The 444,295-nt window shown below is 50.5% G+C and overlaps 4 protein-coding genes and 2 long non-coding RNA genes across 41 annotated transcripts; 4 read left to right on the top strand and 2 right to left on the bottom strand.

Moving 5' to 3' along the window:
* The first annotated feature begins 1,789 nt into the window (after window positions 1–1,789).
* Window positions 1,790–5,117, top strand: CHRAC1 (chromatin accessibility complex subunit 1). The gene is made up of 3 exons (XM_055545707.1): window positions 1,790–2,023; window positions 3,803–3,929; window positions 4,486–5,117. Exons 1-3 carry the CDS (start codon window positions 1,877–1,879, stop codon window positions 4,605–4,607), a joined length of 396 nt encoding a protein of 131 aa, XP_055401682.1. The 5' UTR covers window positions 1,790–1,876; the 3' UTR covers window positions 4,608–5,117.
* A 3,411-nt stretch (window positions 5,118–8,528) lies between these two features.
* On the bottom strand, window positions 8,529–103,574 carry AGO2 (argonaute RISC catalytic component 2). 3 transcript variants are annotated; one of them, XM_055545677.1, is made up of 19 exons: window positions 103,377–103,574; window positions 58,193–58,388; window positions 50,307–50,427; window positions 45,225–45,406; window positions 43,451–43,587; window positions 42,821–42,955; window positions 42,096–42,183; window positions 40,710–40,857; window positions 39,916–40,035; window positions 39,650–39,772; window positions 36,999–37,132; window positions 35,156–35,340; window positions 33,954–34,113; window positions 31,839–31,929; window positions 31,123–31,317; window positions 26,804–26,938; window positions 22,418–22,519; window positions 20,470–20,669; window positions 8,529–20,197 (listed from the first exon to the last, which is right to left on the bottom strand). In XM_055545677.1, the coding sequence occupies exons 1-19, from the start codon at window positions 103,396–103,398 to the stop codon at window positions 20,089–20,091; spliced, it is 2,583 nt and encodes an 860-aa protein (XP_055401652.1). In that variant the 5' UTR covers window positions 103,399–103,574; the 3' UTR covers window positions 8,529–20,088. The 3 variants fall into 3 exon arrangements, with proteins under 3 accessions (XP_055401652.1, XP_055401651.1, XP_055401653.1); XM_055545676.1 differs by lacking the exon at window positions 103,377–103,574 and adding an exon at window positions 99,713–103,251; XM_055545678.1 differs by lacking the exons at window positions 45,225–45,406; window positions 50,307–50,427; window positions 58,193–58,388; window positions 103,377–103,574 and adding an exon at window positions 44,515–44,651.
* An 18,946-nt stretch (window positions 103,575–122,520) lies between these two features.
* Window positions 122,521–315,982, bottom strand: PTK2 (protein tyrosine kinase 2). 26 transcript variants are annotated; one of them, XM_055545652.1, is made up of 38 exons: window positions 315,812–315,982; window positions 310,999–311,228; window positions 294,197–294,318; window positions 271,354–271,493; window positions 265,877–266,192; window positions 252,578–252,804; window positions 241,683–241,849; window positions 227,494–227,581; window positions 216,608–216,687; window positions 215,561–215,623; window positions 208,537–208,591; window positions 202,834–202,974; window positions 202,043–202,120; window positions 201,213–201,320; window positions 199,085–199,202; window positions 195,918–195,948; window positions 192,568–192,620; window positions 182,526–182,609; window positions 181,528–181,545; window positions 175,657–175,713; window positions 174,275–174,295; window positions 173,191–173,288; window positions 170,999–171,083; window positions 167,610–167,710; window positions 164,599–164,714; window positions 163,713–163,813; window positions 162,215–162,304; window positions 159,612–159,816; window positions 146,381–146,492; window positions 143,591–143,677; window positions 142,010–142,147; window positions 141,154–141,285; window positions 134,809–134,871; window positions 132,221–132,260; window positions 131,791–131,897; window positions 127,850–128,005; window positions 126,459–126,539; window positions 122,521–123,749 (listed from the first exon to the last, which is right to left on the bottom strand). In XM_055545652.1, the coding sequence occupies exons 5-38, from the start codon at window positions 265,971–265,973 to the stop codon at window positions 123,537–123,539; spliced, it is 3,411 nt and encodes a 1,136-aa protein (XP_055401627.1). In that variant the 5' UTR covers window positions 265,974–266,192; window positions 271,354–271,493; window positions 294,197–294,318; window positions 310,999–311,228; window positions 315,812–315,982; the 3' UTR covers window positions 122,521–123,536. The 26 variants fall into 26 exon arrangements, 25 of the variants coding, with proteins under 25 accessions (XP_055401627.1, XP_055401626.1, XP_055401628.1 ...); XM_055545651.1 differs by lacking the exon at window positions 310,999–311,228 and adding an exon at window positions 292,128–292,202; XM_055545653.1 differs by lacking the exon at window positions 310,999–311,228 and adding an exon at window positions 274,291–274,477.
* Window positions 230,078–232,963, top strand: LOC129626550 (uncharacterized). Its single transcript, XR_008702008.1, has 3 exons — window positions 230,078–230,191; window positions 231,805–232,123; window positions 232,779–232,963. It is a non-coding gene; the product is annotated as an uncharacterized LOC129626550 (long non-coding RNA).
* A 26,831-nt stretch (window positions 315,983–342,813) lies between the features above and the next one.
* LOC129626548 (uncharacterized) lies at window positions 342,814–352,796 on the top strand. 8 transcript variants are annotated; one of them, XR_008702002.1, is made up of 6 exons: window positions 342,814–342,949; window positions 343,037–343,083; window positions 344,159–344,466; window positions 349,450–349,572; window positions 350,318–350,421; window positions 352,240–352,796. It is a non-coding gene; the product is annotated as an uncharacterized LOC129626548 (long non-coding RNA). The 8 variants fall into 8 exon arrangements; XR_008702005.1 differs by having other exon boundaries at window positions 342,874–343,083; window positions 344,354–344,466; XR_008702000.1 differs by having other exon boundaries at window positions 342,879–343,083.
* A 31,430-nt stretch (window positions 352,797–384,226) lies between these two features.
* On the top strand, window positions 384,227–435,279 carry DENND3 (DENN domain containing 3). 2 transcript variants are annotated; one of them, XM_055545644.1, is made up of 23 exons: window positions 384,227–384,467; window positions 391,341–391,620; window positions 392,128–392,243; window positions 394,795–394,937; window positions 395,113–395,224; window positions 400,624–400,743; window positions 400,982–401,200; window positions 404,058–404,173; window positions 407,056–407,211; window positions 408,945–409,041; window positions 409,818–409,921; window positions 410,451–410,650; window positions 412,377–412,898; window positions 414,545–414,804; window positions 414,910–415,080; window positions 418,214–418,343; window positions 421,067–421,174; window positions 422,894–423,033; window positions 426,973–427,133; window positions 428,350–428,483; window positions 433,246–433,364; window positions 433,449–433,583; window positions 433,684–435,279. In XM_055545644.1, exons 1-23 carry the CDS (start codon window positions 384,366–384,368, stop codon window positions 433,882–433,884), a joined length of 3,846 nt encoding a protein of 1,281 aa, XP_055401619.1. In that variant the 5' UTR covers window positions 384,227–384,365; the 3' UTR covers window positions 433,885–435,279. The 2 variants fall into 2 exon arrangements, with proteins under 2 accessions (XP_055401619.1, XP_055401618.1); XM_055545643.1 differs by having other exon boundaries at window positions 433,446–433,583.
* Window positions 435,280–444,295: the final 9,016 nt, after the last annotated feature.

Raw genomic sequence — 444,295 nt, 5'->3', positions numbered from 1 at the left:
GCTGGAATAGCCAACCGGCCAGTCAACACTGCCACTAGTGTTTCAACGAAATTAAGACTTAATTTGCTCTAAACCACACCCCTGCCAAATTTGCTCCTCCTGCAGGCTTCCCCAGATCAGTAAACAGCACCACCATCCTTTAACGCAATCCTTTCACCACCATCCTTTCACTTAGCAAGACGATGAAGTAAAATTTGCATTTTATGGCAAGAAAAGGAAACAATTAAATTTTAAATTCTGTTGGGCCTCCTCCTTCTCTCCCTGATGTGCAGTGTGCACCTGCATTACATATTCACCACAGCTCCTCAAAGGCAGGAGTGCCTGCTCAACTGTGAAGATCAACTTTTTTTTTTCCTTTCTTTTGACGCTAGAATTGAACTTCTTCTAAGAACACTGTGCTTTCTCAGCTCTTTAGGGGGTCATGTGACTTGCTTTGCACATGCTTACCTGGGTTGTGTATCCTTGGTGAACTCTGTAAAACATCAGTATGTCATTTTGATGTACAATTCTCTGTCTTGAAAATGTACCTACTATGCCTTTGACTTCTAATAGGTATTAAGGGCTCTCAGAGCTTTCTGAGAATCTGCTTCTCCCTTATAATCCTCTGGCTTGAATAAAATCTTTTTTCTTCTTGATAGTTAATTGAATTTCCAGAGATTACCTGTTGGCTCTATCTTCAAATTAGGTCCCCCAAATCTACTATTTCCACCACCTCTCTCCATCCCTGTAACAGCTTCTTACCTGCACTCTTCCATTCTCACTCCTCTATGGCCTGTTCACATATGGCCACCTGAATATTCCTTGCAAAATTTAAGTGGGGCCTCCCAACTCTTCTGGAAAGAATTCCATGCTTTACAAGACTCTATCTGATCTGCTGCTGCTGCTAAGTCACGTCAGTCCTGTCCGACTCTGTGCGACCCCATAGACGGCAGCCCACCAAACTCCCCCATCCCTGGGATTCTCCAAGCAAGAACACTGGAGTGGGTTGCCATTTCCTTCTCCAATGCATGAAAGTGAAAGTGAAGTTGCTCAGTCGTGTCCGACTCTTAGCGACCCCACGGACTGCAGCCTACCAGGCTCCTCCGTCCATGGGATTTTCCAGGCAAGAGTACTGGAGTGGGGTGCCATTGCCTTCTCCGCTATCTACGTGGCTATTTCCTACCATTCCTAACTCACGACACCTTCAGTCACACTAGCATCCAACTCCTCACTTGCAATCACCTTCAATTCTACAATCTCTCTGCCTCCACCTTTACAATCTCTCTATCCTTGTGACTCCTCTCTGGTCTATTCACGTTCAGAAGTCAGAGGCATCTTTCTGAAACTTACGACACATCCCATCATCCCTCTGATATCTTTCAAGCACTTCCCTTTTTTCTTAGAGTAAAATCCAACAGGGCCTAGCCCCTGGCTACCTCTCGGACTTCACCTAGCACACCTGCCCACAGAGCGGTCATTTTACCCTTCCTAAAAGGGTCCTCCCTCAGGGCCTTTGCCTTGCGGCTCTTTTTCCCGGCAGATTGCTTTCTAATCAGTAGGGCAGTTTTCTCTCCTCACTGCCCAGCCTTCTACCTTTTTGCCCCAGTTTCTCTCTTTCCACGCTATTTTCCTTCACGGAATTTCTTCCCAAGGCCGAACTCCCCATCCACGGCCGCCCCCGCCCCGCCTGAGCTTCAGGTCGCATTTCCGCTCCGCGCGAACAGCCGCGGGGGGAGCGCGGCATCACGGGATTTGTAGTCCGCCCCCGCCGCCACACCACCCAACACTACAACTCCCACGGGGCAGTGGGACGTCGCTCTCCTACACCGACCGTGTAGGCCGGCCACCTTGCGGCTGGTAGGGGCTGCGGCCGCCGCCGCGGGGGCGGGGCGCAGAGATGGCGGACGTGGTCGTGGGCAAGGATAAGTGCGGGGAGCAGCGGTTGGTGTCGCTGCCCCTATCCCGCATCCGGGTCATCATGAAGAGCTCCCCCGAAGTGTCCAGCATCAACCAGGAGGCGCTGGTGCTCACCGCCAAGGCCACGGTGAGGCGGGCCGCGCAGGGAGGAGTTGAGGAGCCGGGGACGGTGGTGGGTGCCGCCCGAAACCGTCGCGCCCCGCCCCGCCCGCCGGGCCCTGCGCGCTGCCGTGTCCATTTCGGGCCCCTGCGCTGCGGCCCCTTTTCTTTTGCGGGCCGCCTTACGCCCCTCTTCTATCGCGCGCGCCCCAGCTCCCGCGCGCGCCCTTCGCCCCACCCCCCGGTGCCGCTCCCGCCCTCCTTCGCGCGCCCTGCCACCCGCTCTTTGCGCTCCCGCCCTCCTTCGCGCGCCTCGCCGCCCGCTCTTTCCGCTCCCGCCGTCCTTCGCGCCCTTGTCGCCACGCCCACCCCGTTCCCGCCGTCCCTCGCACGGGGGAGGTCTGGGCTGGGGCGCGTAGGCGATTTTTGATGTCCCCTCCTCCAGCGTCACTGTACCAGGGCCCCCACCTCCCCTCCTTTTGTCGCTTCCGGTCTTTTTCGTGGCTTTGGGCCCCAGCTCCTTAAACGGTTCAGGGAGAGGGCCCGCGGCTTCCTCAGGAGGTGCGGCCGGGCGTGGCCGCTTGCCCACGCTGTCCCGAGTCTCCTGGGCCCAGTTGTTGTACAGGACACGAGTACTCTGGGCGACCGCGTGGGCTGCGGGACCCCAGCCTTCTCTGTCCCCCGTAGTTTCGTTGAGTCGGCGATGCCATCCAGCCATCTCGTCCTCTGTCGTCCCCTTCTTCTGCCTTCAGTCTTTCCCAGTATCAGGGTCTTTTGTAATAGAGTCGGCTCTTCGTCTCAGGTGACCAAAGTATTGGAGCTTCATCTTTAGCATCAGTCCTTCCAGTGAATATTCAGGGTCGATTTCCTTTAGGTTCGACTGGTTAGACCTTGCTGTACAGTAAGGGACTCTCAAGAGTCTTCTCCAACACCACAGTTGGAAAGCATCAATTCTTCGATGCTCAGCTTTTTTTATGGTCCATACATGACTAGTGGAAAAACCATAGCTTTGACTGTAGGGACCCTGGGCCAGAATTGAAGTTTTAGGCCCAAATAACTGTCTCTTGATTTGGTCTAGGTAGGCCAGAACCTTCCTGTTTTTAACCCTTGGCCAGGTTTCTGCTTCAGTCTTTAACTTTACTTGGAATCCATTTTCCATCCCTGTTAGTTGGGTAGATAGTGTCCCAAGGGTGTGTTGGTCAAAGCTGGAGCTAAAGGAAGTAGGAAATTTGAGTAGTTTGGGGATATTTGTACCATTTCATTCTGTAGATATTAAGGAGTTGAGTTTTGCAGTTACTTCTTTAATCCCTTACTAACTCAATTAGATGGATTTAAAATAAAACAGAGAGGCTCATTTCAGGTGGTTGCCTTAGGGAAGGTATCTGGGTAGAACAGGAAATTAATCATTTTTTACCTTCAGGTTGTTGACTTAGGGTTGTAGGGGGACCACCCTACACAATGTACATTGAATACACAATATGTGTTCCTGAGCGCAGAGAATTTTTGAATGGTCTCTTGCCCCTCTTTAACTGTAGAGGTTGGGCATTAAACAGTTATGATTTATTGTTATATTTATATATTTTTTGTAAGTTAGAAATAAAACTTTTAGGAAATCTCTTTTCCTGCCAACTTTAATTCAGCCTTACTCTCTTCCTGACCTCATATTTCTCCTTTCTCCATTTATTTCTCCTATAATTTGATGAACCAGGATAATCTGCAATCATCTAAACTTAATGTAATTAAAAAGTGAGGTCTGTGGTAGGTTTTCAAAGCACACCTTTAGTTTTACTTTTTCATTTTGTTTTAGGAACTGTTTGTTCAATATCTCGCCACCTATTCCTACAGACATGGCAGTGGAAAAGAAAAGAAAGCACTCACCTATAGTGACTTATCAAATACTGCAGAGGAGTCGGAAACTTTTCAGTTTCTTGCAGGTACTTCACTTTTGAAATGTTCTGGTTAAAAAATAGTAATTATAGCTTTTCCTCTGCTCATTTTCTGCTTTCACTGAAATAGACATTTTGGTGCTTTCTCCAGGTGCCACAGTTTACCTGGCACGTTTAGTTTTGTCTATTTGAGTATGTTTGTAATGCGGTTTACCTAGAGCACGAATTAAGTTGGCAACCCGCAAAGGGTGTCTGGGCAGGCCCACCCCTCAGACTCCTCCTTACTTGGACGGGGAAACAGAAACTCATCATTGTTGTGGTGGAACAAAAAAAGCTTAAGGTGATCCTCGGGGCCAGCGCTTTGTCCGGTGGGTTGGACAGGGTTGCTTCCAGTAGTTACCAGCACAGAGAAGAGCATAGTTTGCAATCAGTGAAATAGAAACAGGTATTTAGCATTAGTCAGGAGGCAGTGCTAGTTTCCTGCTATTTCACCCCAGAAGTGTAGTCTGAAATTTGTCTCGTCTTGGAACCTGTTTTAGAGGTCATAGCAGGGACTAGCACGTTTTGAAATTTGCATTGCTGATGTTAGCTTTATGTTTTTAAGATATATTACCAAAGAAGATTTTAGCTAGTAAATATCTGAAAATGCTTAAAGAGAAGAGAGAAGAGGAGGAGGAGGAGGAGAATAACAACGATGAGAGTGAGGACGACGAAGTGGAATCCTGACCCCAAAGATGAACCTGGTGAGGACCCTCCTGGACTAGCACCTTGGCTGTGAAGCAAGCGTTAGTCTGTCCACCCTTCAGAGACTTCACGTACGTTATGTTCTTCCCTGGCTGAGACTGAGCATAATGCACCTCTGCCATAAATAGCCAACAGGAAGGGAACCCAGACAGCAGCCTCTCTTCCCCAAGCCCACACTGCTGGAGTGGGAGGGGACTGCCAGCAGGCTGCGTACCGGAAGGCAAAGCCCTTCTGCAGCGCTGAGCTCCAGAGGCAGAGGGACTCTGCTTAACTTTCTAATTTGAAGATAGATTTTCAAGAACTTGTAAAATACCAGTTGTGTAGACTCACATATGTATATTTTGAAATTAGTTCTTGTAAACAGCTAGATCCTGTTTTAGCTAAATATGTAGTCTGTAGGTAGGATTTTTGTATTTCAAGACAATCTAACTTTGTATTCATCCAAATACTGCATTTTTTTAAACTGTAAAATAAATTTTTTTTTAATTAAAAGCTGTATTTTTTTTACATTTTATTTTTAATTGGAGATTACTTTACAGTATTGTGATGGTTTCTGCCATACATCAAGATGAATCAGGTATACATATACATATGTATATACATACGTTCCCTCCCTCTTACACCTCCCTCCCACCTCCCTCCCTGTCGCACCCCTCTAGGTTATCCCAGAACACCAGCTTTGGATTTCCTGTGTCATACAGAAAATTCCCGCTGGCTATCTATTTTACATATGGTAACGTATATGTTTCAGTCCTACTCTCTCAAATCATCCCATCTTCTCCCTCCTCCGCTGTGTCCAAGTCTCTTGTGTGTGTCTGTGTCTCCATTGCTGCCCTGTAGATTGGTTCTTCAGTACCGTCTTTCTAGATTCCTTATATATGTGTTAATGTACAATATTTATCTTTCTCTTTCTGACTTACTTCACTCTGTATAATAGGCTCTAGGTTTGTCCACCTCATTAAAACTGAGTCAAATGCGTTCCTTTTTATAGCTGAGCAATACTCCATCGTGGGTATGTACTACGATTTCTTTATCCATTCATCTGCCGGTGGACATCTAGGTTGCTGCTGTGTCCTGTCTACTGTAAGCAGTGCTGCAGTGAGTGTTGGGGTGTATGTCAGTTATGGTTCCCTCAGCATATATGCCCAATAGTGGGATTGCTGGGTCATATGGTAGTTTTATTCCTAGTTTTTTAAGGAATCTCCATACTATTCTGCATAGTGGCTATTATCGGTTTTCATTCCCACCAACAGTGCAAGAAGGTTTCCTTTTCTCCACACCCTCTCCAGCATTTATTGTTTGTAGACTTTTTCTGATCCGTGTGAGATAATACCTCATTGTAGTTCTGATTTAAAAGCTGTATATATTTTTATAGTAAACTTTTTTATGGAACTAGTTTTAGAACCCTCTATTATTATTTTTTTTATTAATGTAGTTTTGGCTGCCCTGAGTCTTGGTTGCTATGCTTAGGATTTCTCTGGTTGTGGCCAGAGGGGCCTACTCCTATTGCGGTCTGTGGGCTTCTCCTTGTGGTGACTTCTCTGTTTGCAGAGCAGGGCTCTAGGTGCATGGGCTCAGTAGCTATGCTTACAGGGTTAGTTGCCCTGAGCCTTGTGGAATCTTCCCGATCAATGACCGAACCTGGGTCTCCTGCGTTGGCTGGCCAACATGTGGGATCTTAGTTCCCCAACCAGGGATCAAACCTGAGCCTTCTGCAGTGGAAGCCTGCATGCAGTCTTAACCACTGAAGTCCAAAAATAAGCACTTTATAATACTTCTATTCCTGGAGAAAAATTTCATATCACATTATTAAATGAAATACACTAAGAAATATTACCTCTGCCTAAGCATGTCTATCTTAAAAGAATTACAAAGCATTTTGTATTATTGAAGATCTCCATCATTTTTTACTATTCCTTCATAGTAATTGTTTTTACTATCCACAAGAGAAAACCATAAGCCCTATTTCTATTCACTTAAAGTATATTTTAGCTCGTGCCTTTTCAGTCTTTTTTTAAAACTGAGTTTGAATGTTCATCCAGTAAAATCATCCTTTAATGTCCATTCTGTTGGTCGTGTCAGCAGTCAATATATACAGAACGATTCTGTCCCTCCAGATGTTCCTCTGTATCCCCCTGAAGTTAGTTCCTTACCTTATCCCCAGGCAGTCGCTCCTGTTTTCTGTCCCTCTTGTTTTTAAATTTTATTAAAATATTTTAAAATCCACTTTTTAAATGTACAGGTTTTTTAAAAAATAATTTTATTTATTTTTGGCTGTGCTGGGTCTTCGTTGCTGCACAGGCTTTTCTCTAGTCGTGGCGAACGGGGGTGCTGCTCTCTAGCTGCGGCGCCTGGCCAGTCACTGCAGTGGCTTCCTCTGTTGCGGAGCACGGGCTCTGGGCTGTTGGGGCTTCAGCAGTTGTGGCTCCCGGGCTCTAGCACAGGCACAATGGTCATGGCACATGGGCATGTGGGATCCTCCTGGACCAGGGGTCAGACCTGTGTCCCCTGCACTGGGAGGTGAATGCTTTAGCACTGAGCCCCCGGGGAAGCCCCAGCGTGCAGTCCTGAGCTCTCACAGAGGCAGGCATGTAACTGCCGCCACTGAGGCACAGTGCTCCCTTCCTACGCCCTGGCAGTGGGAGCCCCAGACTTTTTCTGGAAAGGGCGATAGGGAAATACTTTTCCGTTTTGTGGGCTACAGAATCTCTCACTACTAGACGACTCTTACTAGTTCAAAAGCAGCCACAGACAGCACATAAAGGAATGAGCGTGCCTGTACTTGAGAAAACTTTTCTTTATGGACACTGAGACTTAAATTTTGCATGATTTTCATGGTTCATGGAATCTTTTGACTTCTTTACAACCACTTAAGAATGTAAAAGTCAGTATTATTAGTTTGTATGCCATACAAGAACACAGCAGGCCACACTGCACCCACAGACCACGCTTTGCGCACTCATCCTCCCAGCACGTGTGTCGTATAGATGGACTCATACAGTATGTGGGCTTCGACTCGGAGCTTTCTTCTTAGCGTGGTGCACTTGCAGTGCCAGCAGTCCATTCCTTCTCACTGCTGAGAAGGCGTCCTTTGTATGGATGTGCCATTTGTTTGCCCCCTCCACAGGTGAATGGATACTTCGCAACTTGGGTTGCTTCCTGTTCTTTGCCCCTCCCCCCGTTTTTTTTTCCTTTTTAAAAATCTGAAAAAATTTTTCTTATTTCCCATTTTGTTAGAAATAAAGCCCTATAAATATTTGGTACAGGTTTTGTGTGGTTGTGATTACTGTTAATTTAACATTTCTATGTTTATCTGAATTTTTACATTCTCTATAGTGAACGCATATTATTTTTTTAATTGTTCTTAAAAATAAAAAAATAGCTTTAAAACACAAACTTTGGCCTGCTTTAGCTCAGTGTCTGTCCTAGGGATTCTCAGCTAGTTTCCTGTTTTCTTAATCCTACCTTCCTTATCTCTCAATATGACGTATTCTCTCCAGTACAGACAGAAGTCAGACAGCCCAGAGGGAGGCCACCGAGCAGAGGGTGAGTCACCCACCAGGCTCAGGCCCCAGATGCGGTCAGCTGTATCCCACACAGCATGGAGCTCAGGGGTTCACACTTGACTGGGGTTTAGCTGAATGACTTTTTACTTCACCCTTTCTCACGGCTGCTAGAGGAGGAACACCCACCTCATCCTGGATGCCACATTTGTTCCATCCGGTTCAATCCTAGGTTTATCCCCAGACTCCCAGTTCTCAAGGGGCCCAACGTATAAAATAAGGCCCTAGACTTGTGTCGCCCAAGGGGTGTTTCTACCTCAGAGGCCTGGAATCTTAACCTGTGTGGATGGAAACCCCCAAATAAACACATGAGTAACAGAAGGTCTTTGGGAGAGGCAGGTGTAAATACAAGGAATTTTATTTTTTTTTTTGCTGACGTACAATGAGGCAAAACAAAATTGACACCATACAAAATAACTTTATAAAATATCATTCACATCATATTTTATCAGATTTACAGCATTCTGTGCATGTTAAAGGTTATGTAAGGAGGTGAAAAAAACACTATGCCAAACTTTTTAGTATTAGTTTATATACACACAATAAGAAACAAAACAAATAACTGTTAGGTTTTCCATGGATTTATTGCAAAAATAGTGCAAACTACTTAACCTAGTAAGCTGTAAAACAAACTCGAAAGGACCCAGCTAAGCTTAAACACCACCATAGATGCTCAGTGTCTCAGCCTTTAGCTTTCTTCACCAGTTTAGTCTTTGTCAATTAAGACCACTCCCCGTCTGTTCAGTTTAGGGTGAGTGCTGGGAACACAGAAGTGTCGAGACCGGCTCTTCAGAGCCCGGATGGACGCGGCTCCTTAGCGCCAGCAACACCTTTAGGGTCATGCTACTTTACTCAATGGCGAGTTTGTGAGGTCTGTGTTGAAAACATTAAGATGCCATGATGTTTAAGTCTGACCTTAGAAGTAAGTCATCCAACCTCTTGGTGATATGGAGAAAAGAATTAAGAAAGCAGCATGAACAGAAAGGATTAGAAACTATTGTCTGCTTATAAACATGGTATCCTTTTTCTCAGGTGTATTTGGGTAAAGTATTAATCTCCTGGTGGGCAACCTTTGAACCAGATATTGCAGTAAGTTTAAAAAAAAAAAAAAAAAAAAGGATACTGTAACCCTACAAGAGTAACTTTAAGATCTCTTCAACAGCCTGTTGGGGTCCAAAAAGCATATATCTAAACAAAAAAATAAGAACAGAACAAAATGCTACATATACAAGCTAAAGAAACAAAATGCAGCATATTCAGGTTCTTTTTCTTGAGGTACCTATATAAATTTAATCACCTGCCCCAAAGTACTCTTGTTAGGTAAAAAACAAAATGCTTACTGATGAGCCAATTGTAGGGCATTTATTATTATTGAGAAAGTGCAACAATGCTGATCTTTACATGCAGCATACTAAAGGATGATTTACTCTTTACAAAATATAGCTTACGTATTGACCTGATGGAAGTTTAAAAATTAAAAAACATTTAACTAGAATCATCCCAATTTTTTTTTGAGATCCTGCAGCAAAAAGCCTCCCAAATCAACCTTCAGAGTTTTGCCACTAAGGAATGTTGGTTCTCTTGTAAAATTCAGAGATCTCTTTAAAATAGTAAAACTATATACTACAGGAAAGATCCCTAATTTTTATTTCTTATTGGTATAAAATCAAATTCTTAAGACTCCAAAATATTGTGTTACCTCCAAAGAATTAAAAAAGATTGCCATAGTAGGAAAAGTCTAGACTTGTAAACTGCCAAATATAAAAGCATGGAAAGTCATCGATCTATCTTATTTTCTCACCTGCCAGAAAGCTTTCCTAACTCACAGAAATCCTGGGGTGCTGCGCAGCACCCCTGCTCCCCTCCCCCACAGCCAAGGGCTCTCCCTTCCTCGGTCGATGGCTATCAGCACCCCCACCAGGAGGTCGGGAGAGACTCAATCGACAACAGTCCATCCGTTGCTTATGAAATGAACTTATAAAATATGCCCGGGGCGGGGGTGGGGGCCCGCGTGATGAGAGAAGCAAGGACAAGAGTGTGTGTGAGCTGTTTTGGCCGCCCCTTCATTGGCACAGAAAATGAAGTGATAGCTACAAATATATGCATAGAAGAGTCTGAAATTTGCTTGTAAAATGTCATATTTGCTCTTGGGCATAATTTTTTTCTTTTCACAAGAGGGCAGTTGGGATTCCAATATGTGTTAGTAGTTAGCTGGGGTGATCTCTCAGATTCCATGGCCAATTGGGCTCTTTCTCCCCATGTACAATATAAAATATTTAATTTCATACTGATTTTTTCAATGTATTAGGATTAAACACGAAAGGCACAAAATAAATAAAAATATTATTAAATAAACGGAAATTATGTTTTCAAGCTTTGTGTGGAGTTATATATTTCACTCTTTTGTTACTTTTTCCAATTTAGTTTGACAGGCTTAGTAAATAGCACCCAACTGTTTAACTGAGGTAGATCCACATTGTAAAGAAAGCTGGGTCCCCTCCATTTTATGTCTAAATTTAAGATGCTTTTACAAAAACAAAAACCCATTTAATCGTAAGCAGAAACAATGACAGGTGGCACTACCTGAAGAAAGCTTAGAACATGAGCAGGTCTGCAAAGATTTATACCCAAATCATACTCTCCATCAGCCATAAAAACATCTCAAACTGGAGGGAAAAAAAAAAAAATCAAACATTTAAAAATAACCCTGACAAAGTCTCAAGACTTTCAGAACAGGTCTTTGACCGACTGCCACAGAAATGCACAATGGTCCATTTTCATCAAGCAATGGCAGCAGCCAGACCAGAGAGCGAGCGAGCGCTGGATCAGTGAAAGTTTCCCTTTGTAACTCCGGAGAAAAGACTTGCTCAATTAAGATATAGCATCTTGATCTGAACAGTTTAAACTCATTCTGCCTAATATTTTTGCATACTCTGAAACTTACAAATTTAATATCCGATTAAGGCTTAATTTAAAGTGGCGTTACCACCTAGCATCATGCAAGCATGGAACATCCTCAAAACACACAGAATGGTATTAAACTAAAAGACAAGGACAGGAAGCCTCAGAATCATATTTAGCAGGTACTATAATTTCATATTTAATTTTACAATTCATGTAGCAAATGAAAAGTTATACAGAGGCCAATGCATATAAACACTAGTTTATACAGGAACTGCCCATTTACACCACAGCACTGCACGGTCTCTACACCAAGCACAGACACCGCACGCAGGCCCACCGCATGGGCACACGCGTCCGCAGACGGCACGCACAGTACCACCTGAAATGAGGCCCTTTAGCTGCTCAGCTTCTTAGAAAACAGTAAACTTTACATGGTCATAATACATTTTGATTCAAAATGTCTTTCTAAATTTTTTTTTTTTTTTTTGCATGGGGGGAAATTAAGGGGAAAGATCTACCTATGGAACTTTTGAATTCATTTTTGGTTTTTTCAATTATTTTATAAAAATAAAATAAAACTAGAAAAGTTGATAAAACTCAGGGTCAAAAACCCCTCAATACATATTAGGTAAGCAATCTAAAGTGTACCAGAGGTAAGAAAAAATCTGGATTTAGACACTACATTCTTATGTTTAATGAGTAATTAGCCACTTTGCTGCACAGAAACTCACAATTACTCCCTTAAAACTCTTTAAAAAGTAAACACTCATTTGCCTCTATAATTACAAAACATGAGTTGATACCTTGAACAACTACATTTAAAATCCACGATCAAACTCAGGAGGCAACTTTCAGTTAGTGCTAAACTGCAGACTTCCCAGGATTCTAGTCACATGTGTATCCGGCTTTGAAGAGGAACCCAAAGTCATTGCTGTCCAGCCCCCATGCCGGCTGGCGCCTCTGCCTTTCAGGAGGGAGAGTGAGGGGAGAGGGAAGGACCAAGAGTGGCCACCAAGAAGGCCTTTTAAGTTTAAATAACATTGGGTCATTTCCCCTACTTAAAACCATCCACTGACAGAGAAGGGTGGCTTTTAACTGGACCATCAGCCAAGAAATCTGCTCGACTCAATACCTGGCTTGGAAAAGTCAGAGCCAAAACCTACGTCTTCGAGGTGGCAGAGCCTGAGTCCTGCGTGCACGGCTCCAGGTGACACCACTCCCCGCACGTTACAAACCACCACAACGAGCACCCCGGCACCTGACCTCCGAGTCTTCACACGCGTTTCACAAAGACACAGTGCCAGCTCCAGCTCCTTCCTGAAAACAGTCTCGTTCCGTTAACACTCAACATTCTCGACGAGTGACTGGGAGCAAAACCCCCAGGTTGGCCGGCGGTCACGGTCAGCGCCTGACTGACAGAGAGGTGCTGTGGACAGATGTGCTCAGGGCCTGGGAGGAGCCCCCAGCCAGAACCCAGTGGTTCCTGCACGGGACCGTCCGTGGGAGCCAAGGAGCAGAAGCAGCTTCTAGGGCAGAGGGCCAGCTTCCTTCCAACAACAACGCAGCCCTGATGCGATTCCGAAAGGACCCCGAGGACTGGACGCGAAAGGCACAGAGGCTGAGATGGGGCCTCCAGAACGTGCTCCACTTGGCACCACCAGAGGCCAGGGAGGCCTGGGCACCACCTGCCTCCTGGGTGAGGGGCCACCCTCGCCCACACCTAGGGTTGTTGCCAGCATCTCCGGAGCCCAGAGGAACCCAGCGCTCCCTACACGCACCCAGTTCTGTCAAGTCGATCCTGGGATCGACTCCCAGGTCTGAGGACCTTGAAGATTCCAGAAGTACTGAATGAGGTTGGCCTGAACACGAATGAGGTTCCCAGAGACACACGGGGTGGGGGTAGTCAGTATTTGGTGTTTTAGCTTTAACTCTGAACTACTCACATCCAAGGAAGTTGTAACTAGAAAGTTGTAACTAGTTTCAAGCAAGTTGTAACTAGCCTCCTCTGACTGTCTGAAGGTGAGGACTCAAACCCTCAGTCACACCACCAGGGCCATCTAAGGTCTAACACACTGCATTTCTCACATCAACCAGTAAGACAGAAACGTGTGAACAAAAGCACCAATAATCTCCTTCAGTTCCCTCATCTTTAGTGACCTTTCATGAGCGCAAAGGTGGCGAGGAAGGAGCAGGCCCATGCTGGAACCCCAGGGGGCCACTGGAAAACCTTGCCTGTGATTCTGGCTGCAAACTGAGTCACTGAAGAGCCCAGCAGCCACTGGGCTGAGGCGGGTCGGTGGATGCTGCGGGCACCCCCGCAGGCACCCCCACGCCCACGCCCACGCCCCTTGGGGTGGTCTGCCTGTAGGACAGCGCGACTGCAGAACTGCACATTCTTAACACTGCGACGGGCACTTGGCGCTCTGGGAATTACAGCACGGCACGTGGTGTGAAAGGCAAGGGCTTCCTCCTAACGGTGCCCCTGGAACCTCTCTGGGCCAAAGTCAAGGTTGAGGCGCGTCCAGAGGAGCTCGGAGCCGCCCCCTCCCACCCAGATGCCTGTCCCTCCAGACTTCGGAGCAAATGCTCACCTTCTGAAGATGAGAACATGAGGAACCTAAAGAAAAGATGCTAAGGAGCAGAGGGTGAGCCCGATAGTCCCACAGCAGCGCGTGGGCACAGCACATTTCTGATGGCAAAGTGGTAAATCACACAGGATGTCAAGCTCTCCCAGGCCAGCCGCCCCGCAGGGGGCGTCCAGTCTGGGGCACCGGCAGCGGGAACCGCCGCCCGTTCAGGATGCTGCCGCCCTGGCCCCTTTGCTCCTCTCAACAAACGGCCTTGGATTTGAACAGAACATTTTGCTTTTGAACCTTGGCTCGGTTTAAAGTATGGAGTGACAGCACTCGAGGGCTCCCAGGTCAGAGGTCACTGACACCTGCACTGCACTTTGAAACCATGCAGCTGCTGTGAAAGAACTATTTGCACGCGAGTTGGTGTTTAAGCACCTTTGTGATTTTATAGAGTGTACAAAAAGGGAGAAGAGAGAAGGAGCCACTTTCAATCCATTCATAAGTAAAGCAGGAAAGAAAAAGTGCTTCCTTACATCAGATAGGACAGGGAAATGCCAGGACAGCGGGTCCCTTCCAGGCCCCGCCGCCCACGGCCCTGCACCCGAGGGCGGCGCAGAAGGGCCCTCACGCTTCCTTCCTGCCGGCCACCGAGGGTCCCAGCACGTCGGAGCCGGGCAGCCCTGAGGAGTCCCTGGTCCACCCGGACGGCCGGGTGCGGGGAGGGGACTGCCCGGGGGCTCACAGTATGGCACGCAATGTTCAAGCCAGAACTGAACAGAGAGGTGTTCACGATTCTGTTTTTTCAGGCAACATTTTGGCTATTTTCAGTGTGGACAGCTAAGCTTAAAAGCAAACATGAACCTATTGAGAATTCAGAGGTAGCCTTTATCTGCGTTAATTTACTTATTTTTATACTAAAAGGTACTTATGAGAAACCACCTTCTGTAGTGATATGGCTAAGCCAATACATTCACTTTAGACAACAAAATGGCAAAACATCCAAAAAAAAGCGTTAAGTGAGGGCGCCGAGATGGCGTCAACGTGACGGGAACACACACTCAGGTGACTGGCTGGCGTGGGTATGAAAGCTCCTCTGTGTGTCTGCTACTGGGGAGCCCGCCCACAAGTGGAATCACACGCTGGGCTGGAGCCCACACTTCTTATCTGGCCAACGCACGAGGCCTGGAGGAACGGACAGCACTGGGGTCCAGGTCTGCCTGGCATCTACGGATTAAGCCACAGAGGACAGTTCTTACACAACAGCGACTTCATGGCTTTCAAATGACGGCCGACCAAGAGAAGCAAGGGGACCCTGACTCGCTAGTAACATCGGCCGTTTAGACACTTCCTCTCCAAGCTGTCAAATGCTGGACGGAGGTAGAAGCAAATGCTTTAGGGAGTCATGGCAAATAACAAGGAATTAAACAGACCAGAAGTATTCAAGGAATTTACAACTAATCCTCTTAGAATTAAATCTTCAGACCACAAGGAGGGAGCACACTCTCCTTCCGACAGACCACAAACTTCCTTCCAGAAAAAGACGGCGAAGAGGCTAACTTGTCCTTCATGAATGGTCAACATGCGCGTGCGCACACACGCACGCGCACACACGCACACGCACACACACACAGACACGGCTGCAGAGGGGGCAGGGCAGCGGGCAGCCCACACAGCTCTAACACATAACACTGGAAAACATGGCAGAGTCACTGAACAAAGCAACGCGTTGTCTCACACCATTTCTGCTATCCTAAGTCTATTTACAATCATTTCAAACAAGTACAGCAGATGCAAAGTTGGACATAATAAAAAGGAAGCTGTCAAAAAATCAGTGCAATTATTTTGAGTTGAAAATTTTCCTTACAAAAAGTCAGCATGTGTGTGTAACACGGACAGCCCTATTACACAGTCACACGTGCACTGTGTCTACACTGAGAAACGTCACTGCAGCCGTGACTGCTGGCACGGCAGCTAGAGAGAATAGTCTTGGTTGCTTTGGGGGAGGGCTTTAAATATAAATAAGGTATCTGCATTCTGAAAGTGAGGTGTATGAACACTGAGGAAGTTTCTATTTATTTGTACATTCCTTTTCTCATGAGCGTGAGAGATGAGTTAGAGAAAGGTCACAGGGAAATTCTATGGCTTGTCCGGGCCACTGGGATTGTCCACTGTCTGGATTATGTCAGCTTCTAAAGCTCCTCCTAATGGAACTGCCTTAGGTGTAGGAAAATGCCCATGAAAAAATCCTTTGAACTGTCCAACAGATCAAAGTCCCACTCAAGGATTCCGTCAGATCCCGAGGGATGGCTCCATGAAGCAAGCCAAGCGCTTGCCTGGCGCCGAGCGGCCGAGAGAAGCCGCCTCGGCCTCCAGAGGCCTCCTCGAGGCAGTCTGGTCTCCCCGCTGCAGGACGCTTGGCTGGCCTACTCTTAACGTATTGTATCAAATATATAATCTGCCTGAAAAACTGCCTTGTAAAAATAAAATTTAAATCACCCTGCAGATCAATGCAAAATTACACCGCTGCATATATAAGAAAAACAATTCATCCAGAAAAATTACATTTGTGGCTTTCAAAAATAAATCATCCAGCAAACTCGAAGGTAAACATCAGGTAATTTATAAAAGTTAGGGGAAATAATTTCTATCATATTCACCAGGTACCACATGCACGGGAATATCCATTATCAGGCAAATCAAACCAGAGCAGAAAGGAAAAAAAAAAATAAATAGCAACATTTGCATTTAACAACAATAACAGTAACGTACAATATATATCAATACCCACCCCCCACAACCCTGCTGTAGTAACTGAACTTGAACTGTCTCTTTTAAGGAGCACACGCTGGGGTAAACATCAGTCACAGCACTGACTGCGGCCAACAGCACACAGAGATCACTCCACCTCTGACCAGGCCCTCCCGGGGAAGGCCACAAAGTGGCCAGGGATGTCTCGTGGTTCCAGGGTGCAAACACCCATGCACGGAGTGTGAGAATGCTACCAAAAAGCAACACAATCTTGAAAAGAAGAGGCAGACCCTAAAATGTAGTATCAAGTGTATCTGTGAAGACTTTTTGAAACAGGAAACCAAAACCCAAACAATCCCTTTCTAAAGGTACAGGTATGCCCAGTTTTTACAAAATGTATCTGAACCGGGGACATCTGAGCTTATCAAAGGAAGTACACCAGCAGCAGGATGGCATCTCAGCAGGGCCAGAGGGCTCTCCTCATGGCGACCCACATCACTCCCTGGGTTTCTTTCATCACTTAGCAATCAGGGCGAGAGCCCGTCGAACAGACTAGGAAGTAGTGAAGGGAGGGGACTACATTAACTTCTCTTCGGGTGAATGTTACCAAATACATTAGGAAGAGTACCAGGATAAGAATCTAATTCAGACACCTCTTCTAAAGAGATGAGATAAATCCCAGTTTTCCTTTCAAATGAATCCAGATTTCTACATCACAATTTTCACATTCAGTCTGCTTAAAGCAAGGCACACCTTCCTTTAGAGTGGGGTGGGGCAACGCCAGCGAGCGGCCACCTCTGCAACCTGCACAGACCTCAGGAAACCCTTCAAACATGGGCGGAGTCTGGAGGTGCCCGGAGCCCCTCTCGGGGTGGCCTCGAGGTCACTCTGGGTGGGGTGGGCATGACCTGCTCAGACAGGCAGGGGCCCCTCTCGGCTTCCATGTGAGCAGGGCTTGAACTCACTCTACTGTACTCTGAGGTTTCACGCTGTCTCAGAACTTATCTTAATAATGGGGGGATTGGTAGGAATTTGGGGAAACAGTTCTTTACCTGAGAAACTGTAACTACAGCCATTTGAATTCTGAACCATCAGACATGCACCAAGGTATGTAGCTACCCCAGCTGGAGACGTCTGGTTTATGAATGCTCTTTAGTAAAAATTTCATAAAACAAGCCTAGGGCTGTAAAAAGTACCCTTCTCAAAGTACTTTGGCCCTCTAGAAAGAAAACTTTTCTTCAAAATGATTTTTTTTTTTTTTTAAAGAATTTAGGTCTCATTTTCTGCCAGCCTGTAGTCTTCCCCAGTGCATTAGCTCAGGAAGATGTCCTCCTGCACTGCCAGAAGGGGTGCCTGGGGGAGCTTCCTAGGTTCTAGATCAGACGTTCTCAGGCTGCAGGCAGCCCAAGCCCCTGGCTCATGGCAACAAACTCAACGCCCAGCCACCCGCCCTGGAGGCTCTGACTCGGCAGCGAGCGCGGGAAACTGAGTTTTTTTTTACCAGCGCCACCCCGACCTCCCAAGATCCTGTGGCAAGTGGTAAAACATACCTTGGAGAGACACAGTTCTACATGATACTGAACATGGCTGAAAACTAACCTCATTGAAGACTTTAAAAATATTTTAGTGAATAGATTCCCTCCTTTGCTTGAATGCTCCCAGTAATTTAAGCCAAGAGTGTACTTTACTGGTGTCCCTCGGAATAGGAGAAAGTGCCACTTGATAATAAAATGACAGGGAATTGCAACATTTCTTTAAGCAGAGGCTTCTGTCATTTAAAAAGAAAAAAAAAAAAGATACAGCAAGAAGAGACTAATGCCATTAATAAGACACCCACATGTGCACACAGGTGTGCGTGCACGCACACACACACACACCACTCTGAGCATATATTGATACAAATAATAGTCATCCCTTTGTCGCTGCCCCCAAAATCCAGGCCAAGCGTCCCCCACAGCGTGTCCCCACCCCTCCTGGCCCCTCAGAGCCCCTGCACAAGATGGAGGCAGGCGCTCAGCCCAGCAGGAGACACCCCAGCGCCAGAGGTCAGTGTCGGGCGGGCCTGGACGGGCGGGGCCATCGCAGGGCCCGAGGAAACCTACAGACACGACGCAGCGCTAGGGGAAGGCTCGTCTCCTTCTTGGACTCTGTACTGATCGTGGATTTGGTTTCTGTGACAGCTGCCTGCGAGGACAGAAAGCCCACTTAGCGCAGCGGAGCTCGTCGAGCCGCCCACAACACTCCTCTTAGTGCGACGGCTCTCGATTGGCGAAACCACGTCTGGGGCCAGGACACAAATCCTAGCAGAAGGGCCTGCCTCTCCCGCCACGGGCAGCGCTCCTGCGCAGACCACGGGCCTCGCGCCCGGCAGAGGGCCACCAACAGCCTTCTCTAGTTTCAGTGCATAGATCCTACGACGCTTGGCTAACAAACCACAGGCAGAGAGGTGCACGCTGCTACACGGACTCGTTCCCGGGAGTGGAAGGACACATACATTCCATTTGTGCTTAATCGGCTGAGCGACACACGGAGGGGAGGGGGAGGGGGTGGGGAAGGGGGAGCGACTGCTGGGAGCACACCCAGGCCCCCCGAGGGTCCAGGCTGGGCACTCAGCACGCGGGGGCGGGCCGCGGGCACTCTGAGTCAACCGCATACTCCTGCACTTCAGCACTGAGAACCACAAGGGGTGGTCAGGGCTTCAGAATTCTCTTGATATGCTGAACAGATCACAAGAAGCACCCCGTAGTCAATAAAATGAAAAACAGCATCTATCTACCACATTAATACTGCAAACCAGATATATATATTTTTTCTCTTACATTAAAGACATAACAGTGAAAAAGGATTGTACTGTATTTATCACCACAGACCCGTATTCTTTAGAAACTTTGGAAAATAAATGTCACAGTCCTATAGGACAGCTCTTATGATTAGACTGTCAGCATATTGTCTTTTTTCTTTTTTTTAATAATTTTTTTTTTATTAAAATGGCACTTGTCTGCCAATCTCTCTGGACCTGTAAATGTTATAAACACACACGGCCCATCTTCTGCCACCACGCCCTCCTTCGAGCTGAGCGGAAGGCGGCCGGTGGCAGAACGAGAGACCCCGGGCGTCTTGCCTGGCCCCTGCCCTTGGGTCCCGGACAGCTGGTGGGAGCCAGGTCAGGAGCACGCCGGCATCATTCTGAAATAAACTTTAGTGACAACGTCAGAATGTTCAAGGCTTTAAAACCACAACGTGTTTTGTGTTGCTTTCACTCTCGTAGAATGTTCACAGCTAATTTGAGCCCATCAATTTCATAGAGAATCATGTGTTAAAAATAAGTAAATTGATTGAATGACCAAATAAATTAAAAATGTTTTAAAGCCCTGAGTTCATAGACTGGTTTTAGGAGATTTTTAGGAAACATGGGACTCTATTTCAATAAGCAGCTTATAAGATTTTGGCAAACCATATTTCCTACGACAATGGGGGTCTCATACAGGTCTGCAGTTCAAAATCCAAGTTTGAAATCTGGGACGGAAGGCATTCTGGAAAATGGAGAATCTACTAAAATGGATGACGTGTCATGTTCGATGCTGGCTGTCACGGAAGGGCTGGGCATTTGTTGGTCTGAGTGTAGCTGGTCTCATGTGAATCCCACTCGGTACACAGTCGGAAACACTGAACATGTCAAGCAAAGTACATGGTGCGCAGCGTGTCCTGGTGGACCTGCACCGCCTTCGCCAGCGCTTGATGGTCTCGTCCGTTACTCTGCCCGGAGGTATGGCTTCCTTCAGCACTGCGGGGGGGTGGGGTGGGGGGGGTGGGTAGAGAGAGAGAGTGCAGCCTTTAATGCATCACGAGGCAGCACAGTGATAGCTAAGTGAGGACCACACACCAGCCCTCTGGCAAGACGGCCACACAGCTAGCGAGTGGCGGCGAAGATGCCGGCTTTTGGGTGTCTGCGTCACAATCGGCTCCAGCCACTGGGGACCCCGTGTCCCACTCTGGAAAAGCAGCTGCCAAAGCCTGTTGCGGAAACGACCCTGGCAGGAGAGGCATGCCACTCACCTGTCGTGCTCCTTGTCCACCAGGTGGTACCTGGCCCGGAAGGCCACCAGGTGAGCATAGTACGCCGGCGCCGGGATGGACACGGAGCGTGTGCAGCGCACGTAGGTGTGACACAGCTGGTAGGTGAGGATCTGCAGCTCGTCGGAGGAGAAGCGATTGTCATCCCAAAGCACGTGGTAGTGCGAGGGCCTGCTTGTTCCCTGAAAGCAGGTCAGAGGGTGAGAAGCAGATACGGACCAGAGGGGCCAGGACTCACCTGTCCAGGTGTGCTGAGAAGCCGTGCTTCCGCCTGCAGCGCAAGCGTCACGGAGGACGCTCGGTGACGAGAAGAGGTTTCTATTACTTACAGTGTATCATCAAATGACCGCCTACTGGTAAAATACAGACCACACACATATTCACTTGTGCACAGGAAATCATAGGAAAGACAATACAGAAGACGCTGTTCTGAGGACAATATTTGTATACCTTAGGTTCTCTACGATGTTTCATTTATAGAGACAAGAAAAAAATCTCTAATAAGTTATACATTATTGCCTTTTAAATAGGAGTTTGAACATGTATTTATTTTATGCAGTGTGTGTAGTCTGGAAAGGTTTGAAACTGAAGGAGGTGGGCTGGTCACCTGCCCCCTTCCTCCCCCGCAAAGTGGGGGTGCCCGAGGGCCGCTGCCCTGCCTGGCAGGGCATCCATGGCCGGTCAGCAGGGGGAAGGGCTTTCTCCGGCTGCCACATGACCCAGCTGGCTGGTCCTTCCTGAAGCCCCCACTCGGGTGCTGCTGCCTCCACCGTCTGTGCTCAGGCTCCCAGAGCTAGTGGGAGTCAGGCCTGCTTGTCCTCTGAGGAGCCACGGTCTGCACCCACTTTTAACCTGGGGCGGTCACGGGGCCCACAGGCAGCTGGGCATGAGCGTCAGAGGCTGTGCGGAGGAGAGGGCGGGGCCAGGCCCCAGAGGCTCGTCCTATCACAGCACTTGTCTCAGAAGCGAGAGCCCCTCAGTGGAGAGGGCCTGCGCAGTAAAGCAAGGGGGAAGGCTGGTTGCAACCGAACCGGAGGCCCTGGAGGGCCGGAGCACCACCCGGAGGCGGAAGGCCAGGAAAGAGATGGTGATGGACGCCGGGTGGCCAGTACAGGCGAGGTGCCCGCCAGACATGGAAGCTGCCACAGGAAACACCACGGGAGTCTCCGCATTCTCTAAGCCACACTCCTCTTCCTCCTTTTCAACAACACTTTAAAGATGTACAACCCACTCAGCCTTCGGCTGTGCCCACAGGCTGCAGGCTGGACGCACCCACGGCCAGTCGGCCACGCCCTATTCCAGGGCCTCAGCGGTGTGTGGTTCCCATGGAACGTCTGAAGTACAGAGTCCACAGTGATCCTCCGAGTTTAGATCAGATCCCCCAGGAGGGGACTTCAGCCCTTCCTCCAGGAGCCCCCCTCCCACAGGGCACAGCCTCGCATCAGGGCGGCGCAGCGCTGACAGCGGGCATGGCTGCACAGGGCACCGCTCCCCCAGGATGGCTCCTGGCAGGCTGCGGGTCTCTTAACTGGGAGGGACAAGGCATGCCCGTGTGACCCTGCTTCTCACCTGTGAGGTGGGCATGCGAGGCCGACCCCACCCCTCGGTTAGTCCCCTGACCCCCGAGTGCTCGCCGAGCCCTGGCACACAGGGACGCCCCTGGTCCCCTCGAGCCTGCCAGGCCTTTGCCCTCCCCACCGGACCTCATCTCTCCTGCCCCCTGACAGCACCACATGGTGCTGAGCCCCCACGGTCCAGTGATCACCCGCCGGCCTCCCCTCAGGACTGCCGGAGCCCCAGGCTCACTGCTGACCACCATGTCCCCAGTGCCCACCCGAGTGCCTGGCACATGGCCTGTGCTCTGCAAGCGTTTGCTGAATGCATGCATGACATCTCAGACACACCGGGACTGTCCACCCTCTGTCCTCACCTGGATGCCAGCATGACTACACAGGTAGAAGTCAAACTCAGTCGGATGGGTGATTTTCGTGTCCACGGTTGTGCCTGCTGGAATGTTTCCGCTTTTCCCAACCTTGAGCAACACAAGAGCCCATTAGACGCGGCTGGGGATGGCAAAGTGATGCAAGCAAGCAAACAAGACTCAGCCACACTGTCGTCTATTCTTAAGACCTTAAGTTGGACTATGCATTTGCTCAGGACTATAGCTCAACATTCAAACGAAGATCATGGCATCTGGTCCCATCACTTCATGGGAAATAGATGGGGAAACAGTGGAAATAGTGTCAGACTTTATTTTTCTGGGCTCCAAAATCACTACAGATGGTGACTGCAGCCATGAAATTAAAAGACGCTTACTCCTTGGAAGGAACGTTATGACCAACCTAGACAGCATATTCAAAAGCAGAGACATTACTTTGCCAACAAAGGTTCGTCTAGTCAAGGCTATGGTTTTTCCTGTGGTCATGTATGGATGTGGGAGTTGGACTGTGAAGAAGGCTGAGCGCCGAAGAATTGATGCTTTTGAACTGTGGTGTTGGAGAAGACTCTTGAGAGTCCCTTGGACTGCAAGGAGATCCAGCCAGTCCATTCTGAAGGAGATCAGCCCTGGGATTTCTTTGGAAGGAATGATGCTGAAGCTGAAACTCCAGCACTTTGGCCACCTCATGCGAAGAGTTGACTCATTGAAAAAGACTCTGATGCTGGGAGGGATGGGGGGCAGGAGGAGAAGGGGACGACACAGGATGAGATGGCTGGATGGCATCACTGACTCGATGGACGTGAGTCTGGGTGAACTCCGGGAGTTGGTGATGGACAGGGAGGCCTGGCGTGCTGCGATTCATGGGGTCGCAAAGAGTCGGACATGACTGAGCGACTGATCTGATCTGATCTGACAGCATTAAAATTAAACACGTACTAACAACTGAAATTAAACTAGTTCCTGTTCTGTTTGGGCTGGAGTTATTTTTTGCCGTCTCATAAAGGCCCCTGAGGACCTTCACTGGAGCATCTGTGTGGACCACTAGAAGGGTTTTTTTTTTTTTTTTTTTTTTTTTACTGTTGAGACCAAGATGGAAACTGTCATCAACATACAAATCTAAGAATAGATGATGGACACCTGATAGCCATTCCTGCCCCCCAACCCCCGCCCCCCCCCCCCCAATACTCAAGGCAGAAGAGCTAGAAAACCCGGACAGATGCCCAGGGCTTCTCCAGTCCACTGGGGTGGGCGAGCCACTCCACCAGAGACCAGCCCAGGAGCTGGACGTGGGTGGGACTACAAATCCTACCAAACCACTTAACCTCAGTTTACACTTGGGCATTGAAAATCCACCCAACACCCAGCTCCTGGAATGGCAAAGTCCTAATCAATCACGAAGTCACTCGATTTTTTTGTTAAGTTGTGCAATTTCAGATACACATACAAAAGAGAAAATCGCCCATATAACCCCTGTGTACCTTCTGCAAGCGCTTGCTGAATGTGTGCACGATGCCTCAGAGACACGTGAAAAAGAAAGGAAATATCTGAGGAGTGCCTACCTCTGCACCTCCTTCCATGCTGCAGTCTCAAATCTAGACTTCACTACTCCCACACAAGCTCTCACTTTTTGTTACATATTTGAGCCTCCATTAGCATTATACTGTGTTACTTTGCACATTTAAAACCTGTATACATGTATCCTATGCACTTTGCTACTTGCTGTGTTTGTTCCACATTGCAATTCTGAGAAACAGTCATTTGGCAGATAATGTTTATTACTGTTTTGTTTTTTTTACTACTTTTCATTGGTATGTAAATGCCAGTATATAAACACACCACAAACTCTTCTGTTAGCAGGTAGATTTGTTACTATTATAAACAACACTGCCAGAATATTCTTACACATGTCCCCCTGAATACTAGCATGTGGGTTTCTCCAGGGTAGATCTCTAGAACTGCCGAACTGTGCTCCAAGTTGGCTATCCGTCTCCACTCCTGTCCAAAGGGCAGGAGAATCCTCGGCCTAACGATGCACTCACCTTGTGCTGAGTGCTGTGTGTCAGATCAGCCGCCCTCCCAGCACTCCCACAAGGCAGTCCAGGGCAGAGGCGCCGACAGCTTGTGGTCAAGCAGCCGGAAGCTGCAGGGATGCTCCTCACCATAGCACCACATCCTGGACAACGTTTGGTGATTTTATCAGGCTAACCTCATAATGTGAATCCCCCAGACTTTTTCTGTCCTCTGAAATTCTTTTTAGAAGATTATTCTCTGAAGGTTTATTAAAACTTGCCTATAAAAACCTCTGGACTAACTTCATCAAATAAGCCAAGTAGTTTCTCTTTTTTTTCCCCAGCCTGTGCCACACATTAAGATGGTCTACTTGTGACGCCTTGGTACAGTTTGCCCGTGAAACTCTCTGGGCCCTATGCCTTTGGGATGATGACTGGGACTGTCCTCCTCAGCTGATTCTGCTAACTGAAGTCGTTCTACAACTGAGTATTTGCATCTGTTTCTCCTGTTTTCCAACGTGCTGTCATGAAGCTGTTATCCAGTATGATTCAAATAACACCCCCTCTGGAGCCAGCCGCTATCGCCTTCTGCTCCCAACATCATCACTAGTATTCTCTCTTTTGTTCAGTCTTGATTGGTTTATATAATCTTCAGCGAAGTATGCCTCACTTGTGTTAATCTGTGCTATGGGCGATTCATTTTCTAGTTCACTATTTTCTATTTCAAGAAAGTGGGGTGCAGGAAAAAGCTGACTTTGATCCCCCTGACTCCTGGCAAGAGAGGTCTGCAGGCTGAGGTGGCAGGGGGGCTACACACACCAGCTCCTCAGCTGTCCCTCAACCCCTGGGGCTGACATCCTTCCTGCGGCTTCAGACTTACTGATGGCTGTCTTTCTAGTTTTATAACACAGCAGTTGTGTCTATATTCTCATCCATAAGTGCTGCGTTAGCTGCACTGCACAGGGTTTGATATGAAATTCTCCTTTTCATTCATTTCTGATCATTTCACAATTGATTATTCTCTTCACCTTTTTAGTGCATGTGCTCCTTATAATCAAATTGAAAAATTTAAGCTTTCTTATGCTTTTTTCTACTACGGATTTAAATCTGTGTAACGGAAAATGTGGTTGGTAGAAGGGTGAGTCTGGCCATCTTCTGAGACCGCCTGAGGCCAGCTCGTGCTTCAGTTCTGGGCGTGAGCTCGGCCACCACAGGCAGGGCTGTCTGCCCCAGCTTGTTTCCTCTACTCTTCCCATTTTCAGTCTTTACTAACTTGTACCTCTTTCGCTTTCTGACAGTGGTCCGTTAACACAGACCTCTCGAGTGGTGTGTTTGTCAATTTCTCACTGAAATTCTGCCCGTTGAGCTTCACCTTTTAACCTTTACATATTTTTAGGCCATGGCATGAGATCCATCCGCGCTTAGAGCAGTCGTGTCTTCTCAGGAGACCGTCTGTCCCTTTTCCTCACTATTAACTCTCAATTTGCATTATGTCTTTCATTTAGGCCAGAAGCATGTTCAGCACTATGGTGCCAGGTGGCCTCAGGGAACTGCTCCATGTGGACACTAACCCCCAGTGTCCAGCCCTGCTGGTGGGCAGTCTGACCTAATGTCCTTCCCTTCCGGGAAGTCTTTTATCTTATGCAGCTACTTTGACACCATGCAGCTTTAGGACAATGTGTCTAGGTGTGGATTTACTTTTATTCTCCTGTTAGGAATAGGAACAGTGTTTTAATCTAAGGAATCCTATCTCTCCCCAGCTGTGGACAATTCTCAGCAGTCACATCTTTAAGTCTCGAGCCTCCTGCTCGCACATGGTTCTTACTCTGGAACAGTCAGGTAGCGTAAGGGAGCCTGGACGCTGCTCCAGACTGGACCCCTGGAGAGCTCCCAGGCCCCCTTCCAGGAGCACCCCAGTTGCCCTGAGGGTTCCCACCTCCCCACATTCTACCTCATCCTTTACGCCACGCTGTCTAGGACCACAGCTGCTCACCCCAGCTGCCCTGAGGGCTCCCACCTCCCCACATCCTACCTCATCCTTTACACCACGCTGTCTAGGACCACAGCTGCTCACCCCAGCTGCCCTGAGGGCTCCCACCTCCCCACATCCTACCTCATCCTTTACACCACGCTGTCTAGGACCACAGCTGCTCACCGGCTCTGAAGCCTCACCTTTGGTCATTTCCATATGGGATAAAAGTCATTCCCCCAGATGCATCCCAACCTGTGGGGTTTACAGGTTCCAACTGCTCCCCAAGCTGAGGAGAGCCCTGCTCCAGTGCCTGTGGCCGGTGCCCGCGAGCCCGGGACGCCCATGCCACCAGGCCCTCGGTACGGCAGGACAGGTGGGGGGCCCAGGGACGCTCACCCGCTCGTTCTTGTCAGTGCAGAAGAGCCGCGTGTGGTGTCTCTTCTGGACCACGATGAACGTGATGCCTGGCTGGTAGTCCTTCTCTAGCTTAATGCACGCCTCACGGATGGCCAGTAACTCGTGGTGCAGAACCTGCGGAAAGGAAGCAGGACATGCTTGAGGACTCCTACGTTTTGGGGCCTCTCGTTACCTTAAAATGACTCCCTTTATCACATGTACGTTTGATACATATTTAAGTCTTATAGCTCCACTAGCTTGCTGTTAGCTGTTGTGATTCTGTCTCTTTGAGCCTGTTTCTTCACTTCTATCATGGAGCAAAAGGCTCCCAGGTTTGGTGGTTAAATGGCTTAGGTTAGATAATGCATAAACAAGCAGAGCATGGTGTCTGGAATATTCTAAGTGCTACCATCCACAGTGGACTTGAAGGCATGATGGGAAACACACACACAAACAAATCAATCCAACAACTTATTTCTGGATTGGAGAGAATCTACTTAAAGACACACAAGCAAACAAACTCTATTAGCTTAGGTGCTAAGCCGAGTTCAAAACCCAGCTCCACCACTAAGCAAGCCTGTGGCTATCAAAGCCACAAAACCTGTCTGATCCCCAGTTTCCTCAGGTTTAAAATGGGAGTTTTTCCCCACAGTCAGTTTCTCACATCAGGAAGCTTTCATAAGCCTCTTATCCTTCATCAGAGGGCAGGCAGAATGAAAACCACAATCATGAAAAACTAACTGAACTGATCACGTGGACCACAGCCTTGTCTACCTCAATGAAACTATGAGCCATGCCATGTGGGGCCACCCAAGCTGGACAGGTCATGGTGAAGAGTTCTGACAGAATGTGGTCCACTGCAGAAGGGAATGGCAAACCACTTCAGTATTCTTGCTTTGAGAACCCCATGAACAGTATGAAAAGGTAAAAAGATAGGACACTGAAAGATTACCTCCCCAGGTTGGTAGGTGCCCAATATGCTACTGGAGATCAGTGGAGAAATAACTCCAGAAAGAATGAAGAGACAGAGCCAAAGCAGAACAATACCCAGTTGTGGATGTGCTGCTGATGGAAGTAAAGTCCGATGCTGTAAAGAGCAATATTGCATAGGAACCTGGAATGTTAGGTCCATGAATCAAGGCAAATTGGAAGTGATCAAACAGGAGATGGCAAGAATGAACGTCAACATTCTAGGAATCAGTGAACTAAGATGGGCTGGAATGGGTGAATTTAACTCTGATGACCATTATATCTACCACTGCGGGCAAGAACCCTTTAGCAGAAATGGAGTAGCCCTCATAGTCAACAAGAGAGTCCAAAATGCAGTACTCGGATTACTCTCAAAAATGACACAATGATTTCTGTTCGTTTCCAAGGCAAATCATTCAACATCACAGTAATCCAAGTCTATGCCCCAATCATGAATGTTGAAGAAGCTGAAGTTGAACAGTTATGTGATGACCTACAAGATCTTTGAGAACTAACACCAAAAAAAGATGTCCTTTTCATCACAGGGGACTGGAATGCAAAAAAAGGAAGTCAAGATATACCTAGAGTAATAGGCAAGTTTTGCCTTGGAGTACAAAATGAAGCAGGGCAAAGGCCAACAGAGTTTTGCCAAGAGAATGCTCTGGTCATAGTAAATACCCTCTTCCAACAAACAAGAGACAACTCTATGCCTGGACATCACCAGATGGTCAATACCGAAATCAGACTGTTTATATTCTTTGCAGCAAAGATGGAGAAGCTCTATTAAGCCAGCAAAAACAAGACCAGGAGCTGACTGCGGCTCAGATCATGAACTCCTTATTGCCAAATTCAGACTTAAATTGAAGAAAGTAGGGAAAACCACCAGACCATTCAGGTATGGCCTAAATCAGTGGAAGTGATAAATAGATTCAAGGGATTAGATCTGATAGAGTGCCTGAAGAACTATGGATGGAAGTTCGTGACATTGTATAGGAGGCAGTGATCAAGACCATCCCCAAGAAATGCAAAAAGGCAAAACGGTTGTCTGAGGAGGCCTTACAAATAGCTAGGAATAGAAGAGAAGTTAAAGGCAAAGGAGAAAAGGAAAGATGTACCCATCTGAATGCAGAGTTCTAAAGAATAGAAAGGAGAGATAAGAAAGCCGTCCTCAGCAATCAATGCAAAGAAATAGAGGAAAACAATAGAATGGAAAAGACTAGAGATCTCTTCAAGAAAATTAGAGATACCAAGGGAACACTTCATGCAAAGATTGGCACAATAAAGAATAGAAATGGTACGGACCTAGCAGAAGCAGAAGATACTAAGAAGAGGTGGCAAGAATACACAGAAGAACTGTACAAAAAAGATCTTCATGACCCAGATAACCACAATGGTATGATCACTTACCTAGAGCCAGACATCCTGGAGTGCGAAGTCAAGTGGGCCTTAGGAAGCATCACTATGAACAAAGCTAGTGGAGGCGATGGAATTCCAGCTGAGCTATTTTAAATCCTAAAAGATGATGCTGTTAAAGTGCTGGACTCAATATGACAGCAAATTTGGAAAACTCGGCAGTGGCCACAGGACTGGAAAAGGTCAGTTTTCATTCCAATCCCAAAGAAAAGCAATACTAAAGAATGTTCAACTGCACAATTGCATTCATCTCACACACTAACAAAGTAATGCTCAAACTTCTCCAAGCCAGGCTTCAGTGATCCATGAACCGTGAACTTCCAGATGTTCAAGCTGGTTTTAGAAAAGGCAGAGGAACCAGAGATCTAATTGCCAACATCCGCTGGATCACTGAAAAAGCAAGAGAGTTCCAGAAAAACATCTATTTCTGCTTTATTGACTATGCCAAAGCCTTTGACTGTGTGGATCACAATAAACTGTGGAAAATTCTGAAAGAGATGGCAACACCAGACCACCTGACCTGCCTCCTGAGTAATCTGTATGCAGGTCAGGAACCAACAGTTAGAACTGGACATGGACCAAGACACTGGTTCCAAATAGGAAAAGGAGTACGTCAAGGCTGTACATTGTCACCCTGCTTATTTAACTTATATGCAGAGTACATCATGAGAAACGCTGGGCTGGAAGAAGCACAATCTGGAATCAAGATTTCCAGGAGAAATATCAATCACCTCAGATATGCAGATGACACCACCCTTTGGCAGAAACCAAAGAGGAACTGAAGGGTCTCTTGATGAAAGTGAAAGAAGAGAGTGAAAAAGCTGGCTTAAGACTCAACATTCAAAAAACAAATATCATGGCTTCCAGTCCCATCACTTCATGGAGGAGAGAAGGGGAAACAATGGAAACAGTGACAAACTTTATTTTGGGGGCTCCAAAATCACTGCAGATGGTGACTGCAGCCATGAAATTAAAAGATGCTTGCTCCTTAGAAGAAAAGCTATGACCAACCTAGGCAGCATATTAAAAAGCAGAGCTATTACTTTGCCAACAAAGATCTGTCTAGTCAAAGCTACGGTTTTTCCAGTAGTCATGTATGGATGTGAGAGTTGGACCATAAAGAAAGCTGAATGCTGAAGAATTGATGCTTTTGAACTGTGGTGCTGGAGAAGACTCTTGAGAGTCCCTTGGACTGCAAGGAGATCCAACCAGTCCATCCTAAAAAGAAATCAGTCCTGAATATCCATTGGAAGGACTGATGCTAAAGCTCCAATACTTTGGCCACCTGATGCAAAGAACTGACTCATCGGAAAAGACCCTAATGCTGGGAAAGATTGAAGTCAGGAGGAGAAGGGGATGACAGAGGGTGAGATGGTTGGATGGCATCACCGACTTGACGGACATCAGTTTGAGCAAGCTCAGGGAGTTGGTGATGGACAGGGAAGCCTGGTGTGCTGCAATCCATGGGGTCGCAGAGAGTCAGACATGACTCATCGACTGAACTGAACTGAAAATAGAAGCATTCCCACTTTGAAACCTGCTGTGACGCCTACCATCCTCTGAGTAGCACCAGGGGTTAGGGTACAAGGATACTGGCCCCCGTCTCTCCTCTCCCCTCCCCTGAAGAGTTGGCCCCCAGAACAAGTCCCCCAGCCCAGACTCCCCACAGCCTAGGAGGCAAAGCGTGGAGCCGGAACAGGCCCTGTCTGGTGCGTGCTGGACTGAACCTGCTGGACTGGCCTCGCTCGACCCCAGTTCCTGCCCCCGCCTCTCCTCCCCTCCTGCCGCAGGGTCCTGACCACCCCGCACCCCCCACCCCTACCACACAGTGACCAGATAAACCTGGGGGCAGAACAGAAACCCAAGATGCCTTCCTGCAGAGGGACGGGGAAGTGCAGACACGGAGAGCAGGGCGGAGGAAGCGCGGCGGCGCTCACCTGCTGGAACTGCCCCTCGGAGACGCCGTCGCGGTAGAAGATGATGCGGGTGGGCTTGAAACGCGTGGACTTGTAGAACTGGATGAGCAGCTCGCGCACCATGGCCGCCAGGTCCTGGATGATCTCCTGCCGGTGCTGCTGCACGCGCACGGTGGCACAGTAGCGGTTCGGGTGGGCATCCATGCTGCCCACGACCTGCGGGGCAGTGGGGTCAGCAGGCGCCCTGAGGGCCGTCACGGGCAAGCCCACCACCTTTACGCGGCGTCTGTGTGTTTGGCCCTGGTGTATATGAATGTGTCCCCAAGAATGTAAGTTTGCCCACGGGACCTAATAAAAAACTCAACGACTGTTCAGAACCCCTCTTCTGCTTATATCGGATGGGGCTGAATTACATCAGCTCAGAGGTGGCCCCTGGAGAGCCTGACAGCGTGCAAAACTCTACTAAGCACGTTGTAACAACTTTCTAACAACTTTCCCCAAGCCAGGTGCACAGCCACACGCGACACCCTAAGACTCCCACCACCAGCAGTGAGGAGTGTCCCCAGGAACGCTGGCCTGAAAGCAGTTGCCTGCAGGTGCCAACCAGTGGGAACCAGTCAGCGTGCTGGGCCCAGGACCGCACTGGGCCGAACCTCTGCGATTTCATCGCTAATCACAGAGATGCTAGACAGGCAGGAACGTACATAGACAGAGGGACCGTGGGAAGCGACACTCACGGCAGCAATGGACGGCTTCTTCCCGTCCCCGGCGGGGGGGTGAGTGACATCTGCCCCCAGAAAGATGACGGGCTGCTGGAACACCGGAGGCCTGCGGGGGAAGCGAGTGTCAGGGGCCGCAGCTCGGGGACGCCGCCCGGACCTCTCAGGACACGGGCACCAGCGCTACTCTGGGGCTCTGCTTGTAAAGACTCCTTATCTCTGGCACAGACAGAGAACACCTTGTGGGGACAAAGAGGCTCGGGGTGAGACCTGCTTCAGAGTGACCCGGAGCGGGAGAGGCTGCAGGCGGTGTACACTGCACCAGGGTGGTCAGGTGGGGACGGCCGCTGAGGCCGGGCCCAGGGACAGGAGGGTTCTCCTCGGGGAGATGACTGAACGTTTCCAAGATAATCGCGTCCATCGAGTCCACGGTCTGCAGCCAACCTTGGACCTGCGGCCACGCTGCAGGGCGCCTGGCAGCCGCATTGCTCTCTACCCAACACCCCAATGTCTCCAGACACAGCCACATATTCTCAGGGGATGAATGTGTCCCAGTACGGAAGCAAGGAGTTGGGCTGTTCTCCCAGGGTCTTCTAAATGCTGGCCACACTCCGGCAGTCACCTCCCCAAAGAGGCGGTGTTGGGGGCCCGGTTCTCCAGCAGCTGGCGGGTCCCAGCCTCGCCGGCTGTGCGACTAGGAGCCTTCTTGATGCCTCATCCTTCTCTCCTCCCGGACTCACGTGCTGCCCAGGTGCCCTGCGCTGAGCCCCCCAGGTACCCACGGCTCTTCCTCTTGCCCTCCCCCTCCTCTGATGGGTCCCGGGTGCACCCACACACGCTGTTCTGACTCACACCTTGAACCGGCACAACCACACCAGCCACTGGACAGTCCACTTCGCCCCCGGCTCCCCGGCTCGCCTTGCGGCAGAGCTCTGGGATTAGCTGAGCCCGTCTCCTGCCTCCAGACCGGGCCTCTTGCTGCCATGGCAACAGGACTGCTCTCTGCAAGGTCACCTGCAACCTGCACACGTCCCCTAGCCCTGTGGCTGAGAGCCTCACGCCTCGTCACACCTGGCTGGTCGGCGCCGCGTGGCGGCCACGCACGGGCTCCCCGCCACCCCCTCCTGGGCTCCAGAGCTGTTGCCTTGCCTCAACGACCTTCCAACCCTGCACCCCCCAGGGCCCAGGCTTGGCCGTCCTTCCTGTCTACACTGCACCCCGCGCTGCTCTCCAGCCCAGAAACTCTAACTACCACCTGCACGTGAGGGGCCCTGAACAAGGCTCTCCAGCACAGGCTCCCCCCAACTCGCCCCTGCACCCCTGCCTCAGCTGGCGTCACCTCATCGCTCCCACAGCCCAGGGTGGGCCAATCTAGACTCCTCTTCCACTCACGGCTCTGGGCGCCGCCGGCCTAGCTCCCACCAGTGGCTCTCCTGGGACAATGCCAGCGGGCCAGAGCTGGGGTCGCCTTTCAGAACGTCAGCGGGGCTACACCTGCACCTCCCCCCACGGCTGCATTCCCCCGGAGCGAGTGCCAGGCCCCCACAGGCTCACCCCTCAGTCTCTGAGCAGAATGACCGCCACACTCCCAGCAGGCAGGCTGCCCCAAGGCCGTTGCATGGCCTGCACCCTCTGGAGCAGGCTGCTCCCGGTGTCCACACAGCCCTGCCCCCAGTGCCCAGTCTGCACCGTGTCACCTCCCCCATGAGGCCCTCACCCTCTGGGCTCCCTTCCACTGTATCACTGCTGCTCAGCACCCAGTGCCTGGCCCTGGCCTGGGGCCAACAGCGCCACCTCCTGCTCTGGAAGCCCCCTGTCCTGGAGCTGACCGTCAGGCACCTGGGGCTCTGGTGCGGCCCTCCTGTCTACATGGCACTGGCCACACAGCTGCCACACCTCACGTGCGGGACCCACCTCCAGATGGGGTCAGAAAGCCCTTCTCCTTGGGCCAGCACCGGTCCTCAGGGGCCCTGGACCCCGAGACCAGGAGCAGCCAAGACCCTCATCCTACTCACTTCCTGCACCTGCCAAGCCCGGGACAGCGCTCGGCATAGCTGAGCAGAGCCGCCCCGGCACCGCCCTGCCCAGGGCGTCACCACAGCTGCCCCGTGCATGGCGGAGGGCCGGCCTCACCTCCCCTGCGGCAGCAGGATGTTGTTCACGCCGCCCAGTTTGACGTTGATTTTCAGACAGAGGTTGGACAGGGTCTGCGGCGTGGTCCTCTGCACGTTCTTCATCTGCACACACTGCGTGGCCATGCCCAGCACCGTGTCTCCCACACGCTTGACCTCGGCTACAGAGAGAACAGGATGCTCAGCATGGCTCCCTGGCGCTCCTCTGCCCACCCCGCGCGCCTGCCGCATACGCGGCCAAGCCCAGACCCAGCTCTGTGCCAGCTGCAGGGCGTCCCCCACCGGCTCAGGGAGGCCCGCTCTCGGTCAGGGGCGTTTCTGCAACTTCTCCAGGCCGACAGGGCAGTGTGCACAGGGCCAGGTTGGAACCCAGGCACTCGAAACAGCAAGCAAATGCTCGAGTAGTTAAAAATATAAACCCCTGAATCCTTAGTCCCTGGCCAATACAAACTTGATGCCAAAGCACTCTCCAGGCCTACACCCCCCTCCATTCTGGGTTCTCTTGTGAAGCGAGTGGGCAACTGCTCCCTGGACAGGCCAAGAGAGACGGGAGACCCTGGGAGAAGAGTCACCTGGGCTTCCTCCCGCTCCTGGATGCAGAGCCCATAGGAGACGGGGAAGCCAGTCAGTGAGTCAACTGCGCCTCTCTTGCCTCTGCCCCGTGGTGCCCACACACCTCCTGTACAGGGCCTCCGGTTCCCACCGGGCTTCCAGCAGATGCACACGCACCCACTTCCAAGTCTCACCATCGCCTGTCGACACCCAGGAGCTTTTCCCACCAGGGCCTGGGACTCCATCCCAGGGCTTGGAAACTCTGAGCCAGGTGGAAGTGCAACCGGCCTTCTGGCAGAAAGGACTCTGATCAAATCCCAGAGGATTCTGAGATGCCACGGCTCACAAGAGGACTGCCCCTGCCCCCCCGAGGGGATTATTGCGTGCACATCACGTGACCGTTCCTCATCCAGTCGAAGTCTGTGTCGGCAGCGAACAAGGTAACCGCACGCCTGCCGCATCCCTCACCCCCTCGGGATGCCCATCTCGGAGAACCGGGGCCTCAGATGACACTGCCAAGGTGGCCCGAGGCACATGTGTGGCCACAATCAGACATCACCTGGTCTCGCTCAGACACAGGCTCCTCCTGGGTGTGGCGGAGGCCTCACCACGCACCCGTAGGGCCGGGGCTGGGGTGGCACCAAGACCTACCATAAACGGGGGTCTTCCCCGGCAGGATGACCACCACCAGCTGCAGGCCAGCGTACGTGTTTTTCAAGTGCCGGAACATGGGCTCCACGCTGTCCGCCCCCTGGGCATATTTACAGAAGCATGGCTGGCCCTGGATGGGCATGCCCGCGTCTCTTGAGATCTTTCTGAGCTGCTCCGTGAAGGACCTGGAGGAGCAGGGCCGTTACATGAAGAAGAACCCAGAATGCCAACGATTCAGACGCACCAGAGGCCCCGAGAAAGGGCAGTGTTAACAGATCCAGACCCCAAGCCATTTTCATTGAGCTCTGAGTCCCTGCTGAAGCCCGAGATGTGGCTGTTTCAACAAGACAACGCACAGAGGCTGCCCACGTGCTCAGCACACAGGTCCCTGAAAAGTCACGATGTAACAGGAGACGCCACATCGTGGCCCCGCCACCCCCACCAGCTGTGACCCTCCCAGGCAGCGACAGGGCTGTTCTTTTACAGTCGGGCACGAACAGCTGCCGCCCACTTGCCCGCAGACGCCGAGCACTGTCAGGGCAAGGAGAGCCATGAACTGACTATCCCTTTGGATTCCCCTGGTTTATCCCATGCGCACAGCTTGGACTCAGATGACATGGTCACAGGAGCAAACAAGACAGCCCACAGTTAAGAGTAGCACTAGCAGCTGCGCCCGTTGCAGCGGGCGGGGGAGACAGATCCACAGCTTCTATTTTAAGCGCAGGGATAGAAACATCCCAGCCTTTTACAATAAAGCAAGGATACGCCGACCCACCCCAGCCAGCTAGCGCCCAACCTCTGTTAGTGCAGTTAAAGAAACCCATGAGCACATCTCTGCATCTACGCCCACGGGTGCACCTGCCCTGGGGCCATCTGGCGCCAGGAGAATGACACAAGGGCCCCAGACAGGAGCGGGGGAGGCAGCCTGAGGTCAGACTGTACACCCCACCCGCCCCGCTCTCTCTGCTGGCGGTGTGGGAGAAAGGGCTCCAGCCCTCATGCCAACTCTCCAGAGCACCGAGAGACGCAGCTCCCTGGGACCAAGGCCCGCTCAGACGCCCACCGGCGACTCCCTGGTCCGTGGGCCCTTCCTGCTCCCGCCCAAGGGAGGTGGGAGGCACCTTCTGTTCCCTGTTAGGTCTTGGCTGCTTGCAGAAGCATGAGCAACCAAACGCCATGTTTATGGTGCTGCTTTCAAAGTGTCTGACACCGCGTCAGGTTGGTCTGATATAGAAATGTGAATCTAAAGTGCTTTTAAAAACAGTGCTAGTTCAGTGAATACTATTTTCTTCTTTGCCTCTAGTTGGTACACTTACCAGGCTTGGCTGCTAAAGAATCCGCCTGCAATACGGGAGACCCAGGTTCAATTCCTGGGTAGGGAAGATCCACTGGAGAAGAGAGAGGTTCCCACTCCAGTATATTTGGGCTTCCCTGGCGGCTCAGCTGATAAAGAGCCTGCCTGCAATGCGGGAGACCCCAGTTCTATTCCTGGGTGGGGAAGATCCCCTGGAGAAGGGAATGGCTACCCACTCTAGCATTCTGGCCTGGAGAACCCCCTGGACTCTACAGGCCACAGGCTGCAGAGTCGGACACGAGTGAGCGACTTTCACTCTCACCGTACACTTGCCGTCATTTACTGTTTTGTTTCTCACATAACCTGCTGCACCTCTGCACACTCACTCCCACGAGTCTGAGAAGCAAAGCTCCCCCTTCCTGACGGCCCACCCTGAGCAACGCCCTCTGCCAAGCCCCGCCCTTTCCGCAGAGCCTGACCTGCCCCAGCCCCTCGGAGCAGGCCTCCCCATGGCCCCCCCAGGACCACGTGCCCGGCCAGCAGCCTTACTTGAGGTGCACCTCCGTGCACTGGCGCTGGGGGGCGAAGCAGGCGATGGCCCACACCTTGATCTCAATGCCCGTGTGGAACTGCTTGTTCCTCATGTCCCACACGCCCTGGACTGGGGTGGCAATCGCCTTATTCTGCAAATGGCGAGACGTTCAGAGTGAGAAGAAAACAGTCCTCTGACCCTGGATTTTGTCACTGTCCCCGCGTGGCTGGTCCCCAAGCAGAGGGCGCCTCCTGAGGCTGAGGACCGAGCCTGTGTGCAGCCTCCAGCACTGAGCAGCCCGTGCTGTGGGGGCCTGTGGGGGCCACCAGTGCTCACAGGAGGGCTGGACTGATGCACAGACCAAGGACAGAGGGACGGAGAGGTGGGATGGGGGAGGTGAGCTGGGCAGAGGGTGGCTGGAGAATGGACAGAGGGATGGAGGGGCGGGAGGGGGAGCAGGGAGGGCCCAGAGCCCCACCCACCCTCACAGGTAGCCAGGAGGAACAGGAAGGCCTTCTATCTCAGAAACAAGGATTTTCCCTCTTCCAGGACCAGCCAGGGCAGCCAGGGAAGGGCACGGAAGCAGGGCGCTTCTCCCAGACCCGTGCCTGGGGGCGGAGAAGCCAGTGGGGACCGAGTCACAGCCCCCTGTGCCCCGCTCCCCACTGCCTGCCGTTGTTCAAGCTACTCCCATTTGAGAACAGAAACAACAGATGACGTGTCTGCTTGATTCTGTCATCTCTCCACCAGAAAGGACCAGGGCTCAACACTGACTGTCACCTAAGGAATCTGTTAGCTGCCTCCAAGTGATGCTGGAGTTCGAGGGACCGGGAGGAAGGGCCGCTGGAGGGAGCAGAGCCTGTGGGCCTAAGGCCCTGCGGGACTCAGTGTGTCTGAGTTGTGGTCATTTACTCCGTTTTTCTAATGGAAAACACTTTTTATTTTTCTTATTAAAGTAATACAAGTATACGGTAAAAGTCAAACATTACAGAAATGAATGTTTTTGTTTCATATTTTTTTCTAAACTAGCACCCTACTCTGGCCAGCCTCCTTCTGTAAGACAGAGAGCCACCAACACGTGTGGGCTGTTGTCAGACCCCGGACATCAGCAAATGTTGCTGGGGGACATTTAATGTTTTGTCTGACAGGACAATGGGTAGGGCCGGTGATGAGACTTGTTTGCTCGCACTATAATGTTTAAGAGATTTGGAAAAATTTGTTCATTCAGAAGCATGAGAAACTTCGAATCCTTATGATTCTAACATTCCTGCAAGGTTAAAGAGCTGTTTTGTTCTCCAGACGCCTCCTGCCTTCACTAAAGACGCAGGACCTGCAGTCCTGGCTTTACCAGGACTCACTCCTTCTGGCATGCAAAGGGGAACTCGCCTCCCCACCGGGCTGCAGGAAGGTAGGAAGGTGCCCTGGGTGCAGTGTCTGGGCTCCCAGGCACACAAGGGGGCTGAGGAGGAGCCAGGAGGCCTCCTGGAGAGAGCAGGGAGCAGCCCCAAACACCCACGGCCCGGGGGGCATACCCCTACAGGGGACTACCTAGCAACACTCTAAAACAATGAGGGAGCCACGTGTCATACGCACTCCAAGACCTCCTTGTGATCTGAGAGAAAACAGTAAGTTAAAAAGGGCAAGGTATAGAAGGGTATTTAATACGTTGCTATGTGCACAAGAAAGAGTGAAAAAAACACATGGATAATCCCCAGGGTGATTTTACAAAGAGAACTGCCTCCTGGAAGATCAGCTGGGATGTGGGGAAAAAAGAGATATTTTCCCCTATAATTCTTTGCATTTTTTGAACTTTTAAACATTTTTATAAATACAACTTGCATTTTAAAATAAGAAAAGGAAAAATCTGCAAACAAAACAAAATGAAAGCCTGCTACAGGCTCCACCCCACCCGGTGGAGCAGTCAGGTCCAGCGGACACAGGCTCCCACGGCGCTCCCTAATGGACAAACACCATGACTTTCACTTTTTTCTTCCTTTTTGGGGGCCGCGTAGTGTGTAGGATCTTAGTTCCCTGACCAGGGATTAAACCCCAACCACTGGACTGCCAGGGAATTCCCAAAGTTGTGACCTTTGAAGTTGCGCTCCACCTCCCCCCGCCTACCCACCACCTTGCTGGAGAAAAGCCCAGGAGAAAAGAATAATTTCTCAGGAGCCCTAAGGGGCTCAAGGGTCAGGATCATACTGACCAGAGCCAGAGGTCAAACATTTGCACTAACTAAACTGAGGTACTTGTGCCCAAATACCACCCAAACAACAATTAGAAAGCAGAGAGGCAGCAGGGAACTTGTGGACAATTTATCACTGACCGCGTCTCCCTCACACAAAGAATGATGGCTTTAAAAGTCTGGTGGGGTAATAAAGTTTACCTTTAGAAAAGCAAAAGGGGGACTCAGGAAACTTTAAAGGGTCAAGGAAACCAGTCCTCTACGAAGCCCAACAGCTGTTACAGGTTCACACAGGAGCAGGAAGGACTCTACCTTGACCATGGTCGACGCCTCTGGGAGTGGGGAAGGGGGTTAGAACTCTTCCTTGACCATGGTCTGCACCTCTGGGGGCAGGGAAGGGGGCTGGACGCTCTTGCTTCACCGTCAGCATTCTGCACACACCCCCAGCACCCGCAGAGCGGCCCCACCCAGCGCACCACCTACCCTGCCCCCGTAGAGGATGGAGGGTGGCTGGAGGACCCGTCCGGTCACGTCTGTCATCTCGTCTTTCACCATGATTCCAAATTCACGAACGTATGGATCTGTATTGAAACTGGCACTTCTCATCTTGAAAGGGAAGAGAGAAGAGGCTCAGGGTCGGGGGGTGATCTTTGCTTCCTTCCAGAAGCCACGTCTGTCCAGAGCACCAGGGTGCCATGCCCGGGGACCCCGTCCCCACCCGAGGCCAGCACCAACGATGGGACGCTCACCAGCTTGCTAATCTCTTCCTGCCGATCGGGGGCTGACCTGGCAGTCGCTCTGATCATGGTTGAGGTCTGATTGTCGGTCAGCTTTTTTATACATCTCTGTCCCGCCACTATGTTACAGACCTGCGAGGAAACGCGAGAGCTGGGGTCAGCAGTGGGCTGGGGAGCGGGTGGGTCTGGGGCTGAGCACAGACACTGGTGGGGCGGGGGCGGGGATTCGTTCCTGAGATCCACTAGGAATGGCAGCCCCGAGGTGGCCCTCTGGTCCACAGCAGAACCCCCCAAGGAAACCCGGTGTACACAGACAGCCCGGGGACCGCGCAGGGAAAGCGACACAGCCGCAGGGCGGGCGGGCCTGGGGCTTCAGCACAGCTGTGTGGGCCCAGTCCTCAGACAGGAGCGTAAGCAGAGCTTCCTGGGAAGGGAAGCTGTCTACCTTCTGGACACAGATGGGAAAAACCCAACCATGACCCAGATGTTTGAGCAACCGGACCAGCACTGAGAATTTAGAACACTAACAGAAAATAGTTAGAACTCGGATCTCCATTTCAGTATTTGATCTTTTCCCAGGCAATTATTCTTCAAACCAGTAGTGGATTTTACACTTCCTGTCCCAGGGGTCTGCTGGGCACACATACACATGATCCTGACCTTCACACAAATCCTGTGAATTACCAAACCCATCTTATTAATGCGAAAACAGGTTGGACCACGTCTGTGAACCTGCCCGAGGTCCCATAGTGCCAGGAGTCACAAAGTTTGGGCCCAGCACACAGAGACAGAGGGCGGGGGCTTGCCTCCAGGGGAAGGTAGGTGTGTTTCTGCTCCTGTCCGACTTGTAAGCACGGGAGGTGGGGGTAGCGCAGAACCAGCTTGTGCCTGTCCTTGAAGTACTGGGCCACCGTGCACTCCACCGTCTGCCCGCTCTCCTGCTGCAGCGGGAACCTAGGGCAGAGAGACGGCTCAGGCCCGGAGCCCGGCCCGGGCCCCACGCACCTGCTCACGCAGCCTTCCTGGGTCTGCCTTCTCAGGGATGGAGGAGACGGAGGGCCACCCAAAGCAGTCAAAACCACACCATGCCCTCTGGGTCACTGGGAACATACCCAAGTCCCAAACTTTTGTTTTATCTCCAGAGTCAGAAAGGGAAAATACCCCCCCACTCACGATATGCAGTAATCACAAGAGACACCTACATCTAGGGGACTTGGAAAGGATCCGGACAAAGACAAAGCCAGGAAGAACGGCCTGTGCGCATTCCAGCCCGCCTCGCACCGACTCTGAAAGTTGTTCACAGGCTGCGTGCTCCATGAGCCCGCCCCAGACAATCTGAGACCTTCCAGACAGGACGGCAAAAGGGATAAGCAGCGTCTGCTCAGGCCTCTGCGGCCACACAGGCTGGGCTGGGGCCAAGGGTGCTGGGCACGGGGACCAGGACACAGGCTCACCCTGGCCACCTGCTGCACGAGGCCCTGGGTGCCCTGCTATAACCAGTGCCCAGCGACACACCAGGTGCTTCTCCTGGAATGATCACAAAATAAACTAATAAGTCCTCACTAGACCCAGGAGGCCTCCAGGTGGGGTGCAGGGGGCCACACGGCTTAGACAGCAGGGCCCCCGTGTGGCCAGGATGCCTGCTACCTCGACGGGCACCCCGCGGAGGCCGAGCCCAGGCAGTGTCCACTCGCGCCCACCACCCTGCACGGCCCCTGCTCACTGCAGAGGACTGGACAGTGAGCCCACACGGCCCTTGTCGCACTGGTGACATTCAGGAAAACTGATGGGGAGTCCCCACCCACCCCGGGGAGTCCCCACGCACCCCACCACATCCAATCTCATCCCCGCTCCTGCCTCCAACAGGAGGAATTTCATAATTTCATCCCACGATGTGAAGTATGGATCGACTAAGCCAAAGGTGCACTTCCAGAAGTCACCATGCAGAGTCTGGACTTGTGAGTGACAGAGGAGGCCGGGGCTAGGGGGAGTCTGAAGGGACGGTCACTTACGTCTGGTGGCTGGGGGGAGCCTGGGGGGAATCGCGTGTGGTGGCTGGGGGAAGCCTGGGGGGACTCGCGTGCGGTGGCTGGGGGGAGCTGGGGGGAGTCTGGGGGGACTCGTGTGCGGTGGCTGGGGGAAGCCTGGGGGAACTCGCGTGCGGTGGCTAGGGGTAGTCTGGGGGGACTCACGTCTGGTGGCTGGCCGGCCTCCGGGTCACGTTGCACACACGGTACTTCCTCTTCATCTGCCCGCAGTGCGTTATCTCCACCTTTAGACCTGAGGACACAGAGCGGCTGGGCTTCAGCATCAAGACTCGGCCTGGCCTGTCACAACACGCCACTGACAGACCATTGGATTTCAGGGTACCATCACCCGCAGACCCACACTGAGGGCCCGGGGCTGGCTGTCTCACCCGCAGGGGTGACCCTGGCCCAGGGGTGGCGAAGCCCGAGGCCTGTGCTGAGACAGTGGACGACGTGGGCTCCGCTGGGAGCGTGGCGTCCACGCCCATGGCCTTCTGTGCTTCCTGCGGGGCTATTTTTAGCAGAAAGCCCTGCTGCTGGCCTCTGTACACCCCCGGGAAGGACAGGTGCTGACGGCCGGGCTCCGGGGCGTTGCGGCAACCAGATGGCGGGCAGGAGGACCCAGCCCGACCACGGTGCCCTGGACTGCACTTCCTTGAGTGGAGACCAAGCTTGATGCGTACAGACACCCCAAATAGAGAGGAGCCAATGTTCTGGAACGTCTGAGACGCTGCTAAGTCGTGCTGCCGCCCTGGGTCGCTCCGCGCTCAGACATCACGGGCCACCCTGTCCCCGCGTTGGCGAGTCTGACGTTGGCTGCCCCTGCCTCCAAGGAGAAATGTGGGCCCCCGGCCGTGTGCCCCTCGGGTCTAAGGCAGGCAGCTGCTTACCTTTGATTTCTTTGGTAAACTTGACCCTTTGGGAATCTGTCAGAGGTTTCTGTTGTTCTTCAATACTTTTAAAATCCAAGACTTCACAAACAAACTCAATGACTGGCTGTGCCTTATAGAACGCTGTCGCCGAGACTGTGGGCGGGAAGAGAAGAGCACAGATGTGACGGGGTCTGCCTGGCGCAGCCCCTTCCATGGCCGAACCCCCAGCCAGGCAGGAGGGCACCTGGCCTCCGCGCCCCCTGACCATGGAGCGGACTCGGAGCGGGGGTGTGGCAGTGGGGACTCGTGCTGGGGCACGGACTGCCACTGCCCACTCTAGCCAGGGCAGCGCTAGGGGCTGGCAGAGGTTAAGGTCACCTCTGAGAGTAAAACTGGGCTTTACAGCCACAAGCCGTGGGTTTTCTGGCAGTTTCTGACCACCTCCTGGCCTCCATCTCGCTGAAGTTTATCCAATACCAGGGCAGCTGGGAGCCCTGCAGCACCGAGCCACCGTCTGGGGAGGGGGCCCCGCAGAGCCTCTGACAGTCAAGCCTCAGCGCTGCCGCCCTCGCTCACGAGCAGGTGCATGCGGAGCTGGCCCCAGGGGCCCTGCTCCTGAACCCCACCCTGGCACCGGGCTCTGCTTACCATCGATATTCAGCATCATCTTCCAGAGAGAAGGCCGGACGGACTGATGGAAGCCAAACCACACCTCTCGGCCCCCGCCCAGCGGGTTGGAGCAGCCCTCAGATGCCGTGAAGAAGGAGCGGCCCACGGGGGTGTACCTGGAACAGAAGCCTCGTCTAGGGGCGCCGGCGGGCACACACCCTGAGGATGGCCAACATGTGGAGGACACGCAGGAGAACGTCCCCCCGAGAGCTGAGGGCACATGGCCTGGTCCTGCCTTCCGTTTCCCACAGGACCCTCCCACCTCGGCGCCCCGTCTGCAGCCAGCACATCACACCTTTCTTGGGGGGGGTGGGCAGGGGTGCTAGCGCAGGTGACCACGGTCGGCCAGCTGGACAGGCCCTGCCAGGGCCTCAGGGCGTCTGGCGTTGAGGGCCAAGGACCTCTCGTAGACCAAGCCCCCGGGCCACGCCTGCTCCCTCAGCTCAGCTCCTCCACAGGGTGGAGAGGGAGACGCTGAACTCAGACCTCGCTTGGGGATGATGGGTCTACGTGTGGAAGGATCCACACCCCTCCCAGGGCCAGTGCCCGCCGGGGCTCAGAGCTAAGAGGCCCCCACACTCTCAGGGCAGCGGTCAGCAGCTGCGGTATGGCTGAGGGTCCCCAAGGGAAGACCCTGCTGCCTGCAGATGCAGCCACCACCCAGGACATGCGGCCCGCTCTCGGCCTCCCCTCAGATGTGCTCATCCTGCCTCTTTCTCCACTTTTCCCAAAGACTTTCCTCCTGATGATAAAGATAACGGTGATTAATTCAGAGGGATTTAGTGGGTGGGGAACAATCACAGCAATTTCCGCTGCTCACTTAAAAAATGGATTTGACACTTTGGCAACAACCCTTAGGTGTTGTTTTTGTTTTTCTTTCACCTACCTACCTTTCCCCCCAGCAACAGTTCCAAGCAGTGACAGACTACATTTGGGGGTGGTGGGGAGCCCTGCCCTGACGGACAGCCTGCTCTGTCTGCAGAACAGCAGGGCCCCCCGTGAAAACCCACCCGGCTCTTCAAGGCGCCTCCTCTTACACTCACATCTCAGAGTTCTGGTCAGGATTGGGAAAGCGCAGTTTGGAGGTTCATTTCAGTTTCAAGTGTTCCTTCTTTTACTTAATCATTCAAACAGTTCCTGAGGTCCCACTGTGCGGGACACATGTGGAAGGAAGAGGCGACCTCAGGAGAAGCCCAAGCTTCCACACGGGCACCTGCCAACTCTTGAGCCTCTGTGTGGTCAATTACGAGCCGTCCAAGTGTCCCAGCAGGTTCAAATGCGGTGATAAGTGGGGGAAAAACACCAGAGGATAGAGCCAAAGTGGGAAACCCCCAGGATCCTCAAAGGCTCCTCCATGTGGCGCAGGCCAGCTGAGCGCAGAGCTGGAACATGGGTGCACGGGCGACCAAGAAACGGGACCCAGCTCACGTGCCGGGTGGAGTGACCATGCGTCCGGAGTCAGCGAGTGTGTGTGCCTGTCTTGGGACACAGGAAGGGGGTGAGGGCAGCTCCTGGGGGGTCCTGGGCAGCTCTTCTTTCCCCAGTGGGACGGTGTGTGCCCGACTGAGACTCCGCCAGTGCGTTTTCCTGGCAGGCACTGCTGCTGCTCTCGTCCTATAAACCCGTGTGTGCCACCACCCTGACCCCCAGGCCCAGAGCATCCTGGAAGAGCAGATTCACATCCTCAGGAAACGGAGGCATTGGAAGCAGACCCTCCTGCTCCTCCGGCCCCCACCACACGGGCGATCCTCACCTCATGGACGGCAGATGCCTCATGACCACGTCCAGGGCCTGGATCGTCTCGAAGGGGACGCTGGGCAGACGCCCCGAAAGTGCATCGTGTAACGCCTGTAAGCTCACGCAGGACACCCACTTGATGGACACCTTGAAGATGCGGTCCTTCCCTTCTCCCGGCAGCGTGACCTCCAGCTCCACCTGGGAGGGGACCCGAGCACATGGCTACTCAAGCTTTCTTCTGAGGAAGCCAGAATGGGGAGCTTCCACGGCCCTGAAAGGCGCCTCCCCGTGGCCAAGCCAGCGGAGCACAGTTTCTGTACAAGTTTCCTCACTCAGCCCTGTTCAGCTCCTCCACAGGGCAGAGTGGGAGACACTGAGCTCAGGCCTGGCTTGGGGATGGTGGGTCTGCGTGTGGAAGGCTCCGCACCCCTCCCAGGGCCAGCTGGCTTCCAGAGCCCCTGAGGTCAGCGAGACTCAGCCAGTCCTCCACCCAGGGGCACAGGGACGGGCGTGCCCCCCACCCGGAGGCCCCGGCCTCCCAAGCCTGAGCAGAGACACAGTGGTGGCCGGAGCCAGGGGCCAGCACTGCCGGGGGCTGGGCGCTTGGATGAGGAGGAAACCCCAGGACGGGGAAAGCGGGACGCAGGCACAAACAAGGCTGCTCTTGGAATGGAGGAAGCGGGTGTGGGCAGCTGTCTGGGGGTCCTGGGCAGTTATTCTTTCTCAGGTGTGACTGAGAAGACTGCAGAGGATCTGGGGTGGGGGGTTCCTGTTTCCTGGGTCTCTGAGTCCATAAGCTGGTTTTACAGTGAATAAATCATGAGCATGAGCCTTCTCAGAACAGACTCGAGATAAAACAGAGCAAGACACTAACAATGATCGAGATGGATGGACGTTTCCAACCTTTCTGTCGGATTAGACTTGTCGCCAGTATGACGCGGGGAGACCACAGTCACTCAGTGGAGGATGTGGACGGCAGGGACATCATACCCCCGGCTCGGCCTCGGGCAAACAGGCCACAACACTGTTGCAGGGCTGTCCGTGCCCACCAGTGCACAGAAGTGCCACGGGACCAGCATCACCAGGGCCAAGAAGGCAGAGAAAGCAGCTTCAACCACCACCACGAAAGGGCAGACGGGGGCCAGTGTCAAAGGCCCTGCTGATGACTGGGGGGCTCATTCTCACTCTCATGCCCCCCCACCCCCAACGCCTGCACTATCCCTCCACTTACCCCCGCCCTCAGGGAGCGCTGCCTCTTACACTGCTACCCCCCTCAGACACCCCAGAGCAGCAACCAGACCGTATGGAGCCCTGCATGCCTAGGACGCACGCAGGCCCCAAACCAGACACGGCCCGGGCTCCATTCAAGGGTCAGCAGAGCGTGAGAAAGGAGCCCGTTCTTCCCAGCGGATGGATTTCAAACACCTAACACTCAACATAAGCTGGCCACAGAGGGCAGCGACAGGAAGATTCGTCTCAAGACAGAAGACATGTTAAGGGTGCACACATAGCCGGCAAAAGCCGTCAAGAGAGCACCAGCTTAACCCGAGTCGTCATGACGGGGGCTGTGAGTGCGGCCGCAGAGTGCGGCCAGGAGGCAGCGGGGACTCACACCCGCTCCCTTCACACACTGACTCCAGAGGGCACGTCACGCCCGCCGTGCTCGGGAACCGGTGCTAAATTAGATGCCTGTTAATGTCATTCTTCAGAAATGCCTCCATAATCCCACCAAGTGGGGATTTGGTGGGGCGTTTCCCTTCAGGAAGAGGTCCTCCTGTTTTCAAGTAGAGTCCAGACCAGCCTCCTCTCGGTCCCCGGCAAAAAGGGAAAGGAAGAAGCTCCAGGCTCTGTGACATTCTCCGTCGGACACGCCTCAAGAAGCCGCCCTCTGCAGCCTGACCAGGCAGGTGGCTCCTCTGGGATGCCGTCTATAACACAGGACAGCAGGCGGCCCCCGGCCTCACAGATGCCAGCGCACGGGGACACCAGCGCAGGGGAGCCATGACCAGGAAGATGCCCCCTGCCACCTTTTCACCATGGGCAGCGTCAGCAGAGGCACCACCGCAGGCCTGGAAAACGGGAGACGGCCCTGAGGGCCAACCTCTGCAGACAGACGCCAAGTCACACACTGGGTCCTTCCTGTCTGAGCATCACCGGGGTGACAGAGCAGAGCCCCGCCTGGAGCTGCCGTGTGGCTGGAGGGAGCAGCAGAGAGGGCCAGGAGCACTGCTCGCCATGGGCTCTGCTCACCCAGATATCCACAGACCCGCAGGGGGAGCACCACGGGCAACAAGCGAACACGCTCCTGGCCGCAACTCACATCGCATCCCTGCTGAAGACGAGCCAGGAGCAACACCTGCACGGCGAGCAGCCCAGACAGCTCCTCGGTCTCCTGCACGGAGAAGGGAAGGTGGACCTGGCATGCAGGGGCTTTCAGCCAGCACGGGGTTGGCACGGAGGAGGGAAGGCTGGCGAGAGAGATGAGGAGTGGAGGACAACAGCTGCCCGCCAGGGGTCCGGGACCCAGGCATGGTGTGGACGCCCCAGGCAGCCGCACCCCAGGGGCAACTGGGGACATTAAAGGATTTCCTCTTACTACACGAGTGCCTGTGATGCAAAAAAAAAGTAGTGTATGGAAAAAACAGCACACATAGAAGGGAAAAAAAAAAGACGACACTGCTTCAAGATGTGAACGTATGGGAACAGAAAAGGGCAGCATCTCACGTGAGCTCCCAAACGGAAGAAGAGATTAATTTCTGCACCTTGCAAATATGTGACAGATATTACAGGTGACTGGAAGGAGGGCTTTGGAATCTGGAGACTCCACCCAAACCAGACCCTGAGGCTGTGGTCAGGTTGTCTAAGCCCGCTTGAGGACAGGATGAAGATGGGTGGGCTTCAAGATAGGAGACACCAAGTGGCTCAACGGTAAAGAATCGGCCTCCCAACGCAGGAGACTCGGGTTCGATCCCTGGGTCAGGAAGACCCCTGGAGGAGGAAACGGCAACCCACTCCAGTCTTCTTGCCTGGAGAATCCCATGGACAGAGGAGCCTGGCGGGCTACAGTCCATGGGGTCACAAAGACTTGGACACGAGTGCACACACATGCAAAGTGCCCACCAAAACCTGGTGAGATGCCCAAAGTGCTGCTGTGGGCACCGGACACCCCACACGGGCAGCGGTTAAGACGACAGAAGCGAACCCTCAGGCCTGCAACCGTCACTGTTAGCAGCTGCTAAGTATGTGCTATACTTAGCTTATCCCCGGCGCTGTAACCAAGTACTTTAAACCCTGACGCCCCTCCATGCCCTGGGTGGGCATCACCCAGGAGAGCTGCTTAAAGCTGTAGACACCGCAGATCCGGAACCAGAACCAGCACTTAACAGAGGCCCCAGGGCTATGGGGGAAACACGAAGAGTGGAGATGCCGTCTCAGGGAGCATTCGCTCACTGGCAGGGGCACAAGGACCCTGGAAGGCGGCTGCCACACCACCTTCCATTTTACAGGGTGGCAGGAGAGACAGCTCACCCGAGGCCCCACCACTACTCAGGGACAGGAAGGCACTTGGCCCACACCCACTACCACCCCGGCGCCCGTGTCGACGTCAACAACGTGTCTCAGCTCTGACCACCACACATCCTCCCCCATCCCTTCTGAAGGAAAATATTCCTCAGGCTCCCCAGTACCTAATTATAAATATGAACAGACAGCACTGTGAGTAAACTCCTTAGGCTTTTCTTTCTTATACAACTTAAACAAAAACAAATGTGCAAATTAAACACAAAACTTTATAACTAATACACTTTAAATGGAATGTATTGCATGGAATTCTCTAGGCAAGAGGACTGGCATGGGTCCACCCATTCCCTTCTCCAGGGATAGAATTCGGGTCCCCCACATTGCAGGCAGATTCCTTCCCATCTGAGCACGAGGGAAGCCCCATTTCAAAGGCAGAGAGCATGTTCATTTGCAAGAGGTGGTTCTGCTCAGCTGACCGGCTGGCATCAGGTCCCCAGAACCAGGCAGGGCTGGTGAGAGGCAAGCTGTTATCTCAGGGGTCCTCATCACCACCCCACCCAGCCTCAGCCCTAACGGAGGCCTCCTATCAGAGCACCACAATTCCTGGCCATGCTGCTGGGAGCTGAAACAACCGGCCCTGCTGGCCATCCAGCCCAGTAGAGGAGCTTAGTCATTTTAAGATTATCATTAAAATGCAAAAGCAAAACCACAATGTTCTGTCTGCAGAGAACTTGCAAGTCACAGGCAGTAGCCTCAGATCTCAGATCCTCTAAGCTCTGAGCTATTTTCCTTCTCAGGGACTCTTTTGGTAAGAGGCTAACTGTATAGGTCATTCCTTAAGGGAATCCTTAAGGTCAATCCTTAAAGGAATCCCATTCTTAGTGGGATAATTGTTCAATTACTTGTTTGTGTTTTGATGTTCTTCCCCCTCCCCCCCGCCCCACTACATGTAAAAATGATTTCCACGCCGTCTTTGGTCTTCCTCTCTTACAAACAACACCTATCATCAAAGCAGGGCAGCCCAGTGATTGGAAGATGTGCCGAGAAGTGGCAGCTGCTAGGCAGAAGGGTTACTGCTTTTTAAATAAAGCCACAGCAAGGATAAAGACAATAAGGAGAGGTGACATATTAATTCAACCTCGACTCCCAGGTTGATGAATCATGGTATCACTTTGGACAAATCGCTGGTTACAGCCGAGTGACCACTTGCTTTTGCTGCCAGCATCGCACCCATCTACACCTGCACGAACACACTTCTCTCTAGGTCTTCACACACCCACCCCATGATGCAGGCTCCTGTCTGGGGTTGGCCTGGAGCATGCGCGCACGTGTGTGGTTCACATTTAAAAGTTTCATGGTTTCGGGATGTTCTAAGTTTCTCTCTCTGGACTCAGATGATGTCACCCTCTGCCGCTGCAAACCACAGCCCACAGAAGGTGGCGTCCGTGGACTCTACCGTGAAGCACACGACCGCTGGGGGCTCTCTGCCCCTGGGGGACGTGACTCTGCATGTGACGAGAGGGACAACAGGCTTGACCTCTCACACACTGCTCCATCCAACCCGCCTCCATGAGCTCACCTTATCCCTCCCGATCGGAAGGGGCATCGCTGTGTAGAGATTCTTCCTTCCGTCAAACACTGGTTTCCGATCCCCAAAGATCTGTGTTTTAAAGTGCTGAACCATATGTTCCACTATTTCCCTGAAATAAGACAGAATTTGAGCAAAACGTCAATAAAACCAGGGACAGGGCATACAAGGATGACATTCTTTTGACAATGGTTTTTAAGCAATTTTGATAAGCCCTGTGGCTTGTTTTAATAACCTGACTTTCAACTTCCTTCTACAAGAAACCAAACTAGACCCTTGGGTGGTTTACACTCACTCACCCTGAGGCTCAAACACAGGAGAACTCCTTCCACGACCTCACTGTGCATGCGCATCCAGCAGGCAGCGCGCCCCCTCCTGAGGCTGAGGGCCCTGCCCTGTGACAGAGCACCCGAGCCCACGGACACTGGTGGCCGGCGCGGCCTGGCTTCGCGCTTCTGTGACCCTCAGCAGAACACGCTCTGGGTACTGCTGCCTTTTCAGTCTGGGCTCTGGAACAAAGACCCTGAACCTGACATGGAGGTTTGCTGTTGTAAGCGACAGAGATTCTGGGGCAGTGAGCTCCTCGGGCAGCAGGAACCCGGTGGGCATGAAGCAGCTGTTCTGCTGTGGGGTTTGAGGACCGAACGGGCTGTGACCCCACCTCACCCTGCTTCGCCTACCTGTCCACCCACCAGCCTCTCTGCACACCCGGCACAGCGGCAGTGCACGCCCACCTCCTGACTCTGTCAAGGGCAGAGGACGGGGAGGCACGCCGGAGCTCAGCTTTGCTGTAAGCCTCTGCCTCTGCTTCGCTGGCTTCACGAGGAATGCACCAAGCCTCTGACACCCACCGAGAGAGCCTAGCCTGGAAGGTATGAAGCCTCCAGGACAGCTGGTGCCACTCTGACCCCCATCCCCGCTGCCCCGACCAGCAGCCGGGGTGCAATCTCACCTGCCGCTCCACAGACTACCCTGGGCCACCCACGACAAGGCGGCCCCTTCCTCCACGCTGTCTCCAGACCACTGCTCCCCAAGCTTCGAGGACCCCACCTTCTTGGTCAAGACTTCGCCATCAACTCAAGGTCCAGATGGCTCTATTGGGACGTTCCACCCACATTCAAAGAACAAATCACCCAACCGAATTCAAGTTTATTGTGAACAGAATTAAGAGGGCACAACCCCCAACTTTTCTCTTAAACACGACGAGGCAATTATGGGACAACCTCACTTATAAACACAGATGCAGAACAAAATAAGAGAAAGCCCCACCCTTCATGGCTTCTCTCTCCCCCAGGATTGGAGTAAATCAGCCAAACCAATGTGGTCCTCCCTAAAGGGAGCATGAAGTCTATTACGATGAAGAGCGGACTTCACCACAGTCAAGCGTGCAGGGCACGAAGGACAGGGGACAGCTAGTTCCGAGGGGCGTACATGATTCTTTTATTGGGGCGCTGAAAACACTGGAAGATATTTAAAAACAAAACCACCAACGGACAAACCATATTCATGGACAGGAATATTCAATTTCCCAAACAAATTCACTCTTTCAATCCCAATAAAAATTCAGAGGGGCTAATTTTTATCTGACAAGATTTAATAAACTGTAAAGTGTATTTGGAAATAACGAAGGATAAAGGCAGGGAGGGACAGACAAGCTGAACTCAGGAGAGACTTGAGGACCCAGAAAATGAGCCACAGATGCAGACATTTCACCTCTGAGAGAAGGAGCAAGAGACAGGACAGAGCACGCATGAACCGACCTAACAAAACAGAAAGACTCGCCGAGACAGGAGACACACATGTGACTTCAGGGCTGATGAGTGAAACAGGTGAGGAAGACTGAGAGCTATACAAACTCCCAGTTATAAAAATATATGTCACTAAACACTTTTAATGTATTCTTTGGTTAATTTCTAATTACACAGATTTTTGCATTAACACCTTCTCATTGTGAATTTCAAATACGGATAAGGCTCTAAGTCTGCCCAGACCACCTCTACTTCAGTTCTCTTCTCGGAAGCAACCTTATTATCTTCAAACCTATGCATTTTCTATAAATACACAGGTACATTAAAAAAAAGAAAACAAAAAACGTATTGTTTTCTTAAACACATGACATTAAACACATGGCTCTGGAGCTTGGTGTTGTCCCAGGATGTGTGTTTAAGACCTTCCCTTGTCGTTATGTACACAAAGTGGCGTCAAGTCTAGAGACAGAAATGCCACTGTACCACATACTGTACCGTAATACTGACAAACCACATGGCTGTCCGTTTCCAGGTGTGGTATTCATGCTGTGAAGCTCCATTTCCCTGCTGTCCATGGTTTCACAGTGTTCCACGGTGTGTTTATTTAACCATCCCCAGTGGGTGATTCGAAACGATTTCTTTTCCCTCTCTTTTTGCCATGACAATATTAGATGTGCTTGTACACATCTCTTTGGGATAAACACTTAGAAGCGGAATTGGTGAGCCAAAGGTATATGGGGTACTAAGCCACCTTCTGAGAAGTCTGGACGGGTGCACATCTCCTCCCATGAGCAGCAGGCTGCAAACCGCACGGCCAGGCTGCACTGCCCACGCTTCCCCTGCACAGACTGAGCTCCTGCTCCTTGTTCTTCAGGAGCCACTTGACCGAGCTCAAGAGGAGTAAGAGGGAAGGGACAGTCAGAGATCAGGAGCACACCTTCTTCCTTCAAGCCGCCCATCCTGTGCGTCTGAGCACGGAAGTGCTAATTCTGACCTCCTGGCAAGGTTTCCGGTGCTGGCGGAAAGGCCTGCACGGCCTGGACCAGCCCTGGGCACTGGCTGCTGCCGGTGCCCAGCTGCAGCCACAGTGACACTGGAAGCCTCCTGAGGGACCCCCTCCCACAGCACCACTCAGGACGGTGACTGACTGCTGCCAGGGACGAGGGCGCACGGGGCTAGTGTTCATGATGACTCATCACAACGTGTGTAGTCGGCATTTTCCTCCCAGGGCTGCGTGAAGCCTCAGGGTTGAATGTTAACTATCTACTGCGTGCACTGCACAAGTTTCGGGAACTCAGAACTGACACGTGCTTTAACACAGACTGCAGCGTGGAAGCACATGGGATTCTGAGGACTCCCTGAACGGCGTCAGTCTGGGGGACAGCCCGCGGCACGGACCTCCTGCGTCTGACTCCCTCCCGCTCTGGGCTCCCGTCTTTCAGCGCAGCCCTGCCACTGTCCGTCTCCTGCCCACTGGGGACACAAGGCGCGTCTCCCTCAGCCCCCACCGTAGCCCACTGGCACAGTGGAGGTTTCACAGTGGTAGCATGGTTGGCGAGAGGGACTATGTCATGTCGTGGGTTCTTCTAATACAAAAACTTTACTTCTGACATTTTTCCAAGCTATTGTGATTGATTACAATTTTGAGACTGAACCTGAGCCAAGGTCCATCAGAATTACCAGCAAAATGAACGCTGAAGGCACATACATGGAAGTAGGCAGCAACTCCCAGGTGGCTCTAAACCCAGGGGAGCCGCACGGCACACTAGCGGCACCTGGGCTGGCCTGGCCACAAAATGCAGCTCGAGACTCATTTGGGCTACTTCCTGCTTGACTCAAGGCAATTTCCAGACACAGGGCAACTTCAGAACCTTGCAGTCATAATGACAACAGGTCTGTGGGAGTACAGTCAGGTAAAAGCATCCCATTTTAATCACCATCAGCCTTTTTCTGCTGCCAGATGACAAAACCTTAGTCATGCCTATTTTCATAAAAGAAAGTTTCTTGTAAACTGTGGTTGATGGCATAATAAGAGCCCACTGCTGCCACACCAATCCAAAGCTCAGGAAACGTGCTTTTCCACGCCTTCGTTCCGGCTCTAAGAGTATATCCAAATCACAGATTCTCACAGGATTCTGTCCCAAGGAGACTCAAAATCAGACAAGCCCGTTCACAGAGCGTCTCAAAGCATGTAAGGCACGTTCAAGATCCAGAAGACCTTTAGCAAACAAAGCCGTCTGAACCAGTCATGCCCAAAATTCTGTTCACACACACATTTCTTAGTAAGCACATATTTAAAGGACCTCATATAACTGTCAAGTGTTGTTTCTTTGGAGACATGTCTTTTGGGGATAAATACACAGAAATAGAATTGGTGGGTCAAAGGGTGTGTACTATTTTTATTTTAACATGTACACCAAGTCACTTTCTAAAAAGTCTGAACCAATGTGTACTGGCCACATTGAGTGCATCCAACTGTTCAGTTTTACAGATAAGGGAAAACAACCCCCAAGCATTCTTTCTCTTACAAAGACTCATCAGGAACAAATTTACAGCCAAGAGTACTTTTTAGGGTACCAGCACAAACCAGGTAACCAATCTGACTTCTCAAACTGCAACTCAGAATGCTGTTTCTGACCATGACAAAGTATGAAGATTTATCCTCCCATCCTACAAAACTGGTGAAAACGTGAGAACCATTTGTGGCCCTGAAAATCAGGCGGTTTAGGACTGTGACTTCTGGGGGAGGAAAACACACGTTCACTCTGCCGGGAGTAATTTCCAAACCACAACATGAGACAGGAGTTAGAGAGCAGCCGTCTTGTCCTGAGGAGACAGGAGCAGAAGAGGTAGGAATCTATGCAGCTGGGTACCAGAGAAAATAGCAAATACATGATGTTCAGTGAACAAAAAATCCACGATCCAAGTGAGTAAGCAAAGAGAGGTGACGTGCAATCTAAGGGAAAACCTGCCAATAGAAACAACCCCTGAGATGACCCATATGTTGTAATTAGCAGACACGAGCTACTATAATAAATATGCTATTACTACAAATACACTCAAAGTCATCAAGAAAAAAGATGAGAATGAACAGATGAGAAATAGCAGAGAAAGTAAACTATGAAAAAGAACCAAATGGGAATCCTAGGACCAAAAAGTGCAGTATATAAATGAAACAAATGTATTGGATGGTTACCACAGAAGACCGGATATTACCAAAAAAGAGGAGGGGAGGAATAAAGTGATGTTAAAGAGAGATCAATGAAGGTTACCCAAACTGAGAAAAGAAGGGGAACTGTTACAGCATCCCATGGTCTAAAATACACAGAGCTGCAATCCTGGTAGGAGAACAGGAAACTGAACAGGAGAACTAGTTAAAGAAATGACGGCCAGTATTTCACCTGAACAACATGAAAGACACAAGCATACAAATGTAAAAAACTAAAGGATCCCAAGAAGGAAAAATACAAAGAAAACTCCACCTAGGTAGGTCACAGTCAAATTGCTAAAAAGCAAAATTAAATAGAAAGTATTTGGAGGAAGAAGGCAGATACACACTAGGGAACTACAATTAAAAAAACAGAACAAAACAAATCCCTGAGATTTCATCAGAAACAACGAGGATTAAAAGACAATGCTTAGTCCCTCAGTCATGTCCGACTCTGAGACCCCATGGACTGTAGCCCACCAGGCTCCTCTGTCCATGGGGCTTCTCCAGGCAAGAATACTAGAGTGGGTTGCCATGCCCTCCTCCAGGGGATCTTCCCAACCCAGGGATCAAACTCAGGTTTCCTGCACTGCAGGCAGATTCCTTACCATCTGAGCCACCAGGGAAGCCCAAAAGTCAATGTAATAACATCTAATTTAAGGTACTGGGGGGAAACTGCCGGTTTAAAATTCTACATCCAGCAAAAATCTTTCAAAAATGAGGAGAAAGTTAGCATATTTTCAGATTTTAAAAAATGCTGGGAGGATTCATCACTGGCAGGTTTGCACAAGGATAAATGGACTGGAAATCCTTTGGGGTTCTCCCAGGGCAGGTTTGAATCCTGTTTACTACACCTCTCATGTCTACTTCTGCTTCACTGACTACTCTAAAGCCTTTGGCTGTGTGGATCACAACAAACTGGAAAATTTTTAGAGATGGGAATACCAAACCACCTTATTTGTCTCCTGAGAGATATGTATGCAAGTCAAAAAGCAACAATTAGGACCTTACATGGAACTGGTTCAAAATGGGAACCAGTTGGAAAAGGAGTATGACAAGCCTATATACTGCCACTGTTTAACTTATATGCAGAGGACATTACGTGAAATGCTGGGGTAGATGAATCACAAGCTGGAATCAAGACTGCTGAGAGAAATACCAAACAATCTTAGATATGCAGATGATACCACTCTAATGGTAGAAAGTGAAGAGGAACTAAAGAGCCTCTTGAGGGTGAAAGAGGACAGTGAAAAAGCTGGCTTAAAACTCAACTTAAGATCATGGCATCCGGTCCCCTCCTTTCATGGCAAATAAGACAGGGGGAAAAGTGGAAGCAGTGACAGACTTTATTTTCTTGGGCTTCAAAAATCACTGTGGATGGTGACTGCAGCCATGAACTTAAAAGAGGCTTGCTCCTCGGAAGGAAAGCTATGACAAACCTAGACAGTGTATTAAAAAGCAGAGACATCACTTTGCTGTCAATGATTAGTATAGTCAAAGAAATGATTTTTCCAGTAGTCATGTATGAATGTGGGAGTTGGACAATAAAGAAGGCTCAGTGCCAAAGAACTGATGCTCTCAAATTGTTTCTGTACAAGACTCTTGAGAGTCCCTTGGACTGCAAGGAGACCAAACCAGTCAATCCTAAAGGAAATCAACCCTGAATATTTATTGGAAGGACTGATGCTGAAGCTCTGATACTCTGGCCACCTGATGAGAAGAGCCAACTCATTGGGAAAGACCCTGATGCCAGGAAAGACTGAGGGCAGGAGGAGAAGGCGGCAACAGGGGATGAGATGGCTGGATGGCATCCCCGACTCAGTGGGCGCGAATCCCTAAGCAAACTCTAAGAGACAGTGAAGGACGGGGGAGCCCGATGCGCTGCTGCAGTTCACGGGGCTGCAAAGGGTTGGACATGGCTTAGCAACTGAACAGCGAGAGAAACGGAAACAAAAAGTGAAAAGGAAAATAAGCCTCAGCCTGGGTGAAAATATTTCCAGTATAGACTCAAACCTAGAATATACTAGTTAAAAGCCCTACAAATCAGTAACAAGACAAATATCACCCATAAAATAGGGGTAAGACCTCAACAGATATTTTACTAAAAAATAACACATGAAAAGGTGCTCAGTTCATTGGTTATCAAGAAATGGAAACTAAACCACAATAAGTCGGTGATGGACAAGGAGGCCTGGCGTGCTGCAGTCCGTGGGGTCGCAAAGAGTCGGACACGACTGAGCGACCAAACTGAACTGAAGAAACCATTACACCCTCACTGGAATAGCAACAATCACAAGGACTAACAGCTGAGCGCTGACGGCGGCAGGTGGAGCAGCAGAGCCTCACGGCTGCCGGGCGCGGGAGACGGTGCAATCGCGTCCCACGCAGCGAAAGCTGCACTACCTCTGACCCACCTACTCCACCCCAGGTATTCATCCAAGAGAAGCGAAAGCACGTCCACAAGAAAGGCTTGAACGAGCATGTTCCCGGGAGCTTCATTCATCACAGCAGAGCGCCAGAGCACCGAATGGAAGGACGAGTAAATGAACGATGAAATAATCGCTTCACTACACACTCCTCTGCAGCAAGAGCAAAAAGGTCTTAACTCACACAGAGCCACAGATCAGGCTCACAGCCCGCTGAGTGAGAGCAGCAGGGTGAAGGCGGCTCTCTCGGGGCCGGGTGCCTCCAGGGGCAGACCCCAGAATGCCGTACGGGGCGGAGGGCTGGGGCACGGGGCAGCTTTCCGGGGTGAAGCCTCACTGAGCTGCACACTGACAGCGTGCACTCACTGTATCTCAACACAAGCACGTTAAAAAGCAAAGAACACAATGGAAGCTTCCCTGAGGGAAAGAGGACCCAAGGGATCCGCTGAGAACTGAAGGGTGGATTCCTCTTAAAAGACAGACAAAACAGAATACCTGTTAACTCTCCTCGGGCATTTCTCTGGCTTGATATCCAACTCATAGTGATAGATGTCAATTTTTGGAATGTCCATTTCAAAGAAGTTGGCCTGTAACTTGATTGTTCTCCCGGAGGTCCCGAAGTCGGGTCTGGGTGGAGGCTTGAAGGCATATCCTTGGATGGGTGGCGGTGGCGGAGCAGGAGGTGCGAGCGCTGGAACACAAAGAGGACGCCCGTGACCCAGGGCCCAGCTGCCCGCCGCCTCCCGCCCGGGGCCAGCCCACAGCCCCAAGGGCACACCCTCCCGCCCTCTCCACAGCGCCGCCTCCTCCTGGAGCTCTCCCCACTCCCGCTCAAGCCCCCCAAGCACCAGGCTCGAGGCCCCCCCCCCCCCCCCCCCCCCGAGCCGCGCCGCTCCTCGACCCTGGCAGCCTCGACACTGCACCACGCCTTCCTCCCGCATGCCGCACTCGGCCCTCCTCACTTCTTAGGATGACAGGCTCCTTGCAGTTCAGACCCTCCCCAGGCCTGAGCCTCCATCAGTGAGTGAGCTGCGGCCTGCTCCACTGTCAAGACCCTTCCCACACATTTTCCACGTCCGACTGCTCAACAGAGTTTATCAATTTCATCTGCTTTTCCCTTGAATGCCTCCTTTCCTATCCACCTCGGCTCAGACGGTAAACTGCCTGCATAGAATGCAGGAGAACCCGGTTCAATCCCTCTGTTGGGAAGATCTCCTGGAGAAGGAAATGGCAACCCACTCCGGTATTCTTGCCTGGAGAATTCCATAGATGGAGGAACCTGGTAAGCTATAGTCCATGGGGTTGCAGAGTCGGATACGACTGAGCAACTTCACTCTCTGCCTCAGCTTGGGTTCCCGTGTCGTTCTGGTGGTGACATGCCATCCAGGCGCCCCCCTCACCCTGTGCAGACACTTCTCTGGCCCCCAGCACACAGTCCCAACACTGAGGCACTCGTGCCTCAGCCTCACCTCCTGCCGCGAAGAGACCCCCACCCCGCCTCCAAGAGCCAGCTCACGCCTCCGAGCCCTGCACACACCGGCTCTGCCCACGAACCCTGAGCAGCTCACTCAGTCCCACAGCGCCTGTGTCCAGCTCACTGAGTCCCATTTCCAGGAGGAGTCTGCTACGCGTGCTGTCAATATCCTTGGCCCTCAGCCTCCCCAGCCGGACCACGAGCAGCTTGAGGATCTGGTCTGAGAGCGCCTGACGCACAGGAGCCCAGACACACCGGATCCACCCCCGCACTCACACCAGGGGAGGCCCAACTCAGGCGGAGAAGGCTCACCAGTGTCCTCTGCGACGGACCACCAAAGTCACGCAGGAGGGGGTTTGCAACACCAAGAGTCAACAAGGCCAAGCCTTCCCAACACCAACACTCACGCAGATGCCGTGATGCCACGTCCCGAGGACCACTTCCTCCATGACGCCCCTCTCCCAGGGGCTTCCCACAGCTGTGCTTGGGTCAACACGGCACTCGACTACGCCTGCCATCTCAGCCTGGAAGCCAAGGCTCATCACCCGCTTCTTTACCACAGACCAAGACCACCTCCCCACAAAGGGGGCATCTCAACAGTAAGCCAGCTCATGACTTAAAAACGCAGCATATACACCAAAATCATAAAAAAAAAAAAAACACATTATAAACCTCTCTGGTTACCATACTTGCTATGTATATTTTGGTTCTTTCTTTACAGATGAGAGATTAAAGATGGAGCAATGTGAATTATTAACAAAGGAGACAAGGCCAGAGGGTCATTAAAGGGACCAAGATCTTCATGGTGGTGTCCCTCCTCCATGACCCTTACATCCATTAATTTAGTCTAGCAGTGCTCCCACTTGCCATACTACTACTACTTCTACTACGCCACCTAAGTCATGTCCGACTCTGTGCAACCCCATAGACGGCAGCCCACCAGGCTCCCCCGTCCCTGGGATTCTCCAGGCAAGAACACTGGAGTGGGTTGCCATTTCCTTCTCCAATGCATGAAAGTGAAAAGTGAGAGTGAAGTCGCTCAGTCATGTCCGACCCTCAGCGACCCCATGGACTGCCGCCTTCCAGGCCCCTCCGTCCATGGGATTTTCCAGGCAAGAGTACTGGAGTGAGGTGCCATTGACTTCTCCGACAGTTAATAAATAAATAAATAAAAGAAACTTCATCTCAACTCAAATTTTCAGTAATTCCATTAATAAAATTCAAGCTGTGGTTTTGGGGGGGGGGGACAATGAAAAAAATTTCCAATAACAGAATACCTTTAATTTTCACTCAAATACTTTTACTTCAAAAAAGTCCTCATAAAAAAAAAAAATTTCATGTACTTCAGTCCCTATTGACGTTCACAGGAAACAAAAGCACTCTACAAAAAATAATAGAAGCTGTTCTTACTGTATTTCTGACATTAAAAAAAACTCAGAGAGTCCTTAAATTACTTGTTTTCTATTTGGGTTTCTTTCTATGAGAAAACAAACATACTCTAAGGGTTATTACATCTCTCTGAGTCAAACCACCTGGAGACCTTCCGGTCTCTGCACTGGGCTGGTGTCACTTCACAGATGACACACTCACAGCCTTTCACAACAGCCCATCCCTGCAACAAGCTGCCTGTGTGCCCCCACATGCCACAGCGTGCCAGGACCCAGAGACGGAGGGCACAGGGTGAACAGGGCCCGCGTGCCACCTCCCAGGAGCGCGTCTGAGTGCGGGTCACCCAGCGAATCACTGTGCCTACTTCTCCACACTCAGCAGGTCACGGGACCCTCGCACTGAGGGTCCCCACCACGCCAAGGAGTGGCCCCCACTAGCTCCCTGGGGACAGATACAGACTCTCCGCCCTCCGCACTGAGTGCCCACGGGCACGAGACCCCCGTTCTCAGGTGGACTTCTATCCAGTGAGAGGAACCTTGTGAGTGTGGAGTTAAGGTTAAACCTTTGTGTCCCAGGCAAGGCCCAGCCACAGAGCCACAGAAATCTGGCCTCGGGGCACTTCAGGAACCGGAGCACAACCCACAGGGAAGGCAGTCCCAGCTTACCATTCACTTTCAGTTTTAATTAAAAAAATTATTTTTAATTGAAGTATAGTTGATTTACAAGATCATGTAAGTTTCAGGTATACAGTGCAGCAATTCAGTCCTTTATACACACACACACACACACACACACACACACACACACACATATATACATTTCTCCAGGCAAGAACACTGGAGTGGGGACTCCCCTGGACCGGCCAGTGCTGAGGACACAGGCTTGATCCCTGGCCAGGGAAGAGTCCACAGGCCAGGGAGCAACGAAGCCCACGCTGCAGCCACTGAGCCCACCTGCCTAGAGCCTGTGCTCTGCAACAAGGGAGGCCACCACACGGAGAAGCCTGAGCACTGCACCGAGAAGCAGTCTCCACTGGCTGCACCTAGAGAAAGCCCACATAGCAGTCAAGACCCAGCACAGTCACAGATAAAATTAAACAGATACCTAAGATAAAAAAAAAAGAATACTGGAATGGGTTGCAATGCCCTCCTTCAGGGATCTTCCCAACCCAGGGATCGAACCCAGGTCTCCCACATTGCAGGCAGATTCTTTACCACCTGAGCCATCAAAAAAGGCCATATAAAAAAACATATCTACCCCTTTTCAGAATCTTTTCCCCAACGAAGCTGCAGCACAGGCTTCGTTGCTCCGTGGCCTGTGGACTCTTCCCTGGCCAGGGATCAAGCCTGTGTCCTCAGCACCGGCCGGTCCAGGGGAGTCCCCACTCCAGTGCTCTTGCCTGGAGAATCCCCATGGACAGAGGTCATTATATAGCACTGAGTACAGGCCCCTGTGCTCCACAGTAGGTCCCTGCTAATTCGCGGTTCCTGACTTCGCCTCTCAGCTGCGCAGTAAAAGGGTCACGTCGGAACCCTGAAGCCATTAGAGGCCCGGACAGTGACACAGCCGATGTGCCCACACCACGCACACCCAGGCTGCCCCCCGCCTCACCCCACAGCTCAGCCACGGCCACATGGCCGGCCTGCGCCCCCTCTCAGGCTGAGCCTAGCGCTCCTACAGCCCCAACACCCAGCACCTGGACGCGAGAAGCCGTGAAGCAAGGAGAACTGTCTGCCAGCGTGCGCTAACCTGTATTAATAAAAGCAACGGGGCAATGCAGCAGCAACAAGTGCATAAAACACACAAGGCACTTCTTACCCACCTCGAGCCTTCAGTGACGAAAACACAGACAATTCGTGGGGAGGTGTATGGAATATAAACTCCCAGGGTAAACCCTGAGCTGAGGGAACAGGTGTGGACCTGTGTTTGCACCTTCGGGAAGGAAACCCTCGCGCCGAGGGACGTGAAAGCCGCACAGCCTCGGCCCTCGAGGACACCATGGGTCTATTGTTCTGAGGCGCAGAAAGTCCCGCGTGTAAACTGCCAAACAGGCAGGAGGATCCACTAGCAACGCTCGGGAGGTGGAGGGGGTGCCAGCCGACCTATCCCGAAGGAGGGACGCGTGGGCACGGGCAGCGTCTGACCCGGGGGAGCTGAGAAGCCAGCGCAGCCTCACCCAGGCGAGCTCTGCGAAGTCTGCCCTCCACGGCCACAGCAGGAACGGGGGCCGCGACCAGACAGAACGGATGAGGAGAGGACACGGCCCCCCACCCCCTGGAGCACAAACTCTCTGGTCGACCTTCTTGTCCAGGGCTCCAGGAGCAGGCGCCACCAAACATCCATATAAACGGGAGCCCAAGGAACAGCCCGAGAGGAGCAGGCACCTGGGCAGACTTCCCGGAGGAGACACCACCGAGCTAGCGTTAAGCCAGGTGGCCGCGGCTCTGGCCACCCAAGAGGGCACCCGCTGCCAATCTCCATCTAAGAGGGCCCTGCCGTGCCAGCCGGGCATGCAAGTCCCCAGCTCCCAGCCTCTCTCAAACCTCCTCCACTCTTCATGGAGAAATGCAGGTCTGACCCCGCTGTGAAGCTACCGGCAGACACCCTAGCCCACGCCCCTCGCCAACCCCAGGCTGCGCACACAGCACATCTCCCATCCGGCAACCAGTCGGATGGTTTGGTCTGGAATGATCTGCTCGCCTCCGCACGGGCCACACATTTGGGGTCAGGAGGGTGAGTCCTCTGTTCTTGTCCAGGAGCACCAGCTGTCACAGCGGGCAAGCTGCCAACACAGCCCCGCCATGTGGGTGACTCAGCCTGCAGTGTCCACTCCTGACCAGAGTGCGGTGGGCAGGGGTCAGCATCAGGGACAAAGCGGGCACCCGGAGTGTGCTGCAAGGCCGCTGACGGTCCAGCGTGTATGTGTCAGGCCTCCATTTTTAGAGCCACAGCTCAATCAGTGAAAGGGAAGCGTGTAGTGAGTGAGTAATCGACTTCCTGTGTGAGTAACCGGGTCACAGAGACCAGAGAGGTCTCCCCAGATCCCGCGGGAGCAAGGCTGTCACCACGCTGGGCCTCCCACAGAAACGCGTCCCCAGGGTCTGGGCTGTCGCAGAGTTTAGAGGAGGGTCCCAGAGCAGGGCGAGGGACCCCTGCTGCCTCACCATCTCCTGGCAGACCCACCCCAGCCCTCAGGAGTGCTTCACGGGTCCCAACCCCCACCCGGAGCTGGGGGCCGGGGTCACAGGCCCGAGGAGCTGCCCAGAGCCCACTGACTTCATGGACCAGCATAGGCTGGAGCAGAGCTCTTCCCACCGCCCAGGGAGAGCCTGTGGGGGGCACAGCGATCGGGCAACCTCACAGTCAGCTAAGACCCGCCCCCGCCCCCTTCCGGGAGAAGGAAGTCCGCCTCCTTGCAAAGGCTCAGATGACTGGTGGCGGGGTCCTTTCCTGACGAGAGCACAGGACGCCCCTGGGCGGCATCATTTCCATTCAGGCAGCCGCCGTGTTTCTCTGCCCGTGATGGCAGACGTGGGTGGACTGGGTGAATCCTTCCCGTACTGTAGTCTTCCCTCTAATTATCAAAACACACACTTATTACAGAAGATGTAGAAAAATACAAGAACACTTCGATCACCTATTGTGCTGAAAGCTAACTAACAGGCAAGCTGGGACCTGGACACAGCCTTGTTGCCAGAAGAGCACGGGCGCTCTGCCCCAGGCCGGGCCACCTCAAGCCCTTTAGGGAGAGCAGCCGTGCGCCGCGGTCCGTCCTCCCCAAGGTCCCTCGGTCAGCATTTGCAGCATGATCACAGCCGCCACCTGCTGAGGTCTGACTGTGCGCCCAGACGAGCAGAAGTCGCAGGGCTGGCCTGTCACACGGCAGCGGTCACAGGTGCTACTTCAAAGCCGGGGTGTGCTCCGACCTGCTGCTGGGTCTGTTATTAAACGTGGTGACGTGTTACAGTGTCACTTCTGGTGTTCTGATAAACCTTTCGATACAACCAGTGTCCTTTGTCATCCTACGTGCCCTGCTTCTGCCTTAAAAAACCGTTACCCTGGAAAGGGACTCATCACACGTGTCACCAGACTGACAAAGGGGCTCCTGACCACAGACTCCGGGGAAGCACCTGCTCTAAGGGGACAGGGTGGCCTCATCTCTGAGCAGAGAAGAGGATGTTTTGGTGGCTGCTAACGTCACAAAGCCTCTGCGGTTTCTGCGGCGGCGTGGAGGGTGGGCAGGTCTGACGTTCCTCCACCGGGAACAGCCCTATGGGCCGACGGGGCCTCTGTCTCCATGGCTGCCCCGTGATCACCCATCCCTGATGTGATGTGAGCTCACGATGTACCCGCTGCCATGACAACAGGCTCTCCAGGCTTCTGCTCGTCACACAGGCCGCCTACCATACGGCAAAGTCGGGAATTGGAAATCAGACATTCTGATGAGGCCTGACAGCAGCTCACCCAGGGCCACGAGAGCAAGGCAAGCGTCCTGGTGAGAAGCGTGGAATCAGGCCGTCCCAGTGAGCAGGGTGACAAGCACAACCATTCAGAGAAGCTCTTCATTTCTGCCATTTTCCAAGTACTTAAGCCCATGGAACTGAATTTTCCAAAAACTGCAAACTACACTAGGTCAGGCACTGGACCTGGAATCTGATGGGGAGAAGATGGCCCGCAGCAGCCTCACTCCAGCCTTCACGGGGTGTCTGCTGCTACAAACAGGGGCCAGCCAACACCATCAGGCTGAGAACAGCATCCCTGACCACACACGACTTGAAATAAATCACAGAACTTGGAGCCATGAGTCACCTTAGAGTCACAGAGAAAGTAGCCCCCCTCCCACCTCCCTGCTCTGAGTCATGGACTGTGAGGGGCTCTGGGCAAGTGCTGGGGCCGTGACATCAAGATGGGTCTGGGGGCTGGTCTAGGGAAAGGCTGGAAACAAGAAGTCCCAACCAGGTGGTGGGCACCAGGGCTTCCCAGAAGAGGCTCAGCGCTGCCTGCACCGCCCCGCCCTCACACATGCTGTTCCTGCCGCCTCGTCTTATTATGAGTTAGCTGACCTTCAAAAGCAAGAAGATCTGCCTGACTGTTCACTCCCGGGTGACTGAAATGTTCCTTAAGAAAGGTCTAAATTACAGAGTCAATAACCAAATGAACATCCTGGCTCTTAAACTAAGCAGCTTCGGCTACTGGCAAGGGGACCGAGGTTTCGGGCTGTACTCACTGGCTGTTCTGTGCTCCTTGCACTTGGGTCACAGCCTTGTGGGGAGGCTGGAGGGCAGGGCCTGCCTCCAGGACACAAGCCCAGCCCACCGGCACCCGTGTTTTAGCGGGGCTGGGATTAAAGAGCTGCCACCTAAACACCAGGAAGCCATTGTAAAGCTCTTTCCAGAATCTCAAAGCAAGCATTAGTATTCAAAGTCACGCATCCTCTATCTTCCTTTTAGAATTCTGTGCTCATTATATTGGGTATCACAGCCAGAAACCATGAGGGCAAGAGAAAGTGATAAAAGCAGCTCAGAGCTACTGAGTCCTCCCATGCCATGCCTGGGGCCAAGCTGGGGTGGACATCAGCTCCTCTGTGCTTCTGGACATAGCTGTAAGGAGGACAGGGAGGCGTGGAATGAGCGATGTGTAGGGTTCCTCGTCAGGCAGTGGCCACGCAGGACCACCGCCAGGGTCTGTGCGTCCCCCACACCGGGCCTCATCGAGGGCACAGGCCAGAAGGCAGAGGCTGTCAGACCAGCACTCTCCTCTAAAACCAGGGCATGCGGCTGCTGCCGGGCAATCCACCTGCTGCCCAAACAGGCCAGTCTCCTGCGGCCGCCTGAGCTGACTGAGCCGCGTCACACCATCGTACCAGCCTTCTTGGTGGAGTGAGTGGAAGTGGCCTCAGGATGAAGCTCTGAGAACGCAGACAGAACACTGTTGTCTGAAGGGCAAGTCAAACACACACTGTCTACAGGACTGCAGGCCCAGACCCGGGTGTCTGCACCCACCGGGAGCACAGAAACCCAGCAGGTGCCCTGCAGGGTGGGATCCAGGCTGTGGCCCAGATGCCTCCAGACTCAGAGGTAGCTCGTGCCCCCTAGGCCTGGGGGCATGAAGGAAAGGGGACACTCGGGGCAGGGGGAACCAGGCCCCGGTCGCTGGAGGGAGGAATCACCCCCAGCAGCATGGAAACCAGGAGCGTCTGGTGCCACCGGGGTTCTGAGCAGATGGTCAGCAGCAGCCTGGGGGGTAGGGGAGGCTCCACGGACACCACATGGTGGAGAGGATGACCATCAGGCCTCCCCCTGATACCCCCAGGCCCACAGGTCCTGCCCCCGCCCAACCCTGGCCGCCCCCAGAGGACCTTCACTTCCTCCTCCCGCCCTCGGGCAGGTCTGGTCAGCATCTGCCTGGATGAGGAGGAAGGGCAGCTGGGCAGAGCCTGGCGACCCCCTGGGCGGCCTCCCCAGACCAGAGAGGGGGTGGGGACAGCCCCCAAGAAAGGCAGCCAGCATGGGCACAGGGCAGTTCTCTGGAAATGTGTCAGCCTCGCATGGCCACAGTTCCTGTAAGCCCTTCACTTCCTCCTCCCCCAGGGGAAATCCCCACCTGTCTCAGCCTGGTTCCTGGTGAAGCCCAAAGAGAGGGCCCCTCAGGCAGCCTGAGCAGAGAGCCGAAGACGGGCAGGTGCGTCCAGGTGAGGGCAGGTCCCGCGGGCCGCGAGCTAGACGGGCACTCGGGGCGCCCACAGGACGAGCAGCCAGCCTCCTCGTGCCCGCGCCGACCGCCGCCTCTGTGTCTGCGGCAGACTCAGAGAATGCAAGAGGCAGTGGGTTTTAGGTGGTCTCTTGTGGTTTAGCCTGAAACTCCAACCAGCATCTAAAACAGTCTTCTTTGACGAATGGTCCCCAAAACCACCTCTGTGATCGTAAGAAGAAAACGTTTTTCCCCTCATAATAAGTATTTTAATAAACTTTCCCTCATAAGTTAAAACTGTCCCCTCTGATTCACCGTCTGTCACTACTCAGCAACGTTAGAAATACCCTAATAAATACAAGGAAGGATTAAAGAAACACCTGTAAAATGTAAATTACCTCCCATGGAAACGCTCCCCCAAACGACCGCTATGACAGTAGCGTGGACGAGCGGCTCTTTCAAGCGCTTGTCAGAACATTTAGACGCTCTTTACATAAAAACCCACAAAAACGTGAACACTGGCGTCTCTGTGCCTTTCTCCCACACACTTCTCTGCAGTGCTGACTAGTTCTGATTTTACATTCACTCAGTGATCCTCTGATTGGTAACTGCCTCTCCCACCAATGTTGGCATCACCAGGGCAGAGACTACGTCTGGCTTGCTGCAACTGTTCAATGAATAAATGAACAAACGAATGATCAGGTGAAAAGGGAAATATACAATGGCACCCCACTCCAGTGCTCTTGCCTGGAAAATCCCATGGGCGGAGGAGCCTGGTGGGCTGCAGTCCATGGGGTCGCGAAGAGTCGGACACAACTCAGCGACTTCACTCTCACTTTTCACTTTCATGCATTGGAGAAGGAAATGGCAACCCACTCCAGTGTTCTTGCCTGGAGAATCCCAGGGACGGCGGAGCCTGGTGGGCTGCCGTCTATGCGGTCGCACAGAGTCGGACACGACTGAAGCGACTTAGCAGCCGCAGCAGCAGCACTAACTCTGAGTAGAGACGCCTTTATGGATGCATAACTCGATGTCAAGTGTTTTGGAGCAAAAACATGAGGCCTTCACGAGGGTGAAGATTTATCATTCCATCTCCGGCCAGCAGCCTGCCCGTCTCACCTCCACAGGCCAGGGATGACCAAGCACCGCGGCACGTCATCCTCACAGCCACCCGCTCTGACACCAGGCGTCTCCAGGTCACAGGCTGCATGCTGACCCCAAGCAGTCCCACTGAGCCCCCCACAGAGGAGTCCACGTGACACCTCTCATGCTTTGGGAAAGTCTTTCTCTCTGAAGAACCTAAATCCTTCTCATCCCCTGCAGCATACAAGAACCTAATCAACCGTCCCTGTAAAGCAGCTTGGAAAGCTCAGAAAACTCAGCTTCCTGCCCTTCCGCACTAACCACTCCGTCCTAGTTCAGAACACCTCTCAGCACCGAGAGGAGCACGCGACTTCTCTGCAATGTGCATATCATCACGCGAAGCCCCCGCAGTGACTCAGGAGCCATGGCCACAGCGGGGCCCAGGCACAGACGCTGGGTCCCCTCCGGGCCTCACGGGGAGAGGCGAGCAGAGCCCCGGTGCACAGACAGGAAATGAGGCGACAGAGGGTGGCGAAAGGCAAAGCCGGGTCTTGGACACGGGTCTTGCTGCTGTCACCGCATGCTGCCTCGGGCCCCCCTGAGAGAGCAGGTGTGTGTGAACCACACGAGATGCATGAGCTGGCCATGCACAGTGCTCGTGGCCCTTCCCGAGCGCAGCACCCCCCTCACCAGGCGTCTCCCGACACCCTGACGGCCCTGTTCTTGGGTGGTCCCCCTCAGGAGGACGGCAGGCAGGGACACACAGAGAGGCAGTGAGCAGGCCACCAGGACAGATCAGCGCGGGCGGAGGTGGCACGACCACGAGGTGGACAGGAGGACAAGAACAGCTTCCTGGATGCTAAAAAACGTAGGCAAACTTCCACACTTTTTTAAAAATAAGTTCCAAATGGGTACCAACTGTAAACAGACATCTGTAAGTGAAACAAAAACATCTGAAGACATATATTAAAACTGAATAACCTTTTATAATTATAGGATGGGAGACAGAGGTCACAAGAGGCAAGCTTGACTATAGGAAATTTTTTCGATTTCTCTAATCACAGAAAAACATCTATTTCTGCATTATTGACTATGCCAAAGCCTTTGACTGTGTGGATCACAATAAACTGTGGAAAATTCTGAAAGAGATGGGAATACCAGACCACCTGACCTGCCTCTTGAGAAGTCTGTATGCAGGTCAGGAAGCAACAGTTAGAACTGGACATGGAACAACAGACTGGTTCCAAATAGGAAAAGGAGTACGTCAAGGCTGTATATTGTCACCCTGCTTATTTAACTTATATGCAGAGTACATCATGAGAAACGCTGGGCTGGAAGAAGCACAAGCTGGAATCAAGATTGCCAGGAGAAATATCAATAACCTCAGATATGCAGATGACACCACCCTATGGCAGAAAGTGAAGAGGAACTCAAAAGCCTCTTGATGAAGGTGAAAGAGGAGAGTGAAAAAGTTGGCTTAAAACTCAACATTCAGAAAACAAAGATGATGGCATCTGGTCCCATCACTTCATGGTAAATAGATGGGGAAACAGTGGAAACAGTGTCAGACTTTATTTTTGGGGGCTCCAAAATCACTGCAGATGGTGACTGCAGCCATGAAATTAAAAGACGCTTACTCCTTGGAAGGAAAGTTATGACCAACCTAGATAGCATATTCAAAAGCAGAGACATTACTTTGCTAACAAAGGTCCGTCTAGTCAAGGCTATGGTTTTTCCAGTGGTCATGTATGGACTGTGAAGAAAGCTGAGTGCCGAAGAATTGATGCTTTTGAACTGTGGTGTTGGAGAAGATTCTTGAGAGTCCCTTGGACTGCAAGGAGATCCAACCAGTCCATTCTGAAGGAGACCAGCCCTGGGATTTCTTTGGAAGGAATGATGCTGAAGCTGAAACTCCAGTACTTTGGCCACCTCATGCGAAGAGTTGACTCATTGGAAAAGACTCTGATGCTGGGAGGGATTGGGGCAGAAGGAGAAGGGGACGACAGAGGATGAGGTGGCTGGATGGCATCACTGACTCGATGGACATGGGTCTGGGTGAACTCCGGGAGTTGGTGATGGACAGGGAGGCCTGGCGTGCTGCGATTCATGGGGTCGCAAAGAGTCGGACACGACTGAGCGACTGAATTGAACTGAATCACTAGATAGGTAGGTAGGTAGTTTATTCGCTAAGTCATGTCAGACTTGCGACCCCACGGGCTGTAGCCTGCCGGGCTCCTCTGTCCATGGGATTCTCTGGGCGAGAAAACTGGAGCACGTTGCCATTTCCTTCTCCAGGGGATCTTCCCAACCCAGGAATCAATCCCGGGTCTCCTGCATTGCAGACAGACTCTTTACCAACTGAGCTATGAGGGAATCACTGGATAGACTCACAAAATTTAGACATGATAAATTCACAAACCTAAAAACATAAACCTGGATTGTTGCTTAGTGGCTGAGTCATGTCGGACTCTTGGGGATCTTCCCAACCCAGGGATCAAACCTGAGTCTCCTGCTTGGCAGGTGGGTTCTTTACCACTGAGTCACCAGGGAAGGCATAAACCTGGATACAGAATTTAAATTTCTAAGGATTAAAGACTAACTGGAAAATGGGCAGCATCTATGAATGGACAGTGTGTACAGAAAACTCTAGCAGCCAAAAAGCATAGAAAAATATATTCAGCCTTTAGTCAAAGAAACACGAAAACAAACAAAACTGTAATTTTTTGCCCATCTGGCATTTATTAGCACTTGGGGTGGGGGGGAATCACTGTCATCCAAACTAGGTGATTTTGAAGGATTGTCTCAGAAATCATGTGCCTTTTGATCTAATAACTCAACATCTAGGTACTTATTCTAAAATACTCATGAAAGTGAAAGTGAAGTCACTCAGTCGTGTCCGACTCTTTGTGACCCTGTCGACTGTAGCCCATCAGCCTCCTCTGTCCATGGGATTTCCCAGACAAGAGTTCTGGAGCAGGTTGCCATAATTCCTTCTCCAGGGGATCTTCCCAACCCAGGGATGGAACCCCGGTCTCCCGCATTGCAGGCAGACGCTTTACTCTCTGAGCCACCAGGGAAGTCTATACCTAAGAGCATTTATCGTAGAATCAAAATCATAAAATTGACAATGACGTAAAATACCACTACGGTAATTTCCTGTCACCATTCATCTACGATTGTTACCTGGAACAACGCCCAAGTGGGAGAAAGTTCCAAAACAGTGTCTGATGTAATAAATTGCATTTGCCCTCTATTTACACACACACACACACACACACATACACATGCATACACACACCCCAGGGGTATGAACAGCAAAACTTATGGAAGGATCATAAAATACTAACAGTGATAATTCCCTAGTGGCCATATTACGATTGGTCTTTACGCCTCTGTATTTTGTACATGAGTGCATTATATCTATTATTGGAAAAATACTGATTACAAGATGTAGGCAATCATTACTCCCATCTGATAGATGTCCACATTGATTCTAAACTTCCCTAATTCAGGATTTGCGGCAGGCCGGTTAAGATTTCCATCTGTGTTTTACAGATGGACAGAGGGAGACGGGCAGGTGGAGCCCCTTGCCCACGGCAGGCAGCAAGTGCCCGGCTCCGTCATCTGGAAGACAGGCCACCACTGCCTCACTCTGCAGCCAGGAGGCTGGCAGGACCCCAGGTGGGAGCAGTGCCTGAGGAGCTGCCAAAGGACACCCACTGTCCGGGGCAGGGTGGGAACCAGGGCGTCCGGGCCCCAAAGCTGCCTGCACACATGTTATCTGAAACACAAGATTAAGGTCACAGTCTGGGTTTTCCAGCCCAGATACGGAACCCATACTGGAACGGCACATGAGAGAAAAGCCTCTCAGAAGCTGGTACTGCCCATCTGCGAACGTGGCCGGCAGCACCCGGGGCGGGCCTGCTCCCTGCTCAGCGCTCTGCTGACTCAGGCCGGGATCCCCCTTCTCCAGCCGCAGAGGCTAAATCATCTGAGGTCTGCGTGTGGCACCGGGGGATCCCCACGCCACAGCCCTGCCCTGGGGAGCATGACCTGTACGGGGCGGGGTGGGGCGCGGAGGGGCTGGGTCCAAGAGAAGTGCTCAGCCCACTGGGACGGCAACACGGCCGGCAGGTGGCGGCCCACGGGTGGCACTGCTTTCTGCAAACGCACAGGTGAGCAGCAGTGCTAAGGGGCTGGTCCCCATCCCGCCCCTCCTCCCATCCCCACTGAGGGCCTGGCTGCTGACCAGCTTCTGTGCCAGGGCCTCTTCCCTGGGAACTGCCTCCTGACATCAAGCCTTAACTTCAATTTTGGAGCATCCGCACACCTCCAGATAATGCAAAGCCACGAAAACCCGATCTCTCAGCACTCCTGGTGAGGCCTGATGAATGTTAAGAGAAAAAGCACCAGGAAGGAAAAAATGACATCAAGAATGAAAAGCTTCAGTTCTGTCCCACAGGGCTTCTGAGTGAGGTCTCAGCCTTTTGCCTGCCTTGAAAAGAGTAAACGTCTGTTTCTGCCACCCACCAGTCAGCATCGCCCCCTTGCCTGCTGACACATGCCTGTGTTACTCAGAACCAAGGTGCCAGGTCACCTGCCCATCTGGGGAACTGACGGGTGGCCCTGGATGCTCAGGCTGCACCACCAAGTCAATTGTTCTGCGAGGTCCAGCACAGGAGGAGGAGGAAGAAGAACAAGAAGGGACAGCCCCAAGTGCCCACAACGCGGCTCAGCCACCCAACGTGGCCACACCAGGGGGAGGGATGAACTCCAGGGGTCCACGTTTGACCCACCATCCCTACCTGGAGGGCGACTTCAGGGGTGATGGCCAGATGTTCTGAAGTCACTGCACCGAAAAGAAGTATCTTGGAACCAAGACAGCAGAACTCGGCAGGTCAGAATTTTGGCTTGGTCCCCAGAGGTGTGACGTTACACAACAGTCCCCTCTAATCAACCGTGACACCGAACACCACTGAAACCTCTACATGGGGTGATTCCACATTCCTTCCTCTTCAACCTACTGCCTTTTTAGGTCGCTTTACCCACCACGCGGCCCAGCCCTTCCTCACTCTCTGCCGAGAGCACGTGGACTCTCTGCTCTGCTCCTCACCCTCTCGTGAGCCGCTCCTTGCTTCCTCCCCTGGAACCGGAAGCCCTGCAGACAGACCTCCAGGGCTCACAAGCCCCCTCGCTGCACACCTCCCACCACTCCACGTCTGCTCCGCCTGCACACCCAGGTCGCCTCTCCCCTCGGGATGTTTCTCCCCGCGCTGTGTGTCCAAGCCCAGGTCCGTCCTTCCCGGCACTTGAGCTTTTCGCAGGCCGAGCTGCCTATCGTCCCACAGGCTGACACACGCCGCCACCGCAGCACGCTGTCGGACCTGGCGTGCCGAGGCCGGGTGAGAGCTACTGGACCTGAGTCATAGCTCAGCACCTGTCACGACATCCGTACTCCCGCTGACGAGCGAACCCGCGTCTGAACGAGCTGCCCACTGAACACGGGCCATGTGACGTGTGGAGTGGACTGGACTCCCTTTCTCAACCAGAATTAAGAATTCATTACAGCGCTCCACTGCTGGCCCCCTTTCATACATGGGATGGGTTGACGTGAACAATCAGGGCCCCGCAGCTAGAAGGGAGACGCACTGGGGTTTGAGGGAAAAGACTGCGTGATTCTGAGGCTTCACACCCCCGCTGACGATGAAGACCCCAGTCAGCCAGGAGCACGGAGACTCACAACTGTGCAGCCACGGGGCCGCCTCTCCCCAGGGAATCAGCAGCTTCGGGGTGCTGAGGTCACACGGCCCAGAAGGTCTGGGCAGCAGCCCCCAACTGAGACATCTGACACACACAGAGGCGGCCCCAGCGCTTCGAACCATTTAAGAGCTACTTTGATGAACTGGGTGGCACATATGCAGACGTTCTCTCTACGGCTTATTTTAACTTTTTACTTGTTTGAAAACGAGATCCTCTCACAATTTAGAAAATAAAAACAAACAAAACAGACAAAAGCGCCTTCCATCTTAGCATGTGGGACTTCCTGGACCCGGTAACAATCATCTAATAAAAAGCCTGCTGAACACAGTCCCACAGCAAAGCATCTCTTCTGAGGACAGAGCCAAATCTCGAGGCCCGCAATCGCCACGTGAACAGAGCTGGGAGGTGCGGCAACGAAAGACAACGAAACACGCAGTGTCACCGAAACACACACAGAACTGCCCCACAAGGTGACACGGCCACCAACACCAAGTCACGACGGAATCTACAGACGCCGTTAGAACTAAAAACGCAGCAGCGTTGCTGGAAACAAGCCTGCAGGGACCCACTACATCCCGACAGGTGAGCGCCTGCCGATTGGGGAAGTTAACTCACAAACAGGCACCACCAGTAAGGTACAGAAGAGGAGCAGGTATGATCAGACTTGAAAGGTATTTCAATTAATTAGTCTTGCTCAGCGACAGCGGCCACCTGGCCTCGTCGTGACGGAGAAGCCGTGCTCAGACCCCCACAGCACACACCACAGGGTCTAAAAGATCCGGGCAACATCCCCTCATTCAGCTTTCAGGGGGCATCTCGTGTGAGGATGCTGCAGAAGCTCGCAGCCTGAGCCTCTGCGAGGAGCCCCGCTGAGCCCGGCAGGGGCTGCTCCCAGGGCCCGGCAGGCAGGCACCTTGCATTTCCCAGTCACACAGCCTGCAGCGAGGCAGGACTGTGGGGGCTGGGCCGTCTGGGAGGGCGAGGGGTTCCTGCTGCCATTCAGCACAGGGACCAGGCCCCGCTGCGCGCCTCCCCATCGCTGAGGAATTCCCGGCATGTGACGGCCATAGCCAACAACACAGCCAACCGCGAGGCCGCCGCTTAAGCCTGCAGTTTTCGGAAGGACAACACACTAGCTGTTTTAAAACAGCTAAGTCCTTCTGCACGTACAGGTGGGGTCCATGTCCCCAGCCTATGTGTCTGGGCCAACTGTGAGGAGTGAAGCGGAAACGACACCGGGATGACAAGCCGGGTCACCACAGCCGGGCAGCTCCCGCCCCCTCTGGAAAGGTCGGGTGTCCAGGCAGCTCCCACCCACTCTGGAAAGGTTGGCTGTCCAGACACTTCCTCCTGACGCACTGCCCGGGGAAACCAGCCTGAGCCAGGGGAGAGGCCCCTCGTGGGCAGCCCGGCGGAGGTCAGCCCTCCAGCCCAGGAGCCAGATGTGAGAGGGGAGGTCCCCAGACAGTCCTGGCCCTGGGGACCGGGCCCCCCGGAGCCTGGTGAGGAGCCGCCGCACCCCACCCACAGCCAAGGCCTTGCAGAGCAGACAGGCCCCGCACTGTGCCTGGTCCAGACTCCACCCAGCGAGTCCGCGGCACCAAACGCTGGGGCAAGCGCTGACTTCCAAGCAGCGCCTCCTGCGCCTCAGACCCGTGGGGATGTGCAGGTCGTCAAGCACACGTGGAGCCGAGGGGGTCCTCTGACGGCCACCTTCCTGATCGGGACACGGGACAGCAGTGGGCGGCACAGACAGCTGGTGCTAGGAGGGCCCCCTGTGCCAGGCAAGCAAGGCCGGGAGGCTGCACCCAGGAAGGACGTCTCCAGGGCACAGTGAGCTCCCAGAAAGCGGGTCCCTGCCGCCCAGGATCGATGCTGGTGTAACGCTGGCCTGACTGGGCCTGGGACAGGGGCACAGAAACCACGTGTCGGTTGGTCCCAAGGTCCCCTTGCAACCGGCAGCCTCCCGGGACCCCTCTGTGCACACCCACGGCCCACGCCTGCCCCGCAACCTGCCCCCAGCTCCTGGTTCCTCAGAGGGAATAACTGCCATCAGGAGGAGGCTCCAACAGCACCCCCAGCCCAGGCTGTGCCCCTCGCCTGCCATCAGAATAAGACAGGGCGGAGGGGAGGCTCACCGGGACCACCCGACCCCCACCCCGCAGACCAGTGGCCACAGTCGGTGTGCTCCCCCAGCCCTCCTCCTCTTGGAGCCATGACCCTCCTGCCCCCGCCCCCACCAGCTCACACTGCGCCCACTCCCATCTTAAACAAGACAGAGAAAAGGCAAGACACTGGAGAGAGACACAGACCAGCGATGAGGCAAGTGGACGGCCACAGAAGAGGAAGATCGACGGAGGACAGCCCTCTGCCTACAGACGTGCCTCAGAGAAACGTCCTCTAAAGGACGCTCAGGACGTTCTCAGTGAGCCTCAACAGACGGCAGGGGCAGAAACAGTCTCTGGCACCTACTCCCTGCTCCCACGGCCCACCAGCTGGCCCCACGCGCTCATCTCCCCCTAGTTCCTCGCCTCCCTCTCCAGCCAGGCAGCCCCCCACCCCGACAGCCCTGCGTTCTCCGCCAGCTCCCCTCTCTGCCTCCCCACTGCTGCTCTAGCCCCTGCGGCCCCGCAGCCCCCTGTCGTCCACAGCGCACCCCGTGACCGTGGGTGGCCGCACGGCCACCAGCACTCTGACCTCCGCCGGACCCCTCCCCGGTCCACGCAACCCGAGCCCCCTGCTGCCCTCACAACACCTCTGCTCGGACGGGCCCCCTGGACTCTGATGGCACCTGCCCACCCTGCCCTCCCCAGGAACCTCTGCTGACCCTCCCCCAAGCCCTCTGAACCCACTTGGCAGGGTCACCAGAACCCTGCATGACTAACAAACACCCACCCCCAGCCCACGCCCTCACCTCAGTCGCGAGGCCAGGCCAGAGTGCTGGTGCCCCGTCTCTGCCCCTCACACCTGGCCCACGACTGAAGCCTCCACTCTCATACCTGCACCGTGCAGACGCCTTCACCTTCACCATCCCTGCTGCTGGCACGCTGGTCCCAGCCATCATGCATCATCTCCTGGCAGATGGTCCTACAAGTCCTAACAGGCCCCCTCCATGTCCACGCAGCAGCTGCAGACTGGAGGGCCAACAGCGCGGCTGCTGAACCCCCAGCGGCCCCACCTCAACCAGAGGGACAGTCCTGTTGCTGGCCTGGCCTCTCCCCTCTTTGCCCCACAGGCTCCTGCCCCAGGGCCTTTGCACCTGTCACGTCTGTTGGAAACCCTCTCTCCTCAGTGATCCCTGTGGCTTGCTCACTCTTTCAGGTCTTTGTTTAGCTGTCACCTTCTTAAGAGAGGACACTGCTGACCGCCTGGCTAGAAACAGCGGACCGTCTGCTCCGCCACCCCCTCCCACTCAAGCGGCCTCTACAGCATCCGCGGCCTGGCGTGCTCCACGTGAGTCCTCCCTGCACCAGGCACACCCAGCACTCAGGGCAACACGTGGCAGAGAGCAGGCTGAAGGACCGGAGTGGCCTGATGTACCAGCTCACGTAGAGTCTCATTTCCTTCTCGCTCCCTCACCATGGCAGAGTCTGCTGGCTGTCTGCCACGGCCTGGCTGCCTGCTCCTCTCTGGCACGTGGGCATATGCTGCCCAGCCACACGGTGTGTGCAGGCAGTAGAGGATTAGGTGTGTGTAGGCAGGAGGTCAGCTGTGGGTGGATCCCTGGGAACCCCATGGACCTCCCCTCCAGGCCCCTCGCCTGCCCCAGGTAGAGACACACTGAGCCTGGCCCCTGGGACAGAGCGGGAAGCCCACACGCTCCTGGAAATTCACACAGGCTTGGATTCCTGCAGGAGCCGTGATGCTGGGGTCTCTTTAGGGCTTCATGTGCCCCAACTAATAATACACCCTTCTGCTGTCACTGAGCTTTCTACTATGAAAACGAATCTTTTTAATAGAGTAAAACAGAGGTTAAAAATAAACATTACGAAGGAAAAACTTCAGACTCTCTTTATATCTTTTTTTTTGCTATAAAACATGGTTTCTTGTTACATATCAAAATATTCTCAGGCTGGGTAACCTACAGGGTCATGTCTACAACACTGCCATGGTAATGCAGCAAAAGAATACTTCCTTTCTTAGTGACAGATTTAGAAACCAAGCGTTTCAACTCAGATTTTATTATAAGAATACTCCGATGTTTGTTTTAACTTATAATCGAAACACTTCGAAAAGAAATGTTACTTGAATGTTGATAAAACAAAGCACATGTTGAAGAGCAAGCACCACAATGCTATTACCAAACAGATCCCAGAATGCCCTTATACCAAGAAGAGCATCTGAAAAGACTAAATAAGCTTTAGCTTTAGAAATAAAATTTCCTTGCACACTTTAGCAAGGCTCCTGTGTCTGATACTCACGGCTGAATCCAATTCAACTGAGCACTAATTCATCTGTAATCCCCACACTTGGGACCAACACAACTCCCTGAGGGGACACGTAAAAGCAAATTCAGCAAATGACAGAAATCGGAACCCCCCCCAATCTGCATAACCAGATATCTGAGACCTCACTTCTAAATGGTGGCATCCTGGAGATGAACGGTCTTTCTGAGTCAGGATAATTAACTAGGAGTAAATTTGTTCAAAATCAAACAGGACTGTTGGGTCTCTTTAATCAATTCTTCTATAAGAGAAAGAGACTCACAATTTAAAATACACTAGAAATATGTTTCTGCGTTTTTCAGAAGACTGAACAAAGCTGAATGACACTGGCCCATGGCTTGGACCGTGGACGGTGCCAGGTGCGGAGTGCTGGCTCCTGTCCTGAAATGACACAATCACAGCATTCTCCCATCCACGCCAGACCTCCGGGCACGCCCAGTGCCCTCTGCAGCTTGGCCAAGGCAAGGTCGGGGTCTCCTGCATCCTGGTGAACCCCTCTGAGCTTACGGTGGAACCCCAAATGTCATTTTGGTTGGTCAGGAATCAAAAAGGCATTCTTCAAGGCCAAGTGTGCTGGTGCTTTCAAGCTCAAGGCCACATATGGAAATCTGGGGTCATGAATATGCACGAAATGATCAAGGTGGGGTTTGTTTTTTAACCACATCAAAATTCACGCAACATAAAGTTTACCATCCTAACCACTTAAAATGTACAATTTACGGCCTTTTAGTGCATCCACAATGCTCTGCAACCATCACCACGCATTCCCAGAACGCTTCCATCACCCCAAGAAGAAGTCACACGCCCATCAAGCAGCCTCCTCCCGCCCCGCCTACCCTTGTCCCCTGGGGGCCACTGATGGGCTCTACCTCAGCCTTCCACCTAGGAGGGCATTTCACACAAATGGACCCGCGCGTCCTAGCGCGGGGCAGACCTTTGCTCAGGGCAGTCTTGCCAAACTGTCTCCACACGGAGCCGTGCAGGGGGGTCTGATGGCCTGCACCTGGGGTCCCGCCCACCTCAGGGGCACAGCCTGCCCTGACCTTCCCGGGATGACGTGGCGGTGCTGGAGCCACCAGGCCAGCGGGAACCCTGGGACCAGCCGACAGCAACCTCACACACGGTCCAGGCTCAGGGTTAGCTGCCCGCAGGCGTGAGCAGGGGGATGAGTGACCAATGCGGCCGGTGAAGCTAAGTGACGGGAACCTTTCTGGAGGGGGCGGAAGCCGCAAGCCTGCTCAGAGGCCTCCGGCCGGCCCAGAAGCAGAGCGGGAGCGGGCATGCCAGGAGCCCTCGGGCCGGGGAGACCTCCAGGCCCACGGAGGTCCTCGGCCCAGTGTCAAAAGTCACTGTTCTCCCCACTCTGGTTAACACCCCCGGCCTTCAGGTCTTGAAATATACTATGACCAATATGATAAACAAATTAGGCAGAATATGTTGCTTTCTTGTGCTTGTAGCTCAGTCATGCTCACGGAGTTTGACTTAAACCTTACAGCTGCGACTGCCTGGCGGCCCAGTGTTTAAGGCCCCACGCTTCTGCCGCAGGGGCCGTGGGTCTGACCCCTCGTCAGGGAACTAAGATCCCACACGACGAGCGGTGCGAGCAACAATACAAAACCAAACACGCACCTTACAGCCCAGAAAGGTTTACTGAAAATAAGGTTATGATTGCCCCTGGCAATACACGGAGGAACAATGCTGAAGAACATGAGCCGCGTTTTAATTAGCCTGAAGGACCAGACAGCTCCCAGTCCCCGAGGAGGGGCTCGGGGGCCCACCAGCAGGCACCTGCAGCTGCCCACCCCACCCGGGGAGCAAACAGGGACCAGTGGCAGCAGTCCCCTGGCTCCGCGCAAGGTGAGCCCCCGATGGGAGCCATGCACGCTTACGGATGGCAAGGCTCAGAGGCACGGCAAACTAAGTATCGCATGATTCAAAAATGTAACGTTTGGAAATAACACCAAATCTCCATCAACAAATGAGTGGATAGAACAAAAGGTGGTCCATTCCTAGTGAAATACTGTTCAGCCATAAGGAGGAATGAAGCCTGACACCTGCTACAACCTGGATGAACCCTGGAAGGAAGCCAGATACCGAAGTCCAGCTCTCCGCTGGTCCACTCCTGCGGCACGGCCACTCAGGCACACACCCTGAGACAGAAGGCCGGGGAGCACCTGCCAGCAGCCGGAGGACCACGGAATGGGCCGTGGGCACAGGGCTTCTGCTCGGGGCGATGCGAACGTCCTGGACCCAGGCGAGAGGCAACGGTTTGCAGACACTCTGACTGCAGTTAATGCCCCGAACGATACACTTTAAAATGGTAAATGTTATGTCGTATATATTTTATAACACACGCACATGCGCATTTTCTCGGCACCGAGCTCTGAGCCCCGTGGAGAGGAGCAGCACCCCGCTCCGGGGTTTTTGGTGGAGACACGCTCACCGCAGGGTCGTCAGCTCTGGCAGGTTCTTCAGATCTTCAACCACAGGTGAAAGCACAGTGCTAACCTGGGGCACTGCGAGCTGCATCTTGAAAAAATGAGCCTGTTGTCTTTTTGAATATCCGTGTCATATAGGACAGAGATAGCCAGTCAGAACACAGGTTTTCAGCCGTTTCTTTCACAATACTGACTCCGCCTCCTGCCTCCCTGCAGCCCCCTCCGGGGCCCGCCCCGCTCACCCCTGGACACACAGCTGCAGCCCCTCTCATCATCGTCCCCACGGTCGTCAGTGGAAACCCCAACACACGGCCTCCATCCCTCTCCCAGGAGCGGCTTGGGCCTGGCTGGCTACCCGCAGGCTGGGCGCGGTGCAGCGCAGCCAGAGGGCAGGTCACGGACGGCGGTACACAGGGTCACTCAGAAACCTCACCAAGCGGAGTGGCTCGCAGCTACCCAGGCAGGCATGGGTGCCAGGAAAACCAGCAGGTCCTGCACTCTCAGCCCACCATCTACCAGCCCTAAAACGCCAGGCATCCTAAACGCTAAAGGGGCAGGACAGGAGCAGGAGCGAGGTTTACTGCTCCAGAGTGACTCCAGGGTCACCCGCAGAATCAGAGAGCAGAGCATTCTGAAGGCCTGGACGCCTCAACAGGTGCCTTTACGGCCTCAAGGAGGGTCCCCCATGCAGGACCAGCACGGCCAAGATGCAGATTGCGAAGCCACATTCAGCACCAGGCCTGTCTGTCTGCCCGCGTCCAGTGCTCTGTCCCTCCTGTCCACCTGGCGCCTCGCGCTGCACTGGGCCTCCCTCCACGCCCCACCTGCACCACCTCCTGGGACCGACCCCTCCAGACCCCATCGACCAGCTCAGCAGGATCATGGGCTCCCTGACAGGCTGGCCAGTCACATCGTGGGGGAGACGGGCCTACAAAGTCACAGCTGACATGAAGGGAAGGAGACAAACACTAGGAAACAAGCCGGCTGCCAGTGGGCTGTGCAGGAGACTGGGACATTCCAACCAGGTTTCATGGTTTCGGCAGGGTTTCATAGGAAACCCGCTTTGAGCAGATCCTGAAAAGAAGGAATTTCCATCCACAGGCAAGGGGGCAGGGACCAACACTGAGACCACAGAGACCGGGGGCCAGGAGGGGCGGGTCCAGGGGTGGCGGTGGTGGAGGGGAGGTGCCGGGCTGGGAGGAGGGGTGGGGAGGTTGTGCCAGCAGCGGGCAGCCAGCAGCCAGGTGGTCCGGGCGACATCCCAGTCCTGACGCCACTCCAGGGGTTAGACCGAGTTCCATAAATAGCCAGCAACCTTTGGTTCTGTCCAAGCAGGCAGTGTGACCACAGCAGGGCCCCGACCACAGGCCCACAGGACTGTGCCAGCAGGGCACCTGCCATTCCCGGCTCCCGCGGGGACTTGCTGTCTGGAGCTCTTTCCCGACCATGAGCCCGTACCCTTTACCCGCTGACTGCTCACCCATCTGCCCCCAAGATCGCAAGCTCCCGAAGAGCAGGAACCCTCTGCTCTGGTCCACTCTCTCTTGGGCATCTGGGACAGGCCAGAGCAGGTGCCCCCACCCGGAGCCCAGAGGGTGGCTGGGGGAGGGGCAGTGCTGGCCTCAGCCCCAGAGAGCGAGGCTCCTGCCCTTGTCCTGGGCAGGCTTGTGACAAGGCGGCAGGCAGTACGTCAGCATTAACTCTTCACCGACAATTTCCAAGCACTCGGAGTGGCTGTTCACTGGTCAGCAGTCAATTACAACGCGTCCTCGATGTAGGTCGCAGCATTCACTCCCATTTTCTCCTGGGGCAGGTCAGAAGCCACGAGCAGAAGCCCGCAACCGCCACTGTGAGACGCAGCAAGGCAATGGGCCTCATGCCAGGACACTGGCCGGGCACCTCCGGGCGGCTTCTTGGGGAGGGAGGGGAAACACACCATGCTTTTTTTAATGGAAAAGCATTTTTTTCTTTTTTTGCGAAACATATTAAAAAAAATTTTTTTTAATTGTGTTAAAAGTCGCATAATTTGAAACATACTATTCTAACCATATCTAAGCGCACAGCAGCTGGCCGTGGCGCCCAGGACGTCCACGTGGTGGTACAACTCTCACCCTCATGCGTCTCTGGAGTTTTCCATCTTCCCAAACCGAAACTATGTCCCCAGCAAACACTCACGTCCCATCTTCCCCCAGCCGGCATCTACCAGTGTACTTTCTGACTCTATGAACTTGACTATTCTCGTGTAAGTGGAGTCGAACCGCACTTGTCTGCACCTATGAGTATCCTTTACTTTTAAACACAGAGGTGATGAAGAGCAAGCAGATCGGTGGCAGGGAAGGGGGAGGGTCTTTGTCTAGGCCCACAGAAACGCTTTAAACTCAGTCTGCATGCCAGCCGGGAACAGAAGCACTTCCAGACGGACAATCTCTCTCAGATGAACACCCAAATGCAACGCGTTCTCAGGGCGTCGGAAAAACCATCAGCACCTGCCGGCAAACACAGGGGCTTTCATAACAGACAACTTTCATAAACACCTGCTCAGAAAGCACAAGCAGAATTCAGAGAACTAAGGACACCGCTCATGGGAGCCGCCTATTTTTACAAAGAGCTCTGAGACCTGAGGGAGAGCCACGCATGTTCACCAAGAACCAACGGACGACCCGTGTCCTTCCACACCGGAGACAATCACTCCTGCGGCCTCCCACCCACACCAGCTCCACGGAACAGGCCATCCAGCTATGTCCCAGCCCCAGACCCCTGCTGCCGTCCCAGCTGGCCACACAGACAAGAACTCAGACTCCAAATCAGACTGACTTCTTGGGCAGTTTTATGAAAACATGCTTGTAAGTCGTGAAGCCACTTCATCAAAGTGGAACATCTCTCTACACACTCAGGGATTAAGACAGTTCGGGAGGCTGAGACCACGCAACGCGGGGTTCTCCTGACTCAGCAGTTCTTCCCGAGTGCTCCTGGGCACTCCTGGGGGGTCCGTAAGACCTTCTGAGGGGCTTCCTGGGGTTAAAGCTCTGTCCCTCCGATTCTGAGCTGTCATACGCCCTCTCTGCTGGCAGGGCAGCTGCAGTGCCCCAGCTGGGCTGTCACCGGTCCACCAGCAGAGACGCTCCCGGTGAGAGGCGTGGGGAGGCGGTTAACCTGGCGATGTGCTTAAAGGAGCAGTAGGTGCCTCACGAAGTGCTGACTCGGGCCTTTTCACTCTGAGAGAGAGAAACAGGAAACGCTTGTTCCCTAAGAACAACAGGATCTCGAGGAAGAGTGACCACACCAGGGCGAGCTGTGGGCTGACCCCTTTCTCCTCAGAGACTGGAGCTGGGAGCTGGGCAGACGCTTTCTCAAAACCGGACCTGTCCCTCCAGGAAAACGGCTGCCAGTATTTGCTATAATAATAAAATTCAAACTTCAAAGTAAAAACTAGAATTGTGGAAAACATGTGCTGGCCGCCGTGAGCGTAAAGCCCCCAAACACGGGTCTGTGGCGAGCGCAGCAGAGATGTGATGTCCCTGAGCATGGCACCTCCCTGTGTCTGGGGGGCCGTGTGTTTGAGATCCGATGTCCTCCAGTGACGAAGCGGACGCCACACGGCCACCGGCTACAGGCGGCTTCACCTGGCCCGGTTTTGGACCCTGCAGGACAACTAGCTTTTAAGAAACTATGACTTGTTGCATTCTGGCATGCTGGCAAACCACCTGTGAAGACCACTAACACTCCTGCCTTCCAGCCGCACATCAGCGTGAGGCCAGATTTTCTTCATATACTTCAACCAAACAACACGTCCCAGCAGACACAAACCACAAACTGCTGCTTTTATCAAGCTAAACTAAAGGAGATTTACAAAAGCCTGAAACAATACTACTCCTCATTCTTTTTTTTTAGTTTTAAACAAGGCTATCATAAAAATATATTAATACGTATCGGATTTCTTCTCAGCACAATACATTAAATGTTGGTCATTACAGCCCATCAGTTAAGGCCCTCGATTTTAATATCTCATAGAGTAACGATGGCTCTAACCCACATAAACAGAGGGTCTTTTGGCTCCGGCAGGTGAGAATATAAAGGGGTCCTGAAACAAAAAGGTTTCAGAACTGCCTGAACTGATCGTTCTATGGGTGTGGCTAGTCACCCGGGTGGCTCCACCCTGCACGTCTCCAGGAATAAAGCCAAGGGCAGCACATGGCAGGGACACAGCGGAGACTCCGAGTAGACGGAGGCACTGCAGACAGGCCATGTGTGATCCGGCTCCCAGCAGAGGCGGACAAGGGCAGCACTGGAAGCTGCGTGGTCTGACCAGCGGGGGCGGCTGCACTCTCCCACCACCAGCACCGTCGACCAGAGACGGCTTCCCCACTGGTGCTGCGCCTTGCTGATGTGAGCGCTGAGCACTCCACAGCCCTTCTCTGGGAAACCACCCACCAAGACGGGAAACGGACACAGAAAGTGTCACCCGAGTAAACACAGAACCAACCACCAGTAAACAAAGTACGCCGTCCACGCTTGTTCCAGAGGAAAAGGAATGATACACGACAGGCCTCAATGGTTAACCGACTTACAAATGTCGTTGGATGAACCCTGCTAGCTTTCTCCCAGTACCAACAGCCTGGGCCAGGGGGAAGGTGGGCACCGGCCTGTGTGGGCAGTGAACTCTCAAGATCCGGTAATAGAAATGCATGCAGTGTGCACACTTCCTGTCCGCCTTTTCTATTTTTTTTTTTTTTTTTTTGAGGTTTGGCAAATCATCACGTTACTTCCAAATGTATCCAGTTATTTCAGTTTAAACAACTATTTATCAAGTGCTCAAGTCAAAGACCAGAGAAGGCACCCCACTCCAGTACTCTTGCCTGGAAAATCCCATGGACGGAGGAGCCCGGTAGGCTGCAGTCCATGGGGTTGCTTAGAGTCGGACAGGACTGAGCGACTTCACTTTCACTTTTCACCTTCATGCATTGGAGAAGGAAATGGCAACCCACTCCAGTATTCTTGCCTGGAGAATCCCAGGGACAGCGGAGCCTGGTGGGCTGCTGTCTATGGGGTCGCACAGAGTCGGACACGACTGAAGCGACTTAGCAGCAGCAGCAGCAAGTCAAAGACAAACATCAACCACTTCAAAATACACAACATTTCACCAGGACAAGATCAAAGCAAACAGGTTCTCTTCACCACTTTCAGGGAGCAAACAGCATCCCCAACGGGCACCTAGATGGAGGGTCACTGGCTGGAGTGTGCTCTTCACCAGGCTCGGGATCCCCATGGGTCACAAGACCACAGAGGAGAGGGGAAGGCCCCTGTGGACTCTCAGAAGGGCCACAGCCTGCCCTCCTGTTCCTCAGATCAACCCACACCCTCTCCCCCAACCTTCTGCACTCACACGCCCCACGGTGGAACCGGGTCTCCGCACAGCGACCCGTTAAGATGACACACACCAAGGGTGGCGGCCGTCTTGCAGGCCAACTGAGCAGCAGCACCTGGGACCCTGGGCTCACCAGGCACAGTCCTCTTCGTTCTGATGTAAAAAGTGGGGGAAACGGCGCCGAGATCCAGGAGCTGGGCTTTCACAAGGCCTCCCCCCCCATCACCCCATCCTGGTCATCACCCTCCACCAAAGCACGTGAAAATGACTGGTGAGCAGCAGGGGCAGCGCAAGGAAAAAAGAAACCGCCTGAGATGTCAGTAAGGAGATTCCCTCTGGGGCAAACCAGGGCACCGAGGCCCAGAGTCAGAAATCCACGGTTTCAGAGAAAGCAAAACACAAGTCGGTATCCACTAATCCAAACAGCACGCCCCCACTCCCCACCCCCCAAACCAACCAACTGCTCTTTAATCAAAATACTGGAAAAGGCAGACCCACCTAAGCTAAGCCCATTTCCCCCTTTTACTGTGTAATGAAGTCTGCCCTACTACACGGAATGCCCTTACAGCGTCCTGCACATCCGCGTAATTACGGCGAAGCCAGGCGGCTGCGTTCCCGGGTGCTCGTCAACCCCGGGGCCCTCGCCACCTGTCAGGGCCCTCAGGGTCAAGGCCCTAGGCCTGCAGGGAGCTGCCCAGACCCAAATCCGGGGCCGGCGCCTCCCACCGTGTGCCCTGCCTGCACTTTTGTGCCTCCGTTCCCTCTCCTCTAAAACGGTGGGAGCGGCTAACAGGTCCCACTAGGGTCGAGTCCACACCCGAAAAGCACCTGAGTGCCCGGCACTCGGCCGGCAGGATGCCCACCAAGCTGCTGCAGCCAGCGCTCGCCGGGCTGACCTCCCGCGCCGCACAGTCCACACCTGGCAGCTGAAGCCGCCTCACAGGTGCGACCCTCACAGCGCCTCCTCACACAGGCCTGTGGCCACTCCCTGCAGGCCAGCACCATTCGCTCGTTCATAGCTTTCAGGACAGTCCACCATTAACTGCTTCCTGAGTCCTGTGATCATGCTGTGAACAGCACTCTCAGTGGTAAGGATACAGGTATCAACTGGCCAAAACTGAAAACAAACCACTTTTAAAATCAACAAAAATGCAATAAAGTGGACAGTGACAGGCCACCACGCAGCACTCAGGTCCTGGCGGCCCAGGAGCGGCCAAGCAGGGCTCAGCCTCCACCAGCTACCCACCCGGTCCCCAGGCCCCACAGCTGGCCTTCATTGCTGCCGCAGGCCCCGGCGGGGGCCGCCGAGCACACGGCCCACCTTGCACGACCCTGAAACAACCGTCTGAACAGCGGCAGAAATACCACCCAAGAACCGAGACCAAGCAGCGGGGAGCCCTCCACTAGTGAGGCAGCAGCCGGCATTCCGGCACCAGATACACGGGCACCACGCGTCAGGTTAGAACAGCCATTTCTGCGGAGTGCAGCATATTTTGGGGAGATAAACACAGGTTGGGTGAAACTTTAACACGCTTAGAGTAGAAGCAGTCTTGCTTATTTAAAAAAAGGGGTGAGCTTCTCGCAAGGGTCGGTTTCCAGCTCCCCACACAGCTTGGTGGCACGCCGAGACGCTCCCCTTCCGCGCACCACAGCCGCCGTCCACAAGGAGGTCCGCTTCAAATTAAAACACACTATTGAGTTGCAGCACTAACGGGTCTGCTTTGCTTCTTCTGGGCTTTGTTTAGAAACGACTTTGACAATGTCCAAGCGAACAACTAGGGCCCAGGACAGGAAAGCCAGGCAGAGGCACAGGAGCACCTGCTCCCGGCCACAGAGGGCACTTCGTGAGACACAGGCTACACCCCTCATCCGTATCGATTTGCAATCTCTAATCTCCAAATCGAAGCTCGCCCCCAGCGGTCTTTCTGGAACATAACGGACGATCCCGTGGACTGATGGACGTGCGGCGATGTGGGGCTCACCAGGGCAGTGGGGGGGAGCTCTGGGGGGTCTGCACTGGGTGGTCCATGTCTTTGCACAGGCACCCCCATGACCAAGCCCTGTCCAACTTACCCACCCCCAGGGTCCAGGTCAGAGAGGAGCCTCCCCACCCACCCCCGTCACCTCCTCAGCCATACCCACCTCATGCAGCCCTCAGCAGCCCCAGGCAGCGCTGGCACAAGCGGATCTCTAAGTGTCACTTTCAAATTCCCCTAAGAAGGGCACGTTCGTCAAAGAAGCTGCGACATTTCTTCCACCCGCCAGCATCACCAGCCCACTCCAGTATTCCTGCCTGGGAAACCCCATGGACAGAGGAGCCTGGCGGGTGACAGTCAATGGGGTCACAAAGAATCAGACACGACTTAGCAACTAAACAAAAAAATCATCGCGGTAATAAGAAGTCACATGCGTTGAGCACATCCCAGGCACCAGCAGGCACTTCTGCATGTTAACTCATTTTACCGTCACAATAAAACGGCTGTTAAATGTGATCTCTGTAACAATCGGGCACATTGAGCACACGTAAGGAAACAATCATATGACGTTGATAATTATGAGTAAGTATGCATAATCAACACTTGCTGGAACTAAATCTCTCTCTATATTATATATAAAATATAATACAGTATGTCGACAAATGTTCTGCTGGCTCTCTGATACATCATTCTACATGAATACATAGTTATCATCCCCATTTTACAGGCACCAGAAGTAACGAGATGCCGCGAACTGGGACGCAGCTGCAGGGGCCCTGCTTGCTTCCCGGGGGGCTTCCCTGAGGAGGGGAGGGCCTGGGGGAGTGGAGCGGCTCTCAGCCTTGGGGTCCAGTGCCCACTCAAGGGGGACTCACAGGGGTCCCGGAGCCCACCTTACACATGGGGCGTCTGTAATTAACCACAGAGGGTAGACGCGGCTAAGAGCCTGTACTTCGTTTCTGCTAAGCCACCTGTCTCCAATACACACACCCATCCACCAGATAGACCGCGATGACCTCCTTCCCAGCAACAGCACTGAGGATGCAGCCAGGAGACGTGGTCCTGCCCTCTGGCAGCTTCCAGTTGGTGAGAGATGGGACTTCCGGCCGCCCCTCGGCACTTCACTGGGGATGGTAAAGGAGAAGCGCATGCTCCGAGTGCATATCGGGACGGTGAGGGGCCTGCAGCCACGGAGTGCCCGAGCTCCCCGACCCGCCGGACCGTTGCCAAGTCTCTGCGGAAGTGCTGGCACGGCGCCCTAGGGGAGACGGTGGCGAGGATGGTCCCACAGCTGGGGGGCACACAGCCACAGGAACCAAGCTGTGGCTGCCCCTGGAGGCCGCCGCCCCACACGAGCGCCTGCTGTCATCTTTTAAACATCACTGTAAACACCCCCCAACAAATGTAAACGGCCCTCAGAAGCGCTCATGGTATTAGGTGAAAAGGGAAAACGCAAAATTTTAAGTGTAGGCTGCCCCCAGCTATCTATGTATGTACAGGAAAAAACGTCTGGAAGCAAACACATTCACTACTTCTTCCAAGGGTCGTTACCCGTGGATTTTTTTTCTCTTTTTGTTTCAGTATCTTCTAAATTCTCTGAAATAAGCATGTATTCCTTTTATCATAAAAGATAAAATAATTAAAAAAAAAAAACAGAACCAAAAGGCAACAGCGCCTGTGGTCACCTCCCAACAGTAAGAAAGCTCCAAGGCAGACCGGGGCGGGGCGGGGCATGGCCTGCCGGGGCACGCTGCTGCTCCCGGCCCAGGAAGGCCGCCCCGGCCCTCGGGGTCCACGCGAGCCAGCGAGCGGGCGGCATGCAGGCTCCTCGCTGTTCCTGCAGCGCCTCCGCCTCTGCGGGGGGACAGCCAGCCCTCCCGGCGGCCGCCTCCGGCACCCAGTCACCACGCTGATGGTTCCAAGTGCAGCGCCTGCAGCAGCGGGGTCCCTGAGTCTGCCCAATTCATTCCCTTTTTGGCCACACTGTGTGGCTTGTGGATCTTGTCCCCTGACCAGGGATAGAACCCACACCTTCAGCAGTGAAAGCCTGGAGTCTTAACCACTGGACCACCAGGAAAGTCCCTAAACGGAATCTCTCATTTACTAGATGAGCGCAGAGAGAGAACTCAGGAGGAGGACTGACCGAGTGCCCCCAGCCAGACGGTGAGCGGCCACACGCAGACTGGTTCTCCAGGTAGCAGCTTGTCTCTCCCCGGGGGCGGGCAGCAATTCTGAAACTACTTTCCATGTCTGCTCGGCCCGAACAAATGACCAAATACACTGGGGGCAATGAGACCTAGACTTCTCACTATCTGATGAAGACCCAACTATCTGATGAAGAAGCTGTAAATAAGGAAAGAGGACAGCTAGAGTAAACCCAGAGACACCGGACTGAAACCAGCAATGCCAGTGAGAACACAGTTTGTGATGCACACACAGAGAAACAGCTATGTGTATGTACAGGCGTGTGAGTACACGTACATCCCACGTCCACTGAGAAGCGGGGCAGGAAAATCACAACAGAGGCTGGAGTGTCCTGCAGGTACAGAAGGGAAGCCACCAGAAAACAGACGGGGTGAGCTGAGAAGACATAGCGCAGCCTGAGAGAGCGCCCAAGGAGAGGGCACAAAAGACAGGGCAGAGAGGGGCTCCAGCCTTCTCAAGCGCAGAGCCGCGCGGGGCTGGGATGGCAAACGAGGCCAGCCCCAGGCTGCCCAGGGGCTGGCCAGGAAGCGGACAGTCATCTAACGGCCAAGCCTGAGGAAGACCTTCAGGCACGCTCGCAGCACCGGACCGATGCTAGTTTCCGCACTTTGGTAACGGCCCTCGAACGAACGATACAAGAGGGTAACACCGGGGGGCGCTGGTGTGGGAATTCTGCACCTCTGGCTCCTTTGCTGTAAGTCTGACATTGCCTCTCAGTAAATGAATACCGACAAATGCACTAACACCAGGCTTCTGGTAACGAGGGAGGGGAGCCGGACGGGACTGATGCCAGGCTGAGCACACGGCCAGGCGGAGTGCCGAGACACGGGCCTCCTGTGGTCTCTACTCTTCTGAATATTTGAATTCTTCCTTATTAAAAAGTCTTTTAAAACTTTTTCTCAAAATTATAATCCAATAAAAAAATACACAAAATTTTTTCTCAAAGCCTGCAGACTCAACTTAAATCTGCCTGCCTCTACTGGTGCACCGCCTCACCGCCCAGCCAAGCCCACAGCAATCAGGCATCTCCCAGACCGCCTGCCTCCTGACCCCCACGTGCTCCGCCAGCCACCCTCGGAGCCTCTCCAACATGCCAGTCTTGGGCATCTTCAAGCCCCCTCCCCCGTTCTCCACCAGCAGCCAGGGGCTCCCGGGAAACACACATGGCAGCTGTGCGTCTCTCACGCTTGCCCCCAACCTTCTGGATGAAAACCTCTGTGCTCAGGGCAGCCTCTGCCCCGGCCCCGTCTCCTGCCACCACCCCTCCACAGGCCAGGCTGCCCATCACGTTCCCTCTGGAATGTGCCCTCCTCCCACCGTCCCCAGGGATCTGTGGTGACTGGGTGATGCTCCTCTGTGTTCCTGACTCAGTGAGCTGGGGGTGGGGGGACGCAGGAGGCGCTGTGGTTTGCACCCAGCACTGTTCCCTGGGCACCGGGCAAGACGCCCAGCACACAGCTGGCACTCAGTATGTACCCAGAAGGTGAGCACTTTTGACTTCAGACACACAGGCTGGAGCTGGATATTGGACTCTTACCTTCTCTCCCACCCTGTTAAATTATGAAGCTTTACTGTATCTAGTTGTCCAGGTTCCAAACATCCTCTAAACTCTAGCACAAAGAAATGGATGTACCCTACAGCTATTAGGTAGATCTGGGCAAAATGCACCTAAATCTAATATTTTTTTCTACTTTGGTAAGTAATAAAATATGCCCGACGTGACACATTACACTACTAACTTCACTTTCTAAACGGCTGTGATGACAGTAACCGGCGTTGGTGAGGATGCGGAGAACCCGAAACCACTCCATGGAAACAGTGCGTCAGTTCCTCTCAAAGTCACAGAGTAAAACCCAGCAATTCCACTCCTGGTAGGCGCCCAGGAGAAATGAAGACGTATGCCACACACCAAGCCGTAGGCGAACGTTCACAGCAGCAGTAGCCACGACAGCCAGAAGGCAGAAACCACCCAAACGCCCGTCGATCACAGACGAACGGGTAAACAAACTGTGATACAGCACATAACAGACCGGTCAGCCACGAAGTGCTGACACACACTGAGACACGAGCCCTGAAAACGCTCGGGGAAGAGCCGCATAAGGTCACATGCTTCATGACTCCACTTACGTGAAATATCCAGCGGAGGCAGATCCACAGGCAATGAGGCCTGGTGGTCCCCGGGGCTGGAGGGAGTGGGGAACGGGGAGGGACTGCTTAATGGGCAGTTTCCCTTTGGGGTGATGGAAATGCTTTGGAACTAGATACAGGCGATGCGTGCCTAACACTGAATGCACTAGATGTCACTGAACTGTCCACTTTAAAACAGCTCATGTTCTGTGCGTCTCCTCTCAATCAAAAAAAGAGCCTATGACATCCTGAAAAACACGGCCTCTCTGAAACACTGATGATCTTTTTTCTCTGCCTTTGTTAACATTCAGACACACTTGGGACAGACCACACAAGTAACAGAAAGAGCCGAGGACAAGGGCTGCAGGCCCGTCCCCAAGCTAAGGCAAGGGAAGACCTTCCTAGCTGTGCTGAGCGTGCAGAGCAGGGGACCAGGGGGCCTGGAGCAGGGAGGCCAAGCCAGCACCTTGCGGCACCAGTCTGAGAATCACCACCCCCCACCCCAGAAAGCAACTCTGCAAAGTTTGTCAACAGCCATCACTCTACAACATGGACTTAAAAATATCTTACTTCAGAAAAACACGCAAAAATAAAATAGAAACCAGTCTTCAAATAAGTGCTTGCTGGAACACCAGAAACCATCAGATAGCTCAGTGGGGTGTGTCTCGTCTCACAGGGATGTCAACCTGCAGGCCACCCGGGTGGGCACCACCCTTACCCACTGCCCCCGTGGCGGACGCTGATAAACCCATCTGGGCGCCCCCTCCTCCTGTGATAAGCCCAGACTGGGCTCAGCCCCTTTCTTGCCACGATGCTCCAGCATTCAGGACTGCCACCATCTCAGGTGAGGTGCCTCCTGCTGAAATCAGACTCAAATCCCTTAAAAAGCCAAGCAAGTTCTTTTTATTCTAAAGACAAAAAAAAAAAAAAAAAAGAAAATGCCACCCAGAGCCCCTGTAGCTTTACAACCAAATTTCTCACCATCTTTTCTATTTATTTCACAGCACTATTTCTCAGAGAATTTTCACCCAGACACGCGCTTTTCCTTAACGCACCTCTAGAATCCCGTCACTGAGAGAAGGTGGCTCACCAGCCCTGCATCACAGGACCCCATATCTGGTGAAACCACAGCTCCACCCGCATCCCACACCTGCCCAGCCCTGCCCAGCCCTGCCCTGGGCGTGCACAGGCCCTAACGCACTCCACCCTCATAGCAAGGGAGGCACTCGGGCCCGGTTTACACGTGAAGACACTGGGCTAAAACCAGGCGTGGGTGCCTCCTCAGGCTCCCACTCCACGTGCCCACAGAGCTTCTAACTGGGCGCCTTCCAGGCCTGTCCCCTGAGGGCACAGCTTTGGACAAGATCTAAGGAAGCCAGGAGGGAGGCGGTTAGCCTCGACTTCCTCGCCTCTACTGGCTGCCAGGTCAGCGTGGCTCAGCGTCAGAGACCCTCAAGACACCGGGAGCCGGCTTAATCACCAGAGGCGAGCGGAGAGGTTGGGGTGTGGAGGGAAGACCACCCACCACCTGCCTCTGAGAAGCTACACGTCTACCTTTGCGCGGATGTCCGCTTCCACTGTCTACTTAAGCAAATCAACTGGCAAGTGGCCCCCTTGACCCACTTTCCTCCACACGGCTCGACAGCATCCCTGCAAGGTCAGCCTCCACTCCAGATGCAAAGCACCAGGGTGGGCTGTGGGCAGAGTTTTCAGAGCGTACACAAGTTTCAAGTCAACAGGTTTAACTTTTGAACAATCAAGAGTTGACTGCAATAAGGATTTATTGAGTAAAAAGAAAGCAGACTACAGTAGACACCAGAAAGAGACAAAAGATAACCAAGACGTCCTGGGCAGCAAGCAAAGGGAGCTGACATCCAGACAAGACCCCCACCAGAGCACTGGGTGCTATATAAAGATGCAAAGTGAAGGCCACAGATTTTTATATCCCGGATTTCTTAGAATCGCCTTAAATTTAGCATATCTATAAAAGAAAACTGACCCCTGCTGCTCCTTCCTCCCTAGGGTCAGCAATGAGAGGCCAGCAGTCACCTGGGGACGTGGTCTTCACCCCTCGCCCTGCCCCAGACACACACTGCCCTGCCCAGCAATGCCCTGCCACCAACAGGGAACCTGACCACGACCCCACCAGACGAAGACCCCCGCCACCAGGCCAGACCCCCTTCCTGCAACACAACCGCCAAATGCTCTCAGAGGGACCCCAGAGCCTACAGAACAAAAGAGCCCTACGCTCAGCTCACTCTTAGGTACCCACAGCATCACCCCCCAAACCTCTGACGTCACACCCAGTGCCCGCCTACCCGGACCACCTCTCTTCTCCGCAGGCTGCCCTGCCTTCATTCATGCTGCTCACTTCTCTGCCTTAAGACAGAGCCAACCTGATCGGCCAGCCAGCCGGGGAAGTTTTTGTTGTGGAAACAGAGCATCAATGTTGTACCAACTCTAATGAATTAATGGAACCTAATGATTAACAATCAACAGCAGGTAGTATTCACACTAAAAAGAAAGCACCAGAACCCAAGAAAAGCAGAACCTGCCTTTGGATCTGACCACTAACTTGCAGGAAATTCAACAGGACAAACACGCTGAATTACACCAAGGAGACCCCATCAGCCAAGTCCAATTGGCGAGACAAGATACCACACACGCGCCAGTGTCTTCACCCCAGCAACAGGAAGCACCGGGGAAGAGGGAGGCGAGGACTAGAGACCGAGAGTGTGACTGTTTAGGGCCGGGGTGGGGGGTGAGGAACAACAGCTAACGCGTACAGCCTTTCTCTGGGGACAGGAGACAAAAGCATGCTCAGATTGTGGTGACGGCTGCACGAGTCCATCTGTGCTAAACAGACTGCGTTCACACTGAGGTTCCCAGGCGGCGCAGTGGTGAAGAACCTGCCTACCAACGCAGGAGACACGGGTTCAATCCCCTGGTCGGGAAGATGCCCTGGAGGAGGACGTGGCAACCCACTCCAGTATTCTTGCCTGGGAAATCTCATGGACAGAGGAGCCCGGCAGGCTACAGTCCCTGGGGTCACAAGAGTTGGACACGACTGAGCGACTAAGCAACACGAGTTCCACGTCAATAAAGCTCTCCCCTGAAGCCGATACCAAAGAGACGCGTCAGCCAGTCACGTGCGGGCCTCACCTGGATCCCAGTTCCACCAACTGTGAACAGATCTGGACACTGAGCAGGTGGTGTGGGACACTGGCAACCAGGGGTTACGGGAGGGGGCGGGGGAGACGAAGACAGACCCCCCTTCCCTCACGGGAATCTTCTGGCCTGCTGGAAATGACCTGAGACGCCTGGGGTCTGTATCGAGCTAAGGGGCAGGACAGGGACCAGGGCTCCTGGGGAGACAGGGCTGCCCCTGGGTGCAGGCGGGGTGGCACACAGGCTCCTCCCCACACGTTCCAGCTGACCCCGGCTCAACAACCCCGTGCAAGCCCCTCAGGGCCGCCTCCCTGACTCCACCAGCCCACAGACATCGCTGAAAAAACTCTGTCCAGCCGCTCCTGGGCTCCACGTCCCCCCAAAGGCTCCGAGCTCAGCCTGACTTTTGTCTCTCCCCTTCTTCTGGCCCAGGTTGCTCCAAGACGCCTTCTCAGTGCAGCTGCACCGGCCACCGTGCCCCAGGGCCCCGCGCAGCGCGCCGGGCAGGGGCCCCAGACGCACCAGGCAGGGGCCCCAGACGCACCGGGCAGGGGCCCCGCGCAGCGCGCCGGGCAGGGGCCCCAGACGCACCAGGCAGGGGCCCGCGCAGCGCGCCGGGCAGGGGCCCCAGACGCACCGGGCAGGGGCCCCAGACGCGCCGGGCAGGGGCCCCAGACGCGCCGGGCAGGGGCCCGCGCAGCGCGCCGGGCAGGGGCCCCAGACGCGCCGGGCAGGGGCCCCAGACGCACCGGGCAGGGCCCCGCGCAGCGCGCCGGGCAGGGGCCCCAGACGCGCCGGGCAGGGCCCCAGACGCACCGGTCAGGGGCCCCAGACGCGCCGGGCAGGGGCCCCAGACGTACTGGGCAGGGCCCCGCGCAGCGCGCAGGGCAGGGGCCCCAGACGCGCCGGGCAGGGGCCCCAGACACACCGGGCAGGGCCCCGCGCAGCGCGCCGGGCAGGGGCCCCAGATGCACTTCACAACCGCCGTTTTCGCGCACGACTTGCTTCGCGTCTCCATTCCCCCTCACATGAGTTCCTGCCATTCACCCACAAAAGCTTCTGACGCCTCCAGCTCAAGGCTAAGTTGTAATTACCAGTCTTGGCCCTGAGATGCCCTCCAAGTCTAACGTGAGGTTTGTGGACTGAGCCACACGCGTTCACATTTAACAAGCGGCAACTTGTTGGGGCAGCAGCACGCAGAGGGAACCAAAGGTCCCAGCGATGTCCCCTGGTGCCGGCTGCAAGCAGAGCGGCGTCTCCTGGCTCATCCAGCTCACCACCTGCAGACAGAGCCTGGGGCTCCCTCAGCATCACCCCATAGGCCGTGCCCATCCACTGCCCAGTCCTGTCTGCGGAGGCTTCACTGCACAGCTGGGTCTGCTCCAAATGACTCTGCCAGGGACATGAGCTCCGAGCATCAGGGCTAACCTTCCACTTCCCCGGTACTGAGCCTCCAAAGCAGCTGTGGCCACCCGGCACCTGCAGCGTTTATCAGTGATGTGGCTCTTAGGGCTTGCGAAGTAAAGAAACAGAGGTCAGCCGGGAGGGTCACGGAGAGGAGCAGTCACCGGGCGGAAGCAGAGTGGGAGAAGCCACTGTGTGCAGAGGAGACCCAAGGATAAACTGACCACGGCGGGGGGACCGCAATAACTAGGAGGCACCTCCCGCGTCCTCTCCCCGCCCAGAACACCTCCACCGTCAGGCGCTTTCCCTGCACGAGGAGGAGACTGAGGTCCAGGGAGGCTGAGCATGCGCCCAGTCCTGGAGCCAGGACTCGAGTGAGGTCGGCCGGACCTGGACCCGCGCTCTGGGCTTGCGTCACAACGACACCTAGCTCCCAGAAACTCCCAGCAGACGCGCCGACGGCCTGGGTTTTGTCCAAAGTTGTCCTCTTCACCGCTCAGCGTCTTCCTTTGCTTTCTTTCCACTTCTTACTTGTACTTCTCTGTTGCTCCTTTGTTCCTACAAAAAGCAGATGATGCCACCGCCTGCAAGGCCGGGAGAAGGCCTCCATTTTCCCTGGCCCTGCTCGGCCCGCTGCATGGACGGGCCCATGGCCCACGAGAGCAGCGGCGAGGGTCCTGAAAACACGGGCGCTGCTGAGTCAGGAGCATCAGCCAGACTCTGAGACTCAGAGGGAGGCGCCTCCCAGAGCCCCAGCCACAAAGCACCCTGGTCATGCCAAACACCCTGCCACCTTCACGTCCTGCATAAGCTCAGTTAAAGCAAGGCTGAGCTGGGGGGCCTGAGAAGGGGCTTAGCAAGTTTCCAGGGCAGGGGCCTCCCCGCTCCCAGTTCACACACAAAGGCCCCCACCCAGCCCTCGACCACATGAACGGCCGGCCGGGCTCAAGCTCCTCCATCGACATGAATGTGCCATTGCGAGAACCGACTCTCAGAGGCTGTACTGTTTCACTTTGAGTCAAAGCTGACAGAACATCCCAAATGACTCTGACCTATGAACCTCAGTATTTTGACCTTTTATGTGCAACTCTCTAAGAACTAGAGCTCAGAGCTGAAACACCCAGAAGTAACTTGAAAAACCCCCAAAACAATGCCCCTTGGGAGACTGCCTGGGAGGCAGGAGGCTCCTAGAGACAAGAAGGATTCAGATGCAATGAAGCAGAGTCGGGTAGAAAGTACCTGGATTCCTAAGGTGGCTGGTTTTAACCCGGCCACGGTTCTGTTTGTTTGTTGCTATGGGTTCTTAAAGATGGATACATAACAATTTTCACTGTGAATTCACCGGAGTCCCCAGTAACAACCTATAGAAGCCTCCTTCTGCCCCAATTCTAAGCTGCAGCCTCAGCAATATGAACCGTAACTATAGTCAATGAAAGGCGAGGCTGTCATTCAATCAGACCTTTAAGCTTTGCCAGGCAGGGAACCACAGGCAAACTTAACTGCTTATGGTCCATCATAAAGGCCCCTTTAGCACACCCACACTCTCACCTAGACACACACCCAAAGCCCCACCCACCCCGGCCGGCAACCCCACTCTCTGGAGGCTGACCTCCAAGGTGTGTTTCAGGCATGGGCCAACCCCCAGTGAAGGTGCTCCATGGGGGCTGCTCCAGGTTCACCTCAACGTCCTCTCCCGCCCCGCCCCCCAGCACCAATGGGTCTCCAGCTCCTTCTAAAAAACAAGCAGCTGGGACATCTGCAAAATGTAATTTCCTGGGTCTTCAGGGGCTTCCCTGTGGCTCAGCTAGTAAAGAATCCGCCTGCAATATGGGAGACCTGGGTTCAATCCCAGGGTTGGGAACATCCCCTGGAGAAGGGAAAGGCTATCCACTCCAGGATTCTGGCCTAGAGAATTCCATGGATTGCATAGTCCATCGGGTCACCAAGAGCCTGACATGATGAGAGACTTTCACTTGCACAGGCAGAGGTGGAGAAAAGCCTTCAGGTGGGCGCCGGGCTGCACCCCCCTCCCCAGGGCGCCAGGTCCCACTCGCCGAGCCCAGGCAGTGGGCCGGTCCACAAACTCGTGTCCACCTGAGCCCAAGACCCCGTCCTCCACCTCCAGCACCGCCTCAGCCGCCCAGAACCTCAATCTCGATGCGAGCAAACTCGCCGTGCGGTTCTCCCCACACAGCCTGCTGGTCCTTCCCTCCTGGGGATGAGGAGGAGCGAAGCTGCGGGACAGGCAGGGCTTCCCCTCTTCACCCCACAGCCCTTCTGCAGAAACAGCCCCGCGTAAAAAGTGGGCTCTACCACAATGAATGCTGAAGATGCCAAGTGGCCGGCCCCAAAATGTCGCTGAAGATAAGTGTGTCTGAATTAAAGTCACGAGCGGCTGGGTCTCATCAGCCTTCCCCAAGGAAGCCCAGGAACCTTGAACAGCTGGCTTCTTTCTAGAAACAATTAAAGGAAACGGGGAAAAGATACACACCCTCTGAAGAAGAGATCTTACAAGTCATCCTCTGAAGAAGAGATCTTACGAGTCAGTGGGGTGGAGGGTAGCGGGAGACTCTAAAGATCCTCAAAGGCGTAAAACCAAATTCATGTGTGAACTTTTAATAAAATTCAGGATCCAAAACAACCAGGAAGTAAACACACTTCTGAGATAATGAGAGAAATTGATTATGGACTGTTAAGTGGCAACAGCATTGAGTTTTAAATGCCCCCATCCTTCAGACAAGGTACTTAAGCATTCAGGGTGAAACCACAGGGCTGGAATCCACTTTAGACTATCTCCACAGAGAAAAGGGGGGAAAGGGAAGATGTGAAGCAAATGTGGAAAATCTTGATATTTGCTGAGGCTGGTGATGGATAAATGGGAGCATATGATACCAGTCACTCTACTTCTGTGTACTTAGATTATTTCACAATAGATACTGTTTTAAAAGTCAAGCGATACATTTTGAGTGTTCATGATAGCAATTCACAAAACAAAAATATATTTTATCAGACTGGGACTCTGCCGTAGTGTTGCATAACAGATTATAAAGAATAAACCCTCCTGGCATTTTAAAAACTCTGACACAAACTTGAAGTTACAGGAAATAATATTCTTCTGAACTGCATAAGTTTTAGGAGCTGAACCTTTCACATTTTTTTTTTTCCTTTCACACTTAACTTTAAATCCTTCTTCAAGGTTTAACAGATCCATCAAGGGAAGCTGGACGGCTAGCCAGCCATGCCCTGCAGCAGCTCCCCAGGGCGAAGCGCCGTCTGCTATTCGGCAAAGGTGCAGGGTTACTGGGAGACTGGCCCAGATCTTCTCTGAGATGACTGGGGTTGGGGGAGAGAAGCAGCAGGGTGCAGGAGGAGTGAAATGACTCTAGAAACCACAGTGAGAGTCCCCCATTCTTAAAGTCACAATCCTGTTCAGACAACTTTGCAACAAGACTTCCATGTGGCAGAAGTTACTCTGTAGCAGGTCTGTGAGGAATGTAACCCACAAAAGTCTGAGCACAGTGAAAAAACGGACCAACAAGCCCCCTTCAGGAGGCAATACTGAGATTCCTTTTAAGGTCGCTAAGCGGTTTGTGGGGGGGAGGGGATTGTTCATCTATGAAAGTTCAGGGTCACTGGAGAATCCACCCATCCTAAACCACTAACTCTTTTGAATAATTAAAAAAATAAACAAAAACAAAAAACTAATAGTAACTACGTAACTTTAGAGTCCAGATACCAATTCACATACATAATAGCATTTCCTAACAGACATAACACAGTCCATAACAAGACTCTATTTTTTAAGTTAATTTACTTAGTCACTTAATAAGGGTATTAAAATGGGAAGTAGCAAAACTATTTGTAATTTTTTCTACAATCCAGTTCAAGTATCTTTTTATTATTCTAAATTAGGAAATACATTAAAAAGAGTTTCACCAAAGAGACTCTATTCCAAATATCCCTCTTAAATAAAATTAAAAGCCTGAGTGTGTAGAATAAAACTGAACTGCATCACAGCCTTATAATTACAGCACGCTTGTAGAGCCTGAAATTTGGGTTCATTCCCATCCTGCCGGTCACTGGCTAAGAACTATCCTACAGACTCATTTATTTTTTCAACCAAAGCTGTCCGATTTCAGAGCAGGTTTATCTGCGAACAGTGAATGAGAGGCCCCCTCCCCACCAAGCCACGATGCACAGGCCCACATCAGAGCAAGATTCTTCCAAGAGCCATGGAGAACCCGGAACGAGCCTGGAGATGCAGAGAACTAAAGCTTTTTGGAAAATAAAACAGACAAGAAAATATCCCAGCGCAGAGCACACAGCACTGGCGAGCGGTTCTTCCTGAAGCTCATGTTTCAATTATACTCTAACACCCGAGCACTGGGTCCAGTCTACATGTAACAGGTGTTTCTTCTTGGGGGGTCAAGGTCAAAAAGACCCAGAGCCACTTCTCTAAAGGGAGTGTATGGAGAGTCTGCTTGGAATCACACACATCGTAGTCCTGCCTGCTGGCTGGCTGACCTTTGAAAGCCTCATCACCTCTCTGTGCCTCTGCTGTCCATCTTCAAAATGACCACCAGCAACTTAGCAAGCTGTCCAGTGGATCAGTTAACGTCAGACACAACACAAAAGCTTGACCTTCCCCAAGGTTCTTCACTTTTTCTGGGCCTCCAACTTTTGCATTGAAAATCTGAAAAAATGTTCAGTGTAGTGGCTAAGACTTGCTGGGTTCCTTCAGAGGGATGGGCGGGGAGATTCGCACTCACCCAGGTGTGGGGGCTACCCTGCCACATCATGGATGGGTGCTGCCCACCCAGGGTTCTAAGAAGCCAAGTCTGTCTGCCCCCAGGACTGTGACTGGAGCCCTGGGCCTTTCCCCACCAGGGCTGAGTCACCTTCCAGATTACAGTTAAAACCATTACAGTTAAAACCATTCTTCTATCAAATTGCTGAGAGCAATTTAAAAGTTGCTCTGGCTCAGCCTTGGAGAAGCTTTCTAACTAAGTGACATCAGAAAACAGGACAGTGAGTATTCACAAGGCACAACACTGTTTGTGAATAGAAAGTGTTAAGGGATCCAAATGGATCAGAAGAGCCTGAAGGGGTCCCGCCAAAGCCCCAGCAGCAGGAGGCTTGGGAGGGCCAAGACCCACAAAAGGCAGGACCGAGCCGGCAGGGCCTGCAGCCCGCTGGAGCCTAGTGGACAAAGGGGACAGGATATGCCCTGTCCAAGTGGCAGGGCCAGCGGGAAATTTAGAAGCCACGTGCCCGGCAGGAGAAGGGAAAAAGCTTAACAACATTTGACCATTTTCTTGGCTCAGCAAAGTTAATCGCCCTTCTACTCTGCATCCTCCAAAAAAAGTTCTTAAAAAAATGTGTTACTGCTCTAAGTTTTTCAGAACTTTTCTAAAGAAAGGGAGGCCGGCTAGTGAGAAAATACGCTAAGGAAATCAGCACATCTCCTCACCTTTCTCTAGTTAATTGTAAAAGGCAATTAACACTTGAATAAGGAGCCTGTGTGTCTGGAATGAAAATGAGACGCGCGCAGGTTTAGGGTTTTAGGGCGCCTTCCTATCCCTCTCTGTCCGCGGTCCTAACTACCAGCAAGAAGTGGCCAAAATTAAGCATTTCCAGACTTTCCTTCGGAGAAGGGGCCGCAGAAGTGCTGGCAAAAAGAAAAACGAAACTGAGAGCGCTCCAGGCTCGCCGCGGCTCGGTCTGCGCCCAGCGGCCGCGCTCCTCCCCGCGCCGCCCGCACCCCGAGTTCGGCGCCCCCGGCCGGGGCCTCTCCGCCCCCGGGCGCTTCGAGCGCGGCCCCGGCCTCGGCCCCGCCGGCCCTGCGCGGTGCAGGGGCCCAGGCGCCGGGCACAGGAAGCCGGGAAGGCGGGCGCCCGGGCCTCGGGCCTACACGCGGGCCGCCCGGCCCAGTCCGCGCTCCGGCCCGGTCCCAACCCGCCGGGCCGCAGCGGAGACGAGGCGCGGAAAGGGCCCAGGCCGCGCGGGGCGCCCCGACGACTCGGGCCCAAGGAGGAAGCCGGCAGCCCCCCGCGACCCCCGGGCCCCCCGATCCCCCGGCCCGCGGTCCCCCGCCCGCCCGCGCCGCGCTCGCGCCCGGCCCGCCAACCGCCGCGGGGAGGAGCGCGCGGACTCACCGGGGCCGGCTCCCGAGTACATGGTGGCGCCGCCGAGGGGCTCCGGGGCCGAGGGGCGGCCGCGCGCGCGCCACGGGCCCCGACGCCGCGAGCCGCGAGGGAGCCGCCGGCCGCACGATCCGCCCCGGCGCGGCCGCCAAACAGGTTTACCCGACGCGGCCGGGGCGGCGGGCGGAGGCGGCGGCGGCGGCGGCGGCGGCGGGCGGGCGGGCGGGGGAGGGGGAGGGGAGGGGAGGGGAGGGGAGGGGAGGGGGAGGGGCGAGGGAGAGGGCGGGGGAGGGGCGGGGCGGGGCGAGGGAGCGGGCGGGGGCGGGGCGGGAGAGGAGGAGGTGCGGGAGGGGCGGGGCCCGCGCGGCGGGGGCGGGGCACGGGAGCGGGAGGGCGGGGCACGGGAGCGGGAGGGCGGGGCCCGCGCGGCGGCCGAGGCTGGCGGGGGGCGCGGCGGCCGGGGTGGGCGCCGGCGAGGGTGGCGCGAGGCCCCGCAGCGGGGGCGCACGCGGGGCCGGGGAGCGGGGGGCGGCCCTGCAGCCACTCAGAAGCGCGACGTCTTCTCCGACTGGGCGGAGCGGGCGGCGCGGCGCTGCCCCCCCCACCCCCGCCTCCGAGACCGGGAAGAAAGAAAAGAAAACACAGCCCTCCCCTCCCCGGCGCGCGCGAGCCGACCCTTCCCCGTTCAGAGCCCCCGCCGCGCCGGGCGAGCTGGGGCCCCGTGTGGACGCGGTGCCGCCCGCACCCCGGCGCCCCGGCATCGCAGCTGGGCTCTTTTGTGCGATAAAGGAAATGTGAATGTCGCGAAGGTTCCTCCGGACCCGGAGCTTGAACTTGAACGCGCCCGGGTCCTAGCACACTACCACACCGCCACCTCCCGGTGGAGAACCTACCTAGAGGATCCCTGTAAAGAGCTTCAGGTTTTGGTCAATTTTAGCCGCTATCAGTTTTCAGATCAAACTGGAACTCCTCATTCCAGCCCTCGGGGCCTCCCCTGTTCCTTTACTTGGGACCCTTTATCGGACCCCCTCGTGCTCCCCCGTACATCTCTGTATTCGCCTCCCTCGTGCAGAAACGTTCTCCCTCCAGCCAAACCCCTGCATCCAGTTTTTGCTTTTCGGAGCCATTTCCAGGTGGGCCAGCCAGAGGTCAACACCTTTCTCCCCTGCTTGATGAGGGATTAGAAACCGGAAGGTGAAATACAATCCAAAATTGCTTGTCATCTTTTTAACATACTTGCCTGCTCCTTTCTTCCTCGGGTAAGCAAGTATTATCTGACACCCAGTGCCTGTGACTGTGTGTTTCGCTGGCCTAGGATGGTACAAAGATGAACGGGAGTTCTGCCTGCAAGCGTCCAATAGGTTTGTTTCTCTCTCTGCAATGCTCAAGGACATTCTTAAATAAATGCAAGAGAATCCACCTGTCCTCCAGAAAGAAACGTAAAAGGACTTCCATCTTTACCAAGTAATTGATATGAATGAGGGGGTCCCATGGCATCAGCCTCAGAGGTGTCCATTCTTCCCCGTCTAATCCCCTGTGCACCACCCCCATCCTCATAAGGGCCCAGACCACCGCTCCATCTGACCGTCATGCTGTGGAAACACAAATCCACAGGTGACCCTAGGCAGCTACTCGCTCAGCTGAATGTGTGTTTAGGAGCCCAGGTAGCCTGGGTAAGAAGGCACGCCAGGGTGGGACTGGGTACCACCCATATGTGCCATCAGCCTTAGAACAGGTGATGTTTGCTCACCGGGTGGAATCTAGCGATGGAAATGAACACCCTTCATCGAAGTAGGACAACGTGGATGAATCTCTCCAAGGTTGAGTGAAAGAAGCCAGAAACGATACTGCATGAGTCCATTTATAAAAGTTCTAAAACTAGGCAAATCGAACTACATCATTCAGGGAAGCATTATTGAGCAGCAAAACGCTGAAGTGAGGAAAAGGTGGTTACCTAAGCGTTAGAACGGGGGTCCTTCTAGGGGTAGGGGTGCTGAGACCACCAGAGGCCTGGGGCTGTGGGCTGAAGCCGCCCTGCCCCTGACGGCACTGCTCATTATGCAAGTCTCTTAAGCTGCCCATTTATTTTTATATACTTTTCTGTACCTTTGCTATATTTCACTGCTGCTGCTGCTAAGTCGCATCAGTCGTGTCCGACTCTGTGCGACCCCATAGACAGCAGCCCATCAGGCTCCCCCGTCCCTGGGATTCTCCAGGCAAGAACACTGGAGTGGGTTGCCATTTCCTTCTCCAATGCATGAAAGTGAAAAGTGAAAGTGAAGTCGCTCAGTCCTTTCCGACTCTTAGCGACCCCATGGACTGCAGCCTACCAGGCTCCTCCGTCCATGGGGTTTGCCAGGCAAGAGTACTGGAGTGGGGTGCCATTGCCTTCTCCACTATAAAGACATTTAAAAATCATAATCATAAATGTTGTCACTCTAGTTAGGAACCCTTCACGCCTACTACTGCTCGGTTCAGCCCAGCTCCCTTCCCGTTCCCACCTCACTATTTTCAGCGTTCCTAGGCCTCACCACTCTGCTACAATTGCGGCCTCCCTTCATTTGAGCTCCGCCTTCCGGTTCTCTGATCGCTTGTGTTCGGTAACTTTGTTGCAAGGGCTCCTCTGAAAGTCCAGCCAGACCAGGTCTCCTGAGCGCTTCTCCGCAGAGAGTGCGCAAGCCTGCCCACCGCTCCCACTCCCCCACGAGGGGACCCCCTCGCCCACCTCTCCAGGTGGCAGGCATCCGGCTGCTTTCTCTCTCCTTGTGTCCCACTAGCTCCTCCTCCCAGCTCTTTCTCCTGTTTCCCCAGTACGCCAGTATTCACCATCCACGGGAAAAAAAATCCAGGCCCCTCTGCCTTCTGCCTCTCCCCTGAGGAGTGAGTTTACTTAACCCACTTAGTCCAGTCCACTCAGCTGTGTGTGAAACGCTTCTAGGCCCATCTCTGTTCCTCCAGGTCTTCATCCAACATTTGGGTGTTGACCACACAGGGTGGATTCGCGGGTCTTCTGGGGCCCGGTCTTTCTCCCTGATGTAATTCACTGCTCCCTACATACTTGAATCCTATATGGATCCCTCTGCCTGGCTAGACCTGCAGGGCTGTAGTCACAGCCAGGGATCCCCCAGGTCTGCACATGGGAGTCACTGAATCTGAAGCAGTAACCCCGCAGGGAAGCAAAAGACACTCAATAAACACCGGGCTTTCTGCTGTGGTCATCAGGCCCATAGGTGCTCAATGCATGGTTCCTTTGTCTCTTGAAGACTAAAGTGTGGGCACTGAAATAAAACAGTTTCCAAAAACATGTTCTGCATGTGATAAATGAGGGGTTAGGAGGTTACATAAACTGGGAAGCACCGAGTTAAACAACACTGAATAGGCGCACTGGCTGCAGCCCTTCTCAGAGCTTTTAACGCAGTGTTGAGTTTTGATTCTAGGGATTTCCCTGGATCCTATCATTTCCGGAACAAGTGAAACACATTTGTTTCATTTTTGGGGAAAATGAACAAATGAAACATTTCAGGAACAAATGAAACACATTTTTTCATTTCAGGAAAAATGTGCTTACACTCCTAAGCAATTTCATCACACTAACCCGACATTAAACGGAAACCAGTTAGTGTGAATACATAAATCACTTTTGTCATTTATGCACTCAACAGAGGCTAATTCAAGAATCCTGAATACACAAACAAGCAGGGCCACCTCCTTGCAGCACCCACTGCCAGCTGTCATCCCCTGGAACCCAGAAGCTTGGGGTTCCTAATCTATGACCTAATCTGTGTCCAGGAGACACAGTTTACTGCGGAGTGTGTCTGCTCCTCCACGTAATGAGGCAAGAGCAGCCAGGATGCCACTGACACGAAAAAACTCACTCAAAGTAAGAGGAAGGATTTAAATGTAAACATAAAGCTATAAAACTTTAAAAATAATGGAGAGATAAAATCTTTGGGCTCTATGGCTAGCCAAACAGTTCTTAGGGACAATCCATAAAAATAACAGTGGATACCCTAGACTTCATCAAAATTAAAGCTCTATGAAAGCCTCTGTTAAAAGCATAAAAAGAGAAGCTATAGAGTAGGAGGAAATATTTGCACAGCGCACATCTGACAAAGGGTAGGATCTAGAAATAGAAAGAACTCTCAAAATTCCACTGTAGAGGAGCAAACAATCCACGTGGAACATGGGCGATAGAAACGGAGAGACGCTCACGACAGAGGCGATGCCCGTGCAAACAGTCACGCGAAAAGAGGCTCAACATCACTGACCACTAGAAAAACCGGAATTCAAACCACAAGGAGAGAACAGCATGCACCTATCAGAATGGCTGGAATTAGAAGACAGTGACGGCGACAAAGCTAAGCAGAACCTGGAGAAACTGGGTCAGTCCTGCTTTCTGGTGGGAACGTCCACTGGTAGAGTCTTCAGGGAAAGCAGTCTGGCAGTTTCTCAAAAATCAAACATACGACTACCACATGACCCGACAAGTCAAACTCCTGGGCATTTCTCCCGGAGACGTGACCACTCATGTTTACAACATAAACCTGTAATATGAATATTTATAGCAGCTTTATTTGTATAACCTGAAACTGGAAACAACCCAGATGTCCCTCAGTGGATGAATGGCTAAACTAACTGTGGTTGGTCCACACCATGGAACCCTCTTGAGCAGTAAAAAGGAGCAAATGATGCACAACCACTTGGAGGACTCTCAAGAATTATGCAGAGGGAGAAAAAGCCAATTCCAAAAGCTTACATGTTGTATGATTGCTGTTATATGCCACTCCTGAAATGACAGAATAATAGAAATGAAGAACAGATTAGTGGTTGCTAGGAGCTGAAAAGGGACGGGTGGTAGGGAAGATGGGTTATGAAACGGTGCCATGAAGGACCCTTCTGGTGGTCGAAAAGTTCTGCATCTTGACCTCGTCAAGGGTAATATGCTGCCTGTGATATTGTATGGCAGTTTTGCAAGCAGTTATCCTTGGGGAGATGGTAAAGGGCACCTGGGATCTCTCCATTTTATTTCTTACTTAGCTGCACATGAACCTACAATAATCTCAAAGCAAAAAGGTTAATAATACAAACACTCTTGTGTGCTAGAAGCCCACCCCTGCAACCACATACAGATACCGTAGGACAGAATTAGATTAATGCCAGTGCATCTTGCAAGAAACGTCTCTTTCCTGCCTGGAGAAGTCAGGTCCCAGACTTAAACCTCTAAAAAAACAGTTTCTAAGATGTTTGAAAGTACTTTCTGGGGAGTTACAGTACAAGCCAAACTCCCAAGCAAGGTCATTTTCCCGGAAGGTGTGTGCATGTCACCTATGTGGTCCCCCTCAGGTTCAAGGATGGGGGCTGTAGGTCAACTGCCAACCCTGTCACCCCCATTCTCTGTAACCCCCGTTCCCCACTGCTCAAGTAGCCAGTTCCATCCCTACCATCAAGGACTATCGGGAAAAAAAAGTACCAGGAACATACGTGCACCGGCAGAGCTCTGCCTGTGTATTTGTTGGTTTCCTTCATCTGTCACTGAAATACTGAACAGGCACATCAGGTGTCTTATGGGATTACCCATCGAGTGCAAACTGCTGATCCTCTGAAAAGAGCTGAAACGCCACGGAGATGCCATGCTCTCCTGAAGAACTAAGTTAGTAGCTGAGCTGCTCAGCGACTCAGGTGATGTTTGGCATGTCTTTATACGTGACATCCCAAAGTGTTGCGCGGCTACTTAGTATACTATGCAGGCTGTATTCTCCTGACTGCCACCTTTATTAGTGGGGTAACGGAAGCGGCCAAAAGACAGCCTAGTTGTCTGACCAGAGACAAGAGGGTTGGGCAACGGGAGCCTTCCAGAGCCCTCAGCTCTGTCCACCCCACAGAGCCTGGAGGTGAGCCAGCAGGAAGGCCATGGAGGTGACCACTTGGTGTCGTGGTGACATGGTGAGGGCCTGTTTCTGACCTGCCACCACCACGCTCTGGGGGTCTAACGGCCTGGCGCCTAGTGGGACGGGGTAGAGGGCTTGCACATCACATTCTGCCCTCTGTGAGCTCACATTCTGCTTCCCCAGACAAGTTGAGTCCTTTTGGCTTTATGAACAGTCTCTCCTTAAGCTGCTGCATTTTTGACATGGACATTGATCTTCGCTGATGTCCACTGATGTCCACTGATCTCCACCTTCCAGCAGGCACACTTACTTGACGCCCCTTAAACATATCGCAAGATCCAGGTCCTCTCTGAAGGAGCCCGGGTCCCACCTGCCAGGTGTGGGTGGCCCTGCCTCCCTTGGTCCCAGCCTGAGGACAGCCCAGGTGTCTGGAGAGGACCACCGTGTCCCCACCAGGCCACCGACTCGATTCTGCTGCAACTTCTGATGCATGTTCTCCCGAGACCTTGGGGGTGAATGCGGATGTGGTGTATGCAACCTGTAGCGTTTCCTGGAGTCAAAAGAAACAAATACAAGCTGTTTTTCCTATAGGGAGAAGCCACTAAGCAAACATTAAAGCACATAAAGTGCTAACAAGTATGCATTTTTAACTCAACAACAGCTTTCTACTCTCATTCTTATCATTTACTGTGATGTTTCTTCGAAATAATCTACTGATGAACTATCTCATTCACCAAGGTTTTTGACTGTAAGGTCAGTATTTTTAGATTAACCATAATTCTATGTACTGGGGGCAATTTTTAAAATTAAATGTAAGCAGAATGAAACATCAAAAAATCTAGGAATTCATGTAATAAAAGATGTGCAAAATACATCAGAAATCTATAAAACGTTACTGAGACATTTAGTAAGACCTAAATAAATAGAGAAAGACAGCATTTCCTAGACTCACTAATGTAAAGATGTCACTTGTCCCCAAACTGATCTGTACATTCACCGCAATTCCAGTGGGTTGTTTCTGTTGTTGCTGTTGGGGTGGGGGCAGGGGACGGGCCTTGACAAGCTTATTTCGCAATTTGTATGGAAACACTAAGGGCAAAAACAGCCGCATCACTCTTAAGAAGAAGAACCAGGTGGTGGGGTTTGCTCTCCCAGGTCAGGACTTACTATGAAGCCGTAGTGATTAAGACAGAGTGGCACTGCCCTGTCAACAGAGATGGATGGGAGAAGACAGAGAGCAGAGAGCAGCCGCACGTGAGCAGGCTTGACTGATGAGGAAGCGGGCACTGCGGAGCACTGGGCGACCATGGCTTTCTCATAAACGGCGCTGGGACAGTTAGGGATCCACAAGGAAAAATGCATCGCAACTCAATTCCAGGGAGATTCCAGACTCACATGGAAGGTGAAATAATAACAACTTTGTAAGACAGTACAGTGAAGTTGGATAGCCTCACCAACTCGATGGACATGAGTCTGAGCAAACTCCAGGAGGTGGTGAAGGACAGGGAAGCCTGGCGTGCTGCAGTCCACGGGGTCACAAAGAGTCGGACACAGCAACACAGGAGGCTGTTTTCATGGGGTAGATAAAGATTTTCTTTCTTTTTTTTTTGGCCACACCGCACGGCTTGTGGTCTGTTCCCAGACTAGGGAGCAAATCCAAGGCCCCAGCAGTGACTGACTTCTAACCACTGGACCACTAGGGAATTCCCTTAATGTTTCATATGAGACATTTTTCTCCATCACCGGCCAACCCATCTGTATGACGGAAGAAGTCAGCTCTTCAACATCAGAGAACTCCCGGCCTACCTGTTGGCATCGGCCCCCGAGGCCCCCGGGCCTGCCCTCATCCAGCCGCCACACTTTTCAAAGCATGAAAAGCTCCACACGCCATCCTGTTGCTGGTGGGGGTAAAGACACAGCCGGGTGTGGCCTGCCTCCTCGGGAACATCCCTCAGCCCTCCACCCTGCTCTGCGTGGGGCCATCCTGACCGTCCTTACCGCTTGCCCTCATGCTGCTCTTAGCCTGGTTTGAGGGAGTTAGGAAAAGCGAGCCCAGAGGTAAATCTGGGTGTTCACGCTGGAGGAAGTCACAGGCCCACATGATTGTCTTCTGCCCACATCTAGAACCTCACCTCTGCTTCTGACTAGAACCAGGCTCTTTGTCAATGTAAAGAATTGGTAAAGAATCTGCCTGCCAATGCAGGAGACCCGGGTTCGATCCCTGCGTTGGGAAATTCCCCTGGAGAAGGGAATGGCAACCCACTCCAGTATTGTTGCCTGGAGAATCCCATGGACAGAGGAGCCCAGTGGGCGACAGTTCATGGGGTTGCAAGGAGTCAGACACGACTGAGTGACTAACACCTTCACTTTCAAGCCGTGCTCGGGTTTCTGTCTCCTGAAGGTCATCCTGGTGAAGTTAGATGGCCTGTCTTCTCTGAAGAGGCCATGGGTGGAGCCTCATGGACCCTGAACCTGGTGGGATTAGCATGGCATCCCCATTGGGACCTCCTGGGCTGGTGTGGTCAGTGGCGAGAGGACACTGATTTTGTTCCTACTGTGGGGCCTGGAATGCCAGTGGGCGCTCTGTCATGGTCCGTCCCCCAGCACCCACCAGAGGGCCCCTGTGTCCTCCTCCTCTCTCCACGGCCATGCACACCGGCCGACCAGAACTGGGGCACGTCTGGACGCAGTCCAGAGGACGGGGGGACTCAATCCACCTTCTTGCTGGGCTCTCGAGTTGAGGAGAAGAGTCTCGTTCTGCCTTTCCTGAGAAAGCAGAGCTGAGCGAGCCTCTGTTGTTCACCTCCCGGCCTTGCGAGCTTCCTCTGGCCCCAGGGTCTGTTCTTGGCACCCCGTTTATCTCCTCCTTCAGTCCTCAGGCCAGACTTGAACTAAGCGGCTTCATCTGATCCTTGACAGCAGCCGTGGAGGGGCTGTCCCGCCGAGGGGTCCGTAGCCCGTCTCCTGGTCTCCTCTTGACCATGAGGTTCACTGACGCACTGGTCCCCCGTTTTGTTCACATACTCCCTAAAGTCATTTAAAATATGTTTTATCCCCTTCACACATTAAGTTGACACCTAAAAGAGTGCATAAGTTTAAATAGCTACAAATAATACAATTTCTGGCATACTGTAAATATTGACACTTAAAAATAAAACTGTCGTATCACTTTTAAATGTAACCAGATGGGATATGAATACCATATCGATTTGACATTCACCACAATACGTTACAAACAGCACACGAGGAACCTCTTCATCGCTGAGACCCACCACATCTTTGTTACCCACAGAAATCATCTCTACCATTTGAGAGTCATATGGCTCACTCTACGACATACTTCTCTACAACACAAACATGTATATTAATTGAAATGTTGAATTTTTTTTAGTTCCTGTGAGGCTCTAAGTGTTAAAAAAACACACACAATTCTTCTGGATTTATTGATCATCACAATTATCAGTTCACAACCGATCAAAACACAAGTATATCATACATTTGGAGGAGTACTTCTTAGTCATGAAAAGTGCACTCCTGATGGAAACACGTCTTTTAAAGCAACGAATGGGGCTTCCCTTGGGAATAGCTCCAGGACCCAGGAAGGACTGCTGGCCCGACTGAGACAAGGCTCGTTTCTGGAGCGGTCAGTGCCGACACTGTCCATGTCAGTGGTGGGAGTGGAGAGCACTCTCTCAGCAGCGTGGCAGCCCTGACCCCTTACAGGTGACATGCTGAAGTCGAATAGCGACCTCCCCACGACAGTTCTGCGTGACGGTCCCCGGCTGGCCCTTCAATGAGCTCTGCCCTCAGGGTAAGGAAAGCTCCGGGCTGGGAAGCACCTGGCTTTCACGGGAGCCTTTACGACTCTGTCAGCAGAGGCTGCACGAAAGGCCTGGCGGGCCCGGACACCGACTGAAGTCAGCACTCCCGGGCCTTCTCCCACGGGACAGCATGTTTCTCGCTCCATGGAGGCCAGGCTCAAACACGTGACCTGCTTAGGCCACCAGGATGTCAGCAGAGCTGCCCTAAGAGGCCTGAGGTGCGGCTGTGGGGTTCGGCCCGGAGCTTGAGCCCCGCCCCACCATGCGCCCAGGTCACTGAGAGGATCGCCCCTGGGCCCGGCCCCTGGGTGGCCGAGCAGCCTCCGGGCCAAGCGGAGCTGGCTCAGCTGGCCGCCAGCGGGTGTGGAGCTGTGCACTGACTGAGTGAGGATCCACCGTGAAAACTGACTCAAACCCCCAAGGGGCTTTTTAAAAATGGGAAACTGATAAACTGATTCCATGTTTTTTGGCCACACCATGCGGCTTGCTGGATCTTAGTTCCCTGACCAGGGACTGAACCCCGGGCTCTCGGCAGTGAAAGCCCAGAGTCCTGATCACTGGACTGCCAGAGAATGCCCTCAGATTTTATATATAACTGAACATGAGTTAGAAGAGCCAGAGGGAGATACCCGGAAAAAAGAACAAGGTTAGGTGACTCACGCCAGTAACTTCAACACTGATTATAAAGTGACAGTCATTCAGGTGACATGGCCCAGGCAGAAGAGTACTGGCCCCAGGTAGATGATGACTGTTCTTTCTCTTAGAGGCACCAAGTTCAACTCAAGGTTTCAGGGGCATAAAATACTGTTCATTCATTTACACTTTTGCCAATAAAATGTTTTTTTTTCAATTAAACAATTTTTATTGCTTCTTTAAATAAATTTTTTTATCAAACTCAGAGCTGGAGATTTAGTGTATTCAATTTATGCAAAAATTTGCTATAGAATCTGATTGGTAGAGCCCATCCTCCTTGTTAGATCTGTTGGCCAAAGAGACAGGCTTCTGTCAGAAGGTGACTTCGTTCGTTTCACAATTCAAATGCTAATACATGTTTCCGGGAATATTACAGAACCCACTGAGAATGAAATTAAGGAATGCATTTTGTAAGACAGATTACTAAGAGCAGTCAAAATTAAACTGATAAAGGTCTAATATAATTAATGTATCTATTTTATGTGTTTCCGGAGAAAGAAAATGGATCAATATGCTCTTTGTGTGCTAGAATGCTGGAGTGGAGTGGGTTGCCATGCCTTCCTCCCAGCCCAGGGATCAAACCTCCGTCTCTTACGTCTCCTGCGTTGGCAGTAGCTTCTTTACCACTAGCACCACTTGGGAAGCCCAATATGCTCTTTAATGTTAGTTAATTTATAATAATACCATGTGGCATGTACCTAGCATGATAAGGCACGTATGAGGCAAGGAGCTTGACAGGAAGCATGGCATTCTTTAGGTAAATGTGTGTGAACGTGTATACTGATATGTGTTTGTTTGGCTTTTGAGATTGAGGATCAAGTATAAAAACCAGAAATAAATCCATTTATTTGTCAAACATCACGATCAGATTTTCTTATGAATGTAAAGAAAGAGAAAGGCATGTACTGCTTGAAAACAATCAGTTTACCAGCTCACATGCGGTGTTTTCTTTTTGCTGTTGGAAATGGGAAATAGGAGGCTTGCAGATAATGAAACGAGATGAGGATTGATCAAAATTAGAGCAGTTCTTGAAATGATTTAATAAATTGGTTTTAGCTACCTCACTGACTAATGCTCATTCACGATGAAAGAGACTGTGCAGACATCTTATGTGGGTTTTACTCAGTGGATCTTGAAAACTGGGATAGTTCCAGAATATACTCCAGCTTAATCACAGACTGTCCCAGCTCTGTGAAGGGGCTTCTCTTTCCACCTAAGGACAGGCCAACTGACATGAGCCCTGAGGTTAGCAAAAAAAGAGAATTGCTGACATACATCTGCAAAGGCATTTTTGGCATTTACACTCCTTATCAATGTCTTTGCTTTGCTTTCATGAGATGCCCCTCAGGGCATGTTGGGGACACCAGGGCAACAGTCCAGGTCACCCCTTCCTCAGCCCCACTCCACCACCACCCTGGATTCAGAGCACCCGGACACGGCAGAGTCTGGATCCCAGGGCCCCCAGTCCTGGCCTGGTGGTGAATGGTCTCCTGAGCTCAGGTCCAGGCCTGGGGTGGACCTGGGCTGGTAAGGGGCCTTCCTTCTTCACAGGGAGAAGCGTCTGGGTAAGTGGAGCCTCGGGAAGGGGCCTTCAGAGCGCTATCCCCCAGCTCGGAGACTGTGGTTCATCCAGGTTTAGGGACACATGCTAACGACGCCCTGGAGACACTGGACGAGGCTCCCCGGGTCAGGAAGCATGGGAGCCACACGCACGAGACGCAGGCTTCTGAGCCATTCCCATATCGCTGCTGGAAGGGACTGTGGTCCGTGTCTCCTACACAAGATGTGAAGAGGGCACTTGTGTGTTACGATGACCCACATCTGGGAAATTTAATTGCTAGGTTTCTGCCTCCAACGTTATCCACAGGACCGGACAGGGCTGGGAGAGCTGTGCCGAGCGCTTCGAAGATGGTGGCGGACAGTGAAGGGGCCCAGTCTGGGCCACGCAGACGGGTCGGTTCCCTGGTGAATCCCTACGGGACACCCGCAACCATGAGCCTCAGTCCCCCGCACTTGCTCTCTTTTTCTTATTGTGGTAAAGTGCACGGAACACACAGTGCACATAATGTAAAGGCTACCGCTTCAAAGTACACGTTCAGCGGCATTAAGCACACTCATCACGTTGTGCTCCCATCACTCTGTCTAGGCCCAGAACTCTGTCAGCGTCCCAGACGGGAACCCTGTGCTCAGCAGCACCCGCTCCAGCCCCGCAACCGCTACTCTGCTCTCCGGGTCCGGCCTCGCGGAGCAGGCGTGCAGACAGAGTCGTGGAGCATTTGGCCTCGTGTGCCTGCCTCCTGGCACTGACCATAACTTGACCCTTGGCGTCCTGAGGGCCCTTTTTATCTCTAGGGTGATGTGCCCATAGTTGGTTTCCAGGTGCGGCTGTGACGGAGGTGAAGGCGGGTCCAGCACCCGGAGCCCCTCGCCCGTCACACGCCCAGGACGTCCGGCAAGGGCACCATCCAGGGGCTGGGAGCAGCTTGGCCCAGCTCTGGAGTCTCTCTGACCTTCGTGAGGGAAAACGATGCTGAGTGAACCAGCCTGAGCGCTCGGGTCTCTTCAAGCCCAAGGAGCCAGGGATTCCCATCATTTCTTATTCAGGGTCTGTTACTAATAAGACCCCGATGTGGCAAGTGTCAGGGCCATTCCTGCTTGCATGTGGACCAAGCAGCTGCAAAGCAGAGCTTCCATCCCTGAGAGTGGAATCTGGGCCCAGTGAGCTTGGGGGTGGGGCTGTCCCCGGTCCACAGTCTTGGTAAGGCCAGGCCTGGCTTGCTCTTGCCCGGAGCAACAGGGACCTAAGTCTGGCCATGTCTGACCTGTCCTGGGGTCACAGGAGGTGAAGCCCCCCACCTTTCAGCGGTGTGCACTGGATATGACGCTGCCGTCTCCAGACCCACCCCCAATCCCAAGGGACCCCAACAACAGGGGCAGGGGTGGAGCCCCACAGGCTCCAAGATGACCCTTGTCCCCCGAGACACATGCCCCTGAGGGCTGTATTAGAGAAAGACCCCTCAGAGCCAGGCAGCCGGGTCCATCAGGCAGGGGCAGACAGAGGGGAGAGGGAGGCAGCGGCAGTCTCCGTGGCCTTGAACGACAGCATCTCAGGACCACCAGAAGGGAAGGTCCTGGGAAGTCATTCAGAGCAAGACTGGGAAAGACTTGACATGGAGTTCAAAAAACTAAGATTCCAAGTAGGAATTTTGTAGCTGAGTAATATCTGAAAGTAATGGAAGAATAAGTAAACAGAAAAATCAATGATTTTTGACCTTAAAGAGCTAAAAAAAAAAAAAAAAAAAGATTTGGAACTTTGAATTCCAATAAAATGTTCCATCAGGAGCAGAGAAGACAGCGCAAAAGAAAGACATCACAGCAGAAGGAACAGGCACCGCTCATGCGCTCACAGTGACCCACTCATGCCCTCACAGCTGGCACTGGGTTTGCAGTGACTGCGCGTGTGCGTTTGGGGGTCACCCCCCGACTCCCCCACCTCGTTTCCGGTGACTCACTCTGGCAGCAGACGTCTCATAACTTCCTGGGAAGTGACTCATTAGCCGTCTTCTCCAGATTACTTCCCAAGGTTAGGAAACCGACAAGCCGGGGTCCGAGCAGGAAGCCAGGCAGTGGAAGTGGCCTGGCTGAGACCCAGGGAGGTTGACTTATTCTTCCATTATGAGGTTTCTTGCGGGAGGGGCGATTTTCCAGGAGCCCCCTCCCTTGTCGGGGCGAGTTGTTGGAGGGCTGTGACTCCAGCTGAGCGCGAGATGTGAAGACGAAGGATGGAAGTGAGGTCTCTTTTGAGAGTATGAGTGTCCCCAGGGGATCCCTGGGGAGGTGAGGGCTTGGGGATGGGGAGGTTTGGTCCTCTGGGGCCCGGGCCTGGAGAAGGTGCAGCAGGGAGGGGCTGGGCTGCACTCATCCAAGGGCAACTCTATCCATCACCTCCACTGGACAGTCATAAGGGATTTGATTTAGGTCATACCTGAATGGTATAGTGTTTTCCCCTACTTTTTTCAATTTAAGCCTGAATTTTGCAATTAGGAGCTCATGATATGAGTCACAGTCAGCTCCAGATATTGTTTTTGCTGACTGTATAGAGCTTCTGCATCTTTGGCCGCAAAGAATACAATCAATCTGATTTCAATATTGACCACCTAGTGATGTCCACGTGTAGAGTCTTGAGAGTCCCTTGGACTCCAAGGAGATCAAACTAGTCAATCCTAAAGGAAATCAACCCTGAATACTCATTGGAAAAGACGCTGATGCTGGGAAAGATTGAGGGCAGAAGGAGAAGGGGTCAACACAGGATGAGATGGTTAGATGGCACCATCAACTCAATGGACATGAGTCTGAGCAAACTCCAGGAGATAGTGAAGGAAAGGGAAGCCTGGTGTGCTGCAGTCCATGGGGTTGCAGAGTCAGACACAACTCAGTGACTGAACAACAGCCCATGCATCTTAGACCCCAAGTGCTGCTGGCTTAGACCACCACAGGCTTTCTCCGACAGCGCAGGCCAGCAGTCTGCGCTCGGTCCTGCGGGAATGCAGGCCAGGCCAGCAGGGCCCCTTCTGGAGGCTCAGGGGAGAATTCGCTCAGCTCTTGCAGCTTCCAGAGTCGCCCAGGATGCCTGTGGGTGCCCCACTCCAGTTCCTGCTTTCACTGTCACACTGGCTTTGTGCCTTCTGTAGACAAACCCTCCCTCTCGTAAGGGCCCCTGAATTACACTGCGTCCAACCCCACAGTCCAGGGTAATAGACCCGTATCAGTACCTTTAACTCAATCATAGGAAGAGTCCCAAATCGTTCTTCCTTACAAATCACACAATCACATGGAATCTCTGTGGCCTCCTGTCTGGCTTCTTTCACAACCTGATGTGTTCTAGGTCCACCCATGTTGTGCTTCTTCTCATTCTATGGCTGATAACACCCCACTGAGTGGATACAGCGCGTGTGGTTATCCATTTGCTGAATTTACTGTCTCCAACAGTCCTTGAGGGCCTTTCAGGATATTCTGTGTCTACATCACCTGTGAGCAGCAGTGGCTTCCCCTCTCTCCAGCCTGGACGCCTTTTATTTCCTTTCTTGCCCAACCACTCTGGCTGGAACTTCTAGCCCCAGGTTGACCGAAGTCATGAAAGTGGCATCTTTGTTTTGTTCTTGACCTTGAGGCAATTAAACATTTTTTGATTTGGCCGAATTTTCTCATTTTCTTCAGTGTACATGCACCACTCATACACTTGTGTAATTAAAAAAAAAAGAGAGAGATGAATTTCTAAAAAGAAGTCAACACCTAAAAATGTTTGGGTAAATCGAAAGACCGTCCTTCCCCCAGAGGGGAAAAAGAACCTAAAAAACGATTGTCTGTTTTTATTGTCAAATTCAGCAAAATAACAAACTAATGTCAAGTATGATTTAAAAGCTTTAACAGATGTACAGCCCTCATCGGTGATACACAAACCTGGTCAGACCTGGGCTCGGAACATGGCAGTCAGCCCCACTGAGGGGACCCCGCATAGAGAGGCTGAGCTGAGCCCGCCTCCTCTGAGGGTGCCCGCTCTCTGGTCCGTGAGGGGTAGCACCATTCCAAGCGGGGGCAGGAGCGCAGCAGCAGCAAAGGGCTGGCCCACGGAGGATACAGGGTGAGTGACTGCGCATCTGTGAGCCGAGCCACCGACAACTGAAAAGTCCACCTGCCGCCACGTGGATGGGCCTAGAGATGATCACTCTTAAGTGAGCTAAGTCAGACAGGGAAGGACAAACACCGTGTAACATCACTTACATGTGGGGTCCCCCAAAGTGATACAAATGGACTTATTTACAAAGCAGAAACAGACTCACAGACTTAGAAAACAAATTTATGGTCACCAGAGGGGAGATAAGTTAGGAGTCTGGGGTTAATAGAGACACACTGCTGCTGCTGCTGCTAAGTCGCTTCAGTCGTGTCTGACTCTGTGCGACCCCATAGATGGCAGCCCACCAGGCTCCCCCGTCCCTGGGATTCTCATACATAAGAATAGATAAGACAACAAGGACCCACTGTTACCTTAGTTATACTCAGTATCTTGTAGTAACCTGTGATGAAAAAGAATCTGAAAAAGAATACATATATAGTGATAAAGAATCTGCCGGCCAATGCAGGAGACGCGGCTTTGATCCCTGGGTCAGAAAGTCCCCCTGGAGGAGGAAGTGGCAACCTTCTGCAGTATTTTTGCCTGGAAAATCCCATGGACAGAGAAGCCTGACAGGCTACAGTCCATGGGGTCAAAAAAGAGTCCTACACAACTTCGTGACTAAACAATAACAACATGTGTGTATATACTGAATCACTTTGTTGTACACCTGAAACAATGTGAATCAACTATACTTCAATTAAAAAAGGGAGAACAGAAAGCACTACGTGAACACCCATGTTAAGAATAAGAACATTTTGAAACAATAGCATCAGAAACATAGAACAGGAATACACTAACGAAAGGTATTTAAGACCTCTATTCACACTGAAAATAGCAAAGTGTTACTGAAATCAAAGATTTAAAGAAAAAGAGACATATTAAGTTCACATTTTTTGAAGACAAAATTCTCCTCAAACTGACCTATAAAGTCAATCTAGTTCCAATGACAACAATTCTTTCACCAAATTTTTGGGTAAGATGACACTGGGGTATAGTTAAGAAAGTAAACAGCCATGTCCCAGACTGGGAGAAAATGTGTGGGAACACGAATCTAACAGGTACGTGTACCCAGGACACCTGTGAATCCCTACTGCCCAGGGGCAGAATGGCAAATGGCCTGATTTTAAACAGGGCAAAATATCTGAGCAGATCCTTCCCAGCAAAGATACACAAACGGCCAGTAAGTATAGGAAGAGACTGCTTGACATTATCGTACATGAACACAAATTAAAATGAGATGGAACACAGGAAGCCTTACATGTATCTGGCTGGGGTGGAAAACGGTTTCTACATGGTAAACAGACTGGCAGTTCTTAATCAAGTTCACACTGAGCCTAAGTTCCAAAAGTTTCACTCATAGTTGTCTGCCCATGAGAAGTGAAAAGACGTGTTTGTATGTAAACGTCCACGGTGGCTTCATTCATAGTAACCAGAGACCAGGACTTCCCTGGTGGTCCAGAGGTTAGGACTCCACGCTCCCAACGCAGAGGGCACGTGTTCCATCCTGGTTGGGGAACTCGGACCTCACATGCCGCGTGGTGCAGCCAAAAAAAGAAGAACTGGGAACTGAAACAACTCAGATGTCTCCTCCACCAATAGGTGAACAGGTGAACTAGCTGCAAGGCTGTCAGACCACGAAGCATCATCAGAAACAGAACGAACCCTGATGAACAGCGACAGGAGTATCCTAAATCACGGTTCTGAGGAAAAAAGCCAGAGACCGAAGGGTATGAGCAGCAGTTCCAGAAGCTACATGCAGGGCAAGACCAGCTCTCCGGTGCAGGAGACCTGGCCAGCCGCTGCCTCGGGGGTGTGGGGACCGGCTGCCCGGGGGGGCTGGACATGCTCGTCTGAAGACAGCGCTCCACCTATTCCCTCAGCGGGCTGACAGTGCGTGGTTATGTCTCAGAAGAGTCGAGAAGGAAAACGGGGGGCTGTAACCGCTCTGTAGAGGCAATGGCTGGGGGGGGCCCTGGGACTTCGGGGTGCTGTCCTGCCCGAGTCTCGGTGTCGGTGACACCAGCGTGCTCCTTTGTGAAGAATTCAATAACCTCAATGTATTTGTGCCCTTTTCTCCGTCTAAATTACTCTTTAATTAAAATAGCGTTAAAACACATGCATTTGGAGAAAGAGGTGAGGTTGTGAGCAGGCGCGTATTCACTTCCTTCACTGCTTCTCCTGCCCAGTGTGGACCAGCGTCAAACTGCCTGGTCAGGCAGCTGTTGCCTGCAGCACAGTGAGGCTGAGTCCCAGGACAGGCCTTCTGACCTCAGGGCCCTGAGCAGGCGCCCAACACATCCACTGTCTGTCTCCACCCACTCTCACAAACAAGATGGATCTCCTTCTGACCAACAGGACCTCTCCAGACTCACCTGCAGCTCGTGGTGCTGGAGGGATGAACAGTCAGGCCAGGAGGCGGAGGACAAGCGCTGCGGCCGGGCTCACAGCCCTGCGGCTGAACCCGAGATGCAGGCAGGACCACCCCGGTGTGTTGTATTCAACCTTACAATCACCAGCTTAAAGATGAGGACGTGGGGACTCAAGATCCCGAGAGACTCGGGCGGGCAACATCCCTGACCTTCTTCCAGGTGCGGAGGACGCCCTGCAGCCCAGAGGGAGGGGCCGCGCCCCGGGGACCTGCTGCACCCCAGGGACCTGCGTCCACCTGCTGGCCGGGCCCTCGGGTCCCTGCACTGGGCTCTGCCTTCTCCCCGGGGGTCCCCGGCACTACAAACCCCAGTCTGGCGGCCCAAAGGCTCCAGGAGATGAGGCTGGGCCTGGAGCCTCATGCTGACGGTCCCCTTGAGAGAGCGAGATTTCTGACAGTGCTAAACAGGTGGTAGGCACGGCAAGCCTGCAGAGCTTGATTTCCCGTTTCACCGTGAAGATGGAGGAAAAGCTTAACTTAGGCCGGGCCATTCTTTTGAGTAGTGTTTCTGACTTGTCAAGAGGACAGAGAGTAAAAGAAATGAATAATTTTTGGGAGCTTGCCTGTATATTACTTGATCTGACAAGTTATCTGAGAAATTTCAAATGATCTGAAGGAACAGAACCAAAAGAAAGGATATTACACCAAGAACTTTACTGGCAACACCTTTTTAATAGGTCAAAGTAACTGTACAGTTCATTATATTCTTCCTGAGAATAATTTATATCCCCCAACAAACTAAAGGGAGGGTGTATTTTTCAAAATTATTTAACAGAATGGATGGTAAAACTGGACATCAAAGGGAAACCAAATCTCTGTTTCACCCGATTCTCTCCTGGGCAGACAGACACGATGAAGGGTTAGTTAACTCCAGTGGCTGTAAAATAGTCAACATGGCTTTAATCTTTCTTTATAAATTATATAAAAATGGAAAACAGGGATGGTTCCAGAACTTCTTCTCAATGCAGTTTGGAGGTGCTCTGGTACAAAGCATTTCTGCTTCCGAGAGAAATAACATTGCTACAAAAAACTGGCACATTATTCTGGTGAAAAAAGACAAAAGTTTTTAGTGTGTTCTACAGCTAGTTTCCAACCAAATGTTTCACACACCCACATGAAAGTAAAAGGCAGGAAGGAGGAGAGGGTATTTTTTTTTTTTCTGAAATGACTCAAGTCTTCAAAATATAGCTTTTATATTCTTCCTCTGTAAAGTGGTATTAGCATATTGCAACTGAAGAGTGTTCTGACGACAAAAATTCCAGTCTGGATCGCAAGTCTGCGGTTGGCAAAGGGCTTCTCAGCTCCGTGGTTCCTGGAACCCTCCGCTTCCTCCTCTTCTTCCAAAGCGAGGTCTAGCCAGTTCAGGAATCAGCGCGTTGCCGCCTCGGCCATTTCCACGAAAGCGTATCCTGACACGAGCACAGCCTGTCCTTCATTGTTCTTTAAGAGCTTCTCACATACAACTTTTACTCTCAGAAAAATGCTGCACTGTGGATCCCAGACTTTTCTGAACACCATGATTAAAGAGTCGAAACAAAAACAACCCAAATCAAAACGCAGTTAAACTTATGTGAGATTTCCAAGCAGCCGTCAGTCAAAACGTTGGCGCTGGGCGTGCCTGCGCCGGCCAGGCGGCCTCGTGGCGGGTGGGGCGAGGGCGGGTCGTGCTCAGTGCGGCCTCGGCTGCCCCAGGGCCTTCAGTCTGGCCTGGTCGATGACGTCGAGCAGGTTCTTGGCGTCCACGGCCAGCGCGTGTGCGGCCGTCAGCATCTGCTTCTTGTACTCCTGCTGCAGGCTGGTCATGACGTACTGCTGGGCCAGTTTCATCTTGTTGATGAGCTCCCCCAGGTCGGAGTTCAGCAGCTTCTGGGCCATCTCGATCTGCAAGGACAAGAGGCTCAGGAGAGCTGCCTGTGGCCAGTGCTCAGGGGCCTCAGGAGCTCTTCTTAGGTGCCTCCTAAGAAAGAGACTCGTTCTTCCCTGGAAACGAGACAGAACCGGGTCTCCGCCTCCAGGCCTGCACACCTCTACTGCACCTGCTGTGGGACTTTCCTCTGCTACACGGGAGGTGGTTCAAGCATGTCAGGAGGCCCGCCCCACTTGGATGTCAACTCCAGACCCTTCCGAACAGATCAGAGGGCGAAGTGGGGGTTGCGGTGATCTATCCACCTGCTCTTTAAACAGTCAGCGAGCACTTCCTGTGTACAAGGCCCCCAGAGCTGTGGACACAGGGACGATGAGAGAAACCACCCCAGAGAAGAGCAGGTCCCAGCTCTGAGGAGCAACGGAGATGCCTTGGGGGGCGCGCCCCTCAGCTGGCCAGGACTGCACCCGCTCGCTGGCGCCCACGGTGAAGGGCCTCACGGCCCCCCACTCACTGTGCTCCTGCGCAACGCAGCAGGGGGAGGCTCAAGGGGTTTCAGGAAGGGGAATGCCGTAACCCAGAAGGGGTGCTGGTGTGTGAAGGGACTGAACCGAGGTGGGGAGAGCTCGGAGGCAGCATAAGCAGCTGAGAGAAGCTGTGGTTCCTCAGGGAAGAGGGGCGAGGCCATGAGGATGGAGAAGCAAGGCCTGACCTGAGACGTGACAGCAGGCTGTCTGTGCGCGTGTCGTGCGTGTGTGTGCACGTGCACGTGTGGTTCATGCTGGGCAGGGTGGTGGGAGCACACTGGTCCCACTGACGCCACAGGAGGAACGTGCGGTAGGGGCAGACTCCCGCAGAGAGCCGGTGCCCAGGGCTCGGGGGGCCCACTGACAGCAGAGGGGCGGCTCTGAAACATTGGGACCTGTAGGTGTCGGGAGAACTGCCGTGGAGAAAAGGTGTCTGTGAACACACACTGGGGGGCACCTTGGGGTGGTCACACTCAGGGCAGCAGAGAAGAGCTGTGGGGGTGGGGGGCAAGCAAGGTTGGAAGGAGGGAGGTTCTGAAATCCGGGGGTCTCACCGGGGAGTCAGGACTGGGGGCAGGGGACGGGGGGTGGCCTCCGGGATCCCTGGCAGGAGAAGTAGAGAAATGCTAACACTGGGTCCAGAGGGACCCGGCCAGGTAGACGGGTGGGAAGGCGGGAGAGGAAGCAGGAGAGCAGGAGGCAGGGAGCCGTGCACAGGAGAGCCAGCGACAGGGCGGGGCTGTGGCAGGCCTGGCAGCTACGGCTGCGGTCAGACCTGGTCATGTGCGGCCTCCCCGGGCGCTCAGGCAGTAAAGAATCTGCCTGCAATGCAGGAGACCCGGGTTTGATCCCTGGGTGGGGAAGATCCCTGGGAGAAGGGAATGGCCACCCAGTCCAATATCCTTGCCTAGAGAATCCCATGGACAGAGGAGCCTGGCAGGCTACTGTTTCCTCACTTCTGGTACCTGGAGTTTCCTCATTCTGGTGCAGAATTCTTGCTTACTGTAGAAAACCAATTAAAGTTCTAATAAAGCAGACAAAAGAGCTAATCTAATTGGAGAGAAACATAAAACTACACGGTGACAACCAGTCAGAACCATTTTCCAAAATGATGTTAAGTGGTGTTGTGCAGGGAAATCGATGTCACGTACAGAGGACGTGCCCAGCTGCCCCGTGCATCCCGACACCTGCCCGGGACATGGCCTCCTGAGGGGATGCAGCGGGGAGGGGGGACCCCGAGCCCTGAAGCCTGGTCCCGTCGCGGGGGACAGCAAGCGCCTGAGCAGCTGGCCCAGGAAAAGCACACAGACACGTTGGGGTCAAGGGCCCCGCGAGCCCCGGGCTGTCGCCCACCAGAGGGAGAAGCCGGATGGGGTCAGGGGCCCCGTGAGCCCCGGGCTGTTGCCCACCAGAGGGAGAAGCCGGAATGTGAGCCTGCCAGTAGGTGTTAAACCCCAGTCGTGGCGACCGTGCCGAGTAAGAGAACAGCCCCGCCATCAGGAAAGGCGAACGGAAACACCACAAGCAGGGGGGCGACAAGCACAGCCCCTCCCAAGGGGCCCCAGAGAGGCAGACGCCAGCGAGCAGACACACAGAGACTGCAAAGGTGGCCCAACAGGGAGACTGGGGCGGGGGGGAACTGCAAACTCCTGGTGCTGTTCTGGAAACTTTCTATAAGTCTGAAATCATTTCAAAATAAAAAGTAAAGAAAAAAACTAACAAAACAAAAACAAGGCCTGCTGGGCTGAAGGACAGACCATGGGCCCCCAGACAGAAAGCAGACAAGTGGACACAGGAGACGGGGCCGGCGAGGCGTGGGAAGTGAGCAGGGCCAGGTGCGGGCCCCAGACGCTACTTATTTACTGGTCACAGGTTTTTATATCGCGGCTTTCAGCGGGAATCCAGGATCGCTCACAGAGGAACTCGAGGAAATGGGCAGGAGGCCTCTCCCGCCCAGCCTGCTGCTCCGTCCGTGCTCCCGAGGACTCCACGGGGCCCGCAGTCCTGCACCCGTGCTCCCACCCGCCCTCAGGACGGCCCGTTCTTCAGGGCGCGGGCGCCAGTCACCCATCGCGGCCCCCGGGATGGACGGATGGTCCTCAGAGTCCCTGACTGGGGCGCTGGCCGGAAGGCCACGCCCTGCAGAGCAGTCAGCACAGCCCCCAGGGCCCACACGCTGCCCCCTGCACGAGGTCCTACCTCTCGGTGGGTGCTGGCGGGCAGGACAGGAATGGTCTCATCCACTGTGGCCAACAGCGTCCTCAGGGCCAGGCCGACTTCCTAACAGACAGGAGACCACACCAGCGTTAGGATGCACACCAGGCAGCTCCATGCCAGCCGTGACGGCGTCTCCATGCCAGCCGTGACGGCGTCTCCTTCCAGCGACAGGACTTTCATTTCCTTTTCACTACTTTGGGGGAAATTTCTGTATTTCTTTTCCACAGTCCTGAGCCTGATCTTGTTATGAGGCAGATTCAGATCTCTGGACACCCACTGCTGTCCTGTCCGGGGAACAGGGGCTCAGGCAGGGAAAGCGGGCTGCGTGTGCAGAGAGACTCTCTTCCCTCCCCGGTGCTTTCCGCAGCCTCAGGGGGCAGCCGGGAACGCTGTGGCTGCTGCTACACGTGGGAGCAAATGCCAGGTGGCGCCAGCTGTGGGGGCCACGCTGACCCTGGGGCTTTGTCCGCTGTGCACACGGGGAGGCCACTCAGGGTTTAAAGGGACCAAGTGCAATTAAAAATGGTGTGACGCCAAGGGGGTCAACTATGTAAGGACTCAGGTGCTGAGTTACGCCCGTAGCATGATGAGACCAGTGAGGACAGGCCGCTTATCACCACTTGATCAACTGACAAGAAGTATCATACAGTTTAAAATGCAGCTTCTATAAAATCACCCTAAAAAGTTTTATTATGTACAAAATCCTGACTGCTTTTGTATACAGTTGAGTTTATTAGTATTTAGAAAAAAAAAATGCCTGTGGCTCCTGCAAGTTGACCCTTAAGAACGCTGGCTACAGTTGCTAAGGGAGTAGGCCACAAACTCAGCCAGAATGGATTAACTGGGCTGCCCACAAAACAGCACGACTTCCGAGCAGCTATTCCACACTGGGGTTTAAAAACAGCTGTTCCAGAGATGGCTCACTGGTACACTAAAAAGGTTGTTCAATCCTGGAACTCTACAGAAAAAGGAATAATCCTGTTAAAAAATGAGCAAAGGACTTGAACAGACATTTCTCCAAAAAAGATAAATCGGGAACAGAATGACCACACAATCCAGCATTTCCACTTCTGGGTGAACGCCCTACAGAGCTGAAAGCAGGGTCTCCCCGGGTTACCTGTCTGGCCCTTTAAAACGTAACCGCCTGCCCTGCCACGGCGGCACCAGACTGTCGGCGTTCTCCTGCCGCTGTTCTCACCCAAGACCACCTGAACCAGCAGCCGCTGTTGATGACTCCTCTGCACAGGACGCTCCGGGACTGAGGTCGGGAACGGCAGTGGTTACCGCGCGGCGTGGGCCTTCTGAAGCGGCAGGATGGATGGGCCTGAGGGGCGCAGGGACTGCAGCCGTGCGCGTGACGGGGCTCAGCTCACCTTCACCATGGGGACGTACTCCTCCGGCGGGGCAGGCTGGATCTTGCTGGACATCTCGATGACCGCTCTCACCAGGCCCGTCACGTTCTCATACACCCTGTCGTTGGACCGGTCCAGGTTGGCCGTGGGAGGGGGGCTGATCTCCTGGGGCTGAAGCTGCCAATACAGAAGCCGGTTATCCTTCCCTCGTCCAGCAGATGGCAACATATCACCGCAACGCGGCTAGGAAGGGTCTTTAAGAGAGATCAGAGCGGATCACTTAAGGGGTCTTGTCTTAGGGGACACACTTCAGTCTGAGGATCATGAAAAGCAGTTCATCCAAGTGACAAATGACTAAGGCACAACTTTTTCTAACTTTGAGCTCAGTTAAAGGAAATGAGAGGGAATCGCACGCATTGCACTCAAAGCCCCAGTTCATTCAGAGAGGTGATTCACTACCCTAAACCCCCAAAATCATTCACCAGAAGAGGAAGAACCCGGGAACCCCACACCTCTCTGAGGACTTATGGTTATAACAAGTGGACAAGTGCAAGTCTCCTTTAAACGGACACGCTCTGTGTGCTGAGCGCTGCTGCAGCGGGAGCCGTGCGGGTGTTGCTCTGTGGGGGCCCCTGTTCCCTCACCCACAGTCGAGATGGGGGTGAAACGAAGGAGCACGTGTGAAGGTGCCCACCGCAGGGCATGGGCACACAGGCTTCAGCAAGTGCTACCCAAGACAACCCAAGCCCTGAAGGCTGCGCTGAGGCCCCGGAGGAACCGCCAGTGCGTTAAAAAGTCAAACTGGCCGCCCAGGCACGAAAGGACAGCACGCGTCTATCCTGACGAGACCGAGGGACAGCAGCAGCACTTGCCCTTGTGGACCTGCTGCCAGTGCTCAGCCACCTCTGAGCCCCGGGACAGAAAGCGAAGGAGTGCTCCACCACTGCAGACGCTCGTGGTCACTCTGCGGCAAACACACGTGCTGCCTTGGGGGCAAACCAAGCGAATGCGTCCTCCCCGGGCTTCCCGCCTCCTGGTCCAGATGAGCATGCAGAGCAGGGTGTGATGGAGAGCTGGACAGACACACAGACACCATGTGCTTACCCTCCATGGCTATTGTCGAACGGAAGGTGAGGACAAGTTAAAGGAATTTGTCAGAGAAAGGGAAAAAAGAAAAACAGTATTAATAAAGGCAGCAGACAAAACCCCCGTAAAAACACACGAGCAGAACAAGAGGAGCAGGTTTCCGCCTGTCGCTTGGCTCGCAGGCCAGCCAAGCGCAGCCGCCGGGCGGTCTGTTCAGGGCACCTGCGTACTCAGTAGGGGCCTGCCATGCACCATGCTTGCTTTCATGAATAAATGAGGAAAACGACATGCAAAGCCCGAGCGTGACAATCCGGCAGCCGTGCAAGGATCCACAGAATCGGGGGTCTTCTATAAAGAAAGAGGCGTATCTATGCTGTGTTCACACAACACTGCCCGCTGGACTCCTGAGGTTCAGGAGGAACGACACACCCTCAGTCCCTGAGCACCCCCAACACCCGACATCCTCGGAAACGGGCTTCGACCCAGCCGTCCCGCTGTGACAGAGATGCCCGACTGGGGGCTGTATTTAAAGATACCAGGAGCTTCATTTAAAAACAAACGAACAAAAAATACCCGTCATTTGAACCAGTTCTTATGGCTGGGTTCTTCCTTTATTTTAAGCCTAGAAATTTTATTTAATGTTTTCTCTATAGCTTTAGAGCTATTCTACTGTAATACGACCAACAAAGTTAACTGAGAGAAATATGGATTTCTTGACTTTTCTTTAGAATTGTCTGAATTCTATACCCTTTGGTATAGAAATTTAGCAGAATCCTAAATTCTGAGGTCCAATCCTCCAGGCTGTGTGCGCGGGAAAGGGGGAAGTTGTTAGTAACAGCATCACTTCCGAGAGCAGAAGCGTTGGCACTGAGATGCTGAATGTGGCGGGAGAGCTGGCTCAAAGGGCATCAATCAGTATGGAGAGGGGGGCTTCCTCAGGTGTGGCAGCTGGGGCTCCGACGGGGAACCACGGCTGGAGCCCTGGAGGAGGGCGGTGTGCCCACCCTGCTCAGAGCTCGCTCTCTGTGCTCATCCTTCGCTCTTGTGCGGGCAGCGCTGCCATCACACCGCCAGGGCCACTCCCGGGGGCCCTCCCGCAGCACCAGCTTGCTTTGCAGACAGCTGACACTGGCTGCCTATTTTCTTGAGCTTGACCACTTGGAGGCCCCTGGAAGAAGGTTAGGACACACCACCAACCCACAGAGACACAGGTAATCCAACCACTCGCGGTGGGAGGGGTCGTCCTGGAAGACTTTGGTGATTCAGAGCCGAAATGTAAAGCCACCAAGCAGAAACTGAGACTGGTTTCTGGCTATTATTTGGATGAATACCAGTTATACCAGGTAAAGGTAAGCGTTTCTGTATTAGAGAGAGAGCTTCTTTCAGACTGGATTTGATAATAGAGATAAATACTTCACACTTATCAATCAGAGTGTATTTTAAATAAGCGCACTCTTTCCACAAAGACTTCTACTTGTTCAATATCCTATATATACCCTGTAACAAGGGTGTTTCCCCATTATATTTATTCATATGTTAGTCCACATGTTAATAATGAACACAGGTCAGAGGTCTAAGCCGGTGTCTGATCTACTTTTAAAGTTGGTTTTTCACTGCAATACAGGCCATTTTGAAATTTTCTTCTTTTGCTTATGAGAATGAAAAAATTTCCCTAACCCAATTTCTCTCTTCATTTTTAAAATCTATGTAAATAAACCACATCAGGAAAGGGTTTGTCCTTTTCTGCTCCTCTGTGCTGCTAGTGGAGCTATGGGCCCGGAGGCCTGGCAGCTGGGGAAGCCAAGCCCCGGGATGTCCCCAGGACCAGCACTCTGGTTTCTGGGAGCTGGTGACCTGCCCTTGGACAGGGGTGCCTCTGGGCCCATGCTAACCTCCACGCTGCCCCTGCAGGGGCCAGGGTGGTCCCAGAGAGCGGCCTCTAGGCTGCAGGCAGACGTGCACCTGGACATGACGTTTTCTCTGCCTGGACAACCTCTCTGACTCTCCTGCCTCTATGAGGAAATCAGCCCCTTGGCTTCTGGTGTGAACCTGGAGAGGCAGCACACAGCATGTGGATGGAAACTCAGGTCTGCGGCTAAATGCTGGGTCAGCTATAGGGAGGCTGTACCTTTGAAATGCCCTTTAACCTCTGGGAACCGGGGTGTCACACGTGAAAGCTGAGAAAAACGGTAAGACCACCGGTCCCGTGAGGCTGATGCGAGCTTTACACTACACGGGGCAGGTTCCGCCACAGCAGCTGCCACTCAGCAAATGGTGGCTGTCAATCAAACACAGCTCATCAGGACTGATCACAGCTACTGCGTTCTAACATGTACCTTTTTCTGGGCACCATGAAGAAGGAAAAAATACCAGTCAACACACCATCTTGATTTTAGAGATACATTCTGAGAGATAACTGACCTAACGGGGAGTGGAAGTGCCCCCCCGCTTGAGTGGGCACACAGCAGGCAGCTGCAGCCCCAGCACACGCTGCTGGACATACACAGTTGCGGTCCCGGTCGGGGAAGGATCGAAACCCACACCCCACCCCACCCCCGCCCCAAGCCATGTGGACGGACTTGGAGACACTGTGCCTGCTCAAGGTCTCGCGTCCCCCAAGTGTCTGGCTCAACTCATCTGTACCATCAGAAGGTATCCTACCTAGCACTTTACCTCAAAGAAACATCCTGTCTGATAAGAAAACACTCTTGAGATAGGATCTGACTGAGGCCCTGGACTATCACGTGAGAGAACACAGGAAAAGAGTTCCCAGTAAGGCTGGTCCTGACTCCGAGCGGGCTCTGAGCTGATGGAGGAGCCCGCCCACCCCACCGCACATCACTGCAGGGTCGTCACCTGGGATGAAAGGTGCTCACCTTGACGCCCTCGTTGTAACTGTCCCCGGGGCTGCCGAGGCTGGCCAGGCTGCCCAGGTGCCCGGGGGCTCCGGGACGCGGCGGCTTCTTTGGTGGTGCTGCAGGATCTGGTAAAGGAATGAGCCCCATTGAGTAACGTCCGTTAATGGAAAGGATGGAAACGACTCCCAAATAAACGGAGTTATGACAACAGGCGCTAGTTCTCAGAGAGGGCACCCTGCAGGGGTGGGGGTGGGGCGTTTCTGGCGCGTTAGAGCCGTAACTCCTGTTTTCCAGTACTTCAGGCGTGGGCTGAATTTGGGAAACATCACACATGCTGTGGTCTGCAGCGGGAGAAGCGTGAGACATCACGAGGCATTCCAAAGCTAAGAAACTACACTCCCTCCAAATTACACAAACTGTGTGATGCGCAATCCATTTCTTAACTTACCTGGTTTGCCCACAGGCTGATATATGTGCTGGTTTCCAGTCTGTGGGGAAAAAGACAGGGGTCAGTGCAGTAGGCTGCGCCACAAGGCAACAGCCGCCCCGCCCAGGACGCCTGAGCTAAACACTGGCCAACGAGACGGGGAGGGGCCTGCCTGCACCGCCTCGGGCGGTTAGGCTAATGAGCACCTAACATCCAGGGGGTGTGGGGTCAGGGTGGTCACAATTTCAGAATTTCTTTAAAGAAATTATGTCCACAGACGTCTCCAGTTGGCCTACATGAGTGTGAAATCTGTGTCTGCGTCTGGACGCACCGCCCCCCACCCCCCATCACAAAAAGGGGAGCCATTGGGGACAGCAACAAGAAGAGGTTTCACAGCACTGGGACATCTATGTTGTCACTATCGCCTGAAGGAATTGGGGTGACACGCCCTCTGTTCTGCACTAGCCAGAGGCCAAGCCAGGAAGCCAGATCACCCCAGGCAGGCACACAGACAACCAGCCCTCGTCTAGGCTGTCGTGCCTACAGCTGCGATCAGAGCCCCCTATCCTAGGCTGACTGAATGAAAAGAAGTATGTTCAGAACCCTACCCTACTTGTGAAGAGAGACTTGCCTTGGTTGCTCTAAAACAATAAACTGGCTACAATACAAGTATTTTAAGGTGCTTTCCTTTTTACTGAGCAGAGACCCACTTCTTTAAAACACAAGGACCAGGAGACAGCACACAGAGCCACATCTGCCCCCCACCCAGGACTGCAGCGGCTCCCGCCAGGTCCCTCGACACTCCCCGTTCTGAAGACGGCCTGATCGGTGTGGGGCTTTATTTCAGGGTACTCTGTTCTGTTCCACTGACCTACGTGTCTGCCTTTGTGCCAAGGACCTTACTGTTTTGATTACTGCAGCTTTGCAGTATAGTCTGAAGCCAAGAAGGGTGCTTCCTTCAGCTCTGTTCTTCCCCAAGGCTGTTTTGGCTACTCAGGGTCATTTGTGTTTCCATACATGTTTTAAATGTATCTGTCCTGGGTCTGCTAACAACGCCATTAGTGTCTTGACAGGGGCTGCACTGGTCGTTTTAGCAGCGTCACTTCTTCCAGTCCAAACCCACAGCGGGTCTTTTCAGCCATTTGTACTGTCTTCAGTTTCTTCCATCAGCATCCTACAGTGTTCAAAGTACACGTCTTTTGTCTCCTTACGTTAAGTTTATCCCTAGGTATCTTATTCTTTTTGATGTGGTGGTAAATGGGATTATTTCCCTAATTTCTCTTTCAGATAGTTCATTCTTAGTGTATAGAAATGCAACAGATTTCTGTGTGTTAATTTTGTATCCTGTAACTCTACTGAATTCACTGATGAGTTCTAATAGCTTTCTGGTGGCATTTTTAGGATTTTCTGTGTATAGTATCATGTCATCTTCAAACAGTGACAGTTTTACTGACCTGAATTCCTTTTATTTCTTTTTCCTGTCTGGTTGCTGTGGCTAGGACTTCCAATACTATGTTGAATAAGTGTGAGGAAAGCAAGCATCCTCGTCGTGTTCCTGATCTTAGAGGAAAATGCTTTCAGGTGTGTGTCATCTTTTCAACATAAGGAAGGAGCACCGTGTGTGGAGATGTTAAATGGGGGACCGTGTGATTTTGCACATGTGGACTAAAGAACCCCAACATTCTGTCCGTAGAGCCCACCGTGTGTGTGTGTGTGTGTGTTTGAACGCCAAACACTTTGTAGAGCCCAGCGTGTGTGTGTGCATGTGCACACGTGTGTGTGATGGGAAAGGCCAAACCCTCACATGCTGGTGACCGGCCACATCTTCCAGGGGCCAGGTCTTAGGGGACCTGGATTTTATAGCACAGACTAGGGAAAACTATGCTTTCTCCAGCTGGTTGACAACCTGGTCTCATGTATGTATGTTTTTACGTATGTATGCACATATGTGTGTATGTATGTAGGCAGGCATGTGTCTAGAAATGAAGTGGTTTATATATACCCAGAAGCCTTATTAGGGTGGAAATTTATCTCCTTAATTCCATTACCCAGCAAGTGGCAGTTTCCCTTTTTTACTGGGAATTTAAGTTTTTTCTTTTTTTATTATTTTTCTCTTAATTTATTTTAACCAGATATCCATTGATGGAAATCCTAATAAAATAATTTTAACTACTCTCCCCTAAAGAACAGGGAATATTTCTAGCAGGCTTTAAATGTATTTAGAATAATAAGAAAGTAGGTCTTCAAAGAGAATTTCAGGCATTTTCTCCTACAACATCCAGGAGAAAAATTTCCTGCTTGAACAAATTTTCTGTGACTGTGGAAACTTTTATAAAACATGAAACAAGAGTATACACATTTGGCCAGAGGATAACTTGTAGTAACAGTTAACGTGTGTACGTATGTCAGTATTTCAGCTTACTACTGAAAGACTGTGTTAGTGATGGGGGAGAAATTCTGTGTACTGTATGTTTTAATAACCTTGGCTGGAATGCCGGTTTCAGTTATGGAACGAGTCACTGTGTTCCGTACAACAAATACTAAAAAGCGTGGACACCCCATGACACAAAGAGGTCCTGGTCCTGACAAGGATGCGGGCAGCTGCTTACCAGGCCCTGAGGACCTCCGTCCTCCCTGTCGATGCTGCCTCGAGAGAGCCGCACATCAGGTTTCTGGAGAAACAAAAGCAAACCACAGTTTCATTCTCGGCTTGAAAACCACTGATGTACTTCTGTACTAAGCGTCTTGAAGAGTTGAAAGTTCCAGAGTTTCAGAAAGACTCTCAAAGCCCAGGGGTGACAAGTGCAAGTCAGCGGGCCCAGCAGAGCCCCCTTCTCCGCACGTGCGCACAGCTAACAGAACCGGCCTGCGCCCCGCCCCACGTGGCACAAGAAGATGTAGGCCTCACCTCTCTTCCTAGCAGCGCACTTTCTTTCCCAAGAAACCCTTGCCCCGGGAGTAGGCACCGATGACGCCCTGGGAGTAGGCACCGATGACGTCTTCCCGGCAGGTGGAGGCTTATTCCTACTTGGCTGTCTTGCCAAACCAGCAAATGGTCCAGTGACAGGTACCCCCCAGCCCATGGTGCACCCAGAATTCGAAACCAGACAGAGGAATCTCGACTTAATAAGAGTGGGCAAATGTCACTAACAGAAGACTAAACACAGTAGGCCACATGCTGTGAGGGTGTGGAGCCTGGTGGGCTTCCTCCTCACGGAAACAACGCCGCGCAGTGGCCCCAGCCTGCCACCACGGTGTGGGTTTCACGCAGCCCACAGGTGGCCACACCGACACCTGCCCCTCTGTGCCAGACACATTGGCCGAAGCCCATCTCAAGGTACGTTCCCCTTGCCCTCTCCAGGCTGACCACTCATTTCTTGGTCTCCGCCAGTGCACCGTCTCCTTCAGAAACCCTGTATTTGGCAGAGACGACACAGGAAAAACGACTCTTGTAAGGGAAAGAACGTCCTGATGAGGGCTGGGTGCTGAGGACACTAGCCACAGGCGCCTGTTAGAGGTGGTGACGGAGAGATGAGCTTGGTCTCTCGCTTTACTTAAATGTGTTTTCAAAAGTGAAACCATGTCATATAATTCCGTAGCCTTCATATGACATCACACAGCGGAAACTGGCAAACATAGGAAATGTTGCATAGTATTCCAGAGTGTGAATGTTGTCACACGCAGAACAAGGTGGAAGCAGCCTGGGTGCTGCTGGCAGGAGCCATCTGATGCACGAATTCACTCTCAAAGGAAAAAAAGTACTCAACCTCCACTGTCCTCAGAGTAGAAAATGCCACCAAAGCAGAGCAATGTATGTACGTAGGGTGTGGGACTCGGGTCAGGCCCCTGGCTCTGGAGCTGTGAGACCTGGGCCTCAAGCTCTTCATCTGTAACACGGGTGGCAGGTGACACCACTCGCTGCACACCGCCCCAGCCCTCGTCAAGATTAAGCGCGGCGGTGCTGGCAAAGCACGGAGACCACCACGCACGTGTGAGGCACAATAAAACGGCTCCCCTGCTGTTTGCTGAACATTTGCGCCGTTTTCAAAATTTCACCTGCGTGAACAGGCTCTGGGTGAACAGCTCTGTGTACAAACCTTTGACTAAATTCCTGAGCAGTTCCTGGGCACATGTTTCTGACAGCTGAGTTACTGAGCCACAGGGTTTGAACTTGCGAAAAGCAGAATGTGTCAGCCACCAGGCTGCATCTCTGTCCCGCACCTGCCTCTGTCCATGAGGCCCTGTGCCCCAGCACCGCTGGACTTCACTGAAAACCCGCAGCCAGTCAACAAGCGAAGTGCCACCTGTTGGGACTCCCCCACCTCTTCCCTACGTGGCACAACGCCTGCTTCTTCTTGCCACACAGCTGCTAAGCTGCCATGGACAAGGGGCTTCACCTCTCCTGATCCAGTTCACCTGTATGATTATTACAAGGATTAAGTAAGTGCTGGCACAGAAATGGTTTTTCCAGTAGTCATGTATGGATGTGAGAGTTGAACTACAATGAAACCTGAGCACTGACGAATTGATGCTTTTGAGAGTCCTAGGACTGCAAAGAGATTCAACCAGTCAATCTTAAAGGAAATCAGTCCTGAATATTCATTGGAAGGACTGATGTTGAAGCTGAAACTCCAATACTTTAGCCACCTGATGTGAAGAAGTAACTCCTTGGAAAAGACCCTGATGCTGGGAAGATTGAGGGCAGGAGGAGAAGGGGACGACAGAGGATGAGATGGTTGGATGGCATCACCGACTTGATGGACATCAGTCTGAGCAAGCTCTGGGAGTTGGTGATGGACAGGGAAGCCTGGGGTGCTGCAGTCCATGGGGATGCAAAGAGTTGGACACAACTGAACTGGCACAGATATGGGCACATATGAGATGTTTAGCAAATATGTGCTGAAGGAAGGCTTCCAACTTGAAGTCCTCTCCCCGTGCACCACCCTGTCTTCAGACCTGGACCGTGGAGGAAACACGGAGGGCTGTGTCCTGGGTGGGAGCAGAGTCCTGTCTGGGACCCTGGGACCCCATCCTGACGCTTATCTTTCACTCCCGCTAGCTGACTCTGCCACGAGGGGGAAAACAGCTCCAACATTCATTTCCTTTCTCAGAACACAAAGCGGCTTTTATATACTCAAAACGTTCTCATTTTAAAGTTAAAACCCTGCCTTCAGCACAGCCCTGCATTAGAGAATGACTGTGCGCACAGCAAGCAAAATAAACAGGGAGCAAAGTGTCTCTCTTTGAAAGCAGCACCCAAGAGGAAAGCAGGACCGCCCAGCACGCTGAGGCTCCGGTCAGGGCTGTTGGCTCTCTCCCGCCAGTTTGCAGGACAGCTTCCACCGCCGTGGAGCCATCTGAGAAACCGCACAGGCTGCATGAGATCAGAGAAGGAGGTGGGGACATGCCACCAAGATTCCACTGTAGGTCGTGGCCCTGTGCTCTAGGCAAGAGCCTGCCACCCTGACAAATGTGTGCCAACAGAGGGGGAGGGACCTGAGGGATGCGCGACTCTCCAAAGTGCTCGATAAAAAGTCACCTCACACAACGAGGTAGGGCCTAAAATTGGATGCTTCGATAAACAGCTGCTGATTCTGATCTATTAGAAAAGAATCTGGGAATCACTACTGACAAAGCAATGTTAAGTTTTCAAAGAAGAAGGTGACTCCTCCACCAGGATGCAAGCTGACCCCCGAATGGCATGGCAGCTCTGCACCCAGCACAGCCCGAGGACCAGGGTGGGTCAGAAAAGACTTGTTGGTACCAGGGCGTTATGTGACAGAAGCAAGAGGACGAACATCTTCGGAAATTTCTACAGCAATCTAAATAGTAATTTTTAGGTCTTTTAGAGCTCATAATAAAACTTACTGTATCTTTAAAAAATTTTCCTTTTTTCTAGTAACTGCTTTTTATTTCACTAGAGTATCAGGTCTATAATGGTTTAGAAAAAAAAAAAAAAAGGTTGGGAGCGGCCTGCAGGTATTCTGGCTGAGGTGCACAGTCCAGACTCTCAGCAGCACCGCCTCCCGGCTGATAGAGAGAAAAGCCCTTGGAGAGATTAACGGTGTACTTCCCCCCGCTCCACTGTTCACAGGTTACATGCTTAATCCTCAATTCCACCCAACAGAAAAGTGCCCTTTACAGAGGACACTGTAGCTACTTCACAGATGAATACATTAAAGCATAAAGCGGTAAGCAGTTATGTGGGTCACAGCAACTAGGACTCTAAGCCCTCCTCCGGCTGACCCCGGAGTCCAGGCTCTCGCGCTCAGTGTGCCCTTGCCCCAGAACGCTCTGCAGCTGCTAGGCCGGCTCTGCACGCCTCCCCGGGCTCCGTCCTCTCTGCCACAATCGGGGGCTGACCTGGGGGGTAGGCCCGGACGGCAGGAAGGATGGAGGGCCCCGGGCGGTCACCCGGTGGTGGCCACCGGCAGACTCTGAGTCAGAGAAGGACAGGATCAGAGCCGAGTTTTAGAAACATCACCACGGCTGGGGCAGGAGACACAGCTGGGAGGAGACAGGACTGCAGAGGGGCCAGGCGTGGCATTCATTCCCCCACCTCCTCACCTTGCTCCCCGGTCGGTGGGGCTGTGCCTCATCCACCAGTCACCCAGGCTGACGGCTCGCTTGCTCTCGGCTCCCCCGCCCCCACCCCGCTACCTGACCCAGAGCTGATGCGGCGGCGGTTAGGCAACTTGTCTCATGGCACCAACACTGTTTTGATCTTGAAACCGTAACAATGACAATGATAAACCATTCTTGCTTATGAAGATCAACAGGAAACTCTAATGAAACATCACGAACAAGATAAACCAGGACCTTAAAAGGATGTCAACCATGACTTACTGGGGACTCCTCTCTGGAATGTGATTTCCAGCATAAAACCAAGCAAAATGCTTCACACACTTCATCATGTTAAACCTTTTAAAAGGTTTTTAAAAGTTATTTTTTGAAATATAAAGCCAATGTTGTATTACAGACGTTAACTTTAAAAATAAAAGCAAGAAAAGCAGGCAAGGACTTTTTTAACACCAAAGTTGGCAACAGATGCTTCAGGCAATATGAGATACATAACTGAAAATGAAGGAAAAAAATGTTTTTAAAAAGTGACAATGGTACATTCAGACAGCCCAAGGAAATCAGTCAAAAAGATTTCATGTGATAAATATTGTTATATACAAGGTAACTTCCTAAAACTCAATGCATATTCATATACAAAAATAGTAACTAAGAATGACTCAGATGGTAAAGATCTGCCTGCAATGCGGGAAACCCAGGTTCGATCCCTGGGTCGGGAAGATCCCCTGAAGGAAAAGGCAACCCGCTCCAGTATTCTCACCTGGAGAATCCCACAGAGAGAGGAGCCTGGCGGGCTACAGTCCATGGGGTCACAAGAGTCGGACACGACTGAGTGACTAAAACAACAGTCAGTGAGAATGAGGCACCAAGCTGCCAGTGAGGGGAACTCGGAATGAACAGGCAGTGATTTAGCGAGCAAGAGCTGGACTGAGAGGCGATTCCGAGGCTGTACGGGAGGGATGCGGGTCAGGAACAAATGGCGCAACTGTCATGAGTTCAGGGGACCAGGACACCACGCCTGTCGCAGGACGCGGCACTGACTGGAGCCCCGTGGCGCAGGTTACACGGCTCACTAATGTGTCTTGAACACGAGCTGGAGGCTACTGGAGTGACAGAAAAGCTCTACGTACAGAGAGGAGGGTATGTGGACTTACACATTTATCACAACTCATCCAACTGCACACCTAGGATCTGCATGCCTGTGGTGTGTAAGTTACCTCAGTTAGAAGGAGCAGACCCAACAGCGGACAGCCCACAGTCTCCAGTCTTGATTCCGGACACCTGCCATCACTCAGACAGTGGAGCTGGGCTTAGGCGTCCAGCTTCCCCACAGACCAGCTCTTCAAGAGGCTGAGCACGCCTCCTGGGCCTGTCCGCCTTGAAACCCCAATCTGTGTGCACCCGGGCACCACATGCACCCAGCTCCACAGAGTGCCCCCGGCTCCCCCGGCTCAGAGCAGCTCACAGCCTCGGCCTTCTTCAGCCCCCAGGAGCAACCACAGACCAGACACCGGTACTGCAATACATTCAGCTTAATCTGGAGAGTTTGTGACAGTCACTTTTAAAATACAAATCAATGAGGGCAAACAGGCTATCTGTCTTATATACAACTGGCTGTTGATTTAAGTGTTTCTGTGCCTGAAGGACTCCCAGAGTCCTGAACACGGCTGTATCCCCCTCATCGATGGTGTCCTGTCCCTCAGCACAGAGGGTGACGAGAGGCCCCAGGGGATGTTTATGGCCCAGGGGACCAGCCCTGGACCCCCGGATGTGGGGCTGTGTGAAGGCTCCCTGGGTCCTGCTCCATCCAGCCATCCTTCTCTTCCGCTACTTCAGGAAGGAGGGCTGACGGGGGAGGGCTTGGGAGACTGAGGACCCCGTGACACACAGAGACCGCTGTCACCACTCCTCTGTCCCCAGGGACTTCTGAGGGGCTGCTGTCAATAGCTGTCCCAAGAACACGCTTCCTGCCAGGAACCCCAGAGGCGTGTGGGCGGAGGGCTGTGCCCCTCAAGACCGTGAACTCGAGGACCCAGGAAGGCAAGCCCGGGGCCTGCCCGTCTAGCCACCGGCCTGCAGTGGCGAGAGGCGGTGTCTTGTGTGCAAGCGGCCGCTTCAGCGGGAGTCGTTTCTGTGTGAGCGTGGCAGCCATGCGAACCCACAGAAACGGTTCTATGTCTGAGCCCGCAATGCCACTGCTGACGTCCTAGAAATTTACCCGGAAAAAGTCAGTTGGGAAAAGCAAACAACCCACTACTACAAGTCTGAGGGCGCCAACGCTCCTGCTCTGGACAAGATGGACCCTCCCGACATCTGGCGGGACAGCGGGTGCCCCGGGGCTTGAGGAGCAGAAGCATCACACGTGCATCAGTTACCAGAAACCTCTCCTCCTTCTCCAGCCAGCGCTGGTCCTCCTCCATCTCCTGCTGCTGCCGGATCAGCCGTTCCTCCATCAGGTGTGTGGGCAGCGCCTGCCCGAGGCCGCGCAGGTCCAGCGCCGCGGAGTCCTGGGGGTGGGGGAGGGGCGGTGAGGAGGGTCACTCTCAGGCGTCCATGTACGGTGCTCTTACTTTTTCTCTGCATGTCTTTCCAAAAAAAGTTAAGCAGAGCAGCAAGGGTGGGGGAAATAGGCTCTCATGCTCTGCTTGTGGGAGCCACTTTTCCTTGGGCTTCAAGTTAACGTGGGTGACACAACTTTAACAGGTATACAACTGTTCTCTTACAGGGATATATTTTAAAGAAGTAATCCAAGATGTGTGCAAAGAATGCATCATTAAACAGAGCAAAAAAAAGTGGAAACGATCTGGAAGTAAAACAGTGGGAGGAGGGTTAAACGTGACACACGCATGTTATGAGTGTAAGGCATGTTTACTCCAAGGGAAAGAACATGAACAGCGGACAGCTACAGATGTTCTTGGATTCAAAGAAGTGTTTTTTAACACTACAGGAGTGGTTCTTGGTTTCACCAGGAAAACTTAGTAAAAATTAACACGGGCGGCTGAGCTGGAGGCTCTGTCTGTCCACTGGCCTCATGTAGGGCTCTGTTTTTTCAAATGAATGGACTAATGATAGTAGCATCTCTTTATTTTTTAGTTAAAAAGATTCACAGACCCAGAGAGCATCTGATCTTAGAATCATCTAAACCGAGAAATCTTAGGATTCAGAATGAAAGGTGCCTTGGGTACAGCCTCATCAATTAACAAGGCAAAAGCCCAAGGACATCCAATTTACCTCCACGCTGGACTGCCACATGGATATCTCCTGTGGTCTGTGATTCCACGAATCTGTTTGGTCCAAGAGAGATGCCTGACCTGGGTAGATGCTGCCAGCCATGGCTGTGACTCCATGTGGGCCAGGGTAGCCAGAGACCTGCGGATGAGTGAAGCGGCTAGGTCACGCTCTGACACAGTGTGGCTTCTGCATAGTCCGGCTTCCAGGTGACAGGAAGTAACTAAGACTGCAGAGGACAGTGTGGCAGCAGAGAAACAGCTCCCTAAAGATGTCCAAGGCCTGATCCCTGGGACCTGTGAACACCTTACTCGGCAAAGGGATTGCACAGACGTGATTATAAGTCAGGACTCCTGGGACAGGGAGGTTGCTCTGGACTATCCCAGTGGACCCAAGGAGATCATCAGGTCCCTAAAATGCAAGTGGGAAGCAGAAGGGAAAAGAAAAGGGGGTGTGACTACTGAAGAAGGGTCAGGGAGATACTGGGGTTTGGATGATGGAAGAAGGGGGGTCATGAGTCAGAAGTGCAGGTACCTCTAAAAGCCAGTAAAGCAAGGAAATGGACTCTCAACTATGGCCTCAAGAAAGGTCATCTGTTAGCTTAGACAGCCAGTGCAAATGTACACTAGGAAAGCACACATTCTCTACTTTGCACACTTATTACAATGCTGAGCGCAGACCATCCTCGGATGCAGAAGCAATAGGAGGCCAGAAACACGGCTAAGCTGTCGCTCTATAGGCCCCTTCCTGCCCAGCTCACCGTGACGCCCCCAGCGAAGAAGAAACAAGACCCCCGCAGGACTGTCCTCTCATGAACCAGGGCAGGTGGTGGGAGAGACACGGCTGCACAGTCTGACAGCGACGGCGCAGGCACAGAAAGAGTGTTTCGTTGGATGTGGAGAAAAATGGCAAGGCAGAAGGGAAGCAGAAGGCGCTTCTCTGTACGGTTCTCGCTCAGTCAAAAGGAGAGAGAAAGGAATCTCTCTCCTTTTGCTTCCCTAACTCATCAGGCTGCTTCTGGATGGCAGGACTGTCAGCAACTTTTTAATGAGATAAAGTGTAGTCAAGTCTGCATTTCCAAACATCAACACACCCTTCAGTGAAGATCTCTAGGCGCTGATTTATACCAAAATTCCATACTGATGACACTCAGTAAACTTTTAAATAACTTATATAGACAGCTCTCACAGTTTATTTGAATATTTTAATCAAAAAATATTTTACTAAACATGAAATGCTATTATCAGTTACTATGTTTCAGTCAGAAGGGATATATTACTGCCAGAGAACTTTTAGGAATTTTCACAACAAAGAGATTTCAAACCATCTAAGGCAGTTTTTCTATATAACTCCTAACCACGTGAAAGGATCAAATGGCAAAGGATCAAGGCAAAAAGGCCTGCAGGAAATGCCTTATCACTGTCTTATCAAGGTGAGGAAACCTGGCGCTTGGCAGAGAACTGTTCATCTATTTGATGACAAAGATACACACGTCCATTATCAGTATCAGTATGTATAGAGTACTTCCCCACTCTGAACGTGAAGAACAAAAGAACGCATCCTGCACCTGGAGTGGACGCATACCTGGTAGTGATTGGTCTGCACCATGTGCTGTGGGCTGGGATAGAATCCTTCACTGGACCTTGGACTGGGATAACCAGGTCTGCTGGGCTGTGGACAGATCAACAGAGCATCATATGAATAGTGTTTTGATTGTTTTGGTGAATCTGCCTTTTGTTAAAAAGAACAGAGAAGAACAATTTTCTATAAGAGCTTAGTTGAAAAGAATGATATAGGGTGTGAAGACATTTCACTGGGGGTAGCAGTCTTCTCAACAAATAATGCTGGACATCAGGATACCACATGTGAAAATGAAGCTGGATCCTGTCTACACAACATACACAGAAATCCATTCTAATGGATCATATCTCTAAACCTAAGAGCTAAAACGATAAAACTCTTCAAAGAAGAAGGCTCAGGAGTAAATCTTAGTGACCCTAAAGTGAAGTGAAAGTCGCTAATCACGTCCGACTCTTTGTGACCCCATGGACTAAACAGTCCATGGAATCTCCAGGCCAGAATACTGGAGTGAGTAGCCTTTCCCTTCTCCAGGGGATCTTCCCAACCCAGGAAGTGAACCCAGGTCTCCTGTGTTGCAGGTGGATTCTTTACCAACTGAGCCACAAGGGAAGCCCTTTGTGACCCCGGGTTAGGCAACGGACACCAAAAGCTAGTCAACAAATGAAAAAAAGATAAATTGAACTTGGTCAGAATTAAAAACTTTTGCATTATAAATAACAAGGTTAAGAAAGTGAAAAGACAACTCATGACTGGAAGAAAGCTTGTGGGATCTTAGTTCTCTGACCAGGGATTGAACACGCCAGGTCCTAACCACTGGATTGCCAGGGAATTCCCATAGAGTAGTTTTTTAATCTTTTTGAGCCACACAGTAACTGGACCACTTAGGTTCACTGTGTAGGGGGACCCAGTCATGAACAAACGCAAGGGAAGGGGTAAGTCCACACAATAGAATAAATTTTCATCAACAGAAAACAGGCAGTGGGGCAGTCTGCTGACCCATGTTAAAGGCTAGAACAATTTCTGATTACAGAAAATAGCCTCAAAATATACACTTTGAAAATGTCCTAAAGAAAGAAATGTGAAGCTATTTAAAATTTTAAGCTGGCTTCACCTTTATTCTGTAATACAAGGAAGCCCAACTGCCTCCACCTCTGCCCAAGAACTTATTTACTAGCCGAGCTTTCAAAACTCAAGTCACGTGAAAATTATTAAAAATCACAGAGATTGAGATACAAAATCACGTTTAGGTGGAAAAGGTTCTTCAATTCTGTGAGTTTTCGGGGACTGCTGTATTGTTTGTGCTCATCACCATCCACACAGAGTTCCTCACACTTCCGGAACCAAAACACGTGCTGAGAACACACAATCTCATCTGGTCGTCACGACACCCCTAAGAGGCGGGAACACTAGTACCCCCACTTCACAGATGAAGAGAGTGAGGCCGGGAACAAGCAGGGAACCTGCTCGGTCATCTGAGCCACTTGTGAGTAGATCCACTTGATTTCCGGGCCTGAGAAATGAATTCCGAGGCTCTCCAGTGCTGAACCATTCCACAGCTGTGGCTGAGAAAACAGGCAAACCTCTATACATGCAGAAGGCCTGTGGAGGCCGCAGGAGCTGGGGTTTATAGCTTTCTGGTGGGTACCTGTTGTTGCTAAATGAGGAGAGACAGAGAAATGTTCTGGTCTCGTCACTAACTGGCTCAGAGGGACCCCTCAGAATAAAGCATGTGGCCCTCCTTCCCCGGGCCTCAGTTCTCCCACTGGTGGAGGAAGCCAGACTACAGAACCCTTCACCTCTAAAGTTCTGAAGAACTTGGTCAATAACCTGCATTCACTGTAAATGTGTAATAATATTTCCTGTTACACAGTTTAAAACAATGACCAAGAAAAAAAAATAGGTACAATATTTACTAGCACATTGTGTTAAAACAGATTTCTGAACACTTTTCAAAAAGGGAATGAACTGTCAGAGTTCTTTTAATATATTTTTAGCTCATCAAATGTCAAATAGCAGTTCGCCATTAACTGCAAAAAAGCCTTTTATGTATTCTGTCCAGAAAATGATCTGAGCTGGATTATTCTCTGCAAACAAGCTGGTGTGTGAAAACACCATCCTGTCCACGGCAAAAGGAGGACAAAGAATCCTGACCTGAGGGGAATGATCGAGGGCCTCCCAGCCCCAGCACGGCTGTGCAGCGCGAAGGCCTGGCCACCGGCTGCAGGCCGGGAGGACGGAGGACAGGGCCGGGATGCTGCTAACCAACCTCAACAAGCGGATGCAACGCGCTGCCTGCTCCACAGACAACCCAGCTGCTGGCCACAGGCGAGAAAAGGGCAGAAAATGTGCTCCAGGTTCTCAGCAGAAGAAAACAAAACCCCAAGGGACAAGGTCAGGTGGAAGCAGACTCCTCTCAAAGCAAAGCAAAGCAAACTGCGATGCATTTACGGCTTAGGTCCCCAACTTCTGCAAAGAGAAACCCCCGAGCCAGGCATGCTCACTTCAGCCTGATGATGAGGGCGGGGGGCGGGGGGGCGGGTGGTCAGGGAGCTGGGAGGTCACATCTAATCCAACCATCCGTGGCTTCAAACAGCTGGAGGCTGTAGCACAGATTAGGAAAATGAGTGCACAGGAGGGTGGTACTCAAAGAAGCAAATAAGAAACCAAAGTTGCAGTGCTGACTCTTAGAATAACCTGCTGTTTGGTTTTCTCCACAGATAGCACGCAGCTGCCTACACCAAACCCTCAAGAGTCAGCAGGAGGAATGCCAAGGTGGGGTGGGGGCCTCGCTACCTTGGGTGGCGCTTCGTCGGACCCTCCAGAGTCCCAGGACGCGGTGACCTGCCTTCTGGACTCCATCCTCATGCGCTCTTCTTGCTGGACCTTCTCTTCCTCCAGGATTGTGCTGGGGAGACAACACAGGGTGTGAGGGAGCTGCTGCCAGGAGCTGGAACACTCGGGACCCGCCCTGCCGCCAGGAGCCCCAATGAGAAAGGGAGAGAGGATCGGGTTTCCAGCTTCCCAGAAGGACTCCAGAGAAGCCTGGATGCAAAGGGCAGGTCCGCTTACAGCCACAGCCCAGGTAAGGAAGGACAGCTGGCTGGGAAGGGAGAAGCTGAAAAACCAGAGCGGAGCCAGGATGGACGGTCTAGACGCCCGGCTCCCTTCAGCGGGACTGCTTCCCCGAGCAAGCCCCACGGGGGCACCACATCAGCGCTGTAGGAGACACGCCCCAAACGGCCCGGACGACCTTCCTGCCAGCTTTCACTTTAACCAGCACTTCGTCTCGTCAGGAAGAAAGGAAACTCTTCTGAAATTCCTGCTGCCTTCACACACACAGCTCAGCACCGGTCTCGCGGCTGCTCACCTGCCAGGCAGCTCAGGGCTCGGAGCCCAGGCGCCGGCCCCCCACCCCAACCCCGCCACCCCGGCCCCGGGCGGCAGGGACCTCGGTCCTCCGGGCGCAGACAGCGGCCCCCACCCGCCACCCCGCAGCTGCATACGGAGGCTGCTTCAGCCCCAGCCTCCCAGGGAGGCGTCCGTGAGAGGGTGAGGTGAGCTGCCCCAGAGCCTCCCCTTCTAATCTGGGAATCGCTCGCCTGTTTGCAGAAGACGCTCCGGCTGCCCTGCCGGAGGTGAGGGCAGGCTGCTTCTCACGCAGCTATAGCAGGAGAAGATGCACAATCCATCTCCCGACCGCCCTGAGTCAGCAAGCCCTCACTACACATGGGAGGTTTTTTTTTTTTAAAAGGGAAGGGAATGTTTTCCTCAATGACCACATCAGCACTTAGAGAAAAACGAAATTTAGTCAGAAGAGCCCACCCCCTCTTCAAAATATGATTTCGGTTTCCTTCCCACTCCATGTAGACGATCGTGGCTGAGAAAACAACACTAAACTTTTAAACGACAGGGCAGGACCGGTGGCACCCTCGAGGCCGCTGTGCCCGAGAGCCAGCACCGTGGGGACCTGGCTATGATCCCATGATTCACGGGTCAAAATGCACCGTGTATGCCTGTCTGAGAGGCTGTGGCCCCTGCTGCACTGAGAACTCCCCGTTCCCACGCGCCCAGAATGAGCACAGAGCCTGGATCACACTGCTGCAGTGACGACAGGACGGCGGGCACTGAAGCCAGCACGGGCGAGCGTGCGCGTGGGCCACCGAGGAAGATGGCGCGCCTCAGGCCTACGCCTCACAGGGGACACGGGCAGGCCAACGGGAGCAGGGGTCCACCGGCCTGAGAGAGTGCCCGCTCCGATCACGAGCACCCTGCTCTCAATCACTTGACCCTCAAAATAAGTAACAGACTCCAAATCAGAATTTCCAAAATTTTTGTAGTTTTAAACAACTGAAAGTCCCAAAAATCAAAACAAAAAAATGAAGCAAAAAACAAAAGCAAACCAAACCGTCCTTATTTCTAACTTCCTCAAATTGTTAAAATAAGGCAAGCTGTGAGAAGGCCAAGTGTGACATATTTTTAAAGGCAATGGCAACTCTACTTCAAACAGCCCCCATGAAGGCACTCTACGTCTGTCTTCAGAACTGGGTCACCCTGACCTGAAGGTGACTGCCCCCCACAAACACCTCCAAATGTATCGCGGGAGGCCCTTGCCGTCGGGAGACCCCTCGGGCCCCCCCTACCCCGACCCTTGCACCCACACTCACGGTGCCCCTCTTCTCTGACCCACTGACTCCCTTCTGAGTCCTCCTTCTCAATCCTTCACCACCTGCTACACTGGACACAAACGCAGGGTAACCAGGCAGCCTCATAACCAAGATAACGTCAAAATGTTTCTGAGAAGAAGTAATTTGTTGCTTAGAGCAGCTCAGAATATAAATAACTCATAAATAATTTGGTTTTACAAGGGAAAGACTCTTCCATAGATGGAGTAAGAGTGCCCATGAAGACATTTCTGAGCTTTTCTCTTTACAGTCGCTGCGGAACCCAGAGCAAAAAAACTGGAATGCGCAGAGTGTCAAGGAGGTCAAATTTAAACATATTTTCCCAAACTACAAATATTTTTAGTAGCAATACATTCCATTTGAGAGCTTTTAGCTGCCTAATGTGAACTGGCAATGAGCCCGCATGGTTCTTCCTGGGACGGTGGTTTCTAAGTCTCAAACCCACCGAGAGATAAAGCAATAGAAGATAGTAAGACTTCTCATTTAACAAACATTAGAGCATGTGGTAATCATTCTTTGTTTTATCCACGAGCCTTATCTAGAAGAGAACTGGGAAGAGAGGGAAAAAACTATTTAACGTGAGTTTTGTTTTTACTTTCCTCAGTTTAGGAAAAAAAGTCAAACCCATCGCCGGCTCAGAGTAAAAGGACGTGAGCCTGTGAAAGCTCTGACTCCGGCGGCAGCACCTCTGTGAGCCTGGCCTCCCAGGCTCCGCAAGCTGCCGTGGAGCGCTTTCCCAGGATGTGACTTCACGTCTAAGGTATCTTCATGGAGAGCAAGAAAGAGGTCTGACAGCTTCTTCGTTCCCACCACGAAGCGGAGATACTAAAGCAAATCTCCAGCGCGAGCTTTCGAGTGGACGGGGTGACCGGTCCTGAGGGGGGACCAGCTGCTCCCACCATCCCAGCAGAAAGGACAGAGCTGGGAGCTGGGTAACCACAGGCACCCAGGGCATCTCAACTTGTGTCCTCGTACATAAAGAACAATGACACTGCCCATCCCATTCACTGTTAGGATGGAGAGATAAAGCAGGGGAAGGAAGCCAGTAGGGCATTTCAATAAATGCTATCTAGTTCTGTACTTTTACATGCCTTGGGTTTTTTTTTTTAATCTATTTCATTTCTGCAGTGTTCTTCCTGATAGCGATTACACTGCTATTCTTTCCTTTGAAACCACATTTCTTCTATGCTTAAATAACTTAAAAAAAAAAAAAAAAAAGATTGGACTTGGATCACCTAAACATAATGATTTTCTGATGACATCACAAAATTTGCTTTGGATAGAAAATCAGTCTGGATTCATAGCTACTTAGGCTAATCTGGAAAATACCCAGAGAAAGAGCACCAAGAAACCGAAGGGAGGGGGGGAAAAAAAGCCAAGAGGGAAATGGCTTGTTTTAGCAAGTTCATGGGAATACCAGTTTTGAAACATGATCTCTTATAATTACTCAACACTGCCTCACCACAAAGGAATGGAATTGACCTTTCAACAGGCACTCCCCCCACCCCCGCCCGGGGATCTTTGCAGAAAACAAGTCTGGAGGCCTGAGACAAGGCTGGGATGGTGGCACGGTGTCTGCAGCCACAGCAACCTCTGCAGCACGGGGTTCTCCTCTCCTTCTCTTACCAACACACACAGCAGACCCAGCATCTCGTTTCACGAACACAAAATCTGCATTTTGCTCTACTTACTGTGTGTCTCAAACTTCAGGAAGTTACCCACTTCTGCTTGGCTACCATGTCACACGTCTCAAAATTTTTAAAAGTTATTTCTACTAGAATCTTACTTTAAAATGGTAACCTCTCTGGTATTTTGGGCAAGTTGGAGAAGCTCCTACGTGACCCTCCTCTTGCAGAGACTAGGTCAGAAGAGAGAACCTAGACAACAACTAGGACCTGAGACAGCACTGAGCAGTCAGGTCTGGGGGGGAGGGACGCTAGGAGGAAAGAATGGCACGGGGTGAGGTCCCACGATGATGGCCACTGGCCAAAGAGCCGGCAGCCACCCTAGTGGTTTGAAGAACCAAAGGACTGAGCTTGGGTCGCCACAGCCGGTGGAAAATGAGGGGGGAATGCCAGGAAGAAGAGAGCCAGGGAGGGGGTACTTCACATTCTGAGTATAAATTCTGCCTGAATCACTTGCTGACCCCTGTACCATGCACATATAGGGCAGGCTCCAGGCGGCCCAGCTGAGACTGAACTCAGCGGAATTGAGACTGCAGCTCATAGAACGGAGCAAGCTTGCAATTGAGACCTGCCTAGTTAGCTGCCTGCTAAGCAACCGGTCTTCAGAGGAATGACACTGAATCCGGAGTTGCCACAACTTATCAGCCACAAGTCTGGGGCATAATCTAAAACCACGTGATACACAAACACACACTAAAATGTAACCCAGTCCAAGAGGAAAAGAAATCTAAAGGAAGCTGACTCCAATGGTGACTCAGAAATTGGAAATAGCAAGCCAGGACTTCAAAGAGCTGTTATTTTCAAGGACATATAGGAAAATTCGTTCATAGTTAATGTAAAGATAGGAAATGTCAACAGAGAAATAGAAACTATAAAAAAGAGTCAAATGAGAATTTCATAATGAAAACCAGAATATCTGAAATAAAATCTCCATGGGACTGGATGATCAGTAGGATGGAGATGAGAGGAGAGTCAGGGAGACTAAGGATAAATATATCAACAAAACTTATCCAGTCTGAGGGAGACTGGGGGAAAAGAGAGAAAGAACAGAGTCTCTGGACTCTGTTGAAGGACCGCTATCAAAAGATTTAACATACACAGAATGAGAGTTTTAAAAGTAGAAAAAGAGAAAATGGAGCAGAAAAAAACAGCTGAAGAAATGACACATTTACAGACTCAAGAGGTTCAGTGAAGCCCAAATACAGTGAATAAACCATACCCAAGCACATCCTAGTTATAAACTGGTGAAAACCAAAAATAAAGAGCAGATTATGGAAGCAGCCAGAAAAAAAATGACACATGACATAAGTTGAAGAATAATTTGAAAGACCAGTGACTTCTCCTTGGAAGATAGTGAAAGAAAGCTTTAAGGTGCTGAAAGGAAAAAAAAAAAGGAAAAATGCCATTGGTTTAGAGCTCTGTATACAGTGAAATGAAGCTCAATTCATTTTCAGATTAAAAAAAAAACACCACCGCCCCAAATTAACCAACAGGTTCACACCACAAGAAATGCTAAAGAAGTTCTTTGATAGATAATTCAAGAAAGGTCTTTAGGGAAGAACAAAGAGCACTGTTTGGAGTTAAATGTTAAGATTTCCCCCTTCTGTTCAGTTCAGTCACTCAGTCGTGTCCGACTCTTTGCGACCCCATGAATTGCAGCACGCCAGGCCTTCCTCTCCATCACCAACTCCCAGAGTTCATTCAAACTCACGTCCATCGAGTCCGTGATGCCATCCAGCCATCTTATCCTCTGTCATCCCCTTCTCCTCCTGCCCCCAATGAGTCAACTCTTCGCATGAGGTGGCCAAAGTATTGGAGTTTCAGCTTTAGCATCAGTGCTTCCAGTGAACACCCAGGACTGATCTCCTTTAGGATGGACTGGTTGGATCTCCCTGCAGTCCAAGGGACTCTCAAGAGTCTTCTCCAACACCACAGTTCAAAAGCATCAATCCGACAGTTCAAAAGCATCAATTCCTCAGCGCTCAGCTTTCTTCACAGTCCAACTCTCACATCCATACATGACCATAGGAAAAACCATAGCCTTGACTAGATGGACCTTTGTTGGCAAAGTAATGTCTCTGCTTTTGAATATGCTATCTAGGTTGGTCATAACTTTCCTTCCAAGGAGTAAGCGTCTTTTAATTTCATGGCTGCAGTCACCATCTGCAGTGATTTTGGAGCCCAGAAAAATAAAGTCTGACACTGTTTCCACTGTTTCCCCATCTATTTCCCATGAAGTAATGGGACCAGATGCCATGATCTTTGTTTTCTGAATGTTGAGCTTTAAGCCAACTTTTTCACTCTCCTCTTTCACTTTCATCAAGAGGCTTTTTAGTTCCTCTTCACTCGATTTCCGCCTTACTTTCCTTAAAATGCTATTTAAAACACAAAGTGGAATCCTATGAGATTACTAACATATATGAATATATATGACATCTAGAGCAGAAAGGATTGAGGCAGTAATTTCAAGTGAAATACAGAGATTAAGTCTAAGTAGACATCACCAACCAACGGACAAGAGTTTGAGCAAGCTCCAGGAGATGGCAAAGGGCAGGGAAACCTGGCGTGCTGCAGTCCACGGGGTCACAAAGAGTCGGACACGACTGAACAACAAGATGGTGAAAAGTTAAAAGATGTACAGTGTAATACTTAGAGCAATCACTAAAGTCTGACACAAATGGTATTTCTAAATTGCAAGTTTGCGGGGGCGGGGGGGGGCCGCATTAAGGAAGAGGTGCAGAAGGTAAGCCCGTGACTTTGCAGCACCAGCCCCCTTCACCGAGAACGGACTGGGTGCTCCAGGGGCTGCTGCGTCCTCCAGTCTAGGTGAGGTGCCCGGGGACCCGGGACCCACACGGAGCCAGCGCTGCTCCCGTTGGTCTCGGAGCCCCTGCACCCACCTCACCTGCCCGCCCCCTTAACCTGCAGCCACTGGTCCTCCACTGTCCAGACGGGAGGGCAGATGTCCATGTCTGCTCCATTCTTTCTCCACGTTTTCAGGGAGAACCCTGAAGACGACATTCGGGGAAAGGGAATTAGGAACAGAGAGAAGAGACTGTGCCAGAAACAGGGGTGAAGGCAGGAGTGACGGCAGCTGCCCAGAGAGTGTGAGGATTTCGCTGTGGGCGCCGGGGGCGGCCTTCAGATGGTAACTGGTAAACATGTGGATTCCAGCTGCGTGGGGAGCTTCATCCAAAGTTCTCTTACAAACAAGACAAGGCGGGGAAGCCAACAGAGTGAGGAGGAGTGCAGGGGCGGGGCAGCCAGCAACCCCCCTAGTGGGTAGGGGCCACCCCGGGGTAGAGACCAGGACACTGGTCCTGGGCTGGGGAGAAGAGGGCTTGGGTCTTGCACCCATCCTGTGTTGGCTGCATGATCCAGGCAAGTCACAGGGTGTTTTGAGCCTTGAGTGAAAAGGGCAACGGTATCTCATCCTTGAGAATTATTGTGAGATCAGCAAGGTAAATGGTCTGTGAAGCCACGTAAATACAAAGGGTTAACTTTTATGAAATTTAAGTTCAAATCTCCCCAGAAATTTGTTTACTTCACGCAGAACCAAGCTGCGGAGCTGAAGGTAAAGCAAAGCCACACCTGTAAAGGTCTGAACATCAGGTTGTGGGGTCCCCACATGGAAGGACAGGTAGGATTAATTTTTCATGGAAAACAGTTTAAATTGTACATTAAGTTCCTATTAAGTTTATATTTACTATTTATTTTTTATTACTGGGAAGGCTAAGGCCCCAGACACTTTACACTGTAAATACAGGAATAATTGAAAAACAGGCTACTCATCTAGATAAGATCGGGACCAGCAAGATGGCAACGAGAAGGAAGATGCTGATATGATGACTAAGAGGGAATTCAGACACCACCTTTGAGAGGAATTTTGGGAGCAGATACAAAACCACCTGAAAAATACACCGAAGAAGCACAAGTAATCTCATGTTATAGTCAAACCTAGAGTTTTTAATGTAGAGTTCACGTTTTAGAATAAATGAAGAATCAGAAAGGATTTTAAAAAAAATTACGCCTGTAGAAGATGTCCATAAGACATCTACAAAATGTCAAAAAGATGTGCCTTGCATTTTGGTATCTGGACAACAATAGCTACCACTTTTAAATGTGAATAATTAGCGTTTTTTAAAACAGCAACTGATCATTTTCTGTGCCCAAGACTTTCAGGTCCCCTGTGGATGTTCAGATGGAGCTTTGTTTTTACTATTACTTACCAAGTATGTGTGCCCACCACAAGCATGAAAACTAAATGCATTTTAGATGACTTTATTTAGTTCTGGAGTAGAGTTGGACTCCTGATTCCACTCTTCCAGGGAGTCTAAGTCACTCGCCCAAGGCCATGCATGTGTGCTCAGTCGCTTCAGTTGTGTCCGACTCTTTGTGACCCCATGGACTGTAGCCCCCCAGGATCCTCTGTCTACGGGGATTCTCTAGGCAAGAATACTGGAATGGGTTGGCATGCCCTCCTCCAGGTCAAATAGATTTCTCGAAGGCCAGTTTTGTATGATAAAGTTAAGAAGCAAACACGACAATATCAAGTTATAGCAACAACACACAGCAGCCAGCACTGCCCCAGACCCAAGCTGAAGACAAGGCTATGCGTTGCGGACACGGGATGAGGACCCAGCAGGCAAGCGCAGGCCCCGGCTGACGCACACCGGGCGGCTGCCTCCAGCTGCCACAGGGCCCCCGGAGACTCACCCTCACGGAGGCGGAGAGCACTGCCCCCACGCACCTGGGGACCACAGAGGACACAGCGGCCAAGCGCAGCACACGCAGGGCGCAGCAGCGCAGCAGTGACGGCCCACGGGAACTATGCCACCCTTCCAAGTCCCTGGGGGCCTGTGCCTAAGCCAGAGCCTTCCAAGTCCCTGGGGGCCTGTGCCTAAGCCAGAGACACTGCCTTTGTTCTGCGGGACTTTCTCTGCCTGACACTCAAGCAAATTTAAGAAAACCAGCTGCAGGCATTCCATGTAACAGTGTTTTTCTTTCTTCTTTTTCCTTTTAAACTAAACAGTGTTAAGAGTTTGCCCACCAGTAATAATCATAGCCAGGGAGCTTACTGACTTTAGCTGGGTCTCAGATCAAAGTGCAGAGCGTGACAGTTGACAGCCTGTGCCCCGGACTCAGGTGGACTTGCCTTGAATCCCAGGTCGTGAGCCGCGGTCGGTCAGCCACCTGGCCTGTTTCCATTTCCCCACTTGTAAACTGATGACAACATCATCCACACCTCCAAGGGCCATGAGGGCTCAGATGAAGTGCTGTGTGCGAGTTCATGGCACTCAGCCCACGCTGGTTTTCAACGCTGTGATTCTACAGGTGCCTGCAGAGGATGGAGACCTGCTCCCAGTGAACACAGTGGCGGTTTACCGGGCTTCCTGAAGCGCCCAGGGACTGGGGAGCCTTCTCGGCAGACACTTACTAGGGCAGTGTTCGTTAGGATCGAAAAGATCAGGTAAATTGTTTATATACCACTTATGTTTGTTTGTTTAACCTACCCTTCACATGTGAAAGTGACGTGCTTAGAAACAAGGATCAATTCCCAAAGGTTCAAAGAAACCATGGCTGGAGCAACAGGAGGTTTCATCACTGCCGGGGATGCTGCACAGGCGCATCCACTTAGACAAATAGGCGCTGTCGGTACATAAAGCCACAGCCTGCACGCACGCGGATGCGTGAACATGCACCCACCAGGCACTTGTGCACATGTGCTCCCCAAAGACACGTCTGCTATGTCCACACAGCAGCAGTCTTGATGCTGTCTGTGTCTCAAAGCTCCAAGACGCAAAGTAGTAGAAGAGAGAAACTATGGTAGAGTCATAATTGGTGCACATACAGCAACGAGAATGAGGTACAATCAGCTGAATAACACGGTGATCTCAAACTAAGTCTTGTGCAAAAATAAGTCATAAACAAACAAGTACACACTGAATGACAGCATTTACGTAACGCTCAAAACAGGCAGAACCGACCGACAGCGAGCGGCTACCCTCGGAGGGGGCGCTAGTTGGAAAGAGGTCTCTAGTGGGTTTCTGGGGTGTGGGCAGTGCTGTTTTCTTGTTCTGGTTACTGTGCCCAATTTATGAAAATTCAGTAAGTTTACTTCTTGGCATGTCTGTAAGTTCGCATCTTTGCATGTCAACAAAAAATTTTTTAAATAACAAAAATTAAGGTACAAAATTTAAATGGATAACTTTATTTATTGCATTCATTTGTTGAAAAGGGATTTAAGAAGCCGCGCGTTAAATGCTTTCCTGCAATAAAGCTGACAATCTCTTCCTATAAGGAAGCACAGATGTCTTAGTCACACAGAGCGCTGCTCACAATGCTAACTTTGAACATAACCTCCAAATGGGAAAATACACCCGTGGTTTATGTGGTCTCCTTGGCACAGTATCCGCCACATGATGAACTGAACCAGCAAGGGACTAAATGATTCCTTCACTCAAAGAATACTCAGTGCACTCTTATAACTTGTCAGGAACACAGTACGAAATGCTAGGGCATACACTATGAGAAATTTCCTACTGAGGGATTTCTTACACTTGCCAACAGGCTGCTGAGAGTTGGATCTCATTCTCCTCAGTGAGGCACATTTACAAACAAGGACCCAGGACAGGAGGAAGACCGGCCTTTCGGTCAGAGCTGACCCATCCCAGTAGGTCCCCTCTGCCAACAAGAGTCTCTGAGAGCTACTGTTCTTAACTTAGGACACAGTGAAAACAAGCGGCGGTCCTATTCCAGAGGAGAGGAGCCCATGAGAACCTGAGTCTGTCTGCAGTGTTTCTCTTACAGCAGACAAGAAGAATGGGATTGGGGAACATTTTTAAGTGACCTGGGATAAGCATCACCCAAAATTTATTATTTTCTTTGAATCTTGCATATAATAAAACTTCCAGAAAAATTACTAAAAGATTCTATTTTTTTGTGATTCATTGTTACATATAGCTATCCAGGCAAGCTATTATGTTACAAAGTTGTATTTTATTTGGCTTATTTGGTAGCCATATTCTACATGTTCCAAATACAAAGTTGTTTCATTTCTGACTAATACAAAACAAACAGGATAAACTAATACTCAAGGATCCGTGCTACCTGGTCACAAGAAAACATCTATAAACTGGGACCTGATGTTTTTATACACGTGCGTGTGGTGCATATAAAATACTTGCGCTTCGCCCTAAACCCTCACCCTGGACGCTCTGGGGAGCTACCCCACCTTCATGCCATCCTCCGGCCACGTCAGCACTGCTGTGTGCCGAGCATGGGCTCGGCGGCTGTGTGGTCCTCACTGGGTCCCAGAGCCTGGCCTGGGGGTCGGGCGACACCAAGGTGAGTATGACGATCCCTGTCCTCAAGGAGCTTCAGTCTAGTAGGGGATGAGACGTACTAGACTGTGAGCTCCTCGAGGGCAGGAAAAGTGTCTGGTCCTCCTGCCCAGTGACCAGCACTGGCCCAGCCACGTGGTGCCCAGTGTTGGGGCAGCTGACTGGACCGGGCCACGGCCGCCTGGGGCTGCGCAGGGCGAGCATGGCCAGAAGCAGCCAGAACTCCGGGCAGCCTGCGGGCAGAGCAGGGAGGAAGCCGAGGAGGATACCAGGGCCCATCTCGGCAGGTGCGGGTGGGTGCCTTCCAGGCGGAGGTGCGGGTTAGCATGGCCACGGTGTGAGAAAGGGCAGGAGGGCATCGGCCGAGACTCGAGGAGCCCCAACTGCTACTCTGCAAGCCTCTACCTGACGGCGTGGCAAGAACCCACTGAAAGCTGTCCTGAGCAGGGAGCTCGGGTAAGACTGACGGGTGAGGCGTGCAGGGCGAGGGGAGTAGGTCTGCAGACACGGAGGTGAGGATTCCCTAGCTGGTCAGCTGGTGTGCGCAGGCAGGCGGGGAATTACTGATGGCTTCCCGATGCTGGTGGAGACAAAGGCCCCACCATGACCCACAGAAGGCATGGGCAAGAGCCATGCAGGAGGACCCACAGCAGCTGTGTTCCAGGATACACAGTGTCCTGCAGCGGGGAGCCCAGGCTTGGGGCCAGTGAGAAAAGGTAGAACAGAAGCCAACGGCAGATGCAGCTGGGAGCAAAGCCACAGGGGGTTAAGACAATGAACCCTGAAGGGGCTGAGGGGATAAGGAGAAGTTGGTCGATACCCCGAATGACGGGGAAGGATGTGCCGCAGAGCCTGGCATCAAAGTGGAGAGGTTCAGGGACAGAAACTGTCAAACTCCAAGGAAAGGTCAACAAGGAACCAAACACATGTAGGAGCAAACCATGAAATAAAGCATGTTTGAAAGTGGGCCCCAACACTGGCAGTGCATATAGCTGAACCGTATGGAGACTTTCAGCCTGGAGAAAGCTGTCTCAAGAGACCTGAGGTGCCATCACAGAGAGGCCCTGCAGCAGGACGGAGGTGGGCGTCGCGGAGTCACGGTGCAGCCAAGGACATCAACACCCGCCTCCTCCGCCGGACTTCAAGATCCGGGGTCAGGACTGTGCATGCTCCCTCTGGACCCACAGAGCCTAGCCTAGAACGAGGAGACACAGCACAACAGCTGCTGACTGGACAACTGGCTCCCACCTCGCACCCAGGCCCTGGTGCTCCCTCCTGGAATCATTTTCTGTGTTGAGCCGCCTGTACTGAGCCAGGCTGGAGGGTTCAAGCCCTGGTGGTGAGGGCGGGCTACAGGAGCTGCCCGGGATTCTGCACCCTGACATTCAGTGAGTTTTGTGAAAAAAGACTGAAATACAGCAAATAAAGAAACTTAGCTAAGATCAGGGAGTACCCCAAATAGGAGGCAGGTGATTTGGCACATTAAACCATGGTACTGGCTGGCTGGCTTATGTGTTATATTAAAGTGTCCTGCTGACTCAAGTATTAAGCCTCAATCTAGACTTAATTCAACAACTGCTTCCTGAACACGGATGAGGTACTGGTCCTAAGCTCTGCTTCGGGGCTACAGGAATGCTTAAGCTGCACGAAGGCCGCCCAGTGGACGGTCAGCTCTGCACAGCCCCTCCCGACACTCAGCACGCTGAGGAGCGCCGTGTGCTCCCCCCGGGGACGGGGCTGCTGTAGGCTTGGGTCTAGTGGCGCCTGGCACAGAGCAGGGGCCGCAGGAGGCAGCCCCGGAGCAGGCAAGGTGGGCGTCTGAGCTACGGTAGATAACACAAGCTCTGAGAGGACACCACACGGGTAGGCCTGTCTCTTTTGGGGGTGGGTGGGATTAGGGAGGCGACACCTGAGTTGGGCTGTGAAGACTGAAGAGGGGCACCCCAGGGGCAACAGGGGTGCAGGGGGGTGGAAAGAAAGGCAGAGAACAGTGCGGGAGATCCAGGCGGTCAGGGGCTGGGTGCTGCTGGAGCGGAAGGCGGAGTGTGTGCAGAGAGATGAAGAGCTGAGCGGGGACCAGGTCAGGAAGGACCCAGGAGCGGTGCCGAGCAGTCAGGCCAGGGAGATCTGATCACCTTCTCAACTTTAGAAAGACTCTAAGACACGTCCTTAAGACTAACGAGGTGTAAATAAACACAAATCAGTAATGTAATCATGCTTGCCCAAGATGTACTGAGAAGAGGATCTGCCAGGGAGAGGCAGCCAAGGCCTGCCCCCACCCCTGCCCCAGCCCGGACCCCCACCCCACTCCTACCTGAGCTGAGCTTTGAGCTCAGTGAAGCGGGGCCGCCGGCTGGGGTCGTACGCCCAGCACTTGGTCATGAGGCTGTAGAGAGTGGGAGGGCAGTTGGGAGGCATGGGCAGTCTCTCCCCATTCTCGATGCGCCCGATCACGTCATTGTTCTTCACGCCTTGAAAGGGCTTCACCCCATGCATCAGGATTTCCCACATACACACACCTGCGGGGCAGGAGCAAAAACACAGCCGTGAACTTAGCAGGAGGAGGGCAGTTCCCACGTTTCAGGAGTGACTTCAGAGCTGGCACACGGGCCAAGTAAAGCAGCGTTCAGTTAGCTCTGCTATCAAACAGAAACAGGAACATTATTAGTTTAGTAGGACGGGAATAATGAAACAGTATTATCAAGGAAAAAACCATCATTTGTAAGAGGTTTATCTCTAAAAAAATCTACACTAGAAAACACACCGCCCCCCAGCTACAGCGGTATTTCACAGCACACCTCAGTGAACCAATTTAAAGAGGCTGAATGCATTTTAGATTCCCCTCCATTTTAGTCCAACCTGCTCACAACCACAGCAGCTGACCCGAGGCCTCACAGAGAAAACCCTACAGTTCAAGTCTTAACGTATTCAGACTCTCAGATTCCTCTCAAGGCCCCATCACTTGGCGCACTGGCCAGGCAGATGTGCCCGAGAACACACCCCTTGGAGCTTCTGCTGGTGCTGAACTCTCGAGATTCAACACCGCTCATCTTCGTCATAGCTCTCCTCTTGCAGGTGCCTTTGTGAGTTCCTTGCCCTGCCCGCCACCCCCAACCCTGGAAGCTCCCGTCTGCCCCACTACAAGCGTGCCCTGTACACCTGGTGCCAGGGCAGGGGCAGAGGGGCTGTGACTGTCTTTCGGCATCTTCAGCACCTAAGCTGGTGTGTGCCTCAGACAGGAAGGCACAACTTCACGTCAATGTGAATTAGATCTGAAATCAGCCAAAAGCCAACGATTTTGAAGTGTATGACCGCCCCCCTCAAAAGAACTGCCTTACTTCTGTTTTTTTTCTCACCAGTAAATATGACAATATCACTACTAATGACAACACCGGGTATCATCTCTTGAGATTTCAATGTGTGTCTGGAACCCTTCCTTGAAATTTACATCATCCTTAATCCTCACACCTTACATCTTTTTAAAAACTGTTTTTTATGAAATCTAAGATGCTATGGATTTTAAGATGCATTATTATATTACCAGAAAAGGAGAGAATATGCTGCCAACTAAATTATAATGGGATCCTTTGTTACCTCTTAGAATTACTTTACTCTTACCAAAGAGCTCTTTTAAACTCATTCAGACAAGAAAGTAGCACTGATATGAACAAAACCAAGTCTACACACGTGCATGCGAGTAACCACATAAAACACCCCAAATGACACCAACTGTGAGGTGCCACTGATGCGTCACAAATCCTAGTTCCAGAAATGTGAAGAAAAACAAAAACAAAAACAAATAGGCATCTTAGGCCCTGAAATGAGGAATTCCCTTGAGACGTTAAGCAACCTGCTCCATGGGTCACAAAGCAGACAGTGAGGTCTTAGGATCTGAAGCCAACTAGACTGCAGCCCCTTCTCCAATCTCAGGGCACCGTCTCCTGCCTGACTGAATTCCTTCTTTCACCTAATATGGGTTAAGGCACTAAATGGTTGTTGAAAGGCAACAGCAAGGAAGCAGAAGAAAAAAATGAGAACACATACTTGAGGAACATAAAGTTGTTTTTATTTACAGGAAAAAGAAGATGCATAAACTTAACAGATCATCTCCTGGGAAGCTGTCTGAAATCCAGCAGAGGAAATACGCACAGAGGACCACGCACAGGATCGACGTGGGAGTGTTGTGACTGAGAGAGGAGGCGCAGGGAGAGTGGAGAAAGGGAGCCCACGTCGGGGTGGCACACCTGCCGCACACGTGGAAAGGGAACAGTCAGGTGACCCTGAAGGTCAGAACCAGTTTCAATGGGAGGAAAGGATGTCAGGATGAGGTGTCTGGAAAGTAGGGCGGAGACGGAGCATCATCCACACCAAAAACGTGAGTCATTTAAAAATGAGGGTGGGAAGAGGGAAGACGCGCTGCAGGATGAACGTCAGCCACACGCACGCATGCCTGGGGGCTCTGCAGGGACACAGAGGGCAGGAGGGGGGCGGCAGGGACCACCGGAGCTGGCAGGGGGTACATCGGAGCAGCAGCGCTACAGGACGCGAAGGGACAAGCTTTCAAGCCTTGAGACAAGCTGGGAAGGAGGTCAGACTCCAGAGAGAGGTGAAAAGCAGTCAGTCTCAGACACGCTGGATTTGGGGACCATCACGTCACCCGACGGGCAGGTCAACCGTTTACATCACTCACATAAAAGTAACGCCACACAGAAGGCTGCAGAGAGGAGGGAAGGGAGCAAAGAGCTTACCCCCATGAGGGAGGAAGAGGCCCGCGTTAGATGGGTGAGGACAGCGTGTGACAGCGGGGGTCGGGCAAGGAAAGGCAGACCAACTTCCGACTCTGACCAGACAGCGCGAAGTTTATTCCGTAGAACATACGAACTGTAATTTTAACCACAGAAGTTCTCAAATACTCACCAAACATCCACACGTCACTAGCTGAGGTAAAACGTCGAAAATTGATTGACTCAGGAGCCATCCATTTAATAGGCAATTTTCCTTTGGAAGCTGGAAGATTAATTTTAGAAAGTAAAACCTCCCTGTTATCTGCTTAGGGACCTCACAGTTAGAGCCAGCTGAGATTTCCACTATGGGGTCTTTGGGAGAACCACTTTTCCCTTGCTTTCAATGCTGGTCACTAGGGTGATGTGGGGAGGTGGGGAGCAGGGCAGGATGCAGCCAAGAGCTCACAGCCAACAGACTTAACAGTCCAAACCTTAGCTCAAGTACTAAGAATATGAAAATTAATAATAACTTGAAGAACCAAGTCAATCTGATTCTGAGATTGGCAAAATTAAAGAAAAAAAATCACATCAGCTAAATTTCAGCTCAAAAACTAAAGGATGGAAGTCTCTAGAGTCAGTAGATTGGAGCTCTGTACGAAGGTCGGGAGGAACTGTGTTCACTGAGCCAGGGAGCCCGCCCCTCCGCTGGGAGGTAGCAAGCTGTGTCCACCAGGCAGAGGGTCGGGAGCTGGACATCTGAGTTGATCCCAGCTGTCAGCAACTAGAGATAAAGCTGCAATGAACAAACACCAGTTTTTTGTAAATGTGGGCTTTCCTTTCTCTGGGTGAGATGGCTGGGTGTCTCTTTCTAGGTCATATGGAGTGCATGTTCAGTTTTTTAAGAATCTGCAAAACTCTTTTCCAGAGTGGTTGTATCATTTGACATTTAACACCCTCACAAACAATTCACAAGTAACTCACCTTGCCTTCTCCATGTCCGCCAGCATTCCGTGTTACCACTACTATGACCATGGCCACCCCGACAGGTGTGCCCAACACCCCCAGTGGCTCACTCTGCACTTCCCCAGGGGTAACGTGCCCTGTGCCACCCGAATAGCCTGCGGAGGAATCTCTCTTCATATCTTTTGCCCCTTTTCTACCTGTGTTCTTTCCCTTTTCACCTGTGAGTTTTGAGCGTTCTTTCTGTAGCCCAGATAACAGTCTTTTGTTGGGGATGTGGTTAGCAAACATCTCCTCCCACTCTGTAACTGGTGGTCTTTCCATCCATCTGCCCAGGTCTTTTGCAGAACAAAAGGTTTTAACTTCTGATGAGGAACAAGTTATTATTTTTTCCCTTTTATGCATGTTTTTGGTGTCAAATCCAGGGACTCTTCGCCTGGCCCTAGATTCAAAATATTTGCCTCTATTTTTCTTCCTAAAAGTCTCACAGTCTTAGGTCTTGTAACTAGTCTATGATGGGTCTGAGTTAATGGAGAGCGAGTGTAGGTTGCGGGCCGTTTCTTCCCCAGGGATGACCAATTGCTCTAGCAACTTCACCGCAAAGGCTGTCCTTGCTCCACGGACCTGACTACACACCTACGTCAAAGCTCAGCCGAGCACATTAAAAGGTACTTTTTTTAAGAGCTAAAAATCACTGAACATACTTCCTACTTGTCGCTCTGGTTTCTTACCTTTGTAGTAAGTACTATCTTCCATATATCGGGATAATCCAAAGTCTCCTAATTTTACGCAATCATTTGAGGACACCAGAACGTTCCGAGCAGCAATGTCCCTGATAAGGAAGAATGTGGAACAATAAATTTTAATATGAGGGGAAAACCCCACAAATTGATCTACATTATATAAAGACATATAGGTACTCTGTAAGACAGCTTATATATAATACAAACAGGAACTTTATTATACATTGAAAAAGAGAGGTGCTTTTATTGTTTTACTTCAAATATATTCCTTTTGGCAGATATTTACTCACTCAATAATATGGTGATTAGGATCGTGAATAATGGCAAAGAAAATTCTCAAATAATGAAACCACTTTCTACTTTTCATACAATCACACTGCCCACTGCAATAACTGATGGACAGTACAGGGCAGGGTGTGTAACCCTACTGTTACTAACAAATCTCATTAAATACAATTAAAATGATCTTCAGAACACTTGCAACACAAAATACTAGGCAAATGAACTGTAAGGGCTTTCACTTGTACTCAAATGAGAGACCCAGATTAAGAACAGAAATTCTGCACAAGGCCAACAGATGTTACTCATGACGCTATGGTGTCCTAGAAAGTTCCATGACAATATGTTTTAGGTCCACAGTGCCACATAGAGGCTGTCAACAGTATTTGTGGAAGGAACCAGTGATCTGCTTCAAACTCCATGTGAGGAAAACCCCTCAACTGCATGAGTCCCATGCCACGGCACTACACAGCAGGGCCTTCAGCGCCGTCTGTGTAGGGGTCAAGAGGGGCAAAGGGCCTCAGGCACCGTAAGAACCTCCTTCCGCCCACCCCCCGACTCAGAGGCAGCTCATCAGCTTCATGACTGGTCTCACCTGTGTACAAATCTTTTACTCTCCAGATACGCAAGGGCTGTACTAAGCTGATAGGCATATAGGATCAAAGACGCTAGATCCAAACTGTATTTCCTTACTTGCAGAAACGACCGCAGCTTTTTCAACAATGACCAAAAGGAACAAGAAAAATAATTAGTGTCAGAGACTAAAAATCAATAGCAGAAGAGCTACATTCAACAATGATCTGGAAAGGTCCAAATGCATTTTTATGAGAATGCCTTCAATTCCATCCTAAAAGAGAAAAAAACCCCAAAAAAACAGGCATAATGAAAGAGACACATCATCTCAGAAATCATGCCTAATTATTCTTCATTTGAGATCCAATTGCAAAAATTAGAGTCCTCATGATTACAGACACATTTCTGGAAAAATACAGAAAGATGGTTCCAGGGAATGAATAAAGCTGTGGTATAAAATACCACCAGATAATGAGAGCCAGAGAACAAAAAAAAAATCTAGTTACAAAACAAGCCTCCTACACAACCACGGTCAGCCCACCTCCCCAGAACATCCCATGCCCCAGGCCGACCTGAGCACAAGGGGATGAAGACAAAAGGTAGGCAAGAAGTGCCCCCTTCGCCGCCAGGGAATCTTGGGTGAAGAAGGGTAAAATGGTTACTTGTTTACAGGTGTTTAAGCACTAGGCCTATGGGTGCATACTATGACCATCAGGACTAATTCGGCTAAATGCTAATATAGCAAAGAAGGCAGATGAACTCCAATCCTACACAATCTCCCTACACATAAAGTGAAGTGAAGTGAAGTCGCTCAGTTGTGTCTGACTCTTTGCGACCCCATGGACAGTAGCCAACCAGGTTCCTCCGTCCATGGGATTTTCCAGGCAAGAATACTGGAGTGGGTTGCCATTTCCTTCTAGCATTATTAATGATCTAAGCCAGAAGAATTAGCCAATTCTCCAAAAAAAAAAGCAGAAAAATAATGTGAAAAAAAAAATTTACTATGTAAACACTCCATTTTATTTGGAAAGGTGTAGGAAAGGAAGAAGAGAAATCCTAGTGGCCTTAAGATATTTCCATCACCAGAAAGCTTTGTCAGGACTGGAAGTGGCAGGTGACCAAGTGGTTATTTTTTTCCCCTCTCTTGCTGTTGCCTAAAGAACATGCCCAGTGATTTGAGAGTGAAAGAAGCAATGTTAGAGAGGTTTGGGTATATGAATGCTGAATTTAGGTAAATCAGAACCATTGTTTCACCTTTGGGGGACTTCATTTTGCAGTGTCTTTTAGACCATCTAATGTTAGCCACAGTTTCTTCTTAGAGCCTCACAGAGCTGTCATCAGAGCTGGGGAGATCAGGGGGGCCACCAGCAGCGCCCTGTTCCCAGAAGGCAGGGCCGACACCATCGTGAGAGGACGACGGGCCCAGGCCATCTCTGATTCCCGGAAACTAAAACCCCAATTCTCACTAAAAGCAAAACTGCCCGGTGTCCAGAAACAAGTAATGTGCACAATGTGTTAGACGGTTAAACTAGTAGATTTCAGCACCAATGTCACGTGCAGACATCTGGAAGGTTTACCCCAAGCAGGGCCCAGGGAGCCGCCTGGAGACGGACAGAGGGCGGGGCCCAGCCGGCCCGCCCATCTGTGACTCAGCGGCCTGGGTGGGGCCCCGCGTCCAGGGGGTGGTGATACACCGACTAGGGAGCGTCTGCGTCCCGGAGGAGTCAAATAAGGACGTCTGCCCACGCTCTGCTACGTTTTAAGAAACCGGATTTAGAAAGATGGTAACAATAACCCTATACAGGAGACAGCAAAAGAGACACTGATGTATAGAACAGTCTTTTGGACTCTGTGGGAGAGGGAGAGGGTGGGATGATTTGGGAGAATGGCATTGAAATACGTATAATATCATATAGGGAACGAGTCGCCAGTCCAGGTTCGATGCACGATACTGGATGCTTGGGGCTGGTGCACTGGGACGACCCAGAGGGATGGTATGGGGAGGGAGGAGGGAGGAGGGTTCAGGATGGGGAACACATGTATACCCGTGGCGGATTCATTTCGATATTTGGCAAAACCAATACAGTATTGTAAAGTTAAAAAAAAAAAACAAAAACCAGGACTCACGTTAGTTGGTCTGAAAGACACTGTAAAGTGAATTCCCCCAAAGATGAAGCAGTAGTTCTGATTTACCTAAATTCAGCACTCATTTACCCAAACTCCACTAACATTGTTTTTTCCACACTCAAATCAGTGGGTGTGTTCTTTAGGCAACAGCAAGAGAGAGGGAATAAAGAGAACCACTTGGTCACCTGCCGCTTCCTGTCCTGACAAAGCTTTGGGGTGGGAAGGCCCTGCTGCCTGCACTGAGCTGGGGGACTTGGGAATTTAATGAGGGCGCTATACTACTACAGTGAAAGTGAAAATGAAGTCGTTCAGTTGTGTCTGACTCTTGGCGACCCCATGGTCTGTAGCCTATCAGGCTCCTCCATCCATAGGATTTTCCAGGCAAGAGTGCTGGATTGCCATTTCCTTCTCCAGGGGATCTTCCCGACCCAGGAATCGAACCCGGGTCTCCCGCGTCGCAGGCAGACGCTTTACCCTCTGAGCCACCGGCTCAGAGGGTAAAGCGTCTGCCTGCGACGCGGGAGACCCGGGTTCAACCCCTGGGTCGGGAAGATCCCCTGGAAAAAAGAAATGGCAATCTACTCCAGTATTCTTGCCTAGAGGATCCCATGGACACAGGAGCCTGGTGGGCTATAGTCCACAGGGTCACAAAGAGTCGGACACAACTAAGTGACTACACTATACTACTATAATATGTATATGCACACATATACACACTCTCCTATGTATACTATGAGAGTGTACGTCACACACTTCCCTGCGGGTGCAGGCGCAGTGGATGGGGGGCAGGTACCTCTCCGAGTGTGCACTAGTATATGCACACATACAGACACTCTTATATACTGTGAGAGTGTATGTCACGCACTCCCTTGCAGGTGCAGGCGCAGCAGGTGGGGGGGCGGGTACCTCTCCGAGTGTGCACAGCTCCATGATGATCCAGACCGGGTTCTCTGTTATGACTCCAATCAGCTTCACAATGTGAGGGTGGTCAAACTGACGCATCGTTACTGGGGAGAAACAGGTGTCCACCGTCATTGTTTTGAAGATCTTTCAGTTTCCTGAAGATGAGTTCAGTTAAGACTCGGGGCTAACGGGAGTTCCCTGGGGGTCCAGTGGTTAGGACTCAATGCTTTTCACTGGCTGAGAAAACCTCCTCTTCTTTTCCAGGGACAAATCTGACCTGAGGCTAACTTTCCAGGTTTTCCTCTGGAAAGCTGACCGAGCTGGAATGTGTGATTCATTCTCTAAGAAATATCCTTCATGGTAAAACCACCTGATGGGTAAATTGCTGGTGGGGCAGCAGGCGCTTTCCTGAGTGTGAGTGCTGCTGGGCGTCCCCTGCAGGGCCCCAGAGTCCATGCCGGTGGCTTTGAGAGGATTTCTCCTTGACCCGAGAGGCTCTGGCATCCACCGCTGTGGCCGCATCACCTCCCAGCACTATCAGGGCTAAGTAAGCAGTTCCTGGACCACTGTGAGGACTTCCCTGTGGGGAAATGCCAGCATGTGGCTTCCAGGCCTGAACTCCTCTCAGAAAGTCTGACGCCAGACATGGCCTGTGGCCATCATGTGAGTGTGACTGCTTTGCTGAGCCTAGGATGACCAAGAGGGCCCTGCACAGGTAAACATACCTAGATGTGGGGACCTATTTTTAAGTATGTACACATTTCTAACATCAGGTTAAGGAAGTCACCTGCACAGTACGCTAGAATGACTGAGACGCAGGACAACATTCCTAGAACTATAGAACCTCAAACCTGGAAGCAACTTGACAGGCAACCTAGTGCAGTGGTCCCCCCAAAGCACCTGGATTTCACAGACTACTGAAATGAAAAAAAAATTTTTTTTAATTTTGGGGACCAATTCAGGGTCGACTTTTATGCTGCCAAGCAAGGACACGAGCAACAAAGCAGGAGAAAATGTCTCATCATACCCACTCTAGTACGGAGCCCAGTGTGGACTGCAGCTCAGTGCCGGGTCCATCTGGGGAAGACAGGCCTCTCTGCTTTCACTCTGGACAGCACACAGCTGACCCTCCATATCCACAGGGGATGGGTCCCAGGACCCCCGGAGGGCAAGCAAAATCTGAGGACGCTCAAGTGCTTCTAAAAACAGTGGAGTATTTGCATGTAGCCTGTGCACAGCCTCCATACACTTTGTCTCCTGTAACACCTAATACAACGTAAACACCGTGTATACAGATGCCAGAGCATAGCAAAGTCAAGTTTTGCTTTTTGGGACTTTCTGGAATTCTTCTCAATATTTTCAACCCACAGTTGGTTGAATCTGTGGATGTAAAACTTGTAGATATGGAAGACTGTATATCCTACCATCGCACCAAGGACCACACTGGCTCTTCTTGCAGACTGACCATACCCTCACTTAAGAGAACTCAAACCCTTAAGGTATTCTCCCCTCAATTTTTTCCACACATCCCCAAAATAGGACCTGTTAGTTTAAAACAAAGAAACAAACAAAAAACACCACACACATCAATACCTGGTGCAAAATCCAAAATGTACCGCTGACAGCCATCTCGTCAGCACAGCTCATCAGTTCAGTGTAGTGTGATGGCCTGGGACAGACATTCAGGAACCCCGCATATTTACTCTTATTTTCAATTGACTTACCATCACTTTCAGTTTCGTGTTACCTTTAACATATAGTTAACAAGCTTTTCTATTTCTTTGGGGTAATCGTTAAGAACACTGCACAGAGCAGGGCTAAGAGGAGACCTCGGCCGCCAGGAAACTATCCGCAGGACTGAAGCCTGCCAGGCACAGCAGTCTGACTCATCACCCAGGGCCAGGAGTGCGGGCCAGGGTGGCTGCTGGCTTCCACAAACCAGAGTCACTGCCAACAGTCTTGCTCGCTCCTTTTTGAGTTGTTTGTGGCTCTTCCACACTCTGACAGCAGAGCTGAGCAGCAGCGACAGGGACCACCTGGCCTGCAGAGCCCAGGATATTTGGTACGTGGTGCTTTATAGAAAGAGTTTAATGACCCCTAATCTAGGCCATACTGCCACACTTACATGTAGAGCCTGTCAAAGCCCTACAGGATTTTAGGTATACTGCCTGTAGCATGTTTCTCTGAAATTACAGCCTTTCAAAAAGAACAAGGTTGGTTTGACCTGACTACTTACAAAATGCTAAAATTGATTTTTGTAATAATGATTCCAAATCACAATACCTACTCGCAAAAATTTTAGAGAAAGGTAAGCAATTTTCTAAAACGTGCATTTTTGAAAATATATAATGCACTTTACCACCAAAGGAAAGCACACAGGCCGTTAGGTGCTGCTGGCTGACACACAGCCTATGTTTCCTCAGCCTCGGCGCCCTGAAGAAGCGCACTTGCTGAGACGGAAGTCATCGCCAGGCCCTGCCTCATACTCCAGTCAAGGACCAAAGAACGGGATCAGGACTTCCTCTGACTTGACTCATGAAGTGACCATCTGGTTTATTCCACCACTTATCACTTATTGGGCTGCTGGGTGGTAAATATTTATTGAAATTCCATGTACATGTGATGAAAGACACCAAGATTCATTCATGCAACCAAAAGCTACAACCACCTTCTGTGAGTTAAGCCCTGTGTTGGCTCTGGGGCTGAGCCGTGAGCAAAACAAACACGGTCCCTCTCCCCACTGGGACTTACAGTCTAGAGGGAGAGAGAGGCATCGTGTATTTAATTATGGACACTTGAGAAGGGAAAGACCAGGCTCCCGTGACAAAGCCTCTGAACGAGAGACCCTTCAACTCTGCTGGTCGGGAGGAACAAGCCCAGTGGAAGCAGGATGAAGGACCCAGCCAGAGGCAGGCAGGAAGGAGCCAACATGTGCACACAGGCAGGACCAGGGCCGGCTTTCCGCAGGGCTGTCCTCAGGAGAGGACCTGACTCTACAGCGGGCCCTCAGGATGGTCTGGGCCCTGCTCCCCGCTCATCCTCGGGTTCCATCCTGTAGGGACTGTGTCTGTCCTGCTCACCGCCCAACTCCTGGACCTGTGGGCATCACTACGTCCGCCCAAGCCCAGAGTGGAGATAGTTATGGTACAAAGTGCCAGGGGATGAAGGGGCAGTTAGTCAATCTGCCTTCATACCCCAAATGTGACAGCCGCCCTGGAGAACTCTGTACCCATGAGCCTCAGCAAATACAGGTATGAACTGCATGGCAACAGAATAAATGTAGCAGCCTCATAAAAGTCAAAAACATTGTTTTTCTTACTTCTTCAGAGACTGTTTGGATTTCACAGACAGAAAGTCAAAATGGAGTCTCACAGAAATGTCTAGAAACTTACAGGCTTCTTGAAGGAACTTCTCTCTCACACTGTCCGAAGTACAGTTTTTACATGTTTTAATTGCAACTGCCAAAGCTGGATTCTCCTGTGATGGGGACACATGGAACAAGAGGTCTCTGTGTTAATCAGTGGGCACGTTCAGGAAAGGCGGTTTATTCCGCAACTCTGTGGATTCTGGATCAGACAGAATCAGAACTATAAAATCTTAACAGTGGGAGGAACACTTAAAATCCTCTGTAGAAAATCCCCAGAAAGCAGACATGCAAGTGAAACGCTGCAGGTTACTCGTGTCCCACAAACACCCACCCACCACCCATGGTGCCTCCGGGACTCCTGCAGGGGCTCAGGCTGCACCAGAACAAGGGCCGGCAACCCAGTGCACCACCAGCTGATATCCCAGCGGAGGATGCGGACAGACACCGTGAACGAGGTGCTCAGACGTCGCAGAGGTTAGAAGGTAAGCTCCTGGAAAGACAGCGGAGAGGGGACGAGAGCAAAGACCTGCTGGAGGGGCGGGGGCGGCCCTGTGGCTTCTACCCTGAGTGAGAGCTCCCCATCCCGGGGCAGGGTCTGGGCAGAGGAGGGCCCTGCTGACCTTGGCCAGGAAGGAACGCTCCAGGGAGGTGAGCGGAGGTGTGGATGTGGAGGGCTGGGGGGTAACGGGGGAGAGGATGCCAGGCTGGGCAGGAGAGGGCAAGCTGGGGTCTCTGAAGCTGACCAGAAGCCCAGCTCTGAATGTGACGGTCTTGAGATGTGGTTGGGACAGCGAGTCACACTGGGGAGTGGGCGTCAGCACTGGGTGGGGCAGGGAGGGGTCCTGGAGGCAGCCACAGTTCAGACAGTGTTGGAAGCACGGGCTAGACAAACCCCACAGGGAGAAAAAGGTGTGAAGACGGCACCCCCCAGCCCCTCCACACCGAGAGGTCAGGGAGAGGGGCAACACGCCAAGGTGCAGGGGGTGGCGAGAAACCTAGAAAACACGTCACCCTGGGAGCCAAAGAAGCTGAGCTTCCTCATCCAAGTTCAAAAGAAAAGCAAGAAATAGGAGGTCACTTCACGCAAATCAATTCAAAAAACACCAGGGAAGATTTTAACTGGAAATGTATGTGTTTATCCTATCCTTGGCTTTGGGTGGTCCCTTCCAGAACCATCTATTTCTCTTATTTCAGGTGCCCTGTTCACCCAAAAAAAAAAAAAAAAAACCACCTCATTAGAACAGCAACCTGATTCATAGTATGTGTTCAATAAATATTTGTGGAATTAACAAACACTTTGAATATTATTCTTTTAAATGGAAAGGCTCACTTACAAGTCATGATCAGGGTGCATCTTTTTTTTTGCGTATCTTAAAAGTACCCTCAATTGCATTAATTTGTTTTAGATTTCATGCTAACTGCACACTGTGATTCTAGGACATGCTCTCAAGCAAGAGTGACATAAAAGGCCACAAGACTGTAACACAGACTCAGGGGACTGCAGTCCCTCTCCGACCCTGAGGGAGGTGTGCCCATGTGGCAGGACCACTCTGGAGGGAGCGGTGGCCAGGCCCCCAGAGGAGAGCAGCCGGCTGGCACAGAGGTCTGTCTGCTGAACGCCTGAGCTTGGAGCCTTCTGACAGTCTCCAGTGACATACCACACTGCTCTGAATTTGAGACGGCAAACTTCTAGGACCAGCACCATGACTTCTACCTCTGTGTGAACCTAAGGCTGACTGATATATTTCAGAAATGATACAAAATGCCCATTTTTACAAGAGAACTGAATAACAACAGAAACTTTTGTAAGACCATAAATCAGTCACTCCTGTCAATTCACATTCAAATATTGAACATGGTGCTTTCTTAAGACAGTAAAGAAATGCAAACGAAGCACTGCCCTCTAAAGATGCATGGCTTCAGATGGATGCTAAGCCTGAGATTTCCGGGGCACCATGTGGGCAGAGGGCTATAGAACTGTTACTGATGACAGAGGCTGAATGAAAGATTAGCACGAATAAAAGACAGACCCAGCTCTCAGGAGCTAATTTTGCCAGTTTGGGTTTCTGAACATAGCAAGTGAATTGACGTATATGATAAGCCTTGCAGAGAACAATGGCAAATACCCTGAAGAAGCAGGGCCTCATGAGGATAGACAGGAGCAGGCCATGCAGGAGGCGGCACAGGCACGGTGGGGGGCCACCCGACAGGACCTACCGGGCTCGTGTAGGTGCCCTGGTGCACATCTCCAAACTGGCCCTCTCCGATGCACCGGCCGAGTTCTATTCTTTCTCTCTGAATCTCGTAGTCCCTGGCTGCAAAACACGATCCACACACCAGAAGACACTTCAGTGCAACATCCCCAGTGCAGAAAACATGGGACACATTTCATCACCATCGATGAGTAAGAATTTCACTGGTGGCACATCATTCTATGAAAATGCTTTAAACAGAGTGGAATTCTCTTAAACGAGTATTTTAAAAGGAATTTATGTAACTGTTACGGCACTGCTTAAATTATCAAAACGATGCGTTTTATACAAGGTAGGGTTTTTTTTTACATATTTTTGAATGTCTGATTCAGTTGATTAATTCAATAGTCTGCTAAATAATTGCTCCAACTTTAAGTTTATATATGTTTGATTAATATATACTATTAGTTCAGGTATTAATATATGAAGTCTAAAAACTGGTTATTTAAAGCAATTATTTCACAAGTAACTAAAATCTGTAGACATGGAGGGAAAAAATTGTGGCATGAGTAAGTTTGTTTTTTAAAAGTTTAAGAGTGTTCCACTTCATTATAATCCTATCTATATTATTCACGGAGCTAAACGAGTTTAAAGAGGTAGCTTCTAGGACCAGCTTTAAGTCAGAAAATTTGGGAACAAGGTTGAATGTATCACATAATAGATTACGAGTATTTTATACTTTTGACAGCATCAGCCTCAAATTAATGTAATCAATTGTCATGATTTATACAAATCCAATTATTTGTAGGCACATGGAAAGAAACTACCCACTTGGAACCTAGGAGATGATTCTAATCCAATGACCTGCTTGGTATTTTGATTTCTTCTAATTTGTCAAATTAGAAATCACATGGAAAATTCAACCCAAATTTTAGATGGTCATTTTCCTCTTTAAAATCACTTTAGCTGGTAGTTCCATTGATTTAACAGCATGAGTAAACCAATGAAAAAGTTTAAAAATAAAAGTTAACTGGAAACTGAGACATCCCGTATCATTCCATGGGTTGCAATTGCAAGCAAATGCAGTTATTTTAAAGGAATCCTGTTACCTTCATCTATTCCATAGCTTTCTGTATAGCAATTAAGAGAGAAAAAAAGTGAAGACCTTGCTTAGAAATAACTAATAGCAATCAGGTTAACAACAACAAACTCGGAGAGTACATTTCAATATTTACTTTGTCAAATATTTTGACTACTAACATGAGTCAAAAAAGAGGACCAAACACAAGTGACAACACAATATCCTCAAGCTAACGCAATGTGATACACAGTGCTTTGCATTTCTATCCCACAAACTCCTTATACGATAACCCATTTTTCTGGGGTTTAGATAAAAGCATGTTGGACATCTACTACTCAACTATGAATAATATACTAATTAAAATTTGGATAGTCTGCAAGAATGTACAAAAGACTAAGTGGCTAACCAAACCTTGAAACCAAAATTTAAACATTTCTCCAAATTGCTACCGTGAGTCACAGTAAACCCATTTAAGTCTCAACTCTTGCCTCCGTTTCAAATCACCAACCCAGGAGCCCTTAGAAAGAAGTTCAGCTCCCCCACCCCCACCTTTTTCCCCACAGGATACCCACAGGGTTGAGTTGGACTGGGCTATTTCTCTCTATTTTGGTATATCTCAACATGTGTAGGAAATCTATTGAGAACAACTTTCAAAATATTTATACAACAGGGTAAAGCACCTGAAACATTTTACAAACACACAGAGCTTTACTAAAACCAGGATATTAGATGCTGAATTATTAGGCCTCGAAGGCTTAAGGAGGACTCCTAGTCAGGCCTCTTTTACAGGTAGGGTTAACTTTTTTTTTTAATTGAGACACGCCCTTGAAATTTTCCAGAGCTGGGACTATATACACCCCACCTGGAGAGCTGGGGTTCCCAGGCCCTCCTCACCAGCTTGCCGCATGGCAGAGAAGCAGAGGCGACACTGCCGGGCTGCTGGGGGGGCGAGGGGCGGCGAGGAATCCTGCTCTCCCCACACCTCCCACCCCAAGCTGGAAGGACTGGACGCAGGAAGCTCTTTGTAATTGCTTAGTCAAGGGCAATAAGAAATGAAACCTCAGAGGGGAAATGTGATTCATTAAAAGGTGTGCATTCAAAGAACTGTATGTGTGTGTGTGTGTTTAAATACTAATTTCCTACAGACAGGAAATGCTTTAATCATTAAAGGTTATATATTATCACAGAGCAAGAAGACAAGATTACAAAATCCCCATAACTGAACTGACTTACGATAGATATTTGAGTTTCAGGCTTCTGACCTGGCAGTGGGCACGGAAGGCTGCAGAGAGTATTTCTACTACGAACTCAATAAGCTATTAAAAGGACAATAAACATCTAAAACATTTAAACACAAGATATTTAAAACTCTGTCAAATTTGAACAGGAGCAAAACCAAAAGCTACTCACTGGAGGGCATGGTGTAAGTGTCCTCTTCATCTATGATCTCGGCATAATCGTCCGTTTCTGTAGGACAGGAAACATGTATGTTGGAAGAGGTTAAATCTCCGACCCCCTGGCCTTGAACTAATTTGAGAAGGCAAAATGATCTGCCTGCATCCCCTGCTATGCTGACATATTCTTACAACACTATGACTCAATTTTTGTGCACACATGAGTCATTTACGGAAATAAAGGTGACATCATGGTCCACCATGTCATAATACACAGACTTGTTCCTCAGAGAGCACACAGACTGACACAGAAAACCCTTGTGGAAAACAGAAGACAGGAAACGACTGTGTGCACGACTCAAACGCACCAAGCGGCTGGGCTGACCGTGAAGCCCGCCTCCCTACACCCAGCACAGGCGTAGAGCCCCACCGCCGTCTGCTGGGGCTTCTCCAAGCACAGCTCAGACTTCATTCGCAACCAGACCTCACAGCATATTCTCCATGTTCTTCGGAAAACAAAATGGCATGTGGACGTTTGAGATACCTTACTTTATCTGTTCAGGGTGAAAGCAACCCAGGAATTGCTCTTGTAACTTTTCACTCAGATATCTGAACAGTGTCTATTCATGTCAAAAGGGTAAAAGATGTGTCAAAAATAATAAAATCAGAATAGCATAGAAATCGAGTTCTTCTCTGGTGTAAGTTCCAATGCTTCCACCAATTCCTCTCCGTAATGCAGGAACTTGACGACCCATCTCCATATTAATGGCGGGAAAACTCCTTTTGAGGAAAACACGCACTCACTTGGATAATAATTACACTGGAAAATCACTCGGGTCTTCTCTGTTTTTCTCGTACTGGAAAGAGGAAAACCTTGAGTAGCTCTGTGCACAGGGTTTAAGCTGCTGGGCCAGGAGAGGAGGCTATAAGTTCTAAAGAATTAAAAGGTCTCTCTTCTGTGCTGTCATTATCACTTCATTCAGATATTAAAATTATAGAAACCAAAGACAATAGAGACTATATACTGTTTATAGTCACTAGAACATCAACTGTTCTGCATACTGCTATGCTAACAACTGAGATCAAATGTAAAAGTAGTTCGAAGAATTCATTTCTCAATTGGTCATCATCATTAAAAGTAATTCAAGTAACAACAAATTCAACTGACAGAACATAAAGTCCATAAACAGGCATTCCTTTAGGTATTTGGCAAATGTGACCTATTCCTAAGCCCTGTATGACAGGTGGATAATTTATGTTATTCTTACGTGTTTATAAATATTACTACTTTCAGGATTAAAGAAAAAAATTATTTAATCTATCCCACATCTTACATTCCTACATTTCTCTCTCCTATCCTGTTCTCAGGACATCCTGTTCTCAGTGGATACCAGGAGTGGTGGTGGTTTCTAGGTCCGCAGTCTTGCTTTTGTGTAAGGTGGCTGGGCGGAAACTGTGAAATGAAATTTGGGGACAGAGTGTGCCGCCAAGGCTGGGGTGAGGAAGAGGGACTAAGTGGGGGACCGTGTCAGGCTAAGGCCACACAGGCGGACCTCAACCGTCCACACTGTCGGCAACGTGGCAACTTGATCTCCTGCACCCACAGACCCACCCCCACGGTCCTCTTTCACATACACCACACACCCACCCCCCTTGGAGGCAAAACACATTAGCTGACCCTGAGGAAGCTGGAATCTGCTGCAAAACTGCCCAGAACTCTGGCTGTGCCTCCCTCCCCCAGCCGCCCTGTTACCAGAGCTGCCCTGGAGTCATCATCAGCCCCTGCCCTGGGCTCTCGGCTCCACTAAGATGTCAGGGGCCCAGGACTCAGTGGGCTTCCCAGGGCCGCCGGGGCCCCTGTCGGCCTGTCCTTCATTTCCCTTAAAGAACAGTGTCTGCCACCTGCTCAGAGACCCCTCCTGGCCCCCAGTCACTCTCAATCGCGCTGCCCGACGTGCTCTGCTCAGGGCCCGTCACTACCAGCTCTCCGCTGGTCCTCTGGCTCTTGGGAGTGGAGCCCCCGGGCAGCGGGCCCTGCTGCAGCTCATCCACTGTCCTGTTCTCAGCCTGCAAACAAGAGCCGGCACTGGGGAGGCGCTGGGCGAGTGCTCACTGAACAGAAACAAGGCATGCACTCCAGGCACACAAGGGGGGCCGCGAGCCTGAGGCAGGGGGGACAGGCCAGGCAGAGCTGCACGCGGGCACCCACAGCCCAGTCTGTGCTTCAGGGGTGCCCTCACGTGTCCGATGAGAACACGTCCACCTGCGGGGGTTGTCATGAGGATCACAGAGACACACATCAAGCTGCAGTGGGCCCTGAAGACAACAGGTGACTGAGGGCTGCGATCTCCTTGGTGCCCTCTGCTTCTGAGGCCTCACTGGCAGGAGCCCTCTGGGTGGGGCTGCAGCGGCTCCCAGGACTGCCTCTTTTTATAAAACCCTCAGCAAAGAGACAACCTCTGAACTGTTCTCAGGGAGAAAGAAGAAGAAGGCTCATACATCAGGCTGGCACACAAAACTGATTTGGGAAAAAAACAAGCTGCATACACTTTCGTTTACACCATCACAAGAAAGAGTCTGCAGTTTTTGTGTCTTGGTGCGATGTGAATGCTACAAAAAAAGCTCTGGGGATTATCCAAAACACCCGGGCATCACTCGTGATGAATGTGGGTGTGGATACTGTGACACCAGGTGAACAGGGAGCTCTCGCTGCTGTGTTCTTCTCAGGCTGGTTCTCACGGGGCAGGGCCAACACTGGTGAAGGCACACGCACCTACGAACGTGATACGTAAGCATGGTGAAGGCATACGCACGTGACCTTCTACGTAAGGCTTTTCAAGTGAGATACTTGGTGGATTTCCCCAAGAACTCTTGATATGGAACTGTTCTACTTTCCATTTTTCTTTCCTGGTTTTTAGGATGATGGGCTAGTACAACACTGATATGAGAGGCACTTTTACATACTCAACGGTCCCTGAACAACTGGAGTCCACTCTGAAACCATCTGGCTCCCAAATATGGTAGGAGGAAAACATAAGGGAAAAGGAGGCAGGTTGAAAGATCTCGGCACAAATGAAGGGAAGAGCTGTGTGTGCTCCACTTAATCATGGTGGCCACGGCTAACGGAGACCTGGGCACCTGCCAGACACCATCACAAACAATACACACACCACTGCTTAACCTCGGGAAAATCGTACATGGTGGGTCCCGCTCTCATCATCCTGTTTCCCAGGCTGGAACCCGAGGCCCCCAGAGGCACTGGAGGGGCCCTGTAGGAGGGCGCCCGGGCCACTGTGTTCTGAGCTCTGCTCTTTGTCACCTTCCGCGTTTCTGGGGGCTTCGTCTTGTGAGACCAGACCCCCTGCGTCTTGAGACCTCAGCACGCTCTCCTAAGTGTGCTTGGGGACTTCACCCCCGATGTGGCTCCAGCTTTGCTCCAGGGCTGTGCCCAGGTAGGCTTTTGTGGGTCTGTGTACTTGGGAGACAATTTCAGACCATGAGTTGAATATTTCAAAATGAACACTCTGAAAAATGGAGGCCTCTGAAACCATGGGTAACACTGTAATCCGAAAGGTTTTTCAGACCATGAGTTGAATATTTCAAAATAAATACTTTGAAAAATGGTGACCTCTGAAACCCTGGATAACACTGTAATTTACAGTGTTTGGTTTCACAGTATGTGGTAAAATAAAAATGATGGGAAGACATGTTAAAAGGACAGAAACTGACAACTGAAATGAGGAGAGAAAAGTATCAAGTTCTCATTCTCAAAGATGGTGAGTGAGACCTAGTAAAGTCGCTCCAGAAACCTGGACATGCACACGGGTTCTGCTCTGTCACCCAAAGGCCTGATGCCTCTGGAGTCCCTGGGAAGGGCCAGTCTGGAGAGCAGGAGGGAGGGGGCAGCGGACACTTGGCTGTAAATATCAGAGCTGGACCAGGATCTGCAGCCCACCAACCTCCCGGGTGCCCTCAGTCCCCTGGTGGGGAAGGGGGCGGGCGGTGCGAGTCTGCCCCCACCTACACTGGCCGGGCCTGTTGCCCTCGGGGGGCCTGAGGACGCACCACCCCCAGAGCAGCATGTGCAGGGGGACGCCACTGCCCAGCAGTGCAGTGCGACTGAGCGATCACAGCTCCTCACACCACCTGGACAGGCGAACCTGCGGTCAGCCTTGGGAGGCCGCACGGACAGCAGGCGGAGGGGGTGGGGGCCGGGGGAGGAGGGCCTTCAGGAAGCCAGGAAGGGTGCTGCTTTGCTCTGTGACGTTAACCAGCTCTGTCACCTGCACCAGGGTCGGCACACTTTTTCTGTACAAGGTCAGAGAGTAGGTATTTTAGACTTGCTGCTCACAGTCTCCACTGCAACCACTTAACTCTGCCGCTTAAATTGCAGGGGTGAGCAGACTGGTCATGACTGAAGGTATAACTGTTCCAGTGAAACTTACTGATGGACACGGAAATCTGAATTTCACATAGTTTTGATGCCACATTCTTTGATTTTCCTCTCAGCCATTTAAAAATACATAATAAAAAAATTCATAATAATCCTTTTTAGCTCAAGGAGCAATACAGAAACAGGGGTGGGCTATAATTGGACTTTGGGCCTTAGTTTGTGGATCCCTGCCTTAGACTCAGGGATTAAACCCTTAGGGCTCAGCAGATTCACCTGTAAAATAAGGATAATACTCACCCTGATTCATAGTACTGGGAAATCCAAATGTGGGGAAAATGCACCAAAAAGTTTTCTTTAGATAAACAACGTGGTAATAACCACTTGCTTGTACTCATCTGTTTAAATTTGTATGTTTTCACAGTAATCCTCAAACCACCTCCGAGGCCTTCTACACATGAAGACTCCAGGGGGCAAGTGCTTTGCTGCACGTCACCCAACTGGCGAGCTGGCGAGGCTGGAGCCTGGGCCCTGCCACCCATCCAGCAGCCCTGGACAGTCAGTCTCTCACCCCTCTGCTCACCAGTGAAGACAACACCTAGCTACACTCGGAATCCCTGCTGGGGGACTCGCCAGTCACACAGATAAAGGGCAGACACACAGGGAACCCTCCACGGAGGAGCTTCCAGCCAGCCACCACCAAGCAATCAGCCGGGACACAGAGCGCAGAGCTTCCGGCTGCAAGGCCCGGGAGGCAGACACCCTCCCCATCACACGTACCTCAGACCTTTCGCTGCAAGCACTTTGCTCATAAGGATCACGTCACCAACCCGACAGGCAGGAGCACAGACGGAAGCTTCAGTCAAAGCATTTTTCTCATTGAATAGTGAGGAAAAGTGTAGTCTCCCTTAATTTTAGTTTATAAAATCTCACTCCTTATTATAAAAGAGTACAAAGCTTCATGCAGGCAGCACACAAGGGAAATGAAAACAAGACACTGCACGCGACTTTTAACTTTCCAGTTTATGGAGCGGTGTCCTCGGCTGCCTGAAAAACAACCGCTGCAGACAGTTCCGCAGTTGCTTCAGTCTCTGTGACTCTTAGAAATCACTTTTCCTCCTTTCCTTCCTGCCACGCCACTCCCAACTATACACACGAATGTGGCAAAGTGTGTGACCCTCTCCCATTTACTGAGGAATCAAACAGTTTTGACAATTTCCCTTTACCTCTAGTTCTAATAATGAGATCCCTAAAATTCTCTATGAACATGCACAACTCAAGTTTACCAGTGAGACGTGGTAAAGAAGCCGACAGTGACCCTTCTTCGGTTGAAGCCCTGAGCAACTCTAAAGAGATCACCGGTTCACACCATCACTGGTTTCACACATGCTCTGTTGGATCTAAGCCACATTTTGCCTTTCATTAAAAACTGAGTGGTATTTATATCCATAAATAATCATCTCACATTAGTAACACAAACGTGAAAATAAATATTACCGTCCCCACTAATTTCATCTGTGGATCCGGGTGGCATGCAAAGAAAGGGAGAGGAAGGGAAAGGGGAGGGGAGGAGAAAGAGGAAGGGAGGGGGAGAGAAGGGAAAACACTATTAAAATGACAAGCAAATCAAAGTGTAAGGAAAACACAAAAACCAGCCCCACCCCAGTCTAATTCAGAAGGTAAAAGAAAGACGGCAGGATGGAGGAGTCAGCGTGTTTACTTGACTTGAGGGCATTAGTGCGAGTGTGAAGCCTCCTCACATTACCCCAGGAAAACAGCAGTTTAGGTGCATTTCTGCCGCATTAAGCAAAGCTAATTTGATTGCTTCTCACCGTTAAATGTTAAAGACAAGTCTACTATCCTCAAAGGAATGTGCATCCTCTTGGACAGAGATGGGAATCACGGGTCATTAGTGGGTGCGCAGGGAACAGCCCTCAGAAGGCCTCCGCAGGGAGCCCCGGGGCTCCCGCAGCTCCTCCTGGGGCTCTGCCGATGCACTTCCACTCACATCTACACAGCGTCTGCAGAAGGACCGTCCTGGTTGCTACACCCTCACCATCTCCCTCTCCTAGATAACGCTCCCGGGGCCCTGGCTGCCCGTCCTCTGCAGCATCCCTGAATATCTGCCCACGAAGCAGGCGAGGAGACCCCGGGGCTCACTGGGACCATCCTCCTCCATCACTCACATGCCGTGTTAGGAAACCCACGAGGCAAAGGTGTGGTACCTGCCGGCCCCTTTGGGAAAACACTGAGATCACACAGGAAGAAGACTCCTCGCCCTGTCATGCATTTAAACACCAGTGAACAGGCAAACAGAGTCTTCTATCAGGACGGCCCACAGACAGTCACCTTGAACCCCAGCCCACAGCCCCTGCCGGGCAGCACTGCACTGACCCCGGGGCAGGCACCATCTACAAGCATCGTTAGGCTGCCGCCTGGCCGCTGTGATCAGCTGCGGTTAAGAGGAGAGCCTGTGCAAAAGCTGAGTGCAGTACCCGCAGAAGAAGGTTCGTGGGCACAGAAGACCAAGGGGAGGAAGCGCCTAGCCTTCTTAACCTTAGGATGGCAGTGACTGACTCCTTATACAGAGGCAGGAGAAGGGAAGAGAAAAACAGAAACACATTATTTCAATACCAGAGAAAACTTATGTTACATTGTAAGGCATAGCTATAAAGACAAGTACAAAGTTGCAATGCTTTTATGTGACTACTGGTACACTTGATTTCTTAATATAATTGACTTGAGAGACATATTAATATTTTAAAATGCAGTTTTCCCTCTTAGGAAAGAGTAGCACTAGATACTGAAACTTTCAGCGAGACATGAAGAGGTCGGCCAGATCCAAAGCCAGCGGAGCGAGCAAAGGTACAGATGCCTTTACGAAGAATAAAGCTGACACACAACGGCACAAGCAACAAAGACCGACGGACACAGGCTCTCGTGAGCAGCTAACGTTCAACCTCAAAGAGAACAGTGTGGAGAACTAGCAGCTCTTGATTTGTAAAAGAGCTTTACCAGCACTTTCCCCCAAACCATCAGCAAAGACACAGACCTTAAGTGTACACCTCAAATAAACTGCTTTCACATAAAAAACTGGAGCCAGGGTATCTGAACACAAGGCTCCGAAGCCCTCCGTCTACCAGCATCCGCTCCTCATTCACTGTCATTCATGTACTGAAAACTCTCTTGAAAGCCAACTCTCTGTCAGGCATCAGGCACTTGCTGGATGAACTAGACGCACGCCAGCCCTCCTGGAGCTGGAGACATGGCAGCTGCAATGCGGCGAGGGCGGCAGCGGACACGTGGCAGTGGGGTCAGTACAAGGGCGGCCCAGCCCTCTGATAGGCACGGGCAACGCCACGTGACGGAGAAGACGCGGCTCCACAGGCTCCCGTCAACAAAGGTGAGGACTCCAGGGGTGGGCCCGGGGAGGGCAGGGTCAGGATGAGGATGGCGGCAGCTTGCTGCCATCAGTCCACGTTAGGAGCGGAAATGAGAAAAATGGGAACAATTTGGTCACATTTCCGCAGGGTGTGTTGTGATCTCAACAACGTGAGTCCTTGAGATCTGCCCACCTGCCTCCCTCAGCCCATACCCAACTCCCTGACCAAACTCCTCTCAACCTTAACGACCAGAGTACAGGAAATTCAGGAATACAGGGGTCAGAGAGCGACCTGCTCAGCACAGCGTCACAGAACTGCAATCGGCCAGACTCAGGGCGTGGGGCGCAGTGTGAGGGACGTGATTTCCTCCACAGATAAATACAGACAGTGCACAGAGACTGGAGGAGCACACAGCCAAGCTCACCCAGCACCGCTGGTCTGACCCCCGCCTGGACGACACCAAGTGGGACAATGCCTTAAAACCAAGGAATCGCAACACGGACTGGACAGTTGGCATTAAGGAATTACTGTTAGCTTTCTTACAGTATAATAAAACTGCTTTTAAAAAGTCTTCATCTTCTAGAAACACTTACAGATGACTATGCCTTAGAGGTGCTTTAAGACAATCGGGGGCGGTGGTTTAGTCTCTAAGTTGTGTCCGAGTCTTTGCGAGTCCATGGACTATAGTCTGTCAGGCTCCTCTGTCCATGGGACTCTCCAGGCAAGAATATTGGAGTAGGTTGCCATTTCCTTCTCCAGGGGATCTTCCCGACCCAGGGATCGAATCCAGGTCTCCTGCGTTGCAGGCAGACTCTTTACCAACTGAGCTATGAGGGAAGACAATCAATGAGGAATAAGAGGCTGGAGGCAGGGATGAAGTGACTGGATTTTAGTTACTGAATCTGGGTGATGAGTATCTGGAGATTCACTACCTAGTTCTACTCTCTCTACTTCTGTATTATATTTGGAAATTCCCAGGATAAAGAGTTAAAAAGCTAAAAATTCAAAAGCACAATATCCATTCATTCACATGATCCCTTGCATGTAAAAATATATACATTTTATCTTATATAATGCAGTTTGATTTTTAATAAATTCCACAATTATTATGCATCCATGACACATGACTAGAAAGCCATGAGGTCAAATTCCGGAATTTATATTTTAAAAGTTTCAAGCCTTCCTTTAAAATTTTTCTCTATGAATGAAAAAAAAAATAAAATAAAATAAAAAACAACCAATCCCCAAAATTGGGTCTTTGGACAATATCTGTTTTTATATTTAATACGATGATACTTGGGCTTCTTGTATTAATAATAATAAATTTTAAGATTATCAAAGTTTATTCATTCAGTTCAGTTCAGTCGCTTAGCCGTGTCTGACTCTTTGCAACCCCATGGATTGCAGCCGGCCAGGATTCCCTGTCCATCACCAACTCCCGGAGCTTGCTCAAACTCACGTCCATCGCATCGGTGATGCCATCCATCCATCTCATCCTCTGTTGTCCCCTTCTCCTCCCGCCTTCAATCTTTCCCAGTATCAGGATATCTTCCAATGAGTCAGCTCTTCACCATCAGGTGGCCAAAGCACTGGAGTTTCAGCTTCAGCATCAGTCCTTCCAATGAATATTCAGGACTGATCTCCTTTAGGATGGACTGGTTGGCTCTCCTTGCAGTCCAAGGGACTCTCAAAAGTCTTCTCCGACACTACAGTTCAAAAGCATCAATTCTTTGGTGCTCAGCTTTCTTTATAGTCCAACTTTCACATCCATACATGACTACTGGAAAAACCATAGCCTTGACTAGATGGACCTTTGTTGGTAAAGTAATGTCTCTGTTTTTTAATATGCTACTTAGGATGGTCATAGCTTTTCTTCCAAGGAGGAAGCGTCTTTTAATTTTATGGCTGCAGTCACCATATGCAGTGATTTTGGAGCTCCCCGAAATAAAGTCTGTCACTGTTTCAATTGTTTCCCCATCTATTTGCCATGAGGTGATGGGACCGGATGCCATGATCTTAGTTTTCCGAATATTGAGTTTTAATGCAACTTTTCACTCTCCTCTTTCACTACCATCAAGAGGCTCTTTAGTTCTTTGCTTTTTGCCATAAGGGTGGTGTCATCTGGGTATCTGAGGTTATTGATATTTCTCCTGGCAATCTTGATTCCAGCTTGTGCTTCATCCAGCCTGGCATTTCGCATGATGTACTCTGCATATAAGTTAAATAAGCAGGGTGACAATATACAGGCTTGACGTACTCCTTTCCCGATTTGGAAGCTGTCTGTTATTCCATGTCCAGTTCTAACTGTTGCTTCTTGACCTGCATACAGATTTCTCAGGAGCAAGGAGAATAAGATGGCTCATCAGCCAAATACTCCCAAACCCTGGCCACCGTGAGGGACGCTTTCCTCCAGGCCAGAGCTTGGAACACACAGGTCCGAGTGCTCTTGAGGAAGAGGCAGCACACAGCCCCTCACTGAGAGGGGCCAACAAGGAGCAGCAGGCACACTCTACTCTGGAGACTGCGTCCACAGGGCCTGAGGGCAGATCTGTGGCCTGCAAGTTTACCCGAGTAAATATCCTCTGTAAATTTCTGTTGCACTCATGACTGCTCCGATCTCATTCAGATTCTTTTTCATCTGAAAGTGTCCCCGCTGGGGGTCCTACATGTGTCTGCCCATCTCCAGCCTGCAGCTAAGGAGCGGGAAGCCAGCCTGGCTCTGGGTGCTTCTTCAGGGCATTAGCCTACAACACACGCTGTGGGTAGTTCAGAACCCATGGGACTCCTGTAGAAGCCAGAGAGGAGAGGGCCGCAATCAGGCAGCAGCCTCCAATCTCAAGAGAGGCAAAGGGAGTCCAGACGCTGTAACAATGGTGCGAGGAGGGGTCCTGGGAGGAAGGAGACAGCACGCGGCGGGGGGCAAAGGTATTCTGCCGATCACGACTTCCTCATTCAGGTACAACACAATCAGTCACCCTGCCCCCACCCAGCCAGAGACCTCTAAACATCTCTCCTAACCCCACACTGACCGCAGGACTCTAGTTATGATTGTCGGAATCAGAAGCATTTCCAGTAAGACAAGTACTGTGAATATGTCAAACCCCCAATACTTACCACATAAGTGGGTGAATGCAAGTTGCTCAGTCATGTCCAACTCTTTGTGACCCTGTGGACTTCTGTCCGTGGAAGTCTCCAGGACAGAATACTGGAGTGGGTAGCCATTCCCTTCTCCAGGGGATCCTCCCAACCCAGGAACTGAACCCAGGTCTCCCTCACTGCAGGCGGATTCTTTACCAGGTAAGCCACCAGTGCACATAAAAACCATCAGTTGCATTAGTTTGATTAAATTATGTCATAAGACACATAATTTACAAAAATTAGCCTCACAGGTAATAGGCCAGCAATCTCCAACTTTTTTGGACAAGAACTAGATTTAAGGGAGACGGTATTTCTATGACTCAAAGGGAGGGGGTGACAACAGGCGGTCATTTGAGTGAAGCGGGGCAGAAGGTGAAGCCTGGCTCCCTTGCCTGCGGCTCACCTTTTCCTGGTTCCTAACAAGCTGAGGACCCAAGGACCGGGACTGGTCCGCAGTCCGGGGGCTTGGGGACCCCTGTACTAGGCGACAGTACTCTAAATTAGGGCACTTAAACAATTCCTGAAAGCTTTCACTTAAAATCAAGCTTTCAGTATAGATGGAGACTACCTTCTAAATCAGTTACCAAAAGTGAAACTAGGCTGTAAACCAGACGAAAAAAACTCATTCAAACTTGGAAGGTAGGGCAGATATTTGGATTCCAACAGAACAGTCAGAAATGAGTCAACACTATGCTATTGCTATTCCTGATAAATAGAAGAAAAACCACCCTGAAATCGGACTCAGACTCTTCCAGAAAATACTCCTCCCTTCTCACACCGACACCTCCTGCCTTCCAACATCTCGGTGTAATGTGATGAGAAGACAGTGGGTTTCAGAGCCCAGATCTGGGTTTCCACCAGGCTCTCTGCTTTGGCTAGCTACGTGAGCCACACCTCACCACCCTAGCTCACCTGTAAAGTGGGAAAAGGAGGAAGACTGTCCTGAGGCTTAAACAAGACAATGCTTGCGAGTGTGCATAATCTCTGAGCCTCACTCACAGGTAAGTAACTACTTGTATTTACAAAGCAGTGGCAGTGCAGTGAATGAATTGCAGGCTTGGTGCTTCAGAGACCATGAGAAAAAAGAAGAAAAAAACGCAATTATTATAGATAGCATCACTGACTCAATGGACATGAATTTGAACAAACTCTGGGAGACGGTGGAGGGCAGGGAAGCCAGGCGTGCTGCAGTTCATGGGGTCGCAAAGAGTCAGACATGACTTAGCGGCTGAACAACAACCCATATACCACCTAATATTTTACAGAACTTCACAAACTACTTCTACATATATTAAGTAGCTGCTTTAGAATTTGTAACGAAGCAGCTTAATGCAAATGACATTTATTTTGTCAACTTTTAGTTTAGGATAATTTTCAGTCACTATATGTAATTTTAAATAGCTGGAATGATGCTGCAAGGTTAACAACTAATCCAGAAGAATCGGTTACAAAGCAAAAAAAAAAAAATTTTTTTTTTAATTTATAATAAACATCCCATCGCCAAGTATCACTACAGAGTGATACACGTGTTCACCACCAAGGGCTCAGCAGAGACAATCAAACCAAACATTTCTAACAAAAGGAAAAGGTCATGGCCTTGGTTGTGGTGATAGACACAGAAGAGAGAACACGGTCTCCTGATCTCCAGCCCCGTTACCACAACCCAGACATGCGACAGGAGCCACGGGCACAGTGAAGTGGTTGTCACAGGTCATCAGCATTTCTGTTACACTTAAGGTCCCACTGCTTCACTAGAGGCCTGGTTATTTAAAACAGACAAACAGAACCTTGAAACACAAAAACCAACCGAAAACCAAAGTTTGTACCTTTGGAATATTTAAAATTCAGCTTCGTTCAGTGAACGAAGCACCTGCATTCCGGGGAATCTTCATCCACACAAATGTTGCTCAACCCCCCACCCACTCCAGGTGCCCCTCTGACACACACAGACCCCTTTAGGACAAACGAAGGCCTCTCCACGTACTGCTAACTGCGCTCCAGAAGAGACACGGTTCCTAAAATCATACACATAGGCTAGAAAAGTTGACTCTAGGCCCTCAGAGAAGGTGCCCAGGGAAATGCTCTATTCTGGGGACTATGTCTATAAACCAGCTCATCTCATGCTTACATTAGAGCGAAACTCTAGATCTTAGAGACGAGACTGCCTATACTGGACATGGACTGTAAACTGGCTCATCTCAAACTTACGTTAGAAACTCCAGATCTCAGAAACAAGACTGCATATATTCAACATGGACTGAAACTGGACCCTACTGAGAATGGTCTGAAACTCTACTTCCTCACAAAGAGATACGCAGGAGGGCCTGGAACCCATGATCATGAGCTGGGGACTGTTTGCTGACATCCAGACTTCAGCCTTCCCACTGGCTGGCCTCCAGACCCCTTGCCCCAAACTGCCTAGGGGTGCGTGCAGAAGGGTTCATCGTGACCAGCATTTGGGGAGTCTGCAAGCCCAGCGGCTCTTGAGGCCACTATCCACTCTGAGGGTCCCTGCCTTTCTCCCTCTGTCCCCCCACCAAAGCGCAGTCCTCCAAGCCCTAGCACCAATCTCTGCACCTTGCTCAGGCAGCTGATTCACCTAAAAACAATCCCTGAGCACTCTGTCCCAGACAGTAACGACAAATAGAACATGTCTTTGTCTATGATGGAGTTGTGGTCTAGGGGATAAGAAGGTTTCTAAGCTTGTATCTATTTAAAAATTATCCACAATAGTGGCATGTATGGCAGGCGAGACAACTCTGAGGAAGGAGGGTCCTGGAGTAGGCAGGGAGGGGGCTTCAGGAGGGGGTGGCATCTGAAGCCAGCCTTAAAGACTAGGGAAGAGCTTCTCAGTTGTGACTGTATAAAAAATAGGGGGATCAAGCAAGTCCCACTTTCTCCATCTTCCCAGCTGATTCTTCATCTGTACTTGGGGTCATCTCCCTTAAATTGTTACTGAAAGGCAACATAACCTAGAGGGCAATAATGACCTGAGTTCAGTCCTTGCTCCATCGTTTTCAAGCTGTGTGACACTGAACAAGCCCTCTCTGAATTTCTTTCCTCCTGTCTGTGAAATGGGGAGACGATAAAGACCTTGGGAGGTCGTCAAAGGGATTAACAAGGTAATGTCTAATGCTATGCACAGCACCTTGAGTACCTAATAAGGAGAGAGCTGTCACCTCTCTGCTGGGTATGCTCTCGCCTGCCCTGCCCTGGCCTCTCAGCTCTCTGGCTGGTGCTGAGTTTGCCAAGCTCCCGCTGCAGGGCCTGGCGCTCACTGTCCCACAGTGTCTGCAGGCCCCAAGTCTCACTGTATTCAGTCAACTGCTCAGAGGGACGTCCCTGGACCCCTACCCTCACTCTCCATCTGCCTGCTTGATTTTCATTCAGCGTCTCTGTCTCCTGCACAGAACATCAGCTCCGCACGGGAGCAACCTTGCTCTGTCCACCAGTGTACCCCAGCATCTGGAACAATGCCTAGCACAGAGCAGGCACTGAGCAGCACCTGATGATGTAATTTCTAAGACTGGACTAATAGCCACCTTGCAGGGTTTGCTGGGGTGGGACAGGATAGACTATGACAGAAAAGCAGGTCACGACTGCTGGCCACAGTCAGGCTGAGCCTCAGCCACCACCCCACCATCCTGGAGACAGATCGGCTTATGGCATGGGGAACCGGCGTGGCGCTCCACTGAGTCTGCGGGTGGCTGAGGTTAACCACAGCACACCTGCGTGGTTTCCAGGCTACCAGATAAAAAAGAATTGTGAGGTTTGGCAGAAGTCCTGGTCATCTAGGTGTCACCTTAACAGCTTAAGAGCTAAGTGCAAGGCACAGCTCTTGGCCAGCCATACTGCTGGGATGGCGTGTTCAAGAGTCTTTGCATGCTGTGAGTCCAACTCCATGGAAGGGAGCAAGTCATGAGCGGGGTGACGAAGGAGTAACAGGAATCTAAGAGGTACGTCCAGTCACTAAGTATTCATGGGACATGGAATGTTCTTTGTGGCCTGTGAATGAAGGTTTGGTGGTTCCGTGAACCACCAAAGTGGTGGCCAGGTGTGGAACAGCATCACTGACTCTGAAGAATGGAAAGATTTTGACATGTGATGATGAAAAGGCTGTGCTGGCCGGTGGAGCAGTCTGAGCAGAACTACAGGGGGAAGGAGGCGGGCAGAGGGGCCAGACGCTCAACAGAACTGTGTGAAGACCCGTATGGAGGACGGGGGCAGGCTGTGCAGAGACGTTGGGAAGCCTCGGGGCCGAGCTGAGGAAAGATTCTGCCAAGGGAATCGCCTACCTACATTCAATAAAGGTGGGAGCACCCCGAGAGCTGCTGTAGAGAAGGGGCTACAGCGTGAACTCCAGCCCAGGGTGCCCGGGGAGGACACTGAAGGCAGATCAGGACGGGGGTGCTGGGAGAGGTGACACCCACAGTGTCTTAACGGGCAGCTGTGGAAAAACGCTGAGGACATGAGGAAATGGAAGAAACGAGACCCGAAGCTTCCGTGAGGCCTGTCGTGTTTCGTCACAACCCGGAATTGCGATGAGCTTGGCAGGGTATGTCAGCTCAGCATCGCACGGAGCGCCTGCAGAGCACGGGGGCGCCCAGGTCGGTGAGGACCACCGGTGCCTCTCAGCTGGCCACCCAGGCTCACTTCCAGTCCAGCAGGGGAGGACTGGAGCGCTTAGGAATGACTCAGCGCTGGCTGGGTAGCTCCTCTTCTGTGGAGCACGGCACAAAACACCCTCTGATACTGACAAGTCCTCCGCCACCAGGCCACTGGGGTGGGCGGTGGCCTCTCTCTCCAACTAGATCACAACCCTGAAGGGCCTGCTCCCTGCCTGCCAAATCTCCTGCGCCGCCACAGACTGGAGATGCCAAGCTACTCAGCCCCCCCGCGTCACCTGGGCTGAGGGGAGGCTGCTGGCGTCTGGCACCGCCCGGCAGCACAAGCTCCGGCACTGAACAGGCCTCTCCCCACATCAGGAAGGGGCTGACTCCTGAGCCGCAGGGCTCCCCCCACACCTGCCCCACGAGGTTCCTCACTACAGGACCTCTGCTAAGCACGAAAGCATGAATACCAACAGAAGTATTTCTTGAGAAGGGGGTTGTGGGATGTTTATGGATGATAAAAAGAATAAGCAATTATATTTGTACGCTGGAACATTAACAAATAATTCAGTCATCAACTAGACAAATGCACAAAACCAAATTTTAGGTAAAAATTCACTCAAGGTAAATTAAACTAACAAGAATTAGACTTCTTCTAAGTCAGACTGTCAGACAGTAGAGTTTTAGGAATCTGTTATTTTAGAAATGTGACATAGATGAGAACATACTATATAAGTGTGCATATGGATATACATGTGTATATATACATGTATATATACGCATGTTTAGCATATGTATTTTAAGATGCCAAACCTGGGTCCATAGAAGATGCTTTTTCCCACCTTTCCTCTATTTTCTACATTTTTAAATGGGGGGGAAAAGGCACATGTATTTTGAGAAACATATCAGAGAAAGCACACCATGCTCATCACACCAGTAAATAGTTAAGATAATGCTTATGTCAATATCTTAACTATATTTTTTAAAAAGCTATATTCAAACACCATTTGATGTTAATTGTTAACAAAAAAGCTGTTTAAAAATATTCCACATCTCTTGAACTTCAAAAAATAATAAATATACAAAGCATATTATGTTAATTTCTGAACTGCAAGCATAAATTATAATGGCAGCTTCGAAAGCAAACATTTTCACTCTATAATTAACGTGGCATTAAAACTGAAACATAACTTGGAATTCTAAGTAATTTGTGAGTAATCTACTACTGTAATATTATACAAATTTTAAAGTTATTTTTAAGTTTTAAAAATTAAATAACTTTAATCTTTAACGTTCATAAGGTAGCCTAGAAAGACGTAATCCTCATAAGAATGAGCAGAGGTCCGACACATGGGGCCCCCTCCCACCGCTGTGGGCTCCCCCCTGCCGCCCGCGCGGCCTCTTACCTGACACAGAGACCGCATGGGTGCGCACGCCCTGCTTCTCGCTGTTGGCCAGCCTGGAACAGAGGTGCAAAGCGTGAGCGCCCCACTCTCCAGACCACGCTGCTGGCATTCACACACACGCCAGCTGCCCAGAACCAGGACGTCCCAGGGAGACGGCACAGTCCAGAGGGGGACTTTGTGAAATACCAGATTCTACCACCCGAGGTCCTTAAAGCCTGCTTTAACGTTTTAAAGACCAGAAGTGCAGACCGACAAGGGAAAGAGCGCTGAAGCACAACACTACTGAGTGTAGTGCACAGGGCCTGAATCACTTTAGATGCTGGGCTGCCAAGGGCAGACGCCCGCGACTGAGGAGTCCTCTGGACACGGCACCGGCCCTGCCACCGTTTAGAGCGTGACCAAGAGCAGGCAGGACGGTGACACATACTGTCATTATTTACAGACTGACACAGGCAAGGTTAACACATCTGCTTACTCATTTCGTGAAATGGCTCAACAATGGTAGTGTTTTACACACACATCCACATAAAATAATATTTTGGTCAAAGGTTTTAAGCACATTAAAAAAAAAAAATCCAAGTATAGTTCAATTCAAACTTTTTGAAAAAGCATAAAACAGAGAGGAAAAAGGAACCCTACAGTCTTCAGGTGTCAAAATTATTTTGCTCTTTTTATAAAAGAAAGCTTTTTTTCTAATACATAAATATTTACTCTAGAAATACTGAACAGGAATTTTCCTTAGTAAACAGAAATTATATTGGAAATCTTGGAGCTTAATATATCCCTTCTGAGAACTAGAAATATTCAATGTGCAACTGCACAACCTCTAGGAAGTGTTAGTTGCTCAGTCATGTCTCACTGTGACACCATGGACAGTAGCCCACCAGACTCCGCTGTCCATGGGGTTCTCCAGGCAAGAATACTGGAGTGGGTAGCCATTCCCTTCTCCAGGGGATCTTCCTGACCCAGGGATTGAACCTGGGTCTTCTGTATTGCAGGTGGATTCTTTACCAACTGAGTGACCGGGGAAGGTTTACAGCACAAAGCCATACACATCAGTTCTTTTACTGAATTTGCTACACGTCTGAAATGGTATGTCTATAATAAAAGTTTAACCAGCGTGTTCTAACAAACCACCAGCTCCTCTTCCACTGCAGCCACCTGACTGATCGTAACTCCCTCTCAACTGCATTTATCGGGAGGTCACAGGTACACGTTCCTAATACACAGGCCACGGTCCTCTGCCTCTGTCCCGCAGACAGCATGCCGGGTCGTCCTCTGCTGTGGGCTGGGGCACTTTTCTGAATCAACCTGCTCACAAACACCTCTCTGATCAGTGGTAACAACACGTCTGCTGCTCTGTGATTTGTGGAAATTCTGCTCCTTTCTAGTATCTGTTAGCACTTCTAACCTACTCCCTTATTCCTCACTTTTACGTCTATATTTACGATTCCTGTGCATTTAATCCACAAAGTCATCTCTCAAAGACTTTCTACAACTGAAGATATTATGAGCACGAATTCCTTGCCTGATTTTATAATAAACATTAATAATTTTAATTAGTTAATATCCATTAATTCATAACATTAATACATATCTATTAAATGTTGTTGGGTTTGTGAAACAATGCCTAAAAGCTGAGAGAGATGGTCTCACCCACCCCACCACTTGCCTGCTCAGCTACTGTGTGCCTACTGGGTGCCACATACTGTCCTGTGTCAGGTCTACAGGCCCCCTGACCCCGGCCATCAGTGAAGCCCAAGAGTGAGAGCAGCAGAGAGGTGACTGTTACTCCAGATAAGTTACGGAAAAACACAGGGCTGCTTCCGGGACTGGGGTGATGGGGGGTTTTCAGATGAAGTGATGCAGGGTGAGACCTGAGCAGGGCCCTGCTGAAGGAAGGACGTGGCCTCCAGGAGCCGAAGGGCGTTCAGTGTGGCTGAAGCCTGAGCGCGGGAGCAGAAGCAAGGCTGGAGAGGCCCCACAGCCTCTCCCCAGACGGCTGAAGGATGTGGGCATTTATCTAAGAGCAGCAGCACCCACACAGGACTTTGAGAGGAAAGCTCCCTCGCGATGCTACAGAGAAGACCGGCAAAGGCGTGCAGAGGATGGGAGCCAGGGGTCTGAGGTGCTGTCCTCTGAGGCTAGCCCCTGGCTGGTGTCGAGGAGGGCTGCCACCATCCCTACTGATCAGGACAGCTCCCTGTCCTGAGACCAATGGTGCAAATCATATGGCCCATGCTGAGCTCTTGCCTTCCGTTTGGGAGACTGGAATCTGGGCACACGCCAAGCACAGGGTGCACACGGGACCAGGCCCACATAAAGGCGGGGCGCCGAGTCTCTCACAAGCTTCCCTGGGAGACCACTCTCCACGTGTCCTGCCTGCGCCCCTGACAGAGGACCCCCGGGGCTGCCCGGCCCCTCTGAACGCCACGCCGTCGCGCTCTCCCTGGGCTGTCATGCATCGCAACCATGAGAGCCTTTATGTGCCGAGTCCTGGGCATTCCTTCTAGAGAATCCCTGCACGAGGTGGTCCAGGGAACCCTGACACAGGAGTCTGCTAGTAGAGCCCAGACAGGTGCTAACAGCTAACAACCGGGGAGGGCGGTGGGTAGGTGAAGTGCATGGGCCTGACAGTTCGGAAGCAGAAAGGGAGGGGCTGGCAGTGGAGGAGAGGGAGTGACAGGTCAGAGGCGCCCAGGCTCTGCTCCCTTAGCCCCTGTGCAGCACCAGGGGTGTGTCCTCAAGTCCCTCCCTCTGAGCTCTTGGCACCCAGCTGCATACCTGACTGAGCGTGCTGCCTCTCACGTGCCCCCCAATCCCTAGCACGCTGGCTGGGGACAGAGAAGCTCGGGCCTTCTTCACTTTTACAGATTGAAGTATCTACTATGTAATCCGTGACACAAACACATTTTAAAATTAACGTAAGTTGCATATCTTTAATTTACTCACTTGTAAAACAGCCAGAATGGTACTGACTTTCAGGTCTCTGTGCAGACTGCCGTTGCTGCAGTAACCATCTAACAACAGACCCCTCTCCTGTTATCACTACTATTCTTGAGCTTCTTACTGAACTTCAAGGGAAGATTCACTTTACACTTCTGACTAAACCTAAATACTTGTAAAGCAATTATCCTTCAATAAAAAATTAATGAATTAAAACAACAACAACAACAAAAAACCTAAATACTTTAGATGATTTACAACTGATTTCTTTCTGGAAATACTTGCTTTCTGATTTCCTAATCATACATGTAGAAATTTCATTACTCAGGCAAATGTAAAATAAAGCTCGGAGACTTTCAGTCTCTAATGCAACGGAGTAACAAGGCACACAGAGCAGTACTTACTTTGGTATCGATGGCAAAGCCCGTTCACCTTCTGTGGAAAAAAATGAAAAGAGAGAGATGAGGCTCCTTTGGAAAAGACTGTATGTAGAAATCAGAGAAAGAAGACGAGTCCTATCCCAGAATTTTAGCAATAATCCTTTAAACGGAGTTGTTACATGCCTGTGATGGGTTATCACAGCTTTATTTTCAGTATTTATGACAAACATGCTGTCTGCAGGTGCAGACTACAGGAAAGGCACTGCCTCTCAAAACCAGGCTAAGGGATAAACAGAAGAAAGCTGTCTTCCCAGGAGATGTTAGAGAAGAAAGAATTTTTCATAATCAAAGCCAACATTCTTTACAAAGACTGAACACCCTGCATAGGTTTGGCTACTCCAAAACCTAAACAGAGAACACAGAAATTCAAAGGACACCGGCTCTGTAGCTGCCAGAGGAACATGGGTCCCGGGCAGCCGAGGGGCCAGCAGCCTCAGAGCCTGAGGAGGCCCAGGGACGCAGCTGGGGGAGGTGCTGGGGCCCCTACACAAGGGGCTGACCCCCGGCCATGATGGCTGGGCTCCGGCCGGGGATCACAGGGGAGCTCAGGACTTGCTCAGGGGCTGGGGAGACGCGCTCCCCAGCCGTCCTTAGTGAACCAGGAAGCACGGAGTCCCTGGTTTAACCTCTCTCATCTGGATTAGCCTGGTGGTAAAGCCATCCCACCAGTCCCCTGACTCCCTGGGAAAAGGGTTACTCTTGTCTTGGTAATGTGAAATTATGACCCTAATTTGCACAATTCTTTCCTCTGAGGAGAATTTAACTAAAAATTGAAAAACTGCCACTGAGTTTTCTCTAAATTATAGGAAAAGTTAGGTAAGGCTCCACAAGAAGGTCCGGGGTCACAAAGCAACTCTGGTGGAAGCTGGTTCGGGCACGTGGCTTCTGACTCTTACAGTTTTCTGCCCCAGTGGTACCACCTATAAAAGCACTTTCTAAATTGAAGCAATTATGATGGATCACAGAGCTAACAAAGTACACCTGGGCACAGGAGCGCCCACGTGTAGAACTGAGACGTCACTTGGAACTGTTACCCTCACAAACACATGCATGTTGCTTACCATGAAGCAGCTCATAACCTAGAGAGAACAGACGGGTATGTATGCAGCTGTTCCTTAAAGCGTGTACCAGGAAAATGGTGCATTAGAGTTGTAGAAACATATTTTACACTTATTTGAAATTTTAAGAAACTAAATTAGAAAGTGTACATATGCTCCTGTCCACATATTTCTAATTATAATCCATTAAAAACATTTGACTTTAAATATTATTTCAATTAGGCAATATAACTTTAGGAATCTATTATAAAATAGTCACAAGCACATATGCTGTGATTTAGAATAAAGTAAATTATCAGGCTTAATAATCTATAAAGACCACATAAAATTGATAAAAGCCTCAGACCCACTACGTTTTTATGAGAAGCGATTTCATTTATGCTGTCTTCATATGAATGAAGAATTTAATGTGTCTCATTTCATGAGATTTGATATCAAAATGTTTCTTCCAACAGGGGAAAAAAGTCAACTAAAAACCAACCCAAGAAGATGTTAAAGCTTCAAACATTTAACGCCTAATGTCTGAATGTTATTTTTTCATATACCAACAAATTGATGAACAATATTTTGATAAATTAGGGTGAAATAAAACAATTATTTACCAAAAACAAGACAGGTGCTATAGTACATTTAACATTTTTAACAGAATACTATCTTTATGTGAAGCAACTTTTCCAAAACATTTAAGCAATGCTTGCAAGGTATATACCTTCATTTAAATGAAGCACAAAATGAAAACTCTAGAGCTCAAGAATGCAAAAATTTTTAATGAAAGGAGCCTTTAGATATCTCTAAAAGCAACTTCACTACTGTATTTCACATTTAAAAATGCTATCATAACACACACTCCATTTTAGGGGGAAAATAAATAAATAGATTTTATTGGTTTGATCATGGTGGAAAAAAACAGTTCTGCCAGATTATTCATGTCCTGGAATTCATGCACTTACTGGCCTTTTGGCTGATGGCTTTAGTATGACATCCTGACACTAACAAAGGTTTAAACAAAGATCCCAGCGATGCCTCTGCTTCATCCCCCACCCCCACGCCCTCCACCTGCTGTCAGCACAGAGAACTGGACCGCTGGGCAGCAGGACTCTGCAGTGTCTACACCGGGAGTGTGGGGCCTCATCTGCATCCCTCATGTCTCCCCGACTCCTCCTCTGATCATCCTTCCCACGGGGTGGGGAAATGCTGGCAAGGATCTTGCGTCTGCCTGCCCGGAGCGGCAGCCTGATGGGGGCAACTGTGCACCCGGACCCACCTCCCATGCTACAAAGCAGGTGCTGCTCCTCCTTAGGGACGAGAAGTCCCCAAGCCAAGGCTCATCCAGTGTGTCACGATCACATGGGGACGAGCAGCATCTCTGAAGTCTGTGACACTGTGGGTGCCCTGAGCCGCCTCCAACGGGAGGCCATTCCCACCCTGCTTCCCGCAGAGACCACAGAAGCAAGTACCACTCTTCTCGCCTTCCTGGACAGAACTGAGGCGCAGGAAGCTAAGTACTTAGCAGATGGCATGCACTCATGATGTGAACCCATCGGTCAATGTAATTCCAAAGCCTGGTTTTTTCTTGCTTTGTTTCAGAAATCCAAACCCTCAGAAACACTGTGTCTTAACCCTTTGCAAAAGGCTGCAGAGACTCAGCCCCGTTCCGAGGATTCAACACATCATGCTTCAGACTGAGTTTGTTCTCTGACTGCTCTAAGCTTTTGAGAGCTTTAACAAAAAAATAGGAGACTTTATCTATATGAGTTATAGGGACTTAAAAAAAAAATCCCTTGAACATAATCCCAAAAGTTTATTTAAAAAACACTAATGGTAACTGAGACAATACTTTAAGGCTGTCGCTCAAATCAAAAGGGTCTGAACACAAACCATGTGTCCTTTAAGCTCTGTCCAAACCCAGCTCATAGGCTGTGAGCAGAGTCGCTGCCCTAGAAAAGCAGGAATACAGATTTGCTGGGCTGAATTATTTGTTCGCTCTTCACGTTCAGAGTGGCCTGAAGGAAGGCTCGGGCTGCGGGCGAGCCCGGCGGCGGCGCGGAGGAGGCTGGGGCAGGGGCAGCTCACCTTTCTGGGGCCGGATGATGAAGGACTGCGTGGCCCCGTGCACCAGGCGGCAGTACCCGTCGATCAGGTCGGCCATGTTCTCGGCGATGGTCAGCGACGGGGCCGTGACCGTCAGGGGCTGCACAGGGGAGAAGAGCCAGAGAGAGCGGTCATTGTTCCTGCCGCTCCTCAGAGGGCCAGCTGTGCCGTGACATCAGATTGAGACGCCCTTGAGCCCAGAGGAGAGTGGGAGTGAGACGAGATCTGTCATCAGGTCTCAGTGAGGAGGGAGCGTGGTATTTAAGGATCTTATTCCTAGAATATGTGACAGAAGGCAAAGCCAGACAAAAAAGAAAAAGACACTTAAATCGCTTAGAGTCACTTTCTAGAACAAAGAGGTGGGGGAAAAAAATGTTTCCTACAGAAGGTCTGGCCCCTTAGGCATACTCTAATTAAGAATTTAGAAAATTAGTAAGCTCAATTATGGCTTCTTTTAGAAACTAGACAAGTGTAGAGTAGACTTTTATCAACCATCCATCATAATTTTTCTTACCTTAAAGAAAATTAGTGGAATTTCATTATTTTGAGCATGCAGAGCATGCTCTACCTAAGAGCTTAGAAATCACTTTTTTCAAGGCAAAACACACAATTATGATACATTTCCTAAAAGACCTGTCATTAAATGTTATCCAGGAGATAATCAGAGTGGTATTTTTACTTTCGAACACAATTATGTCCTAACTCACATAGTCTTCATAACTTCCTTCTAAAGGAACAACTCAGCTTGCCTGCGTCATCCTAAGTATTGTTTGAGGGCAGCAAGCAGAAAGGAGGACAGCCTGAAAATCATGGTGCAGACAGGAAATTACTGAGAGATTTTTCAGGAAATGTGAAGGTTTCAATATTTCATGGCATCACTGGTATAATTCTGAGAATCAAATGTACTGCCCGGAGCCTCAGAAATGCCAGGATTCCAAAGCAGGAAGAGCAAGAATGAGATGAGAGAAGCCTTGAGAACAAACCTGCCCCAGCAGGGGTGGCAGCAGCACGGAGCCCAGGGGTGAGGGTGGGGCCACGGCAGTGCCCCAAATGGGCTCCATGCAGAAGTAACCCTGCGTGCGCTGCTCCCACACCCCCACAGTGAACATCACATATAACACCATCCAGAAAATAAGACAGTAGCACAGTTTACAGAATTTATATACTTTTAAGAGGTTGATTTTCTTGGTAATTCATGATAATATTCTAGTTTTTCTACAGAAAGACTACATTAGTTTTTAAGTGAATCGATGCGTTTGAACGATGGTGCTGGAACAGACTCTTAAGAGTCCCTTGGACAGCAAGGAGATCAAATCAATCAGTGAGTTCTAAAGAAAATCATCCCTGAATATTCATTGGAAGGACTGATGCTGAAGCTCCAACACTTTGGCCACCTGATGCAAAGAACTGACTCACTGGAAAAGACCCTGATGCTGGGAAAAATTAAGGCAAAAAAAGAAGAGGGCAGCAGCGGATGAGATGGTTGGATGGCATCACCAACTCAATGGACATGGATTCAAGCAAACTCTGCGAGACAGTGAAGGAGAGAGAAGCCTGGCATGCTGCAGCCCATGGGGTTACAAAGAGTTGGACACAACTTAGCAACTAAACAACAACAATTTGTTATGCAGGGCTTCCTAGGAGGCTCAGCAGTAAAGAATCTGCCTGCCAAGAAGGAAACACAAATTTGAGCCCTTGGGAAGATCCCCTTAAGGAGGAAATGACAGCTCACTCCAGTATCCTTGCCTGGAGAATCACCATGGACAGAGAAGCCTGGCGGGCTACAATCCATGGGGTTGCAAAGAGTCAGACGTGACTGAGCAACTGAGCACACACACACACATCTGTTATGTGATGCTCATTACGTAAGAGAGAGCTGAGATTCTGATGATCCATAAAAACTTCATCTGTATCCTGAAACAATCCTTTCAATAAAGGGCTAGTTTAGAAATAATGATTGTTTCAGGATATGGCAACCCACTCCAGTATTCCTGCCTGGAGAATCCCATCGACAGAGGAGCCTGGCGGGCTACGGGCCATAGGGTTGCAGAGTCGGACAGGACTGAATAGACAAAGCATGAGCAGAGGCTATCTCCTTTATCCCCCTTACCTCGGGCGCCCCTGCGATCTTCAGCTGCAGCGTCCCTTTCCTGTCCTTGTCTTCACTGTTTGAATACTGGATGGTCTGCACTTGGTTGAAGTCGGCCAGGTGTGTAGGCTTTGGGAAGAAAAGGCAAACACTTGACCACAGACGCCAGACACTCGTGCACTATCCCATGTAATCTCCGTGGTCCCCACCCCACCCCGCTGACAGGGTGTCTGGGGAGCCTGACTGTCCACCTCGCCCAGGAGGAGGGGGCCTTTCTCACTCTGAGGAGCTGGCATGGACCTGCCAGGGCCGCCTGCTCACCTCACTGTCAGGGGTGTGTCTGCCCTCTGTGCTCCTGGAGGCAGAGGGGTGCTCCACCTTCAGGGGCTGGACGAGGGGGCGCCGTGCCCCAGCGCGAAGACACGCAGAGGAGGAGGGAGGGAGCCCCTGACCTGACTCTCCAGGTGACAGTCTCAGTCTCAGGGCACATTCTGCCCTGCTTCTCTCAGAGAGAGGGACCCATGCCCACTCCCAACACACCATGAGCAAGGAATGTCTCTGACCTGTTCTGGGGTTCTTCTGAGGGTTTTGGTGCTGGGGAGACAGCGGGCATCTGAAGGACCCTTCCCACACGGACACACCACCAGCTCATTTCCCAAGAGGAATGGGCTTTTCTTCTCATGCAGACACAATGTGCCCATCAGTCCCCACCCTCAAGCATTTCATGACAGCCGTCAGTCTGCAGGGCCAAATCCCACGCATTTACCCGAGACTCGCGGCCTGCTCAGGGCCGCCTCCTCTCGGGACACCACAAGTGCCAGCCCCTTCCTGCCGAGCCGAAGCACACTTACATTGCAGCCCTTGTCTGTGAGGTAACTGATTCCTTCCTCGGGGCCAATCGCCAGCTCTACTGAAATAATCCAGCTTGACTTGAAGGTGAAACAGGTGACGGCAAAGGCACCAGGAGGAAAAAGAGGTATTTTAGATGAAGAACCACTGAAACATTAAAGGACCAAAGCAGGGGCCAGACAAGCTTCTACTCATCTATGTCATCAAATAATACAAAATGTGTCCAACGCCAGGCTTTCCTGGTGGCACTGGTGGTGGAGAACCTGCCTGCCACTGCAGGAGACGCAAAGAGACTCAGGTGCGATCCCTGGGTTGGGAAGATCCCCCGGAGCTCCAGGATTCTTGTCTGGAGAGTCCCACGGACAGAGGAGCCTGGTGGGCTACAGCCCAGGCACACAGCGTCGGACACGGCTGAGCGTGTGCACACGCACGCACAACCCCGTGGTGCAGCAGCGCCTGCGCGGCCTGAGCTCATGCCAGTGAGCCTCAAGCCAACAGTTTCTCTGGGAAGATTATCTGCGTAGGTAAACTAGCCCTGAGAGAACAGTTAATCAACAAATCGCTGGGATGGGATTAAAATAAATCTAAATATGAACACAGGCAAGCTATTAAAAAAGGATTGTTTCAGTCTCACGTTGACACATTTTCTTTTTGTGTTGTTCTCCCACTGTACAGTGGTAAAATATTCTCATGTTAAACACGGGACAAATTAGATTCCAATCAGAAACTGAGGTATTCATGGAAAAGACAAAGAGATTCCACCGAGTCCCCTACTACAAGTCCCCATACTTACACCAAGGGCACACTTGAAGCATTCTTTATCAAATCTGTACACTGGGGAGAGGATCTCAAAGAACTTCAAAATACTTTCTTCTCTGTTAAGGTTGGCAAACTGTCTAAATGTTTGTTGGATCAATTTTCTTAGTGTTTTGGCCTGTGTGATAAAATCACAAACATCTTTTCAGAGTCAACAGTAAGTGAAGACCATGGCAGTAACCCCCAACACCCAGGAACATCTCTTCCCCAGCACCACGTAATACCACCTGCATTCACCAAACATCATTATGTATCAGAGTCTGTTTCTTTTTTAAAAAATAATTATAGTAAAATACACACAACATATAATATACCATCTGGTGGCTCAGATGGTTAAAAAAAATCTGCCTGCAATGCAGGAGATCCAGGTTCAATCCCTGGGTCGGGAAGATCTCCTGGAGAAGAAAATGGCAACCCACTCCACTATTCTTGCCTGAAGAATCCCATGGTCAGAGGAGTCTGGTGGGCTTCAGTCCATGGGATTGCAAAGAGTCGGACATGACTGACTGACTAACACTTCACTTTCGACTATTTTAAAGTATACAGTTCAGCTCTGGCTCGTCGGAATCGGGGGTTCCTGCGGTCGGCAGAGGAGGGGGATGACAGCCCTCACACACCCCACACTTCCCGGGCAGTTGACACGTCCTTTCTGAAGCAGTCTGGTAACAGAAATCAAATACCTTACAACTACAGCCTTTGAGAGATTATCCTTTGGGAATAATGAAAGAACTAGGTGAAGACCCAGCAATGAGGAGGCTCCGTGCGGAAGTGTGCAGAGGACCCCACACACACACACGTGAAAGTAAGACAGCCCGGCGTGGTGGAGACACAGTCACAGGAGCGCACAGGAGGCGGGCCTCACGCGGGGGGCACACACACCACGCATGAGGGAGGCAGGGTGGGTCGGCATGTCTGTCCCGGGCACATGGGGCCGAGGTGCTCCCACAGGTAAAGCGGCCGCGGGAAAGCTGCGTGGGTGGAAGCCTGCACAGGAGGCCGACAGCTGGCTGTAGCCAGGGCCAGGGCTCGGACAGGCGAGCCAGTGGTGGGATCCCAGGCAATCTGAAGAGGCCACAGAGGCTAAACCAAGGAGAAGCATAGTGAGTTCCAGGGCAGCAAGGACTGAATCTCAGATGTTGCCTAGAATGTGAGTGGTCAGTCGTGGACGCTCTGCAAAAAAAAATCCAGGGAGCGCATTTTGGGGAAGACCCATCCAAGCTCTGGCCACGAACCCAGGGCCTGCAAAGGGCTGCTCTCACCATAGCTGAGATGGCGTCCAACCACCGTTCTAACTCGAGGCTGTGCAAACAGTCTCCGACTCTCCTCTGGAGGATCACACTCACCCACCTAGATCTCCATGACACCTGAAACCTGATGGGCCGCCAAGAGAACCTCCCTCCACCCTGGCCGGGCCAACGAGACTGTGCTGATTGGCTCTGCACCCCGACGCCCCTCGAGGTGCGCAACCTCTCCAGTTCCGCCCCCTCGCCACTTCCGCTGCAGTGTCCCCATATCAGAGACACAAAGGGCTGTGCGCTGCCCCCGGCGAGCAGGGGTGAAGTCATCTGCCTCGCACCAAACAGAGGCCAGTCGATGGCTTGTCCTCTTTTCCAAAACCCTCAGCCGCAGGACATGCATGGGGTCAACTAACAGCACACCTGATCACTGAACCTGCTGGAAAACTTCCGAGTAACTGAGCAAAGATGTTTGAAAGTAGTAACCATACAGTGTTAGCAGACAGTCTAAGCTATAGTTTTACGGATCTGTCTCATCCAGCTGAATCTGGGGGAAACACGTCACGTTTATTGAATGCCCATCTCAGTTTTTGCTTTGGCTCGCTGTGCATGTACGCCACCAGGCTAAGGTGCAGGAAGGCACAGTGACGAGCAGCAGCTGCAGAAGCTAGCGTACCGGCTTGGGGCTAGCTTCCTGGGACACAGGGCTTTACGCCAGCCAAGAGGGGCGCCTGGTCAGGAATGAGTACCTAAGCTTTCTCGGGGTCTCTGCTTCAGTGAGGCCACCCAAGAGGACCAAGAGATCTCACATACAGCACCAGTGCTGGGCGAGAACTAGAAAATGCTTGCTGTCTGAGAGGAGCCCCAGATTCATTTCTAAGAAGGATGTCTTAGCAAACATCAGTTCTTTCCTTCTTTCTCAGTGAGGAAAAAGTTTTACGAAAACTGACTCCCTAGAATCTCTTGATACTAATAAATATACCTCCCTATTTACAGGGTTTCAATATCCTCTCTGTGTTTGAAACAAGGCATCTATCAATGACAGCTAGTTGGTTTTCAACCAGTCCATATACAGAGAGAAAGCAGTACGACTGGGAAGAAGCATCAGAAATTGTTGCTATTCAGCCTTCTGAACAACAGAAATAATCCCGTGTTAGTCAACCTAACATTTATCAGATGCTGCTCTTAGTAGAACAATGGCCTCTGAGGGCCTCCTGGATGAAAAGGTTAATATAATCCTAAAGAAAATATGCCAGAAAAGAAAAATACACTAAGAAACAGGAATCGAGGAGTTACGTTATCTCCCCCTCTCCCAGATGCCAACTGTAGGTCTGTTAACAAGCGCGTGTCAAGTGTGTTTTTCTAAATTGAGTTGTAACTGACATACAAGGCTGTATTAGCTTCAGTACTTGCACACATCAGCACTGTGAACCGACTGCCACAATGTCTGGTGAACACACCATCTCACACTGTTACGCATTTTTTTTTTTCTTGTGATGAGCACTTTTAAGACCTGCTTCCCAGCACCTCTGAAGTACGTGACACAGTGCTAATAACTGGTCAGCGTGCTTTACATCACATCCTCGGGACTCAGTCATAGCTGCAAGTCTGCACCTGGTGACCCCTGCACCCATCGCACTTCCCCCATGTCCCACCACCTGTTCTCTGTATCTAGGAGCTTGATGTTTTTTCTTTTTCTTTTCATATAAGTGAGGTTACACAGTATTTGTCTTTCTCCATCTGACTTCACTGAGTACAACATCCTCAAGGACCATCCATGTTATTGCAAATGGCAAGATTTCCTTCTTTTTACAGCTGATCATATTCCAGTGTGTGTACGTGTGGGTCACTAAAGCATGCCTCCTTTCCAGCTTCCATGTGTGTGTGTGCGTGCGTGTGTATGTCTGAAGAATGCCTCCTTTCCAGCCTCCATGTGCGTGTGTGTGCATGCGCATGTGTCTAAAGCATGCCTCCTTTCCAGCCTCCTTACAGGGGTCCAGACCAGGGGGGCACTCTCCGTGCAGAGGCCAGGACTCAGAGGCTGAGTGAGTGCTGAGCCGGGTACTTCAGTGCTCACCACTGGTACGGGAATGATGAGTAACTTAAGTGCTCCTGGGAGGGGCCTAGGAAATCACTCTATTACTCTGAAGTACAGATACTTAACTGTGGCTCTCGTAACATTTCTAATCCTGAAATGAGATTTCTACTGTGAATTATACTCAAATAAGCTGAAATCTGGCTCTTTTATTTGTGACATAATTTTGGATTTACAGAAGAGCTGTAAAGACAGTGCAGAACCCCCATCGACCACCCCACCCCACGCCCTGAGGTAAACAGCTCACACGACACTGATGCAGCTGTCAGATAGGAAGGCGGCGCCGCAGGAGGCCTCACTGAGACGCTCCCGCCTGCCCACGGCGCCCCGCTGCTCCAGGATCCCACGCCACACTTACGCACACCCCCGCCCCTGCGGCTGCCACGGCTCCCTGATACTTGTGAAGAGTAATAATTATAATTTCGTAGACAGTTCCCTCATGTTGCGACTGACTTAGTTTTACTGGTCCGGTGTTTTTAAAAACGTGCCTCTGGCACTAAGATCAAAGAGAGAGAAGTTTTAAATATCTTATAAATTATTCTTAATAATCAGGCACATACACCCCAATCCTATTTGCCATCAATCAATCAATCATAGCTTTCAGTTCAGTCGCTCAGTCGTGTCTGACTCGTTGCAACCCCATGAATCGCAGCACGCCAGGCCTCGTTCCATCAAATATAAGGTAAACTTTTGACACTTCAGGGTCAGCATTAACTACAAAGGATCTTCTAGAAATCCAGATATGAAGGGGAAAGGCACAGAAGACAAAGTGGCTCTTGGAGAATCAAATATTAACTGATCAGGCCATTCTATAGGTTAGTCTGGAAGAAACAAGAAGGTGCGTCATGGGGGTCTCTCACCTCAGCTACACGTATATTGCAGCACCTGAGGCCGGTACCTGGGGTGGCCTATTTTGAGTATGAGGACCCATTTTAAAAGCAGGATAACTTCTTGAACTCCCAAATGCCAGCAGCCATGCCTCTTGGGGTAACTGCTTCCCTGCACACAGCTCTGACCAGACTCGGCACGATTCTGAGGCCGCCCCGGGATGCACACATGGCCACTGGAGGGCCTACCAACGTGACCCAGCCACCTTCACACCCCTTCCTGCTTTCTAAGGCTGCACTGGGCCACGCGAGATTCTGTCCAGTGATGGGGCAGACACCCTGAAGAACAGTGTCTGACATTCGTGAGCGCCCCCCCTCCAGTCCACCCAGCAAAGGGCAGACGGGTGCACAGGGCAAGCTTCTGTGCCCATGCTAGGGCCTCAAGCTACAGATCAAACTGAGCCCCACACGACTCAAGGTGTCAGGTCAGAACCTTCACCAATGCAGGCCAGCTCCAGAGCCAGCTACTGAACCACTGTGCTTGGGCGTCAGTGGACGGGATGGTGTCCACACGGCTGCTCCAGTGTGGAACGTGACCTCTGTGACACAAAGTCACAGCAGCACAGCCGCAGTTCCACAGCTTATAAATTAGACTGAGACAGGTGCTTGTGTTATGTGTGTGTGACCCTTGGGTCGGGAAGACTCCCTGGAGGAGGAAATGGCAACCCACTCTAGTATTGGCGCCTGGGAAATCCCATGGACAGAGGAGCCTGGGGGGCTACAGTCCATGGGGTCACAAAGTCAGACACAACTGAGCGACTAACACACACACACATATGCACACACACACACCGATGTGCTAAAAAGCCACAGCAATCCTACCTACCCTATTTCCTTTGTTGTGGAAATAAGAAACCAGGTTCCAAACCATGAGGCTAGGAAATGGCAGAGCTCCTCTGAGCTGGACTCGGACTTGACACAAAGCTCTATTCTCACAACGCACTCGACCGTGTTCTGGAAGGGCTGGGGAGCCACACATCACATCCCCGATCTCCCCTCCCCTGCGGTGGGAGCTGCAAACAGAGGCAGGAGCTGGCACTCTGCAAGAAGTTACTAACAGGAAGGAGCGTCCCCCAGTCAAGAGAAGACAGACCTTCAGAGTGCACGTGTACGCAAGCAAGCACGCACACAAGCGCGCACACAGCAGCGCCTGTGGCTCTTCATGTGCTGCTGCTTTACTTCTCTGAGCTGAACCTGAGACTGTGAAGATTGAGGTGATGCATTCACCACTGTGAACACAATGCTCCTGGTTTTGTACTGAGTGCACACACAATCAAGACACAAAACCACGGTTTTCTGGGAGAAAGCCCCAGTTTTAAAAGTCTACTTCCCATGAATATGACTAGAGTAACGGTCAGCTTCTTATATTCAGACTTTTACAGGTAAGAGGGACGAGCACGTGGCACAGGGGAGGTATCTGCCTAACACGGTCATCTGATTATGATAAAGACGATGCTAATTACCTTGACTGAATCCAGTAAACTCCTAGGGAAAAACCGCTTCAAACCAACATCTTTCCTGAAATACAGAAAGAAGTGAATTAACAAATGATACACCAAATCAGTACATATAATGACATTGTTGCAAGAACATAAAAGAAGTTTATTTATCCTTCCACACATTATTCAAGAAGGAAATACATATATTAAAGCTCCAAATGACTGGCATAGTCATGGAACACTTGGGACAAGTAATTTTCTAAATGTGTGCAGAAAACATTGAGACAAGTTGGTTTAGGCAGAAAATGTTTTTGTAACCCTTAACTATTACAAACCCTCTAAAATATTGCCTCTTTTACAATGTGTAAATAAACTGCAGTTTTTTGAACACTCTTTGAAAGTTTGCCTTATAAACCTCAATTCCAGCTGGGTAATGCTATATTTGTATAGAAAGTAGGCTGGCCTGATTAGAAAAAGATTTGAGTTATACCAGGGATGCTTAAATTACCTTAGATTAATCCTAAAATCTGATGATCCTTAAAAACAAACATTAGTCAATGTTTAAAATCTAAGTTTCACACAGAAAGCAAAACAAAAAGAGAAATTAAGTGATTGGCCTAAGGTCAAAAAACTGAATGTGAGGACATGTTGGAAGTCCCAGTGATTTTCTTTAGATCAGGCTACAAAACCAACCATTAATAACAAGTGCCTCACGGCATTCTGACCGAGAAAACAGGTGAGAGAATGGCTCCTTCTCACGGGAAAGACTTGAAGGCTAAAGGAGAAGGGGACGACAGAGGATGAGATGATGGGATGGCATCACAGACTCAATGCATATGAATCTGAGCAAACTCTGGGAGACAGTGAAGGACAGAGGAGCCAGATGCAGTCCCATAGGGTCACAAAAAGTCTGACACGACTGAGCAACAACAACGTTTCTACTTATTGATACTTTGGATATAAGTGAGCCAGGCTTTTTGGCCACTAGGTGGCAATCACGCTAGTAAGATGAAGCAAAGCCTCTGGACATAAAAGATGATCAGGAGACATAGAAGATATAAAAGGATCATGGACAAAAGTGAAATACAAGTATCTTTTACATTAAAAAAATAAAATTAATATAAAATATAAAAAAATAAAACAAGGATGACTTCGCCCTTAACTATAAGTGAGCAGGTACTACAAACAAAACCACAGAAAACAAGTCAGAATTTATGTGGTTGACTGCATATCCAAACATTTTAATCCCCTATTTCACACTCTACTAGTTAGAACCTAAACCAGCGAACTCCTTGCTAAGTCCTGGTCTCAGATCTCATATCCTTTTATTATTCTATGACGATGATGGTGATGACGATGTTTAGCACATCCTTACAAAATCCTTGCTCAGCTCCCATAACACACTGTTTACTGGTTTTACTAATCAGCAAATTCATATAACTCTTGGCTTGCCATTCTTCTAATCACTTTGCTTATAACTTCCCTTTCTTATCTTCTCAGATATAAACAAGGGGAAAGTGTCCACCCAAGTTCTTCCCTCTCTTGCTGCCTCCTAACAAGACAGGAACTTAGCATTCCAAGGATTTCGGAGCTAATCACTATGGGAAGTGGCAAAATAAGCACATAAAAGATAAACTAACACCACAGAGCATTTTCTTCCCTGTTTCCCTTGTCAGGGACTTGCTTTATGCAGAGTTCTGCCCTGGAATTTCGGCTTTGCAGAAGGATGGATCTGAATGCCTGGTGGATCTTAAGGGCTGTGACTTACTGCCTGTCGACCTCAGGTGACGCCTGCGTGTAACATGGGCCCGCTAGCTCCTCCTGACAACAGCGGCGCTGAGAGGTAGAGGCGGCGCTAAGGCCTAGAACCCTATGGGCAGCTTCCTCTCCTCTGGGAATACCACGGCTGCCCCTGCTGTCTGGTGAGAGTCTGGTCTCCGTGCCTGACCAGCCGTGGTCTTGAGCAGAGGCAGGTGTGACCTAATGCTGCCGCGAGCGGAATGGGGAAGAACCGGGGACACAGGCAGGTGGGTGAGTGGACAGCAGACTCAAGAGGTGCTCTGGATGCAAAGCAGTACTCAGGAAAAGATGATAGGGGAAGGCTGATGCATGGGGGCGGGGAAGGCCAGGGCCAGCTTCGGGAGGCCCAAGGCTGGAAAAACCTTAATCACACATATTTAGTGAAAGTGAAATTGAAAGTCGCTCAGTCGTATCCAACTCTTTGCATCCCCGTGGACTGTATAGTCCGTGGAATTCTCCAGGCCAGAACACTGGAGTGGGTAGCCTTTCCCTTCTCCAGGGGTTCTTCCCGACCCAAGGGAGCAAACCGGGGTCTCCTGCATTGCAGGCGGATTCTTTACCAACTGAGCTATGAGGGAAGCCGTTAAGCTTATTATAAATGAATTCTCATGTCAAGGATAAATTTGTTTCTCCTTTGGCACTACTTCTGAGAAGATTCAGACCTTGTCTGTTGCTTTAACTAATTAATACTTTGTGGACATCATTCCTCTCAGATTTAAAGCTCAGGCAAAAAAGCAAACCAAAATCAACTTTAAAATATAACTGTAATGCAGATTATCATACAGTATCCCTCTTATCCTCATCCCCAAACTCTCAAGAATTGAGTATCATTAAGAATACTACTAAGGTCCCTTAACCTCTAAAACGATACCTTACAGTCTCTTACAAATGGATGTTAAAATTCTCTAAGTTTAGAAGAAACTGTCATTGCTTCCTAACAAACCTCTCACCCTAGGCTACCAGGTGGCATCTACGGATGATGGATGGGTGGCAAGATTCAAGGGGCCTGGCGCCCTGGTGATGAGGAACACTGACTGCCTGGCACAAAGAGAAATAACCTTCTATCCTGGTTAAGCCACTGTCAATCAGTTCATGCCAAATCTGTGAGCTTTCCCTTCATCAATATATTATCACAGCCAACTTAAGAAAGCACTAGATCACCAATGACAAGAAGGACAATTAAAAAAGAAATGAAAGCAACGCACCATTAGAATCAACCTCAGCTAACTTTAAATCAATTCACTGAGGAAATACCGACGGAATATCTAATATCCTGCTAAGTGCCAGAAACACCAGGAGCTCCCTATATCAACACAGCTTACTCTAACAGAGGAGAGACAGTCACACCAACAACTACAGCAAGACACCTTTCTTTAAAGAGCAAACCACTTCAGGAGGAAGGGAGCAGAACTGAAGAGTTACGTGATTTACTTAAAATACTTGCACAGTACAATTCTGTACTGTGGAGAAGAATCATTGGTACGTAAGTCTTCCTTCTACAATGTTACATTAGGAACCATAATTCTAACACTGTATTATTAGCTTATTTTGGTTTCATCTGTCATTGTTAGCAATGCCATTTTTCAGCTGGATAACAAAACATTTTTCTTAACACATCCCATCTGACTCCTGTCTGTGATTTATAAGAGACATAAGTAAAAGAACCATCTGTGTGCACTCCAGAATGCGCCCTTGCACTGTGAGACCCCAGGAGGCCAAGTTTCGGGGTTGGGAGCTGGGGTTCCCCTCTGCCTACAGAAAAGGCACCATGGTTCTTCCAGAGTGGGAAAGACATAGAAAAAAACACTGATTAACTCTGGTTGATTTAAAGAAAAAGTACAGAAAGTTTTACATTTCCTACTCTCCAAAGTTGGGCTGATTTTTTTTTGCATAATTGAAAATAGCTATTTTGAAATGTGGTAAAGTTGAAGGTTCACTATGTTATAAATTACTGAGATTGTCCATAAATTTTCTGGCAGAAACTAAGAAGCTTTATGGACTATTTCAGTTTTTCTCCTTATGGGTAAGGAAAAAGAGAACCCAGAATAAACTAATAAAGAACAAGTAACATTCTGCACTCCTGTGTAATTCTTTTCCATACCGAGAAAAAATATTCACACTTCTAAGTGGCTCCAGGCTACTAACAAACACAGTAGAAAGGACGATGCAGACCCGCCAGACGCCCTGGCTACCCATCCCCGGGCAGGACTGCCTCAGGGAGCACAGAGCACCACCCCCGGCCACACTGCGACCGCAGCCTTGCACAGGCCTTTCAACAGCTGCAGTAGAAGACAGAACAGAGGAAAGACCACAGTTAGACTAGAGTTGCGAACAGAGTGATGACGCTGTGAAAAGCCTGCACTCAACATCCTGGCAAATTTGGAAAACTCAGCAGTCGCCACAGGACTGGAAAAGGTCAGTTTTCTTCCAAACTCAAAGAAAGGCAATGCCAAAGAATGCTCAAACTACCACAAAATTGCACTCATCTCACATGCTAGTAAAGTAATGCTCAAAATTCTCCAAGCCAGGTTTCAGCAATACGTGAACCATGAACTTCCACATGTTCAAGTTGGATTTAGAAAAGCCAGAGGAACCAGAGATCAAATTGCCAATATCCACTGGATCACTGAAAAAGCAAGAGAGTTCCAGAAAAACATCTGCTTTATTGACTCTGCCAAAGCTTTGACTCTGTGGCTGTGGAAAATTCTTCAAGAGACCACCTGACCTGCCTCCTGAGAAATCTGTATGAAGGTCAAGAAACAACAGTTAGAACTGGACAGGGAACAACCGACTGGTTCCAAATCGGGAAAGGAGTATGTCAAGCCTGTATACTGTCACCCTGCTTATTTAACTTATATGCAGAGTACCATCATGAGAAATGCTGGACTGGATGAAGCACAAGCTGGAATCAAGATTGCCAGGAGAAATATCAATAACCTCAAACATGCAGATGACACCACCCTTATAGCAGAAAGTGAAGGAGAACTAAAAAGCCTCTTGATGAAAGTGAAAGAGGAGAGTGAAAAAGTTGGCTTAAAACTCAACATTCAGAAAACTAAGATCATGGCATCTGGTCCCATCACTTCATGGCAAATAGATGGAGAAACAGTGGAAACAATGACAGAATTTATTTTTGGGGGCTCCAAATTCACGGCAGATGGTGACGGCAGCCATGAAATTAAAAGATGCTTGCTCCTTGGAAGAAAAGTTATGACCCACCTACGAAGCATATTAAAAAGCAGAGACATTACTTTGCCAACAAAGGGCCATCTAGTCAAAGCTGTGGTTTTTCCAGTGGTCACGTATGGATGTGAGAGTTGGACTATACAGAAAGCGGAGTGCTGAAGAATTGATGCTTTTAAACTGTGGTGCTGGAGAAGACTTTTGAGAGTCCCTTGGACTGCAAGGAGATCCAACTAGTCCATTCTAAAGGAAATCAGTCCTGAATATTCATCGGAAGGACTGATGCTGAAGCTGAAACTCTTAATACTTTGGCCACCTGATGCGAAGAACTGACTCATTTGAAAAAACCATGATGCTGGGAAAGACTGAAGGGGGGAGGAGAAGGGGATGACAGAGGATGAGATGGTTGGATGGTATCACTGACTGGATGGACAAAAGTTTTAGCAAGCTCCAGGAGTTGGTGATGGACAAGGAAGCCTGACATGCTGCAGTCCATGGGGTTCCAAAGAGTTTGACACGACTGAGCAACTGAACTGTGAATACGGTAAAGCTACCCTTCAAGAACAAGGCAAAATAAAGGAAATGACAAGATGACAAAAGCAGAATTTCACCTCCAAAGACACGTTAAAAAAGAAGTTCTAAAAAATGTGCTTTAAGAAAAAGGGTCCTTTTATCAGAAGACAGGCTGAGCTCCAAGACACAGTCCAGCCAACACAGTGACACAAGCAGGCTGCAGGGCTCCTCCTGACACACCACAGAGCTGGAGGCGGGAGGCAGCCCACAGGTGGGGATGCGGCGCCAGGGCTGAGCAGGTACCGGGAGGTCCAGTCGTGGCGCTCACGCCCTGGCTCTCACTGGAAGCCCCCATCCCCACCGCGGCCGGAGCCCCCTCAGCAGCCACCTGGGGGCTTCAGGAAGCAGATCGAGACAGTCCAGCCCCCCAAAGTCACTTTCAGATACAGAACACAAAACGGCTGGCACGAAAAGCTTGAAGAAATAAACAGCACAATCCTTATCTGTCCTTATTTAATTTGTTAAGAGGCACAACATATGGGACATGTGTATCCATAAACACACAACCACAAATATTTAGTACACTATGTTAATATATTAGGTTCAGAAGTCAAGTGATGAATTCCAACTAAAACAAGACAGACTGCTCGGGGTGCTAACTCATTTGTCACAACTGATACAAAAAAGGCATTGCAAAAATAACTATCCCAGCTACTACCACTAGCTATCATCTCAAACGGTTCTACCCGCTCAAGACTAATTCCCCCAAACATTCACCTCTACTTTTATTTTAAATGAGCATATCTCCCCTGTAAAACCCTGTTTCCAAAATGATGGCAGATTACATTTTCACAGTGTGACACAGCTTGGCTGACCCGCCATGTCAAGTCTTATGGACAGCCTTTCACTTCACTGCAGTAACATCCTCCAAACAGCACAACAATTTCAGTAATAATATGGCAGGAAAAGGTGCTGGCAAAAAGCTGCACCATTGCTAATGAAAATAAAACTGGAAATAACAAATACCAAAAATTTTTGCTGAATTAATTATCAACAGACAATTTGCAGAACTTTCAGCCTCCCAAGACATAAGCCCCAATTTGTCCTTTATGCATTTTAAACAATCTAACAGTCTAATGCCCACTAATTTCACTACTGGAAAAACGTTCAGTTATCCTAAATACTCTGATACACGAGCAACAAATAACTCCCATATTTTAACTAAGCAAAAAAGAAAAAAAAAAACTTCATAAACTTAGAGACTATAAATAATAATAATTCAGTATAAATTAGAAGTGAAACTCCATCCCAATATGGTTAAATCTACAGAGACAGAAAAGTTTATTATTTACATGTTAACAAGCCAAAGACTTGTTAACAAGTCTTAAGACATTTATCAACAAATTTAATGTTCACTAACCCAATTATGATTAATGTCATCAAGAATTCAATAATAGATTTTTTTTAAAAGTAAAGATAAACTAGTAAACTCTAAGTCTGAAAAACGACTCAGCTCTGAACATGCACAGGCAGACCTAAACGCCACACTTACTCCAGCACTTCGTAGTTAGACTTCTTTTCGAGGGCGTTGCCGCGCATCTCCCAGTACGATCGCCTGAAGCAGAGAAGAGAGACACTCACAGATCTGCGTGGAGGGCGTCTGCGATGTTAAACGACTAAAAACTATTGCGCAGCTCAGTCACAAACATTCTGACAAACTACCAGTAAACAATAGGCTTGACTCTCCACATTACTCGCCCTCCATCAGGCAGCAGCAATCAGCTAACACACTGAAGCAAAGGGTCCAAGTTCGCTTTCCAAGAGAAAACTGTAAAGGAGACCAGTGAGAGACGGCTCCCCCCCGCCCCCCCCCGCCGCCCCTGGGATATATAATTAAGGTTGAAAACAAATGTTCATGAAGCTGCTGATACTTAATGATCTGTGGGTCTTACAGGAACTGTTATTTCATAACCTTATACAATATAAAAAACAGGGATCTCCTGGGAAAAGTATCACTGTTTTGAGTACACATAATCAAGTTTTAGCTAATTTAACCAACTCATCTTAAACTGGCAGCCTGGGGTAAATTTTAATTAAAATCATAGCTGACAAAGGTAGAAATATTCTTTTATTCAAAGTTTAAAATGGTGGCACAGAATACATGACAAATGCTACCAGAAATAAGAAATGCATTCTCAGCTTCCCATTCCCCACAATGGTAGCCATTAGACACAGGTGATGGTTCACGTTCAAGTTTAAAGCAGTAACGCTGCACATCTGAGTACTCAGTGTCCGCCTCAGCTAGTGGCTGGCACGGGGATCTCACAGACACTTCCTTTATCACAGAAGGTTCTCCTGGGGAGCTCAACCTTAGACTTGCTTACACACTTGTGCTCTTATCATTCCATTCTATCATGAAATATCATCTTAAAAGATTCTAGAATTAGCAATTTAACCTAATTCAGAATATTCTTAAATTTTACCCAAGTTTTTATTCAGTATTTTATTGATAATCTTTACGAGGAAAAGGAAAATACCTAGAAAAAAATAAAGGAAAACATTGCTGAATAAAGACCTTGATGTCTAGTTATCTTCTTACCGTATTTCTAGACAACCCAACTTCAGTGCAATGTCCTGGTCCACTTGGTCAGCGATCTCTAACATATAATCGCTCTTCACCTACAATAGAAAGGAATGGGTAAAACAGTGTCATTGTAAGAGTATGCTGCAGACTTAGTAAATGTGTGCTGGGCATCGTCCCCATACTTCATACGCATTGTGCCCATAATGACCCCTGATGCTGGGTGTAAAATGAGCAATATCAGAGAACAGTGAGTCAGTTTTCTATTATGAAGAACTTTTATCATCCGTGAGCACTTAAACGTCATCCGAATCACGGAACCTCAAGCGGTTCTCTGCACCCTCTCATGTTGTTGAAGGTCCCTTTCCATGCAAACTTGTGTTCAAATTTTCTGAACTCAGACTTGCAGCCCCAGCAGCATTTCTGGACCTCAACACAGGAGCGAGGAAAACGGACACTGTTTCAAAATCCATTGAATCCTGCAACTGACATGCTTCCACCTAACCATCAACTGTAACTCATGAACCTGGTGCTTGAAGTGGGACATAAAGAGAAGGCTCTAACAGAAAGTGACAGCTGTCTTCCAAGCAATGACTATGAGGGACTGAGGTCAGTATCTGAGGATGCTTATCAGTGTGAAAGTATTTTCAAAGATGAGACACGTAAAATCTCACAGACGAGCACCAGGAGACCAACATCTGCAACTGACTTTGATGGCAGAGAGCACTCATTTTGAACCTCAGTTAAGTGAAATGTTACTTCTCCCCTCAAAAGGAACTTGTTCTTCTCGTTAGTAGGCCTATCTTACAAAAAACTGCACTCCATTATTAAATTATGAATATCACCAGTACAGAACTCAGTGTAAATCAGTCTTGTCTCGTTACACAAGTATTTCAGGATACCCTCCACTTTGCCTTTTGAGCCTCAATCCTAAAACATTCACCTCTGGCCCTTCCCAGAAAAAAGAGTGCGGATCTCTGCTCAAGGAAAAATTTCAAAGATCCTCTTCCTCTACGACTGCTACCCAAGCCTGTCAGTTCACCTGCTCAAAAGATTTCTACCCCCCAGTTAACTACTCCGTCCACTTCGTACTGACAGTTCATCATGATAAGTCCCCTTGAGAAGACCCCCAGCTCCCCAATCTCCCTTACCCCTTCACTTTAACTGCTTGGTAAAAACAGCAAACACTGAAGCCCACCGCCCCTCCCTCTGCACACTTACTGCTGAGCAACTAGAGAAGCCCTGCTGTGTGTTTGACTTTAAATTCATGATGACAGACCTCAAATGGCACCAAAAACTGCCTGGAAGCTCTGCGATGCCTGCCCATGAAGCTTGGCAACACACAGATGCGTATTTTCTCCAGTCAACCTGCCACATCCCTTTCTTAAAGAGAAAATGAAAGTCTTCTCTCTAAAGCTCCAGCACCTAGAACCTGAGGGGCGGCTGTGCTCACCTACTCACGCCTTCTCCCAGGATGGGAGCCAGGCCCGCTCAGCCAGCAGCGGGCAGCCACCTGGCTCTGATCTAAACACCATTTCTTCTGAAACCTCTGCTCTGTTTTCTGCCTTAGCACCCACACCTGGGTAGTCGAGAAATACTGACTGACTGAAGAGAGAACCCATGAATGAAAGAATAAAGTCATCAAACTGGGATGTGGATACCTCTGTGTGTGAATGCTATTTTCCATGAAAGAGTTACAAGCATTGATCATTTCTGTTCCTTATACATAGCAGGCACTTAATGATGCCTACTATGATTCAATGGAATGAATCAATGGAAATGAATTACTCAACATCTCACTAAAGTAAGTAAAAAGCTTTGATTCTAGAATCACTCTATTTACACTTCAGCTGGCTTCTTCTATACAGCAAAAAATAAGTCTGAATTCATAAAGAGTTTTATTACTGAACACAAAAAAATGAAGAGACAAAAACGGTATCTATGTGAGTTAGAGAGACACCACGGTTGTTCAGAGCGACGCGTTCACTGGGCTCTCAGCTTACGGTTTGGTGCAGACCTGGAAGCAACCACAGCAGAGCATCAACTGCACGCTGAAGAAAACACACGGTTACAAAACTGCCTTAAGATTAATTACTAGGACTTTCAAACGCTATTCAAAGGTGGGAAAGTGTAATCACATGTTTTATTCATTCATCAAAAGCACACTCATATTAGTTGCAAAAAAAAACAGAGGGAAAATTACTTCAACCATCTTTATGGAAAACCCCTTTATGTACAAACATGACTTGAAACTTCTGAGAGCTGTTTTTCCTACAGCAATGACCTACTACTCTTGACTGAGAGCTGAGTGCCCACGGCCTGAGGTCCGTTTGAGTCTGTGTTCTCTGCAAGGCGTGCTGATCCACGTGGAATGAGCCATCTCAGAAGAGCCTCCCCCTTCCCCAGCTCCAGAGGGCGTGTTCTCTGAACCACTGTGCACATCACGACCTGATGCTGTGTGCTCGTGAAATTTTCTGCAAGACGTAGGGTCACTCAGTGCTCATTTCTTTACAAAGCATTTCTTGACTAACTTTCATTTCCTACTAACTACCGGCAGAATTCACTGCTTTCTTTCGTGAAATAAGTGCAATTCATTGACGATTTACATGTGTGTGATATATACTTGCTTCGAGTAAATATACTCATTGCCACGTCAGATAGACTTATGTATGACTCTCACTTAATCTTCACAGCATCACTGTGAGCAGGACAGTACTATAATCCCCAATTTAGAGCCTCAGAAAGGGCCTAAGAAGACTGACGGTGACAGCAGAGGTACTGTGTTATATTCAGGGGCTAGGTAGTACGCTGTTTTAGATTCATTATTTGTACTCTGTACAATGACTCTTTCTTAAGACAGGCTTTGGTCCTATTTTATACATGAAGACCAGAAAACTTAATTACTCAAAATTAATGTACTCAAGGTCACACAGCAAGCATTCAAGTTAAAACTCAAAACCCATCCACTGACCCTCACTACTCAAGCTGCAGTGTGCACCTACACCTTCTTGTGAACTCTGAGAAAGTGCAGACGTTCTCCACCAGAAGGAAGATTAATGACCAGTGAGGACCACAGCGCATCGCCCCGGTAGCCCAGAGTCTAACACAATGGCTTCACACGATCTCCTACTCCATCTTACCACTTGCTTTCCATTGTGTTCTCCTCTTATACCGCGGATTACTACTATTTACGAACTCCAAATCCAGCAAATTTGCAAGTTTTTTCCAAGCAAAGACCTTTGAAAGTTGTTTACTGTATTGTTTCCATGTTGATGTCAATTTGCTACTTAAAAAACAGGATGTATCTGGACTTCCTTCTGTGGGCAAGTATTATATTTACATTCATGAGCTTTTTCATCTTATTAAGCACAGGTTTTACTGTAAAAACCTCTCACATCACTAATAAAAAATTCTAATCCTATGCTATGCTATGCTAAGTCACTTCAGTTGTGTCCGCCTCTGTGCGACCCCATAGACGGCAGCCCACCAGGCTCCCCCATCCCTGGGATTCTCCAGGCAAGAACGCTGGAGTGGGTTGCCATTGCTTTCTCCAATGCATTAAAGTGAAAAGTGAAAGTGAAGTCGCTCAGTCATGTCCGACTCTTAGCGACCCCATGGATTGCAGCCTAACAGGCTCCTCCGTCCATGGGATTTTCCAGGCAAGAGTACTGGAGTGGGGTGCCATTGCCTTCTCCATCTAATCCTAAATTACTCCATAATTTATTCCATGTGCCACATCAATGCTTTGGCTACCTCATGAGATTTTTTTTGGTCTTATTTTGGTCTCTTCTGAATGCTTTATCAGCTACATGAATTTATCACACAGACCTGAAAGTCCTCAGTGGCGTGTGTAAAGAAGATGGGGCAGAGGGCAGACCAACGTGCATAGAACCATCACTGCCTGCTGCACATCACCATTCATACGCTACGCCACCTGAGAGATCCCAGGTCGTCAGCCAAGTTGGCTCGACCTTCAAGCACTCCTCCCTGTGTTCTTCCAGTTCGAAGAGTGGAGAGTCTGCATACAAAAGGAACTCAAGGGCAGTTCTCAACTAAAACAAACTCTTTGATCTTTCTCTTCAATACATAAGCTTAAAAAATATATAAAGAATTATGCTATCTTATAAGTCAAATGCTTTTCAACAACTCACTAAGTCATTTCACATAGCATTTATTAATACTAGGTATTCGTTCAAAAGGCAAGCTAAAAATACCAGCAGGGAAGAATGACTGATCGAATAATCATTTCTGCTTCCTATTTGTAAAGTCTTATATAGAGAAGATACACAAAAAAATATGGGTTGAATAGTATTGGGTTGGCCAAAAGAGTGCTTCAGTTTTAAACTAAAACTAAAAGACACATTTTCATTCTCACCAAGAACTTCATTGAACAGCATATTCACCCTTTTATTTCACAAACTTGTGCCGTTTTTCAAGCACCTTCATAATTCCATCTTCCCAAAACTTTTTACCTTTTTGCGCAAAGAACTGTTCCAGGTGCCTTTTACAGTCCTTCAGGGAATTAAAATTTTTTCCAATAAGGGAATTTTGTAAAGACTGAAATAAATGGAAATCAATGGAAATGCAATGTCTGGTGAATACGGCAGATGAAGGAGAACTTCCAGCCAAGTTGTAACAGTTTTCGCCTGGTCATTAAGAAACACGCAGTCTTGTGTTACCCTGATGGAAGATTATGCATTTTCTGTTGACTAATTCTGGTTGCTTTTTGTCCAGTGCTGCTTTCAGTTGGTCTAACTAGGAGTGGTACTTGTTGGAATTAATTGTTTGGTTTTCTAGAAGAAGCTCGTAATAGAAGACTCCCTTCTAATTCCACCATATATAAAACATCACCTTCTTTAGACGAAGACTGGCCTTTAGTGTGGCTGATGATGTTTCACTGCGCATGCCCCACGATCTTGTCCATTCCACATTATTGTACAGTGTCTACTTTTCATCACCCACCACAATTTGTTTTAAAAATGGAACACTTTCATTACATGGAGGGAACTGCACGTGGAAATACGGTCAAGGAGGTTACTTTTGCTTAATTTATGTGGAACCCGAACGAACCCGAACACAAAGTGATGAACATAACTGAGCTGGTACAACTGACTTTAAATGCTTGATTTGGATATTTTGAGTATGCTAGCTAACTCCCATGTGGTATAACATTGATTGCTCTCAAATAATGTCTTGATTTAATCACCATCAACTTCAACTGGTCTACTCGACCGTGGAGCACTGTCCAGCGAGAAACCTCTAGCAAGAAACTTCACAAGCCACTTTTGACACGTTCAATCAGCCACAGCATCTTCTCCAGATACTGAACAAATTTTTTTCTGCATTTCAGTTGCATTTTTACCTTTCTTGAAATAATAAAGCATAACATGCTGTAAATGTTGCTTTTTTCTTCTATATTCAATATTAAAATGGGTACACAAAAATTCACCAATTTGGCTATCTTTTTTTAAATGCATGCTGATATGATGGCTGCCACATATAACATGACAAAATTTTTTCGAATGAAGTTAAACACTACTAAGTGCTACTAGAGCCATCTTATGGAAAAAACCAAATGAACCTTTTGGCCAACCCAATATAAGCATGACAGAGTTTACCTAACGACAACAATAAAACTTTGCTAATCACCAAAAACAGGAGTGGAAAAACAGGGAAAAAATGTACGTTATTAAATCTACTTAAAGATGTACAGAAAATACATCTTCTAATGAGTCAGACTTAGACTTCTATTTAATTTTAACTTCTTTCTGGAACAGGACAGCTGATAATTGCCACATTGAACATTTCACGTTTTAAAATAAAATTTCCCACTTGCAGCTGCCATTTCAAAATGTTTTAACCAACAGAAAGCTTTACAGCCAAGAAAGTACAGTTACCGAAATCATTTCTGATAATTATCTGAATAAAAATGTGTAAAAACTAAAAATTGGAGTAAAAATAACAGAAAGGTTGATCAACAAAACATAAGTGTGTCTTGGCCCCTCACACCTTTCTGCAGTTTAGGTTCTAAACCATAAAATTACCATAAAGCTTCCCACTGCAATTCTTCTTGCCAAATAAGCCACGAGTTCTGTTACCTTTAATGTTTTCTAAGAGCCACTAAATGGATACACTCATTTTAAATCTTAACATACTTGTAGGAAGAAACAGTGACAACCGACGCAGGCATCTCAGAAGCTCAAAGTGTCAGCGGTGCCAAATGGGTCCGACATGACTTCAGCATTGTTGATGCAAACCTAGTTAATATAACAACTTCTTGACCGAACAGGGACGTGGCCCTTCAAACTAATGGCCACCACAATTTGCAAAAGGTTGCCACTCAAATACACTTTTAACAAGTCAGAGAGATAAAGAAGAATAAAATGTTATGTGGCAAAGGAAAAACTCAAATTCAAGGCAAAACATACTTTTGTGCTTTATAATAAGTCATTAGCTTTGGCATCAAAAAATTATTTGTTTAGGAATAAACAATAAAAAAATCAGAGAATATCTGGCGGGGTTAGGCGTCCACACTTTCAGCGCAGGGGCACGAGCCTGACCCCTGGTCGGGCAACTAAGATCCCGTACGCCATGCCATGCAGCCAAGAAAACTTATTTTTTCAGACTCCTGCTCTACAGTGAATAGGGTTATAACAAGATTCTAGTTTATTTTTAGAGTGTGCTGATTAATATCTTTCAGAATGTTCTAAAATGGGTCAAAGCACACAGTGGCTCATTCGTGACATGTCTCACTTGTAGTCACGTTTAGGACATCTTTAAATGTAACTGTGTGCATCCACAGACTGATCTCCCACCAGGAAAGCGGCACTCTACGCCCACTGACATGTCGCTTTCCTCACGACTCCACCCAAAATAAGGGGCGTGATGAGCAGGGGCTTGGGCAAGGCTTCAAAACAGGAATAATAAAATTACAGTAGTTTATTATAAGTTTTCTTTCTCTTTCATGGGATGGAACTGATACAGAGAAAATCTTAACATAGTTCTTTTCTTTCTATTCTGATAAAAGAGCCAAAATAATAATAAATGATAAAGAAAAACCAGACCACCTGACCTGCCTCTTGAGAAACCTGTATGCAGGTCAGGAAGCAACCGTTAGAACTGGACATGGAACAACAGACTAGTTCCAAATCAGGAAAGGAGTATGTCAAGCCTGTATATTGTCACCCTGCTTATTTAACTTATATGCAGAGTACATCATGAGAAACGCTGGGCTGGATGAAGCACAAGCTGGAATCAAGATTGCCGGGAGAAATATCAATAACCTGAGATATGCAGATGACACCACCCTTATGGCACAAAGTGAAGAAGAACTAAAAAGCCTCTTGATGAAGGTGAAAGAGGAGCGTGGAAAAAGTTAGCTTAAAGCTCAGCTTTCAGAAAACTAAGATCATGGCATCTGGTCCCATCACTTCATGGGAAATAGATAGGGAAACAATGGAAACAGTGACAGACTTTATTTTGGGGGGCTCCAAAATCACTGCAGATGGTGACTGCAGCCATGAAATTAAGAGACACTTGCTCCTTGGAAGAAAAGTCATGACCAACCTAGATAGCATATTAAAAAGCAGAGATATTACTTTGCAAACAAAGGGCCATCTAGTCAAGGCTATGGTTTTTCCAGCAGTCATGTATGGATGTGAGAGTTGGACTATAAAGAAAGCGGAATGCCAAAGCACTGACGCTTTTGAACTCTGGTGTTGGAGAAGACTCTTGAGAGTCCCTTGGACAGTAAAGAGATCCAACCAATCCACCCTAAAGGAGATCAGTCCTGAATACTCACTGGAAGGACTGATGTTGAAGCTGAAACTCCAATAATTTGGCCACCTGATATGAAGAACTGACTCATTTGAAAAGACCCTGATGCTGGGAAAGATTGAAGGTGGGAGAACGGGATGACAGAGGATGAGATGGTTGGATGGCATCACCGACTCAATGGACATGAGTTTGAGTAAGCTCTGGGATGGACAGAGAAGGCTGGTGTGCTGCAGTGTTTCGTGTATGCTTTTATAATGTCCTACCAAGTACCTGTGATTTACAGGAAAATAGAAGCTAATGCCCCTTTCCTGTGTTGATGGCCGGTGTTACTGCTCATCTCAGCCCGTGGATCAGGCTTAACTGATGCTACATGGGGCTAGGTAGATGTGCCGAAATTACCAAGACGGAAGAAAAAAGAAAAACGCTATGATTTGTCGGAACTAATGAATTGGCAAGAATACCAAGAGCTTTAAATAGATTCAGATTTGTATGTGACACCATTGACATTGACAATTTTGTAACTTAAGTTGCATACTGGCAGTTTCATAAGATTGGAACTAATAATTCCACTTCGGAGGATTCCTTCTCAAGAAATAAGATGCACCTGTGTGCATATGTGCAAGGGTGCTCATGGGCACATGTCAGTAACAAACAGGAAATTGGGACCGTTGTGTGAGCTGTGCTGACTCTTCTTCACAGTGGCGTGTTTTCTTGCATGTGTTTTATGAACCTGGTATTTTGTTGAACTGTGTTGATGGCCGGTATTACTGCTCATCTCGGCCCGTGGATCAGGCTTAACTGATGCTACGTGGGGCTAGGTAGATGTGCCGAAATTACCAAGACGGAAGAAAAAAGAAAAACGCTATGATTTGTTGGAACTAATGAATTGGCAATCTTTAGGGTCTACACTGGGAAATAGCGAACACTTCTGAGTGTTTTTTGTTATTGTGTTTTAAAAGAACTCAGTTTATTTCAGTTCAGTTCATTCGCTCAGTCATGCCTGACTCTTTCTGACCCCAACTGAGCTATTCTGTGGCTCAGTTGGTAAAGAATCCGCCTGCAATGCGGGAGATCCCAATTCAACACCTGGGTCAGGAAGAATGGCTGAAGAAGGCATACACTACCCACTCCAGTATTCTTGGGCTTCCCTGTGGCTCAGCTGGTAAAGAATCCGCCCACAATGCAGAAGACCTGGGTTCAATCCCTGGGTTAGGAAGATCCCCTGGAGAAGGGAAAGGCTACCCACACTCCAGTATTCTGGCCTGGAGAATTCCACGGGCTGCACAGTCCATGGGGTCGCAAAGAGTTGGACACGACTGAGCGACCTTACTTCACTTCAGGCTGAAGAGAAACTCTAGGAATGGATGAAAGCAGAGGGGGGTGGCGGGGTGGGAAGGTGTGCATGTGGAGCACACAGGCAGGACGAGGTGTGTCCCATCCCACAGCAAGTTGCGCACACTCAGATCGGGACTTGTGCGCGATGTGCTGAGTCCTCAAAGCTGGGTCCTGTCTACAGACCGGAACTCCAGGGTGGCAGACAGTAGGGTCTCATTTCATCAACATGAAGACTCTCTTCGGGAGGTGTCATATACCCCCTGTGAAGAAACTCATGGAGGCACCTGCATCATGGAGCTGTGACATGTATGACCGGCACGGCACACCTCCAAGACGCCTCACACCCCTTGGGCTTTACAGGGACCACTCACCTGAGTCACAGAGACTGCACTGAGACACGTCCCATCAGTAAGGAAAAATCTGGGATAGGCCGACGCGGGTGCTAGCTTTTAATCATATACACAGAAGCAAGGGCTTCTGAAAGAAAAAACTAGGACAACCTAGTAACAGAGTGAAAGGAACAAAAACATTGCTGACTTTCAGGTTAGCCTAGAAATTATAAAAAGGAATAATTGAGAGCTATTTAGGCCCGTCTCAGGCATCCTGGAATCAGTGTCACTAAAGTAGTCACAGACGTCTTCAGTGGGTGGATTAATTTTTCAAAGAAATTACACCAGTGATTCAAATCATCTACAAGAGAGAAGAATAGAAGTATGTCGCCTATCTAAACCCATCAGCCTCTTCCTTCCTCACTTTCCTGCTCCAGTTTGTTCAGTCTCTGAGTCCATCAAATCCACCCACTAAATCTGCTTACTACCACACCGTTCTACCTCCCAACTTTCTAACTTCTTGCCTAAACAGCTAAAGAGCCCCCAGCCTGCTCGCAGCCTTTTTAAGATCCAATCCACCCCGAATACTGCCACCACATTGGGGTGGACTTATTTTAAAAAAAAAAAAAAATTCCGATCAAGACATTCCTTACTTAAATTCTTTAAATACTCCCAACAATCTGCAGGAGAGAACCTAAAACCTGCTCCTTACACGGTGTGGTCCCGGATCTCTCGCCCATTTCCTTTCAAACCACTTTAGCACCGATTTCAATGCACTGTGTTTTATAAAGCCCATCTCTTCCTGAGCTACAAAGTTCCTTAGATGACATCTGGCAAGGGAGCTGCCTGGACTCGACACCTCCCCTGTGCCAGCACCCCTCCAAGGGACGTCACGTCACTTGTGCTTGCAAAGAGCATAGGACCGAACACAAAGCAACTGCTTACAGGAAGCCCACTAGATGGAGAATTCAGAATTTACGCCACGCATATGTACTGCCTAACTAAAGCCTTACAGAGAATTCAGAATTTATGCCACATGTATGTGTTATCTACCCTTATGGGCAGTAAGAAAGCTACTTTTAGCTTAAAAAGTCACTTCTGGTTTTACACAAACTGCTACTGAAATTACAATGGGAACAGCTGGCTCTGGATAAACATCTGACAAGTTTCTTGATATTCAGGCACAATAATTATACTTGAATTAAAGACAGAGCAAAGGTTGTATCACTTAGGACTTACTGTTTCTACTTAAAATAAGTCTTAAGATTTGCCCAAGTATACAAAAATTCACAAAGTAACAAAAACTCCTAATTTCTTACCGAGGTGTAAGAATCTCACTGCCATACAGTGACAAATTCATCTTCTCCCAAATGTTAGGCTTAATCTAGTTCTAAAATAAAACCACAAAATAAACAGGATTCAAAGAAACAAAGGAAAAAAATGTATTAAAGCACTCTTCTATACCTGTTGATAGAAGAAATTCAAAGTTGGCTTGTCTTCAGTAAACTGGTTTAGAAATCCTTTTGGCAAATAACGAATTCTCAATTCATATCTAAAAAATAATTAACAAAGGAAAACAATTAGAAATAGGTCATTTCTTCTTCACAGTCCAAACAATATTGAGTATGGCACTGCCAATTACTGAAATATTATTCTAAAAATAAGTTTAAATATAATCTGTAAATGTTTCCTTTTGCTGCAAAAAATAAAAAAATAAAATGTGCATGTGAGTGTGCTACAGCCCGAGGTTCCCGCAGGAGACAGAACCTGACGAGATACCCAGAGGGCGCCCAGAAGTCCCTCCAGCCCCACCGCCCGAGGGCAGCACCACGTTCTGCCCCTGAAGGCGCGCTCTCCCTGCCTGGAGTCACACAGGATGCGTCTGCTCCTTTCAGGAGACTGCCCTGTCTCCTGCTCGCAGCAGCATGCCAGCCCTGCACTGTGCAGCACACCCCAATGACTCATCCACGTTACCCTGAAGGCTGCTGAGCCGTTTCCACCTCGGGGCTGTGAGGAATAATGCTAGGAACACTTTTTTTGGTCCTCTAAAAAAGCAATTTTGCTCATGAAGCCAAACCTCAAGAATGACCAAAACAAATTTCACCAGAGCACTCTCTCTGTACCTCATTCTGTATGTATGTGTGTGTCCACCCGTGTGCACTCTCGCAGGCACGTACGCATCTCTGCTGGGGGTACACCAGCAACACATCACTGGATCACAACACACACACGCTGTGCAGAGCAGACACGACGGAAAACAAGCTGCAGGGCTGTAGGAGTGCGCTCCACTTCCACGCGCGGGAGCCGCACGGGCACTCAGGTTCCACATCCCTCACCTCTACCTACATGTCCAGCCTTTCCATGTCAGTCGCCCTGATGTTCACTGCAGAGCGCACACTGGTTTCAGTCAGTAATAACAACAACGGGCATGTCTCTGGCAGCCGGCCATTTTGGTTATCTTCTTTAGTGAAGTGTCTGTTAGGCCTTTTGTCCTTTGTTCCTGCCAAGCTGTCTGTCCGCCCCCACCCCACTGATTGGTAGGTATTCTTCACAAATTTTGGATGTGAGGCCTTTGTTAGACTTAGTGAAGATATATCTTCTCCCACTCTATGGCTTGCCTTTCACTATTTTAACGATAATTTAAAAACCTATTTTTTCAATCTTTGAATTTTAATGGTATCTTTTGTTTTTATGCAGTCCTATTTACCTTTTTCTTTTCAGTAAATTCTTTTAGTGTTTTGTTTCTAAAATACTTGCTTACACAAAAGTTACAGAGATTTTTTTTTCTAAAAATTTCATAAAATTGATCTTTTAAAATTGTATTAAGCTCATGAGGAAAAGGACGCAAAGGAGTCGATACAATTCTTTTGGTTCAGTTAAGGGTAGTTCAATGCAAGGTACACATACACAAGTTCTGCTGAGATTTTCAAGGGTCTATCTTATTAAAATATACAACTGTCAAACAATAAAGTTCCATTGTATTTTGAATCTCAGGAGTTCAATAACTTTCTGCAGGCATTCTCACTGGAAAACTGTTGACAGAAGCAGAATAATTTTAAGTTTAGGACTTAGCATGAACCTTATAGGCACCGTTTCTCTTAATCTATATAATAATCAGAGAACAAGAGCGTAATTATTCATATTCAGCACAGTAGGAGGATGACACTCAGCAAGAATAAGCAGTAGGCAGCCAGTTTCCAGGCTGGAAGCTCCAGGATCAACAGATTGCAGGAGGCTTTGGTATTAACATTGCCCCAGTTTAATGATTAAAGAAAAAAAAGAAAAAACGGCAGCCTGGCTACACGTCCAGGCTTTTAACATCATCCCGACGACAATGATGATGATATCAAATAACGTTCAGGGACTACTCGGGATGTCACAGAAGTCATGATAAGCATTTTAACCAGATGACCTCTTTTCATCAAAAACAACCCCCAGGAGAAGCAGAAAGAAAGCTCTGCATCAAGACCACCTGAGCCTGGGTTCTGGCTCCACTCCTTGTTCGCTGTCTGCCATCACTTCTCTATGCCTCAATTTCCTCACCCGACTCCTTGCGACCCCATGGACTATACACAGCCCATGGAATTCTCCAGGCCACTGGAGTGGGCAGCCGTTCCCTTCTCTGGTGGATCTGCCCGACCCAGGGATTGAACTGGGGTCTCCTGCATTGCAGGTGGATGGATTCTTTACCAACTGAGCCGTCAGGGAAGCCCTCGTCAGGACGCTGGGAGAAGTGAAAGGGCGGTCACTGCACACATCACAGCCGTCTCGACAGCTGATCCACCGTATTAGCCATTACTCAACAAATATTTTGGCACCAGTCATCTACAGACGCAATTCCAGAGTCTGGGGAGACACTGGTGAATAAAACAGGCAGGAAGTACCACCCTTCAGAAAATTTCTACTTTTGTGGTGGCAGCCAGACAGCAGATACATTAAGTATCTCTGAGGTGGTAATGTGATAAAGACAAAAACAAGGTAAGGGGAGTAAGAGATGATGAAGCAACATTCTGTAAAGGGAGCCAGGGAAGCAGGCTAACTCAGGACACCTGAACACAGATCTAAAGGAAGAGAGAAAGGAATCAGGGCAGTAAGGGCAGGAAGAAAACAAGTAAATGCCCCGCGGCCAGAGGCTGCCTGGAGGAATGCAGCCGCAGCCCCTGTGAGTAAAAGGGCTGCAGGGAGAGGGGAACAGAGGCGGGCAGGCCACACAGGACCCTGCTCGTCACAAACCGGGGCTCGTCCTGGTGGGAAAGGGGGCCCAGGGGCACTGTGGCCAGAGCAGTAACAGCACAGTCCTGGCGCCCAGCCAGGCGGGGCTGTGAAGAGCAGACAACAGGGCCACAAGGAGGACGGGAAGGGACTGGTAATAGTGACCAGGTGCCCAGTTCACCCCATCTTCCTAGATGGGGGAGAACAGACTTTGAGGACATCCGGTAATAGCCAAGGTCCCACAGCTGTTAACAGACAGCCCTGGGATTCCACTTCAGCAGAAACACGCCTGAAGGCCCAGAAGCAGCATGAACCTAAGAGAAGACACCTATGCTTAGAACACAGAGGAGTGTACGTGGGTTGGGTCTTGCTTGTGGGGCTGGGCAAGGTCTCTAGATTGTGATGGGGTTTCGTGTTCCCTGCTTCAACCCACTACAATCTAGCATTTCCTCCCTCACAGCCCTACTGGAACTCCGCTCAAGACTGAGTTCAATTCCAGTCCAGTCACCTCACCCCAGTCCTTAAACCCCACACCTGGCGCCCACTGAGTCCCGGCCCAGCCACGCCGGCAACCCCTCTCCCTTCTCCTCCAGGAAACTCTCCATTTTCCTCATAGTGAAACTTCCACTACTGTTCTAAGAGCCTGGCTGTGTCCTGATAAACATTTCCACATCTCTGTTCTAGGCCACTCCATGATTTCTGAACAGCGGCTAACTACAACATGCCCCAGATAAAACTATCCTTTCACTTCTGCTTCTAAGTAATTGTTATTGTTCAGTCACTTAAGTTGTGTCTGATCCTTTGCGACCCCATGAACCGCAGCACGCCAGGCTTCCCTGTCCTTCACTATCTCCCGTAGTTTGCTCAAACTCAAGTTCATTGACTCGGTGATGCCATACAACCATCTCATCCTCTGTCACCTAAGTTAATACATTACCATTGACGCTGCCAACACCTAACTTCCTCAGTCTTATCTCCAACTGTGAGCACCAAGGTACCCACAAGTTCACCAAGATACCCATTAGTTCACTAATGAACTAATGATGGGGAGGAGTAGGAAATGTTTTTGAAAGTTGAGTTGGATGATATTCAGATAACCCTGATACTGAGAAGGCTCAGCTAGTCAGACTGTGTGTAGTGAAATAAACAAAAGTACAATTTCAGGAAACTACACCGATGACCCTTGGAAACAGTGGGGTGTGGACATCTCTTCTTACACAGACTTTCAATTTTAAAAGCCTAGAAGGGAGGCTAGAAATAGAAATTCACCATTTGGCAAAAATTACACTAATAAATACTGCAAAAAAGAATCAATGATGTAAAGTGGGTGAAAATACAATGAGAGAGAAACTGCAGAGTCTCTGTATTTCCTCAGAAGATATAACTTAATTACAAAGAGGGGGAAAACAACCTTCTAGCAGAGAAACCTGGCCACCACCTTAAATCAAATGATCCAAGTTAAAGCCACCTGTAAAATGAATCTTATCATCATCAAAGACTCACTGATAAAATGCTAAGTGAAAACAACAGCTTGACTGTGGTGCTCTTCCCCAAATGCTTAAGCTCAATATAATCATGGGAACAAATCCAAACTGAAGAACACAGCACAACCACCAGCCAATGCACTTCAAAAGGGCCAAGGTCACGACAGACAGAGACAGCCTGAGGACCTGCCGCAGATCGGAGAAGAGCCAAGGAGACAGGACACGCGGGTGCACGATGCTCTGATGAGATCCCAGGCTGGAAGACGGACACTCTGGACCCTGGTGACGTCTGTGGGTCAGATGAGAAGAGCCAAGGCGACAGGACACGCAGGTGCATGATGTTCTGACGGGATCCCAGGCTGGAAGACGGACACCCTGGACCCTGATGACATCTGTGGGTCAGTTAGTACTACGGCAGCAATGTTAAGGTCCTGGTTTCAATAACTGAACTGTACTTAACTAAGGTTTTAACATTTAGGGGAGGAGGGCCGAAGGGTACACAGGATTTCTGTGTACTGTTTTTGCAACTTTTTGATAACACATTGAGAATATAAATAAATTCTCACAAACTTTAAGACTGACTGTCCTGTAGATGTGTTAACAAAATACCCACCAGAGCCAGTTTTAAACCAGCCTGGTCAACGAACATCAGCTTTCTGTAGCCACAGACCAGTCAGAAATCTGTTCATTTTTGTGCTGTGTCTGGTGCAGAAGTATCCAGTAAACGTTTAATAAATCAACCAGCAAATTTGGAAGTCCATCCTGTTTTTTTAAAAGGTGTCACTTCCAAACTTGTCAGAATGTTCCTCTATTTATTGTCTTACTGATTTAAATATTCTAAAGAACTCTTGTTGAGTTCAGTGTCATAATGAAAGACTAGCCTTTCAAATTAAGGTATATGCACAGATAATGTCATTTCAAGATAAAACAGGAAACTATCAAAATACAATCTAAAACTTCCTCAGCTATCATTAGTCATTTTCTTTTGTCATCTATGAAAAAAAGATACCTTTCCTCTAAATAAAAGACTTTTTTTTTTTCCTCCTGCAAAAGGTCTGAAAAAAGAATCATGTCTCTGCAGATCGAGGAGCTGTTCATCGGCCGTGAACAGGAGAATGTGAACCACATCTGATAACAAAGAAAAGGACTTTCTTTTTCACTTGCTCTGAAGAAGCCCCACAATTCTCTCTCAAAGGCCAACAGAGCCTCCTTTCAGGCCTGGCTCTCAAAGCCCTGAATCCCACACCAAAAGGACCAGGCCCTTTATATCTGATTAACCTGCTCAGAAGTCAGACCACTCCGTGTAAGTGCTTTCAGAACACCAAAATTTAGCTAGCTAGAATTTCATTATCTAGGTACAAAACTTTAAAAGTTTAAATCTGTTTGGGGTAAAGCTCTCAAAACTGCATGGCACTTTTGGCTACGTGACAAACTAGGAAGGGCATTGTATTCGAACTTCTCTGGCTGACTCCAGAGCCTGGCAAACACCACGTACTCAACCGGCATCTCCCAGGACCCCGGGCACAGGTGAGCAGATTGGGAAGGAAGCAGGGTGCATGCAGCGCAGGGGCTGTGGGCTCTGCCGCAGACCCAAGGCTCCACACAGGCTCCTGAGGGCCCTCACGGTCCCCGCAGAAGCCCTGGACTGACCATCTCCTGACCCTGTATCTACAATGCCCCATATTGTCTCACCCACCTCATGTTTTCCCAACAACATTCTTTTATGTTTATTTTGCTTTTTACTTGTGTATGATGCTGTATGTCATCCTCTGTGGCTTACTTTTTGTTTTTTAACTGAGGTAAAATTCACATAAAAAGCAACCATTACAGGGAATTCCCTGGCGGCTGGCTTACTTTTTGTTTTTTAACTGAGGTAAAATTCACATAAAAAGCAACCATTACAGGGAATTCCCTGGCGGCTGGCTTACTTTTTGTTTTTTAACTGAGGTAAAATTCACATAAAAAGCAACCATTACAGGGAATTCCCTGGCGGCCCAGTGGTTAGGACTCGGGCCTTTCGCTGCCAGGGTCCAGGTTCAATCCCTGGTCGGGGAAATAAGCTCTCACAAGCCACATGGCATCCCTAACTCCCCCCAAAACAGCCACTTTAAAGTGTGCAATTCAACAGTATTTAGTTGCATCCATAACGCTGCCCCGGGACTGCCTTCTGTCACACCCCGTCACCTGGCTAAGTTTCTTCCAGAGTTCCAGGTCTTGATGCTTTCCTCATTCTGACTCACGCAACACTCCACTGTGAATATTCTGTCACTGGCTATTCCATGAACGTCCTCGGGTCTCCAGCCTAGTATAGAAACGCAAGTCTCTCAAGGACAGAACCTGAAGTGGAACAGCAGGACCGAGGCCATGTCATGCGGAGGCTAAGCTGCAGGCAAGATCTTGAATTGGAAAGAGCGCAGCCACGCGCAGCCCTGAGCACGCAGCTGTGGTGCCTGATGCCTCTCTGCACCCACTTTCAGGCAGCGGTTACTGGCCCCGCTCAGCCATCGGTCCGTGCTTCAGGGACCCCTCTCCAGGCGCCCAACGGTCAGGGAGCGACCTTTATAGTCCAGCTCAGCCATCGGTCTGTGCTTCAGGGACCCCTCTCCAGGCGCCCAACGGTCAGTGAGCGACCTTTATAGTCCAGCTCAGCCATCGGTCCGTGCTTCAGCGGACCCCTGCCCAGGTGACCAACCGTTAGTTAGTGACTGTTAGCGGACCCACTCAGCCTTTGGTTGGTACTACGTGGCCCTTTCCCAGGCAACCAACAGTCAGTGAGCGACCTCAAGAGGTCCAGCTCAGCCATCGGTCAGTGCTTCAGTGGGCCCCGGCCCAGGTGACCAAAGGTCAGTGAGCAACCGTTAGTGGTCCCGCTCAGCCACTGGTCAGCCCAGATGGTGAGCTAGGGGGCCCAGGGGGCAGGCCACAGGCTGTGTCCTGCAGGATTCCAGAGCCCTCATCAAGGACACCCACCGGCCGGGCCCAGGCCTTGAGGTGGCAGCGACCCTCTCCCCCATCCCTGCCTCCGCGACCTAATGGTAGCAGCAGCCTGCATAGCATGTAGTCTGCAGGACCTGCCTGTTTGGGTGGCCTGAGGAGCCTGAGGGCCCTTTGGGTCCTGGGCACCTGGCTCCCTCAGTGATGACAGCTGGGCAAGCTGTGGGGGCCTGGCCCTGAGGGAGCCACCAGCTGGGCTCACCTCCTCTTAGCCAGAACTGGACCTCGAAGAGGGAAAGCTGTGCCTGGGGACCTGGCCCTTTCTTGTCAGAACAGAGAATAACATTCGTTTGGTGGAGATTCACAGGCAACAGAGAATAACATTCATCTGGTGGAGATTCACAGGAGCATTGTTACCTGGCCATGACCTGACCTTAGGAACAAAGGATCTGACACCACGCAGTCTGCAACAGCTAGCCCTGCCCCTCCCTCACTTTTCCTAGAAAATGGCTTTGCTGAAAGCTCTCATAGAGCTTGGGGTTTTAAAGGCTCGAGCCACCCATCTCCTTGCATCGCCCTCAATACGCCTTCCTCTGCTCCAAACTCTTTGACGTTTCAGTTTGTTTGGCTTCACAGTGCGTCCGCCACCCAGACTGGTGTTTCAGTATCATCATCAGGTCCTTAATCTTGCCCGCTATTAATACTGTTGGACAACTTATTAATACTTTTTGTTAACCAGACAGTGTAGATGGAATCTACTGGTCCAGATTCATACCTCCCTGAGCACTAAGGAAGCTGACAGTGTCTTCCTGTGATGACAGGTCAAACCTGTCTACCCTTTTATGAAAATACCTTCATGTTTCTTGCTCATTTGTTGAGGAATTTACAATCCTTATATTTATCAGCAGAACTCCTGACACCATCTTCTGTCAATTACACGAGTTGCAACTTGTTTCTGCATTTTTCCTTTTGGCCACATCTCATAACTTATGGGATCTTAGTTCCCCGACCAGGGATTGAACCCAGACCCTCAGCAGTAAAAGCAGCTAAATCACCAGAACACTGAGGAATTGTCCTTTCTGCACTTTCTAAAAATACATCTTTTGATATACAGAATGCTTTCATCTCATAAAGGGCAAATTTGCTATTCTCGTCTTTAAAGAGTGAACGTTTTTGGGGTATTAAGAAAATCTTCCTGCTCTAGGGTAAAGACACATTCACTATATGCCCCATTAAAGACACATTCACTATATGCCCCATTAAAGACACATTCACTATATGCCCCATTAAAGACACATTCACTGTATGTTTCATTAAACTTTTTAAAAAACTTGATCCACCTCAGGGGGATTTCTGTGTATTGTTCAAGGCAGGATCTGGTTCTGTGGCTCCTCTTCCTATGAGGACAGCCATGTATGCAACCAGCCCTTCCCTTGCCCGATGACATGTCATCATGACAACTCTGTAGGGCCACCTGCCTGAGACAGTCACTACCAAATGTGTGCTGTAGGTGCTTACAGAGGCATCTGAAGAACTGAAGACTCAATTAAACAAGCTTAGATCTCAGGTTTACTTAACAATATGAATAGATCCTATAGCAGATAGTGTGAAAAACAAAAATCTATGCTCAAAAACCTCACAGGAGAAACGAACGTCGTTCTTCTGATGAGTCCTGGCACTTTCGTGTCAGGGTCCATGCCCTGCTCAGAACTAAAGCCACAGCTGCAGCCACCCTCATGGACTGAGACAGGAGATCTCCACGCTCTGTCTCCTGTAGTCACACACCTAACACAGGCAGGAAGAAGAGCTGGTGCACGAAGCCAGTTTCCACTCTGCCACCCATTTAAGCTGTGTGACCGTGGGCAGGTTATCAAGCCTCTCACACAATGTCTGACACCCAGTAAGCAGCAAGTTAATATAAGAAGATTGTTACTAAGTAGTACTATTCGGTTCCTAGTTGGTAATTTCATTATCACTGATTCACTTCCACTTAAACTGTATTTTGCTGGGTGCCTACTTTATCCCACGCATGACCAGAACCCAGAAGTAGAGCAGTGAATACGATGGAGGCCCTGAGGGAGAAAGACTGTCCCAGGCAGGCAGTGGGCTCTGCAGACAGAAAGGATGGAGAAGGCCCTGGGAGGAGGCGACAGTGGAGCACCTGCCCTAACGAGGGGAGGGCCAAGCCATGCCAGAACAGCAGAGCAGCATATACAGCAGTTGACCATCGAGTTCAAAGGCATTAGGGACAATCCGCTTGGCGTGTTTAAGAGCCAGTGTGGCCAACGTTGAGCAAGTGGAAGGTTGGAAAATTTAAAGGCAAAGAGAAAAATGAGATAAGAGCTATTCTATTCAACAAGAAGGCAGGCAACAGAGAAGAGACCATCAAGAGAGACCCCAACCTGAGTACCTATGAAAACTGAAACTTCAAAGAGACCACAGCTGCTCGAGTGAAGGTAGGGGAGCAAGAGGCAGAGAAAAGACCAAGAGGTAACCACAAACTTGGAGTGAGCTCCAGGTGAGTGGGGGCCGGGGGAGGGGGTGGGGGGTAGCTCCTGGAAGTTTCTGAGCGGGAATGGTTTACACATTTCTTTGGATGTTTACATTTTAAAAGATTTGTTCGCAAATTCTGTGAGCTCAATCTTATAATGTATCTCGGTATAGCTGCTTCTCGCTCCTCCAAGTACTACTCTCCTGGTCCATCATCTTCTGTGACTTTTTCCTGGGTTATTGTAGTAACCTGTCCATTGGTTTCCTGAGTTTATCCAAGTAAAGTGTGAATTTAACACCAAAGGCGGGTCTACGGAGGCTAGGAAGAGGTCAGTGGAGCAGCCCCAAATATCAAGGTCAGCAGGAGAAGACAGTGATGGTCAATGAAGCAGGAGGAAAACCTTCACCAGAAGAGAGTCTGGTATCCAGGAGGCTGAGTGAAGAAAGCACGCTTGGTATCCACAGGGGCTTGATTGCAGAACCCCACAGGCACCAAGAGCCTGAAATGCTCGTGTGAAATGGTACAGTCTGTGCACGAAAGCTGCACAACGTGGCACAAACCCTCACACACTGAGAGCATCAGGATTATTTACAATGCAATATACAATGTAAATGCTATGTAACCAGCTGCTGGCACAGCAAGTTCAAGTTTTGCTTTTTGGAACTCTCTGGAATCCGCCCTCCCCCCCGCCACCCTCACACCCAGAATTTTGGAACTGTAGTTGGTTGAAGCCTGGTTCACTGGCTGCGGAACCACGGAACCCACAGACACTGAGGGGTGGCTGTACTTAGACAGGAATACATGACTGGCTATAGCCAGGAGGTTCTGCAGAGGGCAGACTGGACGGTGAAGGGGCAGAGCCCATCAAAGCGAGGCCGTCAGGAGGCTGGGCCTTTTCCTTTGAACCATAAATTACTTAGAAACATGTTTTTAAGTTGCTTAATACAAAGTTATGTGCAGGATCCTGTATTTCTACATTAAACAGTTAAATACATAACTTAAAAACTACTGTTTACTTACTATTGTTTGTGTTCTTCCCTTTAATTATTAAAAAGGTAAGTCTTATTCCTTTAAGACTGGTTCTGCTTTATATATTTTGAGGAATTTGTAAGTTTAAGAGCTACATCTATTTCTATACTTACTAAATTATTGGTGAAATGAGCATTTTACTGTTATGTGGTTGCCCTCTACATACATAATAAAGCTTCTTTGCCTGAAAATTTATTTCACAGGGTGTTAACAGCACAACACTGATCTTTTTTTCCTGGTCCCTGGTATATTTATACTCAAGTTTTATGTGAGTTTTTCAAATTGAAAGTCAGGGCTCATTAGAAGGCAGGAAAATTCTTTTCCCTATTCATTTATTAATTCATTTTACTAACATAGAACAAAACAGAACATTGCAAAGAAAGCCTTTAGACCTCAGCGTAAATAACAGCGCTGAGTACAGTTTGGTGAAATGTGTGGGTCCGGGACACATAAACAGCTCTGAGACACACACAGGCAGGCATACGTGTGTGCCAGATCTCACGGCAGAACACATGGTTTCCTCCAAGTCAGAGAAAAATGTTTGAACGTCACTGTCTGGATACATCATGTGAACAGCAGATAGCTTGATTTTATGTTTTAATCCACTCTAAATCCCATGGACGGAGGAGCCTGGTGGGCTGCAGTCCATGGGGTCGCTAGGAGTCGGACACGACTGAGCGACTTCACTTTGACTTTTCACTTTCATGCATTGGAGGAGGAAATGGCAACCCACTCCAGTGTTCTTGCCTGGAGAATCCCATGGACAGAGGAGCCTGGTGGGCTGCTGTCTATGGTGTCGCACAGAGTCGGACACGACTGAATCGACTTAGCAGCAGCAGCAGCAGCAGCAGTTACCTCTGACAATCATTCACCGTTAGCGTCTGTGCATCTCACTTGTGATTTCTATTCATCTTGCTTCCCCACGCTTCTCTCTTTCCTTCTTTTTGATCCCCACATTTCTCTAATATCTACTTGCCCAACGACTGTTTCAGTTCCCTCACATTTAGCTGACAAAGCTTTGTTCTATCACCCCTGTTCCAACCTGCACCCAGTACTGAGCTCTACTTTTTTAGTATAAAAAAATCTGTTATCGTTAGTTCTCCTTCATGAAGCCAGTGCTCACTGATATCAGTTCTTGAGGTAATTTAACCGTGCAAACAAATCTAGACTGCCAGTTACATTTCCTCACCACTTTGAACATATTATACCACCATTTTCTTGGCATCGATGATGCTGTGAGAAGTCTAATTTTTCTCTGCTTGTTTTTGACATCCTTTCATTTTCTTTTATACAACACTATTTTGCTATAATCTGTCAAAGTATGCATTTAGATTTACCCAATTTGAGATTTTTCTGTTAATCCTACATTTAAGGACTCATGTCACTCACTGATTCTAGAAAGTTCTCAGCTATTTTCCCTTCAGATTATTTCCTCTTCCTCATTCTTTTTATTCTCTTCTTCAGACTTCCTGTTAGAAAAGGGTTGACCTTCTCATTCTTCATGTTACATAAATCTGCTTTCATAATTTCCATCTGTTCATCTCTGTGCTATGTTTTGGGCAAGTTTTCTCAGATCCATCTTCCTGTTTACTAATTGTTCAGCTATGTCTAATCTGCTGCTTTATCTATCCAATGACTTCCAGAACTTCTGTTTTGTTCTTTTTCAAGTCTGCTTGATTATTTTAACAGCCTCCTATTCCCACTAATATGTTAGAACAGTTTGTATTAATCCTCACGCTCCGGAAGCTATCACACATGTATCACCAGTACCTCTGATCACATCTTCTTCTTTCAGCACCTCCACCGACAAACTATGTACCTTCACTCATCTCAGAAGCCCAGCTACACTCTCAGTTTTAAAGATCACATTATTCCCATTGAGATGGGCATGCTGATTCTAAAAACCCACACTGTGAAGTCAGATGGCTAAATCCAAATGGAAACTGTGCCACAAACTATGTGAATGCAACTTAAATCCATTTTGTTGTGCCTCTGTCTTCATCTACAAAATAAGGATAACAAGTCTTTACCTCCTCGGGTTTGGGTAAATGAAATACAGAGCTTACGAATTATAAACAGCACACGGCTGGCACAGTGCCTGGCTCCTGACAGCCACTCGCTGGTGGCAACACACCAGCGCCATCATCCACCCCTCATTCAGGGGCCAGTCAGATTTTCCTTACGTATGAGGATCCAGGCTCCACTGAATAAGACAGTGCCTACATCCTTATTATTAAGGTTAAATAAGCTGGCTGAAAAGAATGAAAACAAAGCTTAGATACCCCAGGATCTGCATTCAACAATTTGCTGAGGACTAAGACTATTGCTATAATGAAGGCTGCCTCTGACATGTCTCATAAATTCAGAACATTAACAGAATTGTTTTAATTAAAAATACCTAGAGATATGTTCAGGTAACTTTTAGATATTCTTAGTTTTTAAACACTTGTTTAATTAACTGACCAAATAGATGGAGGTCAAATCTTTTTCAGCCATTGTTGAAAAGTAACCAAACTATATTCTTACAGACTATTTTGTTAGGTCAGTTCCAGCTAGTTGACAAATTTGAAAATTATATTTCTCTGATAAGCTGTAATTGGGATAGTATTTTTATTCAACTAAAGATTTACTCACCTAAAAATGTTTTTCTTTTTAAGTGTCTCATCTGTTTAGATCCTTGAAGTGATAGTTACTTACATTTGAATGCCCTCTTTACGCTACAATCATCTTTATTTCTGTAGCACTATCTATAAAAACAGGGGCTCCTGTGGAAGAGCTCCCTTATACTTCCCTCAAACGTTAAGTGTTTTAGGTATACAATTTCCTACAAACACCATGGTTTACTGAAAAGTGAAAAAAAATTATTAGGAGAGAACCAGGGAAAGGACAATTATAGGGACTTCTTTTATTTCACTTCGAATGATTTTAGTTTCATTAAAGTCAGTATGACTTCACTGAGATCACTTCCCAGCATCCATGTTGTATGTGAACATCACACAGACACCGACTCTTTCAGGTGAGCTGCGATCACTGGGCATGACAGAGTGAGCTCTGCAGCACATTAATACGGTGATCAGGTGCGGTCACTTCCAGGCACAGAAGGGTGCCAGCAGCACAGGAAGTAGAAGCACTAGGACCCGGGCAGCGCTCAGAGCAGAGGCTGGACACTGAGAGGCTGGATACAGAGGCAGAGCGGGCGGTGCTCAGAGCAGAGGCTGGACAGAGCAGCACCAGCAAGAGGAGGGTGAGGGCAAAAGACCATCACCGAAGAACGAAAGCAAGGAGACGGCTCAAGCAAGCCCATGCCAGGGGTGCCCGAAGACGGGCTACACCGAAGTGCAGAAGGGAGCGCTGGCTAACAAGTACCGGCCACCTCTATGTGTATGGGAATCCCAGGGACCATCAGTGAGAAAATTAAACACAGATAACCATCCTCTCATATGTGCTTCTATATGCAAAACAAACCACGTCCGAGTCGCCCCAAAGTAGGTTTGTAATCTTACTTCCACTCCTCTGGTGGGTGGGCAAGTTCATACTTCTCCCTCACATTGGAGACACCCATATCCAAATGGAGCCAGTGAACCTCCTCTGACCGCAGGTGACTCAGGCGAAATCCATAGCAGGCCACGTGCTTTACTTTGTGACTGTCCACTATCTTCTGAATGATGCCCTAAAACATACCCCCCACAGAAATGACTGTTATAAACAAAAACTGCATGCTAGAAATTAATGCAATGTTCATTTCTTTCAGTTAATCATCAGAAATCTTTGGTAAAAAAGAGCATCAATTTAAATAAATCACTTAATTTTACTTAGGAATCTTTTTTCACACACAGTATTTTTATGAACACAGAAAAGTGTTTTTAAAACCACAAGAAGAGGCACTGCCCCTTTCTTTACTGATTTCTGCAGCTCCACCACTGCATCACCCCAACTCATCCACCCACATGGGCCACCCCTTGGGGGGCTTCCTAAGAATGAGACCTGGGGAGGGTTATACTTTCCAAACCAACAGTATTGCTGAGAACAAGCTGCAACCTTAGTATCATTTTTTTTTTTTAAATACACATTTAGGAATACATAATTAAAGTCATGTTTCTGATAACATTGATGACATATAAGAAGCTACCTCAAGTTGAGGCTAACCATCTGCTCTCTACTGGTTAATATACAGCAATCTCCAAGAGCCCCCAACCTAATGCTTCCAACATGTATGTCCATGAGTTCAGAGGAGATGAGGGGCAACCTCTGAAGGAGGGCATCAGAGAAGGCTCCCTAGAGAAGATGGCATTTATCCCAAGCTGTGGCAAGGTGCTCTCAGAGGTGTGGCAGTCATGTGTACACGTCTGTAAGTGGGCAGCACACATGGGAAGACCCACTTGGGAATACGACGGAAACCACACCCCGTCCTTCCATGAGGGCGTGTGAATCACAGTCCACTGCAGTCTGCTCAATCTTTTAGGCCATTAATAAGTTTTCTTAAATGATGCAGATATTAACAAGAAAATGTCTATTAAGAAAAATCAGTACTGTCTACTAGAGAAAGCACTGGTTTCTAACAATTAGCAATTAACTGAAGTTATCATATAACTTACAATGTAAAAGTTCTGCGCACACTAGTATTTCTTTTCTGTGACACAATGCTGTTGATAAAACAATTAAGGGTGTTCCCAACCCTACCCCAAAGAAGAGATAAACAATAACGTGTCCTGTATACAAAATTGTCAGGGACCCAGGGAGTCCACACCACGGACAGGGTGTGCGCCGTGTTCCCACGCCTGCCAACCACCCTGGTGGACTCCTCAGTCCCCAGCACAAGGCTGTGTATGCAGCCCAGGAGGGGCGGGGGGATGACGAAGAGAAAGGACCCGGCTGGAAGAGCCATCCACAGCTTCAGAAGAAGATGAACTCTCACTGGATCTATAGCCTACGGAACTCAAGCAGGGGGACTGAAAGTGAAAATTGCATCCAACTCCTTGCGACTCCGTGGACCATATGTTCCAAGGAATTCTCCAGGCCAGAATACTGGAGTGGGTAGCCTATCCCTTCTCCAGGGGATCTTCCCGATCCAGGAATCAAACCGGGGGCTCCTGCATTGCAGGTGGATTCTTTACCAGATGAGCCACCAGGGAAGGGGGACTGGGATGAGCATAAAGCATCCCTCTGGCTTCTGGATTCAGGGCCGCAGAGAATTCAGTGCAGGCTGAGCACTACCAGAGGGCGTCCTGAGGGGCATTGGGGGATCTGGGAGGACAGAACCCAGATCCAGCCCCAAGCTCGCCTGCAAACCTGTGCTCTGGCGTGTGAGCTCTGTCTACAGGAAGGAACATCTTTTTCCGCTAATTCTCTGAAAGGCAACTTGTGCAGCCTCTCCTTGCCAACATCCAAATCCCTGGGGGGCAAAAGACAGGAGCTGGTGCCTCTTTCAAGCTCCCACAAAAGTGCCTTTGTCTCCTGCTGCTGCTCTGCCAGCTCACTACCGAGAGCACACAGACTCGCGTCACCCGGCCGTCGCCCCTCGACTCTACGTCCCCCAGCGGCAACAGCTCCAGGGCAGCCCTGCTCCTGCGAGGGCTCCGCACCACACCTGCGCCCTCGTCCTGTTGCTGTGCTCCTGGTCAGGCAATCCCTCCACGCCCAGATGCAGGGGGTTAAGGCAGGGTGCAAACCATTCCTCACACTTGTGCTTGCCGTCGACACCCCAGGAGGAACCCCACCTTCCCTGGGTGTCTGCCCTGGTGACCTCTCGCACAGGTTACCCTCATGTCTCTGACTCATGCACACACACTGGAGCCCACCTGCAGAGAAGCGGTGTAAATTACAGGGATTTGGTCCAAAAACTGTGGTGCTGACTAGGGGGGAAAGTAGGTTCCTAGTCTTGAAGTCTTAATGGAACAGACAGTATTTCTGTCAGTTCACTTGATCACACTGCCAAAAGACACCAGAATAATTTTAAGCCTAGGCTTGTGTAACCAGAGTCCCCAGACTGTAGGATCTGGTACCTAAGGCTGATCCTACAGTTAGCAATTTCTCTCTCCACTAAAAAAAAAAAAAAAAAAAGAGCAACACAGACACTTCCTTTTATTTCACTTTTTGCTTTCCATTATGCTTGCATATTGATTTCGGTTCTACTTCTCATTCTCCAGGACTCTCAGAAATGTCACTTCTCGTTCCATAGGGGCAGCAGCCAAGACTGTGAGTCTAATAGGAGGTACTTAAATATTTGATGCTGAATGCACGTAAGTACTCAGTAACAAGTAATTCTGAGAACCAACGATTTGGTCTGGATAACTGAACAACTTGAGAACTAAATATTCAACCACCACCATATCCACCACACACACACACAAGTCAGTATATGTGTGTATGATTTCTGGAATACGTACCTTTAGGGAAGGCACTGTCTCTGGAGCACTGACAGGATGAGGGCTTTTAATATGCCACTCATGGGATCCAAATTAAATTTCTCATCCTGGCTTTAAAGGCTCATGATAAACTAGTCCTACAATACACAGAACAATACTTAGCTACTCTGTAGCCTCTGTTGACTCATTTATATCACAGCCCAGGCCTTGGAAACACATTAAGTTTTCCTGACTGAATTCTCATGTTAGATATTCACAGGGTTCTTCCCAAATTTGAAAATAAAAGAAGCCAGTGTCTGTATGGTGCTCACATCTCATCACGAACACAGCAATTCAGCCATTTTACTACTGGGGGAGGGTTATTTTCTTTTTTAGCTTCCCTGTTTTGGGGCAAAATGGGGATGGAAGTGCAGGTAATCCTGCCACAAGCACCGTTCCAGCTGTGGCCACACACATGTACAAGTGCTGCTTAGAAACAGATGCACGGGGTCAAGGGCTAGTGACAGTGTGATATTTTGGTAAGTGCAGCCAAACTGCACACCAACAGCATTATACCAGCTGCGACTGACAACATTACAGACTGTGCTTCATCTGACGCCAACACTGACCTTAAAATGCTTATCAATTCATCTGTCAACAGACATCCAGGTTGCTTCCATGTTCTAGCTTTTATAAATAGTGCTGCAATGAACAATGGGATACATGTGTCTCTTTCCATTTTGGTTTCCTCAGGGTATATGCCTAGGAGTGGGATTGCTAGGTCATATGGTAGTTTTATTCCTAGTTTTTTAAGGAATCTCCATACCATCTTCCATAGTGGCTGTATTAATTTACATGCCCACCAACAGTGCATGAGCGTTCCCTTTTCTCCACACCCTCTCCAGCATTTGTTGCTTGTAGACTTTTTGATGAGGGCCATTCTGACTGGTGTGAGGTGATATCCTATCGTGGTTTTGCTTTGCATGTCTCTAACAACGAGCGATGCTGAGCATCTTTCCATGTGTTTGTTAGCCATCTGTATGTCTTCTTTGGAGAAATGTCTGTTTAGTTCTTTTTCCCACTTTTTGATTGGGTTGTTTGTTTTCTAGCATTGAGTTATATGTGCATTTTGGAAATTAATCCTTTGTCAGTTGTTTCATTTGCTATTATTTTCTCCCATTCTGAGGGTTGTCTTTTCACCTTGCTTATAGTTTCCTTTGCTGGACAAAAGCTTTTAAGTTTAGTCAGGTCCCACTTGTTTACTTTTGTTTTTATTTCTGTTACTCTAGAAAGTGGGTCATATAAAAAGGAATGCATTTGAGTCAGTTCTGATGAGGTAGATGAACCTAGAACCTATTATACAGAGTGAAGTGAGTCAGAAAGAGAAAGATAAATATCATTTTCTAATGCACATATACAGAATATAGAAAAATGGTACTGAAGAATTTATTTACAGGGAGATTCAGCAATGGAGATACAGACATAGAGAATAGACTTACAGACATGGAGAGAGAGGAGGAGAGGGTGAGATGTATGGAAAGAGTAACATGGAAACTTACATTACCATACGTAAAATAGACAGCCAACGGGAATTTGCTGTATGGCTCAGGAAACTCAAACAGGGACTCTGTATCAACCTAGAGGGGTGGGATGGGGAGGGAGATGGGAGGGAGGTTCAAAAGGGAGGGGATATATGTATACCAATGGCTGATTCATGTCGAGGTTTGACAGAAAACAGGAAAATTCTGTAAAGCAATTATCCTTCGACAAAAAAAGAAAAAGAAAAAAGAAATTCAGGAAGGCAAGGGTGTAGTGTGAAAATGAGAGAAGAGACAGATTCTGCCCGAGAAGCAAGAGGAAAGAGAAATGCCCAGGTACACATTTTAGAAAAATCACTCTGGCTCTAGAGAGGAGAAATAGCTAAAAAATCAAGTTAAGGACACCTAATAAAAATAATTACAGTATTTTAAGGGGAAAAAGTGGTGGTTTGAATAAGGGGACTAGACACAAAAATGGATAGAAATAAATGTACTTTAAAAATATTTTGTAGGTAAAATAACCAAGATTTGGTGACCTTGAGAAGATATCCAATACGAGGAGAAAAGAAAAGGAGATTAATGCATTCTGCCTCAGATAGATAAGTAGATGTTTATGTCATTCAGTGAAACACAAACTCATGTGAAGCGGTTTGAAAACAGGACGGTAAAATGACAAGTACATTTTGATGGATTTCAGATTCAGCTTTTTAGAATATCCAAGTAGAAATGCCCAGTAAGCACTTGGCTATATGGGTCTGGAGTTCAGGAAAGTATGTTAACTGATTAATCACAGGGTAGGATCAGTATACTCTTATTAAGTAGGCTAAATCAGGGCATTTCTAGTCACTCACTCACTTAATAAGTATTCACTGATAGCTACTTGGTCTGAACATTCTTGCAGATTTGGGGTTCTGAGGAAGGCAGACACAGTATCCATCCTTATGAGGTTTGGAAACTGGAAACAGAAGGTAGGAACCAATGGCAGTGGCACTTGAAGCTATAACCACTTCAGGAAGCGGGCTGAATTTGGTAGTGGACAATCAGCAAACAGCATTATTATTTAACCACCATTTCCTTCAAACATACTCTGTAAAATTTCCCTTCTTTTGTTTTTTTTCTTTTACAACAGTGAACATCTTTGCTAGGTCCTGTGGCTTTTAATCATTTCCATTTATATAAGGAATTACACTCCTTTAAGTCATATATGGAGACTTTTTCTGTAATTCTGTAAGTGTATTGTATTATGAATCTAACCTAAACAGTGTCTCCTTCTTATAGCAAATGATACTGAGAGACAGAAAAAGAGAACACTGAAAAACTTAAAAAAAAAAAAAAAGTTTAATTGGATGGACCAAGATGGCAGGGTTGGCGGAGGTGGGGGGAGGGGGGTGTCTTCTTGTTAAATTTTTAATTTCCAAGGTTACTAACTAGTGAGATGAAGCTGTCATTCTGTTTTTTCTGGAAGTTCCTGTTAGGATTTGCTTGGTTCAACTTGGCCACTTATCATTTAGACAGTGCTCTGAAAGGAAGTGACCCTCTCCTTCCTTGGGTGGAGAGCACTCGTGCCTTCGCGTCCATTTACTCATGATGTGTGCCCCTGCCCTATTCATTCAGTGATCACCTCGAGAGCTAGGTGCTCTGGTCTGGTGCCAGCGATGCAACGATGGCAGGATGTGAGCTTGACCCTTGAAAGTCAAGAGCTGAGCAGAAGAACGTGACAATGAACAACACAGCAAGAGAATCCGTCTGTGAAGAAGGTGAGGCAGGGGACAAGAGAAAAGGGGTATCCGATGTGTTCAGCTCTCTCCTCATGGATAACCTGCAGCACTTTGCTGTTTATTAGAGGAGACATCTGAGGCCATGAGCATAATTCTCAACACTGCCCATCTCATCATTCCTATGAACAGCCAAGTACACTCATCAGGACGACGTGTCTTTTATTATGCCCAGGGGTCACTGTTCTCAGTGTGCTCTCCTTCAGATGCTCTTCACATTCAGGAAACCAACAGGTTCCTACCATCTTCTCTGACCACACCTGTACAGGTCGGAAGCTATCATCACTCAGTTAGCAAAACAAGATGCAGAAATCCAGCCCTGCTCTGGAGAAGGCAGCACATCTCCTGCCCTTGGTCCAGCAGCAGACGCGGGGCCCCCCTAACGGTCCTCAGGACAAAGCAGGCACTTCTGTTTTCATCATCTACAGTCACCCTCAGTTCCTCGTTGCTGCATAACAAATGGCCACAAACTCAGGGACTGAACTAACACAAGTGTGTGACTGTCCAGCGGTGCAGATCACAAGTCTGAAGTGGCTGTCACTGAACTAAGACAAGGCATCAGCAAGGATGTGCTGTGTTCTGGAAGGTCCGGGACAGGTGACAAGGAGCCAATCCCATAGGTCCCTGGGGGCCCCTGAAGAACGGGGAGCTCCTGGGGCTTTTGAGCAGATTACTGACGAGAAGACCAAAGACTGGCACATGAGAGAAAGACAGGAAGCAGGAAGTAAAAGGGGTGGTGCCAGGACAGAAGGCCGCAAGGCAGAGCGGGAGAGGAGCAGGCGGGGGGCTCCTTTAGGGCTGGCGTTCACTCTAGAGAGGAAGGTGTGGAAGGCTGCGAGTGGAGGAGTGATGTGCTCTGGCTCTCGTGTGAACAGGATGGCTCAGGTGGCCGGGCTGTGAATAGACGGGGCAGGGACAACGGGGAAGGTGAGCGTCAGTCAGGAGACCGCAGGGCTCCAAGAGAGGTGTGCAGGGGAGGCCCTGGGAGGTGTGGGTTCCAGGTACGTATAAAAACAACATGGACAGGACAAGCTAACATACTGGACGCTGGGTGTGAGCAAAGGCAGTGAAAGACGCTGCACGGGGCCTACTTACCTAAAAGAAGGGGAAACCCTTCATCTGAAGCAGTGGATGGCTCTTCTGGAGGAAGAAAAGTGAAGACAGAGAAGAGAGGCAGAGACACAGTGTGGGAGCGTCAGGTCTTCAACTGAAGATGAGACCAACCAGAACGGGGTGCCATGTGGACTAAGCAAAGCACAGGATGGAACCACGGCCAGGGCTGTAAGGACTGACAAAGACCTAAGAGGCCAGGAGGGGCTGGCAGGTTGGGCCTGGGCCAGCCTCTGGCATTCACTATAGGACTTCCTTCTGGGTCCACATCTCTTCGCGCTCCAATATGTCATTTACTTGAGTTTTCAAAGACAGCCTACAGAATGAACTTTCCATGTCCTTATTGCTCTTATAGACACCTTCATCCCACATGTTGGTGGCTGACAATGTACCTGGTTTAGACTTCAGAGACACAAGGTGTTTCCCCCAGGGCCTCTGAAGACCCTGTTTCAGTGCTACCCTGCAGCTGGCATCGCTGATAACGGTCTGATGTAAACACCGCCCTTCTTCCTAAGTAGGAGACTTCTCTGGTAGAACCTGCATCTTCTCCATACACTAACCTTGACTCTTCTGCACTGACCCCAAACTTATCTCCAGAGCTGCCTGGAACATGGCACTGACACTGGCCTATGGGCAAGAGAAGCGATGTTTGTGACCATGAGCTTCTGATTACTCGGGTGGGACACACGAGCCTGTTCCCCGGTTTAGGAGTCACAACTGGATTTACGACCTGCACCTGATGTTGGCGGCACGTGGCCACAGGCGAGGCTGGTTATGGAGACGGAGCGTGCCCGTGTGCCCATCTCACAGACCCCACCTCCTCACACCCAGGAGCTGCACACGTGGCTGGTGACGGCCGGGAGTCAAGGCCACGAGGCCCAGGCCTGTGATGTCCACAGCCCTTCAATGAGCACAGTTCTCCTACTACACCTGCTCTATACACTCCACCTATTCACAGCGGAAGCCTGTGAATCCTGTCAGCAACCACTATACTGTTAGTGTGTAATTAGCACATATATGTAATGGGAGTAAAATTTGTTAATTAAAGAACTGAAAACTTCTTTAATGAATTATAACAAGAATCCTGAGTTTTCCTGGTAAAAAGGAATCTGCAGAGGTTTTGGTTCTCCTGAGTCAAGCAGCCTCTCAGAAAACTACTTTTTACGGAGCATAGCTGTCCAGCAGGGACATAACACAGGCCACGTACACCATTTAAAAATTTCTAATGGCCGCATTAAAAAACTGCAAAAAGGTACAAGTGAATTTAATTTTAATGATACATTTCCTTTAACCTAGTATGCCAAGAACAAAACTAACAGATAACTGATGAGATATTTTCCATTCCTTTTTCATATTAAATCTCTGAAACCTAGGGTTTATTTTTACTTTGTTGTTGTTGTTCAGTCGCTAAGTTTGTCCAACTCTCTGTCACCCCATGGACTGCAGCACACCAGGCTCCCCTGTCCTTCACTATCTCCCAGAACTTGTACAAACTCATGTCCATTGAGTCACTGATGCAATCTAACCATCTCATCCTCTGCTACCTCCTTCTCCTCCTGCCTTCAATCTTTCCCAGCATCATGGTCTTTTTCTACTGAGTCGGCTCTTCGCATCAGGTGGCCAAAGTATTGCAGTTTCAGCTTCAGTCCTTTCCAATACACTTAGAAAACATCAAGTCAGACTAGCTACACTCAAGTATTCAGTAGTGGCACACAGCTTCCACATCGGGCAGTGCAGCAACAGGGTCTGAGACTCAATCTAATTACTAAGCAACTCTAGATAACGATAAGCTATCTCCTTTCAGAAAATGGTTGGCCTTCAGATCCATCTTAATTTACATGAAAATCCTGCATTTTCAGATGTTACAGCACTAGATAAAAGTGGGTTATGAGTAATTCCCACCTGCCATCACATTGATCCAGTATCATGTGGATTTCATGCTATTCCCGGGGAGGGCTGGGGTCAATCCATGCCAATCGAGGTTTCTCTGCCTCATGCTGAAAATCAATCACCAACTGCTAAGACTTGCTAAATTCTAAACACTGATCAATTACTGTGAAGTAGAACAACTTGCTCTTTGGCCTCACAGATGTGCTAATATTGATCTTCACAGAAGTCTGAGAAATATGTTCTCATAACTTATGTGTTTCTATCTGATTTAAATTTTTCTTCACAATACGAATGTTTCGATGCTGGTCAGGTTCTAACACCGGCTAAAGGCTGACACGTGCCCAGTGATCACTGGTTCTTTCCACGGTATAATCCTCTCATGTGTAGCACGCATATTAAAACCACAGCACATCTGTCACAGAGCCTTCCCAAAGTGAAACTCCTGATACAAGAAACTCTTAACATCTCCTAAATGTCTTGGGAAATTCATAACCTTTGAAAGGCTCCCCTCCTGCACAATATTCTGAAATCTATTAAGGTTGATGCAACGGTTTAAAGAATTTCCTCTCTTGTATCTGAAATTTATACAACTACAAAATGCCCTAACATATGCCTTCCCATAGACGTTACATTTACAAGGTTTCCTCTCCAGAGACTGCATTTATAAAGTTAAATATGAAACAGAGCTATAGATAAACTAGAAAAAGTCAGCAAGTATCGTAAAACGTTTGTGAAAAGAGACTATTTCAAGCACAGCACACGGGTAGATACTGACGCCTCCTTCAGTCCTAAGTGAATGACTCTTAATAACCCACCTGAGTGTCAGTATTACAGCACCACAGATGGAACAACATCACATAGAGTTTACATGTAACACAGAGCCTTAAGTCTAAATTCTACCACTTCCTTTGTTGTGCTTAAAAATAGTTAAGGCGTGTAAGTTAACGAGTAGTAAATTAATCTCGTTATAATAAAAGGGAAGGAGTATATCTGATGGTCCTCCTCACTGGATGCTTGTCCTCCTGAAAGATGAATATGGACTAAGCAGAGGAGCAGCAGGGAGGAGGGGCTTCCTCAACACTGGATCAAATAAACATCCTGACAGCTTGCATTCCGAACTCGGTTTCCTGAGTCTGGTGCTCACTCCTTCCTCTCAGCCACCTCTGCCTACGCAGTGCTGCCCCACAGCTCTTCACCACCCACTCTCACCAGCGCCCGGAGGGAGCTCATCCAGCGACTCCCACGTTCACATGCAGTGACGCCCCGTGGGCCCGGCCCCCGGGACCCACCCACCACAGACTGGAGGCTATCCAAGGCAGGGTCTTTCACATCCCCAGAACCTCGTCAGGCGTGTGTATACAGGAGACATTTGTTTTTTAAGAATCTGTCCTATCTGGAATCGTGCAAAGAGATTCAAAATTACACTTTCTAGAAAACAATTTATTTCAACAGAATTAGAGGCTATTTTAATTGTTTTGTTTCCTTACGCACTTCAAAAATTTTTTTCTAAAAAACAGGAAAGAAAAGTCAATGGCATTATATATGATGCAGTTATTTTTCTAAGAAATTTTACATAAATTAAAACTCTAGTCAGTCACATATTAACTCAGTAAGTACTATAGAGAAAAGCTAGCATCGCTGATATATTGGAATAACAATTATTACCCTGCCTTTTCGGTGTGTGCCATTAACATTTAGCCTAAACACACACTGAGGGTGTATCCCAGGAAAACATACTCACCCTGACGTCGGTTGCATCTCCATGCCTGATAATACTGGCCCAAGTGGTTGGCTCACTGTTGCTTTCAAAATAATGAAAGACCTTTAATACTCGCTCCATGGCCCCAGGAGAACGCTCCACACCAGTTCCCAGGTGAGTCTTGGTACTTGAACTCGGCGTGTGATTCAAGTTTGGGTCAAGGTAAGCAGCAGCCATTATTTTGCTAGATGCTAGGTATCTGTCATATTCTGGAAAAGAAAATAAGTTTTATCAGTGTACAATATTTGAAATCTACTGGTTAAAACGGATTTTAGTGATACACTAATGTAACAACACTGTTCTTTGCGCTCTCCCTATGACGTGTTGTGTGCAGGTGAGCCTGAGACGACCTGAGACCTGCACCTGGATAATCACTCTTTCCCACCACCAGCCCCTTCCCACCACTCCCCCCACCTCCACCCAGAGCAGCACCTGATTCACAGCAGCATAATAAATATTTGTTAAACAAATTACTTCAAGTCTGGGAACCTTATTTCACCTCTGTTCAAAACTTGCTGTTATCTATAAACAAAGTAACACCACCACCCCCTTTAAACCACAGACTCTAAATCTGTCAGAAATATCTCATAGGAAAGCAAAAGGTGTTAATTTTACTGCCTATTTTCAAAATCTTTTATTTTAGTGATCTCTTTTGCTCCCCAAATTAGACAGTAAGGATGAATAAATATAGTATCAATTGCTTCCTGAAAAGAAACATTCCATCTTTGGAGTGGTCAGAAGAAATGATACACTAGTGATAAAAAATCACTACAGCTGACCCTTTAATAAGGCAAGTTTGAACTGCCCAGGTCCACTTCTATGCAGATCTTTTTCAATAGTAAATAAACACTACAGATCTACACAATCCCTGGTTGGCTGAATCCCCAGAAGTGGAACCGCAGGTGCAGAGGAGCCCTCGCACAGGGGGCTGAGCACAAGTTACACGCGGACTTTCCCTGCACGAGGGCTGGCACCCTTACCCTACGCTGCTCCCGGGTCAGCAAGATGCGTGATAGGGAGCATGTCAGGGAGGTGCTAAACCAGAAACAATGCACAATCCAGATACCCCTGTGGCCAAAACTCAATGGCAAAATCCTAAACCTCTAAAAAGTAGGTCTAAAGTTTTTTAGAGGATAAACCGTTGTGATGTTACCATGATAGAAGCTGCTTTCCATCACAGAATGTGGTTCTGCTTTATCAATTCAAGCTTTGACTTGCTTGTCAAAATTCCATTTGTGCTATAAACTCTCAAACTGGCCAACACCTCCACCTTATCAAGCCTTCCTTGGCCTTTCTGGACAGTCCATGTGCAAGTCTGTTCACCACCAGCCACCCTTACTGCTGGTGTTCCTATCTGTCTTTCTGCAGGACTGAGGCTTCAGAGAGCCTGGCATGTGGGTTGGTCAGTCTGTGGGATGGTGTCCACTAAGGAAAGAGAAGTCCTAAGTGCTGTTCTCTGCTATACTGACTCCTCTGCTTCCAAACAATTAAGAGAATTCTCTGCTGTGTGTGTGGTTCTCTACTTGGTTTTGGCCCATGGCTGAAGACGTACAACTGGGGCTGCCAACTCTCTGTCTCTAAGTGAGAAGAGCCTTCGCCCTCCTTCACCAGAGAGGTGGGCTCCAACTGGAGTTCGTAGCTGCAGCCCTCTGCAATCTGTGGCTGGCTGCATTTTTTAGACCTTTTCAAGATTAACCTGTTACAGGCACCTGTAACTGGTTAATATCTTTTGAATATCTTTTTCAAAAAACTATCAAAGAAGAGGAAATGAAAAGGTTTTTAAAGTTGGCTTACTTGTGTAATTTAGACCCCTATTCTTCAAACCATCAGTGGTAAATGACCAGCTTTGTTTTCATTTCCAACTTGTCACAAACCAATACTTTGTAAAATACAATGGGGAGGAATTTCTAGAAAAATGAAATTTAAAAATAGAAGACATACAAAAGCCAAGCACAAAACTTCCATCATTAGAGTCAGTGAACATAAAACTACCATCCAGTTGCTATGGTTTCCAGACGCCTGTGCTTGGCCTACACTGTGGACAGTCCCAGCAGAGCCCCGCCTGTGGGCCACCATCGGTCGAGGCCCCACTCAGGCACCAGGCTGCCTGGGGCAGCAAGAAGCCAGCGCCCACTGGACTAGGAAACGGGAAAGCGGACGGCCTGTCAGTGGCGGCTGCCGACCTTCCAGCTTCAGGACTCCCTTTCACTCACACACTAACTTCTTTCTTGGGAGAACCAAGGCAATCCCAAGGTAGGTAGGTGTGAGGACACAGGAGCTGACAAGCCTTGGCACTGACCCCAAGGCTCACTGCACAATCCAATATGAACGCTCCGTGAGACAGCACATTAGAAAAAGGAAGAAAAGGACGAGGACCACAACAAGAGTCTTACTCCGGAGCCGCCTGGCTTATATTCACTGTACATACTAAGATCCCACCAAGAGAGTAATCTCAGTAAGCTTGTGATGAGCTGGCCCTTTAATAAAGCTGGAGATGCTTGCCAAATTATGAGAAGCAAAGAACGCAAATTGCTACAGCTAAATTTTTTTTTTAATTAATGACATCAACTAGCTTGAAAAGTTTTAAGAATTTGATAATAACCCTAAAGTAAATCCTTAAACAACCTAGACAAGTGTGAAAGTTTTCTCCTTAATTTTGTTCTTTCACCCATGATTTGGGTTTATTTTCTCATAAAATGACTAACCTGGGTATCCTAAATGTCCCACAGTGATTTTACTAGACAGAGAAGCTAACATTATTTAAATGTTTGATATTGTTACATGGAAGGATATATATGAAACTCCAATACTTTGGCCACCTAATGCGAAGAAATGACTCATTGGAAAAGACCCTGATGCTGGGAAAGATTGAAGGCAGGAGGAGAAGGGGACGACGGAGGATGAGATGGTTGGATGGCATCACTGACTCAATGGACATGAGTTTGAGCAAGCTCTGGGAGTTGGTGATGGACAGGGAAGCCTGGCGTGCTGCAGTCCGTGGGGTCACAAAGAGTCGGACACAAGTGAGCGACTGGACCGAACAGAACTTGGTATTATAATGTCAGTGTGTTACAGTGTGTATTTTCAAACTCACCCCTTTCCCAGTGCTCTTCTTCCAGTGTGACTCTGACACCTCTTTCAAGAGGCATAGTCTATGTTCCTTCCCCTCAGACTTGAACTGGCTTAAGACTAGGCTAAGATACACCCTAAGCTAGGTCATTAAAGGCAACACCAAAAAAAAAAAGGAAAGAAGGGACCGAGGTTCCCACAGTGGCCCTGGGATGCTCACTCACAAAGTCCACCACCACACTAGACAGAAGTTCAAGCAACCCAAGACCAGAGCTCCAAGAGCCACAGCTCCAGCTGAGCTTCCCACTGATGGGTGGCATCACCTCTGGAAAACGGAGACAGAGCCAACTCGAAAGACCCACGGACTCCCAGCTGTGCTGCCGCAGACAACACCACACAGTAGAGCTGAGCCGGCCCCGCCGAGCCCTGCGCAGACTGCAGACCTGAACAGAACAAAAAGCTCACGTCATCTGAAGCCATCACGTGTCAGATGTCTTGTTTTCGGCAACAGACAAGTGATACGGTGTATGTTCAACTAACGTATGCAGCAGTGATTCTTCCTTCACCTGGAAGTGTGGGACATAAAACGACAACCAGAATGCTTGCCTCCTTCTTTGCACTGTTAAATTAAAGATACAGAGTGAGCATCTTTTCAGTGCCTGGACAAATCTCACATGCCTTCCTAGGTTTGGGTCACTTTCCTTCTACATTTTATTCTTTGTAATTTCAATGTCATGAAACACCTGAGTGTTTCTCTAATGCAAACTTTTTGCCATGTCACTTCCTCAGTGACATCTGTTCCTGTCACAATTATTTTCTTCACTTAAGTCAATAAGACATAAAAGACACCTACCTTTACTAAGTTCTTTTGGCTGCAAATCCAGAACGTGTGGCTCAAAAGCAAAGTCAACATTCCTAGAGTTGGCTATTTTTTCTGTAACTTCATGTATGTTCGATTAGAGTTCTACAAAGTTATTTCCACCAGGTAGTTAAAAGTTTTTGCCATACTGTGTACTTAATTTCTAAGATCCCTGATTAGTTAGAAACCTTAAAAGTAACTGAATATTGGAGACTTAAAAAAAAAATCCTAAGGAAATGAAGAATGGCAAAATATAACATATATGTAAAACCCAAATTAATAGAGTGCTGATAAGATAAATGTATTTCAGATTGAAAATTAAGAGCATTCAGAGTATGATAACCTATTTGTTTATATTTTAACTGGGACCTGTCGTGGTGACAGAAATCAACTCAGGTTTCCTTTCCGGGGGCACCGACTGCAAGGGGCCAGAAGGGAGGCTGCGGGGAGCTGATAACCTTCCAACACAGATTCGGAAGGGGGCAGAAAACCTGGGCCAGGCTATGTAGGATTTATGTACTTTACTGTATGGATGCTGTAACTTCAATTACACATCTTTATTTACAAATATGAGAACAAAAAAGGTTTGTCAGAAGACTCTTATCCAACAACTGACCAAAAGAAACATGCAGTGCCAAAGCACACTAGTTAAAATTAATTGCTCGAGCCACAGTTACAAATCCAGCACAGAAGCAATTCACATGGACACATTTTATAAATGCCAAGTGTTCTCGATATCTGCATTTCTGCCTCTGCCACTCTCTTATTGGCACATGCATGTGCTATTTTGAAAAACAAGTAAAATATGTGATGTTTGCAAATATGAAAATACTCATTTACCATCTTTTTATGAAAGGAGTTTTTAACTGCATTTATGATATATGGCCCTACATATACACATGTACGCATACTCAAGACAGATGTCTTTAAGACTCTATTGAAAAATATGGGACACTATCGCCAAAAAATGCAAAGATACTTATAAGCACAAATTTTTACACGTGGCTGCAAAATTCATTTTTCCTTAAAACTGACACATGAAACCTAGCTCTAAGATTAACAGTCTAGCCAGTACCAACATTCATTACAAATAATTAAAATTGCCACTTACTGAGTGGCTCTACATGCAAGGCATAAACACACAGTCTCATTTAATTTCATTTTCACCACAACTGTTAGAGGCGCACAGTCCTAGCTCCATTAGCAGGTATAAAGTCTAAAATAAAAGTCACCATATTCCAGGAACACAAAGCTACTCAGTGGTTGGGTTGTGACTGTCTGAGACTGAAGCTCTGAAAAACTCTTTCAGTTCAGGTACACTGTAGGGGCCCATCAAGTGGCCTAACGACATTCCCTTCCCCTAAAATCCTAAAGCTCAGTGACACAGTCCACTACTCTCAGCAGGCACGGACACACAGCTCTTCACCACTGCGTCCCAACAACACTGGCAAGCACCGAATGTATACGATGGATCACACATGACAGGGACAATGTTGTGTGAAGCAGGACCCCGGCCTGCACAGGACTGTCAGGGAGAAAGCCTGTGAACTGCACTTCCTGTCGCAGGCACACGTCTGCCACAACTTCTCTGGTGACGACTGGCCATGGTGGAGTCACACGACAGGAGGAGGGCCATCTCCCCAACGCTGCCAGTGGCATTCCATAAGCAGCTACTGGGATGAAAAGAACGGACGGCAGTGTGGCTGGCTGGAGCGCTGGACAGAATGGGTGCCTGGGTGAACCTGTGCCACACGACACAACCCCCCGCAGGTCTCCTGGGAACAGCAACGCTGAGCCTGTCTCCCTGGAGCCAGGTGACTCCCAATTACCACTAAACACATTAAACATGAAAGACTTTCTCAAACACTTCTTTGTCACTAAATCTCCCAGATGAAAGAAACATGGTTAAAATGTTTTTCTGTACTATTTTATAATTAAAATACTTAATGATGTAAATTAAAGTAGAATTCATCAAAGCAGATGATCAAAATCAATGTAGAAAACATACATTAAATTATTCCTTCAGCACTTGTAAGTTCACGTCTAATACACCACATACAGCATCAAAAAGCTTCGCCTGTTTAGGAAAAGATTCCCTCAAGGAGTCCTTCACACAGCAGGACTGCCACGACCCGATCACCCCTCTCACACAGTTGACTCGTCTCTTTCGCACGGCAGCCCTACACGGTGGCGCCCATCAGTCACCTCACTTACATGTGTGGTCACTAAGGCACAGAGGTTAGGCAACTGCCCCAAGTCACACAGCTGCGAGTGTGCATGCTCACTTCCACACCAGATCCCAGCCGGTCCAGAGGCGAGCCACAGAGCCTCAGCACAGCACATAGAGGGTGTGCAAGCCCCTGCCCAAATGGACCCCACGCCAACCAGTATCACCATGCGATCCCTAGGCAAGTTCGGTCAGCTAGGTTGCCTGCATCAAAAGCACTGAGCTACCTTCTAATTTTATTTAGTGTATCATGTACTTTCCACCTACGAACTCGGCCTTCCCCGGCCCTGAATGTAATGCACTCTTCCAGGAACCCCTGACGAGAGGTCCTCTGAGAAAAGCCACCAAAAGCCACCACAGACAAATGCACTGAGCACATGCTGCTGGGGAGAGGCCAGGGAAAGGAAAGGCCCAGCTCAGACCTGGGACATGGTCGGGGTTCCTACACAAGGCGAGTTCCAAGCTGGGGTCCTGAGAGCGGGCATCAAAACCTAAACCTGACAAAAGACAAGGTGGCTAGTGTGGCGAGAGCACCCCGGGAGCCAACGCGAGGCCAGTGAGGCTTCAAATTCAATCAGCAGGGGAGCAGGACAAGGCCCGGTTGCAGAGGCAGGTTCAGAGCCTGGCCGGTGTTAGGATTTGCACCTGGGCAGGCATTCAAGTCTGTTCGGACCAATCTGACGGCTTCTGTTATAACCCAGACAGGACTGACTATGGCCTGAGACCAAAAATTTGAAAGCTATAAAAAAAATCCAGGAGGACAGGATTGATCAAACTGCATTTGTAAGACTGAAGGAGACAGCAGCCATTTTTCTGGCTTGGGCAGCTAAGTGGGAAGGTGATAGCATTCCACTGAGATAAGGAACACAAGAGGGGCAGACCTGTTTGTGGAGGGGGCTGGGCAGGAAGGAAAAGATCAATTCCGCTTGGTATTTGTTACTGGGAACAACAAGCCAGATGAAGGAGGCACTTCATGCCTCCGGTTACAGGAGGGAACCAGGGAGCCACGCGGGATGAGGGGCGGGCCACCACAGCTGCTCGCAGGCTGGGGAAAGGGGGCCTGACACACACGCCTCGGACATCGTGATGCAGGTTCTCTAAGCCTTCTAAAACACAAACAGATTTCCCAGCTGCACTCGTAAGGAAGAGGAGTGAACCTGCCTGGGGAAAACACTCCCGCTGGTGCGCTCTCTCGGGCGGGGGGATGTGGGCACTGGGCAAATCTAAACAGCATGAGGCAAGCACTCCCCGTCTAGAGCTGACCTGCTGTTCACAAATGAAGAGCGACTGTCCTAACATGCAGAGATTGATCTCGACTGTCTGATTTGAAACATGCTATTGTAAAGGCCACTCATGAGACTAGGGCCAGGGCTCAGAGGTTTACTTCAAGAATTATTCATGCTGCATTTGTGCCAAGATTGTTCTATGCACTTAAAAATGAAATCATTTAATCCTCATAATAACCTTCTATTCCCCACCTTCTGGATGTGGGAAGAGAGAAGCAATTTGCCCAAGCCCACAGGCCTGGTGAACAGGGCTCAACCAGGCAGGAGAGCTGCAGAGGCCAAGCCTTTGCTCAGCAAGGCCTGCCGCCCAGGGTGTGCTGAGTCTGCACCTTCGCTTGACAACTCGGTCACTAGCAGGCCGCAGCGCTGCCTGGCAACACAGCAACACACAGCCGAGCAGCCGTCCTCGCCCTCCGTCGCGGCCACCCCCATGCCAGCTCTGCCGAGAGCCAGCCGCAGGGGGCTGCTGCTCCTGCCTGCTCTCTCACTGCCAGCTGCCCCAGCCACTTGTTCCTGCCGGGCCCCTGTGGGCAAACGCAGGGGACACACCTCCCTGAGAGTAACGGGTTCTGCACAAACATTTACTGAGCCAACTTCTGCTGCTGCTGCTAAGTCGCTTCAGTTGTGTCTGACTCTGTGCGACCCCATGGACTGCAGCCTACCAGGCTCCTCTGTCCACGGGATTTTCCAGGCAAGAGTACTGGAGTGGGTTGGCATTGCCTTCTCCTCTAGTATGGATTAAAAAAGCCGTAACTCTAACCTGAAGAGCATTCAGCCTAGTTAGGACAGCTGCACACGCGCGCGCGCGCACACACACACACACTCTGTCTCACACATGTGGCTAATGACAGCTATAACAAGTATTATTTAAAAATTAATTGTAAACACTATTTTTAAAGATCAGTATCACTAACCATAAAGCCACTAAAAAGAACTCAGTAGTTATCTAGTTTTCAAAAACTCTGCACCACCCTTCTCAAGGCTTCTGGCCACCCAGACCTCAGCTGCTGCAGGCAGACAGTCACCTGCCCAGGAGGCTCCTGACCTCCTGAGTGAGGAGGCCAAGAGCAGGACAGACCGGTTCCCTCCTAGGTGTGCATTTCACCGCAGGGGGCAGGGGAGCATGCGCTGGTGAGGAGAGTGAAAGGGCAAGCGGGGGAGTGGCAGGAGGGTCCCATTTCACACAAGGTGGTCAAGGGGGTACACTCATGTCTTACTACCCAAACCAGGAGAACTGGCAGGGCTGGGGGTGGTGAGTGTTAAACGGATAAACCGGGGCACACACTTTCCCCACCTTGCCGAGAAGGGCGTATCTAAGCAAAAACCCCATGTCCTGCTAAAGCTCTAGAGCCACGTGTGGAGAAAATCCCGGGAAGAACGAGCGGCCCCTTCCCCAAACACAATGAGGATGAGTGAAGGGTCTGAATCCCCACTGGACCAGCCCGTGGGTGAGGGAAGCAGTGCCAGCAGGACTCTAAACAGGAGTGAAGAGGGGTCACGGCGATGCTCCGGTCAAGACATCAGAATCCTGGACACGGAACACACCCCTGCTCCTCACCGTCCCCTCCCTCCCTGCCCTCCCTGCAGCGGCAGAAACCTGTTACTGTCATGTTCCTGGTTTACCATAAACCCGCACACCAGACACACCTGCTCCCTGCGGGGGACACAAACAACTGCACCAACATTTACACAGTGAAGTCCCTACGAAGCGAGGAAAGGGACCAGCACCAGGGAGACACTCAGGGAATCGGAGCCGGGTGGCTGGGGCTTCACAGAGGGAACTGTGACTGGAGACGTGTCCCGGGAGGGGGACTCGCATCCACACCTGAGGAGTTCTAAGAACTGGCGGATGGCGCCCGAGGCAGAAAGACGGTGAGGGGCAGAGGCAGACAACGTGTGCCTCCCGTGGGGTGGGGTAAGGGGAGGACGGTGCCTGGGGAGGGGGCGACAAGGCCCGAGGCCCGGCCACGGAGCCCCAGGCTTCAGAGATAGGCAGAGAATTAGCAAGGAGAGCCCTCAGAGAAACAGGGTGCAGGGCAAGGCTTCCCTCCTCACCCCCTCCAATGGCCTTGCGCAGCTCAAACTACCATCAGTGGAGAAGCCCAGGCTCTCCAGAACACGCCCACATCATTCTCAGTGCCTCTGCGTGCGGATCCCTACAGCACGGAGGACCCTCCCCACCCTCTCGGCTGGAATCAAAGATGCCCCAGACTCTACCAGTTCAGGTTTCTTTTTCACTCAGCAAACAACTGCTGAGTGCTGTTAATATGTCCCACCTTGGAGAATCAAAAAATGAGACCCGAGCCTGGCTGCAAGAACCAGGTAACAGGAGACAAGCAACTAGGCAGAGCTGTGTGAGTCACCAGCGCTCACCTTGTGTGAGGGGCAGGGCCCAGCGAGAGACAGAGGGCCACACGCGGAGCAGAGGCCTGAAGGCTTCACGGGTGAAGAAGGAAAGTTCCAGCAGGAGCAGCAACAGCACAAGAGGCCAAGAAAGCCAGCCCAGCAGGGGCCTCTCAGAAAGCTAGGTGCACACAGAGCTGAGAGGCTGGGGCCTGCAGGAGCTGGGGAGGGGAAGAGAGGGCGGAGGAGAGGCGGGCAGGGCCTCCTGCAGGCGCAGGGTGGACGGGACCCACTGAGGTCAGTGTGCACTGGGGGCCGCTACATGGGGGCACTGCTCCCTGTGCTGGGCACTCAGAAACTCAGGTGTCCTCTGGAAAGCATCTGATTTCTTTGACTGTAAACATGTAGATATCTAGATAGTTACACTGTAACTATAAAATGGTTTATACACTTATATAAAAATATACTTTTAACCTGTCTCCCCCACAAGTCAATTAGCTCCTCAAGCTGTCAGACCACATGGCTGTGGTCCCACAGGCATGGCAGAGGACCAGGAGGTAATTCCCAGTGCAACCATCAGACCCTGGGAGCCGACCCAGACCCATCTGTTGAGAGAACTAGAATGCAGCACATGTGCTGCTACAAGAGGAAACGCAGAGACCAATTCACTGCTTTTGTTGAGCAACTTCTAAGGCAAGTGGATTAGCTGACTCTACATAGAATTTGCTCATTCATTAGGTAATATTTATTTATGCCAATTACTTGCCAAGCACAAAGAAACTTGATACAACCCCTGACTTTGTGAAGTTTACCAGCCAGCAAAAAGATCAAACAAGTGCAATACACTATGATTGATAACAGTAAACACAAGACCGAAGCAAAGACCCAGGAGGCAGCATCAGAGAGAAGCTGGTTTAGTGGAGACCTAAGGGTAGGCTGGAGCTGGCTGGGCAGAGGAGTGAGAGAAGAGGCAATGGCAGGTGCAGGAGGCACGAGAGCAAAGACTCTGGGCGTCCTGGGCGCTGAACAGTCAACAGAGACGATCGGCCAATGGCCCAGAGCTGGAGATGAGGGCAGAGCCAGACGAGGTGCCCTGCAGGCCAGGTGAAGGGGCTGCAGCTTCACCTCATTCTAGAGAGAAGCCACCAGGCAGTTTTAATAATAATACCAGATTTATGTTTCTACAAAATCCCTCCAGCAGGTATGTGAAGGCTGAACATGTGAGGACATAGGAAGACAGACAGGAAGCAACTTCCACAGCCCAGAGCGGGGGAAGGTGAGGAACCGTCAGCATAAAAAGATGGATCCCTTATACACGGAGGAAGGCATCAGAGAGGCACCCTGGGTCTGGTGGCATGATGAACTGAGTGGACAGAGCTTTGACACGTTTATTAGACAGAGGATCTGGGGAGGAACTGATTTCAGTGGCAACAAATAAGAAGTTCCTCTGTGGCTGGTATCAGATGCTTATGAAAAACATGTAGATATCAAGAGACAGCTGACCCCTGGACTCTGAGACATAGAAGAGAAGAAGGGTTATTCCCAGAGATGGACAGATGGATGTTTAAAATACTGATACAGAAAAAACATGATTTTAACCACAGGATCCAGAATCACACAAAGGAACTATTAATAGTATATTCAATTTCAATCTACCACTGCAAGACAGGTGTGGGGGGGAATCAACAGCACATTTGTTCCTGACGACCAAATCTGACACCTCTCAATCCTTCCTAGTCTTTCAACAAGACAAAACAAACAATGCACACATTGACAGAATCGAAGAACTTTCCAAGGAGGACTTTCTGTGCTTAGTAGCCTTGCAGCCAATTACACAGCACTGTGAACACTTAGAATTACTTCAATAGTCTGAATTCAAACTGTCTTCAAGCGTAGGAAATTACGACATAGTTGAACACAATTTATAACAACGTCTTCTTAAATATGTTAAAACATGTTAAAATACACTCTACCTCGGGTGCAATCTAAGGCGGGTTCCCTAACATTAACTTCATCAGTACAATAATGTTATTATAGAAAAGACTCCAGACTCTTTTAGGGATAAAGGTTTCAGTTCAAAGTACACAAATATGGGTCCTATTACTTTTAGCCTGTTCTAGTAAGGATCTTACACATCTTACATCTGGCCATGGCTGTTCTATGAAGTTAATGTGACCGATCAGAGCCAGTGTGAGCTTCAGGACATCCAACTGCAGACCGAGCTTTGGATACACAGTCTCTGGGTTTGAGGTCTGTCTTTATCTAAAAGTAGTGATTTTACACTTGAAAATAACCAATGCAGCCAATTCCTGCATAGGAACACTGTTGTCTGTATCACACAGCAAAAAATAATCGGGATGAACACCTACGGGTGAGAGAGTAAGGAGAGAAGGCAGAGGGGCCTGTCCTGAGACCACGCCTTCGCACTGATACCCATGGGGCCCTGGACTCGGTCCCAGGAGTGGACAGGGCACAACCCCCCCACCGCCCCCGCACCCCCGCGCTGTTAGAACCTGCTCTGCAATGATCCACCTGAGAAGACGCCTGTTCCCGCCCTACAGGCAGGCAGACCTGACCTCAACACCCTCTCTACCTTTTCCCTCTTGTGTATAGGTGAGCTCTTTTCTCACACCCACAGCCCATCTCTATCAGAATGATATTCCAATAAAAACACCTCTATTTATTTACTCTGCAGTCAGCAAACATAATGGAAAAATAACTGCCTGCAATCGACTGCTTTGGGACAAGCAAAAACACTATAATCTCTTCCAAAGTTCATACTTCTAGTAAGATATTTAGATTTTTTTTTCAATAATAAAATATTCATAGTAAAGTAAAGCAGCGTACCCATTTTGGTCTTATTCATATGTGAATTATATGCATTCTTCTAAACGTGTTCCTCAAACACGTGTTACAATGAAATGCTACATTTTGAGTTTTGATTTTTATATCACTGAAGCCTCTAACCACATTACAGGGGAAAGCTATTTATTCACAGCCCTGCCAATCCTTAGAGACAAGCCCACCTTGCAACAACAAGGAGTTTCCAAATAAATATACAATCTTTACAGTGAGTAAAGGAAACCAATTTTTGAAATAGGAAAATCTATGTTATTCCTTTTCCTATAGTCCTGTTCAAACTAAAAATTAGTCTCTATCCTTTAGAAACTTCCACATGGCAGAATGAATGAGGACATCTTGATTAAAACTCAAAATAAAACATGAAACTTGAAGAGACATAGGACAGGCTATAGAAAAAAAATATTTTACTCACTTAAATGCATTTTCATAAAAACAATTTTATTTACTATTTGAAATGCTCTCTAAATGGTTTTATGCAATAGTTGCAAACCCATACCAAATAATTTCCATTTTTCCTTAAATTTAACTGTAAATCTATTTGAAATAAGTCCTGACAAACTCTTATCCACCTTTTTAGTGCAAAAGCATGTATCTAAATAAAACTTAAACTGAACAGATCTTTAAGTTATTTATACCTTTAGCCCAACACACTGGAAACGGACTACAGCCGCTCTTCTCCATAGACAGCGCCTGGGGTTCCAGGGCCCCTCGGCCCGCCACTCCCAACAACATAAGCTCAGTCCTAGAGAGACCGTGCCAGGAGTCCGCGCACCAAGCCCTGGGCCATCACTCCCACTGGACTTGCTTCGATCCGCATTCAAGACTAAGCTTCCCCTCTGCGCTCCTTTTTTCAGAGCTTGAGGCAAAATTTAGGAGGTGTTCCTTCTGTAATATTTTCCAGCAGCTTGAAGAATGCCTCTCAGTTATAGAATCTTCTCAAGCTTCCGCAATCTGAAACACAGACCGTCCTGGCCGGATTAAGCTCCTAAACAGAAAGAAACCAGCAAGTAACATGACCCCAAGGATCTCTGTTCCTAGATTCATTCAGGGAAGGAGGGCGAGAGGGCGGGGAGGAGGGGACAGGAGGAGGAGGGACAGAGGGAGGAGCCCCGGGCAGCCGGGAGCCTGCGCCTTATTAATATGCTAATCTCACCCTTCTGTTCAATTCATCTGGCTGACTTCTGTTTACAGAACTGACAGGCGATTCTAAAACTGGGTAAGCTGCAAATCAAGTCTGACCCAGATCAGGTCTGTAGGTGCCTGTGCAAACCATTTTTGTTTTCAAAGTAGTGCTTCTGGCATTTTACCAGCCTAATTCTGACCTTACAGTTAAAAATAATTACCTTAATGAAGTAAGAATAATTCTGAAAATAAAATCCTGATCAACACTAAAAACAAGTCTGTAAAAACTATGTCCACAGGAACTCAAATATATTTGAGGTTAAGGTATTTCTTCAGATTGATACTTGAAAAGTAAGTTTGTAAATTTATAAAAACTATCTAGAAAACACATAAAAACAAGAATGTGAGGTTGCTAGGTACTTTCAAAATTAGTTTAATGGAATATTGAGGGATCCAAGATGCATTTCTTTTTTTAGCTTTAAAATATAATGGTAAAGTCATACTGAACAAGTAGGAGAGAAAAACACTCTAATAACCTGTAAGAGCAACTTTCTTTAAAAATGCAAAGTTACTTACTTTCTTCATTCAAACTGAGAGATAATCAAGGTCATCTAAAAAATCCAGCTATTTGAACACATTCCACACTTAGTATCTGAGCAGTGAGATAATACTATCTTAGCAGGAAGACAGTAAGTAACTAGGCTCCTAGAACCCTGCCTGAGCACAGTTTAGCCCTCTTAATATATGGGTAATTTTGTTAGTAGAAAACCCCGCACGCTAATAAAAAGACAAGTACTCTACGTAACTGTGAACAGGGTCTTATGACTTCACGAACTTCTGGGGGTGGCGGGGTTACTGAGCAAAGGCTGTGCCCAGGGATGCCTCAGGGCCGGGTGTTAGGCTTCAGCAGCTCCAGATGCTGCTGTCTGCAGGCTTTACCTTCGGGCTCCTAACTGCAGGCCTAACTCAAGTGACTGCCCCTACTCCACAGTGAAAACTATCATTTACCACAGAAAACTCTGAACTCAGGCAACAGTGGGAAGAAAGGGGGCTCCAGGAAACACAGGCAAGCTAGCCAGAAAGAGAGCAGAAGAAAGAGGCGGACAGATCCGGGGTTTGTCCTGAAAACCAGCCCAGCCTGCCCCGATACTGAGGCGAGCCGAGGACAGAAAGGCCCACTGCCGCCACGGGTGCGTCGAGGCACATCCCAGGTACCTGGGTGTCCGGTTCAGCCCCACAAGCAGGGCTCAGGGCTTAATCTGAACCATCAACCAACAGACTACAAATGGCCCGAGCAAACTGGGAGTCTCTCTTGGAACGTAAGATTCTCAAAAATGTAAAAAGCAACTCAAAGCTACCTTTCCTTGTCACCAATTGTATTCCACACAGCAGATACTGATTACATCTGATTTTCACACCGAAGCAACAGTGCCACCACTGCTTCAAAAGATGAGTAAAGACAGGGCCTTTCAACCAGGCAGAGGCATGGTCACTAAGCCCACCCGCCATCCCGGAACAGGGTCTCCACCCACAGCCCAGAAGGCGAGGCGGCAGCTGTCCAGAGCAGCGGGTGGGGGCAGCGCGGGCGGACATGGCGCCCGGGGAGAGAGGGCATGAGGAGGAGCCTAGGGTCCAGATGAGATAACCAGCGGCAGCGGCTTTCTCTCCCTCCAACCAAGCTAACTGATACTTTATTTCAGTATCCGAATGTCACCTTCTGGTGTGGAAGGTCTAAAAGCTGGAAAGATACAGAGAAGCAAAACTTCTCCAGGACAGGACCAGAGGCGGCCTGACAAAGCAGCAGCTACAAGCAAGTTCAGTGCCTCTGGTGGTGGTGGGTCAGTCGCTAAGTTGTGTCCAACTCTGAGACCCCATGGACTTGTAGCCTGCCAGGCTCCTCTGTCCATGGGATTCTCCAGGCAAGAATACTGGAGTGGGTTGCCATTTCTTCCTCCAGGGGATTTTCCAAAGCCAAGAACTGAACCAGGGTCTCCTGTCTTACAGGCAGACCAACTGAGCTACAAGGGAAGCTCTCAGCAGCCTCAGGGCTGCTGAAAAGAAAAAGAAAAAGCCACGGGTGTGAGAGCAGAGAAGGATGCAGGTGCTCTGGGAACAGCAGGGCAGCACCTGTGAGTCAGGCCTGTGCGGAAACGCCTGACTTCAATCCTGAACACAACCCCAACAAAGCATTTCCTCCCCCGGGTCTACAGAAGAGGATCCTGAGGTCCAGGTGGACCTGCCTCAGGCCGAAGAGCTGAAAAGAGTCCTAGCGAGGTTGGTGATATCTCTACTCCTGTTTTCTTTTTGCTAAACATTAAAACAACTCCTGCTTTTAAACTCCCAATCAGTGACATCTTGAAAAGAACAGGAAAGGCCTACAGTTCATGGCAACAGAAGTGAAAAAAGTAAGCAATCCCTTTAAGCTCTGATTTATTTATTTATGAAATTCTACATGTTAATACAGAAAGTTCTTTGATATTTAAAACAACTTCTTTGTAGTATCTGTCCAGCTAAGAACAACTAGTTAAGTGTAAGTCCACTTAACAAGTAAACTCATAATTAAAATTTACAAGAAAGATTACTATTTGCTCAGGCCCCAAGCCTTAGTCATCCCGACTCCTCTCTCTGTCTCTGAGGATCAAAGCAATCCATCAGCAAAACCATTATCCTTGCCTTGAAACTATACCTGGGCCGTGACCTCTCCCTGCCCACTGCCCTATGTCTGCTGCCGACCTGCACACGGGTCAAAGCCACAGGCCAACCCCGCTCCCCCATCTCCAATCCGGCTGCCCCATACTCCCCTCTCAACCCAGCAGCTGCAACTGACCCTTCCTTTCAAAACAATCAAGCACACCATTTCACTCCTTTGCTGCTGCTGCTGCTGCTAAGTTGCTTCAGTCGTCTAATGGCTCCGCCGTCCCTGGGATTCTCCAGGCAAGAACACTGGAGTGGGTTGCCATTTCCTTCTCCAATGCATGAAAGTGAAGAGTCAAAGTGAAGTCACTCAGTCGTGTCCGACTTCTAGCGACCCCATGGACTGCAGCCCACGAGGCTCCTCCATCCATGGGATTTGCCAGGCAAGAGTACTGGAGTGGGGTGCCATTGCCTTCTCTCAATCCTTTGCTAAAACTCACCAAAAGTTCTCCAGATCCCCAAGCCTACACACTGAGCATGGTCTTCAAAACCCTGAAGGCTGCCCTCCCACCCACACCTGGGGTCCTCACCAAGCCCACCCCCAGGGTCTTCTCAGCTCCAACCACACTGACCTCCACTCTGCCTTGAGCCCACACCAGGCGTGCACGACCTCAGGGCCTTTACACGCCCTGTCCCTCTAGGTGGGACACTCCTGTCTCAGATAACCACAAGGCTCAAATGTTACTCACTCCACTCACCTCATCTAAAAGTCCACAGCCATACTCTTAACTCCAGTTCCATCTGCCCCAAAGCATACACACCTCCTACAGCCCCCCATGACTTATTCCTGCCCTTTGTCCCCTGCCCAGCTACCCCACCACAACACACACTCTCCAGAGGGGGAAGGACATCACGGAGTCTGTGCACTGTCCCCAGGGCCTCACTGCTAATACAGTCAGTACAATGTACAGGCCGCACTCCACACCTCCTTCTCACCCCGCAGGTAAGGAGGAGATGGCAGAGGGGCAGTCTAGGTTCTAGGTGTCAGAGCCCAACACTAAGCTCCGTGACAGCATGGCCAGCCTTGGTCCTGGGCACTGCTTCACCTCCAAGACCCAGCAAAGGGGTTTGAAAAATATTCACAGAATGAATACGTGCATCATACTTGTTGTAAACCTTGCTTTTCCTCCCAATAAGAATGGGAAAAGAAAAACTGATATGAATTTTAGGAAAACCATATGGAAATGCCCTTCCCCATCTGACATAAAAAATAAACCACACAACTGAAGTATTCTGATACTCTGAACAGAACTTCCACTGCAGATGTTAATAGAACCAAATGAGACTAGTGTGTAAGATTAGATAAAACCACTGGAAGGCTAGCGAAGAATGCTATGAACAAAGTTAGTGAGCAAAAGAACACTTCACATACTGTGTAGGTCTGCCCACTCTGGCTTTCCTACAGAAACCTGGCCTGAAATAAGAAAAGTCACCAGGGGGGGACTTCCCTGATGTCCCAGTGGTTAAGACTCTGCTCTTTTGATGCCGGGGAGGGGGCGTTATTGTCCGATCCTGGTCAGGGAACCAAGATTCCACATGTCCCATGGTGCAGCCAAAAAAAGATTTAAAAAAAATTTTTAAGAAATAAACAATTTTTAAAATAAGAAAGAAAAGAAAGTCACTGGGAAAGAACTATAAAGAAACAAACTGCTTACAAACGTCACAACAGCAGCTCACAAAGATGCAACCCTGATGTTCAAGTTCTCATACACTTCTCACAGTTTCCACAGTTTGCCTTAGGTTAGACCAAAACTCCTCGGCAGTGCTTCTTAGAAGAGTAAAGCACTGGTAAATGGTTTTATGTCAACCAACAAGAAGAATTTGTAAAAACATATAATGTAATTCACATTATATACAATTATATACACAATTCAAAATTTATCTTCTCTTGCCTTTCTTTATGCCTCATTAATCAAAAGTTACAGATTTAAATAAAATCAACACTTTTACCACATGGTATGTCCATTAGCAACTGATAGGTACAATATACCCAACTTCTGTCAGTTGGGTGCCTGTTCTAAGCTTACTTCCATTCAGACTCAGAGAATTATCTGTTCAATGTCACTGTGACTCACTGTCTCCATCACAAACACAGAAAAAAATTTTTCTTAAAGTTTTAATATCAATAAAAATTATGACTTGGTAAGTAAGAACTAAAGAAACTTAGCCTTAACAATGGATATAATTACCTTCTGAAGACAAAGAGACAACAGGTCTCAAAACACAACATACTCCAAAAGGAGATGGTACTAGTATTACTTTTTTTCCCAGCCAAGGTTCGTGACAATTACCATACCTCCCTTCCAATACTCTGGAGGAGCTCTGGGGAAGCTGAGGAAGGCACTGACTTGCAACTGGAAGATGCAAAGGAGCCCCAGTTCTACCCGTGGGACAAAGAAAGAGTCATTTCACCATCCTGAACCTCAGTGTGTTCACCTGAAAAACAAAGACAACGACCATCACTTACTGAACCGTGAAAATGTCAGTCACAAAACAGCAGAACAGCAACACTAATAATAATGAAAATATGATAATAATGATGCCAAGTTAATGCCTACTATGAATAAGGATGCCAAGTTAATGCCTACTATGCACCAAGCCCAGTTCCAAGTACTTTTAAAATACTGACTTATTTAGTTATTAAAAACCACTCCCACGAGGCAGACTCTATCACCTCCACTGCACAGATGAAGAAACTGGAGCACAGAGAGATAACTTGTTCCAGGTCACAGGGCTTCTAGGAGCAGAGCTGGAAATCACACTCGGCAGCCAGGCCCACAGCCTCTGTTCCCTGCCGATCTGCTCAGTGTGCGTGCGTGCTCAGTTGCTCAGTCATGTCCAACTCTCTATGATCTCATGGACTGTAGTCCACCAGGCTCCTCTGTCCATGGAATTTTCCAGACAAGAATACTGGAGTGGGTTGTCATTTCCTTCTCCAGGGGACCTTCCTGACCCAGGGATTGAACCCGCTTCTCTGGCGTCTCCTGTACTGGCAGGTGGATTCATTACCACTGTGCCGTCTGGGAAGCCCAATTGGCTAAGTGCCTTACACCTATTTTCTCAATTAACACAACCAATGATGTAGGTGATGTTAAAATCCACAAGTGACACGTGAACAAACTGAGGAGCAGAGAAAGGAAGTAGCATACCTAACATCAAGCTAGCCGGGTGGAGCTGGGAGAGCACCAGCTCTCGGATACCAGCCAGACCACACCCTTCAATCATTACCCCAGCGGTGCTACCTGCAGAGGCTGCAAAGCGTTGGAGAGAGAGGGGCGGGAGGCGGGCCCCACAGGCCTCCGGAGGGTGACCACTGCGCCACGGTGAGGACCAAAGGCACAAGCAGGCAGAGAAGAAATGTGCCTGGGGGCAGAACACGAGACAGACAGGCCTCTCTCTCCCGGACACAGCACCCCACAGCGCTCCCTGGTGTCAGCAATCCTGCCCAGAACACACTCAGACGAGATGCTGAGCCTGCAGCTGGTACCTGAGAGACGCATCCAAACCACCAGCAGACACCCATCCATCCTAATGGATGAATCCACACTCAAGAGATGAGACAGAGGGAAAACGTCTTCTAAAAGGGCAGAAAGCCCTGAACCTATTATTAATCTAAATAATTCTGAACCAGAGAGTTCCCAGAGACACTAGTTCATAGCCATTCCTTATTTATTTTCCCACATCAAAGATCAGCACTAAATTCCAGGGTAAGAATCAGTTGAGAGTTTATGAGGGAAAAAAAGGACCCTGAATGTGTGAGAAGAAGCTGCTATGGTTTTTCAAAATACAATGGGCAGCAGAGGCACAGTAACACAGGATGAGAGAAGACATTCACCGAATCGAAATTTTCGACCTAAATATATTTAACATGTTATGAAGTAGAGGGCAGTTTTTGTGTATACTGACCAAAAAGACACAAATAATCAAAGGCAATCAAGTAGTTAAAATGTTGAAACTGTTCAACTTTGAAACTTTTATTGAACAGGCATATGCATATCCAAATCACCTCATCATTTCATCACCACGTATTTTTTACCCTACAAATCCAATTTATCCATAGTTTGACCACTCACCTTATTTAGCAAACAGTGACAGTATCAAAGCACTGGCTCCCGAATTAGGTAACTGAAGCAGAAAGAGCCCAAGAAAACCTCTAGCGTCTGGTTAGAAACCAGGCCGTGCGGCGGCAGGTTGCGAACAGACGGCTGTAGCTAAAAGGGGCGCTGGGGCCAGGGGGACCCCTGGTGGTAAATGAGCCTCTTCTACAACCTACATTCCTCAGCTATAAAGAGGGACACATCAACCACCGACATTTTAAATTATCCCTCACAGTGGCCTGGAAAAAGAAGGCGTTTCTAGAGTGTAATCCAACAGAAGCACCCAGCACGGATCCAGTCCCTCCTCCAGTCATACTGAGTAAGAGGCACCACTGAGGCTTCTCTCTGTCCAAACACAGCTGCACAGTGGCTGGCTTCCTTTGTCCATCTCCCTCCTCCATGCCTCTGGTCTTGTCACACTGGAGTCAAGAGACGCTGTTCCAACTCAGCCAGAAGCATATAGAGTCACTTTTTCAATTCTACCTAAATTTTTTTTATCATTAAAAAGTTATTAAACTCAGCCATAAAAAAGAAAGAAACAATGCCATTTGCAGCAACATGGATGCAACCAGAGATGACCATACCAAGTGAAGTCAGAAAGAGAAAGACAAATACCATATGATATCACTTCCATGTGGAATCTAACATATGGCACAAATGAACCTATCTATTAAAGAAAAGACTCACAGGGAACAGACTTGTGGTTGCCAGGGAGGAAGGGGAGAGGGGAAGAACCGCTGGGAGTCTGGGTTGGCAGATGCAGACTGTTACATTTAGAATGATAAACAAGGTCCTAGTGTACAGCACACAGAACTATCTTCAATATCCCATGTAAACCATAATGGAAGAGACTACTAAAAAAAGAACATATGTATGTGTATAACTGAGTCACTTCTCTGTACAGTAGAGACTGGCACATTATAAATCAACTATACTTCAGTTTTTTAAAAGTTATTAAACCAACGCCACCCTTATCAGGATGATTATTACTATTTTTTTAAAAAAATATGAAAATAACAAGTGTTGGCAGAGATGTGGAGAGACAGAAACTCTTGCATACATCAGTGGGAACGTAAATGGTGAAACTGCTACAGAAAAGAGCGGAGGTTCTTCAAAGGAGTCAAAACTAGAACTACCACACGATCGAGCAGCTCCACTTGGGGAGTCCTACATCCAAAAGAACTGAAGGCAGGGTCTTGAAGAGATCGCACCCCTCTGTTCACAGCAAGTACCCACAGCAGTCAAGAAGCAGGAAGCACCGCAGTGTTCGTCGGCGGCTGAATCAGAAGTGCGGTGTGATTACAGCGGCGCAGCACTCAGCCTCTGAAAGGAAGGAAACCCTGTGACCTGGGAAATAAGCACAGGTCCCGCATGTGTACTGCATGCTTCCCCTTATGCGAGGCATCTAAAGCAGCCAGGCTCGTAGGAACAGAAAGTAGAACAGTGACCACCAAGAAGCGGGGAAGAGGGGAAAAGGCGTACAGAGCTTCAGATTTGCGAGATAAGCCTAGAGATCTGTTTCACAACCATGTTCATACACTTAACACCACTGACCCGCACACTTGAAAACAGCTAAGATGGCAAATTTTATGTTCTGTATTTTTTGCCTATCCCAATAAAAAACTTAAAATGTTAAAACCACTTTAAAAGAACGCATCTCACGTTTTACAACAAATCCGCAAATGTGACACAATTACGTCTACCTGTACGGACAAGGGGGAAAGCCTGGAGAAGTGAGAACGAGCCTGAAGCGCAAGAGGAAGGAAAAAGAGACACAACAGCCTATCCTGGACCAGGCTGGAGACAGGCCCAGCAGTGCTGACGCTGGCGCGGCACGGGACGCGGGCTTTGCGCAGCTCACAAAATCCCTGAAGAAAACCTGGGATCACTGCTGGTGTTGCCATTTGCAAGAATGAGGAAACAGGCTTACAGAGCTGCAGGACAGAGGATCCGATGAGACTTTGTAAAAGTAAGGCCACACGTGACTCCAAAGCCAAGACAGTCACCTTTCCATCTCCTTAAGCCTGAAAGCCCCAAGCTGTCCATTCAGTTTGTTTGAAATATTCCTTGAATTCTGACCTTGCCACACAGTAGATATGTGACCTGGGGCACTTTTTTTCTTTTTTAACTTCTCTTTGACTTGGTTTTCTCATCAGTTAAACGAACTTTAAAATGACATCTACCACTCACAGCTGTTAGGAGAATTAAATACCATCACATAAAGGGCTTTGACATCATCAGGGCATTCCTTTGCATCTTCTGGGCTGGCACAGTGACTTAAGAAGCGCCAGCAACCCAAGAATGCCTAGGACAGAGCCCGGGTCCCCAGGGAGCTGAGAGCTCCCAGAGGACAGACACACAGGTCCCAGTAAGCATGCTCCCAGCAGGCTGGTCGGGGAAACCCCCAGTGAACTTCCTGTGCCATTCAAGGCTTAAACGATTCAGAGGTTTATCTGAAAAATTCAAACAACTGGGAACTGCCTCCATGCTGGCAGAAGGGGAATGAGCAAATAAAGCCTGGAACATTAAGATGAGTGACTACATATATGTGTTTAAAAAAACGGTGTTTGCTGAAAATTTTTCATTGATACTGGAAAATACTCATTAATTTTTTAAAAAAGGAACATGTTCTATAGAGAATTAAGGTAATTCCCAGTTCTAAACTGCAAGGATTTTCAAGATATATATTTTAAGTAATAAAAATAATAAATGAACACAAAAAATAACTATTTTAAAGAAATGATATCTAGTAAAGTTCCCATTATTTTTCTAAATAACACACAAACAACACATCAAAAGAGAAATTGAAAAAATGTTCAGTACAGGATTGACAATTAAAAACAGAAGATCAAAATCTTTAGGATGGAGTTCAAAGAGTATACAGAGGAACTTTTTAACTTTAAGCACTTATATTTAAAGGGTGAAAACATGAGTTGTCTGTTTTTGTTTTTTTTTTTTTACCTTAAATGAGAAAAAGCATTAGCAAATTAAACCCAAAGTAAGTAGAAGTTAAGACAGAACAAGGAGCAGCGCTGGGGCAAAAGGAAAAATGAGTAATAATGACCCTGTCTTCATTAAAAGTTTGGTTCTATCCATCAAGGACTTTTGCACTGATTCTTGACTTCTAAAAATACTGTTAACATCACTTATCTTGATGACTGAGTGTTTTGGGGTCCCTGAGAAATGCCTTACCAGAGTCCTGCCCACACCTTCTCATTCCCACACTCCACTTCCGCCCACTGGCCCACCCGTCACAATCCCAAGGCTCCCCACATCTAGCGCAATCACCTAGAGCTTCGTGAAACTAGAAACATTTCTGCCCAAGGTGTGTTAAGTACAGTCACTCAACTTTAAAAGTTCCCTCTGAGAACAATAAAAGGATTCAATACTTCTTTTTAAACACAAGAATCACAGTAACTAAACTGTAAAAGCACATCTATTTTTTGGAAACAGCTGCGATGCATTTTTTACACTGAACCAACAAACTCCAGAATTCATTAATGTCTGACATTAAAGGAGGAGGCAAGCCCTAAAAATGAGTAAGCAAAATCCATGCTTGCTTAAGGCTATTTGCACCTCTTAAGAAACAGCAGAAACCCTTCTTATTTAGGTCCTAAGAGCTGGAATAAGAACAGCAACCGCTCAAATTCACAAGCCACATGGGCAGAGCATGACTGCTTCACAGGAGAGGAGAGTCTGTAACAGCTCACTTATTCAAAGATTCCTCCTTCCCCCTTTTTTTGAGATGTCTGAATCCAAGGGAGGCGCAACAGCGTGTCCCCTAGAAAAACAGGGAAAGTGCATAAAGTACAATAATCAGAGAGATGCTGGTGAGTGAGAACAAGGGGGGCTGAGACTTCAGAGGGCGAAGAACCACAAAGCGGAGCGGGTCTCCTGCAGCTCCTTTGAACTTTGGTGTTTATTCGCCAATCCTGTGAACAAGGAGGCTGAGAACCCCGGCTCAGCATCCACAGAAAACTGCCGCCAGGGGTCAGAGAAGCATGAGAGGCTTTGGCAAGCTAACAACCTAAAAGCAAATGTGTCTTTCCTGCCGCACATTACTCGGCAATGAAAGGAAGGGTACTGACGCAGGCTACAACGTGGACGAAATCAGAAAACATTATGCTCAGTGAAAGAAGCCCAACGTAAAAGTGTTTAACATGCATATTAAACACTATATAAAATTTTCAACGTAAGTCCCATGCAAGTTTTAAATCTAAAAAATGATTTAAACATTTTACCTTTACGTACAGCTCTTCAATCCATAAGATATTCTAGAGAACATTTTAAAAAAAACTTCCTAGAAAGATCATCTTTTAGAGAAGAAATTTCTTCAGTTAAATAAAGCCATTATACAGCTTATTCTTCTTTGGGGATATGCCCTGTGCACGCATCTTTAACTAATATTAAGTGGTTCACTCAAAGGCAGAAAGCTAAACATCAGAAACAGATGAAAAGGTATCTAACAAGAACAACTGAAGACATTCGAGTTCTGACTGTAGGGGAAAAATGAGATCTAATTATAAAACATAGGAACATGGGTCTCCTATAATAAAACAGTTACTTAAAATATATATATCAAATTTACACATTTAAAAAAAATCTATTTTGCTTCCCATTATGCGATTGGGAGAAGAAGGGCCAAAAATCTGCAAAAATACTTTAAATTTTCTTTTTATAATCATTACTGCATACTTTTATAGTTATTTCCTGGGGAAATTTTAATTACTTCAGTTGTGCCTTTGCTGCTGCTAAGTCGCTTCAGTCGTGTCCGACTCTGTGCGACCCCATAGACGGCAGCCCACCAGGCTCCCCCGTCCCTGGGATTCTCCAGGCAAGAACACTGGAGTGTGTTGCCATGTCCTTCTCCAATGCATGAAAGTGAAAAGTGAAAGTCAAGTCGCTCAGTCGTGTCCGACCCTCAGCAACCCCATGGACTGCAGCCCACCAGGCTCCTCCATCCACAGGATTTTCCAGGCAAGAGTACTGGAGTGAGGTGCTATCGCCTTCTCCGAGTTGTGCCTTTAAGTAACTCCAAATCTGATTTTTCTTAAAAAAAAAAAAAAGTTAGGAAATAAATATGTCTGTATAAAATGCACTTAAAGAATTTATGAAAGAACATGCATTTATTTTTTGCTTACATACACAGTCTGCATATGATTACAGGTGGCTTAAAGCACAGTCCTCTCACGGGGATCCTTGAATTACCACCTAAGAACTCGGAGTACAGGAATTTCCTAATGTATATTTCCCAAGCCTTAAATGGAAATCAAATATTATCTTTAAGTAAAAAATAGAAGTATGAATTCATCTAACAATAACAAAAGAGAACACAAAAATAACAGCATCACCACCCGCAGTGTTTCCTGTAAAACGTAATTACACATTCCTAGCCCCAAGATTTCCAGGGCATTTACAGCTCTTTCCATGTGACCTCGAAGTTACCACCTATACTTGCTACAATATGATCTCTACACACAGTTGCTGACTGAAATTCTTTCTTCTGCTGAAAACTATACTCAGGACAATCTCATTCCACAAACTTAGTCAATCTCCACCTCATTCTCACAGTTGTCTGAGAAACCCAAGTCTCCTTTCTGTACACAATCTCCTCTCTGTACATCTATCACAATCCACAGTAAACCCATTTTTGTCTCCTTTACAGAGTCAGGCACTGCAAAAAGAAGGCACCCTTGGCGTCTGCTGCACAGCTAAGGAAACCACTCTGCTCTGCCGTCTGGGAAAGCTCCCGACAGCAGCCGCAACGTGTCCTAGAGTAACACCACCATCATGATCACTGCACAAATGCCATGCAAACACCATGCTTTCTACTCTCTTCCAGATAAAATCCACTTAAGAACTGACGTCACTTTCACAATCAGAATATCCTGCAAGAAAAGCTACACCCTGCCCCCTTTCCCATCTTCTTACCTGAATAAAAGTAAGGTCTGGGGAACTGGTGGGGTTGGGATAAAAAAGAAAGGCAGATACGTTTTCTTCAGTCATCTACAAGTATGCATCACACGGAAAACTCCTCAGTGCCCAATGAGTGCAAGTTTATGCTGAAGTTCGCACCTAAGTCAGGTCAAGTCAAAGTCGCTCAGTCTTGTCTGACTCTTTGCGACCCATGGACTATACAGTCCATGGAATTCTCCAGGCCAGAAAACTGGAGTGGGTAGCCGTTCCCTTTTCCAGGGAATCTTCCCAACCCAGGGATTGAACCCAGGTCTCCCGCATTGCAGGAGGATTCTTTACCAGCTGAGCCAAAAGGGAAGCCCAAACTAAAGATTTACTCTGAAGATTAAAAGTCACACTCAAGAGAACAAGTACATTTTTAGTAATTTTTTAAATCTTTTAAAAATTATGACAAAATTAAGCACATATGTGATCCATTTTCTCAAATATGTTAAATATCTCTGTTACTGACATACAAGGCAGTGAAGTTCAGCTGTGAACAGTGAAAATGCAGCTCTAAGACTGACCAAGTCTCACTTGCCCTCAGCTACCAAAAGAGGATCAATTTAGGATCAAGAGTGTTAGGTAGGTAGAATAGGAAAAAGGAGTCCAAAATGGCGGTGGCTAAAAGACAAGGAAGGTCAAAGGAAGGTCCGAGGACCAGAGTGAAGACTTCAGGCAGAACAAACAGCACTCCTGGCTAAGCCCAATTTGCATAGGGCAGGCCCAGGTGGAGGAAAAAACATATAAAAGGAGGAGTCAAAGCACTTTCTCTCGGACTCTCTATCCTGCGTGCGTGAGCTCTTTTCTCTCTCTCTCTCTCTCCTGCTATCTTCTAAATAAAATAGAGCTGTAACGCTGATTTGCCTAAGAGCTATAACACGGTTTGTCCAAGACCTGAGAGCTCCAAATCTTTGTTGTGACGAGACAAAGAACCGAGGAACATACACTCGCCTGACAAAGAGTTTCCACATAAACGCAACAGGCAGCCTGCATCAATGCTGCAGGTCCAGAAGAAAACTACCACTTGAGGACCCCCAAATCTTTCCCATTTAAATCTAAAGAATGAGTCTGTTCCGGGATATGTCTACTGTGATACAGAGGTTATGAGAAAATGTCATACATACACCCAAACACCACTATTCTACCAAGCTTTTCTATTTCAAACCACTGTCACTAGCAGGTAGAAGCTACACTGTAGGCACACACTCCATCTTATGGCGTGTCACTTCATAAAGGCTCACATAATGAAAAATCAGTATTTACACTGTACTAATCTCAATTTCATAAACTAACAAAGATATTTTTTAAGGGAGACATTGTTACTAAAATGTACATCAAAAACTCTTTAAGAAGAGCCAAAAATGATTCCAAATTTTCAACCAATCATCTGCAAGATTGGGGGGAAACCTCTCCTTCAGCAGTGCAGAGCACAGACTGGGGTCACGCAGGAGCTGGGCAGTCTGCTGACCAATGAAGATCTCAGGCATCTCCCTTCTCACGCTCACTCACCGGCCCCGCTACACTCACTGCTCACTACACTAACACATCGCTGACGATGGGCAAGTGGCAGGAAGAAAATGACCTCTGCTTGAAGGAGCTGGGATTAACGGTTATGTTCAGGACAAACAACACAGCATGTGTTAAGCCAGGCGAGAAAAGCTATTTTGCATGAAACACAATGCAGAACACACCAAATATCCTGTATCAGTACAGTAACAAAACAAAATGGAAATTAAACCAAAAGAAAGAACAAGCTTCTCTCTGTCAAAATGGAAATTGCCTGAGATTCTGTAAAGTCAGTAGCTAGGAGCACATAAATGCTGTATACTGTCACCCTGCTTATTTAACTTATATGAAAAGAGTATATCATGCAAGATGCTGGGCTGGATGAAGCTCAAGCTGCAATCAAGATTGCCGGGAGAAATACCAGTAACCTCAAATATGCAGATGACACCACCCTTGTGGCCAAAAGCAAAGAGGAACTAAAGAGCCTCTTAATGAAAGTGAAAGAGGAGAGTGAAAAAGTTGACTTAAAACTCAACATTCAAAAAATGAAGATCATGGCATCTGGTCCCATCACTTCATGGCAAACAGATGGGGAAACAATGGAAATAATAACAGACTTTTTTTTTTTTGGCTCTAAAATCACTGCAGATGGTGACTACAGCCATGAAATTAAAAGACTCTTGCTCCTTGGAAGACAAGTTATGACCAACCTAGACAGCACATTAAAAAGCAGAGACATTTCTTGGTCAACAAAGATCCGTCTAGTCAAAGCTATGGTTTTTCCAGTGGTCATGTATGGATGTGAGAGTTGGACTATAAAGAAAGCTGAGGGCCGAAGAATTGACGCTTTTGAACTGTGGTGTTGGAGAAGACTCTTGAGAGTCCCTTAGACTGCAAGGAGATCCAACCAGTCCATCCTAAAGGAAATCAGTCCTGAATATTCATTGGAAGGACTGATGCTGAAGCTGAAACTCCAATACTCTGGTCACCTGATGTGAGGAAGTGACTCATTTGAAAAGACACTAAAAAAAAAAAAAATTGAAAGACCCTAATGCTGGGAAAGATTGAAGGTGGGAGGAGAATGGGAAGACAGAGGATGAGATGGTTGGATGACATCACCGACTCAATGGACATGAGTCTGAGTACAAACTCCGGGAGTTGGTGATGGACAAGGAAGCCTGGCGTGCTGCAGTCCATGGGGTCACAAAGAGTCAGACACAAGTGAGCAAATGAACTGACTGATGGAGAAAGAATGGACAGACAAAACAGGATAGACTCTTGCAAGGAAACACTACTCAGCAACAGAAAGGAACCAACTACACAGCAATATAGATGAATCTCTACTACATGGTGCTAAAAACCACCTTTCACAGTTATACGCAGTGTACCACTCTGCTGACATGAGCTCCTAGAACAGGCAAAAGTGACCTGAAGTGGAAGGAACACAGAAGTTATGGGGGGAGGGGAGCAGCGAGTGGTTGGGGCAGGGACTGTGACCATGGAGGGGCATGAAGGAACTTTCTGGGGCCCTGGGGCCCTTCCCAGGCACTATAAAGCCTTGCTGTGTCCTCCATTTCTTGTTTCAGCCTCCAAGACCTTCCCTGAGTTGCAAAGGGCAGATTCAAACAGTTACTAATTAAGGGAATGCAGAAAGAGAGGAGGAGCAGTAGAAATATCAGTGTGTGAATAAAGCAGGGTCCTGGTTCCTCCTCAAAGGGTAGATAACGCGTAACATCTGATACAGGTCTTCTACAGCAACTAGGGGCCCCACCCAGGTGGAGGACTGTAACTTCAGGCTGAGCAGAACCCAAACTGCAATGAAGCGGAAGACTGATGATTGAGATTCCTTGAACACAATCTGTTACCTCTCACCAGCCAATGAGAGGAGGGCCACACACCCTGCAGTCGCCTTCTCCCCTGGAATTTTGCCCCAAGAACCACCCAGGATTCAGGTCTTTTGAGCATTCTCCTTGCTTGGCCCTGCAATAACTTTTCTCTCCTTCAAATTCCAGCATTTTGGTTTGTTTGGCCTCCGTGTGCGTCAGGCACAAAAACCTGGGTTCAACAACAAAATGACAATGGTGTCTACATTTTGATAAGTGTATGAGCTGCAAAGGCAATGTTAACTTTTGTAAATTTGGTAATTTGATAATTCCATGAATTACATCGTGGTCATTCTGTTCTTTTCATACTGTTCATGGGGTTCTATAGGCAAGAAGGCTGAAGTGGTTTGCCGTTCCCTTCTCCAGTGGACCACGTTTTGGCAGAACTCTCCACCACAATCCATCCATCTTGGGTGCCCACATGACACGGCTCACAGTTTCACTGAGTTGGACAAGGCTGTGGTCCACGTGATCAGTTTGGTTAGTTATCTGTGATTGTGGTTTTCATTGTGTCTGCCCTCTGATGGATGAGGATAAGGGGCTTGTGGAAGCTTCCGGATGGGAGGGACTAGTTGTGGGGAAAACTGGGTCTTGCTCTGGTGGACAAGTCCATGCTCAGTAAATCTTTAATCTTCTGCTGACGGGTGGGGCTGTTCCCTCCCTATAGCCCGGCTTTGGCAGAGGTAACAGTGACCTCCTAAAAAAGGGCCTATGCCAGCACGCTGCAGCTCCCAGGACTGCCGCGGTCAGTGTCCCTGGCCCCGCGGCAGGTACTGTGGACCCACACCTCCACCGGAGACTCCTGAACACTCACAGGCAAGGCTGGCTCCGTCTCCTGTGGGGCCGCTGCTCCTTTCTCCTGGTGCACACAAGGTTTTGTTTGTGCCCTCCCAAGTCTGTTTCCCCAGTCCCGACTCATCGCAGTATCTAAGCGGTAAAGGGTGTGAGCGCTGCAACCTACTCTCAAAGTAAATACACGTGTGCATGTACCTGGAAAGACAGAAAGATAGGGTGGGGTGGGGGAAGGGAGAGAAGAAGAAAACAGGGTTGGGGGAGGGCCTGCAGGCAAAGGTAACAGAACGTTAGTTTAACATCTGGTGAATCTAGGTGAAGTGCCATATTCAGGAGTTCCCTATACTACTACAGCTTATAACTTTTCTATAAAAGAAAAAATTTTTTTCATCTAAAAAAACAAAATACACTGTACACTTGAAACACTGTAAAGCAACTATACTGCAATTTTAAACAATTAAAAACCAAAACACAAGGAGCAGCAAACTAGAAAGGGTGCTGGAGGGTTTCTGAGGCAGTCAGCCCAGTGCAGACCACTGTCACTTTGTTGTGGAACCCAGTTCACGTGCCCAAAGCACAAGGAGGCCCCCCCAACCAAAACACTGGGATCCGAAGGAGAGAAAAAGGTTCACCGCAGACAAAAAGGCAAAAGCTGTGCTACCGCACGCTGAAGGCGACAAGTGTTCACACTGCAGATCCCAAGTCACCCAGACAGGCTAAAAGTGAGTCTGATGACTTTCAGTACATTTCGTTTAAGAAGACCTGTAAGTATCCTCTGAAATATATAGGAAAATAAATACGGTTACATATTTTTTAAGTGTATAATCCAAGTGTATAATTTTTAAGTGTATAATCTGTTTTTTTCCTATTCTGCATATACAATAACTTCAAGCAAATCATACCAAAACCTCTCAGGAGACACTGCATGGTACACCCCAAACGTGTGCAGCAACAACACGAGCTAAATCAAAGCAAACACCCCGCAAACCGTCCCCGAGTTCATGCAACAGGAGCCCCGCAGCACCTGGAAATGCCATCAACTGAAGCAAATACCCCAGCCTTCTCCTCGGCCTCTGGACCAGGATTAAGTTACTGCGGGGTCCAGAGGAAGACACAGGGATGGAGCCAGACAGCAAAACATAAGCAGGACAACTCCACTCTCTCTTCTGTCTCTCAGCGTGCTGCCAAGAGGCCACTAGCGGATCTGGGCCATGTGCTCACTGTACAGAGGGCGGCAGGCAGGAGCCGCGGTGAGCGGGGCTGGACACACACGGTGGGAAGCTTGACGTGTCCAGGGGAGAGCAAGGAGGGCCGCAAACACAGAGGGGCATGTGCAACAAAGGGGCAGAAACCAGCTTCGCTGTACCACTGACTCTGCTGTGACCACACAGAGCGGCGTCCTCCCATCATAAAATCATGAAGTCGTCATTTAAAATAGTGGCCTTCTTACTTTCTAAAAGCAAATTTTGATTTGTAAATAAAATTAAAACCCTCACACACAACCTTCCACTTTTAATTTCCCTCCCCACTCTATACATAAACAAGGGCCTACTGGGAAAAAGTGCTGAATAAAAAGTGCTGAATAACTAACTGCTCTGGAGGACATCAGAAAGCACCACAGAGCAGTAACAAGCAACTCTCCTGCATGCTTCTAAAAACTGTACTTCAATTGCAAGTCTTAAGCTCAGTGAAGCCTATGTGTGTCATTTTCTGTGTGCATTCTTGGTATTTCTAGCAGTGTAAAATATACCTGTATCCTACAATTACAGCTGACCGAACAAAACAGCTGAAGACTACATAAATTTGTCTCATTAACCAGAGAAAACATAATTTATTCATTGTAAACACTGGTAAAACTATTTTTCTCCAGAGCTACAAGAACTTGAAATCCCCTAAAATAATTTAACTTTTAAAACATTTTTTACTTATGCTAATTACACAACATCTGTAATATACAATCATGTTATATGAAGATAAACTACATACAAAGGCTTTAACATACAAAACTCAGCCAAGGACTTCAAGGTTACATGGTTTCAGAAGCTGTGTCTATGGCTAAAATCTACTTCACTTAAACTTCCAGGATACCTTGTCCAGAAAAAAAAGTTTAATCCAGCCTGAAAGAAAACCTGAGCTCAAGTGTGTGCAGTATCTGTGTGTATACACACAGAAGTCACCTATCTTTGAAGCCTGGGGTATAATTTCCATACAGGAAAACCTCCCGCTCAGGAGCTCTGACGAACGTCCTCTGTGGCATGGCCACCGTCAGGCGGAGGAACGGCCGCTTTCTGTCTCCCCGAGGAGTGTCCTCATGTCCCCGGAAAACAAGTCTCTCTCTGGCAGCCCCAGGCAGCCACTCACCTCATCTCTGCTCTCAGAGCTCTGCCTTAACCAGAATGTTACATCAATGGAACCCCAGCAACACGAGCGCTTCGTGTTCTCGACGGGCAGGACGCTTTGGACGCACCACTTTGCTCCAATGTTGGTAGTTAGCTCCTTCCTGTTGCTGCTGCTGGATAGGATTCCACTGCAGGGGTGGACCCCAATCTGCTCATCCGTTTTCCAGCTGATGGGCATTCAAGTTGTTTTCCATTTTAAACGATTATGAATAAAGCTGCTATAAACATTCATGCACACGGACATAAATATTCATTTCTCTTGGATAAATACCTCAAAATAGGATTACTGGATTGTATGATAAGTATGTATTCGACTTTATAAGAAACTGCCAAATTATTTTCCGAAGTGGTTATACTTTGCATTCCCACCAGCAAGGCAAGAGTCCTGTTTCACATCTTTGTCACTGGACACTGTCACCTCGTGTCGTCTGGTTTTACTGTTAACCACTCTAACTGCATTACAATGGCACCTCAACGTAATTGCTGTCTGCCCTTCCCCAGTGATTAACGATGCTGAGCATCTTTCTGTGTGCTTATTCTTATCCTATGAAATGAACGAAATACCTACTCAAATCTTTTGGCCGTATTTTCAATTGAAATTTTCACTAAGATCTTTTCTTTAAAACTGAATTATAGGGACTTCCCTGGTTGTCCAGCAGTTGAGACTCGTGCGTGCCAAGCAGGGAGTGCAGGTTCAATCCCTGGTTGGGGAACAAAGAGCCCACATGTCACATGGTCAAAAAATAGAACTTTTTAAAAAAACTGAAGTATAGTTGCTGTACAATATTACCTAAGTTACAGGTGTACAATACAGTGATTCCCAATTTTTAAAGGTTATGCTCCATTTATAGTTATTATAAAACACTGGCTATATTGCTCATTTTGCAACTTACTTTATACCTAATCGTTTGTACCTCTTACACCCCCAGCCCTCAACTGTCCCTCCCCAATACCCTCTCCCCAGTGGTAACCATCAGCTTGTTCTAAGTCTGCTTTTATTGTTGCTATATTACTAGTTTGTTGTACTTTTAGGTTTCACATATAAGTAATAACATACAGCACTTGTCTTTCTTTGACTTATTTCATTTAGCATAATACTTCCCAAGTTCATCCACCTTGCTGCAAATGTTCTTTTAAGAGACATCTACCCTTTCTGCTGCTGCTGCTAAGTCGCTTCAGTCGTGTCCGACTCTGTGTGACCCCATAGGCGGCAGCCCACCAGGCTCCCCCGTCCCTGGGATTCTCCAGTCAAGAAAGAACACTGGAGTGGGTTGCCATGTCCTTCTCCAATGCATGAAAGTGAAAAGTGAAAGTCAAGTCGCTCAATCGTGTCCGACTCTTAGTGACCCCACGGACTGCAGCCCTCCAGGCTCCTCCATCCATGGGATTTTCCAGGCAAGAGTGCTGGAGTGGGGTGCCATTGCCTTCTCTGTCTACCCTTTCTAATAGACAGTTAAAGAAGAAATGCTGAGGAGTTTGTGTATTTTGACTTCAGAATTCATGAGGAGTAGACCAAAGTCTCAGAGAAGGCAATGGCACCCCACTCCAGCATTCTTGCCTGGAGAATCCCAGGGACGGGGGAGCCTGGTGGGCTGCAGTCTATGGGGTCACACAGAGTAGGACACGACTGAAGTGACTTAGCAGCAGCAGCAGCAGACCAAAGTCTCGGAGAAAGCAATGGCACCCCACTCCACTACTCATGCCTGGAAAATCCCAGGGACGGGGGAGCCTGTTGGGCTGCAGTCCCTGGGGTCGCTAAGAGTCGGACACGACTGAGCGACTTCGCTTTCACTTTTCACTTTCATGCACTGGAGAAGGACATGGCAACCCACTCCAGTGTTCTTGCCTGGAGAATCCCAGGGACAGGGGAGCCTGGTGGGCTGCCGTCTATGGGGTCACACAGAGTCGGACACGACTGAAGCGACTTAGCAGAAGCAGCAGCAGCAGAAGACCAAAGTCTATAAAAATTTCCACAGGAAAAGTTGTCTCCCCACTTCTAAGGACAGGAACGGACCCATTTCCCCTAGTTTTCCCAGTATTTGATGAAACCGGTCTGAGCCGGGAACCCTGGACTATGAACCACCTGCAGAGCTCTGTACAAACAGCGGTGATGCAGGTCAGCACAGGCGACAGACACACCGAAAACACGCACCACGGTCGATGCGCGGCTGACAGCACAGAAAGGAGGCGCGGCGCTTAGGGAAGGGTCTGCAACTCTCGGCTACGAAAGCAAGACCCACAGCAGGACCATCAGGGCATGGGAACTTGAAAACTTGATGACCACCATATGAAACCTTGGGCAAGTTTCTTAACGTCTCTAAGTCCAGTTTCTCTATAAAATGGGAACAGTAAGTGCTACCTTACTGAACTATTACAAAAAATTAAATACTAATCTGACACAATGACTAACACATAAATGGCAGCTATTATGATTATGACTATTTCCTTCACCCAAATTTCTGAATCACAATGTAAGACTGGAAACATAAAGACACACTCTTCACAGAGGTATGAGCATTAAACCGAGGCCTCACACAGCAAGTAACGTGCTCGCAGAGGACCCACTGAACTCAACGCAGGGTCCTGATCATACACGAGAACCGCCAGGCATTTACAGAAGAACTGCCCTGGAGCTGGCAATCACTGAGAGTCTTTGTGGACCTTATTTGTCAAGATTTTGCCTCAGCACTTCAAATGTAGTGATACTTCTTTCAAAAGGATCCAATCTAACCACCCTGGGTCTTGCATGGCCTCGTCATGAACGCTTCCTTCCCTCCAGGATGCTACGACTATGCCACATAGGTGGGACTGGTGCTCACACACCTTGGCGATATCTCCAACCTCTCTGATGCCCACACGCCCTGGTGAAGCCAAACATGGAGCAGCTTCTTAAATGCCCTGTTCATGCCTGACAACCAGAGCAGCTCGACAGCACAGCCTGGCTCCACTGACTGCTCTGTACAGCCAGACAGATGCCAACTGTATTAAGTTTTTGTGACAGGTGTTCTATAAGGATTTTTTCCCCATGAGTCAATACACGAAATCAACAGTTTCAGATTATCACTTGGATTCAGGAGTTCTGGTGTCTCCTAGGCTCAGATTTGGGAACATTAAAAATATATAACAAATGTTAAACCATCAGAATGCCACATTTCCCATGAAGCCTGCTTCTATCTCTGAAGGGTGCAGTCTCCGCACCGTCCAGCTCCACCTCTGTGCACTTTCTTCCCTCGAGCACCCACCCCTGCTACAGCCAGCCATTCCTATCCTCCCACAGGCCCCTCTGGGAAGGCACTCTCCCGCGCTCCACACAGCGCCACTAGGCTCAGTCACACATCCCACATCAGAAAACCAACAAACCACCCAACGCTGAAGCCGCGGATGACACGGTTCCACATGGAATGCGGCATCTAGGAGGTAACTTCCAGAAAGCTCACAAGGGAAGACAGTTACAAAGGGGGGTGATGCAGAGTGGAGCTGGGGGCTGGGGAGGCTAGGGAACCACTGCTTCCAGCACAATCTCACCTGCTACCATCTTGGTAATTACATGAATTAACAAAACTCCACCCTGCAGTCCTTCCCCACAGCCCTCAGGATAAAGCTCCAGCTCCTTACCTGGGTTCCGCAGCCTCCTTCACAGTCAGGCTGCTGACTACCCTCCAGCCTCACCTGCGCACCTTCACCTGTAAACATCTGCAATCACTGCTCTAAGTAAACTACACTCACATATCCGCGAAGACCAAGCTCTCTTGCCTGGGCCTTTGCATGAGACATTTTCGCTCCTTGAACACTTTGTGTGCTGGGCCACACACTCTCATCGTCCGGGGTCCACGTGGGCACTGCAGCCCCTGGGGGCCTGTGCCGACCAGGCTGGTCCCGGCCCTGTGAGCACAGACCCCCCCGCACTGTCTGCACACTCTCTCCCCACGGCAGAGGTCAGCACCCCAACAAAACCGATGTCACACAAGAACACGAACCATGTCCATCCTGCTTAGCCCCTAGGGAAGTCTCAGGACGATGTCTGGAATTCCAGACACTAAAAAACAGGATTTTTGAGTAAACGGCCCCAAGAACTCAGAGTCCAATCTATCTCAGTTGTACTCGTCCTGATGCTTAAAAGACATCTTTATTAACAAAATGGGGGTCTTCAGAGGGTCTTGAGGCAGCCTTCCTTCCTGTCTACCACTTTCCCACAAATGCTAACCCTGAAAATGATCTCCACACATATTTCAGCGACTCAACTCCTCCAAAACTTTTCTGCAGCTTCCTAGAATTAAGGTTGCAAAACACCTCCATCCCAAGTTCCTGCCCTCCAACACACACACCAAATCAAACAAGAACCAAGAACCAACTCTGGCAAAGCAGCTCCAGAAGCAGAGCCGCTCTGCAGGGCCCAGGAGGACCAGGAGCTCACGAAGGCACACTCAAGGGGATGGGGGTCTGGCTCTTAGCATCGCAGCTCCAGGCTGACTTTGGGGGAGGCCAGACTGACTCCTACTGTCTGACCATCTGTCTGGAGGAACACCAGTTAGACGGTTAACTTTCTGGGCTTAAGTATTTTCAAATACTGGTGGGGAGGGGACAAGCCAGAATCAGTAGACTATCAGCAGGCCTGGTGCTAAAAGCTCCACTGAGCGGGGGAAGAGGCCCCTGGCTCATCAGGCCTTCCTGACGTCTCACTGCCCTCCCTCCAGGCCTTTCTTCCACGCCATCGTTATTTCAAGAAGAATTCTGAGTGCCTTCTACTAAATATTGCCCCCTCGTGTAAATATTGTCCCCTGTGCTGTACCTGTACCAAGATGAGGTATTTTTAAGCTCTAATGTTGCTGAAAAGCTACACTTGATATTCTGCCTTGTTTGGATCTACTAAGAGAAGTTATTTTGTAGCAAGCATTAAACATTCCTTCATTCAGCATTTAGTAAAAACCACCTATGAATCAAACAAAAGATGCAGAAGTGAAATAAATTTTTATTTCCAAGACTCTCAGAAACAGATTTGCACCCAAGTGGATGTTACAGTCACAGGAACAAACGTATCATCTGGATGGAGGGGGATGCAAAGAGCTGGGCTGTGACCTCATGACCTGCAACACCATCACAGCACGCAGCCCAGGCTCCTCACACAGCCAGTAAAGAGCGGGGTGAATTGGAAAAACAGGACTAAGACTTCCGGGCCTTGCTCGGAAATTGAAACTGCATGACATAATTTCCCTTCCCTAATACCTAGCCTCTGTAGAGACAGAAGCTGCTTGGGGGAAAAGAGAACAAAGCAGGAAAGTGAACCGACCCTCAGAAGGAAGTGGAAAAACTTTAACCAGGGCCCTGCCACCTGGACATCCAAGACAAGGACACTGGCCAAAGTGAAATTCAACACAGTTATAAACTGTCATGAGGTCTGAATCCATCAAGTTCAAGGTCATGAGGCTTTTACCAACACAACATATTGGTACCACAGAGTGCTGACCAACGCCAGCACCCCAGGAGACACACATTCATTTTCTCTGGCTGCCTGTCCTCAATTCACCACCAGACTCACCCGAGAGCAGTCCTCAGACATCAGACAAACTGGGATAGAACCTCAACTCTACCACTTCCCCACTGTGGGGCATGAAACAAACCCCACAGCTACAAACGGCCACATCATAAAGAGCCCAGTCTCTCGGGCCCAGCTTCCCTCCCAGGGAGTGACCACTGCTGACATCTGTGAGCACGTCACATACCTCTCACCGCCTGTGCCTGGGGAAGGGCTATCATCACGCCCTGTTGGATGGGAAAGCCAGGTGTAGGCAGTTAGTAAAGCGTAAGTAGCTAAGCTGCCATCTGAATCCAGAGCCCCTGAGAACCAGGTATCAGAGGACAGGGCACAGGCTGAGTCAGACACAGTCTCATCCCAGCTCTGCACTGGGACCTGCAGCCTCACTGTCCCTCAGTGACGCAAATGTGAGAGGGGAGAGGACCCATCAGCAGGCATGTCCTGGTATTTATAAGGTGCCAGACCCTATTCTGGGCTTCCCAAGTGACGCTAGTGCTAAAGAACTTGCAGGAGATGTAAGAGACATGGGTTCGATCCCTGGATCAGGAAGATTCCCTGGAGGAGGGCATGGCAACCCACTCCAGTATTCTTACCTGGAGAATCCCATGGACAGAGGAGCCTGGTGGGCTACAGTTCATGGGTTTGTAAAGAGTTGGCCCTATTCTAGACCACGTGATGTTATTGTAGTTGTTAACCATATATACAAAAAGGTATATAAAGTATAGAAGGTACACATATAGAAGGGACTAAATAACTTCTATTTTTCCTCCCACCTTCTCTGCAAAATTCACTATCTCTTGTTTGTTTCCACTGTGTGTCAAAGAAACTCTATGACAGGAGAAAGAAAAATCAAAACAAAACAAAACACCAAGACACAAGTGTAGCAAGAGAATCAGACTCACAGTTCAGAAGGCCACCAAAACTCCCGGTGAGGAAGTTGCACGATGATTTACAAACACTCCTCCTTTCTCCTTCCTCTTTCCATAGCAGTCACAGAGAACCCGACAAGGAAAGACAACATGCATTTGTAAAACCACCTCTCCACCACTTTTTCAAAGAGCCACTGTGTTCACCCCTCTCAGAGCCAGTCTCATCACCTACCACACATAAGGTAAAAACACGCCATCAAGTCCCTCTCTTCAAACCTACATCTCGGTCAAGAAAATACATGTGAAAACCTGGAGACCACTAAAACGTATCAACAAGCATGCATTAATATGACACAGAGTTAGCTAGTAAGCTCAGGGAAAGATCACCAACAATATATACATCTACTTCACCCTCTCCCACTAAAATTATACTACAGAGGTATTAAAAAAAAATTGAAAAACAAAACACAACTCAGGCAGAACTGACAGGGGAAAAAGAGAATTCTGGAACCTGTGAGAAAAGCTTCTCACACGGAAGATAAAGACGAAAACAAATTTTTTAAAAACGGGAAAAAAAAAAAAAAAACTTGGAGGAAACAGAAACTATGAAAGATTGGAAGCATAGTAAATGACTCAGCAGGCCAAGAAAGCCAGGTCCTAAGCCAGCAGTGGAAAAACTAAGACCCGATTCCACTTCCACAGGGGTGTCCTGGAAGGCTCAGAGTGGGCAGTACCGGGGTGGGCAGGACAGGGCCTGGCCAATGCTACTGCTGCCAAGTCGCTTCAGTCGTGTCCGACTCTGTGTGACCCCATAGACGGCAGCCCACCAGGCTCCCCTGTCCCTGGGATTCTCCAGCAAGAACACTGGAGTGGGTTGCCATTTCCTTCTCCAATGCATGAAAGTGAAAAGTGAAAGTGAAGTCGCTCAGTCGTGTCCAACTCTTAGCGACCCCATGGACTGCGGCCCACCAGGCTTCTCCGTCCATGGGATTTTCCAGGCAGGAGTACTGGGGTGGGGTGCCATCGCCTCCTCCAGGGCCTGGCCACAGGGAGCAGCAAGTCCACTCAAGCCGCAGCCAGAAGCTCAGCCCCAGGCGTCCGAGTGCTGCCCCACCCCTGATGGCCACTCCCGGGAAAAGCAGAGTGGCTCTCGACTGAAGGCCCCCTGCCCAGCTGGACTACACACAGGCGGACTTCATCACCATACAAAACTCAACAGTGGGTCCTCACACACCCACCCAGCCCCCAGATTTCTGTAGTCAGAATTCCACACGAAAGAGACTAGAGAATATTCTTGGGGAATATAATCAGACCAAGAAGAAAGACCTGAAAATACACTGGAGATCCCCCAACAAATCGTCCACCCCTAATACCCTGATGTAAAAGTCAAAAGGCCCTCCCCATGGCAGACAGAAGGAAAGGATTCTGGAGGATTGGGAGGTAAGGAAATACTTGAGAGAAACAGAAACTCTACAATCAAAAACCTAGAGGTAAGAAGATGCTGCAATCAATTAACAAAAATAGGATGCTCATGAATATTCAAGAACCTGAACACAGAAGCAAAAAACTAAAAAGAAGGTTAAGTTAAATTCAAGACATCACCCTAAGAGCAGGATAAAAAAATGAAGGAAGAAAGGGAAGGACGATGGGAGAGAAGTATACTGGAGAGAAAGAATAAGAAAAATATGACAGCCAAGACAGTTTCGTGGATGACAAGACTTCTGGAAAAAAAGAACAAGGAAACAGAAAGGAGAAAAACATCAGCACAATCACTTGAAAAAATTTTCCCAGAACTGAGGAATGAAAGTTACCAGAATGAAGGTCCCCACTGAATAAGCAGAACAGTAGATGAAAAGAAACCCACACTTCATGGCATTTTAAAAGAGCTGGACGAATTTTTAAATTCCTACAAGCTTCTAAAGATGGGAGGGGAAAAAGTTACATTGAATAAGAAATTAGAATAAGCTTCTGAACTGAAAACCAGTAACATGGAGCACAGGAAGCAATGGATCAGAGCGATGCCAACAACTCCACACCAGCCACACCTTAATCACCCTCCTCAATCACGCTCACTCCCTAACCTTCTGCCCCCAGTGTCCTACCTCAGAAGGCCACTGGAGAAGGTCCTCCCCCGAAATGTAAGCATAACGAAGTAGGAGGCAGTCACAGGAGAACAGGAGCTTCTGCAAGGACCTGATGGTGAAAGGAGCTTCCAGAACAGGACCTGTGGGCCAGGAGAGGAGGACAGAGCAGAGAGGCTCAGGAGGAGGGAACGTGGGAGGCGGCCTGGACCCACCCAAGACCCCGATCATCCTTCTCAAGTGGTTCACCTTTGGACACAGTGGTCGACCAAGACAAAGCAGTCAGTCAAGGAAGACAAAGACAAAGGGTACCCCAAACATGAAACCCAACCCTGGAGAGAAGCAGAAGGGCAAGAGCAAAGAATGACCGGGGCAACGCTGCAGGGAAGGCATGAGAAGAGCCAGCTGAGAACACAGGAGAACAGAGACCTCCACGAAGCCGAGCCCAGAAAGAGGACGTGAAGAGTCCGTGTGCCTGACCCTGTGGAAGATTTACTAAAAGGCTACCACAGAGGATGTGGAAATAAGCAGCAGGTATAAAGAGAACTAAGAACCCGGGGACTGAGTGCTCCAAGGGAGGCGACGATCCCTCGCACTCCCTGTGGTCTGTCCACAGCACTCACCCCAGTCCTGTCATCAGTGACCCACTCTCCTCTGCCCCTCGCTCACCTGGAGACCCTGCCAAAGGCCATCTCTCAGCAGTCACCTTCCAGAACCCACCACAACGCTTGCTACAACAGTGCACGCAAGAGCCAAGGGTGTTTTTCATTTATTCACATACTGAGAATCTACTCAACACACCTGGCATTCTTCCAGGGAACTAGAAGTCAAGACATAGAAATAGAAGACTCCTGTCCTTCAAGAGTTTAGACTATTTTTATTCCTGAGAAAACAATTTTTTATCCTATATCCTCATCTTCCCCCAAAGACGAAAAGTTCACCAGTGGCTCACAGAATTTCAGTACTCCAGCTACCACTAACAGAATGGGACCCCAAGACACAGTGGAGCTTTTCTGACACGGTGTGCGCCGTGTAGTATGAAGTGTCGACGTGAAGTGGGAACGTGCTTCCTGTATGTTAGGGCCTGAGGCCCTTCTGGATCAAGCCCAGTCTAACTCTCCAGAATCTAACATCTTTCATCGGTGTCTCTGAAGACTACATTCGGGCAAAGTTAAGCTACTTCAGTTTACAGAGCACGTGCACCCTCCCTCACACCTCTGTGCCACTGGCAGTCCCTCCGCCGGGGCCTTCCTGCCTGCACTGAACAGGAGGGTGTCTGGACGGGGCCACGCCCCTCTCCTGCGCTCCCCCAGTCCTGTCACTCACCAGAGGGGCCTCTGGAGTCGCTGACACTTGCCGTGCACAGCACCAGGCACTGGAGCACACATCAGTGAACAGCAGAGACACGGTTCTGCGCCCAAGCACCCTTGGGGTGTAGCTTCTGGTTTAACACATGTGTGTGTGTGCACGCGCGCGCGCGCGTCCACACACGTGTTAGTCACTCAGTCGTGTCTGATTTCTCTGTGACCCCATGGACTGTAGCCTGCCAGGCTCCTCTGTCCATGGAATTGTCCAGGCAAGGATACTGGAGTGGGTTGCCATTCCCTTCTCCAGGGGATCTTCCTGACCCAGGCATTGAACCCGGGCAGACCCTTTACCATCTGAGCCACGAGGGTTCACCCACTAGTGTGGATGTCAAATCCGACCCCACGTGTCGGCCCCTCCCTCCACTCAAACACGAGATTCTAGGAGCAAGAGAGCCTCCTTCAACTCTGCAGCCTCAGGACCTACACACTATTAAATAAAGCCAGAGTGAAGTTCTGACTCCAGTTGGTTGCAAGAGGTAAGAAAAACCATGTGCTCTTTAGAAGCTCTCTGGTTTTTTTTTTGCAAGGGGGGGGGGGCGGGCGTGCTTCTTTTCTATTAAAGGAATACAAACCTGAAAACATCATTCATTAAAATGCAAGTCTCTTGCAACTGTCTTTCTTCTCCTTGCTGTGAAAGGCAAAACATCCCAGTTACATCCCGGGTTTGGTTTTTGTTCCCCACTGTATACCCCGATAATATACACTGTATCAATACCTAGAGCACTTAATCAATAAACATATGCTTGATGCCTGAGTGACAATGCATGAATAAATGAATGGATGCACTGACTTTTGAGTGCTTTACAACTGCTCTATGCTTCATTGTAAGGAGAATTCAAGTAGGTAACAACATTCCATTTTATCAACAGGAGGGCTGCTCGCTTGCCATGTTAGCAGTGGGTGACTCAGGGCCTGCTGTGTGCCAGCACTCCTATTTATCCCATGAGCTAATCTATCTTTATTAAGAATATGAAGCTCTGCATCTTAGCAAACATACAAAACTGATAAAATATAAGCATAAAAATTGAACTAGTTCAAAAAAAGCAGAAAATCAAACATTTCCCAAGCTGTATAATTAAAATGCATAAGTAAAACCTTTTGCTCCAGACAGACAGAGAGAAACTAAACTTGCCTCATTATGTAATAAAATATACTACCAGGTCCCTGAAGATGGCTGTAAGGTGGATAAGCTACACCTTTCTGGCACGAACAGGTGTTTTAAGATGGGTATAAATAGACACCCGGGCTACTCTGAACCCCTTTCCCTTTCTAACAATGTGAACTAAAACTTTCCACCAGTCACACACTCTAAACCTATGTTTCAATAACAGGTAAAATATTTCCTTCTACCACCCTGCTCATCTTGTTCTCATTTCAACGCACAATCCAACCTGGCCAGCTTTCTGAAACCCACCTCTCACTAAGCCTCAGAATCAAGCCTGATCATCATACAGTTTCAGCCTTTCTCCTGAGCATTTTGCAAGTACCAGCTCCTCACAGTCCTAACTGGTTACTATCAGTGTTCCCATTTTACACATAAGAAAGCTAAGTCTTAACGAAATTAAATTCTCCAGGTCACACAGCAAGCAAGGGAGCAATCAGGATTCAAGTGTTAGCTAGCTTGAAAGTGTTAGTCACTCAGTCGCGTCTGACTTTTTGCGACCCCATGGACTGTAGCCCACCAGGTTCCTCTGTCCGTGGGATTCTCCAGGCAAGAACACAGGAATGGGTTGCCATTCCCTTCTCCAGGGGATCTTCCCGACCCAGGGATCAAACCTGGGTCTCCTACACTTCAGGCAGGTTCTTTACCGTTTGAGCCACAAGTGAAGCTCAAAACTAGCTTACCAGCACTCTTAAAATTGAGGGTGCTATTCTGCTTTCCCAAAGTAACCAGATAATTTACTGTTAAAACAATGAACAAGATCTGGGCTTTCCAAAGCAACCACGACAGAAAAATTCTTCCTAAAGCTCAGTAACATTCAACACAACACTGACAAATTCTAGTTGGCTCGAATCGAGCATATAGGCTGCACCCCTGGAGGAGAATTGGTCTTTTTGATGCTAAGTGTTAAATAAGGCCCAAACCCACCGTTTCTTAACCCACAACACTGCAATAATGTGAGTTAACTGTGAAGGTCTCCAATGTCCAAAACACACAGTCTCTTCATGTGCATCACCCTTCTTCTAAGCTCAGTCTACCAACAGTTTCATACTTAGGCAAGCTGGAACCTGTATTCTTAAAAAAAAAAAAAGGGTCAGAACCAACTTTCTAAAAACCAAAAATATATAAAGAATGTGAATATATTATGAAAATCATCTGGGCAAACAAAAGCTTCTTTACGCTTCAAACTAATTTTCTAGCCAAAAATACTCTAATACTGCATGGTGGCGCTGCTCACAGGTGGGCATGCCGTGTCTCGGGCATCTGCGCCAGGGCTGAACACAGGGTTTGCCATCCATCTGTACTAAGCACTAAGTGAACACAGTAACAGGAAAAAAGAGGGGAAGTTACTAAGTTCTGAAAAACCAGCACTCACAACACCACCAACAGACTGCCCCACTTTCTTCTCAGTGCTCAGATGGCTCCTGCTCACTCTAACCAGTCCATTCTAGAGCCCCCAAGGCGCTGTCCTTTCTCCTCCTGGCCGAGCTTACCTCCCAGGCGAGCTGAACGGAAGTGCTGTCTCCTGCCAACAGCTCTACAATGTGTGTTTCTCGCTCAGACCCGCTGCCTGGCTGTCGTCCTGGACTGACTGCTGTCACCCTGCATCCCAGCACCACAGAGAAGCCAGAACTGCTTCCTGCCCCAATTCAGGGCTGGAGGAAACTCTTGCAAGACTGATAAGATGAAGGAGAAAAGTACTCCCCAGAGGCAGCTGTGGGCAGGAGCATAGCTGCAGGTTGATGTGGCAGCCAAGACCTCAGGTACGTTCCAAGGATAATTTCAGCTGCCCCAGAGAGAGACCCCAGGAACCACCTGCTTCAACACACTGAGTTCAGCGGCGGCAGCACCAACTGTCCATATCACCGCTGAGCCCAGAGGAACCCGGGGACGCACTCAGTGTGAGGGCTGCTTCCCTGACCTTCGACCCTGCCAGCCCTTCCAACAGAAGTGATGGATTCTAATTCCTATGTTGAAAAAACATCTAGAGTGGCTTCTGCGTTCCTGACCAAACCCTGACAGATATACTGGATCTGGGACCAGCTGCAAGCCTGCTTAAAGAAGCGAAAGGTTGCCCAAGGGAACTGCTCAAAATGCCCAACAGAGCTCAGGCCTGATCTTCCCTCACGAACCTCCTGTGCAGTCCTCCACGTTTATGAGCCCCGCCTTCCAACGGCCAAGGCCACAAACAGTGGACACCACCCCGACCCTTCCTCCCACACTCCCCACCCAATCTTGTCGGCTTTTCCTGCAGAACATGCCCAGAAACTGCCCCTGGCGCCATGGCCACCAGCACCATGCCGACCTGAGCTGCCGTCATCACTCACCCGAGCAGGAACAGCCGCGGAACAGAGGACCCCTGCGCCTGCCCCAGCCACCCCAGCGCTTGTTCTCAACACAGCAGGTGACTCAGCATCTCAGTCAGACACACCACGCCTCTGCTCACAATCCTAGATGGCTCCTCGGTTTACACCGATGTTCACACGGCCAAAGAAATGTGTTGAGAAAAAACCTGCTCAGGACTATCAGTAAGAACAGATGCTCAGAGTTGAGGGTGCAGGAAACAGCATCAAAAGTCAGTCACAGAATAAGGCAAACGACTCTGGAGGCTTTCCTTGGCTGCTTGTCAACAGATGTTACTCAAGGAGTCAATGGTCCTGAGGAACTGGCTTCCAAGAACAATGTATGTGGACTACAGGGGAGACTATTTTCAAAGAACTGGACAAAACACTAAATTTAGTATTACCTGAAGCAGAATACAAATGCTGACTGAAAGTACATGGGAAGCAGGAAAAGGGCTGGCTGCACAAATTTACAAAGATCGTGAAAACGTTAAGATGTTTAAAGCATTTATACATGGTTATTTCAACTACAGTTATTTACTGGGTTCTTCATCTGCAGGTACTCTGTGCAAAGTTTTCTAATCTCTTGTGTGTTGCTGAACCAGCAGCATCAACAGCAAAGTTCACTGAAATAGTCTGACTTGTCCTTCCACACAGCAGTTTAGCAGTTTGGGGTAGGTTTTCTTGTGACCTGTTGACCTCAGAAGCATGACTGAAATTGCTCTGAAAGAGACCCTCCGTCGACTACTACTATTACTGAACACTGTAGTCAATGAAATTAGCTTTAACTAAAGACTGGCTAAGGGCTTCCCAGGTGGCGCTAGTGGTAAAGAACTCACCTGCTAATGCAGGAAACCTAAGAGACAGGTTATGTCTGCATCAGGAAGATCCCCTGGAGGAGGGCATGGCAACCCACTCCAGTATTCTTGCCTGGAGAATCCCATGGAGAGAGAAGCCTGGCAGGCTATAGGCCATGGGGCCGCAGAGTTGGACATGACTGAAGCTATTTTAGCATGCACAAAAGACTTGATAACATTTTGTAATGAATCCAACCTAAAATTCCAAGGCTGCTTATATGAGGCCCTTCTACTGCAGTAAAGTCATTTCAATGACAGCCAACATCTGAATCACAAGGAACACCACGCTTCTTTACACACTCCCCAAGCTACCAAAAGTTATGAGAAGTGAGATTTCCAATCCCACACAAATTCACAGCAGATATATTTTCTGAGTTTAAGCTACAGTTCCAGCAGCATTTTTTGAACCTTGATGCAAGTATAATGAAAATTTACATCTTTCAAAATCCATTTAACTATGCAGTTGAGGCCCCCCTTCCAACCATCAACCGGAAGTGATTAATCTGCAACACAACGACACGCTAAAAGGCAAATATCAAAAAGAATCTAAGAGAGTTCTATAAATGCCTTCCAAGCAATGAATATGCTCAATTAAAATGATATACTCCTGCACGGTATCAGGATCTGAGAGCACCGATCGGCATAAAGACATTTTCAAAGATGAAATACCTCCTTGTTAGATCAGCATTAAGAGACGAACATGTGTGACTGACTCTGATGACAGGCAGCACTAGCTTTAAAGCTCAATTAAAAAAAGTGTTACCCCCCCCCCACTTCTTCCCCCGAAAGAGAATCCCATTCTCTCATCAGGGGACCAATATCATAAAAAATCATGCTCAGTTATAATTTGGATTCTGTCCAAGAAAAAAATTCTGTGTTCTCTCTTGTTATAGAAGTATTTACATAATATCCTTGATTTTGTCTATTAGTCTGGAAAACCTAAACTATTTCTCATGTGCCCATTCACATAAAAGCTTGACAATCCCGGTTTTAGTCAACCAACACCCCCCACCACCCCGTCTTCTGCACACAGGAACAGTTAGGACATATTTCACCCACCCTCAACTTTCTCCGTTGATTTTCTTTTTGATTTAAGTCTACCATTTTACATTTATTCCTAATAAATTTTAATTTTACCTTATTGATTTTAGCACTTCATTACAACCTGTCAAAATATTTTAAAATTCTGATTCTAAAAATGAGCTATCTCCCAGCATGACTCCTGATCTTTATTCAAGTTCCAAAGGAAAACATTAGGACAGGTGTCAAGTGTGACACACTTCTGGAGACATCTTCACTTAGGAGTAGAAATTCTGATTTTTTAGTTTTGTAGTAAATTATACCACATGTGGTTGCAACATATATCGTATCCCTAAAAGCAGTAATTTCTTGAACTCCCTAGTCATGACAGAAATAATTAACTTGTCTAACGATAATCAGGCTTCACACAGTAAAGGGTGAACTTTGCCAGAGGAAAGGCCAGGGCCACGCACAGCTCCCAGGAAGTCACCTCTGCACCCCGGCACCTCCTGCCTGATGAGGCTGCCTCAGTTTAGCTGGGCCTGAGGTCACACTTTCCTAGGTAGAAACTACCCTCAATTTTGGTAATGGCAAATCCTACTTAGAAGGGACACGTGCCCACCTCTCACAGGCATGTAACTATGAAGAGAAGCCTAACTGTAAACTTCAGCTCTGCCTACCTTACAACAGCGTGCTGAAAACATTCTGTGCCTGTCAGAGTCCCACACACCTGGTCAGCCTCCTATGTACCAAATACGTGTCTTGCTGTCCGTCTCTGGAGGAGAGGAGAGATGGGGGAACATTCTAACAGCCAGTTGAGATGGCTCTAAATGGAGTCTAATGGGACTGCATGCATTTGGGGTTTACCTGGCAGTTGGCGATGTATTACATGGAAAGTAAAACCATGATTCGGATGATTAGCCTAAACCTTTGCAGAGCGCCAGATGCATACAATCTATTAAGGAGTGGCTCCCCTGGGTGCTGGGCTCCTCCTTAGTAATCCAAGAGCCCTGAAGTTCTCTCCGCAGGGAAAAACACACAATTCTGCTTACAACTTAATTTCTGGGGCTCATGGACCCAGGAAAGAATGTTTCCTCCTCAAAGCTACCGTGGCTGCTCGTATTTCAGAGCAAACAGGGCTTCATGAGCGGGTCACCTCAGGAGAGTTACCTGGGACCCCTCTTGCCACCCGGCCACGCCATGCGCCTCGTCGGGACCCAGAGATTAACTCAGAAAATGGCTTCAAATCACCCCTTTCTCTCCAGCTACTCAGCTGCACCCTTGATCGAGGCTTTCCTCACTTATTTGTACCACATCATTATATGATCAAAGGAGCGCAGACTGAAACTGAACCCTGCGCTCCGCCGGTTCCCCTCCAAGCGAGCCAGCCGGGCAGCCATTTCCTGAGTGACAGGCGCCTGCTTCCTGCCTCCCCTCCAGAGCACATCTCTGTAGGGCCACAGCGCTCATCCCGTCCCAGCCTCCTCCCGCCCCACACATCTGCTCTGGATCAGAAGCAAGTGCAAACATCCTGCCTTCCACACCAAGCTCACCGCCCTCCTCCCCAGCCCGTGCTGAGCTCCAGATCTGACAGGAACAGCCCACTCCACCCCTGCGGCCCTCACACCTCCACGCCTCTGCACAGGGCGCTCCTGCTTCCCACTTTCCACTGAACTCCTACAGATCCTTTCAGACACCTGCAGAGGCCAATGCATCTGGTCCACAGCCAGGTTTTGTAAGGTCCCTGCGCTAAGAATGTATTTTTTACCTTTGTAAGAGGAAAATTCAAGAAATATGTGGCAGGCCATCTGTGGCCTGCAAAGCCTGAGGCATCCACTGCCTGGCCTTGAACAGAGAAGTCTGCCGACACCGGAGCCTCACCCGCACTGGGGCCGCATCCTCGGCCCTCCAAGCACCGGCCGTGCCCGTCGCTGACCTGAGCCCGCCCCATGCCGCCCGCCTGCATCACCAGGGCTCAGTGCTGCATGAGGCACAGGTAGGGATTCACAAATGCTAAACAAACGAATGAGTTCACCTGACCCGTTCAAGCAGCAGCCAGGGAAACATGTGAATGGAAAGGCTAGGCCTATAGTAATCCAGCACTATGTAAGTCTGAAAAAGACCCTGATACTGGCACTTGACATTTGCCTCACTTTACAAAGTAGCTGCACACATACCCGCAAAGGCAGAAATTATAGACACTAGACTTTATAGATAAGGGCTATCTGAAACTGAGACTCTGAGAAACTAAACAACTTGTCAAAAGTCATAGGACAAAAGGCATAGGGGTAACATTTGAACCCAGGCCTTCTGCTTCCCAGATGAGAGACTCCTGCTAAAAGAGCTGCCTCTCTACACAAACCATGATGCCTAAACCTCTCAGCTGGCAATACCTGAGACGTTAGGGGAGGAATAAAATGTAACTTCTGACCTATTATTTAATTTTGATATTTTAAGTCAATGCTACTTTTTGTAAACAAAAATGAAATGAATACCCAAAGCACTTGGCTAAAAGACCCTGCTATAACCACAAACTAAAATTTTCTTCCTTTTCTTTTTTTCAGTCTTGAGAAGGTAAAATTAAACAGCTTAATTAACAAACGCCACTGAAAGGAAGCAGCTGCGGGCACAGCGTGAACCCCCCGCCGCTCGGCTAAGCTGAAACAAACTGGCAGTTGAGGCAGTCACCTGTCCTCAAGCTTCAGAGTCCAAGAGCTGCTACCGTGCACTAACACCTCGACTTCAGGCTGGAAATAAAACAAGTGTTCCCAGAGGCAGAAGTGAGATGTACCTAGGTGTCCAGAACTTTGAGAGTTAGGGTCAAGATACAGCCAAACTGAACTAGGATTTTGGGCTTCCCAGGTGGCGTGAGTGGGAGACAGGAGACAGAGGTTTCGATCCCTGGGTGGGGAAGACCCCCCTGGAGGAGGGCATGGCAACCACGCAAGTGTTCTTGCCTGGAGAATCCCATGGACAGAGGGGCCTGGGGGCTACAATCCACGGGGTCACCGAGAGCATGATTGAAGCAACTGAGCGCACACATGGATCTATTAAAGATAACATTAATTTCAAAGACATGGTTCCATACAGAACACATTTTCTTACTACAGTCCCATTTTAGAAATAAATCAAGCAAGGGACATCAAAGAATATTCATTCATTTGGAATTTATCAAACACTAAAATAAATTATGAGTTATCAAAGGAATCTTTATGGAAGTCAGAAAACACAGGGACTTTCCTGGTGGTCCAGTAGCTAGGACTTGGCACTTTCACTGCCAAGGGCCTAGGCTGCATCCTTGGTGGAGGAGCTAACATCCCACAAGACATGTGGCATGGCAAAAAAAAAAAAAAGAAAAAACACCTAAATATCAAACATATTTACTGAATGGAACAATACATGCTTTATGAATAAATAATAAAAATATCTCATATCACACTGTAACCCTTCAGTAAAGAAAGATTCTTTAAATAAGACAAAAAAGCTAATCATAAAGAAAAAGACTGATAGAGTCAACGATGTTAAAATTAAGAACCTTAGTTCCAAGACATCTCAAAAGGATAAAACACAAACTGGAAAAATATATTCACAGCTTACAGTGACAAAGGACAGTAATCCACAGATATAAAACAGCTACTAGTCAATAAGAAAAACGTAAGAAGAAAATCAGGCCAATGTCTTCTCTTCATAAGAAAGAAATATAACCAATATATTAAAAGATTATTAACCTAATTAGTACAAAGAGAAATTCAATGTAAAGCCACAAACAGATACTATTACATAACTACCAGAATGGCAAAACTGAAGAAGACAGAATCAACTACAGCACACTGGCAAGAATGCAGAGCAGCCAGGAGTCACCTCCCTGCATCAGTGGGATGCGAGTTGGCAGGGTACCCTGAGAGCAATCTGGCAGGAAGCAGGCAAGCTGAAGGCTGGCCAGCCAGAACCGGCATCGCACCCCACGTGGGCAGGCGAGACATCCACGCACGTGGGCAGCAGAGGCTGGAAACAATCCAAATGCCCATCAACTGGAGACCACATTACACAACAGAGAAAGTGAACCAACACTGACCACGGACAGCCCTCCAACAGGTATTAACCACAGTGCTGAGCGGAAAGAAGGCCAGTCGCAGAAAAACAAATGCAGTGTGATTCCCTAGTAGAGAGTTCAACACAAACAAAACTGACACAAAGAAATGATCAATGCAATATTCATTCAGTGGCCGCTGTTTTAAATGTTGGGGATACAGTAGTGAACATTTTGCTCTCAGATTTTCTGTCACAGTCAAGTGACAAAGAAAATAAAAGTGAGTAAAATAACAGTGGTATCAGGGCTTGAAGAAGGAGGTGGTAGCTCAGGGGGCTGAAGGAAGATGGCTACACAGGCTTACAAAGTAAGAGGGGGCCGTGGTAGGGAACAGGTGGGCTCAGGGCGGGAGGGGATTCTCCATTGTTGCAGCTGGCCCACAGCTGCCAGGTGAGCTTTCTTCTCTAAACCAGGGTGGCTGCATCGTTTGTTTTTGTACGGCCCATGAGTTAAGAACGGTTTTTAACTGCGTATGATTAAATAAATTACTAAAATTATAATGGGCTTCCGTAGTAGCTAAGTGGTAAAGAATCCGCCTGCCAATGCAGGAGACAGGGGTTCAATCCCTGATTCAGGAAGATCCCACATACTTCAGAGCAACTAAGCCCAGGAGTGATAACCACTGAACCTGTTCTCTAGAGCCCAGGAGTCACACCACAGAACCTGTTCTCTAGAGCCTGGGAGTCACACCACTGAGCCTGTTCTCTAGAACCTGGGAGTCACACCACAGAACCTGTTCTCTAGAGCCCGGGAGTCACACTACTGAGCCTGTTCTCTAGAGCCTGGAAGTCACACCACTGAGCCTGTTCTCTAGAGCCCGGGAGTCACACCACAGAGCCTGTTCTCTAGAGCCCGGGAGTCACACCACTGAGCCTGTTCTCTAGAGCCCGGGAGTCACACCACTGAGCCTGTTCTCTAGAGCCCGGGAGTCACACCACTGAGCCTGTTCTCTAGAGCCCGGGAGTCACACCACAGAGCCTGCTCTCTAGAGCCCGGGAGTCACACCACTGAGCCTGCTCTCTAGAGCCCGGGAGACATACCACTGAGCCTGCTCTCTAGAGCCCGGGAGACATACCACTGAGCCTGCTCTCTAGAGCCCGGGAGTCACACCACTGAGCCTGTTCTCTAGAGCCCGGGAGTCACACCACTGAGCCTGTTCTCTAGAGCCCGGAAGACATACCACTGAGCCTGCACCCTACAGCCCAGGAGTCACACCACTGAGCCTGTTCTCTAGAGCCCACGCTCTACAACAGAAAAACCTGCACAGCAACAAAAACCCAGCACAGCCAAAAGTAAACTTAAATTTTAAAAAAAGAGTAATAACATTTTGTTGCATGTGAAATTACATGAAATTCAAATTTCAGGGTCCAGAAATAAAGCTGTATTGGAACACAGACAATTCACCCCTTTGCCTCGAGTTCATGACTGCTTCCGCACCACAACAGCAGGGCCGAGTTCTGGGCACAGACAGAAGCCCCGGGTGCCCTCAGAGCCTACATGTTCCCTGCCTTCGCCTCTTCCACCGGAGCTGGCCGGCACCTCTGTGGCCTCGGGCACCTTCTCTGGGAGGTCAGAGCACTCTTGATCTACAACTTACTCACATCTCACACATGTTCTTCTGTATCTCTTCAATGTTTAACAAAATCATCTCCTGAAAAGGACTAACATACTAAGCGCATTTCTCTGATGAGTTTTGTTCTATTAAAGCTTCATGCTGCTTCTCCATCCTAATGACTAAGTTTAAAAAAAAAAAAAAAAAAAAGACATACCGCTATCAGGAGCATTAAACGAACACTGCAAAGCAAGAGACGTTTATTTTGACTCAAGTACAAGAAAAACAGAAAGAAAGAAAGGGAGGGAGGGAAGAAAGAAGGAAGGGCTTTCCACTCCAGGTTCTGAGGCTGTGGAGAGAGCCACGGCCTTGCTTAACACCCAGCTGGTTAGGACTATTAGATGCCTCTGAGCATCACCAACTTTAAAAAGCTGTACAGTGACACTTGATCCCTTCTTGTCCCGAAAGAAATGTGTCATAAAAGGTTATGTCACATTTCAGCAAGAGCCATGATATCTGGCCAACATAAGCATATATGTTCAAAGCAAGTTCCTTCATGTCTTTTAAATGTAAACCAGTACCACCGATTGAGTTAACAATCTTAATGAAGACCATCGTTAAACGTGGTAATGAATATGGAGAGTTCATTACAACATTGTTTTTGCATATGTCTGAAAACTTCCACAAAGTTTTTAAAATAAAATTGAAAACTCACATTTTAACTTGATCACCGGGAATTAAGTATAATTCCCAGTAATAAACTTAAGAATGTCTGAGGACTTTCCCAGCAGTCCAGTAGTTAGGACTCTGTGATTTCAATGCCAAAGGCCGGGGTTCAAGTCCCGGTCGGGGAACTAAGGTTCCACAAAGTCATGTGGTGCAGCCAAAAAATAAAAGTAAAAAGAACTTCTTTTCATTCAAAAGACAAAAAGAAAAAAAAAAAAAGAAAACCCAACGTGTCAGTGAAACTGCATGACAAAGTGGGGAGAGAAAGTGGAAAAATATATAACCAACAAAGGACCTGTGTCCTGAACATATAAAAAAGTCCATGAATAAATTTTTTAAAACTAATATAAAAATACAGGCACTTCACAAAACAGTGAATCCAAATGGCCGGTAAATGTATAGAAAGATGTGTAACCTCATTATAACCAGGAAAAGGCGGTAATACTGCAGAAGCCACCAGGAGAGGCGAGCAGGGGAGCCGGCAGGAGCCCATGCTGTCCTCACAGGGGAGGCTGCTCAGGGGCCCAGGAGGGACATCCACAGACACCCACTGAGAAGCTGCTCTCAGCCAGGCATGCCAAGGGCAGTCGGCCCTCCACAACCTCAGGTCCTCCATGTGAGGCTGAAAACACTGGGGAAAAGCCCAGAAAGGTCCAAACAGGGAAACTTGAACTTGCCGCACTGGCAGCGATTTACGCAGCATTCCACTGTGCCAGGTACTGTAAGGCAGCTAGAGACGTTTATAAAGCACACAGGACGGTGTGCACAGTTGTATGTAAGGGGCGCGAGCACCCAGGGAACCTGGTATCCGAGGAAGGTCCTGGTCCCAACCCCTCGGACACCCAGGAGGGGGCAGCTGTACATTTAACCAGAGTCACATTAACGGGAGACTACTAACGAGAACTTTAATTTCACTTGGCCAATTTTAAGGAGACAGAGATTGTTCCAAAGAGCTCTCTCCAGCAGCTCATTTCTATTATTTTTGCCTTCATGGAGCTGCACAGCTGACTGAAAGATCGGGGAGGGGGCAGAACTCACATGCAAACAACCTCCTCAGTGTTCTGAGACTACATTTAATTCCATCGCCTTTGATAAGTGCTTCTCTACCTCTGTAACAACTTTCACAGTTACAGACCCCCTTCCCACAAAGCCCCCACAACAGAGCTACTCGGTTTAGTTTGGGTGACTGACTCCTCCCAGGACCCCAGCAGGAGGTACCCTCCTTCCATCATTACACAATGACTGACCGACCGCGTAGCACGAGAAAAGACAACACAGAATCCTTGTTCCCAGGCTGACAATATGCTATTTACCAACACATGCATCTAACTCTGCACAAGGCCCAGGGTCGATCCCACTGTGGTACACTAACTTTTACTCAGGCTGCCTCTCAAGAAAAAAGAGAGGCAAAACCAAATTTATGAAATTCAGGTACAAATGTAATGCTAGGCATAGAATCAGTTCACACAATACCACTTCATCAGTCACCCCAAGACCTGGCAATCACCCTGATTCTAGCAAAAGCTAGCCAATTCTTCAGCACCAAAACAAAACCACCGAGGAATGTGAGCCTTCACACTCACATGCACACACTCCCCTGCTATTTGCACGCATGCACACACTCCCCTGCTATTTGCAAGCATGCACACACTCCCCTGCTATTTGCCAAAAGGCACAAGTCCAGGAGCCATACAAACTGCTACTGCAACATGAGATTGTTCATTTAAAATCCACACCAGGATTCAAAAGAACTGAGTGGGCTCAGCAGAAAACCTTCAAAATCTCTACACAAAAGGAATTGTGAGGTCTTCTCAAGACTCCAAAAACATATTTAAGAGTACTGTTCGGAAAACAACCTTGTTAGCAAATCTAAAGAGGTCAAAGAGACCATACTTATACATACCTCTCCCATTTATGGCTTATGTTTGCCTGCTACAACTTGTGTTTCTCTTAAGCCCTCTAAGGCAGTGGTTCACAAACAGCATGCACCGAGAGCACAGCAAGCTGGAACTGACAGCCGGCCCTGCCCCCAGAGCCAGAGTCAGTGGGTCAGAAATCAGGCTGGAGCCTCTGCACTTCTGACCTGGGACGACCCTGAGAACCACTGCCAACAACCTGGAGCTCCCTGGACTCTGCAAGTGTGTGTTTCCCCCCACGGTACAGCGGGACTAAGGGGGAACTCGATGAAGCAGAACAAACTACTCTCTGCTATCCAAATGTTTACACGCCAAATGACAGAAAGGTAAGGGACTTGTCATGGCAAGGAAAAGCTGGCATACTATATAACTGGCAGGCAGCAACAGGAAATGGGTTTTTAAAAATGGTTTCAGGGCATAATGTAAAACTCTTGTACGGCAGCCAATGAATCCAGCTGATTAGTAAAAGACACACTAGAGCTTCTGGACCACTAATCAAGGAGCTTTTATAAACCCCACTCATTCTGTGTCACCTTGAGTAGTCTTCTGTGCCTGCAGAATTTAGGATGCCTCCTAATGAACACAAGATCAATTAATACAGGATCAGTTTCTATAAAAGAACACTTCAAAAACATAAAGGGGAACAGCAGTATGTTTTCCCTAGTCCAAGTATGATGATAGCAGTAATCTAAAATAAAGCAGACAGAAGTGAAAACAAAGATAATCCAATTCTTCCCTAGTATCGCGTTTTACATGGTTTTAAAGGGAGGTCCTTCATCAAGGCAAGCAAAGCCACAGATGACTGGCTGATGTAATAGCTGTCCTCCAACCCAGGTGGCTCAGTGGTGAAGAATACGCCTGCAATGTGGAAGACCCAGGTTGGATCCCTAGGATGGGAAGATCCCCTGGAGAACTGAATGGCAACCCACGCCAGCATTCTTGACTGGAGAATTCCATGCAGAGAGAAGCCTGGCAAGGTATAGTCCATGGGGTCGCAAAGAGTGGGACACAACTGAGTGACTAACAGACACACACAACCATTAACAAGTTTCAGTTCTTCTCAATAAATATTGTGCTGGGCACTGGTGACCCAACAGTGTGAAAAACCAAGTTTCTGCCTTCATGGTGCTTAAATTCTCATGAGAAGACACACAAGCCACTAAATATATATAATGTGTACAACCGTAAGCCCTTCCTTCAGGCCAGCAAAGACAGTCACACGGTGCTTTGGTCACCAGTAGACACAAGCACCATGCTTCACAGCAGAATCCAAGCTACGGGACTCTCAGTATAGACAATGGAGGCAGAAGGGAGATTCCAGGCACCGAGAGCCCACAGACAGGAAAGCTTAGGTTCTTCTAACCCTTGGTTTTGGTTCACAGGCCCCAAATAAAGGAGCAGAGTATGTGCCGACTCTTAAAAGAAGAATGGAAAATTCTAAGTTGGTGAGAATGAGCACATTAATTTCAGAAACATTTATAGAGCAGCAGTGTGTCAGAGATTATAAATACCAGGATTACCACAAGGGGCTCATACCTGTGTGAGAAATGTGCAATTTGTTTTTCCCTTACATACCCCTTGCTTCCCACAGAACTGTCTTCAAACAACACCCACCCTTCAAAAAAAGTCACCAATGAAAAAACTGTAAACATGGAGGTTACTAACGCACATTCTTTGACAAATAAGAAGGATCGGTCACTGCACCATGCATTATACATTTTATCTACCTGATTCTAAACAGATGTCAAATAATGAAACAATCTTGGAATATTCATCAAAATGGTTACTTACACTATGTTGACCAGATGAGAACTTCATAATGCAAAGCGTCAGGTTCACGTGAAGATGTAATTACTTGGACTTGCCCAGACGTGGTCATTACACTAGCACTCTATGTACCCCACTGCAGGAGGCCGGGTCAGAGTTTACTGGCTGCGGCTCGTCCCACCCGGGAGGCTGCACGCAGGCTGTCAGGAGCTCCACACTGCGGTCCCCCAGCTCCAGCCAAGCTGGGTCCACCCCTGTGGGTTGAAGACCCACAATGAGCGACTGTACCTCTAGGCTTCCACTGTTTCATCTGCAAAAGGAGGATGCAGACCCAAGTACCACTCTACTTTTCTCAAGGAATAAAGCAGATAGAGCACTACAGCACTCGGCTCTGCCCTGGCACACAGCGTCTAACACGTGCAGCTTACAGGGCAGAGCTTCTCCAGTACTTAACTCATCTGTAAAAAGGCAGTGACACCCACCAACAACACGGGCACCCGCCAGGTGCCCAGCGATGTTCTTCCCCTCTCACTGGATAATATTCAAATATATAACTTAAGTCATTCTTCTGGATCCGAAAAATGAGTTTACAGTAAATGGCAAGGTATATAAGTAAGATTTAGGTAGGGCCACTTCAGTTAAATGCAAAGTTTGTAAGCAAAGCCTTCATGTCCTTCATGTCCTTGTGGTGATGCCACCAGCGTTTCCCTCTGAGGTTTCCAACTGCTGAAGAGTGGCGACGGTGCCACTTGTGGAAACATTTCCTACTTCTGTCTATAAATCATTTCATTAGTGTTTACACAAATCACACTAAAAAAAAAAAAAAAAACAAATCACACTAGAACTAACAGTTTTGCTAAAATATTCCTTTTTTTTTTTTTGGCCATACCATGTAGCTTGCAGTATCTTAGTTCCCTGACCAGGGACTGAACCCAGGTATTCTGCAGTGAAAGCATAGAGTCCTAACCACTAGACCACTAGGCAACTCCCTAAAAATTCTATTTAAACTGAAACTGTAACTGTATTTGTGCATCTGAATTTTATTTCCATCATTGAGCCTAGTCAAAAAAAAAAAAAAAAAAAGCAATTGTTATAGATATGAACAGAGGGGGTTCCTCTACAGATTTCCAATCAGAAACACACTTGTGCAATTCTAAATGGTAAGATTTGGCAGAATTCCTAGAAATTGATACCAGAAACTGGTAAACATGAATTTCATTTCTCTTGCATTGAGCTGTCTTTTGGTAGTCATGAAAAGAAGGGGAAAAAAAAAAAAATCTGCCAAAATGTCAGTAGAGAGAAAAAGCAATAAAGGACTCAAATAATCCACTAGTAAACACTGAAAATGGAAAGGCAATGGCACCCCACTCCAGTGTTCTTGCCTGGAGAATCCTAGGGACGGGGGAGCCTGGTGGGCTGCCGTCCATGGGGTCGCACAGAGTCGGACACAACTGAAGCGACGCAGCAGCAGCAGCAAACACTGAAAAGAAGGGGAAAAAAACCCCTAACTCCTGAACGTGGCTGGGTGAGCGAGAAAAACACAGGTGGCCCAAGGGGACCGACACCTGCTCTCCCCCCACCTCCCTCGCCCAGGGTCCTTCTGAGGACGGGTGAGCAACGCAGCATCTGAAGCTTTCTGTGCGTTCATAAACTTCTTGGAGCTTAGTACTATCGACTCAAGTAAGGCCATTTGCTTTGCCCAAACTTTCTTACGCGAACATTTTAAATAATCTATACAGACAGCATTGAAAATTCTCAAAGATTCCTACAGTAATTTCTTGCTAATTATTTAAGGGATTTTAGTAAGGGGAAAACTAATGAAAATATGTTCTTAAACTAGAGCATTAAGGCAAAGTAAAGTACTTCAGAAACTAAATTTTTCTGATTTACTAGCCAAAAAAAAAAACCAAAACCTCATTTCACAAATATGATAAAAATAACAGAACTTTTTACCAATGGCATTTTTTGCAGATCTAGAACAAAAATAACAACAAAAATTCTAAAAATCTGTATGGAAATACAAAAGACCTCAAATAGCCAAAGCAATCTTGAGAAAGAAAAACAGAGTTAGAGGAATCAGGCTTCCTGACTTCAGACTATACTATAAAGCTACAGTAATAAAAAATAAGAGAACTTCTCATGCCACTGAAATTTAAAACCAGATTTATTCTAGATGTAAATATATCTAAACTGAAAATGTTTTATTTCAAAAGCTAAAGATTTATATATTGTATTAAATACTTGAATTGCATCTTTTGTTATCCTTAAAACAATATTTAATTATTTTTTTGAAAATTAAGACACCTCAAAGTACATGAAGAAAGGTTTCCATAAAACATTTAGAGATATGAGCTAAGATCCCACCTCGCTAATTCAAAATAACATGCAAAGATAGTAACTTTCAAAGTTTTCTTTTACTATCCATACCACTTTATTACATCACAGACTACATATGTATCACAAAATACAACAGAGTAATTTCTTCTGAGAGAACTCACCAGTATTTCTCTTAAAAGGGTAGGCTTTAACAATACAATTTTGTTATTTAGACAATTTTGCCAACCTTCTAGTAAGAAAAGTTATCTAGCTGAAGAAACTAGTTTTGAGAATTGGAACATTAATGTCTGTACTTTCCAACAAAGGACACAGCGTTACAGAAATGAGTTTCCTTAAAAACTAAACTAAACTGGGCTTCCCTGATAGCTCAGTTGGTAAAGAATCCACTTGCAATGCAGAAGACCCTGGTTCAATTCCCAGATAAAGAAGATCTGCTGGAGAAGGGACAGGCTACCCATTCCAGTACTCTCGGGCTTCCCTTGTGGCTCAGCTGGTAAAGAATCCACCCACACTGCAGAAGACCGGGGTTCAATCCCTGGGTAGGGAAGATCCCCTAGAGAAGGAAAAGGCCACCACTCCAGTGTTCTGGCCTGGAGAATTCCATGGGCTGTATAGCCCGTGGGGTCGCAGAGTCGGACAGGACTGAGCGACTTTCACTACTCACTAATAACATTTTCATGATCCTTACTGCTACTCCTAACTCCCACCTTTCCCAGACACTTTATACCATTACACTAGTGGAACATCACTCCTAATTTAACACTTAATGACTCACTTTCGGGGACCCATGGCCTCAGCTTCATAAATACTAAGTTTTGGATCCAGGGTCTTTATTTAGCCAAGCACTTGCTCCTCAATGCATCACCTCTGAATGATGTACAAGTCCTTCTGTTCAGTCCTTTCCTGAAGTGTTATGTGCGGGCGCGTTTAAAATGGAACATGTGTTTTAAACAGTATTTTCCGGTGCTCATCATTAAACTGGATTATTTGATAATGACCTGAAAAATTCTCCAGAGAAGAATCTATAATATTTATCTTTAGTACATGAGTGTTCAGAAGATGCTAATGGTAAACTTGCCTAGCTTTTCCCCTCCAAAGATAGCCAAAAACATGAAACCATATACTCATAAAGATACTGAGACAGTATCTTTATGAATTGGAAGTTGAAACACAAACCTCCTTTCAAAGTTTCATGTGTTTAAATACTACAGGGTTTTAAAAATTAACTGAACAGCACAATTGGACCAAAATATTATCCAGACTACAGCTCAACAAAGTAAGCTAAATGCTAACTTACTGTGAACCTTAAATCACGTCATCCACATACTTTCCTCCGGCTTTTCAGAGGTTGTCAAAAGACAGGACGACTAACCTGAGGGCTTGGCTGCGTCATTTCAAAGAAGAGACTTATTTTCATTACCCGTTTGACAAAAAGTTTTAAGGGTGAGGCTCTGGTATTTCATCTCGAACAGTGATGGCCTGTTTTTCCAACCACGAAGAAGTTTACATCCTAAGTAAGAATCCCAATGATGGTTGTGCAGATTCAGATAAGTGCAGATTCTCAAACTCGGACACAGCCTTCAACTTGACCGTATTTCAAGCGGTTCCCATATTACCACAATATTACTATTATGTTAGTCTCACTGCCAAAAACCCAGCTGCAGGCTAACTGAACAAGAAGAAGACTGCTGAAATGGCTCAAAAAACAACATCAACAACAGGAAAAAACCTTTACCCTTAGTGCACTAAGCTACGAAATGCTGCAGTCAAATAAAACCAAGTATTAATAGCAGCGTACACGTACACACACACACACATCCATCCTCCTCTGAGGAAGAAAGAGGTGCTAGGGAAGGACCCAGAGAGAGAGACAGAGCCAGCTCGCAGCGGAGTTGGGGGCTGGGGCGGGAAGAGGAGGAAACTTGGGAAGCGCAGCGAGTCCGGCCAGGTCTACGGCGGCCGCCGGAAAAGCTCCGGGCGGCAGAAAACTTGAGCGCGGGCCGCGGGGCCGCGGGCGGCCGGCCGCCCCGCACGCGGGCTCGAGGCCCGCCCGGCCCGGCCCCGGCCGAGTCCTCTCCCGGCCCTTTTGTTGTGGAGGCCCTCGGCCCGCTCTGGCAGAGGCTGGCCGGCCTCCCTCCCCGAGCCCGCACGGCCTCCAGACCCTCGGACTCTCGAGCCCCCGGACCCCCGGCCTCCTTGCGCCCCGCCAGAGCCCATGCTTCTCGGAGCCCCCGGCCTCCCCCACCAGCCCCTGGCCTGGAGACCCTCAGACTGTCCGGGCCCCGCACCCCTCGGCCCGCCGGGGCGCCCCAGCTTCCCTCACGCCCCTGCCTCCCGGGGCCTCGGCCGGCGCGGGAGGGGCCTGTCCCCGCCGCACCCGCCGCCGGGACAGGGCGGTCCGGCCCCGCTCGGCCCCTCAGCCCTCGGGCCGCCGCCCTGCCAACCAGCAGCTCCGCGAGTCGGCCCCACGCCCCGGCCCCGGCCCGGGCCCCTCACTCACTCCGACCGCGGCGGTGCCGGCAGGCGAAAGCGGACGACGACCGGGCGGCGCCGCGGCTGACGGGCCGCGCTCCCTCCCACGCCTCACGCCGCGGGCGCACAGCGGTCCCGGCCCGGCGGCGGCGGCGGCGGCGGGCTCGCGCCCTCGGGGCCGTGCTGCGTCGGCGCGGGCCGCGCGTGCGCGGCGGCCGGCTGAGGCGCGCCCCCGCCCCACCCCCGCTGCTGCGCGCGCTCGGCTGCGTCCCTGCCCCGAGCTTCCGCCTCCCGGGAGTACCGCGCATGCGCGCCTCGGCCCGCGCATGCCCAGCGCGCGGCCGGGCTCGACCCACCGGGCTCGCGCTGGGGGGACGCCGGAGCCGGGCTGCGGTGGGCGCGGGCGTGGCTGCGGCTCCGAACGGCGGCCCCGGGGGAAGCCCTGGCTGGGGGCGGGAGCGGCACCCGGCAAAGCGGACGCCCCGAGGCAGCCGCTCTGGGCCGGCGGAGTTGAGCGGACTACGGGGGAGCCCTCGCACCCTTTCCCTGCCCGGAGCCCCAGACGCAGCCCTTCTGGAGGCACCGCTCCCCCGGTCGGCAGCCCCACAGCCGGTCCCCAGGGGCCGAGGCACGGGTGTGGAGCCCCGCTGTGTGCCCGCGCCGGCCCGGGTCCCCTCCAGGCTTCACGCCCACCCTACTGGGGACCCTTTGCAGAGAGGAAGCGGGTTCAGGGGCGTCAGAGCTAGTGCTGGGCGGACCCAGGTTTGATCTTGGAAGGTGGACCTCTGCCTGAGCACCCGCGGGGCGCTGACCTGGGCCCGGAACCCCGATGGCGCGGGTCCCCGAGGGGCTGAGGCTTGAGATTCACGAGGGGATGGCAGGGAGGCAGCTGCGATGAGAGCAGGTTTTGCCAGGAGTGGGGTGGGGGGGTGGGGGTGCTGGGTAAGAAATGCAGATGGCTAGGAGCCTCGCAGTCTTGCTCAGGTACCTGGATCTCCTATACTTTAGGCAGCAGGGATCCTTTGGAAGATTTTAAGCGGAAGTGATATCTGATTTGTGTTCTTTAAAAAAAAAAAAAAATCACGGGCACCCTTGCGGTAGGAAACGAAACCAGAAGCAGAGCAACTTTCATTTTTCATAGTGTCCCTTTGATCCCCGCCACAAGGCGAGAGGCGGGATAGGCACACAGTTCTCCTTTTGAAAGGTGAACTCCCTGAAGCTTAGAGAGGTGACCCTCTGTTCCCTTCTGAGAAGCTGTAATCCGGTTATAACTAAATCAGGTAGAATAAAATGCTTTCGCTTAGCAAGAGTTCTGCAATTTTTAAACGTTTCCTTTTATCGTTCTTTCGTGAATATGTAAGGTTTTTTTAAAACTACATTTAAGATCTTAAGAAATGATGTCTCTTGATGTTAGCCCCAGGGCCTTTGCACTGGCTGTTTGCTCTACTTGGAAATCTTCCCCTCTGCTTGAATCTTACTCCCTCACTTCCTTTAGGCTCAGATGTCACCTCATTAGATGTCAACCGTCTCTCTATGTAATAGGAACCACCCACCACCCTCCACCCTTTCACACACAGGCTCCACCCCCTCATCTGCTCTGTTGTCCAAAGCACCTATTGTCCATCACAGCCCTACACTGTGTGCTTGCTTATTTCTGCATTGTCTCCTCCCTCCACTAGAATATTGGATTCTCTAGAGCGGATTTGTTTTGTTCACGTCTGGGACCCTGGCACATAATAAAATATTTGTTGAGTGGTGAATGAAGCTTTGCATGGTGTGAAGTAAGGAATTATTTTCAGAAGCATAAGGATTGAATGAGAATAGAAGAGGACTGAAGGACAAAAAGGAGTTATATTAATGATATCTTTGGGGGATTGTGCTTAGTGTGTAGACTAAAAATGGGCACCAAATTTTGTATACTTCTTTCTGAAAGAAGTGTAATCTACTTTTTCAGGTGGTACTAGTGGTAAAGAACCCACCTACCAATGTAGGAGACATAAGAGACACAGGTTCGATCCCTGGGTCAGGAAGATCCACTGGAGGAGGACATGGCAACCCATTCCAGTATTCTTACCTGGAGAATCCCATGGACAGAGGAGCATGGCAAGCTACAGTTTATAGGGTCGCAAAGAGTCAGACACGACAAGCAACTGAGCATGCACGCATTTGGACCGATCTTGTTAACTTGCTTTGACCACTAAAATGTGTCACAGGTGATGTATGATTTCTGAGCTGAAGCCTCAAGGGGCCACGCAGTTTTCACTGTCTTAAGCCCAAGTGAGCCTAGTGAGTGGTGACTGAGGCACCCAGGCCAACAGGCTGCCAACCCCCAGGAAGGTGAGTGACGCTGCACTGGGCCATCCAGCCCCAGAGGAGCTGTCTGCCAACTGCAGCCACCTGAGACCCAGAGAGACCTAGAACTTCCAGCTACACCCAAACTGCCTAGCCAGACAGTTATAAGCTAATAAAATATTGTGGTTGTAAGTCTCATTTTATTACACAGCCATAGACAACTGATACTTTGTTTCCTCAACTTTACCATGATACGTTTGAACTTGATGCTTAATTCTTTCACTTAATAAAGAAAATAGGGAAAGGGTGAGAGGAAGAAGCAATGCAAATGAGAAGGGCAAAGAGGTACAAAAGGAGGAAGGTAAACAGTGAGGAACGCACTAACAGAGCCTTCTTATCCCTGGAACATACCTGCGGTGCCTAAGTGCTCAACCTCTGGAGATGGAGGAACAACAGAGCTGACCCAGGCTCAAGTTCACCAGCGTCTGATGCCGTAGGTTGCATAGCATCTCCAAGCCTCACTCCTCTGTAACCGGGGCTTACAAAGGATGGGGAGCAAATGGACCATCCCGTAAAACATTCAGCAAAGTGCTTGGCATTGTATACCCTCAGCGAGTGTTCTTGCTTAGCTGCAGCATCAATGTCCAGATTACCAATCTTGATCACAGACAGGATACCCAAAGGACCCCCCAGAGCATAGTGTTGCCAAAGGTCAACTGTACTTGGGCTCTGTGAGTCAGATCCTGTAGACACTCTCCAAACCTCCTAGCACCTCTGCCCCATGGATGCTGTGATCATCATCCCCATTTTATTGATGTGAAAACTGCGGCTCAGAAAAAAAAGCGAACATCAGACAAACAGCACGGCTGGGATTCAAAGCCCCAGGCTGTCCAACTGTGAAGTCTGTGCTCCTCCCTCTCCCCGCGAGCCTCTGCTGCACTCAGGCCCAGTACAAAAAACAAAATCCAGAACGCCACTTGGCTTCTCCTTTCTGCACCGCGCCAGATGGGCCGAGCGCTGACCTTGTGTGGGAAGCTTTCAGGAAGGGCTTCCTGTGCGGTGGCACAGCAGCTGCACCAACCCTGGGAGCAGGTGCCCCTGCAGAAGCCCCTCGGCTCTCTCATCTGGAGGGGGCTTGCCCCCAGGAGGGACTCGCTTACCACAGGGAAGCAGAAACAGATTTAAGGTCAGAAGGTGGATGCACGGTAACAAGGGCACGCAAGCTGATGACCGAGTCCGAGGTTACTGCCCACTTCGTGGCACTGACCAGCCTGCCATCTGCCTAAAGAGGCTGCAGTGACAAAACATGGGACCCGGGAGACAGGTGCCTGGCCCACCACTAGGCCCATTAAGATGTGCCCCTGGGAGCTGTGGGCCTGGCCCTGGAGTGCCAAGGATCGGAGACTACTCAGGGACCAGGCAGCAGGAAGCAGGGGAAGAAGAGATGAGGCCAGGAAACCTGGGTTCAAATTCCAGCTCCCCCACATGACTACCCAGTGGTCCTAAAGTAGCCACTCAACCTCTTTGCCTCAACCTCTTCATCTGTAAAGTGGCGAGGGGAGGCGACTGCAAAAGCAGAAGGAAAGGGTCGGGGGTATCCCTAGGAAAGATGCCCCGAGGGGAAGCAGGCCGAAGGAGAGGCAGCACGAGTGGCCAGAAAGCAGAGTCCGTCCTCCACACTCTGACTCAAGTAGAGACGAGATGGGCCCCCACCACAGGGTGCGGCTCTCCCGCCAGGAAACTTTTGGGCTCACAGGACGCCTAGACAGTGTATGCATGTTTCACTACATGTTTGAGGTTTCACTTCCCTAGGGAATTTAATGTAGGAAGTAGGCATGTGGGGTTCTTCTCGCCCACTAGGGTGGGGAGAAAGGGTCACGCCCCGCAGCAGTGCCTGCAGTGGGCACATGTCTCCTGTGAGCATCTGGGAACAATTCATCCCAGATGGGAGGAGTGTCCCCAGCTGAAGTTAGGGTCGCCCCAGCCCCCCCTGCTCATACAGATCACCCGCCCCACCCCACCCCCAGGCTGTTCCTGGTTCCTCTGATACAAGGAGCTCTAGAGGGACCTCTTCCAGGCGCCACCTCCACTCCACACCCTCAGCCTCCCCCATTAGTGAAAGCGAAGGGACCCTGCTTCCAGTAGCGGATGGACACAGGTGTGGTGCCGCGTCCCAGGGCTTCTGCTCTCAGGCCTGGGCCCCCTGCTCACTTCCCAACCCCCACCCCCACGGCACACACACACACACACACACACACAGGGGACACCCTTCCCCTGTATGGTGCTGAACAGGTCCAGGCCACGGACAACCCCTTTCCCCTCCTTACCTGAGATAGCCCTTTGGCCCAGAATTGGCAGTTAGATCTCAAATCAGAGTGTCCAGAGCTCCCATGCATCAGCTACTGCCCCTCACCAGCCTCCACAGAAGAAAGGGGGCCATATTTCCTGGGAAATTCTGCTCCCAGACTATCTATCATCTCATTTAATTCTCACAACCACCTTGGCTACATCCCAGTAAGTGCATTTTATAGATGAATAAACTGAGGCTAAAAGGGGACGGCTACCCAGCTCAAGTCTACCCAGCAAGTAAGTGACAGACACAGGATCCAAACTAGCTTGTGTGGCTCTGAAGCTGCTCTCAGGCACTGAGTTCCCAGCTCCATGCTCATATTTTCCATTTCCATCAAGATCTTGACTTATGCTAATTCTCAGTGATCCAGAGCAGTAGTTTGGGAAAACTACCTCAAGTAAAAGATCAGCTTTTTTTTTTTTCTTCCAATCCATGTGAACTGATACTTTTGTAAAATGCAACAAAAATAAATTATTAGAAATAAGTGATTAACAGATAAATGTGTGTGCATGCTCAGTCGTATCTGACTCTTTGCAACCCCATGGACTGTAGCCCACCAGGCTCCTCTGTCCATGGGATTCTCCAGGCAAGAATACTGGAGTGGGCTGCCATTTCTTACTCAAGGGGATCATCCTGACTGAGGGATCGAACCCGCATCTCTTGTGTTTCCTGCATTGGCAGGCAAATTCTTTTCCACTGTACCACCTAGGAAGCCCAATTAATAGACATATACTGCTGCTGCTGCTGCTGCTAAGTCACTTCAGTCGTGTCTGACTGTCTGACTCTGTGCGACCCCACAGACGGCAGCCCACCAGGCTTCCCCATCCCTGGGATTCTCCAGGCAAGAACACTGGAGTGGGTTGCCATTTCCTTCTCCAATGCATGAAAGTGAGAAGTAAAAGTGAAGTCGCTCAGTCATGTCCGACTCTTAGCAACCCCATGGACTGCAGCCTACCAGGCTCCTCCGTCCATGGGATAAAATAAACAACAAGACCTACTGTATAACACCAAACACTATATTAAATATCTTGTAATAACATGTAATGGCAAAGAATCCAAAAAAGAATATGTACGTTTTTCCTGTTCTTCCAGTCACCAGTATAAACAATTGGTATCTCTTTTGATATGTGGTGCTTCTGCATCCGTACAACATGTGTGATGTCTGCATATACACACATCTACACATTTAGAGTACCAGAAATGATGGAATATGGCAAAATATTCTTCAACCTCTCTGTGAACCATTGTGAATACCACGCTGAGATGGGGAGACGATCGCACAACTCTGAAGGCACTAAAAGACGTTGAATTATACTTTTTCATGAAAAAAAGAGGGAACCGACTCACTTCAGGTCCTGAAACTGCAGCTTCAGGATGACGAGGCCTGACTCCGCCTTGCAGCTCCAGGTTCTGGTCTCACATAGGTTGCAAAGTGGTCCCCTCCTGTCCCCTCAGCAAACTCTGGAGGAGAGTCAGCCCCTTTTCCTGTAGTTTCAACCCAAGTCTCAATGGGTCTGGCTAGCCAGGCTTTACCAGGTCCCATGCCCACCACGGAACGGAGAGCAAGCAGCCTTGCTCAAACCAGACCTAGAGGTGGTGCGAAGGGAAGGGCTGTAAGCAGGCAGAACAGCGACCGTTCCTCCTCACCCCTCTCCTCTAGTCATAGGACCCCGCTTGCCCCTCAGGACACGCACTGCCCACATTTCACATGGTCCGGGGACTGTGGTCCCCTCTTCCCCAGGCGGGTGGCTGTCTCCCAGGATATAGCCCTGGCGTCCAACAGAGAGGGAAGCAGGCCCAGCCTGGGAGACAGCTCACTGCTGACCAGCCTGCCGTTCCTCGTTCAGTTTTGGGGATGTGCTGCTCACGCCTCCCTTACGTGAGCCAGAGTCAGCATGTAAAATTACGGGCACACAGCAAGCCCTCAATTAAAAATAAATATTAACACTGCTGTCTCTTCCCAAAGTGTCTTTTGACGTCGTTTCTTCTTCGGGTCTGATTTTTAGAACAGTTTTAGATTTACAGAACAATAGAACAGAGTTCCCATATGCCCTGCGCCCAGTTTCCCCTGTTATTAGCATCTTACATTAGTATATTTGTCGTAATTCATTAACCAGCACTGATGCATTGTTATTAACTGAAGTCCATAATTCATTCAGATTTCCTTTGTTTTCTCCATTTTTCTGTTCCAGGGTCCGCTGTGGGAACCCACGTTGCATTTAGTTATCGTTTCCTGACACTACACTGGAAACTTGAATTCGGCCATGGTGGGAATAGTTACACCGTGAAAACTGGCAAACCCTGCCAGTCAGGGTTCTCCCCTTCCCAGGAGCCTGTAGCTGAACACTTGGTAGCACACCACTCTCTGTGTATACGCTGTTCCGTCTGATGAGATGATATCGTCAGGATTTGGAAACAAATAACACGAGGATGTAAAAAACAAAGCTTCTTTATAGTCTGACAAAACAAAATTCATTCTAAGCACCTGTCAATTCTGTACCCACTTTTTGCTTTCTCTTAGTGAGCCTCTTAATAATCATGCTACAGTTTTGAGCATCTGTTAGATACTAGGCATATGAATCCATAATCTCTTATCATCACTTTCAAGTTAGATGTTATTATTATCCCGGTTTATGGAGGAGAGAACAGGCACAGAGAGGTTGCGAGACTGCCCAAGGTCAAATCTGCTCCTGCCACAGGGCCCCCCATGTGGCTGGGCGTGTACTTGCCCCTTTCTAACCTGAAACCACCTAAAAGTCATTGGACATGTTGCCGCTTTGAATTACAATGGGTCTTCATATCTACCGCTTCTGCTTTTCCTGAAATGTCATTTATCCTTTGGTTGGGGCTCTTTTCCTCTTCATCGGCTCCAGCTTTGTGCTCTCGCATTTAACTGTGACAGCGATAACGGCTTTTTCTGTAAAGTTATCAAGCCAAAGTCAGTGGTATTCTCTAACCTTCAATGGATAATGAATGTGCGTGACAACCCACAGGCCCTGCACACACTTCAGCAGCGGGGTTGAAGGTATTCACAAGCATCAGAGCGAAAGCTAAGTAACAGGAGAAAGGCCTGCCCCCACCCTCGGAAGACACACGCCACAGACGGCATCCCCTGGTTCTTACAGCCTCCTTGTCAACAGTATAGCTGGTAGTGAGGTCACTCTGAGCAGAGGCCGAGGCTGGGCAAGGTCCATGGCTCCCTGAGGGCATCAGCAAATTAGCACCAGAGACACGAGGGGGATAAGAGAAATGGGCAAAACCCAACCAAGAATGGAGAATAACTTCACGCTGAACCCAGTGTTTCCTGAATGACTGAATGAAGGCTTCCCTAACCACTCCCTTCTCTGGTGATTATGGACACGGTCGTTGCCTTGGGTGCTCTGACTTTGTATTTCTCAACTTGCCTAAGCTGTAAACTCCTTAGGAGGAGAAACAAAGTGACTTGAGCTTCCTAAAAAGAAAAGGGGGTTCCTCTGTCTTCACAATGGAGACCGTTGTCCCAGCCGCGTCCGAGGGGTGTTGTAACGAGTGGACCACATGTGCATGGGAAAGAACTCCTGGCTTCCTCATGGCACCTCTCGCTTGCATGACATCCTCTGATAGGTGGCGGTTTAGTCACTAAGTTGTGTCCGACTCTTGCGACCCCATGGATTGTAGCCCACCAGGCTCCTCTGTCCATGGGATTTTCCAATCAAAGATACTGGAGTGGGGTGCCATTTCCTTCTCCAAGGGATCTTCCCTCTGGGTTGATCTTCCCGACCCAGGAATCAAACCCAGGTCTCCTGCATTGCAGGCAGATTCTTTGCTGACTGAGCTATGAGGGAAGCCCTCTGATAGGAGGCACCTAAAATTCCTGTTGGATGGACACAGGAATACTATATTAGCAATCATCATTTTTGCTTTACTGTGTCCATAGTTTGTGATTCATCCACAGCACCGAGGACTCTGACCACCTACAAATGGGCTCTGAAGATACATTTTGAAACGGAGAGACTCGTTTGCCAACCCAGAGATGCCTTCACTAGGGGCTGAGGACATCCAGGCTGGCCTGGGTTGGTAATTACCATCTCCACCTGGAAAAAACCCTGGTGACTCAGCTGGGTGGAGATGCCACCTATGCCTTGGGGACAGGAAGAGAGCTGGGACTTTGGCCAGCTTCGGGACCAGGAGGCAGAGCCCTGGGGATATCAATGCGGGTTCCCTGTGCTTTGCAGGAAAGAGCACAGCATGGGAGCCACCAGCTGCTTCTCCCGCCCAGCGGTCCCTCAGCCCCCCTCTGTCCATGGACTTCCATGAGCTCCAGGGTGGTGGGTGGCGGGGGGGAGGCCTTGAGCTCTGAAATCCTGTGAATTCACAAAAGGGTGACATTTAGTCTGTGACAGGCATTAGCGGTCCCCCACAGGGAGCTCTCCGGGGGCAAGGACAGCCTTGTTCTCACACAAATCACAAAGCCGGCAGTGAGTGCTCCATAAATAAGCCATTTTGCCTGCTTGAAAACAATGCTCTAAGAAAATTCCCACACCTCCACCGTACTGACTTGCGGCAGCGGGCAGATTTCGAGGACAAACAAATCACGAGGCACTTGATGTTACAAACCAGCTGAGGTCTTATGCAGATTAGACCAGAGCCCCAAATCGGCCCATGAGAAGGCAGCCTTGACACGGGCATCTGGAACAAAGGATGCTGAATTAGGACCGTGGCAGGCCAACGCGGCCGTGAATGAGGGATTGTGGGAAGGACTTTGATGTAAACCCAGGCAGAACCGTGTGTACTCATCTCCCAGGGGATCCACCCACTTTGATGCAAGTGGGTGGCCTGTATTTAAATATGGGGATTTGTTTGCATTCCTCAAGAGAACAGAGGCTTTGGAGCTGGAGGGATGTGTCATCCATTGTCTCCTCTCTGGGCACCGATATCCCGTTCGCATAAGCTTGGTCGTTTGCCTTGAAGGGTCGGGAAGCAGAAGCTGTGACCTCCGAGGACTCCAGGCACCACTGAGACGCCGCCTTCTGTGTCATCCTTGAGGCCTGTCAAACCTGGGGCAACTTGTTCCCAGCTCTCCTTCCAACTGTTAAATTGAGCCACAAACGTTCATTGAACACCTGCTAGGTGTGAAACGCTAGGCCCAGTGCCGTGGAAGGACAAGGAAGTCCGCTACCTGCAGTGCCCAAGGCCTGTGCGGACCACAGGGGCACCGGCTGGTGGGATGGGGGCAGGCGGGAGCTGCTCCTAGCGGCGCGGTCCTCGGCCCAGCCCCTCCCCCTCCATTCTGTGGCTCCTTGTGGGTTCTCACTCAGCCTCCATGGTCACCCTGCGGGGTGACCCTCATATCGACACCTTGGACCAGGCTCTTGGCCAGAATGCCTAGCTGAGGGGCCAAGGGGCATATCAAACTCGACATATCCCAAAAGGAAGCCCTCCTCTCGCACCAGGTGGTCCTTGCTCCTGGAACAGCCGCTCCTCACAGCCTCTGTCCCGCATCCTCAACTCCTCCCTCTGCCCCAGTTCCCTCCACCCAACCCATTACCAGTCTCTGTCTCTTTTACCCCCAGAATCTTTTCGCATCCATCCTGCTGTCTTCATCCCTAGGTGGTCACCCACCTGGATTCCCCAGGGCCAGTGTGGTTCCTGGCCTGGGTCTCTGCATCGTCCCCTGACATGAGGGCTAATCTATATCCGTCCAGTATACTCCTTTTGCACTAAAGTCATCCAGAGTCCCTTTCTGTTGCCTGTGCCCAGATGACCAGAACTGACTTCCTCTCAGGCCCCCTGCACAGCGAGCCCTCACCAAGCTTGGCCACCTGGCAAGTCGCCGTGTCTCCTGGCAGACTCAGGGTTCTCACTCTTTGCCTCACGCTTCCTCCTGCTTCCTTAGGACAGCGACAGTCACTCTGTGTCCAGATCTCAAAGGCAGAAAGGCTTCTGGGACTCAGTCTGGTCAACTCAGTGGGGGACTCTGCCTCTCAGGAGCCCCTCAGGGCCCTACAAGCACCCCTCCCGTCAGTCTGTGCCCAGACATGCCTAAGGCACGATGGCAGTAGATAAACACCGTCACCTGCACCCAGCTCATGCCTCACAGAGCGTCAGTGCCCAGGCAGATTCTCCCAAGGAAATATACAGTCCTTGCTGCCGGGGGGTACCAGTTACTGAAGCCACTGCCTCCCCTAGAACCATAGCTAACCAGCCGTGCGCAACTGTCCGGGGAGCCAGAGTCAGCCTGGCAAAGGGGAAGAGTGCATCTTGTCTCTGCTGCTTCTTAACTGTGTGACCTTGGACAGTCACCTAAGGTTTCTGAGTCCCATGAAAAATTAGTGGAACTTCCTTTTAAGACAGTTATGAGGAGGGAGCAAGGTCACATGAGGTGCACAGAAGGTGTTTAACAAATGACAGCCATGAGTGGTCCTTGGCAAATGGGAAAATTCCCCCATCGTCTGCCTCCTACCCCTCTCCCTTCATCCGGGCATTTGAAATAAGGGCTGGGGCAACTCTGGCCTCTCCGCAGCCTTTCCCATTGAGTGCGGAACGAGGAGACTGGCCGCTGCCTTGAGCTGGCTCGCTTCCCACTCTCCTTCTCTGCCTGGCCCACCCTGCCCTCTGGTCACAGGAGATGGAGGAGTGGACGATGCAGGGTTATAGGACAGGTCCTGGGAAGCCTGGGGCGTGACCAAGTGTAATTCGTACTGGGGTATATAATGGTGGCCGTGAGTCAAGCCTTCTACTCACGTTCAGTCTTATTCATAATAAACCTGCTATTTGAATCTCCAGTGTCTTTCTCGCTTGGTCTTGAACTCAGGAGGGAAACAGGAAAGTGTCACTGTTTTAGCAACTACTTGGATAGTGTTAACGTGTGCCATGCCCTATTCTAAACACTTTAGCAATCTTAACCCATTTTCGGCCTAGTGAAGTGAAGTGAAAGTCACTCAGTCGTGTCTGACTCTTGTGACCCCATGGACTGTAGCCCACAAGGTTACTCTGTCCATGGGATTCTCCAGGCAAGAATACTGGAGTGGGTGCCATTTCCTTCTCCGATTTTTTTTTTTTTTGGCCTATGAGGTATTAATAGTTAGTACTATAACCCCCATTTTACAGATGAGGACACTGAGGACCAGAGAGGGCAGCTGGCTGCAAGGCCCAGAGCTCAGAAGTGCCTGAGCCAGGGTTTGAACCCAGGCAGTTGTGAAATGGAGTTATTTCCTGCCATATCAGCAAACAAGGATGTCACAGTCATCAGTGATTCCAGCCCTCCAAATGTGAATCCCTGAGCCCAAAGGGCACGCTGGAAGGAGAGTACCTGCGCTATCTGACAGCCAGCTCTCAGGCTGTAGCCACTCCCTACGGTGAGCCCTGAGGAACTCAGGATGTCAAAACACAGGATACTGGCCCCAGGTAGCCGAGATGCATATGCTTGTGTGAATGTTAGCCACTCATTTATGTCCAGCTCTTTGTGATCACATGGACTGCAACCTGCCAGGCTCCTCTGTCCATGGAATTCTCCAGGCAAGCATACTGGAGAGGGGTGCCATTTCCTCCTCCAGGGGATGTTCCCAACCCAGGGATCAAACCCAGGCCTCCTGCATTGCAGGCGGATTCTTTACCACCTGAGCCATCAGGGAAGATGCATATGAGACGACCGATTTCACTGAGCCTAGACTCTTGCATCTTCCCATACATACAAAAGCACTAAATTCCTCAACTTGAGATACCTGGTTTTCTTTAATTCACAAAATACTTTTGATGTTCAGACACCCTGCCCTTTGCTGCAAACTTCTATCTAAACTGACTCCTCCCCCGCCTCCTCTGAGCAGTTCTCTCGGGGTCATTTGAGATGCTGTCTCCCGGACTCGAAGTCCTAAAAACTCCCACCAAATAAAACATTAACTCTCAACTTTTGTTAGCTTCCCAGTCATATCTGACTCTTTGTGACCCCATGGACTGTATGTAGCCCACCAGGCTCCTCTGTCCTTGGGATTCTCCAGATAAGAATACTGGAGTGGGTTGCTATTTCCTTCTCCAGGGGATCTTCCCGACCCAGGGATCGAACCTGGGTCTCCTGCATTGCAGGCAGATTCTTTACAGTCTGAGCCACAGAGGAAGACCACAACTTTTAGGTTGTGACAATTTTTTTTAGTTGCCAGGCCCAGCTCCCGAGTCCACCCTCTTTGCCACTGCTCCTCTAACATTGATTCAATCCACCAAGCATTTTGACCTGGAGAATACATTAGTCTTATATATATCCCTCTTTTAAGACAAAGCAGAGGCTGGGAGGAAAGAGATAAGGAACACGTGCTTCCTGGAGCTCTGGGTCTGGCAGACTCTGCCATCAGTGAGGATCAGGGTAACTCTGAGCAGGAGACGGGTAGGTCCCGAGAGAGGGGTCACAGGAGCACCCGGGGGTTACCCCCTCGTCTGCACGCCTGGAGGCGGAAATGACCAACCGGACATCAAAATATAAGCGCCACTGTGAACAAATTTAATAAACACATGGAAATACAGCAGAAGAGAAAAGGGGGACACGTCACTGCAAACCAAAGGCCGGCAGCAGTGTGAGCAGGGGCCCGGGACCCCACAGTCCTGGGAGGAAGCACCTCAGAAGTCCCGATGCCGCGGAGACAGGTTCGCTATTCAGAAGCGTGTGGTCCGATTAATGTAAATCGAGCGGCCGGGTGCACAGGCACAGGAAGGACTAGCAGCAGCCGCTGCAGCGAGAAGAAGCTGTGCTGTGACCTCGCTGGCCCGAGCGGGGAGGGCCTGGAGCGCAGAGCTGGGCGGGTCTGACGGCTTTGCCGCTCCCGACTGCGTGACCGGGAACCTCCAGTGCCTCCATCTGGGGGGAAGGGCCCTCTAGAGCATGCTCTACACGGGCTGTCACTGTGGCCTCACTGTTCCTGCAGGTCTGGAGGGTGTGGTTCGAGGGGCGGGATGGAATCCGGTCAGACTGGGTGGGGATAAGAGAAGTGTTTCCAGCAGGACCTCAGACTCCCTGGTTGTGCCCCTGGAGCCAGAGAGGCCCGAGCAAACAGTGACCTCCTGGAGCGCGTGGACGAGCCCTCACAGAGCGCTGCAGGGGCCTGGCCGCTGGCCTGGTGCTGCTGCCCTGACCGATGGGCAGGGCCACGGCCCCAGGAGGTGGGCGGCCCGGCCCAGGCCCACCCTGTCCGGGCAGAAGGCTGGCTGGAGGGCTGGCTTCCCCGGGCGTGTGACCGGTGCAGTCCCAGAGGGCCGTGTGCACCGAAGGGGGATTCGTGCCTGGGGTTCAAGGCTCTGCAGTCACCGTGCTGAATTCTCAGTAATTTTATCTTTGAACCTGTGTTTTGTAAGTGAGGTCCAGGGATAACAAAGCAGGCTTCAGGGGAGAGGCTCACACAGCCCATTCCCTGCCCACTCCCCCCGCCCTGGGCCCCACGCTTCCCCAGGCACCTCCCTGCCTCTTAGTGCCCAGGGCCCAGTCCAGCCACATCCTTCCTGCCCCCACCCCCGAGGGTGGGGCACGGCGGTGGCTGTCCCTGCTCTCAGCTGGCAGTACCACAGGATCCCCCTCTGCTCCAAGTAGCAAATGTGCCCCCCTGCTGAGGGTACCTCCTGTGAGGGTTGGGGTGATGGCCCATGGGAAGGGGAGAGAGGTTTCCTGCCTTCCTTTTGCCCTGGGTCCTGCAAATTACTTAGCTGGCCCAGTGTGGCTGGGGCGAGACAGAGGAGCCACCAGCTTAAAGGCGGCTCTGTGCTGTCCCCCACAGGAGGGAGGGCTCACCCTCTGCCTCTCTGCAGGGCAACAGCGTGGCTTATCCCGTAAACTTCTCAGCCTCCGCTTGGAGCCACCGCTGGGTGATGTCCACATGCAGAAGGACGCTTCCTAGGGCTTATGCAGACTACATTACAGCTTCCAGGAGGAGCAGTGCCTGGCCGGGCTGAGAAAGGTGCTCTCCAGGCTGGAGGAACACTTGCTTTGATTCCTAAGCTTGGCACCTTCCTGGTGTTCAGGGCATCCGGTGCTGGGCTGGACCAGACTGAGGCTACATGGCAGGGGAAGCTGCTGACGGGGCGGAGGAGGACAGGCCCAGACTGCGTGGCCTTACACAAGAGCCACAGAAGTTTGGATTTTATCTTTCTGGCCAGATCTCAAACTTCATCAGCCGCCCAGGAGCAGAGGCCAAAGTGGCTTTATTGAAACAAGACATTTCCTTGAAGTTTCATAACGTTTCCTGACAAATATGTGAGTCGTATTGCGTAAGAGCCCCGAGCTTTGTTTTATTATAAAAATATCTGGAGGGTCAGAGTGATGCAGGTGCTCCAGGGGAGAAAAACCTTCCTCTCCTCTAGGAAACACTTCCTCTCATGGGAGAAGCCCAGGGAGGGGTCGAGGGAGGGTGATGGATGGATGATCAACACAGTCAGGAACTGGTAGATCTGTGCAGTCATAAACAGGTGTTTTCAAATATGGCCATGGATGTGCAAAGATGCATAAGACACAGTGTCTCCATAAGATGCTGACATTCTAGTAAAGGAACAATCCCACGTGTGCTAATTATATTCATTTCTTACAGTTGCCATAACAAAGGACCACGCATTCTGTGGCTTAGAGAATCACAAATTTATTCTCTTACAGGTCTGGAGGTCAGATGTCTGATACGACTCCCGGAGGGCTAAAATCAAGATGCTGGTTCCTTCTAAAGATGCTGATTCATTCCAAAGGCTGCAGAGGAGGCTGATTCCTTGGCTTTCCGGCTTCCAGAGGCTGCCTGCAGTCCTTGACTGGTGGACTCTTCTTCCATCTTCCAAATGCATCGCTCCAGACTCTGCTTCTGATCACATCTCCTTTGCTGACTGACCCTCTCACCTCCCTCTTATAAAGACCCTTGTGATGCCACTGGGCCACATGGATAATCCAAGTGATCTTCCCTCCTCAGGGTCTGTAGCTTCCTCTCATCAGCAGAGGCACTTCGTTCATGTAAGGCCACATCTCCACATGCCCAGGGATTAGGACACGGACCTCTTTGGAGGATTATCACTGTCTACGGCACTCAGGATGACAAACAAGTCAAAGTATCAACGTGGGACAAAGGGATTTAGTGGTCCAAAAAGGGAGCCATGACATTTGACTGTGGCGATCTGGGAGGACTCCGCGGAGGAGGTGGTCTCCGAGCTGAGATGACAGAGTGGCGAACATTCTGGGCAGGAGGCAACCCACGAGCTGAGGTGCGTGCGGAGGTGGGGAGGCCGAGGCTGCTGTGGAAGAGCGAGGCACTGAGTGTGCATCAGGAGAGTAGAGGGGATTCACAGGCATGCCCATCACGGTACCTGTCAAAGCCCCAGCTGGCGAGAGCAGCTCAGGGTGGGCAGCTCACACTCGGGGACAAGCCTGTGGGCTGGCCATGTCGCCAGCTTGCTGTACCTAGAGCTGTCCAAGCAGGCCGGCTGGTCTCTCCCAGGAGCTGAGGCTGGAGATACGGAAACAGCGCTGGTGCTGGTGGTGGGAGCAGAGTTCAGAGGCTCCATAGCGAGCAACCCTGAGGCAAGAGGGGCAGATAGACCAAGAGGAAGGAAAAGGTGTAGGAAACCTGGGGTGAGAAGGCTGCTTTTGGCAGCAGGAACCTTGGGAGGAGACAGGGGCCCCTGAGTGCCCCTCCTGGCTCTGGAGAAGCTAGGCCCAAAGGTTCCGTGCTCTCCTCAGCCTCCTGGCGTTCCTGTGTCCCATCCTGGTCCCAGCCCCTTGGCAGCCAGAGTAGGGCGCTGGTCCTGGCGACCTGAGACACCCAATGAGCAGACCAGGCCAGGAGGGAGAGCAGGGAACCCACGGGCAGGCTCGTCCTGATGACCTCCCCATTCCCCTGACACAGACAAGGCCGTCCCTGCTGCCCGCAGTGACCACCAAGGCCCTCCTCACTCACGCCCTTGGCTCCACACCCTGCTCCATCCCTGGGTGTGTGCGTGGTGCCTCTGGAGCTGAGCCACACTGGAGCCCGGCTTCCTCCAGACAAGGCGAGGGGGCTGGGGAGCACTGTGCGGGGCCCTCGTGGGTGCTTTAGGGCCACCTTACTGAGTAGTTACACTGTCCCCATTTTACAGGCTAGGAAAGCAGGTAGGTGACTCTCCCAGGGCCACGTGGCCATAGAGAAATCTCTTTCCGAGGGACCTGCCGGGAAACCTACTGTGATTTCAGAACATGCCAGTTCACTACTCTATTCACCCAATGTTATTAGTGTCTACGAAGAGCTAGTCGTGGAGATATCCACACACATGCTACACAGGCGCTACTGGAGCTTATGCAGATGGTTTCAGATACTACAAAGTGCTATAAGAAATGGCAAAGGACTCTGGTGGGGACCGATCAGCGGTCAGGAAAGCCTTCTCTCAAATAAGTCTTTTGAGCAAAGTCCAGAATATTGAGAACAAGCCAGCTGGGTAAAACTCGGAGACAAGAGCATCGCAGGCAGCTCGTTAAATGTTTCTCCATCTATTTATTAGGGGCACATGTTCAATCTGCTGCTGCTGCTGCTAAGTTGCTTCAGTCGTGTCCGACTCTGTGCAACCCCATAGACGGTAGCCCACCGGGCTCCCCCGTCCCTGGAATTCTCCAGGCAAGAACACTGGAGTGGGTTGCCATGGCCTTCTCCAATGCATGAAAGTGAAAAGGGAAAGGGAAGTTGCTCAGTCGTGTTCGACTCTTCCCAACCCCATGGACTGCAGCCTACCAGGCTCCTCCACCCATGGGATTTTCCAGGCAAGAGGACTGGAGTGGGCTGCCATTGCCTTCTCTGACATGTTAAATCACTGGTATTTAATTCCTGGGCTGCACTTAGAGTGACTTTGGGACAGTAGTCAGAAGTGGCTGTCAAGGCAGGAGCAGCAGAGAACCGCAGAAGCCAGAGAGGGGGCCTCGGCCTGGCTCCCCAGCCCCACCGGCCTGTGCAGCGGAAGCTCCCAGCGTGCCTTGCAGCCCCCCTGCCCAGTGCGGCCTCCGCCTCCATGCGTCTCTCCCGGTTCAGAGGCATCGCCCCTCCTTCCGCAGCTCCACTAACACAGGTGCAGGGCCCAGATCGACTCCCTCCCACACGCCACACCTCCTTCTTTTTCTCTGCACACAGACTTCCCACCACCTGATTCAAGGCTCAGGATGAGTGTTCCAGAAGCTGGCGGGTGCAGAGTTGTCTCCTGCACACACAGACGCCATGGCAACCGCAACTCCGTGACAACAGCAGAGGAAGCCAGGCTGGAATTTGCCAGCCCAGAGAGCGGACCACCTGGGAGGCCAAACCCTCCACATGCTGCCCCATCTCGGTGCTCACGTCCAGGGAACTTCTGCACAAAGCAGAGGTGACATTTCAGCGGCACAAGAATAAACAGTGGGTGCCTGTGAAATCCCTTGAAAGTGTGCATTTACTGTCCCAGAGTGACAGAAGAGGAGGAAGCAACAGGGATGAGATTTGCACTGATGGGCAAGGTAGGTTTTAGTGATGGGATTTTGTGTCATCCACAAGGGCGGGGATTCGCCATACAAAAATATCGGTCCAGTTAGTTTATCTCCAAGATTCCATTTTCAAGCCCATCAATCCCCTACTTTCATCTACTTTCCACGGAGGTGAAAAAAATCTGTATATTTGAATCAAAGGCCCCAATATATTCAAACTTCTGGGGCTCCATAGGCCTGCCCTTCATTCTAACAACAATAATCATTTTCCTACAGAATATATAGCATGTTCTGGGAACTCCAAGAGGCCCTTCACATGTATTATCTCACTCTTGGCAATGGACTTAGGAGGAGGAACCACAATTATTTTCTTTTTAAAGATGAGAAAGGGTGCTAAGAGGTGTTAAATCCCCAGACTCATCCAGCTGGAAGGAAAGGGAAGAAGGAGCTGAGGCAAGCCCTCCCTGCTCTAGACTGTGAGCCCTTGACCGTCACTAAGGGGTCAAAGCAACCTGACTGATGTACTGGAACAAACGCACCTCTGAAGTTCTCTGGTGCGTTGGGAGGACTTCCTGAACCACGTGCTGCTGCGGATGGAGGGTCCAGCTGTCTGGGAATGCTGAAGTCCAGCCTGGCAGACCCCGAGGCTGTAGCACACACTCTAAGGGGATGGAGAGAGAATGCTAGGGTGGGAGTCAGCTGGATGGCACTGTGGACACGATGCCCCGCAGCAGTCATTTGCTCTGCATCAGGTCGCCTATCCCTTCACAAGTGGCTCTCCTGGAGCCCACAGACCAGCCCAGGCCGTACTTGGTGGTCTCCCCCTTCACCCTTCTCCAAGCCTGAGTCCTGCTTGAGCTGCCAGAGCGAGATGAGACAGAGGTTGGGGGAAGGTACAGCCTCCCAGGGCCCAGTAGGCTCCTTGTGCAAACACAGGTGAGAGAACGTGGGAAAAGCGAACCCTGCTTCTGTGTGCATGACCTGTCACCCCATCTGCTGGAAACATGGCCTCCAAGCAGACAAAACCCAAACCTGAGAAGCACCCATGGGTCCCTTCCACAGCACATGGAGACTGATCGGATAGCAAGGTCTGGAGCAGGGGGTCGAGAATGACCCTGAAGTTGGAGCCCAAGGGCCTGCACATGTCCACATCCCTCCCCTTGGCCGCCGCACCTGACCCAGAGACAGACCAGGGGCAAGGGTGGGGAAGGGTCTTGGGAGTGGAACTGGAAGAGGGTCTGGTGAGGACCACCTCCGGGCACCAAGAGTGGGTGGGGCAGCCAACCAGAGCCTCCTGGAACCCAGGACCCAGTAGTGGGGAGCCCACGGCCAAGTCCAAGCCCAGGGATTGAAAGGTTCTCACTCAGCACTCAGAACTTGCTGGAAGCAGGACAGAGGGAGACACCCAGGAAGGATTGTTTTCTCTTTGTGCGTGTTCAGTTGCTTCAGTCGTGTCCAACTCTGTGCAACCCTATGAAACTGTAGCCCACCTGGCTCCTATGTCCATGGGAACCTGCTCCGAAAAGCCTAGCCTTGGAGATGACACTGGGACCAGTCATAGTGAGCCCGGGGGCAAGGCAGCAAGTTCCCCTCTGTTGGGAGAAGTGTGGTTGTGGGTTTAGGTGCAAAGAGACACTCCCTGCAGGGCTGCGAGGCCCGGGTCATCTCCCCACTTCCTCCTGGCTCTGACCGCGACCGACCGCAGACAGCACTTTCACCAAGATTGCTTCCCCTCGAGGTGGGCAGGTCTGCAGAGGCAAGGAAGCTGGGGCAGTCCAGCTCACGGCTGGCTTGGCTGCAGCTGCACCAGCCTGGGCCAGCTTCTGTCCTGTGCAGGGTGCAAGGAAGGGAGCTGAAAGCAGGGTCAGGGACACCTGCATTCTGTCACTTGTTCGCAGCCTGGTGACAGGAATGGGCCTGGGAGTCCAGGAGTATCCATCCTCAAAGCTGCTGTAACGAACCCTGAGAACTGTGTCCTGCCACTGACCTGGAGGCCAGAATCCGAGACCAAGTGTGCGCAGCACGCTCGGGCTCGGGACTCAGGCTCCAGGGTGGGCTCCTGGCCTGCGTCACCCTAGCCTCTTCCCCGTCTTCACAGGTCTTCCTCCCTCTGGCTCTGCATCCTGCCTCTTCCCACAGGGACACCCATCGCTGGATCGAAGTTTCACCCTAAATACAGGACCATCTCAAGATCCTTAACAGACACAGGCTTTTTCCACGTTCACGGGGACTGGGGGGTGGTTAGGACTTGAACGTATCTGTGGGGAGACACACTTCAGCCCCCTGCATGTGGGGACAATGATCTGACACCTGGAGAATCCCACGGACAGAGGAGCCTGGCAGGCTACAGACACGACTTAGCGACTAAACCACCACCATCACCATGGATGGGGAGGGGGCAGGGCGGGAAGCAAGAGGGCTGGTCCACACCTGCAGGAGGGAGGGGTTCAGTGTCCCCCTCCCCCAGCAGCAGCCCCCCCACCCCCCACCCCAGGGTCCGCCAAGCACGGATCTGCCTGCCCTGCCTCTCCTCTGCCTGTCTCTCTGCACAGAAGGCGCGCTCCTGGGGGGTGGGGGGTGAGGGTGCATCTCCAGGCAGCTGTGCAGGGGCTCCAGCCCCACCCTCTCCCTGCTCCAACTGTTCCCCTTCCTTTGTAAATTCCCAGCTGTCTCCCTCCTCCCTTCCTCGCCCCCTGCCCTCTCTCAGCTCCCCTTCCTGACCTCTCCCCTTTTTCTTCCTCCAGGCAGAAGGTGAAGGCTCTCTGCTGGGCGCCCTCTTGGGAGGCCCCCAGTGGTAGTGAAGGGCGGAGGGAAGGTCACCCTGTCCTGAGCTTCTGGCCACAGCCACCGTCGGTCACTAGGTTGCTGTGGGCCGGGCCGGCCTCCCCTCTGTCAGCACCCCTTGACCTCACCGAGGCACCTTCTCCCTCCGTTGGTGCATGTCTCCTGACCCCCCAGCATGCCCAGCAGTTCCCTGCCAGCTCAGTGACCCCCTCTTCCTGCCCCAGCCCCCCTCCAGACCTCAGGCCCCCGAACGCTCCAGCTCCTTTCTTGCACCTGTTACCCAGGCAGCCTCTCCCCTCCGAGGGGTCCATGGAGGCCGGCAACTCCACTCTTGGGGTGTGAACCCACCCCGCTTCTGCCCCTCCAGGCAACAGGACTCCTGGCTCCTTCCCGGGTGGTTACCTGGAACATAGGGACCCATCTGGTTCTGAGTCAGAACTTCTGCTTTCCAACAACAGAGTCGGTCCCTCTCTGCCTCCTGACTCAGGCTCTCAATTGATTCAGAACGCTGAGAGGAGGGGAGGCGGGGGAGTAATCACCTCCGTCAGCCACCCCACCTTGGGATTTATGGCTGTTTCCTTTTCTGTCTCTGTTTATTTTTGTCTGTTTTCGCCGTAGAGAAGGAAGAGGTGCAAGAGGGCAGCCCTGGGTCTGGGCGATTTGGGGTGGCAGCGCCTAGATGCACAGTGATCGCAGGGTGACGCCTGTCCCCTTCAAGGGGAGAGAGGGTGCAGCTGGGGCCGTGGGGCCACACAGCCCTCAATGGGGGGCTGAGCACGTCCCCCGACCCTCCTGTGCTGACTCTGACCTCCAGTCTCAAAAAAGTCAGCGCTTCACAGGACGAGGGTGTCCTTAGTGCCCTGGGGAGGAGCTGCCCTCTGCGGCCTGTTGGTGCTCAGGGCCAGGGGTAGTGGGCATCCACGATTCCCCACCCTCCTGCCTGTCCTTCCGGGCCCCTCTCCAGCTCGCTCCAGCGGAAGCTGTGCTCCCCTCCCTCGCTCCCCTCCCTCGGGTATCACTTCCTTCGGAGGAAGCCTGCATTATCCATGGAGGTGCAAATCCGGCTGGCTGCAGGGAGGCCTCTTGAGGGCTATTGTTTGGCACTTCCGTCTTGGCAGGGGGCCTGGGTTGCAGAGCTGCCCAGGGTCTGGACTCTTCCGGAGGCTCCCAGGCGGGGAGTGCACTATGCAACCAGTCAGTCGGTCAGTCAGTCAACACACACGGGCTGGGGACCCTGAGATAACTGTGACTCAGTTAGGAGATAAGGCTGTGATGGAAGACCCCAGGGCTAGATCACTTGGAACCGTCCAGAACTCCTCAGGGGCCTCTTCCCACACCCATGCCCACAGACGCTCCACACCGACAGAGACCACCATGGCTGTTGTTGCTTTAATTGTGGTAAAATACAAATGACATAGAATTTGCCATTTTCGCCATTTTAAGCGCACAGCTCCGCAGCGCTGAGTGCACTCACCTCGTGCAGCAGTCAGCAGCCTGCACCTCCAGAACTCTTCCGTCTTCCCACACTGAAGCTCTGTCTTCATTAAACACTGGCTCTCCACCCCCACAGCTCCCAGCACCCGCATACTCCTTCCCGACTCCGTGAATTTGTCTGCTCTAGGGGCCTCACGTAAGTTGCATCCCAAGTGTCAGTCCTCGGGTGACTGACGCATCTCACTGAGCATAGTGACCTCAAGGTTCGTCCAGCGCCAGCATTCCCCTGCTTTTAAAGGCTGAGTAATATTCCTCGGTGTGGCCCCCTTCTGTGAACCATGGGCATTCGTGTTGTCTCACCTTTGGGTGTCTGTGGATAATGCTGCTGTGAGCACAGGGGTGCCTGTAGCTTTGAGACTCGGCTTTCACTTCTTTTGACCCAGAAGTGGGATTGCTGGATTGGACGGGGAGACAATGACAGAGGCAAAGATGGAGAAAGACAGACAGCTACAAAGACAGACAGGCTGTTGGTGTGGGAGGTGCTGGTGAGAGAATAATTTGAATATTAAAATAGCTTTGTTTGTATCTTAAGCTGGTAGATTTGGTGGAACCTATTTAAGTAAGTAAATACCTCTTGGGCTTCCCTGGTGGCTCAGATGGTAAAGAATTGGCCTGTAATCAGGAGACCTGGGTTCCATCCCTGGATCGGGAAGAATTCCCTGGAGAAGGGAATGGCAACTCACTCCAATATTCTCACCTGGAGAATTCCAGGGACAGAGGAGCTTGGCAGGCCACAGTTTTGGCGGGTCACAAAGAGCTGGACATGACTGAGCGACTAACACTTTGCCTCTTACCTTTAAATGCCTCACAGGCTGGTGCAGGAATTAAGTCCAATGTTGAGAGCAACACCACAGTGCCTGGCCGGAGAGGGCAGCCCACACATTTTTTTTCTTTAATGTTTATTTATTTGGCTGTGTTGGGTCGTAGGATCAAACCTGAGCCCCCTGCATGGGGAGCACGGAGTCCCAGCCACTGGATCACCAGGGAGGTCCCCACATCTGTTTCTTTTCCATTGCTTCCTCAGGCCTCCACCACCCTGAGCATCCAGTCTGTGCCCCCAGGGCCGAGCAGGGCTGACACACAGTAGGTGCTCAGGCAGTGTCTGTTAAGTGCACAGCCAGCCTGGGTGCTGAGCAGCTCCACTCACGAGGGACAGCGGCAGGGCCCTGGCTGGTCACCTGGCTTTCCAGCTCTTGCAGGCGCGGGTGCAGAGAGAGAGGAGAGACAGACAGACGGAGAGAGACAGAGATGGAGAGAGAGGGAAGGAGAAGGAGGGAGAAAGACAGAGGGAGGGAGGGAGAGATGGACAGAGGGTCCCCCTGTCACTCTGGACCGCAGGTGGCAGACCAGCGTGTGTCCTTCCAGCCCCGCTTAGGCAGCCTCGGTGGAAGGTTCCTTGTTTCCCGTCGCTCACCTGTTGAGCTCTGTAAAGGCTTCCTTTAAGTCTTGGGGTGGAAGCAAGCACTAAACGCTGACATACGAGGTGATGATAACCACGTGTGGTTCAAAAAAGACAACCTAGCGGAGCCTGGCTAGCCCTCAAGCCAGCACCAAACACTGGGCGTGGACGGCTTGTGCTTAAGGTTGGTTTGGGCAGCTTCCAAGGGCAGTTCAAGTTGCTTTGGCTTAAGAGACCTGCTCATGCCTCTGTGTGCGTGCATGCGTGTATGTGTGTGTGTACTATGTGCATATACATGTGACGTGTGCGTTGTGTGCATGTGTGCTGTGTGCATATATGCAATGCGTGTGTTGTATGTATGTGTGTGTTGTGCGAATGTGTGTGTATATATGTGATGTGTGTGTGTTGCTGTTTGTTTGTTCAGAATAATTGACAAGGCTCTGACCCCACGGCCCTTACTTGGACATTGACAATCACCATGTGTACAGCAGTTTTTCTGTCTCCAAATCTTTCCATATTGATTACCTCATCCAAGCCTCAGAACCCCCAGGAGATGTTTTGTAGATGGAGAAACAACTGCTTACAGAGGGAACTCGAGGTCACAGCCCTAGGTCAGGGAGGCCGGGACTAGAACGCAGGCTCTAGAGTCCAAGTCCTCGGGTTATTCCATGACCCAAGATTAAGATGTAAAATCTTACATTTTCACTCACCTGATAACATACCCTCAAGAGATATAAAGAAAAAACTGGCCCCCTAAAGTTAAGGATTAGGATATAGGATTAGAGGAGCCAGCAACTAATTGCTGCCAGGAGGTTAACAGAGGCTTCACTGAGGAGGAGGGGTTTCAGCTGGGTCCTCAAGGCTGAGCAGGAGTTTTCTAGATGGACTTACAGCAGGAGTAATAAGAACTATTTCCTGAATCCTTTGCTTACACCACATCACTCAACTCCTACAACAATCCTGTGATGTGGGCTTGTTAAATTCCCAGCATTTAAATGAGGATGCTGAGGCCAAAAGAGCTGAGGTACTTTGACTAAGATGATGAAGCCAGTGAGTGATGAATCCAGGGTTTGGAATGAGATCTGTCTGCTTCCAGAGCTGGGTGCTTTACCTGGAGGCTACCCTGTCTCATGTGTAATAGGCGTCACGTTTGCTTGTTTTAATCACTTGTTTGACTTGTGTCTGAGACTCCCTGGGACTGCAAGGAGAGCCAACCAGTCCATCCTAAAGGAGATCAGTCCTGGGTGTTCATTGGAAGGACTGATGCTAAAGCTGAAACTCCAACACTTTGGCCGCCTCATGCGAAGAGTTGACTCATTGGAAAAGACCCTGATGCTGGGAGGGATTGGGGGCAAGAGGAGAAGGGGACGACAGAGGATGAGATGGCTGGATGGCATCACCCACTCGATGGACATGGGTTTGAGTAAACTCCAGGAGTTGGTGATGGACAGGGAGGCCTGGCGTGCTGTGATTCATGGGGTCACTGAGTTGGACACGACTGAGCGACTGAACTGAACTGAACTGAACTTGACTTGTGTCTGAAGTATTTATTTGAGGAAGACAAGAAATTGAGTGGCCTCAATTGGGCTATCAATTGTAAAGAAATTCTCAAAAAAGTCGAACTGTAATAGATGCCTTCTTACCTGAGACACAGACAAAACACACACCTTCCAGAATACTGATATGCCTACTGCCAACTAGTGGCGGCATATATAATTGCAAGGAGAGTGTATGAGGGCGTTTTACCGAGTAACCAAAAACCTAAATAAAGAGACAGTGTAGGCTGCAATCCATGGGGTCGCTGAGGGTCGGACACGACTGAGCGACTTCACTTTCACTTTTCACTTTCATGCATTGGAGAAGGAAATGGCAACCCACTCCAGTGTTCTTGCTTGGAGAATCCCAGGGACGGGGGAGCCTGGTGGGCTGCCGTCTACGGGGTCACACAGAGTCGGACACGACTGAAGTGACTTAGCAGCAGCAGCAGCAAACGTTGGAACCTGGCATCAAGTTGTTCGGTAAATATGAAGAGATCATTGCCAAGTGGTCTGCCACTGGTCTTGTTTCACAGTGCCCATGATTTCTTTTTTCCCTATTTTAAAAGTAAGTTGTTTTCTTTTAGAAATTAAAGGGGAGAAATAGCAATCATCCATCATCTCGTCATCTCAGTATTCAGTTTCCACTACTAATTCTGGCTGATAAGTTTCCTTCCCATCTCTCTTTTTAAGGAAAAAAAAGTCACATTAAAACATAAGTGACACCTGTTCATTATAAAGAATTCAAAACATGCTGTAAATTCCCAAAACAGAAGTAAAAAACCAACCCAAATCCAGCCAGCTGAAAATAGCCATTAGAAGGGACTTCCTTGGGGGTCCAGTGCTTAAGACTCCTTATTTCCACTGCAGCAGGCCTGGCTTTGACCCCTTGTCAGGGAGCTAGTACCCTGAGTGCTGCGTGGGGCCAAAAAAAAAAAAAAGACCCATTAACATTAGATGAACATCATTTTGAACAACTCCACAAATACACAAAAACCAGAAGGGTGAGTAAGGGACAGATGGGTGGAAATGATTTTATAAAACCAGAAGACTCATATCTTGGATTCTATTTTTAATCTAATTTTACTTGACTTGAACAGAAGAAAAAGAAAAGGGAGTTCATAGAATTGCTGAATTCATATAAATATTCCTTCTATAGAAGAGATATTTTCCCTTAAACATCCCTCTAAATTTAAGAAAGGAAACTGTGGAGTTATTATAAGGTTGAAGTCCTTTATGACATCTTTCAAGGTCATATTTCTATTTCTATTTGTATAGAATCACTGCTTGCTGTGAAAGATGAGCTAACTGGGCCAGACACATGGGCATGGGCACACAGTTCTGAAGATCCTGAAGTCCTTGTGTGTGCCAGTTGGGAGACATGGGCGGTGGACTCTCTCCCCAGCACTCTCCCCCTGTCCTGGCCACCCTGATCCCACCCCCAGGACCAGTCCCAGCCCCCGTCTCCCCAGGATCCACAGCTACAGAGCAAAGGGGAACCTGGATCCTTCTCCCTGAGCCCCCTTCAACACCCTCACCCCAACCCAAATAGCTTGGTTTTCATCGGTTTCATCTGTTTCAAGGGGGTTGAAAGCAGTTGGAAAACCACTCCCCTGGGCTAGCACACAGGCCTTGCAGCTTTGCGTGGTCCCTGAGTTTCAGACAGCAGAGACCTTTCTGCCTAAGCCCATATAGCTCATTAAGAAGTGGAAGAGCATGTCTGTAATCACGGTGTAATTACCTTGCCTCCTAATTGGTAGCAGACACAGGCCTGCGGGTATGGAAACTCCCCAGTGAGCTGGCTCCAAACAGATGAGGCAGAAGGTGCAGGCGGCCAGGAGTGTGTGGAGGCTGAAGGAAGGGGGCGAGCTCTGCTGGAGTTCCGCTCTGGCCGGCCCAGAGCCCAGGTCCTCATGCTCAAGATCTCTGATCCTGTGAGAGGTGTCCACTCAAAGCTGTCTCCTCTCTGAAGCCCTCCCTGTTTGCTCCCACAGGCACACTCCTGCACCACATTCATCAGAACCAGTTGCCTTATTCTATGGTGTGTGGTCCTTGTGTTTGTCTCCCCATTAGACCAGCGACTTTTGGGGGGCACGGGCCTAACACAGAGTCGTGAAAGAATGAACGATGGAAGGAATGAATGCATGGCCACCTTTGGGTCTGGGGCCTAGCTTGCGGGATGCGCTTCCACAGGAGGTGGAGGGCCGGGGGAAGGCAGCCTCTCTGGTGCTTTGCCATGACTGTCTCAAGGTGCAGAAGCACCTCGGGGTCATCGGATGTTCATTTTCTTCTCATCCCTGGTGGCTCAGACAGTAAAGAATCTGCCTGCAGTGCAGGAAACCTGGGTTCAATCCCTGGATGGGGAAGATCCCCTAGAGAAGGGAATAGCGACCCACTTCAGTATTCTTGCCTGGAGAATCCCATGGACAGAGGAGCCTGCAGACTACAGTCCATGAGGTCGCAAAGGGTTGGACATGACTGAGTGACTAACACTTTCACTTTTTCTTTTCAGTAATAATAATGACATTCTTGGTAAAATTCAGATAGTCACAGAACTGTGCAAAGTGAGTGCTACGCACTGTCCTTTCCTCCCAACCCTGGTTCCAGTTCTGTCTTCAGAGGCGACCTCTGCTGGACCTACTTGTCTTCAGTGGAAAGTCTGGGGAGACCGATGGGTCTGACCAGTTCTGCTCCCCACTTGAGATGGGTCCAGCTTGCAAGAGGGGCTCTGAGGTGCACACATAACACCCTTTGCCTTGGCCCGCGTGTCCCTCTCAGCGCTGCCTGTGCCCCAGCTGGCCGGCCCCACGGCTGAGGGCTTCTGGGCAGAACCTGCTCCTCCTCTCCAGGTGGCTGGCGCAGAGTCTGCTCGTGGCCAGTGACCTTGCCTCCCTGACCCTTGATCTCTTCATCTGTAACTCCTCAAACTAACTGCCAGGGTGGTTGTGAGGGCTGAGAGGCACTGGGTATTAACACCTGGCTCAGACCGTGATAAATACCCATCTTTAACTCCCTTTTCCCACCTTAAGCCCACCTGTGACCTATGATGGGCTTGGAAGTAGCAGGCCTGCTTGTGCTTCAAGTCTCGAGGTGTTGATGAATGTGTGCGTTTACAGAAGCCTCCTGAACCCAGCGGCGGTCTCAGCTCCATTCCGTGGCTCAGTCGTGTCAGACTCTTCGCGACCCCATGGCCTGCAGCCCTGTCCATCACCAACTCCCAGAGCTTGCTCAGACTCAGGTCCATCGAGTCAGTGATGCCATCCAACCATGGTGACAGTCTATCACCTGTTGATTCCACTCTGGACCCTCAGGGAACAGAGCCCAGTGAGCCGGGACCAGGGAGGAAGCTGTCGTTGGCCACAGAGGGGTGAGATCTGTGCTGGCAAGTGTGAGGGGCAACGGTGAGCAGGAGCAGCCTGCCTGGGTGAGTCTGTGTGAACGTGGGAGCGTGGCCTGAAGGACGTACACCTCCCCGTCTCCCCTCTCTCTTTCCTGACTCCCTCCCTCCTTTCCCACCTTGTGTCTTCACTGAGCATCTGCCTGGCCCAGGGGCTGGAGGTTCAGGAAAAGGCCGACATGGAAGTTTGTATCCCTAAGACCTCCCATTCCCATGGGAGCGTCGGGTCCAAGTGCAACAAGGGAATGGCTGTGATGAAGGCGGGTGTGGGAGGCAGCGGGAGCCTCTGGCCTCAGGGAAGCCAGGACGAGGAAGGCCATTGCAGGCGGAGGGAACTGCAGGCACAGAGGCTGTAAGGAGCCCGCCTGGCCTGCAAACTGCCCAGGACTCTTCCCTGTGAGCGGTGATGGGGAGTCAGGCCAGTCCAGTAGGGAGGTTGGGGGTGGGGGTCTGGAGCCCTTGCTCCGGGAAGGGGCTGGGCCGGAGTCCTGTGACTCACTTCCGGGACCCTCTGCCTCCTTGACCTCCTGTGCTCCCTGGCTGCTTGGGGAGGAAGTAGCCAGGCCTCAGCTGAAAGAAGGAGGCTTTGATGTTGGAGAAGGGAGTGAGGAAGGAGGGGCTGGGGTGAAGTTCTGGATGCCGTTCAGGAATCTGCTCCTCCTCCGACACCATGGCAACCAGGAGCAGCTGGGGGAGCTGCCTGCGGGGGTGGGAGCCTTGGAGCTGCTTGGATGGGGGTGAGCCGGGCTGGGGGCAAAGACCTCTTGCTCTCACTCCCCGCCTGCCCAGCCCAGGGAGAGGGAGAGGGCGGCTCTGGGGGCTGGGCATGCCGCTCCCCCTGTCTGAGCCTCAGTTTTGGGGTCTGTAATATGGGGGTAACAATGCAGTATCCAGCCCAGGTTCTCTGGGAAGCGGACATCCCAGCAGGGTTAATTAGGGGAGCACCCTGAGCAGCCCTCCCCTCCCTGAATCTCAGTATTCAGGGCGGAGTGGGGGAGGGCATCGCCATGGGGGAGACCTTGAGCCACGTGGCCACGCAGAGGTCTCCACACCCGCTGGGCTCATCTCTGAGCGCAGGAGCCCAGAGGCGACGGGGTGTGGCTTGAATGGAGCTCCGGGGTTCAGAGAGGGCAGGTGGGTCCTGGTCTGCCACCCACAGTTGGAGGTCTGAGTGGGGGTCTCCTGGGCGCCCCACTACCCAGATCCGTCCCCCTGGCCAGAGTACCAGGGCTGAGGAGATGGGAGAGGGATGAGCCCTGTGTCTGTCCTGGGGCTGCTGAACGAATGCCTGCGATAGACTTGAAAACCCAGAAATTCATCCTTTGGAGGCAGGAATCTGAAATCAAGGTGCCAGCAGGACCCAGTTCTCTCTGGAAGCTTCCAGGGCACGGTCCTCCCTGCCCCTCCCTGCTCTGGTGGCTCCCCATGTCGTGTAGCTGAGGCCACCTCACTCGAGTCTCTGCCTCTGTCCTCACGTGGCCTCCTCCCGGGTCTCTGTCCCTCCTCTTCTTACAAGGACACCAGTCCTTGGATCCAGCTCCCGCCCCACCCGATCTGACCTCACCCTAACCACTGACATCTGCCAAGGCTATTTCCACATACAGTCACACGCTGCGGTTCTGGGTAATCATGAATTGTGGGGGCACACTCTTCAACCCACTACAAGCCTCATTTGGGCAGCATGGGTGGGAGCCCCAGGCCAGTGTGAAGCCAGGGTCCTGGGGAGGGGCCCTTGGGGTGATGATCAGGGGACCCAGAACGTGGGCTGGAGTCTGTTTTTTGAGGTGGGAGTGGGTCAGTGTGTGTGTGGAAAGAACTGGCAGACAGAAGGTGGGATTGAGCCAGGAGGGTCCCTGCCCCACCTCCCCACCCTGCCACACACACTCGTACACCCCCCCACACACATGTACACAAACACACATGTACACACACACACACAGGTCCACACGTGCACGCACATGTACACAAACGTACATGTATACACATACACCCATGTGCACATGTACACACATGTATACACATACACATGTGTGCGCGCACACACACACATGCATACACAGACACACACAGACACACAGACACACAGGGCAGTGTCATTTCCCATTTTGCCCGCCACGGCCAGGACCTCCCTCCTGCTGTCCCTGGAGGCTCCTCCCAAGCCCCAGCGAGTGACTCTGAGGCCCAGTGTGACCCTGGGCCCAGAAATGTGGGTGCCTCACCTGGACAGGGGGTGGGTGACAAGGGGTGTGCCCCCCCAGGGTACTCCCCTGGAGCCGCAGTTGCCTCCTCAGCCAGATGGGGTAACACTGTGAGGGGTTGGAGGCTCCACAGGGGGACTGGGAGTGACTCCAGTCCAGGAGCAGCCCTGCTCCAGGAGGGATGAGGGACCTGTGAAGAAGCTGGGGCCCCCCCCCCAATGCGGGGTCTGAGCAGGCAGAGCCCCGGGTGCAGACCCCCTTCCCTTCTCCCTTCCCCTCCGCCTTCTCCTCCCCCTTCCCCTCCCCAACTCCTCCCCAGCCCCTCCCCATCTCCTCCCCAGTCCTTCTCCTTCCCATCTGCAGCCCCCTCCCCAGCCCCTCCCCAGCCCCTCCCCCAGCCCCTCCCCAGTTCCTCTCACCCCTCCCCCAGCCCCTCCCCAGTTCCTCTCACCCCTCCCCAGCCCCTCCCCCTGCTCCCCTCCCCAGCCCTCCCCCCTGCTCTCCTCCCTAGCCCTTCCCTCAGCCCCTCCCCATGCTCTCCTCCCCAGCCCCGCCCCAGTCCTTCCCCAGCCCCTCCCCCAGCCCGTCCCCGGCCCCTCCTCCTGCTCTCCACCCCAGTCCCTCCCCAACCCCTCCCCCTGCTCTCCTCCCCAGGCCCTCCCCCAGCCCTTCCCCCTGCTTTCCTTCCCTGCCCCTCCCCCTGCTCTCCTTCCCAGCCCCTCCCCCTCCCCTCCCCAGCCCCTCCCCAGCCCCTCCTGCTGTCCTCCTCTTCTTCTGCATGGGGGCCTCTCCTGCCCTCCCGCCCTCCTCCTGCCCCAGTTTCCGGGTCTTCCCAGTGAAACTCGGAGAACAGGCAGCTCCCGGCCCACCCCACTGCCTCCCTTCCTCCTCCCTTTCCAGGAACGTCTGGGAACGAGGCGGAATGAGGCAGGTGGGGGCCCGTGAAGCCGGGCGGACGTGGGCTGCACACAGTAGGGCCACAGGAGTCCAGCTCCCGGCTGCCAGGCCCTTCCCAGGCCAAGTTCATCTGGGGAGGCCCGGGGCACCCCAGGTTCTCACCTGGCCTCCCACAGCCTCCCCACACGCAGCGCTCCCTGCACGGCCGCCCTCCCCTGGCCCCGGGGCCCCACCCCTGTCAGCGCTGACAATGACAGCAGCCCCCCCCAGGGCCCACCGCTCAGCCCCAGGCGCACCGTCTGGGTCCTGAGACGCTCTCCTGGGTTCTTGTGCAGGAAGCGGGTGGCCAGGGCGGGGCGGCCTGTGAAATCCAGACCAGGGTCCCGCTCCCCACCCACCTGGAGCTGCACTCTCCTAGCAAACGGATACTCCGCCCCCTGACGGCCGAGTGGGGACCCGTGTGCAGGCCTAACCATTGACAGTTTGGAGATACTGGGGTGCTGGGTCAGAGCAGGCCTCGGCTTGGGCCCAGCAAGGGGAGCCCCTCCCTCACCCTGGCACCTGGGAGTCTGCCCTCTGTCCCGCCCTGTCCCCCCAGCTGGTGCCCTTGGCTCTGGTGAGGTGGGGGCCTCATGTGGAGACCGCCCCCTTCCCTCTCCATCTGTGGCTCAGATGACGAAAGACCATTATTTATTCTTTGGCTTCCGCTTGCCTGCTGCTCTGGCAGTTTTTGTTTTTTTTTTTACCTTGAAAAGAAGATGGATTCTGGATCCTGCACAAACCACCCAGCTGACTTCCTGCACTAACTGAGGAGAGATGGTGCCTGGTGGAGTTGACAGCCGGCCCCCTGGAGGAGCCGCAGCTCCTGCTGGGGAGGAGAGGCCGGGATCCACAGACGAGAGGGTCCCCACGCATTCTGCGCCCTGATCTCGTTCCCAGGGCCGCTGCCTGCTGCCCCTGGAGGTCCCCCTGCGGTCTCTCACTAAGTTGCCCTTGGCCGACCTCTGTCGCTGGTCACCAAGAGAGGCCTGACCAAGGAGCCTGCCGACGGCAGCTGGAGGGTCCAGAGGCTTCTCTGCCCCTGACCTGGATGGCACTGGCCTTTTCACTGGTCCTCCTGTCTCCCCTCTGGCCCCCTCCAGCCCTTTCCAGCCCTAGGCCACAGAAAGGTTCCAAGCCCAGCCCTGGCCTATTCACCCCCTTGTGTTCAGCCCGCCAGCGGTTCTCCGTGACTAGCAGCCTCTGCACGCCCCTCCAGAGCCTCCCCCTGGGGCAGCAATTCTGAACGCCCTGTGCCTCTGCCCACTTTTTCATGCCTCTGGGCCTCCATTCATGCGGTTCCCTCTGATGGAACGCCTTTCCTGTCCTCCTCACCTCCTTGCCCATCATCAGCACCTGTCCTCGAAGCCGGGCCGCTCGCACGGGGCATAAGGCAGGATGGTGAGCGTGTGGGTGCTGCCACACCACCTGTGCGCTCACCCCAGCTCTGCCCCTTACTGCGCGATCTCAAGCAAGCTCCCACACCTCTCTGTGTCTCGGTTCCTCACAGTTACACGCGAGAATAACTGCCCCCACGGGCTGCCGGGCGGCTGTGGTGAGTTAGGCGTGTGTCTGCACGTGGGCAGCTCTGCAGAGCATGAGGTGTTGTTACCATCAGAGCCCGCGGCCTGTGGCCCTGGGAGATGATGGCCTGGACGGGGACCTCCCGGAGGCAGACCCTGGTTTCCCCCAGCACTGTGCGCAGGGCCTGGTCCTGAGGCCAGCGGCACCCCAGAGCTCAACTGGGACCTGTCCACATGTGGCAAGGGGGACGGGCCTAGGGCAGCGCAGTGACCGCCTGACTCCAAACCAGTTTCCAGCCTCCCATCCCCTCCCCACCCCCAAACCAGAACTGTTGCGGTTTCCACCCCCATAGCTCTCCAGTCTCCAGTCTCTCCTGATGCAGCAGGGACCGGCGTCCCCTGGTGGCTGGTGCTCTTTACTGCAGAAAGTTTTCACCAATGAATGACGACCTTGGCCAGATATCCTCATTTCATAGGTAAGAAGCAGGCCTTAGAGCCGCCAGCTCACTCAGTTGGAAAGTGGCAGAGCCTGGGTTTGGAATCAGGACTGATGCCCCAGCTGATATGAGGGTTCCTGTTTTTGCTTCCCCAGGAAGCTCTGAGTCCCTCTGCCTTCCCTGTGTGCTAAGTCTCTTCAGTCGTGTTCAACTCTTTGCGACCCTAGGGACTGTAGCCCACCAGGCTCCTCTGTCCATGGGATTCTCCAGGCAAGAATACTGGAGTGGGTTGCCATTTCTTCCTACAGGGATCTTCCCAACCCATGGATTGAACCTACATCTCTTACATCTCCTGCACTGGCAGGTGGATTCTTTACCACTAGTGCCAGCTGGGAAACCATCTGCCCTCCCTTCCTCTTGCCAAATGTGCCCATCCCAAGGCCCCCCACCAAGTCACATCCCTGGGCTGAGCATGAACTCAGGCCGACCCAGGGCTGCTAGGAGCTCCTGGAGAGCGAGGGTCAGTGCAGCCAGAGATAAATGAGGTGCTGTCCTGCTTCTGGGGCCACACTCTGGTGAACAAGTCAGCGCAGAAGTCACTCAGTATGCTGGTAGGATGACTACACGGCTAAGTAAGTGTACTCAGCGACTGGCACACAGCTGTCGTTTCTCCAATTAGTAAACTCTTACTCATCCGTCAAATCCCTGTTCAGGGTCACCTCTTCCAGAAAGGAAGCCTATTCTGAAACCCTTCAAACAGGTCTCCGACTGCATTTCACTCTAGAGGAAGACGCTGCAAACAAAGCACTGTGGGGGGCAGTCACTTGCAGAAACAGCAACGGAGGAGGAGGAGTGAAGATGCTCAGGGGAGGCTTCTTGGAGGAAGGGGTAGGTTTTGGAACTAGCCTGGAAGAGGGACATATTGGGGGGTGGTGATGCTATGGAGGGGACTGAGTAAGGGAGCTGCTCACCTCAAATACCTCAAAATACCACAAACCAGGTGGCTTAGGGCAACAGAAACTGATTGTGTGAAATCAAATGTTGACTGTGTTCCCTCTGAAGGCTCTGGGAAATGATCCTTCCTTGCCTCCTCCTGGCTCCTGCCCGCTGCCAGCGGCCCTTGGTGTTCCTGCCTTGGAGCCGTTAGTCCACCCTCTCTTTCCTCCGTGTGTGCCTGTGTCCGAATCCCCCTTATAAGGACAAATCCACCTTATGCTGCTGCTGCTGCTAAGTCGCCTCAGTCGTGTCCGATTCTCTGCGACCCCATAGACGGCAGCCTACCAGGCTCCCCCATCCCTGGGATTCTCCAGGAAAGAATACTGGAGTGGGTTGCCGTTTCCTTCTCCAATGCATGAAAGTGAAAAGTGAAAATGAAGTCACTCAGTCGTGTCCGACTCCTAGCAACCTCATGGACTGCAGCCTACCAGGCTCCTCCATCCATGGGATTTTCCAGGCAAGAGTACTGGAGTAGGGTGCCATTGCCTTCTCTGAATCCACCTTATAGGGTCCTCCTTATTCCGTCTGTGCATGTGTGTGCTCAGTGGTTCCATCGTGTCAGACTCTCTGTGGCCCCATGGACTGTAACCCATCATCTGCAAAGACCCTACTTCCCAATAAGGTCACATTCAAGGTACCAGGGGGTACCTTTAGTGGGGAGGAGACACAATCGGACTTGTTACAGTAAGTGAAGGTGTGGAGGCTGGGGAGACTAGTTCACATGTGAGAAGAGTGGGGGTCAAATTGGGGAGAGCCAAGGAGGCAGAGTAGGTGAGTGAAGATGCTAGAGATGTTCGGAGGTCATCACAGAAGGCCTGATGCCTTGGGGCTGAGGCACTAGGGGGAATGGGGTCAGCTAGGAGCCTGGAAAGGCCAGACGGGGTCATACCAGGCCCAGGGCTTAAGCCCTGATGCAGAGGTGGGCTTCAAGCTCATCAGTCACTTGCATCTCCTCATTTAACCTTCATGACGGCCCCTTGCTGCTGCTGCTGCTAAGTCGCTTCAATTGTGCCCGACTCTGTGCAGCCACCTAGATGGCAGCCCACCAATCTCCACTGTCCCCGGAATTCTCCAGGCAAGAACACTGGAGTGGGTTGCCATTTTCTTCCCCCAATGCATGAAAGAGAAAAGTGAAAGTGAAGTCGCTCAGTCATGTCCGACTGTTCGCGACCCCATGGACTGCGGCCCACCAGACTTCTCCATCCATGGGGTTTTCCAGGCAAGAGTACTGGAGTGGGGTTGCCATTGCCTTCTCTGATGATGGCCCCTTAGGTGGCTACTATTAGGCCCCAGTTTACAGAGAATGGGGCTTCTCCAGTGGCTCAGTGGTAAAGAATCCACCTGCAGCATGGGAACCACAGGAGACCTGGGTTTGATCTCTGGGTCGGGAAGATCCCCTGGAGAAGGAAATGGCAACCAATGCCAGTCTTCTTGCCTGGGAAATCCCATGGACAGAGGAGCCTGGAAGGCTACATACAGTCCGTAGGGCGCAAAGAATCAGACATGATTGAAGTGACTTGGCATGCACGCATGTACAGAGGAGGAGAAAAGCTCAACGACTGACACCTAGAAGTGCTCAACCAGGTTTGAACCCCCTGAAACTCCAGGCCAGTGTGCTGTGTCACACAGCTGCCCGGCAAAGGTTAGGATTTCATGTTTGATTTGAGGACCTGTATCCTGCCACAGCCTTTCCTTCTTCTTGGTTCTCAGAGCTGGAGATGTCTCTGGAGACAGTGGCCTCATATCCCATGACTTGGTTTATATGCCCTCAGAGGTGTCCCATGTGGTCGGTTTATTGTTAACCTGATTTGTGAGTATTGGTTTTGTCTGGCTGGCTGAATTTTGAAGGAGATTCAACAAAATCAGCAACAGTTCTGGTCCTCGGCAGTGAGGGAGCCGGCTGGGCCCCTGCACACACTGGCTCGCTTAAATCTCCCAGAGCTGTGCAAGGTCGGAGAACCAGCTCCACGGAGCTCCTGGTTCCAAGTGGCAGAGCTGTGCACCAGGATCTGTGTGATGCCAAGTCCATGCTCACGGTCCTCATCCCTACAGATGACCTCTGACCAGCTGAGCCCGGCCGGGCAGGGGACAGTCCCCCTCCCCTCCTGTGAGGATCCAGGAGAGCTGTTCTGTCTATGAAGCCCTCTATATCCCTTGGCTTCACTGTGGAAAACAGTATGGGAATTCTTAAAAAAACTAAATGTAGATCTACAGACCCCCTTTCTGAGTTTACACCCAAAATCATTAAAAGCAGAGACTCGATCAAATGTCTGTGCACCTGTTCACAGCGTCGTTATTCACAATGGCCCAAAGGCGGAGACAACCTATTTACCCACAGGCCAATGAATGGATAAGCAAAGAGGGTCCACACACAGACCAATGAGCGGATGAGTAACAGGGATCCACACACACTAGAAGATATTAATATTCAGTCTTTAAAAAAGAAGTTCTGGCAGATGCTACAGCCTGGATGAACCTTGAGGGCAGTATGCTCAGTGAGATAAGCCGGTCACAAAAGGCCAAATGCTGTAGGATCCCACTTACATAAGGGACCCAATGTAGTCTTGTTCACGGAGACAGAAAGCGGGATGACGGGGGCCAGGGACGGGACAAGGTGGGGCTGAGGAGTTAGTGCTTCATGGGGACAGAGATGGAAAGTTTCTGGAGGACGATATGATGAGGGCTGCACAGCAATGTGGATAGCCTTTTTAAAGTAACAATGTGAATATACTTAATGCCATTAAGATGGATACTTAGACATGGTTAAAATAGTACAGTTTGTGTTATGTGGGCTTCCCTTGTGGCTCAGCTGGTAAAGAATCCACCTGCAATGGGGGAGACCTGGGTTCGATCCCTGGGTTGGGAAGATCCCCTGGAGAAGGGAATGGCTACCCACTCCAGTATTCTGGCCTGGAGAATTCCATGGACTGTATAGTCCATGGGTCGCAAAGAGTTGGACACGACTGAGCGACTGTCACTTGTGTTATGTATATTTTGCTGCAATAATAATGAAAAAAAGATCCATGGGTTTCAAAAGCCCATCTTAGGCTGACTTTTCCTGAGGCTGGCAACGGTGAACCAAGCCTCTCACCAGCATAGTGGGAGGGTTCCCAGGGCTGCCCTGGGCCGTTACTTGGAGCTCTGACCTTGGGGCAATGACCGAGAGGTAAGGGAGATCAAAGCCCTCCTCCTGGGCCTTGGGCGGTGGGGGGTGGGGGGTGGTAGGGGACAGTGCGGGGTGGTGGTGGGGAGGCGGGTATAACTCATCCCCAGGGTTATGAGTATCACTCACTCTCCAGAGTCCCCTCCTGGGACACCCCCTGAGAGCCCTCCGCCTGGCATCTCCCCCCCACTTCCCACCCCCACGTCCCCAGGAATCGTCGTCCAGGGGGCACTGCTGGGGACAGGAGCCAAGACCCCCAGTGCCCCTGCGTGGCATGGCGTTATTTCCATTGTGCTGACCTGACTCTGCTTATTCATTCGATGCTAATCGTGCACACATGTCATCTCCATCATGCGGCCCGTGTGCCTGTGGAGATGCTTTCCTAGAAGCGGGATGGCAGGGTCAGAGGGGCGGAAAGCTGGGCTGTGGGGCTCAGAGCTGAACGACCTCCAGGTTCACGCAGCCTGGCCCTTCTCCCCACCCCCACCAGGGGGCGCAGCGTCCCACCGTAGGAAGGGGAGGCGGGGCCGGGCTTCCCAGAGCTGGAGAGAGCACTTGGTCCCTTCCCTTGTGCGGGCCTGTCTTGGGGCGACAGGTCTCAGTACAAGGTGCGAGTCCAAGAGCTGGCCCTCCTCAAGCCCTTCCGACTGGACCCTCACCTGCTCTCATGGGCAAGATGGGGGCCAAGTTCTCCTGTGCCCCTGGAGGGCCAAACCCAGGGTCCCCGCCCTCTGGGGGGCCTCATCCAGTCCCTTTTATTCCTCCTGACTGGTCGGGGTGTTTTAAATTTGCTATTTAGTGCCGTTCTAAGTAAAGTTAAAAACTGACATCATTGGCATTTTGAGTCAATACCAATAAAATTAATAATACTAGTAAAACAAAGTTTCGCATTTTTTGCTGTTCGTCTGTGTTGCGCTATGCACACTGTGTTGTGAAAAGTGTTTAGCTTGTACGTGGGCTCATCAAAATTACACCGTTTGTATTTGTTTGTGTGTGCAGATGTATTTCGTTTTCACCAGGAGAGCAGTGCACAGAACTCACTCACCGTTTCAGTTGGCAGGCGCTCGTTCTGCTCACAGGTGGACGGGTGGACGGTGGTCAGGAGGGTGCGAGGATGGATGGATGCTGGAGAGGAGCGAGTGGATGAGCAGAGGGTGCGTCCACCAGAGCTCTGTGCTCAGATGCCATGTGCACTCAGGGCACCAGAAGTACGTGTCCTGCCTGGGCTTCCCTTGCTCCTGTGCCCCTTCCATCGTCCCGCCAGACTTCACTCGTGAAACACGAGCTTAAAGGAAAAATTATCGATGATTTCATGATGGTGACAGCAGACGAGCTGTGGGGGTGGGGCCAGTGTGACTGGGCGCATTGCACGTCCATGAAACTGGTCCTGTCCCAAAACGTCCAGGAGGAGAAACTAAACATATCCTTATACAGAGGGTGCTGGGACTCAGTGGAGGGGTAAACATGTGCGAGTTGCTGATGTAGATTCAGTAACAGACTCCAGATGAGTAGGAAGGGTCTGCCCTTGAAGTCAGACCCTTGCCAGCTTTGCCACTGACAAGCTCGTAGAGGCAACTCTCAGCCATCCACCCATCTACCCCTCCATCCACCAAGTCACCCATCCCTACCCATCCATCTACCGACTCATCCATCACCCACCCATCCACCTTCTCTCTGCCCACCTGTTCACCCACCCATCCACCCATCTACCTACTTACCTATCCGCCCATCTGTTCATCACCTACCCATCCACCTGACTACCCACTCCTCCATCCCCCCAGCTATTCACCACCCATCTGGCCACTCATCCACTCACCTTTCATCCACTCATCTATCCGTTCATCCACATTTCTGTCCATCTGTCATCCATCATTCATCCATCTACCAATTCAACAAATGTTTTTCAAAGTCTTTTAGGAGCCAGACTCTGTGCTGACTGTGTGATAAAGCTGGTCTCCTCTGTAAGGTGCGGCTTACCTACAATGATATCACAGCAGGGTCACGCTATAGGATATCTGGCACACAAAAGGCTCAGAGCAGGAGTTTAACATGGAGATGGGCCCTGACTCTCCAAGTAACACAGATGCTCCCACGATTCAAGCCTTTGATTTCAGCTTTGAGAGAAGAGCACAGCCCCAGCTTTGCTCCGGGCTGGCTCAGGGCCTTCTGGAAAGGGATGGAGGACAAGGGGGCAGGGCCGCAGAGGCAGAGGCTGGGGGCAGAGCTGCTGGCTCTGCGTGGCAGGGAAGGACTGGGGACAGAGGGTCCTCTGGGCGCGGCCATGCGTCGGAAGAGTGAGCCCCGTCAAAAGCACTGGGAGGTGGGCCCTGCTGTGCCCACTTTCAGAGGGTGCAGTGCCCACTGCTAAGTGACAGAGCTGAGACTCGGCCCCAGGCTGAGGGATGAGCCCTGTTCCTGGCCGAAGACCCTCACTCTTTGGGATGTTCCTCTCCTCTGCTTGTAGGGCCAGCTTCAGCAATGGCCTATTTCAGGTGCCAGCTGCTACAGGGTTTGATCTTGCAGCCGGCAAACAAGCACGAGCTAAGTCTTGCTTAACCCTGTGAGCAGCGGGGCAGGAAAAAGGGAAGGAAACGGGGCCGCTCTGAGGACACGGTGAGTACTAAGCGCAGGAGGGGAGCCAGCACTCCTCATAAAAGCCAGAGGTCCATGCCTTCACCCCATTCTACAGGTGGAAAAACTGAGGAAGCTCCTGGAGGTAAAATGAGCTGCCTGGACCCCTGCATCTCTCGTACCCCATAGCCCAACACTGCTGTGACCAGCTGCACCACCATCCTGCTTTCCTTCCTGAGTTGAACTGATTGCCCAGCGATGTGATAACCAGAGAGGAAATGAGAGAGAGAGACGAGAAAGGAGAAGCCCCACCCCAGCTCCCCGCTGCTTGGTTCTTTCTGGGCTCTGTCCACATCCAAGCCACGTGTGGAGGTCACATTAGTCATTGTGACCCTAGGTTGCAGGACTGCTTTCAACCAAAAGCCCCTTCATTTCCCTGTGGCCACACCAGCTGTGCAGGTTTTGCAATAACTGCATTTTTTCTCACGTTAGAAATTCTCTATAATTTTTGCAAAAAATACTTTAAAGCAAAAAAAAAAAAAAATCGCTTATACTCCCACTGCCACCCAGTGGTAAAAATCCTTTGTTCATTTATTTATCCATTCAGAATTTATCCACATTTATTGAGGACCTACTATGTGCTGGGCATTGTCAAATCTGGAGGGGATGGCAACAGAAAAAACAAACATTCATTTACAGAGAGGGGCTCTGGTATGACGTCACCTCATCCGACAATACGTCATGGAGTGCCGCCTGTGCGTGCTCAGTCGCCCGGTCGTGTCTGACTCTTTGTGACCCCACAGACTACGGCCCGCCAGGTTCCTCTGTCCGTGGAATTTCCCAGGCAAGAATTCTGGAGTGGGTTGCCATTTCCTCCTCCAGGGGATCTTCCCGACCCAGGGACCGAACCCGCGTCTCCTGCATCTCCTGCATTGGCATGTGGATTCTTTACTGTTAGGCCACCTAGGAAGCCTGTGGCTGCCTTGCCTGGGGTATCTCAAAGCAGAAGGCCCCCAGGCACCTCCCTGGTGGGTGTCGTTTAGACAGGGGGCAGGAGGGGCTACCACATGGCAGATTTCCCAGCCCAGTGCACCGAGGCACAGTCCCATCTACCCCGGAGCGAAGCCCAGCTGTCAGGGTGAGTCTGGGGTGTGTGGGTGACGTACTGCCCTCCTCTGGGCTGTGGTTCCCCATTCTGAGACCCTCCCAGCTTTGCCCATCTGAGGGCACCTGCTTCTGCTGTTGGGCATCTCCTCTTCAGAGGCAGTTGGCTGCCAGCCCCCCACCCAGGCCTGCAGGGAGGGTGAGGTGTGGTCCAAGGCTCTCCTGCAGACCCAGGACAGGAGGGAGGGGTCAAGGCCTTCCCCCAGGCTGCGAAAGGGCCAGCTGGGGGCTGTGTGGTTATGATCTCACCGGGGAAAGGGGAGGACCCAGTGCAGCCCCAGCCCCAGGCCAGCTTTCCCAGGGGGCATTCTGGGCCCCCAGTCACAGATACAGAAGCCGGCCTGGGGTCCGACTGTGTCCCAGCGACACTGTCTGCTCCCTCTGGGCTCAGGGTGCGCCCCTTGGGAGAACGAATGAGTGAATGAATGAAGGAGTGGGCTCCCTGCGGCCCTGGCTCTTGTGCCACAGCAGGAAGGTGGCCGGCTGCCAGGTCCGCATGCCCAGGTCTGGGAGGGGTGGCTGTTGAGCGGAAGCCTGCTCTATGCAACCTCGGTCACGTTACCCCACTTCCCCATCTGGCAGGCCGCTGGGTGAGGTTCCCTGGGTTCTCAGAGTGATTGAATGAGACGCCCCCAAGGCCCCAAGCACAACGTCCCCGTGTGGCAGGTTCCCTACGGATGCTCGTTTGCACCAGTCCCCACTGTCGGGGGCCGTCTACGCAACCCCTCCAGCACGAGGCTGATGGAGAGCTTGTGAGATGCCCTCGCCAGGCATGTAAGAGCCCGGAAATGAATAAGGTGCAGAGTCTGCCCGCAGGGTCTGGGAGAGACCCCAGGCATGAGCAGGGGCACGAGGGAGCGTCCCCAGAGGGCCAGTGCCAGCCCCGAGATCAAGTTCCTAAATCCCTCAACCAAACTGGCCAACAGGTCTGTGAACACGCATGCGCACACACACACACACGTGCACACAGGCAGCCACATATGTATACACATACACAAGATATAAATGCACACACACAGACACACATGCACACACACTGCCAGATACACACAGATGTACGTACAGGCACATACACAGGCAGACACATACGTATACACACACGCACATACAAGCAGGCATATGTGTACACAGAGACACACATACATATACACACAGATACAAATATGTACACACTTACATGTGCACACAGACAGACTCCTCTCTCCTGCTTTTCTTTTCTGCTCTGCACGTGTCACCATCTAACACACTGTTATTTTACGTATTTTTTACAAACTCTGGTTCACAGCTCCCGGGACCATAGGCTGGCTCGGGCACTGCTGCTGTAAGAGAATGCCACAGACTCGGCGGCTTAAGCAACAATGTTTATTTTGCCCGGTCCTGGGTACGAGCAGCCCACAGCTAGGCTGCCCTCATGGCCGGCTTTGGTGAGCCCCTTCTAGGTGTGCAGACAGGCTAGCTCCTCCTCCTCTTTGGTGGAGGCCCCGCCTTCCTGACCTATGACCTCCCCAAAGTCCCACGCCCTCATTCCATTCCATGGGGCTTAGGGTTCTGGCACAGAATTTAAGGGACGCAAAACTTCTGGCACAGACTTTAGGGGCTTCCCAGGTGACTCAGCTGGTAAAGAATCCGCCTGCAATGTGGGAGACCTGGGTTCTATCCCTGGGTTGGGAAGATCCGCTGGAGAAGGGAATGGCTACCCACTCCAGTATTCTGGAAAATTCCATGGACTGTATAGCCCATGGGGTTGCAAAGAGTAGACCTGCCTGGATGACGTTGACTTTAGGGGACACAGCAGGCAGGCCGTAAGAGCCGTGTACCAGCGGTACTGGTGCTATGTGACCGGGGACGCCCGCACTCCGGGGCCTCACCTACCAGCTGCTGAGAGGGGACAGGAATGCAGTGACAGCCGCAAGACTTAGTATAAACACCCTCCCAACTGGGAGCGTCAATGCCGAGTCTCTCTGGTCGTCCGTCTCCCCAGCCAGGGCGGGACCCTCCTCAGTCTGCTCTCCGCCGCACCCTCACCCTGGGAAGGCCCCCTCACAGCTGATGCACACACAGAATTTGTGGAATGAATGAGCCACCCCTGGAAGCTTCTTGGGCTTGAATTTAGAGTGTGAGGGGCCCAGGTAGCCCTAGGGCCTCTCCCATCTAGCAGGAAGTCAAACCTGGCTCAGCCTGGCTCAGGTCAGGAGTGCCAACAACTGGGTCAGGCCAGACCCTGGGGAACTGGTTTGAGAGTCTCTTCCTGTTCCAGTTTTGGGGAGGGTCTCTCCCCAAAACTCTGGAAGCTGAGCCCTGCAGCCCGCAACCTCAGTTCCACGCTGCTCCCTTCCTAAGTGGCATCAGGCACCTTGTTCTGACTCCAGCGCCCCTGTGGCCTGCCCAGACCATGAGGCCACAGCTGGACCAGCCAGGAGGCAGGCTGGGCTGGGGGGAGGTGCTCAGTGGACACGTGGCGGAAGCTGGGCTCCTGGATCAGAGAATCCCCAGGTCAGACCCCAGCGCCCCCACTTTCTTGCTGGGTGATCCTGGCAGGTCGCCAGGCTCCCCGATATGTCAGACAGAGGCAGCCCATCCTCCGTGGTCGTTAGTGGGGTTTCCAGTTCTGCAGATATTTCTGGGGAAAGCTCTGGGGCTGGACGCCACGTGGGTGGTTCCTGACTTTGGCGCTTGTCTTAGTCCCTCTGGGGCCACTGCTGTGTCCTAGACTCTGCCCCAGGGGCAGGCCATGGGGTCTGCCCAGATGTCTCACCTGTCTGGGTCACACCTGTCCTGGCTGACAAATGCGGAGATGGCCCTGTTCTGGTCACCTCTGGGCACAGGTGCACACCTCTGGCCGTGCACTCTGGGCTGGACATCGGAGCCCCTGTGGGGTTGCCCCTGCTAGGCTGCTCCTGGGCCCTGGGGACCTGTGCTCTGTCATGGTGATGTTGTTTAGTCGCTCAGTCGTGTGACTGAATCGTGACTCTTTGCAACCCCATGGACTGTAGCCCACCAGGCTCCTCCGACCATGGGATTCTCCAGGCAAGAACACTGGAGTGGGCCGCCATCTCCTCCTCCAGGGGATCTTCCTGACACAGGGATGGAACCTGGGTCTCCTGCTTTGGCAGGTGGGTTCTTTACCACCTGGGCTGCCCGGGAAGCGCCCAGATACAGATGTGCCTCAGGCCTGGAGTGAAGGCCCCGCTTCCCCTGCCCTTAGTTCCCTCCGGGTTTTCCGCAGCGCTGTCACCAGGGACTTGGCTGGGGGCGGGGCAGGGCGAGCTGGCCCTGCCTCTGCTGGAGCACCCCAGGGCCGGGTGTGCAGCCTGGCGCACACACGCCTCATCTATGGGGCCCTGCTGAGCCTGGAGGTGAGAAGCGGCCCTGCTTCAGCTCTTCCTCTCCCTGTGAATGGCTCTGTCATCCCTTCCCCAGGCCGGGAACCTTGAACACTCAACCCAGCTGTAGCAGATCCGGGAAGGCTCGTGGGTGCAGGAAGTCTGGGGAAACCCGCGGTGGTTAATATCTCAAGAATATCAGCCCATTTATCTCACCGACTCAGATGTGGCCAGAGAGACCGGGGTGACAAGGGACAGCCCAGGCACCGCTCCTGAGGGGCCCGACCCCCCTCTGAGGGGCCAGTCCTGTTCTTATTGGGGGTGGGAAGCCTGCATGGATATTGAATGGGGGTGGGGTGCTTTGATGGTCCAGGGAGAGAGGGCACAGAGCCTAACTTGGGCAGTGGCAGGTGGATGAGGGGTCTGAGTGCAGATTCAGTAGGGAGGGGCAGTACAGTCTGGAGAATCAGGTGCCTCCCCCGCCTCCATCCTGGCCCAGTGCCAGGCGCACAGTAGGAGCTCAGTAAGTGAGGGGAGCCTGTTGGCCCACTCGGTGTCAGGCATGGTGCAGGCGCTTTCACAGCCCACGATGTCATCTCTGGAGGCAGAGTCCTCCTGGCCTCACGCCAGCTGAGGGTCCTTGGCAAGTTGCTCCACTCTCTGAGCCTGGCACCTGGTTGATCATCCCTGCAGGGCGATCAGGGGGAATAAATGGCAGAGGTATCTGAACTGGGCAAATAATTAGCTAGCAAACCCAAAAAAGAATAATGTTTACGAACAGACTTGGCCAAATAATTCCTCGTGAGCCCCAGATTACAAGTTCAGTTCAGTTCGGTTCAGTCGCTCAGTCGTGTCCGACTCTTCACGACCCCATGAACCGCAGCACGCCAGGCCTCCCTTTCCATCACCAGCTCCTGGAATTCACTGAGACTCACATCCATTGAGTCAGTGATGCCATCCAGCCATCTCATCCTCTGTCGTCCCCTTCTCCTCCTGCCCCCAATCCCTCCCAGCATCAGAGTCTTTTCCAACAAGTCAACTCTTCGCATGAGGTGGCCAAAGTACTGAAGTTTCAGCTTCAGCATCATTCCTTCCAAAGAAATCCCAGGGCTGATCTCCTTCAGAATGGACTGGTTGGATCTCCTTGCAGTCCAAGGACTCTCAAGAGTCTTCTCCAACACCACAGTTCAAAAGCATCAATTCTTCGGCGCTCAGCTTTCTTCACAGTCCAACTCTCACATCCATACATGACCACTGGAAAAACCATAGCCTTGACTAGACAGACCTTTGTTGGCAAAGTAATGTCTCTGCTTTTGAATATGCTATCTAGGTTAGTCATAACTTTCCTTCCAAGGAGTAAGCGTCTTTTAATTTCATGGCTGCAGTCACCATCTGCAGTGATTTTGGAGCCTAAAAAAATAAAGTCTGACACTGTTTCCACTGTTTCCCCATCTATTTCCCATGAAGTGATGGGACCGGATGCCATGATCCTCGTTTTCTGAATGTTGAGCTTTAAGCCAACTTTTTCACTCTCCTCTTTCACTTTAATCAAGAGGCTTTTTAGTTCCTCTTCACTTTCTGCCATAAGGGTGGTGTCATCTGCATATCTTAGGTGATTGATATTTCTCCCAGCAATCTTTTTTTTTTTTTTTCCTCCTGGCAATCTTGATTCCAGCTTGTGCTTCTTCCAGCCCAGCATTTCTCATAATGTACTCTGCATAGAAGTTAAATAAGCAGGGTGACAATATACAGCCTTGACATACTCCTTTTCCTATTTGGAACCAGTCTGTTGTTCCATGTCCAGTTCTAACTGTTGCTTCCTGACCTGCATACAGATTTCTCAAGAGGCAGGTCAGGTGGTCTGGTATGCCCATCTCTTTCAGAATTTTCCACAGTTTATTGTGATCCACACAGTCAAAGGCTTTGGCATAGTCAATAAAGCAGAAATAGATGTTTTTCTGGAACTCTCTTGCTTTTTCCATGATCCAGCGGATGTTGGCAATTTGATCTCTGGTTCCTCTGCCTTTTCTAAAACCAGCTTGACCATCAGGAAGTTCACGGTTCATGTATTGCTGAAGCCTGGCTTGGAGAATTTTGAGCATTACTTTACTAGCATGTGAGATGAGTGCAATTGTGCGGTAGTCTGAGCATTCTTTGGCATTGCCTTTCTTTGGGATTGGAATGAAAACTGACCTTTTCCAGTCCTGTGGCCACTGCTGAGTTTTCCAAATTTGCTGGCATATTGAGTGCAGCATTTTCACAGCATCATTTTTCAGGATTTGAAATAGCTCAACTGGAATTCCATCACCTCCACTAGCTTTGTTCGTAGTGATGCTTTCTAAGGCCCAGATTACAAGTAGGTGGGCATAATTCTAGGGTTTTCAGGTTCTACCCAGGAAAGGGGGCTCTGGCCCCTCTGATCTCAGTTTACCTAAATCTATCTGCAGTTTCACCACCCACCCCAGCCTGGGGCAGCCTGGGAGGTGAGTTGACCAGGTTTTTCCAAAGGAGACCAGATCTGCATGTCAGGTCTCTACATCCAAGTGGGAGGAAGGAGGACACGAGTGGGCAGCTGAAGGGCCTGAGAGCAGGTGAGCCCCAAACGATCCCCTGCAGTGCACGTGGTCGCCTGCAGCATAGGGAGCCATCTGAGGACAGGCGCTCGAACCACAAGGGGCCTCGCCCGTCTGAAGGCAGGTGGAAAGGACTGCAGAGAGGTATGAGGGCTGGGCCCCCTCGAACCCTCAGAACTGCAGGGGCGCCCTCCAGGTTGGGGTCCACACTGACAAGAAGCTGCTGAAACAGTCAGATTGAGCAGGACAGGGACCAGAGACAAGAAGGAGAAGGAACAAGCAAAGGAGAGGGAGAGGAGCAAAGCTCAGCAATCTCAGAGAGTGGGGGGCCACATTTCCAGATGCCACATGACGTGTCTTGAAGACTCCGGGCTGGAGAGGGAACTATCCTGGGCCAAATAGCTTAAAAGCTTAACAAACAACTAAGATCACACAAGTATAAGCAAGACGAAAGCACTGAGATAAATCCCACACACGGTTTAACACTTTTTAAAAATTATTATTATTTTTTGGCCTCGAGCTGTGGGATCTTAGTTTCCTATCCAGGGATCAAACCTGTACTTCCAGGAAGTCTCTAGAGTTATTTTTTAAAAAGACAATTAAGGACAGGTTAATATCCCTAGTAAATAATTCTTCTTAGAATTCCAGGAAAACACAATAGATAAAAATTGTACTAGGTTTGCAGAATCTGAAAATACTCTATATAACATGCTGCTGTTGCTAAGTCGCTTCAGTCGTGTCTAACTCTGTGCGACCCCATAGACGGCAGCCCACCAGACTTCCCCATCCTTGGGATTCTCCAGGCAAGAACACCGGAGTGGGTTGCCATTTCCTTCTCCAATGCATGAAAGTGAAAAGTGAAAGTGAAGTTGCTCAGTCATGTCTGACTCTAGCGACCCCATGGACTGCAGCCTACCAGGCTCCTCTGTCCATGGGATTTTCCAGGCAAAAGTACTGGAGTGGGGTGCCATTGCCTTCTCTGCTATGTAACATGAGGAAAGCAAAAAAGTAGCCATCTATCCAAAATGAGCTAAGAGATGTTGAGGAAATAATAAGAGGCAGGAAAGAACAATGTAAATCAGAAATGGGAAAAACCAAGACACAAAGAGAATTCAGGGAAGACTTAAAACAAAGTAAAAAAGAATTTCAGAAATAAAGACAACACTAGAAAGAACACAGTAGATAAAGCCTTAAGAGAAATTTAAAAAGTGAATGGGATAAACATTTTTTAAGTAAGAGAGACACAAAGATACAGATGAAAAGTGTTTGAGAGACAGCTAACCCCTTGTCTACTGAAGTTTGGCAAAGAAGATCAAACACTTGAATATTAGAAGTCCCCAGGGAAGACAGTCGTAGAAAGGGAGAGACAGACACTCACCACCGTAATTCCAGAAAACCTTCCTGAACTAGGAAGGTTTGGAACTACGTGTTTAAAGAGCTTACCATGTATTTGAGAATCTCAAGCCAGAGTAACCAACACCAAGCTATGCCCTAGGAAAATTGTCAAGCTGTAAAGAAAAAGAATCCTTCTGGAATCTAGGTCCAGAGAGCAAGGGAGTTATGAACAAATGAAAATTCAATTGTCCTTAGACTTTGCCATAGCAATGCTTTCTGCCAGAAGATGTAGAGAAACACACTGAACACTCGAGAAGGAACACATGAGCTGAATACTGTATAGCTGGCAAAGCAGACTTTCAAGCGTAAGAGTCACAGGCAATGGGCAGCCTGTAAGAAATTAGGAAATATTATTGTAGGGTAAGGGAGCTAGAGAAGGCGAGGTTCAGAAAAAGAACAAGACCGGCACTTTACAGGAACAGTTCACCTTTAATGAGGCGAGAAGGGGCAGCAGTCAGATTAGTGAGCTGCTGCACTAACCCAAGAAAAGAGTAAGTATATATAGGCATGTATGTGGAAATCTATTGGGGGCCTGTTCTTCTCTAAAGTTGTTCGGAGTAGTTATCTCTTAAACGGCTGGGGCAAGGAATTCTGGAGATCTGCAGAGGCTGGGACCAACTGGGAGCTGGGCCTAATCAAACTTAATGTCCATTTTTTTCTCTGGGTGAGCGAGTTCTTTGTTTTGCATAGAATGGTGGGGAGGACCCGGAAGGGAGTTTTAACTCCAGGCTATTTTGAGCCGTGTAACTTTCCTTCAGTTAGAACCACAGTCTCAGGGTCCTGAGGATTCTATCAGAGGCTGAGTTTCGGGCAGCGGATGTAGACCGAGGCTGGGCGAACAGAGAGTAGCACCTGACAACCTCGACTCGGGAGAGGCGCGGAGGGAGGGAGAGAAAAGGGAGAACACGGGGAAATGGCATCATTTCAGCAACCGTATTTGTGCTGGTGATATTAGTATCATCATCCAAGACTGTTGAGCCTGTGGGTGTGGGATAGAACAGATAAATAACTGTGACATAGCGTATATTTGTGTATTTGATTTTATATTTGTATTTGCACCTGACCTGCCTCTTGAGAAACCTGTATGCAGGTCAGGAAGCAACAGTTAGAACTGCACATGGAACAACAGACTGGTTCCAAATAGGAAAAGGAGTATATCAAGGCTGTATATTGTCACCCTGCTTATTTAATTTCTATGCAGAGTACATCATGAGAAACGCTGGGCTGGAAGAAGCACAAGCTGGAATCAAGATTGCCGGGAGAAATATCAATCACCCCAGATATGCAGATAACACCACCCTTATGGCAGAAAGTGAAGAGGAACTAAAAAGCCTCTTGATGAAAGTGAAAGAGGAGAGTGAAAAAGTTGGCTTAAAGCTCAACATTCAGAAAACGAAGATCATGGCATCCGGTCCCATCACTTCATGGGAAATAGATGGGGAAACAGCGGAAACGGTGTCAGACTTTTTTTAGGCTCCAAAATCACTGCAGATGGTGACTGCAGCCATGAAATTAAAAGACGCTTACTCCTTGGAAGGAAAGTTATGACTAACCTAGATGGCATATTCAAAAGCAGAGACATTACTTTGCCAACAAAGGTCTGTCTAGTCAAGGCTATGGTTTCTCCTATGGTCATGTATGGATGTGAGAGTTGGACTGTGAAGAAGGCTGAGCACCGAAGAATTGATGCTTTTGAACTGTGGTGTTGGAGAAGACTCTTGAGAGTCCCTTGGACTGCAAGGAGATCCAACCAGTCCATTCTGAAGGAGATCAGCCCTGGGATTTCTTTGGAAGGACTGATGCTGAAGCTGAAACTCCAATACTTTGGCCACCTCATGCGAAGAGTTGACTCATTGGAAAAGACTGATGCTGGGAAGGATTGGGGGCAGGAGGAGAAGGGGACGATAGAGGATGAGATCGCTGGATGGCATCACTGACTCGATGGACGTGAGTTTGGGTGAACTCTGGGAGTTGGTGATGGACAGGGAGGCCTGGTGTGCTGCAGTTCATGCGGACGCAGACAGTCGGACATGACCGAGCGACTGAACTGAACTGAACTGAAGAGCCAGAATTCTGAATGTAGAAGACAAATGATAAGGGGTATAATGTAAATGACTTTAAGTCAAAATGCTGTAGGCCTCAGTTTTTCACTGGAAGTATCAGTTTGTCCCGTGCATGCAAGGCAGATTGTTAACCACTGGACCACCAGGGAAGTCCTGCATTTTATATTTAAAGAAATATTGGTATATTTCCTAATTCTGTCTATGGGAAAAAAAAAAAAAGCGTAAAATAAAAAAACAAAAGTAACCCAGCAGAAATTAGAATCCTGGGAATCCACAGTATGGTCTTGAAATACAATTTCTAATAAAAATAAACCAGGGCTTCTTGGAGAAATAATTGGTTCCAGGGCTAGGGTAGGAAATATACAAGATGAGCCTGGACCATCTTGACACACCAGAAAGAGAAAAACCTGCCAAAGACTAGGGTCCCATAGGAAGGCTTCAACCTGCAGGGCTGTCTACTGGACAAAGATGGGTCAGGGTGAGCCTGGAAAAGGACAGTAATTGCAGTTGATTAAAACTTTCAAATGTGTGTAAATCCATGTGTTCATAGTGATAGTAAACAAAAACCCTGATTGGTAAGCTGTGGAAGATGAAAGGGAGAGAATCAATTATCCTAAAAACCAGTCAATAAAAGGAAAGACAAGTATTTCAAAAAGGAAGGATTAAAATATATTGTCTAGAGATGGATATGGGTGATGAGAATGTAAAACAAGATCCACAGTGAAGCTGTTTCTGTAAAAGGTAGGACAGCGCTGACTTAGGGGCAGGCAGGCGGAGCTATTGTCCTGTGGCCTATGGGGCAGCACTGCGGGGACAAAGGTCTCTTTGTGGACAGGATCTGGTTGAGACCATTGGGTTTGGACTTCTTAACCTTGACGCTACTGAAATTTGGAGCTGGAGAATTCTTTGCTGTGGAGGGCCTGCCATGTACATTGTAGGATATCCAGCGTCACCCCGGCCTCCACTGGATACCAGAAGCACCCCCACTTCCCAGTTGTGACAAGCGTTTCCAGAAATTACCAAACATCCCCTGGGGACAAAATTTCCCCAGTTGAGAACCGCTGGTTTAGAGAACCATAAGCAGATGAGCCATGACTTAGAAACCAGGAACTTCTGGGAGGGTCTCTCATAGGAGCTTCTAGCCTTTCTTTAGATTTCAGGCCTGTGAGAGGCCAGAGTGGCTGCTGGCCCAGGCCTCACAGGAGGCCGTTTCCTGCTCGACCTTGGGCCTTCCTGCAGGCACGTCTGGAGTCCGGACCAGGGCCCCATCCCCTCGAGAGGCCCGTGACCTTGGCTGTGGCCAGAGTCAGGATGAAGGCTGGTCACCGACATGCACCGGTGTCAGAACACATGACCCCCCTGCCCAGACCGAGGAGGAAGCTGGGCTGGGCAGGGAAGGGCCCTGCCCGCATCACCCAGAGGTCAGTGGAACCAGCACCTCCGGCCACGGCCACCAGCTTCAGGATCAGCAAGCCCCATGTGACGGCAGGAGCTGCGGTGTCATTCCCTGTGGGACACCTGCAGGCACAGCCCGGCCGGAACCGGGTGTCCTGATTCCCAAGGAACGTGTGACTTCCGAATCTTCATTATGCACCTGGGCTTCCTGGGGGCTCAGTGATTAGCAATCCGCCTGCCAGTGCAGGAGACGTGGGTTTGATCTCTGGGTCCGGAAGATCCCCTGGAGGAGGAAATGGCAACCCACTCCAGTATTCTTGTCTGGAGAATTCTACGGGCAGAGGAGCCTGGTGGGCTACAGTCCTTGGGGTCGCAGAAGAGTTGTTCAACGTAACTGAGTGACTGAGCACACAATAAGCACCTATTGTGTCCTGAGAACTTTCTTTTGTTTGGCCCCCCTGAGTCCCTTCTGCATGCTTAGGCCTAGACTCAACCCACCCTCTACACCACTTCCCTGAATTCTAGAAAACCCCATGAGTGGGTTCCTTGTGGGCAAATAACCGGAGGAGTAGATGGCTGGGCCAGGCTGTGTCCTGGGACACCTGGGACAGGTTGCAAAGCAGAGTCTGGGCAGGAAACAGTAGTGACAGACGGGACAGCTGCCACTACCATGATGACTCTGGCCGTTGCCATCAGCTATTTCAGGAGAGACGTGAGCAGTCCCAGGGGCCCAGCCAGGGAGACCTGTGTTCTTGGGGCCCCCCAGTCCCCCTGCTGTCCCAGGGCTGCGAAGCAAGATAGGACCAGGGAAGGTTTGGCCTCCCCACCTGAGCTCCACTGGGATTTACCCGAGCTTTCATTTGAAACAAAGAATTGTACTGTTTAAAAACAAGTTATCAAACCACAAATCTAGATCATTTATGATTAAGCCAAAATGAGTATTAAAGGCAGCTCCTGTGGGTGCTCACAGGAAGACGGAGTGGGCCGGGGAGGCCTGGAGATGAGGGGGTGGGGGTAGCTGATGCAACCACAGTACACGGCTGTGTGTGCAGAAAGCCATGCCAACCCGCCACCACGCCCTGGTCCTCTTGGGGCCTAGGGGTTGAGACTTCGGACAGAGCTCAGGGGGATGGCTTGTCTCTGCTCCACGAAGCCCAGGGCCTCAGCTGGGGCCTCGGCCAGGACGACGCCAGTGATGGGGGGTGACCCAGGTGGCTGCAGGCTGGTCCGTGGCAGCTCAGGTGACCCAGAGACTGGACTCAGCTGGACTGTCCTCTCCTGTGGCTCCCCTTGGAGCTTGGGTTTCCTCCCAGTGTGGCGGCTGGGTTCCAAGGGGAAGCGCCCTGAGGGGAAGTGGGTGATGGGCTCTGGTACTCAGGAACCGGACAGAAGCAGCAGGGCCCCTGGTGACCCAGCCTCAGGGGTCATGCACTGTGACCTCTGCTGCATCGGTCAGAGTACTTGCCAAACAGCTAGATTCAAGAGGGGGTGCAGACCCCTCAACGGGAGGAGTATCAAAGGTTCTTCAGTCATTTAAATAAACAGCCACGCTGACATTTATCGAGCCCTTATTCTGTGGGAGGCCCTGTGCACACGCATGAGCTTACACAGGTGTCCACACGTTCCTCCGGGGAACGACCGCTAAAGGTTTGTGAAGTAGTGATGAGGATCAGTCTCCTCTTACAAAAGAGGAAATTGGAGGCGCAGAGAGGTTAAGGAGAGCCCACCCCAGGACCAGCAGCTGGAAGAGGCCGTGACCAGACCCATGTTGCTCTGCTGGCTGAAAACCACCCATTTTTTCCGCTGCACTCAGATTAAACTTAGCCCCCCACCCTGCTTGGAGAGGCCTTGCATCAGCTGGTCCCATTGTCCACGCTCACTGCCCTGGTCAGCCATGCAGGACCCAGCAACCCCCACCCACCCTCCCAGCCCCATCAGCGTCTTTGCCCAGCAGTTTCCTCCTCCAGTAGCCTCCTTCTTATGTCTTCTCCTGGCTGCCCCCTTCTCATTGTCTGCATTTCAGCTCAAGGGTCCCCTGCTCAGGGGTCCCCTCCCACTTCCCACTGCATCCCAGCCCTTGATACAAACTGAGACTATTCCATTGTTGTATTTGTCTTATTGTTGGCCTCTGCTGCCACTGCTAAATCTGCTAAATCGCTTCAGTCGTGTCCGACTCTGTGCGACCCTATAGACGGCAGCCCACCAGGCTCTGCCGTCCCTGGGATTCTCCAGGCAAGAACACTGGAGTGGGTTGCCATTTCCTTTTCCAGTGCATGTAAGTGAAAAGTGAAAGTGAAGTTGCTCAGTACTGTCCAACTCTTTGCAACCCCATGGACTGCAGCCTACCAGGCTCCTCCATCCATGGGATTTTCTAGGCAAAAGTACTGGAGTGGGGTGCCGTTGGCCTCTAGCCTCTAGGAAAAAAGATCCGTGAGAGAGGAGACTGTGTCCTTCTCATCTGTCGCCATCTTCTCCAGCGACTAGGCAGGCCTGGCACACAGTACGTGCCCAGCACTGAGTGGGCACCCAGTAAGTAGAGATGAGTGAGCGTCTGACTCAGCGCCCAGCCTCCCAGCCTCTGTGGAATTCTGCATTTGCCCCACCTCCTCCATTCACTACGTGTCCACGTGTCTCTGCAGACTACTGATTTTGATCTATTTTAGATACTATTTTAGATAGATAGAGCATGTACACTTTTAGAGCTTCAAGTTCATTGTGTCCAGTTTTCACCATGACCCAAGCTGGTCCAACCTGCTCATTAGACAGATGGAGAAACTGAGGCTGTGATTTGCCCAAGGCTATGTGGCTGGCCATTGGTGGCCCCAAGACCATCACTGGAGCCCCCTGGGGGTGTTCGGGTCCACCCACATCAGCACTTTCTCCTGTTTCCACATCCTGGTGGGAAGTGCAGTTCTAAGAAGCCAGTGACCTGACTGGGGTCTCTCGGGTTGTAACTGCAAAGCTGGGGCCAGGACCTGTCCCTTCTGTGTTCCTCCAAGGCCTCCCAGACCCTTCCCTCCAGACTTGCTCCCCCTGACTGCACTAAGAGCCGGCCTGCGAGAGGCCCGGGTTAATGGGGCCTAAACTCCAGGAACTGTCCCCAAGAGCAGCCAGAGCTGCTTTAAAGAGAAAAGACCTCCACGAGAGGACCTCCAGCTCCACACTAGCATTTCCTGTTTCTGGAGCACAGGCCAGCGCCCTATGTGAGCCCTTTCGGAGCAGCTGAGCGAGGTGCTCCCAGGGGATGGGCGGGTCCCTGGCCTGCAGGTTCTGCAACAAAGCAAGGAAGCGTGATGTCACCAGAGGGAGGTAAACAGACGGACGCTTCCTCTTTCGCTTCCATGGGCTCCTGTCTGACCTAGAAGGTTCTCAAACTACAGAAAAATTTTCCTCCCTGCCTGGACAGAGTGTCAGTTAGCACTTCTGGAGTTGTCCCTTTCTGGAAAGGGGAGGGTTCAAACCAAACCAAACCAGCAGGAAGTCCCTGACTATTGTGCTGGAACCCCAGAGGTGGAAGCCAGGAGGGCATCTGACACTGGCCCCACCCCCAACCTCACTTTACAGGTGGAGAGGCTGAGTTCCAAAGGGTTCAAGCGAATCCAGAAAGAGGATTCATGACCATGGTGAACAGACCAGCCCTCAATACTGTGGCTTTGCAGGGGATGGGTCAGAAAACTACTCATTCCAAATGGGATCTGGGCCAGAGCGGGAAGGGGCCAGGGCCGGAGAGCTTCCGCTCTGCCCTGGCTCTCTACTGGCCGGTCCCCTTACCTCTCTGAGCTCAGTCTCTGAGCCTCTCCGCTGGAGTAGTGGCTCCTGCCTCGTAGAATGACTGTGAGCACAAATGAGACAACAGATGTCACGATCCCAGCTGCCTACTCCCATACTCTTGCCTGAAGAATTCCACAGACAAACCTGACAGGCTATAGTCTATGGGGTCGCCAGGAGCTGGACACGACTCAGTGACTAGCACTTCAACTTTTCACACACATCCTAGCTTGGAAACTGGCCCTTATTAGGTCCTCTGTACTGTTTTCTATAAAATAAAGATAAGAGTGATAGCTTCCATAGCCGTCAGGAATAGATTAGGTAACACATGTCAGAAAACCTCAAATAACAATGGTTTACGCAAGATAAAAGCTCTCTTATGTTAGAAAAATCTGGAACTGCACAGTCCAGGGTTGGTGTAGAATGCCAATTATCAGATACCCAGGGGCCTTCCAGCTTTCTGCTCTGCCATTATATCACCTTGTGATGCAAAGTAGCTGCTAGAGATCCAGCCACCACATCCCAGCTCTGGGGGAACAGGAAGAAACAGGGTAGTGCATAAGAGCCTTCCTAGAAGCTGTGCCCAATGGCTCCTCACTCACTCTTTTCACAGAAGGCTGGGAAGTTTCCTTTTACTGGCTGGGCACTTTGCCATCCCCAGTAATTGTGACTCACTATAGTGCACACCTGTAAAGGTTCTGTTAGTAAGGAAGAAGGGAAAAGGAGTATTGGAGCGATCAACAGTGTCTTATGATTTTATAAAATAGACATCATTGTCAAAATGGCGCTTTATTACCTGTAATCATGAGCCAAATATAAGGAACAGTTATCTGAATATCAGGAAAAAATTAAAATAGGTTTTTAAAATGACCCCTTTTTCATGAAGATGGCTCTGAAAGCAAAGAAGGAAGTGCCTCACTGCCCCAAAACCACAGCAAAGGCTTGGAAGGCCCAGGACATAGAGCAGCAGGGCTGCTCGGCCACCAAGAGAAGAAAGGTCTGCAGGACACCCGCCTTCGCAGCCCAAATCTCTCTGCAAAAGTGCCCCCAGGAGCCACACCTCTGAGCCCTGGGTGGCAGAGGAGGGATGGAACGATGGCTTAGAAGGACCTGGAGAATTTGCTGCTACTGAAGCCAGTCTAGTTCAGTGGGAGGTGGGGGTGGGCAGGGGCTGAGACTGAACAAGCCAGCCTGTGGGGGCTGGAGCGCCGTGCTAAGGGGGCTGCAGCAGCAAATCCCCCTGAGCAGAGAGGTGAATCACGACCCATCGTGTGCTGCCCCGGGGAGAGCAACCGGGGGGGCCGGGGCAGAGGAGGGGCCCAGAGAGACGAAGGAGCTGGAGCGCCACCCCCACGCACCCCCCCACCCCCACCCCACCCCACCCCTGCCGGCCTCCTGCTCTGCCAGGTGGGCCCTGAGGACCCTTCCCACAGGAGGCGGCGGGGCTGGGCCTTCCGCCAGTGCATGGCTGTGTGTGTGGAAACGGCCGGCTACGAGGGGCCCGCCCGGCTCCCTGGGGCTACAGTGTTGACTCAGGACGGCAGGTGAGGTCAGACCAAGGCCCCCAAGCTGGGTCCTGTCCTCAGGGGCTCCACCTGGCCAGGCTGGGCAAGGAGCTCAGCCTGGGGGTGGTCACCAGTAACCACGGCTGGGGGCAGGTGGGGCCCCTGCCCAAAGGCCAGGTGAAAACAGATGCTCTGAGCTGAGGTGGTGGCACGCGGGAGACACCAGGCTTCGGCAGCAGCAGTCAGCTCTTCATTCTGCTGCACCGGAGGGCTCCGTGGGCCTCTGGTGGACTCCCAACTCCGCTGCCCATGGGGCTCCTCCCTGCCTGAGTTTTATCAAGTAGGCCTGGTGAGGATCTTGGCCCAGAGCACCGAGTGGGGTCTACAGGAGGAGGTGAACTAAGATCCCGCATGCCACGGAGCACGGCCGAAAAAAAACCCCCAACAATCAAAGGGACATTCGCTCTTATCTGGAGTGTGGTGTGGATTCAGTAATAAAGGATGTAGATAATTCTAAAATGACAAGGGGTACGGTTATCGATCTGCAGATATCACTTCAAACACCAGTGTTTAAAAAAGAGCTCTGTGAGCAGCTTGTGGTTGCCAAGGGGGAGGGAGGGAGACGGGGGGACTCGGAGCCTGGGGTTAGCAGATGCAGACTATTAACACAGAGAATGGATGGGCAACAAGTTCCTGCTGCACAGTGTGGGGAGCGGTATTCAACAGACTGATAAGCCATAGTGGAGAACAATGTGAAAGAGAATGTATACATACATAACTCAGTCACTTATCAACTTTAAGTTAAACAAAATTAAAATTTTGTTTTACTTCAATTAAAATAAAAATAGGAGTTCTGCTGTTTTGCAAGTTGTGATACCTTGTTTATCTCATATATATGATAAATATACTGCTTACGTGTATATATATTAATAAATGCAGGCTCAGTCGCTCAGTCATGTCTGTCCAACTCTTTGCAACCCTATGAACTGTAGCCCACCAGCTCCTCTGTCCATGGGATTCCCCAGGCGAGAATACTAGAGTGGGTTCCCATTTCCTCCTCCAGGGGATCTTCCCCACCCAGGGATCAAACCCACGTCTCTTGAATCTGGTGGATTCTTTACCACTGAGCCACCTGGGAAGCCCATATATATATATAATTTACATGTTTCTCTCTAATTTTTCCCAATTAGAATACAGTTGAGCATCTGTCAGGTCTGAATGAGCCAGGAAGTATAACCAGGGCATGGATGCTCTGCTTTCATGATAAGGTGGCAAAACTCAGAGTGGAAGTGAGACGCTTTCCTTTCCGAAAAACCATCCTCCAGAACTCGGGATCTCTCGCCAATGGCAGCCAGCATGGTGACGCGACAAGATGGCCTTTCTGACTGGCTTGGGGATTAAACAGAGTTGGGGAGACATCACGGCATGAGAGGAACTTGGTCTATTCAAGAAGAGCTTATTTTTCATAAACGAATTTTAGTCTAAATAAAGACTTCACCTTAAGGGAAAGAGCAGAATTGCATGTTGACTCGGCACCTTCATTTACATGTCTTTATAAAGCGCTCAATAAAAATAGGTTCGAAATGATTGTAAGAAATCCGCCACAGTGCACACTAAACTATAGGCGCCATCTTTAGAATTCCTCCTCCTGCTTTTATGTTTGGGGGGATGAGGTTCTGGTCCATGGCCCAAGATGCCCTGGGGGGGCTGGCCCTGGGAACGTGCATCACCCACCCCAGCTCAGGGTCCCCGTCAGCCACTGAGATGACCACCTTGTTGGACTTAAAGAGAAACACAGAGGCACAAGACAGCCACTCAGGAAGGGAGAGGCATAGAGGGACCTTGCCCCGTGCCGGCCCGTCTCCAAGAAGGAAAAGCAGACACCCACACTGAGCAAGACTTCAGCACGCTTGGGGGCAAGCATGTGGAGCAGCCCCCGAGATGTGAGTCTGAGTCCGGGGCCCCCACTGCCTTGGCGCATCACCTTGGTTAGGTACCTGGCCCTCTAGGGAGGTTCTGGAGGGTAGGAACCCAGCCGGCTGTGTCTGCGTTCTGACACATGCTGCTGCTGCTGCTAAGTTGCTTCAGTCGTGTCCGACTCTGTGTGACCCCATAGACGGCAGCCCACCAGGCTCCCCCGTCCCTGGGATTCTCCAGGCAAGAACACTGGAGTGGGTTGCCATTTCCTTCTCCAAAGCATGAAAGTGAAAAGTGAAAGTGAAGTAGCTCAGTCGTGTCCGACCCTCAGTGACCCCATGGACTGCAGCCCACCAGGCTTCTCCGTCCATGGGATTTTCCAGGCAAGAGTACTGGTGTGGCTTGCCATTGCATTCTCCGTCCTGACACATAGTAGGTGTCAATTAGTATCAGTGTTATGTGCACGGATGAATTTGTCTTCCGAACTTCCTTTTCAAGGATCATTACAGATTAGGGCTGCGGCGCAAGAGAAACAGAATGCCAGCCACAGACATAACCCTACAGCCGCGTTAAACACACTGAAAAGAAACAGATGACATTCATTTTAATAGTTCATTCATTTAACTCAACTTATCTAAGGTATTACCATTTCAGCTGGGATCAATGTACAAATTAATAAGGAGGTGCTTGACATTCTTCTCCTGTGCTGACTTTGAACTCGGGAGCAGCTCCCTTCACCCCCGCCCTAGGCAGTGCCTGCCCACGTGTGGCTGGTGTCCTTTAAGCTGGGCAGCACAGAACTAGAAAAGCCCAGCGCCAAGTACCAGCGAGCGTGGGCGGAGGGACAAGGGCAGGGCGGTGTGTGGGCACCGCATCCGAACAGAGCAGCAGGAGGCAGACCTGCCAGGCGGTGCCCTCTCCTGACCCCCTGGGGCTCCACGCCCTGGCCTGGAGGCCTCTGCTCCTCTCTGGTTCCAGGACCCGGTCCAGGGCCTGGCCTGGGGTGGGCAGCAGCTGCTGAGGAATTTTTGCAGCAAGAACAGCAGGACCTGCTTGAGGGACCCCTCTGGGGCCAGAGGCGGGTGAGGGGCAGGGGGCTGGGCACTGTGGCCGCGCCTCCCTCCCTCTCCAGGGCCTGGCGCGGGAAGGAGCTCCCCAAACGGAACCCGCCATGGGGCAAGGGCCGCGTCTCAGGCAGTGACATTTTAAACGAACCCGCCCTCGGCTGACTCTCCCCAGGCCTTCATCTGAGGCTGATATCACACCGGCCCTCCCCCTGACTCTCCAGTGGGGAGCACTCCTAGATGTGGGAGCGGCTCCTTCCTTCCGTGAAGACCTGTGTGTAGTTCCTGGAAGGGCTCCAGGTGCTTGGAAAGGATGTCTCAGCAGGCTACCCTGGTGGGCGGGGGCCGGGGCCAGGGAGACTCAGGGCCAGGGTCCTCCCTCGCCCTGGCCCACCCTCCACCAAGTGGCTGTCAACACCCCCAAGCTCACACACACACACACACAGACACGCACACACGCATGCACACCAGGAACTGCCAGCTGAGACAGAGGGGACTGGGCAGCAGCTGGGCCTCAGGACACTGCCCCTCCCGCCTGTGGGCTCAGCCTGGCTTGGGGTTTGGAGGTGAAGTAGGACGGAGCTCGGAGATGACCCGAGCTTCCCTGGGGAGAGGGAGGCTTCTATAATGAGGCTGGAACTGCCCCATGAGGCTGGGCAAGCCGGCACCCCTGGAGAAGGCGTCCTTCCCTCTAGTGGGCGCAGGACCACCCTCCGGGCCGGTGGGAGAGCGCGTCCCTGTGCAGGCTCCTTAAGAGCCTCCATGGACTAACTCCTCTCTCAGGAATCTGTCCTTGTGACGGGAAGTGGGTGCTTCCAGGTTTGAACTCTCACTGACCTGGGAAGTAAGAGTTGAGTGGGTTTGGCCAAATGGTCTGAAAACCCTTTCTAATGACAACGCTCCAGCGTGTGAGGCCCTAATAACTTCCAAGCAAACACCACTTGCAGAGGGGCCTGCGTAGGGCAGGTCCGCCCCCGGCAGGGGCCTGGGCTTTCACAGCCTCCTTTTCATGAGGACTGCTGTGTGCTCGAGGGTAAGAGGCTTACCTTGCCGGGCCGTGGGTCCTGTCTGCCAAATGAGGTGACACCCGGTCATGGGCGGTAGGGGTGATGGATAAGAAAACACACCTGTGCACATAAAGCATCAGTTAGGTGTGTAATCAGCAGCCATTGGTGCACCATTGCTGTGGGTGGTCTCTTGCCTCCCTCTAACCCGGCCAGGCTCTGCAGCGTGCTGGGGGTCCAAAGGAGGGGAGAATCTGGGGCAGAGTGGCACAGGGCATCAGCATTTCCCAAGGGTCCCCTTTGCCCTCACCCTAGCCTCTCGGGGTTGGCATGGCCATCACCCTCACAGTTAGTGAAGGATGGATGCTGAGGCTGGTCATGGGTCCAGTGCAGGTACCCTTTCAATCTGATGGGTGCTGTGCAGGACCCTGTCTCAGGAGAAGTTCCCTCGTGAGCAGGGGCTGACCTGAGGCCCTGGAGCCAGAATTAACCGAGAGGTTGGGCTGGTTCCAAGGTTGGAGCCGGAGGGCAGGCACAGGGCATATGAGCCTCATGGTCAGAGGGACCTGATGAGATTTCAAGAGAAGTAACAGGGTGGGGAGGGCCATCGCCCCAGCCTGGGTGCAGAAAGCAGGGAGGGAGGGCTTCCTGGAAGAGGAGGTATCTGAGCCAATGAAAGGTAAGTCAGAGTTATCGGAGAGAAAGGGGGGGGGCGTGCATTCCAGGGCGGTGGGGACAGCAGGTGCAGTGGGAGACCACCTTGAGTGACCTTGGTCGTCCCTCTGGGGCCCCCGAGTGGGCTGGTACCTGACTTCTCTTTTCCCACCCATTTACTGTCAGCTATCTATTTTTATTTGTCTTGATTCCTAGTCGGGGTGAGTTAAGGCAGCTCTCACATCTGTCACCTTCCCCTCCGAGCGCACAGTGGCAGCCGGACCGCAGCTTCCTGTCTGCCTTCGCGTAGAGGAGGACGAGTGCCATCACCCAGCCGTGCAGGCCCTGAGCCTGCCCTCCTGGGCGGCTCCGCACAGCGGCTCCGGTTCTGCAGCCACAGGCGTCTACGCAGGCCCCTGGCACCGGGGCCACGGGTTCCCGGGTCTTCCTTCTACCATCCTTTCATGCCTAGAATTTTCTTTAAGGGAGACCCTTCTTGGGGGGCAGTCTGGTTTCAGAGTGGACATCCCCTGGGCCTCCAGCCCGCTGGGGCCCCGAGACAGCCCCGGAGGCAGCAGACTGTCTTCCCTGCTTCTTTTAGAGGTCACTCGTTTTGTCTTGCATCTGTCCTATCTCAGCGTTTCCCTAGCTCCAGGCCACCTCCTCAGGGACCAGGGGCCTGGGGTAGTTTCTTGGTGATTGAATTTAGGGAAGTATCTTTACTGTAATTGTATTATGTTAAACACAATAGAGTTCCAGAAATAGATGAAACCATCGACTTTCTCTTTTTTTTCCTGATAAGGTGTTTACAAAGGACACGTCCATCCATCCTCATACAGACACCCCCAGCCCCACCCACTAAAGGAGCACAGACCCAGCCTGTCCCTGCGCTGAGGTTGCGGTCACCACACTCGGCTTTCCAGGGTTTCCTTATATGTGTGTGTGTGTTGTCCACGCTTATTAAATGACATCATAGTGTCTATTTTCCTGTGACTGTTCTTTTTACTCACTATTGGGTCAGTGAATCACTGCTAAACGTCACCCCATGGTACAGGTGGACCCTGATCAATGGTCAGCGGAAACTTATGCTTTTATTTGTCAACTACTCCTTGTGCACCTAGCACTTTGTGCCAGACACAGAGCTGGGCACTGGGAACTGATATGACAGGGTAAGAACAGTGTGCCCGGGGTCATCCGGCCATGAGCACTGGGCAGGATCCATGTCAGGGCAGATTCTAATTCAGCTCTTGGTTGTGGTTCAGTCCCTAAGGCTCCTCTGTCCTCCATTATCTCCCAGAGTTTGCTCAGATTCATATCCTTTGAGTCGGTGATGCCATCCAACCATCTCATTCTTTGTTGCCCCGTTATCCTCCGACCCTCAATCCTTCCCAGCATCAGAGTCTTTGAATGAGTCAGCTCTTCGCATCAGGTGGCCAAAGTATTGGAGCTTCAGCATCAGTCCTTCCAGTGAACATTCAGGGTTGATTTCCTTTAAGATTGACTGGTTTGATCTCCTTGCAGTCCAAGGGACTCTTCAGCTCTGCTACCAGCCAAAGTTGTTGCGCATGGCAGTGGTCAGCATACGGTTGGCATAAATGTTTGTTGAGCAGAGCTAAAGGTTTTTATTTGTAGGAGGGAAGGCTGTTACTTCCATTTTGCAACTGACAGAATGTAGCATCAGCCCAGTGATTTTGAAGCCTGGCTTAGGCCGCCCAGGGTGCCTGTAGGACCACAGCTGCCTGGGTTCAGCCAACAACCGGCCCTCCACAGCTCAGGGAAGGGCCCGACAGAAGGGTTTGTTGAAACGTTCCACGGAGTCCTTTCCTGCAGCCAACATGAAGAGACTGTGTGCACTCTGCAAAATCCCGCGAGATGCTGAGGGCAGACTGGGCAGTCTCCATGTGGGCCTGGGCGGTCTGCATTCCCAGCACACGGCTTCCTCTTATGCATTCGTTTTTTTAAAGAGGAAGCAAAGTTTAATGATGGGGTATGGCTGGTTGGGCAGGAACGCACTGCCTGGGCAGGGCAGGCTCACTGGGCAAGGGGGCCCTTCCTGCAGTGTGGTTACCCTGACGACCAGCAGCACCTGCGCTGTCTGCTGTGACCCCATCACCTCACATCTCTCCATGATGTGGACATCACCTGACGCCCTCTACCTGAGCCTACATGCCGTCTATCATAACTGCCCTCTCTGGCTGTGTTACATTCTCCCATCCTTTCTGCCACAGGAGAGGGAAGAAAGGGCCCAGACCTCCCCCCACCCCCCACACAAGCGGCCCACAGGGTGTCCCATTCGATATCCACAGGCCTGCCAACGTCTTCTGTCCCGGAGGCTCCTCTGCCCGCCGCCTGCCTGTTCCCTGTGCGGTCTACCTGCACGAGTGGGAGGAGGTGGGGTAGGGCAGGGGCAGGTCAGGTAGCCTGCAGGGAAGCCTGAAAGTACCACGCATCTGGGGGAATGTGGGCGAATCTGGGGAGCACAGGAGGGGCACAGGCAGAGGCGGGGCTGGAGCGGGCCCCCAGGGTGGACGTTTAATCCAGGGGTGAGTGATGGCTGGCCTGCCCGAACAGTGACAATGCCCACATGCTGTCGTGTGGACAAGACCGCTCCTACTGATCACTGATCACTGATCACCTACTTTCTCCCTTCTTCAAGGGACAGAGGGATGTTGCCTTGAGAATGTCTACCAGTGTTTGCCAGACCAGACTTGTTTTTCCCCTATGTCTGTGGTTGTTACGGCAAGGTTTTTTCATTGGAGACCATTTCGCTTTCATATCAACCACCAAGTCCTCAATAAACTGGTTACATTTGCATATTTATATCTACATATGAAGATATTACACCGTATCACATATGGCTCTGAAGCAGCAAAGGAAACAGTAGAGAAAGCTGTGCATCTGGGCACTAAACCAGCTGGGGAGACGTGGGAAATAGAGTGAGGTCACAGCTTTTTCATTAACAGTAAAAGCATATCTGTTTATCCATCCATCCACTGATGGATGTTTGGGTTATTACCTTCTGGCTATTCTAAAAATGCTGTTAAAAACATGGGAGCACAAACACTTGAGTCCCGGCTTTCAGTTACTTTGCACGGCTATCCAGGAGCTGAACTGCTGGATCAAATGGCAATTCTACGTTTAATTTTTTGAGAAACAGCCACACCATTTTCCACAGTGACTGCACCATTTTACATTCCTACCAACAAGGTACAAGGGTTCCAGTTTATCCACACCGTGGCCAACAGTAGTCCTTTTTATTTTATTTTTTAATAGTAGCTATCCTAGTGTGTGTGAGGTGGGGTTTGATTTACATTTCTCTAGTGCTTAGTGAACACATATTCCTGTACTTTTTGTATATCTTCTTTGGTGAAACATCTATTCAATCCTTTATACATTAAAAAAAATTGGGTTGTTTTGTTGTTGAGCTATGGACTATTAATCCCTATTAATCATATATCTGATAATATGTGATTTGCAAACATTTTCTCTTACTCTGTGGATTGCCTTTTTGCTTTTTCCACATTGCCCTCTGTTGCACCAAAACTGTTTAGTTTTGATGAAATCATCTACTTTTCTTTCATTGCCTGTGTTTTTGAGGTCAGATGCAAATCACTGCTAAATCCAATGTAATGAAGCTCCCCCATCATTCCCTATATTTTTTCAAAAGAATTGTTCAGTTCAGTTCAGTTCAGTCGCTCAGTCATGTCCGACTCTTTGCGACCCCATGAATCGCAGCACGCCAGGCCTCCCTGTCCATCACCAACTCCCGGAGTTCACTCAGACTCACGTCCATCGAGTCAGTGATGCCATCCAGCCATCTCATCCTCTGTCGTCCCCTTCTCCTCCTGTCCCCAATCCCTCCCAGCATCAGAGTCTTTTCCAACGAGTCAACTCTTCGCATGAGGTGGCCAAACAACTTAGTGTCATTTAATAAATTCACAATGGTGTGCATGTCTCCTATTTCTGCGTCAGTACTTTATGGTTCAGAAACATTTTCATACCTATTTTCCCACTTGATCTGCACAGTAATCCTGAGAGCTGGACTGAACAGTAAACAAATTACACAGGCTGAAGGGGAGGGAGGCGAAACTATTTGTGAAAGACTGTTGCCAGGCACGTACTGTGCCAGCAAGTTCTTTAACTCATCAACTTAAAGAACTCAAGTTCTCAGCTTGACTCTGATGTGATATCCACCCCGGCTGTGGGCTTGTCAGCTAGGCTCAGCTGCTCCCTTCTTCCCTCATCTGGATGTCAGCCTCTAAGTGACCCTTACACGCACTGGCGATTTCGATTGCTGGCTACGTCCACTTCTATCTCCAGTCCATCAGCACTCTCAAGAATGGGGCAAATCGTACTGCAGGCACTAGGAAGTCCCTAGGGAATGAGCAACAGGGGCTCATCAGAAAGCAAGAGTGAGGTGCTAGGAGCCCTTTCAAGGTCACCTGGTCCCTTCTCCAATGCTAATGATGAGGAAAGGAAGGCCCTAGAAAAGGGGGAATTGCATAGCCCCGTCTACAGCCCGGCGGGACTTTCTTAAGCTCCCCTCCTTAAACCCTTCCACCTGCAGGAGGAAAAGGGACACCTGCACCTGTGTGAACCTCACCAGGTCCCCACCGAGATCGCTGCCTCGTGTTTACCTCCTGAGTCCTGGCCACACCACGCAGCGTGTGAACACACAGGAAGCCAAGGCTGGGGCGGCGAGGAACGCGACCTCAAGCTCACACAGCTCACTCGGGGCAGACGCCAGCCCAGGTCCCTGCACGCCCACGGCTCTGCTGTGCACACCTCCAGCAGCGTCTGTGAGCCTCCTGAGGACTGTACGTTCTCAGGTGACAGACTCCACCCTGCCCTCCGCTGAGGCCTCCAGCAACCCCAACACAGTGGAGAGAGCCAAACCAGTGTGAGCAAAATCGGTCTTTCATTTCAAGTCAGTGGCTGCCATTACCCGTCACGGCTTACCAATGAAGGCCAGGGATGTCGGGCAGCCGCCAGATCTGACTCATGATCTTAGATGACTTAACAGTGAAACACAAATCCCGCGTGAGTCAGGCTGCAGCTGGTGGGGCCTTACCAGGCTGGAAACGTTGAAGGAATCCTTTGGCCTCCGGATCCACCCCACCCCAACACTGTTTTGATTTTGACCTTGCTTTGTTGTTATTGTTTGACATTATTATTAAGCATTTCAGGTTTTTTTTTTTTTTTTTTAAGAATCATGTATTATTAGAACTAGAAAAGTTCCTTTGCCATCATTTCCCACCCGGTTTTACAGATGCTGTCCAAGGTCTGCTGGGAGGCAAAAATAGGACTGGGGCCTGTGTCCCCTCCGAGTTCTGTGCCAGTGACCGGGCACCGAAACCAGCCTCTTGGCCCCAGGCTGTGGCTGGGGAGGCTCACGGTCCACTGGGAACAAGCCAGGCCTGCAGCTGGTCGGGGAAGAGCTCTGTCCATCCCCCGACTCTCCTCAGTCCTGCGCTCCCCGGATTCTATTCTAGCACCGCCCACCCCGCCCCCTTTCCTGCTGAATTTTACTCAATCTCATAGCGGATTTGGGCAGCCTTAGGTTAAGCAGGCAAAGTTATTGACCGGGAGCCCTTGGCTCGCTGGCCTTTCCTGCCATCCACGCCCGGCCAGGCCAACTCTACGGCCCTGCTTGCAGGACGGCTTCCTGGAGTCGGCGGCGGCACGAGGTGGCCCTGACCTTTTACTCCTTCCAAGGGTTGGGCTCAGGGACTTGCACCCACGGCGCTCGTGGGCTGGTCCGAGCCCACCTGGCGACCCCGCCACCCCTTTCCGGTTTCCCGGGAGCGGAGGCATTCGGCTGGGAGAGGATAGGCTGACAGATTGGGGAGCTGGGCTCGCAGGCGCCGCGCACGCGCGGGAGCCCGCGGAGCCGTTTAGGAAATGACTAGCTCGCGCGCCAGGCCCCGGGCCGGCCCCGCAGGCCCCGCCCCTCTCCGACAGGCCCCGGTCCTCCCCGCTTCGCCTCTCCAGGCCCCGCCCCTCTCCGATAGGCCCCAACCTCCCTGCCCCGCCTCTCCAGGCCCCGCCCCTTTCCGATAGGCCCCGACCTCCCCTCCCCGCCTCTCCAGGCCCCGCCCCCACGCCTGGCCCTGCCCCGTGCCCCGCCCAGCGGACAGCGCTGTCGGAGGACCAGCCGGCTGCCGCTAGCGCGGGTGCTGGGCAGAGCGGCGGGCGGGGTTGCGGCCCGAAGTCCGGGCAGGGTGGCCCGAGGCGCCCGAGCCCGGTGTGCCCAGTCGGCCGCGGCCGCGGGGCAGCCATGGCGGAGGCCGCGCCACATCACCCGGCGCTGCCCTCGGGGCTGCTGGAGCTGTGCGCGCTGCTGGGGGCCCCTCGGGACAGCCTTCGCTGCTCGGAGCAGGTGAGGGCGCGGCGCGGTCACGGCGCGGGCGGGGCGGGGCAGCGGCGACGGGCCTGTGCGCACGGAGCCCCAGGCGTCCGCGGGGCTGGGGCGCTGCTCCCAGGTCCGGCGCGGCGGCCGCCTCAAGCCGCCGGTGTGGGAGCAGCTGCCGGCCGGCCCCCCAGCCGTGGTGGAGTCGCGAGCGGCTGCGGGCTAGGGGCTCCCGCCCGCTCCCCTCCTTCCGGAAGACAGCTCCGGCAGACCCGGTGCAGGCGCACCGCGGAGAGCCGGCTGGAGACAGCGCGCGTCCGTCGGCCGGCTTCTTAAGCGCTTCGGCCGCTCGGCTTCTCCGTCTCAGGGCGCCCATCTGGGCCAGGTGGAGACGCGGCCGGGCCGCCTGCACTTCCCAGGCCTCCAGGACCAAATCTTTGTCCGCTGTTAAGTGATTTTACTCATTCCACAGATTCTGTGTCCCCTAGGTGCCGGGGCTGTTCTAGGCAGGTCATAAGGATGTTTTTGGTAGATTTAAGGACCGCCTTAATGTATTTTGCATTTAGATGGTAAGCGATGAAAGGAGCTGTTTTTCGCTGTGAAACACTACAATCCGCCTCCCCCTGTTCTCCGCTCTGCACCCTGGTAGCCGAAGTGGCAAGCTCCTATCCCTTTCTCTGGGACGGCAGCTTGGGACATTCTTGTTTCTTCCCTGTGTTCTCACTTTTTCTTAGTTCCAGAGCCCTGGCTCTCTCTGGAGTGGGTCTGCGGCCCTCTCTCTTGTCCCAGATGCCTGTGACGCTGTCATTTTTCTCTTGGTAGTGGCGATGCCCGGTGTGTTCAGAGTCCCTGACCCTGCTGCCCTTACCCCAGCAGGTCCTTTCCTCTGGTTCCAGATGACATTAAGGAAAGGCAGAGAAAGACATTTGAGTATTTAAGGCAGCTGGGTTGAATGGACATTACCCAGAGGCACTAAATGTTGTAAAATGATCCTGATATATGTCTGGTAATGGCTTAGTGGTCTCTACTCCTTGGCTTTATATAAGGCCAATTTCCACAATTTCTGCATTTCCCTCCTCCTCTCTCAGTCAACCCTCTCAGTCTGAGTCCCTCTTTGATCTATTGTGTCCTCTGACCCTTGTGGATTGAGTCAAGCCATCTCCCTGCCTCTCAGTGCCAAGTGGCATTCCCCCCTTTTTCTTCTGATGGGAAATGACCTGGTTTCGGTTGTGGCCTTCTCTGCAGTTAGGCTGTCTTGTGTCTCTAGCGATTACAACACTGTCTCTTAATTGCCATGATGTGAAGGGATGAATCAACTGGAGTATTTACAGTGGTACTTTCCTGAGCTAAACAGACTACAGCGTTTCCCAAGGCAAGTGGGCAGTCGGCCATTCTGCATTTGAGTCTTCATCCTCTTTTTATACTTTGCTTCTGTTAGGGCTTGGGCAGATGATGGAAGCAACAGTGGTTGAAGGAGCAGGAGAAAAAGCAGTGTGGTGGGGTGGAGTAACATCCTCCTTCTAAGACCAACATTAATATTACAGGTAACCGAACGTAGGATATCATTCATTCAGTTCTATTTTCAGCTGTTATGTTATTTTGAATGTCCAAGTCTTTTCAGTTCAGTTCACTTGCTCAGTCGTGTCCGACTCTCTGCAACCCCATGGACTGCAGCACGCCAGGCCTCCCTGTCCATCACCAACTCCCAGAGCTTACTCCAACCTATGTCCGCTGAGTTGGTGATGCCATCCAACCATCTCATCCTCTGTCGTCCCCTTCTCCTCCTGCCCTCAATCTATCCCAGCATAGGGTTTTTTCAAATGAGTCAGCTCTTTACATCAGGTGGCCAAAGTATTGGAGTTTCAGCTTCAACATCAGTCCTTCCAATGAATATTCAGGACTGATTTCCTTTAGGATGGACTGGTTGGATCTCCTTGCAGTCCAAGGGGCTCTCAAGAGTCTTCTCCAACACCACAGTTCAAAAGCATCAATTCTTCAGCACTCAGATTTCTTTATAGTCCAACTCTCACGTCCAAACATGACTACTGGAAAAACCACAGCTTTGACTAGATGGACCTTTGTTGGCAAAGTAACGTCTCTGCTTTTTAATACGCCGTCTAGGTTGGTCATAACTTTCCTTCCAAGGAGTAAGCGTCTTTTCATATCATGGCTGCAGTCACCATATGCAGTGATTTTGGAGCCCCCCCAAAATAAAGTCTGCCACTGTTTCCACTGTTTTCCAAGTCTTTTAAATGAGGTTTAGCTTTTACTTCTTAAAAATCATCGTTTGTCTCTGATTCAGTCATTCCTATTTGCTGACACATGAAAACGGAAGCCCAGAGATATGAGCCAGGACCAGCTTGATGTTAGGCTAGTGTAGTGTCCTAACTTTTTGTTTTATTTATTCCTTAGATGGGGTGCTGTTTGTTTTATTGAGGTTAGTGACAAAGAATTCAAGCATACAGTTCAATCCCTAGTGAGTTATTGTGGTCAGTTACATTTCCCTCCACTCCTTGGTTGCTGTGGAGACTAGACGCAGAGATGTGAAGGCATCCATCATAAATCTGTCAGAGGATGATGGAAAAGTGCTCAGAGCCCCTTTCATAGTGTAGGTGACTGGCATAAATCTTGTGTATGGAAGCACATTTTTATGTTTTTTTTTTTTTTTTAGAGGTAAGCCTTCTGGCTTTCAATTTCTAGAGCAGCACCATCCAACAGAACTTGCTAGATGATGACAATCAGCACTGTTCACCTTCACCACACAGTGTGGTAGCCCCTGGCCACAGGTGGCTACTGGCTGCTTGAAGTGTGGCTAGTGCCAATGAGGAACTAAATTTTATATTTCACTTAATTTTAATTAATTTAAGTAGTCAGATGTGGCTACTGGTGACTGTGTTGGACTTTCCTGGAGCATTAAAAAAAAACAACAACTCTATTTCTGTTTTATTTCACAAATGACAGACAGTCCCATAGTGAAAATCAATGCCATTATATCATCTAACGAATTTAGAGTGTTGTGGTTTTTACTTTTTAGTAAGTTCTTGTCTGGGAGACGAGAGCAGGAAACTACCCTGGGTGGAGTCTGTGAAAAAGGACCTCATCTTCCTCCTGGGGGTGGGGCGGGTAAGGGGCGGTTGCAATATGTATCAGAGAGTAACATGAACCCTTTGGGGTCAAGGGTTGAACTTTCAGGAGTTTAGTGTAATTACAGAGTCAGAGATGCCCGAGCATGTACAGGTAACTGCCCGTTGTTCAGCGTGATGCAGACTTGAGAGCAACCCAGCTGTCTGTCAGAAGGGGATTGGGCAAAAGTAGAGCTAAACTGTCCACAGTGGGACACCCTAAAGGGTCCACATGGGCTTCCCTGGTGGCGCTGGTGCTAAAGATCCCACCTGCCAGTGCAGGAGACGTAACAGATGCGGGTTTGATCCCTGGGTCGAGCAGATTCCCTGGAGGAGGGCATGGCAGCCCACTCCAGTGCTCTCGCCTGGAGACGCGCATGGACAGAGGAGCTTGGTAGGCTCCAGTCCGTGGGGTCACAAAGAGACAGGACTTAGCACAAAGTGTCAACAGGGGAGTCAGCACACTGTATGGTTACATGGGGAAAGGCTAATGAAGTCATTTAAATATGATGATTGCATTTATGAAAAATCATTTATACATTTAGGAAAGGATCAGCCTGTGTCCCATGCGATGTGGAGCATTGCTTTAGAGTCGTGGGATTATGGGGGAGGCATTCCCTTCCTATTGTTATTATTTTTTTTTAAATGAGACTGTATTGCTTATCTAATCAGAGAAGACAACAGGGATTTCCATTTTGGGGACAACAAAGACAGATGTATGAGGAACGGCCAAGTCCAGGTTGGCTGCGTTGTGGCCACATGACTTTCACTGACTGAAGGGAACTAGTGGGAGTTCATGGGCTTGAGCATAATTTTCCATGCAGACTGAGCACGCCTCCAGAGATCACGAGTGCCAGGGTGGGACTGGATGAACAGCACCCCCACAGGGCCATCCTGTGTGCTGACTGTGGGGCCAGAAAGAGGAGGGCAGCACATCCCCGCCCCACCCTTCCGAGGGTGGCACGGGACCACTGTGTTGGCGGCGACGCTCTGGGGGTGCTGTGAGAGGGGAGGTGGACTCCGGATGGCGACATTCCAGGAGGTGGTGAGCCAGGCGTGAGGCCAGAGGGGGCGTGCGGCCCTGGCTGCAGGATGAGGAAAGGCCCCCTCCAGTGAGTGTGAGAGAGGAGCGGTCGCTGGTGAGGAGGGGGGCTGAAGCATGAGCTGGACACTGTCCCGCAGAGCAAAGAGCAGGAAGAAGCACAGCACTGTGACAGGCGCGTGTATCGGGGCGACTGAGGACTTCAGGCATGAGCAGCTTGGGCACCCTGGTTTGGAAGCGGGCCAGCTGCTGCCCGGGTACACACGCAGTGCGGGCTTGTCTGACCCAGGGCACACGCGCTGTGGGATCCCTGCAGGGAGTACGTAGTGAGGATGGTAATGAGTACAAACAGAGACCTTTTTTTAGGTCTGGCTTCCCAGGTGGTGCTAGTGGTAAAGAGCCAGCTTGCCAATGCGCAAGACGTAAGAGATGCAGGTTCGATCCCTGGGTCGGGACAATCCCCTGGAGAAGGGCATAGCAACCCACTCCGGTATTCTGGCCTGGAAAATTCCATGGACTGTATAGTCCCCGGGGTGGCAAAGAGTCAGACGGTACTGAGCGACTTTCACTTTCACTTTTCTAGCGACGACGACAACGAAAGCTGTCTCACGCCGTGTGGAGAGGGCTTGTCTGTTCCTCTGGCTGTGGACTGCGATCTGCTCCAGGAGCTGTCGCACCCTGAGGGGAGGCGCTGCCCAGTCTCTGTGGATGCAGCATCTCACACGAGGAGGAAGTAGACCAGCACGTGTTCATAGTGGATTGGTCCAAACTGCTGGAGTTTGATAGGAAGGTTTTAGAGAAGGTTTCACACGTGTGAAGACAAGGTTTCCTTTCATACACGAAGATTTTAAATTATACAGTAAGGATTTCCCATGTTTGATCTTGGTTCCTACTGACCAAGGACCTGCTGGTCCTTGGCATTAACTTTTCCCCCTAAGAATAAGCAAACTGTTATCTGAATTCAGATTACATCTCATGAATATGAGCCTGCTGAGCTTAGAGTGCATTTACTGACTGAAAATGCTGTCATTATAGAAGCCCTTTAAGTCTGGGTGTCCCCTGTTATACCTCTGATTCTTACTGAAATGTGGTTGCTGGCTGTTCTTCCTTGCCAATCAAGGTCACAGTTTTCTGGTGACGTGGTGGTCTTCCTCATGCCATTTCTAGGGTCCCTCAAAGGCCCTAGGATACCCACTCCCCACCGTGCCCCGGGCCACCTCTTTCCTTCCCTACCTTTTATACCCAGAGAGTCCTGTTTTAAACTTGGCTATCTTTAGCTGGCTCGGCACCCCCTCCTCCTCACTCACAGACTGAGGTTCATATGCCTTCCTTGGAAGATCTGACATCAACCTGGCGCCTGTGTTTGTTTAGTCGTAACTCACCAGAAAGAACTCCCTTAGGTATTTAGTTTGATAGGAAAGAGTTAGAAGATGCCTTATGTTATTTGGGGGAAGGGTGAAAAGATAAAAACTTAACAAAATCTTGGACCAAGTTAGAGCTGAAAAGAATTGAGGCTAAAAGAGCCCCTTTTGTGGATGCGGGATGGCCGAGCAGATGGGGGAGGAGGCAGCTGCTCTCTGTGTCCAGCAGGGCCTCCCTCACTCCCCTTTGCGTCCCTCTATGTCAGAGGCGACACAAGCAGCGTGCATGGTGGGCCGGCTGGCACGGCAGTCTCGTTGTTCAGTTGCTAAGTCATGTCCGACTCTTTGTGAGCCCATGGTCTGCAGCACGCCAGGCTACCCTGTCCTTCACTATCTCCTGGAGCTTGCTCAAACTCATGACCATTGAGTCAGTGATGCCATCCAACCATCTCATCCTCTGTTGTCCCCTTCTCCTCCTGCCTTCAATCTTTCCCAGCATCAGGGTCTTTTCTAATGAGTCAGTTCTTTGCATCAGGTGGCCAAAGTAAGAGCTTCAGCTTCAGCATCAGTCCTTCCAATGAACATTCAGGGTTTATTTCCTTTGGGATTGACTGGTTTGATATCCTTGCAGTCCAAGGGACTCTCAAGAGTCTTCTCCAGCACCACAGTTTGAAAGCATCAATTCTTTGGCACTCAGTCTTCTTTATAGTCCAACTCTCACATCCATACCTGGATACTACTGGAAAAAAGCATCCTACTGGAAAAAGCATAGCTTTGACTCTATGGACCTGTGTCAGCAAAGTGATATATCTGCTTTTAATATCCTGTCTAGGTTTGTCATAGCTTTTCTTCCAAGGAGCAGGCATCAGGCACATGTCAGCAAATATGTCTGTGCGGATCTGATAAGATGCAGAGCCCTTCTCGGGGCTCACCCTCTGCACCAGCCTCTGAGGGGGCTCAGGAGCTTCCTGGGGGCCCACAGGCGTTGAGCACTTGAACTGGGTCCCTTCTCTTAGTCCCTGAACTCACCTCTTGAAAGGGAAGCTCAGAGGGGCCAAGTAATCTGCTGTGGTTCTCGTGGTGCTGGGATCTGAACTCTGTTCTCTATCGCGGTGCTGGAGCCTTGGAGCCGAGGGGCCAGTTTGGTGTCCATGTCAGCAGCTGAACGACCGGGCTCTCAGAGGGTCTGTCGCTCGCCTGAGAGTCCCTAAAAGCAGGTCTTATCATCTTGAGCTGCTGGTGGGAAAAGCCAGGCACAAGCTGCTGAACTCGCCTGGGGTTTGGGGGCTGGAGAGGCCAGAAGACAGGCCGTGGATGCTCCTGTGAGGGCTGGACAGCGCAGGGCCTCGGTGCTGACTCTCATTTCCGCCTGCCCCAGGTTGCCCAGAGGAAGGGAGTCAAGGGCCCGTCTTTTCTGGATCCAGAGGTGCTGTCGGTCTTCGTGCCTCCTTTTGTCATGAAGGAGGACAGTCAGCCGGCCACTGCGAACTACATGATGCTGGGTAAGAACAGGAAGCGCTCCTTCCGGAAGAAGAGAGAGAGGCCCAGAGTGGAGCTGGGGAAGGGCGTCCCCGGTGGCCCCAGGGGCCCGGACCCCGAGGACGTGAACATCCCCAACGGCGTGGACCTGCTTGCTCTGCCGCAACTCTGCTTCCCAGGTACGCATGTGCCGGCCTTTTCCTCCACGAGCCAGTTCCTGCTGATGAGTGGGCTTCTGTTCTGGCTTCACTTTCTCCCCAGTTGTAGAGAACTTGGGTCAGAGGACTCTACAGAAGGGCCTGTCTGGAGGCTCCGCCAAGAAGTTAATGGGGTTTCCTGGTCTTCGGGATTAAAACCTGCAGAGGCAGGGACACCCCTTCCCCACTGGGCTTGGGACCCAGTCTCTACTCCAGGTGCAGTCTGAAGGTTCTGCCTGGGGGCCTGTCCCCCCAACCCTTCACGAAGGCTTCAGAGCACAGAGCACCCCCAGAGACACTGCTGCTGGGGGGAGGGGGCACCGAGGAAGGTGCTGCATGGCCGGAGGAGTTAGCATGACTGGCCATCAAAGAGCCACATGTGACCACGGGGTTGGGGGGACGTGTCCTGTTGCTTATGGTTAGCCCAGGCCTCAGGGCAGACCGCACATGGCTGGACTGAAGCTCCTTCTTTCTTTTCTCTGCCTACAGGGGGCTTGTGTGTGGCCTCTGAGCCCAGAGAGGACTGTGTCCACTTTCTGGTGCTGACCGACGTCTGCGGCAACAGAACCTATGGCGTGGTGGCGCAGTACTACCGGCCCCTGCACGTACGTGGTTCACACAGCTTCCTTCTGAAACTGGGTCTAGGTTGTGGGGTTATTTTGCAGTGAAAAACACACTACGTGGCAATCACCATTTTAACCGTTAAAAACATGTAGTTCAATGGCATTAGGTACGTTCGCGGTGCCGAGCCACCATCCCCGCCGTCTAGTTCCAGGACGTGTGTATCACCCCAGAAGGCGGTGGGGTCTCACTGGCAGCACTCCCCAGGCCCCGCTGCCCCCAGCCCTGGGCCACTGCTCGTCTGCTCTCTGCCTCTGTGGCTTTGCCTGCTCTGGACATTTCGTGTCGGTGGAACCATGCGACACGTGTCCTTCTGTGTCTGGCTTTTTCCCACATAGTGTGATGTCTTCAGAGCTCATCCACGTTGGAGCACATGTCAGGGCTTCCCTCCTTTGCACGGCTGCGGGATATTCCATGGTGTATATAAACCACATCCTGCTTCTCCACTCCTCAGCTGAGGGAACTTGGGGTTGTTTTCCCGTGTGTCAGGTGCCTGGGCTTAGGTTTTGAGAAGATGACTCAGCCATCAAGCATTTGGGGGGTGTTTTCTGGGCAGGGCCACTGTGTATGACCCAGCTGGCTTTGGGGAGTTTGTAGGGACCATGATGGACTGGAATGTACAGGATAATCGGCTGCCTACTTCCAACCCTGAAGAATACTCCCCTAAGGCCCAGATGAGGGGTCCCTGATATTTTTTACATAGTTAAAAAAATTTTTTTTATTGAAATATAGTTGATTTACAATATTGTATTAGTTTCAGTGTATGGCAAAGTGATTCAGTTATATATGTATATATACATATAGTTTTTAAGATCTTTTCCTTTATAGGTTATTATAAGATGTTGAATAAAGTTCTTTGTGCTATACAGCAGGTCCTTGCTGTGTATTTTATATGTAGAAGTATATATATTTTAATCCCCAAATCCTAATTTATCCGTCCCCCTTTACCCTTTCGGTCACCATAAATTTGTTTTCTGTGAATTTATTTCTGTTTTGTAAATGAGTTCACTGTCTCATCAATTTAGATTCTACATATAAGCAGTGTCATATGATATTTGTCTTTCTCTGGCTTACTTCTCTTAGTGCAATAATCTCTAGGTCCATCCATGTTACTGCAAATGCCATTATTCCATTCTTTTTTATGGCTGAGTAATATTCCACTGTGTGTATTCACCGCCTCGTCTACATCTGTTCATCTGTGGAGGGACACAGCTTGTTTCCGTGTCTTGGCTACTGTAAACAGTGCTGCTGTGGACCTTGGAGGCCATGTATCTTTTGGAATTATGTTTTCTCTACACACATGGTGGGCCCTCCGATATTGTGCCCTTTGTGAGCTGTGCAGAGAGCTGTGCCTTTAGGAGTCCTGCTGCTGTGTTCTTTTCTGGTGGACATGCCCCCATCATGGGCCGAGGCCTCTCCTGCCCCCTCCTCAGTCCACGATGCCCACCTGGCTCCCAGCCTTCTTGAATATGGCCTTTTGCCTAAGTGGGGCCCCCTTCTTGTGTCTCACTGTATTCTGACTGTGCACACCTCTCTCTGAAGGCAGCAAGCTTCTCCCGGGCAGGGTCCAGTCTTACTGTCTCTGTAGCCTCACCGCCCCGCCTAACTCAGAGCGAGCTCCCCACGGGCTCCGTCGTGCTGGTGGAGAGAGTGGAGCTTTTGCTGGGCAGGGTCCAGTCTTACCGTCTCTGTAACCCCAGCGCTTCACTCAGAACAAGCTCCCCACGGGCTCTGTCCGTGCTGGTGGAGAGAGGGGAGCTTTTGCTGGGCAGGGTCCAGTCTTACTGTCTCTGTAACCCCAGCGCTTCACTCAGAACAAGCTCCCCACGGGCTCTGTCCGTGCTGGTGGAGAGAGGGGAGCTTTTGCTGGGCAGGGTCCAGTCTTACTGTCTCTGTAACCCCAGCGCTTCACTCAGAACAAGCTCCCCACGGGCTCTGTCCGTGCTGGTGGAGAGAGGGGAGCTTTTGCTGGGCAGGGTCCAGTCTTACCGTCTCTGTAGCCCCAGCGCTTCACTCAGAACAAGCTCCCCACGGGCTCTGTCCGTGCTGGTGGAGAGAGTGGAGCTTCTCCCAGGCAGGGTCCAGTCTTACCGTCTCTGTAGCCCCAGCACCTCACTCAGCGCGAGCTCCCCACGGGCTCCGTCGTGCTGGTGGAGAGAGTGGAGCTTCTCCCAGGCAGGGTCCAGTCTTACCGTCTCTGTAGCCCCAGCGCTTCACTCAGAGCAAGCTCCGCACGGGCTCCGTCGTGCTGGTGGAGAGAGGGGAGCTTTTGCTGGGCAGGGTCCAGTCCCGTCTCTGTAGCCCCAGCACCTCACTCAGCGCGAGCTCCCCACGGGCTCCGTCGTGCTGGTGGAAAGGTTGGTGCTCTCTCTCGTGAGGCGGTGATGCAGGCGGGATCAGCCGGATGTGCTGCAAGACGGCTGTCCAGCCCCCGTCCAGGCTCCTCTCTGTCTGGAGAGGCAGGCACTATTGAAGATGGAGACCGGGATTTGCCAGGGTTTGACAGGAAGTGACAGTGCTGTTGCTTTTCTCCAGGATGAGTACTGCTTCTACAATGGCAAGACACACTGGGAGGCGCTGGGGCCGGGCGGGGGCGCAGCCGGCTGCTTCGTACCCTTCGCGGTGTGCGTGGTCTCCAGGTTCCCCTACTACAACGCCCTCAAGGACTGTCTCTCCTGGTGAGTCTGCACCCTGGGCAGCCGGGCTTCCGGGCTCCCACGCCCCGAGGACTCCCCTAGTGGTGAGAAGTCCTGGAACTCCTGGAGCAGAGATTTCAGCTCTGATTAGCAACGCAGAAGACGATGATTGGATGCTCGTATTTATTTTGTGATTTGATTTTTCTTTCAATTTCAGTTTATTGACTCATCTGAAGTTCTGTAAAGATTTCGAAGTTGACAATCACATAAAAGATTTTGCTGCAAAGCTGTCTTTAATTCCTAGCCCACCACCTGGACCACTCCATTTGGTAATGAAATCCGAATTATCTTGTTGTTGTTGTTGTTTTTTTCTCTTTGCAAATAGTAAAAGTAAGATGATGAAGATGGTTTATTTATTTTTAATTGACATATAGTTGATTTACAATGTGTTAATTTCTGCTATATAGCAAAGTGATTCAGTTATACATATATATACATTCTTTATATTCTCTTCCATTCTGATTTATCATAGGATGGTGAATATAGTTCTCTATGCTGTACTGTTGGATCCTGTTTATCCATTCTCTACATGATAGTTAGCATCTGATAGTCCCAAACTCCCACTCCAGCCCTCCCCAGTCACTCCCCTTTTGCATCCACCAGTCTGTTCTTACATCCGTGAGTCTGTTTCTGTCATGATAGCTTCATTTGTGCCATATTTTAGGTTTCACATGTAACTGATACCACATGGTGTTTGTCTCTGTCTTTCCGACTTAGTCTGATGATCTCTGCTTGCATTCATGTTGCTGCAGAGCACATTATTTCATTCTTTTTTATGGCTGAGTAGTAGTCCATTGTATATAGGTACCACATCAGTGAAGATGGCTTAACTCTTTTAAATGATTTTAAGTTCTAGCTTTGTTTAAATTTTGCTTCTCAAGTTCGTTACAGAAGCATTTTATGCATTTTGTCCAAAGGTTAGGAAACTAGAAGTAAATTAGAAAATTTGTCTTCTAAAAATTTAAAAATAAAATTTCAGTTTAAAGTCAAATATTTAGGCCTGAGTTTTGCTGAGTGGCTCATGATTAACAGATATTGAGCTAGTAATAGGCCCCTTTGGTGGTTAACATGTTAATTCATTACAGGCTATTCAGAAAACACATCAAATTTACTTATATTACAAATCCCTCCCCCCCCTTTTTTTTGGTCTTGAATATGAGGTTTATATTTAATTTATTGATGTTTTTTCTTGTCCAGTGTAGTTAGTAAAAAGCAAGTGGTTTGGTTTTTTTGTTATTCATAGTGCCCTTGTGTTATTTGATAGACAAGGGTTCCCAAACCGGGTTCTGTGAAACATGCCAGACTGCTAAGCTGTGTGATGAAACCTGTTTGAGTCAACGATTTCCAAACTAATTTAACTGTCGGATGCTTCCTTTTTTTGAAAACAAACATGTATTAAATAAATGTCTTGAAGTACATAGTAAATGTTAATTTCACTCTGGTAGTTCCTTCTGGAAGATTTTACCTATACATCTTGTTTTTTCTATGTTTTGATTATTATGGACAGTTGAGAAATTATTAGGATATTTGTGATTATTATTTATTATTAAGTATATACATTTTTGTATTACCCTAAACCCAGCAGTCTGCTTGCGAGGGAAATCCCACCAAGTACATTTCCCGGCACAAGGCGGGGCAGGCTGTCTGTCTGGGTTCCAGTCTCAGAACCCTTTGTGGGGAACGTTTGTTGGATTTCCGTGTCAGGCAGTCACCTTTACTGTGTGGATAACTGGTAACATAGTTTATGGTCTTGTTCTAGAAACTCAGCCCCTGCTCACTGAGGCCCTGCTAAAACAGTGAACCAAGCTCCCTGAGCACAGAGCAGTGTTAGGTGACCTGTAATTTGCAGTCGTCTGCCTCTGAGCACAGAACAGTGTTAGGGTTACCTGTAATTTGTAGTGGTCTGCCTCTGAGCACAGGTCATGTGTAAATAGTGCTTAACACCAGTTTTCTGTATCTTAGACTCTTGGAGTAACTAATACTTTGTTCCTACATTTCTACCACCTGGAGTGGGAAAGCTTACTGGGGAAATTGTTTTGGGGCGGGCTCGCGGGCATCTTCTGGATGCCTCTTTGCCCCACATCCACCCTCTCAGTCACACCTGGGTCCACCTCCAGCAGCTCTTTGCAGTTCCCCTGCTTCCACCGCCACCGCGGTTCTGGGCCACCAGCTTCTCCCACCGGCATGACTTAGGGAACCTCTGGTCTGTCCACTTGATTCGTTTTTTAAAGTTTTGATTTCTGTGTCTGTTTTTGGTTTGGCTGGGTCTCCGTTGCTGCAGGTGGGCTTTCGTTGCGGTCGGCAGGGTTGCAGTGCAGATCCTTCTCTTGTTCTGGAGCGTGGGCTCATGGCGCTCAGGCTCGGTACTTGTGGCTCCTGGGCTCCAGAGCACAGGCTTGGTAGTTGTGATGCATGGGTTTTAGTTGCCCCGTGGCCTATGGAATCTTCCCAGACCAGGGACTGAACCCATGTCCCATTGACAGTGGATTCTTAACCACTGAAGCACCAGCAAAGCCCTCCACTTCCAGTCCTGACCTTGCATTCAGTCTGACCTTTGCAAAGTGGATAGAGAGATCCTTAAACTCTGTACTTTCCTCTTGGACTTAAGACCCCCCACTGGTTTCTCCCTGGCCCCTCCACCCAGCCCTGCCTCTCCGTGTCACCATCCAGCTCCATCTGCGCCACGCAGTCCTGGCTTGCTGTCGTCCAGCTGCACCGGGCCCCTGTCATCCCTTGCACAGGACCTTCGCACGTGCTGGCCCCCCTCCAGCTCCTGCCACTCTCTCAGGCCTGGCTCAGGTGCTGGGTCTCAGCGCAGCCCCTCTCACACTGTCCAGCACGGCCTCTCTCCTGCAGAGCTCAGCACAGTGGCAGTGTGGGCTTGAGTGTGCCTGTTTTCTGTTTAACGTCCACTTCCTCCATTGGACTCTGGGCCACAGGAGCACAGAGGCCGTGCTCAGAGCTGCATTTCCAGCACTTGGCCGCTGCCCCGCAGGGCACTGTTCAGTGAGGGCACGAAAGGGTGTTGTGGCATCACCAGCAGTGCCGAGTCAGGGCCTGCGTGCTGGGGCTCGTGGTTTGTCATGGGCTTCTTTGGATCAGACTTGTCCCTGGGCTCCTCCACTAACAAGTCTGCTTAGCTGTGGGGTCCCAGTTGGTATGGTGGCCATCGTCTGTTGTAATGCGAGTTGTAGAATTAACCCACTGCAAACCAGTGTCAGACACCCCTTCTGCCCGTGTAAGAGCCCTTGCTGAGTGCGCCTGTGTGCCTGAGGCCAGGGCAGGCTTAACTCTGCTGTTCCCAGCTCTCCACCTCTTCAGAGGGACCCTGTCTTCCTCCTTCACATCTGCCTTCTGCTTCAACCTTTAACACATAATAAGCATCTTGTGAATGTGGGATTTGAATTTGAAGCATCATTTTAAAATAATATCATTTAGTAAGATAAAGTGTCCTTAAAATTTTTTTGAATTCCGTATCTTTAAGGAGCTCTGGGGAGTCCCCGGTGGCTCGGGGGTGAAGAACCCACTTGTGGTGCAGGAGCCATGGGAGACTCAGGTTGAATCCCTGGGTTGGAAAGACCCCCTGGAGGAGAGCTTGGCAACCCACTCCCGTATTCTTACCTGGGAAATCCCACGGAAAGAGGAGCCTGGTGGGCTGTAGTCCATGGGGTCGCAAAGAGTCGGGCATGACTGAAGCGACTTAGCACGCTCTCAAGGAACTTTGTTAAATTGAAAATATAAGCAAATACATAGTAAGTAGTAACCACGAATAATGTATACTGGTTAAGATTGGTTCGAACATGCTTGATCAAGAATTTGTGCTAATCAAACTGGATATATGGGAGGCAGTTTATCTTTGTTTTGTCAGTGAACAATTTGCTGTTTAATTTAAGAGTTTAAGGGCATCTGGGTGAGAAAGACATTCAGTTCAGTTCAGTCGCTCAGTTGTGTCTAACTCTTTGGACCCCATGGACTGCAGCACGCCAGGCCTCCCTGTCCATCATCAACTCCGGAGCTTCCTCAAACTCATGTCCATTGAGTTGGTGATGCCATCCAAACATCTCATCCTCTGTCATCCCCTTCTCCTCCCGCCTTCAATCTTTCCCAGCAACAGGGTCTTTTCAAATGAGTCAGTTCTTCATATCAGGTAGCCAAAGTGTTGGAGTTTCAGCTTCGGCATCAGTCCTTCCGATGAATGTTCAGGACTGATTTCCTTTAGAATGGACTGGTTGGATCTGTCTGTAGTCCAAGGGACTCTGAAGAGTCTTCTTCAACACTGCAGTTCAAAAGCATCAATGCTTCTGCACTCAGCTTTCTTTATACTCCATCTCTCACACCCCTACATGACTATTGGAAAAACCACAGCTTTGACTAGACAGACCTTTGTTGGCAAAGTAATGTCTCTGCTTTTTAATATGCTGTCTAGGTTGGTCACAGATTTTCTTCCAAGGAGCAAGCGTCTCTCAATTTCACGGCTGCAGTGATTTTGGAGCTCCAAAAAATAAAGTCTGTCACTGTTTCCACTGTTTCCCCATCTATTTGCCATGAGGGGATGGGACCAGATGCCATGATCTTAGTTTTCTGAATGTTGAGTTTTAAGTCAACTTTTTCACTCTCGTCTTTCACTTTCATCAGGAGGCTCTTTAGTGTAGGGAATATGCTATGCTTAAGGCCTGTTCTGTAATTAACAGGGCTTCTTTGAAGAATAAGAACTACTTTCTCATAGCGCCCAAGCAAAGGGCTGGGAGCAATAAAAAGTACATCGTAGAAAAACATCTTGAAAACAAGATGTTGAATTACTGATGCAACTGATGGAAAACCATTAGTGACTCTTCTCCTTACCGAGCCTTGAGGGAGTTGCTGAGAAAGGTTGTCACTAGCTGAGGGGCTTTAAACAGAGTCATGAAAGGCCTGAAGGTTTGACATTGAGGACTGTGCATTGTATGTCTTTATCCCCGATCTGAGATTGTAAAAAACAGATATCTCTAGAGCACCTACAAGGAAGTAGATGTTAGCAATAAAAAGCACTCAAGTATTAGGATCTGGGCTTTTGCCTTTGAGGGACATCAGCCCCCTGATCCCCACCTTATTTCTGAGTCTTGTTTTCCTTATTCTTCTGCGGCACCACTCCCTCAGGTCAATTCGTTGTTGGGCTGGTCCCAACACTTTAGTTCTTCACTTTCTGCCATAAGGGTGGTGTCATCTGCATATCTGAGGTTATTGATATTTCTCCTGGCAATCTTGATTCCAGCTTGTGCTTCTTCCAGCCCAGTGTTTCTCATGATGTACTCTGCATATAAGTTAAATAAGCAGGGTGACAATATACAGCCTTGACGTACTCCTTTTCCTATTTGGAACCAGTCTGTTGTTCCATGTCCAGTTCTAACTGTGGCTTCTTGACCTGCATACAGATTTCTCAGGAGGCAGGTCAGGTGGTTGGTCTGGTATTCCCAAAAGACATTAGGTCCTCAATTTGTCATGAAACGTTCCTGGGAGTTCTGTTTATCTCTAGATGGTTTTATTTCTGTGACATTGGAGGTGACAACATGAGTCTTCGAAAGTGTCTTCTAACTCAGGTGCTTTCTGAGCCCAAATGGTGAATTTCAGTGCCTTTCGGCCTCTGCTGGAAGCAGCTCCCTGAGCCAATGATGGAAACTGGTTGTTGCAGATATTTAACATGAAACCACTACAGATCGTGTTTCCCTCAAGAGCGGACCCCGAAAGCCCCCTCATCGACCTGGACCTTCACCTGCCCTTGCTGTGCTTCAGACCTGAGAAGGTGCTACAGGTATGCGCCCTCCACACCTGAGCGCCTCATGCTAACTGACTTAACGGGACATCAAAGAGAGGTTCTGCCTTTTTTGCTTAAAACCAACTTTCACCGCAGAGCGCACTGTTGGGGTCAGGGTGGTCTGGATTCTGGCAAACGGATCGGGGGAGCCGGGGGGAGCTGCCCTGCGTCCGGCCTCTCCGGGCGGCACCCTCACGATGCTTCAGGCTTGTGCTGTCCCCTGCCTGCCCCCCAGATCCTCAGTTGCCTCCTGACGGAGCAGCGCGTCGTCTTCTTCTCGTCCAGCTGGGCTCTGCTGACGCTTGTGGCCGAGTGCTTCATGGCCTACCTGCACCCGCTGCAGTGGCAGCACACCTTCGTGCCCATCCTGTCCGGGCAGATGCTGGACTTCCTCATGGCGCCGACCTCCTTCCTCATGGGCTGCCACCTCGACCACTTTGAGGAGGTCAGCAAGGTGAGCACCTGCTGCAGGATTCAGGGCGCTGAGTCACGCGACTTTGAGAGGACACATGGGGAGCTGCTGGGCGGCGAGGGCGGGCGCAGAGGACTGGGGCGGCTCCAGCACAGGGCACCGGCGCGCCCTCCTTGTCCTCGGGGTGTGCTCAGGGCCCGTGCTCTGAGCGTCACACCTGACACCGTGTCTCAGGTTTGCAGGGAGGTGAGGGCAGGTGTCAGAGTCGAGGTCGCCTCTGCTGCGTACTAGTTATGCGACCCTGAGTGGCTTACTGGCCTTTGCTAAGCCTCAGTCTCCTCATCTGTGAAGTGGGCACAGCTGCGGCCTCCTTGCAGGGTTCTGGCTCAGGAATATACCCCCGCCCCCCATGGCCAGGGTTCTGGCTCAGGAATATCTCCCGTTCCTCCTGGCAGGGTTCTGGCTCAGGAATGTCCCCCATTCCTCCTGGCAGGGTTCTGGCTCAGGGATGTCTCCTGTCCCTCCTGGCAGGGTACTGGGCTTGGTGGATGGAAGCCACCATGATGCTGTTCCGTATTTTCCATTTTCACTTTTATTGATTAAGCCTCTGCTTTTCATTAGTACTGTGAACTTACTTCCTAGATGAATGCAGGTGCATGCTTGGTGTCCGAGGGGTCTGTGGGCCTTGCTGAATCCAGTGGCCATTTACTTGCTCGGGGGCAGACCTGGGTCCTGATGGAACACTGCTGGCCGCAGCGTCAGGCCACATCAGGGCACACAGTAGGTGCTTCATAAGAGCAGCTGTTTTTGCTGCTGTGCCGACAGGGTGCATTTCAAAGCGGAGCTCAGGCCATGGACATTGCCAGCAGTAAGAGCAGATTGGATTTTCTTAAAATAGCTTTCTTTTCAGATACTATTTACATACCACAGAGTTTCCTGGACTAAATGTACAACTCAATGGCTTTTAGTAACTTGGTGGAGCTGTGGTGACTAATTTTAGACTTTTCGGTCAGCCCACAGAGAAACCCTGCCTGTGTTAGCAGCCACCCCACCACCACCATGCCCCCCAGACCCTGGCCACCGCTGCCTGCTCTGTGGATCTGCCCGTTCTGTATATGTGAATTTTACATGGATGGAATTTTATACCTGGCTGCTTTCACTTAGTGGTGTGTTTTTGAGGTTCATCCATGTAGCAGCACTTTATTTTTATTGCCCAGTAGGGTTGCCCTGAATGAGGAGACCACAGTTGTTTATTCATTCATGAGTTGAGGACATTTGCGGATGTTTCTATGCTTTGACTGTTGTGAACGGTGCGGCTGTGAACACTCACGTACAGGTCTTCGTGTGGATATGCGTTCATTTATTTACCTCGGTTCACACCTTGGTACACAGCTGGGGGCGAAATCGCCGGGTCCGGTGCTAGTACTGTGTTTAGCCACTGGAGAGATGTCCAGGCTGTTGCCCTCCGCAGCTACCCGGCTCACTGTCCCTCCAGCACGGGGAGGGCTCCGGGTTCCTGCCTCCCCCAGCGCGTGTCACCGGTCTTTCTGCTTTCAGCCTCTTGCTGGCCGGTTTGGATGACTGGCGTCGTGGAGGTCTTTTTCTTGTGCTTATTGGTAGTTGGTCCAGGCTGGGTTCTCATGTAACTTTTTCATTTTAATTGCAATTAACATGTAGTTGATTTACAGTGTTGTGTTTGCTATTTCAAAAATGTCTCAGTGTGCGCAGAACCCGAGAGGAGTGGGTTGCCGCGCGGCCCGCTCTGTCCTTGGAGGTCGTCCGGGTTTTCCTGGCGGTCGCAGCACAGTGCTGCTGAGCCCGGTGCCCCTCCTGGGGGCGGAGCCGGCATGTCTGCGTTCTTGGCAGACTCGGTGACTCACTCACCGGGGACAAACACGCTGGGAAAAGGCCATTCAGACCTCCTGGAAAGAACGGAAAAACGTCACTCTTGCAAATGAGGAAAAAATAGGCATGCTCTGGAGTTAAAACTGGGTTTCTTTTTTTAGTCGTCAGGGGAAAAACCGCCTTCGTTCGGTCCCTTCAGGAGGGACGCTTGCAGGCACAGGCACTTGACTCTGGTCTGCAGTCGTGAAGGAAGTCCTCCTAGCGGCTGCCTGCCCGGGAGGCGTCAGGGCAAGGCAGTAGGTCTTGACTGAATGCATTTGGGGTTTGGATGTTTTCTTGATGGTGCTGGGCACGTGGACGGGGTCCCTGTAAAAGCTGGGCATTCACGCCCTGAGGAAGCCTGTCCCCTCCAGCGTAGTTCTCTGCTCTGGGGCACGTGTTTGTGCATACTCCATGTGACACGCAACACGCGCTGAGAGGCTGGCCCGGCAGGAAAGCCAGGGAGAGTTTGGCGTCGTGTTCCCGGGACAGTTGAAGTGCAGGACTTAGGTGTGTGACTCAGTATTTGTATGTTGCGTCACAGATAAGACTTCACAAGTAAGCCACACACACGTCTCAAGAACGCTTGAGTGTGTCGGCTCCCTGAGCCCAGGGCCCACCTGTGCTGTGGTCCTTGGGGCTGGGGAGCTAGCTGGGCAGCCCAGCAGGCACCCTGAGTGTTGAATGTCAGGGTGCTCTGGCTGGAGCTCTGGAATGTCCTCTCCAGGCTCCCTGAAGTGGTCCCCAGAGTGTTTGTACCAGGGCGGGGGGAGGCCTGACCTCCTGTGTTGGAATCTTGATTCAAGGCATGTTTAATCACCTTAGCTTATTAACCTGACTCATGGTATGCATTGCATTTTGGAGCAGACAATATAAGGCTTTGTGTGCATATTGAATATACAATAATTTAATTAATGATGATTTGATCTTAGTGAATGCAAAATGTAGCTTTGTGTTTTCAAAGATGTATACAAATTCAGATTCTTACTTTGATCTTTACAAACTTATTTTATAGGAAGCTGATGGTTTAATTCTGATAAACATCGACAATGGAAACATCACCTACTCTAACGATGAAGAGGTTGATGTTCCCGACATCCCTCTCCTGGCCGCACAGACGTTTATTCAGAGGTAAGGGGAGAGATCGTCTGTGTTTGGGAAAGTCTTGCTCAGGCTTGTACTTGCCACATCTGAGTATCTTTTCGAATCTTATATTAACAGATGGTTTATGTATTTAATGGGGCTTCCCTGGTGTCTCAGACAGTAAAGAATCTGCCTGCAATGCTGGGTTCCATCCCTGGGTGGGAAAGATCCCCTGGAGAAGGGAATGACTTCCTATTCCAGTATTCTTGCCTGGAGAATTCCATGGACAGAGGAACCTGGCAGGCTACAGTCCAAGGGGTTGCAAAGAGTCGGACACGATTGAGCAACTAACACTTTTACTTTTTTACTTTTTTTAAAAATGTATTTAATAGTTTGGGAATTATTTGTGAATGCTTAAATATAAAAGTTGGTTGTCTTTATTCTGATCCTGTCTAAACACTAAGTGGCCCCTGAACCAGGGGACAGTCACAGCCCCAGGACACCTCCCAACCCCCTTCTGGACTCATGATCTCTGAGGTCCTTTTTCCTTCATTCACTCATTCCTTCATCCATTCACTCACCAGATATGTGTCCAGTGCATCGGGCAGAGTATTGTATAGTGAGCAAGCCGACGTGGCCCCCGCCCTGAGGACTGTCAGCTGGGGGACCCTGACGGCCGTGACCCTCCGCCCTTCCCTGGGCGGGCAGCTGTCTTCCCCTTTTGCCCCCGCCCCTCCTCCCCCACAGAGCTCTCTCTTAGTGCTGTTATTTTTCCGTAACTGTGTCGTGGCCATCTCTGTGACTAAACCTTACTGGCTGAGCTCAGGCCTGACACGCTTTTCCCAAAGAGGGCAGGTGATAACTGGTGAGGCTCTGCAGGTCCCACGGCCTCTGTTGTGGTGGGAGAGGCGTGGCAGCGAGGGGCCGCCCCACAAGTGTCTTCGGGTCGAGTGAGGGGAGGTGTGGTCACTACTTATGCCAGGATGAAGGTGGATCCAGGGCGGGCGAGGACAGAGCCGGGCCCCCTCGGGGGGTCCTGCAGAGGGACGTTCCCCTCTTTGGAACCTAATAAGGTGGTGGTGGGAGAGATCCTGCTTTTGTATTCCAGCCCAGGTGTGTACCGCAGGCAGGCCAGGTGTGGAACTCGTGGGCGGACCCTTGCAGGGCGAGGGGCGGGGGTGAGCGTGGCAGCTGCTACTGGCCGTCTCCGGAGCATCTGTGCTCACTGGCCCCCTTTATCTTGGCTGCTGTTGGGAGGTCAGACACAGGCAGAGCCGAGAGGCCTGAGAGCAGGGGAGGGAGCGGGTGGTCCTCCGCTGGCTCCCTAACTTGGCTGTTTTCATCTGTGCCTCTTACTGTGTATCCGTCAGCGGAGGCTGCTGTAACAAACACCTCCTAAGCAACAGACATCTACTGCCTCCCAGTCCTGGAAGCTGGAAGTTCAAGGTTCAAGGTCAGCCAGTAGGGCTGGTTCCTCCCTGTGTCCTCATGTGGTCGTGCCCCTGGGGGTGTCGTGTTTTAATCTCCTCTTACGAGGACACCCATCATACTGGAGTAGGTCCAGCCTCATGACCTCATTTTAACTTAATTGCCTCTTTGAAGGCCCCAACTCCAAACGTAGTCACACTGGAGGTGCTGGGGGTCAGGACTCCGACGTGGGAGTTTGGGGAACAAAGAGTTCAGCTTGTCACATCTTGGCATTGATTATTCCCTCTCCCTGGGTGGTCTCTACAGAGTCGATGGGAGTGCCACCTTTATCAGTGGTCCTCCCATCATAAACAGTCTTACAGCACCCAGAGCCTGGGCTGCGGGTGTGGAGGCCTGCGTGGCTGGTGGGTCGTGCTCACGGGGCCCGGCTAGGTGGCCTGGTGGAGTGTCTCCCTGTGTGAACTCAGAAGGCGAAACCCACATTCCTCACCATCTGGGTTTCTGATAAGCAAAGTCCGCATTCCCTGATTTTTGAGGGCTGATCTTGGCCAGCGTTTGAGGAAGCTTCTCAAGTATTTGCTTGGGTGGAGCATATCCAATAAGATGAGATCTCGCCTCTGCCCACGTGTTACTGTGAGAATTCTAGAACATTCCCAGGGTTCTTGCTTGGTCAGACCCCCAGAGGTGGGATGTGGCGTCTCAGGCTCACCATGAGGGGCTGTTTATAAACGTGAACTAACCTGTGCGTGGTTGGTGGCATGTCTGTGAAGGACCCTGGGACCGTCATCCAAGCCATGGCCGTGGGCCTCCTCTCGGGGACCAGGTGCATGAGCACACACCCACCGTCTTTGGTGGGAAGACGCCCCTGCGCCTGGCCGCCCTGTGCATGCTGTCTTCCTCGCCTTGAGCAGAGTGTGTGTTTGCCGTGTCCCCCTGCCCCGCCGGATCTCTAGACATGTGTCATGTGGGTTTATTTGCGTGTTTAAAGCCTCCGACTCTCTCCTTGGTGTCCAGAGTTTCATCTAGAAGTGCAGCCATGGCTGGTGCTGGGGAGGCGGGGGTCCTGTGTTATGAAGACCTCTGGGAGCCCCTGTCCCCGAGAACCGCCCCCGAACGAGTGGCCACGCCTCGAGCACCCGCACCTGCCGGGGCGGGCCTTCCCGCCCAGGCCCGCTGGGAGCCCTTCGGCCATTGTGGAAGAGGGAGTGTTGAAAAGAGGGACGGGACGACTCAGCTTGGACAAAAACACCTGTGGTCCAAAGACAAGGCCTTTGTGGGTTCCGCGCCAGTGAGCTGTTTGTGTTGGAACCTGAATAGACTCTCAACCAGAACGTGTTTTTAATGACATCCCCTCTCCACCCCCTACCCCGGTATCGATAGGTGTTCCGAGCATCCTAAGAAGGTCGGTTTAGCTCTCCCTGGAGGATTCTCTCTCCTGCCCATGAGCCGTGGTCATGTGCCGCGGCCTGAGCTGTGGTCACTATCCCTCTGTTCCTCTCCAGGGTCCAGAGCCTTCAGCTGCACCACGAGCTGGACCTGGCTCACCTCTGCGCCAGCACAGACGTGAACGAGGGCCGGGCCTCCAGGCGGGCCTGGCAGCAGCAGCTCAACTGCCAGATCCAGCAGATGACCCTGCAGCTGCTCGTCAGCATCTTCAGGTATTTAAAGCCCCTCCAAGGTCGTCACCTGGTCCCCAGCCCACTCCCAGTTCCACGCGGGCCGCGGCCCCAGAGCTCAGGGACTGAAATCCAGGACTGATGCGGGAGAGACCCCTGCTCCCAGGAGGATCCCTGGGAGTGTGTCAGCTCTGCCCGGGGCCTTCTCACCCCCTCCTCTCTCCTGCAAAGGACCACTTTGGGCGGTTGGCCCCGGGTCGAGGGACAAATGGATTGTTTCGGGATTGCAGCCCACCCGAAGGAGAGCCCAGGCTGGTTAGCACCCAGGACTGGCCTGTTAGAAGCTTTTCTTCTTTCCCCCCATCGCCGTCACCTCCAGCATCGGAGTCCGTTGTGTGTTGCTGGGAGCCAGCTCTGAGCCCAGTCAGTCAAGCGGACGGGGCAGTGTGTTTGCTGACCGGGATGTAGAGCAGGGTCCAGTGGTTGTTCTGGCCTCAGTGTGCAGTGCTTTAAGGGATGTCCGATAGATCCATGCCAGCATTCACGTTAACTTTGTGGCGAAGTTATCGGTAGGAAAGCCTTCAAGCCTTTTTTTCCTTCCAACTCTCTCTTCTCCGCTTTGTCTTGCAGCCTCTCTCCCCTCTGCCTCACCCCCCTGCTCCTCCTCCCACCCTCGGGTCGTGTGTGGCAGGGAAGGTGGCAACTCCAGGTATTCTTCTGATCTGGACGGACCCAGCCTGGGAAGGGTTTAGACCAGAGCTGGCCGACTTGACAACACTGTGTGATTCAACATTTTAATGGTTGTATTTTTTAGCCGTCTTTCCTTACATAAAGCAAATAATCTATTAGGGAAAAATGGGATGTTGCATTATAGATGGGTTGCATTAGCTCTCTGCTTAAGGCACTATAATTTGTGTGGTCGTAGAAATGTTGTTTTCCTTTTGTTCTTTTAATGTGATTTCCCAGGTGGCACTAGTGGTAAAGAGCCTGCCGACGCAGGAGACATGAGAGGCACACAAGGGCTCGATCCCTGGGTCGGGAAGCTCCCCTGGAGGAGGAAATGGCAACCCACTCCAGTGTTCTTGCCTGGAGAATCCCCATGGACAGAGGAGCCCGGTGGGCTACGGTTCATGGGTTCACAAAGAGTTGGACACAATTGAGCATGAACATGGAAGCTTGCTGAGTTTAGTTAATTAAAAAAGCACAGTATGATTCTAAAACTTGACTTCCCCTAGATGAAGTCATGTCTATCCTCACAGGAGAAGGAAAACATTGAACATGCTGTGTCCTGAATATGTTCTGTGCGGTTATTGATTCTGTTGGTAGCTATCATGTGAGATCTGGGGCGTTGTGTGGCCAAGTCCCCACGGAATGCAGATTTGGAGGTGGCCGGTGGGGGTCCAGCTGGCAGCCAAGCTGGGCTAATACCCAGGGTCTGTCTGCCCTTCCTGTGTCACCACCCTGAACTCAGTCTTATTAGTATGAACAATTATGGACGATCGCATCTTCTGCCTTTGAATAAGGAGCTAAGGGGCAAGACAGACCCCCTTCCCTCCTGCCTGCCCCCAGAGCTTCATTCCAGTTGGAAGAAAGCTATATTGAAGTGACAGGACAGCCTGACCACAGGTTACACCCAAACCCTCGGGGCTCAATAATCCTTGTGCAGACAGGGCTTTTCAAACTGAGTATTTCTTGCCATCGTTTTTCTGCTAACAGCAATATGTTTTTCATGGGTTTAAAAACATTTCAACACTTAGACTGTCTTTCTTCATCAGGGAAGTGAAGGATCACTTGAATTATGAACACCGAGTGTTCAATAGTGAAGAGTTTCTCAAAACAAGAGCTCTAGGGGACCAGCAGTTTTATAAACAGGTGAGAGCCTTATGGGGAGTGCATGCCTGTGTATATTCCATCCTTTGCACTCTTCTGTGCTTCAAATACTTTTCACATCCAGGGTTTCCAGCATCTGTTAGTACTTTTTTCTGTGTTTTAGCTTTTCTAGAAGTTTGAACGTGGGTCCTGCTGATCCTTTGCCCAGCTCTTATTTTCTTAATTAAGGCTTTTTAGAGTGATATACATGTAACTCAGTGCACCCATCTTAAGTGTAGAGTGTGCTGAGTTGCGACCAAGGCCCGGGCCCGGTAGCTCCTTCCTCAGCCTGGATCTGGACGCATCCTATCAGCCTGCACAATTCCATGCCCTTCCCATCACCACCTCCTTCCCAGGGCTGGGCCACGTCCGCTGTCCCTGGGAGCTGACTGGGAGGTTGTCCTGCGTGAGTCTGTGGATGGGTGGGCTGGCTGTGAGGTGGGCATGTGGGGGAGGCCACCATCCCCAGGAGATCCCAGAATTGATGACTCAGCTGCTGTTGTCCTGGGGGCAGGGTGGTTTGGGCTTTCGAATCTTTTGTGATTTTTCAAACGTAAAGAGTGATTCTTTGAGATTGGTTGGTGAGGGATTGAGGAGGATCTTAGTTGAGATTCTGATGAACTAAGAAAGCTGCCTGTGTTGGGAACTTGGGTCTAGAGGTGCTGGCCAGAGGCCTCGGCGGTTCGGGGAAGGGCCACTCGTGCAGCGGCTGCAGGGCCCTGGCGGGTCGGAAGGACAGTGGAGCAGGCGCAGTGACCGGCCCTCGGGGTCTCTTCCAGGTCCTGGATACATACATGTTTCACGCCTTCCTCAAGGCCCGGCTCAGCAGAAGGATGGACGCCTTTGCCCAGATGGACCTCCACACGCAGTCCGAGGAGGACAGGTGTGCATGTTAGGTTCTGAAGGATGCGCCGCTCCCTGGGGGTCCGGACGCTCAAGCAGCAGCTGTCTCTGGACGGATGAACGATAAATCAAATCAGAGGAGTCTGACATTTTGATGTGCGGGAGCTGGCTGGCGGGCCTGGCTCCTCCCCTGCGGCCCTGTTTCCTGGGTGTGGGGACACCGAAGTGCCCACAGTGCAGCTCTGGGTCTGTGTTCGGGCTGTTCTCTCCCCGTCTTCCTTCTCACGCTCTCCCTACATCTTCGCTGTTTCCTGCCTCCTCTGTGTTGCTTTTCCTGAACTCTTGCATCACCGTCAACCATGCCCTCGTTTATCCTGTGTGTGAGGCCTCTCCTGGGGGCGTGGCCTGCACTCAGCCTTCACTACACGAGGGAGAGCCAGGCAAGCTCCCACCATTTCTCCCTTGGCATGGGGATACTGGACACTGGTCACCACACTTGGGAAAATGCCCAGTTGAGCCTGTTCTTGGATCATTATCGTACATGTAAGATGTTGGGATTTTCCACCCAGGATAAACGGGATGCTCCTGAGTCCGAGGAGACCCACGATCGAGAAGATGGCCAGCCGGAAGTCCTCGGCCTCGCACACAGCCCACCGGCGCATGGTGGTCAGCATGCCCAACCTGCAGGACATCACGGTGCCCGAGCTGCCGCCCCGGAACTCGTCGCTACGGAAGATACAGACCACGGAGTATGGGAGCAGCCGCACAGGTGGGCTGGCCACGCCCCTTCCGTGACCTTTTCCAGTCACATGATTCTTACGCCGCCAGTTGCTGAAAAAAGTCAGAGCTCATTCCAGGAGAAGGGAATGGGCTTTTTTTTGGGGGGGCGGGGGAGGTTCTAGTAGTTTGATTATTTGAAATATTTTTAGAATATTTATTTTGCAAACTATGATCATTATAGAAAATGATTTCTTGTCTGTATTTTCCATCACCTGGTTCCCAACTGCTGAAGACCACAGCTATTCACGATTTTCATGTCTGTCGTACATGTGTGGGTGTATGCGTGTATATGCATATGTACCTGGGAGACACATGTTTACATGTATCACTGTCTAACGAGGTGCAGCGACTATTAAGCCTCCAGTGATTGCCAGACCCTTCCTAGGTGTTGGGGTACACAGGAAGCCATTGCCCCTGCCCCCATGGACGGGGAGGAAGGCAGACGATAGAAATGCGTAACACCGGTGGGGGTTAGTTGAGATGTTCAGTGTTGTGACATGGTCGGGGTGGTGATGGGCAGGGCTGTGCCGTGGGGGTGGGGAGCAGCGCTGTGGTCTCAGGAGGTGGACGCTGGGGGAGGGGCGTGCCATGGGAGGCAGCGGCTGCATCTCCACCCACATGCAGAGCATCTGCTTAGGGTCCCCTTGCTGGTGAGTTGCTGTAAAACCCATCTGGACGTATGTGAGCCCACGTGTCCTTCCCACGTGAGCCGCAGCAAAGCCGGTCACGTGTGATGCCGCTTGTGGGTGCTTGGGGCTTCTCCTCGCAGCCCCAGGGAGGGGTCTCTACCCGTCCTCAGTGGACGGAGAAGTGGTGAGGAGACGGTGCTGTGGGTAGAGGCACCAGGTACCAGCCTGCGTCTCCTGTGCGTTGGCCCAAGAGCCAGAGGCTGAGGGAAGAGCATGTCCTCGATGCCGGGAGGGGCTGTGTGTGCAAACGAGCAACCTTCTGGAGGCCCCTGGTGGGTCTGAGTCCCCTGCGCAGCTGCTGCTGGCTGTGTGACCCTGGGCAGGTCGCTCTGTCTCTCTGGGCCTGCATACCCTCTCTTGTAGAGCATCATGGGGCTCTGCGCTCTGCACTGGGCCCGCTCGCTGTAGGAAGATGTTCCACGCCCTCTGCCCCTCCCCCAGGCTCCTCCGCCATCCTCCAGGCTTTGTCACTGAGACCCTACCTCCTTGGGGTGAGCTACTTCCTGTGGCCTGGCCTTGTCCACTGGCACTGCCTGGGAGCCATGGGGGTGAGGTTGTGGAAGGCACTGGTGTGACACACAGCTGGTTGGGTGTGACATGCAGCAGCTGGGTGCCGGGGGCCAGTGGAAACCTCAGCCCCCACACCTATGAGAGGAGTGTGGCAACAGTACCCATGCACAGAGCTGCTGCTAAGGTAAAAGGAATGGCTGCTTAACAGGGCTTGCCTGCCTGGCAGGCACAGCTCAGCCTAGGTCATTAGCTTAATCCTCCAGTGAAGACTCAGCATCACGTGTTTCAATTTAGCCATCAGCAGTTTTAGCAAATAAAATAATGCCATACTCTCAGGGTGCCACGGGAGGCCGCTGGGGGCCCCCCTCAGCGCGGGGTTCGTGGAACTTCCTGGAAGATGTACCTGGTTCCTGCTCCATGCTGTACCCAGGGCCCAGAAACAGCAGAGTGCTGGGGCGGGAATGCGCGTCTGCCTCTAAGGTCTGTGCTTACCACTCACTTCCCCTCCACCCCCAGTTCTGGACGTGCCCCCCAAGTCAACGCACACCTTCAAGATCCCAGAAATCCACTTCCCGCTGGTGGCCCAGTGCGTGCAGGCGTTCTACGCGGACTGCGTGGCCCAGCTGAGTAAAGCCATGGGCTCGCTGGCCCCCGAGAACTCGGTGCTGCTGGCCAGGTACTTCTACCTGCGTGGGCTGGTGCAGCTGATGCAGGGCCAGCTGCTGGATGCTCTGCTGGACTTCCAGAGTCTGTACAAGACCGATGTGCGTGTCTTTCCCACCGACCTCGTCCAGACGACCGTGGAGTCCCTGTCGGCACCCGAGCGCACGCAGGCTGAGCGCATGCCCGAGCTGCGCCGGCTCATCAGCGAGGTCATGGACAGGCCAGCGGACGTCCCCAAGGCTGACGACCGCGTCAAGAACTTCGAGCTTCCCAAGAAGCACATGCAGCTGGACGACTTCGTGAAGAGGGTGCAGGAGTCGGGCATCGTGAAGGACACCGTCATCATACACCGGCTGTTCAAGGCGCTGACTGTAGGTAGGAGGATGCCCGCGGCCGGGGGCGCCCTGGACGGCAGGTTGGCCCAGCCAGGGAGAGCCTTGTGTGTGTGGGGGTCACTCAGTTGTGGAGCCCGCCAGGCTCCTCTGTCTATGGGATTCTCCAGGCCAGAATGCTGGAGTGGGTTGCCATGCGCTCCTCCAGGGGATCTTCCCGACCCAGGGATCAAGCCTGGGTCTCCTGCACTGAAGGTGGATTCTTTACTGTCTGAGCCACCTTTGCCTTCCAGAAAGCCTCATGGGTGGGGGCTTTAACTGCTGACGGACCCAGCAGCTGGCCGAGAGAGATGGAGGGTCTGGGGAAGCTTGGTGACATCGGTCCTGGGGGACCTGCTCATGGTGTGATGATCCCTCCCTCTGACATGGGGACCCCCGGCTGGGATGGGAAGGTTCCTGCGTGTGGAGCAGGAGCCCAGCGGATTATACAGACCCATGAACACATAGAGCAGCACGGCATTGGTGGGGCCGTCTGCCTGGCACCTGCCCACCAACCAGCAGGGCTTTTTCTTCCAGGTCTCAGACTCCCTGTGACAGGGTCCCATGGTAGTTGGGCCTGTGTGGAGGGTAGAGCACAGGAAGTGTTATTAGATGCTGTGAGGACAGAGCATGCCAGCTCAGGGGGTGTCCAGCCAGGATGACCGCCTTGTCCAGGAAGGCTGCCCATGGGCCCTCTATCTGGGTTTTGAAGGATGGGTAGGAGTTTTCTGGTCTGGGCACTGCAGACCAGTGTGTACAGAGGCATGTTACCACACGTTGTCACTGTGCTGGGAGGCTAGAGCGTGACCGGAGGAGGGGCCTGACCTTGGAGGAGTCGGCCTCATGAACACGGGGAGCCTCACCCTGGGCATGAAGTGAAGCAGGCCTGCTGGGGGGCACTCCCTGTGCAGGGTGTGAGGGGCCCGCTAAGGACGGAGGGCAGACGGGTCCACGACACGGAATAGAGCCACAGGAGCCAGACACGGGGAAGTGTCAGGATTAAGACGAGCCATTTTTCACAGCAGCTGAGTGGGAGTTGGGGGTGGTCCCAGCTCCGTGTTACAGATAGGGAAGCAGGTTCACTCCGTATCTTGCCTGTGATCACACTGCTGAACAGCAGTGAAGCTGGAGTTTGGACTTGGGTCTTTCTCCAGCTCTAGAGCCCCTGAATACTGGACATTTGGGAAGGTTACTGAATCAATTAAGATCATCATGCTTACAAATAATGATGCATTTGTTCACGTAACTAGAGTACGGAGATAAAGATCAAGCCTTCAGGCCAGGCTTGATCCAGCACTGCGGGAGGGTCCGAGGATCTGTTAGTGCCAGCTACACACTCGGACTGGCCCCAGGACAGCTGCCCACCAGTTCCAGAGATGACACAGGACTCTATCCTTGTCCCAGGGTCCCCACCCGGTGCCCCGGGAGGCACTGAGACTGCCTTCCTAGGTAGGGGCTAGGAGGACAGATGGACTCAGCCCAGATCAGGTGCCCACCTGGGGAACTGGGTGAGATGGGGGACTCTTTCCCAGGTGGGTCCCGTCCAGGTAGACTTGGGTGCTGGCGCCACCTGCTGCCTCCTGTGGGTAATGCGCAGCATCCTGGTGTGCATGGCTTTAAGAACCTCTTTTTATCTTTATGAAAACTAAGGACACGAGAAACAGATTGACCCAGAAACGTTCAAAGATTTCTACAACTGCTGGAAGGAGGCAGAAGCAGAGGCGCAGGAGGTCAGCCTGCCTTTGTCGGTGATGGAGCAGCTGGACAAAAACGAGTGTGTGTACAAGCTGTCGCGCTCCGTCAAGACGAATCGCGGGGTGGGCAAGATCGCCATGACCCAGAAGCGCCTGTTCCTCCTCACGGAGGGGCGGCCGGGCTACGTGGAGATCTCCACCTTTAGGAACATAGAGGTGAGGCCAGGCCTGGGGCCGCCAGCCGTGGGCCTGCTCCACACGCAGCTGCTGTTCACCCCAGGCCGTCATTTCACTTTCCCACCTCTCTCGCTGCCTCTGCAGGATGTCAGAAGCACCATGGCCACTTTTCTGCTCCTGAGAATTCCCACTTTAAAAATCAAAACGGCGTCCAAGAAAGAAGTCTTTGAAGCTAACCTGAAGACGGAGTGTGACCTCTGGCACCTGATGGTGAAGGAGATGTGGGCCGGGAGGAAGCTGGCCGACGACCACAAGGTCCGTTCTCACCCGTGGTCCGGTCTCTCAGCGATGCTTAGCACAGGGCCCAGGCACAGCATCTCGTCAGAGGCACTGAGGAGGCTGTGCTCCACGTGACTCGGTGCAAGGCCCTGGGGTGCTGGGGGAGGCCCTGGGAGCAAACACAGAGGCCAGCCCGCAGGGCGGTATGCATGGACCTGGGCTTGGCCTCTGCATTCCGCCTCCTCTGCTCCAGGTGGCACCCAGGGAGGGCAGCGTCGGGGCTGGACTCTGGCAGACGTGAGCTCAACTCAACTCTTTCCCTTCACGGGATCAGGGTTCTGGGCGGGGGTGTATTAGGTTCCTTCCATAGGGCTACGTTTAAAATCCTAGGGAATTTTGTAGCTTCACTTACTTTGGGCCAGACTGATGGCTTTGATTACAGCAAGTTAAGACTTCCTAGTCATGAAGGGTACCCTGGACGGCGGTAAGACATGAGGGGCAATGTTTGTCTTGTCCGAATGGCAAGATGAGACAGGAAACCCACAACAGAGTAAAAAAGGGTTCAAATTGGGAACTCATATGGGGAGCAGTTTCTAAGGTTCTCGAGAGCTGCAGCCCACTGGTCACCGGGGAGACGCAGGTGGGGCAGCAGCCCTCCCAGGGGCAAACTTGAGGAGGAACGTGTGTCCAGGGGTGGAAGAGCTGCCCTCTGTGATGGACGTTCCGTCCCTGGAAGAGCCTGAGATCAAGGAAATGGAAGGAGGCTTCTGTTTAAAATAGGAAAGGGAGGACTAGGTCCTAAGATTCCAATGTTCTGTGACTTTTGGACTCTCTGATTTTATGTCCAGTTGGTTATTTAGCACAACCCAGGTGGCTCCATGGCAAAAACTCTGCCTGCCAATGCAGGAGATGTGGGTTTGATCCCTGGGCCGGGAAGATCCCTTGGAGAAGGAAATGGTAACCCACTGCAGTATTCTTGCCTGGAAAATTCCATGGACAGAGGAGCCTGGTGGGCTGTAGCCCATGGGGTTGACAAGACTGAGCGACCGAACAACAGCAACAAAGTGGATCATAGCTGCAGGCCGGCAGGCACCCGGGACAGCCGCACAGGGGCTGCAGCACGCCAGGCCTCCCTGTCCATCACCAGCTCCCGGAGTTTACTCAAACCCATGTCCATCGAGTCAGTGATGCCATCCAGCCATCTCATCCTCCGTCGTCCCCTTCTCCTCCTGCCTTCAATCTTTCCCAGCATCAGGGTCTTTCCCAATGAGTCAGTTCTTCGCATCAGGTGGCCAAAGTATTGGAGTTTCAGCTTCAGCATCAGTCATTCCAATGAATATTCAGGACTGATTTCCTTTAGGATGGACTGGTTGGATTTCCTTGTTGTCCAAGGGACTCTCAAGAATCTTCTCCAACACCACAGTTCAAAAGCATCAATTGTTTGGCGCTCAGCTTTCTTTATGGTCCAACTCTCACATCCATACATGACCACTGGAAAAACCATAGCCTTGACTAGACGGACCTTTGTCGGCAAAGTAATGTCTCTGTTTTTTAATATGCTGTCTAGGTGGGTCATAACTTTTCTACCAAGGAGCAAGCATCTCTCAATTTCACGGCTGCAGTCACCATCTACAGTGATTTTGGAGCCCCCAAAATTGAAGTCTGTCACCATTTCCACTGTTTCCCCATCTATTTCCCATGAAGTGATGGGACTAAATGCCATGATCTTAGTTTTCTGAATGTTGAGTTTTAAACCAACTTTTTCACTCTCTTCTTTCACTTTCATCAAGAGGCTTTTTAGTTCTTCGCTTTCTGCCATACGGGTGGTGTCATCTGCATATCTGAGGTTATTGATATTTCTCCCGGCAATCTTGATTCCAGCTTGTACTTCATCCAGCCCAGCATTTCTCATGATGTATTCTGCATATAAGTTAAATAAGCAGGGTGACAATATACAGCCTTGATGTACTCCTTTCTCGATTTGGAAGCAGTCTGTTGTTCCATGTCCAGTTCTAACTGTTGCTTCTTGACCTGCATACAGATCAAGAGGCAGATGAGGTAGTCTGGTATTCCCATCTCTTTAAGAATTTTCTACAGTTTGTTGTGATCCACACAGTCAAAGGCTTTGGCATAGTCAATAAAGCAGATGTTTTTCTGGAACTCTCTTCCTTTTTCGATGATCCAACATGTTGGCAATTTGATCTTTGGTTCCTCTGGCTTTTCTAAATCCAACTTGAACATCTGGAAGTTCATGATTCATGTACTGTTGAAGCCTGGCTTGGAGAATTTTGAGCATTACTTTGCTAGCATGTGAAATGAGTGCAATTGTGCAGTAGTTTGAGCATTCTTTGGCATTGCTTTTCTTTGGGCTTGGAATGAAAACTGACCTTTTCCAGTCCTGTGGCCACTGCTGAGTTTTCCATATTGGCTGGCATATTGAGTGCAGCGCTTCCACAGCATCATCTTTCAGGATTTGAAATAGCTCAGCTGGAATCCATCCCCTCCACTCGCTTTGTTGGTAGTGAGTTGTTGTTGCTGTTCAGTTGGTAAGTCGTGTCTGACTCTTTGCAGCCCCGAGGACCGCAGCATGCCAGGCTTCCCTGTCCATCACCGTCTCCCAGAGTTTGCTCAAACTCATGTGCATTGAGTCAGTGATGCCATCCAATCACCTCATCCTCTGTTATCCCCTTCTCCTCCCGCATTCAATCTTTCCCAGCATCAGGGTCTTTTCCAGCTGGCTTTTCACATTGGGTGACCAAAGTATTGGCACTTTAGCTTCAGCATCAGTCCTTCCAATGAGTATTCAGGATTGATTTCCTTGAGGATTGACTGGTTTCATCTCCTTGTGGTCCAAGGGACTCTCAAGAGTCTTCTCCAACACCACAGTTTAAGAGCATCAGTTCTTCAGTTGTTAGCTTTTATGGGCTGGGTAATTTCATAGGCTAGTGAGTAGGAGGATTATTCCAACTATTTTGAGGAAGGGGTGGAGACAACCAGTATTTGTCTCAATTAAGAGAACATAAGTACATGACATGAAATCCAAGTTTAAACTCTGCAGGTGGCTTTGAAAACCACACGTTTTTTAAAAGCATTGCTGTATGTAACGGGACAGAGTCTTAGCGGGACGTGATTTCAGAGACACTGTGTGAGATGACTGTGCCTCCCACAGGACCCCCAGTACGTACAGCAGGCGCTGACCCACATTCTCTTGATGGACGCGGTCGTCGGCACGCTGCAGTCACCGGGAGCCATCTATGCGGCCTCCAAGTTGTCCTACTTTGATAGGATGAAGAATGAAAGTAAGATTTTTATCTGGTTGCCTTTTGTCTTATCAGCTGGAACCAACCCACATGTCTCGAACTTCTTTCTTCTGCACTTTTCCCTTTTGAACACCACACCTCCCTCTGCGTCTTTCCTTTTCTCACTTGGCCATCCCCTGGAGCTCTCTGCTCCTCAGGACACACACTGAGGCACCTCACCATTTCAGTGTCTGAGTAACAGTCCACTTTACCCCGTACGGTGTTGGTCCTGAATCTGAATTACCAATGACACGACAATGGGGTTTCCATTGAGTGGCTCACAGAATCGCCGTCGCAGTCTCTGGAGCTCTGTGATCAGACACGCCCGCTGCAGAGCCGCAGGGACCCCTGTGTGTGGTTGTGCTTGACTGCTGGACCGCACCGCTCGGGCGTGGGGAGACCCCCAACGGCCGTCTCACTTTTCCCCCTTGATTCGGTCAGTTCCCCACCCCTAGGAATTCTCTGAAGCCATAGAGGTCAGTGGTTAGCTCAGGTTTTTATTTTTAGAAGATTTTTCAAGTCCAGGAAATAGTGAGAAGATAAGAATAGGTTTATGCCACATTTTTAGCTACTTCTGTTTTGTGTCCACTTTTAAATGATCTCCTAAAACCATCTGTTTTACGCTTTGCGTAAAGAAGCAGAGAATATAGGGGACCACTTACTCTATCAGCCTTGCTGCATGCGGGAAGTCACACATACTCGATTTACCCCACCCCATGAAGCTAATTCATGAAACACAGATGAGCACATTGTAGGGATTTTTAAAAAATTATTTTGGCCGTGCTGGGTCTTTGTTGCGGTGCGGGCTTTCTCCAGTCGTGGCGAGCAGGGATGACTCTCTGCTGCGGCGGGCGGGCTTCTCATGGTGGTGGCATCTCTGGTTGTGGAGCGCAGGCCCTAGGGCGTGCGGGCTTCAGTAGCTGCAGCGCGCAGGCTCAGTAGCTGTGGCTCCCAGGCTTAGGTGCTCTGGGACACGTGGGATAGTCCTAACCAGGGATTGAGCCTGTGAGCCCTGCATTCCTATCCACTGTACCACCAGGGAAGTCCTGTAGGGATGTTTTTCAGATGACAACTAGTTTTGCTTGTATGCATTTTAAAAAATGTAGCAGTCTTATTGAGATATAATTCACACACCATTCTCTTTCACAGCGTACACCTTACTGGTTTGAGTGTATTCAGAGCTTTACAGCCGTGAGCACAGTGGGTTTCAAACATTTTCCTCACCCCAGTAAGAAGCCCCATACGTTTCGCAGCCGCCCCTCAGCTGCTGAGCGATCCTGAACCCACTTCCTGTCACTGGGGATATGCCCCGTTTTTGCCTAGTCGGAGCACGTCCTACACGTGAGCTCACAGCAGTAGGTGTCCCGTGTGTCTGGCGTCCTTCACGTGGTGTCGCACTCCAGGGTGCGTCCGTGTGGCAGGGGTCACTGCTTCATCCCTCTTATGGCTGAATATACTCCGCGGGGTGGATACAGTGTAGTTTATCCCTCCCTCCGTTGACCATTTGAGGTTCCCTGCTTCCTGCCTGTTGCACACAGCACGTCTATGAATATTTCCTGTACGAGTTTTTGTTTGGACATGTTTTTATTCCTCTTGAGTCAATAGCCAGGAAGAGTCTGTTTAAAATGTCATCCCAGAATAAGGGGAAACAAACCCTGGTTTTGTGATCACTCCCCTCAGGGCGATTTGCTCTTTGCCATGTCTTTCACTAACCGTGACATGACTAGTGCTTCCTGGTGGCAGGAGCCCCTCTCCTGTATCCCTGGAACCCACCCCCCCACTGCTGCCACATCCCAGGACCCCACTCTCAGGGAGCAGCCAGGATGCTCCAGTTGCTGGAGGGACTCGGAGGAGCTCTTGTCAACAGTCCTGGAGCCAGATGTTGACGGCAGGGTTTTTTTTCCCCCTTAATTAGGAACCAAATCAAATGCACACTATACTCAAGCTGTGGAGACCACGCCATGCTCAAGCCCGATTTTTGTCAAGAGTTTGCAGAAAAGCCTTCTCACTCTGGACACCATGTCCGCAGTCTCCTCCAAGGGACCCAGCACATGACACTCACTCTTGATCCCACACTGCAGGGGCGGTCCCCCAAGCTCAGGGTCCCGGATCCCTTGTTCCCAATCAAGGACTGTTTGCTCTGTGTGAAGCGTAACGAGGCAGCGATACGTGATCCTGGGCTTCAGTGATAGCTTGTGGGCCATTCGTGATGGAAGGTCTAAAAATGAAACTTTCTGAAGTTTGCACCCCGTCCCTGGAGGGAGGCACTTGGCAAGCACTGGAGATATCTGTCGTGTGTGTGTCGGGGGGTAGGGGGCGGGCGTTGTTACTGGCACTGACCAGGTGAGGCCAGGAGTGCTGCTAAAGTTTTGTAGTGCACAGGACTCCCCCCATGGCAGCCACGCCACGGGCCAGGGTGAGAAGCTGCTCGTGGCTTAGACTGATGGAGAAGTATTCAAGGGCTTCTCCCTGCTGGAGCATCCCTAACAGTTGAGTGTTAGATCATTTAGCCTGACAGCCGTGTTTAGATGACAGGCAGTGTGAGACCTTGGCAGACACTCACCCTCTGGCTGGAAACGCTTGGCTTTTCTTATGTCCAGTTTAAAGAGAGCTTCATCTTGGCAAATCCCGGCTTTACCCTGGGACTAATATCCTAAGGGAAGCAGAGTGTGCGAGTATGTCCTGGAGTCTGGGGACCTGACCCCCACGTGTCTGCGTTTCAGTGCCCATGGCAGTTCCGAAGACGACCTTGGAAACCCTGAAACACAAGATCAACCCCTCGGCGGGGGAGACCGCCCCACGAGCCGTCGACGTGCTGCTCTACACCCCAGGTGAGGCCCGAGCCCAGCTGCGTCGCTGCGGGTTTTGTGGCTTTACTGACGTCTACTTGATTTACAGTGTTGTGTTCGTTTCTGCTGTGCGGCAAGGTGATCCAGTTAATGCGTATACACATCCTTCTTCATATTCTTTTCCATTGTGCTTTATGACGGCTCCCTGTGCTGTCCAGCAGGGCCATGTTTGTGTCGCTACTGTTCTTTTCAGCAATCTGAGAGCTGAGACTTGTGTTCAAGGTGTTCAGCACTGAAGTGGAAGGGCAGCGGAAGGAGGAGGGTGGACGGGCCCAGGTGGTTGTCTGCTGTTGGAGGCAGAACTCTGGGTGACCAGGTGCAGCTGCTCTATGGACTCGGAGACCGCAAGGGGCCGTGCGTGGCTGAGTCCCCATCCAGCCTCGCTGTCCTCACGTCCAGCTGATAAAGCCCCTGCACGCACATCTTTGGTCAGGACGAGCCTCTTGTCACTGGGATGGGATGACGGCCCCTCCTGGGCTGATGTGCACGTCTGATGACATGGCTGGCCGTTCCCACCGGTCAGGGACCAGGGGAGCGCCAGTCAAGCCCTCCGAGAACTCTGGGAGCCAGAGAGCCAGGCCCCGGGCACTGAGCCTGGCTTCGGAGCATCTCAGGCTCTGGGGGACTGCAGACTGTGTCTCAGTGGGCAGATCACCCCAGCGGGGCCAGGAGACCAAAGCATGAACACCCCAGAAAGACTGGCAGATTCACACTTCCTGGACTAGGACTGAGGTGGTGCTACAGAGCAGGGGTGGGGGAAAGACAGCCTCCATTGTAGGAGGCGCTGGGACGCTGTGGGTCCCTGTGGAGAAGATGGAGCTCAAGCACACCTCAGATCACACATGGCCATCGGCTCCAAGAATGGAGATCTGAACGTGAAAGGCAAAAGCAAACATAAGCAAATGAAGCCTGGAGATGATAATACAGGCGATAATCGTGACCTTAAGATAAGGAAACAAGTCACAAAGCATGTAAAAACTACGGGCCATAAAGGAACAGGTTGGTGAATTTGACCATATAAAGGATTTTTAAAAGAAACTTTCAAGTGCGTGAAAGCGATGGTAGCACACTTGGAAAGGATGTTCGTAAGAGGATAGACTCGACACGGGGTGTTTGAAGTCAGTGGTATTTAAAGAGCGGCTACAAGTCAAGGAGAGTAAGAGCCCAATTCAGAAGCCGGCAGGAGGCGTAAACACTTCCCCATGGAGGAGATCCAGACGCCCGACTAAAGCCACCAGCCTCATGAGCGCCGGGAAATGCAGACAAACCACAAGCGAAAAAACAAAATCTTCACAGTGTCAGAGTGGCCGCGACGGGAAAGACCGGTGGTGCTCAGTGCGGGTGGCCACGTGGGGACCGCAGGAGCCCGGCTGTGCTCGTTGCGGGGGGGCCACAGACCCTCCCTCTGTCCCTGAACCCCCTTCCCGCTGCCTGAAGCGCTGCCCCCAGGAGAATGCTCAGGCCTCCTGCCATCCTGCCCGGGCGAGGGCTCTGTCTCTGTGCTTCTCTGGCTGAACCAGCCGGTCCGCTACTCTGAGCTCCAAGGGGCTTGGCGGTTCAGGCTGTGCTCGCCTTTGGAGCCTGGGCACCCAGGGTGGCACCTGGCCCTGAGCAGGACCTGAGTCTTGGCACGAATCACGAATCCCGTGCTGATGCAGCAGGGGGTTTTCTTTCAACATGTCGGGTTGCTTTCCTCTTCAGGGCATCTTGACCCAGCGGAAAAAGTGGAGGATGCTCACCCCAAACTATGGTGTGCGCTGAACGAGGGCAAGGTGGTCGTGTTCGACGCTTCCTCCTGGACGGTTCACCAGCACTGCTTTAGAGTGGGCACTTCTAAGCTGGTGAGTAAACAGTGTGGACACTTTTCATCAGCTTCTGGGTTAAGTTGCAGTTTTGGAAAGCGGACATGTCCACCTGCATAGGCAGTGGATACTTGAACCCCACGGCATCACTGAGTCCTGTTGAGTTGGGGTCAGGGCTTTCATTCTTAAGAGCTTTGTGTTTCTGTGTGTCTGCTTTGGGCTGTGTGTGTCTCTGTCGCCGTGCGGGCTTTTCTGTGGGTGCGCTGAGCAGGGGCCGCTCTCGTCTCGGTGCTTCTCACTGCAGTGGCCTCTCCTGCTGTGGAGCACGGCTTCTAGAACACTGAAGCTTCAGGAGCTGTGATTCCCGGCACCAGGGCACAGGCTCAGCAGTTGTGGCACACGGGCCTCGCCGCTCCACAGCATGTGGGATCTTCCCGGATCAGGGATCGAACCCGTGTCTCCTGCATTCGCAGGCAGAGTCTTTATCACTGAGCCACCAAGGAAGCCTGAGGGGTTTTCATTTATCTCGAGCTTTTAAATTGAATATAAACCTGTTCTGTCTTTCACTTAAATAGTCTTATTTAAGTGAGCAGATAATGGCTTGAACCACCCCCACACTCTGAAAACTATTATAAAACTGGGTTTCAGTCCTGTGAAGGGCAGGGCGGTATTTTCACATTCACATTTCCAGTCACCAAAAGTGGACACTGGAATTATTTTAACATATTTGGGGTTGAGACTGAGAACCACTTAAATTTGCATCATATTATAGTTATCACATGGTTGAGAAATCTCAATTGTTTGAGCTTTTAGACTGAGAACTTAGTCAACTTTACTGTATTAAAAGAAAGTTCTATTCTGGTCAGTCGCTCAGTTGAGTCCGACTCTTTGTGACCCCATGGACTTTAGCACGCCAGGCTTCCCTGTCCGTCACCAACTCCCGGAGTTTACTAAAACTCTTGTCCGTTGAGTCGGTGATACCATCCAACCATCTCATCCTCTGTTGTCCCCTTCTCCTCCCGCCTTCAATCTTTCCCAGCATCAGATGAGTCAGTTCTTCGCATCAGGTGGCCAAAGTATTGGAGTTTCAGCTTCAGCATCAGTCCTTCCCATGAATATTTAGGACTGATTTCCTTTAGGATGGACTGGTTGGATCTCCTTGCAGTCCAAGGGACTGTCAGGAATCTTCTCCAACACGACAGTTCAAAAGCATCTTCAGCGCTCAGCTTTCTTCACAGTCCAACTCTCACATCCATACATGACCACTGGAAAAACCATAGCTTTGAATAGACAGACCTGAGTTGGCAAAGTAATGTCTCTACTTTTTAATATGCTATCTAGGTTGGTCATAACTTTTCTTCCAAGGAGCAAGCGTCTTTAAATTTCATGCAAAAAACCACCTCACCCGAGCCCCTAGAAACCCAGGATCAGTGTTAGGTCTGTAGCCGTTAGTGCCACCAGGGTCAGCCCACTGGTTTTTGGAGGTTTCTCAAGGCCCCTCACGGCTCTTTGAAAATCATTTGTTTCTGTGTGATGTCACCCACATGCCCCAGGGCCTAACACAACCACACCAGGAACGGGCCTTGTGAATTCTGGTGTTTCCAGGAGAGGGGCGATCGGTGCTTTCTTTCTGGTGGGGTTCGAGTGTCTTTGGCGACACTACCCTGCTGTTCAAAATGCTGTCACACCTACTCTCTGGTGGGCTTCATCCTGTTCAAGACCCTCAGAGGGTACAAAAGAAGCCACTGTCCCAAGGGGTCTTGCTAGGAAAATTTTCATGCCAACTCCTTTAACATGAAACAACTTTTTTTTTTTCATGTGAAAAGCAAGGTGAAGTCTGCATACCTAAGTGTTCAGCTTATCTCCACTTTGATGGTCACGTTCCATCATCTAAAAACAAGGGGACAATCTATGGCACGGTCTATGCTTCCAAAACTGGGGTGAGACAGAAACACTGTGATTCAAGTCCATGTTGCCAAAGGGTGGGGATCATTCTTAAAGCTGCTAAAAACCATCCCCCTTCACATTCAAATAATTAGCTTCGGATGATAAAGGAACGGGATCCAAGACACATTAGAGCAAAATATTTATAGAAGTCTAATAATGCTTTAGATCAAACAAAAAACAAGAAGGAGAAATTAAGGACATCATTCTTACTCTAAAATTTAATTTTTTCCTGGTGCTTCTTAGTTACAAGTATTTCAAAGACTGTTTAATAACAGAATAACTTTAAAATCCTCCTGAAAATGAAATCAAATTGCACTTTGTATCAGTCTCTATTGATCGCCAGTTAGGCCAGGTAACATTACTGTGGTGTTGGAGAAGACTCTTGAGAGTCCCTTGGACTGCAAGGAGATCCAACCAGTCCATTCTGAAGGAGATCAGCCCTGGGATTTCTTTGGAAGGACTGATGCTAAAGCTGAAACTCCAGTACTTTGGCCACCTCATGCGGAGAGTTGACTCATTGGAAAAGACTCTGATGCTGGGAGGGATTGGGGGCAGGAGGAGAAGGGGACGACAGAGGATGAGATGGCTGGATGGCATCACTGACTCGATGGACATGAGTCTGAGTGAACTCTGGGAGTTGGTGATGGACAGGGAGGCCTGGCGTGCTGCGATTCATGGGGTTGCAAAGAGTTGGACACGACTGATACTGAGCAACTGAACTGAACTGAACATTTAATTAAAGCAGAAAGTTAACAAATTATGTGAAAATATCTTCCCACTAGTTTCACAGGGACATTTTGTATCATTTGACAAGGCAGTAACTCGGGCAATTATCTCTAGAAAATGCTAAAAAAAAAAGAAAAGAAAATGCTGCCTCCTCTGAAATTTGACATTCAAAGTGGTTTATCTGAGATATCCTTGGGCCACTAAAGAAAGACATTTTACTAAAATTATAATAATCCTCTGGTAGATGCCACAAAAGAAAGGGCTTTTAAAAATAATTCTGAAATTAGCAAAGTAGCATCTTTCGAGAATACGTATTGGTAAAATTGAAACTATCAGTTTTTATAAGCTCTTTCATGTGGCAACGATTAGTAAAAGTAACCACCAGATAAGTAATGGTAACCACCAGATAAAGTAACAGTAACCACCATTGATAGTGATTTACTGTATTAGATCTAGCCTCAGCCCCTCCAACATGATGTAACTGTTATTCTTGTATTTGAAAACCTGAGACATCTGTTCAGTTTCAGTAAAAAGTTGCTAGCGTCATGGATGAAGTCTGACACCAGCTCAGGAAATTTTTAGGGATGCAGTCGGGTTGGTTGAGATGTACCAGCAGACACACTTATGGTTCACACGTTTACATGGCTCTTATAACTCTTCAGTGTTTTAGCCCTTGATTTCTAATTTCGGAAACTCTGCAGATAGTCGCTGTTGTCGTTCTTGCCACGCCGGCATCCCTGAGCGCTGTCTCCAGTGGCAGGAGCGCCGGCGGTTTTGTTTCTTGCTAGTGTGCAGTCAGTCATCATTGTTTGCAGATTTGCCTCATCGCTCATTGATTTGTCGCCCCAGAACAAACGCTAATGGAGTTTTCGTGGTTGTCCCATCGTGCTCATGGCCAGGGCCCGGGAGCTGAGTGCACGGTTTATCCGAGGTCGGGCGAGGCAACTCTGCCTCTGGGGTCGGCTCAGACTGCGCACAGGTGTCCTTGTCACGGCCTATTTAGCACCACGTCTTTCACGTTTTTTTGCTTTGTGTGTGTGTGTGATTTTGCTGTTTAAAATGGTGCCCTAGTGTAGAGCTGAAGAGCCTTATTCTCCATAAGGTGTGGATGCAGTTTGGACCTGTGTCGTTCAAGGATCAAAGGTGTCCTTAAACAGAAATGCACATCAGTGATGACGTGCTGATCGCGTGACAGTGGTGTGGCCTGAGGCCAGCAGGAACCTGAGCCTGTGGGTCCCCAGGAGCAGCAGCTCGGCGCGCGACACACAAGCCGCTGACCGCGATGCTGTCTCCTTGGCCCAACAGAACTGCATGGTGATGGCGGAGCAGAGCCAGGTGTGGGTCGGCTCGGAGGACTCGGTCATCTACATCATCAATGTCCACAGCATGTCCTGCAACAAGCAGCTCACCGACCACCGCTCCAGCGTCACGGGCCTGGCTGTGCAGGACGGGGTGCAGGCGCCAAGGTGTGGCGGGCTTTACTGGGTGGGGCGCTGCCTGGCTCATGGGCGGGTTGGGATCCCAGACGGCAGGGTCCTGGTGGCCGTGGGTGATGGCCGGCAGGGCCTGGACTGGGCAGGGGGAGTGAAGCAGGTCTGGCAGGCGAGCCAGGGGATGTCCCTGCGTGGCTCTGGTTGTGAGTACAGAGAAGCGGTCTGAAGAAATGGTCAGAGAAGACCCCCTCCGGGGTGAGCATGGTGGGCATGCAGCGGGCCCCTGGCCTCCCTGCCCGTTCCCTGGCTCTGGGGTTGGCCTGCTGTCCTTGGCCTGTGGACGCATCACCTAAGTCCTCCGTTTTCGCATGGGACCCCCTTGTGCCTGTGTCCAGCTGTGCCCTTCTTATCAGGACGCTGGTCAGTAGCTGGATTAGGATCCACCCTGTTAGCGTCATTTAACTACTTCTGTGAAGACACTGCTGTGAACTAAGGTGGCATTTGAAGTGCGGGAGGGTAAGGGCATCAACATATCTTTCTTCGGGACTGCAGTTCAGCCTGTCAGCTGTCGAACCTCACCTCATTCCTCACTGTCCTTACTTCACTGAGATCGTCAGGTCCTGAGGGCAGCCCCGATCTGTCCTCTCGCTGTGGCCTGGGCCTAGATCAGGGCCTGGCACACAGCAGGTGAGGGGTGGGGGCACTGAGGTGGAGCCTGCTTCCCGCTGTGGCCTGGGAGCAAGTGGACACACAGTGACCGTGGCTCCTTTTTGGTGGCTCCCTTGGAGCCACCCCCACCCTCCTGTCCCCCAAGTTTCAGGGGTGCCATGTGTCCTCAGTTGAAGGTGACACGCGATCCGAAGGTGAAGGGCACACACAGCACTAGCTGAGCCCGCCCCCTGCAGCTGCCAGTCCCTGAGCCCTGCTGACCCTTGACCTCGCGTGTGCAGGGGTGCAGGGAGCACTGGGTTTCTGGCCCCTTGTTGGGGGAGGTAGATTTTAGTGAGGTTCTGCTCAGTCCCTGATGGAGGGATGGCAAACCATACTGGGAGGTGCTGGGGGCAGGCATGGGCCCTGAGCTTACGCCCCCCACCCTGACATCCCCATGGGTGGGTCGTGGGTGCTGTGCCTGGTGGCAGCTTTGTTCTTTCTGGATGGAAGGGCCATCTTTCCATCATCAGCGTCATCATCACCATCATGTGGTCTTCTCGGGGCCGCAGCTAAGTGTGCATGTGTGTTCACCCCCCAGCACCGTGTACTCGTGCAGCGCCGACGGGACTGTCCTGGCGTGGAACGCAAGCTCCCTGCGGGTGACCGGCAGGTTCCAGGTGCCCGGTGGAGGGCTCTCGGCCATCAGACCGCATGGCGGCCGCCTCTGGTGCTGTAAGTGCCCCGGCCCTGGCCCCTGCCCCCGCCAGGCCAGGAAGAGGCCAGGCCCTTTCTTCCGCGTGGCATTCCAACTGGGGCTTCAGAACGCAGGTTCCTTCTTGGGGCTCCTGGTCCCCACATCCCTCCGGAGTGTGCAGCTGCCCGTTGCCCCACCCTCTCCCGTGCCACTCCCCCTCCCAGTGACCCCTCCTCCTTCCGCTGCCCCTCCCCCTCTCGCTGCCCCCCCCCGTGTCCCCGCCCCCTCCCGCTGCCCCGCCCCCTCCCGCTGCCCCGCCCCCTCCCGCTGCCCCTCCCCCTCTCCCTGCCCCTCCCCCTCTCCCTGCCCCTCCCCTCCCTGTGCTCCCTCCTCCTCCCTTGCCCCTCCTTCTCCTTCTGCCCCCACCCCCTCCCTGCGCCCCGTCCTCCTCCCGGTGCCCCTCCCCTCCCAGTGCGCCTCCCTCCTGCTCTCCTGAGCCCTTGGGGCCATGGCCGCTCCTCCCACAGCCCTCCTGGCCCCATCCTCTGTGTGTGGTCCTAAGCAGGCACTTCACCGAGGGGGGCGGGTTGTGATGGGGAGGTGCAGACGCCTGAGGCGTGGCTTCTGTATTTATGAACGTCACAGCACAAAGGTGGCCTGCACTTTGAAGGCTTCGCTAGCGTGTGCGAGATACCACGGATCATGGTCATGGATACTTTTTAAATCGAAGCTTGTTTTACCCGTGATGAGATGCAGTGTGTGTGTAGTTCACCGTGTGTTGAAAGTGCACACCACATAACACCTGACACGGGAGGCACAGAACGCTTCCACCAGGGCCGCTGGTCCTGCCGTGCCCCTCTCCAGGGAAACGCCTGTTCTGATTTCTCCCGTGGGTTTGTTTTCCTGGTTCCTGAACTTACTGCAGATGGGCTCTACAGCGTGCGCTGTTTTCATCTGGCTCAGGACAGGCAACGTGATGTTTTTAGGGTTCATCATCAGTTTGAGTGAACTCCAGGAGTTGGTAATGGACAGGGAGGCCTGGCGTGCTGCGATTCATGGGGTTGCAAAGAGTCAGACAGGACTGAACTGAACTGAACTGAACTGATCCACAGTGTTTGAGGAGCGACAGCGCGTTCGTTCCACTGTGTGGATGCTACAGCTCGGTTACTGGTTTCCCTGTGGGTGGACCTGGGTTAACCATGTTTGACCACCTGAGAAACTGTCATCTTTTCTGAAGCTGCCACATCATTTTATATCCCCACCAGTGGTATATGAGGCTTCCAGTTCCTCCCCGTCCTCACCAAACCTATCATCTATTTTTTATTATAACTGTCCTGGTGGGTGTGCAGTGGTACCTCACTGTGACTTTGGTTGCGTTTCCCCTGATGACTCATGGACTGTCGCTTCAGTCCTGTCCGACTCTGTGACCCCAGAGACGGCAGCCCACCAGGCTCCCCCATCCCCGGGATTCTCCAGGCAAGAACACTGAGTGGGTTGCCATTTCCTTCTCCAGTGCATGAAAGTGAAAAGTGAAAGTGAAGCCGCCCAGTCGTGTCATGGCTGGCTGTAACCCTTTTTTTTTTCCCCTCCATTTTCCCATCTGTACTTCTTTTGTTACTCCTTACCTGTCTCCTTTTGGGCTTTTTTTAAATACTCAATTTAATCTTCTTTTTTGTCTCTTTAGTTCTTTAGGCTTTGTTCTACTTTTTAGCAATGGCTCTAAGGATTTCAATATGCAACCTTAACTTCTCACTACATACCTTCAATAATTATTACAGCGCTTCATGTATAATGGACACAGTGCACAGCAGTAGAATTAATTCCATTTACCTTTCTTTCCCCTTCCTGTTGTTGTTAAATGCCATATTTTATTGCCATGATTGTGATAAACTTCATATTTTAGAAAACTTTGCCTAAGTTCTCAATGGTCTTGCAAAAAAATTAAGAAAAAAAATTTATTTTTGTCCATATAGTTATCATTTCTGGTGAGCTTCGTCCCTTCTTAAAATTCAGGTTTCTGTCTTGCATCACACTGCCTCTTAGCCTTAGGATTTCCAGTGACCTGTGTCTGCTGTACACGGAGTCCAGGTGTAGTTTCCCTGCACATTAGAAATGCCGTTCCATTGTCTCGCAGCTCTTCTTGCTCCTGATGAGCAGTCAGCCATCATTCCCACTGCTCTGCGGAACAGAGTATGTCTGGGGTCAGTGGCTGCTTTTACGGTCCTGTCTCTGGTTTGCAGGAGTTGGAACAGTGCGCTTGGGTGTGAAGGGCTTTGTGCTGATCTTGCTTGAGGTTTACTTTCTTGAATTGAGGGGAACCCCGGGAACTGTGCCACTCACTGAGTTTTGTTCTTCCCAAGACTATATCCTTCAGCTTTGGTTGGTCTCCGGTGACTGTCAGACGTGTGTGTGTCCATTCATGGATGCATTTGGGACTAAAAGGTCCTTGTTAAATACGGGGAGGGATATAACAGATTAGAATAAAGGTAGAAAACCTCGTTTTCAGGGTGGAATTCCTCATAGTTTTCAAGTTAATGAGTACAGTAAGTAGTTTTCCTATTTAACAATGAGAAAAGCACAAGAGAAAAGCAGGAGTTCTTTGGGTAAAGAGCAGCGTTTCCTGTGAAGTGCTGTTCCAAGTCTTTAAGCAAGGATAACAAGCTAAAACCTCAGTCACTCAGCCGATGGGGTCTGTGGGCGCCGAGGTACAGCCTGAAAGGGTGTGAGTGTGCAGGGGCCGGGCGACGCCTCTGACTGCCCCACAGGCCGGGTGAGGCCAGCCTGGGGGTCCTGCCTTCCCTCTCTGGTCTGACCAGTGTTGCAGACCCTCCGCGCCTTCCCCTAAGTCTGCTGTAGCACCACCCCCACCCCCAGGCCTGAGCGCCCCTTACAGGACGCGGCTCCAGCGGTTACTGGGAGGGAGTGCCCTGGTCCTGCTCCCTGTGGTTGGAGGTGGGCACCGGGAGACGCATGTGTAGTCCAGGCTGCAGCCTCTGTGTGCATTCAGTGTCAGATCTGGGGTCGTCACACAAGACTGGTCACTTTGGGCTGGTCCCTGGCACCTCAGTCTCTCTGCTCCTCTGAAAAGCGAAGTGGAAATGCCATCATCCTTCCCCTGGAGAGCAGGCTGGCGGCTGGGAGATGCTAGAGGTGGAATGCGGGCCTCGGAGCGTCAGTGACTGTGAAGATCACTGACAGTTACCCCAGAAGGCGGCCCTGATGGGCTGTGATCAAGGCCAGTGATCAGTTCCCCTGCATCTGTGGCCCCACCCCCTGCTCCATGTGCAGCAGGCCCCTGCGCGCTCACACAGGCTGGGTGGCTGTGAAGTCCACCTGCCGCCCTCTGCAGTGTTGGTGGGCAGTGAGTGTGCTGGTTGGCACTAAGCAGGAGGGTCCCTGGGGGCATTAGCACCTCTTGGCAGGACGTCCTGCTGCCCTGGTATTCCTAACAAGTTGAAGCATCTGAAAGGACCTTCTTAATTAGGCCAAGTGGACAATGGCATCTCGGGATGAAAGCCTTCCTGGAGGGATGCTGGGGTTTCTATTAGGTTTCGGGCAGGAAGGAGAGGCTCTCGCCTCCTGTGACTGAGAACCCAGCTGAGCTCCTGAGTCCTGAGCACTGCCAAGTCCTCAGGAGTTGGAGTCCACCCACTGTGACAGGAAGCCCGAGCCCTTTGGGGGGCTTGCACCTCCTCCCTCTGCAACCAGACGGTGCTGCCCGTGGGGGCGGGGCTGCGTCCTCCTGTCCCTGTGGCTTCATGAAGGGTGGGAGGCAGAGGGAGCAGGCAATAAAAACCCCGAGAGGACAGCCCTGCAGCTCCTCACCTTATCTTGAACCTGACTCCGTCTCCCCTGGAGCCTTGATCTGATGACCTCGCTGCTGGATAATTTTGATGACCTGTAGCTCTCATGATGGGGAGACTTGGTTTGCTCGAGTGATTAATAGAAGCAGAGAGGAGCTTCAGCAGAGAGATGTGTCCCACAAGGCTGGGAACCATCACCTAGAGCTCTGATCTTTACCCACGGGGGCAGCACATGGCGTGGCTGCAAATAACCATGGCAGGAGGAATTCCACCCGCTCCCTCGTTGGTAGTGCTAACTGCCCAAGGGTCTCTGAGGGAAGATGAGAAAGCACCATGTGGAGGTTCGGTTCAGCCGCTCAGTCGTGTCCGACTCTTTGCGACCCTGTGGACTGCAGCCCGCCAGGCCTCCCTGTCCATCACCAACTCCTGGAGTTTGCTCAAACTCATGTCCATCGAGTCAGTGATGCCATCCAACCATCTCATCCTCTGTCTTCCCCTTCTCCTCCCGCCGTCAGTCTTCCCCAGCATCAGGGTCTTTTCCAATGAGTTAGTTCTTTTCATCGGGTGGCCAAAGTATTGGAGTTTCAGCTTCAGCATCAGTCATTCCAATGAATATTCAGGACTGATTTCCTTTAGGATAGACTGGTTGGCTCTCCTTGCAGTCCAAGGGACTCTCAAGAGTCTTCTTCAACACCAGAGTTCAAAAGCATCAATTTTTCTGTGCTCAGCTTTCTTTATAGTCCAACTCTCACATCCATACATGACCACTGGAAAAACCATAGCTTTGACTAGATGGACCTTTGTTGGCAAATGTCTCTGCTTTTTAACATGCTGTCTAGGCCTGTAACACGGAGGCTACAGTTAGAGTGTCTCATGCCGCACTCAGATGTGGGGAAGGGGCCGTGGCCTGCCGGTCACCCCGAGCCCTCACGGCCCTTTCGTCCCTGGGCTTCACGTTCACTGTGCCCGCCCCTCATCCTGCTCTTCGGTCCTGCAGGCACTGGGGACAGCATCCTGATGGTGAACATGAATGGATCTTCTTGTCAAAAGCTGAAGATCGCTGGGGGCTTTAAAGAGACAGGCACCTCCTTCCTGGGATTCCAGCTCATGCCCGAGGTACCCTGGCGCGTTGGGCTGGGCTGGTGCCCCTGAGCCGCAGGACTGCCACTGTGCTCGCCCTGACCCGTTTCACTTTAGCAGGAGCAGCTCTGGGCGGTCTGTGCTGGGTACCCCGACGTCTATGTCTGGAGCCTGCAGGACCTAGCCCAGCCCCCACAGAGGATCCACCTCCAGGACTGCTCTGAGATCAACTGCATGATCAGGGTGAAGAAGCAGGTGAGAGGATGCGGGCCTGGGGGTGCCCCTTGCTGCCTGCCCAGGGGCCCCACACACCTCCCAGCTGTGCTACACATGCAATGCCCGCTTCTCCTGGCAGATCTGGGTAGGCACCACAGGGCTGTCGCAGGGGCAACTGAAGGGGAAGATCTATGTGATGGATACAGAGAGGAGGACGGTGGAGAAGGAGCTGGTGGCCCACGCGGACACGGTGAAGACGCTGTGCTCCGCGGAGGACAGATACGTGCTGAGCGGCGCCGGCCCTGAGGAGGGGAAGATCGCCATCTGGAAGGTCGAGTGACCGAAGGGGTGTGTGCCCTGTGAGCCAGGGACATGCCTTCGGCCAGCTGCTGGTGCTTCCCAGGGGCGGCGGTCCGAGCCGGCTGGGGCCGTCCGCCCGGCGCTGGGGGCGGCCCGCTGCAGGGCCTCCTGGGTTCTCTGACCGCTGTTGTCACTTCCCCTCCTGGACGTTGGCTGATGAAACTGGACCGTTTCAGCAGGGGTTGCGGTTTCTCAGGCAGCCTCTGCCGAGAAGCCCTCCCGTGCTGTCTGGATGGTTCCAGAATCTACGCCCTGGGCCAGCACCAGGCCAGCCGGGAGCCATTGAGCCAAAGCACCCGTGAGCTGCAGACCGCTGGTCTCTGGCCATGCTTTCCCACCCACTTCCCTCACTCACTCACCAGACACCAGGCTTACAGGAGCCTGGCAGCCGCACGCTGACCTCTTGTTTCCAGCAAAGCTCACAAGAAGGGCTGCTTTTAAATGACCGTGTTGTGGTTGAGTAGGTTTGCACCTGCCCTTGCTGTTGCCCGTCAGAGCAGGTGGCAGAGCCTGCCCAGGGAGGGGACAGCACTGAGGTGAGGCTGTCTGCATGGAGCTGAGACAGGCTCTGTGTTTTTTCTTTTTAACAAATGCAGTGTTTTTATAATGAAGAGAGACCCTTTTTATACCAAAGATCAGCATTCTATCTAAAACAGTACAAACAAACCCTTACTGGACACACGTGTCCATTTCTGCTGCATCTGGATCCTGGGTGCACAGCGTGTAATGTATATGTAGACAGTGCCTTATTATTTAACTGAAGATAATCATACTAGCTAAAGACCTTTTGTACAACTCTACTGTAACATTGAGCTTTCGTCCCTGTTTCGGCTTCGCTGCTGGGCATGGAGGGAGCGCTGCATCAGGGCCCCAGCTGTCCCCTGTGGACCCACCGTGTGCTCCACCACAGGAGGCTGGCTGCCACACCCTCTGCCCTGGGTTTGGGGAACCCGGTTAGACATCCTGCCAGACCTTGTGAGCGAGGTCTCTGTCAGGCCCCCCCGGACACAGCCAGGCTTCCGAGGCGTCTGCAATGACTCCCGGTTGAGAGCTGTGGCCCGGCCTCTGGCTGGGTCACATAGAACCCAAATAGTCTGGAAGATATGATCATGTTCTGGATTGTTTTGAGACTGTGGTGCAGAGAAGAGCCAGGTGGCTGAATCGTCCCAGTCCGTCCTTCTGGGGAAGGTGTGTTCCCCTGACTTCTAGGGGGAAGACGAGACCAGCAGCAGAGGGCTGAAGGTGGAATTCTGGCTTTGTACACATATGAAAAACCTGAGTAAAAGCCCGTCAGAAATCCACATAAATTACTGAATTCCCATCCACGTGCAGCCAGGTATTTTCACCTCATCAGGAATAAATTCTCATGTACTAACACTGCTTCCAGTTTCTGTACTTTAGCCAATGTTAACTTGTGGGGGGCTTCTTTAAAATAGTACAGGACTGCTCAACATCACTAATTATCAGAGAAATTCAAATCAGAGTGACAATGAGGTAGCGCCTTACAGCTGTCAGAATGGACATCACTCAAAAGTCTACAAATAAATGCTGGCAAGGGTGTGGAGGAAGGGGAGCCCTCCCACACTGCTGGTGGGGGTATACGTTGGTGCAGCCACTGTGGAAAACAGCATGAAGGCCCCTTAAGGAACTAAACAGAATCACCGTATGATCCAGCCATCCCACTCCTGGGCATATTTCCAGAGAAAACTATAATTCAAAAAGATACATGCAAGACTTCCCTGGTGGTCTACTGGTTAAGAAGCCACTTTGCAATGCGGGGGATATGGGTTTGATCCCTGGTCGGGGAACTAAGATCCCACATGCCACAGAGCAGCTAAGCCCACGAGCCACAGCTGAGACACGATGCAGCCAAATATTTAAAAAAAAACCATAAATGCACCCTTGTTCGTAGTGGCACTATACACAACAGCCGGACACGGAGACAACCTGGATGTCCATCAACAGAGTGGACAAAGATGTGGCACGTATACACGATGGAATACTATCCAGCCACAAAAAGAACGAAATGACGCCATTTACAGCAACATGGATGCAAGTAGAGGTTATCATACTGAGTGAAGTAAGTCAGAGAAAGACAGATACCATATGATATGGCTGACTTGTGGACTCTAAAATATGGCAGATGACCCTATCCATGAGACAGAAACACACTCAAGGACACAGAGAACAGACTGGTGGCAGGTACGGGGTTGGGGAGGAATGGGGGCGGAGGCTGGGGTTGGCGGGTGTAAGCTTTCATGGACAGAATGGATAGACAAGGTCCTGCTGTACAGCACAGAGAACTACAGTCAATATCCAATGGTAAACATAATAGAAAAGATAAAAAAAGAAAGTATATATGCGTGTAACTCAATCACTTTGCTGTACAGCAGAAATTAACACATTATAAACCAACCATACTTCAATTTTAAAAATATTAAAATATCTCTGCAACCTTGGTATAGACAAAGATTTTTTTTAAGAAACAATACAAAAAGTGCTAAATACAAAAGGAGAAATTAATGTATTAGACTTCATCAAAATACGCCATTAAATGAAAAGAGAAGCCACAGATGAGGTGAAAAGATTGGCAGTGCTGTGTCCGACAAAGACTTGCACCCAAAATATATCAAGTGCTCCTACAAGTCAATAAGAAGAAAATTTTTAAAATGGGCAAAAGATTCTTCACCAAAGAAGGTATATCAATTGCCAGTTTGAAAAGAGGCTTAAAATCATGAGTCATCAGGAGTGTCAAACCACATTGAAATAACACTTGTAGACTTGAGAATGGCTAATGTTAAAGATTCACAACAGCAAGTAAAGATGAGGACGTGGAGCAGATGGAGTGTCCATCCATAACTGGATAAAAACAGCCAACCACTGGCGAGCTGTTAGTTTCTTTTAGACACATACCCACCCTACGACTCCACAGTGCCACACTTAGCTTTTTACCCAAGATAAAGCAAAACGTGTCTACGCAGAGACTCATGAGAATCTCCGTAGCATCTTTATTTGTAATAGCCCTGTGCTGGAAACACCCATCAGCTGGAGAATGGATGTAATATAGCTGCAGAATGGAATTCTATACAGCAGTAAAAAAAAAAAAAAAAAAAAAAAACGGAATTGAACAGCAATGTGTTTGATTCTCCAAAACATGCTGGGCAAAGTTGACACAAAGGCTGCTATTTTCATTTACATGAAGTTCAAACCAGACAAAAGCAATCATGATAACTGAATGCATATCAGTGGGGATTGGCGGTAAGCTGGAAGGCATTGAGAGAATTATCTGAAGAAACCGTTTCATGCAGATTGAGTATTAGGAGTAGGCATATATCAGAACGTTCATAGAACATTGGACCTGTTCATGTCACTGTAAATTCACCCACTTAAAGAGAAAACAAGAAAATCACTACTGAGTCTACAGATGTTAAAGAATTAGGGAATATTTTGAATTTGATGCCAGTAAATTTGGCATCAAACTTAAATGGAATGGACAATTTATATAAAAGATATAAACAACCATGACTAATTTAAGAAGAAATAGATACCTGAATAGACTTATTTACAATAAAGAAATTTAATCCATAATTTAAAAAATGACAGGAAAGAATGACAAAGTAAGGAATAAATAATACAAATTTGCTCATTCTTTTCATGAAAATAGAAGAGGTGAATGCTTCCTATTGCATTAATAAGACTAATATTACCTGGCTACAAAAAAACAGATATTACAAAGAAAAAAATACCAATTTCCCTCATAAACATTAAAATCTTTTTAAAAAGTTTAGAAAATTAAATCTAGCAATACATAAAGAGGACATTACCTTATGATCAAGAAATTCAGCACAGGAATGCAAAGTTGGCTTAATATTCAAGACCAGTTGATGTAATTCACCATCTTAACAAATGCAAAAACAGAAAACACAAGTTCATCTCAATAGATTCAGAAACAATATCTGACATAATTCAATATCCATTCATGTTAAGAACTCTCAGCAAACTAGGAATAGAAGGAAACTTCTTCAGCTGGATAAAGAGCAGCTAAAGCCCACCAACATTGTACTTCATGGTGAAGACAGTGTTTTCACTCTGAAATCAGAAACAAGGCAGACTTCTTTCTCTTACAGATTGGGAGGAAAATCTTTACAAAGTATATGTCAGATAAAGGAATTCTGTCCTGAGAAGTCAAAAGTAACAAGGAAAACAACCAAAAAATAGGACAAAAAACTAGGTTAGAGATTTCACCAAAGAAGATACATAAATCGCAAACACAGGAAAAGATGCTTAACATCTAAGGAAACACAGATAAAAAGCACAGAGACGCCACTGCATGCCCTTCCAGGCGCCCTCATAGTCTGTGGACCTCTGGCAGAAGCCCGCCTTGTCTCTGAGTGAGTCTGTGTGCGTGTCTGTCATTTCTGAGCGCCTGGGAGAGACACTGTGTGTCCGCCTTCTAGTATCTCAGAGCTCAGTTTCTTGACCTAAAAATTATTATACAGGGACTTCCTTGGCAATCCAGGGATTAGGACTCTGTGCTTCTACTGCTGGGGGCACAGGTTTAATCCCTGGTGGGGGATCTCACATGCTGTGCTGTGCAGCCAAATATATATAATTATATAATTATCTATGTTATATAATTATATAACAGATAATTATACAATCTCTAAATTTTGTTGGCAGAACCAGGCATGATGTAAACAGAATGATGCAAAAAGAACTGTGCAAATGGGAAGCCGATAAAAGGTTTATAATTAATGCCAGTGTGTTCTCTGTAGAGTTTGAAGCCAAATGTGAGATTTCCCACTAAGAATTCAACTCTTTTCACTAATAATTTTTTCTTCCCTCACTCCCAGGAAAATCCTAAGGCATACCTACCAGAAACACAAATCAGTGAATTTTTACAATGACAGATGAGTTACAGACAGGTGATAATAGACAAGATGAATAAAATAGAAATACAATTTTCTCTGATTTTCCAATAAAATTTAAAACAACACCCCACACAAAAACTTCTGTTCATATTGTTAAAGGAATGTCGTAGACCAATCTGTGCTAATAAGAAAGATGATCAAATATTTTGCTAAACAAAAAATGTAGATTGCAAACTAAGTGAAAGTGAAGTCGCTCAGTCGTGTCCGACTCTTTGGGACCTCGTGGACTGTAGCCCACCAGGTTCCTCCATCCATGGGATTCTCCAGGCAAGAATACTGGAGTGGGTTTCTATCTCCTTCTCCAGGGGATCTTCCCGAGCCAGGGATCGAACCCAGGTCTCCTGCATTGCGGGCAGATGTTTTAACCTCTGAGCCACCAAGGAAGCCCATACTCTACGTGGGGTGGTTCAATTGTAAAACCCAAACAAAACATTGATTCTGCACTAACAACAGGTGGGACAGATGTGGAGGCTTGCGGGTTGAGACGGGGTCCGGGGCTCTCGTGTTCGGTGACATACCCCTCGAGCCTGCGCACCCTCCTGCCGGAGCCTGGTGCGGCCCCCGGGGCGGGAGGCCCGGTGAGGATGTGCGGCGCCGCCCCCGGCCCGCCCCTTTCTCGCGGGTCCTGCGCACCCCAGGCGGACGCCAGAGGGCGCTGCCAACTCGCTCGGCCAAGAAAGGGACGAGGGCGGTACCCGGCCTCCAAGCTCCGCCTCTCAGGGAGGGCCCGCCTCTCGCGGCCGGCGCAGCCGCAGGAGGCGCGATGCGTGGTCCCCTCTAGTCCCCAGGAGCCCTTTGGTCCCTCCGATCGGGAGGTGTGCTCGGGTTCGCCCGCGGGGCGCTCATGGCACAGCGCAGGACTAGGCCCTGGGGCCTCCCAGCCTCCATCCCCTTGATGACCAGGATGGATCGCCCTGATAGGCCCCTTGGTGACCACACCCCCTCCCCGACGCGCGCCAGCCGACCCCCTTCTCCCATCCCCCATCCTGGGGCCGGCTTCTGCTGGACCCCAATTAAGGGCCACCCTGCTCCCCACTGGGCTTCCCATGTGAGGCTAGCGGTAAAGAACCCGCCTGCCAGTGCAGGAGAAATGAGAGAGGCAGGTTTGATCCCTAGGGTGGGAAGATCCCCTGGAGAAGGGAATGGCAATTCACTCCAGTCTTCTTAGCCTGGAGAATCCCATGGACAGAGGAGCCTGGTGAGTTGCACCGGTCCAGAGGGTTGCAAAGAGTCAGACATGACCTAGCACGCATGCACGCTCCCTCCCCGTGCAGGTCAAGCAGACCCTTTTGATCAAATCAGCCCCTCGAGCATCACATCTCACCACCTGTGTGACCTTGGGCAAGGCCCCCCCCCCCCCACACTGCCAAGTCAGGGTGGCGGTGACTGGCAGCTGCCTGCAGCCCCAGCCAGGCCCTGTGGCACCCATCTCATGACTGATGGCAGCCTGGCCCCTCTGGCTGGCGAGTCGTAACCAGGGTGGCTCCCGAGCTCCCCTCTTTCCTGGAAGTCAGGACCCCACCACCCACCCACCAGGACAGGCCTTGGGAAGGAAGGGCTGCCAGACATTTGCCCAGCCCGGGGTCTGGCCTGAAAGGGCTGTGCCAGGTCACCGGATGCCAGGTGGGCCTCATCCCCTGCTGGCTCAGCCTGAGCCCACACCTGAGTCTGGTGAGGCAGGGGCCCTGGGGATGCTGGAGACTCAGACACAGGCCCCAGGTTGGGAGCTGGGAAGGCCTCTGAGCACCACCCCAGGAGCCCACACCCACTGGAAGGCCCTTCCCGCACTGGGCCCTCAGGCTCCAGGGAGGCAGGGGCGAAGGGAGGGGCTCTGGGGACACGGCAGAGACACCCACATTGGCATCTGGCAGGGAAAGGTTTATTAAGCTTCAACCACAGAGTAACAGAGTGAAACAGACGCAGGGGGAGCCCGGTCTACACCGAGAGGTCAGCGCGTTACAGATAGGACCTTGTGCGTGGGGGGGGAGGGGGGCAGACAGTGCCATGCAGCCACAGCCCCCGGGAGCAGCCGCGAGACCGGGGGCTCGGCGCTGAGACACACAAACACCAGGCCACTTGTGCCCACCTGATATAAAATTCAGTAATGTGCGATATTACTCTTTATAATCCCTTTTCCTCATAAAACATGTGTTTAACACACACTTATATCACTGCTAAAATCAGCAAGAGCTATTATAGTGCTCCAACTTAATAAGTTGATAAAAAAATGTTGTCCTGTGGCCAGTTCACAATGGAACTAAATAAGTCCTGTTCCGTGACGCCTGGGGAGTTCCTCTGGTAACGAGGCATTTCCAATAATCAGGTCATTCCGCTACCGAGACACAGTCCTGGTCCACAGCACACGGAGCCGTGCCCCTGAACGCCCAGGGGAGGGCCCAGCAGAGGTGGCCACGCCCGGGGACAGGCTGGGCGAGGGGCCAGGATGGCGGGCCCGGCTCCCCACAAGGAGGTAGTGACGGAGGCCCCGACATGCTGCGCGCTTGAGGGCCGCATTGGGGACACCGCTCCCTGGGCAGCTGCGCTCAGGAAATGGCCCCCAGCAGCCCCGTCAGGCCAGCCTGAGCCCCCAGGCCCGGGAGCAGGCAGAAGACGGATGGGGAGTCTGAGCAGCAGCCGCTTGCAGATGGAGCATGAACAGTCACGCGTCTGTCGCCGGTGGCAACATTCCAGGAGGGTCCTCAACTGTGCTCAGGGCGGGGGTGGCCAAGGTAGACGGAGGCTCAGGTGTGAGCCAACAGCTCGAAGGTGCTCTGTGTCCAATGAATGTGGTGTTTGACAGACTCGCTCCAAGTGGCTGTCTCTGGTGCTGGCAGCCCACACCCTTGGCCATAGGAGGGAACGGCTAGGACCTTCTGGAGTGTTCTTCAGACACACCACACAGGCAGCCCCTTCAGAGGCTCGACTTTGGGGTTCTGGGGGGCAGAGAGCTACTTCCCCACATGCTCACGCTTTTAAGAAACACACCTGAGGACTACTTGGAGCCAATGACCTTCTTAGGGCCCAGCCATTGCCTGCCCCCCACAAGAGACAGTGGGGAGCGGCAAGGGCACCCCACTGCCAGCCCTCCCACCCACCCAGAAACATCGCCAACGCTGACTGCCAGCAAAATGGGGACAGGGTGCTGCCTGTCTTCACTGAGCTGACTTTTTAGGGAACCAAAGACACGGATCAGATCCACGCCACCCTATCTGGGAAGTCCATCGATACGACCCAGCAACCAGCCAAATCCCTACCAAGCTCTCTGCTCACAGCACCCAGTCCTGACCAGTGCCCATGACCCCCAGGGCCCATGAGGCCAACTCCAGGCTCGACTCCAGCATCAGCTACCTGGCCAGCCCACCCCGTGGGTGGCACCACCCACTGGTCACCTGGGCTGGAGACCAGAGGACCTTTCAATGAGGGGCCACAGCCGTGCTCCTTGGAGCGGCCTGCCAGCGGCCCCCATGGCTACCTGAGGTACAGAGTTAGGAACCAACCACAGACCCCAGCCACGGCTGGCCACCACCACGTGGACATCCCGCTCCGCTTAAGACACAAGGTGACGCCAGAGCCTCGAGTCAGTGCAACCTGGGAATAGCCTCGCTGCGGGGATGGGGCTGAGGCAAAAGCACTCACTCCACAACCCCCCGCAAAGCTCACCACCTCGAGGGCTGGAGGCCAGCTCCACGACTGCTCACTCCTGACCCGGGCCGCGAGGTACCCGCCCTCCCAGATCCACTCTGGTCACAACAGGCAGAAGGCCTGGCGGCTTGCAGGACTCAAGACGGCCGCACACACACTCGCTCCTGCATCAGCTATCGACAGACGCCTTTCCCCAGCGGGCCTCCGCCCCGAGCACATTCCAGGGCTGTTCTTGTCCTTCCGTGTCTTCGCTGTTCCAGACCAGGTTTAAGGCTGGCATCCCTTGTTCCAGACCAGGTTTAAGGCTGGCATCCCTGGGGCCCCGCTTGCTCCTACACAGCAAGCCCCAGCCAGACTGTGGACAGGGTGGGCCTGGGAGGTGCGGCCCTTCCGGCCGGTTCATCGCAGAGCTTGACTCGGGCTCTCCTCGACACTGCTACATTCTCAGCTCACTGCCCTCCCCCGTTTTCTAGCTGTCAGGAGACCCCCTCGAGGAGCAGAGCAGCTAAACAGAGGCTGCGATCTAGAGAGTCACAGGAGGAGGACTTTCCATCCTAAAGCCACGAAGGCCGTCGAACGGCATCAAAGTGCCCTGCTGGGTACCTGCTGGGGGGGGGGGGGGGGCGGCGGCGAGGGGAGGAGCACAGACCGGATGGGGGGCTCAGGAGTGGGAAGGACTTGCCCGTCTGGGCACAGGATCCCCAAGGCCCTTCTCCAGCCGTGATGAACGTTGAAAACGCTCCCATTTCCCAGTCAGTTCTCCGTGACCCTGGGCTTCCAGGGGAGGACACGTGGCTTGCGGCTGCATCCAAAACGCACAGGCACCGCTGCTCCTCAGGGACAAACTGCAACCTGCACAGTGCCGCCAGCGATGGAGAGGCGGGACGGGGCCAGAGGCCGGGCAAGGACACGAAGCACGGCTGCTCCTCTCAACACACAGGAAATTCAAGTAGTTTATTTAAAAACTGCGTAGTTTCATCTTGAAATATATATCTATATATATATATATTTGCTTTAGAATGATCATATTGCAGCATGACTCTCATGCGTTTTAAAGTACTTTATTTAAAAACATATCGACTTGAGGCAGCGAAGAGTTACAGTCCTCTCACTTTATCTGGGCGATGTGTGGGAGGCCTCCCTCTTTCTCCTGAGATCAGCGGACTTAGACTGACCGTCCCAAAGAAGAAAAGCAGAAACTGCTTACTTAGAGATTGTGGTTTGAAAAGCATTTCCAAACAGCTGCAGCATGTGAAGACCGTGCTTCCCCGGGGTGCAAGTTTGGTTCTGCGCTGAAACCGGAAACGCCGCGCTGAGCCAACCTGTGGGGCGGACCGTCCCCGGCCGAGACCCGCTTTCTTCACGGCGGGGCGGTCCTGACTCCGGCGGCCGGCTGCGGTGAGCAGGCGCAGAGGTCAGACGGGCGCAGAGTGTCTGGTGTGTGGGCCTGGCGGCGGGCGCGGGTGGCAGTGCCCCGCCGGGAGCCCTGCCCCCATGGTCCCCCCACAGACGGTTCAAAGACAAAGTGCAATGAAAGAGTCACAGCGGCTCCCGGAGCTTCGGACAAGACGATGGGCAGGGTGCGGGGACAGCTCTGCCAGCTCCAGGGCTGCCCCGGCGGGCGGTCCGGCCCGGCCCGGCGGGCCTCCCCACCGGTGTCCCGGGGGCCCAGCCTCCTCCCAGCTTTGGTCTCGCAGCTACTGCGGCCCGCGCCCAGGTACAACGTGTCAAACAGGAAAGCAGGAGATGTGTTCTTCAAGAAAACCACAGTTTTGGAAAATAAAGACAAAATTTTTTTTTTCTAAAATAATCATAGAG

The sequence above is a fragment of the Bubalus kerabau genome, chromosome 14 (assembly GCF_029407905.1).
Source record: "Bubalus kerabau isolate K-KA32 ecotype Philippines breed swamp buffalo chromosome 14, PCC_UOA_SB_1v2, whole genome shotgun sequence".
Lineage (NCBI taxonomy): Eukaryota > Metazoa > Chordata > Mammalia > Artiodactyla > Bovidae > Bubalus > Bubalus kerabau.
This window is presented reverse-complemented; position numbering and strand designations above follow the sequence as displayed.

Coding starts and splice junctions, on each gene's coding strand:
- CHRAC1 (XM_055545707.1), top strand. CDS start 1,877: ATGGCGGACGTGGTCGTGGGCAAGGATAAGTGCGGGGAGCAGCGGTTG. Junction 2,024..3,802: donor TGCTCACCGCCAAGGCCACG/GTGAGGCGGGCC, acceptor ATTTTGTTTTAG/GAACTGTTTGTTCAATATCT. Junction 3,930..4,485: donor AACTTTTCAGTTTCTTGCAG/GTACTTCACTTT, acceptor TATGTTTTTAAG/ATATATTACCAAAGAAGATT.
- AGO2 (XM_055545676.1), bottom strand. CDS start 99,740: ATGACTTGTAAGATCTCTTCTTCAGAGG. Junction 40,858..42,095: donor AGGCCGGCCAGCCACCAGAC/GTGAGTCCCCCC, acceptor TCTCTGCCCTAG/GTTCCCGCTGCAGCAGGAGA. Junction 40,036..40,709: donor ACACCTACCTTCCCCTGGAG/GCAAGCCCCCGC, acceptor GTTTCCTCGCAG/GTCTGTAACATAGTGGCGGG.
- PTK2 (XM_055545652.1), bottom strand. CDS start 265,973: ATGTTGTTGGGAGTGGCGGGCCGAGGGGCCCTGGAACCCCAGGCGCTG. Junction 192,621..195,917: donor GCTTTGCCATCGATACCAAA/GTAAGTACTGCT, acceptor CCTCTGTTCCAG/GCTGGCCAACAGCGAGAAGC. Junction 163,814..164,598: donor AGTAAAAGATTTGTACACAG/GTGAGACCAGTC, acceptor CTTCCTTATCAG/GGACATTGCTGCTCGGAACG.
- DENND3 (XM_055545643.1), top strand. CDS start 384,366: ATGGCGGAGGCCGCGCCACATCACCCGGCGCTGCCCTCGGGGCTGCTG. Junction 392,244..394,794: donor AGTACTACCGGCCCCTGCAC/GTACGTGGTTCA, acceptor GCTTTTCTCCAG/GATGAGTACTGCTTCTACAA. Junction 423,034..426,972: donor GAGTGGGCACTTCTAAGCTG/GTGAGTAAACAG, acceptor TTGGCCCAACAG/AACTGCATGGTGATGGCGGA.